This window comes from Xenopus laevis, chromosome 7L (genome assembly GCF_017654675.1).
Source record: "Xenopus laevis strain J_2021 chromosome 7L, Xenopus_laevis_v10.1, whole genome shotgun sequence".
NCBI classification, from domain to species: domain Eukaryota; kingdom Metazoa; phylum Chordata; class Amphibia; order Anura; family Pipidae; genus Xenopus; species Xenopus laevis.
Window position 1 is genome coordinate 134,437,504 of NC_054383.1, and position 566,238 is coordinate 135,003,741.

The 566,238-nt window shown below is 35.8% G+C and overlaps 4 protein-coding genes across 17 annotated transcripts; 1 reads left to right on the forward strand and 3 right to left on the reverse strand.

The window, feature by feature from the left end:
• Positions 1 to 29,186: 29,186 nt before the first annotated feature.
• On the reverse strand, positions 29,187 to 399,115 carry LOC108696888. Of its 13 annotated transcripts, none has more exons than XM_041569830.1 (407): positions 399,060 to 399,115; positions 397,281 to 397,333; positions 396,747 to 396,779; positions 395,137 to 395,163; positions 392,997 to 393,050; positions 390,627 to 390,680; positions 388,849 to 388,902; positions 387,190 to 387,219; positions 386,740 to 386,766; positions 385,188 to 385,238; positions 383,755 to 383,808; positions 381,604 to 382,821; positions 380,716 to 380,748; positions 380,055 to 380,105; positions 377,884 to 377,913; positions 375,931 to 375,990; positions 374,952 to 374,981; positions 374,486 to 374,539; positions 372,618 to 372,647; positions 371,979 to 372,023; positions 371,098 to 371,124; positions 370,171 to 370,200; positions 369,471 to 369,530; positions 368,780 to 368,809; positions 368,294 to 368,347; positions 366,719 to 366,748; positions 366,068 to 366,112; positions 365,193 to 365,219; positions 364,238 to 364,267; positions 362,770 to 362,829; positions 362,144 to 362,173; positions 361,658 to 361,711; positions 360,474 to 360,503; positions 359,392 to 359,436; positions 358,660 to 358,686; positions 357,407 to 357,436; positions 354,874 to 354,933; positions 353,787 to 353,816; positions 353,305 to 353,358; positions 351,899 to 351,928; positions 350,823 to 350,867; positions 350,045 to 350,071; positions 348,389 to 348,418; positions 347,439 to 347,498; positions 346,262 to 346,291; positions 345,802 to 345,855; positions 345,395 to 345,424; positions 344,742 to 344,786; positions 343,461 to 343,487; positions 342,407 to 342,436; positions 341,033 to 341,092; positions 340,068 to 340,097; positions 338,685 to 338,738; positions 334,983 to 335,012; positions 334,339 to 334,383; positions 333,962 to 334,009; positions 332,346 to 332,375; positions 332,016 to 332,042; positions 328,403 to 328,438; positions 327,939 to 327,962; positions 324,526 to 324,546; positions 323,868 to 323,918; positions 323,685 to 323,714; positions 322,661 to 322,714; positions 321,361 to 321,390; positions 320,898 to 320,948; positions 320,428 to 320,451; positions 319,818 to 319,868; positions 318,708 to 318,737; positions 317,767 to 317,820; positions 316,211 to 316,240; positions 315,672 to 315,725; positions 314,744 to 314,767; positions 314,359 to 314,409; positions 313,746 to 313,775; positions 313,287 to 313,340; positions 313,171 to 313,200; positions 311,096 to 311,146; positions 310,335 to 310,358; positions 308,708 to 308,758; positions 308,091 to 308,120; positions 307,782 to 307,835; positions 304,982 to 305,011; positions 304,457 to 304,507; positions 303,969 to 303,992; positions 303,740 to 303,790; positions 301,397 to 301,426; positions 301,019 to 301,063; positions 300,723 to 300,752; positions 300,107 to 300,160; positions 299,402 to 299,425; positions 299,114 to 299,164; positions 298,619 to 298,648; positions 298,390 to 298,443; positions 297,806 to 297,835; positions 296,438 to 296,491; positions 295,352 to 295,375; positions 294,976 to 295,029; positions 293,850 to 293,879; positions 292,298 to 292,351; positions 291,720 to 291,749; positions 290,045 to 290,098; positions 288,623 to 288,646; positions 288,159 to 288,209; positions 286,732 to 286,761; positions 286,050 to 286,106; positions 283,504 to 283,533; positions 283,092 to 283,142; positions 281,671 to 281,694; positions 281,351 to 281,401; positions 280,226 to 280,255; positions 279,985 to 280,038; positions 278,927 to 278,956; positions 277,859 to 277,912; positions 277,070 to 277,093; positions 276,343 to 276,393; positions 275,791 to 275,820; positions 275,493 to 275,546; positions 275,115 to 275,138; positions 274,425 to 274,478; positions 273,362 to 273,385; positions 273,223 to 273,273; positions 271,934 to 271,963; positions 270,404 to 270,457; positions 269,641 to 269,670; positions 268,682 to 268,735; positions 268,285 to 268,308; positions 268,108 to 268,158; positions 265,622 to 265,651; positions 264,163 to 264,216; positions 262,412 to 262,441; positions 261,291 to 261,344; positions 260,702 to 260,725; positions 259,920 to 259,973; positions 258,295 to 258,324; positions 258,117 to 258,170; positions 256,735 to 256,764; positions 255,165 to 255,218; positions 255,039 to 255,062; positions 253,661 to 253,711; positions 253,001 to 253,030; positions 251,979 to 252,032; positions 251,170 to 251,199; positions 250,602 to 250,652; positions 249,856 to 249,879; positions 249,717 to 249,767; positions 249,336 to 249,365; positions 249,047 to 249,100; positions 248,129 to 248,158; positions 247,260 to 247,313; positions 246,340 to 246,363; positions 246,195 to 246,245; positions 245,298 to 245,327; positions 244,700 to 244,753; positions 244,276 to 244,299; positions 243,876 to 243,929; positions 243,309 to 243,332; positions 243,174 to 243,224; positions 240,541 to 240,570; positions 240,306 to 240,359; positions 239,949 to 239,978; positions 239,402 to 239,455; positions 238,210 to 238,233; positions 237,868 to 237,921; positions 237,330 to 237,359; positions 236,824 to 236,877; positions 235,681 to 235,710; positions 234,885 to 234,938; positions 234,158 to 234,181; positions 232,277 to 232,327; positions 231,204 to 231,233; positions 231,060 to 231,113; positions 230,591 to 230,620; positions 229,782 to 229,835; positions 228,392 to 228,415; positions 228,122 to 228,172; positions 227,631 to 227,660; positions 227,444 to 227,497; positions 226,381 to 226,410; positions 225,990 to 226,043; positions 224,469 to 224,492; positions 224,176 to 224,226; positions 222,963 to 222,992; positions 222,775 to 222,828; positions 222,322 to 222,351; positions 221,564 to 221,617; positions 221,235 to 221,258; positions 220,868 to 220,921; positions 220,207 to 220,236; positions 219,425 to 219,478; positions 218,623 to 218,652; positions 218,032 to 218,085; positions 217,077 to 217,100; positions 216,255 to 216,308; positions 215,607 to 215,636; positions 214,987 to 215,040; positions 214,475 to 214,504; positions 214,237 to 214,287; positions 212,764 to 212,787; positions 211,202 to 211,252; positions 210,763 to 210,792; positions 210,374 to 210,424; positions 209,135 to 209,164; positions 208,784 to 208,837; positions 208,658 to 208,681; positions 207,274 to 207,327; positions 207,032 to 207,061; positions 206,706 to 206,759; positions 205,972 to 206,001; positions 204,201 to 204,254; positions 203,486 to 203,509; positions 203,299 to 203,352; positions 202,725 to 202,754; positions 201,941 to 201,994; positions 200,325 to 200,354; positions 199,656 to 199,706; positions 199,157 to 199,180; positions 198,847 to 198,897; positions 198,383 to 198,412; positions 198,100 to 198,153; positions 196,327 to 196,356; positions 195,603 to 195,656; positions 195,155 to 195,178; positions 194,435 to 194,485; positions 193,342 to 193,371; positions 193,053 to 193,106; positions 192,316 to 192,345; positions 191,399 to 191,449; positions 189,998 to 190,021; positions 189,643 to 189,696; positions 188,824 to 188,853; positions 187,863 to 187,916; positions 187,272 to 187,301; positions 186,574 to 186,627; positions 186,140 to 186,163; positions 185,243 to 185,293; positions 183,657 to 183,686; positions 182,110 to 182,163; positions 180,862 to 180,891; positions 179,482 to 179,532; positions 178,853 to 178,876; positions 177,996 to 178,049; positions 177,797 to 177,826; positions 177,564 to 177,614; positions 176,842 to 176,871; positions 176,127 to 176,180; positions 174,841 to 174,864; positions 174,036 to 174,089; positions 170,126 to 170,155; positions 169,767 to 169,820; positions 169,098 to 169,127; positions 167,736 to 167,789; positions 167,184 to 167,207; positions 166,700 to 166,750; positions 165,532 to 165,561; positions 165,353 to 165,406; positions 164,808 to 164,837; positions 163,174 to 163,227; positions 162,170 to 162,193; positions 161,423 to 161,476; positions 160,778 to 160,807; positions 159,561 to 159,614; positions 159,363 to 159,392; positions 158,279 to 158,332; positions 157,835 to 157,858; positions 157,515 to 157,568; positions 157,302 to 157,331; positions 156,631 to 156,684; positions 154,399 to 154,428; positions 153,999 to 154,052; positions 152,916 to 152,939; positions 152,432 to 152,482; positions 151,142 to 151,171; positions 150,264 to 150,317; positions 149,691 to 149,720; positions 148,955 to 149,008; positions 147,846 to 147,863; positions 146,633 to 146,686; positions 146,241 to 146,270; positions 144,539 to 144,592; positions 143,939 to 143,968; positions 143,721 to 143,774; positions 142,507 to 142,530; positions 142,063 to 142,116; positions 139,956 to 139,985; positions 139,011 to 139,064; positions 138,172 to 138,201; positions 137,453 to 137,506; positions 135,467 to 135,490; positions 135,174 to 135,224; positions 134,780 to 134,809; positions 134,163 to 134,216; positions 129,913 to 129,942; positions 128,174 to 128,227; positions 125,153 to 125,176; positions 124,721 to 124,774; positions 124,409 to 124,438; positions 124,234 to 124,287; positions 122,838 to 122,867; positions 122,304 to 122,354; positions 121,870 to 121,893; positions 121,649 to 121,708; positions 119,535 to 119,564; positions 117,852 to 117,905; positions 117,443 to 117,472; positions 116,958 to 117,011; positions 116,185 to 116,208; positions 115,818 to 115,871; positions 115,658 to 115,687; positions 115,165 to 115,218; positions 114,334 to 114,363; positions 113,713 to 113,766; positions 111,447 to 111,470; positions 111,205 to 111,258; positions 109,480 to 109,509; positions 109,195 to 109,248; positions 108,926 to 108,955; positions 108,037 to 108,090; positions 106,474 to 106,497; positions 106,215 to 106,268; positions 105,756 to 105,785; positions 105,370 to 105,423; positions 104,438 to 104,467; positions 104,032 to 104,085; positions 103,547 to 103,570; positions 102,835 to 102,888; positions 102,512 to 102,541; positions 101,814 to 101,867; positions 101,291 to 101,317; positions 99,949 to 100,002; positions 99,758 to 99,781; positions 99,371 to 99,424; positions 98,320 to 98,349; positions 97,977 to 98,030; positions 97,784 to 97,813; positions 97,189 to 97,242; positions 96,159 to 96,182; positions 95,993 to 96,046; positions 94,942 to 94,971; positions 94,587 to 94,640; positions 93,163 to 93,192; positions 92,568 to 92,621; positions 91,197 to 91,220; positions 90,903 to 90,956; positions 90,620 to 90,649; positions 89,913 to 89,966; positions 89,138 to 89,167; positions 88,561 to 88,614; positions 87,566 to 87,589; positions 86,471 to 86,524; positions 85,682 to 85,711; positions 85,487 to 85,540; positions 85,192 to 85,221; positions 83,766 to 83,819; positions 81,755 to 81,778; positions 81,591 to 81,644; positions 80,663 to 80,692; positions 80,469 to 80,519; positions 79,623 to 79,652; positions 78,046 to 78,099; positions 76,974 to 76,997; positions 76,694 to 76,747; positions 75,142 to 75,171; positions 74,879 to 74,932; positions 74,519 to 74,548; positions 74,094 to 74,144; positions 73,247 to 73,270; positions 72,975 to 73,028; positions 72,566 to 72,595; positions 71,981 to 72,034; positions 70,515 to 70,544; positions 69,612 to 69,662; positions 68,179 to 68,202; positions 67,874 to 67,927; positions 66,531 to 66,557; positions 66,003 to 66,056; positions 65,642 to 65,671; positions 65,148 to 65,201; positions 64,237 to 64,260; positions 63,953 to 64,003; positions 63,062 to 63,091; positions 62,639 to 62,692; positions 61,763 to 61,792; positions 60,614 to 60,664; positions 59,986 to 60,009; positions 59,703 to 59,756; positions 58,742 to 58,771; positions 54,320 to 54,373; positions 53,291 to 53,320; positions 52,632 to 52,685; positions 49,864 to 49,887; positions 49,390 to 49,443; positions 48,920 to 48,949; positions 48,518 to 48,571; positions 47,585 to 47,614; positions 46,677 to 46,727; positions 44,751 to 45,977; positions 44,133 to 44,162; positions 41,207 to 41,535; positions 38,762 to 39,332; positions 37,866 to 38,464; positions 37,188 to 37,755; positions 35,941 to 36,533; positions 33,882 to 34,449; positions 32,484 to 32,683; positions 31,235 to 31,428; positions 29,187 to 29,325 (listed from the first exon to the last, which is right to left on the reverse strand). In XM_041569830.1, exons 1-406 carry the CDS (start codon positions 399,110 to 399,112, stop codon positions 31,267 to 31,269), a joined length of 22,053 nt encoding a protein of 7,350 aa, XP_041425764.1. In that variant the 5' UTR covers positions 399,113 to 399,115; the 3' UTR covers positions 29,187 to 29,325; positions 31,235 to 31,266. The 13 variants fall into 13 exon arrangements, with proteins under 13 accessions (XP_041425764.1, XP_041425753.1, XP_041425752.1 ...); XM_041569819.1 differs by having other exon boundaries at positions 203,299 to 203,349; positions 326,736 to 327,962; XM_041569818.1 differs by having other exon boundaries at positions 326,736 to 327,962.
• A 22,287-nt stretch (positions 399,116 to 421,402) lies between these two features.
• Positions 421,403 to 434,672, reverse strand: tyrobp.L (transmembrane immune signaling adaptor TYROBP L homeolog). 2 transcript variants are annotated; one of them, XM_018226575.2, is made up of 5 exons: positions 434,340 to 434,668; positions 427,166 to 427,186; positions 424,639 to 424,770; positions 424,428 to 424,483; positions 421,403 to 422,716 (listed from the first exon to the last, which is right to left on the reverse strand). In XM_018226575.2, exons 1-5 carry the CDS (start codon positions 434,386 to 434,388, stop codon positions 422,660 to 422,662), a joined length of 315 nt encoding a protein of 104 aa, XP_018082064.1. In that variant the 5' UTR covers positions 434,389 to 434,668; the 3' UTR covers positions 421,403 to 422,659. The 2 variants fall into 2 exon arrangements, with proteins under 2 accessions (XP_018082064.1, XP_018082065.1); XM_018226576.2 differs by lacking the exon at positions 427,166 to 427,186 and having other exon boundaries at positions 434,340 to 434,672.
• An 8,262-nt stretch (positions 434,673 to 442,934) lies between these two features.
• On the reverse strand, positions 442,935 to 451,982 carry hcst.L (hematopoietic cell signal transducer L homeolog). Its single transcript, XM_041569832.1, has 4 exons — positions 451,661 to 451,982; positions 448,628 to 448,651; positions 445,716 to 445,853; positions 442,935 to 443,835 (listed from the first exon to the last, which is right to left on the reverse strand). Exons 1-4 carry the CDS (start codon positions 451,710 to 451,712, stop codon positions 443,792 to 443,794), a joined length of 258 nt encoding a protein of 85 aa, XP_041425766.1. The 5' UTR covers positions 451,713 to 451,982; the 3' UTR covers positions 442,935 to 443,791.
• A 27,549-nt stretch (positions 451,983 to 479,531) lies between these two features.
• LOC108696883 (NF-kappa-B inhibitor delta) lies at positions 479,532 to 496,760 on the forward strand. The gene is made up of 12 exons (XM_018226574.2): positions 479,532 to 479,885; positions 488,275 to 488,351; positions 489,614 to 489,650; positions 489,783 to 489,973; positions 490,191 to 490,405; positions 491,343 to 491,448; positions 494,092 to 494,238; positions 495,235 to 495,292; positions 495,451 to 495,602; positions 495,726 to 495,842; positions 495,959 to 496,123; positions 496,262 to 496,760. Exons 1-12 carry the CDS (start codon positions 479,858 to 479,860, stop codon positions 496,328 to 496,330), a joined length of 1,362 nt encoding a protein of 453 aa, XP_018082063.1. The 5' UTR covers positions 479,532 to 479,857; the 3' UTR covers positions 496,331 to 496,760.
• Positions 496,761 to 566,238: the final 69,478 nt, after the last annotated feature.

Genomic DNA, 566,238 nt, shown 5'->3' on the forward strand with positions numbered 1-566,238 from the left:
GGATTTCGTCTGACCAACAATGCCTAGTATTCCGGATCCGGGGAACTTCCACAAAGAAACACCAATGAGTGGATCAGAATAACAAGTTCCGTTTATTGAAGGTCAAACATAGGCTTATATAGGTTATAAGTAAAGACGTCCCAATATAGTGACGTATCGCGTTAGCTAAGATATCTTGTCTGAGACAAGCTGATAATATTGTTTTTAGTACATGATGATACTTATGCAAGGTTGTCTAAGAAGAGACAGTACAGGGTCGTACAGAAAAACAAGTACAGAGGCCTACAAGGGTCGGCACGTAGGCATGTTAACCCTTCAACTGGGACAGGGACTGATGGGAATATGATAGGGACCTTAGATTGTAAGCTCACTGGGGCAGGGACTGATAGGAATGTGATAGGGACCTTAGATTGTAAGCTCACTGGGGCAGGGACTGATAGGAATGTGATAGGGACCTTAGATTGTAATCTCACTGGGGCAGGGACTGATAGGAATGTGATAGGGACCTTAGATTGTAAGCTCACTGGGGCAGGGACTGATAGGAATGTGATAGGGACCTTAGATTGTAAGCTCACTGGGGCAGGGACTGATAGGAATGTGATAGGGACCTTAGATTGTAAACTCACTGGGACAGGGACTGATGGGAATATGATAGGGACCTTAGATTGTTAGCTCACTGGGGCAGGGGCTGATAGGAATGTGATAGGGACCTTAGATTGTAAGCTCACTGGGACAGGGACTGATGGGAATATGATAGGGACCTTAGATTGTACGCTAAACTGGGGCAGGGACTGATAGGAATGTGATAGGGACCTTAGATTGTAAACTCACTGGGGCAGGGACTGATGGGAATATGATAGGGACCTTAGATTGTAAGCTCACTGGGTCAGGGACTGATAGGAATGTGATAGGGACCTTAGATTGTAAACTCACTTTGGCAGGGACTGATAGGAATGTGATAGGGACCTTAGATTGTAAGCTCACTGGGGCAGGGACTGATAGGAATGTGATAGAGACCTTAGATTGTAAACTCACTGGGGCAGGGACTGATAGGAACGTGATAGGGACTTTAGATTGTAAGATCACTGGGGCAGGGCCTGATAGGAATGTGATAGAGACCTTAGATTGTAAGATCACTTTGGCAGGGAGGTACTGAATGTGATAGGGACCAGGGCAGCCATCAGGGGGGGAGAGTTGTAGGGGGCCCGAGGGTAAGGGGGGCCCTACACTTTCTTGATTATCCGGGCCCCCCTGCTTTCTGAGAACTGCCGACTTCGAGAAGGCAGGGCTGGAGCGCAAGGGGAGGTATCTTCTGTCCATTACTTCCCCTTATTGGTCACTGAGTTTAAGTCCCGGTTGAGCTGCTTAGGGATTGGATAGCTGAGGTTTGAACTGCTCCTCCAGCTCATCAAATCACCATGCAGCTTTACCAGGACTTGAAATTCTTTGACCAATAAGGGAAGACAATGCTGTCACTGGAAGAAGATGCAGCCACCTGTGCTCCCCTCCTCCCTTCTGTAGTTGGCAGCTCACTGACAGCAGGTGGGCCACACTAATGAAGTAAGTGCAACATTGCAGCAAATTTTTTTTAAACTTCTGGGGGGGGGCAAGTTTTTTTACATGGACGTTTAAGGGGGCCCTGGCCACCAATTTGTTTCCCCATGTGGTGTCCTAGCCACCAATATTTTTAAATGGGGGGCCCTGACCACAAATGTTTTTTTCAATGGGGGGCACTGCCCACCAATATTTTTTTATTAACATGTGGGAACCATATCCACCATTGTTTTTTTAGTGTGTGGTGGTGGGCAGACCTGTAGGTGGGGCTTGTGGTGGGTACAGCCCAGGGGGCCAAGGAAATATTTTTTTGTATGGTGCCCTGCGACTTCTGATGGCGGCCCTGATAGGGACCTTAGATTGTAAGATCACTGGGGCAGGGACTGATGGGAATGTGATAGGGACCTTAGATTGTAAGATCACTGGGGCAGGGACTGATGGGAATATGATAGGGACCTTAGATTGTAAGATCACTGGGGCAGGGACTGATGGGAATGTGATAGGGACCTTAGATTGTAAGATCACTGGGGCAGGGACTGATGGGAATATGATAGGGACCTTAGATTGTAAGCTCACTGGGGCAGGGACTGATGGGAATGTGATAGGGACCTTAGATTGTAAACTCATTGGGGCAAGGACTGATGGGAATATGATAGGGACCTTAGATTATAAACTCACTGTGGCAGGGACTGATGGGAATGTAATAGGGACCTTAGATTGTGAGCTCATTGGGGCAGGGACTGATGGGAATGTGATAAGGACCTTAGATTGTGAGCTCACTGGGGCAGGGACTGAGGGGAATCTGATTGGGACCTTAGATTGTAAGCTCTTTGGAGCAGGGATTTATGGGATAGGGACCTTAGATTGTAAACTCACTGGAGCAGTGACTGATGTGAAATGTGATAGATTGTAAGATCTTTGCAGCAGAGACTTATGGGATAGGGAACTTAGATTGTAAGATCACTGGTACAGGGACAGATGGGAATGTGACAGGGACATTAGATTGTTAGCTCACTGGGACATGGTCTGATGGGAATGTGATAGGGACCTTAGATTTAGGGGCAAATTCACTAAGCGCCAAAAATGCGCTAGTGACGCCTTCACCAGGGCGCCACTAATTCACTAAAATCCGAAGCTGCGCTCAGGGAGGCGAAAGGTAGCGAAGTTGCGCTACCGTTAACTCGTCAAGCAAAGCTAGTGATGCCTAATTTGCATACGGCGGGAAGTTAAAGTACAATGGATGTATATGTAGCAACAAATACATTACACTACACAAGCCTGGGAAAGCTTCATAAAATAAAATAGAGTTGTTATTTTGCCCTATACATGTGCCCACCGTATAGTTAAGGTGCCATATGTTAGGAAATGTAGGGGGGAGGGAGGGTACCCCAAAAAAAATTACGATCTTTTTCACCCTTAAAAAAGTAAAATACACCATAGTTTTTTGGGACTTTTTGGGAATTTCAACTTTTTTTGAAGCAATCCCTATCTACTCTATTGCACTTCACCTGGTCTGAGGTGGTGATGGCAAGTCTGGCGCAAGAGGTAACATTCAGAAAAATCTGCAAGTTAGTGAATTAGCTTAGTTACGTCCGTTCGCCATAGCGCAACTTCGCCTGATGTAAGGGTGAGAAGTAGGGCTAGATTAGGTCCACTTCGCTAGCGAATTTTTGCCAGCGCCTGTTCACGCTGACGAATTTTCGCTAGTGTTAGCCACTTCGCCCTTTAGTAAATTTGCCCCTTAGGGTTGCTGTGTTTTTTCCCTCCAGTCAATGTGGAGGGAGGGTGGTGGTGATGTCATTGGGGGGTAGAGAGTGACTGTATTGGGGCAGGGGGGTGAGCAGGTCAGGTAAAGCAGGGAATGACATTTAATCTCTGTACCACGCTGCAGTATATGTTGGTGCTATATAAATAATGGGTAATTATAGTATACTGACAGACTTAGAGTGCTTCTTTCCAATACATCTTAAAGGACACTGTGCCCAACATCATTTATTTATGAGTTGCACCATTTCAAATTCAACTCCTGCTATAAATCCCAGCAATGGACAAAACTCTCTAAATATAATATTGCCTTCCTTCTGCCAGGAAACCACAACTTCCATTCAACATCCAACTTGAACTTCACCGACACATGGAGGGCTGCTTTGTGACATATGCTTTTTGAATATGGTCACGATTCATGTTCAGGGTTGGATTGAGCCTGAGCCTAGGTCGGCACGATTTCAAGGGCAGCATGCCGCCCAACCACATCTTTATCCTGATGCATCGAGGACTGGACGCACAACACATTTTTCATTTACTTACCCACTTGTGTCGTCTACAGTGCCTACGGGTACAGGGAAAGTGTGTGCGAGTACCCACCTGGGGCGGAAGCGGGCAGACAACAAATGGCCTAGGGGCACTGGAAATAGAAATCCGGCCCTGCCTCTAGCTCTTGAAGGAGAACTAAAGCCTAACTAAAGAAGTAGCTAGAAATGTTGTACATGATGTTTTGTGCTTCTGTACCAGCCCAAGGCAACCACAGCCCTTTAGCAGTAAAGATCTGTGTCTCCAAAGATGCCCCAGTAGCTCCCCATCTTCTTTTCTGCTGATTCACTGCACATGTTCTGTGCTGCTGTCACTTACTGAGCTTAGGGATCCTCTCACAATATACAGTACACATAGAATAGAAATGTCACAATATAAGGCTGATTAGTAATTAATACAGATAATTACTACATGGCAGCACAGTGCAATTAGCATCAGAATTTAATAATCAGCAAACCTGTAACATCAGCTTATATTACAGCCAGGGAAGCTCATTTTCTGCTGGATAATTAGTGACGAGCCCTAAGCTTAGCTTCTCAACAGCCAATCAGAGCCCACTGAGCATGTGAGTGTCACAGACATTTTCCAAGATGGTGACCCCCTGTGACAAGTTTGAAGTCCTAATATCAATAATCTGATTAAGCAAATAAATCAGAAAAGTTGTTTTACCCGCAGGTTTGTAATTACTAAATATAACTTCACATGAATGAGGCACTATAGGTTGTGATCCTTGATAGTCAAGGGCACTCTCCCTCACTTTAATGCAAACCAGTTCAGGTGGACAACAAAGTGTAACTAAATCAATATTGACATTACAAACTTCACTTTTAATTCATTCTCTTAAAACGAATCATAGACAGGGCCGTGCCCACACAGCAAACCACAAGAATTTACAGACTTCAGCCTTAAATAAAGTATAAAGATTAAAAACCACGATAAGTGGAGGATGAGGGTATGTAGTAACCGCTGTATATAGCAACTAGTATCAGTCAACTAGTATCAGTAGACTTTAAATTAGCTTAAGTAGATGTTTACCGTATATACTCGAGTATAAGCCGAGTTTTTCAGCCCCCAAAATATGCTGAAAAACTCTACCTCGGCTTATAATCGGGTCAAGCGCAAAAACGGTCGCCGCCACCACCAATGGGAGCAGAAACCCTCGATTTTTTGATTGAAACTTACCAGAAGCTGCTGCATTTCTCACCCTAGGCTTATACTCGAGTCAATAAGCTTTCCCAGTTTTTGGAGGTAAAATTAGGTACCTCGGCTTATACTCGGGACGGCTTATACTCAAGTATATACGGTAGTATGCCCCCTCCCTTCTTTGACCTGATTCCCATTAGGTAAATTCTACTTGTCTACGTTGGGAACGGATGGGAGCTACTTCCCCCACCGTCCACCTATGCTCCCCTACACATTTCACCGTATCTACGGCTTCATTAGGGACATAGGTGCTGGACGCATGTTTCTATAAAGTTTAAATAGACACCCAGTAGCGTGTAATCCGATGGCACACCTTTTGCGCTTCACTTCCGGTTGCGCCACAGTGGAACTAGTCAGTGTTCACAACACAGTACCTTCTGTTGCCCATAGTTGCTTTTTTGCTTACACTGGGCGTGCGCAACCTTACCTTGCCAATACTAGCAGTTACAGAAAGTATTGCTGCTGCCTGGGAGCAATTTGTATCGGAGACAATGTAATATAGAACATGATACTGTCAGTAACTGTTGTGTGATCACAGTAAATAGACTTAAATATCTCGATCTTGCCTTTATGTCTCTTAGACTAGAATATGAGTAAAGACAATGACTTGATGTGTTTACACTGTGTTTACAATTCCATGAGGTTTGTTACTTAAATGTTTAGAAAAACGTCATGAACGTAAAGCCTTCATTTAATCCATAAAGTGCGTTGCTGTTCATAGTGTAGATCCACTCTGCTTCTTTCTGTAGAAGTTTTGTGTCTAGATCACCTACGCTTGTGGTCTTATTTTCTCAATCCCCATAAATGTCATCATATCCATGTTGGCATTGTGCATTTCATTTATGTGATTGGCGACTGACGTGTTTCTTTTATGTTTCACATTGCCCGCATGTTCCATTATTCTGCGCCGGAATTCTCTAATAGTTTTTCCTACATAGTTCATGCTGCAGTTGCATTAACACTATATCATCTATATATCATAACCAAAGTGGAATATGTTGTGTGTATTCCAAAATGTTGTCTCCAAACACCAAATTTCTTTCCAACCCATATAGATGTTGGCATAAGTCGGTGCACATGACCTTCCCATTGCCGTCCCCCTCAATTGGTGATAATATTTACTATTAAAGGTAAAGTAATTATGTGTGAGTATGAATTCTAAAAGTTCTAATACAAAATTATTGTGTTCTGTGAATTGTTGTTCTCGTTGCATGAGGGTGTCTTTAACTGCAACTAGGCCAACGTCATGTAAAATGCTGGTATATAAAGATTCTACGTCCAGGCAGGCTAAGTACTGATCCGTACCTAAAGTGATGCCATCCAGATATCTTATTGGTTTTTATAAAGGGCAGTAAATTAGTGATAAATGGTTTTAAAGGGATACTGTCATGGGAAATTTTCAAAATGAATCAGTTAGTAGTGCTGCTCCAGCAGAATTCTGCACTGAAATCCATTTCTCAAAAGAGCAAACAGATTTTTTATATTCAATTTTGAAATCTGACATGGGGCTAGACATATTGTCAATTTCCCAGCTGCCCCAAGTCATGTGACTTGTGCCCTGATAAACTTCAATCACTCTTTACTGCTGTACTGCAAGTTGGAGTGATATCACCCCCCTCCCTTTTCCCCCCAGCAGCCAAACAAAAGAACAATGGGAAGGTAACCAGATAGCAGCTCCCTAACACAAGATAACAGCTGCCTGGTAGATCTAAGAACAGCACTCAATAGTAAAAACCCATGTCCCACTGAGACACATTCAGTTACATTGAGAAGGAAAAACAGCAGCCTGCCAGAAAGCATTTCTCTCCTAAAGTGCAGGCACAAGTCACATGACTGGGGGCAGCTGGGAAACTGACAAAATGTCTAGCCCCATGTCAGATTTTAAAATTGAATATAAAAAAATCTGTTTGCTTTTTTGAGAAATGGATTTCAGTGCAGAATTCTGCTGGAGCAGCACTATTGACTGATTCATTTTGAAAAAAATATTTTTTTTCCCATGACAGTATCCCTTTAAGATCTCTATGTATTTGCTAAAGGGTTCAGTCAGACTATTCATTCCTGAAACAACGGGGTACCCTGGTGGTGACTGTTAATTTTTGTGTATTTAAGAGATGGTATAAGAAGTGGTAATGACTGGTGATTTCACTGCCATGCAATCAAATTCATTTTTACTAATTACTATATTGTTTTTACCAGTCTTCAAAATTTGAAGTAATGCTGTATGGAAATTGCTAATAGGATCACGTTTTAGTTGTCACTAAGTTGCCTCATGCATTCTTTTACATAGGCAGGTCTGTCTTGAATGACAATGCTGCCAATGGGTTTAATGATAATATCTTTATTTTGTTGTAATTGTTATAAACCTTGACTTTTCTTCCAAGATACATGTTATTTATGTATGGTTTGGAATTGGAGCAGTAATGTAAGAGTCTGAGATCATTTACACAACCCTCTATAAAGACATCTACCTTTGGGCAGAGTAAACCTGGGGGGGGGGGATGAAGTGGCTTTTAGGTTGGAACTCAGTAAATTGTCTTTTTATTTTGTCTCTATATATTTCATTATCTTCTAATAAATGACATAGATCTTGTAGTGCTCTATGTTCTTCCACTGACTCTTTGACAAATTGTTTATGTAAAAACAACCTGCCAAACAGGTGTAAATCCTTGATCCAGTTAAATAGGTTGAATGTATCAGTTGGTGCAAAATACAACCCTTTTTGTAATGCTCTTTTTTGATGTTCACTTAACGTGTGTTTAGATAAATTAAAGATTTGTAAGGAATCAGTAATCATTTGTTCCTTTGGTAACCCCATTTTTGTCTATCTCTTAATCTCTCTCTGTCCCGGATCTCTTGATGTGATGGCCCTAAAAAAGAGGGAGAAGGGGTTCTACCTTGATTTCTATCCCACGAATGATTCCTATTTTGTTTTATTGGCCTTGTTGTGGTCATGGGTGTGTCACTCAATATCAGAAGTTTCCAAGGCCAGATCAGACTCACTTATTTTATTTTTAATAAGAAGCAGGCCCATACCTTATACTTTTCCCGTAGCAAAGTCATTCTTATCCCTACAGAATTTTTAATTTTTTGGATTTCAATTCAGTCACTAGTTTGTTAGACTGAGGTCACCTTCTAGTTTTTTAAAAATATCATCCTCCTTGAAACCCTTAATCACCTTCAGGCTGTCTTCTACCTCTTCATTAACTTGTTCTAAAATTACTACTTCTGTTTCTTTAATTAATGACATTAGTTCAAATGAACATCTAGTAAGGATATCGTGCCATTTGTTAATATAGATGTTGGCATAAGTCGGTGCACATGACCTTCCCATTGCCGTCCCCCTCAATTGGTGATAATATTTACTATTAAAGGTAAAGTAATTATGTGTGAGTATGAATTCTAAAAGTTCTAATACAAAATTATTGTGTTCTGTGAATTGTTGTTCTCGTTGCATGAGGGTGTCTTTAACTGCAACTAGGCCAACGTCATGTAAAATGCTGGTATATAAAGATTCTACGTCCAGGCAGGCTAAGTACTGATCCGTACCTAAAGTGATGCCATCCAGATATCTTATTGGTTTTTATAAAGGGCAGTAAATTAGTGATAAATGGTTTTAAAGGGATACTGTCATGGGAAATTTTCAAAATGAATCAGTTAGTAGTGCTGCTCCAGCAGAATTCTGCACTGAAATCCATTTCTCAAAAGAGCAAACAGATTTTTTTATATTCAATTTTGAAATCTGACATGGGGCTAGACATATTGTCAATTTCCCAGCTGCCCCAAGTCATGTGACTTGTGCCCTGATAAACTTCAATCACTCTTTACTGCTGTACTGCAAGTTGGAGTGATATCACCCCCCTCCCTTTTCCCCCCAGCAGCCAAACAAAAGAACAATGGGAAGGTAACCAGATAGCAGCTCCCTAACACAAGATAACAGCTGCCTGGTAGATCTAAGAACAGCACTCAATAGTAAAAACCCATGTCCCACTGAGACACATTCAGTTACATTGAGAAGGAAAAACAGCAGCCTGCCAGAAAGCATTTCTCTCCTAAAGTGCAGGCACAAGTCACATGACTGGGGGCAGCTGGGAAACTGACAAAATGTCTAGCCCCATGTCAGATTTTAAAATTGAATATAAAAAAATCTGTTTGCTTTTTTGAGAAATGGATTTCAGTGCAGAATTCTGCTGGAGCAGCACTATTGACTGATTCATTTTGAAAAAAATATTTTTTTTCCCATGACAGTATCCCTTTAAGATCTCTATGTATTTGCTAAAGGGTTCAGTCAGACTATTCATTCCTGAAACAACGGGGTACCCTGGTGGTGACTGTTAATTTTTGTGTATTTAAGAGATGGTATAAGAAGTGGTAATGACTGGTGATTTCACTGCCATGCAATCAAATTCATTTTTACTAATTACTATATTGTTTTTACCAGTCTTCAAAATTTGAAAGTAATGCTGTATGGAAATTGCTAATAGGATCACGTTTTAGTTGTCACTAAGTTGCCTCATGCATTCTTTTACATAGGCAGGTCTGTCTTGAATGACAATGCTGCCAATGGGTTTAATGATAATATCTTTATTTTGTTGTAATTGTTATAAACCTTGACTTTTCTTCCAAGATACATGTTATTTATGTATGGTTTGGAATTGGAGCAGTAATGTAAGAGTCTGAGATCATTTACACAACCCTCTATAAAGACATCTACCTTTGGGCAGAGTAAACCTGGGGGGGGGGATGAAGTGGCTTTTAGGTTGGAACTCAGTAAATTGTCTTTTTATTTTGTCTCTATATATTTCATTATCTTCTAATAAATGACATAGATCTTGTAGTGCTCTATGTTCTTCCACTGACTCTTTGACAAATTGTTTATGTAAAAACAACCTGCCAAACAGGTGTAAATCCTTGATCCAGTTAAATAGGTTGAATGTATCAGTTGGTGCAAAATACAACCCTTTTTGTAATGCTCTTTTTTGATGTTCACTTAACGTGTGTTTAGATAAATTAAAGATTTGTAAGGAATCAGTAATCATTTGTTCCTTTGGTAACCCCATTTTTGTCTATCTCTTAATCTCTCTCTGTCCCGGATCTCTTGATGTGATGGCCCTAAAAAAGAGGGAGAAGGGGTTCTACCTTGATTTCTATCCCACGAATGATTCCTATTTTGTTTTATTGGCCTTGTTGTGGTCATGGGTGTGTCACTCAATATCAGAAGTTTCCAAGGCCAGATCAGACTCACTTATTTTATTTTTAATAAGAAGCAGGCCCATACCTTATACTTTTCCCGTAGCAAAGTCATTCTTATCCCTACAGAATTTTTAATTTTTTGGATTTCAATTCAGTCACTAGTTTGTTAGACTGAGGTCACCTTCTAGTTTTTTAAAAATATCATCCTCCTTGAAACCCTTAATCACCTTCAGGCTGTCTTCTACCTCTTCATTAACTTGTTCTAAAATTACTACTTCTGTTTCTTTAATTAATGACATTAGTTCAAATGAACATCTAGTAAGGATATCGTGCCATTTGGTATTAAATTCAATGCTGCTGAGATGACCAGCTGGACTGAGTTTGATTATGAGCCCTCTAGGTATAATAGATTGCACTAAATATTTTTCAGTAGTGGTTATTTCCCACCATAACTTAGTTTGTTTAATCATGACTCGTTTCAGTAATCTAAAGGCATTCACTATTTCTGGATTACCTTTTTCTACATTTGGACATTCAAAACCATTATTGAATAAAAGTTCTGCTTCCTCTCTCCATTTATTAAAACTAGATGGATTTGAAAGTCCTGCACTGCATGAATTTATGAAATACAGTGAGTCTGTAAATACTTGTGGTTTGCTGTGTGGGTGCGGCACTGTCTATGATTTCTTTTAAAAGTGCAGTTTTAATGTTAAGTTTTAAGTCCTGGATCATTGCTGCTATTAAGAAGCTGTAACTTTAGGCTGGTGCAATAAGTTCCGTGTATAAAATACAGTAAGGCATATTCATAATAACATATATTGCTTACAATGCAACTTGGTAAAAAATGTCAGTCCCTTAGGTATTCCTTGCCGATCCCTTCACAGTCCCTCAGCTGTAAATAAAAGTCCAGAGCAAATATATACGTATTCCCTAGGGAATATATATAAGGAGATCAGCGCCTGTGGCAACAGAAATTAGAAACAAATATAGCGTAATACGTTCAAATAAAGGGAATATCACCCTGTGCATATACAAAAAAGTTTTTTTTTTTAAAAAGTGTGCTCCCCTTTTCTTTGAGCAGCTATTAGTTAGAGAAGGAGAGAGAAAATTGGATCCAAGTGAATGTAAGAACAAAAAGTGACCTTCCTTATATAAAGAAGGTGCAATCCGATGGTGGAGCGCCTCCACACTATGTATAAAATGCCTACTTACAAACCACTACTGTAGCGTCGTGCATATCAAAAGATTTCTTTCTGATCCCTCCTCCAGCTCACCGCTCCTGCCAGACTCCGGATTAGAAATAGGAACCGAGGATAGTGTAATACCGCTTTTATTAAAACATAATTAAAAACAAATAAAATATACACTCACATTTACCCTCCTTGGGTAATACGCATTCAGTCCCAACAGAGTTTGAGTGTGCTCCCTCGGGGCGGTCCTGCCAATTCTTTCGAGTTCCCCTGTGGTGGCTCTCCTGGGTCCAAATCGTACCCCAAGCGTACCTAACGCGTTTCGCTGTTGTTGTAGTCAGCTTCCTCAGAGGTATCTTTAGGGTTTAGTTCTCCTTTAAAGGATAATCCTAATCTTTAAAATGCCTTTCATGGTCTGAAATAGTAATGTTTGGGGCCTGCTGGAATCATTAATGCTGTGTACTACAAACAGTATTAAAAAAATACATAAATGCATCAATAAATAAATCAGGGAAACACCTCTAGGGGAATCGCAAAATAATTAAGAGAGAGAGAGCGCCCTCTAGTAGTAATTAACAAATAAAACAATTAGAACGCTTTGCATTAGAAAATTCATGTAAAGCAATATATCTCAATGTATACTGAATTCCTATAATGAGCCTAAATCTATAAATATGTATATTGATAAAGTGCAGTAGTTTTCCAAAGTAATGTCCAAACAGCAATTTTAGTGCAGTAGTTTTCAGGATCCTTAAAACACTATATTTATACACTTCTGATCATTTACAAAGACAAGTCTCGTGTGGAAAGTGCAGCTGCTTCATATTTGTTACCTACTGTATAATGCAGTGGTTTTCCCCATAATTACAGTCTAAACAGACAATTGCATTTCCCTCTAATTCTTTCTTGGCTATGTGCGCAAAAAAAAAAATATTTTGTGCGCACATTTAAAACGTATGTGCTCAGTTTTTTTTAAAACTGTGTGCTCAGGTCAGAATGAATACCAAATTTTGTAGTTTTCACTAGGGATACACCAAATCCGCTATTTGGGATCCGGCTGCAGCCTTCGTGAAAGAGTGTACCAAATCCTAATGTGCTTATGCAAATTAGGAGCAGGAAAGGAAAAAGTGGAACATTTTTTACTTCCTTGTTTTGTGAGGAAATATGACGTGATTTCCTTTCCAGACCCTAATTTACATATGCAAATTAGGATTTGGTTTGGTCAGGCACAAAGGATTTGTCCAAATCCTGCTGAAAAATGCCAAATCCTGGCTGGATCCTGAACCAAATCCTGGATTTGGTGCATCCCTAGTTTTCACACAAAATTCTTTGTGCACTGTGCCAGCTTCAAGATTTTTGTGCTTGAACATTAGTTGCTTGTGGCATTTTTTCACAGTGGGGGTTTCATCACTTCTGGAGTGAAAGTTCAAAATTGGAGTTGTATCCGATTCACTAGGCCCATTGACCCAACCTGTTGCAGGAAGATTTTATGGTGGAGCAAGCTTTTATGGTTCTCCAGGGTCATGTGTGTTTGGGCATCATACATCAGAAGATACATGATGGACATATCAGCAACCATGTGCAAGTGCAGGAGGGAGTTTGGGCACATTTGCAGGTAGGATGTGTTCGATAATGACTCCCAATGAATTAACTCTTTATATGATGAAATATTGAATGAATCAAATTTGACTCTTAATCATGCAGAAAAAACTATTTTGAAAGCAGGTTACCTCCTAAAACTGTCATTATATCAGTGATCTTTAGTGAATTTGCCCCTTTAAATTTGTTTAAATGTGGTTAAAAGTACAAACGTCCCCCATGTTCCCCGTGGACCAATTTGAGCAGAGACACATTATCTTGTGAATGGTGACAAAATGTTATAGACAATCTTTTTATACTATGGGTGGGCAATGCATTAGAGTTCCAGGAGATGGTCAATGTACTTAATGGCTTTTTGAACGTGAAATTGTTGGTTTGTAAAGAGTGCATTGCGACTACCACATCGTAAGAAGACTGATAGGAACACACCACTACATAGGAGGTCTTGACACCCACCACATTTACTTAAGAGCATACCATATTTTCAGATGGTACGTATGGTCAGAAATAACACTAACAGGGACCAAATTAAATGTACAGCTTGATGAACTGATGACACTATTTATACAAGGTGGTTATCTCAATACTAATACTTCTTGATCTCTCGGCTGCATTTGACACTGTGGATCATCCTCTCCTCAAATCTTTCTATTCAATTGGCTTTTTTAACACAACCCTGTCCTGGTTCTCTTTTCACCTCACTAATTGTTTCTTCAGTGTCTCCTACAATGGAGTATCATCTTCTCCCCTACCTTTTTTTGTTGGGGTTCCTCAAGCTCTGTCCTGGACCCCTTATTATTTTCTCTCTATACTTCCTCCCTTAGCAAACTAATCAACTCGTATGGTTTCCAATACCACCTCTATGCTGACTATACTCAGATCTATCTCGCCTCTCCTGATCTCAGTCCAGAACTCCTTACTCAGATCTCCTGTCCACTATCTCTACTTGGATGTCACAAAACTACCTCAAATTAAACCTCTCTAAAATGGAAATGATTCTCTTTCCTCCAACTGACCCCGTAACATCCAAGAAGTATCTATCACAGTTAACAATTCCACTATCACTCCATCTCCCCAGACCCACAGACTTAATACCATCAGTCCCCATGGATTAAATGAACTCATTTCACATACACAATTTTTCTAGATTGTGAGCAATGAGCCCTGTGTTTATATTATTATATTATTAAATATATAAGTTATATTGAAGCCCATCTACTGAAAAAAACATTTGATTGCTATAACAAAAGGGGGCTACCATTGGTTTTATGCTTTTGATTGTTGCACTAATATTAGTCAATGCCCTTATTCTATTGAAAAATCTGCAATTACTAACTGAACATTTTTCCATCAATATTTCCAGCTCTTTTCTTGTCCCTGTGTCCTTAATATGGGTAACAGCAGGAGGACCATCAGCTCACTTCCCTGCTTGATATACACCGATGACAGACTGATCCCAGTATCCAGCGCTCACTTTTTGTAATAAAACAATTGGCCTGTTTTGGCACTACCACTGAATGCAACCACAGACGTGGTACAGGAGAGTCTAGTGCTGGCTGGCACCAAATCCACTATTTTGGATTCGGTCGAATCCTTCGTGGAAGATTCAGCCAAATACTGAACTGAATCCTAATTTGTGTGTGCATATGCAAATTAGGGACAGGAAAGGAAGAAGTAGAAAACATTTTTTGTCTCTGGCTTTGTGACGAAAAGTCGCGTAATTTCCCTACCCACCCCTAATTTGCATATGCAAATTAGGATTTGGATTTGTTTCAGCCATACACAAGAATCCGAATCCTGCTGAAAACGGCTGAATCCTGGCCGAATCCCGAACGGAATCCTTGATTTTGTGCATCCCTACTGGCTATACATCAAACAAAGCTGTATGATGTTTTGTTTACAATGTCTCATCCGAGAGATGTGTGATGACGTCATTTTAGCGCCTTTTTTGACACTACTTTTTTTAAAGACAAGTGTATATATGTGTGTGTATGTGTGTCTTTCTGTTTTAAATCCATCCGTGATGTAGGTTATCAATACTGTTTACTAAATCTGTCCCCTAGCAATATTCCTTTGAATTCCCTCTTGGCTATGTGTGCAAAAAAAATTATTGTGTGCGTACATTTTAAATATGTATCCACATGCCACATGGCATGCTCAGATCAAAATTAATACAAAATTCAATGTTTTCACAAATAATTCTTTGTATGCACCACAATTTGTTGTGTGCTCTGGCCTCAAAATTTATGTGCGTGAGCAACTTTGAGGGAAAATTGTGTGTGATTTGCATTTAGGATTAAGAATTTGGATAACTGGTTGTGTTTGTACCTTCAAAGCAAAATTAATCTGTTAATTTATATTCCAAGGAATATAATTTAAATGAGAGAAACTGACTGATGTGCCTATTTTGATGAATATGTCAGTTCCTTGAGGCTATTTTATTGTTTTATGTAACACGTTGTGACAGGATGTTTGGGAAACACCACTGTTTTGGAGGAAAGTACACTGAAAAGAGTACATTTAAGCTGCATGATATGAGTTGCAGAGGGATACACAGGACAGGTAGAGTTAATATTCCCTCTCAATCAAGTAATCAAGTGGTAGCTGAGAGAGGAGCTACCTGAAAATTTTAAAGGACTGTGTTCCCGCACTTTAGAGCTCTCCAGACACCTCCTAGAGTGGAGGGAAGTGTGGTGCTGCTGGGAGAGACAGTGCATGCCAGCAAGAGAGTTCCAGAGGCTGGTGAGTCTAAATCCCTGGTGAGGGGAAGAAAGGTTAAGAGACTAGTGTCATGTCTGGCCACAGGTGAGTGACCACCAGGCTGGAGCCTATTTGCAAAGTAATACCCCTGAATGGATGGACAATTAGTAGAAGCCATAGTAAGGCAAAAAGTAAATATTTAATATCAAAATGAGAAGATAATCAAACACACAGAAGTTGAAAAATACAGGCCTGTAATGAGGCTGGCAATGGAGAGAGGCAAGTCCAGAAACAGGCAAAATTGTCAGGGCTGGCGGCAGGCAGACGAAGTCCAAAAGGCAGGCTGAGGTCAAATGGCAGGCAGCAGAGGAGCAAGGTTGAGAAACAGGCCGGAGGTCAGAACCAAGGGAATCCAGAGTAGTAGGAGCCGGGTACCAGGTGAGAACAGGGAGGTAGGACCGGGGAACACAGGAAGGCGAACACGGAGCAAGTCAGGGAACACAGGAATCAGCATAACACAGGTAGAATGGGCTGAGGAGCTCAGATGATCAAGCAACAGGACGTTTGATGGCACAGACTTATAAAGGGCCTTGATTGCTTGACTTATTAATGAGGCAAGATAAGGTAAGCATGTTGCAAGAATATAGTAAGTCTGTTCAGGGCAGTGTCCAGTATAAGAACTTAGATTCCCCAGTGGCTCACCAGTATAATGCAGGATTGTCCAAAGACCAGGGTCACTTTCATGGCAGCATTCACCAACGGGTTAATTCCCCCTGCAGGCCAGCGGACAGGACCTCCTCCAATAATTTAACAGTTCACTTCCTTCTCTGCCCCTAGTCTCAGTATTAAAGCTGTCCCTTATAGGGTGGGAAACTCCCTGGTGAATGCTGCCATGAAAGTGACCAATAAACAGAAATTACGGTATGTATTAACAATTTCCTGTTTTCCCTAGTCACCTTGGCCAGCATTCACCAACGGGAAATCCCCAAGCTAAAAACAGAGAGAGGGACACAAATGCAATAACAGAACTTTTAATCAGCAGAATATATTACAGACTGCAACACTTTTCTCCCAAATTTAGACTCCTGGGAGGATAAAACATCCAACTTAAAATGTTTCACAAACGTATTCCAAGATGACCATCTTGCCGATTTGCAGATATTCTTTGGTGACTCCCTGGCTTGTGCCGCCCAGGAACTTGCCAATGCCCTGGTAGAGTGAGCCTTCAACCCTTTGGGACACTCCTTCCTGCCACATTGTAAGCTTTCGCAATGGCTGCCACAGTCCAGGAACTGATGGTTCTTTTCGTTGGAGCCTTGCCTTTCCTGTATCCATTCGGAATTATGAATAGTCGCTCCGACTTCCTCCACAACTTGGTCCTTTCTATGTAAACCTTAATGGCTCTTACTAAGTCAATAGTATGCCACACTTCTTCCTGTGGAGATGAAGGATTAGGAAAGAAAGAAGGCAGGATAACCTCCAACTCCATATGAAACTTTGACATAACTTTCGTCAAGAAACCAAATTCTGGTTTCATCACTATTTTATCTTCAAAGATTACCATATGCGGCTCCGCAGCTGCCAAGGCTGATAACTCTCCCACTCTACAGGATGACGTCACTGCTACCAAAAATATTACTTTCAAAGTCATGTTCTATATTGAAATCTCTTCCAATGGCTCAAATAGAGGTTCAGCTTTCTCTCTTCTTATTTTTTTTAACATGGGGGAAATACATAAATAAGCACATTGACCAATCTTGTCCTAGGTCATCTTTTGCCTCTGCTTCCTTGCAGGGGAATTTTGAAAAGAAACAAAGACATTTCTTGTTCTTTCTGGATGCCATGACATCTATCTTTGGCTGCCCCCATCTTTTCACCATTTCTTCGAAGATGTCTTCGTGCAAACTCCACTCCCCCGGATCTAGAACTGCTCAACTGAGGAAATCTGCTTTCCAATTCTCCTTTCCCGGAAGATGGATTGCGGTTAATCCTCCTAGCCATTTTTCTGCCCACTGGAACAGTGATTTACCTCCTCTATTAGGGTCACACTCCTGGTGCCCACTTGCTTTACTATACAAGCGACTGCTGTAGTGTTGTCTGTCATTATTTTTAATGTGTGAAAAAGACAACAGGGCCTTGCTTATGGCTCTTAATTCCAAAATATTTGAAGACACATCTTCTCCGTTCCATGTGCCTTGCACAAATCTTTCGCCTGTGTGGGCTCCCCACCCCACACTTGACGCGTCGGTGGTGACTACCACCCAATCTGGTCCAGCGGAACTCCTCCTGCCAGATTTTTCGATTGCACCACCATGCCAGGGTGTTCCTGATCTCCTGTGATATTACTACTTTCTTTTGTAGATATAAGTGAGGTTGTCTCACCCTCTTTAGAAGGAAAAGCTGCAAGGGCCTCAAGTGCCACTTTGCCCACCTCACAATCTGTATTGTTGCCGACATGGAACCCAGTACTATTAGACACTGTCGTACCGAGACTGTCTTCCGCCGGCTGAAATCTTCTATTAAGTTGATTACTTTCTCTTGTCTGTCCAATGGAAGGCTGACCAAATTCCTCTCTGTTTGAAAGTAAGCCCCTAAATATTGAAGGGATTGGGTAGGCACCAGATTGCTTTTTTCTCGGTTTATTACCCAACCATTGGTTAGCAAAAATACTATGGAAGTGTGAACTTCGGCTTCCGATCTTGATTTTGCCACCACCAGAATATCGTCCAGATAATGGTATACTGCCAACCCATCCTTCATTAACTCTGCTATGAGTGCTACCAATACTTTCATAAACACCCTTAGGGACTGGGCAAGACCAAACGGCAGGCATTTGAACTACACATGTATGTCTTCCACTGTAAACCTCAGATACTTTCTGTGTTCTCGAGCAATTGGCACATGAAAGTAGGCGTCCTTTAAATCTATGCTTGTTAACCAATCTCCCACTGATACTGCTTGCATAATGGATGCTAACGACTCTAACTTGTTTGAAGAAATGTATTTAATTTTCTCATGTCTAGCACCGGTCTTAATACGCCTAATGCCTTCTTTATCAAGAACAGTCTTGAATAAAATCCTGTGCTTCTTTCCTGAGGAGCAACCAGTTCTATTGCTCCTGACTCGAATAACTGATTCAGGTATTCCCGAGTTATCATTCTGTTTGACTCTGTTCCTCTGACGGTAGATTTCACAAAAAATCTCTTCTGGGTATTGCCTTGAACTTCAGACACACTCCTGACTTCAGTACCTTCAACACCCATGCATCCTGAATAGTTGTGGCCCAGACCTGGTAAAAATTGGCTAACCTGCCCCGCACCATGTTCTGGGCCTTGCCACCCTCATTGCTGACCGGAGGTAGATGGGGTGGAGGAGGAAAAAACAGATTTCTTAGAGGTTCCTCTGGAACTTTGACCTCCCGATCTCCAAGAAGACTGCCTGGAGTATTCCCTACCAGGCTTATACGGTCCATACGTTCTGAACGACCTCTCTTTATTCTTGTTGTAGCCTGAAAACGTGCTTTCTTGGCTTGATTCTCCTGTGGCAGGAATACACTTTTGCCTCCTGACACCTTCTTTATGATTGCGTCAAGCTTTTCTCCAAACATGTCTCCCTCGAAAGGTAACTGACATAGATTAACCTTCAACGCTGTATCCGCTGCCCACGACTTTAGCCATAACACTCTCCTGGCTGCCACTGATAACGCCATGGACCTTTCTGAAAAATGCACAAGATCTATCGATGCTTCCGACATAAATTCTGTCGCCATCTAGCAATCTACTAACATCTCCAATAGCTTTGGTCTCTTCACGTTGGACGCTATTGCTTCTCCAAGCTCTGATAACCATACTTTCAGGGCCCTAGACACTGATGTTAATGCCACCGCAGGCTTACAGGCTGCACCAGCCGCTCCAAAATCCTTTCTTAAATTAAATTTAATCTTTTTTTCCATCGGCTCTTTAAAGACGGCTGCATCGTCTACTGGAAGCATAGTCTTCTTAGCCAATCTAACCACTGCCGCATCCACCTTCGGTGGCGAATCCCACGACTTCGAATCCTGCTCATCAAAGGGATATTTTTTATTGAATATTCCTGCAGTCTAAGCCCTCATCTCAGTTTTCTTCCATTTGGTCGAAATAATTTTTTTAACCGATGAATGTACCGGAAAGCATGCTGCTTTCTTCTTTGAAGAGGGAAACAATTTATCTGCTGATGATAATTTTGCAGATTCTGTAGGGAAAGTCAGAGTCTGTCTCACTGCTTTAATCAATGGGTCAATTACCGCTAGATCAAAAGTGGACTCTTCTTCGGAATCAATCTCATCCTTCCTCTGATCCTGCTTGTGACAGGATATCTGAGTCAATTGATAGCTCTCCTTCAGACACCTCTGAAAAGGATTCTCATTCTCCTCCATTGTAATGTCTTGGCCTCTTTTTAGAGTTTGACACTTCTTGGAATCCTTGAATTACTGCCTGTTTTATTACTGAGGCTAAGGACTCTGCAAACAGTTGATTCTCCTGTGACACTGAGGTTATAGGCTCTTGCTGTTTCTCTGGAGCAACTGTCAACTTTTCAGGAGACTTGTCTTTTTTCCCATCTGTTGCAGGAAGGCTGCATAAAAATAACAATTGTTACTAATTGAGCTTGCTGCCCAGCAATAATCCCTCACCAACATCACCTTTTCCCTTTAGGGTGAGAGGCTTTCCCCGTCATACCAGGTTCCATAGGTGAGCTGTATAAGAGAGAATAGGAAAACAAGAAAAATACAATCAGCTTTTTTCTCCTTAAAAAGGAATCTGCAGCTGATGTCTCCACACATACCCATCACTGGTGCATATACTGATCCGTTCTCACACGGCAGAATGGCACCCACAGGAAGTGACTCTGCCTTAAATAGTCTAGGCAGCGTTATGGATTATTCAATTTACTCTCTTTCCCACTGCCCCTTTATAAAAAAAATGCTCATTCCAGACAAAAACGCCTATTTTGGTGCTAAAACAACCGTCCATAACATTTCCTCTGGGCTCTTGCAATTTTTTTGCGCTTACTGCCCACAACAAAGATGGCCGCTTGCGAACGTCCGCCTCTGACGTCACTTCCCCCACGGTCTCCTGGCTAAACCAATTCACCGCTTACTGTTCTCTTGTCGGCGGCACCTCTTCTACAGCAGGCTTCTTCCCCACAAGCGTCTGGCTTTTCCACCTAACCCGCAAGCGTGAGGATCCAGCCACCATCTCCATCATCGCTGCATTCTCCCGCAGCCCCCTAACCCGCGCATGGGAGACGAGCCACGGATTTGTTGTAAGTTAACCTCTTGTTAACCCCGCAGAGGGGAGCTCTTAGGTCTTTAACTCCTTATATATATATTATGTAGCCTTGTATCCTCAAAGCTGCCATCCTCTCCCTAGCCAGGAAAGGCAAAAAAAGACTAGGGGGCAGAGGAGGAAGTAAACTTTTAAACTATTGGAGGAGGTCCTGTCCGCTGGCCAGCAGGGGGAATTAACCCGTTGGTGAATGCTGGCCATGGTGACTAGGGAAAACTGAGTCGCCAGGGTCAGGAGCCAAATCGGAGGAGTCGCCAGGGTCAGGAGCCAGATCGGAGGAGTCGCCAGGGTCAGGAGCCAGATCGGAGGAGTCGCCAGGGTCAGGAGCCAGATCGGAGGAGTCGCCAGGGTCAGGAGCCAGATCGGAGGAGTCGCCAGGGTCAGGAGCCAGATCGGAGGAGTCGCCAGGGTCAGGAGCCAGATCGGAGGAGTCGCCAGGGTCAGGAGCCAGATCGGAGGAGTCGCCAGGGTCAGGAGCCAGATCGGAGGAGTCGCCAGAGTTAGGAGCCAGATTGGACGAATCGCCAGGGTCAGGAGCCAGTTTGGAGGAGTCGCCAGGGTCAGGAGCCAGATCGGAGAAGTCGCCAGGGTCAGGAGTCAGATTGGAGGAGTTGCCAGGGTCAGGAGTCAGGACAGGACCATTGCCAGTTGGAAGCCAAAACAGGAACCTCAGAAGGGTCAGAAGTCAGGAAAGGAGAGATGTCATAATCAGGAGTTGTAGAGCCAACAGAGCCAGGAACCAGAGCTGGAGAATCAACCAGATCAATGGCTGGAACTGGAGCTGAATCGCCAGAGTTAGCGGCCAAAGCAAGAGAGCCACTCAATCCACCCACTACAGGTGGCAGACCAGCACAGGCACCCATTACAGGTGGCAGACAGTACAAGTCATGAACTGCAACAGGAGGATTGCCCAGGACAGCAGGAAGACCACCACAGATAGCAACGAGAATCTGGAGCACCAGAACTATCAGATCTCACAGCAGGGAAGGTGGGTCTGAAGAGAGGTCTGTCCTTAGGCCCAGAGGCTATGATACATAGGTCCTCATCAGTTGGAGCCAGCAAGGCTGCTGTTACAGAGGCTGGAGCCGGCAAGGCTGCTGGTACAGAGGCTGGAGCCGGCAAGGCTGCTGGTACAGAGGCTGGAGCCGGCAAGGCTGCTGGTACAGAGGCTGGAGCCGGCAAGGCTGCGGGTACAGAGGCTGGAGCCGGCTGGACTGCTGGTACAGAGGCTGGACTGCTGGCACAGAGGCTGGAACCGGCTGGACTGCTGGCACCGAAGCTGGAACCGGCTGGACTGCTGGCATTGAAGCTGGAACCGGCTGGACTGTTGGCACCGAAGTTGGAACATGCTGGATTGCTGGCACCGAAGCTGGAACCGGCTGGACTGTTGGCACCGAAGCTAGGACTGGCTTGGAAGCCGGCAGTGGTGAAAGGACTTGCTGGAAAGCTGGCATGGATAAATTAGAAAAATAAATAAACTGAGGTTCAGGCCTGAGATCCAGAGAGGCTGATTAAGGATGAGCAACAGGCATAAGAGCAGACTGGGAAATAGGTAGAGAGTGAAAGGCAGGCTGACACTGGAAGACTGATCGACCCTTGAATTTAGTGGTAAATGCTGTTGGAATTTCCTCATCATCATAGTCCATATCTTCCCACTCTTTATCATCACAGACATTATCTGCACAGTCACTCTCATCATAAATTTCCTCCCAATAGCTTTCCTCTTCATCACTCTCATCATAGGATATGGCAACAGGCTGAAAGGTACTTTTGGGACCCACAAGTTGGGAATATCTCGGCACTGGAGGGGTAAGTTAAAATGGTTTAACAAAACCTTGAACTTCAGCAGAACTTGAAGAGGAAAAAATATCAGAAGAGAATGGCCATAAATCCCATGGGAAAGTTGTTTTTAAAAAAAGAAAGAAAAGAACAGGGGTCTTCCAAAAAGTGAGCCTCTTCATCTATACAAGCCTCTGCCCACTCCTGAGCTTTACCCCCTAAGAGGAATAATATAATGAGTCTGCTCTTCATAGAATCAGGGGTTTGCTTAACAAAAGAAACTGAAGCAAATTTCTTACATGTGAGTAGAAAGTCAGAAAAAGTTTCCTCTTCCCCTTCATACTTTTTAACAGATGAGAGCCACTGAGCAGAAAGTTGCAGTTCATCCTGTTCAGGGACATAGGGGGGTTACCAGCAGGCTCCTTATTGTGAGGCTTGATCATACTGTCATGTCTGGCCACAGGTGAGTGACCACCAGGCTGGAGCCTATTTGCAAAGTAATACCCCTGAATGGATGGACAATTAGTAGAAGCCATAGTAAGGCAAAAAGTAAATATTTAATAACAAAATGAGAAGATAATCAAACACACAGAAGTTGAAAAATACAGGCCTGTAATGAGGCTGGCAATGGAGAGAGGCAATTCCAGAAACAGGCAAAATGGTCAGGGCTGGCAGCAGGCAGGTGAAGTCCAAAAGGCAGGCTGAGGTCAAATGGCAGGCAGCAGAGGAGCAAGGTTGAGAAACAGGCCGGAGGTCAGAACCAAGGGAATCCAGAGTAGTAGGAGTCGGGTACCAGGTGAGAACGGGGAGGTAGGAGCGAGGAACACAGGAAGGCAAACACGGAGCAAGGCAGGGAACACAGGAACCAGGAATCAGCATAACACGGGTAGAATAGGCTCAGGAGCTCCGATGATCAAGCAAAAGGAAGTTTGATGGCACAGACTTATAAAGGGCCTTGATTGCTTGACTGACAACACATGTTGTTAATGAGGCAAGATAAGGTAAGCGTGTTGCAAGAATATAGTAAGTCTGTTCAGGGCAATGTCCAGTATAAGCACTAAGATTCCCCAGTGGCTCACCAGTATAATGCAGGATTGTCCAAATACAAAGACCAGGGTTTGATTCCATTGCGATTCCTGACAACAAGTGAGTTGGTATCCCTGGAGGGGAGAGTAAAATGGGCTTAATGAGAAGCCTGAATATATATATATATATAGTTTATATGTAGTGATCATATCCCCTTATATATTTAAATATAGTGATCATATCCCCCTTATATATTTATATATAGTGATCATATCCCCCTTATATATTTATATATAGTGATCATATCCCACTTATATAGTTAAATATAGTGATCATATCCCCTTATATATTTATATATAGTGATCATATCCCCCTTATATATTTATATATAGTGATCAAATCCCCTTATATATTTATATATAGTGATCATATCCCCCTTATATATTTATATATAGTGATCATATCACCCTTATATATTTATATATAGTGATCATATCCCCTTATATATTTATATATAGTGATCATATCCCCTTATATATTTATATATAGTGATCATATCCCCTTATATATTTATATATAGTGATCATATCCCCTTATATATTTATATATAGTGATCATATCCCCCTTTTATATTTATATATAGTGATCATATCCCCTTATATATTTATATATAGTGATTATATCCCCTTATATATTTATATATAGTGATCATATCCCCTTATATATTTATATATAGTGATCATATCCCCTTATATATTTATATATAGTGATTATATCCTCCTTACTGTCGCTTCTCCAGTGTAACCAATCCCAACTTGCCTTTCCCCATAACTGATCCCTTCCATTACCTATATCAGCTTAGTCGCTCTTCTCGATACACAATGTTGCAAAATCAATATGTGATATTATATACAATATGTAATGAGATCATCCTGTTAAATCACTGGAACTGGTCCTTAAACACATCAAGTCAAATATCAAGTATCTCAAGTAAATATCTTTACGTTTGCTTAAATGCTTTTGGCTCCTATCTGGAGTCTCCACTAGGGAACACTGTTCCCTAAGTAAAGTTAAGGGGTACCCTTTCTCCTGGAATTTCATAGTCATCTCATCCATTCTATCCTTAAAGGTACTCTGGCCAGATTTGAATTGAGACTTAGGTAAAGACTTCTTGATATATGGGGGATGAAATGATTCAAAATGTAACATAGTATTTTTGTCAGTGGGTTTCACATATTGATGTGACCAGAGTACACCCTCTCTCAAAGTAATTAAGGTATATAAAAATGAAATGCTCTCTGAATTAGCATTCAAGGTAATTCAATTTAAATTCTATAGTTAGTTTAGATATGGGTATATTTAATTTATGTGAAGATGTGGAGGGTTGTGTGTATGGATGCTGGGTTTTCATTTGAGGGGTTAAACTTGATGGACTTTGTCTGTTTTCAATCTGATTTAACTGTGTAACGATATAAGAGCCAGAGCTCCGCCTGAGTTACATACAGCAGGAAGGTAGACAGAACCCTTCACACCTGTTACAGGTGGAGGTCTATTGTAGACACGAAAAATATACCAAATAATTTAGGCAGTAGTTCAATAGGCAGGAGGCAAGGATAAAAGTCAATAGGTTCAGGCGGGGTCAAAAATCCAGGAAAATACTTGCAAACAAATTAGGAACTCCCAGGAATACAAGCCAGTAATTCCTATTATCGGGCATTGAACCCGTGACCTGGAAGGGCTTTTAATTTGCGCCATTCCTCGGCGTGCTGACATCACGTGTCCGGCGCATCGTGATGACCTCAATGCGTGGTACTGGGTGCCGCGATCTTGGACTGGGAGCGGAGAACTCCTGACACTCACCTGATTGAAATGTGAGGATTCTTGACTTATGGTCATACCAAGTTTTTTGTTTTTGTTGAACTTCTATTCTGGTTAATCATTCTCTCATGTTAATGATGTGAGTTATCAAGTTTTGAGGTTCTGCAGTACCTTTAACCCCTTTTTTCTTTTATCAGACTGGGTTGTCTCCCATAAAGCATTTCAAAGGGAGAAAATCCAGTGGACATTTGAGGAACCTCCCGATAGGCGACCATTATGTATTGAAGCCATTTGTCCCAATGCTTTGGGTCTTTCTCAATAAACTTTTGAAGGTGATTATTTTTGTTTGTGCTGTGCCAGTAGAGGTGGAATTTTTGAAATTCAAATTTCAGAAAATAATATTTAGGCAACTTGACTCTGTCCCAGTCTGCACCAGGAAAAATTATTCACAATAAGAAAATGTAGGCCTCTGCATGAACAAATTTTCCCTTGCACAAATTTGATATAGCTTTGCAAATGGAAACTGTTTAGCAATCACTTCTGCCAGTGGTAGAAAGATTTTTTAGTTTGTGCCAGTGAGCAGTGTATGTAATAAAATGTATCTTGTCCTTTGAGTGTGCCACTTTACTTACCTTAGTTCATTGTATCCTTATGAGCCTGTCATATCCCTACCCTCCCTTTGACCATTAGTTTGATTCTGAGACATTTTGAGGGCCTCTGATCATTCTCACTGTTTCTCCTGTTGGTACAGTACCTAAAATACTGGCTACAGCTTCAGTAGTATCTTTATTGCACTCATACCGTGCAGTACATTTTTACCCACAGAAATTCTTATCCCTTTTGTCATTGATTAATATGACATGGAGCAGATGAATACAGGGGAGAAGAGAAAAGAATGGAAAGACATTATAAGAAAAAAGAGAAAAAGTACAAGGGATAATTATTTACAATGACTTTTCTGGTTTCCCAACTACATTTAGGAGGACAAAGATTAAACAATTTTGGCAGTAATCTTCCTGTGGCGCATGCTACTTTAATAAATAGAGCAGATCACAGGTTCTTTGCATTGGATTATAATATTTAATGAAAATATCTTATGTAAACCTAACTCATAATATAGACAGTGTTTGAGATCCTGGTGGGATCCTTGGAAGATGTGTCTTTCACTGACATATTTTAAAAATTACATTTTTAAAATTAATTTTGATTGGTCGAATTTCAAATTTATGGGAGTTTTTAAAAACTCACATGAATTCAAAATCTGACCCTTGATAAATGTGCCTCGAAAAGTCGAATTTCAAAATTTGAATTCAAATTTTCACTTTGACACTTGATAATCTGCCCCTATGTATATAATGTGTGACAAATATACCCTCCTCCACACAAAAGTGTATGGGTGTCATTACAGGGGCAGTCATCCAATTTTCAGGTTTTTTATATTGAGTAGTGAAGTTTCTCACAACAACTTAACTCCATCATTATAAATAGCTTTTAAAGGAGAAGGAAAGGTTAAAACTAAGTAAGCCTTATCAGAAAGGTCCATCTAAATATACCAGTAAACCTCCAAAGTAATGCTGCTCTGAGTCCCCTGTCAAAAGAAACACCACATTTCTTTCCTTCTATTGTGTACTCATGGGCTTCTGTATCAGACTTCCTGCCTTCAGCTTAAACCTCATTGCCCTGGGCAAGAGCATGCTCAGTTTGCTCCTCTCCCCCCACCCCTCCCTTCTCTACTGTAATCTGAGCCCAGAGCAGGGAGAGACTCAGGCAGGAATTGATGTCACACCACATTAATACTGCAGCTGCTATCCTAAACAAACAGAGAGTTTCTAGAGCTTTTTACTCAGGTATGGTAAAATATTCTACAGAATAAATATAGCATTCTAGTTTGCACTATTGCAGCTAATCTTTTGGTAATAAAATGCCTCCGTAGCTTTCATTCTCCTTTAAGTCATTAGCCATAGACATCTGCATGAGTATAATTTTCAAAATTGTTACAATATGGACTGTTCTTATTATCAATCTTCCATGAAACAACCCTAGACTTTTAGTTACAGACATACATATTCTGTTTCTGGAACCTCTTATCCAAACATAGTGCCACCGTACCTTCTATAAACCAACACCTGACCATATTGAGAACCGTGGCAAGAAATACTTTTTATAATATAACAGTGAGGAGGACCTCAGTGCTATGGTTGAAGGAAACAGAATCCCTCTAAAATCATGGCCTAGCAAAAAAAAAAAAAAGTTCACACTTGTCCTGTGAGTTGTTTCACATGAAATTTGAAGAATACAGCTCCAAGTCTTTCATAGGATAATCATATAAACTTGTTGGCCTGATGTGTATTCAGCTAGTGGGGCTTTTCTTACTTCACAATCAATATCTGATTGACCCATGATCAGTAATCCTCAGGATGAGGTTAGTTATTGCCACATACAAAGTCTAATAACCTTCTAGAGCAAAAAAGCAGCAAATCTCTCAGTGTATTTGTTCACTAACGGAGGTAAAGCTGCTGTACCGTGTTAGCCAGTGAAAATGTTACAGGGCAACCCCTTTGGAGAAATGCAATTAAAGTCAGTAAGTCATTTGTATGCTGCTGCATGAGCAAATTTCCCCTTGTACAAATTTAATATAATTTTTGTGAACCTGGAACTATTTAGCAACCACTTCTGACAGTGGAAAAAAATTGCAAGTTTTATGGTTTGCTCCAGAGTGCGGTGTTTGTAATAAAACCTCTTGCTGAAAAAGGTTGTGTTTGCTTGCCACTTTCGAGGATGCCTTAAAGTGTGTACTGCACAATTAAAATTCACAGTACAATAACAGTCTAACATTGAGAAATGCAAATTTATACTCTTATTTGTGCAGTTTTTTTCTCTTTATTAACCTTGGGGGCTGATTCACTAAGGGTCGAATATCGAGAGTTAATTAACCCTCGATATTCGACTAGGAATTAAAATCCTTTGACTTCGAATATTGAAGTCGAAGGATTTTGCGCAAATAGTTCAATCGAACGATCGAAGGATAATTCCTTCGATCGAACGATAAAATCGTTCATAGGCTAACATTGACTTTGGTAGCTTTTAGATGGCGAACTAGGGGGTCGAAGTTTTTTTAAAGAGACAGTACTTCGACTATCGAATGGTCGAATAGTCGAACGATTTTTACTTCGAATCCTTCGATTCGAAGTCGTAGTCGAAGGTCGAAGTAGCCCAAAAAAACCTTTGAAATTCAAAGTTTTTTACCTTCGAATCCTTCACTCGAAGTTAGTGAATCGGCCCCTTAATGTGTAACCCCAATGGGACAGTGAAAATTGAGGTAACAATCTCAAGTTCAAGAAAAACCACCATGTTCAGTGTGATATACCCTATTCTTTCATTCATGTGAATGCCTCTTCCCTCATTCCTTAAACCAGTGATACTGTATTCAGTCCAGCCATTACTTATTTGGTTCAACTGTACAAAAAATGTGAAATAATCACAAAACAAAAAGTTTAATTAATCAGTTTATTTCATATAAGAGACAACACATTTACTTTAAGGGAAAGGAAATTGGGGCTTGCTATAAATCATTGAAAATTGAATACATTTGAGGATTTGTCTTTTTAGTCACTTTGGGTCCATATGAATACCTGTAAAAAAAAAAAACAGAGATATTTTTGTTGTTGTTTTGTCACATTTTGTTATTTTTATTTTTCATTTTACACCACAAATACCTACAGACAGGTTAACTAGCTACTAAAAAAAGTGACTATAGTGTGTAAGAATGTAAAAGAACCTTAGATTGTAAGATTTACTGGGGCAGGGAAATTAGCCTTAATCTGTTTTAAAGTGATACTGACACATTCTACATTTAATCAGAACATGTGAGTATCATAGTGTTAGCTTTTATCACTTCTTTAGTGGCGGCTGTGACTTGCCATTCAGGGCAACACCCTAACTATGATGGTTCCTTTGTTTTATGTGTATAAAGCACTGACAGTGTTAATCTGTTTTGAATATTTAGGCCAGAGGCAATATTTAATCCCCCCCATACACACACACAAGCTTGACATCACTGCAACTAATGTGTTAGTGTTGGGGGCTGATACAGAAGGAACTCAGGGAAAAAAGTTCAGTTGATCACTCATAGGGGCAAATTCACTAAGATTCGAAGTTGCGCCAGGCGCAACTTCGCCGCACTTCGCCAGGCGTAGTTTCGCCAGCGCTCCGCAAATTCACTAAAATCCGAAGTTGCGCTCAGGGGTAGCGTAAGGTTGCAAATTTGCGCTAGCGTTGATTCGCTATGTAAAGCGAAGTTACGCTAGCGAAGGCTAATTTGCATACGGCGCCAAATTCAAATTTCAATGGAGGAATACGTATCAGCACTACAAATGCCTAGAAAACCGTCAAATCAGCAAATAAAAATTTTATTTTGCCCTACACATGTGCCCACTGCCTAGGTAAGTTGCCATGAGTCAGGAAATGTAGGGGGGAAGGAGGGGAGCCCCCAAAAAATTTTCGATCTTTTTCAGCCTATCACCCATAATGTAGAAAACACGCCAGCGTTTTATGGGACTTAGAAAAAATTTTGACTTTTTTTGAAACAATCCCTATCTACTCTATTGCGCTTCGCCAGGTCTGAGGTGGCGAAGGTAGTCTAGCGTAAAAGGTAGCGTTCAGTACACTGCGCAAGTTAGTGAATTTGCGTAGTTACGTCGCTAGCGAAAATTCGCCAGGCGTAAGGGTGCGAAGTAACACTAGCGAAACTACGCCAGCGTTCGTTAGTGAATTTGTGCAGTAACGAAAATGACAAACGCTAGCCAACTAACGCTAGCGTTCGGCGCTTCGGCGCTTAGTGAATTTGCCCCATAAAGTCTATACAACATGTATGAGGTTTGTGTTTAAAGAATCTATGGATTAAAAGTAGCTCACTTGCTTCTTACTAGTGAAATACAGCACTGGTTGTGCCAAATTCTTTCTCCTGATATTCCACATTAGATTTGGTTTTCTAAGCTTGATAGCCAGGGGTTAATTTGAAATAAGTGACACAACATATATATTGGAATCTCAAAGATTTTTAAATGATGTTCAGCCATTAACGCCTACACATTTAGCTTAGAAAGAACTACATCTGTTTGCATTATTATGTTTAATAAGGCCAACGTTTCTGTAGATGTATTGGCGGTGCAGATTGTTAGTAGTTTATCTCATAACACTGCCATTGAATATTTATAGTAAAGATAGGAGATCCGTTATCCGGAAACCCATTATCCAGAAAGATCCGAATTACGGAAAGTCTCCCATAGACTCCATTTCATCGAAATAATCAATTTTTTTAGATGATTTGATTTTTCTGTGTAATAATAAAACAGTCGCTTGTACTTGATCCCAACTAAGATATAATTAATCCTTATTGGAAGCAAAACCAGCCTATTGGGTTGATTTAATGTTTACATGATTTTCTAGTAGACTTGAGATCCATTATCCAGAAAACTCCAGGTCCCGAGCATTTTGGATAACAGATCCCATATCTATACTTATCCAACTACTGGTACTGACCGTTTGATTCAGATGTCCATTCCCTTATGACATCACTTCATTATAATGCTGTTCCTGGCATAGCATCCCCGCTCTTTGTTTCTTACAGAACAGGTTTGTTCACCAGTGCAGGAAGTGGCGTCACAGGAAACTCCTCCCCCGGCGTTACAGGAACATTTATTGCTGCAGTTTTCCGTCATTATTGACTCCCCAACCTAAACAAGAGCAGAGAATAAGATTAGAGTAACATTAGCGGCACATATGATGTCATTATGGGATATACGATTATCCAGGTCTTGTACATAATTATACAAGATTTTATGGATCTTCATTACTGCTAAAATTGCCCGTGTAGAAAGAGGTCTGCAACTCATTGACATGTGTTAAGATAATTATATGGTTGCAAAATGGCAGACTTGTAAAAAAGACCATATGTGCCTGAGCAGCTTTGCATATTGTGCAGCTATCACAATTAAATGGGATGATTTAAGTAATTTAGTAATTAAGTTGAATTAAGTAATTTTAACAATGATTTTGAATCAATATCCTCCAGCAAAGCATGAAAATAAAGAGCTGTATATTCTTTATAAGCAGAGTATCATAAGAAAAGTGTTTTATTTACACCTCAATTCCAACATGCAATGATTAATGGCTTATTGTTGTATATTTTTCTACAAGCATAAATTAATAAAAAAATTTCCTGCTTTTGCACTTTTTATTAACTTTGTATCTACTTTTGTTTTTAAATTAGCTATTATAAATAAACCTCTTACAAATAATTCGATTTCTATTCCTTTAAAGCAGCGGCCCCCAACCAGTAGCTTGTCAGTAACATGTTGCTCTCCAACCCCTTGGATGTTGCTTTCAGGAGCCTCAAAGCAGGTGCTTATTTCTAATTCCAGGCTTGGAGGCAAGTTTTAATTGTATAAAAACTAGGTGTACTGTCAAGTAGAGCCTCCAGTAGGCTATCAGACTACATAGCGTCTACCAAATAGCCAATTACAGCCTTTATTTGGCATCCCCTGGTACTTTCTCAATGCTTCTGTTGCTCCTCAACTTTATTTTGCATTTGAATTTAATGTGGCTCACATGAAACAAGGCTGGGAAACCCCTGCTTTAAAGGAACAGTAACAGCAAAAAATAAAAGATAAAATTAAAAATAAAAGATCAGGTTAATTTCATTCGCTAAACCATTTGTTACTTTTTTAGATGGAATTTAAGGTAAAGTTCCAATATGGGGATGACTCCTAGCCTCATAAATCCAACCCACCTTGAAGTAAGTTCCTTCATTTACACAGCCACACTTCTCCATTGGAACACATTCATCTCCATTAAAGAACTCCCCTTCGGCACATTTACACCCTTCAAAACACCGTTTGGTGCAGGTATTTGGAACGGTCAATGAAGCACAGTTCTGGTCACAAGTCCTGGTGCATAAGTCATAACTGCTTCTGTTTTTGCACAAAAGAGCTAAACAGAAGAAGAAGAGATTGTTAGCGACAAAGTAAAGTAAACATTTGCTAGCTAAGGTGATATTACCTACACTATCCTAGGTAATGTATCATTTAGGTATTATTTTCATTTGTTTCTATCAATGCTGTTCATCCTTTCTAGTTCTTCAGGGATTTTCAACCTGTTGGTGGGAACCTACTGTATAAAGATGTCCCCGAGCTGTTTTGGGTCAACATGATTTCCCTAAATGCAAAAGTTTTTTCCTATAATATAAAAGGGTCATTATAATCAGTTGCTAAAAAACAAATTTGGTCTCAGTAGCGATTCTGTGACATCATTTGAATCCCTTGAAAAAATAGATGGAGCAACACTAAAAAGTTTCAATTAAACCTAGACTGATGCCTAATAAGAGAAGACTGAAACGGCAACTTTTAGGTAAAATACACCAGTGAAAATACTACCATATCGTTGTGCAGACATTTTACGACATTTTTACGACATTTTACGAATCTTTCCCAGAAGTCCCTAGTGAGGAAATCTGAAGTTGCAAATTTGCAATGGGGACACAAACTTTTTGGCACACATCCATTGGATTTAATGGATCTACTGGGATAGCCAGATACTCCTGAGTCTATAATTAAAGTATTCAGCAGAGGTAAAGAGACACACAGAAATTCTCCCCAGTGGCATTAAGAGCAATAGTATTAAAATGTAACATTCAATTTACAATATAAACGGTCTCTTTAAAAACACATACATACATTAGACTAATTAAAAACAAAAAGAAAATCCCTCAACTCGGGAATACTATAGCACATTCATGCATGGTGGAAGTGGTGTTCAATTAACAACACTTTCTAGACTCTTGGTCCCTCGGGAGCCGACATGTAGCACCTCCTTGGGGACAATATCTGATAATTAACATTATCTATTGGGTCCAAAAGTTCCTGCTAGCAAGTTGTGCTTTCACAAAGTGGTTCTGTGCATAATTCACTGCAAGCAAATCATGGGCCCAAAGCACCCTCCCATTCAGCATGTTTTTCAAGGGGAAGTTTTTATTGCAATGAAGTAAAAGTTACGTTTTAGTACTATCTTCCACAGGGGAGAATACGTTTATAGAAATCTGGTGTGCCCTATATAAAGAGTCTCTGCTGTAGATGAAAATATTTTTTTTTAGATTTGGCCAGCACCTAAAGGGTTAAAACATATAACTTACGGCAGAATTTATCTGTTCTCCAGGGTTTAATCTCTGCTCCTGCAGCTTGACATGCAGCCGCAAAGCCCTGAATGTTCATACAGAGTACGCTGTCATCATCAAGGATGTTCATATCCTCTACACAACCCTTGAAGTAATGCTTTGGATTAACTCTTGAAAAACAGCCTTTGAATGGTCCATTTGTAGCCTTTATTAATCCACACTTTGTTTCTTTACTGTATTCAGCAACTTTCATAGCATTCAGTGTTGGGCAGTTGGCCCCACATCCATCCTGGCATGTTGGGTCATCACCTGGGACTTTCCATGAAGCTCCAAATACATCTACATTAGTGACAAGAGTTCCATCAGGAAGCCTAAACTCATCAGTAACATCATCATTATAATTTCCACACAGCGCTTGCATATTATTTGCGTAGCCTCCTGGAATCTGGACAATTGCTTTGTGTTGAGTGTCATAGATGACTTTCACTTGAGATTCTGTCTGGATGACTATATAGTGGCCTTCTTTGTTAACGAATCCTCTCCCGCATGGACAGAACACGGGGAGTTGCTTGACTTCACCATTGATCTAGGAAAGATATTTAGACAACTTGTTAATGGAAGCATTTAAACACATCTGCATTTGATTGGTTTATCGACTACATTTTTACATTTGAATATTCACTAAAATCAATATTTGAAATGCAGAAATTAGGAGACTTTTGCGTTGCATGTGCCTCTTTGATGTACAAATTCTGGCCAGGGTTCCTTAAGTAATACATTTACAAAATATTAAAACACTTCTGTTTAGGTGCTGTCCTTCTTGACACATTGTTTAATACACCTACTGTTGGTGGATCTTCTCCAATGGATGTGAGGGAACTTTATTTTTAGGGGAAAGTCCCTGTTGTTGACTTGAGCTGTGTTCAAAAGTAATATGTCTGATAGCCCTACACGCCTTATAGCCTGGGAGCCTAGGAGAGAAGCCTACAAGAGACTGGTTGATACTACATTGGTATAGTCCAAGTGGGATATGGGCATGAGTGTTTTAGAAGTTGCTTGAAAAAAAGGGGTGTGTCTTGACAATAAACAAAGGGGAATGCATAGTATATATCTATTACTGGTCATGTCACGAGTAGTAATCATAAAAAGAGGAAAAGGGTGGAAAGACTGTAATCTAAGTTTAAATTAAAAGATTAGTTTGAGGTGGTGCTGAATCGGGTGATGATAGGTAGAAGATAGTTAAAGCTCTCTGTCTGAGCATCAGTGGTTAATAAAGGGGTGTCTAAATATATCTGGATGTCATCTGACTAAATGCACGCTATTGCTTTCAGAAGGATTAGTGATATTTTCTGGCGCACTTAAAGGAAATTCTTCTTGTTTGTATAAATATCCTGTACATCTTAAAAAAGTCAAATTGCTACATTGGCACCCACACCTGCTTCTGTTTGTTCAAACCTAGACATAATATGCTAAGTGCAAACAAACACTTAGGGGCAGATTCACTAAGGGTCGAATTTCAAAGTTAAAAATACTTGAAATTCGACCCTCGAATTGAAATCCTTCGACTTCGAATATCGAAGTCGAAGGATTTAGCGCTAAACGTTCGTTCGATCGATCGAAGGATTTTTCGTTCGATCGAACGATTAAATCCTTCGAATCGAACGATTCGAAGGATTTTAATCCAACGATCGAAGGAAAATCCTTCGATCAAAAAAAGGTTAGCAAACCTATGGGGACCTTCCCCATAGGCTAACATTGACTTCGGTAGGTTTTATCTGCCGAAGTAGGGGGTCGAAGTTTTTTTTAAAGGGAAAGTACTTCGACTATCGAATGGTCGAATAGTCAAACGATTTTTCGTTCGAAACGTTCGAATCGAAGTCGAAGGTCGTAGTCGAAGGTCGAAGTACCCAAAAAATACTTCGAAATTCGAAGTATTTTTCATTTGAATCCTTCACTCGAACTTAGTGAATGGGCCCCTTAATCACTTAGCATGCTGTGTCTGGGTTTTCAAATGAATCCTTGTATCTAAAAACTTATGTTAATATACTGTACTTGTGTAATGTCAAACAATACTTACAAGCACTTTAAATCGTTGTCCTCTTACAAGGGTGATGTCGTAACCATATATGGACAGCGTTATAGATTTTAGTACAACTAAATTGGTCTGATTATGGAACTGATTTTGCACTGTAACTGAAAATGGCTCAAGACGTGGGTCTCCGGGATTAGTCTTTGCAACAGTGTAAGCACATGTTCCTTGGAAGTCATAGTTCTTTCCATCAAATGTTGAGATGTGAGCCCCCGCAAGTGAACATTTTGCACATGTCTGAGCCCGACAGCTTCGGATTCCGTTCACAACCTCACATGTGTCTGTTGGTGCACAAGGAAGAATCTCACAGGAAACCTCTCCATTTTTACGGACTGTACAATATTCTGTGCAGGTGTCATCGGCATAAAACCTCTCTCCTTTCTTGTAGTATTTTCCTTTGTAGTAGGAGCCACACTCAGTAATGGGTATACAGTTTCCTCCACTAAGAATATATCCACTGTCACAGTAGCAGCCTTCTGAACAAGAGGCTTTACAGTTTTTCGGAGAAGAAAGGCCATGGCATGTTGCGGCACATCCTGTTCCACAAATCTCATAATGACTATTTGAGGGACAAGAAAGTTCTAAAAAACAAAATTAAACATTTAATAAAACTTCTGTAGAGCTAATTTACACAAGTGTGAAATGCTTGGACACAATTTGTGCTTGTTTTTTGTTTAACTGACAGAATTACATATTTTTTTATTGTTAGACTAAATAACCCTCAGTCCACCAAGATTTCAGTATTATCTGTTATCTGACACCCCAACTTGTCATTCATCAGGTCCGCATGTTCGGTGAGTATGGACAAATAAACTAAACTGCCTGAGTAGATTAAGCCAATATGTTGCCAAGCATTGTCCATTTTACCTATATTTTCTAGTTATATTCAGTTACATAATTCTTGAAAATATTTAGTGATTATTAATTGAATTGGGTAAAACTAACAGAACAGGAAGCTTTGATTCAGATGCATGAGTCAGTGATTGCAGTCCACAATGGGGCCATGTACTCACCATCTACTCTGTTGCAGGCAGTAAGGACAGGCCTGCTTTGCACAGCCTGGATTGAAGTGTTGTAGGCACTAAGGGCCAGGCTTTTGGTGTTTTAGGTAAATGAACCCTAACATGTTGTATGCAAGGTCTACTTTGCCTTTATATCATCATAGGCATCCTACATTTTGCATGTGAAAATGCATCAAGCGCCTGTCACACCTAATATTTGAATAGAACACTTACTTGTGAAAAAACCTGCTCTCCATTCAAGAACCATTAATCCTTCAGCCTGACAAGCAGAGACATAGTTTGAAACTGCACTTGTCAAGGCAACTGACTGGCCTTCAAAATAACAGGTATCAAACACACAGTCATCGAAGTATGATGTTGGATTGACTGTTGCATGGCAGTTCTTGAAAGGTCCGTCAGCTTTTGTAATGATGCCACAATATTGGTCACTCTTGTATTTGGCCTTATTTTCTTCTTTGCACTTTGGACAGTTTGTGGCACAACCCTGGTCACAGCCAGGAACATCCGCCACTTTCCAACTGTCTCCAAATTCTTTTTCACTTTTAGCTTTGGCACCATTGCTCATGGTGAAATCATCACTTGGATCCTTGTTGCTGTTGCCACATAAACCACTGACTGCATTGGCATAATTTTGGGGAAGAATCACTCTAGCATAGCTATTCCAGTCAAAGGTCACAGTAACCTCAAAATCTGTCTTCATGAATACATGGATACCACTGATGTATGCAACTATTTTATCATTTTCGTAGTAGTAGGGAAGTTGCGTCTGAATACCGTTGACCTGAAGAAATCAAGGATATTGTTTAACAATTTGCTTTTTACTTTGGTTGGAGTTGGGGATAAAGGCAAAAAAAAGACATACACGTTTGACACCATTTTGTCTATACTCACCTGAATTTCTCTCGGTTTATCTTTGTCAACAACTATGTTCTGACCATAGACTTCAAACGTCACAACTTTAGTGAAAGACACAGTTTTCTTCCCACGATTGTTATTCTGAACAGTGACACTAAAAGGGGTTAATGTTGAATCAGCGGAGGTAACTTTGACCATTTGGTATATGCACGTGCCCATATAGTCAAACTTTCTTCCATCAAAGGTTGTGTAGTGAGGGTCTCCAGAGGCTATACACGTTGAAAAACCAGAAGGATGACAGCCCCGTTTACCATTAACTACTTTGCACACTTCACCGGCTTTACACCTCCTGTCTTGGCAAACCACTTCCCCAGATTGTGGGTCACATCTGCAGTAGGAACTGCAACTGTCATCAGCCCAATACTCCTCATTAGCTTGGTAGTACAGACCCTTATAGTTACAGCCACAGCTTGTGCTTGGAACACACTGGTCTGAACTGAGGATGAAACCTTCATTACACTGGCAGGTTTCTACACAAGGTTCTTTACATGTGCTAGGGGCAGTTCTGTCAGCACAACTGGCTGGACATGCAGTTGCACAAGCCTCATAGTGACTGTTTGCTGGGCAATCCAGGGCTGTAGGAAAAAAGGGGAAATTATATGAATCTCTTTATACTTTTTTTTTAGAAAATTAGAGTCCTACTTTAGTATAACTAGACATTTAAAGTTTTATCTATTTTAGTCGCACTGTAAATGTATGCTGGTTACTCATGAGTCATATTCCTATAATTCTAACAGATTCTCACATGGATTGCCAGGTGGTACTTATCAAAAGGGACCACCAAAGACCTATACATGGTCCATATTTGTTTTTCAGCTTGAGAACAGAGGAATACAGATGGAGTTTTAACTATTATTAATAGCCATACTTACGACATCCTGCTGCAGTTCTCCATTTTGCAATATTTATATTGTCTCTCTTGCATTCAGTAGCATAAGCATTAAGAGCTTGACAAAGGAAGACCTTGGCTCCTCCGTTCATGCACACATCATAAATACAGCTGCTGTAGAAATTTTCTGAATCAATTTTGGCCTGGCATTCTTTGAAGGGTCCATTGCTGTCAGTTATCATGCCACATGACTTGTCCCCTCTATATTGGTTTTTCAGGTTTTCATCACAAGAGGGACATTGGCCAATGCAAGCATCACTGCAGAATGGGTCTTTATCATTTATTTTGTAACTCTTGGCCCACTCTGTGATTGAGGTGGCCGGTATATTATCTTCTGTGAACATATCATCAGCTGGATCTTTGTTTAAGTTTCCGCAAAGTCCTGATGTCAAGCCATGGTAACTACTTGGCAACTTAACTATGACATGCCAGTCCCAATCATATGATGCTCTAAGGTCAAAATCTGTAATAAGTAGTGCGGTTTTACCACTCCTAATTATTTTTATTTTTCCACCTTCCAACGTTACTGGTAAATTTTGCAGTATGCCATCAACCTAGTAGCAATTCAAAATATTTTTATTAGAGACATACTTAGTTAACATAGAAAACAGGTTTACAGGATATTCCTATTTCCATTCAATAAAATAAATGCTCCCATCAAGTTTGGTTCAAGTTTTTGGGGTTCTGGCAGGTAACAGCTGAAAAGTTACGAAGAGCAAAATAAAAAAGTTGTATTATTGGAGTTGGAATTAAAGTATTTTGCACTATTCATTTAATCATTGGTTTATTTAATTAGGCATTTTGTTGGATATTTGTTAATGTAGAACAACAAGATTACATGAAAACTGGGGATGAGCTGAGCTGAATTCTCACAAGCTCATATCACTGATAATTATCCAGAGGGAGAGGTATAAGTAACATTCAGCTGGGGTATAAATTATATTCAGTGCTAATATGGACTATACAATAACAATAATACAATAAAGGGATCTGCAATCCTGGTGATTTACAGCAGTCAATTAAATCAATCATATTTAACCATAAAAAATAAAAATGTCTGTTATTGGTTTCTAGATCAAGGAAAATTTTGCTGACGTCCCATTTAGAATTATAAATTGAATATATATTTCTTATTCTACCTCTGCATATTTTGTTGTTGCTGCAGTTATTGCATGTCATTATTGAAATATTATTTAAGCTCCTGGCAGACCAAATATACTTTCTAAAAATTTAAAGGGGAACTCCACAAAACATAACTTAAGCTTTTTGAAAAGTAAACATAATTTCAAGCAAATATGCAATATAAATAAATTAAAAAATATGCCGAATTTTCATGATTTTTAATGGTTTCTGACAGTTTCCTGCTCTCCTGCTGATCTGTCTGACTACTTCGCTGAGCTGATGGACTACTGTTACTTTGTATCAACAGCCATCTGTCCTCAGCCTGCATCCTCCAAACCCCACAATTCCCTGCACATGTGATTTCAATAAGGAAAGGAACATCCCAGTGCAATGCATTGTGGGTTATGTAGTTCCTGCATGCTGTCTGGAAGCTGTGGAGAAGTTGTTACAATTTGTAACATCAGTGTTTAGTCCCTCCTTCCCTGCCAGGATTTCAAATGATGCAGAAAGAGAAGAACTATTAACCAGCTGGATCAAAGCATAGACAATGGCATTTATTCATACTTTGGTAACTTTGATGGATCTATTAGGGGTTTCTATGTTATGTGGGTGTCTTTATCAAATTTTGGTTTGGAAGCCGGAGTTCCCCTTTAAATAAGCGGCATCATACTAAAGTCAAGTTAATAATCAAGTTAATCTTTAATGCAAAATTTAATATAAGCTTCATCATGCTAAAATTAGAACATTTCTAAATATAATCAATTAAAGATTATGATCCATTTCTGAAATGATCAAGTTTATCTTTTCTCTCCCCCATTTTAGCATCTGTCTCTCTTCATGCAGAGAAAAGTTGGGAGTCTGATTCTGAATGATAACTGGGTCCAATGCAACTTTTGAGGGTCTCCTTTTGCCTATAAGGTATATTAGAGCTCACTCTTTTAAAATGACAATACATTATTTATCACCAAAGTAAGTTATTTTGTTAGATGTTGTTTGTGCTGGAATCAGTTACAGTATATGAGTGAGCACTAACACATCTGCTTGAAATGGGAGCCCCCCAAAAGATATATTTCATGTAACTATCAGTCAAAATCTGACACTCAACTCCAACATGAAGAGAAACATGCTTAGATGAAGATGCGAAGATAAATTTGATTATTGCAGAAACGGTACTGAATTTTTAATTGCTTGTATTTAGAAAGTGTCTTATTTCAGTGTGGTAACGCTTAAATTGAATTTTAACTTTCGCTATAGTTTCCCTTTAAGTTTAAAAAAAACATCTTTCCTTTAGGTGTATATTACTTACTCTGATCTGTGGACTTTCTCCTTTCTTGATAGTGATCTCATGTCCGTACACCTCTATGGTGACATGCCTGACAAATGACACCGCTTTGTTTCCTCTGTTTTCGTTCTTCTCCTTAATACTAAATGGCTGCAGGCCATTTTCATTGCCAAGATACTGAGTAAGTATATAGGAACATGTTCCCTGAAAATCAAATTTCTTGCCGTCAAAGGTGCTGTAGTGAGGATCACCCCAACCCCAGCAGGTTCCCACATAATTGGGCTCACAGATCCCTTGTCCATCCTTAATTTTACAAGTCTCTTCAATTCGGCAGTTTACATCACTACATTCATCTGGAAAACAATTTGTTCAAAAGAAAGTTTTGTCAGATATATTTTATTTGCTCTGTGAACTTTAAATATATAAATAATTCTTGCCAACCTCCCACAGCCCACTCAACTGTTCCTTACACTCTCTCTTTGTTGATATGATTGTCAAAATTCATTCTACCAGGTTCCTCACCATTATAAATTTACTCTATTACTGCAGGTGTTTCTTTGATAATATCCTTATAAAGTAATTCAGATATAACAGACTTTTTTCTACTATTTAGAACATAGGGCACATATTCTTTTCACATGGCATGAATGATTTTTAGTTTCTGCCAGGTGCATCAATGGCATAACTACTTTATAAAAAAAAATGTCAGAAATATATTGCCACCTGGATTTTCTTCACTGGCTTATGCAAAGTCTAAGGTGACATAAAGTAATGGTGTATAGATAGAAGATAATGTACAGTACATTGTTATAATATACATTTTTATGATATAATGTTTATTTTTTGTACATTTTTTATTTTTTGAACTTTTTGCCTGATTTTGTAAACCCCGGAATTGAAATATACATTGAGGGGCAAGTTAAATTTGAAGTCGAAGGATTTAGCGCTATTCGTTCGATCGAACAAAAAATAGTTTGATCGAACGATTAAATCCTTCAAATCGTTCGTTTTGAAGGATTTTAATCCATCAATCGAACGATTTTTCTTTGATAAAAAAAAGCTAGCTAAGCCTATGGGCACCTTCCCCATAGGCTAACATTGACTTCGGTATCTTTTAGGTGGCGAACTAGGGGGTCAAAATTTTTCTTAAAGAGACAGTACTTCGACTATCGAATGGTCGAATAGTCGAACGATTTTTAGTTCGAATCGTTAGATTCAAAGTCATAGTCGAAGGTCGATGTAGCCCATTCGATGGTCGAAGTAGCCAAAAAAAACATTCGAAATTCGAAGTTTTTTTTTATTCATTCCTTCAGTTGAGCTAAGTAAATGGGCCCCTGAATGTTATATTCATTTATTAGGAAACAAACTACCAAACTCTGCCATCGGGGGTCACTATCAGTTCTGACTATTTAAATGATGTTCTCACCATGTTCTATTTTATGCTTATAATTAAGGAAAGATGTGCCCGAAACATGTAAAGCAGACATGCAGTGTGTGTTTTAACATGGATTAAATAAAGATTCTTGATTTTTATACTAATAGTCCGGTGTGTGGAACTTTTCCGCTTTCTCCTTCACACTGTTATAATTAACTGTTTAATTTAACGAACTTTTAATTACATTGCACAATGCAATGTCACCCAGAAGATGCAATACGCCATTTATTATTAACTTCTTTTTACACTGTCTTGTTAAAGACATGCACTGTTGCAATAATGTATAGCAAAACCTACATATACATTTGAAGACATCAATATATAATGGAATCTCAAAGAGATAGAAATTCCAAAGTATAGACATGTTATGAAAAAAGTCACTTCCCATTTTTCAGTTTAAAATTGTTTATTTATAGTGGATTAATTCTTTAGCCAGTTCATGTTTGGATTAACAAATAGTACGAAGACAACATATCAAATGTTGAAAATAAGAGATAATATTATGCTTTTTTGCATTTGATACCAGCAACACGTTTCAAAAGTGGAAAGACTGGAAATGTGCATGGCTAACAAAACCCCAAGAGGGCCATCTCACCAAGTGGCAACAGGCCTGTAACATAATTGGGTATTGAAAAAAGAAATAATCAGAGAAAGGGGGGATTATTCAAAAATTAAGAAAACTGTGCCTCGATGTAAAATTGCTAATAGTATTTTTTTTATCTACAATATATATTATTAAAAGATATATTGTACACAAGGAATAAGACCAAAAGCCATAAGAAGGTTGTGATATTTGGGACCCCAGAATGCACTGTATTAAAAACAGTACATGAAAACCATTGTCTGGGAATACAGTTCTTTAGCGGATCCACAAATGCAAGTTAAAACATATGCTACTATCCAGACAAGAGATTATTTCTTGCTTATTTCAGCAAGGCAATGCCAAACCACAGCATTGCTCTAATAAAAGAGTTCAGGTAATAAATTGGTTTCCTGCCTGCAGTCCAGATCTGTCACCCATTGAAGAATTTTGGTGCATTACGAAAGGAAAAATATGACAAAGCAGACTACAGACTGTTGAAAGGCTAAAATCCTATATCAAGCAAAAATGGAACGTCACTTCCAAAACTTTCAGAACACAGTGCAATGTAGCTCTTGCAACATAGTGGGAAACATGACCAACTTTTTTGGAAACATGTTGCTCAGCATCAAATTCAAAATCAGCATATAGTATTCACAAAACTATAACATTTCTTAGTTTCAACATTTGATATGTTGTATTTATACTATTTTCAATGCAATATAGAGTTTTCAAATAATCCCATTCTCTTTTGATTTATATTTTTTCATAGAGTCTCAACTATTTTGGAATCCGCTTAGAGATATTTATCTTTTTCTGCTGATACAATATCCAAAACTCAACGTTTAACAACATTAGTTAGGTGCTAGAAATTCTGGCAGTTGAAACTTACACCTGTCGGGTGCAATGAGACTAAGCCAGTAAGAATTAGTTACCTTTGGCTTTTGGAAGAGGAACTGCAGGACCTGGTGGGAAAGGAAAGAAACAGAAATAAAAAAAATACTTAAACATTACATTAAAATCAAACAATATTAAAACATGGAAAACACCACAATAATAATAATAAGTTAATAATAATAATAAACATCTCATCAGTTATCAGTTTAGGATTGCTTAGGTTTCTAAATAAATCAGGAATTTCACTTTTCAAACAAAATCACCCAAAAGCTTTAGAATGCGTTTTCTCTTTCTGTAACCTGTCTCTACCGATGTATTCCAATTGTAACTGTATATGAATATATTTTACAGGTAAATTCTGTTTTAGGAGATGCTCTGATTGCAAAATTCATTTGGAGATTAAGCACTTTTTTTTATAGAATTTATATTTGAACTGAATCCTAACCCATATAGTGTTATGCATTTAAATCTGAGCAAAACTGATGTAAGTTTCTTTACAAAAAAATATGTTTGGCTGAATCAAAAATGATGTATTATGTACAATTTTTATGGTAATAAAATGATTTGTGTTTTGCTTGTTTACCGCTTTTATCACTATGACTATAGTTCACTCTAATTACAACTCAAGTTTAATTAAAATTAATAAAAACATTTACCACGTATAATTGGTGCCAGAGATGCATAGCTTGTACTTGGGGAGTAGCCAATGCTCAGCAATCCAAACGAAGATGAAGGATGCTCAACTAAATGGGAACCAAAGCTTCGGCCGTAGTCATATTCTGCCCAAGAGTACTCTGATCCAGGGAATGATTTCCAATTCAAGCCTGGCAGTGGTTTCCTGTCAAAACTTAATTGTCCTCTACTGGATGTTTTAATTATGAATACAGCCAAGTTGGTCTCAAACCTCTCCTGCCCAATGATTTGATATCCTGAACCAAACAATGTAATGGCAGTTAAACTTGTAAGGAAGGTGCCAAATAATTTGTCTTTGGAGGTCCCACCAGCACCATAAAGGAAGACTTGAATATTTCTACTAGCATCTAAAGATAATGGTGAATTTTGGGTAACTTCAAACTGAGCTGATTCACCAGCTGCTAAATTTTTCTTTCCCTTTTCTTTCCCAGTTTGGTAATCAATTGTGGTGTCTTCGGAAGCCACAACAAATACAAAATCAGATTTCGTTTGGAAAGACAAGCCTGGGATATAGAATGTACTTCCCCAGCTGGGGACCGGTAAGAGCTGTTCATATACATGGTCACAGTCTCCATATTTCTTGGAGCATGTGTGCCCACTCAGGAGAGCTATAGGATGCTGAGAGACCACCTTGGTCCCTGTGAGATCATCAGGACTCTGAAATTGCACAGCTTGGAAAGGTTCAAGGGATAATGTCAATCTACTACCTTTTGGATAATCCTTTCCATCAAAATTAATAGCTCCCATGACATCAATATCAACAGTTGTGGCCTTGTCATAAGATACTACAGCAAACTCCTTAAAGGCTGAACCAGGACCGAATGGAGGGGTAAATACAAAATATACTCTTCCCAATCTGTGTACTGGGTAAAGCAAAGCTGTATCTGCACTGGCATATTTAAAGTTACTGGAAACAATAGTAATCTCAGCATCTGACTTAATGACTATAGAACGTGGAGATGTTCCAGTCCCTTGCATCTCCACAGGTTCCGTAATAGGAATTGATATAGTTTCATCTTTTCCGACCTTCTGCGTTTTAAGGAAATCAGTTTGGCTAACAGAAACAGAGACTGTGGTGTCAGGTGCTGTGCCAGTAATAAAAAGTTCCAGCCGAGGCTTCTCATGGGGGTTGTGATTCTGCAAAAAGGCTGTGACAAACTCTTTACCAAGGGAAGTCACATCATAAGGACCTGAAAAAAAGTATAATAACAATAGTTATCTAGTCTTTTAACAGCTTAGTAGTTCAGAATTCTGTATTATTTTTGTATTGGAATTTAAATGACTGCTGTCAGGAGAAGCTTATCAGTGAATCTGATCAAAACATGTTATTGCTGGGGGTAGGGATGGGTGAATTTTTTCGCCTTGTTTCGCCGAAAAAATTACGCCCATAGACTTGTATGGCGTTGTGCGTCAAAATAAAAAGACGCGCGTCTAAACATTTTTGCCACGCGACAAAATTATTTTGATGCCCATAGACTTTAATGGGTGTCGGCGTCATTTCGCAGGCGGTGAATTTTTGGCGAAACGAAACTGGTCAAATTCACCCATCCCTAGCTGGGGGAAAAGAATTTCCTGGGGATACCAAACTTTTTTTATACTGATCTAATGGTTTCCCCTGAAGCTCTTGTATGGATTATCAGTTGTATTTGTCTAGGTTATCTGTACAATGTATACACCCATTTATTGTACAGTGCAATTGAATAAGTTAGTATTTTGTAAACACGTTTAATTATTATTAATAATAATAATAATAATAAAAGTAATTATTATTATTTAAAAACTGCAAAAACATGCCAATTTAAATGGAATTGTTAATAGTAGCCTGGCTGCTTGTACTGACATTTCATATGTTTTAATTGCTGGGCAAATATCTACATTGAGTTACTTACCCCCTACATATAGCACTGGTAATGTTGGCTGCTCAGTTTCTATGATCCATTCTAAAGAAAACAACAAGACATGCATATTTTTAAAAATATAGTGTTTGAATCAAACACACACAAGTGTGTAAAGGTGACCATACAGTATCTAGTACTATACTGAACTTTTATACTTTCTTCCAACCTTAAAATGAAGAAAGTCACAAAGCATAGTAAAGTAGTAAAATACAACTTTGCCATCTACAGAGACAGAGGCCAAGGCTTATTTTCTACCATCATAGAGCAGGGTTGCTGCCCTGTACAGTGAACAAATGCTGAGTATGTCCTCTATAGTACAAGGAATACCCACTTACTTAACCATAACTTGAACAGTTTTCCAGCAGCTGCATGCAAGTGGAATTCAAGTGGCCTTTAACTAAACTATTAGCACATTTAGAATTAGCACATTTGAGGGGAAATGTAATACAATTTGCAAAGAGCAAAACTTTGTGAATAAAAATGAACATGTCGCAATGTAATTTTCTTCATTAGGCGTATATTGCATTGTGAATTTTAATTGCACATTGCGAACCTTTAACACCTGCTCTAGAGTTTTGTTATACTGTATATTATATATGTATATAATATAAATATGATATGGTTTGCAATTGCAAAATGTTATTACATACACTGGTCACTATTGCAAACTATAACATTTGCAGTCGCTCTCCTACTGTTGCATGAGAGGCAAAGGGTTTACAAAGGCAACATTTTTCACTTTGCAAACATTTATTCACATTGCGAACAAATTGCAAATGATTTTTGCATTAGCGATTGATATTACATTCCCCCTTAGTCCTTTAAAAAGCCTAGAAGTTTCCTTAATTGTGTTGTTTTTAGAATTGTGCGTAAGAATGCTCTTTTGAAATCTAACTTACCTTCTGTGCCTGCCAATGGAGATATAATTTCTATCCAAAACAGAGAGAATGAGTAAAGTGATTAGAAATTAGAGTTTGCAATATGTTATTTAAAATAACCTTAGGTGTTATTGAATGTCACTATTTGCATCAGATTCTGCAAAGCACAAATGAGGAAAAGGGGACCATAATGCCAAGTAAATACAGGTATGGGACCTGTTATCCAGAATGCTCAGGACCTGGGGTTTTCAGTATAACAAATCTTTACGTAATTTTAGGCTGGTTTTGCTTTCAATAAGGATTTATATATCTTTGGTGGGGCCCAGTACAAAACACTTTTTTTATTTTTACAGAGAAAAAGCAAATAATTTTTAAAAATTTGGATTATTTGGAAAAATTGGAGTCTATGGGAGATGGGCATTCCGTAATTTGGAGCTTTCTGGATAACAGGTTTCCAGACAACAGATCCCATACTTGTATTATGTATAATTCTTCCAAATTTAACACTATACTGGCATCACCCCCCATAAACACAACACAGTCCCAGTTTGCTGATCCTCTCACCTTGAAATCTCTATTACCTAGTTGATCCAACAGAAAACATTCAATAATACATTTCTGAGCCAATTCCACTCAAAATTTCACATCAGTTTATATAGGAGATGGTTTGCTGAGGCTTTTGTTACAAATTTGAGGGATACTGGTTGTTTAAACTCAGTCCCATTACATTAATGACATAATGTACGTAAATGTTTGAGCAACAGGCTGGCAGGTATTTTTTTCGCTGAATTTTTTTCATAGATTGAATTGTAAATAATTCATCCTGTTATGAGAAAAAAGGGAATAGAACACTAGTTTCTATGAGAATTTCTATTTGGATAGAAACCTACCAAATCCTTCCTTACTTCTACACTTTATATTGTATAACTGGTAGAGTTAATTGTGCATACTTACTTCCTTCAAACACCAATGTGCCTATTGTCAGAATCACTTTTATTATCCAAATTCCTGAACACAATGAAAAATGAAATATTAACATTGTAATATTGTTTAATAAAAAAATATATATATATATATATATATTATATCGGATCTGTTAGTATAATGATGGGTGCTGGATCAAAGTTGTATTTATAGATTTTCACATAGAACCACACTCCAAATTATTTAGATGAATAAAGTCACATTTATTGCATTCAATCTGTGTGACACAGTGCATTCTATGTGAAAATCGATATATATATATATATATATATATATATATATATACTTATACATAACATTATAATATCACTATCAATTAATGCAGTTCTTTTAAATTTGCTGTAACAATAAATCTTTATATTTGCTTTTTACCTTTTCTTCCAGAAACTGGAGCAACAGGTACTGTGAAAAGAAATCACAATTAAGTCAGTATTAGAAAAAAAAAACACTTTACTCTGGAGTGAAGATTTACTAAACAGAAAATAATCTTGATTGCTATTGAAGAGAAAATCTTTCTAATAATCAAGAAACATTAAAATAAAACAAAATTACATTAAAAAATGTAGAATACATAGTTAGTATATAGCATATAGAAGGATAAAAAATGAGTGTGTAAAAAATAAAAATTTTGACAAAATATCGAGAACGTCACAATTTTAATTCCCAACCCAGTGTTATCTGTTTCAGGACATAATTGTGGAAGAAGATACATTTGCAATTATGTATAATTATAGCAAGGTGTTTTGAATGTCTGAAAACTGTGCTAGATTTTCATTTGTAAATACTTCAATAATGTTTGCTCCAATTATATTATCTTTGTCAAAATTTCTATAGTTACTTACTTCCTGTAAATTTGGTTGGTTTATTTCCATTTGTCATTTCTATGATCCAGCCTCCTAAACACACAAAGGAAAATGTTATTTGCTATAGATGGCAAAACCTGCTATAGTTTAAAAAAAATGACAAACGTATGACTAATGAATAATAAGTGGCGGATTTAAGTATATAAAAATGAATTTATATTTGAAATAATATGCACCCTTGAATATCAAAAATATTCTGATTCTGATGCTAATTTTAACTGATTACCGTGAAATACAGATGAAATAGTTGCAAATATAAACACCTCATATAATGTTAAATAGACTGTTATGGAGTTACACAAGCATGCTTCTGATGTACTGAGAAATAATGAAATAAATTAAAGACTGCACTAAGATGCTTTCTACATTTCTATGTATTTAGCTACTCGTAAACATAATATAAACAAATTTCCACTTTCTTTTCTATTTCATTCACATGAAGGTATTACTTACCTGTAGGCATCTGTACTCCAGGTGCTATGGAGAGAAATCAGAGATATTCAGTAATCTGTACATGGTAATTTCTTATCAATTTATTCAGAAGAATAAATTAGTAATTCGCAATTTATACATTATGTCCTAAATTTATAGGACATGAAATTATGTAGGATAGTCTCTCTCCATAATTGATCCTGGTTTCTATGGATTTGTAGAATGTATAGACCAAAATGTTGACTATTGTTTCATATAATGTAGTATTTTGTTTTGTGAAGTTGTGTTTTTATATGAATAAGTGTTGAGTATTGTTTTATAAAATGTTAAAATATCAAAAATATATATTTTTGCTAAATCACATGAGTTTTTTTGTTATTATAACCTTCTAGGCTAAGCAGTTGCCTCTACTTTTGGGTGTGTGCTTCTATTAAAGGAGAACTGAAGCTTATAAGGAGTCTGTCATTATTTTTATGATGACGTTTTTATTTCTAAATTGCACTGTTTATACTGCAAATAATTCACTCTACGATATAAAATTTCACTCCTGAACCAGCAAGTGTATTTTTTTAGTTGTAATATTAGTGTGTAAACAGCCATTTCAGGTCATTTTGCCTGGTCATGTGCTTTCAGAAAGAGCCAGTACTTTAGCATGGAACTGCTTTCTGGCCGGCTGTTGCTTCTCCTACTCAATGTAACTGAATGTGTCACAGTGGGACCTGGATTTTTACTATTGAGTGCTGTTCTTTGATCTACCAGGCAGCTGTTATCTTATGTTAGAGAGCTGCTATCTGGTTACCTTCCCATTATTCTGTTGTTAGGCTGCTGGGGGGAGGGGTTATATCACTCAAACTTGCAGTTCAGCAGTAAAGAGTGACTGAAGTTTATCAATACACAAGTCACATGACTGGGGGCAGTTGGGAAACTGACAATATGTCTTGCCCCATGTCAGAATGGGGAAAATATACTATAAAAAAAAATCTGTTTTCAGATTTCAGTGCAGAATTCTGCTGGAGGAGCATTATTAACTGATGTGTTTTGAAAAAAACTTTTTTCCCATGACAGTATCCCTTTAACTAAAGAAGTAGGCTAGAAATCTTGTACATTATGTACATTGCAAAGAAGCCCCAGTAGCTCCCCATCTTCTTTTCTGCTGATTCACTGCACATGCTCTGTGCTGCTGTCACTTACTGAGCTTAGGGACCCACTCACAATATACAGTACACATAGAATAGAAATGTCACAATATAAGGCTGATTAGTAATTAATACAGATAATTACTACATGGCTGCACAAAAACCAGTGCAATTAGCATTAGAATTTAATCATCAGCCCTGTAGCATCAGCTTATATTACAGGCCAAACTCAGATACACAAAACATTCTGCATTAATCAAATGTGGGATATAACAAGTTATGAAACAAATTCTTAACTTAGGCTTGACTTAAAAAGCAACCTTTCAAGTTTCATATTCGGTTTGAAGAGAAAAGGCTAGGGAAACCCTGCTGAATTCACATTTGCCTTTATTCCAAAATAGTTTCTTAATGAAAACATATCCTCACTTCTCTTGTCTGTTTAGCATCTCTTCATGGAGAGAAATTTCATACCTTGGTCACCATCTTAATTTTATGCCCCATATTTCACTATTGCCACATATTGCCCTATGTACCAAACTGATTGCTCATTGTGACAAAGTTACAGTACACCTTGTTTTATTGTGTTGGTGTGTATTTGAGTGTACCTGTATATATGTCAACTTTCATATACTATGATTTACTGTATAGGGATGATAGAATTTTTTTGCCAGGCATGGATTTGTGGCGATATTCTGCATTTCGCCAGCTGTGACATAAATTCGCCAAGAAAAAAATATTATGTCAAAAACATTTGCCACCTATTGCTATGGGATTTTTAAAGGCGTATTTATCAAAGGGTGAAAGTTCACCCTTTGGTACATATGCCTTTAAAAATCCTATAGAAATGAATTCTGAATTCACATATTTACAGGTACCTTTTACTTTTTTTTTTCTGATGCTTGTTATTTACCACCATTTTGCCATATTTTGGTTTCTACCAGTGTTACCTGTTAGAAGCCTACAGGTGACAGCATGGCACTTTTCTGGAGACAACCCCGGGTCTGCATTTGCACTGAAGCTTAGTGATTTTAGTCACTATGGGGAGCTTAACAAATTGACAAATGATTTTGACGTTTGAAACTCAAATTGATCCCATTTATTCATTAAAACAAAGTCAACCCAGCTCCCATCCATAAATTTAACGTGTTTATCAAAAAATCAGCTACAAAAACCTGGTGCGGGAAAAGTCTTGACAAAATCATGTGACAATTCAAATTGGTTAACTTTTTCAAATTTGACACCCAAATCATACAATTTTGTTTGAGATGTTGTCAGAAAACCCCAATCTTTTCAGATTATCATATGAAAAAGAGCGCAGATCACAATTTAGAGAAACATCTTCAAACTATAAAAGTGACATCTGCCATTGACGTGTTTTAGCTGGAGTATTTTCAGATTTGTATTTGTTGCAGCTTTGGGTTTTAATACAGTTTTAAAAAATTGAGGGTTTTTTTTCCACTACAAAATTGAGTTTTCCCCCCTATAAAACTCGACCATAAAAAAAAAAAAAAAGCTTCATAAATTAGTCCCTTGTTGTCTCTTATGTACTCTTTTTTGAAGGAAACCCACCTTAAAAATTGTCAAGCAGACTTGTTCAAGTTAATTCATTTCAACTGTTATTTGTGTGCCTTAACTCGCTTTATATGTACTTACCAACATCATATGGCACTGGTAAAGATGGCTGCTCTGTTTGCACAATCCATTCTCCTATACACAGCAATGCAATAGATAATACACCAATGACTTAAAACATTCAGCGTTTATTAACCATTACCTTTCCAATAATATAGCATCTCTGTCAATTAAAAGGAAATTACAACTAGCTACATAGATTCTACATTTACCTTGGCTGTCAGGGATAGGGTTTTAAAATGTATGTAGCAAATTAGGTCATTTTCTTTGCTAATGCTGATGGGCACATTTACTAAGGGTCGAATTTCAAAGTTAAAAAACTTCAAAATTCGTCCAAAGTATATTTTAAATTGACAGTACTTCGATTTTTGAAGTCTAGGTTTTTTCAATTCAAAACTAATTTTGGCCTCTTTGATGGTTAAAGTACCCAAAAATTCCTTCGAAATTCGAAGTTTTTGAATTCGAAAATTCACTTCGACCCTTAGTAAATGGGCCCCTTATTGTTTCCCTTACTAATATGCCACAAGCCTAAATAATATTTGCTGGTTTATTGAAACCTTTTTTAAAAATTTACCAGATTGGTTGAGTAATCTAAACTTTCAGCTATTTTATTAGACCTTACAAAGGCCTGTACTTTTCTATTTCTACCCTCCATTATAGAATATACATGTATTGCTTACCATCAGTTTCTGGAATTAAGCTTAGAGGTTCTAGAAACAAAAGGAGACATATATAGTAAATTGTATTTAAAATACAAATCAACAAATATAACCATTGATTTAAAACAGATATTCCTAAAATGTCAATGAAAGGCTGCAACCAACCATTGATTGATTCACTTTGATCTGTTAGGTTAAAAACCAGTGTTTAATTGGTTAGTATGGGTTACTGCAGTGGTGTTTTTAGTGGGGGGATACACTGTTTCTGATTTTGTGTTGAGATACTGTGTTGTAACACATAACTCCCATAGGGGGTGTTAGAAATAAGCCAGCTGAGACTTGTCTTTAAAGAAGACATTACAGATAGTGTTAGACTTCCTAAAGAATTGATGTCAAACATATGTTTGCTGAGATATCAACTAGCTAGAGAGCATCAGGACCCTGATTTCCATTGTTTATCAACCTTTTATCTTCTATGTGTTTTCTAACAACTATTTTATAAAACTATTCTTTCTGGAGATGTAATTATGATATTTTACACAAAACCCCTATGAATAGGACTCCTAATATAGAGAGAAGCCAAGCAAAGCAATTTTCAACCTAATTTCACCTCTGTTTTATATTCAACTCCATGAACTTATAGCAGCCAATCAACAGGTAGTATTTAATAGGCATTTGTTTAAAACCACATGTTTAATTTCTAAGGGAACCTGGCAAAAAATTGCAACTATGGTGCCTATGCCCTCTGTACACTCTGGAACTAACTGTTCTGTTTTAATGATTATGGAGAGATGTGCAGCCTTTGTAATGCATAGGATCTTTTGGGGCAAATACTGAGATAAAAAATGATGTGTGTTGAGAATTAATGTGTATGCTGACAAAGAGGGAACATGGTTTACAAAAAAAATATTTTGTTCACCCCGGGGATGAAAATGTGTCATCAATTGTATATATATATGTATATGTTCAACTGAACATCTAAAACAACAAAAGTAGTTTTGAATATCAAATTTTAAGAGACAAAATACAGAGAGTAAAATCTGTACTCACTTCCTTCATAATATTCTACTCCTGTTGGCAGAGTTATTTTTATGATCCACATTCCTAAACAGAGTTATGAAAAGTATATTAGTATGTTCACATTGAATACATATGAATATTACTGCATATTTATTCTCATGGACTGTAAAGTGCCACAGAACGTAGCATTAACATTCTGTGAATAGAAGTACTCAAGTGCTATAGAACATAGATTTTACTTTCTGCAGCACTTCTGGGTGGAGAAGCAGAGGAGTGCCTCTTAAAGTTGCTCCTTACCCGCTTGTTTAAAAGCCCCTATACAGTGAGCTGAGTGGGAGGAATAGTGACCCCTGGGTCGTGATTGCCCAGGGGTCCCATAGGTGCAGCAGACACGTGTCCCTCCAGCAACCCCCCCCCAACCTGAATCACAGAACTACTTCCTCCAGTCCTCCAGCCTTCTTGGACATGGATCTGCAGCCTACATACCCCAGGTTAGTGTAACACACACAAAATACACAATCACACACTTTTTACATTAAGGGGGTTATTTATCAAAATATTTATCAACATTCTCCAAAAACGACTCCAACCAAATCTGCACTGTTTTTTCCCCCTTTTTTATAAATACATTTTTCAGAAAGTTTCCTGTGTGGTAAAAAAAATTTCTGCCCGAAAACTCGAAACCTGGTGCAGATCAGGAAATTGTTGGTACTTTTCCCATTGACTTCTACATGAACTAGGCAGGTCTGAGTTGGTCTACTTTTTTATTCGGACACCCTCGCGGTTTAATAAATTCTGGAAAAAAATGAAGTTATTTGCTAACCTCACTGTAACCCCTTTGTATGTTATTTTGGTGATTATGTTATATTATTGCATTTTTAGCCATGTTATTGCATTTTCAGCTCTGCATAGGTGTTGTTAGCTGTTTCTGTCCAAACTGTGATTCTGACTGATTACACTAGGTGAAAATAATTATAGCTTTTTGTGGTTTTATTGGATTTTAGTGATTTATCTGCTATATATCCATTTGGGGGGTCTCATGTGCCACATAGTTTGGTATATATATATGCATATTGGGCATCAAACTGTTTTGTAGACACCTTTATGCTGGTACCTTAAGAAATGTATGGCATAGAAAAGGGTAAAATGCAAACTTTATGAGGATTTTCAGAAACTTCATAAAAACCGCTATGTTCAGCAAAGCTTTACAGTTTTAAAGTTTGCAGTAGAAAGATCTTTTACCCATTTTGAATGTGTCATTTCTGAAAATATTTAGATTTCTAGGGTCTCCGTACTGTTAGGGGGTCTAATGGCACATAATGGACACACCGGGTGCCCATATTGCAGCAGCAAGAGTGTCAGCCGTGACAATTCATATGCATTATTTTCATTTGGGTGCCTCCGTATGCCACATAATTTGGTAAATCTATGCATATTGGGAATCAAAGTGTTCAGTTGAGCCCTGGCATTCATATTAAGGATGTTTTATGCTGATACATTACAAAATGTGTGGCACATAGTGGTGTAAACTGCAAGAAATTTCTTAAAATCCCTATGTTCAGTATAGCTTTACAGTTTGGTAATTTGCGGTAGAAAGACGTATTTACCCATTTTGGATTTGGCAGAATGTGTACTTTCTAAAAATATATGTTTTTTAGGGTATCCATACTGTTAGGGGGGGTCTTATGGCACTTAATACACACACACCGGGTGCTTTTATTGTAGTAACCAGAGACGTGAAAATTTATGTGCACTATTTGCATTTGGGATTGGTTTATCAAACTGTTCAGTAGACCTCTGGTGTTCATATTTAGGATGTTTTCTCTTTGTATCTAATGCCATGTGGGAAATAAGATGCTAGAAAATGGAAGCTTTGAGGAAATTCTCAGGTATTTAATCAAAACCGACAAAATTGGGAAAGCATTGGGACTCAGTAGATTGGAGTAGAAAGACATGGTTACCCATTTTAGATTCGGCTGAATGTGTACTTTCCAAAAATATATGGTTTTGCGGGGTCAACATATCTTTTTGTATTCTTACCCTGCAAAAAATGCAGTAAATATGTTGATTATTTAGTAGCTGAATTGACTTCCGGAAAAATTTATATGCACTAACTTAATTTTGAGATCTCTAAACGCCAAATACTTTGGTAATCCTATTCACAATGGGCATCAAGCTGTTTAGTGGACCCCTGGCATTCATATTTAGAGGATGCTTTTTCTTGGCACCTTATGCTATGAGGGAGATAAGATACTAGAAAATAAAAGCTTTGAGGTGATTTTCAGCTATTTTATCAAAACCTTAAATTTTGGGAAAGCATTGTGACTTGTTTGGAGTAGACATACATGGTTACCCATTTTGAATTTGTCTGAATGTATACAAAAATATATATTTGTGTTTTTACCCCACAAAAATGCAGTAAATGTGTAGCTAAAGTGACTTCCAGTTGTATATGCTAACTTAATTTTGGGGTGTCTAAATGCCAGATACTTTGTTAATCTTTTGCACACTGGACATCAAACTGTTCAGTGTACCCCTGGCGTTCGTATTTATGATATTTATTCTTGATATGTTATGCAAAGAGGGAGATGTGGTGCTAGAAATTGGAAGGTTTGAGGTGATTTTCAGCTATTTCATCAAAACTGACCATTTTGGAAAGCCTTTGCTTTTTGGAGTAGAAAGACATGGTTACCAATTTTGGATTTATCTGAATGTGAACTTTCTGGAAATATATGGGTTTAAGAGGGCAACGCCTGTTTTTTTTTTTTTACCCTGCAAATAATGCAGTAAATATGATGATTATTCAGTAGCTGAAGTGACTTCCAGGACAAGTTGCATGTTCTAACTTCATTTTGGGGTCTCTAAATGTCAGATACATTGGTGATCCTATTCACATTGGGCATCAAACTGTTCAGTGCACCCCTGGATTTATATTAAGGATGTTTTATCTTGTTACCTAATGCTATGTAAGAGATATGAACTTGCAAAATGTTTTCAGATTATTTTTCCAAATTTTCATAAATCTTTATAGAAACCACTATGTTCAGAAAAGCTTTGATGTTTGGTAATTATGAGTAGAAAGGCATGGTTACCAATTTTGGATTCAACAAAATCTGTACTTTTAAAAAATATATGTAATATATAATGTAATACTGCTGCTCATTTTTGATCTACAGAATTCAGAAATCTTCATAAAACAATACATATCTGGTATTGCCATATTCAACACTTGAGGCTTTCCAAAACAGTTGAATTTTTGTGCTAAAATAAATATTTAGCTGGTATAAATCCTTATATCATGAAAAACGGCAGTTTTTCGATTTTGGGGGGTATTTCAAGACCAGCAGGATTCCCAGACGTTTTAACTTGATCCGGAACTGATCCATCAAATCAGTTAGGACACAAATAATAAATAGGGATAAGTATAATTTTCTGATCCTTCAGGATTAGTTATCAAAGACAAGCCAAAAAAATGATTAGTATGTCATAGCCCATAGGAAGCTAAGGTCAATGATATTTTTTTTAAATGTTCCTGTAAATTAAAAACAAATTATATTTATTAATAATTATTGAATCAATGCTTTCTATGAAGATTAAACCAAATGAGATTAAACAAGATTATTATCATTCAATGTGATTGAATTCCTTATTTGGGGTTATTAATCCCTAGTAGTGATGAGTAGGGATGGGCGAATTTTTTCGCCTTGTTTCACCGTGGAAATGACTTGTATGGCGTCATGCGTCAAAAAAAAAAAGCCGCGTCAAAACATTTTGGACGCCATTAGACTTTAATAGGCGGCCAATTTTTGGCGAAACAAAACGGGTCAAATTAGCCCATTTTGATGAGCAACATTTTTCACTGAGTTTCGCAGTGAAAATGCTACCCACTCTAATGGAGGAAAATTTGTCGTGCCTCAAAAGACTTCTATAGACTGCAATTAGTGATGGCCGAATTTATTCGCCGTTGTCAAAAAAAATTGGACACCGGCGCATTTTCGCAAATATTTCGACGTTTCGCCGTGAAGCAAAATGCCCCAAATTCACCCATCACTAACTTTCTGCAAATTATTGGTGAAACAGGTCAGATTTGCCCATCACAAATCCCTAGATCATTAAGATGATCAAGTATGTCCTGATATATCATTTAACATGTCCTATGCTCTTTCCTGCCAATGCCAAGCACTACTTATGAATATTATAGAAAATATTTGTCATACTCTTTAATACTAATTTGCCTGATACACAAGTTACTTTTTTTGGTGTCATGGGGAGCAGAGTACATGGCTACAACATACCCAAAGAATATATTGATTAGTTTAAATAGTGTCCCTGGTGAACACAGAGATATAAAGACCACAATAAAACATATGATCTACAATCTCAGTGTCATTAATTATTGTAAGCATTGAAATAAATTTATACTTTTGACAAAGTATCTAATGTGTAAATTACCATCTCTTCCAGGTATTGGTGCTACAGGTTCTGAAAAGAGAAAAATACCAGCAATGTTAATATATAAATACATACAGTGCATATAGTATATGTGTACACCAAGGGGCATATTTATCAAGGGTCGAATTGGAAAAACTTTGAGATTCGAATTCAAAAAGACCAACCGAAATGAAGTTGAAGTTTTTTTTGGTCGAATAGGTCTGAATTCGGCCAAATTCAAATTGTACGAATCAAAGGAATAGTGCATTCGATCGAATTCAATTCAAACTTTTTCCCCAAAAAAACTTTGATTTTTCAAATTGACCCCAATGGGTTCTAGGAGGTCCCCCATAGCCTAAAACAGCAATTCAGCAGGTTTTAGATGGTGAATAATAATAAATTTCAATATTCTAATTTCTGAATTTTTTTCAAATTCAAATTGAATTTGGACTATTTCCTATCGAAGTACACAAAAATAGCTTGAAATTTGAATTTGAAATTCACCTTGACCTTTGATAAATCTGCCCCTATATGTGTGTGTGTGTGTGTAGGTATATATGTTATATATGTTGAGTGACTGACCAAAGAAATTCATCAAAAGCCAATGTTTGTCAGTGTTTAATTTGTCAATAATGAATATGTTTTGCATTGGTGGTGCAGGATTATATGGAAAAGTCTGCTATTGGATTGTGGATATGCATATTATATAAGCTTGTGTGATCTATAACAAAAACTTTCAAGCCAATTTATTGAAAGACATGGGACATACTTTAAAAACCTAAACTATAAAAAATAAGTCCGACCCTCTGTGTGCTACCTGCACACATGGTGAGCTTCCACACTTTACTAGGCCTCTTGTGAACTTCAGCAGGAACAATAAATCAGTGTGGTTTTTTTTGTATCCATAATTAAAGGGAATGCCATTTAAGGACAGATTTATCCAGCATTGTTACTATACATTACAACATGTTAATATACTCACTCCCTCTGAATTTTGTTGGCTTATTTGATTGTGCTTTTTCTATGATCCATTCTCCTTAAAGCAAAAACAAATCATAAATTTCATTAAAGAATTAGAATATTTTAAAATGGTACATACTGGTATAATATCTGTTGTAACAACATATAATGTTTTACATGTTAAAAATACAGTTATTTATCTAACAAAGCCATCACCCATTATCAAATGCAATTTTACTATCAATTTACTTCAAATTTAAATTTTGCTTTACAATATTTCATGATATCGTTAATTTGTAATTTACCTTTAGGAACAGGTTCTCCGGGTTCTAGAAAAATTCAACACAGATATTGAATTACATTTGAAAATGATAATTCAAAAGTAATAAAGCAGAATGTACTTATATGAAAATGAAAACTACACAACAAATATAAATGATTTTGACTAGGAAGTGTTCTCATTTTTTCTAACAATGGCAGACTAATAAATACATATTCTGAAAATAATATTGTTCTATTTCTTTCCTTCCTTAAACAGCAAAAACATGATCATATAGTGTACATCTAGGAAGAAAAAAAGCATTATCTACAAATATCTTGGAGGGAAAAACACCAGCTATTATGCTTTCTTCTTTTTTCAGATATCAACTTGGGAACCGCCACCTTAGATTGCCTCAATATGATGCAGGTGGTTTTAGCTCTTGTTTAGAGTAGGTTGTATTGGTTGTTCTTTTTTTGTGCAAGTGAATTTTTACTTTGAAAATATTTTGGAATTTTGCTGGTTGAGTCATGTCTTCAGGTTTCTTTTACTGGTGTTTTATATTTGTTTTGGCATGCAGTTTATAAATATTCTGGCACACAAGTGCTAGCAACTATAAGTAGCCTGGTGTATTTAAACCTATACTTAATTTTAATAAATGGTTTTGTACTTACTTGGCTCATACTGCACTGGAATAGTTGGCATCTCTGTTTCTATGATCCAATCTAAAGACAAGAATATAATTTTCTTAGACAGTAGAATTTATTAAATGAATGAGAAATTTTGTGTCACAAATAATGTCAATCTGGGGCAACACTGCAGCGTTATTCACATTCAGGGTCTGATTTATTAAGCTGTGATTTTTTTCGGATTTTGACACCAAAAATCAGAAAAAGTCACTGAAACAAAAAGTGGGACTATTCTGAAAAATACTCCAGCTAAAACCTGTCAAAGACACATGGAAGTCAATGGCAGATGTCCCTTTTACAACTGGAAGATCTTTATGATTAGTGGTTTTAGAGGTTTTTGGATATTTCTGACCGACTTTTGTGCAACAATATTGAAAAGTCATAGTTATTGCTCAACAACTTGAGTTTTGCAACTTTTCTGTGACTTTTCCTGTTTGTACTTTTTTCATTTGGATTTTTTAATAAATATCATGACATTCATAGTTTTAGTGAAAGTGAGTTTAGTCATGGTTTCAAACACCTCTAAAACCACTACCATCCAACCTTTGATGAATTGGCCTCTCATTGTTACCCACTGGCCTTAAAGGGCACTCAGTGGAATATACTGTAAGGAAAGATCTTACCTAAGTCTACAGCATTTGGATGCCTACACTGATCGATACAGCTGAAATAGGTGACACAAACTAGATGCCACATCCTTATACTTCATTTCCATCTACAATATACTTATATGATAATGTAAGATAATGTAAAGGGAACCTTATTTAACATGTTTATTTAAAATATTTTCAATTTACAATGATTGTGACAGAAATCATATCCCCCCAATTTTTAAAATGTTATTTTACTCTTTACTGTGCAGTTCAATTGCATAAAACTGCACAATAAAATAACATTCTATCCATCATTCTCAATGAGCTTGCCAAATTATAAATTGTTCTTGAAAACTTGAATTGAATAATATTGAATAATTTTGCTAAAAAAGCTCCCATTGATTTCTACATGATGTTACAAACTTTTAGATGGCACATTTTTCCAGTTTCCAAGTATTTTGTGCATAATAAATCTTGAAAATATTTTTATTTGGCTCATGCAATTGTATAAATGTGCCTCTTAGTGTTCCATGTTACTTACCATCTGTGTCTGCCATTGGATATTTAGGTCCTGTAAAGGAATTGCAACATTTGCATTAGAACCATTTTGCATTAAACATTGCCCTATTACTACAGAAAATATTCAATATAAGTCAGGTATTCCACAAATGAAGCACCTTTTTATTTCTATATTTTTACATATGCCTGCTGGGGAAAAAAAGATATACTGTAATTGCGTCTGAAACCCACCGTGAGTTAAGAAATTCAAGTAAGTTTCAATAATGATTACTCGAGTCCGAAGGCTTGAGCAATGGTAAATAGGGCCCTTAATGTGTGAACTTTATACAAATCACATTATAATGTGTTTTCATACAAATGGGAACAGTAGCAGATGTTTATCAGCAACCATTTATGTGAAAGCATATGTTCATTGTTAATTGTGCTGCCTGCATTTCAAATCTTTGTTTTCTAAAGAACTCGCTGTGCCTGGTGTTATGTATGGTCTAAATTTTGTCTGGATTTTGGCTTTTGTTTTAAATAAAATTTAACTGCTTGCCTACTACAGATTGTGAACTCTTTGATGCTGGCTGCTAAGAGGCTGATACCTGAGGGGCACATTTTACGCTTCTGTTTTCTTCTTCAATCCATGCCCTATGTTAGCATGGTGTTGTAAGCTCATGGCAGGGAAGAAGTTAATATTTGTAAACACACATTTCACTCTAATTTCTGTTAAGACCAGTTCCTTTTATTTCGTTAGACTGTATATATGCTGATCAATGTCTAATATGTAGAAATATTATATGTATCACCTTCTAGCTGAAAATGATATAAAGATATACAAAGAATGTTGAATTTCCTGTATTCCAAAGGGTTTTTTTTCTGTTACCTTTCAATACAATAAGTGTACTCTACTTACTTCCTTCATATTGTACAACTCCTGTTGGAAATATCACATCAAAAATCCATATTCCTAAAAAACAAAAGAATTTAATGTTATGATACTAAAGAATAATTAAAGCTTTAGTCTGACATAAATATGTAAGTAATTGCATGCATTAAACTGACCAAAGATTTATTTATGGTGATTATGGATTGATTCATTCTGTTTGATGCATAATGAGTTTGGGAATTTATTTTCATATATAATTGTTTACAGATAAAAACATCCAATGCCAATAAATATAGAAATGTATTGGCTTAAAAGAAAAATATTGTTTAAAAATGCAACATTGCACATAGCCTTAATGGATTTGATAACCCGGACCAGTTGTACATTGGAGTGTGTTAGATATCGAATCTCTGAAAGGTTTGGACAATGCTATACTGTAGTTCTGCATACCTCTTCTGCCAGGAATAGGAGCAACAGGTTCTATGGAAAAAAGAAATATTGGCAATTAGCAAGATATTTAAATAGAAATCCTATTATTTGTTTCAAAGGAATAAAAGTATTTTCATAATTAAAACGACAATGTTTAAATATAAGATATCATAGCTAATGGATCAATATTGGTGTTGGATACAATTTTTTTTTTCATTTTTAGTGACTGTGAGTAAAAAAAAGTGTAAGAGCTATTTGATAGAGTCCTGCTCTGGTTTGGAAACCCACAAAATATGAATTTTGGGGAGAAAAGCCCATATTTCCTGAACTTGAGGGTGGTTACACAGGCACTTTGCTTGGGGGTATTGTTTAAGGTGTCGACGCAAATAGTTACACTTTCACTCAATTTAACACCACTTCTGATTTAATGAGATATCACTTCCAGATTGCAAGGTGTGAGGTGGGCCAAGCAGAGAAACCTTTTGGGGACAGGTAGTAGGTCTGTAACATAAGGAAGAGCAACTGAACAACAAATGTCATGCAAATTTGCAATAATATAAAGTCTCTTATGTGTTTGAAAAATAAGGTATTTCCAAAACCTTGCTTTTTTCTATTGGCAGCATTATATTTTCAATTGCTAATAAATCAGCATTTTTTGCTCATGATTACTGTATGCCAAGTAAAAAATTGGTTATTCTAAATCTAAGCAATGAAATTTGAGCTGAGAATTGTGTATTATACATGAATTTCAAGCAGTTCAGTTTGTGAGATATTATGAATCATTCATTATTCATATAAACTCGGATTTCTTTCTCTTACTGATGAAGTTTTAACTTGACAACACATATAGTAACAAGGCTTACATTTTCAAACACAAGACATGTGAATATCAAAAAAAGGTAATATACTTACTTCCTTTAAACTTTGTTGGCTGACCAGGCAGTCCAAATTCTATGATCCAGTCTATACAAAAACAAGTCATTTTATTAACGATTTCATAAAATATCTGAAAAACAATATAATACAGCAGCTGCCATGTATTTTAAATGTTTCCAATCAAAGACCATAAGAGGAAGATTGACTATAGTACATATATTCAGTTGAGGTGAAATTACTGCTTTAATAAATGTGGCAGTTCATCATAGCTAATCCAAAGTTAACCAATTAAATCCAATCTTATTAAATAAACTTATTACCTGTTGGGAGTTTAGCTCCAGGTTCTAAAAATTGAAAAATAATCATTGAGATCACATTTTAAAGGCACTTTTGAATGATATCTAGGCTTTTGGTTTTGAAATGAGATTTTAGTCAGACGTCTTTTTATTTTTATAGTGTAAATTCTGTACATTAAGGGGGCAGATTTACTAAGCTTGAGTGAATAGTTTGAATCCAAAAATATTCGAATTCTGAAGTAATTTTTTGGGTACTTCGACCATCGAATTGGTCAAATTCGATTGTATTCGATTCAAAGTAAAAATTGTTCGACCATTCGATAATCGAAGTACTCTTTAAAAAATCCTTTGACTCAATACTTCGCCAAATAAAAGCTACCGAATTGAATGTTAGCCTGTGGGGACATTGTAGATCATTCGATTGATCGCTTAAAATCGTTGAATCGTTCAATTCGTTCAATTTTTATTCAATCGTTTGATCTAACCTTTTGCGCTAAAATCCTTCAAATTCGATATTCGAATTCAAAGGATTTTACTTTGAGGGTTGAATTTGAGGGTTTTTTAACCCTCGAAAATTCGACCCTTGATAAATCTGCCCCTAAAACTTTTTCAAAATTTACTAAAAACATCAGTAACATAAAAGTCAAAAAAATAGAAGACAAATTATAAAATGGAAATTTCTATACACACAAGGGATATTGAAGGATAGGATGAAGCAGGCTTTAGTGGTGTACTTTGTTGTTGCATAGTGGAATGTGTTAAATAGGAAATTTATACAGTAACATGTTAAGATAGCATATATGTAAAGGGGTCTAAAAATTAAGCTTCAGATTCAATCTAACTTAGAGCGAGCCAAATTGATCATACCAATTAGCATTGTTAAATATATTTATTTATAATAAGCAAACTGTGTAAACTGTTTAATGTGGACTTACCTTCCTCGTATGGTACTGGTAAAGTTGGAAACTCTGTTTCTATAATCCACTCTCCTAAACGCAACCATATTATGATACATTTTCAGATTATAGAAAAAAATCATTGCCACAAAACATAACTTTAAGAAATAGGTATTTTGTATTCATTGTCCCATATTTTATTACATGTTTAAATGTTATTATACTTGGGAAAATATTATGGTAGTCTGATATGTAAATGGTAACTATTGTACTAGAAAAAATATGGTGGTTCTTTGCCATGTGGCTACTGTACCCCCACTCAGTGTTCCAGTGACTGCAGTGCAAGCTCATCAATGGGTGGGTGCAATAGGTTACTAATGTACATGCAGGAATGATATTCCTTGGACTGAATGATGCACAACATCACTTTAAAGATAGAAAGGGGTCTTTGTGCTGAATCTATTTCTAGCACTACAGTTCAGTATTTTATTTTATTGGTATAGTTCTGTTTCAGAAGGGTGTGGTTAACTTACCTTCTGTTCCTGGGATTGCAGAAATAGGTCCTACAAAAAAAGTCAAACAGAAAATGTCAATATTACTTTTTATTTTTAGAGGAATAAAATAATTATATAATACAGATGAAGAGAACAGAAGTAAGAGGAATACAGACAAATGTGGTGGTTTTGGCTGTAGAGTGCACCACCTTTCCTGACAAAAGACAAATGGCCTTGAGTATGTTGACTAAGCTGTGTAAGTGGGCTATTAAAACTATATTGAGAATGATTTCATACCCTTACATTTACTTTCTTCCTAACCTAGCACTTGAGATATCTGTATAGCCACACTTTTAGATATGTCAAGTTGACATCATTTTAACTTTCTGCTTGTACTCACGTCCTTCATAGTACTCGATTCCAGTTGGCGTAGTTACTCTTATGATCCATTTTCCTATAAAAGATTAAATTGTAATTTGTTTTATTACAATTAGAACATCATCAGCATCACACCCATATACTAAAACCATATATGCACCCAGAATAAAGGACATTTTTATTACATAAAATTAATGAATTGAGTAAACATGAATAAAAAGCTGTTACTATTGCATAGAATTTGCATAGAACTTGTAAGGAGTGATTTACCATTTTATTGATTTTTATTAATTGGCAGTGGTTTAGCAGATGTGTTAATTGATCCAAAATGTTTTGAACTATGAGGAAATTATTTCTGACAACCAAGAAAACTTGGATAAATGGGGAAATATTTAACTACTACCGATCCTTCAGGCTTTAGCAGTTCAATATTTGATAATTCAGCGCTTTAATCATTAACAATATTCAAAGGTTTTTTTTTCTAAAATGAATTCACTTGTATGTGTGAGCATTCGTATAAAGTGAACTAAATGCAGAATTTTCCAATTACCTTTTGTATTCCCAGGCGCTATAGGTTCTAGATAAAGAAATCAAACATGATAAATTATATATTGTTATTCTTAATACTGTTTTTAAAACTGCAGTATATCTCCATTTTGCACATTAAGGTTATTTCAAACCATTTAGACATTAAAAAGAATAATTAAATTCTAAAACAGAATACATCTTGTACAACTTAAAAACCACAAGTCTGCTTGTTGCAATATAACACAGTGACAGAACTAGTAACCTGGCAATTTAAATTGGGGGGCGGGGTGTACAGTATTTAAAGTTTTAGTTATCTCAATAAATTTTTAATATGTAGGGGCACATTTACTAAGGGTCGAATATCAAAGGTTAATAAACCCTCGAATTTGACCCTCGAAGTAAAATTCTTCAAATTCGATCATCTAATTTGAAGGATTTTGCGCAAAAATAATTAATAATAATTAATAATATTAAAAATAATATAAAATATAAAAGCCTTCGAATCGAACAATTAGAAGGATTTTAATCGATCGATCGAAGGGTTTTTCTTCAATCAAAAAAAGCTTAGAAAAGTCATGGGGAAGGTCCCCATAGGCTAACATTGTACCTCGGTAGGTTTAAACTGCCGAAGTATGTAGTCAAAGTTTTTTTTAAAGAGACAGTACTTTGACTATCGAATGGTCGAATAGTCAAACGATTTTTACTTCGAATCTTTCGAGTCGAAGGCAAAGGTCGCAGTAGCCTATTCGATGGTCAAAGTACCCAAAAAAATACTTTGAAATTTGAAGTTTTTTTCATTTGAATGCTTCACTCGAGCTTAGTAAATGTGCCCCTAAGACTATGAAATAACAAGGTATTATATTATAGCTAAGGAGATATTTATCAGGAATGAGTTTCTGTTTTTTTTCTTTGAGAAGAATCTTAAACGCAAATATTTGTGTAAGCATTTTCCAAAGCCTTGAAAAGTCAGGGTTTATAACCATAAGGAAAAAAAACAAAAAGTCACCAGAAAAAACTCAACAAGTAAAAGCTGTTGGGGGTCTATAGAATTCAAAGCAAATAATGTCAAACAATTATATTTATTTATTATTTATTCTCCCAGTTCATTATAACATTTGCGATGTTCAGCCCCATTAGAAAAATGAATGGCACAACTCTCTGACTTGACTTTTTTTCCAGGAAAAAATGGAAACTCAACTTTTTGGTTCAAGGTTTTTATTTTTTGACCTGGGTTTTTTTGCACTTGTGTTTTTTTCTTAATATCAATTTAAAATAAAAAATCAAGCTCCATAACAATGACAGTTAATACAAACATATTTGTTACTTATTGTATGTTTTAAAAGCAAATATAATTTATATACTTACTTCCTTTAAATTTAGTGGGCTTATCACCTTTTGTTAATTCTATGATAAAGTTTCCTTAAAACAAACAAAATGAATTTCATGTTAAAGGCTTACAAAGGCAACAACTTCAATTTTTACACGAAAATGATCTACACTATCAACATGAAAATAAATGTTCATGCATACAATATTAGTAACATGATGTACATTTTTACTTATAGAATAGAGTATTTTTTTCATTTTCCTTGTAAATATGTTAGGTTTGCAATTAAATGTAACACAGAACTATAACTTTATATATTCTTTCGAAATGACCACGAAATTACCTGAAGGGGCTGGAACTTCAGTTTCTAAAAATAAATTAAGAATTGAAAAGTAAGGAGGGTGAACTATTTAACTCTCAAGTTAGAGATATGGGGGAAAATGGCAAATTAGTTAACGATAACAATAAATTTGTAGCCTCTCAGAGCAATAGTGTTTTTGCTGCATTTGGAAATTGGAAAAAAAGGAATGCAGCAAATAATTTAAAAACTATAAGAAATTAAAAATGAAGATCAATTAAAAAGTTGCTAAAAATAGGACAGTCTATAACATCTTTGACTGATTAAAGACCTCAACAACAACTCCATTACAAAGTTTGCGACCAGATGGCTTTTTTGAACATTTGCAGAGTATGTAATTAAAGTGTTTTTCGAGACAAAATATTTACGAAACTCCAGAGCAGGTGTTAATGTAAAACCTTTGCTTAGCAATAATGCACAATGTAATATTCTCCATGATTTTACATTGAGAGCAATGCTAAACAGTCACAAAAACTGCATTTTAAATAACGCTTGCAAGTTTTACTTACATTCCCCCTTAAATGTAATAAATACTATATGGGAACTACCCCTTTACATAGTCTATTACTGTAATAGGGGCAGATTTATCAAAATGAGAGATTAACGCTCATCCACTCACCCCCTCTATTCACTTCTATGGATTTTTTAGAAGCATATTTATCAAATGGTAACTTTCACCCACTGATACTGAATATTGTTATACAAATTTCATAAGAATAAGTAGAAAGTGGGTGAATTTTTATGTGGTGAGCTCTAATCTCACATTTTCATGAATCTGCCTCAACTCTGTTATATTTATGCACACTGATATATTCTTGGCTATTAAGTACCTTTAATATTTGAAACATCATTGCCATTTTGTAAAGGATCAAATTGAGGAATGCACAATGTAATAGTGGTTTCAATTATTTCTTAACATACATTGTAATTAACTGTGTTATGGATTTGTTAACTATAATTTAGCATACAGTAGATTAAACGATGATGAAATGGCAAAATTGCAACTCTGATTTGCAAAAAATTTACATGTGGCGGTACAGTTAATCTTCTCCACAAGATGTACCTATATTCCTCAAAATTATACCTATTATTAATAAATTAGCACCTAAGTTTTGCATGAGTCACTTTGGATAACTACTATGTACACAGCTTCGGTAGCATTTCATTAGCTAAATGTCTTGAAGACTCTCCGCATTATAATCAAAGTTTCTAAAGTAAGTAAAGTAAGTAAAATGCAGACTGTTAAGTTTGCAATTGAAGGAAGCATAGTGCATTATGATTCTTAAAGCACAGAGCCAAATTGTAGTCTACACAAAAGTAAAGTTTGTTTTTTATGTATTGTTTGCAATTTGTGTTATCTCTAAAATTAGATTGGCATGATTTGTTGTATGTCTCAGTTTACTACAAAATGTACTTACCCGGTTTGTATGGCACTGGTACAGTTGATGGCTCTGTTTCAATGATCCAGTCTAATAAAATAATGTGATAACCGTCAAGAATTGAAGGTACTTATTCTGCAAACCTAGATTTTCTATTTTTTTTTTTAAACATGGACTTAAAATATGATGTTTTCAGCATAAATGTAAACTTTTTAATTTACTAATTTCTAAATCTTTTGATTTATAAATTTGCTGAAACTAGGGTTGCCACCTTTTTCCTTCCCCCTTTCCGGATGTGAAACGGGAGCTGACATCATAGGGAAGTGGATGTGTCATTGCGGGATGGAGTGATAACGTGGAGAACAATGATTGGTCAATTGCTGCGTCAATCTAGGGGGATCCTGCCTGGTTTTCCTACTTTGGATCTGGGAGCCCTTCTGAAAACTGGGCTGTCTGGGTCCATACCGGACAGATGGCAACCCTATCTGAAACTATTGTTAACATTATCAGGCTTAGCAAGCCTATAGGGCACATTTGCTGCCTGTTAAACCGGCAACAAAGTGCAGAAAATGTATGCAAAGCCATATTTTTCTAATTGTGCACCATTTTCTACAGTGAGCATCCAAAGGCACAAGTTCAAGGACATATGCTTCCTTAGAATATAGCACTGTCTTGTTCTGCATTACTATATTCATGAGGGGCTGACAGAGGCACCTAGGTGTTCTTCCTTCCTCCCCCAACCTGTACCTAACTTGCTTATTATTCAAATACAGTTAAGGAAGGGCCAGTGGGCACTCTGCAAGTGGTAGTTCAATGAGCACTAAGGGGTGGGATTTTGTGCCACTTGTTTAGGGTCTTTGTAAATGAACCCTTTTAACTTTTAGCTAAAACTACACATTACAAACCTCTGTTTTACAATTTTGTAATCAATATTTTACTTACCATCTGTCTCTGTGATTGGAGATACAGGTTCTGACAAAAAAAGGGTCATATGAATGTCAATTCATAATTAAATATGTTATTATATTTGCCATCTTCTAGTCATAAAGGAATTTTTCCTCCTCTGAGACAAATTGAAGAGGCTTCGGAAAGGTTTTTATTTTCCTTTTTCTGGGCCAACTAACAGTTTGGTAGGTTATACATATATAGACTTTAAAGGTTGAATTTGATGGACATGTATCTTTTTTGTAACTTACTATGTTGCTATGTATTCTTAATAGTGTCATATTTGTTAAACTGATGCTCACATAAACTCATTTAAAATATAATTTATTAATTAACTTTTATGGTTTCCACTAGCACCTCTATGCTGATTACACTCAGATCTATCTCTGATCTCAACCCAGAACTCCTAACTCGAGTCTCCTCCTACCTGTCTACTATCTCTACTTGGATGTTGCAACGCTACCTTAAATTAAACCTCTCTAAAATGGAATTGGTTCTCTTCCCTCCAACTAACACCATTAACATCCCGGAAGTATCCATCATAGCTAACAATTCCACTATCACCCCATCTCCCCATGCCCAGTGCCTTGGGGTTATCCTAGATTCTGCTCTGTCATTCACTCCTCATATCCAGTCACTTATAAAATCATGTCACTTCCACCTAAGGAACATATCCAAAATACAATCATTTATCACCCAAGATGCTGACGAAATTCTTATTCACTCTCTCGTCATATCACATCTAGACTACTGTAGCTCTCTTTTAATTGGCCTTCCCCTCCAGAGAATCTCACCTCTCCAGTCCATAATGAACACTGCCGCGAGGCTCATAAACCTCAGCCACAGGGCCTTTCTCACCTTTTGTATCGGTATTGGTTGTGATGTATGTAACTCCATATGTTCTATGTATGTAATTAATGTGATTTAGTTGTATAAACACATTTACTATACAGTGCTGCGAAATATGCTGGCGCTATATAAATAAATGTTTATAATAATAATATAATGCTTTGACTTAAAAGCAAATACTGTTTATAGTAAGCTTTATAATACAAATTACTTTATTTTTTTTTCTTTTTGAAAATGTAAATTTTTGTTTTTCCATTAATAGTGATCACTACACACAACTAGGAAGGAAATTTGCTAAGAAATGGAATCCTTCTTGTTTCCCCAGTTCAAATCCTTAGGAAATTCTCTTAAATCCTGTGTTAATTTTTAGTTTTCGGAATAGATTCATTATTTATTGTGTTTTTGAGTAGTCAATGTGTTAATAAACTATAAATTAATTTTATTATTTTACTGCCAATACTTTTGAAAAAATGTTATAAATAATTTTTTACCCCCCCATACATTTGATTTGTATTAGAATTAATGCAGCACTCTTTCTTGTTTTTGGAATAAATCACTCTATTACTCTTTAGTAAAAAAGGAATTTGACTGCTTAAATCAATCCAAATACTCACTTCCTTCATATTCCTCTATTCCAGTTGGCAGTGTGACTCTTATCAACCACTTTCCTAAACAAATCAAGCCATGAGATATATTTGTTTAGATTAATAAATAAGATATACAATACCTTTAGATCTATATAATTAGGATATAAATATCATTACTTGTTTATAATTACAGTATAGTGCACAGTTAAATAACCATATTGAATTCTACTTGATACTCAGGTTCCACTGTTAAGCCTGCTAAATAAAGTTACATTATTCACAAAGCTATTCTCTCTGACTATGATTTTTTACGAGCTAGGGTCTTAGCTAAAAAATTCTGGATTTGGGTGTTATGGAATATGAGAATTTAAGACATTGTATTTAGTGCTAATAAAATGAAATTCTAGGGGCATGAACAAGGAGGAATACAAACTAGCATTCTATGCACACTTGCTCTAACTAATACATTAGGCTGATATTTTTTTAGAAAGTAACTAATTTATGGAGTGTGTAACTGTAAATCATTAAAAAGCTGAAAGAAAAAAACACAAATTTCTAAAAAAAAAATATATATATATTTTTTTCAAACAGTAAATTGCAAAAATAAATTACCTCTTTTTCCAGGGATTGGAGCAATTGGCCCTGAAAAAGATTAGATTGGTTTGCACAAAAGTCATAGAAGGATTTCTCCTAAGATATGTATGTCTACAGCCCATATTGATAGCTTTAAATCATGGGTAGATGGAAATAGCAAAAAAAAAAAAAAAAAGAATTCTCCAGCTTTAGCATACCATAAAATTATACCAGTATAGGTATTCCCCTATACAAATCGTATTTCAATAGGAACATCCCCTAATTATGCTCACTGCCTGTACAAACCTCTGTTAAATTAATGCAGTCTAGGCCACCCCCTTTACTTAGCACAGTTTGGTAAGAAAAACAGCTTTTTGCTCATGAGAATAGGTATTACACTGTACTGAGCACCTTGTATAAAATGTAATAATATAGTTAATATACTCACTTCCTTTAAACCTTGTCGGTTGGCCTGGATGTCCTAGTTGTATAATCCATTTTACTACTCAATATAGAAAATATTTGTTAGTTACCTTGATAGACTAACAATTTACATGCGTGTAATGACTTTATTATTATATTTGCAAAATACCATTGAAAATATCCCCCATATTAAATATACAAAGAAAACCCTCTACATTTTTTCAGTTAAGTATGCTTGAATTCTACAGTACGTTCTATAGATATTATAGCAAATGATATGAGGATTTTATAAATTACCTTCAGGTACTGGTTCTCCAGGTTCTAGAAAAAAAACAGACACTAGGATTTATTATGCCTATTTAAACAAACTCTTCTAAATTCAAGGGTAGGAATGGCATGGGGGTAAAAAAATTATCTGATAGTCTGCACTTTTTAATACAAAAAATAAAGAAAATATTGATTTTAGTCAATTAAAATATTAGACAGAATACATTTTTATCACAAGTGATATATATTTTGATTTCTGAAGCACTGGTATATATGGGAGTATTCTAGCTAATTTTGGGTTTTGTCATGCATTAAGGGTCTTATTTATGTATTTTTTTAGCACCCCCAAATCAAACTTTTAGTGCTAAAAAATTTCAAGTGTGAAATTTGATCTTGGTTTAAGAGGATTTGGGTATTCATTTACTTGTAATCACAATTCTCAACACAAGAATTTGAGATTTTTACTGTCATATTTGTTCGCTCTGATTTTTTTTTTTTATAAATAAGGAGACATTCATGCTTTTTTTAAAATGCGAGTTCAGTCAAAATAGAAAAAACTACACAAATCCTAATAATGGAACCAAAAATAAAGTGTCTCTTTTGCTAAAAAGTAACAAAAGAAACTAAATCAGATACACTTGGACGCAAACATAAAATGTATCTGTGTGTTTGCACTTTTAAACCTCAAGATCATGTGTTATCCAATTTCCAGGAGAAAATTAATGTCCCGGAACATGTGCCGAAAGATTCAATCATAAATCGGCCCCTGAGTGGGATATCTGCATAAATGGAACCTACAATTAATCAGTCCCAGGGTTGTATAATGTATTTGCACTGAGCAGCATCTTAATATACTACATATTACAAATATACTCACTCCCTTGATATAAAACTGGTACAGTGGGACCTTCTGTTTCAATGGTCCAGTCTGTTAAATTTAAAAAAAAATTATATTAATTTCTAGTGAAATGTGCAGTGAACTGGTATTTAAACAAATGCTTCATGCTGTAATGATTATAATGCTGAATATATCAAAGAACACACTTTATGGCACATTTGCAGTGGTGCATAAATTATTTAATGTAGAAAAGGGCTGTAAAACAAATTGTGCATTGTTAAATCTGCATGAAAAGTGGTGTAAAATACAGATTTTTTTCACTCAGATTCTTCAAGCTTGAACATATTTTTACCCTGAATATTACACACAGTTACACATGTGCATAACATCATTATGCAACTTGTAAGTGATTTTATATATTCATGTACTAGAGAGAGAGAGAGAGAGAGAGATGTTCATCTTACCATCTGTATCTGGAATTGGAGCAGTGGGTACTTTGGGGGGGAAAAAAATATAAAATTAACTCCCACTTTAAATTGGAAATTCAGAATTGTGTTTTTTTCATGGAAAAAATTTTGAAAATAAATTTCCCTTTATTTTGAATATTTTTTCCAAGCAGTTAAATTGTCTTTCCACAACCTCCCAATTTATAACATACTGAAAATTAAGTTAACGGTGAACCACCCCTTTAAGTAAGTGCTCATTCAACATTTTTGAGTTTTTAAGTTGAACTTTGATAAAAATAATCTGCCTCCCCATGATTAAAATTCTTTAATATAACCCTCTAAAATATATAAAATATGATACATATTTTAAATACTCACTTCCTTCATATAGAGTTATTTGTGTTGGTGTTCTCACTTCTATGATCCACTTGCCTAAACAGGAAAAACATGTTTATTGTTCAAGTACTTTTATGATCACTCGTGTAAATATAATGGGGGGCTAGGGAAAAAGGAGCCCAGTAAGGACCCACAGAAGGGTGACCAATGCAGTAAGGAATCAGATAGGAACTGTATTAATGAACTGCTATTTATTCACACAGCGTGTTTTCCGCTATGACCCTTCAAATGAAACTGTTAATTACCTATACGTCCAGGAATTGGTGATACAGGTTCTAGAAGGAAACATTTCAGACATTATTTTTACAATCGTCATGCAAATCCAAATGTAAAATTTCTAAATATATATCTTATATACACTGTTTGAATTCCTAGCTGCAATTTAAATATTAAAATAGCATCTTCCTTTCTCTCTCCCAACAATCTCTCTTATATTAATATTTTTTTTTTACTCTGCCTGTATATATATATATATATATATATATATATATATATATATATATATATATATATATATATATATATATATATATATATATAGTTTAGGCTGAAGCTTTTGTCATGGTTACTATTGTTGTTTATTTTTGGCAGTCAATTGAAAAACATTTGACTTTGCTTAATTGGTATTTAGAGCCAAAAAATTTAATTAATGTAAACATACTCAGGGTGCTTATCTAAGCAATTTTGCAATTAACATGAATTTGCAATTTTGCAATTAACATGAATTTACAATTTTTACCGGTTTCAGTGATATTTGCATTTTAAAACTGCTAATACCAAGCTGTTGGTTCAAGATTAGAGTCAGCAATCCTAGGGTTACCTAGGGGCAGATTTATCAAAGGTCAAGGTGAATTTTCAAATTCCAAAAATTTGAATGTCTAGCTATTTTTTGTGTCTCAAAAAACTGTTAAAAATATAAAATGATAAGTAATTTAAGGGGCATATTTGTTAAAATGTGAGATTAGAGCTCACCATAGAAAAACTTACATAGACACATAGTGAACTCTAACTTTCACCCACACTTCTAAAAATCCCATTGGAATGAATAGAAAGTGGGTGAGTTTTTTCTGTTGTGAGCTCTAATCTCAAATTTTAGTATCTATCCCTAAGGGGGGTTATTTACTAAAATCCAAATATATCATATTTTATTTAAAAAAAAAACTTATTTGACCTTATTTATTGATAAAATAAACCAAATTAATTGTATCATGTAAAAATTATAAAATTGAATGGAACTCTATTTTTTCGGGTTTTTGCCAGAAAACCCAGAACATTTTTGATTTTTGGGCTAAACCCACCGAAGACCCTGATAATGTCAAATTGGGTCTGAGATGGCAGATCTTCTAATGTGGGCTTTTTTGCATTATCGGGGTATAATAAATCTTGAAAAATATCGATTTTCCCCCCTCGAGTTTTCTAGTGATAAAAAACTCAAATTTTTTGAGATTTTAACATTCAGACTTTAATAAATAACACCCCAAGTTTATGCATCCATTTTACAGGGAATAATAAACAGAAATCATAGAAAAGCAGGGTACCAGTCAACCTTCTTTATGGGTAGTGTAATTCGTTAGTGCATTCACATTGTTATTCTATCTATTGCATCCCTAAACTCTCAAGTCTTCCCCATTTATGGCCAAGTGCCCAACCATTGTGAATAGCAACTCCATACTATTAATCTATTGTAATAAGGACCAATGCAGCATATACAACTAGTGCAACATAAATGGAAATATACAAACATTTTGAATTGCAAGCACTTGTTTGTTAATAATTAAACGTGTTTGCTCTACTTACTCCCTTTAAATCTGCTTGGTTGTCCAGATCGTCCCAATTCTATGATCCATTCAGCTACATTAAAAAGTGAAAAAGTGAGTTAAAGCACATCCTGCCAATACATAGAACTTATTGTGCCAGTATCTTGTGTTAAACCTGGTCCATGTACTGTATGTCTGTGTTTCAGACATAAGTAATACAATGAATACATAAACAGACTTGTATTTGTCTCTTTCAAAACAACAATTTGTTGTTTCTTATGGTCGGTTTTACTAAATTCCCATTTGAAGATATAATTTACCTGAAGGCCTTGTAACTCCAGGTTCTACATAAACAGAAAGAAAATATACCATTATAGTTGGGAATAATCCTTCAGTAATCAATATTAAAAAAGAAAAGAAAGTGAAGGGTCTTATTTTACCATAAACTAGTGATTGGGGGACACATAGAAGCAGATCAAAATTATCAACATTTTAAGAATATTTTTGAGGGTTTTTTCCAATTCGAAAAAAAACCCTGACATTTGAGTTTTTTCATAATTAAGCACACTATTGTTTAAAGGCTTGTAAAAAAAAACCTGATCACACTTAAAACAGACCTACAGAAACTCAACAACGTTTAGCTAATGTTTCTTTTTTTATATATTTAAGGTATTTGCACTTAATATATCTCAAATATTTAAATATTGGAAAATGTGAATTGAAAAATAGTCAAAATCATGGCAAAAAAATAAATTCCAGCAATTGACATGAGATGGTCTGCCTCATATTGCTTCATAAAGAAAAATGAAAATTGGGGATTTATGCAAATTTTAAAAGTGGCTAAACTAGGAAAAAAATCTTCCTAAATAGATTATGGGGCCTACTTGTCAAAGGTCCGATTTAAAACCACAACTAAACTCACAAACGCTAAAACTATCAATTTCATGACATTTATTAAAAATCTGAATAGAAAAAAGTATGAGCAAAAAATTACACTAAAAAATATGAGTACCTCGAATACATTTTTGGACAATCCATAGGGGAAAAAAGTAAAAAACCTCATAAAGTCCAAATTGATTTAAAATGGTCAGGATCAGCTCTGCTCCCATTGACTTCTATAGGACTTTGACACATTTTAGTTTTGTATTAGAAGTTTTCATTGTTTTTACACTTAATAAATCTTGAATTGTTGTTTTTAAAAATTAGAAAAACACAAATTTTTGGAGATTCGTGGAAACAATCGAATTTGAATTGTTAGAAAATGGGCCCTTATGTCTTGTGAAAATTTTGGAGGCAGGAGCAAAATATCAGGTCTACTAATGTACAGGAAAGTGATGTCAGTTTGTACATTTTTAAGCACAATTTTAATCCAGATTTTGGAAATATACTTACCCTCTTCATAAGGCACTGGTAGCGTTGGCTGTTCTGTTTCAACAATCCAGTCTCCTAAATACATTGTTTATTGTTATAATTGTAATAGAGAAAAATAAGCAAACAAAAAGTGTCCCTTCACAAGTAAAACCTAAAACCTATCCAGAAAAATATTATTGACCTATTGAATGTATTTAAGATTTTTACAGCACAGAATCTCTGCAGTAAACTGTAGGGGCTATATGAGCTATGCTGGAATATTGGTATGATATTATATTTTTTACACAAATACAAGTTATAAGGAACCTTAAGGGGTTTATCTGCTGAATTGTGTAGAGGAAACTACTTAGTATGCCATTATTGTGTTGTAATTCTATTACAGTAAGGGGCCCATTTACTTAGCTCGAGTGAAGGAATAGAGGAAAAAAAACGTTGAATTTCGAATGTTTTTTTTGGCTACTTCGACCATCGAATGGGCTACTTCAACTACGTCTTCGAATCGAACGATTCAAACTAAAAATCGCTCGACTATTCGAACATTCGATACTCAAAGTACGGTCTCTTTAAATCTTTAAAAAAAACTTCGACCCCCTAGTTTGCCACCTAAAACCTACCGAAGTCAATGTTAGCCTATGGGGAAGGTCCCCATAGGCTTTTCTATCTTTTTTTGGTCGAACAAAAATCATTCGATCGATGGATTAAAATCCTTCGAATCGAACAATTCAAAGGATTTAATCGTTTGATCGAACGATTTTTCGTTTGATCGTTTGATCGAACGAATTGCGGTAAATCCTTCTACTTCGATATTCGAAGTTGAAGGATTTCCATTCGGCAGTCGAATATCAAGGGTTAATTTTCCCAAAACACTAGTACTGGGGAAATTTCTCTAGAGAATTCATGCCATAAAGAAATGGTGTATATGAGATATTAGCATGGAAGAGGTAGCATATATGAAATGCAAAGATGGCTGCTCTATCATTATAATGGCACTTTGCCAGCCTAAACCCTGGAGAAATTTTGTGCTCTCAAGTAAATTGAGTGAACATTCACCAGAGTGAAGAGAATATTGACCGATTCCAAGATAATGTTACAAAACTAGTCACACTCTCCTTTAGTAAATAGTGACAAAGTTTACATTTTTGTAAACTGGAGTGGAGTTTGGAAATTTAGATGACAAGTCAGTATTTTCACTAGTATTTCACTTTTATGGGCAGATTTATCAAAGGTTGAATTTCAAATTTATGTGAATTTTGTTTTACTCTAATAAATTGAAATAAACCCACGGCTCGAATGGGAGGTTATTTAAGAAAAAATTTGAACGTCTAAGATTCGATCGAATATTCCCGTCCTGAAAATTCAAATTGGATCCGATTGACTTGTAAATGAACTCGGCAGGTTTTAGGTGGTGAATATTCGAATTAGAACTGTTCCATGGTCGATAAATCCCACATTTGAATTGGGGGATTAAAGTTTGAATGTGTGAATTGTGACACAAAAATAAGAAGATTCGAATTTGGATTTACTATTCAACCTTTAATAAATATGCCCCTTAGTATAGTATATTCAGATAAATTCAGATAAAATACGTATACAGTTACCGTCTGTCCCTGGAAATTGGGCTACAGGCACTAAATTTAAAAAAAGAACACATATTCAATAGCAAGCAATTAAAACTGTCCCCTAAATTTCCTTTCACCTAGCATCCTTGTTGCTTTTCACCTGGAATTTAATCTACTATTTTGTTACTTAAAATGCATGCAATTTTGAGTGTGTATTGCTTTATTTATGGAGCTAAAATGCTTTTGTGTTTGATTTTTAGGCACAGCTTGCAATTGAGTCCAATGTGTTAAAAGAAGCACAACTGCACACTTTTAAGAACTGTGCACGCATACGGGAGGGTGCGAGGTGGGCAGTTGGGTTGCCTAGGGAACCTGGTAGGCCCGCCTCTGTATGGAACATGTTTAGGCACAAGTATCTTTAATAAATGTCAATATGTGCATTGATTATATGCATTTTTGTGCACTGAAGTTGTGGCTGCTTTTGTAAATGAGACCAAACTCCATCAAAAGTTCCCATACAGTCTTTATAAGGTCTAGGGTCTGGCTACGTTTTGCACCTAGTGTTGGATAAGAAATGCAGTTAGCTATGTATCTCCCTCCAAAACTGTTTTATGCACATATAACAATGTAATTCTAAGAGAATTTTCAATGTTCACTAATTTAAAAAATGGCAGCAAAAGCTTTATTTGTCTGGCTGTTTAAGGGTATATTCTGTGCACTACTGCTTCTGACTCTCGAAACAATGAGGCATAAATCATTTCTCTTTCAGGTCTTTTTATCAATAACAAATTACATTGACAGATAACTGAAAGAGTTTTTGTGTGAAGTTCCCCTTTACTAGTGTGTTCATTATTTCCCAATACATTATGACATGATTGTACTTACCTCCTTCAAATTCATATGTTCCTGATGGCAGTGTCACTCTAATAATCCATACTAAAGAGAGAAAGAAAATTAAGTATGTATGAGAAGCCATGAAAACATTTTATAATATGTTGTATATTTACCTCTGATATACATTATATACTCCACTTTATCAGTTTCAATTAAAATATCACTAATTATAGATTTAAAAATACCTTTTCTTCCAGGAATTGGAGCTACCGGTACTGCAAAAATAAGAGTATATTGGTAAGTTGTGCGTTATAATAAAAAATTACATTTAAAAAAAAATAGTAACTCAGTTTAACCTTTGCATTCAGACCCTTATACATGTATGCTCAATTTATTATGCAGTTTAGGTACATTCCCACTAAGTCCAAAGTTACTGACCACCTGCTGCAGTCTATAAGGGCGTGTAAAAAAGGGCCAAAAACAGCTCAAAAGGGCACATATAGCAAGTCCAAAGATATATTCCAAAACATTCTTTCAAGGTTTAAAAAATTATTCTTTATTTATTATAAATATTAAAAAGTAGGCATACAGACTAATTTATGCTCCGCCTTACGGTGGGTATGAAACGCGTAAGGCGGAGCATCAATTGGTCTGTATGCCTACTTTTTAATATTTATGCTAAATAAAGAATAATTTTTTTAAACCTTGAAAGAATGTTTTGTAATATATCTTTGGACTTGACATTCCCACTAAGTACTGAAACCTATTGTAATCAGCAGTCCTATCCTGCTTTATGGCAGCTGAGATTCTAGCTATCTGTATAACAGAACATTCTGTCCCAGTGGCTGCACAGATCCTATCTGATCCCCATTGTAAGCACAAGCAACAGTCCTGTCCTGCTTTATGGCAGCTGAGATTCTAGCTATCTGTATAACAGAACATTCTGTCCCAGTGGCTGCACAGATCCTATCTGATCCCCATTGTAAGTAGCAGTCCTGTCCTGCTTTATGGCAGCTGAGATTCTAGCTATCTGTATAACAGAACATTGTGTCCCAGTGGCACCCTCTTGCTTCTTGCACTTCTGCTGCCACAGGGCATAGTAAATGACCCACTATCTCTTAAATATAATAATTAACTAGATGCTTTATAAGTAGATTTATTTTTTATACTCACTTCCTTTGAATTTAGTTGGTTGATCGTCATGAGCAAATTCAAGGATCCATGCTCCTAAAGATAAATATAAATGATCCTACTTACAATGGCTTTGAGAACTATGTTTCTATATTTAATCTGGGGATCCACTAGCAGGTTCCAAATATTCCTTTGAGTTTTATTACCTGAAGGTGCTGGCGTGTCGGGTTCTAGAAATATAAATTAGAGCATATAAATGATTGCATATTTTACAAAAACATTCTACATTGACATCTTGTTTGCTACCGGTTATTCTAATTATTAGTGAAAACAAAATGCTCATTAGGTAAACAAAGTGACAACTGATCACCACAGATGACACAAGATAAGTAGTATATGATATTCTCTGTATGTATACAAAGGTCCAGGGTGTCATTAGTTGAAGTAAAAAATGACTAGGCCCCCATATTGGGGAATTTTTAAACTATGAATAATCAGCATGCTTCATGTGTTTTTAAGGTGAAGAACATGGGGAAACAAATTCAGCCATTTTCAAGTAAAAAAAATGTGTCAACAAGCAGCCAACTTTTTCCTAACGCATTTTATTCTTAAACACAAGCTTATTTAATAAAAAACTAGGACAGTCGTGGTCTTTTTTTTTTTTTCTTAAATAGAAAAGTTGCACAAAACCATGAATCACATTGTTCTATTAATTGTCAATGAGGCTGAACATTTCAGATAATTTAAACTCGGAAAAACAGTTAAAACAAAGTTGTGTGAGACAAATTCATACTTCTGTTCGAAACATTGCAGGTTTTACTGAATCTTTTTTTAAGGCAGTTTTGAAATTGAAGTTCTAAAAAATCAATCTTGGATTTTGATAACGCTGCCCTTTTTCGCATGGTTTATTAAATTTCAAACCTTAGTTATATAAAAAAACTCAAATGTAGAAATACCTTGTAAACTGGGAAAAAAATATCACACATACATCGCATTATACTATTTATTTATTTAAGACTAATCTGCAAAATATTCATATGTTCTTGAAAACTTTTACAATAGGTTGAAATTTAAAAATACACCTACCAAATACACCTTTCAAAATTAAAAATTCTAGTTCAGAATACTTGATTTAAAAAATAATTGCAATTGTATTTTTTGGAACAAAAAAACCGAATCATGTTAATACTGCTCCTTTGTTTCAATCACATGCCATAGATTTACAGCATTGGTTCTCAAACTGTGTGGCCCCTTTTAATAGGGGGTGATTTGCTCTTCTAGATACCGGGGGGGGTTATTTACTAAGCTCCGAATGCAAAAATCTCGAAAAATGTGTTCTTTTTTTATAATATCAGACTTTTAAAAAATCACAAATGTTTCAGAATTTATTAAACCCTGCAGAAGGAAAAGTCAGAAACTGAAAATCCGGCATCTCAGACCTGTCGAGGTTGCATATAAGTCAATGGGAGTATTCCCAATTATTTTCTGATGGGTTTCGTGCAATACCCCAAAGTTTTCAGGTAAAAATTCTGGAAAAAAAACGTGAAATTCTTGAAAATCGGATGAACAAATCGGGAAATTCTGATTTTCTTCCACAAAGCAAATTTTCGGGAAAATGTAATAATAAATATGCGTAAAAAACCAGAGTGGATTTGATCGGAGTTTGTAGCAGAAAATATTGAGATAAATTCGGACTTTGATAAATAACCCCCTAGGGGTGAGTTTAGGATTAAACACTTATTTAATGTTTAAATAGTCTTGGAATTATGATTATTACTATGAGAATTAAAATATTTTTTTAATTCTCAAAGGGAACTTGACTTGAAAAAGGTTTTTAAAGGTCCTCACCTTAAAACATTTTTAAGCACGATAATTGTAGCTCCCCATTGATTTAAGACTGGGGTCTGATTTACCAACATTTGAAAGGTTGCCAATAACAACCAAATCCGCTTTCAATAATCTACTTCAAGGTAGAAATTGACAGCAAATGTCTAGTAAGTTGCTATGGGTAAATGCACCAGTGCATTTTAGCACTTGTGTTTGTAAATCAGCCCATGCTAGAAGTTTCACCTTCCATTCCATGGCATAGCTGCTTATTTGGGTTTTTGGGTGCGAGTCAAGTGACTATTGCTTGTATTTTTGTTTCTGTTGAGAGATCATTTAATTGGTAAACTGCCTCTTTAGGGTCTGATATTCCCATAAACTGTCAATACTCACTCCTCTCATATTGAACAGGCACTGTTGGTTGTTCTGTTTCTATGGTCCAGAGACCTAAAGACAATTGTTAAAAGTAAGTTTTACCTTTTGAGAGTAGCAGCCTTGAGAGTACAAAACAATATAAAAATGGAATGTATAATATTATATGGTTCAATGTTATAACGCTTGCTGAAATTTAGACATTTTAGAAACCCCTATTAAACTAATAGTCTCTAAAATAGCAAATGACATGTAATTCATATATAAAATGCATGAACAACAAAAACGCTGACTGATACACTAAGGGGCACATTTACTAAGCTCGAGTGAAGTAAGGATTCGAAGGATTTCATCTTTCGATCAAACAATTTTTCCTCAGATCGATCGATCGTAGGATTTGCGGTAGGATTTTACTTTGAGGTTCAATTCGAAGGATTTTACTTCGAGGTTCGAATTCGAGGGTTTATTAATCCTCGATATTTGACCCTTAGTAAATGTGCCCCCATATGGTATGAGCACCTAAAAAGTCAAATTTACTGTCAGTTACTAGGGAAAAATATTCAAACACCTCTAAAGGTCCAAGTGAGTAAAAAAAAATAGGATCTATGCAGCTCCAACTGACTTCTATAGGACCTCGACTGCTTTTACTCTGCAAATTTTTGTATAAGAGTTTTTCGTGTTTTTTTCACTTAATAAATCTTGAATTTTTAGAGTTTTAGAAAAATGTAAAAATATTTTTTAGAGAAAAAATTTGATTAATGAAAAAATAGAAGTTCCACTTTAGTAAATGGGCCCCTTTGTTTTAGTAATTTAGATACCTTAATCTTTATTGTAACAAATCACTTCTCAGCCTTTCTTGAGCTTACTAAACATTGAGTATGCAGTAAATTGATTTATTAAGGACCTTTACACAAAAGGTGAAGGATGTTTTCCATAATCCGTAGGTGGTTCAAGGTACTAAGAAGTGTTTGCTGGGCTTGTATATACTGTATGTATATACAACTGTTCTGGGTGCAGCTAAAGAAAACATTAAAAGGGAAAAAGTACAGTATCACACTCATAGCTACTTGCTTAAACACACATTTGGAAAGGTCCAAAGAGACCAATACATTGGTTTTCCATACATTTTTACTTAATACAAGATCAATTTTGTGATTGCTGTTTTTTTTTTCTATAAGTAAATGCCTTAACTGTGCACCAGGACAATTTGTGGTAAAATTGGGTGCTGCCCATGTGTTCAGTCTTATCTCTCTATCTATGGTCGAGGAACAGTTCAGGGAAGTAAATAATTACTAGACCCCCATGTAAATATATTTTTCAACTGCTTGATCAGGAAAAAGGTTGCGTGTAAATAATCTCAAAAGGGATGCAGTAGTGCTGCACTGTGGCTTTTTTATTAACCACCACTATGTTAATGTTCTATCATTTTAGTGAATATTTCCATTACCATCTGTCCCTGGAATTGGAGCTTGAGGTTCTGTGAAAATAAATAAATTAATAGAATTTAATAAAGTTATATTATTACATATGAAATATATAATATTGTAAAACAGATAGGAACTGAAACAGTATTTTTTAATTATATCAGATGAGTTCAAATACGGAGGCCAATGTACTAATTTATGAGTTTTTAAGATTTTTGAAATCTTTTAAAAAAAGGTTTCTTGATTGTAAGCAGCCATCTCAATCATTAACCCCCAATATAAATTGAATCTAGAATAAATTATTTATTTCATACTTACTGCCTTCATATTCCTCTATTCCAGTTGGCTGTTGGACTTGTATAATCCAAATTCCTAAAACCGAAGAACATGCATTATGAATATATGATTCTTAAGTAAGTTGATATATTATTATATTTTAGGTGTATTGTGTTTTTAAGAATTAATACACATTAATTAGAATAGTAAAAAGTATAAGTTAAAAAAACACATTACCTTTTCTTCCAATAATTGGAGCTACAGGTTCTAGAAAAAGAACAGGACACAATAATATTGAGTAACTATTCAGAATGCTTATATCAAGATTTTTCTCTGGTACCAAACCATTTGTCAGTGTAAATAATCTGTGATGTCAAACAACAAATGTGCTCAATAACCCCGCCTATAGTTGTTAAAGTCCCAAATGTATTATTAAACCAATAAGTGGGTTCAAAAGGCTTCCACTGTTTTCATTAATTATTTTCTTGCATTAACTGAGTCTTCAAATATTTACATGTATGAGTATATAGAATTTTAATTAAAAGTAGGGAGGGGTGTGTGTATGGATGATGGGTTTTCATTTGGAGGGGTTGAACTTGATGGACTTTGTCTTTTTTCAACCCAATTTAACTATGTAACTATGTAACTATGTAACTATGTATGTCACATGTTAATTTTCTTGTCTCTTTGCATTTTGTATCATTATTATCATCATCCTTTGTCTATTTCTACTTATTTATTATGTTGATGATAATTTTTCTAATGGCTCTGTTACCCAAAAAAATCAGGGGATTGACTACAGAGGAAGCAGCCCCTGTCACTGTAGGGGGCCCCAGAAGGTATAGGCACCCCCAACTTAAATATTGGTAAGACAGGGCAACCTCTAGACATAAAAAATTATTTGCTGTGGGGCCCAGTAATATCTAGTTACCCCACTGCCAAAAATGATCCCAAATCTAACAACATATAGCCAGGGCATAAACAACTGACATACTATTTGCTTTAACATAATATATTTATACTCACTCCCTTTAAATTTAGTTGGCTTATCTAGGGTTGCTAGTTGTAAAATCCATCCTCCTAAAAACAAAAACAACGGTTATAAGTATTATGGCATAATTGGGTATCTTCTGATAACATTTTGACTAGCACCCAGGTTTGCTTTTTTGGCTTATGGTGTGCAGCCTACACGGACTGTTTATATATATATATATATATATATATATATATATATATATATATATATATATATATATATATATATATATATATATATATGATAAAGGGATCAGCACACTCTTGTAAAGTTGAATCAAGTGTTTTTATTTGTAACACAGCATTGCCCAACGATCCTTGATAAACGTTGGACAATGCTGTGTTACAAATAAAACACTTGATTCAACTTTACATGAGTTTGCTGATCCCTTCATCATTTATATCATTCAAATTGATCGTGCACCTCATCTTCGAAGGAGACAGAGTGCTGACACCCCAAGTATCTTATATATATATATATATATTTATATATATATATATATATATATATATATATATATAGTAAGGACTTAGGTAGCTGGGATCAGCTTTCTGGGGGTAAAGCAGCCCACGGCACAATCAGAATTCATAAGGGGGTTGTTTCTTTCTGGCAGTTTATTTTCACTTGCAGCAAAACCACATAAACAATTCAAAATAAAATCCTTGCCACTTAATGGGCTTCTAAATAATACAGGTCAGTTTTCCTAACTACCAGGAGAAGGCCTACCACCTGTCTCCCCAAAACAAAGAACATACAGGAATATACAAAATCCCAAATCTTTTGGTGATTTCAATCCCTCTCACATAGGCAGCTTTCCTGTGTATTTTTCCCAGCCATGAACTTTCCACTCTGGCTTGAGCTGCCTCTTTAATTAACCACCTGAAATACCTCAGTACAACTCAAAACACCCGGGCTGGACTAGCAGTCCCGGAACCACTCTGTTAGGAACCTGAGGCATAAATAATCTCCGTCCTGGACTTTCCCAGGTATCCTAGTAGTGACCTTACCACAAGATATATATATTTATATATATATACACGTACATTTTTGTTGTCACTCATAATATTATTTAATTTTTAAATTACCTTGGGGAACTGGAGCTTCTGGTTCTAGAAGAATAAACAGAGTAATCATTACATTAAATGGCAACAGTTAGAATAAATATATAACTAAGATATGTAAAGTGAATATAAAGTGAATATAAAGTTTCTATAAATGTTGCCAAAGCCACTTAAGTCATTCCCACTTAGTGCAATACCACTGGAAATTCCTGTGGGAAACCAAAATATTTGCAAGTTTGTAGATTTCATGGAATCCATTTCTTTCCTTTACATGGTTTAGTTGCCCTGTCACCAGGTATTATGGTATATTTCATTCATATTATTTAATCTATCTATCTATTATTAATTATCTGTAGGGATGGGTGAATTTGACCGTTTTGTTCGTCAAAAATTCCCTGGCGGAGAAATGTCGCCGACGCCGATTAAAGTCTTTAATCTACAAGATTAAAGCCTTGTTTCCGTGGCGAAACAAGGCAAAAAAATTTGCCCATCCCTAATTATCTGTCTTTATTGCTCAGTTTTGCACATCAACTGCTTTTTGGAACTTCATACTTCTGATTTGATGTTATTAAGTAAAAATATGCATATTTTCTTCACATATTTAAAGAATATTTTTATTGCATTTAATAATATATCATTTTAATTTGCTGGACAAATAACATAAAAGCATTTAATAATTATTTTAATAATTGTGTGTTCTATACAGAATAAGACAGCTCCTCATTTGCTTAAGGTTATTTGTATACATAATATACTGTATTTATATTTAGATATCTTTAAGCTAAGCTTTCAAAGACAAAGCTCAGTTTTGAATTCTGAGCGATATATTTATCAATGGATTTGATAATTACGCCTCCGAAAATCCTATAGGAATGATAACATAGTGATGGATTTTTACTGTGGTGAGCTCTACTTTCACACTTTGATAAATCTGCCCCTGAATTTTGAAGAAACGATTATTCCAGACAGCCAAGTGTGTCTTTTAGATGTTGCATTTTGGTGCACAGGTTTTTACTTACTCTCTTCATATGGCAGTGGCATAGTTGGTCCTTCAGTTTCTACAATCCAGTCTCCTAAACATAATGACAAGAATACCATGATGAAAATTTCAAGATCAGCAAGTTTCAAAAATATTGTAAAACTAAACAACACACTTTGTAGTTGAAAACATGCAGGCACATTTGCCAAATTGCCGCAGATTTACAGTTTGATGTTTTATTTATGGCAAACATAACAAATTTGAAATTATAGTTTCAAAATGCAAGGTATTTATCAATTTGAGATTAATTAGAAAATACTCATTATAGAGTGATTTCACATTTGTAAATTATGAAGTTCTAGAATTTTGAGTTAAAGTTTTTTCAAATTCCAAAAAAACTCAAAAACTCATTTTTAGAAATCTGTTCTAGTTTACTTTTGTAAATAAGTGATGTTAGGTATTAAACCATAATAAGATCTCCTAGTCTAATTCAATAAGCTTTGTATGCTAGAATGATAAGTCTATGTGCATGCACATTCACTGTGCATATTTGTGATATATTTAATAAATGGGTTGACTTTGTTCTAGTTTCTACAGATAGACACATTTTAACTTACCTTCTGTTCCTGGCAGTGGAGATCTTGGTTCTTCAAGAAAAAAGGTGTAACAAACAAATCATCTTATTAAGATATTGGAGGTTTTAAATAAAAAACTTTAACTATTCAATCAGGATTTAGATAATTATTCTATTTGAAAGATTACAACTCAGCAAGGACTAAAATGATTATATATATATATAATGATTTACATTTTGATAAAATACTGATGTTTTGATTCCAGTGTGTGCTGCATTTTACAAGGAAAGAGTAGATACTTTGCCTATCAGCAGCACCTGGTTCAAAGAATAACAATGGTTGCACGATTAACTCTACTGTGCTATATATATATATATCTTCCTATTTAGAAGTACTTAAGTTAGGGTATTAAAGGCTACACATAAGGTTCTGTAGGGCTTATGCAGCAGAGAATAGATATGTTGTGATGGGCTAATCTGACCCATTTCGCTCCCTTGAAAATTCCCGAAATTTGCCAAATTTTGGCAATTTTTTCCACCCATTGCAGTCTATGGGTATCTTTTTGCTGCGTAACTTGGGGACAAATTTTGCTCATCACTACAGAAAAGCTATTATGTTATTTATAATAATACAGTATTAATACTTAAGTGTTGTTAGATGATTATGATGGATACATTATTTTATGATTAAAATATGATCACACTCAATAGTACAGTTGCTGGACAGGTGCTTATCATAGGCAGTTGCTGGAAAGACAAATATAGAAATAGTGTTTTGCTTTTTTGACCTTGTAATTTAAGGTTGACATTATACTTACTTCCTACATATTGTATGGTTCCAGTAGGGAATTTCACATCTATGATCCATAATCCTAAACATAACAGTCATAAACATAAAGTTGCCTTTGTTCAGATAGATGAAAATATAATTAAATATAAATATATTTCCCTTTTATATCTTTGTTTGTTTAATACTATATTTATATATAACTAAAAAATTATAGAATCTGTAATGACAAGTTTTGATAATTAAATACCAGAATAATGTAGATAGTAGTTTATAACAAAATATAGAAATATATTAAAATCATTTAACAAAGTATGCTGCACTCACAGGTCTTAGCAACAAAACAAAAGTGTTTTTATTGAGTTTTTCAATAAAAACTGTTTTGTTTTGTTGCTGAGATCTGTGCGGCATACTTTGTTAAATTGTTTATAATTCTTAACCAGCAACGAGGCATTTGATTTCTATAGGGTTTATAATTCCTTTGACTTTTTGAAATATAATAAAATATATAAATAGTTTACCAATTGATCAAATTATCATGTATTATAGTTGACTAAGCTATTATAGTTAGCTAATCACTTGAATAATCAGGTTTAGGTCAACAATGAAAGTGAAACACAATGCCATTATCATACATAGATTTATAAAGACTTTTCTAAACACTTATTTAAATGTTTGATGTCTACATATTAATATTACAAAATATTATGATTCCCCAAAATTATCAAAATGTTTTACCATTTGATCCTGGAATTGGTGCAGAAGGTCCTAAATAGAAAAACAAAATTTTTAAAATTACAGTATTACACATTTTTAAGTAAAAATATTTGTGAAAATATATTCTTATTTGTGAAAATATATTCCTATTTGTGTATAATAGTAGCAAGAGAAAGCAAAATATTTCCCCATGATATAAGAAATCAAGATTCTTCTGTTGTTCTGTAAAGGAGGAGACAAGCAGTTTTTATAGTTCTAATGAAAAGTGTTTCTTTTCAAACAATTTTTATATATTAGTACTTACTCCCTTTAAATTTTGATGGTTGTCTGTTACGGCTTACTTCTATGATAAATTCTCCTAGAGAAATAAATATAATTATTATTTTTCTTAGATAAACTGATATGAGATGATTAAGGGACAAAATAATTATACATTTTTCCCCATTGTGTTTTTTTTATTGAGCACTATTATATTTATTTCTGTCATATTAAGAAAAACTAATAGTTGTATTTTGTCATGAAAAATGTACACACAAATGAAAAATCTGCCTATTTTTATGTTTGGATTTTTTTATAGTAAATAGATTTTTCAAATTACCTGTAGGAGTTGGAGCTCCAGGTTCTAGAAAAATAAAAATGTGATTATTGTATTTACAAATACAATCTGATGGTTGTTTTCAATATTGGATTTAAGGATATCACATTTACAATACATATAGATTAATAAGTGGCTTCTTAATTTTACTGATCATTGTGCTCAAGAAGAAACAGCATTACAGCCTTGACCAAATTAGATGTCCTTAATATATAGAAATCATGATGCAGTCTAAGGGGTTTATTTATTAACATTTGTATTTTTTTCATGATTTGAAATTTTTTTGCATTAAAAATCCTGAATTTTAATAATGGTTTAAAAACACTTGGGGGCAAATTTACTTAAAGGGGACCTGTCACCCTAAGAAATAATTTCAAATTATTTTCTATCATGTTAGTTGAGCAAAATAAACTTTACTAAACTGTATTTATTATTTCAATTTTGTTTCCTTCTGTCTTTCAATTATACAATCACAGCAAGCAGGCAGCGGCCATTTTGTGTACACGGTTATTAAGGGAAATTGTGTATCACCCCAAAATCTTGTGTATGCACCAGAATGGGGGACCTAATGTCCATGTGCAGTGCCCTACACAATTATAGAGCCTGAGGAGGGAAGTGGGAATGTGAGGAGAGCAGTGACATCTAGGAAGTGCTGAATGGAAAGTGAAAGTAATTGACTGCCCCTCCTCTATGCCACGGGCATAGAGGCGGGGCAGGTAATATTTGATTGACAGTTTAGATATTTAAACACCTTTATAACAAGTATGGATGTTTTAATGAAAACATTTTTGGGGGTTTCATTTTTAATTTGCAAAGGACTTTCATTATGCAGCTTTTTATGTGTAGGTGACAGGTCCACTTTAAGGTCAAATATCGAGGGTTAATTAACCCTCGATATTCGACTGTCGACGTTAAATACTTCGAATATCAAAGTCAAAGGATTTAGTGCAATTCGTTCGATCGAACGAAAAATCGTTAGATTTGAAGGATTTTAATCCATCGATTGAACGATTTTTCATCGACCAAACAAAGATTGCTAAGCCTATGGGGACCTTCCCCATAGGCTAACATTGACTTCGGTAGCTTTTAAGTGGCGAACTAGGGGTCGAAGTTTTTTCTTAAAGAGAAAGTTCTTCGACTATCGAATGGTCGAATAGTCGAACGATTTTTAGTTCGATTCGAAGGTCGAAGTAGCCCATTCGATGGTCGAAGTAGCCAAAAAAAACATTCGAAATCCAATTTTTTCTTCTATTCCTTCACTCGAACTAAGTAAATGGGCCCCTTGATGTTTATTAAGCAAAAAACTTGAATGTAGAACGATGGCATGTGATATAATGCTCAAATCTTATAATACATATTTTTTGTTTTACTTACCTGGTTCATATTCTACTGGTAATGTTGGTTTCTCTGTTTCTACTATCCAGTCTCCTAAACACAGCCGCAAAATGAAGATTAATACATTTTTTCCATATTACAGTTTGCATAGATACTTGCGATATTTCTGAAATTTTATTGGAGCATGCTGGTTTTACACATGAAACGGTATGGTATAGTATTGCAGAACACTGCATAATATGTTATGCACCAAATACAAGAGAGAATTCATATGAATTGATGGAGTTCTAGTGCTTGCTATTGTTTCTCAACAATTCATAAATGTTGGGTCTTGCTTACTTTACTGTCATGCTGTTTAATTCCTTTTATACAAATTTAGCAGTACTCTGCATAATATCAACATAAATATTTTCATTCCGTTGACTATTGACTAATATTTATTTTGCTTTAGCATCCTTAGCATTTATTTTAAGTAGTAATCTCTGCTGAGTCCTCTTTACCTCCTGTATTGATAATAACTGTACGTAATATTTTTAAGTTAAGCTTTTCAAAAGAATGAACCCCTTTCATTCAAAAGAGCATCAGTATCCTGCTAATAAATACTATTGCATATAGTATCCTATGGTGAGCTTACCGTCTGTCTCTTCAATCAAAGATATGGGTCCTAAAAAAGAATACAATATGGGTGGTCAAATATTGAAGGGTATTCAGTGTTTTAATATAAAAGAAATGTGTGTGTATCTCTCTTGCTCAAGATATATGTATATACAGGATCCGTTATCTGGAAACACATTATGGGAATTTTGTCTCCCACAGACTCAATTTCAATTAATTAAAACATTTTAAAACCTATTTCCTGTAATTACAAAACAATGCATTGCACTTGATTTTAATATTTTGGGTTTATGGATAAGGGGTATTTTCATAATTTCTAATTCCATACCTTAAGTCTGCTAAAAATCATTTAAACATACAGTATAGGGGCAGATAACAAAATGTGAGTTTAGAGCTTAGTAAATAAGAACTCACTCATGTTCTTTTCATTCCTATGGGATTTTTAGAATTGTATTTATCAGTGGGTGAAAGTTAGAACTCACCATTTTATAAATATGGTTCTAAAATTCCATAGAAATAAATATAACGCACTTTAGTTTTTGTTTATTAAACTTTAAACTTACATTTTAATATGTCTGGCCCTATATGTTTAAAGGATTTTTAGCAGACTTAAGGTATGGAGTTCCAAATTATGAAAAGACCCCTTATCAATATCTGTATATACAGTATATATTACTTTAAATGGTTCTTAATAATGTAATTTGTGTCACATGACTCACACATGTACCCACAGTCATAAAATATTGAGATATTAGTGGTCACCTTGGTGTTCCATGGCCTGTATAAAAGCACTAAGCCTTCCATCTCGTGCTTTTATATGGAACTCCTTGTTTACATATAATATGCTTATATTTTACAATGGGGTGCATTATACATTATTCCCTATACAACTATATACCCTTGGAGCAGGTATGCTATAATCATCACTTTGTAACCAAAGAGCCACATAAAAATATAAAAATGTTATAATTAAGCCTCGTCTCTTGTGATGGGCAAATTTTACCCGTTTCTCCAAAAATTTGTGAAACTTCAAATATTCACCAGAATGCACTGAAGTATATGGGATTCTTTTTTTTTTGTTCGTGCAATGCAGTGCGTCAAATTTTTTTTTCTGAACAACACAACAATTTTTTTCACCAATTGGAGTCTATGGGTGTCATTTTTGCGGCAAAACTCGTTGCCAAATTTCACTCATTACTACTTGTCTCTATTTAAAGATTCTTGCTTTAATAAAATGATTTTTAAATACTGTCATATTGTCATACTGTCATAATTTAGTTACCTATTTGCTAGATAATACGGGCTTAATTTGTTTTAATGTCTAAAATATAATTCTTACAATATAAATGTATTTTCATCTGAAATTTTTTAATGAAATCTTCAGCTTTACCTATTAGGAGTTTATAACGCATATCTGGATTAATTGTAAATTAATATACTCACTTCCTTCATAATTCACTGTTCCTGTTGGTGTTTGCACAGAAATAATCCATATTCCTGAAAATACAAAAATATTTAATAACATTTTTTTTACAGTAAGAACTCAAAGAAAGGATTTTATACACACACACACACACACACACACACACACACACACACACACACACACACACACGATAGACAGATAGATAGATGCACACATACAAAACTTGCGACACTGTAAGACTGTTCTAAAAAAATACAGTTAACATTTTTCAAAATTACTTTTCATTACTATCCTTCCATTACTGTCCTTTCATAGCAAAATTTCTTCTAAAAGAAGGCTTTAAGCAAAATGTATTCTTAAATTTTAAATTACCTTTTCTATTTGGAATTGGAGCTACTGGTCCTAAGAGTATCAAACACAAGAAGAAGTGGTGTAATTATAAGAATAAAAGTATTTAAAATCAAATGCAAGAAAGTCATGTATTTATTAACTACGAGCATCTATTAAGAACCACATTTGATAATTTATAAATATGAATAAATTGAGTTTCATATGTAAACACTGCTTATTTATAAAAGTGAATATATCAGATACAGTATATAGCTCATCCACACACACACACACACTTCTCTGCTTATTTATAAAAGTGAATATATCAGATACAGTATATAGCTCATACACACACATTTCTCCGAATTCTCCGAAAACTCGATTTTTTTTTTAGGTTTTTGAGGTATTTGTATTTTTTAGCACTCAGCATAATTTTCTGTTCGTACTTTTTTATTTGGATTGTTTAATAAATCTCATGAAATTCTGGGGCAAATTTACTTTAGGTCGAATATCGAGGGTTAATTAACCCTCGATATTCGACTGTCGAAGTTAAATCCTTCACTTCAAATATTGAAGTCGAAGGATTTAGCGCTATTCGTTTGATCGAACAAAAAATCGTTCGATCGATGGATTAAAATCCTTCGAATCGAATGATTCAAAGTATTTTAATCCATTGAGCGAACGATTTTTCTTCGACCTAAAAATGTTAGCAAAGCCTATGGGGACCTTCCCCATGCAAAACAAGACCCCTACCTGCAATTCAAACTGCAAACTGTTGTAGAACTACCAGGAAATACATTTATTTAATATCATTCTGATTTTTGGCCTACATGGGTTGTTATGCTTCTATCAGCATGTGTATGGCCAGATTAATAATTACTGGGGAAAGAAATACAGTATTGGTAGATCTTAAATCCTTAACCCAAAGAAGTTGCATGAGAGCAATCAGTAGAAGATCCAGAGCCAGGTGCAAGAGTGCAGCTTTTACTTTATGGTAATAGACCTGATATTTTAACAAATATCATCAGCTTCCTTAAACACATTTGTTTTGTATCATGTGATCTAATAATTAAGTATATCTATATATACTTACTCCCTTTGAATTTTGTTGGTTTATCAGGTTGTGCCATTTCCATGATAAAATCTCCTGGAAAAAAAGTTTTGTTTTTTAGATTGAGTTAAAAAAATAAATTTTCTGTAGCATATTTATAAATATCTAATATTTCTACTTTACAATCCGTAGCTGTATTTGTAATTACCCGTAGGCTTTGGAGCTCCTGGTTCTGCAAAAATAAATTAGAAACATTAATCAGATTTGCAAAAGATGACACATTTTACTTTTCTGTCGTTAAAATGAAATTGAATTCATAAATGAAGTTGAAGCCGACAGAAACTGAACTTAAATCAATACAGATTCATTAAAAAAACAAATAAATCGAAGGGGTAATTTACTCTGACTCAGGGCACAAGTACTACAGCACAAAGGAGAACAGGGAACACAGACAGCAATGTATTCATGGGGCACACACACATCGCTGTACTTTTTGGAATGCAAATACCTATCAATTCTGGTAAGTACAGGGTAGGGGGCAATTTGAGAAAAACATGGCCACTTGTGCCACATTGTAGTGATATATAAGGCACAAAATGCACAAGGCCAATGTAAAAATTGCATTCTCTTGTGAATTCACATTTAGGGGCACATTTTTTCTGTGATAAAACTAGATTTGGATATTGTTCTCTCTATTCTGATGGCTCAAGACATGTGCACTTAGAACCCCTATACACTTTGGTAAATCTACCAATTAGCAGTTATGCCTAGGAAGTATGCATTCTCATGACTTCTAATGGTAGGTGTGATTTTAGGAGAATCATATTTGGCTATTACCCCAGCTTTTAGCAAAGTAAAAAAAATGCATATTGACCCTACTCATATTCTCAAACTGCATTGGAGTCCTAGGGAATGCAAAATTAAATTTTTGTTGTAGCAAAATGACATGGCAGTTAAGGCATTTTTAGCTCTGCGATAACATACACATTGCTCTACCTTGTTAGAGAAGCTTCTTTCCTTTTTTTTTTTTACAACTGTTTTCATAGAAAAAAGACTCCCATTTGCAAAGTTCTGCCAAACACGGAAGCCAGAAAGCTCCTTAAATAGAAGACCTCCAATCCCATTGTTTTATGTTGAACGCAAGGGAAGCTTTGTAATGATGTCTTTGGTCGGTCAGCTAAACACATCATTATCTCTAACCTTCTGTACTTTGTATGCATATCTGCAAATATACTCACCTGGTTCATATGGCACTGGTACAGTTGGCTGCTCTGTTTCTGCGGTCCATTCTCCTGATAAGAATAGTACACAGTAATTATTAACAAAAAGTGTAACCTAGAAGCTGAACCAATGTGAACTGAGTCTTTAGTTTGGCTGCAGTCTACATTAAGGACTATGGTACATTTTGAGTATTGATCAATGAATCCTCTATCCATCTCATTGGCATTAATAGCATGTATTGCTCTGGTGACTATTCTATGAACATTAGTAAAGGGATTTTTTGGTGGAGGATGGTGGTTCAAGAGTCAGTTGTAGGATACCAGACATTTTAAGTGGTGTTTCTTAAAGAGGTAGTTAAAATATATCTCCCGTTTGCTATTTCCCAAATTGTGCCTTTTTGACATGTGAGGTTTCCTCCATTACATTTGTTCAACTATTAACTAAGCATCAATGATTTTAAAGGGAAAGAAAATGTATAGGCATCTTCTTATTAGGTTTATTGGTATTTATGTTTGACTATACATTTCTTTTTGACTAAATTATTTTATTTTAGCTAAAACTAGGAGATAATCAATTTGCAGTTCTAGAATAATTTTAAATATTTGGATTTACCTTCTGTTCCAGGCAAGGGTGCTTTAGGTACTGGAGAAAAAGACCCATAATTATTTTCAAATGTTACATCCTTAATGCAGAAAATATATAACAAACATATATGAAAAATATACAATAACATAATAAATTGCAGAATATACATTTGTTCTTAAAGGACAGTGTTTTAGTATTATTGCAGGCATGATCTACTCACTTCCATAATAATCCTCAGTTCCCAGAGGTTCTGTTACTCTGATGATATATACTCCTAAGTAAATTAAATAATATGAGTTATGTTCAATCTAACAGATCATATAAATGCTACACTGCACAACTAATGTTATATAAATGCCTTTTCACTTATAATATATACTCCTAATATAAAACATCTAAGTTATGCAAAGCAAGCACTGCAAGAAAAGGATACAGAAGAAATATATTATACATTATCTGTAATGTTAAGATCTACTGTATTGTCTACAGGAAATATATATTTCTAGAAGAACTATTAAGTTTGATAATGACATTTATTAAAATGCTAGCCCTTCACCAGTTACCTTTTCGTCCAGGAATTGGTGCTACAGGTTCTATAAAATAAATACAATTTATATTATTAAATCATTTTTTCATATATATTTGTAAACATACATTTAATACTAGCACCAGCTTTTAAATTGAGTAAATGCAATTTGTGGTCCTTCCTGCTAGAGGTTCACCATTTGATAAATTTGCTTTTAACAACCCAAAAGGAAAAAATAGAAAGTGTTTTTTGTGTTAAACTCTAATCACACATTTTGATAACTCTGGTCCATAGTATTGTGATTTGCAATGTAGTTACTGTAAGTATCTTATCTCTTATTACCCTTTCCAAAAGCTTTCCTACCACTGATATCAGAGTAACCAGCCTATAGTTTCCAGGCTGAGATCTATGCCAAACCTCAAGCAATCCTAAAAAAATTATTAAAAAGGCTTGGCAATTACAGGGCTAAGCTGTTTACTTTTATGGGTCTCCATTGGTCTGATGTACAGACTCATTTTTAATGAAAACCTTCCCACTTGGAAGGTGGTGCCTACAAAATGAACATAAACATTTTTGGCCACTAAAAAAGACCCTCAAGAATCCTTGAAAAGAATCCTCATCTATGATGTATAGAAGATGTATGTACTTAAGGGCCGATTCACTAACTTCGAGTGAAGGATTCGAAGTAAAAAAACTTCGAATTTCGAAGTGTTTTTTGGGCTACTTCGACCATCGAATGGGCTACTACGACCTTCAACTACGACTTCGAATCGAACTATTCGAACTAAAAATCGTTAGACTATTCGACCATTCGATAGTCGAAGTACTGTCTCTTTAAGAAAAACTTCAACCCCCTAGTTCGCCATCTAAAAGCTACCGAACTCAATGTTAGCCTATGGGGAAGGTCCCCAAAGGCTTTCCTAAGTTTTTTGATCAAAGCATATTCCTTTGATCGTTGGATTAAAATCCTTCGAATTGTCCTTCGAAGGATTTTATCATTCGATCGAAGGAATAATCCTTCGATCGTTCGATCGCACTATTTGTGCTAAAAATAATTATCCAAAGATGGGTATAACTGATATACTTACTTCCTTTAAATTGTGTTGGCTGTCCTGGCCTTGCTAGTTGCTGTATCCATTCAACTAAACATAAATATAGACAGTATTCATTAAGTTTAGGTTATAATAAGCAAATATGAATGTCTAGTTCCATCTGTTAATGTTTCCATTTGCAAAATATAAACCTCAGTCCCTCCATTAATTATCATATGGTAATTATATCAAGTGGTTTATCAATATACTACTATTTTATTAACTAAATCAAATTATTAATATCAGAACTTTTTTAGCTGTCCTGTGACTTCATATATCTGCAGTCCCTTATATACTAGTGCAAAGTGTACATGTTTAATATTTATAATATATTCCACAGACTTGAAACTGGATGTACATAAAAATATTGTAGATTCAATTTACCTATAGGCAATGGCTCTTCTTTCTCTATAAAATGAAAAATAAGATAACATTTCTGTTTATCGGGTTATGAAGCGTTTTAGTACTGCTACATAATATAATTGGCAGTAATTAACTTTTTTTATTACATTTTACTGCTTAACATTATAGAAGATCTAATTTAAATGAATAAGCTGTACAATATATGAACTCACTTCCTTCATATTCGATAGGTACAGAAGTGTGCTCTGTTTCTGTGATCCATTCTCCTATAGACAAAAAATATAAAGGATTTAAAAAGTCATAGGTTAGTAATTCTTCTTTATAATATATAGAACTAATACTTCATAGTAAGTGGTTTTAGAGGTTTTTGAAACTACGGCTAAACTCAAACACTTAGGTTCATATTTATCAAAGGTCGAATTTTGAATTTGAAAAACGTAAAAATTTGAATTCAAAAAGACCAACTGAAATTAAGCTGAAGGTTTTTTTTTTGGCCGAATAGGTCCATTTTTGATTGAATTTGAATTGTACGAATCAAGTAATAGTGCATTCGATTCTTACAATTCAAAGTTTTTCCCACAAAAAACTTTGATTTTTCAAAGTCCACCAATTGACTCCAAATAGGCCCAATGGGTTCTAGGCTAAAACAGCAATTTGGCAGGTTTTAGAATCTTTAAAGAGACAGGACATGATAAATTTAGATATTAGAATTTTCTATTTTTTTTTTTCAAATTGAATTTGGACAATTCCCTGGTCGAAGTACACACAAAATAGCGTGAAATTTGAATTGACCTCGACCTTAAATCTGCCCCTTAAACTATGAGGGGCACATTTACTTAGGGTCGAATATCGAGGGTTAATTAACCCTCGATATTTGACTGTCGAAGTAAAATCCTTCGACTTCGCATATAGAAGTCGAAGGATTTAGCGTTATTCGTTTAATCCATCGATTGAACGATTTTCCTTCGATCTGAAATTGGCTAGAAAGCCTATGGGGACCTTCCCCATAGGCTAACATTGATGCTCGGTAGGTTTTAGGTGGCGAAGTAGGTGGTCGAAGTTTTTTTTAAAGAGACAGTACTTTGACTGTCGAATGGTCGAATAGGCGAACGATTTTTAGTTCGAATCATTCAATTTGATGGTCAAGTAGCCAAAAAAATACTTCAAAATTTTCATATTTTTTATTCTATTCCTTCACTCGAGCTAAGTAAATGTGCCCCTGAATGTCATGAGATTTATTAAAAAATATGAAAAAAAAAGTACAATGGAAAATTACACTGAACAACATGCTAAAAAAAATACAAATACCTCTAAAAATTTAAGTATTTAGACAATTCCTAGTGAAAAGTCTTAAAACCGAAAAAGTCCAAAAGTTTGAATTGATTTAAAAAGGTTCAACAGGACCCATTAACAATTGAACCTCACAACTTTTATCTGGCAAAGTTTTTTTCTTAGTGGTGTTGGTGGTTTTCACACAATAAAACTCAATTTTTTTTTCCATCTCTATGTTTTGTTTGTTGTTTTAAATAAACATGTTAATCAATGTTAGCTTACCATCAATCCCTGTTGGAGATATGGGTTCTGCAAAAATAAATTACAGATATTGGCATTAGCTCTACTGTATATATCTCTCTTAATATTGATATGCATATGATTACTGGTAAATTTTGGAATAATATACTATAGAGGCTATAACAATTTAATTTGGATAACATTTATTCTATTTCAGTTTAGCTTCAAATACAAGAATCCTGATTCTCAGTATATTTACAACTGTTCAATTGACTTTTAAGTCTTGTAAATATATATATGTGTATATAAAGTAACAAGCTATAAATGTTTCAAATTGACAAATTTATAAATATTCATGCTATATACTGATAATGACAGAGTGTGAACAGCAACAAAAAATGCAAAGTATATTTATTTTATTTTAAGCAAACCCATATTTAAGTTTGTCAAATTATCTTCTGGGGAAGTAAGTAACTTCACATTTCAATTCATCCTTATGTAAATAATTTAAAAACGATTTTATGAACATTTTATATGTCACATTATGTGGTCATTGTATACTTACTTCCTTCATAGTTCCTTGTCTCTGTTGGAAGTTTCACTTCCACAATCCATATTCCTAAATTCAGCAATAAAATGTATTTATTAACCTCCATATTCAATGACAATGTAATGCAATGGAAATGAAGTCTTAAATGGAAGGAGACACTAGCAAATTGCAAAAATTACAAAGGGTTTAATAAGTTAGGAGTTAGGTGCACAATAAATCTGCATTTGTATTCCTATAAATGTGGTTATCTGGGTTAACCATGACACTAGTGAGAACTAGTGAGAACTAGATTTATGCAAAAAAATTTGCTAATGATCTCACAACTACAAACTCATATTCAAGGGTATACCTACATAATTTAGGCCACAAGGCACCTGCCCCCCCTTTTTTTGCATTGAGTGGCGTCAGGTTTGGGGTACACTCCTTACTTGTACATCATTACTGAGGAGCAGGAGTTTTCTACTATGGTTAAACAGTAAGCACAGTGCTCTCTCTTGGTTTTTAAGGGATGTGATCTAAGGCGTGATTTGAGGTGCAACTGTCACAAGACATAAAGTATGGGATAGTCTTTTAAAACCCTTTTGAAAAATGTAGGTTTCAGCTGAACTCTCATACCATTGTTATCTTAATATGCTACAGTATATCTTAATACCCATATATTTTGCTCTAATATTATAAACAATCATTTATGTGCAAAGATATTTGAAAATTACCTTTTCTTCCATAAAGAGGAACAAGAGGCTCTAAAGAGAAAATACAAAGACATTTAGTAATGTATTTCTTTTTTTTTTCGTTTGGACTAAAAAATAAATCATGAGTTTCTTGTGATTGTTTAACAAGAATGTTAATATACTAGCAGCAATTTTCCATGCTTTATTTTTTTCTCAATTTCTACCATGTCTTCATTTTAATGTACTTTAATCTAATTTTTAGTCATTATTTCAAATTATTGCACTATTTTCAGAAAGCAATTTTATACATCGAAAGAATTTAATTACATATGTTCTGTAATGTCTAACAACTTTTGAATACTTACTTGCTCTAAATTTTGTTTTTTGTCCTGGCTGGGCAAACTCTATAATCCATTCTCCTAAAAACAAAAATGAATAATAGTTATTTAATATTTGTGATTAAAGCTATATAATATACTGTAATAATTCCCTCAGCTAATTAGTCAGTTAAATATATGGTAATGAAAATACAAAAATAATACACATTATAAAATATAAACCTAATTTTTATGTGATTGAATTTTGGAAGTTTGAGATGGGGATGTATTTTTACAAAAACTCTAATTCGTGACATTTCAAGTTTTTTTAATTCAAAGAACTTGAAAACTCTCCACACTCAACTATGCACTTATTATTTTAAAAAATCAAATCTCAAAAGACTGACCGATTAAAAATGTAAAAAAAAAACTCAGTTGAAGCAAAATTACATGCATTCTACTACCAACTTTCAGAAAAATGAAATAGAAAAAATTGCTTACATTTTGACTTCTACATAAACTTGTCAGCTTTTGGCACATTTTTATATTCAAGTTTTTCAATGTTTTTGTGCTTAATAAATTTTAAACCTTTGATTTGCTGAAACTCTAATTCAAGTTAGTGAATTTTATTTATTGAATTTTATTTATCAAATGTTGATAAATCTGCGCCTTAAAGTTTTTCCAATCAGAAAAAAATAATACATTTGGTTTTTGGCTGCACACATTATTATTGTTTTAAAAAGGCAGCTTTATTAATTACCTGATGGAGATGGAGCTCCAGGCTCTAGAAAAAATAATCACAAAAAGTAAATTAAATTACAGAGCAGCAGACCTGAATGTTAACACCTACAAATTTATAAAGTCTCTTGAGAAAGAACAATCATTGCATTATACAATATTTTATGTAACAGAACAGAATTATTTGTAACACATTTATTAGAATCTCTCTAACACATTTCTAATATAAAACATTTATTACATTCAGGAAAACAGTATAATATATGCCTATAGCTAAATTTTTTGCCTTCAAAATAACCTTTCATTAGCACCTTATTATAAATTGTAACTTTAAGAAAAGTGTGATTGCAAGAGGCATATTGTATGGAATATATAAGATCTAATAAATGAGACATGAGAGATCTGAGATAACCACAACTGATCCTTATTTACCTTGTCTTTATTAATCTCATAAACTAATTGTCATAATTTATGTTTATGAGCAGACTCAACAACTATTTCACTTACCTTTTTCATATGGTATTGGTAGGGTTGGCTGATCTGTTTCTATCATCCAATCTCCTAAACACAATCACAGCAATTTTGAGACAGTGACCCTACTTAAGATATAGTTTGTGAGTTATTTTGCTAATTTAAAAGTCTGTTATTTTTATTGGGAACCTATGTCTATAAAAATACTAAACAGCAATTTAAAGATCTAAATAAAGCAATATTAGACAAGTTTAAGTTTGAAATTATTTAAGAAAGCATTGTAAGAGAGCAAGATATGTAACATTTGCAATAATTGGGAACTTAATTCATGTCTGAGGACAAGATACATTGTTTTAGAATTATTTGTTCATATTTACAGCATCTGCTGCAAACTGAAAATATTTTGAATAGTATAACTTTTTAAGATGAATTCTTAACTTACCATCTGTTCCTGCAAGTGGATCCATGGGTCCTAAAAAGTATCAATCAGATTTATATATCAAACACTAATGCCAATGCCATAAAAAATTATTATATCAAATTAAAATGTAACTGATTGCATACAATTTGTACAAATTTATTGGAGGTTTGAAACCATTTACATTTTAGTGTGTTAAATTAAAATGTTTGTTTCCTTTGTAATTATGCATGTAATTATGTGCATGTAACAAAAGTAACTGAATTTTATTATTAAGCTAATTCCATGAGCAGGACATGGCTAAAGTTAATTTGGTTACAACCAAATCTTAAAAAGAATATGGTGCTTTATAAAATATAGCACTAAATAAAACTACAAGTACAAGTTGATATTCTATTATTTATATTTTTTCAATCAACTATATTGTAAGATTTTTTTTACAGAAAAAAAATGAATGAGTTTAATGAACTTTATATTAACTTTTTATTTTCTCTTTTTCTAGAAAATATCCCATATATCAAGCATACTGTATATTGTTTACTCTCCCCTAGAAAAGCTATGGTCTGGTAAAAGGCTATAAAAGATCTATAGAAGAAAAAAATCATAGAAAATACTTTGTTGTTGAGAACTGCTGTCTGTAAAGCACTTAGTGCCACAGCATTTCTCCCACTGCAATAGAGGTTCTGTCTTGCTTGGTATGTGCTCCATATACCCCATTAAAGTGTGCTGCATCTTTTGACATATATAAATAAATTGTTTAAGGAGAGAAGTGAATTTTGGTGTAGAAATTTGCAAATAGGCTCCAGTTTACTTACATGAATGAAAACATGTATTTGCAAGTAACAGAGTGTAACCAGTCTACCATGATCCAGTAGAATTAATGAATTCCTCATGAAATTCGCTTTCATAGTATTAGATTGTAATTCACCACAATTGGTGAGTTTGTATGTACTTACGTCCTTCAAACTCTAAAATTCCTGATGGTGTCCTCACATGTATGAGCCACATTTCTAAAAAAAATGAATAAATATGTTTTTAATTGAAAAAGAAGATGATATACAGTATATAACAAGAAAGAACAAATACCTAGCCAAATTATAAAAAATAATAGAATTTTTTTTGTTGTATGTATGTTTATGTATATATTGTCTGATTAGTGGAAGCTTTACCCTATAAAGCAGTTTGGATGTGATTTTTTTGTGTTCTATTGCAACCTGATGCTCAATATCACAAAGGATTATGTATTCTTATTATCGAATATTCAGTAGAGATTGCATGTGTGTTGAACTTTGTGCTGTTTATTTTTTTTGTTCAGTCCTTTTAGACTTCTTTTATGAATTACCTTTCTTGTTAGGAATTGGAGCATTGGGACCTGAAAAAGGAGTCAGAAATAATCAGTAATAAATAATGAACAAAGTCTTATCGACATTTTTAATATGTTCTGCTTATGAATAGTTGAACTGTAAAATGGTTTCATTGCCTCCTGATAAATATATCCAGGGATATTGAATGTCAAATGACAAGTTCCTATGAAACACAGCTCAGGGGGCCATTATTTAAGTGCCTTAAAACCCACCAGAGTGAAAAGCAACTTGCTATACGATAAGCATTGGTTTTAAGGCATAACATTCTTTCTAGAATTATTGAGTGATATTCATGCTACTCTTTAAACAACCAATGTACCTGTATTGCAATCTATTTAAATAACTTAATATCTTCCTAGATAATGCATATATCAGAAGTGAAGCTCATAGACACAAACATTGTCCTACCTATAGGAAAATGTATTTGATATACTCACGCCCTTTAAATTTAGTTGGCTGATCATCATGTGCTAATTCTATGATCCAATCTCCTAAATAGAAACATCATTTTTTGTTAGCTTAACAAATGAATAGTATAAACTACTATAACAAGGTTCATTATTGTTATCTTTAAAAAGCCAGCATTTAGAATGAAAGTTTAATTTTAAGGTTCTATAGTCTTAATTATTAAACATTTTCAGTGTCGTCCCATTTTATTTATTTTTCCTCAAATAATAATGTGAAGGAGAAAATTACCTGTAGGAACTGGATCTCCTGGTTCTAGTAAAAAAACGATAGTAAAGAACAATTAATACATAAAATGCAAATAACAATACATTTTAACTTGTAACTGCATATATTTTTAAAATACTGGTCAGCGTATAAGCAATCTCATTATAGTCTTATAAACCATTATTCTGTAAGGCAGGGGTCCCCAACCTTTTTTACCTGTGAGCCACATTCAAATGTAAAAAGAGTTGGGGAGCAACACAAGCATGATATAGGCTGTATTTGGCTATTTGGTAGCCCCTATGTGGACTGGCAGCCTACAAGAGGCTTTACTTGGCACTAAACTTAGTTTTTATGCAATTAAAACTTGCTTTCAGGCTCGGAATTCAAAAATAAGCACCTCCTTTGAGGACCCTGAGAGCAACATCCAAGGGGTTGGAGAGCAACATGTTGCTCGCGAGCTACTGGTTGGGGATCACTGCTGTAAGGGAATCTTACAGAACTGAGGCGGAAGATGGCGCAGCCCCCGCCTCCCCACGCGGCACAACGTCAGAGTGCCGACGTGAGCGCAATGGACACCGGCGTTGGAATGGATGCCAACGTCAGTACACCTGCGAGGGAACACCAGCGTCTGGATGCCAGCGTCAGTACACCTGCGAGGGAACACCAGCGTCTGGATGCCAGCGTCAGTACACCTGCAACAGTCGCCAGCATCAGGACGCCAGCGTCATTACGTCTATTTTGGCGCCAAAGGAGGCCTATTTAAGGAGCCTGGACACAGGAAACATTACCCAATTATAGGATCCACTATATCGTGTTCCTGGGTGCGTTCTGTGACTTTTCTGCTATTGATTCCTGCTTATTGACCTCAGCCCATTTCATGCATATTGAACCCTGCTGCCTGGATTGATCCCTTGCCTGGACTATGACCACTCTTTTGCCTCATCCTAATCTGTACCGCGAACTGTGTTGGACTATTGCTTCCTCTTTGGTCCGCTACTTCTAACTGAGCCAGCGGGCCCTTACATATTCAGGTTAAGTGATCCTTTTTATATGTTGTCATACTGTATGTTCGATGCAAATTTATCATAGTTTAGTCTATGGTATTCATAGACATTTCAACTTTGAATTTTTAGGAAGCAATCAAAACTAGGAGATCAATTTGATAGGCCACTTCAATCAATTATATAAAGTTTGAGCACAATTGATATTTAGTTTGTCCAATGCTTCAGGATTCTTTATCCCAGATCCCAAAGGAATGCCTTTTATTAATTCCATAAATATTGTCACTGGTCAATTTTACAGAATTACTAGTGGGGGTACATCTGAGTTAGATTGATTTAGAAGAATTTGTTCTGGATAATTATCTTTAATCAGATTTATTGAGTTATTTACTAACCCAAAAAAATCACTGGATCAATTGGAATTGATTGATCTATAATGATGTCTAGTGAATTTGGTACCAAGTCAGAACAAAGTAACATTTAAATAAAGTGAAACTGCCTATCATAATCTGTTTTGTCTTTCTATCATAAATCTGATTTCTATTTCATAAATTAATTTTATCATATATACTGTACATGTACTTACTTGGTTCATATGGCACTGGTACAGTTGGCTGCTCTGTTTCTATTGCCCAGTCACCTAAATATAATAAAAAAACAAGTTCAATAAATGTTTGGATTTATCATTATTACAGACACACACAGCCATAGCTCATAAAACAGTTATGGGACCCATTATCTAGAAACCTGTTATCCAGAAAGCTCCAAATTATAGAAAGGCCTACTCTCATAGATTCCATTTTATCCAAATAATCTACATTTTTTGAAATTATTTCCTTTTTCACTGTAATAATACAACAGTACCTCATATTTGATCCCAACTAAGATGTAATTAATGCATTAGAAGCAAAACCAGCCTATTGTGTTTATTTAATTAATGAAGATACAAATTACAGAAAGATCCATTATCGGGAAAACCTGTATATGACTACATGTATCCAATTGCTCTACAAATGTAATCTCCCAAAGTAAGCAGCAGTAAATCAAAATCTTCAGTTCTCTCCACTAAACCATATTTTACCAAGACCTCAACTGGAGTATTAATTATAGAGTAATAATTTACAAAGTCTGCAGGTATCATTTAGTGATCATGATCAACAAATTATTGAGAAAAAAATGTTTCTGCTTCTGGAGTTCTGGAAAATATAAGTTTAGGTAGAGGTCAGATTTGGTTCTTAATCTGAAGTTCCGAAATCTCATAAATTTCATAAATCTGAAATAATTTTCCAAACCTATTTGCAATGGTAATGAACAACAAATTTCTGATACTGTAAATATTGCCATTAAATAATATTTGAATAAATACTAACACAGGAAATGTATCTAAAAATCACAATAATTATTTGTATCTCAATACATTTCAAACATAACCCTCTATCTCTGTAATTTACAATGTTTTAGAATATGTCCCTTACCTTCTGTCCCTGCAAGTGGAGATATTGGTTCTACAAGGGAAAAAAAAGGTTTTATAAAATGTTTTAATAAAACACCTCTTTCAAGGAAAGGCCACAAAAGTCCATTAATGCAGTCTTTGCAGTCCTCCCCCTGACCCCCCATGTGTCAACCTCAATGATTCTGAGTCTACCTATGTTTAGGTGGCTTTAGTCTATTTTAAGATAAAAGGTAATTGTATATAAATGTATAAATGACAATTACTTTTTGCGAATAAAAGTAATATACTTACTTCCTTCATACTCTTCTGTTCCAGTAGGCTGTGGTACTCTTATAATCCATAAGCCTACAAATACAAAAAATGTATTTGTGCTGGTTCATAGTATAATGCAAATGACAGCTTAACCACAAACATGTAATATGACATTATATTATAGTAATGTTTAATATGGCTGCTAATAAAATGGCAAATTTACAGATATTAAAATAAAATGAAATTTAAAATCTTTTTTATAGTATTTACAGTGTATGTGTGAGGCAGAACATATGTAACAATGATCATTTGAATATCTATTACCTTTTTTGGTAGGATGTGGAGCCACAGGTTCTGCAAAAAAACATTTAATTTTTTAGAAAGCCCAGGTCTAGGTTCAATTCAAATTAAGGCAATAGTTTATTTTTATGTACTTTATTTTGGGATATTAGGTCAAAGTATAAATCAACTCTATTTGGGACATTAATCAGGCCTAGTCCTGACCAGATCAGCCTATATGATGGTCTATGTTTTCCAACTAGTATCTTGCTTCTTATATTTGTATTGGTTATTTTAGTTATCAAATTCCTAAGATCAGTAGATCACATTTTCCTAAAATAAAGACCATAGAAACTTTTGCATGTATGTTTTTATCAAAATGCACACCACACCATTACATAGGCTGATGGTCTCAGTATGTTAGAACATAAATTTCATAGTGTCCTAACGTCAAAGTAGTTACATGGGTGATCACATGACAGTGACATCACTAATCTTCCTTTCCCTACTACGAACTGGCATTCACCATGGCACAATGGGAATTGTTTTCTACAAAACACAGTTATGGCATACTGTATATTATTGTTAGCATTTATTAAGAAACTCCTTAACTGCAATGTAATTTTACCTTCCTATTGACTCCAGTGCAGTTTGGTGCAGTTTTGCTAATCACTATTCACAGCTTGAAAAACCTTTCTTTATAAAATCAAATAATGACATTTAGGGGCAGATTTATGAAAATGTGAGAGTTCACCACTTTATAAATACACTTCTAAAAATGGATTTAGCAAAGTTTTTTAAAGGAGAAGGAAAGACTAAAATTAAGTAAGCTTTATCAGAAAGGTCTATATAAATACACCAGTAAACCCTCAAAGTAATGCTCTTCTGAGTCCTCTGTCAAAAGAAACACAACATCTCTTTCCTCCTATTGTGTTTACATAGGCTTCTGTATTAGACTTCCTGTTTTCAGCATAAACCTCCAGGGCTAGGGCTTGAGCATGCTCAGTTTGCTGCTCTCTTCCCTCCTCCCCTCCCTGCTTTAATCTGAGCCCAGAGCTATGAGTGAGCAGGGAGACTCAGGCAGGAAGTGATGTCACACCAAACTAATGTGGCAGCTACTATTATAAACAAACTAAGAGAACTTCTAGAGCTGTTTTACTCAGGTATGGTAAAGCATTTAGTAGAAAAAATCTAGTGTTATAGCTTGCACTATTATGTCTAATCTATTGGCAATAAACTGCGTTGGTAGCTTTCCTTCTCATTTAAGAAAATCCTCAAAAATGTGATTGCTTGAAATTAAAAAAAATAACTCTAATGCTGTGAAATCACATTTTCAATGAATCCGGAAAATTTGGAATTCATTTCAAAAACTCAAATGATCTTTTAATTTAAGTCTGATTTATTTTTACATTAACTTTTTAAGGTAATGCGTGTTTACAAAAAATTGCACTTAATAGCTCGTAAAAATTAATGTTTTAAAAACTTGAGTTTGTGATTTTTGCCTCAAAAAATACTTGAATAATGATAAAAAGTCAAATTTTTATCATGGGCTAAAAGCCACATGATATTTTGGGAGGTATTTAATGTGAATGATTTTCATGATTTATATCCTTTAGTGTTATTAAACAACAAAGTCGTAATATTTTATCTGGTATCGGTATATTTCTATGCCAAATTCACCAGTTCTACTTACATTAATTTAGATATCTAGAATGGGTAGTATAGCAAAAGGGATAATATTTTAAGATTAAATGCACTTTATATGCTTACTTCCAACAAATGCAGTTGGGTGATCTGGAGTTGCTAATTCAGTGATCCATTCTCCTAAAAAAAAATATGTACATAATTCAGTACTGATGCAGTTAAATATTTATAGATAATACATGACATTATTTGCAATTAAAATCTATAAAATTATAGAAAGAAATATCCAAAGTTTCAGTAAATTCTTTAGCATACATTAAATAAACAATCTGTCCTAAAATACTGAATCTTGCACATTAATACATTACCTTTTGGAAGTGGATTTTCAGGTGCTTGAAAAACAAAAAAGGAAGAAAGAAAGAAATAGGTTTACATTTACACACACAGATACTTAAGGGAATCTGTCATCATTTAAAATTTTTTTTTTTTTTTTGCATTTTTATAAAAAACACACATCCATAAACACTGTCTGGCAAATAAAATGTTAATCCACAACTCCATGCATAAGTTATTTTAGTTTGTATTTTGTCATGGGGGCTTCCATTTCTGCTCATTACACATTCATCCTGTGCTGCTCTAACAGCAGGCACAGCATTACCTGTGTGCTTGGAGGCAGCCACTCTGTAATGAAAAGCCAGGTCGCACTACGACATGAGAATCCAGCTGTACACTCCCCCTCCCCTCTCTGCCCATGCGTGGTTGGAGGAGAGAGGTCACATGGTTTGCAGGGAAGCAATTACTTTCACTTTCCTACGTTCAGCTCTACAGCTGCACTAGCAGCCCCTCCTCCCACAGACACTATCAAAGCTCCTGCCGTTCTGTAAGTTTGATCTCTGCATTCCTTTGGAGGGGGGAACTTTCTCTCCTTGCTGCCTTCCTAGTTTGTTTTACTGGTTACTAGATGAGGTAAAGGAGCTGTGAGTTACCTCTGCTATCCACCTCACACACACCTTGCTCCTTTCCTGCCTGCAATACTTCTTTTTTCATTAACTACTTACTGCCTCCTTTTTATGAGCTATTTTAACCCTTCCTAGACTTCCTCTGGTTTTCAAGTATGTCCTCCTTATTTTATCCTTTTTTTCTATTCCCTGTCATCAGTCCTGGGCGTGTACTCCTGTGTTCCTGCCATTCATGTTTGTGTAAACAAATATAATAAACTATCTATATAAAATATTTTTTCCAGTGTCCAAAATGAATTGTATATATATATATATATATATATATATATATATATATATATATATATATATATATATATATATATATATTTAAATGTAAGTGGGGGCAGTGATCACAGGACTATCTTATTTCAGTCCTTCTGAAGTGGTGTCAGTGGGAGTTTATCTTGATACCTGCCTATTGTTCAAATGACAGGCAAAGCAGACAAGGCTCTATTTACATTACAGCAGCTTGTAGGAGGGAGGGGTAATGACATCACTCCAACTTGCAGTGCAGCAGTAAAGTGTGACTGAAGTTTATCAGAGCACAAGTCACATGACCTGAGGGCAGCTGGGAAATGTCAAAATGTCTAGCCCCATAGCAAATTTTAAAATTAGATATAAAAAAATCCATTTCTTGTTTTGAAAAACGGATTTCAATGCAGGATTCTGCTGTAGTAGCACTATTAACTGATACATTTTGTAAAAAACATGTTTTTCCACGACAGTATCCCTTTAAATTAATTTTGATTTACATTTACATGTGGGGCCTATTTATCAATAGTATCATTTTTGTGTTTAAGTAGTTTTTGAAATCATGGTTAAACTCCCAAACTCTTACTTACCAAAATCTGAATTAATCTCATTATTTTAATAAAGAAAACCACAACCAAACTACCATCTCTGATTTGACCGATTTATTAATAAAAAAACTGGAATTTATGGGATCAGGAAAAAAAACCCAATAAAATCAAGAGTTTTTTCTCTGAATTACTAAAAAATTTTGTTTGTTTTATACCAGAAAACCCCAAATTTTTCAGATTATTGGGCTAAACCCATCGCAAACCACAATATATTCAAATTAGGATAGTGACATCTCACATTGACCCATTTATCTGGTCAAGTTTTTAAAGGGAAAAACTTAAATTTTTATAAGAAAAAATACTTGAATTTTTAGAGATTTATTATACCCCAAAGCTGCTAAAAATCCAAATCCGAAAATACTCCATCTCAAACCTGTCATGGTCATGTAGAAGCCAATGGCGGGTATCCCTGAAGTTGTTTCTTGACATCATGATCTGCTCTGGATAATCTGATAAAGTCTGGGTTTTTATCCGATAATCAGATAAAGTCAAGAATTATTGATAAATGAGTTTGTGGATGGGAGTTTGGTTGACTTTATTTTAATAGAAAACTGAACTTGAAACTTAATACAAACTGGAGTTCTAATAAATAACCCCGATAGTTTGGACCATGGCACAAACGATGTGCATCATTAAAGTGTTGAAGTATGCTAAATAGCTTATTGTTGTTACTATATTTATTACTCATTTCTTAAAAATTTTAAGGTTACCTTTTAACTATGTTTTTATGCTTTGTGTTTAAAGTTAAGAAAACACTCTATATAAATACTTACTTTCTTCATATGGAACAGGTATAGATGATGGCTCTGATTCTATAGTCCAATCTCCTAAAATCAAAGGAGGGGAAATGCATTATTTAAAGTGACACTTTGGGGCAGATTTATCAAAATATAAATTAAAGCTCACCACAGTTAACCTCCAATGCTCTCTGTCCATTTCTATGGAATTTGTAAAGGCATACTGATGAAATACACCTCTAAAAATCCAATAGAAATGAAGAGAGAGTGTGTTAATCTCTAATTCCACACTTTGATAAGGCACCCCCTAAATTATGATGTACCACAAATATATATTTATGCATCTTCTAAGCATAATGAGCATAATATATTCTAGATTTTATATTAATATTAATTATCATGTTTTACTATGCAAAAAAAGCCCAGTTTGGGGGAGGGTGGTCCAGACCTGAGCATGAGCCCTGACAAATTTATTTGAATGTGCTGATAGCATTAAGAAGTATTTCTAATGTTTTTTACAATTGTGATTAAAGTGGCAAATGTATTAGTAAATAGAGGGCCATATATTTACTGATGTACCACAACATGCTAAATTTCTATTTCTAACAATTCTATTCATTTAACCCTATGATGTCTCTTTAATTGGATTACACTTACCATCTGTTCCTGAAATTGGGGCTATAGGTTCTAAAATTGAAGAAATAACACAGTTTATTGGACATGTATATATTTTTTCTGCTACAAGAAATTCTTATTTTGATCAATAATTTGTATCTGTATATTTTTCAAAGGTAACAAAAGGGCTAACCCAATTTTTTGAGATATATCTATACCTCAATGAAACCCTGGAATGTGTGCAATAGCAAATGTAAAAAAAGCAGTATAATTTTTTGTCAAGAACAGAGATACAGTTAGCACAATATATCCTGTAATCATCTATATATTTAATAATTCAGACAACATGACTACTTTAGAAGGTTATTTTGATTTTTTATGCCCCTCACTAAGGGATGTGATTGCTCTTTACAAGTACTTTAGAGGACTTTATAGACAGATAGCTGGGGCTCTTTTTTCTCAGAGCCCCTTTAGATTAGAGGAACAGAACTTTCATTTGAAGCAGCGTTCTTCATGGTGATGACAGTAAAGTTGGGAGTGCCCTGCTAGATGATGTTGTGGTGGGTGATTCTATTAATGCCCTTAAGAGTGGCTTGAATGACTTCTTGAACAAGCATAAAAGTAATAGGTTATTGTTTGTAATACTAAATCTACAACTAGTATAGATATTGATGCATATAATAGTTGATATATGTAAGTATATACTGTAGATATATATATTCATTTTGAGTAGTTAAACGTGGTATTTTTTTCAACCCAACTTAACTATGTAACTATGACCTATTTTTACTGTTAATGCTATAGGTACAATTTACATATATATTTATATTTATAGTATACTCATGGTATGCCCGATGCATTATTTATACTCACTTCCTTCAAATTCATCTTTTCCTGATGGTGTTATAACATCTACAATCCATTTTCCTAGAGAAAAGAAAATATAAGTGAGAATTTTTCTCATTTTGCTCAGGGCATAAAATATACTCCATGTCTAATAAGCCCATTGTTTTTATGTTCATATAAATGTAAAGTATAGATTAAATAATGTATTAAATAGCCCCTTTCCTTCAAGAATTAATTAATTCACACATCTACCAGTGTTATAGTCATGTTAGTGCCAGGTGAATTAGTTTCTACCCCCTCAAATGGAAGGCTTGGGGCTTGTACACCTAGGCCCAATACTTTCATTGGTGAGCTTACATACTGATACTGCAGTCTACTGATAAGTATAAATACATGATATCTTTACAATAGTAACAGAAAAATGTTAAGGTAAATAAAGCACATTCTAATTGTAGCTATCCAGATAATTCAAGTAATTAAATGTTTGCAAATTACTAGCCACATTGGTACTGTATATTACCTCTTTTTCCAGGAATAGGAACTTTAGGTCCTTCAAAGAGAAGACATACAAATTAAATGCAGAAGTTTGCCAAAAAAAGATAAAACTCACAGGAGCCTTAAAAGGAATATTGGTGAACATTTTTTTCTTACCTATTGCTGTAATATAAATAAATACTTACTCCCTTTAAATTGTGTTGGTTGACCAGGAGTTCCTAACAGTATGAGCCAATCTCCTAAACAAAAGTAAAAACATTTCATTATTACTATAGTTTAAAAGACCAGTACATAAAATCTTTTAAAATATAATATATTTTAGTAATTAAAAATCTATACTTTTGCATATTATGTAAATACAAAATATATACAAGCTTAAATGTGTGTTTATTCTTTTTATCATTTTCAGTGTCACAGCATCAATAACATTGATCATTAAGTTGCAGATCAAGAAAGATTCCCAATAATTCAACACATATCTGGAAATAATAATTGTCTCCTAAATCTTTAGTTACTGTTTTAATAACCCAAATCATTCAACTTGAAAATTACCTGTAGGTGTTGGGATTCCAGGTTCTATAAAAAATAAATCAGAAGTAAAAGATGATGTATGAAAAAACAAAAATATTTGCATTGCATCATATTTGTATTTTCAAAACATAATATTGCTGACATTTATATTTTATTATCTATAAACTATTTTCTATGTAGTAAAGTAATCAATATATTTATTGTTAACAATGGATGTTTACCTACTGGGCAGTGCATTCTGAAATATTGGGTAAAATACTGTTTATAGATTAAAAGTGCTTCATAGACTTTGACTTGGCAGTCAAAAGGTGGCCTTTTAATTCCAGCTTGTTTATTAGGCAGCAGCTGAATAAAGTATTCTTTAAGAGGCCTATTTATTAAAATGTGGATGTTATCCACCAGGCATGGATTCACAGCGAAATCCTGCATCTGCAAAAACAAATTGTCCCAACAAAAAAGACACTGCAAGAAAAAATGCCCATTGACTTTAATGTATTTGGGGTAAGAAAAAATAGTTGCACATGTAAAAAAATTATGCACATAAAAAAAAATGTCTCCCCTATCACCTTCAATGCGTTTCACAAATTGCCGTTTCGTGAGTTTTTCAGCAGTTTCCCAAACTTTTCAGTAATCACTTCTTCTGACCAGGACAAAGATGCCCTGCCTCAGAATTGGTACAGCTGTGTCCTATATTAGCTTCCTTAGTAAGTGACATACTAGTATTTCTTATGTTGGTGTAGCAACCTGTACTTTTAAAGCTTATAGAAAATGGTTCATGCTTCAAGTGACCTTACCTGGTTCATATAGCTCTGGTAAAGTTGGCTTATCTGTTTCTATTATCCAGTCTCCTAAAAACATTTCAAGATATGAAGTCATACTTCAGATCAGGCCATTAAGTTTCAAGATTCTGTGCACTTAACATCAAAAAATTAAATATACAAATATAAATTTTACATAAAAGTTATTTTTAAAAAATGTTTAGTTCATGAGAAAACTATAAGAAGGATAAAGATGCCAAATCATTTTCTGATTGTATTAAAATTTGTATAAAAAAAAAAAAAATCACCATAAATGTTTATTTTAATTAAATGGTCTTAGATTTCAAATGATTTTGGCGAGATGTAAAATATGGTGATCAGACCTAAAATGGATTCGGTTTTCATTTCTTAATCTTCAGGCCTCAACAGGTCCCCTAAACCTAATTTACCATACCGTTTGGAAGGTTATAATGTACTGGATGTATATTTATCCATCTCTATTATCAGACTTTTTTACTTACCATCTGTTCCTGGAATTGGTGCTTTTGGTACTGCAAAAAATCATTTAAAAAGAGTGTATTAGTCTTTGGAACACAAATCATGTAAATAATCATATTTAAATAATAAGGTTTATTATCTAATCAGGGTGTGGTGCAAAATTGCATTGTGGAGCCTATCACAAAGTGCCAAACCTGGCAGCTGCCAACCCCACTGTTCAACTCAGACACTTGCATACGGGAGCAGGGTCCCCTTTTGCATTGCTGTAGAGCATGGCCTGTGTATTAATCAGGGATTCATTTTCTAGGATTCTCTCATGTATGATACATTTGCTTCAATATTAAGTTCAATACCACCCAGAGAAAACAACTTCTAAAGCATTGTTTTAAAGACCTTTGTTGGGCTGTTTATTGATCTATTGAAAGTACTTACTCCCTATATATTCAACAGCTCCTGTTGGCAGCATCACAGTTATGATCCACAAGCCTAAATACAACAAAACAAACATTTATTTTTGATGAGTTGAAATAATAATAATAATAATAATAATAATAATACAAGCCACTTTGGTTTGTATGTTTGACACAGAATAACAAAACCCAGATATCCCACTTAACCCAGCCATTTAACACAGAAAATTGAGTCACAGCATCACATCTAAATTAAAGCATTCACCATTGTAAACAATAGTGCTTTGGTATGCTAATGAAAAGGTTGAATGCGTTAAATGAGTTAAGATGACTTAAGATAACACAGTTTCTTCAAAACAGGGGTTTTTAGTTACATATGATCATAAACTTTATGATCATAAAGTTGATAAGCCACTATACCACGTCAAGGTGGTTTATGATCATAACTTTGTAATTAAAAACCCCTGTTTTGTAAACACAAGCACTTGCATTTATACTGAATTACTTATGAGACAGGGGACCAGGGAATGTGCATTGAAAAGTAGCACTTCCATTATACTTAAATATACTTTAAGGCTTGTGAGTGCTCCCACAAACTCCCTCTTTTTGTACCAAATTACCAGCAGTGCACATATATACACACATTGCTCTTACATCTCCTCTTTACCCTTCTCTTTATATATCATAACTCATAACTTTGATCAAAGCCTCATCTTTCCTACATGTAACAATAATAAAATATCAGTGAGAGTCAACAGAATCCAAGTCTTGCATCTTTTCCAACCCTTTTTAATTGCTTTCCTAATTGACCATAGTCCTGTCCAAGTGTAATTATTGTTCTCTATCTCTCCCACCATAGTCCCCATATTATCTCCTAATGCCATAATACAGATTTTTGCTTCTATTTCTTAGTGATTATACCATTGTACTATCTTGATGGGATATTCATGGGATATTCAGAATTTATTTATCCAACATTTCTAACCTCCAGGTGAATATACTGTATCTATCTTTTCCATCCACCCACCTTTCTTACTTTTAGGGGGTTATTTATCAAAGGTCGAGTTTTATAGCTACTGAGCTTGAATGAACTTGAATGAACTCTTTAGCCACTACTCTGCATGATGCACAATGGTGCTGATATCAATGGGCCAGCATGCCAACTAGTGTATTCTCTTGAATGGTTTCCGATTTAAGAAAAAACTTAAATGGAAAAAACTCAAATGACCAAGTTTGGGGTTAACAAACTGAAAACTTGAATTAATCCATTTTTCAGTGGAAAAAAAAACATGAATTGCTTGAATTATTCAACTTTCTAAAGCAGAACCCTCCGAAAAAACTCGAGCATCATAAAAGCTATTAACATCTTCAAATGGCTTATGTGACCTCTGCCATTGACTTCTACATGACCTAGACAGGTTTTAGAAGGTGTCTTTTTCAGATTCTAGCTATTTCCAAGTCAGGGTATAATAAATCTTGAAATTCAAGGTTTTTTAGACCAGAAAAAAATAGATTTTTGGCTGAAAATCAACTCAAATTTTTTTTCGTGGAAAACACAGCTCGACCCTTAATAAATCTTTGCTTTCAAACCTTTTTTAAGACAAATATATGAGACTCTCAGTCAATCAGTAAACAGTCATTACATACATTATATGAGATTTTTTACAGTATATCAATTTAATAGTTTACTCTATTTATAGATTACCTTTTCTATTTGGGACTGGAGCTTTTGGTTCTGAAAAAGTAGACAATCATTTAAAATAATGAATTTAAAATGTTAACTTGAAACTTAACACACTTTCATATACTGTATGTGTGTATGTGCATTTGAACATGTACATGTGTAAGCAAAAAATATGTGCAAGCAAAAAATGTAAACAATCTTTATTTTTCTTTTTAATGTATTTTAATGTGACTCCATATTTCTTCTCCATTCAAGCATTGTAGAAATGTAAAACACTTGAATGAAATGATCCCATCCATGTGATCAATAATATTTAATATTATTGAAGCCTTACAGGGAATGTATCACTGAGAGACATAATTTTCCTTACTTAAGTCCATGGTTTATTATTGGCAATGTATATTTTTCCAGTGGATTCAATCAAGTATGATTGCACTTTCCAAGATCAATTGATTTGATATTCATCAAACTTCACTTGATAATTTTAATTCATTATGGATAGATTGTAGCATTAATAATTACAGCTGATTGCATAAATCATTGATGAAATGCTGCTAAACAATGTCAGGAACCAGGGCCTAAATGCACCATCAAGAGCAGGGGCATGGTCCTACATTTTGGGGTCACTAGTTCATAAAGTGTTTAGTGCAGACCAAGAAGGTAGCTGAACTGTGACGCAGGTGGCACTTAAAGACAGATCGCACAGATAAAACAAGGCAGAAAATGACACAGACAGGTAAAAGTCCAGAAAAATGCACACAAGGGGTTAAACAATCTCAGGTTCAGGCAATGGGTAGGGTTAGGCAACGTATAATGCAGAGTCCAGAAACATTCCAAAGGGTATTTATCAGGAACAATACAGAGTGGGCATTCATAGATAGGAGGATAACCTACTACCAGCAATGATGACTAACAAACTGGCATTTAGGTTTGAAGTTCATACCACTCCAGTGGTGAGCTGACATCACTGAATGGTGCACAATGGTGCTGATATCAATGGGCCAGCATGGCTCAGGGATGTTACTAGACTGCAACCAGTGTATTCCCACAAACAATAGTAAATGAGTGCATGGTAACAGGAAACATATAGGGTTTAAAAAAACAACAGAAGTCAGTTTCTAGTTAATTTGGGACAATCCACATGAAACCAATGTGATCTAGACCAGGGCTGTCCAACTGGCGGGCTGCATATGGCCCGCAACCCCCTAGATGCTGTGCCTGTTTACCATATGTAATCTTTAAAAGGTATCACTACAGAGATTAACTGGCCCCTGCATTGTTTAAACCTCAAATTTAGACTGCAACCCCCTGTATTGTTCACACATGTGATCCCCCTGCATTGTTCACACTTGTGACACCTCTATTGTTAACACCTATACAGCACGGTACTGTTCACACCTGAGACCCAGACTGAAACTGCCCACATTGTTCACCTGTTTACACCTTATTCAAAATGCTAATGGGGCACCTACACTGTCACTGTATGTAGTACATATAGTACACATGTTGCCCAGTGCTGCTTGTCTGTATCATTCTCTGCTTGCCCAGTGCTGCTTGTGTGTGCCATTCTCTGCTTGCCCTACACTACCTGTGGAATGTAAGCCTGTTAGGGGTTTGTTCTTGGGAGTTGTTAGCATTTGGAAATTGTTGCTAATTGCCCCTAAGGTGTTTAATAATGTGTTGGGGGGTTGTTGTATTATCCACAGTACGAAGCATATGGATTTAAGGGTTTTTTTAAACATAACTTACATTTTTCACATATGAGTGATGAGGGACTTCCCTGCAGTGAGCACCAACCATTTGGTTTTTTGGTGTGCTACCACCGTTAATGTGGATATGATCTTAAAAGTTCTTGTGGTAACATGGGTGTGGTTTAAAAGGGGGAGTGGCCAACACTGACTTCTATTATCGGCACTCCAGCACATAGGCAAGTAAGATGTTGGCCCCCGGTACCACAGAAGTTTGACAGCACTGATCTAGTCTATAAAACTGGTATTACTGTAACTATTACAATCTGACCCATTTGAAAGAAGATAATATTCCCGAATTGGCTGAAAGATATCTTATTTTGAAGGCAAAATTCTAGCTCATATTCATAGTATGTTGTTATCATATTTTCATTAAATTGTACTTACTCCCTTTAAATCTGGTTGGTTGGTCTTGATGGGAGGTTTCTATAATCCAGTTTGATAAATCTTGAAAAAAGAGATTTTAAGATAATGCAAAGTATACTGTTAATGGCAATAAACATCAGCATACAGTACTACAATTGGTGAAGTAAATGCCTCACATACACGATATACAAGTTATAAAAATGCTATTGATCAGAATAAAGTAAGTAATTTAAGAATATTACCTGAAATAGTAGGTTCTCCTGGTTCTATAAAAAAAAACCAAGATAATAAATTATCTCTCTAATAAAACTACTAGTTTTTTCTGGATAGCAATTTTTAAAAAGCAAGATTCTTAAAGACTGGGCTCCTAGCTGGAAAGCTATTGGCTATAAATGGTCTTTATTCTATTGTGCTCTGGCCTGTGGTTCTTGCTATTTAATAAATAAGACCCCAAGTAAAAAGGATGTGAACTATGTTGTATTAACCCCAGTCACTACATGAACCATTAAACTTTTTTCATATTCCATTTCTCTTTTAACCTTTGTATGGGTAATGCTGATAACTATGTGGTTTATTTATAAAACAACTGCAAATGGGAGATGGTTTACTACAGGGATCTTTGGTCATGGTAAAACAAGCTTGTTAGAGGCATAGCCCATTCACCAAATATACTCACTTTCTTCATATGGCGCTGGCATAGTTGGTTTCTCTGTTTCTACAATCCAATCTAATGAGCACAAAAGCAATGGTATTCAAAGTAAATGTAAAATAAAGGTATTTTTAAATGGCTTCACAATAAAGAGGAAAACAGAAATGTGTGAGTTATCGCATATACATAAGGATCCAGTTTATAAAATTAGAGATAGTGGCAGTTTTTATAATGGTGTTAAAATACAATATATCTCTACTTCAACCTTGAATGTGTTTTTTATATTGTATTATGCCTAAAGATATCCTCATTTGCCTAACATGCCATTAGATAGTGGCATCAGAGAGGGGCAGACACAGGTATATAAGTAAAGATGGGTGCCAGGTTGGGTGGGTATCAGGTTTGCAGCAGGTGGGTTAGGGTAGGTCACTTTTTTTGTCAACTTGTACATCACTACTGGCCATATCCCCCTTTTCATATTTCTGTTTTATAAATATGGCGTTAAGTTTTTTACCCTGGCAATGGTGGTCTTGAAAAACAAAAAAAGACAGTAAATCTTACCATCTGTTCCTGGAATTTGGCCCACTGGTCCTAAAACAAAGTTAATAAAAATGGTGTTTACATGAAAACAATGTTAATTAAAAAATGTACATGCTAAATCTTGTCACACATAGCAGGACAGGCTAACCTTATGCTGTTACTATGTACTAGGTCTGAAAGCACAATGTAATACTAAGGGCAAGATTTATCAAAATGTGTCACCTACTTTTTATTCATTCCTAGTGAACTCTAGCTTTCACCAAAGGAGAAATCCCATAGGAATAAATTGAAAGCAGTTTTTATGTTATAAACATATAGGGGCATATTTATCAAGGTTTGAATTTTGAATTGAAAAAACTTCAAAATTCAAAAAGACCAACCGAAATTAAGTCATTTTTTTTGATCGAATAGGTCCATATTCGGCCGAATTCTAACCGTACGAATTGAAGGAATAGCACATTCAATCTAATTCGATTAGAGGTTTTTCCCCAAAAAAACGTAGATTTTTCAAAGTCCACCAATTTAGTCCAAATAGGTTCTAAGAGGTCCCCCATAGGCTAAAATGGCAATTCGGCAGGTTTTAGATGGAGAATGGTCAAAGTCAAATTTTTAAAGAGACAGTACAAGATACATTTCAAGATTATAATTCGAATTTTTTTCATTTTAAAATTCACCTCGACCTTTAATGAATCTGCCCCATAATGTATGTTGAAATGATTAAATCGTTTACATTCATCCACATTATTTTGGGTGGTTATTTCTTAAAATTCAAATGTTAAAATCTCAAAAAAATTGAGTTTTTTCACTAGAAAACTCTAATTTTTAGAAGGAAAAAACCTTGAATTTTGTGAGACCTATTATACACTGATGCAAAAATCAGCAAAAAGCCCAAATCTAAAAATCCTCCATCTCAGACCTGTCGAGGTCCTGTAAAAGTCAATGGAAGAGGCACCTATTTCTAGTTGAAGTTTTCATGCTCTTCGCTGAGTTTAGCCCAAAAATCCAACTTTTTCAGGGGTTTCAGGCAAAAACTCCAAAGATTAGAGCGATTTGTAGCCTGAAAAATTTTAATAATTCGGGAAAAATCCAGAAAAATTTGAGCAACTCAGGAAAAAGTCAGAAAAATGTGAGCGATTCAGGTTTTTGCTCGATTGTAGTTTTTCCATGATATGATTAAATCAAGTTTTATAATTAATAAATAAGCTAAAATCAGGTACAGGAGTTTGGTTATTTTTTTTAATAAAATATGAGATTAATTTGGATTTTAGTAAATAACCTCCTTAATGTGACACAACTAAATAGTTGATATAGTTCATTTGTTTTAAATGTGATATTAAATACAGATGAAGCAGTCATGCACTGAATATACAGTATGACACTGGCAGACAAGGAGCGGTTTCTATACATATATACTTACTCCCTTCATACTCCTCAACTCCTGTAGGCAGGGTCACTCTTATGATCCAAAATCCTAAATCAAACAAATAATATATTGTTAAACTAAAATACAAGAATACAAATGAAATTAATATATATGTGCTGGCATCTTTCACAATAATTTAGCCAATATATCCTTTGAGAAAATCTCATACCTTTTTTCCCAGGAATTGGTGCCTGAGGCTCTAAAATATTGATAAAAGAGAGTGACATTTCAAAATAGATTTTCAAAGCAGATTTCCTAGTTTTAATTGACTTTAGATATATGAGGGTTGTTTGGACTCTTTTGGGTCATTTATCTTAAATTCAATGCATTTTGAGCCATTTGATGAACATTACCATTGGTTTTTTATCTTAGAATATTTGGCATATTCCAATGAATCATTTGTGATAGTCAGCAGTATGACTGTACAGTATGTGAACATTTTGCTAGACACTTGTAAGAAATTTACAAAATTTATACTCACTTCCTTTAAATTTAGTTGGTTTATTTGCATCTCCTTTTTCAATTATCCAGTCTCCTAAAAATATATATTTTATAAAACATTGTAAAAGATACAGAAAATATGCTGTTGCCAATATATACTGTTATTGTAATTATAAAACAGGTATTTCTTTAAGATGAAAACCCTGTTATCTAGAGAGCCCCAAAATATGAGTATTATGTAAAGAATCAATTGTTTATTTTTGACAGATACTGTGTGCATATTTTTTTGCTGATAAAAGGCATTTGCTTTAACCTGTACAGAGTGACACCATATGATAAAAGTGAATATTTTCCGCTTTCTAAGCACTATTCTGTAAGACATTTTGAACCTGTAACAGTTTATCAAATCAAAATAACTAGTTTGCCAGCAACAGTTATATTTTAAAAAGTAATCTGTGGAGGATTTACTTACCTGTAGGAGTTGGAACTCCAGGTTCTAGAATAAAAACAATTGAACAAATGTTAAATGATGATAAATAGTATATGTATTCTGATTCGATTCGGCTGAGCAGAAAGATTCGAACTGAATCCTGGATTTGGTGCATCCCTTGGTGCTTCAACTGTTGAGTACCCAGGTGCATGGCAAAATCATGTATGTAGAATTCAAAAAGACCAGCAACACTGGGAGTTTTGGTGAAACAAATGAAACATCTATATTTTTAAAGTGCATATACAGCCTACGTTACATTTCGTAAAAATTCAAATGTAGGTGTGGATACAAACAAGCACAGGCAAATCTGCTGCAAACGGTGCCTTTATAAAAGACATGTTTCGAGCTCTTGCCTTTTATCAAGTGTATGTTACGTTTCAGCCCCCTCTGGGACCTTTCTCACGTAACATTGGCTGTATATGCAATTTAAAAATATAGACATTTGTTTCACCAAAACTCCCAGTGTTGCTGGTCTTTTTGAATGCTATATATATATATATATATATATATATATATATATATATATATATATATATATGTGTGTGTGTGTAATCCCACAGTCCCAGCACTCAGACAGATGTTGCCAGTGGTGCACGATCAATAAAGCATATATATTCTTACAAAGGATCAGCACACACTGTTCTGTAGTGAAGTAGTAGTGTTTATTTCAAACAAAACACATTCTTATCCGACGTTTCGGTCCCACCTTGAAAAAGGTCCCCAGGTGGGACCGAAACGTTGGATAAGAATGTGTTTTGTTTGAAATAAACACTACTACTTCACTACAGAACAGTGTGTGCTGATTCTTCGTAAGAATATATATATTGCTAGGCACACTCTTTAGACACCTAAATGGGTCCTAATAGGGACTTGTTTCATTGTTCTGCTTATGTAAGCCCCTGTAGTTCTCACAGTGTACTGAAGATGGCACTGTGCTATAGTATAAAGGTCTAGGTAACCATGCGGTCTGGGTCCATTGCCTTAGCCCTTACCAAGCAGGCAGGAAGGGAATGGGTAGTGGAACCTAGGCGCTTAGGCCCTAGTAAAGTGTATAGCTATACTCTTTCATAGATCACTCTAGGAGTGATAGTTATATAGTTGAGCAGCTCAAGGCTCTGACGAGGAGTCTGAGGGATTAAGATCCCAGGTACTAATAACCCAGAAGTAGGGACTAAGTGCATAGACTTAGGGATGGTAGAATTTCCCCTAGGTTCAGCTTAGGGCACAGGCTGAAAGCTGGGGTACCTTCTCTACTGCTGCTTAACTACTGCTGTAACTGTTCTCTTGCCTGCAGGGATCAAGCTGTGTTCTTGGTGATGTGAGTACAAGATAATCCTTTATGCTATATGTTCTATGTACTCCATTGTGGATTGTGTTGTAAATAAACTCAGTTCCTGTTTAAGCATAAAAGAACCAAAGGCGCCCAGTTCTTGTGCATAAGCACATTGTTACAGTTGCACTACACCCTGCCTTCACACCGTTGTGAGGGCTTGCACCTGAGAGAAAGGTCTCATCCGTGGCACAATTATATTTTGAAAGTAAGCTCATAATAGAGACGGTGCCACTCAATTTATTATAGTGCTACATATACTGTATATAAAGATCAGTCATAACTCTCACATATGAAAAACTGCAGCGACAAACTAGTGAGTTCATATAGAAATTAATAACATTTGTACTGTATTTTCAAAATTCAAGCTATTTTTAAATGCAAGCTTTTCAAGATCAGTTCAAAATTCAGCATACTGAAAAACATTTTTTTGATAGCTCTTCCTGTGTCAGAAGAAGGTTTGCATGATTGATCTAATATAATACCACCTTGCGATGCAAGTACACCAACAAAGTAAAATAATAGAATTTTAATTGTAAAAAACATTTTATCATTAATTAATATTTTATAATTTGTGTTTGACTTTATCCTAAAGTATTAAGCAAAGACTGTATAAATTGTTATTAGGGAAACAAAGGACACTGTTAAAGGGATACTGTCACAAGAAAATCAGTTTACAGTGCTGCTCTAGCAGACTTCTGCACTGGTATCTGTTTTTCAAAAGGGATAACAGATTTTTTTAATTTTGAAATCTGACATGGGGCTTGACATGCTGTTAGTTTCCCAGGTGCCCCAGCCAAGTGACACGATAACATCTCTCTGGTACATATGAGAATATCCCTCAATAATACAATTCCAAGTCCCACTATGACTCCTCCAGTTACACTGAGTAGGAGAAACAGCCTGCCTGAAAGCAGTTTCATCATGACATACTGGCTCTTTCTTAAAGCACAGGATCAGGCAACATGACCTGAGATAGCTACCTAGACACCAACATTACAACTAGAAAAATATACACTCGTTGGTTCCGAAATTTTATATGGTAGAGTGAATTACAGGCAGTCCCCTGGTTACATATGAGATAGGTCTGTAGGTTTCTTAAGTCAAATTTGTATGTAAGTCAGAACAGGTATGTTTACCTATTGAATGCAACTTAGACAGTTGTTTTTCTTAATATAGTATTTATTATTAGCTTTCTGTGCATATTTATTTTTACACATCTGTACTCCGCAGTAGACAACACACGACAGAGAGGGTTGGGGCGGGTGGTTTATTTAAATAAATATTAAGAAAGGCCAAACAAACCACAGCACATTACTCTAATAGCCTCCGTTTGTAAGTGTGAGTTGTATGTAAGTCTGATGTTTGTAACCCAATTAAGAAGCAGCACCTAGTGTTTTTCTAAATTTTGGAATGGAAGATGGGAATGTCATTGCTTTCATAAAACAGAGAAACTGAGAATCTATAACTGCAATGGAGGTTTCGATTCTAATGGAGCAAAAATATATTTTCTAGTTAACGGAAACAAGCAAAAGAAAGAAAATGAATACATTTAATAAAATGACACTTACAATTTGGGATTAAAAAAACAACAATCTACCTTGACATTTCCTTTAACATTAGGCTTCAGACTTCTTGAAACTGATATCAAAATATAAAACCAAAGTATTTACCTTCTTCATATTCTTCTGGCATAGTTGGCTGTGCTGTTTCTATGGTCCATTCACCTAAATATTATGATAAAGTTAGCAGTTTGTTTTATTGAATCTATTTCTACTTACATTTACTAAATTATAGTAAAGTAACATATCCAAAAAATGTATTGTTAAAGGGGTCCTGTCAACCTAAGAAATGATCACCAAATCCTATTTTATTGTTCTAGTTGGGCAGAACACACTTTACTTGCTCTATAGAGATTATTTTAATATTGCTTTTTTTTTCTTTTGGAACCCACAATCACAGCAAGCAGGAGACATTTTGTGTAAGCTTTGAATCATCACAGAATCTTGAGAATCTACTCACTAGAACAGAGTGCCTCACCATGCACAGGCTACACAATTATAGACTGTGAGTAGAGAGGGTGCATTTGAGGAGGGCATTGACCTAAGGGAAGTGCAGAAATGAAAGGAAAAGTGATTTGTGTCTAAGTCATAGAGTCGGGTGTGCATTGACAGCTTTTTAAAAATTAGTTTATTGCAGGCATGAAGGGTTAAAAAAACAATTTGTTTTTTATGTTAATTTGAAAAGCACTTTTATGATAGAGCTCTTTATGACTGGGTGACAGGTCCCCTTTAAGTCATTGGGTCCTGTATCCATGAGGTGTACATGAGGTATGTCTCATATCTATCTAGGTGTAGTACTGTTATACCATGTAACACATACTAAATAAAAGGTAAGGCTATGTGAAACAAACAGAAAGTTATATCATGTAACACATACAGAATAATTGGTAAGGTCCAACAACAAATACTTTATATGAGGTGATCTGCACATGTTTAATATGTCTCATCTGACTTGTTTCCTTTAAGTGGATATTATTATTATTATTATTATTAATAACATGTATTCCAATATATAATGACCAGTACCGGTACAAAAGGTGAGGAAGGCCCTGTGCAAAAGAGCTTACAATCTAAAAGTGGAAGGGAATGAGACACAATATGTGGGAGTGGGCAAGGCGGGAGATGTAGCATATTGTTATTCATTTGGTAGCTAAACAGAATGAGGGTAGGCTTCTTCAAATAAGTGTGTTTTAAGAGACCTTTTGAAAGCAGAAAGGTTGGGAGAAAGTCAGACAGAGTGTGGGAGAGAATTTAAGAGGAGGACTGCAGCCCTTACAAAATCTTGAATATGAGCAAGTGAGGAGTTAATGAGAGAAGAGTTGAGGAGCAGGTCTGTAGAGGAGCATAGTAATCGGTTGGGTGAAAATCTATAATATATTATTTATGAAAATAGGGGCTGAAGGAATGGGTAGTCAGGGGTTGCACCACAATTAAAATGTAAAGGAGGTGCTTTACTCTGAGGCTGTAACTGGTAATGACAATAACTGTCAATGGACTATGAACGTATTTTTTCCAGTGCAACTTTGATTTGCTGTAACAGCTCTCAGAAGTTAAAATTACAGGCACAGCTGAATGAATGGAAATTGGGACCTTAGGCTACAAACCATGACCTCAGTGTCCTATAAAACAATTGCGCACACTGATAGCTGCAAGGGTAACATTCTATTACCTGGTCAAAGATTGGCAGGGTTATAGTAAGCAGTAGCGTTAAACATTGCACCTAGTTATGAAAATTAGGAAGAATTTCTACTATATTAGGTAGCATAGTAATATTTTTACATGGAACCATTTAAATATATTTCTTTTAAATAGCAAATTAAAAGTAATTTTATAGCATTCAGATAACTTACCATCTGTGCCTGGAATTGGTGCTACAGGCTCTATAAAAAAAGAGAAACAAACACAATAATGATATCAAATGACAATATGTATAATTATGTTATTATTTAAGAATTTAATTTATGCTTATTCAATCAGCTTGGACTTAAGTGAGAGTTGGTCCGATCTATCAGCAACTGTGACATAATGAAGGAAAAAATGGACACAATTTGGTTACATTTTTGATCAATGGAAAAGCAGAGACTTTGGGGCATTTATTTCTAAAATGATAGCATGATGATATCTGTAGTTTGTAAATTAGCATACAATATATTGATATATCATTTATGAAGATATGGTAAATTTCTGTTTTTGAGGACCCCTAAAAATAATATGTAGGTATAGATATATAAACAAATTATATATATATAAATATATATATTCGAGATCCAAAGGTGCACTCCGTTAACTCAGTCGATTCCTGGGTGCCAGCCAAAGTGGGTAAGTATTTGCAGAAAGAAGCGACACTCACAGGTTGTTTTTCAGTGCAGATAAGTTGTGCTTTATTCCACTCAACGTTTCGATCCCTCACAGGGATCTTCGTCAGGAGATTACAAACAAACAGCCAGACCCACTCCCAACCCAGAATTTAAACCCCCTGGCCGTTTATTGGCGCCAAAATTGGTTGCTAAGCAACCATCAAGTGGTGTGGGAAAGTGTGTGAACACACTAGGATCAGTATAGGAAGTGAGAACATCGTAAGCAGTATTCATAGTGCTGGCAAGTGTAGCCATGTGAAGCAAAGTGAGCGTAGTTGGAAAAGAAAGAAAGTTGCAAGTCAAAGGGATGTCTCCGTGTCAGTTCAAAACCATTCCTATAGACCATAGTCATGAGCCAATCACGGCGCTCCTAGATATGAACTGTCCAATCAGCACGCAGTGTAGAGGTGGGTGTGCGCCTAAGCGCTCTGAGATTGCTGTACGCGAGTCTAGACATACACAGGGGTTACCGGGGCAACCGGATAACAACAAATCTTACTGAGCTGCGCTGGAATGACAGGAGGAGCCGTGTCAGTTTGTGTTCAGCCTAGCAAGGCTTAGAAGGAAACGCTGGGAACGCCCAATAGTACAGGCAGTATCTGCATGCTTTAGCACCCTTGATGGTGCTGTGGCTGCGGATTACTTAAGACTGCTTTCTGCCTTCAAAACACGTTTATCCGCTCACTGTCTTACGAAACCACGCCAGCCTTTATTGAATTTGACACGGGTACTTTCATCATACCCCACATAGCACTGTGGCATGGATCAAAATCGTTCTCATTTAGGTGTAGGTCTAATGGTTACTGACATGTACGGAGGCAGGGAGAACAAAGGGAAGAAAAAAAGGTGATAAATATAGGTTAAAAGCAAGTTACAGGAGCGAGGAAGAGCAGGAGAGAGGAACATAAATGCAGTAATCGTGTCATATCATGTTAAAAGGGCCACAATCAAGATCAATGGGGCCCAGGGTCTTACTTCCGCCTGTGTAGACTATATATCGGAGGAGGGAAGTATCACTTATAAGTATTAGTTATAAGACCAAATAAGGGCATTTATGTCCAATGTTGTAGGAAAGGGAGTGGGATCTATAGTACATAGTCCAATAGGTCAAGATTTATAAGAAGCACCCCAAAGGGAGTGTTTCATTAAGTCCGCGAGGGGTCACCGTGTCCAGTCGCTGGATCCATCTTGCTTCTCTTCTGAGGAGGGCCAGGTCTCTGTTGCCACCTCTAGTCAGTGGTGGTTGGTGGTCTATCGCCATGCAGCGGAAAGTGGGCAGGCCATGTCCCATTTGTAGAAAGTGCCTTGCAACCGGTTGTTTGGCTGAGTTTTCTTTGATGGCCTTACTGATTGCTGATCTGTGGTTAGCAATCCTATCTCGTAGAGGGGTGGAAGCTTTGCCTACATAATACAGCCCACAAGGGCAGGTCACAATGTAAACTACAAATGGTGTGGTACACGAGAGTCTATGTTGGATCTTGAAGCGCTTGCCTGTGTGTGGATGAGGGAAGTCTTTTCCTATCAGTAGGGACCTGCAAGTAGTGCAATCTGGGCATCGATAGCAGCCCAGCTTCTGTTGTTGGCTTAGCCAATTAGAGGACGTCTTAGACTTATCACTAAAGTCTGTTTTAACCAGCAGATCCTTCAGGTTATGGTTTCTGCCATGGCCGAAGATGGGTGGTGGAGCTTCAAAGAGGGACAGGCCATTGTCCATGGCAACGATAGGCCAATTCTTTTGTATACTGGTCCTCAAATGTTTAGAAACATGCGAGTATTTGGAGGTAAAGATCATCCGTGCTGTGGTAGGCTTGTCCACAGCACGGATGATCTTTACCTCCAAATACTCGCATGTTTCTAAACATTTGAGGACCAGTATACAAAAGAATTGGCCTATCGTTGCCATGGACAATGGCCTGTCCCTCTTTGAAGCTCCACCACCCATCTTCGGCCATGGCAGAAACCATAACCTGAAGGATCTGCTGGTTAAAACAGACTTTAGTGATAAGTCTAAGACGTCCTCTAATTGGCTAAGCCAACAACAGAAGCTGGGCTGCTATCGATGCCCAGATTGCACTACTTGCAGGTCCCTACTGATAGGAAAAGACTTCCCTCATCCACACACAGGCAAGCGCTTCAAGATCCAACATAGACTCTCGTGTACCACACCATTTGTAGTTTACATTGTGACCTGCCCTTGTGGGCTGTATTATGTAGGCAAAGCTTCCACCCCTCTACGAGATAGGATTGCTAACCACAGATCAGCAATCAGTAAGGCCATCAAAGAAAACTCAGCCAAACAACCGGTTGCAAGGCACTTTCTACAAATGGGACATGGCCTGCCCACTTTCCGCTGCATGGCGATAGACCACCAACCACCACTGACTAGAGGTGGCAACAGAGACCTGGCCCTCCTCAGAAGAGAAGCAAGATGGATCCAGCGACTGGACACGGTGACCCCTCGCGGACTTAATGAAACACTCCCTTTGGGGTGCTTCTTATAAATCTTGACCTATTGGACTATGTACTATAGATCCCACTCCCTTTCCTACAACATTGGACATAAATGCCCTTATTTGGTCTTATAACTAATACTTATAAGTGATACTTCCCTCCTCCGATATATAGTCTACACAGGCGGAAGTAAGACCCTGGGCCCCATTGATCTTGATTGTGGCCCTTTTAACATGATATGACACGATTACTGCATTTATGTTCCTCTCTCCTGCTCTTCCTCGCTCCTGTAACTTGCTTTTAACCTATATTTATCACCTTTTTTTCTTCCCTTTGTTCTCCCTGCCTCCGTACATGTCAGTAACCATTAGACCTACACCTAAATGAGAACGATTTTGATCCATGCCACAGTGCTATGTGGGGTATGATGAAAGTACCCGTGTCAAATTCAATAAAGGCTGGCGTGGTTTCGTAAGACAGTGAGCGGATAAACGTGTTTTGAAGGCAGAAAGCAGTCTTAAGTAATCCGCAGCCACAGCACCATCAAGGGTGCTAAAGCATGCAGATACTGCCTGTACTATTGGGCGTTCCCAGCGTTTCCTTCTAAGCCTTGCTAGGCTGAACACAAACTGACACGGCTCCTCCTGTCATTCCAGCGCAGCTCAGTAAGATTTGTTGTTATCCGGTTGCCCCGGTAACCCCTGTGTATGTCTAGACTCGCATACAGCAATCTCAGAGCGCTTAGGCGCACACCCACCTCTACACTGCGTGCTGATTGGACAGTTCATATCTAGGAGCGCCGTGATTGGCTCATGACTATGGTCTATAGGAATGGTTTTGAACTGACACGGAGACATCCCTTTGACTTGCAACTTTCTTTCTTTTCCAACTACGCTCACTTTGCTTCACATGGCTACACTTGCCAGCACTATGAATACTGCTTACGATGTTCTCACTTCCTATACTGATCCTAGTGTGTTCACACACTTTCCCACACCACTTGATGGTTGCTTAGCAACCAATTTTGGCGCCAATAAACGGCCAGGGGGTTTAAATTCTGGGTTGGGAGTGGGTCTGGCTGTTTGTTTGTAATCTCCTGACGAAGATCCCTGTGAGGGATCGAAACGTTGAGTGGAATAAAGCACAACTTATCTGCACTGAAAAACAACCTGTGAGTGTCGCTTCTTTCTGCATATTAATATATATATATATATATATATATATATATATATATATATATATATATAAATTTCCCCATTGTCTCTTGTTAGTTTTGTATGGGGTATACTTACTCCCGATAAATCGCTTTGTTCCTGTTGGGAATTTCACTTCTATGATCCAATATCCTAAGAAGAAACATTAAAAATACTTTTACCACCGTTCACAAAAACAGAAATTGCAGTCATAACAAGCATTGTTATTTCTTGTGTAATAAAGTACTGGCTATGATCTAAAACATCCTGTAACTGAGTGTAATATGTGCAACCTTCAAGGTGGATTAAAACATTTTTGCATTTGTTCAGTCTTTTCCTATAAGGAAAGCGTTTCACTGTAACTAACACATTCATCAAAGCGATTGGATTTGTCATTATGTAGAATGTACTGCTGTTGAACACTATTCTGTTCTATGGAGTGTAAGAGGTATGGGGCAGCAATGAGCTCAAAAACCTCACTGAATTATTATTGCCTTATTTACATTAACGGGGCAATAAGTGTTTTGAATATTCTTGTTAAATCTGCCAGCATCATTAAAAAAAGTACTGAGCAATCATATATGAGCCTCCAAGTCTAACAATAAGAGAAACTAAACTAGAAACGTTTGCCCATTTAACAAATCAAAAGAGCTTTAGCTTTTTAATTCTTGCTACAGGACCAAAACAATGTTTTAAATCAGTGATAGATGTATTACCTTTTTTCCCAGGAACTGGAGCTAATGGTTCTATAAGGCAACCAGAGACAGAGGTTGAGCAATAGGATTATATAATATAACAATATACTCACATGTATTATAAGTTATTTAGTGACCTCCTTTATTATCTTTAAGGGACATGTTACATTGTTACACCTTTAAAATAAATCAAATCCCACAATTTTCTGGGTGGCTCTTATTCTATGCTATATATGGCATGGACATGCACTGTGTTTGCTTGTGCTTTACCACCTCTAGGTTCCTGCAAACACCGGCATCCATTATTTTTACTTAACCATTAGTTTTAAAAATAAAAAAATACAATTTGATACTTAATATATTTGGTTTTCAACAGGTTGAAAGATTATGTTAATCATATATTTTATCTACTCACTTCCTTTAAATGTTGTTGGGTGTCCCGGACTTCCCATTTCTAAGATCCAGTCTAAACACAAAATATTTTATAATATTTAATTGAAATTATAGGATATAATGGTGACATGATGGAAAAATAATGGTAAGTAATGGTAAAATATCTGTATATTGTATATGTATATTATATTTTATTTGAAAAGGATAATTACAACATTTATGTATGTCATTTATAATTTATTGTAAAAAATGTATATGAAAACAAAAACTGATAATCTTCCACCATTTCTTCCTTTAGAAGATTTTGTGAATTACCTATAGTAATTGAAACTCCAGGCTCTGGAAAAAAATGAATGAGAGAATGTAATGTCAGAAACAGGTTATACTTTGACGTACATGTTAAAGATTAGAAATGGAAAGGGAAACCTTTTTAGAGGGCATGCTTGTATTTAACAATGAGTTTCAAATTTCTCAGACATGGGAGTACAGTAGCAGTTTATTACTGTTTCATTTTTCTTTCATATTAGTATAAGGATCCTGTTATAATACTTTTAATGGAATTTAAAATCTATTTCATATTTTGAATCTCTGATATCAGAGAGTGACAAATATAATCTATTATTTCCTGCTGACTTTAAGCAAAAAACACCCTCTCAATCCTCTGCACCAAACAGACTGATACTAACTATACTATACTTATATATCCAACTGCCATTTTACTCATCAGTCATTTCTGAGAACTGTTTTCCCAAAATAAATTTACAGTGCATCCAGCATTTATTTGAAATTACTTAATGCAAACAGAAAATTCTAACTGCTTCACAGGAGCTCAGATTAAGTGGTATTTGTGCCAGAGTCTTGTGGTGCCTCACCTCAGATAGGAATCACACTCTCTTTATAAATCAGTTTTAGCATTCTAATTTGGGGCCACATCCAGAGTAACTTTTCTCAGTAAACGCCTGCTAACAGTCAATTATACTTCTTCCAGTTTATCCAAAAAGTAACTTGTTTAAATTATTTACACTGCAATAATATCAATAAAATATAACTTTGTCCCCAAATATATAGGAGTATTTATTAAAACTCAGTCAACTTTAAAACAAAGTCAAACTAACTCCCATGCAGGAATTTACCTAATTTAACAAAAAATAAGATTGAAAAAGTTGGTTTGGGAAAAGTCTTGACATATGTTAGCACATACATGTTTATTAATAATAATATAAATTATAATAAAATCATGCAACAATTTAAAAAGTTCAACTTTTTCAAATTTGACGCTTGAACTGTCACCAAATAACCTTGACTATTTTTGATTATTGTATGAAAACCAGGGCAGATCGCAATGTCAAGAACCATCTTCAAATTGTAAAAGGGACATCTGTCATTGACTTGACTTCAACAGGTTTTCACTGAAGAATTTTTTCCAGATTGGATTTTTAGGAGCTTTGGAGCATAATAAATCTCTAAAAATTTGAATTCCCCCCTCAAAAAAATCCAAGATTTTGCCCTTTAAAAACTCAACCAGAAAAATTTGAGGTTTAATAAATAAGGCATTAGGGGCAGATTTATCAAGGGTCAAATTGAAAATTTGAATTTTTAAATTCGAATTTTGAGTTTATTTTAGTGTAATTTGACTAGGGAATAATCCAAATTCGATTCCAACTTGAAAAAATCAAAAATTCAATTTTTTTTTTTTAATTCAAAAATTCAACCTTTGATAAATCTGCCCCCTAGTGTAAGGGGTGCACCACTGCTGAAATGCAAGTCTGTGTTGCAGAAGGATCTTTTTCAAACACCTTTTCTATAGTTAGGCACATCTTGTACTTGATTTTTGACCATGGAATCTTGCTGCTCCACCCATCTGAGTCAGCTGTTCAAAATTTTACTTCCTCTCTAATTCGTTCCAAATCAAGTAGCATCCCAGCCTGAGAAGTCTTAGAGGTTAGATTTTGCATTAGTGCCCTATGGTAATTGTCATTGGGAGACATTTTTTCCCATTTCAGAGCTGCTTCAGATTCCATTGTTGACTTGCTGACTTAAGAAACTGATAGCTTAAAGGTAATTGCTGCATTTGCTATGGAGATTAAAAAACTGAACTGATTTCAATTACTTTCGAATTTCACTTCAAAAAAAGTTATGTGCTAAAAGGTTACACATATCTTGCTCCCCATTTATGCACTGTTATCTGTCTTGTGTTTAAATGCAATAACATTACACTCACGAATCAATGTCCTAACCATTTCATTGAAATTAATATTAGCATAAAAATTATTATGAGCAAAATATCATCCATGTTCTTACCTCGTTGATATGGCACTGGTAATGTTGGCTTTTCTGTTTCTATCACCCAGTATCCTAAACACAAAGAAATATACATTCATTCATTTTTATTTTATACAGTGGGGCAGCTTCTTCATTAAGGGGGAATGTAATAGGATTAGGATGGGCGAATTTTACCCATTTCATTTCACCAAAAATTTGCTGCCGGCAAGATGTCGCCAACACCCATTAAAGTCTATGGGCGTCAAAAAAATGTTGTTGTGTGGCAAAAATTTTTTTGACGCTCAACGCCATACAAGTCTATGGGCGTCAATTCCGTGGTGAAACAAGGCGAAAAAAAGTTTATAGGTCATTAAATTGGTGCAAAGGACAGTTTGTTTGTACAGAGACATACATTTTCGCATTGCAACTATTTTTTCCAGCTATTTTGTATCCACTTTTAATACATTCCCATATTTAGCTTTTACATTAAAGTTGTGAATGATTCAAAAGTTTTTTTTGCTTGTAAAACTCATCCCAGACTTTGAAACTATATATAGTGTAATATAATAATATACAAAATACAAAAAATTTAATATGCTGGCATGCCATACAAACTGTTTTATTTAATAAAATGAATACATTAATAATAATAAACAAATAATATTTTTTTCCTAAGTTAGCATCTTATAGCAATAATGTATATGCTGTAGGTCCTTCAGGCTATATTTTTTAACCTCTTCTGGAGGAATTTAACTCACCATCTGTCCCTGGAAGAGGAGCTATGGGTTCTTTGGGTAAAAAAAAAGAATTATAGAATTAAAAGGAAAAGTTAAAAGTAAAAATACCCATCCAACCAAATATTCAAGTACATACTGCAAACATAATGTATGGGCTAATTTATTATTTGAGCATTTGGTAACAGAAACCACTGGTGAGTTTCTGACCTCACGCATGGATTCAATCAATTAATTTGTTTGGCTTGCTGTAAAACATATTTATTTCCACATTCAAGTTAAAAAGAATTAAAAGCTCAGCAAGTTTTAAGTACTAAGCTTTTTAGTTTTTTCAAAACCCACTTGTGACAGCAATCCAAAGGAATTGATGATTTAAACCATGTGCGAGGTCAGGAACTTAGGCATGGTTTCTGTTCTGTAGGTGGCACAGGGTAGTATTTTCTGGAATTGATTCTGTTCCTTGAACTATAGTACACCCCATTATGCAACAGAGAGCTAACAGTGGATGCCATGCTTCGTGTTTTTTTTAAAAAATGAATTTTTTTTATTTTTAATATTTTTTAGAAAAACTATATGACATCTGCCAAATTTGCCATTGTTAAATGCCCTGGTTTATTAATAATACTCATGGATTAATAACTCTGCTTGGATCATAATTTTTAATAAAAGTTCCATTTTAAAACCTCAAGCTGACATTTTATTAATATAATCAACATTGAGAAATGGAATGTTCTAGTACCTTTTAGATTTTTCAACATTTACCAAAATTAACAGAATATACAATATTAATAAATGAAACAAACATTTATATAGCTCCTCCTCTTACATGCTCTGGACTTTATTGACTTCTTAGATTTACTTACTGCCTTCATATTCCTCTGTTCCTGATGGTTGGGGCACACTTATTATCCAAAATCCTACAGAGAATAAATTATACAATCATCACAAAAATGATAAAAAACATATTACTTAGATCAAACATTTATATGAGATAAATAGGGAGAGGTATTTCACTGTATAAGTCAGGTTTACAGTGTTTAATCATCCAGAGACCTCTGACTGATATTCCTGGCCAATACTGTAATAGTTAAAGAATATATAATAAAGTAGTTAGCATAGTTTTAGACACACTCGTTTTCTCAGATTCAGTACCACATGATTTATGTAAAGCAAAGTGTTAAAAATAAAATAAAAAAATATTTAAAATAAAATTGTTAGCCTAAAAATGATCAGCCAGCCAATCTGAATTCAATAGAGAAAACAATTTAAAAGTATATTAAGGGGCAGATTTATTTTTACACTGTATTTGTTTTTGAGAGCTAGCAATAGTAAAAAAAAATATAGACTACTGTTAATTTCCATGTTACTAACAGTAAATCCACTACAGACTATGTTTTTTGGGACATAGTTAAGTCCTAGTGTGCTCTTAGGTAGCATTAAATTCTAACAACCCTTACAAAACAATTTGATTTGCCAGCTTAATTATGATGGATAAGCAATCAAAAGTCAAGAAAATAGTAATAGTAAGAAGTAATAATAGTAAATAATAATTGAGTTAATAAAATTCCTGGAATATGAACTTCTTGGAATCACCCAGGAATCTCCATGTTGTATTGTAATAAAGTTGCCCCTAGAGTTTATAATTATAAAAAATATTCTTGATTTTTGGAATGCATTTATTTAAAAAGTAAAATCTTTGCAATTTTATGTTGTTTATCCTATGTCCTATTTGTCAGCATTATACATATTTCATAGCCAATGATCCCATTTCAAAGAGATTAGCAAAAAGAACAGATGTTGTAAATCACCTTTTCTTCCTGGGATAGGTGCAAGAGGTTCTGCAAAAGAGAATCACACAGAAGAAATACATTAATTAATTGTGCATATTTTAAATACAGTATTAATACGTTAGAGGACCAAACAAAACAAATGATGTTGACTCTCCATGAGAAATATTAGGCTGAAATAAATGACACCTAGGGGCAGATTCACTAAGGGTCGAATTTCGAAGTAAAAAATACTTCGAAATTCGACCCTCGAATTGAAATCCTTCGACTTCGAATATCGAAGTCGAAGGATTTAGCGCTAAACGTTCGTTCGATCGATCGAAGGATTTTTCGTTCGATCGAACGATTAAATCCTTCGAACCGAACGATTCGAAGGATTTTAATCCAACGATCGAAGGAAAATCCTTCGATCAAAAAAAGTTTAGCAAGCCTATGGGGACCTTCCCCATAGGCTAACATTGACTTCGGTAGGTTTTATCTGCCGAAGTAGGGGGTCGAAGTTTTTTTTAAAGGGAAAGTACTTCGACTATCGAATGGTCGAATAGTCGAACGATTTTTCGTTCGAATCGAAGTCGAAGGTCGTAGTCGAAGGTCGAAGTAGCCCATTCGATGGTCGAAGTACCCAAAAAATACTTCGAAATTCGAAGTATTTTTCATTCGAATCCTTCACTCGAGCTTAGTGAATCGGCCCCCTACATGTGAGCTATGACAGAAAAATCAAAAATAGACTTTTCCAGATACAGGATACATGCCATGAATATACACACATTTTCTAATTTGACTACCAAAAAACCCCAACAATTTGAGTTTTCACGAAAAGACCAGCATCAAACCAGAAAACTCTAAACATTTTGTGAGGGTTAAGGTTTAACATCTTCCAATGGTTAAGGGGACATCTACCGTTGAAATTTACTATAATAAATTGCAAAATTGGGTTTTGGCATCAAAACAGAAACCACAAAAAATTATTATCTATAACATATAATAGCCTCTACTATACTATTTCAGTGTAGTACTACAAAAATCAGAGACATAACTCTGAGACTAGAACATAAAACATGGGGCATGTTTACTCACACTGGAGATAAATATCTCGAAAGATCTCCGGAGATGTTGTCCATGACAACCAATCAGCAATTAGATAAGTAACAAAGAAAAAAAAGAACAATCTTATTGGTTGCTATGTGCAACATTTCTGGAGAACATTAGGAATATTTATCTCCAATATCTCCAAGGCCCTTAGGGGCCTATTTATCAAAGGTCAGATTTTAGTGGTTTTAGAGATTTCTGAAACATCACAAACTCTAAAATTTTGAATGTTGTGAGATTTATTTAAAAAAATTGAGTTTGTGGGACCATTCCTAGCAAAAAAAAATATGCAAACTTCTAAAAGTACAAATTGATTTAGAACAGTCCAATAGGATCAGTGCAGCTCCCATTGACTTTTTTTTAGAGCTTTTTTTAGCTCATTTAAAAAAAATTGAAAAACACAAATTTTTGGAGATTTGTGAAAAAAATGACATTTTGATTATTAGTAAATCACACTAGGGCCCCCCTCAAAGTGCCGATCTATAGCTTTGAAAGTTTTCTAATTTACTATTATCCAAAATTCAAATGTAAGGTAATACATTTTTATAAAAATTACTGTTTAATACTGCAATATTTGGTAGTCAGCATAAGCTCAATAGGGATGTAGCGAACCGCCGCCGATGTGTTCGCGAACGCCGTTCGCGAACACCGGCATAATTTGCGAACTGTTCGCGAACTGTTCGCGAACTTCGATCATCCGAAAATCGTTCGATTCGAACGATCGAAGGATTTTAATCGTTCGATCGAACGATTTTCGTTCGAATCGAACGAAAATCGTTCGATTTTAGCGATCGAATGGTCGAATGGGCGACCGATTTTGACGCGAACGCCTATTGGCGAACGTCGCGCGACGTTCGCGAACTTGCGGCGGACGCGAACAGTCGAAGTTCGCGCGAACTAGTTCGCCGGCGAACAGTTCGCTACATCCCTAAAGCTCAACCAAACAATAATAGCTTCTTTCACATACAAGAAAGTAGGGGTATCTGAACCTGCATGATACATCTATCTCTTACCATGTAATTATAGTACGCATACTTACTCCCTTTGAATTTAGTTGGCTTATCGTCATGAGAAAATTCAATGATCCAGTCTCCTAAACAAAGACAAATATATTCTTATCATGTTAAATGGATTTAAACAATTTATATAATTTACAATGCATCTTTTATATTATTCTACATAAAAGATGCATTCATTATTGTAACAAGGTGTATTTGTGTTTAATAATTACTTGTTAAATAAGTAATATCTATATTATTTCAACTAACTAAAAGAGTATCAGGAGAATGTTTTTTTTTATAGTTTGTATGTCTTGGATATCACTTTGGCCCAGTGCTGTGATGTGGACATACAGATGAACCCAGTTTGGTTTGTGTGTTTAACACAGAATAACTTTAGTGTTCCTTTAAGGGAAAAAAAGAATACAGAAAGTTGTTCTAGCTACAGTAATTTCTTGTCAAATTGTCAGATGCTTTTAAATTACCTGTGGGAGTTGGAGCTTCAGGTTCTACATAAGAAAATCAGACATGATTATTTTATTTTTACAGAAAATCACTAACACAAGTACTCAAACTTTGTGAAATGTAACAAATTGCAAAATATACAGTGTAATCCCTATCATATATTGAGATAACTGACAATCTTTTATCAAATCTTAGAGTCTCAAACACATATAGGGGCAAATATATCAAGGGGCAAATTGAAAATTCGAATTTGAGTTTATTTTAGTGGCAAATTTACTTATGGTCGAATATCAAGGGTTAATTAACCCTCGATTTTTGACTGCCGAATTGAAATCCTTCGACTTCGAATATCAAAGTCGAAGGATTTAGTGCAATTCATTCAATCGAACTAAAAATTGTTCGATTAGAAGGATTTTAATCCATTGATCGAACGATTTTTCTTCAACCTAAAAAAGATAGCAAAGCCTATGGGGACCTTCCCCATAGGCTAACATTGACTTTGGTAGCTTTTAGGTGGCGAACAAGAGGGTCGAAGTTTTTTTTAAAGAGACAGTACTTCGACTATTGAATGATCGAATAGTCAAATGATTTTTAGTTCGAATCGTTCGTGTCGAAGTCGTAGTTGAAGGTCGAAGTAGTCCATTCGATGGTCGAAGTAGCCAAAAAAACATTCAAAATTGAAGTTTTTTTTCCTCTATTCGTTCACTTGAGCTAAGTAAATGGGCCCCTAAGTGTAATTTGACTAGCGAATAGTCCAAATTCGATTTAAGTTTAAAAAAATTCAAAATTACAATTTTTAAATTTATCATGTACTGTCCCTTGAAGAATTCGAATTTGACTATTCACCATCTAAAACATACCGAATTTGTGTTTTAGCCTAGGGGGACCTCCTACAATAAATTTGGAGTCATTTGGTGGACTTTTTAAAAAAAATTTGTGAAAAATTCAAATTAAATCAAATTCGATTTGAGTTTGCAGGTCGATCCTATTCACCCAATCTTAAAAAATTCGATTTTTTCATAAATTTTGACTCCTATTTTCAACAAGTCAACTCCTCAAGGAGTCAGCTTCACATACAACATTTTTCAAAATGATATGTACAACTCATTTTGAATTGTTGTAATTCTGCTATGTGTGTGTTCCTCTGACTACACTAACAAGAATTTATATATTTTATGTTCTTTTATTTAGAACATGGCCTCTATAATTAGAATAATCCTTATGCACTACTCACTTGGTTCATATGGTATTGGTGCAGTTGATTCCTCTGTTTGTACAACCCAGTCACCTAAACACAAAAGAACACATGATTGATCACACCAGTTGAGTTTTGATAAATTATCTGCTAGGATTTCTTCTGTTTGCCCCATTCAGTTTTTGATAACTCTGCCCTTCAGTCATAAATGTTTTTAAAACCATATTTTAGATTTGTAAGATCAGTAATAAACTTACCATCACTTCCAGGAACTGGAGAATTGGGAACTATTAAAAAAAAGACAAGGTACATTTACAAAAAACTTTACAAATATAATGACTGTACACTTCTAAATACAAACATTCATCAGATTTTCAGTAGTTTTAATGTTGATTTTTCTATAATATAGTTACATAGTTAAATTGTGTTGAAAAAGACAAAGTCCATTAAGTTCAACCCCTCCAAATGAAAACCCAGCATCCATACACATACCCCTCCATACCGTCACATAAATTATATATACCCATATCTATACTAAATATAGAGTTTAGTATCACAATAGCCTTTGATATAATATATGTGTTTCAAGTTTGTAGAAGGATACTTGTGAGTCTGGTGCCCCCTCCCCTTCATTATTGTGCCCATTGCAACTTTCTTGTGGGTCATATATCCCAAAGGCTTGCAAGTATGTATATCTAGGTTTAAGAGTAGCTAGAGATTTCAACATATTAATTAATATTAATAGCAGTTTATTCTTGGCCTCTAAAACTATATCACTATGCAATGAAATTTAACAGACCTACAAATATATATATTATTTATGATATCCATTATAGATAATACTTAGATATACTCACTTCCTTCATATTCTTCAATTCCATTTGGTGTAATCAGTCTTATGATCCATATTCCTAAACGTAACAATTGGAATCATTGTGCATAGTGAGCAATGTCACAGTTAAAGTTTAACAATGCAGTAACTTTATGTTGTGCATCAAATATTTAAATATGCTCTACCTATGAATACTACATCAGACTATACACACCTTAGGTGTAGTGTTTAAAGAAAATACTGAGATACAACTGGGCCGAAGTTGGCCTAAAATTTTGTTATGCCCATGCATGGGGTAGCAACAAACGCTTTTGATTTACTCTCACTGACCATCTGCTTTAATGAATGGATAAATACACTTGGACAGTCCTTATGGCCAAATAAGATAATGGTCCACATTTAGATCAATAAGAAAATATTATGTAGGAAACCATGGGTTTATTATTTCTCTATGGCTTTAAATCCCCACACTTCCTTATCTGCCTAGTTGCTGGGCAGATGCCCACGTATCTAGTTACTTAATTTGCATATTTGTGCAAATGGCCTACTGGCCTATGACCACTTCCTGCCACATTATAACATAGTGTCTGGCTAGGGTGGAATTTTCTCTTTGGTCATTGGTTGCTGACCCAGCTGCATGTGTTTAAGGGAGCACTGGATCAACATTGTTTAGTAAAGCTGTTCTGCTCTAGTGGGACCTGTACCTCTAGTGATAAGTCAGGGAGCAGGGACCCCGTGAATGAGGCCAGCCAGTGAAAGATTAAATCTTTCATAGTACTTTCTAGGAGGGTAAGATAGAGAGGTTAATTAGAACAAGCAACCTGTGCTCCAACAAGGATTTGTAGTAGGGAGTAGCTCTCTCCTAGGCTCTGAGTCTGCCTAAAGTGAAGGGACCGCATCTGAATAGGAAATCAGGCTTAGATTTATTCTCCCTGATCATTCCTCTATATGGGATCCAGACCATGACAGAATTTTAACCTAGATGTGTACCTTAAACTTCCCTAGCTGCATCCACATGATGCCACAATGTACTGCCTTTTGCTGAACTGTTCTGGTATATTTAACATCTGCAATACCTTGCCTGTTTGGATCTGTGACTTTCATAACGTTGTCCTAGCGAAGGCCCTGCATTAAGGGGCATATTTATCAAGGGTCGAATTTTGAATTGAAAAAACTTCAAAATTCTAATTCAAAAAGACCAATCGAAATTAAGTCAAAGTTTTTTTTGGCCGAGTAGGTCCGTTTTCCATCGAATAAGTCCGTATTCAGCTGAATTCTAACCATACAAATCGAAGGAATAGCGCATTCGATTGAATTCGATTCATCACTTTTCCATTAAAAACCCTTAAATTTTTCAAAGTCCACCAATTGACTCCAAATAGGTTATAGGAGGTCCCCCATAGGCTGAAACAGCAATTCTGCAGGTTTTAGATGGTGAATGTCATTTTTTTAAAGAGACAGTACATGATCAATTTGATATTCGAATTTTCTAATTGTTTTTTAATTTCAAATAAAATTTGGAATATTCCCTATTCGAAGTACACAAAAAAATAGCTTGAAATTAAAATTTGTTTCATTCGAAAATTCACCTTGACCTTTGATAATTCTGCCACTAAGTGTTAGAGTCAAGTGTAACCCTTGCTCTACTGTTTAGTTGGACATTATACTTTATTGGTCTAGACAGCACCATGCCATTTTTGCAACTTTTTCTCAGATATTGTATTTACCCTTTCTCCCAGGGATTGGCGCTATTGGCCCTGTAAAAAGATAAAGAGATGTAGTAAGTAATATTAATTAAAAAAATAATTGATCAAATTAATTTTAATATTAACAATAATGGTTAATAATATACATTTTTATTTAACAGTTTACCTAACTATGGGGCTAATTTACTAATGTTCAAGCCTACTGACTTAAGCAATCATGTACTGTACTAAAATCAAGCATGAGTTCATAAACTCATGTGTTGTTTAACACAAATTAGTACTCTAACACTTATAAAACTCCATAGTGTATGCACCTAAACAATGGGAAAAATACACACATTTTGTTCAGACAACAAATTGATTTTAATGCAATTTGCATGGCATAATATGTTCCTGATATGTTATATACTCACTTCCTCTAAATGTTGTTGGTTTTCCTGGACTCGCGAAGTTTATAATCCAATTTACTAAACACACAAAAAAAAGATGTTATGAAACTGTGGTTGTTTATGTAATTAAGCATATGTGTTCCCCCATGTGTTTCGATTGTACATTCAAATTTCAATATACTTTTTCTTACTAGTTAAGAAGTTTCTTGCTAATAAATATCTGTTTATTTGTAGGTTCCTGATCAATACATACATACTTGGGGAGGCACATTTATCAAGGGTAGCATTTCAAATTCCCATAAACTCCCATAAATTCGAAAGTTAAAATTTATAAAATCAGTTATTCCAGACTAATTTAAACAACCTGAAAACTTGAATCAAATTCGATTTGATTTGAATTAGATCAAACTCAATTCAAGCTTTTTTCTCTGAAAAAATTCAAATGTCAGGAAGGCTGCAAACATTTCCAAATTGATCCCTGGACCTCTCCCATTGACTTAAACAGCAATGCGGCAGGTTTCAGGTGGCTAATAGTCAAATACAAATTCTTAAAGGGCCAGAGTATAAATCGCGAAAATTGAATAGGAATTTTTAAAAAATCCCCAATTGAGACCCAGGTCCACTCCCACCCTGTATATCTTCTAGTCTTTCAGATAAGCCACTGCCTGGTTGCTAGGGTAAATTGGACCCTAGCAACCAGATATCTGCTGAAATTCCAACTGGAGAGCTGCTGAACCGAAAACTAAATAATTAAAAAAATGCAAAACAATAATGAGACTAATTGCATATAGCCTTCTTATTCGGCCTCCAGCAAAACATTTATATTCTGTCCAACCCGCTGTTTTTTAGAGTATTATAAATTAGTTGTAGCCACATACAAGACAAACTAGACATATTCCTCTTAATATTTTTAAAATTCTAAATTTCTTTCAAAATTTTAATTCTGGTGTAAATTAATACTGCATTGCAAAAATGTTAGAGCAGCTCTAGCAAGGCCAATTTCATGTCCGTTTTTAAAAGAAAATGTTGGAAAAGGGATGAGGCTTTTAAAAGTGACACCTTTAAAATTGCCATAGCACACGACTGATAAGTAATTAGTTTTGTTGTACTTAAACAAAAGAGGAAACTAAAACTGCTGAAGTTCATCTGAGGTTTTTTTTGGCCCAGAGTTTCAGATAAGTGGATAAAAGCATGGTATATCAGCCCTTATACAACATTTGTAAAATTTCAAACTCACCTTTAGGCTCTTCCGGTTCTAAAAAACAAGTAAGAAACAATAAATTAGATTTATAAATAATAACTGAGCTGTATCATTATAGGTACCGAAGAAATATCACGAATCGTGTGTGATGTGTCCTGACCACCATGTTATAAAGCTGGGATCACCCCATTTGTTATCACAAATGTATTGGCTCTCCATTTGTTTTACAAGCAAATGCCCCCTATTCAGCATAACCAGCTCTTCCTTACAGTGAATGAAAATCTTCATAGTCACCTTACAGTGGTATAAATAGAAGTACTGGGCTCCACAGCAGAATTTTTTAGGACCCCCTGAACTTAATGGCATTATAGATTTTATGGATGTTCCCCTGCAGATATTAAATACTGGTTGACTTGTCATGGATGTAACGTAAATTGTTATTTACAATGTGGAAGAGAGGGTGCAAAAAACAGGTAGAGTCAGCCATGTTTTGGGGAGTTTTCACTCTTCCAGAATTGCTGCAGGTTGAGTGGCAACCGTGGACCCAGTACCTGGAAAGCCTTCTGCAAGGTACTACTGTAACATAAGGTACTTTACGCAGAACTCCTAGGGAACCCAGCTTCTCAGATGGTGTATGTAGTAAGCTGAATAACAACTCCCACCTACACTTACCCCTTCTCCCTCCCTTTCCACCCACTTTCTTATTTCTCTCATGCTCCCCTTTGTATTCACCCCTTCCACCTCCCTCCCTCTTTGTTAAAATAAGGCACAACTGACGATAGATAGAACAAGCCTACAATGGAAGAAGCCAGTCTACATTAACCAAATTATAGAATGTACAGTGTAAACAAACTCAATGGTGATAGGCATGTTGCCATCTCTGTCTTATTTCCCTCTTTTTAGTGATTTTTACTTTTGCTGTGAAAATCAAAAATAATTTAAAAAAAAAATGGCTGCAGGTCTTTGAACACAGAAACTCGGTGTTTAACTAAGTTGCCACAAACCATTTCTAATTATACACAGTTGGCCTACGTGTATAGCCGTGCATGAAACACTAAACAACATGAGCCACTATACTCCTTCTTTGTGATCTTGATGTACAGTATGTAAGGGGATTGCTAAATCCAGCTATAAAATATACTCACTGCCTTCATATGGCATTGGCATAGTTCCTTCATCTGTCTCTACAGTCCATTCTCCTAAAAAAATAAAATAAATAAACCATATTAATATTTAACTTTAGAATCTTTATTGTGCTGAAACTGTAGTTGGAAATAAGTGACAGTGACTTATGATTCACTATAATTTACAGTCCAAATGAGTCAAAGGTGGAGAAAATGCTAGTTATCTCTCTTTACAACCCAAGAGTCATTTAGCTGCTTAAATGCTGCCATGCTGAGCAGAGAAGCAATAAACAGAAGATTACACAGTCTTCTGTCTGCATACGTACTAGAATGAGCAAGGAGGAAAACTGCCTTCAATCAGGTTAAACTATTACAGAAAAAGGTAATTTTGTAAATATATATATATATATATATATATATATATATCTATATCTATCTATCTCTCTCTCTCTATATATATATATATATATATATATATATATATATATCTATATATATATATATAGATATGAATACACTTTGATTTTTTCACCAAAGAACTCGGTGTTGCTGGTCATTTCTACCTTATTATATATATATATATATATATATATATATATATATATATAGTTACACACATATATATATATATAATTACACATATATATATATATATATATATATATATATATATATATATATATATATATTGGGCCTTTATGATCCCTCTAATTTTTTAAATTAAAAAATACTGAAATTTGTTGAATGTGTAACATACCGTCTATTCCTGGAAATGGAGAAACAGGTTCTACAAAAGAAGAAAAGTAAGAATAAATTGTTAATCATATTACACTTCAGAATGAGAGAAACTGACTCTGAGGGCCCATTTCCACAGTATTCTGATGTAGACAGTGCTGAATATAATAGATATCATATAGGACTATGATGGAAATTGAAAAAGAAATTATTGGAATTGTCCTGGGCTGGGGCCTACTAAGGCTGGCTGGAGCATATTGGGACCCTCTAGTCCTCTGGCAAGTTAGTCCAAGCCTTATTTGAAATCAGTGAAAGTCAACTGTGAAATGTTGTTTGGAGTGCTGGATCAATACTATTGTTAAACTCCTTTTTTCTTGTCATTACTATCCATTGATATCCTTTAAAGGGTCACTGTTTCAGATTCTTTTCAGCCAAGTGCTAATGATGGTTAAATACTGATATACATTTTACAATGTTTTTTCCACCAACCTTTAATGATTTTTTGAATCATTAAATCTCCATGTTGCCTCAGATTTAATGTTATGTTATTTTTGTATCTGAAAGATTTGCTGAGCTTTCACATATATATACTCACTCCCTTCATATTCCATTGTTCCTGTAGGAGTACTGACTTCTATAATCCAGTACCCTAAAAATTGAGAAAACAATTGCATTACTAAAGAATCATTAAAACTATGACTAGGAGGCACATTCTTGTGTAATTAAATGCTTACCAAATATAAAATATATTATAGTTTATAATAATCCAAAAGCATGTTTCTATGTTTAATAATTTACAATGTATTTATCATTTATTTTATAATGTGCAGTGCAGAAGCACAGAAAATGCATACAAAAAATATTATTTAAATACATATTATTATCATTATTGTTATTGATTGTATTCCAGGTATATAATCTATTATCCATAAACTGTTATCCAAAATGATTTTTTAAAAGCCCTTTTTTTTTATAGTGTATTATTACTGAGAGAACCCTTGGGGAATAATGCCTCATGGGTTTTGGATAGTAAATCACATCCAATATATTGGTACAACTTTTCACAAACAGGTTTTTTAGTTCTTAGTTCAATCACTCTTCCAGGGGAATTACTATATTGGTACACCCACTTATCCAATAGATTATAGTGTCAGCTGCTATATTGGTACTTCTGGTTGTACCTAATTTAAATGAATATCACAGGAATTTCCTAGGCATTAGATTATGATGGCCATGTTGTTTATCACATGAGCTCTTTCACGGTTATTCAGTTAACAAAGAAAATACCCTATTAATATCGATTAGTGCAATGAAGCTGGTTGGTAATAAAATATTTTATACTTTATTAATTTATAATTTTATCTTAACACCTGTATTTGAAGTAGAATGTGAATTTTTAATTGTGTAGAAATAACTGCATGCTAGAATATGCTCAATGAATCTTTACCAGTCACCAGTATGTAAAAAAATTACCTTTTCTTCCGGGAATTGGGAATTTAGGTCCTAAAAAATTAATTGAACATTTAAAAAAAAAAACATTTTACCATAACACATTACAGTACAAATAACATTATTTGTTTAGGAAATAAATATAGCATCCTATAAAATGTTATGTTGGTAACCTAAATGCCATTATCTATATTTATTTAAACATGGAAAAGAATCAAACATTAGTAATTAAAAAACTACATAAAAACACATGATGAATAATCAAATCCTCAATCATAAATTAGCAACAAAAAATGATTCTGATATTAAACATGTTTTCACATCTTTTTTTAATAAACTGTGAATTTCTCTTTTGGTTCTCTTCTGTAGGGCTCTTTTACTAATGCAAGTGCAAAACACAAAATGGCATCTATTAAAAAGACAATACACAAAGCTCTTTGTGTCCATACACACTTCTCTTTACTTGTGCTTTGCAGCTTGCCCTAAAATGCAAGTTTCTTGCATAGGTGCAAAGTACAGGGCATATAACTGCGTTACTGAAGTGTTACACCCAGGTATCCCTTTAAGTGATGCTCACAGAACCATAAATATTTAAATTTTCAGAATGTTAAGTCTAATTTGACTCCAGATTGCTAATCATGAGCAAGTTCTACATATTGAGCATTGACAATTAGGCTGCATTTCTGAAAATGATGTTATATAGTAGGTATCAAAAATTAGTTATTTGTTTGTGTCTGTTTTTACACATTGCACTTGCATTAGTTGCTGAGCTCTAATATGTTTGAGAACAAAATTAATGTCACTGGTTCCGATTATATTATTTAAAAATTTTCCCTGATTGATTACAAGTTTGTAAGTGTCTGATTAAAGGACAGATAACAACAGTTTTTTTTTATATTTTACAAGTTTTCCCATCCATATATATATATATATATATATATATATATATATATATATATATATATATATATGTGTGTGTGTATAACTTTATAAAAGTATACACACTAACCCTTAAGAGACTTTGGGTCACAAAATTATTAAAGACAAGGAAAAATTCTACCATTTACTATTATGTTGCCAACAGAATACTATTTTTAATAAGAGTTTGCAAATGCCCTTAGGTATACACTATTCATAGCAATCAACTTGAATGACCCCATTGATATAAACAATGTGAATTCAGTAGTTGGCATCTGGAGGCTGCTGTAAATGTACTACCTGATTTAGTTTTTGACTCTTCCTTTTGGAATGAGTGAAGATTTTCTACTTTATTCTAACCTCAGTGTGTTAAAAACTCTGAAAATATACACTCACGTCCTTTAAATCTGGTTGGCTGGTCTGGACTTCCAATATTAATGATCCAGTCTAAGCACAAAAGCAAATATCATATTATTTCTTTAATAGTTATAGTGACAAAACACACTTTCACTTTGTTAGAAGAAAAGACATACTATATAAAATGATACGGTAGATTAGTCTGTGGGGCTCATTTATCAACACTTGGAACATTTGCCCATGTGCAGTAACCCATTAATCACATTGTTGCATTCATTATTCTGCTTGCGGCTGGCTTTAAAAAATGAATCACTAATTGGTTGCTATGGGTAACTGCCCATGGGCAAATTTGCCCAGTGTTGACAAATGAGTCCCTGTCTAGAATAATAATAAATTGTGATTACTTTTGACATAACTAGACTTTTAGTATTAATGTTAGTTATTATTTCAAATATCATAAACGGTTTGAATTTGCTACATATGTTTTATTTAAAAGAATAATTCAAACATAATTCTACGTTACCTGTTTTCGTTTCAACTCCTGGTTCTAGAAATATAAAGTTTTTTTCATAAAATTTTGTTTAAAACATCCCAAGGTACAATTAAAATAATAAAAATTATATTAAGGTAGCAACAATTAGGGTTAATGGAGACTAAACAATTGAATCAGTTGTTACAGTCAGGGAGGCAGATTAATCAAAATGTGAAAACACAAAAATCTCAATTGCACCCTTAGTTATGAAAAAGCTAAAATCCTAAAACCATAATTGCTTAAAATCTCATAAAAGTAAAACTTGTTCAAAGCAAAATCTACTCTTCATTTTAAATGAACCTGCAAAAAAATGTTACTTATTTAGGAAAACGAAAATTTGAAAGCAGCTTGACTTTTTTCCTCTACATAAACTCTGTAGCTTTTAGTTGCTGACATTATATTGAGCTTGTGGTCACAATTGTTTATCAAGAAAAACTCATATTGGGTTAAAATCTCAAATTTTGATGTTGATAAATCTGGCCATAAATCTTCCTAGTTCAAAAAATGTTTGTTTCTCCAGCTTTCTCATCATTCAATTACAAATCTATAACAGTACTGTTACTTAAAAAAGCAGCAATGTTTGCTTTAATATCAATCTTATTGAACCAAAGTAATTAAAATCATTATAAATATGTTATGAAAATTGTGTAACTTCAGTATCCTTTCTAAAATCAGCAAGGATGATGAAAATTAAACAATAAAATAATAACGTGTTTAGCCTCACCTGTAGCTAGAGGTATGGTTTGAGAGCAAACTCTCTTAGTGAGAGTAAGCTGGAGAGCTAAAGGCTATTTTGGAAAACTGTAAAAAATAGTGAAATAAAATGTACTGTTTGTGGATTTGTTTAAAAAGACAAAGACTATGTGGTCAGGGCTGCCTGTTATTTTTTGCAACACTGAATTTAAGTGAACTATGACTGTGTAAATAAAACACATGCACATTTTATTGAAACTCTTGTATCGCTGTCATTGAGTTGTGTAATTGGTGCTGTCAATACTACCAAGAGAGTGATTCTCCCACACTATTCTATCCAAAAGGGACATTTTTTTACTTTGCTATTGCACACATACTTACCACCTTGATATGGTACTGGTAAAGTTGGTTGTTCTGTTTCTGTTACCCATTGACCTAAACAGAACCATAATGAAGTGACTTTGTTTCATAGGATTTATCAATATAGACACCAATGTATGTTTTTTTATTTGTTTGACTTTGTATAAATAAAAAATAACTTTCTTAATATCTACTCTGGAGCTGTGATGTCTACTTTCATTTCTTGGTTTCATTTCCAAGCATTTCCTGTTTACCAATGTATTTAATAAGTCGATGCACTTAATTCATTAATGCATACTGCAGTTTCAAACTTTTTAAACATTATTATAATTAGGTATATTGTTTGATGAAGCTATATAATATATTGTGTGCTCATCTGGATGAAATATGTTTTACTTTAGCATTTAATCTATTGACTTACCATCTGAGTCTGGTATTGGGGCCTTTGGTACTGTAAAAAATCATGGTAAAGTTGTTTACAAAACATTTTAATGCTAAAATTACTTGTACTTTGCTAAAGCATTTGATACAGTGCCACACAAAAGGTTACTGGTTAAATTAAGGAATGTTGGCCTGGAACATAGTATTTGTACCTGGATAGAGAACTGGCTAAAAGATAGACTACAAAGAATGATGGTAAATGGAACATTTTCTAATTGGACCAGTGTTGTTAGTGGAGTACCGCAGGGCTCTGTACTAGGTCCCTTGCTTTTCAACTTGTTTATTAATGACCTGGAGGTGGCCATTGAAAGTACTGTTTCTATTTTTGCAGATGATATTAAATTGTGCAGAACTATAGGTTCCATGCAGGATGCTGCCACTTTGCACAGTGATTTGTCTAAACTGGAAAACTGGGCAGCAAACTGGAAAATGAGGTTCAATGTTGATAAATGCAGGTTATGCACTTTGGCAAAAATAATATAAATGCAAGTTATACACTAAATGGCAGTGTGTTGGGAGTTTCCTTAAATGAGAAGGATCTTGGGGTCTTTGTAGATAACACGTTGTCTAATTCTGGGCAGTGTCATTCTGTGGCTACTAAAGCAAATAAAGTTGTGTCTTGCATAAAAGAGGGCATTAACTCAAGGGATGAAAACATAATTATGCCTCTTTATAGGTCCCTGGTGAGGCCTCAGCTGGAGTATGGGGGCAGTTTTGGACTCCAGTCCTTAAAGGGAATCTGTTGTCAACATAAACTTTTTTTTTGCATTTTTATAAAAAACACACATCCATAAACACTGTCTGGCAAATAAAATGTTAATCCACAAATCCATGCATAAGTTATTTTAGTTTGTATTTTGTCATGGGGGCTTCCATTTCTGCTCATTACACATTCATCCTGTGCTGCTCTAACAGCAGGCACAGCATTGCCTGTGTGCTTGGAGGCAGCCACTCTGTAATGAAAAGCCAGGTCGCACTACGACATGAGAATCTAGCTGTACACTCCCCCTCCCCTCTCTGCCCATGCGTGTGATGTTTGGAGGAGAGAGGTCACATGGTTTGCAGGGAAGCAATTACTTTCACTTTCCTACGTTCTGCTCTACAGCGGCACTAGCAGCCCCTCCTCCCACAGACACTATCAAAGCACCTGCCGTTCTGTAAGTTTGTTCTTTGCATTCCTTTGGAGGGGGGAACTTTCTCTCCTTGCTGCCTTCCTAGTTAGTTTTACTGGTTACTAGATGTGGTAAAGGAGTTGTGAGTTCCCTCTGCTATCCACCTCACACAGACCTTGCTCCTTTCCTGCCTGCAATACTTCTTTTTTCATTAACTACTTACTGCCTCCTTTCTCCTGAGCTATTTTAACCCTTCCTAGACTTCCTCCTAAGTTTTCCTGGTTTTCAAGTATGTCCTCCTTATTTTATCCTTTTTTTCTATTCCTTGTCATCAGTCCTGGGAGTGTACTCCTGTGTTTCTGCCATTCATTTTTGTGTAAACAAATATAATAAACTATCTATATAAAATATTTTTTTCAGTGCCCAAAATGAATTGTGTGTGTATATATATATATATATATTTATTTTTGAAACGTAAGTGGGGGCAGTGATCACAGGACTATCTTATTTCAGTTCGTCTGAAGTGGTGTCAGTGGGAGCTTATCTTGATACCTGCCTATTGTTCGATTGACAGGCTCAGCAGACAAGGCTCTATTTACATTACAGCAGCTTGTAGGAGGGAGGGGTAATGACATCACTCCAACTTGCAGTGCAGCAGTAAAGTGTGACTGAAGTTTATCAGAGCACAAGTCACATGACATGAGGGCAGCTGGGAAATGTCAAAATGTCTAGCCCCATAGCAAATTTTAAAATTAGATATAAAAAAATCCATTTCTTGTTTTGAAAAACGGATTTCAATGCAGGATTCTGCTGTAGTAGCACTATTAACTGATACATTTTGTAAAAAACATGTTTTTCCACAACAGTATCCCTTTAAGAGGTATATAAATGAGCTGGAGAGAGTGCAGAGACTAAGTGCAACTAAACTGGTTAGAGGGAGGGAAGACTTAAATTATGAGTGTAGACTGTCAAGGTTGGGATTGTTTTCTCTGGAAAAAGGCGCTTGTGAGGGGACATGATTACACTTTACAAGTACATTAGAGGACATTATAGACAAATAGCAATATAGACTTTCAAAATGCAATATATTAGACACTTACTTCCTTCATAGAGTACATTTCCTGAGGGCATTTTCACTTCAATTATCCAATATCCTAAGAACACACACACAAAACATATGAAAAACATTGGAAATTGCCTTTGTTAAATGTAGCAGAGCATGATAAATCATTCTCATTATTTTAAAAATAAAAAATTGACATAACTCCCAATCACAATTTGGCTTAATTTACTAAACAATCTGAATGAAAATTGTATGTGTGGGAAAATTTCAACAAAATTGTATGACTTTTTCGAATTGTTGCCTGAAAACCACAAACTCAACCAGAAAATTTTAAGGAATAATATAGCCCCCTAAAGGTCAGATGTATAAATGGATGGTAAATGTTACTGCATGGTGACAATAGTTACCTCTTGGCAAAACATTACTTATCTTTACAGATTTAACAATTTATTTTCCATGCTGAAACAATTAGTGGAACAATAATTGATGAATCTTTTCTCTCCACATGTAATTTGTATCAATGAGTAAGGAGTCGGTGATAGTGCTCAGTGCTAGGTACAAACATGACCTTTTTTCACATTACAAAGGCAATGCAAATGTAAATGTATGAGATAATTTAATCCTGTTACATCTGCAACACTATAACAAGTATCCTTATGGATAATAACTTTCCTTCCTGTCCAATGCCTAGCTAAATCCATTAGTTACCTTTTCTTCCAGGTATTGGAGCCTGAGGTCCTATAAAAAAAAAAACAGATGTAGGTAACAACATTGTTTAATGGGGCCCATGGTACTAAATATAGAAATGGATCCCCCAACATATCCATATATCTGCATCTGTTAAATGTCATTCTCATTTACATTGTGACTGTATTTATATATATAGCAATGCAGCATATCGAACATATCAAAAATACTTACTCCCTTTAAATTTGGTTGGTTTGTCACCATTTGTCATTTCTATAATCCAGTCTCCTAAACACAGATATAAGAAATATTGTTGAAACTGGAAAAACCTCAGTAGCAATTTCTGAACAGAAATTATTAGCATTTCATCCCAATCTACAAAAAATAAATTGCAGCATCTATTAAATTTGCATATTTTTGTTATTAGTAGTATTATTATTGTCCATTGTATCAGTGGTCACCTATGGGTAATCAAAATACTTATTATGGTATTATTATCATGAGCTAAGGAATTATGGTAATTTTTTCCTGAATATGCTAAATGTGTAAAGTACCTGAAGGAACTGGAGCTTCTGGTTCTAGTAAAGCAAAGACAAACAGAAAATGAATATGTGTCACTTTACAAATGGTTATAAATTATTGCACTTTTAGAATTATTTCTCTGGTACCATTAGAGGACAAACAGAGCACAAGATAAAGAATGGACCACCTATTTCCTTTTAGATTAATTTTTCCTTCCCAATTGTACAGCAAAGTAATTTGTTTCTTATTTAACATTGCCTTTTCCATGATTTTTTATTCCAATGAGTAAATTATTGGCAAAGAATGGAAAATACTGTATGCGTGAACCTTTAATTATAATCATGTAATTTTTTCACAATTTGTTTTTACTCCCTTGTATTTGTGATATATAGGGATCTCTAATATCTGTTACAGGGTAGTACAAATAATTTTACTCTTCCAGTTTCAGAGTTGGATAGGTCTACTTTATAACTCACTCTGTTCATAGGGTACTGGTACTGTTGTCTGCTCCGTTGCAATGATCCAGTGTCCTAAACACAAAGAAAAAACATTAGTGTATCTTATTTCTCTCATTTTAAAGGAAGAGCAGTCATGCATACCATAAATGTATATATAACATGATTTACATTGCATATTAGCCTTCACAGTTCACAAGATTTTTTTGGGGGTGTTTATATATATGTTATATATCCTTGGTTATCCTTACTACTGGTCAAATGGGTCCTCTAATGTGATCTTAGCATTTTTTTCCAGAACCAGTTTAAGAACAGCAATGATTTTATTGTACATAGTAATGTTTCTTTCTGTACAGGCAATGGGCAAACATAGGGGCACATGAATTATGTTTAATAGAGGAAAACCCTCTTCTAACATAGGCTTTTGGGTATCATACAATAAGAAACATTTTGGGACTACTACACCAGCAGCTAAGACTTTTTTTTTCAAGTGGCTAGGCCCCAGCAACATCAATTCATACAATGTAGATACTGCTAGATTCTGATAATATAATATTGTCAGCATGAAGGGCAATAGTAGGTGATAAGCAAAGTTTTCACACAATGGTGTCAAATGGTGTAACCACAATGGTACCTAATGCAAACATACAGCTTTGAAAGTAAAATGAAAACACCTGTTAATTATTATGATTTCACAAAAGTTTATCATACAATCCCTTGAGTGAGTAATAAAAAAGAAAATACTGAGTAAAAAAAAACATAAAATTGAATGCCATGAAATGCTGTCAAGGAGCATAGGGTTTATATACTAATATAAGTGCTAAATCGCAACACTGCATTTGTCAAGGTGTAATAACAGGAGCAAAGTTTTTGCCATGTCTGCTAAATAGGTTAAATAATTGAACCCAAAATCAAGTCGGTTTAATAAAGACTAATTAACGCATAGGAAGAAAAGTGAGCATTGAACATTTTTCTATTTTATCAGTTACTTTAAAAAGAATAATCATAAACAAAAGTATGAATGTCATTAAACACTTCTGCTGATAAAACCCATTGTTCATTGTTATTCTTAAAACATATGAATTAATATGACTTTTAAACTGACCATCACCCCCTGGAATAGGTCCGATAGGTACTGTAAAAAAGAAAACAAGTACCAGTCATAAAAAACATCACTGGATAGTCAGCACATTAACATAAAAAAAGAAAGCTGTAGTCTTAATACACATAACGAGGCTCGAAATGGAGCCCTGATTTGTTAACCTTGGTAGACCTTCAAAAGGAAGTTGCTGAATTTACTTACTTCCTTCATATTCCTCTGTTCCTGTCGGCAGTGGCACTTTTATTAGCCATTTCCCTAAACAAAGTGATAGAATATTCATCAACATTATACCAAATTATACATCATGTTCTTTCTGTCATACAATATGCTATGAAACAGAGTCAACTTATTATTAATCAGTATATCTTTATGATGGGTGGCAATGAGTGCTGTATAATAGTGATGGGCGAATTTGTTTGCTTCGCCAAAAAATTTACGAATTTCCCATGAAATTTTTGCGAAACGCCCCGAAAATGTGCCAGCGTCCAAAAAAACGGACGTTGGCGTCCATTGTTTTGGACGCCAACAATTTTTTGCAAATTTATTCATCGGCGGCGAAACACAGGGATTCGCCTCAAATTCTCGCCTGGCATATAAATTCACCCATCACTACTGTATAACAATTTTTATCTATTTAATGGTTTTATTGAAAAATTTGAATGCAAAAAGACTCATAGTATTTGTATTCTATTTATCATTTTCAATGAGTTTTAATTTTTTTTTTTTAAAAAATTAAAAACTTTAATTGAAAGAAAAAGCTTCAGTAAGCATGGTGTAAAAGGTACATCAATGCACCAGGTCATAACACTGGTGTATTTGCATTAAATCCACCACATCTACAAAATGCTGAATCATCTGAGCATGTGTTTACTGGCATAGGATTGATTATGCTCCCTATAAAAGTCAATGGGCTGACAAAGCTATATTAGCACATCACCTCATGACATAAAATCCAACTGCTAGGCCACAAAAAGCTGTGTTTAGAAACAGCTGTTGGGTAAACTGTAAAATTAGCTAGAGGATCACAAATGAACATTCTTCCAAGGGTGATGGGAATGTCCAAACCTTTAATGGACTGTATCTGAAACATTTGATATGTAGTAGTTTGAGTTTCTCTCTAGCGGTACAACTTCAGACTGTGCTTTGTGTTACATATGGTTGTCATTTACCAGTATATTAGTGCCAAACCCAGTCTCTATCCCTTGGCACATCCTCCAAAACTCAAGATGGCACCAACTATATACAACTATATACAATGTGTTAAACATATATACTTTTCATCAATTCTCTGGAACAGTGGCACATACCCAAGGCATTTTAAAATCAAAATATTGGGTTCTCTGCACACTTAGAACAGCAATTGCAGGTTGTCACCTAAATTTGCATTTTCAAAATTATTTTCTGAGGTATTGTATTACCTTTATTTCCAGGAATTGGAGCAACAGGTACTGCAAAAAAAGTCAGACATAATGAATACAATTAGAATTAATATTATCAAAAGTGTTCTAATGAAATAGAAGAAATGGCTTGATTGTTGCACCTTTTTAAGTTTTTTTGTTAAATATTAACAGGATAGCAATTAAGGTAGCAAAAACTAAGTAGGTTATGTGTCCCATGATGCAATCCTCTAAAGAATATTTTAATGTTTTGGTAATTTCTGTAGGTGGCTCACAGCCAAAAGCACCACCCTTTGTTGGTCTAAGTGAACAAGCATTAACTTAACCATGTCATATGTGGATTAGGGTGCTGCATGAGGTTTTCCCACTTACACTCATTTAGTCTCTGCCTGCTCATCCACTAAAATGTCTAACAGGCAATATGCTGTTTTCTAAATGTATGACTTTTTGTAAACTTTAATATCAACTTTGTTATATACTTACTTATTCTTTGATTGTAGGCTGGCACAAACCAGATTGTACCAGCCTGCAATCAAAGAACAAGTGTGTCTATCACCTCCTAAAGCTGAGCACCTGGACCCCCATTAATATTAGTAAGTTCACCCTGTTTTGCTACTTTGATCAACACTGGATGCCTTCCCCAAAAACTGTTTGTTATATACTCACTTCCTTTAAATTTCGTTGGTTGACCTGGGCGTCCCAATTCTATTATCCATTCTCCTAAACACAAAATAATTTATAATTTTTTGGTTGAAAAAATGTAGAAACATTTTACATTTTGAAAAGGTAATTAAAAATAGAATATATACATATAGGGGGTTATTTATTAATTGTTGAGTTGATTTTTTCCCTGAACAATTTTAATTTTTGAGGGAATTTTTCAGTCAAAACTTGAATTTTATAAAAAAAACTCAATTTTTTGTTTTTTTAAGAAGAACTCAAATTTTTCGAGATTTATTATATCCCGATCCTGAAAATAGCTTGAATCTGAAAATACTCAAGCTAAAACCTGTAGAGGTCATGTAGAAGTCAATGGCCCTTCAATCATTTGAAAATGACTGTACACTTCATGAGGTTCAGTTTTTTTTTGGTAGTGTTGGAATTGAGTAATTGCAGTTTTTTTTAAGAAAACTTAATAAATTTGAGTATTTGAGTATTTTTTTGAGTTTTTTCTTAAATAAGAAAACATTTTAGTTGTGAGTTCATTTAAGGTATAAAAAACCTCACAAACTGCTAAAACTCAACCTTTGACAAATAACCCCCATACTGTAGGATCTAGCCCCCTACAATAGAAAAAAGAAGAAATACAAAAAAAAGCATAAAGATTTATTTTTTTATGGGAGTTCTCTTGAGATAAGATCCAGGATTAAAAAGTTTAGTTCTTCTGTTTAACTTCTCTTGTCAAGTAATTACCTTTTGGAACAGGTTCCCCAGGTTCTGTAGAAATAAATCGGTTACACCAAATGTTATTTCCAGTTGAAAAATAATAAATATTTAGCTACATAGTCAGCTTTATAGTTTAGGCACTTGTATTAAAGCAACCACCTAGCTAAATAATAAAAAGTAAAATAAGCAGATTTAAAGAGATAAAGAGTTAGGTTCTTAGTTATGGAAACCAAAGTTTAGCCATCCAGTCTTCCCAAAAAATGTAACTGCTCATCAGAGGAAGGGGTAGATAACTGAGAATTATTTGAGCAAGATACTATACACTATGATCTTTTCAAGTATAAACTGACTCTTGCTGAAGCTGAGTGCAACAAAGTCTCATAGATTTGTAGTGTAGGGGGCACATTTACTAAGGGGTCGAATATCAAGAGTTAATTAACCCTCGATATTCGACCCTAAAAGTAAAATCCTTCTAATATTGAATTCAAAGGATTTACCGTAAATACTTTGATCGATCGAAGGAAAAATCGTTCGATCGAATGATTAAATCCTTCAAATCGAACGATTCAAAGGATTTTAATCCATCGATCGAAGGATTTTCCTTTGATCAGAAATATCTTAGAAAACTTATGGGGAAGGTCCCCATAGGCTAACATTGTAGCTCGGTAGGTTTAAAGTGGCAAAGTATGTAGTAAAAGTTTTTTTTAAAGAGACAGTACTTTGACTGGTCGAATGGTCGAATAGTCGAACGATTTTTAGTTTGAATCGTTCAAATCGAAGTCGTAGTCGCAGGTCAAAGTAGCCTATTCGATGGTCGAAGTACCCAAAAAAAACTTCGAAATTCAAAGTTTTTTTACTCGAACTTAGTAAATGTGCCCCTTGATGTGTCCGATGCTAAATTTGCTTAAATATAAATATAAATAACTGTCCCAAAGGTGGTGGCATTTTACTTTTTCTCCAAGGAGACAACCATATAAAATTGGCTAGAGGTAGCAAGAGGCATATTATAATATTCTTCTATATATACTTACTCCCTTCGTATGGCACTGGCATACTTGGTAGCTCTGTTTCTATGGTCCATAGTCCTGAGCACACACAAAAATATGTCAAGAGCATTGCCAAAAGTTTGAATGTGACAGTTTATAATACCATAAATTAATGTAAATTACATAAAGGGCATACTAATAAGATGGGGAGGGGGGTAAGAGTGTTGTCATCATTGAAAATGTATTGAAATTAACTGAAATTTGCATATAAAATATAATAATCATCATCATCATCATCATTTATTTATATAGCGCCAACAAGTTACGCAGTGCTTTACCTTAGTTATAACAACAGGGAATAAATGGTGGATAACAAACAAGGGTTACAGAGTACAATAGGATTAGAGGGCCCTACAAATTAGAGTTTACAAAGTAAAATAATGAGCTTCAATAGAAAAACACATCTGATACCTATAATTATTATTTATTGAAAAGGTTGGTTTTAGTTGAACACTGCATAATTTAAAGAACTGTAAAAAAAATATATGGAAAAATAAAAGTATAAAATATATATATATATATTTTGTAGTACACTAACTTCTTCAAGATTTTTGAATTTTCTTCATTCTAAAAGTCACAGAGTAGAAGCCAGCTTTTTGTTAAGGTCAGTACCGACCTGTGGTTCCTCCATACAAATAATGATTCCTAGTTCTTGTGCTCATTGTTTATTATAGGAGGCAACTGCAGTACATTCAATTTGATTTCTGACCCCCAATAAAATTGGCACAGAGAGATTTACTTAAGGTGTCATTAGGCATTAGCAACAGTAAATTGGCTGGATTATTCAGATTTTTAGAAAGGAAGTCTTGGGTATATAAACCACCCTGCCTGGATGTGTTAGATCTGTTGAGCCTGTATTCGTGCTACGCTAACTGAAATAGTATGGAATTTAAAATGGAAGAATGTTCAGATTTATATTCCTTTTTGTAGTTAATACACATGGTGGAGTTTCCAGTTGAATAACGCATACTCAACAGAGCCCAGTGATTTGAGAAGGTTATGTTAATGTGTTTTTGAGAAATAATGGTATATATATATATATATATAGTCCATAGAGTAGCCAGCACTCACGAAAAACTGTTTAAATTGCCTGAGTGCAGTATCGCATTGAAGTCTCGCATTGAACAATAAAACATTTTTTATACTTTATTTAAGACCTGAGAGTGCGGATCCTTTTTGTTGGTTATATATATATATATATATATATATATATATATATATATATATATATATATATATATATTCCTAAGTATATGGGGGAATCTTTCTACTATGTAAAAGAAAGATTTACAGTAAAAGTGAAGCTGTAGAATATATGATTGTTGGTATGAAGTAAGCTTGAGCTTTTCTTAATTTCACTAGCTTCTTATCCATATATTACTCTTTATGTTCTGATCTGCAGTTACAAGCTGTACATGTTAATGCGGTGTGTTACTGTCACAGATACTGGAGATTGAGAATATATTAGGGTTTGGAAGTTTTACCATTTTAGAATAAACGAAGGAAGGAAAGAAGTGAGTCAATGTATGCTCAATATATCTGTAAACCGGAAGTCAGTTCTTTTTTGGTACAGACTTCTTTGGGTATTTTTAAATTATATTTCTAAATGTTTAACATACCATCCACTCCTGGAACTTGAGATACAGGTTCTATTAAATAGAAGAATAATCATTTACAATAAAAAACAAAATGTACAATAAATAACATCATATGTTTACACTTTAGACAGAGATGAACACTATGGATAGGTTTGCTGATGTAAGTCAGTTATGTTGGTCTTTTTTGGGTCTTTGGAAGACAGTACTTCTATGTATATCTGACACACTGAATAGCAGTTAAAATTACTATATGCCTAATGCACAGTATTGTCCGTTACTATTTCTGACATTCACTAAACATTTCTGGCATTAATATCACTTGACCAGGTAATGAAATAGCAGCATTATTAATTACCTCCAAGAGTTACATTTTAACACTCTATTCTTTAAGATTAAAAATTGCCTTTTTTGTTACCAGAAAAAAAAGTAATAACCAGAACTTTAGCTATGATTGGAAATGTATTTTATTTGCAAGTTATTTTAAATTCCAGGGGTTATTAACATAGCTTATATTATATTATTTAGAAATAAGATATATTGCCTGCTAAAGTATTAGATATACTTACTCCCTTCATATTCGATTGTTCCTGATGGGGTTTCCACATCTATGATCCATATACCTATGAAACAACAAAAAACATTTATTTACTAGAGTAAAATGAAACCAATGACAAACAGTTACGGCTTTATCAAAACCTCTTCAGTTGAGCTGAGCTAATCATTACGAGTAGGATTAGTGAATTACCTTTTCTCCCAGGGATTGGAGCTTTTGGCCCTAAAATACAATAAAACACAGACGTCTTTAAAATCAAAAGCTTAAGATAAAAAAGCATGTAATTTTATAATGGGTGTTAAGCTTTTACTATATTGTAGATGGAAGTAATCAAGCAACTTTGCAAGTGGTTTTCATTAGTTCATTTTTTTAATAAAAATATTTGCTTTTCTAGTCTATTGTTGTTTGCTGTTGTATACATTTCTATACACATATAATGTAAAAAACAGTAGCTAAATGCTTGAAGGATTCCATAAATGTCACAGTTACAGGAAAGGCCGCTATGTACAACCAGGAAAGCCTCTCATATTCATTGGTATTTCTAATAATTACTGTACTTAAATTAGGGTCCGTGACCTTAGTAACCATTCCAAAGCTCAATTTACAAATTGCAAAACAAAAAGTTAAACAATTCAGATATTGTATAAAGTACAAAAACAACCAATGACTCTTTTTTGTTTAAAGAATCTGGAGCAAAATAAAATAGACAGTATATGCAAAGAATTCTATTTCTTTTTTAAAATATTTCTTAAACCATACAGATCACACAAGTCTACAAATTAAGAGAATGGACCATATTTTAAGTTACATTAAACATTTATCCTATCCAGTATCCCCCTTTTTATCAATTGTATTAACAACAGAACAAGCATTCTGCAATTTTTAAAATTTGTTTGTTATTTCACAAACCAGAGTTTGTGCAGCTGCTCTCAGTTAAGGGAGGTTAAGGAGGTTTTACCCTCATTACATTTTTATTCAAAAACAAATAACGTTTTAATGAATGTTCGCATAAATTACTAATAGTCTTAGCTTACTTTTCAATGGGTATTTATAAATGGTATGGCTTAGAATAAATGTTAAGTGGTCTGAATATTTCAAGATCAGTTAAGATCCATTTGAAAATAATAATAAATATATAGTATAGTAAATTGGTATGTATGCTTTTGTAATAATAACAATGATGATTAAATATCCAGTACTGTATACTAAAATAACCTAATTGACTGTCTGCCAGAATGCAATGGTTTAGGTGTAAACACTTTTTTTAATGAATATATATGGTTTTATTTGTTTTTGTCAATCATTAGTATTAAGCTTTGCATTATGTATGCAGCTTTATCAAATATATTGATTTACTTACTCCCTTTGAATTTTGTTGGTTGGCCTGGGCGTCCAATTTCAATGATCCAGTCTAAACAAAAATATATATTATAGTTCTTGTTAGTGATAGCATGTAAAATTATATCTATTAACAGAAGGAAAGTCCCATTGGGCATGCAATTTATTGTCAGTAAAAAAACACATTAAAATTTTCAGCATTTATAATGCCTATTGTAATGTTTACTAAATACCCTTAATTTGTATTAGTAGATAATGAACTCTAATAAATGGTGTATTATATAAATAAAGATGTTTAAGTAAAATGATCGATTTTTGGTAAAAATATAGAATCAGATTTACTCATGGACTACAGATTTCTGGTAGTTTGCGTTCCACATATCATAAACCAGTCCACCCCCTCATTTTTAATCCTCTCCCGACCAGTTTTTGTCATTAGACACACTCGTTGAGCATAAAAAAAAAACCTGTCATATAGATGATATTAACCAGATAAAATAATGTACCTGTTTGTAGTTGGACTCCTGCTTCTAAAAATTAATGAATTAAAAAAAAAAAATCAAAACATGCATTTACCGGTAACAATATTTACTCATAAGATACAAATAATTCATATAGATGCATATTTATCAAAGGTTGAATTTTAGGGTTATGTGAATTTTTTTACTCAGATTAAGAATCTCAGATTTACTCACAACTCGAATGGGAGTTTATTTATGAAAAAACTCATGTCTAAAAATTGATTGAATGTTACCAACCCAAAAACTCAAATCGAATAGTAAAAATGTGAAAAACAACTATAGGAACCATATTCCAAGAACATAATATGTTGGAAAATGAAATAATTGCCTATAATCTGTTCCCTTACTTGCACTCATTTGTATTATATGTCATTTGAAACCAGACAGAGTAGATTACAGCCACAGGAACTGTTGCTTTATTCAAATATTTGGCTGTGCTGCATATTTAAAGGTTCTTTTTTTCTTAAAGAAAAAACTAAACAACTGTATACCAATATTTATGAAATTGATATTATAAACCACTGTATCTATACTTACCTGGTTCATATGGGAAAGGCAATGTTGGCTTCTCTGTTTCTGTCAGCCATTCTCCTTAACATAACAATAGTATCATGTTATTGTGTATTCAAGGACAGAGAAATTCTTGTAAATTTTAACCATGTATATTAGCTATTATTGATGAGCAGGCCTGGATTTGTGGTGAAATTCGGCATTCTACCATTGCATTTTTAAAATGTCCCCAGAAAAAAACTGAGAAAATATAGCATAAAAAGGCCCTTTGACTTCAAAAAATTTTGTTAGTGCAGAACAAAAAAAAACCACAAGGACAAATTAAACTTTTGAATTGCTAAGTCTTTATTAAGAAATAACTTACCAAACTTTGCTTGCGCTCCTCTTCAGAAAAGGCGATCCATCATGCGGGCACTCGATTTCTCCTCCCTGCCTTCCTTATAGGAGATAGCCAGGGAGGAGAAATCGAGTGCCGCATGATGGATCATTGCCATGTCGCCTTTTCTGAAGAGGATTGCAAGCGGAGTTTCGGTAAGTTATTTCTTAATAAAGAGGTAGTGATTTAAAAGTTTAATTTGTCTTTGTGTTTTTTTTTCCATTCTATACTAACAATTTTTTTTAAAACTATACACTGAGGATGGAAAAGTCCAAATCAGAAAATCTGGCATCTCAGACCTGTTGAGGTTGCATATAAGTTGCAATTGCATTCAATGGGAGAAATCCCAATGATTTTTTTTATGTGCGCTATGTTTTGTGCAATACCCTCGAAGTTTTTGTATGAAAAATTTTCCTGCAAAGCTAATTTTCGGAAAAATCTAATAATAACTATGCAGTAAAAAACTCATTCAGATTACATCAGAGTTTGTGGCTGGAAATGTTGAGATGAATTCGATAAATTATCCCCAAAATGTCACTAGAAGCCAAAACATATTTAACTGCATATTTTGGCTACCTTTTTTGTTTTAGGAGTCTATGAAATTTATTTAAAAAACAAACAATCTGCAAAAGCATAAACAGGAAAAGTCTGCAAAAAGTTGCGAAAACTGCAACTTTTTTGAGTTGTTGCACAATAACTACGCATTTTTGTATTGCCTTCCAAAAGTCACAAAAAGAAAAAACAAGCATCAAAAACACACAAAAACCTCTAAAACCACGAATCAAAGAAAGATCTTCCAGTTATAAAAGTGACATCTGCCACTGACTTCTACATGCGTTTGACAGGTTTTAGCTGGACTATTTTTATATTCGGAATTTTCGAATAAAACATCTCAAAAAAGTCACACTTTTTTTCAACTTTTTTTAGATTTTTAGTGTGAAAAAGTATGATCTGAAAAAGTTGCGGCTTAATAAATCAGCTCTTAGTTGTACTCTATTTATTTAGTAACTTACCATCTGTGTCTGCAAGTGGAAATTTTGGTACTAAAAAAAGAAGCACACAATATATATCTTATTTAATATCTTGATTTAATCTTATAAAATATATTTAATTTAAACTGTATTGCCTTTATTTTTTTTTCATGAAGACTAATTTAAAATCACCAATGGAAGATCAGCTAGACATTTGATAACAATAGATTTTTTTTCTAGAGATTTTTATGGAACTTTACCATTGCCATTGGGAAAATATCTTATTGGTGATTTCTAATGTATTATGAGTACAGTTTTGTAAAAAAAAAAAAAAAAAAAAAAAAAAAAGACAACATTTCACAAGTAAATGGAATACCCATTATAAATGCATGGATAAACCATACAAAATAAAACGTAATCATTAGAATCACATTTTCCATAATGTAAATTGCGGGCTCCTTCTTAAAATGCTCCAATTAAAGAGGACTTCTCAATCAGTATAGTCAAATGATGTATCTCAGTAGTAACTGATTTGTTGAGATGTATTTATAAGGATTACCAGATCCATCTAGGAGATCCAGCTAGAATAATGCAATCAATGCAACTCAGCAAAGTACATTGATAGGAAATGTCTCTTTTGATAAGCACTATAGAGATCGATAGTCTCTTTTAACATTTATTTTACATAATATACTCAATAAACATACTCACTTCCATAATATTGTATTACTCCTGTTGGTATTTTTACATCAACGATCCACAACCCTAAACAAACACACAGGAACAACAGTTACTTTGCAATAAGTAGTACAGTAACAAAACACAAGTTAAGCTGTTGTCTTTAGATGATGAACTTTTTGCAATGTTCAAACCGTACTCTTCTATAATGATATATATGTACAGTGGATGATCCTGGTGATTCTTAAGCTTTTACTAAAAATGATGTGCCTATGTTTATATCCATTCTATAAAATTAAAGGGTATACATGTATAGGCACAGATTATCTAGATTGGCAAAACATTTAATACATTTTTACACTTATAAAAGGTTAGCTACATTTTTATTTTACCTTTTCTTCCTGGGTATGGAGCTACAGGTTCTACAGAAGAGAATAAGACACAAAAAGCAGGTTAACATGAGATATATAGTTACATAGTTAAATTGAAAAAAAGACAAAGTCCATCAAGTTCAACCTCTCCAAATGAAAACCCGGTATCCATAAACACACTCCTCCATACCTTCACATAAATGATATATAGAAAATAAAAGAGAAACAACTCTTCACTCCCTAAATAAAAGAGACCTCAAATGTTCCACACGAGGACCGACAACTGTCCGAAAATCAAATGTACTTAAAAATATAAAGAAAAGAATACCCCGTGGGTAACAACTTAATCAATAACCAGCATACAGGAAGCTCTTAGGATTAAATAAGTCAATTCAATAAATTCAATAAATAAATTAAAGTGCAATTAGTGCCTCCAAATAAATTAATCAATTGTACAGCTATTTAATTTTAGATTAATTAGTAAAATTCTATAAAGTGCCAATTAGTGCATGATATTCGAAGTAATTTAATCAATTATCATTCCCAAAAAAAAAAAATTCAAGGTTAGCCTAAAACCAACAGGGCTAAAATAGAAATGATAAAATTCCTTTAGGGTGCAATTAATTGTGTAAAGAATTAAATTAAGTAAAATTATTAGAACCAAAAAAATTATATTGAATTAATCACTAATTTGTATATAATAATTGCTGGAGATTAAATTAATTACGAGATCTCGTTAAGTTAAAAAATGACCAAATTAGGATTAGAAACTAAAACCAAATACTGCGGTCAAATAGAAAAGAAAGAAGATATAATGAAACATAAGATGGTGGAGCTGTCCCAAAACTAACTACCTATTGTTTTCTAAGACTGGGACACCACAAAGTAAAAGTCAGGACAGGGTAACCGAGACTGTGGCCTTTGTATATTAACTTTCCCTGATCTTGTAGAGACTGGGTTAACCCTAATAAACCACAAATCACCGGCCCCTTAGAAAGGAAGGAAGATGGTTAGGATAAAAGAGAACCGCAGCAATAAGGAATCAGATCCAACCCCAAAAAAGTACCAAGAAAAAAATATATAAATATATAATAAAATCACAAGGATTAGGCGACTCGCCAACGCGCGTTTCGCTAACAAGCTTTCTCAAGGCGAAATGATTGATCCGTTTCTGGTACGCTGTAAAATAGGTTCCGTATACGTCATCCAAATGCGTCGCTCTGTAATTATCGCGTGAATTAGGGAGTCTTCTAATTGGTAGTTCCCGTTGAGACGTCAAGAGAATAAATGATATATACCCATATCTATACTAACTATAGAGTCTAGTATCACTGTAGCCTTTGTATTATGTCTGTCCAAGAAAGAATGCATTCCACAACCACACTGTGAAGAACCACCTATGCTGCTTCAAATGAAAGTTCTTTTACTTTAGTCTGAAATGGTGTCCTCTGGTGCAGTAATCCTCTTTATGGGTAAAAAGGTCCCCTGCTATTTGTCTATAATGTCCTCTAATGTACTTGTAAAGTGTAATTATGTCCTCTAGCAAGCGCCTTTTTTTCCAGAGAAAACAACCCCAAACTTCACAGTCTACCTTCATTATTTAAGTCTTCCATCCCTCTAACTAGTTTAATTGCACAGTTTTGGACTGGAGCCCAAAACTGCACTGTATACTTCAGGTGTGGGTTTACCAGGGACCTATAAAGAGACATAATTATGTTTTCATCCCTTGAGTTAATGCCCTTTTTAATGCAAGACAGAACTTTATTTGCTTTAGTAGCCACAGAATGACACTGCCCAGAATTAGACAATCTACAAAAACTCCTAGATCCTTCTCAGTTAAGGAAACTCCCAACATGCTACCATTTAGTATAGAACTTGCATCTATATTATTTTTGCCAAAGTGCATAACCTTGCATTCATCAACATTGAAACTCATTTTCCAGTTTGCTGCCCAGTTTTCCAACTAAGTCACATCATTCTGCCAATTGGCAGCATCCTGCATAGAACCCATAGCTCTGCACAAGTAAGTATCATCAGCAAAAATAGAAACAGTACTTCCAATGCCCACCTCCAGGTCCTTAATAAACAAGTTGAAAAGCAAAGGACCTAGTACAGAGCCATGTAGTACTCCACTAACACTGATCCAATCAGAAAATGTTCCATTTACCACCACTCTTTTTTTCTATCTTTTAGACAGTTCTCTATTCAAGTAAAAATACTATGTTCCAGGCAAACATTCCTTAATTTACAAGTAACCTTCTGCGTGGCACTGTAGCAAATGCTTCAGCAAAGTCTAAGTAAATCACATCCACTGCCATCCCAGAATAAAGGTTCCTGCTCACCTTCTCATAAAAAGAAATGAAGTTAGTCTGGCAAGATCTATTACGCATAAAACCATGCTGCCACAAACTCATAGTATTATGATTAGCTATGCAGTCCAGTATCTTATCCTTTAGAACCCTTTGAAAAGCTTTCCTACCACTGACGTCAGACTAAATGGCCTATAGTTTTGAGGCTGAGAAGGGGATCCCTTTTTGAATACAGGCACCACATTAGCAATTCGCCAGTCCTTCAGCACCATTCCAGACCTTAATGAATCCTGAAAAATTAAGTAAAGAGGTTTGGCAATCACAGAGCTAAGCTCACTAAGTACCCTGGGATGAATACCATCTGCCCCATAGACCTTTGTTAATCTTAACATGTTCTAGTCTCTTTTGAATTTCCTCATGTGTGAACCATGCATTAAGAAACCTTCATTAACTGTTTCCTCATTTGTGTAGACAGACAAAAATAGTTCAGAATCTCAGCTTTTTTTTGTTCTCATCAACCAGCCGACTCCCCTCTGATATTAAGAATCCCACCCCTTCCTGCTTAACTTTTTTACTATTCACATATTTAAAAAATACTGCTTGCTGCAATATCCTTTTCCATACCAATTTTAGCTTGCCTGACGTTTGCAAGTCTAAAATTTAGTGTTTTAGTTACTCCCTTATAGAATTGCCTCTGCAACAGCATCTCAAAGAAGGCCATGTTTTTATCAGAGAAGTATTGTATTATATTATAATGTCCATACTCAGTACTACTTGAAGTTCTAAATGTATAGCAAATGTACAGACATATAGATAGAACACATAGAGGCACATTTATTAAAGGTCAAATTTCAAATTCATGTGAGTTTTTTTAAACTCTATTAAATTCTAATATACTTGAAATTCTACTGGGGGGTTATTTATAAAAAGAATTTGAATATCCAAAACTCTCACTAATTTTACCAACTCGAAAACTCGAATTGAATTTGAATCAAATTCGACTGAACTTGATTTGAGTCTTTTTCTCTGAAAAAAACTCGAATGTCAGAAAGGCTACTAATATGTACAAAATGGTCCATGGACCTCTCCAATTGACTTATACATGAACTTGGCAGGTTTTAGGTGTTCTAATTTTAATATTCTAATATTTCTAATATTATAATTTTAAAAGGGCCAGAGTCCAATAAATCTCAAAATTTGAATTAAAACTCTAATCAAGTTTGGATAATTCACAATTCAAATTTGAGAGTTTTGACTATAAAAAAATGTAAAAATTGAAATTCGAATTTTCAATTCGACCCTTAATAAATCTGTCCCATAAACTTAGATAGTGAGTAGTAGGTAGCAGTAGCAAGATATAAATTGGATTATTGCATATTAAAAATGGCTAAAGTGGCTGTAAAAACTTTTGTTTTCTTTTAAGATGTATAAATTGGGGGAGTACATGTAACAGGGGAAAGCAACTACCTCAAAATGGAAAAACCCTGAATTTAAAAAATTTGGCCACAAGAAATCACATTGTTAGTATTGTCTTGAGATATTTTTTGGCAAATGATAAAGATTACAGACATACATAAATGTTTGCCTATTGTTTTCATAACAAGGGTATTTGATATACTTACTTGCTTTAAATTTAGTTGGTTGGTCTTCATGTGTCATATCTATGATCCATTCAGCTAAACAAACATATAAACAATATTTTATTGCTTAAATATTTTAAATCAAAACACCAAGAGAGAATAATATTAAGCTATGTTTTCTCCAACATTACTGTTAAAAATATTTTATTAATTATTACTTCATTGGTATAGGAAAAGTATTCTTTACATAACATAGTAAACTTTGGTTGAAAAACCATATGTTCAAGTTCAGCATTTAGGGGGTTATTTACTTAATCCCTAAATTATCTAATTTTTATTTATCCAAGCTTGACCAAATCCCATCCACAATTTTATGTTATTTCTCAATAATATTACTTGAAAAAGTCGGGGGGGGGGGAAACTATAAAATTGAGCAAAAACCTGAATCGTATGAATTTTTCAGATTTGGCATCCAAATTGCTTGATTTTTTCATGTGATAAAACCTAGAATTTTTCAGATTATCAAACGAAACCCAACACAGATCACAATATCTTCAAATTGTAAAAGGGACATCTCTGATTGACTTATACAGTACATGACCTTGACAGATTTGAGATTGCAGATTTTTAAATTCTGACTTTTTGCAAGTAAGTAAATAACCCGCTAAATGTCTATATAATGATCAAGTTTAACCTTTAACGTCTATATAACAGCTGACTACTGCCAGTTGATCCAGAGGAAGATAATTAAAACTTAAATGCTTGATTACAGATGTAAAATGTGTAGTATCTGTTTTTTTTCTAAATATAGTTTATTGTTAAATTATTGGGGTCATGAATTAATTACCTGTTGGACTTGGGGCTCCAGGTTCTATATAAAAGAAGACAAGACAATAAAAAGTCTGGAAAATACTGTAATGCCAAGAATCTAAAAGATAACTTGGAAAATGTAAAAAACAATGTTTTGGAATATGTGTGCAGCTCTAATAAATTTGTTTCAGAAGAAACAAAAGACTGAGACTCAGGAAAACGCATGAACTCTACCACCATTGGACTGTGTCATTATTACCTGTTAGTAATCCCAGCATTTCTTGTTTTGCCTTGCCTGTCCTGTCTGCTAACACTATCACACTTGTCTGCCATGCTTGGTTTACCAAATAAAAAATATCCTGTTCTGTTCTGTCTTTGGTCATTGATTAGCCCTGAAAGTACAACCATGTCATGTTGAAGGCCATCAATGCATACAATTATCCATTCATTAAAGCCCCCTATTTTGTTACTGTTAGGTTATTGATGGGTGAATTTGGGGCATTTCGCTTCGCCCAAAAATTTATTTCCCGCGAAATTCGCGACACGGCAAAAAAAAAATAAATCACCAAATTCACTGGTGAAAATGTGCTGGCGTCCGGACGCCGGCATCCATTTTTTTTGACGCCGGCGAATTTTCATGGTGGTTTTGCGAATTTATTCGCCGGTGGTGAATCGCGGGAATTCAACGTGAATTTGTGCCTGGCGAATAAATTCGACCATCACTAGTTAGGTTTTATAGTTACAGTTGCAATCTCTTTATTATTACAAGTCACGCTTCAGTGACTCCCTCCTACGTGACATGAAATTAAATACGGTTAATAGGGTTTATATTAGAAATGCGTGAAGCCTGGAATTTAAGTAAAAGTTCTGTAGATTGTTTTGCTGTACTAAACAGCTCAGAAATGTGTAATTTAATGCGTAATGTGTTAAATTAATACTATAACTATAAAAAGAACTATACGTTCTTCAAAGCAATTGTGTTAGAAGCATTTAAATAGTTTCTCTATCCTAGTTAAACTTATGTTATGTATACTGAACCCTTTTGTGTATTTAAACCATATGTATGGCAGCAATAAGGAGAATGAAGGTGTTCATTATACAAATCTATTTAACCCTCTTTAATCTAACCCCAGAGGGAATGTGGGTAGTAAGGGAAATCAAAATAATATAATCAGACATTAGTGTTTTATAATATGATTTTTTTAGGAAAAGAATGGTGTAGAACATTTTAATTACAATCTTTATTTGGGCATTTTGATCAAATTTTAAGATGTACATTGCCCCTTTAATGAATGAAATAACCCAGTCTACATAGGTACTTACCCTGTTCATAGGGCACAGGTGTTGTTGGCTGCTCTGTTTTTATGATCCATTCTCCTAGGCACAATAAATAATTCAATCAGCAGGAGAGCATACCATTGCAACACAAATGGTGTATTTGAATTGCATCTTTTAATACGTGATACAATTATAAACTATAGTCTAATTGGAGAATTCAGCATTTTACATTTACTGATATAATGGATAATTTCTTGTGCTCACAATGATTAACAAAAGCAAATTGGTTTGGTTTCATAAATGCAAACTGAATGCAGAATATTGCAGTAATCATGTCGACCTTAATGCTGTAGGGTGGGCACACACAAGTGGGCTTATTTGTGAAAAACGGCCTACAGTTCCAATTAAATATGATTCCCATGTGATATCTGCACAAAATCCTAAAGATTCTGATTGGACATGTTGGTTGAGCCACTGATTGTATCAGAAAGTATATAAAATTGTATTGAAAATGTTAATTATGATGATTATGGTACTCTTGAAAGAAATGTGTACCCCACTGTGCTTTAGGGTCTTAGAAAGCAGTTTGTAATGTATGTTCTTCCATGCAGCAATTCAATTTCGGAAGCATTAATAGTAATTTTCAGTATAAATTATTAACACTTGGTAGTGTGATTCAGATTAGCACAGTTGTCAGAATGGATTTTACAATTGAAATACTAGTATGCGTCCAAGTTTTCCATGACAATAATTAACTTACCAGCACCACCTGGAATTTCTGATATAGGTACTGCAAAATAAAAAAATACAAAATATAGAGCTAGTTCTTAGACTACAAAGGCAGGTGATATCAGTGGCATTAATATGTAGCCATATTACTACCTACAAAGCTGCAATTTAATTAAAGAATGACTAGTGATATTGCTAAAAACACATGTTACATTTCCTGAAAACTAATGATAAAAGTGTACCGGTAACTTAGAGTTCCATAACTTTGTAGATTTAAATATTCGAAACTGCTTTTCAGCTGGTGTTTAGCATTCTCTAGGCTTGCAAGATCCATAAAGAAAAGGCAATCAATCTGTTGTATATAATTATAGGACCTATTTTCCAGAATGCTCAGGATCTGGGTTTTCTGGTTAAGGGATCTTTCCATAATCTGGATTTCCATACCTTAAGTCTACTAAAAAGTAATTTAAACATAATTAAACCAAACAGGATTATTTTGCCTCCAATAAGGATTAATCCTGTCATAATTGGGGCCAAGCATAATGTACTGTGTTATTATTACATAGGAAGGAGGGAGGGAGGGAGGGAGGGAGGGAGGGAGGAAGGGAGGGAGGAAGGAAGGAAGGAAGGAAGGAAGGAAGGAAGGATTTGATGGAATCTTAGACCTAGACCTTTACATGAAGAAATTCAAAAAAATTGCATAAACTTTATCATTGCCATATATAACATGATATATAAAATATGTGTACTTACTCCCTTCAAATTCTTCTACTCCAGTTGGTCGTGTGACTTTTATGACCCACACTACAGAACAAATGTACAAAAATGTATTCATTTGATTTTGCATGAGACTGAGCAGATTTAAATTCATTAAATACATTTATTTAAGATTTATCTGCAAAAATCTATTTAAAAAGCATTTAGCAAGTAGTCATTTTTTTATATAATATATATATATATATAAATTTGTTTGTATTTGTAATTACCTTTTCGTTGTGGAATTGGAGCAGAAGGTCCTAAAGAAAAAATTAAGTTACTGAAGTCAGACTTGGAACCAATTATTTGAATCATAACATGCATGGCACCAGCAACATATACTTCCAGGTTCTATTCTATAGGCATTGGGCAATGCCTAGCATTACAAATAAAAACAGAGGCACACACAGAGTTTACATTTATACTTACTTCCTTTAAATTTAGTTGGATTGTCTGCACTTCCTAATTCTATGATCCAGTCTTCTAAAAAAAAAAAAAATAATGGCAATGTTTTTGTTAGTAAAAGTGACAAAATGTAAAATTATTTGTATCTTTATGTTATGCAACTCTTAAAGGTCACCAAAGAATGCTCAGATATTTTTCAAAAATGTTTTTATTTTCAATACATTGTTGTCTTGGGGCCCCCCTTTTTTAGCTCTTGTGCTCTTAGGGGCATATTTATCTAGGGTCATTTTCAAGTTTATGGGAGTTTCTAAAAACTCCCATCAACTCCCATAAACTTGAAATTCGTAATAAAACTGACCAATCAAAATCTATTTATAAAAAAAATCTTATTTTTTATATTCAGGTGAATAGGATCGATCTGCAAACTTGATTCAAATTCGATTTTAGTTTTTTCACAGAAAAGTCCACCAAATGACACCAATTTGGCAAGTTTTAGATGGCGAATAGTCAAATTCAAATTCTTAAAGAGACATTACATGATACATTTTGAAATTCGAAAACTCGAAACAAATTTGGACTATTCCCTAGTCAAATTACACTAAAATAAATTTGAAATTTAAATTTAAAAACTCTAACTTTCAATTTGACCGTTGATCAATCTGCCCTGTAGAAATATCTGTAGCAATATCAGTTATAAAACTACATTTGTAAACTAATATAAGATATTCAAAAAATTATAGTCATACATTTGTAAACCTCTATACAGCGTTGTAAAAGCCAAAAAAACCCACATCAAAAATGTAATTAAAATAGAAAAAAATAAACAAAATAGTGGTTTTGAGCAATATAAACAGATATGTTATTTGACCAAATGTAATTACCTTTAGGAGATGGCTCTTCAGGTTCTAGAGAATAAATGAAGGAATATTTTGTTTAGATACAGTAATAAACGCATATTGTGAATACAATAAATGTAACTTCCGCATGTATTTATTTTCTTGTCTTTCAGTCTAATCAGAAGTTAAAATATGCCTTCAACTTTATCAGTACAACTGATGATGATTGCACTATGCTTCATCAAAATAAAGTTAATTTACTTCTTAAACTGTATTTATACAATTGCAGTTAATTCATAAAATTAGAACGTTTGCAATGGAATAAATATAAATTGACAAAGTTTTGCTACCCAATCTACATATGCTAAATACAGTATGTAACATATTGGTGTAATATTGTTTTGGAATTCTTTTCTGCTTCAGCCTGCTCATAAATACTTGATACAAGTAATCGTAATAGACATCACTCATTGAAACAAATTTATAGAATTTCCAAATCATTTGCTTATACACTATACAGAAATAGAACAAAAATATGTCTATTGGAAATAAGTTAGTGTGCCTTTATGAAACTTTCAATAAACAAGTTGTCTCAGTTTTTATGGTATATTATTACAGTATATTTCTAAGGAGAAACTGCTATATATGATCAAAATATACAGTAATGTACTCACTTGCTTCATATAGCACTGGTGCTGTTGGCTCTTCTGTCTTTATTGTCCAATCTGTTAAAATTAGAATAAGAAAAAACATTAGTGTTTTTGTATTTAAAGCTCTGATTTTTCTATATATTTTGTACTGCATCAGACTATGTCTACCTTTATAACAGAGTATTCTGTCCCAGTGGCTGCACAGATCCCATTGTAAGCAGCAGTCCTGTCCTGCTTTATGGCAGCTGAGATTCTAGCTATCTGTATAACAGAACATTCTGTCCCAGTGGCTGCACAGATCCTATCTGATCCCCATTGTAAGCAGCAGTCCTGCCCTGCTTTATGGCAGCTGAGATTGTAGCTATCTGTAGAACAGAACATTCTGTCCCAGTGGCTGCACAGATCCTATCTGATGCCCATTGTAAGCAGCAGTACTGCCCTGCTTTATGGCAGCTGAGATTCTAGCTATCTGTATAACAGAACATTCTGTCCCAGTGGCTGCACAGATCCTATCTGATGCCCATTGTAAGCAGCAGTACTGCCCTGCTTTATGGCAGCTGAGATTGTAGCTATCTGTATAACAGAACATTCTGTCCCAGTGGCTGCACAGATCCTATCTGATCCCCATTGTAAGCAACAGTCCTGTCCTGCTTTATGGCAGCTGAGATTCTAGCTATCTGTATAACAGAGCATTCTGTCCCAGTGGCTACACAGATCCTATCTGATCCCCATTGTAAGCAGCAGTCCTGTCCTGCTTTATGGCAGCTGAGATTCTAGCTATCTGTATAACAGAGCATTCTGTCCCAGTGGCTGCACAGATCCTATCTGATCCCCATTGTAAGCAACAGTCCTGTCCTGCTTTATGGCAGCTGAGATTCTAGCTATCTGTATAACAGAACATTCTGTCCCAGTGGCTGCACAGATCCTATATGTTTCTCACTGTAAACAGATATAGATTAATCATACTGTACCTTAATCTAAGAAATATATTGTACAATGAGTTATTCTTTTAAAACATAAGTATAATTATAGGAATAAATTCTTATTCACACTCTCGTCATATCACGTCTAGACTACTGTAACTCTCTTTTAATTGTATTGATATTTGTATTGTATTAATTTACTTTAATTGTATTATTATTGGTATTGATTGTGATGTATGTAACGCCATATGTTCTATGTATATAATTCATGTGATTTAGTTGTATAATCACATTTACTTTACAGTGCTACGCAATATGTTGGCGCTAAATAAATACATGTTAATAATAATAATAATAATAAATTCAACCGGCACTCAGCTCAAAATTCAAGCAGGGACAAACCCTTGCTGAGTTTATTTGCAAGGTGCAACGTTTCGGGGTATACCCCTTTGTCAAGCATTATTATTCTTTTAAAACTTACCATCTGTTCCTGGAATTGGAGATTCCGGTACTAGAAAAAGGGATCACATTAAAATTATATAAATGTACTTTTAAATTAATTTAGACGTCCTTTTTATATTGACATAATTGCATAAAAAATTGTGAAAATAAAACTATAACAATAGTTTGCAGTAACCAAATGTAAAGACTTTAAATTGTTGCTTAATGGTGGTGCTAAATTACTGTACCTCTTACAGTAATTTAGCACCACCATTAAGCAACAATTTGAACCCCTTACAAATCTGAATGCTCAAGATCAACATCAAATGAAAATGTATTGCCCAATTTGCAAGTCACATTCAGCAAATATTATGTAATACAGATCTAATCTTTGATCCTGTAATACAGATCTTTTTCTTTGTCTACAGTCCTAGGAATAGATTTATCAAGTGTCGAATTTTGAGTTTATGGGAGTATGGGAATTTCTAAAACTTTAAAATTTGAAAAAAAAATAACCAATCAAAATTTATTAAAATTTTTTATTTTTTTAAATTTGAGTGAATAGGATCGACCTGCAAACTTGATTCAATTTTGAATCTAATTCTAATCGAATTTTTTCACCCAAAAATGTTTTTAAAAAAAAAACAAATTTTTTTTTCAAAATTCCACCAAACTACTCCAAATTGATTGTAGGAAGTCCCCCATAGCCTAAAACACCAATTCGGCAGGTTTTAGATGGCAAATGGTTGAATTTGAATTCTTAAAGGGACAGTACATGATAAATTTCAGAATTCAAATTTAAAATGTTGTTAAAATTCGAACAGAATTCTGACTATTCCCTAGTCGAATTACACTAAAATAAACTCGAAATTCAAATTTAAAATTTTCAATTTGATCCTTGATAAATCTGTCCCCTAGAGTGTACTGGGGCAGGAGCTACACCTGCTACTATCTAATACCTCATTCATGGGTCCCTGTTCCCTGATTTAACCAAGGGCCTCCATACCCTTGGGGCCTTTCCTTTATTGGGTCCATGCCCAGGCTCACAGCAACATCCACCCTCTTCCTTAGCTGGAGGCCAAATATGAATAACTAACCTTCCTCAGCAATATTTCAAATTGTGTCAAGAAGTAGTCAATTAAACACACTCAACAGGCCCTTCTGCCAAGTAATTAAGAGAACTGATCCTGTAGGGATTTAAAGCCATAGGGCTATTAACCCTATACACACTACTTTAGAGAAATTGATTTCTGCACTCTGCATAGTTAGATATAATGGAGATACTTACTGCCTTCATACTCATATACCCCTGTTGGCTGTGTCACTCTTATGAGCCAAGTTCCTAAAAAAATAAAAGTCATGTGGTAAAGCATCATTCAGCTTTAGGCAAAAAGCACATATTACTGTATTAGAGATGAGAAATAGATATCCTTAAATGATTTCCCAGGATATTCCCAATAAATAATCTAAGCAGGATTCTTTTCAGTTGTTAATTTGGGGCTAACATGTCCTGTGGATATCCTGATTAAATTTAACTGCAAATAAGTAACTTTTAAATGGTTTAATCAGTTAAAATTAATTTGAATTGTTATATAAGAATTTTATTTGTCTAGAGCCCAATGTAGCTATCCAAAAGGCTTTATTTAAATGCAGTATTAATGGGATATTTCATTTCCATAATAGAAGAAAAACCGGCACTCAGAGCTCAATGCATGCGGGCAAAGCCCTGCGTGTTTATTACAATGTAACGTTTCGGGGGCGGACCCCTTCGTCAATGCATGCAGGGCTTTGCCCGCATGCATTGAGCTCTGAGTGCCGATTTTTCTTCTATTACGCTTACTACAATTAGGGTTGCCGATCCCTTGTAACTGTGCACTGGGCCAGCTTGTGCTTGAGAGGCCAGGGTGTGCTGGTGGGTTCTGGAATTTGGGATATTTCATTTCCATCCCTCTCCCCAACTCTGCAACCAAAGTAGTGAAAACTAAAGGCCTGAGCATGCCCACCAAATGGAGATCACATCTGATTGGCAAATGGAAGGGAAGGCTGGGTTACTATATATTCAGCAATGTAGATTGACATTACTTGTGCTTTAAAGGGATACTGTGATGGGAAAACATTTTTTTTTCCAAAACAAATCAGTCAATAGTGCTGCTCCAGCAGAATTCTACACTGAAATCCATTTCTCAAAAAACAGATTTTTTTATATTTAATTTTGAAATCTGACATGGGGCTAGACATATTGTCAGTTTTCCAGCTGCCCCCAGTCATGTGACTTGTGCTCTGATAAACTTCAGTCACCCTTTACTGCTGTACTGCAAGTTGGAGTGATATCACCCCCTCCCTCTCCCTCCCAGCAGCCTAACAACAGAACAATGGGAAGGTAACCAGATAGCAGCTCCCTAACACAAGATAACAGCTGCCTGGTAGATCTAAGAACAGCACTCAATAGTAAAATCCAGGTCCCACTGAGACACATTCAGTTACATTGAGTAGGAGAAACAACAGCCTGCCAGAAAGCAGTTTCATCCTAAAGTGCTGGCTCTTTCTGAAAGTAAATGACCAGGCAAAATGACCTGAGATGCACCTACACACCAATATTCCAACTAAATAAACTTACTGATTCAGGAATTAAATTGTATGTAGTAGAGTGAATTATTTGCAGTGTAATTTAGAAATAAAAACGACACCATAAAAATCATTCCAGTCCGACACTGTGTATATGCATACAACCCTGATAATATACTGTTGTATTCTGTTATCTTGGAGAAGCAACACCTCTGCTGATTTAATCTCAAGGTTTTCAATAAGGTTAAAGGTAAATAGGCTGCAACTTACGCTTTCTTCCAGATATTGGAGCAATAGGTTCTAAAAAAAAGTAGTTATATTTTAATTCATACTTTAAACATTTACATTATGTTACGTACAAGGCATGCTCTCAGGATGAAATGCAGTCTTTTATCATTTTATCTTTTAAAATCATGTTATAGTAAAGGGTATAGCATGGGTCTGTTTAAAGAAAAACAAAAGGGTATCAACTGGAACTATAACAGCCCTATCGTAGTGTATCTATATTATATATATATATATATATATATATATATATATATACTCGAGAAGAATGCTGCTGCACACCAGGATTTATCGTGAAAAAAGTTTGATCAAATAAAGTACTGACTTTTTTCACGATAAATCCTGGTGTGCAGCAGCATTCTTCTCGAGTGGATATTGTATTCCTGTATTGCACCCAGGTGTGTAACTCTTTATGTGTGTGCCCTAGCCCTCCAATGCATATATATATATATATATATATATATATATATATATATATATATATATATATATATATATATATATATATATATAAAAAAGTATGTATGAGCAACAAAGAGTATACTTTGTATATTTAAATACAAGGGAGTGTAAAGAAACACTCCAAGTATATGCAAGTGTTACACTTTATTAAGATCCCCCTCATTTATAGTTCTATGTAACCCCAAGTTAGTATTGCATTTTACATTTTTACATTTTAGAAGTGCTGCCCCTGCTGCAACTGCCTGTTCAGTGTTCTACTAGTGATAAGCAAATTTGGCCAATTTAGCTTCACCAAAAAATTTGCCAAACTGCTAAAAAAGGCATTAAAGTCTATGGGTGACTTTTTTATTGTAGCAACTTTTTCGTAGCAAAACATATTGGAGTCTATGGGCAACTTTTTTTCTCACTCCAATTGCGTTAGTCAATGGGAGTTTTTTTTGTCAAGTTTTTATCACTCTAAAAGCATTGTCAATGGATATTTTTTCTCACTCCAAATGCATTGAAGTGAATAGGTGTTTTTTCTTGGAGCTGTTCTCTGCGATTTATCTTTGCGGCAAATTTTTGTTGCAGTTTCATGAAAAAATTTGCTGATGACAAAATTTCTAATTTCACTACAAATCTATGCATGATGAATAAATGTGCTTATCACTATTCTCTACCTATTTGACTCTATATATCTGTATGCAAAGAGACATACAGATTTGAATGAATATTGCCTGAGGAGCCATTCTTTTGTTGAACCTACTGTACCAAGCCTCTAAAAGATCACTAAGGATCGTATGTAAGATTGCTGAAGCTTTTCAGCTTGAGCAATCTTTAAGGAAAAAGCTCAATCAATCTTAAATCAGGTCCTATCTGGCGAAGATCTTACAATGACTTTACTTTAAGCAGTTAAGGAGCTGGGTGGCTCAACAGTAGAAAACAATTTGTAGGACCCTTCACAAAAGAAACACTTTTTTTTGGAAGAACCCTATAGTTGTTGGAGGGTGTAGCAGTTTCTAATTAATGCATGGTGAGGATTCATCATAATCTGGGTCAGTCTTTTAATTACCAACCAGAATTCTAATTGAATCCTCAGTACTGACAACAAGTATTGCTAAGATACTCACTTCCTTTAAATCTTGTAGGTTTGCCTGGACTTGCCAGCTCAGTTATCCAATCTAAAAGCAAAATAATAATTATTTTGGTTTCATTCAAACAGAAATACTGTAGGCATGTTTACAATATTTGTATCTATAAAACAAATATCAAGGCAGGCCACATGTTCTAGGCATGATGTTGCCATTAAAGGGATGCCATTCCAAACTCTGTTTTCAGTTCAGTTGTTTTCAGATTGTTCACTTTTTTAAGTTGCTTTCCGTGTTTTATTTTTGATTATATTTCCAAAATTGAAGTTGAAAGTTTAATGTTCCTGTCTCTGGTTTTTCAGTCTGGCAGCTCAGTGATCCCGGTGCAACTTCTGATATGTTTCAATTTGCTCCATAAGTTCTAAGTAGGATCTATGGGGAATATACGTGCAACTATTGTATCAATTCTAACAGCTGCCTTTAATGAAACTCAGGGACTCTGCTCAGAAGGGCTAGGATAAGAAATGTATCAGTTAATGTATCAATTTAGAACAGTTTACAATGATTCCCCTCCCAGAGCAGCTTTAGCAATACATAAGAAGGGGAAAATTAAACTTTATATTTCAATGAAAAAAGTATTTATTGCTGATGAACTATCTGAAAATAACTGAACTGAAATAAAAAGTGTTGGAAGGTGAACAACCCGTTAAAATAATGCCCATTTGTAGCTTTACAATTAGCAGTTGTGCCTACTGAGCTTGGTTTTGGGTTTTGGATGAAGTTGTTTTATAAACTAGGATATAGGCAGATTTAATTTAGACATAAGGTTGAACTTGATGTGTATATTCAAGAAAGACTTAAAACTTCAATATGTGGCTTTATTTTATGTTTTATATAACCTTCCACTATAACAAATAAACTTCTGAATTTAACATGTACCTGTTGTAACTGGAACTCCTGGTTCTGAAAAAATAAAATAAAAGAACAAAATGTTGATACAGGATTTTTAATATTTTATTCTTGAAATTGTAAAATTGCAAGAAAATTAGATGCTGCATGAAATTAAATCTGCAAAGAGAAACATTGTGCAAAGAGAATATGGGTTTTGTCTGCTTTAAATAACAATGCACTGCATACATTGCAAGACTGGAAGCAGCATCCTGATTGGTGAATATGGTATGCATGCCAAATAGGTTGAGCCAATAATATAGACAAAGGATGGGAAGTAGAAAGCTTCCAGTCTTGCATATATTGCAAGACTGGAAGCAGCATCCTGATTGGTGAATATGGTATGCATGCCAAATAGGCTGAGCCAATAATATAGACAAAGGATGGGAAGTAGAAAGCCTACAAGATTTTTTACATATACTTGCCTCCTTCATATGGCACTGGTAAAGTTGGTTTCTGTGTCTCTACCACCCATTCTCCTAAAAAAAAAATATAAATATTGTTTCAAATTATAAATAGTGTGAACAATGTGTCTAAGTTGTCAAATATCTCTTGATTTTTTTTGTCTGTCCTAATCTTAATCAATAGATGTTGCTCTATTCAAGATAGAAATTGCATGATTGTGTAACCATCTGGAAATTAGTATAAAAATGAGTCCAACCAATGATAGAGATGAATTATCAGCTGTTATCATCTGTTTTTAATATAACAGGCCAGGCAAGTTTGGGTGGTTATCGTCCAAAACAATAGTTAAAGAATATAAATTAATTTAGTTCAAACTCAACTGTATGACTGATTGTGCCCACCCAAAATTTATTCCAATATATTTAACCTATAAAGTATATTGAACACATATAATGTAATTTAATACCTACAGAAACTTCTCATTTTGATAATAGTTGGATTTCCATGTTAAATTAGGTTTAAGTAAAAGTTTCTGGGCCCCCAAGAAAATTATTTTATTGCCCCCCAAAGCATTAGGAAGATGATTTTCTTCATAAATACATATATGAAAATGTGCATGTCACTAGACTCCTTCAGCACACAGTGACCATACTGTGCCAAAATTTGTAATTCTGAGCCATAAAAATATTTTTTTCTATTATAATAATATTTAACTTACCATTTGTCTGTGCAATTGGAGTGATGGGTACTACAAAAACAGAATCACATAGCAATTGTCATTTCATATATATATATATATATATATATATATATATATATATATATATATATATATATATATATATATATATATATATATATATATATATATATATATATATATATTAGAAACCCCATGTTACATTTTATTAGGGAACCAGAAGAAAATTGTGTGAAATCCGAGACAATGTAAACTCGTGGAAATGCATTATGCATTATATATTGGTTAAATTATTGAACCACAAAAAGGGTGTTTAATTAGGTGAAACTTAAAATAAGGGTATGTAAAATTCAGGTTTTACTGTATATTTGTGTTTATTGTTTTCTTGTTATGAAGCAATATAATATATAAATGGTATAACTTAAGAAATACTATGTTTATGTTAGGTACAGTTAGAAGGTTTAGGAGATATAACTTTTTACAGAAATGGGGATGGCACTGTAAGGATTTATTGCTGGCATAGTTAAACCCCTTGCGCTTATTGATTTTCAATTTAGAGATATAATCACCAGCAGTAAAAATGAGCCCTTTTGTTTTGGAAATACTTACTCCCTTCATAGTAAACCTTTTCTGTTGGTAGATTTACTTCAATGATCCATATGCCTATAGAAGAAAACAATCAAAAATGTAATTTGTTCCATAAGCCTAGAATAAAGACACTTGTTCTGGAAACGTTATAACGTATCTGCTAAAATAAATCTCCAACACTGTGATGTATGATATAGATCTATAGCAAAATAATCTCTCGAGTTGAAGCTAATTATCATATACTTTGAGTAACATGTTATTTTAGAAAAATCTGCAACTGTTATACAGTATATTAATATAAATTGTCTAGCATTTTAATTATAGTTTGTCAACTTAAACAACTTAAGCCATCTGCTAATTTTTTCGCAAAACTTTGGTAAAAAAATCACTGCTCCAAAAAAAAACGCCAAGACATAAAGTTGTCATAAAAAAAAAAGGCCCATTGACTTTAATCCATTTGGGCAAAAAAGTGGTCATAAGAAAAAAACTCCCTTTGAGATTAATGCATTTGGGGACAAAAAAGTAGTTAAGAAAAAAAAGTTGTCATAATAAAAAAGGCCCATTGATTTATTTGGAGCTAGAAAAATTGTAGAGAGCATAAAAAATTGTTGCTCATAAAAAAATGTTGATGCCTATTGACTTCAATGGCTTTAGCTAATTTTTTGATGTTTCGCAGATTTTTCTCCACTTCTCAAATGTTTTTTTTTGCAGTTTTGCAAATTTTCCAGCAAAGTGAAATCACTATTGCTGCTCATCACTATTGTCTAATTTACATTGTCCTCTGTATACAGTGTTGTCTTGTTAATACTGGAAGCTTAGTTTAGGTGGTTACAAAAATAAAGGGTCATGAACTGACTTGTCCAGAGTCACAAAGCTGGCACAGAAATGTACTGCAGTTTTCCAAAAATGTGTGTTTACTTCTAACCCCATGCCTCTCCACTAATGTTCCTCCTATTCAAAATCAGCCAAATGTGTTGATTACCTTTCTTTCCAGGAATAGGAGCCATAGGTCCTGTAAAAGTTTAGCATGCAAAATAAGTAGTAATCCAATTATATGACATTAAAATAAAACATGAAATGTGTGATTAAGAATCTAAACAATAAAAGAAATATATGCTGTGCTTGGCATTGACAAAAAAACAATAGTTGGGTGCCTTTTACTGGCTTGATGTTAATCCTTTCATAAACAGATAGATTCATCTAGTGCACTATTGATATGTGGTCTTTTTAGAAGAGTTTTTTACCCTGTAAATACAAGCTTCAATGACTTTTTTATTATTTAGAGATACTCCATTTGTGTTTCCATATGCAACTGATTTGTTTACCTCTTTTTAACTCAGTAGTTGAATCCTTACATTAAATTTTCAACTATATTGTTGAAATCAACAGTGGTCAAGCAATGTAATGTTTAAAAAAATATACATTTAGTTTATTCTCATACATGCATTCTTTTTTTTTCTTTGATGCTTTATTTAATAATAATGTAATCATTCACAAATTCTTATATATATATATACTTATATATTCATCTTGTCCAATACCTAAGTTTGTAGCATTCAATTTTTTTGTAAAAATTTAGCTTAGTCCATTGAAAATATACACATTTTGGGAAAGGTAACTCAAATCTATATGTTATTGCATGAACACAATGTGTGGAAACCAAATGAAAAATAGACAGCATAATAAAATCCACCCTAATGATAAAGAGATCAGAATATACCTAATTCCACTACCGTGTGCTGAGTTTCAACTCAATCTGGGATTACTTTTTGTTTAAATATTTTTTATATGCTATACTTACTTCCCCTAAATTTAGTAGGTTTATCTTCAAATGTATATTCAGTGATCCAATCTCCTAAAGAAAAAAAGGTTTTTAGTTAGAAAGCTAACAATTGTATAAATAAAACAAACAAAGTTTGGACAATATGGACACTACTGCCATGCAGCGTGTGGATCCTACTTCGGTCTTGACCTGCAAACTACAGTATCTGTGTACAATTTGTATGGTCTTGCTGTGCCTCTTTATTTTGAGTATTCTCTTTCCAGGCAGAAGTGCTCCTTTGTAGAAGCATTGCAATATTCAAAGAGATATTGATAAGATTTGTTGCATGTATTCATTTTGTAGCTTAATAATGTTTCAGTGGATTTATGATTACCTGTTGGAACAGGAGCTTCGGGTGCTTTGGGGAAAAAAAGGAAAATTGTAGAAATTAAGAGACAATAGCTTACATATAAATGTAATAAATTAAATTTTCCTATATTTTGACTACACAATATGCAAGTAAATATTTAAAAAAATAACTTTACTGTGGTAATCTAAAATTTAATATCTGTTTTAGTTGTTTTAGAACAAATCAAACCCAAATTCCAATTTACCTAAGTACTCGGTCAATATGTTTGTTGATGTAGTAGTTTGTATTGCAGGAAGGGAGGGTATGAGTGTATGCTTTATGAATTTTTGCACAGTTTTAACTAGATCCAATTTTTCAAACTGTCCAACTTGGTTTAGTGGATTTAATAAGTTTAAGAGGGAACTTAAAATGAACTCTCTGTGACTAGTGTAAAACTTAGCTTCCACTACAAGGCACACAAGCAAATAAAAGATTTAATCATACTGAGCCACCCATGGGACTTATACATTTCCCTTTTTTCCAGTTTCATATCAAATCTATTTTCTTCATTACCAGACATGTTTTTCTGTTATGTTCCTCATATATTTGTCCTTCGACTTCTGTTGTCAATGTCCATGATCAACCACTGTTTGATTATTTTGCAGCTTCTTTTGTCTTATTCTAAGTTTGGCTTTACTTTTAATTATTCTTGTTTTATATCACTTAATTTCAGGCATCTTTATTACATCTAAACAGATCAAATTTTTTAATATCTTCCTTTTAAATATTTACACAGTATTGACTTTGCATAAAATGTGTATTTTCACACATTATTTTTGGTTCAAGAGATAACTATCCAAGATTAAATAATCATTGTAAATGTAGCATATGTCAGAAGAAACAAGATGTGGACCTTTTCTCTTAGTATATATGTATAATGTATGCCGTATACATAATCAGAATACCTTTGCAATATGGAGATTTTGCCTTGTGTTTAACCAAAAATTTTACCTCTAAACATTGCAGGGCTCTAAAAACTATACAGATTTTTTTCATTAAAATATACTTTTCTAGTAGTATGTGCCATTGGATAATCCTAAATAGAAAACTACCATTTTAAGTACTAATGGCTGCCCCTGGCTCACATCATCCATTGTGCTCACACACAAACAAAGAGCAAACATACATGCTAGTTCATCAGCAAATGAATGGACAGAGCTGTTTCCTGTACTCCCATGTTTCTTCCTGTTACAGTTAGAACCTATATTATTTCCTGTCTGGTGATCTTTGAGGGAACACACACACCATGGCAAAATGGTCAAGGTGAAAAATGTATAAACAATACTGTTGTTAAGTATTCACTTTAAAGGTAGATTTTCTATTTAATGATTTTTCACATGATATAGTTACTTTCCTGAGGATTCCAGTCTATATATATGAACTCACTTTGTACATATGGCACTGGAACAGATGGCTGTAATGTTTCTATAATCCACTCTACAAAAAAACAGAAATAGCATCAGCTACTTTGCAGCTGTCAGTTACCCAAGTTTAGGGACTGACACACAATATATTGTATACGTACTTTATATGAAATGTGTAACACAAGCATGCTCATGGCTGCTAAAGTAATTTCAGTATAGTTTTACTCAGTTCAGGTATTTATCAAAATTCTAATTTGTGTAAAGTTAGAGGTGTTCAATATTTGCTTATTTCTTAAAAAATCCAAATATAAAAAATATGTTTGAATAAAATCATGAAACCATTTTAGAATACAAATAAATTCTAATAATGTATAATTATTTAAGTCTAGGAGACAAAGTAAAAAGGTTTATCTTTTAATTCAAAAATAATTACTACATAGAGGTGATTGGGCAAGATTTTTAGATGTTTTACCCATTAGAGTAAAAATGTCAAAACATTTGAAAAACTTGTTCTGAAAAAATACTTTGCCATAGAAAGCTTCTATTGACTTCTACCTTAACTAGGCAGCTAATAGATGCCAGTTTTACATTCCAGTTTTATGATTTTTTTAACTTAATACATTAAAGTATAATTTTAGAGCAATATTTATATATTATTAGTAGGGATGGGTGAATTTTTTCGGCTTGTTTCGTCAAAAAAATGGCGCCCATAGACTTGTATGGCTGCGTGCGTAAAAAAAAAAGACACACGTCAAATTCCCATAGACTTTAATGGGCATCTGCGACATTTCGCCTGCGGGGAATTTTTGCCAAAACGGAACGGGTCAAATTTGCCCATCCCTAATTATTAGAATTTATTTGTAACTAAAACCTCTATCTATCCATGAATGCCTGCTTCTAAAATCTTTTTAACAATAAATAAGATAGTGTTTAACTTACCAGGTGTCCCTGAAATTGGTCCAATAGGTTCTACAGAAAAAAGCAGCAATAGAAATTATACTCATAAAAATTATACTTATATCAGACAAATTGCTATCAAACTGTATTGAACCTAAACTAGGAAATATGCACATCAGTCATGCAATTATATAGTCATGCAATTATATATGGTCACATTTGTCATAACGTGTGGTAAAAAAAATTATGAGAAGTCATCATATTTATGATTAGATTTTTGATAAGATGTTTGATTAGATGTTTCATAAGAGCCACTGCATTATATTATATCCAATGCAAAAGTGGAATATATGCTATATAAAAGCTTATGTGGTTGCCATTGATCTACTTTGATGTGAGCATGCACAAAAGTAAACATATTTTGCTATTGTGCACTTTTCATTTGATAAAAAGTTGCCCTATATATTTGATTGATTATCCCATATTGGTATATTGTATATACCAATATTATATACAGTTTCAATATTGGATAATCATAATTCATGATCCATTGATAGAGGGCTGATGTAAAGCCCAAAGCTTTGCCTATTTGTGGCACAATAAAACACTGTTTTCTTCACTAATTCAGTGTGCTGCTGGACTGGAATCTTTATATTGGATGTTATCTCTGGAAGTAGTGATGATGTGATAAATCTTTGTTGTGTTTATATGAGCATATATGACATTTCACTTGATATTTATACATTATGTTACACATCATTTATTTATTTTGTACTCACTCCCTTCATATTCTTCAATTCCTGTTGGTGATGTGACTTTTATGATCCATTTGTCTAAACAAAATTATAATAAAATGCATTGATTAATGATAAAATGTGTGTTTTTTTTATAGCCTATGCACTCTGCCATTTTTATAATTAAATATTAATCTCCTAAGAAGAAGTAATTTTTTTAACTAATATAATGGCATCTGACATAGTTAGTACATATGTATTACAGTTAATAACAGTTATCATTACATTTAGATATATGAGCGTCTCAAAATGATTATCTGAATTTGGTAATTACCTTTCTTACCAGGAATAGGAGCAAAAAGTTCTAAAAAAACAAACAGAGAAACAGAATCATAATAAAATACTTTTTTAGACTTTTATTTTTAAAAAAATGATGTTTAAGGGGAATAATTGGCCGACTTTTTGATTTTGATTTAATTACTGTATATCAAAATATTGCTTAGAATTCAGTTTTTTCAGTCTGATAACAATAGTTTTTGGGTGGAGAAAATACATGATTTTAATTATGTGATTTAATTAGCTGTAAATATATTTGCAATTTTAAAAAAGTATTTGCTTATACATATATACATGAGTCTAGGAACAATGTAGTGGAAACATAGCAATATTAGCTGACTTCTAAATTGTTTCAGGAGTCAGAACCAGGAGTACAGAGAATATAAACAGTCAATCACAATCTGCTTTCCATAGCAATTACATTTACAAATAACTTTAAAAGCATTGTCTTTGTAATTAATGTCTTTGAAAATTGGTTACATATTGCATATTATATTCCTATGCAAAAAACTATTGTTTCCTTTATGGTTTTACTGGTTAAATGTTAGTCAGTCTCATTCTGCTTATTTATAAAATGTCAGGAATATACATTTAGGGGCACATTTACTTAGGGTCTAATATTGAGGGTTAATTAACCCTCAATATTCGACTGTCGAAGTTAAATCCTTCAACTTCGAATATTGAAGTCGAAGGATTTACCGCAATTCGTCTGATCGAAGGAAAAATTGTTCGAATGATTCGAAGGATTTTAATCCATTGATCGAACGAAATTCCTTCGATCAAAAAAAGCTTAGAAAGCCTATGGGGAAGGTTGAGGTTTGGTAGGTTTTACTTGGCGAAGTAGGGGGTCGAAGTTTTTTTTAAAGAGACGGTACTTTGACTATGGAATGGTCGAATAGTCAAACGATTTTTAGTTCGAATCAAAGTCATGGTCGAAGGTCGAAGTAGCCAATTCGATGGTCGAAGTAGCCCCAAAAAACTTTGAAATTCAAAGTATTTTTTCTTCTATTCCTTCACTCGAGCTAAGTAAATTTGCCCCTGAAAGTAATAACTATATATTGTATTATAAAATTTTAAATAATCATACTCACTTCCTTTAAATTTTGTTGGTTTGTCTTCACTTGCTAATTCTACAATCCAGTCTGCATAAAAAAAGAAAATAGTATTATTGTTTACTTATCATTTATATTAGAATTTCTGTTTATGATACTTTTCTCAATTAATACCTAAACAATGATATCATAAACACATTCTACAATACTGTTCTTCAAAATCCAAAAATACTAGGAGAATAATGTTAAAAAGAATAAAGTTACATTAATGTATTATAAATTAGAATTATTTGGAGATTTTGCATTCATGGAAAAGGCCTCCCATTTATAGTTTTTATTAGTATCTTAACAAATCATCTATGAAGAGAGTAATTTATTAACATTTTAAATCAACATTTAAAAGCTAAAACTCCTGAAATTGAGTTATGCTTTAAAAAACTTGATAGTTGTATATGTATCAAGCACAAAAAAAATAAATGTAGAACTTTTGCATCTAAAAGCTGCCAAGTTCATGTGAAAGTTTTCAATGCAAACTTTTCAAAATTTCAACCCATGGACTATGATAGCATACACATTCAAGATATGTGAGCTATTTTTCATGATTTTATTTAAGGAAATATGTTATATTCTGATATTTTATTAAATAAGCCAACATATATATTTGATAAAAATGACATTTATTGGAAGTAGAAAACACCTCTCTCATTAAAAAAAATTGGAATTTTGATAGATAAACCCTTAAGAAATATAGAGATTTACCTTTAAAAAGTGGTTCGTCAGGTTCTACAAAAACATTCAAAGAAAGAGTATTATATATGATGTGTGTGTTTGTATAAATATGTATATATCATATCCTATTGATTTATAGTTCTTATAAATATTTAGGGGCAGATTTATCAAAATGTGAGTTTAGAGCTTAATAAATAAAAATGCATCCAAGTTGTATCCATTTTTATGGAATTTTTATAATTGTATTTATTAATGGATGAAACTTAGAACATGGTTCTAAAAATCCCATAGGAATGAATAAAACGTGGGTGAGTTTTTATTTACAGTAGTAAGCTCTAAACTCACATTTTAATAAATTTGCCCCTTAGTTGACAGTGCTTTGCATCATCATAACCTTTCCCTTTTATAGCTGTAATAAAATCGGGGCAAGGAACTATAACATTATTATTTCGATTGTACAGTAGATATTTGTACTTACTTCCTTCATATGGCACTGGCACAGTTGGCTGTTCTGTTTCTATTGTCCATTCTCCTAAACAGAATAAAAATATTAATATGAGTATATTTCCAATGCTAATTATTAGATTTTCTGTTTGGTAATTGTTTTCCTATGTAATAATAGAAAATGGTGCACACAAAAAAAAATTCAACATACAATCTATACAAACTCCATTCTACTTGACATTATACTCTGTGGTTTTCTAATTTCAATAAAAGGTTCTCTGTCAAATAAAAAAAAAACTACACATCAGTGCAAATTTATCAAAGTGTAAAATTAGAGCTCACCACATAAAATTCAACTGTATACATTCTTTAGAAGTGTATTTATCATTGGGTGAAAAGTTAGAATTCACCATTTGATCAATGTCCTTCTAAAAATCCCCCAATAATAAATAGAGAGTGGGTGAATTTTTTTGTGGTGAGCTCTAATTTCACACTTTGATAAATCTGCCCCTTGGTAAGTGCATGGTAAGGTTACGAGAATTGGATGAAAAGTAAAGTTCAGGAAAGGTGAACACAAGGATCATTTGCACATCTCTCAGGAATAATGTACATTCCTGCACATTTGTCATTGGAATGAATAAAAAGTGGTGAGTTTTTTCTCACATTTTGATAAATCTTCCCCCTTTTGTGTAAGCATTTTATATGGTATTCCATGAAAGCAAAAGTTGACAAATTCCCCTATGGGATATTTTACTCACTTTCTGTTCCTGGAAGTGGAGCTAAAGGTTCTGCAAAATAAAGTGGACCGGTTAAAAAATCCATATATGCAAAATAAGAAAAAAAAAGGCATAACGATGTATTTAATTGGTGGATAGTTGTAATTGCAATTATTTTTTCTATCTAATAGATTACATGACAACCCTGCTCAATTGTTTTATTTAAAATTATCTTATTATTTGGGTTTAAAATAATTTATGTTACTATGATATGATATTTCCTGTTAGATATATAACAAGCAGATTAGGTATTATGTGTGATTTTCCTACAGAAATACAGTCCCCGCTGCATAGTTAGTTTTCTAAATATTCACTATTCTAGGTTATTCATCAGAAAAGTAAAATATGATCCTTGATCAAATGTACTTATTATTTGAATATTTGGGTGGTGCAGTTTATGACTGCTTAAACCTTTCAGATTGAGCAATCATGAAGAAAAACCTGCACGACTTAAAATGGGGGGAACCTTGTTGGTTGAGGTATTTGTCCCTGATTGTGCTGTCTTATATAAGAAAAACTGTGGCAGCAATAGGTACTGAGCTTTTTCTTATTTAAGAAAGCCTGCTTAGGGAAAAATACCTAATGTTTTTTTTCCCCAAAACCCCACATGAGTTCATTAACACAATCTATTACAAAGTTATGCATACTTAAGCTTGGTTTGCATTAATTCAGATCATGTGTTATATTCAAAATTGGGTTGAATTAACACTATGGGGCAGATTTACCTAGGGTCGAATATCGAGGGTTAATTAACCCTCGATATATGATTGTTGAATGTGTATCCTTCGACTTTGAATATCGAAGTCAAAGGATTTACCGCAAATAGTTAGATCGAATGAAAAACCGTTTGGTCGAACGATTAAATCCTTCGAATTGTTTGATTCGAAGGATTTTAATCCATCAATCGAACGATTTTTCTTAGACCTAAAAATTGTTACAAAGCCTATGGGGACCCTCCCCATAGGCTACCATGGCACCTCGGTAGGTTTTAGGTGGCGAATGCTCGAATAGTCAAACTATTTTTAGTTTGAATCGTTCAATTCAAAGTCGCAGTCGAAGGTCAAAGTAGCCAATTCGATGGTCGAAGTAGCCAAAAAAAACATTCGAAATTCGAAGTTTTTTTTAATTCTATTCCTTCACTTGAGCTAAGTAAATGGGCCCCTAAATGTGAGATGATTGGTATTAGAAATATTTCAGGGTTGTCAATCCCTTCATCAATTAACATTTTCACAATTTTAAATGGAGTGGAATAGAGTCATAACTGTTATAACTATCAGAGCTTCTTAAAGTGGCAGTATGCACTTATATACACTATTGCTGATTATAAAGCACTAATAGAAAATTTAGCTGAATTACTCCCATTAACAGGGTGATTTGTGTAGCTTTTGATATTGAACTCTGTATAAACAAACCCCTCTTTTGCCTATGCCGGGATCTTTGTTAGACTTTGAGATAAGGAGTATAAGGAGATAAGGAGTATTTATCAGTGGACTAGTATTTTTCTTTACTTCTGAACAGGTCTCAGTAGAAGAGAAAAATGAACAGAAAGTTAGAAAGTAAAAACTGCTTCCATAAAACATCACTATTTCTTAATAAAAACAATAGCCAAAAATATGTGCAGCATAAGCTCTGTTCATCAATCTCACATTGACAAAGTCAGTATAATTATTGAAGGGATAATCTTTTTCTAGTTACTGAGATAAGAGAGATTACAACATTTACACCTGAATTAATCAATGTATATTATATACTCACTTCCTTCAAACTGTAAGATGCCAGATGGTGTTTTTACATTAACAATCCATATATCTAAATATAAGAATGTAGTATGGATAAATTAGTACATAGCCAAATCCAGAATGAAAGTATGAGAAGATAAGAATCAATTATGACTATTAAGATAAGAATAGCTAATATTGCAGTATAGTAACTATATATCCACTGTAGCATTATAGTATAGATTAACAGCATATTTTAAAAAAATATTCAACCACAATAGTACTGTATGATTATAAATTTGTCAATAGAAATTAGTTACCTTTTTTTCCAGGAACCCGAGCTATAGGTGCTATAATAATAATTAATAAGCAACAGTGAGTGCCTTTAAAAAAGTTATAGCTTTAACAAATTAAATAAGCATGACTTATTATTACATAACAGTAATTAAGGGGACCCATTGCCTATACAGTATGTCTACTTCCAGTTATTACTTATTTCACTAGGTTGTCTACTTAAATTCCTGATCCAGTGCAAGCACTATTATGTTTTGCATATTACTCCTGAGCTGTATATCGATTATTGTTTGCATAAAAATTTAAATCTTTGTAAATGAACACAACTTTTCTGACATAGAAGGAAATAAAAAAGCAAAAACAGTGGCAATCTTAACAGTATTAAATTAATGAATTCTTAAGAACATTCAAAATAATATGTTTAGCTTGTTTCTGCCTGTTATACATTATTTTGTCCCTCTGTATATTATAAAATCAGATATATACTCACTTCCTTTAAATTTAGTTGGTTGACCCGATTGTCCTATTTCTATTATCCAGTCTAAAATAGAAGTAGTCATAAATAAAAATAAGTTTAAAAAATGAATCTTCTAACAGCAGCATCTAGTTTACAAGGACAGAACAAGAGCCCTCTCTGTATGGAATCATTAAATGCATTAACTAGCTAATAAAAGTATAGAAGTACATTTTTTTAAATTGCCAAATAAAACTTTAATACTAATGAAAAAAGTTTTAGTAAAAAAAAATAGTATACACTATTACTTTTAAATTATTATTATTATTTTTTTTTTAAAAGATACCTGTGTAAATCTGAGCCCCTGGTTCTAGAAAAAAACATTCAAAAGACATGTTTTTAGTTCACAGTCACTAATTATATTTTCATTTTTGATATCTGCCATTTTTTAAAACAAAAAAATACAGCATAAGTAACACATTTTAATTCATGATATGATCCTAACAGTTTAGTAAGTGAATTTAAGACATTTATTTATATACAATTCATCTTACATACAATATATACAATTCTTCATCACTTCATGCTATTCAAAAATTTGATTTACAAAATATCTTTAAATTGCGTGTGTTGCTAATAATGAAGACTGAGATTTTCTGTCCAACTGGAGGTATAAGCCAAATACTGGATATGGCTAGCATAGGATGGGCCCATATGTGGTATTGGGCAGACAGACCAAACAGTACCAGCAGACCCCTCAATAGCCCAATGTGATATTTGACCAGAGCCCATAAATAGGACAACATGCTGTTCACTTAACAGTGCACAATCAACAGTAAACTAACCTCTTTCATGTGGCATTGGTAAAGTTAGTTGATCTGTTTCTATAATCCAGTCTGAAATACAAGAATTAAAATTATTATGCTCTTGTTTTGATTTTGATTTCCTTTTTCTCTATAATAATCAAACAGAACCTTGTACTTGATCCCAACTAACAAACAAGTAATCCTTATTTGAAGCAAAACAATTCCATTGGGTTTATATAATATCTGAATTATTTTTGAGTTGACTATGGGGCTGATTTATTAAGTCAGGTCAAGTCAGGTCATGCTTTTTGATGCCAAAAAGTAGCAGAAATAAATGCATAGCTTTTTTTGGGATCTATTGTGAGACAATTCCGAATATGAAAATATTCCAGTTAAAAACTGTCAAAATAAATAGTAAAAGTCAATGGTATATGTCCCTTTTAAAACTGGAAGATTGTTATTTGATTCATGCTTTTAGAGGTTTTTGGGTGTTTTTGACACATAGGTACCCTTCTTAAACTGTCTGATATTAAATCAATAGCAAGCATGGCTGCCAAATATGATTAAACACACCCATATATGTGTATGTATATATATATGTGTGATTCCATATACAGAATAGCCTGTGCCAATGTTCTCTAATTGATTAATTTGTCACACACAGGTATATAAACCATAATAAAAAAAAAGCTTTTTCATTTAACTTACCATCTGTTCCTGGAATTGCTGATACAGGTCCTAAAATTTACAATGAAAACTGTAATTTACATCCCTAAAACACACAGTATAACAGGCATAAATATTATAGGGGGCTGATTCACTAAGCTCGAGTGAAGGATTCGAATGAAAAATACTTCGAATTTCGAAGTATTTTTTTGGTACTTCGACCATCGAATTGGTTAAATTCGTTCGAATTCGAACGAAATCGAACTAATCGAACGAAAAATCGTTCGACTATTCGACCATTCGATAGTCGAAGTACTTCCCCTTTAAAAAAAACTTCGACCCCCTACTTCGGCAGGTAAAACCTACCGAAGTCAATGTTAGCCTATGGGGAAGGTCCCCATAGGTTTGCTAATCTTTTTTTGATCGAAGGATTTTCCTTCGATCGTTGAATTAAAATCGTGCGATCGAAGGATTAGCGCTAAATCCTTCGACTTCGATATTCGAAGTCGAAGGATTTCAATTCGAGGGTCGAATTTCGAAGTATTTTTAACTTCGAAATTCGACCCTTAGTGAATCTGCCCCTTAATGTATCTATTATTTAAAGTTTGGTTATGACATAAATATCCCTTCGTAAACTATTTCCAGTGAGTCTAATAGATCACACAGTCAGTGTTTTCAATGGCCGATGTTTATGTGCCTTCAAAGACGACCAATAAAAATTTTCTGGCCAGCCCAATTGACAATCCAACTGATATTCAAGTCTTCTGCCAATATCGTTTGGCTTGTCTCCCACCATACACGAACCAAATATCGTACAAAAATTTTTTTGTAAGTTATTTTCGGCGCGTCTATGGCTACCTTAAGAGAGATGAGAGCAGACATACCATGCAAAAAGGAACAAAGATGTTTGGAAAAAGAATGGATAATAATTGTCATGAACAGAACTTTTTTAGCAGGCTAGAGTTTCTAAAGTTCTTGTAAGGGGCCCGAAGGCTCAGCTAGGATTAGTGGACCAAGGAGGAAACATCAGTCCAACACAGTTCAAGGTAACTGACAAAGATGAGGCAGAAGAATAGTCCAGGCAGATGGGTCAATGCAGGCAGAGAAGGTTCAAAGACAAATAGGCAGAGGTCAAACACAGGAATCAGTAGTAATAATCAGTAAAGCGCACCCAGGAACATACAAGGTAGAACCTATAATAGGGCAATGTCTGTAGTGTTCTGGCATCTTAAATAGTCCTCTTTTGGCACCAAACAGACATGATGATGTCATGGTGTCACATCGCTGCATCCATTCTGACGCTGGCGTCACAACGCTGCATCCATTCTGACGATGTCTTCATAACGTACCACGTGGGATCCCTGGGCGCCACCATCTTGGGGAGGCAGAACGGAGCGGTGGGAGCACCTTCAGTAAGTCTTCCTTACAGGTCTGAGATAACAGGCTGAGTGTACTTGTTTTAGAAAGTAATGTTGCAGTCTATCAATGGAAATGAATAACCTAATTGCAAAGGATGTGACCTTTTGCAGTTAATATTTTGAAAGACTCAAGTTTACTTCATAGTAATGATCAAATCTGGCCAGTTAAATGTGAAGTAAATTTTAATAGCTGGTAAATTCCCTTTGATTTTTAACCTGTAGTGGATATACTGTACTTACTTCCTTCCATTTCAATTGTTCCTGTTGGCAAAGTCACTCTAATCAACCACAATCCTGGAAAGACAGACAATAGATTTATATTGTTAGTATGAAAAAAATGTGAAATAATATACAGCATTATTAACATTTAACTAACCAGCTCCACAGCATGCAGTAGGGGTAGTAATTGTAGATAAATATCAATATACAATACAAAAAAGTTAAGGAAACGATAGTGAGGGTATACTTGTATGAAAAACGAATGGCGCAATCCTTGGGGAAATACAAATATGCCACCTCTGGCAAATTTATTCTCAACTTGATGATTCTTAAATTCTGTTACTGGAATAGGTGGAACAAGATAAGTCCTTTAAGATAGATGGTCTACCGATTGTTTGGTCAAACTATTTATATGGTATGCAAAATCGGCCCATCTTATTCCTTTTTTTTCTCTTTGTTAATTACTTTCTATGTTTTATTTAAGCCTTGTTTCATTTCTATTACTATGATATTCCTATTTTTATTTCATTTGGTAAAAGTGTTGTTTAAGCACAATTACAACTGTAACTAAGGTTCTAGTACTAGGTCCTGCCACTGAGTGGTTATGTACTTCTTCCTTCCTACCTCACTCATGTATTATCTCAGGATACTACTATAACAATTATATTAGAATATTGTTTTTAAAAATAAAATAAGTGCTAAAGGGAAATTTGTATCTTATTGAATTGCTAAGTATCTGATATGTGTTCATCCCCCCCCCACCAAGTCTCTAAATATAAATGATGACCAAATATATATATATTACCTTGTTTCCCATAAATAGGAGCAATGGGTCCTACAAAAAAAATGTAATACAGAATTGAATAGTAGGAAATAAAAAATATATCATAATGCTATAAATTATATTTAAGTCAGAAAGAGAATAGACTATGATAGCTAAAAGTATCAACAGTTTATCCACATCTACAATGGGGTGAATACAATATTAAACAATTATATTGATACTGAGATAAAAATATTAAAAAATATTAATGAAAGTATGTTTCCAGCTCCATGGTGTATGTGAAGCTCCAGTGCAGATGTATTGGAAGGTGATAGGTTCCATTTACAGCCAAGACAGACCATTTGATGTGTATAATAATCAAAATATACAGTATTTTAATGGTATTTTTAAATGAATGAATCCTCTACAAACAATATTGAAATTTGTTCAAACTGCTTGGCTAAAGGTTTCTTGACTAAAAGTAGCTGCAAAATAAGGAAAACTAGAGATCTGAGTATCAAATTCAAAATACATCTTCTATAGGACAGAATAATTCATAGACAGAAAGGACTATACAAACCTTACATATATAGAAAGATGCATTGTGGATACTTACTCCCTTTAAATTTAGTTGGTTTATCATCATGTGTTTCCTCTATGATCCAGTCTTCTAAATACAAACGTAAATAATATAAATGTAATTTGACATTGATTATTAATTGATTGATTATTAATTACCGTATGGTGGTATATTCATCTATGTGTCATCTCTATCAAACTAATCAGATGAATATATTGTTTACCTGAAGGTGTTGGAACTCCAGGCTCTGCAAAATAAAATGAAACCAATATGTTTGACATGTGCAAGTTACAAAAGTTCATGTTGAGAAATATATGCAGTGGGTTCTTAAAGCTCTTCCTCCACATGGGGGCAGGTTTATTACCATTTTTGCCACAATTAAAATTTATTGTGAAAAAAAATCTTGGCTGTTTTTAAATTTGAGTATCTGCAACATGAATATTTACATCAAAATTGATTCTAAAACCTGGTGAGCTTCTCTAGAAGTCAATGTTAGTTGTATTTTCAAGATTAAAGTTATTTTAACATTTGTGTTTTTAAAAGTCTAGCAGACTCTTTAAAAATGAAAGAGTAGAAATCCAATATACTGCAGCACACTGCAATTTGTGTAAAATTCAGAAGTGTACTTTATTGGCTCAAATATGAGCAGACATGTGGATCTTTAAAAATGAAAAGCAGATTTTTTTTCAAGGTTTTTCAAGTTTGAAAAAAATAGAAAACATTAAAATACTCTAACCTGAATTAGGTAAATCTACATCCAAGAATTTTTAGTTCTAATTTACCAGTGATTAACAAAATGATTAATCATTTATTTAAAAGATTCTTTTTTAATAAATGTACATAAATAGGCTATGTCGAGTGTTTAAAATGTATAACAACTTCTGTAGTGTATTTCAATTCCTTATATTTCACATTGCATAATGTTCTGAAGTACTTACTCTCTTTATATGGAACTGGCATTGTTGGTTGTGCAGTTTCTGTTATCCATTCACCTATCAACAACAATAAATATATTAAATATATTCATATTCATCTTTACTTAAAGGGATACTGTAATGGGGGAAAAATTCTAAATGCATCAGTTAATAGTGCTGCTCCAGCAGAATTCTGCACTGAAATCCAATTCTCAAAAGAGCAAACATATTTTTTTATATTTAACTTTGAAATCTGACATGGGGCTAGACAAAGGAGGTTATTTACTAAACTCCGAAGGCAAAAATCACGACAAATTCATAAAATCTGACTTTTGAAAAATAATGAATTTTTCGGAAATGTATTAAATGAGAGGCTGGAAAAGTCAGAATCAGAAAATCCGGCATCTTAAGTTGTATATAAGTCAACGGGAGAAGTCTCAATGATTTTTTGATGTGCGCTGGGTTTTTGGCAATACCCCGAAGTTTTCAGAGTTTTCGGGTGAAATATCCTAAAAAATCCTAAAGAACAAATGAAAAATCCGGAAAGAACATGACAATCGGATTTTTCACGATTTCTTTCTGCAAACAAAATTTTCAGGAAAGTGTATTAATAAATAAGACAAAAAATCCATGTGGATTTGGTTGAAGTTTTTTTCAAAAATGTTGAGATAAAATTGGACTGATAAACTTCAGTCACTCTTTACTGCTGTAGTGCAAGTTGGAGTGATATCATCCCCCCCCCTCAGCAGTCTAACAACAGAACAATGGGGAGGTAACCAGTTAGCTCCCTAACACAAGATAGCTGCCTGGTAGATATAAGAACAGCACTCAATGGTAAAATCCAGGTCCCACTTTGACATATTCAGTTACATTGAGTAGGAGAAACAACATAAAGGAGTTCCATCCTAATGTTCAAGCTCTTTTTCAAAGCAAATGACCAGGCAAAATGACCTGAGATGGCAGACTATACACCAATATTACAACTAAAAAAAATACATACACTTGTTGGTTGGTTCAGGAATGAAATTTAACATGGTGAGTGAATTAATTGCAATTTAAGCAGTGTAATTTAGAAATAAAAACTACTTCATAAAAATCATGCCAGAATCCCTTTAAAGTATTTTTGTTGACACAAATAAATATATATATATATATATATATATATATATATATATATATATATATATATATATATATATATTTATATGTATATATATATATATATATATATATATATATATATATATATATATATATATATACATATACATATATATATATATATATATATATATTTGATACATCTTTAGTATGGCAGACTGTATTAAACACTCTTTGTAGAAAGGGGTTGCAGGAAATATTTATTCAAAGAAGGCAATCAGATTAATTTTAGGATAGAATATTGAAAAGTGGCCACATGTTTGTCATTTACATCAAGTTAGAAGAATCTTTAAAAATTGTGATTATGAATGGATTCATACAAAATCTTTTAAAGATTTTTTTCATTACTTCTTACATATTTAAGCAGTTGTTTGATGAAATCATTTGAACATTTACAGAAGGATACAGAATTGTGAGTACTAAAAATAATAGGGCCCTGGCTTGACTTTTATATTCTGCATGGTTTGCATATCAGTTGAAGTGTCAGCTATAACCAGATGAATAAGATGTGTAAGATCCACTATTATTTCTAGTAAAAGCAGTATGATGTGAAGCAGAAAAAAAATGCTTAGATAGGCTCATTTATAGGACATTGTGTATATACAATGGTATATTTATTTGGATGCTTTATTACCTTCTGGTCCTGGAATTCTAGATAAAGGTCCTGGGGAAAAATGATGCAAATGTCTTAAATTCGGGTTAGGGTGATGTGTACATTGAAGGATCAATAACACAGGAAATACTCAAATACATAAAAAATTCTACTTTAAGCATATGTATTAAATCAAACTGGATATAAAATGAATTCAGAATTTCCTTAGCTTACACATTTCTCCTGATATTTACACCAAAATGGCATTGGTAGTTAGAGATACTGTAGTGCAAGGGGCTGATTTTGTGTCAAACAATCATGAAGAAAACCCTGAGTGAGCTAAGTAAATCATTTGCAGTTTTGGTGAAAAATGTCGAGTTGAGGCATAGTTGAGTGAATTTTTTCACCAGGCTATGGATTAGAGGCGAAATTGCATTTTTTCTGAAGCTGCAGCAAAAATCCACCACAAAAAATGTCGCAGAGACAAAAAAGTCACCATAAGAAAAAACGCCAATTGAGTGGCATTTGAGTCACTGACAAAAATGTTGCCAAGACAATAAAAATTGCTGAGACAAAAAAGAAAAATGCCTATTGAATTGGTATGTGCATAAAAAAAAATGATGCCTATTGACTTCAATGTGTTTCGAAACTGGGAAAAAATTCAAATAATTCAAAAAAATTCAAATAAAGCAAATTTTTTCTGGAATTGAATCTGGTCCATTATGTGGCATATTTTCTCACATATGCTATACAATACTGTATATATAATAACTTACTTCCTTCATATAACTCAATCCCTGTTGGCTGTGTCACTTTTATAATCCAAAGGTCTAAAATGTTGAGATAAAAAAAAAATCATATTCACACATTAATACAATGTTTTATTACAGTTTTGATGATAATGCCACAATGTAGCAATACCTTTACACTAATCGAAGTTCCACCATGATATAAAGCATCGTAGGATTGATTTGTCATCCAAATGGTTTAATACAATTTTGTTATTATACTATATAGTAATATATATCATTGTTCGCATATGTATTTATTAATAAGAAAATTTTAATTGGATTAAATGAATGCAAAGTTTTTTTTATTTTACCTTTTTGTCCAAGAATTGGAGCTATGGGCTCTAGAAAGTAACACACAAAGAATGATATGGTAAATAATGATGCCAAAATAACAGAAAATAGTCAAAGTGGTAATTTTCATTGAGAAAATAAAATAAACTGTGATGATATTTTTAGTGTTGAAATTTAATTCATTTCTTATACTTTTAATAGATTATAAACATTTTATTTAGCAGAATAATTTATTTAATCAGAAAAACACTTATATACTTACTCCCTTTAAATTTAGTTGGTTTATTTGGTTGTGCTTTTTCTACAATCCATTCTCCTAGGCACAAAAGTGAAGTAAATGTTATTTTCTCTGCATATATTACAAGCCTCATTGCATTCTTATATTAAAGCTATGCTGCTGTTGCTTTTAGATGTTGTATATATAGAAAAGCACAGCACTCTACCCAACTATCTTTGTTCTAGTCTCATTCTACCACATTTAGAGGTGGTGCTGGAAACAAAAAAAGTTTAGCTTATAGAAAAAAAGAGAAAGAAAGTGTTTCCAATCAGCACTCGATGAGGTTTTACTAGTATTAAGTCAAACAGAGGGCATTAGTTCATTGGGCCATCCAACTAGAAACTCCAAACACCCATACTATTAAAATTTTCATGTTTAATTCATCATTTTAAATTATAAATAGTTAAATACATGCAAAATTTCATGGCACTCTAAATATCCAGTACAAATACATTGAAAAATAGAAATGAGTTAATCAAGATGATATATTGAATAAATGCAGTTGATAAGTGAGAAAAGTCAGGCTGGTAAATTCATTCCGAGCCGTTTTTGCTGATACTTCATAAATCCTGTTAAAAATGGAGGAGGAAAAGTGTCAAATTGATAGATATGTATTTGCTCCAAAGTTGCAGTATGAGATTTTGTTTGAGATGCCGCGTGCTGAAAATTGAAAAGTCAATAATGGCGTCTGTGAAGAAACATTATACTATTAGTTAGACGCCCAATTAATGCAACGAGTTCCGCTGCTATCAAAACGAAGACTTTCAATGGTGCTTGTAATAGATACACCGGGTTAGCCGCTTACTAGACACACAGTCTTTTTTTAGCATTAACTCTTCCACGGTATCATAAAAAGTGCGATATCTCTGGTATTTCAATAGCAAAGTTCAATTCACTGTTATCAGCAGGGAGTATATTAGAGTTATAGAGGAGAGCTTGGTATCCCACACATTAAGATGTCACCGCCATATACGTTACCCTCCGGTAGCTTGCTGGAATGTTTGATGCGGCTCAGTCATGAAGCTCGCCGTCCAGGATGCGGGGTATGTGTGGGCAGCCTTCTCCTTTATACAAATGATACTTTATGTTCTTTTTATCTCCCGGCTGATTGTGTTCAAACTTAGCGTGGCCTCACTCTCTGCTGCAACTGTTAGGAACCGGAGCAAATACTGCCTCCATGTTAACACGGAGTTAACCTGATAGCATCAGCAATTCTTTTAATAGATAACTACATGTTTTAGTGATTTGGAATGCATAAGTTGTTTGCAGTAACAAAAGCATTGTTAGGACGAGTGGTCACTAATAATCCATGAACGATAACTATAACCATAAAAACATTATTAATAATCCTTTTGAATTTATGGATTACCTTTAGGCACTGGTTCTCCGGGTTCTATAAAAAATCAAATGAGAAACAATCATATTAATAATAGTGTTAAGAAAAGGCAGTAATGATGTAGCTCAGTAATACATCCTTCAAGCAGTAGGCACTTACTTGTTTCATATGGCACCGGCACAGTTGGCTGTTCTGTTTCAATCAACCATTCTCCTAAAGAAACCCCAAAATACATTATAATTTCTGTACATAATGTATAATTATTTTCTGCAATTCTGTCTTCTTTTGTATTTTTTAAAAACTGGCAGGTTTTTTCGTGGCAAGATTAAAAATTTTTTGAAAAAATACAATGACAGAAAAACCCGCAATCTTTGCAAAAATAATCATGATCAAGAAAAAAATTGACAAATTAAAAAAATTAACAAATCGCCTGTTATCTGTGGGTTTTGTTAACCTTTCATGTTTCCAAAATCATATTTCAAAAGAAAATAAATAAAATCTTATACATACCATCTGTTTCCGGCAAAGGAGCTATTGGCTCTGTAGTAAAAAAGAACAAATACAACAATTTCAATTATAAAATTAATGTAAAAATAAAGTTGGGGTTTGTATTAAAATAAATAAAATAAAAAATAACAGTAAAACATATTAAAGGGCTAAGACTAGACATGGTCAAATTGTTTTAGTTACAATACACTTTTTATTTTTTATCGTTTTTCCAAAAATCTAAGTTTAAAGTTTAATGTCTGGTGTTTGAATCTGCAAATTCTAAACTATTACATTTTTCAGTAGCACAGAGATGCTACTGAAAAATGTAACAGTTCAGAATCTGCAGAACAGCTGCCTTTACTGAAACCCAGGGATTCTGCTCAGCAGGGACAAAGATAAGAAATGTACCAACTAAATGTATCAATTTAGAACAGTTTACAGGGTTGACGAGAAGGTGAAAAACTACACTTTACACTTCAATATTAGAAAAACAATCAGAAAATAGAAAGTAATTGGGAACACTTTATATTTATAATGAACTATCTGAAACCAACTGAACTGAAAAAAGTGTTGGAAGGTGAACAAACCCTTTAATGGAACATGGGGGTATCCTCTGCATCTATTATGGTATTGTATATGTAATTTACAATGCATATTTTCATTGTAAAATAAAATGATGTTTAAAGCATTTTCACAGTTCAGATCATAAATGTACTAAATAGTAAAAAAATTATATATATAAACATATATATATTTATATATATATATATATATATATATATATATATATATATATATATATATATATATATAAAATCATTTGATAACATTGTGAATCTGCTTGGAATATCAGACTAATTACTCTTTTTTTAAAATTAGGACTGAGCCCATATAAATGGAACAAAGTAGGCCCAGTTCACAATTTAGGGTAAAAATGGGCAAATTTATTCTCCAGGCTTGAAATCGCTGTGAATTTCCCCGATTCGCTGCCGGCAAATAAATCTACGAAATTGCAGCGAAAATTTTTGATGCCGGCACTAATTCTGACGTCATCGAAATTTGGATGCCAGCGACGATTAAACGGACGCCCATTGACTTTAATGTGCGTCAATTGTCACCGGTGTCAGAATTGTCAACGGCATCAATTTTGATGCCCGTGAATTGACACCCTCCCTCCTCTCTACCCCCCCACATTGTTCATCATTTAGCATCTACCTATCTCTAGTTTATATGCCATATCAAATAAATATATATACTCACTCCCTTCAAGTTCCATTGTTTCTTTTGGCAGTTTCACTTCAACAACCCATGCTATTAAACACAAAGTTATCATGTTACTATACTTGTATATTAGTTGGGATACATTAAAACTAAATGTTATGTTAATATATATTAGTTAGCCAAAACAAAGTTATGAACATTTGTTCAATCACTACTTTACATTATGGGCCAAATTCAAAGTGAAATACATCTTTGTGTTTTTATTTTAAGACTCCAATGAAGCAAATAGGAAAAGCTGGATTGTAGTTTGGAGAGGTTTCCTTCTTTGAGTTACATACAACACACATTTTTAATCTTAGCAATATCTGTAGGACTTTATAGTGATCTTTTATTTATTTCAAGTACATGAACTGTTATTTGTAAATTACCTTTTCTCCCAGGAATTGGAGCAATAGGAACTGAAAACAAGTGATTGTACAAATTACAATTTAAATAATAATAATAATAATAATAATAATAATAATAATAATATATCTTCCAGTTAATTTGTTTGATTTTTTTTGCTTATTAATGATAATAAAACTTAATTCAATGTAATATTATTTAATCATAATTTTCAAAATATATGGAATGGCTTTGTCTCTTACAGATATCTTTCAATTTTACTAGACCAAATAATACAAATGTTTTTACATTGGTGCATCTCTTGCTAAGAAAAAACACAATAATACACTAACAAATGCATTATTAACCCAAGGAGCAGGATTCAGGATAATGAGATCTCTATTGTGGATAATGAGCTTTTTAACATTGCATTGGCTACATCTGTGAATTCTTAGCAATTTTATATCTATTTTATATACATACTTCCTTTAAATTTTGTTGGTTGTCCTGGACTTGCAAGTTGTATGATCCAATCTAAACATGAAAAAATAAATTATTATTTTATTTTTGGAATAGACATTTAGGGGGTTATTTAATAAACCTTGATTTTTTTTGTGGTCGGGTTTTTTGGGCAAAAACTAAAATTTCTCATGGAGAAAACCTTGAATTTTTGAGATTTATCGAAGCTGCAAAAAGTTAGAATCTGATAATTAGCCATCTTAAATATGCCCAGTTCATGAAGAAGTCAATAGCAGATGTCATTTTTATAATTTGAAGATATTGTGGTATGCACTGGGTTTTGTCCGATAATCCCAAAAACTTTGGGTTTTCAAGCAATGACCCTAAAATATTGAGGGATTTGGGAGTTAAATCCAAAAAAACACCAAAAATGTGTGTGATTCGGGTTTTTGCTTGATTTTATCGAGTCGTTTCCCGACCCAAATTTTTTCGAGTTATTTTATTTAAAGGAGAAGGAAAGGTTAAAACTAAGTAAGCCTTATCAGAAAGGCCCATCTAAATATACCAGTAGACCCCCAAAGTAGTGCTGCTCTGAGTCCCCTGTCAAAAGAAACACAGCATTTCTTTCCTTCTATTGTGAACACATGGGCTTCTGTATCAGACTCCCTGCCTTCAGCTTAAACCTCATTGCCCTGGGCAAGAGCATGCTCAGTTTGCTCCTCTTCCCCTCCCCCTCCCTTCTCTACTGTAATCTGAGCCCAGAGCAGGGAGAGACTCAGGCAGGAAGTGATGTCACACCATGTTAATACTGAAGCTCCTATCCTAAACAAATAGAGAGTTTCTAGAGCTTTTACTCAGGTATGGTAAAACATTCTACAGAATAAATATAGCATTCTAGCTTGCACTATTGCAGCTAATCTATTGGCAATAAAATGCCTCCATAGCTTTCCTTCTCCTTTAAGATAAAATCGGGGATGGAAATTCGAGATTTGTTTAATAAAATATATAAAAAAAATATATATATATATATATATATATATATATATATATATATATATATATATATATATATAATATATATAATATACATAAATTTGACTTTTGGTAAATAACCCCCCTTAGACTTTTAGCTAATGTTTTATTGATAGAAATAATATATAACTAATCTGTATATAATAAATTACACAAGATTTATGGGCAGATTTATCAAAATGTGAAATGTGATTAGAGTTCCAAAACTCTCCCACTTTGTTTTCATTCCAATGGGATTTTTTAAATTGTATTTATCAATTAGTGAAATTATATTGATCAATTGGTAAACTCTAACTTTCACCCACTGATAAAAAATATTCTAAAAATCCTATAAGAATGAATTGAAAGTAAATGAATGTTTCTGTGGTGAACTCTAATCTCACATTTTCATAAATCTAAATTATCTTCATATTTTCTGGACATCATTTCCCAAGTTTGTGTAAAAAATATTTTCTCATCAAAAATGTTATTCAAATGTTTTAAAATGTACAAAATTATGTTTTTTTCATCCTGACACAACAACTCTTTTCAGAGTTTATAATTTTGAAATTTACCTGTAGGAATTGTAACTCCAGGTTCTAGAAAAATAAATGCATAAAAATACATAAAAGGGTTGTGATTGCAATGTCCAGTAAGGTTTAAGGCTTATTTCAATGGGGTAAATTTTTGCCATTTTATATAGTGTGTTACAGTGTGATATGAATTTGGCTAATTTCACCTTTAGCCCTAATTCTATTGTTTTGAATGTGAAATGCCAATAAGCATCAACAAAGGCACTTTTCAGTTCAAAATTGCTTATGTTTCAGGTGTTTTAGTGCTACCTGAAAAACAAGGTATAAAATCACCATAGAAATACAATAGGAATAGAAATTGAGAAACAAAGAGAAGGTAAGAGGGGTGCATATTTTGTGTATATTCTTTTTTTCCTTGCACGTCTCCATAATTTTATATATTTAAATATAATCTTCATGTACTGTCTGATCTGTCTTTTTTTCATTCCTTGAATTAAATTGAAGGGCTGATAAAAACCTTTCTAAGGTTAAACTACTCATAATTGCTCTTTCCTACTGTATGTAGGTGCATATCAAGCATAGGTAAAACATACTTTTCAGTATTTTTTAGAGAAGTGATTGCTGTGTGTCATTTGATAGATTTAATGTAACGATTTATTTACATTACAGGTATGGAATCTGTTATCCAGAAACCTATTATCCAGAAAGAATTACAGAAAAACCTTCTCCTAATACCTTGTACTTGAACCCAACTAACATGTAATTAATCCTTATTGGAAACAAAACCAGCCTATTGCGTTTAATTAATGTTTAAATGATTTTCTAATAGACTTGAGGTATGAAGATCCAAATTACAGAAAGATCCATTATCCAGAAGACTCCAGGTCCCAAACATTCTTTATAAAATGTCCCATACCTTGCTCCTGCAAGATGTGCATGCATAATTGGGATACTGCAATAGTGATACCCATTATAACTGTACTGACACCAACATTTACTTTACCAATCACTTGGATCAACAAATATTGCAACCTACTTTAAAGTGGCCATACAGTACATGATAAGATCTGCTTGTTTGGCGACTGTTAGAATGGGCGCTGACAAATTGTAAGACCAGCCGATACAGTCCTCGATCGCAGGAAAAATCAAACCTGACCGATCAATTTCAGTCTGATTTTTTCTGATCTCGATTGAGGAGACCCATCAGAAACCTCCACACTTGGGCAGATAAGCTAACAAATCTGTCTAATCGGCAGTTTTAATCTACCCATGTATGGCCACCTTTACTTTCACTATATTAACATTTTTCACTATGTGGTCAAATAGTAGCCCATTTGAGTTTCATATTAATGAATTCCTTTTAGAGAAACCATTTCCAGGCATCCAGAACTGCAGAAGAGTAATTGTATATTTCAGATAAATAAAATGAATTATTTGATTTGAAAACCTAGAATGTAGAGCCATCTATGTTTTTAATTTGATATCCTCAATAAAATTTGTATTACAACTACTTACCTCCTTCATATGGTATAGGGACCATTGGCTTTCCTGTTTCAACAATCCAGTCTGTTAAGCACAATCAAAGATACAATTTGTAACTAATTGCAAAGTGCTAAATAGTTTCTGTTTTGATATTTCAATTTGATTTGACATTTCAATTAAAAAATACTATAGGTGACAGATTATTCCCTTTAGGAATGCTAAACAGCAAGGCTAGAATGTTTGCAAATGTTTAGTCAGATATCTTACTTACCATCAGTACCAGGAATTGGGGATCTTGGTACTAGAAAAAAGAAAAAAATGATGGTACTTATTTAAACATTTGTCAAATTTTAATGCCCATGTGCTTTTAAATCCTTGAGAAATTGTCATTGCAAGTTTGTTTTCTTATTCATTCTACACATAAATTGCATAACATATCTATAACTTTATCTGCCACTTACCAGATATGTTATTATTTTAACCCAATGAAAAAAAATTTCTCAAGATTTATTATCATACGTGGCATCAGTTCTTAATTTTAATTATAACGTAACTTTAAATAATACAGTATATTTGTACGATGTGCTATATCGATTGATTTAACTAACTGAAAGATTACGCAAGTTAGTTCAAATGCAAATCAGTGAGTTCGGGGTTAACAACCCGAGAACTCAAATTAATCAAGTTTTCCGTGGGAAAAAACTCGAATCCCTTGGATTGTTTCTTTAAAGTTTGAAAACAATGTTTAAAAAATACAATACTCTATATAAAATGTGTACTTACTCCCTTCATAGTCCATTGTTCCAGTTGGCAGAGTAACTTGTATAGTCCAATAACCTTAACACAATAGAATATATACATTTATATAGTCAATTGTAACAAAAGCTACAGTATGCCACCAATTCCTAACATATTGACAGGGGAATGGATTATGCAACAACATATAATATGACATGACAGTGTTTTATAAAAACATTGTAAAATGCATATTATGCAGTATTATGGAAATAATTTACTCATTCAGATCTGAAATTAGTTCCTGTGCCTGTTATACTGTATACATAGCAGTTGCTCTTCACTAGTAATGATCAAATCTGTCCAGTTTCACTTTGCCAAAAAATTTGCAAAGCTGCTAAAAAATTTGTGAAAAATTAGCAAAACACATTTTTACGGGTGACTATTTGTTCTCTCTCCAAATTCATTGAAGTCAATGGGTGTTTTTCTTTTTGTCGTGGCAAAAAATTTCTTCATGGATTTTTTGCTGCAGTTTCACACAGAATTTGCAAATGTTGAAGTGCGTAATTTTGCTGTGAATCCATGCCTCCTGAAAACATTTGCTCATCACTACTCTTTACTATCAGGTTTTCTTTACACACTTTTTCAGATTTACACTGTTTCATTACCTTTTTTCCCTGGAATTGGACCTATGGGTTCTGCAAAAACAAGAAGATTGCAATAATAGTTGATTAGTTAATTATAGCTTTACCAGGGGTTTAGGATTTAACCATTTTTTCTGCACTGGAGTAATACATTCCAGCATGAAAAATAATTGTCTGAATTCACTTATGCTAGAATGCCCTTGCAACACCTATTAAACCCCAGGAAATATTTGGGATAACCAAATAGGTGTTTTTTAACTATAGAATCTCACTATTCCTTCACTATTTTATACCATGTTGCATTATTCAATTTTATCCAGGGCCCAGTGAGGACTGAAACATTGCCTTTCTGTTTTCTCAACAACTGAAGCCATTAAAGTACTTTAAATTTACTGGTATGCTACAGTCAACATTGTCTCTGTTGCCCATTGTCCATAATATTTGCTCCAGGCCAACCAATTAATCTGCCTGTATAATTTGTTTACAGACTAAGAGACGATTGATAAGATCAGTTAGATTTTATTCAACCATGGCACACATGAACATGTAGCCAACTTAAAAATATAACTTCAGATTCCACCTTCAATAAAACCTTCTTTACATCCCAAAGAACATTTCATTCCAAGCCTTGCAATTTATTGTAAAGGCAAATAAAGTATATATTGTACTTACTCCCTTTAAATGTAGTTGGTTGTCCATCATGTGTGAATTCAATGACCCAGTCTCCTAAACAAAAATAATATTTTTAAAAGTTAAACAAAAAAAAGTACATATAATAACAAGTATAACTAAGTTGTATTGTAGTAACAATTATATACCTAAAATACTGTAATTAGTTCCTAAATACATAGGATGGAATGTCCATGTAATATCATATCATATACTGTAAAAGAGATTATAGATAACCCCTTATGTACCTTGCAGTATACAACTATTTCCCTATGTGTCCTGTTTAGTCAGTTTTGGTGTGGGACACCAGGGGCCCACCAAAAAACCTTAGAGCAGGGGCCCACTCTCAGTACTATTATTCTTCCTCACTCAACCTCTATTCTCCTAGTCTCTTTTCTATACATACTATAATTGATTATTCCATCTATTTAGCCTCTTTTTCTCATAGAAATAGGGAATGACCATAAAATAGGCCAAATGTTTAGCAGCACAAGGGCCCACTAACACCTTGGCCCACTAACGCCTGGGCCCACTAACACCTGGGCCCACTGGGACTTTTCCTGGTATCCCGGTGGGCCAGTCCGACACTGTGTTTAGTTAAAGCCTATTTTTTTATAATGAAAGATCTATGTTCAATACAAGCCTTTTTGATGGAAGTCTCATTAAACAAGGGGAATACTGCCTCTTTGACTGCATTAATATATATTGTCAGCACAAAAAAGAATGGGCCACTAAAACAAACTTATTTAGAAGGAAAGTCAATTTATAAATAAGTTCCCTAGTTTTCTTATACTATGAAAAACAACTGAGAAATATGTAAGTTACCTGAAGGACTTGGTGCACCAGGTTCTAAAATGTACAAAAAAAATGTAACCATTTTTGCTGAATATGTTTATATCAGTAAATATCAGTAAAATCAGTAAATAAACAGTAGGACAGAGAACATTCTAGGTTGCAGTAGAAACATAATAGAAAGAGATAATGGAAACGGCCTAGAAGATTATATAATCTTGTATGAGTTCTTTGACCTAGGAAATTAGAAATGTGTTACAATACTAAATATCAGAGTGAGGGTGTGTACCATTTTGTAGAATCCAGGGCTTGAGTGAGTTGTACAGACTAATTCTAAGACTATGGGGCCCATTTACAAACAATCAAATTTAGATTTTTTCCACGAATCTCAAAAAATTTGTGATTTTCTATTTTTTTTTAAAAAAAAAGCTCTAAAAATGATATATTGATGAAGGGTAAAAACAAAAAAAAACTTTTCCAGGTAAAAATTGTCGAGGTCCTATAGAAGTCAATGGGAACTGTTCTGAACCTTTTGGACCTCTCTAAATTAATTTGGACTTTTAGAGAAATTGTCAGAAAAACTTATTTTAGAGGTTTTTTTAGAGGTTTTCAATATTTTTTTGTTAACCCTAATTTTCTGTTCATACTTGTTTTATTTCGATTTTTAAAATACATTTTATGACAGTTTTTGAGTTAGTTAGTTTATTTGTGGTTTCAAAAATCACAAAAACCATGAAAATGAGACTGTTGACAAATAGGCTCCCCTTGTCTCAGAATACTAATGCTATGGGTAGAGTGACACATGAGGCTAGAATATGACATGGCTTTTATGTTTTAAGATGTGTGTCCTACTGTAGATTTATGGAAGCACTGAATTATTTATATGCAGCTTTTGTAAAAACCAGTAATGTGAGTAGTAAATGTGATTAAAAAAAAAAAATAAATGTAAATATGAGAAACATTCTAGTGAGAAAATTCCTTGACTTACCCACTTCATATGGAACGGGTACAGTTGGCTGGTCTGTTTCTATGATCCAGTCTCCTAAACATGATAGATAGATATAAATTAATTTCAATTCATTTTGAATATCAGAACATGCACACATAAAACCATACTGTCTATGTAAATGAATTACCTGAATAAGATTTAGCATCCAAGGGCATACTATTAAAGCCCTTTTTCCATGGTTGACCGTTCTCTCAGACAATTTTAAATATCAGTGATTTACACCACATGCCTTATAAATTTCAGTTTTTCAAAATATTCCAATATGTGATTAATAATAATAGCAGAAGTAATAATATTATAATTATCATCACATTATTAATTATGTATCCACCCACATTTTTATGGCAGTTCAGATGAATGAATCTACTATGAGATCATTGACTGATGGAAAATTAGTAATTATAGTCTGTAATGACTTTGCCTAATAACTCTATTTTCTACAGCTGTAAAATATAGTTATTTCTACCACAAGTATTAATATAAACAAATACAATATAAACTCAGATGGTATTCAGCATCAAACACTTCTCAAGTGTTATTGTAAAATAATCTAGCAAAGCTTCAACTTACCATCTGTCCCAGGCATTTGAGCTATAGGCTCTAAAGAAGAGGAATTACAAAATATTAGATATTGCTGAAAAAAGGTTTAGCTTTTAATGCATGTATAACTAGTTAACTTTTTTCATGTACAACCAGACAACCAGAATATAAAGAATACTAAACAGGAATGCTATAATAGATATTTGATATAACAATAGACTGATTTTAAATTTAGTTTGTGTGTTTCAGATGCCAAGCTATCAAATATGTAATGTGGGCCCCATCTTCTTCTCTACAACAAAAGAACCAACCTAATTATGACAGGTAGTAATTAAAGCTACCACATATAGCTGTTGAGGAGGTTTCCTTTTAGGCTGCCCCTTTTGGGATAATATTTAATGAATCTTTGGTTTGGTCTAATATTTGTAATTTTATAATATATATATAATATGACTGTGGTGGAGAATAAGTGCCTGGTTAGGTATTGTGTGAAATAGGCTATGTACCACAATGACAGATTATAAACATATTGAACATAAGTTTTTTTTGGTTGTTATATTTTTACAAAATACTTTGGTCAATATTTACCAATTTTGGAAAATTTGCTATAAAACTATTTTTTTTTTGCAGAAAGTTTGTAAAGCAGTAATTGTTATTTTTTAAAACTGAGTTTATGGCATAATACTGGCAAATAGAATAGATGACTCTTAAAAATTCCACTATATACACATGTAGTTCTTTGTGATCAGTCTGAAAAATAGCAATTCCCACCAACCACCAAAATATTAGGCTTCTTATCATGTAGCACATTAAATCTTTTGTTTTAACTTACTCCCTTCATACTCTTCTACCCCTGTTGGTTGTTGGACTTTTATGATCCATATTCCTAAAAACAACAAATAATATGAGTTGTTATTGCTCAGATACTTAAAGCTCAATAAAATGATTTACAGTATAAAAAACAACATTTCTTAAAGATTATCAATGAATAATAAAATATTTATATTTTAATAAACAGTTTTTTTGAGTATAGGATCCCTTATCTGGAAACTTGTTTTCCATAAAGCTCCAAATTACAGGAAGGCAATTTCTCAGGAAGGCCTATTTATGAATATTTGAATTTGTGATTTTTTTTTTATTTAAGAAATTCACCAAACTTGCATAAATGTTTACTTATTTTTCAAATAATCTTGAATCTTGAAAACTCAATAAAAATGAGATGAAAAATGTGAACACAGCAAAATTGCATTCTATTCATCATTTTCAATGAGTCTACCAACTGAAATTTGTAAAAATCTAAAAACTTAAATTGTAAAAGATCTCTTAAATTTAAGCAAATAATTATATTTCTAAAAACAATTATTTTCTTTTTTCTGTAATACATTATCCTAATTGAGCCGCATGAATCCATATTGATGGCAAAAGCTATTTCATGTTTAAATTGTTTTAAGGTAGAGTGATCTAAAGATAGATCCTGTATCCCAAAAAAACCCATGTCGCAAGCATTGGGGATAGCAGATCATATACCTGTACTAGTTCCAGTAGCACATTTTTAGTTGTATTATTTTTAAATAAAACATCACCACATTTTTAGTAAATACTAAAAAAGATTACCTTTTTTGTTGGGGACTGGAGCTACAGGTCCTGAAAAGTAGAATTGGAGGACAATATTAAATAATATAAACAATATATTTTCTAAAATCTGCATAGAGAAATGATTTCAAGAAATTAGAATAACTTTTTTATTACTATCTTGATAGAACATTTGCTTAACTAAAACAAATGTTATGTACACAAAATTTGGTTACATATTATCAATGATTAAGGGAAAAAAATTTATTTTTTTCTTATGCTATTGTTTTGCATTCAATGAAACCTAAAATACATATTTACAAGATTTTGAACTAAGTTCTGAAATCTTAATATGTGACCAGTATGTAAACTATCTCATGGTTATCTCTACTGAAGTATATTAGGCAATCTGTAAGACATATGTTTTTCTTAATCATTTGAATAATTTTGAATTTGGTACAAAAATGCTTTCCTGTTGTTAATAAGGAAGGTGTAAGTGCTGAGTGTAGCCTAAACAAGAATATCAGGATTTATTTTATACAAAAAAGCTTAGTTTGGCAGCTAAGTTTTATTGACATCCATGTCCTGTAAAAGTATATTGTCATACAGGTGGCCCATTATTAGTAACTCTAATTTTATAAAGTTAAGCAGTACCCTGCTCCCTACTGAATCTTGCAATATTAAATGCAATTTATATACTTACTTCCTATAAATTTTGTTGGTTGACCTGGACGTGCTAGTTCCATTATCCATGCTCCTAAAACATGAGTCAATAACATTATTTAGATTAAAGCACAAAATACAATTGAATTTAATTTTAAAAATGTTAAGCCCTTATTGGTAACTTGACAACAATGTGAGATTTAACAAAAAAAACTATATAGTACAAATACAATTATATTAATATATTTTACAGCCTATTCATTGAAATATTCCAATATCATAATTCTAATAATAATATTTAAATAAAAGCCTGTCTAGCACATAAACATGGAAAAGGTTGCAAACACCACTCTGAATTCAGCAAAATAATTAGTCTATCAATAGGATTACATTCAACTATTAATTACCTTTAGGAATGGGTTCTCCTGGTTCTGCAAAAATACAATTTTAATTTTGAATATTGATATTGTTTGCTAAAAAATTAAGCAGTAAAACACAAATAAAGATTATTAAGCCCACAAAAAGCTATATTATCACACTGGATTGTCTAAGGGAAACAAAATGGCAGTTGCCACTAATATGTATGAATGAAATGTATATGCTTGGTTTGTGCACACATTCCATGACAATTGCCATGTATGGAAAAATACAAAGAGAAGATGAAAATGTGTCGTTCCTTGAAATAGCAATCTGTAACTTGTGATATACATGGTAAATGAACCACATATGTACTTACTCTCTTCATATTGCACTGGCATTGATGGCTGAGCTGTTTCTATTGTCCATGCTCCTAAACATTAAAATAAATATGTTTTAGCTTGTTTAAAAAGCAAATGTATAAATCCAAACCCAAGAACCCAGCAAATCTTAATCTATATTCCCAAATGTTGCAGATCTTTCTGAAAATGTATCATATAAAACAGCCCAAGATGTTAAAGGGCAATATTTACTTATATGCCATTTTGATATTTGATAGATCCATTTTCAAGACATAAATGAGCTTTAGTAATCATTTTGAAGATATAGTTTTCTTAAAAATGCCATGAATTCTTAATAAGAATACCAATGATTTGAAATTTCAAGTGACCTCTAAAAATGAGAAAAAAGTGGTCACAACAAACATAGCATTAGTTCAGCAGTCCTAGTAAAGACCACACTTATCAGACCCTGGTGTATCTGGGACAACTTCTACAGCATCATGTAGTATCTACACAAGAAGCTATGGATTTGAATATTCAGCCCTACATTGGGACAGTATCTACGGTTCTAAATTTGAGTGTTTCCGCTCTTTACTTCCATTGGTAACTGTCCAAGGGAAGGTCCAAAAAGTCCAGAAGGTCTAATTAGGTATGAAAGGGAAACTATTCTGTAAATTTACTTTTTTTAGTTCTGAAAAGCTTAATACAAAGGTTTTGTTGTTGCTGTTTTCTTCTAATGTAATGACCCCCCCCCCAACTCTCTCTGTATGTTTGACTGAGAGTTATAAATACCAACCTTCTGCTGATGGCATTGGGGCCACAGGTTCTAAAAGATAAACACCATACAAAAATGTAAGTTTGATTTAAATGCAAATATTATTTTTGTACAGAATTGTCAAACCATTTTATTTTTGAATCATTGTGGTTACTTTAGTACATGTCAAATGCCCCCAAAAATGGTAATAACTTTGTTTTTATAAAAGTTGAAAACTTTGGAGGAAAAAAAAGAGTACTTTATGTTTTTCTTACAAAAGAATGTAAATTTTGGTCATTGTTTATGCTTTCTTCACTGCATATATTAAAATAGGTAGTGAATACATCAAAATCATTTCAATAAGACCAAATAAAATTATATTTTTAAAAATCATTTTTACCTAAAACTGAAACATGAAACTTACTGCCATGTGCTGCTTTCTCATTCTCCTTTTAAATGGTATTAGGCATTACTCAGATGTGAACTGATACTTACTCCCTTCATACAATACTGTTCCTGTTGGCAGTTTCACTTCTACGACCCATTCACCTAAATAAATAAGAAACAAAGTTTGCCATATCAATTAGGATTTTGTTTGATAGTTTGATAGTTGAATGATTCTCTGAAATATTCAGTTGACAAAATAGCAGAATGTTATCTACATTTTGATAAAATCAGATTACCTTTCCTATTAGGAATTGGTGCAATCGGTGCTGCAAAAGTAAGAAAAATACATTATAAAATTTTATGATGACATCATGGAATTCTTTACTTGACCCATATTAATGCAGAATAATTGTACTATCCACAGGTACTCTTTGTATACCTCTACCAATTCTAATCCAATCCTTGCTACTAACATGTTTGCCTGCCTTCCAAATATGTTCACCTTTGGGGATGGTTCACCTTTAAGTTAACTTTTAGGGGGTTATTTACTAATCTGTGAATGCAAAAAATCATGAAAAAGTCGTGATTTGTTTAATAAAATCGGACTTTTAAAAAATCACAAATTATTCGGAATTTATTAAACCCAGAGGATGGAAAAGTCTGAATCAAAAAATACAACATCTCAGACCTGTCGAGGTTGCATATAAGTCAATGGGAGGAGTCCCAATGATTTTTTTAGATGTGCGCTGGGTTTCGTTCAATACTCCAAAAAATTTAGTTTTCTGGTGAAAAATCGTGAAAATCTGATTTTTTTTCCTGCAAACCAAATTTTCGGGAAAATGTAATAATAAATAAACGTAAAAAACCTGAGTGGATTTGATCGGAGTTTGCAGCAGAAAATGTTTAGATAAAATCAGACTTTGATAAATAACCCCCTAAGTATGTTATAGAATGGCAAATTTTAAGCAGCATTTCAATTGTTCTTCATTATTATTATATTATTATTTGCCATCTTCCTATAACTCTTTCCAGCTTTCAAAATGAGATCACTGACGCCATCTAAAAACAAATTCTTTGTAAGGCTAAAAATGTTTTGTTATTGTTACATTTATTACTCATGTTTCTATTCAGGCCTCTCCTATTCATATTCCAGTCTCTTATTCAAATCAGTGTATGGTTGCTAGGGTAATTTTTAACTTGCAACCAGATTGTTTATATTGAAAATTGGAGAGCTGCTGAATAAAACATTTTAATAACTCAAAAAACATAACTAATAAAAAATGAAAACAATTGTAAATTGTCTCAGGATATCACTGTCTACATCATAATAAAAGTTAACTCAAAGGTAAACAACCCCTTTAAAGTCAAGATGATGAGCTCCAAGATCCAGACAAAAGCTACTTTATGTAGTGCATGAATTCATTAACCCACACAACAGAGCCACCCCCATATTTGCTGTCTTGGATTTCAATGTATGTTGTGAATGTTAAATATATGAAATATACTTACTTCCTTTAAACTTTGATGGCTGACCTGGACCTCCTATTTGTATTATCCAATCTAAATACATATACATTTATGTTTATGGCATTGTCAGATAATACAATTAGAATTGTATGCTTAATAGTGCACAATCTGAAGTTTTATGGATGATTACAGTGTAATTATAATTACTCTTAGAAATTAGAAATGAATCACTTTTACATCAATTATATTTTGTTTTCAATATATTTTAACAATGGAACAGCACTTGCTGTCCTATTATGTATCAGCATATTTCATGATCAGAATTGGTCAATTACCTGTAGATACTGGAGCTTCAGGCTCTAAAAAAAACAAGGCAAATACTTTTTCAACAATACAATAGCCATTAAGCATATTTAGACTAATATACAGTGTATAGATTTTAGCTAAATCAGGGGCAAGAAATTGATTTTGCTTCAGATTGAGGAAGAATTTAAACATCCTTCATATCATATCAATACAGTCATATCAATGTATTTTATAAACAATATCAATTGCAAAACTACCCAAATAAAGAGATAGATTCCCTAGACAAAGGACCATGTTATTGTAATTGTGGACTGCATACATAATGTACACCATCATTCCTTAGGTGGGTATATTATAGTATAATATAATGCAAACTTGGAAATTACAAGTGTACAAATTTTCCACACTCCAAATAGTATGTTTATTGGACAGGAAGGGGGGTCCACATATTAAATTTTACGTCTCATGCTAACAAATAGATTTTCTAGGACAGTGCACATGCAGGTGGCTAAATGGCCATTTGAGTTTTGATTGCTAACAATTTGTCATGGAATAAACTAATGGACTATAAGACATGTCAAACTTCAATAAAGTTGGTATTTTTTCTATTAAAAAAATCTTTTGCTTTTTGGAACTTAAGGTAAGCAATTTGTGTGCTATTTGCCTTTTTGCCCTTAGATTATTTACCTGTTTTGCAACTTTGGAAGCAAAAGTGGCCACACTACACTATTTTTTATTGATTAATCTGACAGGAAATTGTATGCCTGTCAGCAATACAGCATCATCCTGTTTTGGAATAAATTCACACACCTTGGCTTTAAATTGTGACTGACTGACTATAGTCTGAATACAAATACATATCTGTGGGTCCAACACAAATTTGTAATGCATTAAAAGTTAAAAAGCATAAATAAAGAAAATAGCATAAAGAGTTACATGAAGAATGTTTATGAGGAAGGGCTTAACACTCAATCAATTACAACTAAGAAGCAGATATCAGAGAGAGAAGCCTATATAGGATATACAGAATTGAGTAGAAACAAGTCTTATGAGACTCTTTGAAAAGTGAAGCAAAGTTCACTCTGGAGAGCCAAATAAGATTCAGTGTACTTTATTCAAACACAACATGTTTCGGACAGACATGTCCTTCATCAGGTGCTAATCATCCCAGGGTCTTCTTCTGTTCCCTTATAGGATATGTTTAATTTACCTTTTTCTTTTATTCTAGTTTCAAAGTCCTTGGTTTACTAAAACATTTTTATTTGCTTGAATTCTTTAATCATCTTCAGTTTAAAAGTAAAAGGGGGGCTTACTCTGTTATAGAATATAAATAGAAGGACACATACACAATAGCCTATTCTTCAACATAATTGAAATTGATAAATACTAAAAACTGCTTTTGACAAATACATTCACAAAAAATTCTGTTTGTTTTAACAGAAATTCAAAATTTCCAGGTCATGCCTTGTAGCTTTCTGTTTCAGCAATCTGCAGAGGTGTCAAATCAGATTAACAAGGCATATGCCACAACCTGCTTTATATTTGCTTACTTTCTTCATATGGCACCGGTGCAGTTGCTTCCTCTGTTTCCACTACCCAGTTCCCTAAGTACAACAATAGAAATATGAATTAATATTTATGAATATTAATATTTCAGAATCATATTAATATTACAGGTTCATATTAATATTAATTTGAAAATGTTTAAATGATCAGCATGCTTCACACAGAGCCTATTTGAAAAACGTAGGGATGAAAATTGACATGGGAAAATATGACAGCCCTGGTCCAGTTCATTCAGTACTCATACCATAAAGTGATTCACATAACTCACTCCAAAGCTATCACTGCAATAATATTATCTTAGAGATATTTCATCCTGGTCACCTTTTCACATTTATAATTTTGATAAACCAGCCCCTAAGTGAAACTATGTCTTACCTTCTGGATCTGTCAGTGGAGATATAGGTCCTGCAAAACAGATAATTGAATGCTATTAAATATTTCAACAAATTATTAACGTTAGTGCATTACATTTTAGCACATTACTTTAGCATAACAATCTAGGGCCAGTTTACAAATGTTGCACAATGTGTAAAACCTCAGATTAAAATTTCTATATTTATTACCCATAAAACAGTGTGCACCTCAATATTCCAGTATTGTTGTAAACACCCACCTATTAGTGCATATGGCAGCTTGTGTGTCATGCACCAACATGTATACAACTTCATGCCCCTTTTAGTAAATAACATGAAAATTGTGGTTCGTGTTTTTTGCATTGCACATTTCTGGTGCAAAATATCAATAAATAAATTAACATAAACACTATCCAAACTGTAAAAAGTTCCAGTATTGTCTTTTTGAATAGTATGTAAAGTATGCACTAAAACAATCCTGCTAAAAAAACAACAACAAACCCATAAAAAATATCTTGACAGGGACAAAATCTTAATACCACTAAGATCACTGCAAAGTTGATAAAGTCAAAGAACAAGAAAGAATAAAATCCAAACATCTGAAACCTCAAAGCACTCTCAGAGGCTTTTATTCAAAATTACACTCTGTGGATGATACTTAAGTCAACCCATACATATACAGTACCTGTTCCAACACATCCCTGATCTCCATACCATTACCTATTATTAATACTCTATCCCTATCCTCCCCTCTAAATTATTCCATTTCTTTATAGACAAGTCTATTCTATACCCTAATGACAAATGAACAGAACCTAAAAAAATGGCCTTCCAGATTAACTAGTAGAAACAGGGCAGTTACTTTAAATGGTTTTTAAATTTAAAAAGAAAGGGGGGATATATGACTATTAACATTAATGTTATACAAATATACAAATGTTCAATACAGATGGCACACCCAAAAAGGGGCACATCACACTGTAGACATATTACACATTGTAGACATGTTGCAGAAATGGTTATGGTTACGATTGTATTGTACCTCTTCTGCTATGTTGAATATAAGATGTAACAAATATACTCACTTCCTTCAAAGAGTCTGGTTCCAGTTGGGAATTGCACGCTTATAATCCATATTCCTAGAAAAAAGACACAACAGAAATATTTGATCTTTTTTTCTCACTTAAGCATAAGCAAATGTACCATCAGTATTTAATCTAGCTATTAGGAGAACATTTTTATTGACAGTGCAGTTGAAAGAAGGAACTTTACCTTTCTTTCCAATAACTGGAGCAAAAGGTTCTAGAGACGGTTACGAAGGAGAAACACAAACATATTTTAATATTCATGAACAATACAAATATAAAAACATTTACAATGTCTATCATCTGACATGCATAGCTACACACTTGTGTGCACCAGATGCATCAACTACTTGTGGGATTTCCTTTGGTTCCTTTTTATTATTTAAGTTATCACCTCCAAGGTAAGCTTGAACTTAAAAAATCCAACATCCACTGCCAAATGGTCTGGTATTCACTGCATTTGTCTTATTCAAAGCATCTCTTTAGAATAAAACAAATTAATGATCACAGGGCGGCAGCTCCTAAGGTGTGTTGTAAATTGAACACTCTACACTCATATACAAAGTCCAAGTGAGGTCCTAGTTAGGTGTTTTTCATATGTATACCTCCACCTGATTAACTCCATGAACCCTCATTTAATCTGGATATTGTAAAATCAAATAACATTTATTTACTCACTCCCTTTAAATCGGCTTGGTTGACCTGAATGCCCCATTTGTAGGATGAAATCTATAATGCAAAAGTGAAATCATGCCATGTACACTAGATTAAATCACAAAGTGCATTCATTGATGTATTTAAAACAGGCTGCATCTAGAAATTGTATATTTTAATTATATATATATATATATATATATATATATATATATATATAGGCTTTTTTGTTTGTTTTTTTAAACAGTTTGTTTTTCTATATTATGTCTTTAAAAATTATGAAAGGAGCATTACCTTTGAAAACTACTACTCCAGGCTCTAGAAAATAAGAAACCTTGGTTACCCTTATTAGTTTAGTTGATATTAGTAATAGTATAAAGGACACTTTTAAAAACATTAAATATACATCTTAATTAAGCAGATTAAGTAATACTAAAAATAACCAGAGAGGCATAATCATTCGAAGCTGAATTAGAATATTTTCAAGTTTTCAAGTTTCCTGAAAATTCCTTTACTGAAAATCATATAAAACCAGCTTGAGCACACTTGCGTAGAAAACTCAAATTATAAAAATAGCATGGATAGAGAAATACACCTCGCATTGCCTTCAGCATAAACTCGGCTGCTAATTTTGTACATTTGAGTTTTCTAATTGTTTACCATTAAAAATCAAATATTCAAGTTTTGAAAACCCAAGATCAATTTAAGATTGTGGGTTTTTGGCAGAAATAACAGTAGGACAACAGGAGATAGCACAGACAATTTTACAAAAATCCCTATAATTGGGGGTACTAGTAAGTTTCTTTTTTTACAACCCTGGCTTTGGGGCGAAGTTGCTTGGGGCTTCATTTGAGTCTTCTATGCTTGGCCTCTTTAGAATCCATTTGCTGTACAGTAGGAATAAAATATGCCTAATCACTATCAAGCTATTGTGCCAAGACCATGGGATAAGCAAAATGCCAAAAATGCCAAATAGATAGTGATGGGGAATTTCTCCCGTTTCGAAATGCAAATTTTGTCGCTGGCGTCAAAATATTTTTGACCCCATCGAAAATTCTGACGCCGGCAACAATTCAGATGCTGGGGCCAATTCTGATGCCCATTACAGTCAATGGGTGCCTATTTTGGCGGCAATTTCGTGAATTTATTCGCCAGCAGCGAAACATGGAAATTCGCCACAAATTTGCGCCTGACGAATGAATTCGCCCATCACTACAAATAGACAAATAATGCTTCTCTAAATGAATCAAGGTTTTATCTGACATTTTTCAATATTCTCTGTTTTCTTTCATTTTCGTTTCTCAGATTTTAATAGTATTACCATAAAATTTATCAAAACCAAATCTGGTATTAGTTTGGAAGATCTAAAAAGTATAATTGTATACAAATACTCCAAAAACCAAACCTACAAACCTATTCTAAATATTTGGAGTTAGGTATTTTTTTATTTTTTTGCTATTGTAATTTTTTTGACCAAATGCATTAAAGTCAATGGCCATTTTTTGTCTTGGTAACTTTTTTTGTCTTTGCAAATTTTTCCACTGCAAATTTTTGCCGAAGCTTCACAAAAATTTTTTTGCAGATAGCGAAATGAGCAATTTGCCATGAATCCAAGGCTGTTTTGCTCATCTCTATTATCAATTTCAGTTTAAATTGAACATAGGTTTACTATGCATATACTCACGCTCTTCATATGGTATTGGTACAGTTGGCTCCAAGGTTTCTATTATCCAGTCATCTAAATACAACATATCATGTGTTACATGCATGGAGACATCATACCATTTGTGATAACTGTATTTCACATGTTAAGTACAAATAGCTCAAGGGCACAGCACAAGTGCAGAAGTGCTCAGGGATTGCTGACAGTTTCTGTGGACATGAGAATGTACATTCCAGTGGGAACATAGTACAAAAGTATAAAAAAATTATAGTCCTTTGCATCCCTTTTTTCTATTATGCAATTATGCAATGGTTACATGGTTAATATCTACTGTAAATATATTCATCAGTTATTTGCCTGACTTTATTCAGAGTTTTTCTGCTAGGTGATAGCTAACTGGTTGTCCATCAATATACAGGCATAGGACCTGTGACCTAGAATGCTTGGGACCTAAGGGTTTTCTGGATAAGGGGACCTGTTACCTAGAATGCTTGGGACCTATGGGTTTTCTGGATAAGGGGTCTTTTTAAACATTAAATTAACTCTATAGGATTGTTTTGTCTCCAGTAAGGTTTAATTATATCTTAATTGGGATCAAGTAGAAGATTGTTTTTGACTGTTATGTTTTATATTTTTGAATTATTTAATCAGAAGGGAGTCGATGGGAGAAGGCCTTCTCGTAATTCAGAGCTTTCTGGATAACAGGTTTCCTCATAACTGAACCCATACTTGTACTATTATTAACAATAAACATGTGTGTCTCATAACAGGACCTACAGTGGTTTCTCAATATTGTGTTAAATATTGGTTTACATAACTTATATTCTTACCATCTGAACCTGGGAATGGTGATACAGGTTCTGTAAAAGAGAATACATGGTTAGAGGGCATCAACATATTCTGCAGTAGTTTTTTAATGGAAGGGGCCCATGCTCAATAGACCTTACAATCTAATAGGGAAAATAATTAACTTTTTTTCTCTTTATGAAACATTGGAGACAAATATAATTTGGTAATACATTATATATCAAAACAATGCGCAAACACTGCTATTTGGACAAAGCACATTAACTAGATAATTTGATAATAAATGGCTCAGCTGTTTAGTATATTGTGACAACTTCAAAGACAAATCTTACCTACATCAGTAAGGGACTGGGTCAATACTAAGGCCAGTGGCAGAGATATTGTTACCTTTGTTGGCAGAGAAATTTATGTATGATGTGCCTTAAATTGGCCTAACCCATGTACTTGTTGATTTTTGTTTTTGAACTGCTAGCTTACAATTGATATACTCACTCCCTTCAAACTGCATTGTTCCTGTTGGGACTACCACATTAATAATCCATGCATCTAAAAAAGAAAATAATTAATGCTTTACAATTGTATACTTAAAACATTAGAACATTATTTGATAAAAATATACTGGCTTTAAAATATTACCTTTCTTTTCAGGATGTGGAGCTACGGGTCCTTTGAAAAGATTGACAGATACATTGTTAATTTAATACATTATCTGTTTGAATGCAATAGGAAAGTGTTATTAATTTAACAGTACTTTGGGTTTTATTAAAAAAAAAGCTAGAACAGATTACAGATACAATGTATGAATCTAACATAATTCAATAATAATGTTCTCTACTTTCTGCTGAAGGCATTTAAGAAATGTTTAAATATCTCTATATATTGCAGTTGTAAATTACATACAAGTATTAATTATTATAGTATTAATATATTATTAGTATTACTTGCACATCTGCAAAGTGAGCAAAGAGTCCAATGTGTAAAAGAAAAACTTTAAAGTTTAAGCCATTGCAAACAATATAGTACTATCACACTCATTTACAGGGTACTAACATCTGGCCCACTAAGGGTTGCAAATAGTGATGGGCGAATTTGCGCCGTTTCGCTTCGCCGAAAAATTTGCGAAATTCGCGAAACGGCGAAAAATTTGCGAAACGGCGCCGGCGTCTCGTTTTTGACGCCGGCGCCCGTTTTTCCGACGCCGGCGCCCGTTTTTGACGCCGGCGTCTGTTTTTCGAAAAAAAAATTTTGACGCCAGCGAATTTTTTCCGCGAATTTTCGCGGGAGTTTCGCGAATTTATTCGCTGGCGGCGAATCGCGCAAATTCGCAGCGAATTCGCGCCTGGCGAATAAATTCGCCCATCACTAGTTGCAAAATTGAGCCATGTAGGGCCAATACGGGAAGCACTGAGCAAAGCAAAAAAACCCTTATGTTGACTTCAATTTAATTAATATGAAAAGTAAATTAATGATTGTATTGAAACAGCTACTGTATATTTGCCATTTGTAATATGTACAAATGTTGAATTTGGATGACAGTTTTCCCACTAAAGGAAATAAGGAGGTAGGCAGTAAGTTATCTGTGCTGGGTATATGCTTTGTATGTGCTAATGATAACAAATAATTATCTAACTTATTTTTATTGACACTGATCATTATATCTGTTTAACCCTTGCTTTTTTATTATTATTTTTATTATTCATTATACTTACTCCCTCTGAATTTTGTTGGTTGACCTGGAGCCCCAATTTCTATAATCCAATCTAAATACAAAATAAGTACATATCATTTTTGCAGTTGTCAATAGCAACAAATAACAGCAATTATGTCATGACATGTCATGACACATTTAACACACACATCCAAGTGGCTTCATCTGTATGAGTTGATTCTGGGAAGTTTAGACTTTGGGTAGAGGGTGATACAGAAAGGGTTTTATAATTATGATTTCCTTTATACATATGTATGATATCTAGACAGGGGTTCACTTTAAAACATATAATAAAGACTGGAAGTGGTGTTTTAATTCTAATAAAGGAGCTGGAGGGATCCATAGGATTACCTTCCCCCATGCTTTGGAAATCCCCTATTTGCATAAGTACTGTTATTCAGAGACCAGGGTGGATTGAAATCCCCCAATGGAGCAAGTAGTCCATGACCATTTCCTGTTAAGCTTTACATAGTAACATAGTAAGTAAGGTTGAAAAAAGACACATGTCCATCGAGTTCAACCTTTTTTTTTTTTATTAACTACCTATCTGCCAGTTGATCCAGAGGAAGGCAAAAAACCCCATCTGAAGCCTCTCCAATTTGCCTTAGAGGGGGAAAAATTCCTTCCTGACTCCAAAATGGCAATCGGACTAGTCCCTGGATCAACTTGGACTATGAGCTATTTCCCATAACCCTGTATTCCCTTACTTGCTAAAAAGCCATCCAACCCCTTCTTAAAGCTATCTAATGTAATAATTTAAGCTATTTAATATAATGATTGTTATATTTTAGCTCTTCCTCATTTCCTCCATCTGTCCTACAGATTGGATGACTGCAAGATAGCCTGGGACAAACAAGGCCTCAATAAAGAGTTCTGTGCCATAAGGGAATCAACCCTTTACAGAACTTGGGGAACAGGGAGTCAGTGAATGATGGTTAGACAAATATAGGGTTAGCTTTGTCATAGTATGTTCTAGGAAGGTACGATAATTAAACTAGGGCTTCAACCTTCTAAAGTGAAGGGACCAGACTATGGAAAACAGATTCAGATCAACTTCTATATCTCTCATGATTTCTACTAGAGGGGATTATAATCATTTGCTGGCAGACTTAAAGGTGTATCTCACAATCTACCAAGCCATCTCCACAGTGGTGTCAATGCAAGCTCTGTGTTTGAATATATCATCTGCAAGTTCTTGTATTAACCCCTTGGGGTGTTTGACAAAAAAACCATGTTGCCTGTTTAAAAATCTCTGGCATTCATTATATGTTATTACAGCAGCACCACTACCTTCCTCTACCTAACATTGTGATGGCCTGTATGAGAAAGAATGTCTGAATGTAACCAGTGCTCATAACATCTGTTAGTCCTACATTCCAGGCCAAGATAGGGATACAGAGAGTATAAAGGAGGAGAGGAGGAATGGGGAAGCTGGATTTTGGTGGACATTTTGACACCATGGAAGCGATAGAGATCATAGATCAAGTTAGGAGATTTAATTTTCTGCAATTGTCTGATACTGGGGTAACTGTGTTATGGACTATTGCTTAAACCTGATGCTGTACTGTAATGTAAAATGGTATTTTACTGATCTTTTCTTTAGCCGTGGCATCATTTTGCCTGGTCTTACAGTATTTTATAACCACGGGGAGTGTACCTTTCTCAAACCCATTTATGTGCTAAATTTCTTTTGAATTAAGGGACATATGTTAATTCTAATATTGATATCCTAAATATTACATATTATAAGCTAGTTTTGCCAAATCTCAGTATTTTAAATACTTTGAACTTTAATTATGGATACTCTATCATTTGCAATAAAAATAATTAAAATATTTTTCAAATATATGTGTTTTATGGTAATCAGGAGTTGTCAAATTACCTTTGGGAACTTCAGATCCAGGTTCTATAAAAATAAAAAAGACAGTAAAGTGAATGTACAAATAATTATATATTTATGTGTGTATATATATATATATATATCTATATATATATATATATCTATCTATATCTATATATCTATATATATATATATATATATATATATATATCTATATATATATATCTATATATATATATATATATATATATATATATATATATATATATATATATATATATATATATATATTAGGTATATACATCGCCACAGTCACTGGTTAAAAATACAGTAGAGGCTACTAGAAAGAAAACCAGAACCAGTTAAGACTACTATTATTAGTTATTTACTAAAACTTGAATTTATGTAATATTTTTATTATACAAAGCTTGACCATCCCATCAATGTTTTTATCTTATCCAAAAAGTCAGGTCAGAAAAAAATCGATAAAATAGAGCAAAAACCCACATTGTACTAATTTTTCAAATTTGATGCTTGAATCTCTCGATTTCCCATTGACTTATATTGACAAATCATTAAGTTAAAAAAATGATGATCCACTCAATGAAAAGTAAAGGAGAAACATCTTTAATGGTCAGCCAAATTTTTAATAAACAGCATAATATGTATACTTAAAGCTGTGGGGATGCAGTATGTGGCAAAGACAAATCAATATACCAAGACAGCAATATAAAATTTCTGTATTTAGGAACACAGTTGAAATACTCACTTTCTTCATAGGTTATGGGTACAGTGGATTCTTCTGTTTCAACAATCCAGTCTCCTATATAATCATAACATATCATGTATAATGTACATGCCATATGTTATATCACATAACATAATCAAATGTCTAAAGAAAAACTTTGTAACTATGTTTGCAAAATAAAAACTAGAAAGGAAATACAAGACAAAAAGATAACTGAAATTTACTTTTCCAGTAATCAATACTGTTACAATTGTACAAATTTGTTTAAAATAATATTAAACTTGAATTTGTCAATGAAATGGTAATTTAATAAGCCTTTTAGACTCAACAAACTATATCCACATGTATTGGGAGATTATATAATCTCAATACCAACTCTTTATAACATACAATGAGCTGGTTCTGATCAGAGGTCATCTTTCTCAAATAGTTTGGGCCACACATATAGAGTCTCACCAAGGTAATTGTTAACACAAAAGCTGTGACTTTTGTCCGGAAAAAAAGTGCAAAGAAAGTGCATTATCCCTTCATTGACCACTGTGGGCAAATGCAATAGCACCAATATGGCACAATCATCCACAAGTTCCAAACCTGCATATACTGGGAAGTCTTCAATATGCTCACAAATAAGAACATAATAATAATAAGTACAAATAGTAGTAGTAGTAATAAGAATAATAATAGAGATTACTATTTCTTGACATATTTGACTAATACTGAAAGCAGTAGAAACATTTATGTTGATAAGAAATACTATCACTGAGATTTCTAAATCAGATGATTAAATATTGTTTTTTGTTATAATAATAAAACTTACCATCTGTCCCTGGCATTGCAGTGATTGGCTCTACAAAAGACATGCCACAAATGTATAAATAAATAAACAAAAAACTATTTCTGTTTAACTTCGTACTGCCTAAGAGAAATGTGGTAGTTGTCCCAGTAGTTTTTCCAATCATATGAATATAAATAAGCACAATATCAGAATAACTTTTACTTGATCAGTGTATCTGGTGATGTGATATCACATACAACAGGCCCATATTCCTATGCCAAGCAATGAACCACACACCACAAAATGGCTGTATAACAAACACACCCACTGGCAAACATTCCAAAACTGATGGGCTACTGATAGAACAATGTTTATTTAGACATTATGCTCAGATTAATTCGTTAGAGCACCTCCTTCTTCAACTATTTTATGATACTTTATCATTGATACATGTAATTGTTTTTATTTTGTCGATCAGTGAATCGGTGTCAGTGGATATCTGGGTTTATGATCTGAAGTTAAAAATGGCTGTGAACAAATATAAAGAAATGCAGAAGACAGGCTGTTACTAAATTAGCTATTTTTTTTAACTATTAACACTTTCAACTAAATTTCAACAAATTATTTAATTTTCCATTTTATGGATTTTTAAAGTATTCATTTGCACTGAATATACATGGCGAAATAGAAACTTTATAATGTGGATTTGTGAAAAATGTTGATAGCAACAAAAGATATTTTCAACACAATACTACACAAAGGGAAAAAGTTATTATTACAGTTATTTATGCTGATAATTATGTTGTTACATGTTATGCTATGGCATTGTGTCCTGTGAGAGCCACATGATCCATGTGGTGTAAAAGCAAAGTAGGCTCCATCTCTAAATCATCAAAGCTAAGGCCAAATATGGTAGTATCAACAGAGACAACAGGCGACCTTACAAGCAGAATTTCCCTACACTTGCCAGTTATTTGGTGAAGGCTGTGTCCTGATATATAGTGCTGTACACTATTTTGCTCAGCTCTGTAGTCTGGCATTTAGCTATATGTCAGTTACAGGACTATGGCAACCAAGCAATGTTTTTAATTGGAAACTGAAAAATGGACAAACAACTCAAAGCCCTGTCATTTGGTTGTGTTGTCTCTTTTTTTATGTAATACTCATATCATTGTTTATACTTACTTCCTTCATAATACTCTACTCCTCTTACTGTTGTCACTTTAATGAGCCAATATCCTAAAAACAAAAAAAGAGGTTAATTCTAAATATGAGACAATGTAAAATAATTAAATACATTTATTTTTTGGTTAATGTTATGTGAATTCCCCAGCTGCAGTATTATTAATTTGTTCTTATGAATTACTTATAAATATTTGTAGTTACATCTATATGATATTAAATATGGAGATGCAATTATAATAACAAATAAATGAATTTCTTACTTACTACTGCAATTGGTTACTATGAGGCAGATTGTTTTCTTAATCATATTTTTCATGACCTTGTTTTATGTATAATTGCATTTAAAAAAAAAACATTTTAGCAGGCTTTAGCTAAAGAAAACACATGATCACAATTTAGGAATTATGCAAATCACAATAAATACAATCCCAAAAATTGATAAAGCTACCCCTATGTTTTTCCAGTATTTAAACATTTTCCAGATAATATACAAATATTCAGTTTACCCTTCTTTGTTGGAATTGGAGCAACAGGTTCTGAATGAAAGAAAATTGACAAATTAGGTGTTTTAATTCATTAGAGCAATCATGGCTAAAGCCCCTCCTATAACATTCCTATAAAGAATAATCTGTTCCAAAATGTTTTATCAAACATAAAAAATACATTTTAATGTAAATCCTATTTATGAACTGGGCATATTAAACCATTTTAATGTCAGTATTCCACTTTATAATTCATACTATATAATAATGTATTATGTAGAAGGAAGTTAAAAAAGCAATTACAAAGTAATGGGGCTTATTTACCATCAAATGTATACCAATGCTATAGCAACCACATAAAACCAAACATTTGAAAAGTTAAATAATAAAAGTTAAATAATGAAAGTGTTCCTTATATTTGATGTTTTAGTTTACTGGGGCAGGTTTGCATAGCTTGATGGCTTGGTCTTATCCATAGTAAAGCTACTGACCACCAAAAGTAATCTGTAGTGCACACCTTGACTAGATGTTTCCATGCTAGATATATAATTAACATACTTACTTCCTCTAAATTTAGTTGGTTTCCCTGGACTTCCTAGTTCTATCAGCCATTCTCCTACAAACAAAAAAGATGTTATCATGTAGAGAACGCAGTAAAATATATAATAATAAAAATAAACAAGTCTTTTAAGTGATATAATAACCAATTTTTAATAACATTAATGTGTGCGATATAAAAAGTAGTATTCTTGTTATTAAAAATACAAAGATCCCTTCTTTGTTTAGTCTCATTTACACAACCCTTATAGGGAAATAAATTAATCTAAATATATATAATATGATAAATAAAAGAGTACAGCAATATCCACATAGTCATTAATCCTCTTATACATTAATAAATTACCTTTAGGCAATGGCTCCCCTGGTTCTAGAAAAATACATAGGAAATAGTTTCAGAGACAGAAGGTAAAATGTCTTGCAAATCAAAATATTCCTACTATACTGTCTAATAGACTCAACTGCAGCACCCATTCAAATATAAAAATTCAGTATACGACCACATGGGGAGATGCCATATTAGATCATGTTTTTGAATTCAATAAGACTAGAAAACCAGTAATGGGTGAATTTGTCCCAAAAAATTTGCGAATTTACAACAAAATGGTGAAAAATTTGCTAAATGCATTGAAGCTCCTATTTTGTCCAAATGCACTAAAGTCAATGGGCGTCTGAATAGTTTTGATGTGCAATAATTTTTATGCATGTGACTATTCTGGCACGTGCCCAAATTTTTTAGACGCATCGTATTTTTTGCTGGCAAATTTTCGCTGCAGTTTTGAGAATCTATTCACTGGTGACGGAATACAGATATTCACTTTGAATTTGCCCCTGGTGAATTTATTCACCAGTCACTATAGAAAACTTGAAAATCTTGAATTGGTGCTTATTAATGAAAAACTGAAACAAAATAATTTCTTAAAAGCATAAAAAAACAGCTCAAACACAGTGAAATCACTGTCTACCTCTAGTTTTTAATGAGTCTGCCAAATTTCAAACTATTCTCAAAAACATAAAAATACAACTCCCTTTGACTTCTACATGATTTTACCAGCTTTTAGTTTGTTAATAACTCTTGAACATTTTAGTTTTAGAAACTTTATTTAGAAAATAGTTTACTGTGAAAAATGCAAAACAGTAAACACTCCTATTCAAATGCCCCATGTGTATTAATACAAATATTGAGGAGAAATAGATATGGGGCTCATTTCTCAACATTTGAATTTAGGGGTTTCACAAGATTCAAGTTTTTTGTGATACAACTCACAAATTAGGTCCCCTTAGGCTTCCTAAGCGTTTTTTGGTCGAAGAAAAATCAAACGATTTGAAGGATTTAATCGTTCGATCTAACGATTTTTAATTTGATCGATTGATCGAACGAATAGCGCTAAATCCTTTGACTTCGATATTCGAAGTCGAAGGATTTTACTTCGACAGTCGAATATCGACGGTTAATTAACCCTCGATATTCGACCTTAAGTAAATTTGCCCATTTTTTTGGGGGGGGGGGTATAAAAACCCAATATAAATATGCTCACTCTCTTCATATGGCACTGGCAGGGTTGATGGTTCTGTTTCTGTTATCCATTCTCCTAAATACAAAGAGAAAAAACAATTAAAAAAACAGAACTGTGAGTTCAACAAATATCTATTGAAGTTTGGATATTTATAACAACAAAATTAAATATTTTTAAAAGTCTATTCCTGCAGCCTCACTCTAGGCCACACTAGTGCATTCTAACATTTGCCCTCTATACCAACCTCAACTGTATATTGTAAATAGTGCCTGGGTTTAAACTAACAGAAACATTTGAGGTCTTACTTTAAAACAACACAATTTTGCAACTGTGACTCTAGAGCCAAAACTACTGCTAGAGGAGAAATTAAATTACCTTGCTGGCATAAGAAAGATATTTTTCTTTTTTTTAAATTAATTTAAATAGATTTTTCTATTAATTTTATTTTGAATATCTGTTTAGGTTATTAGATATCCTTAAATATGCACTGCAGCAATCCCTTATCTGCCATCCATAAGTAATTAAGAGTAAATGAGCATACAATTAAACAAGTAAGAGTTAAACATACCTTCTTTGTCAGGTGATGGGGATACAGGTCCTACAAAAAGGCACAATTAATGGAATTAATTAATTTCAAATTAGCAAGTGATACAAATACAAATATGAGATCTCATATCCGAAACCCAATATTCTGATGGAAGGCCATCTCCTGTAGACTTGATAATAACTAAGCTGTTTAAAAACAACTATATTCATTTAAACAATTATTATGTTTCACTGGCCAATGTTCATCATTGTTATGTAGAACAGGATGACGAAGTGTGTTTTCAGCAAAATAATTGTAAAACATTTGCAAAGTTTGAAACCTGAAAAATCTTTTTGATCAGTGCACCTTTTATTGTGGGGCAAACTTGCATATACTTACTTCCTTCATATAGAACTGTTCCTGTTGGCTGTCTCACTTCTACGATCCATATTCCTTAATGAAATACAAACAGAGGTGAACCTATAATAAATTGGCTGACACGGCATTACTATGACATATACATTCTATGCACACCATATTGCTTAAGATAAAAACAAATTGACCATATCAACAAGATCTATATATAAACATCACATTATTTGTTTTACTTTAATAAAACATATTGGTATCTTACCTTTCCTTCCAGTGATTGGTACAACAGGTTCTACAAAAAAGAACACAAGAAAGCAAATGATCTTATAGAGACTGAAATCTTTTTATGAACAGCTTCTTAAATCGTAAACAAATTTATACAAAATTATATGTTTTAAACTCTTAAGGCAAATTCGCTTTTCTTATGACAGATGATGCCTGTTTTCAGGGGTCCAGGGGTGTATTCTCATGTAATCCCAACTTGTGCAATTTCAAGATCTGTTCATATAATGTGTTTTGGACAAACATTTGGGGGAGCCTATAACATATTTTGCTGAGACACACTAACTTCTTCTTAAATGTCTGATGAAAAATGTGTTATTATGAGTCAGTAACTCAGAAGTAACTGGGTCTTAATAAGACTGGATTTCCAATAATAGGTATAAAAATGTATGCTATCCGACTTCCTGCTGACGTACATATGTATCTATGGACATATTCATCTAGTTCATGGCTGTCCAACTGTCAGTTTACCTTGTGTAAGATTTGAAAGGTATCACTATAGAGATTAACTGGCTCCCTGCATTGTTTAAACCTTAAATTCAGACTGTAATCCACTGTGTTGTTCCAACATGTAATCCCCCTGCATTGTTCACACCTCTATTGTTCACACCCCAAAACCCTGTACTGTTCCCACCTGTTCCATACTGGTTAAATCATTGTGGTCACTACCTGTTCACACCCCATACAAACTGCTGAAGGGGCACCAGCACTGTGTCACTGTATGTACTACATTTTAGAGGTTTCCCTGTCTCCTGCTCTGTTTTGCCTATGCTACCTGTGTGTGTCATACTCTATCTGCCCTATGCTCCCAGTATATGCATTGCTCTGCCTGCCCTATACCCTGCATGTGCCATACTTTGCCTGTGCTACTCTGCCTGTGTGTGCCATACTCTGCATGTGTGTGCCATACTCTGCCTGTGTGTGCCATACTCCTGCCTGTGTGTGCCATACTCCTGCCTGTGTGTGCCATACTCTGCCTGTATGTGTCAGCTATACGATGCCTGTGGAACATAAGCCTGGTATTTGTTCTGGGGGGTTGTTAGCATTTGAAAATTATTTATAGGGCCCCTAAGGTGATTAATCATATTCTGTGGGGGGGGGGTAGCTGTGCTATCCACAGGTAAGGAGGAAGCATATGGATTTAAATGTAGGTCTTAATATGACAACTTTGTTTTTACATATGAGTGATGAGTGATATCCCTGCAGTGAGCACCAACCATTTGGTTTTTTGGTGTGCTGCCACCAGTAATGTGGACACAGTCTTGTGGTAACATGGTTGTGGTTTAAAGTGGGTGTGATTTAAAAACAGGGAGTGGTTAACACTCGCTTCCATTATTGGCCCTCCACTACGTAGGCCAGAAAAATTCTGCCTCTCTGTACCACAGAAGTCGGACAGCACTGATCTAGTTAGTTACTATAGTTGGTCTACCCAATAATAATGTAAGTGGTCATTTCAATATCAAAGTGGTTGTTTCAACATCTGTGGTTCTTTTTTTTTTTTTTTTTTGCATTGGTGATTAGTTTGTGACTTTATTTCCCCAGAGTGAATTACCATGGGTGGAAAAAGACAGTTTTATAAATTCTTTGAATCCATACTTTTTAGCTGAATACCAAATCTTCTACAAAATATTTGGTTGAACTCCTATTTGCATAATACCATTCATAAACATTCTTAATTTAGTGGTTTTATAGTTTTATAGGCTTTTGAAACCACAAATAAACTGATTTTCTTGAAATCCACGAATCCCATGTCAATTATTAAAAGTCCTGAATATTAAAAACATGAATACAAAAATGCTTAACAATCTGAATAAATATATGGAAACCTCTAATTATTTGATTATTAATTGTTTTATTGTCAAATACCAGCCAAAAAATCTGAAAACCCCTAAAAGTCTGAATTGATGAAAAATGGACAAATATAGGACTGTGACAGCTAAAATTGGACCTTTAATAAATGGGCCTCTACAAGCTATTAGACGTTTTTTGGACAATTACTAGCACAAACAAATCTGAGAATTTTTTAAGGGTTTTAGAGAAATAGAAACATGCATTTTTAGAGAAAAAATTCAATTAGTGAAAAAAAAAATGAAATTCAAATGTTAGTAAATACGCCCCTATTTGACTGAACACTTTAGGGTAGATTAATTAAAATTAGAATTTTTGAGTTTCAAAATTTTTTTTTTACCAAAAAATTGGATTTGAAAAATTTGCATTAAATCTTCAAAAAAACCTTGCATTATACTTTGCAAATTTGCAAAACATTTAATTTGCAAATTTATAAAAAAAAAATAATTATTTAAATTTTCAAAGAGCCTGGAAATAATTAATATATTTTTCTTTACAGTTTGAATTGTGAAAATACACTTCCCATTTACTTCCACAAAGTCTGATTTTTTTTTTAATTTCAATTTTTAATTCAATAAATCGTGAAAATTTGAGTTCAGAAACCCAGTTTCAAAAATAATTGTAAATGTCTTTTTTCACTGCAAAAACAAAGTGCTAAGATTCAGGGAATCCAGAATAAACCCTGAATTTGGTGTATCTCTGCTCCGCTATAGTAGATTTGTTGGGGGTTTCAGTAGGAAATGAGGTAAATTTGTATATACTCACTCGCTTTAAATTTTGTTGGTAAGCCTGGACGTGCTATTTCTATTATCCAATCTATAAAAAAGTAAAGAATATTTTTGTTGGTTACAGTGCATAGGAAAAACACATAGGTATTTTGTGTGGCAATCAGTCAGTCACCTGTAGTCACTGGAGCTTCAGGTTCTAAAAGAAACAAAAATGACCAATAAATTTATTTGCTGAATTGCAATTAACTGTTATGGTCATGTCACATAGTGGTGTTTTTTGTCAGACAACAGTTGATACAAGCACATGTCAGGAAATTTCTTATTAAGCTAGAAGTGTGGCTAGAAATGCCATATTTTATATATTACTGCACCAGCCTAAAAGTTTGGCATCTCTATAAAAGTAGTGATGCAAGTCTTCAAAGTTGTCCTAGGACTTTGTTATGAGTTCCAGTGCTCAGTGGGCTTTGGCCAGCTACTGAGAAGCTAAGCTTAGGGGTCATCACAAATCATCAAGCAAAAGATGATACTTGACTTGTCATAAAAGCTTATGCTACAGGGCTGATTTTTAGATTCTAATGCAAATTGCACCGGTTTCTGACCAGTAATGTACTTTGAACCTAAATTAATTACTAATCAGTCTTGTAGTGACTTTTATATCAGAAGTAAATGTGCAGCATTTTACCCTACTTCTATTACAATCATAGGATAACCAGTGGGATACCTTCTGTATTTTACTCACTTTCTTCATATGGCACCGGGACTGTTGGTTCCTCTGTTTCTGCCAGCCAATCCCCTAAACATAAAATAAAAGTGTTATAACAATATAAATGTTGGCTGTATTTTAAAGGAAACAGTTATAGATTTACAGTTATCAGTGACAATAGTATTTCAAGTTGGAAATCAGGAGTCGCAATACAAAAATCTTGAAGCATTCAAATCCATTCTGACAAACTGACCTACTGTAGTTGTTAGTTGGGTATGTTCATCTTAAAATTTAAATGTTATCATTTGTAAAACAAAACAAAACAGATAATTAATTGAAAATACTCAAATTGTTTTAATACATTATAATTTAGTTTCTTACTTTATTTATATATGTTTCTATGTTTAACATCTACAGAATAGTTAGATTATCTTACCATCTGGTAATGGAGATTTAGGTACTAAAAAAAACAAAAAGTAGATGGATTGTAAGTATCCTTTCTTACAATGGAAAATGAACTGTTTTTTCCTTAATGTCTACATAATGAATTTAGTCTAACAAAAGTGTGTATATATGTTTAATTATTTTCAATTAGCTTGTGTAAATGTCTATACAGTTAATATGAAAGTCTGCAGGTCTGTGTGTGTTGGTCTTAACAATGAGTCTAACAACTGTACAGTGTCTTCATATACTGTACATGTAACAAGTAGTTGGCAACCATAATATTAAGGGCAACAAACAGTATAAATGAGCCAATGGGCTATTCAATTTATAGCATGTATTTTAAGATTGTAATGAAAGAAAGAAGGATTGAAGAAATCTTTTCTGTATGACAGTATACTTATTCTGCTGATACTTACACCCAAGATAGCGCACTGTTCCTGTAGGCTGTTTAACTTCTAGAATCCACATTTCTAAATGAAACAAAGACACTAATCAATTATCATAACACAAGCAGAACATCAGCGATGCCAGAATAAATAGCACATTAAATTCATTCAAGAAATTCATTTCTTGCCTTGTGTATCAGTAGGTTTGTCATTGTGTGTGTCCAAAAACTAAATAAAATATGCTCCACCTGTATTGTGGAGAACATTACTGACCTATGAACATCTATTTCATTTATATTTAATTATACTGGTCAGGTCAGCACTTTTCTGTAAAGTATGAATGAATTATAATTATGAAATCCTATTAATATTTTTCTGTGCCTTTCATTACTATGATTTGCTGCATTACTGGGCATTAATAATCGGTGACAACCCTGTGTCTTCTTCTACACATAGGTGTAAACTCTATGGATGTGTGTTGTGCACATCCTTACTTTCTATATATTTCAGTGGTGCCATGTTTCTATCAAGCCAAGATAAAACAAAACAAGTTCCCATTATACACACGTGCATATATATATATAGCTAACACTCTTACCCCATAAGACCAAACCAATAAGTAGCATACCTTTTCTACCTGGAGCAGGTGCAATAGGTTCTACAAAAATGACAGCAAAATTAGTCAAAATCTCAGTTCAAGTTTCTTGTATCCTAAAAACAAGATGGTTAGGCCCGTCACAGTATAAATGCACTGCTCTCTATTAATTTCTATGGCATTTTTAGAGGCATATATATCAATGGGTGAAGGATACAGTTCACTAGTTGATAAACGTATTTAAAAATCCCATAGAAATGAATAGAGAGCAGTGAAGTTTTACTGTGGTGAGCTGTAATTTCATGCTTTGATCTGCCCCAAGTGTAAGTCTGATTTTATCTCAACATTTTCTGCTACAAACTCTGATCAAATCTGCCCAAGTTTTTTTAGACGTATTTATTATTAAATTTTTCCGAAAATTTGTTTTTTTTGGGGTATTGCATGAAACCCAACGCACATTAAAAAATCATTGGGACTTCTATTGACTTATATGCAACATTGACAGGTATGAGATTCCGGACTTTTTCATCCTCGGGGGTTTAATAAATTCCGAAAAGTCAGATTTTATTAAAAAAAAAAATCACAAATTTTTCGGGATTTTTGCATTCAGAGTTTAGTAAATAACCCCCCAAATGTTTTTGATATCACTAAGTGATATATTTCTATTCGTTTTGTGCAACAGTTGTACGTTGTTTGAAACAATCCTGCAATTGTATTCAAATCCTGTGTCTAGAACTTGACTTATTATGAGCCACTCATGCATCTAGAGAAAAAGGTGGAATTTGATGGCTTGTATTAAGAATGATCCAACTTTGTTAATACTATCCAATGTTTTTAAAGTCAGGCTCTTAATCTACAAAGCATTAAATAGTTGCAACATGCACATTCATTTCACTGGAAATTGTGACTTTCAGTATATTTTATACTCACTTCCTTTAAATTTGGTTGGTTTGCCTGGGCTTCCCATTTCTATGATCCAGTCTGAAAGACAAAATAATATGATTTTTTTTTTTAGAAAGGTGCCATTATATCTAAATATAAGCATTGGCTATATTAGTAATGCATACTAAATTACCTGTAGAGACCGGAGCCTCAGGTGCTAGGAAAACAAACAAAAACAATGGCTGAATATATTTTGTAAACTAATAATAAGAACTACCGTGTGGAAATACAAATTTTTATTTTTTATTTTTACCATCATTCAAATTGATTTAAAAGCAATACAGACATCATTATACCAAGACACAGCAGACTCTCATTACCTCCGATGTGTCAACTTTGCTCTCTTTAGGGCTTGGATCAATAGATATATAGTAAGGCTTCAGTGAATTAACCAAGTGTTAATCAAAGTTTATCTATGTTTCCAATAGGTTTTAACTTCCCTGATTAATTCATCTTGTAATAACGTTCCTATCTGTCCTATCTGTCTACACTCTCACATTATTGGTATAAGTGAATATGCTCCCTACATAAGGTGTGAAGCATGTAAGTTTCTCCTTTATAAATGTATCTAGCTATTCTTCTTTCTTCATGTATGTATCATGTATATGTGAGTTCTGGCATCTTTATGTGTTATATATATATATATATATATATTTTTTTTTCTTTTCTTTTCTTTCTGTATATGTGTGTATATATAGTGAATAAAGTACCCCTCTTGTAAATTATAAGGATATTAGAAGTTACCGAGGAGTTTCATGACCTTATAAAAACACGAGGCTGAAGGCCGAGTGTTTTTATACAGGTCATGGAACTCCGAGGTAACTTCTAATATCCTCATATTTTGCAACAGGGGGTACTTTATTTATTATAATACACAAGTTTCAGTGAGTCATGTGACAGAAATGAAATCACAACTCACTGTTTATAACTGATGACATCAGTACTCACCATTTGTAAGCATATCACTTACAAGTTATTCATGGCTTTTGTGTATTATATACATTTGTACAGTTGTGTAAGTCATATATCTAATTCTACTTCACAAATACTCACTTTCTACATATGGCAATGGCATAGTTGATTCTTCTGTTTCTACTATCCAGTCACCTAAAATGCAAGAATAAAAATATTAAATTGTTTTTGTTTTATCTGAAAGACATCAGCTATTGTGAACAGTAGATTATTGAGTAAAACTAGGCACTATCTAGGCACAATTTTTTGTTGACTGACAGATGATTTGTACATTTTGGGGCAGATTTATCAAAGGTCGAAGTGAAAATTTGGATCAAAAAAATTTGAATTTCGAGCTAATTTTTGTGTACTTCAACTAGGGAATAGTCCAAATTCAAATTCAATTTGAATTTCAAAATGTATCATGTACTGTCTCTTTAAAAATTTGACTTCCACCATTTGCCATTTAAAACCTGTAGAATTGCTGTTTTAGCCTATGGGGGACCTTCTAGAACCTATTTGGAGTCAATTGGTGGTGGATTTTGAAAAATGTAAGGTTTTTTTTGGAAAAACCTTGAATCGAATTTGATCGAATGCACTATTACTTAGATTCATACGATTTGAATTTGATCTAAAAATGGACCTATTCGATCGAAAACTGACCTCTTCGACCAAAAAAAACTTCAAGCTAATTATTTTTTTTTAAATTTGAATTTCAAAGTTTTTGAATAAATATGTGTTCCCCTACAAGGGCTTGTGTATAAAACAGTGTGCAAATTAAAGACATGTCAGAGAACATAAATATTGACACCCCTGATTGCCATCTGTTATGGTGCATGTAGTTGTGGTACAGACAAGGGACTGCAAGTCTGGCAAAAACAATGGATTGTGTGTAAAAGATATTAGACTGTTATATGACCCAAGCGTCTCCCTCCAAATATCACACACCCCAAAATTAACTTTTTCATTACCTTCTGGACCTGTTAATGGTGATCTAGGTCCTGCAAGAAATTTTTTTTAATAATTTTAATAATTTTACATGTTTACAGTGCAATACAATTGTTATATTTATATACTGTACATTAAGGGGCAGATTATCAAAATGTGAGGTTAGAGCTTAATAAATAAAAACTCACCTATGGGTATTTTAGAACCGTATTTATCAAATGGTGAGTTTAACTTTCACCCATTGTTTTGTTAAATTACAGTTAAGTAACCTGCAACATCATGTGCAGTTACAAGACCAAACAGACATTGTAATAACCTGTAAATGGACTTGAACCTGGAATACAGAGCCTTAAGATCTTGGTTGCCCTGGTTTTAGCACTGCAAAATACTGTATAGGCAGACCACAAACCTACCAATGTTCCATGCCCTACAAATTTGGGATCTGCTGAAATGAACTATCCATCAAGGGCATCTCACCTGCCTGTCTTTAAAACCCTCAGTCCTGTTTATAGGACCACTTGCCTGTATGTAGGTTCACTTTCTTGAAGATGCTGTTACTACTGGATTAATGCTGTTACTACTGGACTTAATCTCTGCTTAACCATTTGTCACCTTGTCCTTATTGCTTCTTCTAGTACTAGCAGTGACTGCCCTACTTTTCATGGTTGTTATCAGTGCCAACCTGTCTTCCCATTTACCAGCCTTTTCTTTGTAAGAAATTTGACCTTAGATAAAACTAATGTTTATCTGTTACTTTCTGATTCAGAAATCATTTTTGCAATGATGGTATTAAAAACAACCTTGTTACTTTCTAGCCCAGGGAAATGTTAATTTGCATGAAACTAAAATTATTATTAATTCCAATAGTTATACTGTAATTAATAATAAAAAAATGATATACAAACTCTGCATTGCATATACAATTTGATTGATATACTTACGTCCTATATAATATTTGGTTCCAGTTGGGAATCTCACACTTATTATCCACATTCCTAAAAAAAGAAAACATAAAAACATTATTGTGAAGCTCATATTTAAATTTGCTATAATATTTTAATTAATATGTTTTTGTTAAACATTAGGCTCAAATTGGAAACGATTGCAGTGAAACCTATTGCAGTATGTTTTCCTACGTATGGCATACTTGGCCATTGGGTTTATTATAATATAAAATAATTTTCTCCAGTATAAAAGTTATCCACAAAATCAATAACATTTTCAATTTACCTGGTTTTCCAGGAAAAGGAGCAATTGGTCCTAGGAAACAGGAAAAAATAAATTGGTAAACAAATACTTATATTTCTAAAATGTAAAAACATTAAATTGGCCCCTAAAAGTCTACCTTCAGTACAGCAGATTTTAGTCTTATGAAAAGTTAGAAGTTAAAATGTATAGGACAATTGTCACTTTGAATGAATTTTGTTTCTTACATATAGAGGATTAAACTGGTTAATTGAGAAGGATTCTGAGCAATTCAATATTTATTAGCACTATCCTGAATGTTAGAAAATGCTCTTGGCTGTCAAGAAAGTGACATGTTTATCAATCTGTTATACATCTAAATGATTCTTAAATCATTGAAAGATCAAGTACTATTTATATACTTACTTCCTTTAAATTTAGACGGTTGACCTTGATGTGCAGGATCTATGATCCAGTCTGTCAAATTAAAAATGTATTTCATTTTAATTTATTAAAATTAGGAATGTTTTATCTTATTAAAAAAGCTTGAGATGTTGTTGTTTACCTGTAGGAGCTGGAGCTTCAGGATCTAGAGAAGTATGGTATAAGAAAATAAGTTACTGTTAATAATAATGATACTTTTCAAAATGTGTATCTAAGTACAGGTATGAGACCTATTATCCAGACCTATTATCCAGAATGCTCAGGACCTGTTTTATTTTTTCCAGATAATGGATCTTTTGGTAATTTGGATCTTTATACTTTAAATCTACTAGAAAAGCATGTAAACAATAAATAAACCCGATAGAATGGTCTTACACCCAATAAGGATTAATAATATCTTAGTTTGGATCAAGTACACTGAACTATTTAATTATTATAGAGAAAAGGGAATAATTTTTCCAAATCTGGATTATCTGGATAAAATGGAGTCTATGGGAGGCAGCCATTCTGTAATTTGGAGCTTTCTGGATAATGGGTTTCCGGATAACGGATCCCATACCTGTATAAATAAATGTGAGAAAAATATTATACTGGAAAGATCCATTTCCTATTCCATCTGAACATAAATCAGCAAAAATCGAAAATGTACTGAAATAGAATAATTCATATATAATTTATGGTGTACAGTTGATCTTGGTAAACTGATACAAATGAAGAACCAAACAGCTGTGTTTAAAAACTATGATAGAAATTCATGCTACAAAATTCAACCTGAAACAGGATCCTCTATGCTACACTGTACCAACAGACACACAGTACTAATAAGCCTATATGTATTAAAGGCTTCTTCCACTTATATTTACTTACTTTCTTCATATAGGACTGGTAAAGATGAGTCATCTGTTTCTATGATCCAGTCTTAAATATAAACATAAAACATGCATGTCTCACAATTATGGACACAGTAAATTTTGGAAATAACTATATTTCCTATGCTATCTTATTCATATAGAACAGACTAGATCTAAATATTGAGATGCATTTGGTCTGGTCATCTCATAATCTTAAAACATTTTGAATTGTATACTATGATATATACTGTAATAGATATAGTATTTGGAGTAATATCATACAGCTGAAGAGAAAGGATTGCATTTATACAGTGGATGCACTACAGTAGCTTTGCTATCTTACAGTTATTAGTACTGAACACTTTGAAGAAATAAGTGGATCCTCTGAGTTGTCATTTTACTTCAGTATTTAATCTATAAATATATATATATATATTTTTAAGTAGTGAACTCCACCATTTAAGGGAAATGATCCTTGGAGCATGCACAATGTATACACACCAAATTAGGCTTAGCTGAAGGTTCTAATCAAAGAAATAGTGACAGAAAGAGAGAAATAGGGACACTTCCAACGTGTAACTCACCATCTGAATCTGGGAGTGGAGCTAAAGGTTCTAGGAAAGAAAATCAAAAAGGTCATTTTCTTGCTTAATGCAAGCAAGTGGAATTATATCTGGTATATAAACATAGACGTTTGTCTGTTTGTTGCTTTGTACTTTATGCATTTGCACACAGTATGACCTAAAGAAGAAGTTAACAACTAACTTTTTGTAAAATAAAAATATTATGCCCCTGTGTGTAATGGTCCTGTGTATTCTGATTCTCTGCCTCTAGTCTTATGTCATGTTTCCACATATTATTCATTTGAACATGGAATTAAACAAAACAAAGCATTTGAGGGCCCATTGTATTATCTGGGAGGAGGTAAATGACTATCTTATGTTAAACCTCCCTGAGCAATTCATCCCCTACAACCCATTTAACACATATTTGTGTATGTTCCTTTTACAGTGAAATATAATTTTCTAGTTATGGTAAATTCAACATTTTTATACATTATTATACATTTTATGATCTGGAGGAAGTCCCTATGCCTGTTCATCCCCTACAACCCATTTAACAGCATGAATTTCTCTTGTTCAACTTAACATTGTATGTTTAAGAATTGGAACTGGAAAAAATATTTGTGTATGTTCCTTTTACAGTGAAATATAATTTTCTAGTTATGGTAAATTCAACATTTTTATACATTATTATACATTTTATGATCTGGAGGAAGTCCCTATGCCTGTTATTTTTCATCTTTAATATTAATATTTTGTACATAGTACATGTATCAGTATATATATTTAGAGACATGGTGGCTTATTTATCTTACAAATTATATACTTACTCCCTTCATAGTCAATTGTTCCCGTTGGTGTAAATACTCTTATGATCCATTTTCCTAAAAACATAGGAAAAAATATTTACATCTTTGCCATGTCAGTGGACATGCAGATGTGCTTAAATATATATATCTATATCTATCTATCTATCTATCTATCTATCTATCTATCTATCTATCTATCTATCTATATATATATATATATATATATATATATAGATAGATAGATAGATATAGATATATATATATAGTAACCCAGAAACACCAAAGGATAGGACTTTACCAATATAATGTCACATGTAAAGGCCATAGGAACACATTTTTTTCTTGAATTCCATCTAGCCCTCTGCATTTTATAATAAATACTTAGTATATTACACTTTTTATTACACACAGGTTATATATCTTCATTTACAAGAATTCAGCCATTTGGGGTAAATGAGGGTTGGCATCTAACCATGGTTCCCATATTATCTCAAATTTCTTGTGTGTGCCTCAACATCAATTTTAATAGGGTTAATGTATAATTTATTAGCTCAACCCACTGTTGGAAAATTAGGGCATTCCCAAATCAGTTCAAATCCTGCCTCTCCCATGCCACATTTCACACATTTGTCTCCTTCTAGTTTTCCCATGGCCTTAAGCATCAATGGTGTAATGTAGATTTAATGGATCATCTTAAATTGGACAATTCTGTCCCTGAGTGATATTAGAAATGCATATAAGTTGTATGTGACTTTCTCCCATTGGTCTTCGTCCAGTGAGGGAATAACAGATAACCATTTCTGTTTTGCTTTGTAAAAAATGGAGCTGGGTGGGAGGATTGGATTATGCTGTACAATTGAGACAGTAATTTTGATGGATCTAGAGCCCTAAGCCTGGCTTCCCATGCCAACAGTGTGAGTTGATAGGATTGAAATTGCAGATAAAATGCATTTAGTATATTACACTTAGTAAGAAAATTGGTACAAATTAATATTTTGCAATACTATTATTTTCTTAAATTATAATCTGAACTCATTATTTACCTTCCTTTCCAGGAACTGGAGCTATAGGTCCTAGAAAAAAATTCTGAATATTAGAATTTGGCATTTCTATAATTAAATGTTAGATTTAATCTTAGATTTAGCAACATTTTAGACACCTTTTGGGAGTGAAACCCCTGCATATAATATTTGACTTTAGATGTTCTGATGAAAGAAATAAGAAGACTTCTCATTGACAAAAGGGAGTAAATAATGTTTGTAAATTTGAACTTCAAATTTATTATGGTGATGTGCACAATTGAGGGCACAATTTAACACTTCTCAAGCCTTTTGGCTCAAGTGGACATTAAGGAAAACCTGTGTGTGTTAAGGAAGTCATATGAGGTTTCGGGGAAAAAATAGTTGCCAATTAGGGTTTTTTTTCCCCCAATTGGGCTTTCTTTAATAAGAAAACCTGTGTGACGTCATACAGCATCACAACTTAAAATGATTGCATTTTTCCAAAGTTGTATTTGTATTTGGCCAATATTACTTGCAATTTTTTTTTCTGCCAGCTGGAATGGGACCCTTCCAAAAAGCCAATACATGACATCCTTTAAAGTTAGTCTAACTCCAGTTATTAGACTTCTAATTTCCCTAATAAAACTATTTGTGGCTCATTGCTTTCAACACAAGATTTCCATTTTTTTCCAGTTAACTTACTTCCTTTAAACCGTGTTGGTTTGCCAGGCTGTCCAATTTCTATGATCCAATCTAAATGCAAATAATTATGGTTGCTTTACAACTGGTATCAAAACACATTTAAATAAAAATAGGCAATTAGAAATATTGCATAATAATAATTAAGAATAATAATTCTACAATTATTTTACATGTGTAATATAAATTAGCAAAAATATAGCCGTGCACAGCATGAAAGCAAAGCAAAATGATCTGCAGACAAATAATTATTATTATATTTAGTGACTGACAGGCCCAGCTTAAAAGATCAATAATACCAAAAGTGTTTTTAATATATAATTTAAACATTGTATCTGTTCATCTAACACCTACAAATAAACAATTTCTAAATGTTTTCATCATATAGTTTGGTGAAAGACCATGAATCACATCTGACCCCTGTTTATCAAAATACTAAAACCATTTCATTCAAACCAGCTTATTTGTACCCTATTGCTTTATGCAACCTAAATTTACAAAGTTAAAAATTCTCTTACTTAACTCAACTCTAATTATGCAAATTCCCCCATTTTAGCAGAGAATGTGCCTTCGATATAATGGTAATTGTTGTTGTATTTTTTGTTTTCTTTATTAAATAATTGACCTGATCCTGTATCTACATTTGCTGCAAATTTCATCTGATTAGTTAAATTTGCCTATAGATTTGATATGATTGATCAATCTATAACATTAATAGACACATTTACTGAAGGTCAAATTTCGAATTCATTTGAGTTTTTTAAAACTCTGACTAATTTTATTGACTTGAAAACTTGGATCGAATTTGAATTCAAATAAACTTGATTCAGTTTTTTCTCTGAAAAAAATTCAAATGTCAGGAAGGCAACTAACATGTCCAAATTGATCCCTAAACCTCTCCCATTGACTTATACATGAACTTGGCAGGTTTTAGGTGGCGAATAGTGAATTTGAGTTCTTAAAGGGCCAGAGTGTGATAAATCTCAAAATTTGAATGCGAATTAAAACTCAAATCAAGTTTAGATAATTCACAATTCAAATTTGAGAATGAAAAAAATTTGAAAATTCGAATTTAAATTTTCAATTCAACCCTTAACAAATCTGACCCTAAATGAGTCACATCTTGTTTGAAGTAAAAAATTTAATTCTCATAACAATGTCTGGTTATTATAAGTTTGCATTAATATTCTAGAATATCAGATTCTACAATCAATTCTACAATATATTTTGGTAACTGAGGATTCTGTTTTCAAAACACCATATTTAAAAATTGTTTCTTATTTATACAAGGCTAATTCACTGAAACTTTTTCAATTTAAAGACAATCAGTTAACATTTATATTAACACTTTTTTGTATAATAAGAATAATATGAACATTACCTCTAGGAGCTTCAGTTCCAGGCTCTAAAAGAACAAGTCAGATACCACATTTTTAGTTAGAAATAAAACTTTTTGTTATATTACTGTATATACAGTATAAAAGCAGTCTATTACATAATTACTCACTTTCTTCATATGGTTCAGGGATTGTTGATTCATCTGTTTCTACAATCCAGTCTCCTAAAAAAATAAACAGATAACAAGTATAGTATATTTTCCTTTTACTATAACAGTAATTTATGTAACATGGTTGTGTAATCTCACAAACAATAGGAATAGTGTAGATTTTAATGGATTTTAATGAAACAATAGAAAATGAAATATTTTTTCCCATTAATAGTTACATGGAAATATTTAACTAAATCCCTAATAAACCTGCATAGGTCTAAGATTAATAAAATTGTTCTATAGACAAAAAGAAGTTTAAGCAGCTTTAAAATTGTGTTTGTATTTATATTGGTTAAACCTATGCAGGTTTATTAGGGATTTAGTGAAATATTTGTAGCTGGTTTTTTTTGTATTTCAGGGGATTAAAAATCAGTAGGGTAATAGGGCATTTCAATACTTAAGATAGGATTTGATTGCTCAAAATTGGGGAAAAAAAGCCAAAAATGCTTTTATAAATGTTTCACTTGGTCAAAACGCCTTCCTCTCTTTTAGAAAAAGTTTTCTGACAGCCAAGAAAGTGTTAATAGTTGTGATAAAATGTAAATGTCTGGGAACCTGTGAGGAATACCTGTAAGGAATAATAAACCAGCATGATAAATAAAGGCAGTATACAGTATATCCATGTTCAACATGTGTTGCTCAATCCATGTCCTTTAAATAAAAACCTAAACTTGGGAATTGTACCCAGTGATCAATGACTTTTTTTCCCATCAGCCTCATTGTGGCAGACAGTACTATACATGTGAGTCCTTATTTGGGGTAGTTACTGAAATGCCCAAGTGAATTGAATTTCACGACACAAGTCCACTATTCACAAGGGGCTCAGAGCATCACCAGTTCCTTTGTACTTTTATCAAGGAGACTCTCAGTAAATCAACTGAAATTAGCAGTATGTTGGTATACACTACAGAGTAGATAATTAATTACTAATGTGACAAAAATTTTAGATACAAAGGTACAATTTGGTTATGGAGTCAAAATAAAGATTATATGCCAGCTATGTTTATTTGTCAGTGTAGACATATTTCTTGTTCAAGATTTTGTTTAGGATCATTAAAATTCTATTTGTAGGGGAATGGTCAGACTAAGTGGCAGAGGGGGATGATTGGCTCTACTTCACTTTTTAACACTAAGGGGCACATTTACTATTGGTCGAATATCAAGGGTTAATTCATCCTCGATATTCGACCATCAAAGTAAAAATCCTTTGACTTCGAATATCGAAGTTAAAGGATTTACCGCATTTCCAGCGATCGAACGATTCAAAGGATTTTAATCCACCGATCGAACGATTTTCCTTAGATCAAAAAAAAAAAAAAAAAATATATATATATATACTTTTTTTTTACTTCGATATTCGAAGTCAAAGGAATATCGAGCATATATATATATATATATATATATATATATATATATATATATATATATATATATGTAAATAAATATACTTAATACAGGCACATTTTGAGTAGTCTTTAAGTCCACTTTATTTCTAGCATTATAAAAATCAAACAAATGTATCTCTTACCATCTGTCCCCGGCAGTGTTGCTACAGGACCTGAAATGGAAGCAAAGATTACAAATTACGATTTGACTACTAAGACGTGTGCACATTTTCAACTGTTTTTGTGAAAAAAGGATTAGGATTTGCACTGTTTAAAACTAACGTACCCACATCAAATAAGGTTTTTGAATAGTGTTGAAACCTGCTTTGCTTACTTTACACTTAGGGGCAGATTTGAATTTCGAAGTGAAATAAACTTCGAAATTCGACCATCGAATGGCTATACTTCGACTTCAAATACTTTGACTTCGAATACTTTGACTTCGAATATCGAAGTCAAAGTTTTTTTTTACCTAATTTGACCATTTTGCAGTCAAAGTAAAATTGTTCAATCGAATGATTAAACTGTTCGAATCGAGCAATTTGAACGATTTCATGGATCAAGCGAATGATTTTACTTTAACTACAAAAAACTTTAGAAAAGTGCATCAGAAGATCCCCATAGGCTAACATAGCACTTCAGCAGGTTTAATTTCGTAAACTATTGAAGTCGAAGTTTTTTTAAAGAGACAGTACTTCGATTTTCGAATGGTCGAATATTCGAACGATTTTACTTCGAATCAAAGTAAATTTGGAGTCGTAGTATCCTATTCGATGGTCGAAGTATCCAAAAAATTACTTTGAATTTCGAATTGTTTTACTTCGCAAATTCCCTCTAATTCTCTTCGACCCTTGGTAAATCTGCCCCTTAATCTCAGAAACCCGGTATGAAGGCCAATTGGGATGATATTTTGACTTAGGGCATATTTACTACCTTAGATATTTTTAGAACAATAGCGGGATGATTTCGATATGATAATTTTTTCAACATTATTATGTAGCAATGGAGAACCCAAACTACAGTTGGGCCACAAAAGGGGCGTGCATCTACAAAATGTTTGAGAAACCCTATCTTAAATGGCCATGAGGTTTGTTCCTGCTATAGAAAGGTCTATTTACTCTCCATTTGGCCTTACCCCACCATGAAATGCCCATGAGTTGCCTGCCTTTCTGCAAGGGGATTTTAACATAAAAGGCTATTGTGGTTTCAGTAGGTGATAATAAGCTTGTTAACTAGCAAAAGTGATCGGAAACACTGGAAGCCTAAGCATGACTAAAACTGAAAGCTGGGTCAGCATAACCCTTCATTGCCAGGGTGGCAATAAAAAAAAATATAACTTCCCCTTAATGGGACTTAAGTAAGAACCTCAAAGGTGGATCTTCTACAACAATGAATTAATAATCTAATGGCAGTACTAGTGTGATTACTAGTAGCAGTAGTATAACAATTACCATAGTCTTTATAGTCTTTATTAGCTCAGTATTGTTGTTCTAAATCGTATTGTGGATATTCTGTTCATACTCACGTCCTATATATTCCTCTACTCCTGTTGGTTGTGTTACTTGTATGATCCAATATCCTAAAAAAAATCAAAACAATTTAGATGTTCCTACTACACAGCATAAATATGATTATGTAAAAAAACACTCATATATCTTGCCTAAAATGAATATGCAATAAATGATATATATCTGGAAAATTACCTTTTCTTCCAGGAACTGGAGCCTTAGGTTCTTTTGAAAGATAAATAGATACATAAGTACACACATTAGGATTAAACAAAGTAGCACAAATACTATACTTATACTAAGATAGGGAAGATTTTAAGCAAAGTTTTTTAATGTTTAAATTGCTAGTTCCATAGTTTCATCAGTGCAAAATAATTGACAACCAAGGAGTGGGCATAGAAACATTATGATGCATAAATTGCATGTGTATATTGTCATGCGTAAATCAATTAAAATATTTTTAAAAAGGATATAGTAAAGTAAGTGATCCTATTGGAATAAACGGTTCACTGGAATCATAAAATGTACTTAAATCCCATTGAGTATGATAAGTGTAATAACAATGAATAATAATGGTAGTTGATACCTGAAGCTCATCCTCTACAAGTGTATAGTAGATTATTTTTACAGGGAAAGTGTCAAATCTTAACCAAATAAGAAGCCCTGTACTCTTTCCCACCAAAGTTGACCATATGCAGGCTAATTTGTTGGGAAAGGCTATTAAAATGGCCCCATACACTAGCCAATTAAAGCAGTCTGAAGGGTTTGAGTTGGCAGCTTATTGGCCCATGAGTGAAAATTTACCAATATATTTAGCCACATTTTGTATCTATCAGACAGGTTAGAAAATCCTGTTGGATGAGGTCAATTAAAATATTTTTAAAAATGATTTAGTAAAGTAAGTGATCCTATTGGAATAAAAGGTTCACTGGAATCATAAAATTTACTTAAATCCCATTCAGTAACAAGTTTATTAAGGGAAAGTTGACAGATACAGTATGATCTAGGTTCATAACACCACTGCCACCTGGAGGTAAATATGACCCTCTCAGTTTGTAACAGTTTTGATTATTAATGTATTGGATAGCTGTGCCTGAAGCAGACATAGAGGTGGCAGGCTAACCTCTGCTCAGAATTGCTCGAGTGAGCAGTTTTAAGTGATCAGAACACCCACTGTACCCATTTATCAGAATTTGAATTTTTACTTTTGAATAAAAGCACAATTTTAAAAACACACATGTTTTCTCAATTATTAAACAAATGTCTCTACCTGAATCAGTGGTACAGGCTGATACATTAGATAGGTATAAGAAGGGGTTGGATGGTGTTTAGCAAGTGAGGGAATACAGGGATATGGGAGATAGTACAAGTTGATCCAGGGACTGGTCCCATTGCCATTTTGGAGTCAGGAAGGAATTTTTTTCCCCCTCTGAGGCAAATTGGAGAGGCTTTCAAATGTGATTTTCTTTTGTCTTCCTCTGGATCAATTAGCAGGTTATATATAGACTTAAAAGGTTAAACTTGATGGTCTTTTTTCAACCAAACTTACTATGTTACTATGAATTTGTGGGTTCACAAGTTAAAAAAAACTTGAAAAACCTCAAACATTCTTAATTAGAAAATGGCTTGAATTTTGCCTAGGCCAACTGTACATGGACTCTTCTGCTTTTAAATGCCAGAGGTTTTTTTTTGTGCTTCATAAATACCAAACAAACCAAAATATAATTCCAATGTGGCAAAAATTTAAATCTGGACTTTGATAAATCACCACCTAATTCTTGCACTGCAGAAATAATTTAATATAATAAATGTATACTCACTTCCTATATATTTTGTGGGTTTCCCAGGACTTCCAAATTCTATGATCCACTTTGCTGTACAGAAAAAATTGAATTAAAAATAATAATTAAATTGTATTAAAAAGTTATATAACAAATAATACATTATCTGATTCAAGCAATATAAGAGATATCAGAGGGGGCCCTGGTAATGCTAGATGTCTGGGGTCCTTATCTGAGGGTTACAAATCATAAATCAGAGTTGTCAAACCTGCAGATAGCTTTTGAAACAAAACTTTCACATAAGCTGGGGCCTTAAAACAATTCTGCTCTTCCCTAAGGCCCACTAATTATTTTACCTATTTCAGTCAAATCCCAATATAAGCAATTGTCTCTAAAAATGTTTCTATTATTACTAGTGATGGGCGAATTTATTCGCCAGGCGCGAATTCGCGGCGAATTTGCGCGTTTCGCCGCCAGCGAATAAATTCGCGAAACGCCCGCAAAAATTCGCGGCAAAAATTCGCCGGTGCCAAAAACGGGCGCCGGCGTCAAAAAACGGGCGCCGGCGTCAAAAACGAGACGCCAGCGCCATTTCGCGAAATTTTCGCAGTTTCACGAATTTCGCGCGAAATTCGCGAATTTTTCGGCGAAGCGAAACGGCACAAATTCGCCCATCACTAATTATTACAAGGTAATCATTCATTTTATATTTAGCAATGGCAAGCTTAAAGGGCTATGTCACACAATTATGCAATTTGGAATAATTTAACAATTTAATAGCTTGTCTGTAACTTTACTAAAGCATCTTATTTATAAATTACCTTTAGAGACTGGTTCTTCAGGTTCTGTAAAAAAAATAAATCAAATGTAAAAATAGGAAATATTGCACAGTTTTTTTTTTAAGTAAGTGCTGGGGATGCAGTGGTGGCCTATTAAGAATATTCAGTCTTGCTGTTCATCAGTAGCCAAGTGGTATGGCAACTTGAAGCCATATGTACATAAATATATTTATTGTGTAATAATATGTCAGCTCTCACCCATACTTTACCCAGTAAATAATAATCTGGGTAAACAAAAAGCTATACCTTCATATGGAACTGTGGTAAGAGAAACATTATGACAGCTACAACTATATTTATAAATACTAATATACACAAAAGGAATGTTCTATGAGAGCAATAATCTGTACCCTCAAACAGCTCATACGGTGTACAAGTACTAATATGCAGGGAAGAAGTGTGTAGACTAGAGTTAGTGCAGTATTTTACGTCTTTATTCAGTTTCTTTGCAAGAAAATAATAATAGGCGTTCATCCTAATGCATTAAGATTAATTTTCAACTAAACCTTGCAGGCGATAGCTCATGCAGTATCTACATAAATATTTAGACATATATCTCTTAGCTACTCACTGCTTTCATATGGCACCGGCATAGTTGGGTGCTCAGTTTCTATTGTCCAGTCTCCTAAACACAATGATAAAAATAAAGATATTGACTGTATTTCACAAAGAAGGTTTTTATACTGTGCATGCTTTGCTTTACTGTACCATAGGATAATTGAATGGATTTTGTTGTTTTAATAAGAGGATACGTGTAATAACAATGAATAATAATGGCAGTTGATACCTGAAGCTCATCCTCTACAAGTGTATAGTAGATTATTTTTACAGGGAAAGTGTCAAATCTTACCCAAATAAGAAGCCCTGTACTCTTTCCCACCAAAGTCGACCATATGCGGGCTAATTGGTTGGGAAAGACTATTAAAATGGCCCCTACACTAGCCAATTAAAGCAGTCTGAAGGGTTTGAGTTGGCAGCTTATTGGCCTATGAGTGAAAATTTACCAATATTTTTAGCCACATACTGTATCTATCAGACAGGTTAGAAAATCCTGTTGGATGAGGTTAATGCAGTCCTTTCCTGACAGGCCTGCACATGCAATATGGGGCAACATTATTGGATCAGTCAGGCAAGATTAAGATTTCTAGCCAACCAACTTTTCCTCTATAAAAGTTTAATCATTCAAATACAAATTAGAAAAGAGAAAACTCATTAGACCTTCACTTTTGTTTGCCTTGAAAATTTTGCCTAGAGGTCATGGCAAATGATTCAAGGCTAATAAAGTGAAGATCTAATGAGTTTTCTCTTTTTGAATTTGTATGTAAATGATTAAACTTTTATAGAGGAAAAGTTGGTTGGATAGAAATCTTCTATCTTCAAGTCAATATGTATGTCATTAATGTCCCAATTTTCAACCATTTCTTTCTTGCAGTATGATGTCTGTTTCTTTGGTCAAGCAGACTGATACACTTCAGAGATCCAAGTATATGGCCATATTTTATAATATTTTACTGATGGGCCTGTAGGTTAATTTCTCATATTGCACTTTGAAGCTAGTTGTCTCAATAAACAGTGAGATGAATTTGTTGTAAAACTGTTAAGGGACCTGAAAATTGTAATATTTGATTTTTAAAACCCCCTCCCTCATATTTTGCTATTAAAATAATAAAGAGAAATATTTGTTCCACTTACCATCTGTCCCTGGAATTGGAGATATGGGTTCTACAAAAAGGGAAGCAGAAAGTTAATGCAGTAATAGTTATTAGCTAAAACAAAATAGAGAAAAACTTCCTTTTTCCAAATAACATCTAAATAAAGTTTCAGCTAAACCCCAGAAAAAAAACAAACATACTTTTTTTTAGTATGAAATTGCAATATTGTAAAGATTTATTCATACAGTATATTATTTTTCTACTCCATGATACAGTAAAATAGATAATTTTGCCTTTCCAGCAACACGTGCTAATTAATGATATACAAGTATGGAATCCATTATCTGGAAATTGATTATCCAGAAAACTCCAAATTACATGAAGGTCATCTCCCACGGCCTCCATTTTAATCAATTTAATTTTTTTTAAATAATTTAATTTTTCTCTGTAGTAATAAAACAGAGTCATGCACTTGTTCCCAGCTTATTTTTAATTAATCCTCATGGGAGGCAACCAATTACTATAGGGTATATTTATTTAATATTTAAATATTTCTTAATAGACTTAAGGTTATATTTGGAGACACCCATGTCTGATTTCCATGTCAGACACAATTCACAATGATTATTATGAAGTTATTTTTAAAAAATCTTTTCATTTTAATACAACTACTCATCTCAAGTAAAGTTCTAACAATAAATTACCCCTGTGACAATATCAGGCCATGTGAGGATGTTCCTTGCTTGCAACAATTCTATGTGCCTTTGGTTGCTGGACCTCTACCACTGTGCACCAGACATCATTGAATTAATTTGGATAATGGTGGTTCTGAATGTGAATGATGCTAGGGTTGGGCACTGCTACTGTAGGTCAATGGAACATGTGGGTACAGCTGTGGTGGTTACAGCTGGGCAGTTTCGGTGATCTTCCATGTGTACAAAATGACTAACATTTTTTGAATTCTTGGAATCTGCCTTCGTAAGTCAGAAAGGGACCAGCCCTTTTGTAAATGCAGAACAAAGTTTGATTCTTTCTGCCAAATCCAAAGGCAGCTTTTAGAAGGCAATTACATGACATACTGGGTGGGCAATTATAGGGACCAATCCAAATCTGTAATAGAACCAAGCACAGCAAATACTGCTCATTTGGTGAGGAAGCCCAGTTTAGTCTGCTTACAGGATTCAGATAGTACACAGCTCTTACAGGGGGACTTGGGGCCAGTTATGTGTATTGTATGACTTATCACACTGGATTTGTTTTCCAAAACAGTAGGGGTAAAGTGGAATATAGGCTATCTACACTTAACATTAAACAGAAATAGACAATAGACTGGTGTTCCTCTACCATTTCCCCTTTAATTACATTGGGGGAGTAAAAAAGTTGTTTTTTCACAACCCAATATCGATAACATCTTTTTTGAAACTGTCTAACATACAACATATCTAGGGGTTATTTATATTGAGCTGATGTTACACAATGATATCAGTGGAAATTACAGGCAAACTTGGAGGGAATCTTGTAGAGTTGGAGACCTCAGTTTGGACAGCCCTATAATATTTTCATAGAATGAGGATGTCATTGGCTTGTTGATATAATTGACATACAATACTATTCCCATTGATTTTGTCAAAGGATTATTCTAGGACAGTTGGTTTTTTGAATAAATTCTAATTCTGATTTTTGAGGAAACATGACAGAGATAAGTCAAAGTAACAATTATGATTAGGTGAGTTTGTTTTTTTTTACTATGCAAACAATTTGTAAACATTAATTAATCTTAAATCTACTTACTCCCTTCATATAGTTCAGTTCCTGTTGGTAATTTTACTTCTATAGTATAAATTCCTGAAAAAAAATAGAAAACATGAATGTGTCTCTGTACAGACTGACACAGAAGCCAAACAGCACATAATAGTATGCCAATTAATACTTAAAGGACATTGGGGGAAGTCTCAAATTAGTTAATAAGATACCCCCTGGCCAATTAAATATGGTTACTGATTAAGAAATCTGTCTCTGTTTTCAAATGAGTTCTGGGCATGTCCTGTGATTTCCTGTACCAGTCAGTTGAACTGAAGAAGCTGCTCGGATGAGTAGTGAAACGTCTTCAATGCTTAATCAGCAAATCCAGTTGCTCTAGATTTACTTCTACTAGATGTCATGTGACACAGTTTCAAGAAGTCATCATTTGTGACTGACAAGTGGTCCCCGGTAAACATAACCAATGTATCTGCAGCAAGCACCCACTTAGTAGATTGGCCCCTTCCAGTAGCATAACTAGCAGAGAAGAAGACCTTGCAGCCACTCCCTTTACACTCTGCCAACATCCTTCTGGACCCATCATGACCACTTTGGTTTGCAATAACAGAACATGTTTTGCTGCTAACACCTTCCGTCAATCCACAGGTGAGTGCAATCCCACCACATATCAGGCATTTCATTACACTGGCACTGGTCCAGAGGGGGAACAGGGGCATGGAGGCCACATGTGTATGTTTGTTGATAGGGGGCTCCTACCTAGTTCATTGCACCCACAGAAAATCTAAGAAATCTAATAGCAAGCATACTAAAAATAATATGCAACTGGGATCCCACCCACTGTATAGAGATTGGCTAGGCCTCCTGTAATGCAGGAAACCTACATTAAGGGGCAGAAATTCAAATTTTCTCATTTTTTATTATCAAAACTGTCAAATTTGACTAGGGAATTATTCAAATTCAATTCGAGTTTTTTTTAAAAAAAAATGTAATTATTTATCATACTCTGTCCCTTTAAGAACTCAAATTAGACTATTCGCCACCTAAAACCTGCCGAATTGCTGTCAATCTGAGACAGGGATCAATTTTGAGTTGTTTGCAGCCTTCATGACATTCAAGTTTTTTTGGAGAAAAAAAATTCGAATCGAGTTTTTTTAGTTTTGGGGTCTATTCTATTCATCCTAGTTTTAAAAATGAATTTGAAATTCGACCCTTGATGAATGTGCCTTTAAGTGCCAATGGCACCCATGAGTCACTGAGGAAAGCAGGCAGTGGAAGTAGGTAGCTCAGGATTTGTTTGCTATGACTGGGTAAAATCTTAAAGCAATCCTCTATTTTATGCACTGCTTTATGTAGTAACACAGACTATGCCATGTACCCTATGACATGACCCTATTCAAATATTTGTTTTCTGTGTACTATGATATTTCTACAATTATACTGTTGTAGTCAACTGAAACCAGATCACCAGGTCATCACATTTCTATTATACCTTTTCTTCCAGGAATTGGTGCAACAGGTCCTGTGGAATGATAAAAAGTTAGTTACCATTCAAAGCAAGAATTGAATCTTAATTCTAAAAACAGTGGTTGGTCAATGGAGAGCAGAAAATGTGGCAATTCTGCATGGAAGGCACATTGCTCTATAGGTCTGGAATGATCCCTGATGCAAAAATCTACATGCTTGGTCTGCTTTAAAATAAATGCTAGCTGGAAAATCCATGGTAATTTATATAAATGTTATATTAGGGGTTTACTTACAACAGCTAAGTGCAGTGCACAACATTTCAGATGCAATTACCATGTTTTTACCAACAATTTTTTATTTAATTCAAGAAGAATTTTGGCCTCAAGAAGGACATGTGGTGGTGCATTTATAGGCAATCAAAATGGCATTTGATTCTCTAGCCACAAGTTCACTGCACCACTTGATGCAGGCCCTTGTGGGAATCCTGGAGCTACCACTACCTTCATATATAGGGGTAGCTACATGGTTTGCATGCATCAATTGGCAATCAATTCATAAAAGGAGGCTGCTTTAGGTGTAATTCTACCCAAATGTAAGGAGCAGCTCTGGATGCTTTAATGAATGGGATTATTTCTTGTGCAGCAACTGTGACCAACATATCCAACTGTGTATAGAATAGAGCACTTGGTGATCATAAATTACCCCTATCATCAGCTATTAATGAATACAGGTATAAGATCTGTTATCCAGAAACCCATTATTCAGAAAGCTCCAAATTACGGGAAGGCCATCTCCTATAGACTAATTTTTATCCAAAAAAACCTAAATTTCTCTATAATAATTACAACACCTTGTACTTGATCCAAACTAAGATATAATTAATCCTCATTGAAAGCAAAAGCTGCCTATTGGGTTTATTCAATGGTTAAATAATTGTCGAGTAGACTTAAGGTATGAAGATCCAAATTATGGATAGATCCATTATCTGGAAAACTTCAGGTCCTGAGTATTCTGGATAACAGGTCCCATATTTATATATCTGTTGGTAAATCTACTAATTTATATGGAGATAGCTTATTAACCTTATTGATATACAGGTAAAATGCTTTTTGTAATGGTTTTGGACATTTTTCTTTAAGGGGGTTATTTATTAAAGCTCAAGTTGTGTTTTTTCAAATGTAAAGTTCTGTCTTGAATAAAAAAGGGCATTAACTCAAGGGATGAAACATAATTATGTCTCTTTATAGGTCCCTGGTAAGGCCTCATCTGGAGTATGGGGGCAGTTTTGGACTCCAGTCGTTAAGAGGATTATAAATGAGCTGGAGAGAGTGCAGAGACATGCAACTAAATTGGTCAGAGGGACGGAAGACTTAAATTATGAGGGGAGACTGTCAAGGTTGGGGTTGTTTTCTCTGGAAAAAAGTCACTTGCGAGGGGACATGATTACACTTTACAAGTACATTAGAGGGCATTATAGACAAATAGCAGGGGACCTTTTTACCCATAAAGTGGATCACCGTACCAGAGGCCACCCCTTTAGACTAGAAGAAAAGAACTTTCATTTGAAGCAACGTAGGGGGTTTTTCACAGTCAGGACAGTGAGGTTGTGGAATGCACTGCCGGGTGATGTTGTGATGCTGATAGAGGGACTTGGATGATTTTTTGGACAGACATAATATCAAAGGCTATTCTGATACTAAGCTCTATAGTTAGTATAGGTATGGGAATATAGAATTTAATTAAAAGTAGGGATGGGTGTATGTATGGATGCTGGGTTTTCATTTGGAGGGGTTGAACTTGATGGACTTTGTCTTTTTTCAACCCAATTTAACTATGTAACTATGTAACTATGTAACTATGTGAGTAGAAACTCAAATTTTTGGGTAAAAAAACCCTCAAATTTTTTAGTTTTTTTTTTTAAACTCTGATTTTTTTTACATTTATAATACCCTGAAGCTGTAAATAAAGCTTGAATTCAAAAATACTTAATCTAAAACCTGTCAAAGTCATGTAGAAGTCAATGGCAGAGGTCCCTTCAACCATTTGAAGATGTTTGTAGCCTTCTGGATGTTTGGGTTTTTTCGGTGGGTTTCACTCAAAAACTCTATAAACTTCAATACTCAGGTTTTTCACCCCGAATTTACTGATTCGAGTTTTTTCCATTTGAGAAAACATTTGAGTTGTGAGTTTATTCGAGGTATAAAAAAACCTCACAGACACAACCTTTGATAAATAACCGCCTAAATGTTGACAAAACTCTGTTAAAAATGCTAACATCAAGCAGATATATTTTAATATAAAGGATTCTCAGCATTCTGCATTTTAGCATACATACAGTATAAAATCTGACTGCCAGGAAATTGTTTCTTAGAGGATAGTACATTTAACATTTAAGCAGATTGTCTAGAAGACTGTGTTTGAATGTTTCTCTCCCCTGTGGGTGTTGAGGTTCCTTTAGTTCTGTGGCACAATATATGTTATGTGTAATTTAGGAACACTCTGTGTACTTACTTCCTTTAAATTTGGTTGGCTTGCCTGAACCACCTATTTCTATGATGAAATCTGAAACAAAAATAATTGATATATTTGTTGGTCACAATGTCAAATAAAAAGTAATAGGACTTTAACTATAGGAAAAATTTCATGACTTTCTGTCCTCAAGCCCTTCCAATGATGATCTGAAGTTACCTGTAGACACTGGAGCTTCCGGATCTAAGAAAACAGGTCAAAACCAATAAATTAGTTTTTTCCAGAGTCCAATAACAATTTTACTATTCATTATCATATATAAAAGTACATAGTGGCAACACATGCAGCTGTTTTTTATTTGTTTTAATGAGAACTGAGATTGTATCTTAAATAACCCACTGTATCAGTGAACTTGACTGTTCTCAGAAAAAAACTGTCTTTCTCCTTGATTACTTTGATTAGGCTAATATAATATATTCCTTATCTAAATATACAGAGACAAATAAGCCCTATTTTTCTTTTTATATTTGATCCTAAATCATTATATATATATATATATATATATATATATATATATATATATATATATATATATATATATACATTATCTACTTACTTTCTTCATATAGTACCGGAACAGTGGGCTCCTCTGTTTCTACAACCCAGTCTCCTAAAAATAATAAGACTATGCATTTGTTTGGGATTCATCTGACAGTCATATTGAAACTTTATTTTCAAATCCTTTATATACCAGTTCAATAAAGAGCAAAAAAAAAAGACATTTCATGAATAAAATAACTAAAACTATGTTAAGCCCAAGCCTTATTCATTGAAGTAGGGGGTATACTACTGCTTTAAATAGTCAAATCAATTCTGATGAATTGGGCCTTTTGGCAAAGCAGAAAATCCTTTGTAAATTGTGGCAGTTTGTTAAAATACTCTTAATTAGAAAATCTAGAAACGTTTTACACTATTGACATACAAATATTTTACAAATCTACAACTACATACAAATATCAACATACTGTTCACTGTACTGTTTATATTAAGAGGTCCATTTATAAAAGGTCGAATTTCGAAATTACGTGAATTTTTTTTCATTCGAACATACTCACAATTCGACAGGGTGGTGATTTAAGAAAAAATTCAAATGTCTAATATTCGATTGAATGGTTCCGACCCGAAAATTTAAATGTTTGTCTTTCCCCTCCTTTAGGGAACATTTATGACATTTAATGGGCAAATAAATATTGTTCAAATATAAACAGGTCAGTATTGGTGAGATGTATCTATGGTTACTGCCATCTATCATATCTCTCTCTCCTCTACCAATAACATAAATTGTAATATATTCCATCATTAATTTGCATGGTTTGAAGAAATCTGAATTTAGTTATATCTGACAACCACAGAATTCCTTTTTAGCATAGGAGAAATTGCAGTTTATTGTAATAAAGATCCTGCTTTTATAGAAATAATGATATTTTGGTACTCTGACATTGTTCTATAAACCTTAAATATTCTTGATAGGCAAGACATGTTTCCTAAAACTATAGAAAATGACCCTTATATTACCTTCTGTGCCTGGTAATTGAGAAACAGGTTCTACAAAAGAGAATATCAAGAAGTTACTTGTCTTGAATAATTAACATATTTTACAGTGCATTATAATTGCCCTGAAATATCAAACAAATACTAAAGTAATACATCTACTTAAAACACTCAATGAATAGTAAGAAAAGAATGAAGGAAAGTGATACTTTAAACTTCACAGTCAAGGTTACTGTCAGATATAATACATCTACTTCACATATACCGCATCATAAATGCTACTCTCATTCTGAAATGCCACTTTAAAAACATAAAAATTGACTCTTTAAAGTTAGATTAACACATTATTTGACCTTCTACCCTTCATCATTCCCTATAGCAGTCTTGGAATTTTCATCCCCTTTCTTAGCACTCAATATTTTCTGGGTTTCTGCTCTTCTGGTCTCACATTCTCATAGATAACCAATAATTTATATTGAATGCTTGGCTTTGTATTGGCTAAAGTAAATTTTGTGTAGCTTGTGATGGACCAATGATGATGTGCAACTTGCATCATGCACCACATCATAACTAAACTAGGACTGCTAAGAATATACCAGGGGGAAAGGGATGGTAGGGTGACCATACTCAATGAAAGCAGGGGGAGAAAATAGAATTGTTGGTCTTGCAAATGGGATATACACTTTTAATACATTTTTAAAAGAAGAATTATTAGATATTATACAGTATCTCATTTAACTTTAAATTGATATAGATATAGGTGCGAATCAAAATAATATTTACTTACTTCCTTCATAGCGTACTTTTCCTGTTGGCATTTTCACTTCTATAATCCAATACCCTGAAGAGAAACATACATTTCGCCTTTATTCAGATGGAGAAACAATCACTAAACCATCATATTATAAATTAATATATATAGTATTACAATCAGTCTGTAAATGATTGATTGCTTAAACTGTTAAAGGGATATGGTTATCAGGAAAAATGCTGTTTTCAGTTTTTAATACTGCTTTACTGAAATACATTTTTAGAAAAACAGGTGTATCTTTTATATCTAACTTTACAATTGTGGCAGCAGGTAAGCCATTCCAGTTATTTATCTGAAAGTCCTTCAGTTTCATGATTTGTATAATGCAATGGTTAGAACTGTGCTACAATTAGACTTGGAGATATTTTTACAAACGATATTTCAACAATATATAATAGTGCTGCGTTTTACATGGAAAGACCACAGTTCTTACCACATTACACTCATGATTTAAGCTAAGTTACAGACTTCCTTTACTAAACATATAATACTCTGAGATGCTACCCAGCACTCCCTACACCCCTAGAGCTAATATATATATATACATTATTTTCTTAAACTATTATGCTTTTATTTCTACATGGTGTGGGGGACAATGGAAGAATAGACAACACAACACTATAAACTATAAAATGCTTCCATTAATGGGAGTCTCACCATGGGTTCTTGTAATTAAAAGCAAACTTTATTGGTAAACAATCATAACCATTTATAAATGGCTATATGAAGCTATATAAAGTATGCTTTTTTAATTATAGGAACCCATGGCAATTAATGGAAGTATTATATAATTTCTAGTGTAGACTTTCTTTACTGCTGCCCTGCAGTTTGATGTTAGTATCCTTCTCCTACCAAGGGTTATGCATACAGAGTCTTTTCTGCTTAGCCAGGCCTCAGAATAGTGGGATAACAGCTGTCCCTGACTCCTCTCCTGCTAATACTGCTTTGCTTTAGGCTAATAGCACATGTCAATGGAGACACAATTGTGATTTCTAGCAAGTGGATAAATGGACAAACCTGGCTATGCTGTCATCCAGGTAAGGGTAAGGTGACAGTCCACCTTACCCTTCTAAAAAGTAGGTTACCTGAAGGCTGTAGTTTGTTTCTAGCATTCTTCAGAATGTTTACCTTAGAAATAGTCTGGACCACTGACAAAGCTTCTAATTGCCACCTAGAGATAGGTAGGCGAATAGCACCCAGCAGGAGAAATTATCAGTATATTCATATATGACCTCAGGATAAGAAATAAATAGCTAAGGCAATGGCTCTCTGAAAGGATTTGCATGAAGCTGTGCTGGCTGTTTCTGCAAGTACAGGATATGCATAATGAACGGAGATTAAAAACTACTCATGTCAAACTCATGACAGTATCCCTTTAGGGTCATCGGCTGTACTCAACTCATAGAAATTCATACTATGAAAATCCATAAAATAAAGTTGGCTTCCCATTACATGTATCCAATATACTTATGTCAATAGACAGGAGCAGTCAGATATATAGCTTACCTTTCTTTCCTGGTACTGGTGCAACGGGTTCTAAAAAGAAGTGGAACTAAATAAATAACTTTTATAACTTGTCAAAACCTTTAACTGGTGATGAAAGAATTTTTTCAGCAGGCATGGATTTGCATTGACAAAGTTTTGCTGCAACAAAAAAGATGTTGAGACAATAAAAAGTTGCCTAAGAAAAAAAGCCCATTGACAAAAAGTCGCCCAGACAATAAAGTCAGCACAACTCCCGTTGACTTTAATGCATTTATAGTGAGAAAAAAAGAGTTGTGTCAGTTAAAAATTGTTGCTCGTCAAAACAATGTGTTGCATATTGACTTCAATGTGTTTAGCAAATTTTTCAGCAAAGCAAACGGTATAGATTAGCTCATCACTACCTTTTAATACTTTTTGTGCTGCAGATTGTATTTTACATTTTTGTTTTGCGACTCAATCTTCGAATTTAATGTGCTAGCTAGTGTCACAGACCATTTTTTTGCAATTAGTTTTGCAATGGCGAATATTTCAAAATGCCCAAAATGCAGATGAGCAACAAAACAGTTTAGACTACTTCAGTCTGGGAGACATAGAGGCACATTTATTATGGGTCAAATTTTGAATTCATGTGTATTTTTTAAAACTTCCATAAATTCAAAATTCAACCAACTGACATGTATTAATAAAATCACATTTTCTCAGCTCAGACCAGTTGAATCAACCCGAAAACTCAAATAGAATTTGATTTGAATGAGAAAAACTCGTTTCGAATTTAAAAAACTTGATTTGAGGAAAGGCTGCAAAAATTACCAAATTGATCCCTGGACCTCTCCCTTGACTTATACAGTAATTCGGCAGGTTTTAGGTGGTGAATAGTCAAATTTCAGTTCTTAAAGGGCTAGAGTATGATAAATCTCGAAATTCAAATTAAAACTTGAATCAAGTTTGGATTATTCACAATTCAATTTTGAGAATTTGTTGGCGGAGCACAAGCTGAGGTGCAGAAGCAAGCTAGACTTCCATTATGTGAGGTTATGTTGATTTCGGTAATAGCCTGGCTTCTGTACAGAATTTCACCTACAGATGAAGCCATTGAGATTTCATATTTTGAAGCACAGTGTCCAAGCACCATGTTTTAGTGATAAATCCTGCTTCTAAACTCTAGGTGGTGCTAGAGGCATCTAGAGGCAGGACTTATGTAAAAAATTACATGGTTGGTCAAATGTGAAATCCCAACTGCTTCAACTGTACCTTCCCACACACAGAATTATAGGCTTTATTGTAAGATCCAAGCATACTTCTATACTTACTCCCTTTAAATCTTGATGGCTTGTCTGGAGCTCCTATTTCTATGAGCCAATCTAAACACAAAATAAAGCATTATGCAAGTGAACATATGAAATATGTGAAATGTTTTCCGTTATTGTATATCTCCAATTTGTTTATTACCTGTAAACACTGGGGCTTCGGGTTCTGGAAGGAAATATAAATCAGAACCAGGTAATGCTTTTTCATGCTTTCAAGTTTTTGTTAAATATGTAATTTTAGGAAAATACTGGGTGCCTTATATAAACTTTTTTATTTATAAGGATATAATTTACAGTCTGGTCCCATAGGGAAATTACCAGACTGTAGAATATATATAAATATATATATATATATATATGTGTATGTACAATTTTTATTAAAAAATTTGCTGAGTATTCATACTCAGCACCATATGTGACAGCATCGTCACATAACGGTAGGGGGTATGTTATCCCTTATAATACATGAGTGATACTCAGAGTTCCCTGTATAACTCAGCCTTCAGCCTTGTGTCTTTATATGGTCACAGAACAACCCCTCAGTGACTTCTAATATCCTTATCATTTACAGTAGGGGGTACATTATCCCTTTTAATACATGAGTGATACTCAGAGTTCCCTGTATAACTCAGTCTGCAGCCTTGTGCCTTTTATGGTCACAGAGCCCCTCAGTGACTTTAAAGAAAATACTGTATATACTCGAGTATAAGCCACCCCGCGTATAAGCCGAGGTACCTAATTTTACCTCCAAAAACTGGGAAAGCTTATTGACTCAAGTATAAGCCTAGGGTGAGAAATGCAGCAGCTTCTGGTAAGTTTCAATCAAAAAATTGAGGGTTTCTGCTCCCATTGGAGGTGCCGGCGTCTTGTTTTTGGATGCCGGCGACTATTCTTGGATGTCGGCGACTATTCTTAGGCGCCGGCGACTACTCTTAGACCCCGGCGACTATTCTTAGACACCGGCGACCGTTTTTGCACTTGACCCGAGTATAAGCCGAGGTAGAGTTTTTCAGCATATTTTTGGGGCTGAAAAACTCGGCTTATACTCGAGTATATACGGTACCTGGTGTTATATGTGGTTACGTATTATTATTAAAGCTAATTTAAGCATCAAATATTTGTAAATACAGTATATGTATATGGCATTAAATATGGCATTATGGCATAACAAGTGGGATACTCCAGCCTGCTACATATCTACTCACTCTCTTCATAAAGCACTGGCATTGTCGACTCTTCTGTTTCTACAATCCATTCTCCTAAAGGTAATACAAATATTATATATTAATATAAAGGGTAACATTAGAACTCAACAAGGTTAGTCAGAATGAAATTTCACTGCTCACTATTATTTTCACTATATATTTTTGGAATTTTTAGAACTGTATTTTAGAGGCCCATTTATCAAAGTCCGAATTTATGTCATTATTTTTTGAAAACTACTCCGCACTGGTTTTATCCCCTTATTTATCAATATATTTTCCCAAAAATTACCTGTTAAGGAAAAAACCCGAAAAAATAATGAAGAAAATGAATCGTATGGATTTTTCAGATTTTCCACCCAAAAACCACAAAATCTTCGGATTATTGGATGAAAGCCAGCGCAGATCAAGATATCTTCGGGACTTCTTAAATTAACTTATATGTAACCTCTGCAGTTCTGAGATGCCAGGTTTTTGGATTCTGATTTTTTCCATCTTTGGGGTATAATAAATCCTGAAAAATTTGTTTTTTTCCCACTAAAATTTGAATTCTATTGTAAAAAAACAATAAAAATTTGGGGTTTTGGCATAAAAGATTCAGATAAAAGATCCCGTACCTCCTGTATGACAAATTTGAAAATGAATGTGGAATTATAAATTACCTCCCTAGAATTCAACAAAGGTTTATCTTACCTTCTGTTAATGGGGCAGAAGGAACTGTGTAATAGAGAAGCAACAAGTAAATTTAATAACAATATTGCAATTTTGGAGAAAAACACTTGTAACTGTACATAAAATAATCAATATACTGTATACTATCATAGTATTGCTTTAGAATCAGGAGCAGCACTCGTGTCCCCTTACAAGACCAAGAGATATAAAAAAGCAATGGTTTGGTTTATTAAGTCTGTATGGGCCAGCCCACCATTGTTTTAAACTACATAGACATCTAAAGCCCCAAGAAATAGGTTACTGTAACTTCACATTAAGCAGATTAATAACTGTGAACCCAAACTGTGTATATGTGTGTGTATATATATATATATATATATATATATTATAAATACTTACTTCCTTCATACCACACCGTCCCTGTTGGCAGTTTCACTTCTATGATCCATACTCCTGAATGAAACAATAAAACAATTATTTTTTACTTTACAGACTAACAGAGAGTCACTGAAAGCGTGATAATGAATGCCATATTGCTAACATAATTAAAGACTATTTATGAGTTCCCAGTTCCTCGTTATTTCACTATTCTGCAGCGAATTATTCACTATCACTTCACTTAAATGTTTATTACAGTTACAGTAACTGCATTTGTAAATATTAACTCTTTGTTTCCAAAATGGGATTTGTAACTTACCTTTTTTCTCAAGGATTGGAGCAATAGGTCCTAAAAGAAAAATAAAATAAAGTAAAGTAATAAAAGTAATGACATGATCCAATAAGAGAGTTCAGGGAACACAATAACATTCATGAGACATACTATGGGGATAGCAACCTGGGGAGATTGATTTCTAATTTGTCCATACACTATAAATAATGATGAAAAGAAGGTGCTTTAATAATTACTATTACAGTTTATTTTTACTTTTACAGTTCATTTATGAAGCAACATATTGAGCTGATTACAAGCACAAACCAAGCACCAACAGCTTGCTCAATCAATAGGCCATGTTGGCTAGAGGTTAAAATCTAGGAGAATGGGGCCATGGATTTTTTGCAGTGTTGCAAAATAATATAGGGTAATGCCATTATGCCATATTGCCATATTAAGTCAGAAAGGCTAACGTGGACATGAGTCTTTTGTATGGGGTACTGCAGGGTTATTCAATATTTTCTGCATGCCTTACACAAGATAATAGAGTCATATATTTGTATAAGCCAATGAAACCAACCAAATGTAAATACTCACTCCCTTTGAATTTTGTTGGCTTCCCTGGCTGTCCAATTTCAAAAATCCAGTCTAAAACACAAGAAGTAACAGGCATTTTATTGGTTACAGTCTCGGATACAAAAAACACAGAAAAATGCTTTCTCATAGCATAATACTGTAGTAAAAACATCTGCATAATGGATACAGCCTAATTATGTTGTCATGACTTCATGACTAATATCTTCAATAATAATAATAATAATAATTAGTTTGACATTTTTAATTATGTCAACTAAGACGCTGACGTAAGATTTCTTGAGTGTTGAAAGGTGATTCCTTGCTGTTCAGTTTTTCATCGAATTTTATTAAATTTAATTCAATTTGACCAATTTCAAGTTTATTGAAACTATTTAACATTGTCCAAGTGTTCTAAGGCTTCAATACCTCAAACCCAAAGAATGACTGGTATAAAGTATCGGATCCCACAGTCAATGAATTATGGAAAAAAAAAATTCTAGTGGATTCAATTAATATTTATACAATATGACACAGATTGATTCCACTTTCTAGCAATATTGATTTGGCTGGTCCATGGTCATTTAAATTCTTTATGGATCAATCATTAAGTTAATAAATCCTAATGATTTTTATCGATTGCAATTGCAAAATCAGGCCCACAGATTAAAAGTAATTTCCTACTCTGTATACAGGTGTAACTGTATAACCCAAAACCCAAAAAAGCTTCTGAATTTGATAATTACTGTACCTCTAGATAATGGAGCTTCAGGTTCTAGAGGGGAAAAAAATAGAAAAATTCAATAGACATTACATTTAGAGGCCCATTTATTAAAGTTTGAATTTTAGTGCTATTAGAGCTTTTTGAAATCATAATTAAACTCTATTTCTCTAAAAGCACAAATGCCATGAAAGTTATCAAAAGGTCAGAATTAGTGATGGGCGAATTTATTCGCCAGGCGCGAATTCGCGGCGAATTTGCGCGTTTCGCCGCCAGCGAATAAATTCGCGAATCGTCCGCGAAAATTCGCGTCAAAAAAATTCGCCGGCGTCAAAATTTTTTTTTTCCGAAAAACGGACGCCGGCGCCAAAAACGGGCGCCGGCGCCAAAAACGGACGCCGGCGTCGGAAAAACGGGCGCCGGCGTCAAAAACGAGACGCCGGCGCCGTTTCGCGAATTTTTCGCCGTTTCGCGAATTTCGCTCAAAATTCGCGAATTTTTCGGCGAAGCGAAACGGCGCAAATTCGCCCATCACTAGTCAGAATAAAAAAAGTACTAATGGAAATAGCTGTCCAAAAACTGTAAACCCCGGAATGTTTCATGAACAAATTAAAAATCTGTACGTTCTGATCTCCAAAAACCTCTAAAACCATGAACTAAAGGCTGGTCTTTGCAAGATAAGAAAATGAACTTCCATTAACTTCTACATGAACTAAAAGTATGAATCATTAATGTTGTAGAACTGCTAAAACTTTAGGCAGTTGTAGCAAGTTAGTATATAAAACAACATTTCTAGTCATTTAGTAATTGTTTACTCACTTTCTTCATATGGTATCGGTACTGTGGGCTCCTCTGTTTCTGCAATCCATTCTCCTAAATGCAACATTCATTTTATTTAATTTCAATTCATTCTTTCATTTAAAAGAGCGACAATATGGAAATTTAAAGCAAAATTTCTTTATGATCTGTAAATATAATCAAACAAAACTTTTTTTATACAATATATGTAAGTAAAATGTCAACCTGTAATGTTTGCATTATTACTTACAGGTAGTGATGAGTGAAATTTTTCGCCAATTTTCGAAGTGAAAATTAGGACCATAGACTCCAACAGGTGAAAAAAAATTATCGCGCATCAAAAAAAAATTGTCACCCATTCGCCCACCACTAGCCCATCACTACTTACAGGCATGGTGATTGTTATTACTGCAGTTTACTTTAGATTTGTTTATTACATTGTTTACAGAATCACAAGGGGCGAGTACAGTGTGGAGACAGATATATCTCCATTATAGTTTTTTAAATCGAAAAAAAAATTAAAAACTCACTAAACTCAAATGTGTATTCATTTTTTAAAAAACTCAAAATGCAAAAACTTGATGCTTAAAAATATATTTAAAAAAACCTAAAAAGCAGTGAAATCACAATTTACCCATCATTTTCCATTAATCTCACAAATTTTGAATTGGTATGAAAAATAGTTTGAACTCTATGAGCTTGGCAGCTTTGAAGTAGCGATTTTTATTTTCATTTGAGTTTTTTGTCCTAAAGAAATCTTTAAAAAGTCTCAGAAACTCAAATTATGATTTTTAGCACAAAAACGCAGAATCATGGTAAAAAGTCCAATTCGAATGAATATGCCCCATGCAGTATTTTTTCATGGTAGAGAGTGAAAGATATATATTTTCAACCAAGGTTTTGCAGAACCAATGACAACCTTTTACAGTACCTTGTCTGAATTAATAGATAATAATAAGTTCAACTTACATTTAACTTATTATATTTTTTATATGTTTACATTTTCTTACATTTTAAGTATATTTAGACATGCTTTATTAAATGTACACTGTGGTCTTTCCAGAAATAACAAATGGAATTTTATCTTACCTTCTATACTTTCTAATGGAGTTCGGGGTACTGCAATACAACATAAAAAAATGTAGTTATGCAAACTTATTAGTTATGCACACTTAGATTTATCAAAGTGTAAAAGTTAGTGTTCACTATTTGATAAATACGCTGGGATAAATAAAATGAGTTTTTCTTTGGTGAGCTTTAATTTTACATTTTGATGTCTGTCCCATAGTATCTCTGTCTTTATATAATATGTACTTATCTAGTGCTACCAATCCCTATTTATGTAGGGAAATGAGAGCAGAACAGGCAGAAACCTTTCCAACACATTATTCTTGTCTTTGTCTCTATATATTAGGTACCTATCTAGTGCTTCCAATGCCTATTTGTGTAGGGGAAATGAGAGAGAGCAGACAGTAACCCTTCCAACACTTTCCTCTTCTCTCTGTCTCTATATATAAGGTACCTATCTACTGCTACCAATCCCTATTTCTGTAGGGAAATGAGAGCAGAGCAGACAGTAACCCTTCCAACACTTTCCTCCTGTCTCTGTCCCTAAATATTAGGTACCTATCTAGTGCTACCAATCCCTAGGAAGTGCTCTACCGTATGTGACACCAGTGAGGTGTCTCCATTTGACTCTCATAGGCAAAGCTATGTACATGTAGACATGTACATGTAGAGATATTTCTCTATCTCTCCTGCTACTGCTCTCAGGTTTGCCTTATTGTCAGCTGGTAAACTCTGTAAATTGTAACACGGGGTACTCCACCGATAAGGCGAGTTGAGTAACTCGCCTCAGGCGGCTTCCCCCCACTAGGTACCAGGGGCGGCAAAAATGCAGCTCCTGGTAATATAAGATCCAAATTTCAAACCGGAAATTCAGTTCTTCTAGCGCAGAGAACATAATTATGCTCTCTGCGCTAGCGTCATATCCCTCTCCGCTGCCTTCGTGGACCACCCCGGAACAAAAAGGTGAGCACACTGGGGAAGGAGGGGCGGCAGCAACACCAAGCTGCCTCAGGCGGCGGAGGGGCCAGGATTGCTCCTGATTGTAACTCAGCTAGAATATAGTACCAGAATATACTCACTTCCTTCATACTGCTTGGTTTCTGTTGGGAATCTCACATTCATGACCCACACTCCTATAATAAAAAAATATATGGTATTTGTTATGGTATAAGACATTTTTTGCTTAACGAAATTAAACATCAATATCAATTAAATATTAAATCATGAAGATCCTTTACATGTAAATATATGTACATATTTTATTGTTTTAAGAATTGTTTTGTAAATAATGCTTTCAGTGTCAACATATTTGAAATGTACCTTTCTTTCCAGGAACTGGAGCATCAGGTTCTAGAAAATATTAAGAAAATATTAAATCAAATATTAAGAACAACAACTATAATAACGTAGATTAAAAAATATATATATATTACTTGGTCTAACTGGGAATTAAGAGGCTTTATTTCATTCAACACCCCCCTAACTGATGGAGTGGCCTCATAATGTTAAGTTTTACCCCAGCTCTGGTCCATCTGTTAGGCTGGTGTTTGCATTTTGCCTGAGCTTAATCAAGCAATCTACATACACTGTAGACTAATTATAAATAATTATCAGCTAGGCATGTTATTATTTTTGCTGGGAATTTAAAATAGCCACGTTTCACTTTAACTTAATTTGGAAACAGTGGTGAGGGTATTTTATGTTAATATTTGGTCTGAGGGTATCTGAGTGCTAACATGTATAATTATACTCTGTAAAATACAATTTGTAATGGTCAGGATTATGTGGAGCTCATCATATACTTATCTACTCTATCCACAGACATCATGCGAGTTTTTTTCTTTTTTCTTTTCTGTTTTGTGATTGATCTTTCTTTCTTTGTAATTTTCTTTTTATATCGTAACTTTATTATTTATGATGGATATGCTTGTATCTTTGAAAAACTCTTCAATAAAAATATAAGTTACAAAACATTATATATATATATATATATATATATATATATATATATATATTAGATTAAATTTAGATTATATTTAACATTAAAAAAAGAATTAAAATTAAAAATTTAAAACCATGATTCAAGTTCACAAAAAGTGGGTTTTGTAAAAAAAAAACCCCAAAAAAACAGTTAATATCTAGTATCTATGTCTTGTGCTATATATGTTGTAAAATGAAGATACAAATATGGGATCCCTTATCCTGAAACTTGCAATCCAGTAAACTCCAAATTATGGGTAGGACTCCTATTATGACTCCCATGGAGTCCATTTAAGATAATAAAAAAATGTTTAAAAATGTTATCCTTTGTTTCTGTAATAATAAAACATTGTCAAAATGTTAGATTTTGGAATATTCAAATTACAAAAATACACCCTATCCAGAAAACCTTAGGTCCCAAGCATTATGGATAATAGATCCCATACCAGTACTGTATATACTCACTTCCTCTAAACTTGGTTGGTTGACCTTGGCGGCCCATTTGAATGATCCAATCTGTTTTGCAATAGAAAAAATATGATTGCCTTTCACTTAAGAACAAGAAAAGCTATTCGGTTTATTTGCTAAAACTGTATATCAAATATATAAAAAAAATATATTACTACATTACTTTACTGTTTATAGAAAAAAATAGATATAAATGTTCAAGGTTTCAGTCTTTAATGAAAGCTATTAAGGCTTTGTTAATGGTAACTATATACAAGTTTTATACTAGGTTTCTTTTGATCATGTCTTCCCAGATAATAAGAATAATTCTAGGTTACCTTTAAAAAGTGGAGCTTCTGGTTCTAGAAAAAATCCAAAGAAGAGAAATGATTTCTACATTTAATAATTAAGTTAAAATGAACACATACAATTCCAAAAAGGCCTAGGAGCAGATGTACTAAAGGGTGAATTGTTGCCTGCGACCGATTTGCACACATCGCACCACTTCGTCAGGCACAATTGTGATGCAAATATGCTAATTCACTAAAATGCAAAGTTTTGTTCCGGATGCTGAATGCTGGCGACTTTTCACTAGCGTTACTTTGGCAGTGCAAGCATTTCAAAGCTAAAATGCGCTAGCATTCGTCTGTGCCTAGAAAAAATTCACTAGTGATATTGAGCTCAATTTGTATACGGCAGGTAATTTGAAGTTGTATGGAGGTCTTTATTATAAATGTTGGTGCAAATGCTTAAAGTTAACACTTTTTCTTATACATGTCCAGGGAACCTTAATAAAGACAAGTGAGTAAATATACTGTAATTCCCTACTCATGAGCCCACTGTAAAATGAATGTTCCAGATGTTATTAAATATGTGGAGAAAATCTGTTACCCCAAAAAACTTTGTCAGCCAATTAAAGTTTGTCAGGACTTTTGCAGGCAATTCTGCTTCAAACAAAGAAAAGCTGCCAGCATTTTTGAACTTTGATGCATTTTCGGCTCACTGGATATGATGTAGGAAGATCTAGCTGCTTTATAGCACTTTGCCTGGTCTGAGGTGGCAAAGGCATTTCTGGCAAAAGAGGTAGCGTTCAGTAAAATCCGCATTTTAGTGAATTTGCAGAGTAACATCCGTTTGCCAGATTGAAAAGTCGCCGGGCGACTGAGTGTGAATGACCGCTAGCGATAGTCCCGTTCACTAGCGAATTGGCGGCTGCGATGTCCCTGTGGGTGGCAATGCTGGCTCAAAGTCACTAGCGTTAGCCACTTCGCTCTTTAGTAAATTTACCCCCTAGACTGTTTCTACTATTAAATGGCCTCTGAACTCTAACACTGGCATAGTTCTAAGGTATTGCTTTGTACTGGCTATGCGGAAACTTAAAGGGCTTTTCCTGGTGTATTGTGCTTACTACAGGCTCTCCCAACCTCTGCCTAATGGTGTCTTTGGAAGAGATCATGCTAAATAAAGAGAAAAGCAGGTATGGTCTTTCTCCCCCCAAAGATAATACTTTTTTTACTTAGATAGGACTCACGCATGGACACTGCCTTGATGGGGCACATCAGCTTATTTATATTTTGTATAAACGTTGTAACTAAAAGTGTCTTTTTAAAGAAAGTTACAGTTCAGTTGTGCAAGAATATTTTTTTATGGGGGTTATAGATTGAGAGTGCTGGGGCTACCTTGTTTAGTATATATATATATATATATATATATATATATATATATATATATATATATATATATATATTGATAGACTTACTTTCTTCATATGGTACTGGAACACTTGATTCCTCTGTTTCTACGATCCAATCTTTGAAATAAAAATGTAAAATTTGAATTAGTTTTGCCAGATACCTATGATTAACTTTACTAGTTTGACTACCTGTAAATATATCTGTGTGAATATGCAAGTACAAAAGAGCACTTTGTATTTGTTAAAAATATTTACTTTTTTTTATAGTTCACACTGCACCTCATTTGCTAAATCTTTGTAATGCATTCAATTTGCCTTATGTTATTGTCTTGTGAAAGGACACAAATCCAAACCAAAATGTTACTTATATGTTTGCCTTCTAAATGATTTCCATAAGCCCAGATTGTATAATAACATATGTTGTTTTTAATCGTGTCAATTAAGCACATTAAGCAATTTGATCAAGAATTGAACTCACCATCTGAATCAGGGAGTGGGTGTTTTGGTACTGAGAAATAAAGGTAAAAAGTTAATGGTGCTTTAATATTTTTTCTCTTAAAAGAAATAAAAAGTCATAGAAATGAAATACATAAAATGTTCTATAGTTTGGTGAATGTTGCAAATATTTAGAGACTGATTTATAAAAATATGAACTGGGAAAGTATTCCCAACAGTTTGACAAAGTGGTGGAATGTTAATGTGGCGAGCTCTTATTTCAAACTTTGATAAACCTGCCCCTAAAGATCAATAGTAGAGGTCCTGACCAGAAAGTATTAAAACGTGACAATCACAATGAAACCTTGGCCTCACAAAGCAATAGCTTTTTTGTCTGTGACTCCCCTCTGATAGCTGGAAAAGGGCAGAAGAATAATGCATATCATTTAAAAACTATAAAAATAAAGCATGAAGGCAAAAAAAAAGTTGCTAAGGATAGGCTATTGTATAACAAACTAAGGGGGTGATTTATCAAAGCACTAATTTTGCATTTTTTCAGAAATTTGTGCACTAAAATTCAAATGTTCAATATTAATTAAGCACAAAAAAAGCAGAAAAACTGCATCCATAAAACCCTCAGCATCTAAAAAATCTGCAAGTTCATGTATAAGTTAATGGGAGCTGTCCTAGGCAAAATTTAAGAGATTTTTTTTCCATATTTTGAGAATTTGTAGACACATTAAAAATGACAAAGAGTATAGAATTCAATGCATTCTAGGTTTTTTTCACAGTTTTATTCGATCAAGTTTTATATATTTGATTTTATTTTACAAATAAACAATTGAGTTAGAGTTTGTTCAAATTTGAAAATACCACTAAAATTCACAAATTAGAATTTTGATGAATAGGCCCTCCCAAATTAACTTTGGGCCACCCCTTTAGTACTTTCCTGACCAGAAAAATGTCCCTAATATTCACAAAGTATATTTACTAATTTTGTGCCATTTTGTCCACACCAAATTGACTGCATTGATCAGGAGAATTCAATGAATTCTTAATAATGGGGGAAGCCCATTTATTAAAGATCAAATTTCAAATTCATGTGATTTTTTTTTTTGGTCTAATAAATTCGAACATATTCACAATCTGACTGGGAGGTTATTTAAGAAAAATGTGAATGTCTAGTATTCCATTGCATAGTTCCAAAAATTCAAATCGTAAAGTTCGAGTTTTTCTCTGAAAAAAACCTCAAATTTCAGGAAGGCTATCAACATCTCCCAATGGCTCAACGTACCTCTGAATTGACTTGTACATGAACTGGCCAGGTTTTAGGTGGTGAATATTTGTATTAGGACTGTGTCCATGGATGAAATTTGAATAGGGGGATTAAAATTCTAATGTGTGAATTTTGACACAAAAAAAATTTGATTTTTCGAATTTGACCCTTACTAAACTGACCCCTAGAGTTCATTAGCACCTTAGCATTAGCACCAATCTGAGAAATTCACCCCCCCAAAATAATAATTGTTTCTTGTTTAATATACAGTCTTTCATGGGGGACTTTCGTAAATGGTAAAAAATATTTTCCACATTAATATAAAATGGTTGCAATGCAAATTATTTGGAAATTTAAACAGCTTTTTTATTGTTTTGGTTGTTTAATCACAACATAGTGTTATTTTGCTGTTTATTTAAATATCATACTCAGGGGCCCATTTACTAAGGGTCGAAGTAAATTCGAAGTGAATTTTCGAATTCAAAAACTTCGTAATTTTTGGGTTCTTCGACCATCAAATAGGCCCAATTCGACTTCGACTTCGATTTGAATTGAAAACACTTCAAGTATTCGACCATTTGAAAATTGAAGTACTTCACCACCTTAAACCTGTCGAATTGCTATGTTAGCCAAATGTTGGCTATAGGTTCTAGGATGTCCCCATAGGCTAAGTTTTTAGAAGTAAAAGTGTTTTTTTTTTTTAAATCGTTCAATTCAAACGATTTCCACAATTGATTGAACAATTTTAATTCGATCGAAAACTGCTAAATTTAATTTTAAAAAAACTTTGACTATCGAATTCTTTCAATTCGATGGTCGAATTTCGAAGTTTAGTAAATGGGCATATTTATTAAAGGTCGAAGTTTGATGTTTAAAAAAACTTTGAATTCAAAAAGAATTGAATTGAATGGAGGTCGAAGTTCTTTTGGGTTTTTTTGAATCGCACGATCGTACTTCGAATTGTACGATCTTACTTTGAATCGTACGATACTACTTCGAGTCGAAGTTTTTTTAACTTCGACCTTTGATCAACCAAACTCTCCCAATTGCCTCCATACAGTTTGTAGGAGGTCCCCCATAGGCTAAAACAGCACTTCGGCAGCTTTTAGGTGGCAAATGTTTGAAGTCGATTTTTTAAAGAGACAGTACTTCAAAAAAATTCGACCTTCGAATTTCGAATTTTTTTCAAATTCAGATTGAAGTATGACTATTCCCTAGCCGAAGTACACAAAAAATAGCTCGAAACTTCACTTCGACCTTTGATAAATCTGCCCCTTAGTGTTCTGTAAATATCATTACATTTTTTTACTTACTTCCTTCATATGTAACAGTTCCTGTTCCTGGTAGTTCTACTTTTATGATCCATATTCCTAAAAAGAAAAATGACTTCTTATTTTGCTATTTCACAAGACATTAAGTCAGGTCAACTTATTTATTAATAATTGTAAAAAGACATATAGGAATTGATAGCTAAATAACCTTCAATCAAAAAAAATGTTTATAGCAAAAAAAATGTTGTTTCTATTATTTTCTGGTTTAATCGCACCTAGTATTTCAAATCAACTACAATTTTGTAGAATTTTCATATTATGTTTTCTGCATTAGAATGTTAAGAAATGTACTTTTATTAATAACTAGTCAATATATAAGGCATTAATGTTACATATTTAAAATAAAAGAATTTTAAAGAGCAATCATTAGTTCAGATCAGGACCCTTGAAAACCTCTACATGCATGTTTATTCTGTGCAAAATGTTGTAGCAAAAGTCTGGCGACTGTGTGGTAACATAAAATAACATTTGAGATTGTGACCCAAAATACACAGGGCCATTACAAGTGGATATCCAATGTTTTTGAACTATTCCATTGTACCTATTGGTATCCTTATGTATGAATGAAGGGTCACTGAGAAGTTATATTCCAAAATCAAACAGGCAAGCTTTCTTCTTTATACAGTATGGATATATATAAGGTGAAATGATTTTCATTAATTACCTTTCTTGTCAGGAACTGGGGCTTCAGGTCCTGAAGAAGAGGTAGATAGGATAAATTAGAAATGGAAATATTTATTTAAAGGACAAGGAAAGCCTTTTTTTGCTTTTGTGTTTAACTAATCGAGGGTCCACTCGTGTACCTAATCGCTGACTTAATTTCTCCAGAAACTGCTTGTGTCATTTGCAGTGCCATTCAAAGTTTCCTCAATGTTTTCTTACTTGCCACCGCTTTGTTCCCTAAAGTGATGTAATCAATATGGTATTTGCATACTAAATGCCAATGTGCCAAAAACGTTCTTTCCACTGGATGCACACTTAAAAAGGGCAAGACTTTTAGTGGGAAAGTGCTCTTTCTCATGCAAATACAAGATGTGCTCCCAAACAGAAAAAAATGTGCATGCACCACCTATTAGTTGAGCGAACTACACATGACCAAGACTTTTGGTTTTGGTGAAATCCAGCTGAATCATGGGACTTTCTGTACAAGTAGATAGCAGTTTTGCGTATGCTGCAGGGATTGAATGGATACACAGTTTATTGCAGAGGGGAATGATAAGGATGGATGGCTTAATTATGGGTAGGCTTTTTAACACAAGTTCACTTGTTAGTACCCTTTCCTTGTCCTTTAACAGTAACGTTCACATAGATGCTCATATGATTACCATGTGATCCCCATTCAGACCAATTATTATTGTTTCAGTGTTTACTGAGAAAGCATATTTTTACATGATGTGTTTATACAGTATGATTCTCAGTGAAATTACAGTTGCAATGCTATACAAATATAATTTACTAAATTTTGAATTGAAAATTTACTGAATTTGAGTGCATTTTTCTCAATTTCCAACAAATTTATAAAAAACATCAAACGCTTAAATTAAAAAATGTTATCATGTTAAAGCCTGTGAAAAAACTCAGTTGTACTAATGCATTCTACTATTCTTTTTCAAACATTTTCCTCATTTCAAAAGGGGAAACTTTATGACTGCTCAAGTCTTTCAACTCAAGTAGTCATTATAAAAATCCCATGTGAGTTAAGGAACTCACATAAGGTACTATAGGAAATAACTTTTTTTATTCAGGTTTTTGAGTTTTTCTTCTTAGAGCAGGTTTTCTAAAATAAGTTTGGCAGCTCAAATCTGCTGAACTTTTTCTAATTTAAGAAAACCCTGGGAAATCTGGGAAAAATACCGCAACTAACAAGTTTTCCCCCCCTGAAACCTTGTATGAGTTCCTTAAATTTTTCCTCTTAATTTTTTTCTGAAAACTTGAAATTGAATATACCTTGAATTTGAAAATAAAGGTAGCAATAAAGGTGTTGCTATTGCTATATGTATTTTTGAATTAAAAAAAAACTTAAATCACAAATATCTTCTTTAACATTCTCTGTTTACTATTTATTAAATATTTAATATGCAATATACTTACTCCCTTTAAATGTAGTTGGTCGACCTGGGCCTCCCAATTGTATTATCCAATCTAAAATTCAAATTGAAAATTATGCGAATTTTGCTGGTTCAGAACTTCAAGGACTACTACTTCAATGTTGTTAAATTGTAGGTTAATAAATCATTTGACAATAGTAGTATATATCACTATATTATTTTGTAGAATACAAACGATGTTTCTGATTTTTTTAGAATGTATCTGTTATCTACTGTGTATCCTGTGCTTGAATGGCTGCTCCAGTGACTACACAGCAGCTTGTTATATAAACTACAGTTGTGTTTCTGAATCAAAGTCACCAGTGTTGCCAGTGCAGGTTAACGGTAAATTATTTTGTCATTCCTTTGAAAAAACTTTAATTTTGTGGTGTTACTGTCCCTTTAATAATTAAATATAAAAAAATCTATGTAACATTTAAAAAAAAGTTGCATTAATCTATGAATTACCTTTGGGAATTTCCACTCCTGGTGCTATCAAAAAAATAGGAGACGATTTATTAAATTTAAAAAGAATATTCAACAGATATAGAAAAAGAAATCAGCATAAAAAATATGGACCATATTGAGTGTAGTTAAAGCCACAGGTGTCATTTATAGATCATTATTTATATGGTTTTACTGGAGTTTTTAGGAATCATAACTGTCCGCAAACTGAGATCGGTGTGATTGAAGGTATTTCCACACAATGGACCTCAGGGTGTTTTTCCACCCTCAAAAATGCAGGCAAGAAAACATCTACAATTCACCAACAATAAATTGCCACAGTAAAGTACTCAAATGTCAAAAGAAAAAAAAAGTAGATTTTTAAATAAATTTTGGTTGGTTGATTCAAAAAAACTCCCATTACTTTGAAATTCGACCCCCTACTGTAGGAAAGCAGATTCATGTGTCATTTTATCAGAATGTGTTTGACTGCTTTGAGTTCCTCTGTTTTGGTGATAAACTTAAACCAACCCCTTCACTAATGTGACCAAGCCAACTATGCCTATTTTTGACATCATCTTAGCTAGTTGGCTCAAGTTCAGGATAAGAAATGGTGGGGAATTTTGAGTGCAGTTGGGCTTGGGTTGACAAGCAGCAGGTTCTTGTTGGGTATCAGCTGTTAAATTTTTCCATCACTCTCTATACATATGCAATATATGATATGCAATTTTCAAAGGCATATTATGCTCCAATATGTTACTATCATGTAATTTTGTTCTGGCAAACTGTAGCAGGCTCTAATTTTAATCTTTCATAAATATGCATGAGGGCAGCCCTACCCTATGACAGCACCTAGTCTGCCCAGTGGAGTCACCATTCTGTTTTATGATAGCCCGCCCCTTGCCCAGACTATGAGCAAGCAAAGGTCTCAACCCTAATATGCATAATTGTAAGACCTAAGTCCATTGTGTCCAGTCCTTCGAAGGTGACATATTAACCAATGAGGGCAAACAACGCTTATTATTACATTTTCCCAAAAATTTGCTTTGCGGGAAAAACCCTGATTTTCAAAAAAACATTCGTGAATTTTCCCTAAAAACTCAGAATATTTCGCAGTTTTAACCCGAAAGCTCAAAAAACATTGTGAAATTGCCCAAATCCCTGACACAACCAAAAATCAATGGGACTGTTCACATTGACTTTTATGCAACCTCGACAAGTTTGAGATGCTATGTTTTTGTATTCGGCTTTTTAGCCCTCAGGGTTTAATAAATTCTGAAAAATTCAAGATTTTTTTAAAAGCCTATTATAACACAAAAAATCAAGAATTTTACGGATTTTGGGGAATTTCGGGTATTCGGAGATTAGTAAATAACCCCCCATGTATAGCTATTTTATTGTTTTCATACTCTAAAGGTCCCTTTTTACTTATCATAATATACTTACTCTCTTCAAATGGTACTGGGGCAGATGGCTCCTCTGTTTCTATTATCCATTGATCTAGAAAAAAACATATATTATATTTTTTACTTTATAGTTAATATGTGTAGTTTTCAAGATGCATTGCCATATTTATTTTTGACCAGGGGTAGCTGTTTTCTTTAGGGTTTATATATCAAAGTCCGAATTTATCTCAATATTTTCTGAAAAAACTGTGACCAAATCCACACAGGTTTTGTCGGCTTATTTATAAATGCACTTTTCCAAAAATTTTGTTTACATGAAAACATCAGAAAAAATCGTGAAAAATACGAATTTCACAAATTTTTCTGAATTTCCGCCCAAAAACTCAGAATTTCACAAATTTTTCTGAATTTTCACCTGAAAACCCCGAAAATGTTGGATTATTGCACGAAATGCAGCACAGATCAAAAATCTTTTTGGCTTCTCCCATTGACTTATATATAGGTCTGAGATGGTGGATTTTCAGATTCAGACTTTTTCCATTCTCGGGATATAATAAATTCCAAAAAAAATTAGATTTTTTTTTCACAAAAAATTTCAAATTTTATGAAAAAAACACAAATTTTTCGAGTTTTTGACATTTGGAGTTTAGTAAATAACCTCCTTAGAATTTTACATATACCCTTCCTCCCAAACAAGCCAGGCCTTTACTAGGAACTTTCCCACTTACACAAAGAGAAAACCAGTTATTCATTTTCATCATTAATTTTCATCTTTCAGGTCATTATCAAAAATATTGGAACAGAGTTAAGGAAATTGGAATTGGGAATTATAGGCAGTTTAAATTTTACAGCATTCATTACCAGTTTCCTCAACGGCAGAATTTTTTTTTTAACACAATGCTATGTTGTGGGCAAATTTTCAAACTAATACAAAATAATTTACAATGACTTAATAATAACTTAAAAATCTATTTGCAACTGTGACAGTTCTTTTTCTTGTTGTTAATGAGTAGTAACAGATGCTATGATTATGGCATGTTCTGCCTATGCTTATTAATTACAGCAAATGCAACTAACATGTTTAAATAGTTTTCATCTGGGGGCCAATTTATAAAAAAAAATCTAATTTGAAAAAATCTTGAAAATGCAAAAATCTTGATTGCTTAATTATTTATTGAAAAACTTGAATTTCAAAACTTGATTGTGTAATGTGAAAGAGCAGCTTGAATGCAGTGGAATCACATTCTACCATTTTTATTTTAATTTTAAGCTTATATAAACTCACCAATTTTTAGACGGCAGATTTTTATATGAGTTTCAAGGTTTGTTTGATTAATAAATCTTAAAGGGATATTGTCATGGGAAATTTTTTTTTTTTCAAAATTAATCAGTTAATAGTGCTGCTCTAGCAGAATTCTGCACTGAAATCCATTTCTCAAAAGAGCAAGCAGATTTTTTTTATATTAAATTTTGAAATCTGACATGGGGCTAGACATTTTGTCAATTTCCCAGCTGCCCCAAGTAATGTGAATTTTTTTTTTCCATGACAATATCCCTTTAAAATCTTTGGAATTTTAGAAATGGGCATTTGCCATCTTTAGAGTAAAAAAACATTGAATTTCAGTAAAAAGTTAGAATGTTTATACATTTCCCCGTAGTTATTATAGTACTTATTGTCTTTTTGTTTTAGGAAAACCTAGGAAATATTATTTTACCATCTGTTCCTGGCATTGGACCTACAGGTCCTGCAAAAGAAGAACAAGAAAATGTATTATTTAACTTTTAAATTGACATATCATATCTGCATGTGTAATACCTATGCTGTCATAGTTTTATGTGATCTCTCTGTACAGACTATGTGCAAACATAGGGACTGCTCATGCTGAATTGTGCTTAGTACAGGGTAATATCTATGCTGCCATAGTTTTATGGGATCTCTCTGTACAGACTATGAGCAAACTTAGGGGCTGTTCCTGCTGAATTGTGCTTAGTACATAACCTATGCTGCCATAGTTGTATGGGGTCTCTTTGTACAGACTATGAGCAAACTTAGGGGCTGTCCCTGCTGAATTGTGCTTAGTATAGGGGAATACCTATACTGCCATAGTTTTATTGGATCTCTCTGTACAGACTATGAGCAAACTGAGGGGACTGTTCCTGCTGAATTGTGCTTAGTGCAGGTGAATACCTCTGCTGCCATAGTTTTATGGGATCTCTTTGTACAGACTATGAGCAAAATTAGGGGCAGTTTCTTTCATTGTGTAACATTGTGGAGGTATTTATTTATACTCACTTCCTTGATAATACTCTGGTCCAGTTTCTAATAGCACTTTTATGAGCCACAGTCCTAAAAACAACAAATGCATCATTAAGTCATTTGAGAAATATGTTGTTGCATGCAGAAATGTGATCACAGAATAATTTAGCTTTTTTAACTAAACCCTAAGATTGAATATGACTAGAAATGCCATATTTTGTATACTGAACTTACTGCAACAGTCTAAAGGTTCAGCCTCTTTATAAAAGTAATGATCCAGGAGCTCCCCATCTTGGATCCTGTTAGGAGGAAGTGCTCTTTCCACCCAAACCTGCCACAATCACTACTGAAGGAATGTTCATTAATATACTGATTCATTAAGCTGGCTGGTTGGTAAACAATATGGGAGTTATTTATTAAAGTCTGAATGCAAAAAACTCAAAAAATTTGTTGTTTTTTTTAACTATAAAATCCAAATTTCTAGTGGGAAAAAACTCACATTTTTCGAGATTTATTAAACCCAGAGGATGGAAAGAGTCTGAATCTGAAAATCTGCCTAGGTTGTATATAAGTGAATGGGAGAAGTCCCTATCCTATTTGGACTATTTTGGGCTTTTCAGACAAAAATCTGAAAAATTGAGACTTTTCAGGAGTAATTTGGGAAAAAACTCAGAAAAATGATGCGATTTGAATTTTTTCTCGTTTGTCCCTGATCTGAAAAATCTTGATTTTTTTAATAATAAATAAGGTCCAACTGTGGATTCTAGTTTGGTTGAACTTTTTTTCATTAAAAAAGTCAGATAAATAAGGCCCTATTTCTTTTATTCTCAACATAGTAAGTTAGGTTAAAAAAGTCCAACAAGTTTGACCTTATATCTCTATATATAACCTGTTAAACTGCTACCAAATCATACTAATACAAAAGCAGTATTGCTAAGATCCATATCCTTCTCTCTCAATCAACCACTAATTTACGTTAGAGCCCTTCACTCCTCATCACTTCATTATGTATCTTTAATAGTACAGGTATTGGATCCCTTATCCGGAAACCCGATATACAGAAAGCTCTGAATTATGGAATGGCTGTCTCCCATAGACTCCATTTTATCCAAATAATCTAAATTTTTTAAAATGATTTCCTTTTTATGTATAATAATAAAACAGTACCTTGTACTTGATCCCAAATAAGATATAATTAATCCTTATTAGAAGTAAAACCAGCCTATTGGGTTTATTTGTTTAAATGAATTTCTAGTAGACTTAAGGCATGAAGACCCAAATTACGGAAAGATCCGTTATCCGGAAAACCCCAGGTCCCGAGCATTCTGGATAACAAGTCCAATACCTGTATCACTATTCTAAAAATCCCATAGAAATTAATAGAAAGTTGGTGAGTTTTTCAGTGGTGAGCTCTATTCTTACATTTTGATAAAACGACCCCCAACGATTAAAATCTGTGCAGGGTAACCACATAATATATTTAAAATATTTGAATCTTTTACTTTTCTGGTCTTGCTAATTCACGGAAATACTTTTTTCCCCCAAATAACATGAGCTTTTTTAAAGTATTACAGATTTAGAAAGTTACCTTTTGTTCCTGGAATTGGACCAATAGGTACTGGGAAAAAAGTGACATTGAATAATAATGTTACTGTTAATATTCAGACAGACAACATTGTGATTAAATCAGTTCTAAATTAATGATGTTATATATTATTCATATGAAAGCTTTTGCTTACAAAAATAATTTCTATATTTTTACATTTAAAATATAAACAATTATACAGTCACTCAACTTTTTAAACAAATATAACTATTTTTATTTATCTGTTATTTCTCATAGGAATTGTATTGAGCATACATTGGTTTAATTAAGAATTTGTACTTTCTTACACTAAACAAAATCGATACAATTAATTGATACAAAAGGAAAATTCTTCTTCTTGTTCTACCCAGCGTATTTGAAACAAATCAGCAGTCCACTGAGAAGCTCTCTGCATAATGAACTGCTACTTATCTTAAAGCTTATCAGGCCTCATCTGGGTGGATGGAAGGGGTACTCAGTGGAGTGCTGATTTGTTTTGATTTTGATCATCCATCAAGGAAGTAGAATGTGATCTCACTTTCAGTTTCAGAATTTTCCCTGTTTCCCTGGAATAGCCTGAAGCTGAGTGTTTCCCAAAGCTCTAATGCAGCCAGTTTTGAGTTGGAGATGGATAACCTGAGACCTTACCATCCTATCTAACCTTATAACTGCCTCTAATATCACAATAAATATCTTATTTTAAAGACTCCATGATGGTGCAAAGAACCATGCTAAAGGATATTTTCCAAGATTGATGACGGTGTAGAAAATATAAAAATTACATATCTGCCTTAAGAGAGATGTTGCTCATGTTGTAGCCCTACAATATCTTTAGGACATTAACATTTATAGTCTTTGAGTGGCAGGCCCAATTGACCATACTCATGTATAAGAATCAGCAGAGACATTTGCTAATCCAGCTGCCAGCACTGGATGCAGAGGCAGAAAACGACAAAGGCAAAAAGTAACCTAGTTAGAAGTGGTTTCATAAATTCTTGTATGTGCCCTGACACATTTGTGCGCTACAAGAATTCACAATTAAGCTGTTGTTAACCAACATTACATTTTAGAAACTGGAGCTTATAGATGATGCAGTCATAAGTATGTATCTCATATTTTATGTACTCACTTCCTTTGAATTTTCCTGGATGGTCTGGCCGTCCTAGTTCTATGATCCAATCTCCTAAACAAAGAAGCAAATGCTTTTTATAATCTTTTCTTGATTCATATAAGAGAATATTATCAATCATTCTTGGCCAAGTAAATAGTTTTTAAAAATTAATTTTCTTTAAATTTTGGGTGCCAGTCTGTTTGATAGCAGTTTCATCAGCATCATAAATTTGATCACAGTATGGCCTTTTTTGATCATATGTCAGTATTTTTGGATGAACTGTCTCTTTCTATGTGCAGAAAATGTTCATATTGTCTGATCCCAATCCATTTGGTTTAAAAGTGATTTTGATTGTAAGGTTTGAAGATGTAAAGGACCAATGGTCATTAATTACCTTTAGGAAGTGACTCTCCAGGTTCTATAAAAATAATAAAGACATCGGCAGAACATCAATGACCAGACTTAATTAGCATTCAAAAACTGAACATTTTTTTTATTTGTTTGGGAGAAGCACAAATTAAGGGGGTTATTTACTAAAACATGAATTAATATAATTTTTTATTAAAACAAAATTGACCAAACTCCCGTCCATTAATTTAACAAATTTATCAATAAATCTTCTTGAAAAAGTTGTAGCAAAATAATACGCTGAGACAAAGTGTCAGTTCGAATCATACGAATAAAATTCCGAAAGCTTGGCTCAATCAAAATGTCTAAAAATGCTAAAATTCAACTTTATCAGATTATGGGATGAAAAACCCCAACTTTATTGCATTATCTAGCAGATAACAATGTCAAGAAATAACTTCAGGGACATCTGCCATTGACTTCTACATGACCTTGACAGGTTTGAGATGGCATATTTTTTTATTTGGATTTTTAGCAGCTTTGGTGTATAATTAATCTCTAAAAATTTGAGGTTTTTTTCCACCAAAAATTCTAGTTTTCCCATTAAAAACCTTGACCAGATAAATCCAAAGTTTAATAAATGAGCCTGTAAGGTTCAGAAAAACAAAATCAATCACCTACGGTTGTAGAATATTCTAGAAGTTTTTTGAGGAAACACCATGATATCCAAAAAAATAAAGAGACTGGTTTAAAATTTCAACAATTCTATACCATGCACTATGTAGGAAAGATCAAATGAAAATGATCTATTTTGCTATGGGAGTGCTGTAATGTAGTCCTCATCTGAGATAAATCTCAAAAGTAAATAAAAGCCAAAAACTGCAATTGCATTTAGACTACTGATGTGATGCAGTTATAATTTATAAAGATTTTAAGAGCATACTGAAACTGTGTTGGTATAACCTCAAATTGTTATACATATTAGACTTTGAAAATGTATTGTCTACTTAAATAAACTGAATATAATCCCTGTTCAAATGAAAATGTATTTAATTATTTAGCCATGATCAATATTGTCTCAGGTTTCTTCTGTACATAATCAGAGGGACATATCTATTACTTATCTACTTACTCTGTTTATAGGGTATGGGCATGGTTGGCTTGTCTGTTTCCACCATCCAGTCTCCTAAAATGGATATGAATACAAAATGGTTTTATATGCCAGTGGCAGAGCAACTTGGTGAGCAATTTTTTTTGTTAGCCATGGATTCATGGCGAAACTGTGGCAAAAATATGCCACAACAAAAAAGTAATCGAGACAAAAAAGTCACCATAAGAAAAAATGCCCATTGACTTTAATACATCTGGACAAAAACGTTGCCATAAGAAAAAACATCCATTGACTTGAATGTATTTGGACAAAAAAGTTGCCAAAATAAAAAACTTCCATTGACTCCCATATTGAGAATTTTTCACCATTTCAAGAATTTTTTGCAGTTTCGCAAAATTTTTGGCAAAGCAAAACAGGACAGATTCTCTGTGATGAGCTTTAATATCACACTGTTATGAACTTCCACATGACTCTCTACATAAGTAGTAGTGTGGTGTGAACATCTAGAACAAAATGTTGAATTTCAAAATAATTTGACAGTATGCACTTTCCTATTGAGCAAAATAAAAATATAAGAATGTGCATAACGTGCTACAGCATTGGTCCACAATTCATTCACAAACCTTTGCACTTTGCACCCTGCCAAAACAAACATAACTTACCCCTATGGTACTTTACAGAAAAATGGCCTCAATGATATCTCTACTTTATAAGAAAACTTTGGAAATTTTACTTGCTAAGTAAAGTACCATTTAGAGCTCATTTCACTAGTAAAACCCCAGTGGCATCACATCATGCCATCAGACTTCTATTTTGCATCAGACCTCTTTTCTGCATTCTTGGAATGGGGTTATATGTGAGCAGTTGACTTCAGAGACACTAGGGGCAGATTTATCAAAGTGTGAAATTAGATCTCACCACAGTAAAATTCACATTGTACACCCTGCCCCCACCTTGGAAGGGCCTGCACTTTCCTGATGAATGCATTGCTGTCTGAGACATTGTGCTCAGAGAGACATTAGGGAGACTCCCATTTAAAAACCTAACTGATGCATCAAATGACATGCAAGATAGGGAAAGCCTGCAGTGCCTGGTGCAAAGCCCTGCCCTTACTGCTGGACCAATAGTGCTGCAAGTGCATCTGGGACATTTGTAAATGACCTCAAATTACTGCTTAGGATAAACTAAAATTACAAGCAGAGTTTGTAAAAAAAAAAAAAAAAACTAAAAATGCATGCATCTCTTAATATGTTCATTAAAAAATGCTAACAAAACCTTAAGGGATAATAAAATAATAGGTAACGGAAGTAATACAATTTAGTTTAGTAAACTGGTTTGTTTACAGATCATTTCTTATGTTTGAGAGTGAAATATTTAAATTCAACTCACCATCTGTTCCTGGTATTGGAGCTTTAGGTTCTAAAATAAAAACAATTAAGGATACATATTTATAACACTGACTTTTCTGTAGGATATTAATGTTCAAAATATCCACAGATCTTTCCTATGTGGGAAAATAATTTGATATATAAGAAAACACATATTTTTGCATTAATACATCAGCCCCGTAACTCATTACTTTTCTCATTGGTTTCCTCTCTGGGAAGTGTTCCCAAATTATGAGCCGTTGAAAGCAATTATATCTTATAAGCCAAAACCATCCAAATTCACTGATGTGAAAAATTGGAAGCTTTTTACACTGACGGAAATTTATTTCAACTCAAGTGTATCGGAAATCCTTGCAACTTAATTAAGATAAATTATATCTGTTAATATCTTTTCACACTCAGCAATAAAATTATTAATACTGGAATATTTACAGACCTCAAATTTGTTTCACTGGTGAAAGTGACCTTTAATAAACCAGCCTCTATGTTTTTCTGTGTTTTAGTTCTACTAAACTGCTTAAGACTATTTTAATCATGTAGTATTTTATGTAGCAAAAAGTTTAATAACTGCTTTTATGTACTTACTTCCTTCAAACTGCAGTGTTTCTGTGGGTAATTTCACTTCTACAATCCATATTCCTAAAAAAACAACATGCATTTTAATTTGTGCAGATTGATAAACCATTACAATAATGGCAAATACAGCATATTCTTTGAGTCATGAAATACCATGCATGTAACGCTAACAAATAATATTTAGCTTTAAATAATATAATCTTTTTTTCATGGGGGATCGACCAAATTTGTAATTTACCTTTTCTTCCAGGAAGTGGTACAAGAGGTCCTACAAAATGTAAGCAAAGACAGAATCATCTTTTAATATATAATTCAAAATCCTTGAATGTTATGGGAAAGGGGAATAAATGTTATAGTCAAAACAACCACTATTGTATGTTGGTTTTCAATTTATGGGGCAAATATTTGCTCTAAAACTCATAATTCAAGTTAGGGCTTTAAAAACTAATGTCTAATATTTATTAAGTGCAAAACTTCAGCATCTGAAAGCTTGTAAATTCATGTAGACGCCAGTGGGAGTTGGCAAAATGTAATTGAATTTATCAATTCAAAGTTTTTTACATATTTTTGTGAGATTGTAGACCCATTAAAATGATGAGAAGAATATAAATTTTGATTCAGATTTGCATTCAAGATTTTTTCACAGTTTTATTCAATCTTGTTTTTTTAGATTAGAACATTCAATTTATTTTGTGATTTTAAATATGACTTTAGGTATATTTTGGATACTCACTTGCTTTAAATATAGTTGGCTTGCCAGGACTTCCTATTTCTATAATCCAATCTGAAAGCAAATATAATTTTTCTGTCACAGTGTTAGATAATAAATATGTCAGTTTCTCTATGATTAATAAAGGTTATTAACATTGCTTAGAAGTATATTAGTTTTTTATATTATTAAATAAGAATGTACAATAATTTATGTGATTAATTTGTGCTACATGAATGTTCAACAAATGGAATATTATCCTGTCTTTTCTTCTCTAAACTTTTACTCACAGATGTTGAGTTCTTTATTTACCTGTAGACACTGGAACTCCAGGTTCTAGAAAAAATAAAGGCAAAAAATAGATTTTTGAAATGTATCTAACATTTGACAATTTAAACTAATAATTTAGCTTTTTATTTATTAAATAGTGATGGGCGAATTTACGCCGTTTCGCTTCACCGAAAAATTCGTGAATTTTGCGAAACGGCGAAAAATTCGCGAAACGGCGCCGGCGTCTCGTTTTTGCCGCCGGCGTCTCGTTTTTGCCGCCGGCGTCCGTTTTTTCGAAAAAAGTTTTTGACGCCGGCGAATTTTCGCGGGCGTTTCGCAAATTTATTCGATGGCGGCGAAACGCGCAAATTCACTGCAAATTCGCGCCTGGCGAATAAATTCGCCCATCACTATTATTAAACTGTACATAACCTTCATAATCCAATTTTACATAATGCTATTAAAACTTTATCCTTTACTTAAATATTTTATTTCTTAATACAACTCACAAAACACATGTATTGACATACTTGGTCATAGCTATGATGACCAAGATGTATTACCATACAATCTATGAGAATTAAGTTTGTCTCACGGATCTAATAGCACTTGAAACAAAGGTATTTTGAAATAATATATATATTAGCTAAAAAAAAGTGTTGACCTGTTCTTATTACATCACAACACAAGTAGTACATAGACACCATATACATGTAGGATATCTTAATTGTCTACATATCTACTCACGCTCATCATATGGCACTGGTGTAGTTGATTCTTCTGTTTCTACCAGCCAGTCTCCTAATTACAACATTAAAAATATAGTAGATATAAAAAATAATATATGTATAGTTTTGTTTTTATTTTAGGTCCAAAATATGATTGACACTTCATAATATATATATATATATATATATATATATATATATATATATATATATATATATATATATATATATATATATATATATATATATATATTGGATATTTGAATTTCAAAAAAAATTCATCTATTAGATGATCATCCCCAATGTACTAATCTCTGAAAATATGGTTCAGATGTAAACTGGTAATATAATCCCTTTTATTCAGTGGTAAAATGGGTTCAATTTATGTTATTATTAGGTATGGGATGCATTCAGTCAAGTAAAATCCCAAGAGTTTTAAGAAGAGTTGGCTTCATCTAAATCCTAACGATAAACAAAGTGAATTTTTTTTCATCCAAATCCTAACTCTAAACAAATGATTTTGGTACATTCCTAATTTTAGCAGATGAAATTGTGTGAAATAGCACCTTCACACCAACACATTACACTATAATACATTTGCATTTTTCAAAAAATTAAGTAAATGTTAATTTTACCTTCTAAACCTGGTAATGGAGCTATTGGCTCTACAAAGGAGACAAGAAATCAGCAACTGGCATTTTAATAATGTAACTTTTATAAAAGAGGAAACATATTTATCATAATTTGTATGTGAAGATGTATTGCAATGTGGGCAAAACTTGTAAATTAATACAATTTTTGTTTATCCCCATTTGCCTGCTTGTTTAATCTCAATTAAAGAATACAATTGTAATTACATTATCTATTGTACAATTTCTTTTAGACAGTCTGCAAACTATTTTAACCAGTTTTTCAAATTTGATGTACTTACTTCCCTCATACAGAATGTTTCCTGACACACTTATAATCCATATTCCTAAAAAATAAACAGAATTATATTTCACATAATAATATGATATAATTTCACATATGTAATGTGCAATGTACTATGAATGTGATAATAATTTATAGTAAAATAATGTTTTTAAAATAGTCATCTTTAAAATGAGTACTTTTTGTTTTATATCATTATATATTAGCAGCTGTTCTAGTACTAAAATGAATTACTACAATTTAAGTATACAATAAAAAATTCAGGAATTAAGTAATTGCTTAATGAATGTACTATATTATATATGTGCTTTTAGGCAGCAGTTTTCTTCTAACTACTACTGGTACTGTCAAATGAATAGTAAAATTATCAATGTACCTTTCTTATTAGGAACAGGAGCCACAGGTTCTAGGAATAATGAAAAAAGAGAGAGAAGAGCATGTTTTAGACTAATAATTTTTTTAAAAGTTTATTGAAATGTCACCTTTATAGACCATAGTAGCCTTGGACTATTTTGTACTATAAAGTAAGACTTTATAATGTAATGTTACCTATATTCCTATGTATACCTATGTATACATTTTATTTCTCAAGATAATCATTTAAATGTCTACTATATTAAGGGGGTTATTTACTAAAATATTAATTTATTTAATAATAGCAATAAAATAAGCTTGACTAAACTCCCATGCCCAATATTAGCTTATTTAATTAATAAAAACTTAATTTAATCAAATCATGAAAAAAACTTGATACAGTAAAAACCCAAATCGTACAAATTTTTTGAGCTTTTTTCCCAAATTGCTCGATTTTTTTTCTAGTGTTTGACCACAATACCCCAAAAAGGTCAGATTGTTGCGCTAAACCCACGAAAATTTGAGATAGGTGCCTCTCCCATTGACTTATGCATGACCTCGACAGGTCTGAGATTTTAGGATTCAGGCTTTTTGCAGCATTGGGGTATCATATATCTCGAAAATCTTTACTTTTTTAACCTCTAAAAGTTTTGAGAATTAAATATATTTCAATTATACACTAAGGGGCAGATTTATCAAAGGTCGAGGTAAATTTTTGAATGAAAAAAATTCAAACTTCGAGCTATTTTTTGTGTACTTCGACTAGGGAATAGTCCAAATTCGATTCAAATTTGAAAAAAAATTGAATATCGAAATTTATCATGTACTGTCTCTTTAAAAATTTAACTTTCACCATTTGCCATCTAAAACCTGCCGAATTGCTGTTTTAGCCTATGGGGGATCTCCTAGAACCTATTTGGAGTCAATTGGTGGACTTTGAAAAATCTAGGTTTTTTGGGGGGGAAATGAAAAAAATTCGAACTTTTAACTATTTTCTGTGTACTTCGACTAGGGAATAGTCCAAATTCAATTTGAAAAAAATTTGAATATCAAAATTAATCATGTACTGTCTCTTTAAAAATTTGACTTTGACCATTTGCCATCTAAAACCTGCTGAATTGTTGTTTTAGCCTATGGGGGACCTCCAAGAACCTATTTGGAGTCACTTTAATACATTTTGGCAAATTTTCAACAGAGGTAAGTTTGTAGAGAAACAGGTTAAATTCGCCCATACCTAATTTGCTACACGATTTTGTCAAGATTTTTCCCACACCGACTTTTTAAAGCTGATTTCTTGATAAATGAGTTAAATTCATGGATGGGTGTTGGGTCAACATATATTCATTTGAATTTCAATAAATACCCCGAGAAGTTGTCTAAATTAAGTCTAAAGCACTTTATATGACCCTGGTTAAGAAGCAAACGCTAATTGCAAGGTTTTGCCTTATCCCCAACCAGTTAAAATATTAGATTTATTTTATTTCTTTTAGACTAGAGCCTCCTAAGTACTAACATCTGAAATATGAAACTCTCCTGCAACAACATTACTATGTTGTTATAAAAGTGCAGTATAAGTTGAACTGCAGACACGGGGGGTTATTTATCAAGATCCAAATTTATCTCAATATCGGCTGCTACAAACTCCGATCTAACCCGCTCGGGTTTTTAACGCTTATTTATTATTACATTTTCCCAAAAATTTGCTTTGTGGGAAAAGTTCCGATTTTCACGGTTTTTTAGTGAATTTTCCCCGAAAATCTTTTTCAGAGTTTTCACCCAAAAGCTCCAAAAACATTGTGAAATTGCCCCAAACCCCGACACAACCAAAAATCAATGGGACTGTGCCCATTGACTTTTATGCAACCTTGACAGGTTTGAGATGAGGTGTTTTTGTATTCGGGCTTTTTAGCCCTCGTGGTTTAATAAATTCCAAAAAATGTGTGATTTTTTTAAAAGTCAGATTTTTTTAAAAAAAATTACAAATTTCTCGGATTTCTGGGAATTTCCAGTATTCAGAGCTTAGTAAATAACCCCCACAGTATCCCAAAGATTAAGTTCTAAATTTGCAGGGTTGGGGGGCGGCATCTATTTAATCAAAGGTGTAAAAGGGATAAGAATTCCCAAAAATAAAATAAAAAATGTCCATTCCTAAATGCAATAATATTCATTATGCAGCTTTTTACCTTGCAATTGTTATTCATATGTTGTGCATTTTAAAGATTAACTTAAAAGTGGCATAATTTTTTTAATTAAGAAATTTGAATACATTCACAGCACACTGTTGCAATTGTCAATTGTTGGTGCTGCAGGGAATATACAATAATAAAATGATTCATTATTAGTCTGCAGTTTGTGGTATACTTACTTCCTTTAAATTTAGTTGGTTGACCTGAACTTCCCAATTCTATGATCCAATCTATCATGGATAAAAAAACAGATGCACATTTTAAGACACAGAATACAATTACTGCTATTATTAAAATGTTATAAGTTATAATAGCATTCACAAATACTGTAATATAATAGTTTTCTACATTTTTTGTAAAAATAATAAACATTTTAGAGGGAAAGGTATGTTTGCATTTTCCTGTTACCTGCAGAAACTGGCATGTCAGGTTCTACAAAATAAGAGACATAAAATATACTTCACAATTTATAATCAAACAATTTTACTTGTCTTACCATTCAAGAAAATGTTAATAAAACATATGCATTTTTGAATGTAATAAAATGCCAAAGAATATAATGGGTTTGGGATAGATTGGGAACATAAATAGCTTTATGCAAAGGATTTCAAGAAATCAATATAAATGATTTCAGAACAAATCTAGTGCTGTATCAATGCAGCTCATCTATGCTTTAAAAAAACAGCAACCCTCACAAAAGATAAAGAATAGCATCAGTTTATTATATGCCATTGATCAAACAGCCTCCAAACTTAATTCAAGCATTGGGAAAAATAAAACTACTCACAATTAAAATTATTTCCATATGGTAATTTTCTTCATTTTCCTCATTTGCAATTTACAGTATGTTTCACAAGTTATAAGGTGCTTAAACTATGTGCTGAAAATGTACTTACTCTCTTCATATGGCACTGGTGCAGTAGATTCTCCTGTTTCTATGATCCAATCTTAAAACACAAGAAAAACAAGCGATTTTTTTCATCCTCTTCTAAATATGATTAAAGAATAGCATTCTAAGACAATTTGCATTTGGTGTCTATTTATGTTTTTTATAATAATTAATTTCTCTAGATTAGAATTTAAACTGTTATCTGGTTACTAATAACTGTACCAACCACTGAGTCCTTTAAATGGTCCTTTGATAAATAAATTAAACTTAAAAATATCGTTTTTAATTTTAGGTAGAAAAGAGACAGAAAAAAAGGCAAATACAGTAGTTAAAAAACAGGACCACCTGCAACTGTCCTTATAACATCAGTATCTACAGAATACTAAAAGTTACATTAAACATGGACCTCCCCTTTGATAGTGGAAAATATTTTTAAAAATGAAAGCACAACTTAATATTCAAGGACATTCAACAACATAACTGAAGCAAGTTGTTTCAAGCAATGTATTGCATATATTCTGTTTTAACTTACCATCTGTTCCAGGCAGTGGAGCTACAGGTCCTGTGTAATAGAAAAAGTAAATTTTATTTGTGATGTTAAATTCTACTACAAATTCTACTACAACTCTAGTAAATGTCTTATAATTATCTAAAATATTACAATTGAAACATATTTTACATTTAAACAGGGTTAAAACAGATTTATAACTGATTGTTCTTGTTTTACAAGTGGTTACAGCAGTTTACAGATGTAAATAAAAAAATGAGTGCCTCCAGTGTACTTTTTTGCTTTACTAGTAACAATAAATAGCATTCTACTACATAGTTAAGCTCCTATTAACTTGGGTTGAGTTAATTTTGAAGCAATACTAAATTTTTTCTTGGCGAAATAATTTGGTGGGGTGTTAGAGCCCAAAAGCACATACAATAGTAATCAAACACTTTGGGATACATTTATCATGGGTCAAATTGAAAATTCTAATTTTTAAATTTGAATTTTGAAGTTTATTTTAGTGTGATTTAACTAGCAAATAGTCCAAATTGAGTTTGAAAAAAAAAATCTTAATTCGAATTTCAAAATTTATCATGTACTGTCTCTGCGAATTCAACTAGTTGCCATCTAAAACCTGACAAATTGGTGTTTTAGCCTATAGGGGAACTCCTACAACCAATATGGAGTCATTTGGTGGACTTTTGATTCGAATTTGATTAGAGTTTGCGGGTTGATCTTATTCACCTGAATTTAAAAAATTAGATTTTTAAAAAAAAATCAAATTTTGAGTTGATGGGAGTTGATGGGAGTTTTTTTAGAAACACTCATGAACTCAAAATTCAACCCTTGATAAATATGCCCCTTTCTGTCAAATTGGTAGAATCAACTAAGGCTCTCGCACACCCTGTAAATAATTAAAGCAGCAATACTTGGTGCACTAAGGTAGAGGATCGGCTGCCTCAGATACAATGCTCTGTAGAAAAAATCCTTGTGTGTTTATTCGTGCTTGACAAAGGGGTGTGACCCCGAAACGTTGCACTTCATAATAAACACGCAGGGCAGCTTGCTTGCATTGATCCTGTGTGCCTTTGGATTTTTTTCTACGGAGCTTTCGGTCAAATTGACAGATTGGCCTGTGATTTCATTAAACACTATATTATACATCAGGAAACTGTTCCTGTCTGATATGTGTTAATAACTGGCAAAAAATATGAAACTACAGGGAATTCTTCAAGAATTTTCATTTTGTTACTTAGTAAATTCACCTTTTTAATTTATTAATATATGATTTTTCTTATATTTCCTAATTTGGGGAAAGGCATATTTCTTTCTGGAGATGAAGCCACTTTGGTTTGTGTGTTTGACACAGAATAACTAAACTCAGATAACCCACTTACTCATTTAACAAGGAAAATCGTGTCACAGCATCCAATCTAATTAAGGAGTTCACCATTTGTGAACAATGGTGCTTTGGTATGCTTATGTAGGGGCCCCATGGGTTAATCTGCCCTGCAGCTTTAAGGCCCCCACCTTTTTCTTAGAGTGATCTGCCAGGAGAGAATGACACTCCCCTGCTACACTGCTATATAGTGTGTGTAGGGAGTGGCCACTTCCTCTTTGGCCTGTGGATGCTGATCCAGCTGAATGTGCTCAGGAGAGCCTGGCTACAGCTAGGCCCAGAAAGGCCCATGTGCTTTGGAGAAGAAGTCGGGGACCAGGTAACCCCGTGAATGAGGAATAGTTACACTAGGGCAGACTTGTCATAGTCTCGCTAGGAGAGAAAGGCAGAGAGGTGAGAGAGAAAGAGCAGCTGAAGCTCCAACAAGGATTTGCAGTAAGGGAGTAGCTTTCCAGAGGCTTTATGTGTTGCCTCCAGTCAGGGACCTCAGTGAAGAGGGACTGTAGGGTAGAAGCTGCTTTCCTGACAACTTCCAGGAGGGAATGTGTGTGAATACTGCAAATGCCTAATGGAGACCTTTCCTCTGTAAGAAATGCCTAATGCCTGCAGCTCTGTGTGAGAAATGTGCTATTGCCTCAGCTCCTGCGTGAGTACTAAACCTGTGGTCACTTGCCTTGTGCATAGTTAAATAAACCGTTTCTGTTTTACTGAAAGAACCTCCTGGCGCCCATCTTTTGTTGTATGCACAGTAGCCTGGGGGATGTAGTTGCACTATACCATAGAGGGAACACTTCCACATGGCGAAGGCCCTGACCCTGTTGTGTGAGTTGCAGTGTAACCCATGCTCCTACTGCTAGCTGGAAAGTTTAACTATTTGTGTGCTATGCCGCCCAAATAGGTGTTACACTAATGAAAAGATTAAATGCATTACACTAGTTATGGTAACTTTAGATAACACAGTTTCTTCAGTTTATCTTGAGTCATGACACATTTAACACACAAATCCAAGTGGCTTCATCTGTATTTTGATCATAAAGATTGAAGGAGAGATATAACCACCCAAACTTAAGGTAGAATATCTCATCTGAGTATTTTTACAATTTATATATTCTTTTTGTGATTTTAGAAACGTAACACTACCTCTATTGTTCAGCAGGAAAAAAGTAATATAACTGAGCCAAGAAGCATTTAGGGATAATTTCTGGATTATTTTTTTAGGATTATGCCATTCTTTACAGCTGCAATCATGTTCCTTTTATACACTTATGATATTAACATTGATAAACTTCAAATCTCATTAAAAAAAATTGTGAATTGAAAAAGTGCTCAGAAGACATTATTGTGTGGATGGGTATATATTCCCTTTAAAATCGCAGTAAAAGATATCATATTCAATGTTTCACATTCCCAATGATATATTATTGTCCTTTATGTACTCACTTCCTTCATATTCCATTGTTCCTGATGGAAATACCACTTTTATGAGCCAGTATCCTAAAAATTAAAATATTACATTATTTTTAGCACTTTCGTGGAAAAGGGCAATAATAGTATTTGAAGAAATGTGTAGTATAGTGATATATATTTAGATAAGCATTTCATAATTTATGTTTAGATAACCAAATTCACATGAAATATAAAAGTTTTAAAGTATTTGCAATATAATGTATAATTCATTCATATCTGTTCTTAATTATTTTTCCTGTATGTTCTTATATAGTTTTCAAAATATAACATTGTTTACTTTACCTTTTTTCCCTTTAATTGGAGCTATGGGTCCTACAGAAAAGTAAACATGAGTTAGAGCTGAAAAGAAATAAAAATCTTAAAACTGGATACTTTTAACATTGGTTTAAAAAAATACTGTAGACAAAGCTTCTGAATTATGAAAATGCAAAAGCCTTTTAATATTTAACTCTTTGGTTAGCAGCAACGTTATTTATTCTGCACTTTCTGTTGCTAGACGACATGTGACATGGCATAGATCAAAAAGAAGACCTGTAACTTGATAGATGGGTAAATCTGTTAAAAGCAATGTATGTTTCCTGTCCACTTTACTTTACATTTCCCTCAACATGTCAGTTAAAGTTTTTGATATAATATTCCTTTAAAAATGTATTAAACTATACATGCATTTAAGAGCAAGGTTTGCAGTACACATTAGTGTTATTTTAAATTTAGACCCAAAACAAGGAAAATAACACCAGCTCTTATGTTGAGGCTTCGATTAAAACATAATATATGTATATGAAGTGCCAATAAATATAATAACATAAATGTTAATGAAGTGTTATTAATTGGGATACTCTGTAAAATTTGGTGCAAATCATGCTTCACAATATGAATTATGAATCCTGTATACTTACTCCCTTTAAACCTTGTTGGTTGACCTGGGTGTCCCATTGTTAAGATCCAGTCTAAATGAAAAGGCAAGTGAAGTTAAATTCACCAATATAAATGCTTATAAATTCAAATAAAAAAATGTAAATAATCTATAATATCATTTTTTATAGTCTTAGTTATTACAGTTACTATAAAGAAAGTTATTGAGCTAGAAGTACAGGGATACGGCAACCTTCATAAAATGCCTTAAACTATATTTAATAATAGTAAAATTAGGTTTAGTCATGCATCAGAGAATTTTATTGTCAAGTTAGTAGAAGTCTGGGGAAGACGTGTGCTAGTTGATATCACATTTCAAGGTTCCAGGGTGTAAGCAGGTCTCCTTCTTATCCCATTTTACAGCATACATTACCAGATAAAATCAGTAGAAAATCTTACATGTAAAGGGTATATATAGATAGATATAGATATGGATAGGTGTATGTTACTCCATTTTCTGCCACCACTGTGTAAGGTACACATAACTTTAGAAGAATGCATAATGGGCCTTGTTTCTTCTTCTTCTTTCTATATTTACACAAATGCCAATACCAGTGGGTCAGGTAATAGTATACCTAAACATTCATGTCACTGAGACACTACAAATTCATGGACAACAGTAGGGGGTTATTTATCAAGGTCCAAGTTTATCTCAATATCGGCTGCTTCAATCTCCAATCTAAGCCGTTTGGGTTTTTAACACTTATTTATTATTACATTTTCCCGAAAATTACCTTTGCGGGAAAAGCTTGGATTTTCATGATTTTTTTGTGAATTTCCCCCATTTCAGAATTTTTTGAAGTTTTCATCCAAAAGCTCCGAAAACATTGTGAAATTGCCCGAAACCCACAACGCAACCAAAAATCGATGGGACTGTTCCCATTGACTTTTATGCAACCTCGAAAGGTTTTATGATGCTGTGTTTTTATATTCTGGCTTTTTAGCCCTTGGGGTTTAATAAATTCTGAAATATGCGTGATTTCTTTAAAAGCCTATTATAACACAAAAAATCATGAATTTTTCGAGGAATTTTGGTTATTTGAGCTTAGTAAATAACCCCCTTAGAGTTTTCTCATGGTGGAAAGTATAATCCACTCCAAAGATTAGGGTTGTTCTTCCAATAAGAAGGTTCATACAACCCTAGTTCCCTTGGTGGTAAATAACTTTGAACCCCTTTATCTGTAGGTAAATACAAGTACAAAACTTATAACATCAATGCATATTTATCAAAATCGAAGTTTGTTAATTTTCAAGTTTTTTAATTAAAAAAATCAAAAATTACCAAACTCAAAGGTGTACTTAATTATTTAAAAAAAATCAAATCTTGAACATGAAAAAACAACTCAAACTTACTTAAACTACTTACTTTAAAAAAAAGTTTTTTAAAAACTCAAAAAACCATGAATTAAAAAAAAAAAGCCTTAATTTTCTAGGGCAACTCCCATTGTCTGCTATATGAAATTGCCAGCATTTCGATGCTGCATTAGTACATTGGAGTTTTTCAAGTGTTTTTCTCTTTAAAAAAATCTTGATTCTAGTTCTGATACTCTAATTCAAGTTCGGAAGTTTTAGAAATTATCAAATTTGAACATTGATAGTCTTGTAAATTACCTGTAGGAACTTCAACTCCAGGTTCTAAAATAATAATGAGAACATACATTGAATATATAAATGATATACATTATAGGTGACTTAAAAAATCTATAAACTATAAACTATTAAATATGGGTAAATTAAAAAGAATTTAAAAAGCGGGTATTTTATGCACATTATTCCATGGTTACATAATTAAGATTATTTGACCATCTTTGAAAACCTTGCTTGAAAACATGTTCTTTAAACTAAAATTTGATGTTGTGACATTGTGGATCTTATACACAATCTGGAGTGTGACATTAGAGCCAATTTTGAACTCCACATTTTCCTATGAGATGATCATGACAATCATGGAGGAGAGAGGGAAGGGGAACAGAATACATAGGAAATAGTATGCTCACAATCAATAAACAGTAACCTAACCTAAAATGAAAAGATATATGTGCCCACAGCTGGTAGTATAGCTAGCAAAGGGACATTGATTATAATAACACTAATAATTATGACAATATCGCTGTTAAACTGAGTTAAAATCTTGATTTTACAGAGATTTTGATTCAAATACATTGTGTTAATTTATAAGGGGACTTCAGTATAATAACTTTCCAATAAATTAGATTTGCAAAAGAACAAATAAAATATTTATAGTTGTATTTGATGTTAATTAAATTTTTAATTATTGTATATGTTACTTACATATGGGTAATTTTCACAACCAACAAATGGTTTAACTAAGTCTATATCTACTGTTTAACCCAGTCTACATATGTACTCACTTTTTTCATATGGCACTGGTGCGGTTGACTCTTCTGTTTCTATGATCCAGTCTGAAAAATACAGCAATATAAATGTCATTTTTTTTTCATTACAAAGATTTTGAAATATATGATAAATGTGAAACATATACACTTAGGAGATTCAGAGATCAGATTTTATACCATATATTTTCTAAATTGAATTTCTGTCAACATTTTTGATGGTTTGATTGGGGTTTAAAACCTCTGTGAGAAAAAACATTTCAAAGGGACCCTTGAAAGAAGATTTTAATCTCTATAACAATGATCCCAACCAGTAGCTTGCGAGCAACATGTTGCTTTCCATCTCATAGGATGTTGCTCCCAGTGGCCTCAAACCAGGTGCTTGTTTTTGAATTTCTGGGCTGAAGGCAAGCTTTAGATGAAAAAAACAGGGTGTACTGCCAACAAGAGCCTCCTGTAGGCTATCAGTCCACATAGAGGTTACCAATAGCCAATCATAGTGCATATTTGGCACCTACATTAACATTATGCATGCTTTTGTTGCTCTCCAAATTTGGCCAAACATTCAAATTTGGCTTATGGGTACAATAGGTTGGGTACCCCTTCGGTGAGAACTACACTTAAGGGTAGATATATAAATGGCAAACGATTACTGAAAAGATCCAGAGCTCACTTATTTATTTCTTGTGATCATTTGTTTTAGCTTGCTGTTAAATGGGATTACATTTTCTAAAAGTTTCTTTTTACTTCCCAAGAGTGAGTTTTAGGTTGCTTTTTATGTCCAGTGTGTGCCAATTGTATCAATATCTCCAACTCTGTCTATGGCTGTGTCAGGTATTTCTGGGATTCGAGCCGGGGACCTTTGGGTTTCTGGCTCGATACCTTAACCATTTGGCCAGGTGAGCAGCCTGTAGGGTTGCTCGCTATGTGTAACCTGGCCTCTGCAGTCCCAGCCCAGCTGCCGCCTGATTGGCCTCTCCAGCCCCAGCTCAGCTGCAGCCTGTTTGGCATCTACAGCCCCAACCCAGCTGCTGCCTAGTTTAATCAGTCAATCAGGGCTGACTCTTCCCTATTTAAGGGCAGCTCTTAGACCACTCCTTGCTAGAGCATTGTATGGTTTTCCTAGTACTGCGGCAGCGCCCCTAACTAGGTAGTTCTAGCTCTTGCCCCTTTTCCCTTGTTATTCCGCCTTGCCTTGTCTGCCTGTCCTTGTCTTGCTTTACCTTATCTTGTACCTTCCCAGCCTTGACCTTGTTGCGACCCTGCCTTGTACCTTGTACCCCTCCTCTTGCTATCTTGCTCCAGTCCTCCTCTTGCTATCTTGCTCCAGTCCTCCTCTTGCTCCAGTCCTCCTCTTGCTATCTTGCTCCAGTCCTCCTCTTGCTATCTTGCTCCAGTCCTCCTCTTGCTATCTTGCTCCAGTCCTCTCTTGCTATCCACTCTAATCTCCTTCTGCTCCTGTCTTGCTATCCGCTCCAGTCTCCCTCTGCACTCTATCCCCAGTTTGATCTGATCTATGCCCGCACCGTCCTGTCCCATCCAGTCTGTTCCAGTTCCACTCCTGTCCCGTCCAGTCTGTTCCTGTTAAGTCGTCGCCCTCTTCTTCCTGCCTAGTCCAGTCCTGACCTTCGCCCTCTCTGTCCTGTTCTGCACCTGATCCAGACTGACTCTTCGCCCTCATCAACCTGTTCCTGCTTTCCCTTCAAGTGTTCCCTAGGCACATACAGCTCCTGCCTCAAGGACTCACCCTTTCCCTTCAGTCTCTACAGCGCCCCCTACCTAATCTTTGACAGGCTGTACACAAAACCTATGGGTATATGTACCATACTTTCTTTAACATAGTAACATAGTAAATTAGATTGATAAAAGACACACGTCCATCAAGTTCAACCTTCCCGACTCCAAGATGCAATCGGGCCAGTCCCTGGTTAAACTTGTACTATGAGCTATGTTTTATAACCCTGTATTCTCTCCTTGCTTTAATATATGATATTCCTATAATCCTGCTAAGAAGCAAGGAGTGTGAATCCAGAACCATTGCTAATTTTATTAAACTAATTTTGCGCAAATAAGAATGTGACATATTCACTTACCATCTGAATCTGGAAGTGGGGCTACAGGCTCTATAAAAAAGATTCAAAGAGTAATTATAATGTTTGATAAGGGGAAAATTGTTAAAATGAATGTGAAGTAGAAATAATATACTCACTTCCTTCGTATTCCATCACTCCAAATGGCATAACCACTCTAATAAGCCATTTTCCTTAAAATAATAAAGAAATCAATGACCATTACATTGCCACTGAAACAGTCACTATTAATTAAGCATATTAGGAATTGGTTGTGTAATAAATGTATAATGTGTATATAAAAATGTTTATAGCACTACTAGCATATGCAGTGCTGTACAATTTTACAATATAAAAAAGTACACACAGAGAGGACAAGCTTTTGCAATAAAAAATACTAATATAAAGAGGTTAGGTGTCATGTGGTAAGAGACAAAGTAGGAGGGGGGTCCCTGCCCTGTAGCGCTTATAATCTAAGTAGTGGATAACATACAGGTGAAACAGGATGGCAAAAGTGGGCTTTGGCTTTTAAGTTATTTCCCAAATAATAGATATCTTACTTTATTAATTCATAAACTGTATCAAGGTATGATTATTACCTTTAGTTCCAGGAATTGGTGCTACAGGCCCTATAAACAAAAAAGTTAACAACATTTAAACCAATAACAGTACAATACAATATCTACACTACTTTAATTTGTCCCACTACACAATGGAGCATCTTGGTAGGGATTACTTCTATATATATTTACAATTAACTTCTTTATATACATCTAAGGGCAAAAATGAATGTCCTAATTGCCAGTTATTTCTAGATCTGTCCAATTTACAGCTATTTACCCCCCTAAAAAATTAATACATTGGCCACTCATACCTTAAAAAATTATATGGACACCTATATAGAAAATCAATATCTATATAGTTACAGTTTAATATCACACTGTAATAGAAAGGTGAAAATAATAAATTATCATTCAGAGCTATTTGTGTTAAAGGGAGTGTAAAATTAAATCTATGAACACCATGAATTGTATATGTTATTTTATTCAAATAAATAAATAAATAGCACAACATTATTGAATTGGTGTAATAAAGAAAAGATGATGGATAAGTTTAGTTGTAAGATCTGGCTAGTATTTTGTAGCTCGCCTTTTCTATATGCTCACTAATATGTCTAATGAGGTGGTATTACAAAAACAGGTATATACTTACTCCCTTTAAACTTTGTTGGTTCACCAGGACGTCCCAATGCAATAATCCAGTCTAGAATATTTTTTTTAAAGTGTTATTTCTTTGCTAAAATATAGTAGTCATCAAATGTAGTGTACTTTTTAGTGAACTCACTTTATTAAGATATTCTGACATAGACAGTATACAAAAGTATATTTGTTTATACCTACATAAATTCTATAAAAACAATTTAAATATTTTTTAGCTTCTCCCAGCAGGGTTTCTAAATACAATGTAAAAAATACATACAAAAAAAATAATACCTAAAAATATACCTAAAAGATACACCATCAAAAAAATGTTTTCAGTGGACACATTGTTCCAGTTTATAATACCATCTTAGATAGCAGGGGAATATATACATTACCTGTAGTAGCTGGAGCGCCAGGTGCTGTAAAATAATAATATTATTTATATTTATCAAAAAATGCAGATATAAATAAATACAGATAAAATCTGTCGGGTGCAATTAAAATTAAACACCAAAAAATGGCAACAAAATAGTAATATTAATAAGGATTTTTTAATTAAAGGGTTTCTAACATTATGATTTTTTTCATTTCCTAGAATGTAAATTATAGAATAATTTAAAGAATATCTAAAGTTAAAACCACTAATTGAACTGATGTAAGTTGTAGAACAGGTAGACTATTTCACTGTTTTGTTTTAGGTAGAAGCTGAGTTATCCCTCTTCTCCCTTTATGATTTTGCTAAAGGGAAGCGTATGAAATTTTATATTTCATAGACTAATATATTTTTTCAAACAACTTAGAAGACAAGTATAATAGGGCTGCCCATTAGCACATGTCTGAGAGGGAAAGTTAACTCTTTCACCTTCTTTTTCTCTGCAGACTGCCCCTCACTTGAATGCAACAGGGGGTTCTGAGATAAAAGATTGACCATTCCAAATCAAAAAAATGTTCTTTATTTTCCTAATTCATGTAATAAACCTCTTTAGACAACTATTAAATTGTTTTAATTTTTGCATAGTTATGCAAAAAAAAAACATACATCACAAATAATCTTTAAAGCAACTTTATGTTTATTTTGTGCATACTGGAAAAAACTCCCAAAGTCATGAAACTCATGGGAAAAAAAATACATTTTCCACTTTCCAAATTTCTCAAGATACAATACTCATTGTATGGCATCTGGACAGGTTTTAACTGGCACGGTTACACATTTACTTTCTAACACTTATTTCTTTATTAAATTTCTTAATCAAATTCAATATCACAATTAGCTGTGACTTTTGATGAACCAAGACCATAGAGATAAGCATAAGATATACTTACTCTCTTTATATTCCACTGGATTAGTTGGCTCTTCTGTTTCTACGATCCATTCTCCTAGACACATTAAGAATATTAAGCATTAAGTTCTGTACTAAACACAAGTATTTCTTATAATATAAATAGCGCTGTATAAAATGTGCAAAGAGATATAGTTATATATGTTTGTGATGGCATTATGCTGTTGTTCCTGGCAATATTTCGTTCAGTTTGGACTAGGGTAAGGGGGCTAACTTCAACACTTTACAACAACACATTTCCCTTTTATCACGCTGTTTCTCATTATTAATCCTTCTTGCACTTTTATTTCCTTCTGACATATTTTTTTCACTTTTCCTCCATTTCTTATCTCTATTTTGTATACAATAAACATGGCCTTTATATAGTTACAGAAATTTAAATAATTTTGTAAACTTTTGCCAAATGTGGTTTCCTGTTTCCATCTCTTTTTGTCATTTCTATTATGAATAGTGATTACCTATTTTAATAAATATAAATTTTTAGTCACTCGTGTTAAATAGTAAGTAGAATATTTAAATTACCTTCAGTTCCAGGAAATGGAGAAAGGGGTCCTACAAAATAGACAGAAAGTAAATGGTGAGATAAATTTATCTTGTTAGTTAATCCCTTCGGCACTAGCAGACATGACAGTTAATTAGAATAGCAAATGTTTTATGAAGTGTTAGAACAGATCTTTGTTTTCAAATAACAAAATTAAAAAAAACCTTCTGTATGGCAATCTGCTATGCCATTTCTTGCATTCAATTGCGTAAAATGTATAGAAATGTTGTTGTTTTTCTATTATCCTTTTCATGCAATTATTTATTTTTACCCGCTGGGCTTATTGTAAAGACCTCCATGGTTTTCTGCAATGTGGTTTCTCTAAGCATGCTTTATGTACTGTATCACAACATACAACATACACCAATCAATTTTTCCTGAGGTCTTCTTTGTGCATCGAGGCAAATGTCATTGTTCTCAATGAATAATTTACTGACCTCGTCAGAAGTGCTTTATTTAAGTCTGGTTCACTAGACCTATTCGCCCCCACAAACGCACTGTGCATGTATGTGATGTCACTTCTTGTCATGTGTGACATTACTGCTGCCCAAATTCACTACTAAGCTCCAGCTATAGTACCTTTCACCCCCCCTGAAAAAAATGTATGATAAAGGCACCTGAGGGCCTCACTCCCAAAACCGCTGCCCTAGGCGAAGGCCCATGGATGCCTATATATAGATACAGCCTTGCTGGTCAGCTCCAAAAACATTTATGATATCTCACTGTGCATATACAGTAATGTTTACTGTAATTGGATTTTTATTTTGGAAATCCTGTTACTTTTTATCTGAGACAGAATTATGTGAAATTTCAGATAAAATGTATGTATTAGAAATTTTTTGTACCTGTGCATTTCTTTTTTTTTTCTAAATAAACTATTGAATTATGCCTAAATCCTCTTATATACAATACAATTTTAGACTTCTACTTTGGGAAACACAGGCCTAACAAATCTTTGTTTTAGAATGCATTTTTCTTTATTTGGATGGCTGCTTACAATGCACAACCCGGGGCCCAAAATGAGGACTAGATTTGAGAGGATGTGTTGGAAGTGAGAATGACAGATAAATGAAGAAATTAGAAATGCTGAAGTGATGCACCTAAAATATATTATGTAAATCAAAGACATATAAATGTCTTTGATTTACATTTGATTGCTATGTTGGGTCCACATGTTATTTTAGTACAAGAATGGGATCTGTTATCTGGAAACCCATTATCCAGAAAGCTCAGAATTACAGAAAAGCCATCCCCCATAGACTCCATTTTATCCAAATAATCCACATTTTTAAAAATGTATTTTATTTTTCTCTGAAATAATAAAACAGTTCCTTGTGCTTGATACCAACTAAGATATAATTAATCCTTATTGGAAGCAAAACCAGCCTATTGAGTTTATTTAATGTTTAAATGATTTTCTGGTAGACTTAATTAATTAAGAACCCAAACGGAAATATCCCTTATCCAGAAAACCCTAGGTCCCAAGCATTCTGGATAACAGGTTCAATACCTGTATTAAATAATGTTTAACACTTACTTCCTTCAAACAGCCTCTTTCCTGTTGGTAGGTCCACTTCAATGATCCATATTCCTTAAATTAAAATAATTAAAAAAAAACTTTTTTTTAATGTCTGTAAATGGTTAAACATTCTCCATTATAAAGCAGTGCTTGCATTAGTATAGTACAGTATTGTGATGTCATACATGCTACAATGCTGTATATAATTGTCATGGGAATATTCTTGAATGGCAAATAACTAACACTTGAACAGTGTTAAATATTTAATTATATTATCTTTAAATATTAAACATTTTTAAACATATTGCCACTTTTTATAGATAGAGGTTACGTTTAATTTTTCCTCCAACTTGTCTGTACATCATTATTATCTTATTTAAAGACTGGGGAGGTCAAAGCTTTTCTTGTGAAACCAATCATAGAGCTCAAATTCAAGTTTTTTCACTTGTTTTCCCAAAAATAAAAAAATTTAAATTTTCAATTGCTAGCTTATTTATGTTAAAGAAATCAGAAACTTGAAGGCTTGCTTTATTAAATCCAGACAAAAATCATCAATCACACTAAAATCATCAAAATCTTTCCGTATTTAAACTCAAATTTTAGAATATCTTGATTTACGACATTACATTTCCCACGTTCTTCTACAGAAGCTTGACAGTTTTTATATTTACAGACTTTTGTATGACTATTTTTTTCAAGAAAAACTTGAATCATGGTAAAAAAAACCTCAGCATTGCACATGATCGAGGACCTAAGATTATAATGGATGATGAACAATCTTTGTAAGGGAAGAGTGGCTATTTTTAAGGGATAACATCCGTCATCAAACCATGATGAAACCCTTTTACCATAATGCTTTCCAGTGCTTGCCACATTACATAAGCTTGTTTTTCTCAAAGTAGTATGCTGTTTTTGTATTTACATCTAAATCTTAAAGCTTCAGCGAAAATTGTGCATACCTTTTCTTCCAAAGATTGGAGCTTTTGGTCCTTGTGAAAAAAAGGAAATACCAGAGATGAAATGAGATATACCGGTCACAGTGCCATACAAACAAAGCATAAAGGGTTATTGCATTTTTCTACACAATTCAGCCATTTTAAAAACTTTTTTCTGTAGTTGTTTTCCTTGGTGTTGCTCGTGACTGTAGTTAATGTCCCTTTAGGGAGTTGTTTTGAAGTATCTCCAGACATACTATACAACAACTGACAATGAATATATGATCCTATCTTGCTTAAAAGGAAGGTTCACCATAAAACTAACATTAATGGGGCTATTTACTAAAATTCAAATTAATCTCGTTTTTTAATTAAAACAAAGTTGACCAAATTCTCTTCCACAAATTTAACTCATTTATCAATAGTTTTTCTTGAAAAAGTCGGAATAAAAAATTTGGTATTGCTCTGATGGACTTATGTCTGAACCAATGTGAAATTCAGTGAACAGTTAATCACCCTTAGGGGGTTATTTACTAAAACTCGAATTAATATAGTTTTTCTATTAAAACAAAGTCAACATAACTCCTATCCAAGAATTGAACTAATTTATCAATAATTTTTCTTGAAAAAGTCACAGCGGAAAAAAATCACGACAAATTAGTGCATCAATTCAAATTGTCTGATGGATGCGCCTAAAACTTGATTTTATTGAATTGTCGATGCAAAAACTCGACTTTTCTGGATTATCACATGAAAACCCTGATTCTTTAATTAAAAGAAGTCAGACCAAACTAGAATCCATGATTTGACCTTTTTTATTATTTAAGCAGGAATTAATCGGTTCGGGGGGAAAATCTTACTAAAAATCATGTACTTTTTTTGGGCTTTTTCCCAAATTGTACAATTTTTTCAGTGTTTTTCCAATAAAAAAGGCCGAAATGATTGGATAAACCCAGCACAGGCCACGATAACTTCCAATTAGTATATTTTTGGGTTTTTTGCATTTGAACTAAATTACCCCCTTAATAGCTGTTGTTAATACTACCCTTTTTATTTTACTTTTATATAAATTTAAAGTACTTGCTTACAGTATATTGCCCAATTTTTGATATTAAACATTTTGAGTTTACTTACTTCCTCTAAACTTGGTTTTTTGACCTGGACGGAAAGCTTCAATGATCCAGCCTTATGGAAACAACAGGCTATATTGTTAATTTTACTAGTACACTGATTTAAGTATAACAATAAAGTTAATGCTTATCAGTTATACAGTATGTATTTATTGATCTACAAATTTTAAATTCCAATTAACTACTGGCTGGAAAGCCTTGTGTGAAAATTGATAATCAAAAGGTTGGCCATCTATGATTGCATTTTTATTCTTTTTTTTATTAATGTTTTATCTCTGTCATCACTCGAAAATTTCTACTTCTGAAAAATGTGCTGTATTAAGTATTATTATTTATTATTATTACAATCTCTATGTATGAAACATTTGCAATGAACAAGGATCAGTATACAGTATGGGGGCACACACCATGCTAACTAGAAAATAAAACCAGACAGTGGTGCTAATTTATAAATGTGGGTGCTAAATTGCTCCAGGGTAGTTACCCATAGCAAAAAATCCTTTCATTTTCTAATGTATAGTAGCCTGCTCATAAATCCTAAATATATGTGATTTTTTGTAGGTTGCAGTTTTCTGTAAAGGAATATATAAAGGAGAATTCTTAAATTACTTTACCTCCAGAAACAAAAGGTTCAGGTTCTAAATATAAAAACAACACACGCTAAATTAATTTTCTAATTTATAGAGATGTCATTTTGTGTTGACATTAAACCAATGTATGACAAATGTAGTTTTTAATGGTATATTAAAATTTAGAGCAGGGATCCCCAACCTTTTGAAGCCGTGAGCAACATTCAGAAGTAAAAGGAGTTGGGGAGCAACACTAGCATGAAAAATGTTCTTGGGGTACCAAATAAGGGCCGTGATTGACCATTTAGTAGCCCCTATGTGGATTGTCAGCCTACATTGAGACTCTGTTTGGCAGTGCACCTGGTTTTTATACAACCAAAACTTGCCTCCAAGCCCGGAATACAAAAATAAGCTCCTGGTTTAAGGCCACTGAGAGCAACATACAAGGGGTTGGAGAGCAACATGTTGCTCACGAGCTACTGGTTGGGGACCACTGATTTAGAGAATGTACTAACGTTCTTCATATGGCACTGGTTCAGTTGGCTCTTCAGTTTCTATGATCCATTCTAGACATAAAAAGCAATGTATTACAATTTTAATTTACAGATTGAGTGTGGTCCTTAAAGAGCTACAAACTTTGCTCCCATTCCTCCCACAAATACATTTACTTGAATCAAATTAATCAGCTTATCAAATAATTTTCCATACTGTTTTTTGTAGTGTTAAAGGAAACCAGAGATCAAACATGGGGTAGTACAGGTTGCCAAAATCATGGTATTAAATGACAGCAATTGAAAACATTGCATCAACATTTTACCATCAAGCTTCATTGTGCATGGCCTGTCTGAAAGAATCAAGAGCTTGGCTGTGAATCTTTTTTTTTCATAAAATTTCAGTTTGATGTTTTTTAATACCAATCACCTTGTTTATAATTCATTTGTGAATTTTTTTTGTACACTTACGTTATGTTTTACTTACCAGTTGTCCCTGGTATTGAAAATATGGGTCCTAAAAAATAGATCGTATTTGGTTAAATAAAATTATTGCCCTTATAACATCTAATTATTTTGCACTAAAATAATTACACTATAAAAGTTTTTGCTTTTAATTTTTGAATCTGTACTGCTTTGTTCTGCTGACTTTCAAACCAAATATTGTTATAAAGTGCAGCTAGGGTTACCACCCAGTCAGTAATTCACTGGTCTAGCCAGTATGCTTAGGGTTCCCTTTGTTATGTTGTAATACCTAATACCTGCTGCCTTATAACTCAGGCTTTTATTCTTCTCCTGCTAGGGGTAGTTTGATATTTTTGAGAATTAAGAGCAGCTGGCTCAAAATGCCAGTCTTACTATGGCCAACTGCTTATGTCACACATGACATTGATATTTAGGCTTGGAGTAGGTCTGATGGTATTGCCAATGTGTCGGAGAAGCAAATTAGAAGCCACATGTGATTAAAAAGTTTTGACAGAAGGTGCGGTTCAGTTGAAGAACTATGAGTAAAAAAGAAATTTAGGTCAAAGTTGTAAACATGTGTAAAGAAGAAATATACCATAAATGCGGAGGAGTGAGACTGGTATTTATGCACTTCCTCCTCCACAATATCTTTGTGTATCAATAATGGATTTGATGCATATGGTTAGCCACAGTCCCTTTCTGCCCACTTGGTGAAGTCTGTGGAGGGCCCTGGAGGCCAGGTTCCCCAGTGTTACTCTAGGTTCCCCAAATCTGACACTGTGATTGCTATGAATTGCTACAGTTTATTTAATGATTGGCAGTTTTCTGCACTCTAACAAGTAACTACTAATAGAATTTACAAAGTTGGTAATTTAGTAATCATAAATTGCTAAATCTGTATATTGGAACATGCATTTTCTTAGCTTGAACTGTTTTGGTTTTGTTTTTTATCAAAAATATCACTGACCAACTTTATTACAATTAAAAAATGTGAAAAAACTTTTTCATGTGATATTGTCTGGTCCAAAGTGCAATCACACCAGGCACATGACATGTAGGTTTTTGGAGAATTCATAAATTACTATTAAGGTTCTATACTGTATAGGTGTAAAGTGGAATACTAAAATAGAAAATTGTGCCAAATTTCTTTGAACAAATCAAAATTAAATTTTCATCAAAATATATAAAAATCCTTTAGAAAGTGGCTTTTGGGCAACATTTTTAAATATATAAAATAGAAACAAATAGCAGGATGTATTTTAATCATACATACTGTATCATTCTGCACTAAATGGCTTATGAGATTTCTAAAGTATACTCACTCCCTACATATTTCCTTGGTCCTGTTGGAAGTGTCACTTCTATGATCCAGAATCCTAAACATAACAAAAATAGGCACTTGTGTTTGTTCATAATCCATATATAGTATTCATTTGTAAATAGACAGACAGATTTATAAAATATCAAATAGGGAATTATCCAGAGATCAAATTAACTAAATCAATCTGATCAAATTTATATTTAACACTTTTAGACTGACAGAAGAACAACTGGAATAAGTTTGTATAGTCCATAGCCGAAGTAGGTTAAACATTTTAAATGTGTTTTTTGATTAACACTTTATGGGGCCCATTCATTAAACCTCAATTTTTTTTGGTCTAGGGTTTTTAGGGGGAAAAGATTTTTAGAGATTTATTATACCCCAAAGTTTCTAAAAATCCTAATCAGAAAATACGACATCTCAAACCTGTTGAGATCATGTAGAAGTCAATGGCAGATGTCCCTGAAGTTGTTTCTTGACATCATAATCTGCACTGTATAACCCAAAACATTTGGGGGACAATCAAGTTTTTGCAGCGAATACTCAATAAAGTTGAGTTTTTGAAGTGTCAATCGTACAATACGAATTGACACTGAATTTTGTCATCACATTTCGTTGTTCAGATTTTTTTCATGAAAAGTTATTGATGAATGAGTTAAAATTGTGGAAGGGTATTTGGTCTGATTAGTTTTCATAAAAAATGCAATTAACTTGCGTTTTAGTAAATAAGCCCCTAAGTGTTAAAATGTGTGGAAAGATAAAATTCATTATTTTAATTAATATATTCCAACATGTTATGGATCCATCAATGCATCCATGCAAATTATTGCTAACTCTGCCCCTATAAATTTTATGTGCTATATGCTGTAAGAAATTCTTCTGAAAGAATAGCATAGCAAACCATTGTTATAATATATATATATATATATATATATATATATATATATATATATATATATATATATATATATATATAGTATTTTTTTTCTCAATGATAAGCTGAATTTTTGAAATTGTGAAATTACCTTTTCTTCCGGGTATTTCAGATATAGGTTCTGTAGAAAATAAGTTACATACAGTAAGCAATTATAGCAAATTAAATAAAACAAATATAAATGTTATCACAATAGGAACATAATTGATTGAAATAGTTTGGGCTTTAACAATTGATAGATATATCATTATTTTATTAAGCATATCAAACTCACTCCCTCTAAATCTTGTTGGTTGACCTGGCCGCCTCTCTATGATCCACTCTCCTAAGGCAAAAGGATTTAGTTAAAACAGAAAATCAATATTTGGAATTATTTTATAAACAGTTTTCAAAAAGGAAATTGTGGACATTCAAGAATTTATATTACTATTATGAGGATTATTTAACATCATTTAAAAAATTACCACTCCAGGCTCTAGCGCAGTGGTGCATTAGCTGTCCTAGATATTCTTGGAACTAGGGTTGAATGGCACTGATATTATTTTATATCTGTACCCATTTCATGAACTACATGAGCCCTGATAAAAGGCAGGGCCTTTAACTGATTGGATTAAACTGAACACTTTTGACCATTTTTTAATTAAAAAAAACTTAAATGGTATTAAATCAGTAATTTACATCTATAAATGACCTTAAAGCTTTGCAGTCTTAAGCCACTTAAAGTACATAAAAGGAGTAATAAACATATACTAAATGATTACATGTCTAGAACACAACATTACCAAGGAACTTCTGTATAGAAAAGACTCTTTAATACATACACACCACATGATTCCTAGATGTACTTTTATAAGAAGTAGGTTTTATTCTAGGATTAGTATTCCCATTACAAGAATCCACAGCAATCAGTTACAAAAAAATAAAATCATTACCTGGAGCAACAACAGCGGGACCTGTAAAAACAAGATAGCATAAAACATATTAGGACAGCATGGACTAGGATTGAACATTAAATGCAAAATATATCATTACCTGCTATTTTTTTTACCTAGCAGTAATGATTTTAGGCTGATTAATTTACATAGTTGCCAGAAGCTACCAATCAGCAGCTAGTTTTGTTCAAAATACCACAAATTAGAAAATAAAAGTAAAGATTTTCTTGGCTGCTAAGGGAAACTGCAGTCATACTTAACTAGTTGTTTTTTGAGCTGGAGCAAATAAATTGATCAAAATAAAATCCCCACTATCATTTTGAAACAGGAATTAATGATTTAGATGAGTTCTTCTGAGAATTAGATAAGATGCAACATTAGGGGACAGATTGATCACAATTTGAGTTTAGATCTTAAAGGGATACTGTCATGGGAAAAATTTTTTTTTCAAAATAAATCAGTTAATAGTGCTGCTCCAGCAGAATTCTGCACTGAAATCCATTTCTCAAAAGAGCAAACAGATTTTTTTATATTCAATTTTGAAATCTGACATGGGGCTAGACATATTGTCAATTTCCCAGCTGCCCCAATTCACGTGACTTGTGCTCTGATAAACTTCAATCACTCTTTACTGCTGTACTGCAAGTTGGAGTGATATCACCCCCTCCCTCCCCCCCAGCAGCCAAACAAAAGAACAATGGGAAGGTAACGAGATAACAGCTCCCTAACACAAGATAACAGCTGCCTGGTAGATCTAAGATCTAACAGCACTCAATAGTAAAAACCCATGTCTCACTGAGACACATTCAGTTACATTGAGAAGGAAAAACAGCAGCCTGCCAGAAAGCAGTTCTCTCCTAAAGTGCAGGCACAAGTCACATGACCAGGGGCAGCTGGGAAATTGACAAAATGTCTAGCCCCATGTCAGATTTCAAAATTGAATATGAAAAAATCTGTTTGCTCTTTTGAGAAATGGATTTCAGTGCAATATTCTGATGGAGTATCACTATTAACTGATGCGTTTTGAAAAAAAACATGTTTTCCAATGACAGGATCCCTTTAATATATAAAAACTCACCCGTGTTCTATTCATTCCTATGGTATTTTTAGAACTGTATAACAAATGGTGAGTTCTAACTTTCACCCATTGGTAAATACAATTCTAAAAATCCCATAGGAATGAATAAAATATGAGTTTTTGGGGGTTATTTATCAAAGGTCAAGTTTGTGAGTTTTGTGAGGTTTTTATTACCTGGAATAAACTCACAACACAAATGTGTGTCAAATGTAAAAACCTTGAATGAATGCAAGTAGGGGGAAAAACTCGAATACTCAAATTGATCGAGCTATCAGCGGAAAAAACCTTGAAAAGCTCAAACTCAAATCTCTTGAATTAATCGAGTTTTAGAGCGCAAACCACCCAGAAAAACCCAAAAATCATGAAGGCTAAAAACATCTTCGAATGGTTCAAGTGGACCTCTGCCATTGACTTCTACATGACCTCAATGGGTTTTAGCTGGAGTATTTACGGATTCGTTTTTTTGCAGCTTCAAGGCATAATAAATCTCGAAAATTTTTAGTTTTTATCTCTTAAAATTATAGTTTTTACCGAAAATACATTAAAAAACTATTTTTTTCTGGGAAAACATAATTAGACCTTTAATAAATGACCCCCCATATGTATTAAGCTTTAAACTCACATTTTGATATATCTGCCCCTAATAGTCTGCTATTTTTCAGGCATCAACAAGTAAAGAACCACTGAAACATAAAGCTCAGGAAAGGACAGCATAAACACATGGTTATCTAAATATAAATAAAGAAATACATATATATATATATATATATATATATATTTTTTTTTTATTATTTTTTTTTTTACTGATATTTCAGATTATAGACTCATAATTTTGTCATTTTTAATTTATGAATACATAAATAATTAGGGTTGCCACCCATCAGGTCAGACAGCCCGGTTTTCCAAATTAGATTTATGAGGCGCCTAGTGATGCCACATCATCACCCAGCCCTGCAATGTCATCACTCAGACCCTCGACATAATCACCCTGCCCTGCGATGTCATGGTCACCATATCCCCTGTGATGTCAGCTTCCACCCTCCCATACAGAAAGAGGAATGATGAAAGGCAGCAAACTTTGATGTAATATAATAGTCAGTTGAAGAGATTACAAAAGTAAACACAAATTTACCACGTATGCAGGGAGCCACTGATCCATAGGCAGTACTTGGAGAATATCCAATGCTCAAGAGACCAAATGGGGTTGTAGGATGTTGGATTTTATGGGAACTGAAGCCACTACCATAGTTCAGCTCTCCCCAGGAGTACTCTAATCCAGGGAATGCTTTCCATTCTATGTTTTCCATAGAATTTCCATCTGTAGTAAATTCTCCTTGAGAAGATGTTTTGCAAATAATTATAGCCAGATTGACTTTGAATTTATCTTGGGCAATAACTTCATATTCCAAACCAAATGATTCAGTGGAAGGAATGTTGGTAAGGAATGTGCCGAATTTTGACTTTCCTGATATCCCTCCAGTTCCAAAATAAAATACCTGAATGTTATTATTGGCATTTAGAGATAAAGGAGATACTTGTGATGTCTCAAATTGAATCACTTCTCCGGCACCAACATTTTTCTTTTCACGGTTTGGCCCCGACTGGTAATCAATCACAGTGTCCTGGTAAGTCCCGACAAATACAATATCGGTTTTAGACTGGAAAGACATGCCAGGGATGAAAAAGGTCCTTCCCCAATTGGTAACTGGTAACAATTGTTCATAGACATGATCACATTCTCCATTTTTCGCAGAACATGTGTGACCACTTAGGACAGCTATAGGAGACTGAGAAGTTATTTTGGTACCTGAGAGGTCATCAGTACTTTGAAACTGCACTGCTTGGAATGGATTGAGGTGTATTGTTAGCCTGGAACCTCTTGGATAATCTCTGTCTTGGAAGTGTATAGCTCCATTCAGGTCTATATTAATGGTCGTGGGTGTTCCTAAAGACACCAGAGCAAACTCCTTCAAAGAAGTAGCAGGACCCCATGGAGGGGTTATGATATAATATTCATTTCCTAGACGATGGAGTGGGTAAATCAGAGCAGTATCAATACTGGCATACTTGGAGTTCCGAGAGATCACTGTAACATCTTTATTTGCCTTAATCACTACTACATTTGGGAATGCTTTGGAACCTTGCATTTCCATTTTAGCTGAGATAGGCACTGTTACTGTTTCTCCTTTTTTTAACCTTAGCTCTTTCCTGAAATCAGAGTTGCTAATGGTGACAGAAACTGAGGTAGATGCATATTTGGAGGTAACAAAAAGCTCAAGTTTTGACTTCTCATCAGGTTTGTGGTTCTGCAAGAACACTGTGGCAAAGTCTTTACCATGGGAAGTAACATCAGATGGGCCTGTAAAGCAACACAGCCAAAATAATTTATTCATATAAAAACACCTTTTTCATAGCAGTAGGTTTAGCAAGGTCTAGTTCAAGGTTAAATAGTAAGTAAATACTACCACCAATTCCACCCTCACTCATAATTGTCCCTTAACATGCTGTCACATGACTATCACATGCACAGCTACCACACGTTTGAGATCCCTTTGCCTTTTACAAACCAGTTATTAAAATTGTACCTGATGGAACATACAGGTATGTGACATGCCATGTTTAGCCTTAGCCCTGCTGCCCAAGATTGTACCCCACTAAATCTGATTAAAACAAAATTCATACAAAAGAAAAAGAATGGTATGATTGCAATTGAAACCTACTGATAGAAAGCTTATCATCTGAGTAATTTTAATTGAGGCATCAGAGTGAAAAAAAGAAACATCCATTAAGTTTACGTACCCCATTCAAATTGTATTTCAGCTGGTTGCTCTGCTTCTAAACATAACCATAAAAACATAAATTAGTTTCTCCTTTTGACACTAGAGATTGGTGTAAAGGCTAGACAAATAGAATGTTCTCATATTTAGGGGTTATTTATTAAAGGGTAGTTTCACTAAAAAACTAGAATTTTTCAAGCTTTATTATGCCATGAAGCTGCTAAACGCCAGAATCCGAAAATACTCAAGCTAAAACCTGTTGAGTTCAGGTAAAATTCAATGGCAGAGGTCCCTTTAACCATTTGAATATTTTTTTTTGCCTTCGTGATTTTAGTTTTTTTTACAGTGTTTGCTTGATAAATTCGAGGTATTCTATGTTTTTTAGCATATAAAATCAAAAACAAAATTGGAGGTATTTGAATTTTTCCCCAATTGCATTCAATCAAGTTTTTTCCATTTGGGTGTTTCATAAATAAGCAAACATTGGAGTGAGTTTATTCAAGGTAGAAAAAAAACTCACACACTCGACTTTTGAAAAATTAATTATTCATTACAAATCAGTGTATATTAATAAAAGTATATGTGATGTTCAGTAGTGATGGGCGAATTTCTCCCGTTTCGCTTCCCCGAAAAATTCACGAAAAAATCGTGCAATTTGAACAGTTTCACTAAAAAAAAATCGAGCAATTTGAAAAAATTTTGAAAATCTGAAATTCACGCTGGTGAGATTCACAAAAAATTTGCTGCCGGCAAAAGGCAGAAATTCGCAGCAAATTCGTGCCATGCAAATTTTTTCACCCATCATGAATGTTCAGCTTAGAACTTGCATAGGACTTGCTAAGAACTGGCTGCATAAAGCAGAATATATTATTCTGAGAGAGTAACCACTTGGTCTTCTTTTATATTTTTCTCTTTTATGTGTGTTTGAATTGGTTGCCTTTCTCTAACTTTCACTTGTTTATCAATGGTTGAAATTTAGAGTTCACCATTTGATAAATACACATCTAAAAATTCCATAGGAATGACCAGAGTGGAGGAATTTTACTGTGGTGAATTTCACACTTTGGTAAATGAATTTTTTTTTTCAAAATTGCCAGAGAAAACTTGGAATTGTCTCTAACAACTTTATTTATTTATTTTCTCAGTTTATTAAAACATTTGACATTTCAGCCTCAATTAAAATGTATGGGACAATGTGAATCTCGGTGGTGTGCAAATGCCACTGTTCGGTCGAGTTTTTTCATAAATAATCTAGTGCTCAAAAAAATGTAAAAATGTGCTTGCATTTTGTCATGGATTTCATTAAATATGCCCCTAAGAGGCAGATTGGTAAAATATTGTTTGATTGTTAATAAAAAAAATCCCAGTTGTTAGGTCTAATTTCTTACCATTTCCAATGTATCATTTGGATTTTTCATTGGCATGACCATTTTATCTCTTTTTGAATGTAAATTGACAGAATTTAGAGCAAGTTTTTGGTCAATAGGACATGGTGGTTCATAATAGGTTTAACGCATCCTAGTTTTGCTTTTTAAAATCCATTGATACATAGACTGGTTCATTAAAATTCATTACAACCTATTTAGGACAGCTTCAATGTTGGAATGTTGATATAAAGAGCTAATTAGCTGTTGACTCTATCTTTTTGAAAGCCTGTCCAACCAATATCTGTGCTACAGTCCATTTCAGGGAGCAAAACTACACCGCACAGCTCCTCACCATGCTACACGTTTAACTTGTCCCTTACCCAAAAGGGTTATGGGATATTTATTTCCTTCTAGTGTAGCTGGATCATGTGATCGCTTCTGAGGAAGTGGCGAGATGCCATGAAATGCGCAAAGCATATGATGCACGGTTCAATGGTGTTATGTACTGGATTTGTTTAAAGATGGACTATTAAAGGTGAAATGTTATCAATTATTTTGCCTTCTCCGTGTTCTTTGATATTTCTACCAATATCTGTGACCCACATTAGTGGTATACAGAGTATACAAAAACCTGACCCTACCCACCATTATCTAATCCAAACCTGCCAGTCATGTCACAGAGGAGGTGGGGCCTGCCATTGACATGGAGGGCTCACCAGAAAATGACAGCAAAGTTGAGGTGCAGGCAATACCAAAAACTGGACCAATCACCTGCCTGAACCCACACCAGCCACACCATTTTGTGACAACTCTAGGTCATCATAAGTCCAAATGCAGTGAGTCCCTATCTTTTTACATACCAATGGGTCTTAATAGGCTCCTATCATGATCCAACTCAGAAATGTGCTTGTTTTGTGACCATACCAAAAATTGTATCTTCTCTTATATAATTTGCTTAGTTTGTTCTGACACTCCCCTCTCAGCAATGTAAGGGTCAGTGTGATTTCACCACCAAACCAGGTGGTTTTCCTCTGTTTTCCTAGCTCTTACTGTACTGTAGAGTGACTTGTCCTCTTGCTGTTTTTTTACCTCACTGTTGTTTTATTTAGGAACAGGTAGATAATTCTTTGAATATGTTTGCAACTCTGCATCCTGCCTTCTATTCCAGGTAAATTGCCACAGGTCAGAGACCTACATTTGGTCCCTACATGTCCTCTAACTTTCTCATCACTCAGAAAATAGGGAGCAGCTTTTATGTCTCTTTTACTGATGTTGCATTTCTGTCTGAGATCCTAGTACCTCAAATAACACTTGGGGGGTATCTACTAAAACTCAAATTAATCTGTTTTTGATTAAAATAAAGTATCCTAACTCCCATCCAAGAATGTAACTCACTTATCAATAATTCTTATTGAAGAAATTGGAGCAAAAAAACATTGTGACAAAATCGAGCTTCAATTCGCATCATGCAACTTTATCAAATTGACTCTCCGAAAACTCAACTTTACCAAATTGTTGCAGCAAAAACTCGATTTTATTGGATTATGGAATGAACACCTCATCAATGACATCTGCCATTGACTTCTACATGACCTTGGGAAGGTTTGAGATGGAGTATTTTTGGATTAGCAGCTTTGGGGTATAATAAATCTCTAAAAAAATGTTTTCCTTGAAACATTTGAGTTTTCCCCCTTTAAAACCTTGACCAGAAAGAAATTGAGGTTTAATAAATGAGCCCAATTATGTGAACTATCCCTTCATATTTTTAAAAAATGAGGAAAGATCGACCTGGCCCATATTGTTTTGTTGCCTTTTTGTTTTGTGATGATTATTCTAATTTCAGTCTTAATCACTTCTCACATACCACACATGGACTGACTGTTTTATAGACTGATTAAAACTGGTGCATTTTTGAGTTTGCTTAGTGTTACCGACTAATGACAAATATTCTCATGTGTACAAGGTCGGTAGCCAGACACCCATCTTTTTGATATTTATTTGAGAAGTGTTTTGTCAACTCTGATTCGTTTTTAGGTCATATGCAGCCTACACATTATTTTACGCACTGTATCTTTTAAAAAATAAATTGAAGACTCCTCCTACTTCTGTATATATATGTAAATAGTAGATTTGTGAAAAGAATTTAACTTTGTTGATAACTACAAAAGTAGTCTGAATGTTTTATTTACTCATAGCATGTACACCTTTAAAAGAAAGCATGAACAAACCTATAACTACTAGTTTATATTTGTAAAGTATTCAAAATACCTTCAGGTTCTTCCATATAGACTTCACCTAAAAGTAAAACAAAAAATGTGGTTAGGCATTTCACCTTTAACAACACATAAAGAGAGCTAGAGACAGATGATCAACCCTCATTGTAGCATTTAAGCTTATTTTGTCCTGATTGGGAATTAAAGAACCTTGTTCAAAACCAGAAGAAAAAAGTCTACCTAAAGTCTAAAGAACTGGTTCCCTACATGCAAGTTAGTTCTCATCTGACATATTCCTTTGCTCAATACTCTCTCAAATACGTCGGCAGTTTAGTTTTTATGATTTAAAAATATTTACTAATATGTGTAGTTTGAGTGTATTTACCTTCTGTCATTGACTCTGGTCCAAGTGGTACTAAAAAAGAAAACAAATATAAATGACTTGTACAGCTAATCTGCCATCCAAATAACAAAAAATGAAATGTACAATTCAAGAGAGAGAGAGAATGTTTCATTCACAAAACATATAAATTGTATACATATATGATGTCATTTAAAGGAAATTTTGTAATGTAAAGACAATTTCAGATCTAGGAACCCATAGCAACTCAACAGGTAGCATTTCTTGCCCTACTGTTGAAATCAAACAAATGGGTTGGCATGGGATACCAATCCTGGAGCAAACTTTATGGCTGTAAATATGGCTCTAAGGGGAGATTTATCAAAATTTGAGTTTAGAGCTTAATAAATAAAAACCCACCCATGTTTATTCATTCCTATGTGTTTTTTAGAATTGTCTTTATCAATGGGTGAAAGTTAGAACCATTTGATTAATGCAGTTCTAAAAATCCAATAGGAATGAATAGAAAACGCCAATTTACTAACAACTGAACATTTTTTTAATCTAAAATTTTGCATTTTTTTATGTCTGTAAAACTATAAAAATTTGAAAGTTATGAAGTAGAAAACCAAAAAAAACCCATTGGAATTTTTTTTAAGCCATTTGGTTTTCTGATTTTTTTTCACAGGTAATTGTTGGAAAAACATACATTTTTTGAGGTGTTTGAGATTTCATACATTTGAAACACCATTTTGAGATGGTCTCTGTGCTACTTCAGAGATCACCTGACCAGAAATACTGCAGCTCTAACTGTAACAGGAAGAGATCACCTAACTAGACATACTGCGGCTCTAACTGTAACAGGAAGAGATCACCTAACCAGAAAGACTGCAGCTGTAACTGTAACAGGAAGAGATCACCTGACCAGAAATACTGCAGCTCTAACTGTAACAGGAAGTGATCACCTGACCAGAAATACTGCAGCTCTAACTGTAACAGGAAGAAGTGTGGAAGCAAAATACCGAACTATTTCTGTTAATTGCCTCATGTGACCTAACATGTATACTGTAGTTTATTTGTGGGCACTGTGAATCCTAGAATTCCAAGGGACAATCCTTATTTTTTAAAATGCCAGTTTTCTATTTAGGATTACCCAATGTCACATACTACTAAAAAAGTATATTATTATGAAAATGGTTTATTTACATGAAGCAGGGTTTAACATATGATCTGTTTTATGCAATATCTTTTTATAGAGACCTACATTGTTTGGGGGGTATAGTTTTCCTTTAAGAGAAAATGTATTTGTGGTTTCAAAAACCTCTAAAACCACTAAAATGAGAAAGTTGATAAATGGACCTTCAAGGGGTTATTTACTAAATTCCAAATGGTAAAAACTTAAATTTTTAGAGGGAAAAAAAACTTTTTTTGAGATTTATTATATCCAGATGCTACAAAAAACCTGATTCTGAAAATCCAAATGCCTATGGATATCTGATCTGGACTGAAAATGAGTAGAAACAGAAACTCAAAAGCCATGGATGGCTTACAAGAATGCAATACCAAGTATATTGAATTAATAATAATTGTAATATGCAATTTTAATTGCATTTTAGGTAGTAACTGAGTAGTTGGATCATAGTGTTATGTCATGTACTCACCTTCTTCATTTGTCATTAATACATGTGGAGTCCCCCCTATGTATGTTCCTACAAAACACAATAATGAACAATAACAGATTTGTATTGGGAGAGGTAAAAACAAGGCTGTCATAATGCAATATTCAAATTCAGCCCTTAAACCGGTTTTGCCCACAACTGTTTATGACTAATGCTTGCCCTGATAGCCAGAAATAGATTATAATTAAGTTATGGTTAAATAATTTAATATAGCATGAAATTCCAGGGACAGTATGAGAAACATCTAGCCCACAAAATGATAAAAAGGAAAACAATAAATATATTAAACTCCTTTACAATTAAGTAAATAATTAAAAGTATAAATAATTTTCATTTATTATTTGGTTACTTATACTTGCCAGGTCTTAATTGCACTGGATGATGTGCTTCTATTGTCCATTTTCCTACAGACATGATAGAATTATTATCTATTATCAATACATTTTTTAGAGGGTCAACATATTTCACTGTACATAGAAGCATGTAAAGAGGGCACTTCTCAATAGAAATTACAACCTAAAAGGAAAAAGAAGGGTCAGTAAAGTGAGGGATGTGGTACTGAGTCTTACAGTTAGCAGGTGGCAATGGCATATAGTGTTATGTAAAAAAAATTCTGGACTAGATAAGGGAAAACATGAATCAAAGATTATTTAAAGCCAGAAAGTTGGATGTAAAGTGGGAGGTAAGTCCAGAGAGGAGGTAAAGCTCTAGTGAAGTCTTGAATGTGAGTATGTGAAGATGTAATGAAGGAGGAGATGAGGAGTAGATTGTTAGAAGAGTTTAACAAGTGGTTTGGAGAGACATGTAAGGTGGAGCAGAGTTGGATGTCAGGGTAACTAGTTTTAATTTCCTGAAGGGTAATGCAAACCAGAATGGCAGAATGGCAAAGCAGAAAGACCAGTGGGTAATAAATTGTAAAAACAACTGTGATAAGTACATTCACAGTCATACAAACTAAGTATAAGGCTATATATAAAATGAAAGCTATGTCGTTTATTTATACCTTTTTTTCCAGGCACTGGAGCAATGGGCTCTACATAAAAAACAAAGAAAGTGAATTAAAATTTTATCAAAAATCTTTAAAGGGGATCTGTCACCCAGTAATACAATTCTATATACTAAAAGTCCTTTTCAAAATAAACATTAGACTTGTATTCTTTTTTTTAAATAAAGCACCCATACCTGTCAATCATTTATTAAGTAAACCTTTTCTATGCCTTAATCATAGAGACAGACCAGGCAATTACTTTCACTGGCCATTCTGCACTTCCGAGATGTTACTGCACTCTCACATTCCCCATCCATCCTTAGTGTCTATAGTTGTGTAGCCTGTGCATGGGCATGCGTATCAGGGGGACCCATTCTGGCACATACAATTTTGGAAAGATGTAAAGCTTGCCTTAATAACAGTGTTCAAAATATAGTGGCTGCCTGCTTGCCGTGACTGTGAATTCCAGGACTGAAGGAAACAAGATTTAAATCTTTTGTATAGTATAATTAAAGTTTATTTGTTTTGACCCAATTGAAAAGGAATTATTTCATATTTGAAATATACTTGTTCCTTATAGACTAAGCTAAACCATAACATTTTGGGCATGTTTGAAATGCTGAATCGCTGCAAGTTGTATTTTCCCAGCAGAATCAGTAAGGCAAATGAGAATCAGATTTAGCACTGAACTGGGAAAGTCTTCTTAGTACAGTAGGTCTTAGATTTTTATTTTATTCCTGATCCCTTAGGACCAAAAGGTCCACATGTTGGTTTACTTTTCCTGGGGAAGATTCCACAGTTGTAGGAGTATGCTATAGAACCCCTGATGTAAGTGAGGATGAGGAGGCTAAGCTCCCAATGCAAACAGAAAAGGCTGCTAGTTTGGGAAAAAGAAATGATAATGGGGGAATTTAATTACCCAGAAATTGACTGGAGCAAAAACACTTCCAGGTCAGTCAATGGGAACAAGTTTATAAACTTGTTGCATGACAATTTTATGACACAAGTTGTTGAGGAGCCAACGAGAAATAAAAGCTATTCTGGGTATAGTGATCTCTAATAACCCAGAACGTATAGCAAATGTGCAAGTAATTCCCTTAAGGAATAAATGTAGAAGCATTAAGTGTCAATCTATGTGGCTTAATATAGAAGGAAATAAGTTAATATGAAAGAAGAGAAAGGCATTTAAAAACGACACGTCTGTTGGGACAGAAGCAGCATTTAATGAATATAAACATTATAATAAATGTTGCAAAATATCAATCCGGAAGGCAATGATAGGAAATGAGGAGTGCATTGTGGCTGAGGCTAAGACTAGCCATAAAAAGTACATTAATAATAAAAAGATGTGGGTTAAGAGTGTTACTCCTTTAAATAATGGTGCCACCATGGCTGTAACAGATACAGAAAATGCAAAATCACTTCCTTTCTTCAGTGTATACATAGAAGAGTTCCCAGGCTCACTTCATAGCTGCACTGGTGGCTCAGCTCAATCCAGTCAGTGGCTAACTCAGGATATGATTCATAAAGCTTTAATATAAATTTATGTAAACAAGGTGCCAAGGCAAGATGGTGTACACCCCTGGGTTCTAAGAGAGCTTAGTTTTGTTTTAGACCAGCCCCTATTTCTGATTTTCTCCTATTCGCTTTTATCTGGTATGTTAGCGATGGATTGGAGGAAATCTGATGTAATTCCAATATTTATAAAGGGATTACTATCTCAGCCTGGCAAATATAGGCCAGTAAGTTTGACATCAGTGGTGGGCAAATAATTTAAAGGCTTGTAAATGTTGTCCTAGTGAATGGCATTATGAGCAGCATAGCTTTATGATGGATAGGCCATGTCAGACAAATTTGATTGCTTTTTATGATAAGGCAAGTAAGATGCTGAACAGTGGGGGGGCAGTAGATGTGATCTATTTGGATTTTGCCAAATAATTTGATACCATGCCCCACAAACTACTGCTTTCTAAACTAAGGTCTGTTGGTTTAATGAAGTTGTTTGCACTTGGATAGGAAACTGGCTGTAGGATCAGGTACAGAGGGTGTTGTTAATGGTACATTCTCTACCTGGAGTAAGGTTCTTAGTGGGGTCCCTCAGGGCTCCGTATGGGGTCCACGTTTATTTAACTTGTTCATTAATGACTTAGGGGGAGGGTATTGTAAGTAATGTATCAGTGTTTGCAGATGATACCTCCAGCCCAATTAATTCCATCTAGGATGTGGCACTTGTAACAGGATCTTGACAAACTGGCAATCTGAGCAGCTAAGTTGCCTTAGAGATTCAATGTTGACACCTGGGATGTAAAAATATCCAAGCCACTTATACCCTTAATGGGGTCGCACTAGGCAAATCCATAATGGAGTCCTTGTAGATAATAAACTTGGCTGTAGCAAATGCATGCCAGTCAGCAGCATTAAGGGCAAATAAGGTCTGGAGCTGTATTAAAAGGGGCATCGATTCACAGGAGGAGGAGGTCATTCTTACAGTATATAGAAAAATGCTAAGGCCCCATCTAGAATATGCCGTACACTTTTGTTATCCAGTGCTCAAACATGACATTATTGAATTAGAGAGGGTACAGAGAAGGTCAACAAAGCTGGTAAAAGGTATGGAAAATCTTTGCTATGAGGAAAGACTGGCCAAATTGGGATTGTTCACACTGTAGAAGAGGCGCTTAAGGGGTGATTTGATAACTATGTATAAATATATAAGGGGATCATATAATAATCTCTCTGTAAGGCTTTATTTACCAGTAAGTAGGTCTTTCCAGCTGACGTGAGATCACCCATTCTGATTAAAAGAAAGGCGGGTCCTCCTAATTATTCAGAAGGGTTTTTTTTACAGTGAGAGCTGTGAAGATGTGGAATTCTCTCGGTCTTACAGGCTGATACATAAGATAGCTTTAGGAAGGGGTTGTATGGCTTTTTAGCAAGGGAGGGAATACAGGATTTTGGAAGATAGCTCATTTTGACTTCCTCTGGATCAACTAGCAGTTAGGCAGGTTGAACTTGATGGACGTGTCTTTTTTCAACTTAATTTGCTAAGTTACTATTTTATTGTTTTTTTTACTGGTCTTTATATATGGTGTATTTTGGGAGCCCAAAAACAAAAACAAATAGTTCTTCCTTTGCACACAACAGTTTTATTTCCAGGTATTCATAAAGCTCCAACACATTGCATCATTACCACCAGTCTCTGTCCCAGTGGAGCTTACAGTTTAAGGTACCAATAGAAAGCACACACAGACTAAGGCCAATTTTTATCAGGAGCCAATTAACCTGCCTGTATGTTTTTGGGGTTTTGGGGAAACTGGGGTATCTGGGAAAAACCCACATAGACATTGGGAGAACATAACAGTGATACTAACATTCCATTAAAAGAAGGAGTTTCCAGCATAGAAGAGACCCGGAAAAAAAACTTTAGTGTATAAATGATTCCCAACTAGTGTATTAAGTGTGCCCAATATTTTTACTGTCTTTGCCATTTTTTAAAACTCATTTACAGCATTCAATATCCTAATTTTCAAAAAGTGTCTGTAAATTTATGTATGGTTGACAACAATGAAACGATCATGGTGGCACAGTTGACTTGCTGCAAAAGCAGCCTCTGTACATTTTAAAACCTTTAAACCAAGATGACTTCTAATGATCTTCCAGTATGCTCAAAGGGTATTTAAGAAAATGGTTTATATTTTGTCAGTTATCCATACTCACTCCCGGTATACTTTACAGGTCCTGATGGCAAATCCAGTTCCACTATCCATTCATCTAAACATAACAAGAGGAATAAGTTACCTTAGATTGAATAGACTGAGGACCAGATTTAGTAAAGGGGAGCTAAACCTACATTTCTTCTAAATAATTTTGCAATTTCCAGGTTTAGATCTGTTAGCAGCCTAGAGTACAGGATCCAGTGAGATCTGAGAGTAACTATAGATGTGTGGATAGAGGACAGCATCTGTAGTGGTTCTAATTTCCAAACAAAAATCAATCTAAGAAGGTACAGTGTTTTTGGAATTATACTTTTGTTTTCAGCTGTGAATCCCAGTAGGGGAATTAGAGAGGGAAATACTATGTGTAATATGTAGAGCCCAAGAGTTTTATTTTGTTCTGTTAATGCTCCTGTTTTGTCACAAAGGGCCAGATTCAATTCAGTGTGAAAAAATGATCTCACGATTTATCATGTGAAAAGTCATGGGCGAGATTCAATTTGAGGAGAAAAAACTTTTCTCCAAATTCAGTTCTATTTTTTTCCCATAGACTTCAATTTAGTTTTCACATGATAAACTATGAAATATAGTTTTCTAAATTGAATTGCATCTGAAATTGGATCCCGTCCTGGCTTTTTCATGTAATAAACCTTTTTCTCACTGAATTGAATCTGGCTCAAAGTCTGGAAATGTACAAAATAGACTGACTTTTTCATGCTAATGAACTGTTTGTCTGTCTGATCCTGCATACACTTTTTATTCTCCTTCACATATGAAAACATTTACTTTCAGCCTTCACACAGTGCTACCAAACCAAACACAAGTTTAAATTATGAATCTATATATTTATTTGAATGCCTGTGAGATATTCCTTCTGCCAGTGGCTCATAGTGAAAGTGAAAGAGAGGGCTTTTATTGCTGAGTGTTATGCATTTTAAGGGGCAGATTTATTAAGGGTTGAAGTGAATATTCAAATTGAAATTAAAATTTTTGAAAAAATCTTTTTGGTCAAAACTCTCAAATTCAATTGTGAATTATCCAAACTCGATTTGAGTTTTAATTTGAATTCAAATTTCGAAATTTATCATACTCTGGCCCTTTAAGAACTCTAGTTCAACTATTTGCCACCTTAAACCTGCCTAATTGCTGTATAAGTCAATGGGAGAGGTACAGGGATCAATTTGGTGATGTTTGCAGCCTTCCTGACATTTCAGAGTTTTTTAAATTCAAATTCAATTCAAGTTTTCAGGTCGATTCAAATAGTCTGAGCTGAGAAAATTCGATTTCATTAATACATTTTTGAATTTATGGGAGTTTTAAAAAACATGAATTCAAAATTTGACCCTTGATAAATATGCCTCTTAAGTGTATTGTACTTTTTACTCACCAGTAGTGCCCGGGAGTTGTGCTATTGGTGCTGGACAAGAAAAGGACAAAAAAAATATGAAAATCAGTTCAGTTTGGGTGTTTTTCTTCTTTTTGTACTGAAATTCAGGCAGCTGCTCGTCGTTTACAAAAGTAATGTTGTAAATAATAATAATGATAATAATGACAAAAGAAAATTTAGAGACAAATTTAGCAAAATGTGTGAGCTCCCCACATAAAACTCACCCACCCATTTATTCCTCTTGAATTTTTAGAAGTGTATTTATCGATAGGTGAATGTTAGGATGCACCATCTGTTAAATATGCTAAGTGCGTTGTTTTTTGTGGTAAACTCTAATTTCACATTTTGATAAATGTGCCCCTCACAAATGTGTCAACCTGCCAAAAAGCCTCTTTGTGCTGACTCACCCTGATTTCCTGACAAAAATAGAACTAGGGTTCTATCGTACAGTTTTCTGTATTACCTTTCTTTACTAAAATTATGCTGGAATTAAAAAAAAAATTGGAAATTTGTTTAACAAAGTGCAAAATTCTGTTTCCTGTAGGTTTTTTTGCTAATTCTTTGCTTATTCATAAATAGTTCTTTTTTGTTTTTAAAATCTTTGAAACAATTGTTTTTGCCACCAAAAAAATGTTTTCACTGCATCAGAGAAAATCAGTTAAAATTTTAATTCCCTTGCCATGCTATCTACTATTTTTTCATGCAATTTTTCATTATTCTACTATGCCACACTATCAGTAGATAGATAATAATAAGATTAAGTAGTTCCAATAATATTTATTCAGCTTTTATTCAGGCAACTGGTTAAACAAAAGAGAGAAGAATTTTGAAGAAACCAGATGTAATCATTGGCTTCCAGGTAACAGTTTTGCAGATTCTGTTTGAGTATGTATTCATATTTTCTGATGTAATTACCAGCCTTTAAAAAGCAAAAAATAATGAGTAACAATAATCTGTAAACATACTTCCTTCATATACTGTTTGCTCTGATGGTGGTCCTTGACCTTGCATAATTATCCATTGTCCTAAAATTCAATTAAAGAATAAAAAATGCATTATTAGTAATGTATTAACTTCAAATTGTCATATTATGTCAAGTTGTCTTATTTTACTTATTGTAACTTCTTATTGAATTTCTTATTGAACTTATTGAATTTCCTACACATTGTCCAAGTTTTGCTATTTTAAACACTTGCCCTTATACAGTTTCAGTCTATTTATAAATAATTTTGTCCTCAAAAAAGTCATAGACTTGTTGGAATTTAGATTTATTGTTGTGATGTTTCTATATTTATTTTCATTTTTGTTTTAATGAATGTTCTACTCTATGAGGCCTACAGAATTTACTAACATTTAAATTTTTTCAAGAATCACATTTTTTCTCTAAAAATTTGTTTTTTTTATTTTTCAAAAACTCCAAAAAAATTTGATTTATTAAGTGTAGAAGCCACGGAAATCTCTAATACAAAACCTTTGGAAATAAAAGCAGCCTATTGGACCTTTTTTTTTTAGCCATTCCGATTTTTAGAGGTTTTATGATATTTTTGTGCTTGTAATTGTCCAAAATCTTTAGAGGTTTCAGATATATTCATATTTTTTGGATTGCTTAGCATTTTTTGTGTTTGTACTTATTTTATTCAGACCTTTTAATAACTTTTATGGCATTCGTGATTTTAGAAAGAAATTGTTTAATCGTGGTTTTAAAAAAGCTCTAATACAACTAAAATTCAACCTTCTCAGTTCTAATTTTAAAGTTTGTAAACAGGCTCTTCAATTACTAAAGTGATAAAAGTAATAATTGTCCTGCCATGCTAGGGAGTTGAAAAACAGGTGCTACAAATATAACACCCATTTATATAAAATAATGTATAGCAATTCCAAAACACTATTTAAGCATATCACAAAATGCTTTATACAGGACACTGTATTTTTTTTTACTCCCCTTTTACATTTGAATGTGGTTTATGGGTAAAAAAAAGCTTGGAGACTGCTGCTTTAGTACAACCCTTTAGATTAAAGATTTAAACTTCGACTCCTAAAAGCTGCCAACCATTTTTTCATTCCAAAAGCCAGTTCTGGTAAATTGCATCAGATGTCAAGACAAGACATTCAGGCAGGGATTTCAATTAACACTGTTTGTACAAAAGACATGACCAATATTAAATTGGTCCCTTACTGTTTTGATGTCATTTTTGTTCCTATATTTCAATTTCCTTTTGATTTTATTGAAAAACAATATTCTATTCTTCCAGAAAAATTTTATAGTCAGTGAAACTAGAGATCAGTTTATGCAATTTATTAACAGACTCTTTAATATCAAAACAAGATTTTAGAATTACCTGTCATGCCAGGCATTGCAAAACCAGGTGCTATAAAAATAACACAGTTATTTGAAAGAATTACTTATAGTAATTAATAAATATAGAATTTGATATTTAGAAAATATATATAGTAAGTATAGAATTGTTTATAGTAAAAACACTCCACACCAGTCAATATATATTGTAAATACAGAATTGCTTATAGTAAAAACACTCCCAACCATCTTTCATCTTTAAGTTATTTCTTACATGGAAGTTTTATCTAAAATTGAATTTAAAATCCATTTAATATAGGAAATTAACAAACACATCATTCGGCTATTTTTGTATACTTTAAATTACAATTTTGACTATTGCAATTAATTTTATTTGATGATCTACTTGATAATCTCTGAATAAACAATTAACCCAAACCTCAAAGTAAATGCAAAATTTGTGCTTATGAGTGTAAAACGTCTATATTTTAAGGGACATATTTATCAAGGGTCAAATTCAAAAAGACCAACTGAAATTAGGTCAAAGTTTTTTTGGCCGAATAGGTCAGTTTTTGATCGAATAGGTCCATGTTCTCCCAAATTTGAATCGTACGAATAGAAGTAATAGTGCATTTGATCGAATTCGAATCAAAGTTTTTCCCCAAAGTCCACCAATTGACTCCAAGTAAGTTCTAGGAGGTCCCCCCATAAGCTAAACAGCAATTCGCCAGGTTTTAGATGGCAAATGGTCGAAGTCTAATTTTTAAAGTGATAGTACCTGATAAATTTCGATATTAGAATTTTAGATTTTTTTCAAATTCAAATCGAATTTGGACTATTCACTATTCGAAGTACACAAAAAATAGCTTGAAATTTGAATTTTTTGAATTTGAAAATTCACCTCGACCTTTGAAAAATCTGCCCCTAAGTATAGAGTAACCCTCATTTTAATCATCTTGGACCTCAATCAAAGCTGCATGCTTGATAAATTGAAAACCCCCCATAAAATAACATGCTGTTAGGTGATTCCAATGCTACCTGATATATGGGAACCCCCTGGCCTTTAGTACTAGATGGACCAGTTACCACTAGCTTACCTGGTTCTGCTGGCTGCATGATATGTTCTATTAAGAAAAAAAAATATCAGACTGAAAACTTGGCAAACAAATAAATTATGTATATAACCGATGGTCCCTGACACTATAAACCAATCTTGTTGGATACTTAGGAGCTAATTTATCAAAATCAGAGTTTGCGGGGGGAAAAGGGGAATGCAGGGAAAAACACTAACCAAACTTATGCAACTGTTTTCTTGAATGCTAGCTTATTTAAAAAATAAAAGAGACAAAATATTCCTGTGCATGTTTTTTTCCTGAAAAAAGAGTTGTGTGCCAATGGAAATCACATTGTTCCATTGATTTTTAATGAGGCTGAAAAACTTGAATGTTTTTATTAACTGAGAAAATAAATAAATAAAATTGTTAGAGAATATTCCCCTTGACTTATATATACTGTAACCTTGCCACCTTTGAGGTTTCAGAAAATACTCGCACTTTTTACATTGCATTTATGTTTTTCACCACATTTTTCTCAAATAGAAGAAACAAGTCAATTAGATTATTGAAAAATCAGCTCCTTAATCTTGGAACATTCATACAACAGAATTTCTTGCTGCATTGTTTTACTTTATAACTACATCAATGCAGATTGTATCAGGCATGTGCACTAACACATTGTGCTGGGTGCTTATTGTAATTCATGTTCCCCAAACATGGGCAGACACAGAAATCATACACAAAAGTATTTAACTTGATGCCATGAATATAATATACTATTATGGTACAATATTCTATTAATAAAACTCTGTACATTTTAAATGGTCCAGCTATAGGGCCCTATCTCTGTCTATAAAGAATCTGTTTGTAGTGAGCTCTAAACTCACACTTTCATGAATCTGCCCCTCTTATACAGTAGCTGTATCCACATTCATGTACATTTCAATTATGCCTGTCCCAACCCTGCTTCTGATATCAGAAACTGATTGCTGCTATTGATCTATTTTCACCAGCCCTACCCCCTTCAGTGATATAAGGAATGCGAGGGTTGGGTACAGATATATAAATCATTGAAACTTATCGGGTCAGGTTCGATTGTGTTAGACTCAGTGCCCTAATAATCTGATATGCAATATGGTTAATTAATAATAAAATACTATGATTGAAATAACCCTGAATGCCAGAGTCAATATTGGAAACATCTAGCCTATAAAATACAATAAGTGGAAAGGGGAACAATAACTGTAATAATCTCCTTTACACTTAAGTAAATATTAATAATAAGAATAAATCAATTTTGTTTATTTGGTTATTTATACTTGCCAGTTTTTAATTGCACTGGATGATGTGCTTCTATTGTCCATTTTCCTAAGTACCAGACAGATATTATAGTATTATTATTTATTATCAATACATATTTATAGAGGGTCAACATATTCCACAGTTCTGTACAACAGAAACATGTAACAAGGCTCCTGCTCAATAGAGATTACAACCTAAAAGGAGAAAGAAGAACCAGCAAAGTGAGAGATGTGGTACTGAGTCTCACTGTTAGCAGGTGGCAATGGCATATAGTGTTAAATAATGACATGCTGGACTAGAAGCGCAAACATGAATTAAAATATTATTTAAAGGCAGAGATTAGGCGTTAAAGAGATGAAGAGGGGAAGAGTTAATGAGGGAGGAGTTGAGGAGTAGATTCAGAGTAACAAGTGGTTTGGTGAGTACTAGGAGAGACATATAGGTGAAGCAGAATTGGAAACTACTGTAAATGTCAGGGTTATTAGTTTTAATTTTCTGAAGGGTGATGGAAACCAGTGTACAGAATGGCAGAATGGCAAATCTGAAAGGCCAGTGGGTTATACATATTTGCAAAAACTGTGATGAGTTAGAGTCATGGAAAGTAATTATAATGCTATATAAAAAATTATTTTTGTAGTATGGGTTTCTATGTCATTTCTTCAGTTGGTTTATACCTTTTTTTCCAGGCACTGGAGCAATGGGCTCTACAGAAAAATACAGAAAGTAAAAATTTATTTTATCAGAAATCATTATAGGGGATCTGCCCCAAATTTGTAAAACTTGACACAGCAAAATGATAAAATTATAATTTGAATTCAAATTTATCATTTGAATCTTAATAAATATGTTCCTATGTGTCCAATATTTCAACTGTCTTAGCCATTTTTTATAACTCATTTACAGTATTTACATTTTCAAAAATGTCTGTAAATTTATTTATAGTTGACAACAATGAAAAGTGACAAAAGCAGCCTTTGTAAATTTTAAAACTTTTAAACCAAGATGATCTTTAAAATGATATCCCAGGTTACTCAAAAGGTATTTAAGAAAACTATATATTTTGTAGATTATCCATACTCACTTCCTGTAAACTTTGCAGGTCCTGATGGCAAATCCAGTTCCACTATCCATTCATCTAAACATAACAAAATGAATGTTACTTTAGATTGAATAGCCTGACTCTGAGAATGTACAGTGTCTGTGGAGTTATAGTTTTGTTTTCAGCTGTGAATCACAGTAGGGAGTATTAGAGAGAGGAATACCCTGTGTTTTGGAAATGTACATAACAAATTGCCATTTTCATTCAAATGAACTCTGTGTCTGTCTGATCCTACTCACACTTTTTATACTCTTTCACAGATAAAAAATTTACTTTCGTCCTTCTCTTACCAAGCCAAACATAGGTTGAGTTATAAAATCTATATATTTATTCTTGAATGCTTGTAAGATATTTCCTATGTCAGTGGCCACTAGATTGTTGAAGGAAAGGGCTTTTATTGCTGAGTGTTATGTATTTTCAGTGTATTGTATTTGTTACTTACCAGTAGTGCCAGGGAGTTGTACTATTGGTGCTGGACAAGAAAAAGGACAAAACAAATTATGAAAAAATCGATTCAGTTCAGGTGTGTATTCTTTTTTGTAATGAAATGCAGACAGCTGCTCATAGTATACAAAACTTCTCTCATGTTGTAACAGGACAAAAGAAAATTTAAGGACATATTGTTTTGTTTTTTTGTGTGGTGATCTCTAATCTTACATTTTGATAAATCCGCCCCTGACAAATATAGAATTAAGGTTCTATAGTACAGTTGCATTTCTCTACTAAAATGATGCTGAAATTTTAAAAATTGGCACTATGTTTAACAATGAGCAAAATGCTGTTTCCTATAGGTTTTTTGCTGTTTTTTCTAATTCTGTGCTTATTTAAAAATCTTTAAATCTTAAAATCTTTGAAATAATTATTTTGCTACCAAAAAAGTTTTCACTGCACCACCAGTTAAAATGATTATTCTCTTTTTTTTGTAACTTAGATTTTATTTATTCTTGCAATAAAGTACATGTTTAACAGCATATGTATCTTTGCCTTGTTTGTACAGTATTGTCATTTATGTTGAACACAAATAATCAAATCTTAAAATGATTATTCCCTATTTTCAAATAGTTTACCATTATTCCAATATGCCACACATTCAGGGGATAGATAATATAGTGAATAAAGTACCCCCTCTTGTAAAAAATAAGGATATTATAAGTTACAGAGGAGTTTCATGACCATATAAAAACAGTCGTTTTTATAGTGTTTTTATACAGGTTATGGAACTCCGAGGTGACTTCTAATATCCTCATATTTTGCAGCTGGGGGTACTTCATTTATTATAATACACAAGTTTCAATGAGTCATGTGACTGAAATGACATCAGAACTCACCGTTTATAACTGATGACATCAGAACTCACCGTTTATAAGGATATAATTTACAAGATATTCATGGCTTTTGTGCATTATAATAATATTAAATAATTCCAAGAATATTTATTCAACTTTTAGGCAGACAGCTGGTTACAAAAAGAAGAAGAAAAGAATAAACCAGATCTAGTCCACTGGCTTCCAGTTGATAGTTTTGCAAATTTTGCTTGGGTACGTACATATATTTTCTAATGTAATTATCAACCTTTAAAAAGCAAAAAAATAATAAATAGTTATAATCTGTAAACATACTTCCTTCATATACTGTTTTCTCTGTTGGTGGTCCTTGACCTTGCATAATTATCCATTGTCCTAAAATTTAATTAAAGAATAAAAGAATCATTATTAATAATGTATTAACTTCAAAGTTTCACAGTTTTTCATGTTGTTGTACTTTACTTATTGTAACTTTGAATTTCTGACACATTATCCTCATTTTGCTATTTTAAACATTTGATCTCATTCAGTATCTTACTATTTAAAAAGAATTTTGACCTAAAAAAAAATCGAAGACTTGCTGCAATTGTTGTGATATAATTTCTGTTTTTATATTAATTTTAATTTTGATTTTAATGAATGTTCTACTGGGGTATAAGGCTCCATTTTGCTCTGTAGCATGTTTGCTTGTGCGCAGGCGCAGGATTGTGCATTCTATTGCTGATCTTCGGCTCTCGCTGCCTGTGGTCGCGTCTTTTTGCTCTGCACCATCACGATGCGTCTTGAAGCTTGGTGCCAAAGCCTTCCCCTTAAAAAGTTTGGGCACTGACACTCTAGAACTGACACTTTGTACTAGAGTTAGCACAATGCTGAAATGTTAATAGGATTTTTTCAACATTTAGGTGTCAATTTATGATTTCAACTTCAGCACCTGAAGCTGCCAAAAGTTTTCTTTGTCCCAAAAACAATTGCGGATAAAATGCAGAAGATTGCCAAGGTTTTTTACATGAAACTCAGGTCCTTAGTAAATTCACAAGGTTTTTTATTCAAGACTTCTTGTATAGAAAGCCATGACTAATCTTACTGTTTTTGTTATTTTTGTTCTCATTCAATGTTCTGTTTTTCTTTTCAATGTTCTGTTTTTATTAAAAACTGATTAATGATATTCTGTTATTCCATAAAAAATTACAGTCAGTGAAACTAGAGATCAGTTTAGGTAATTTAATAACAGACTCTTTAATATCAAAACAAGCTTTTAAAATTACCTGTCATGCCAGTCGTTGGAAAACTAGGTGCTACAAAAATAACACAGTTATTTAAAAGAGTTGCTTATAGTAATTTGAAAACACTCCAAAACATTTATATATATATATATATATATATATATATATATATATATATATATATATGCATTAAAAAGGGCAATGCATCTTTCATCTTTGAGTTTCTTGATGTTTCTACTGTTTTTTAACAAACTATTTCCTACATGGAACTTTTAGAAAAATACATTTAGAGGCCGATTTATTAAAGGTTGAGTTGTTTTTCCACAAACACAAAAAAATTGAGTTTTGAGGGTAGTTTTGAGGGTATTTTTGAGTTAAAAGATTTTTTAGTTTAATAAAAACTGGAATTTTTCTAGTTTTTTTTTGAGATTTATTATACTTCGACTCTGGATATAGCTTGAATCTGAAAATACACCATCTAAAACCTGCCAAGTCATGTAGAATGGCAGAGATCACTTGAACCATTTGAAGATGTTAATAGCCTTCATGATATTCAAGTTTTTTCATTGGCTTTCGCTCGAAAACTAAATCAATTCAAGTGATTTGAGGGTTTTTTGCTGAAAACTCAATTAACTTGAGTTTTCAGGTTAATTGAGCTGATTCGAATTTTTTGTTAAATTAGAAACCATTTCAGTTGTGAGTTCATTCGATGTCTAAAAAAGCTCACATAGCTCTAAAATTCAACCTTTGGTAAATAACCCCTTACAATTTATAAAATACATTTAGGGGTTATTTACCAAAGGTTGAGTTTTTTTTTTTAGAGTTTTTTTTTTACCTCGTTGCAACACAAATGAACTCAGAACTAGAATGAACTTGAAACTCAAATCTTTTTATGTAAGAAAAAACTCAAATGGCAAAAAACAGAGTTCTAGTCCCGCAACCCAAAGACACGAATTAATCAAGTTTTTGTCAAAAAAAAGCCTCGAATAGCTTGAATTAGTTGAGTTTTTGGGCAAAACTCTCCAAAATAAAATAAAATATATCATTACAATAGGGGGCATATTTATCAAAAATTTGAATTCAAAAAGACCAACCAAAATTAAGTCAAAGTTATATTTGGTCGAATAGGTCCATTTTCGAAAGAATAGGTCCGTATTCGGCTGAATTCTAATTGTAAGAATCAAAGGAATAGCGCATTAGAGCAATTTGATGATTAGTCCACCAACTGACTCCATATAGGTTCTAGGAGATCCCCCATAGGCTAGAACTGCAATTCGGCAGGTTTTAGATGGCGAATGGTCGAAGTAGATTTTATAAGAGACAGTACATGATAAGTTTCAATATTCGAATTTTCAATTTTTTTTCAAATTTGGACTATTCCGTAGTCGAAGTACACAAAAAAATAGCTTGAAATTCATTTTTTTTTCATTCAAAAATTCACCTCGACCGTTGATAAATCTGCCCCTAGGTGTTTATTGACTTTTCCACTTATTACTGGTGCTTACGAGTCTAACATTTCTGTATTCTAAGTATACAGTAACCCCTATTTTAATAATCTTGGACATCTAGCAAAGTTGCATGTTTGATAAATTAAAAAAAACCCCATAAAATAACATGCTGCTACATGATTCCAATGCTACCTGATATATGGAAACCTCCTGACCCTTAGTACTAGATCGACCAGTTCCATTGGCTTACCTGGTTCTGCTGGCTGCATGATATGTTCTAAGAAGAAAAAAAAATATCAGACTGAAAACTGAATAAATGATTCAGATAGCTCATGGTCCCTGACACTATAAACCAATCACGTTGGATACTTAAGAGCTAATTTATCAAAATCAATTTTTCGTGTGAAAAAAAGTGAATGCAGGAAAAAAATGCTGACAAAACGCATGCAACTTTTTTCTTGAATGCTAGCTTATTTAAGAAATAAAAGAGACCCAATATGCTTGTTTGTATTTTTTTTTTGAAAAAAAAGTTGCGTGCCAATGGAAATCACATTGTTCAATTGATTTAAATTAGGCTGAGAATCTGGAATGTTTTCATTAACTGAGAAAATAAATAAATAATATTGTTAGAAAATATTCCCCTTCACTTTTATACAACCTTGCAACCTTTCAGAAAATACTTCTTTTTTGCATCAACAGGCCAGATGTAACAGGCCAATGTAATTATTGGTAAATCATCTCCTTAATCTTGGAACATTCATGCAACAGAATTTCTTGCTGTATTGTTTTACTTTATAACAACATCAATGCAAATTATATCAGGCATGTGCACCAACACGATGTGATGGGTGATTATTGTCAATCATGTTCCCCAAACATGAGCAGACACAGAAATCATACACAAAAGTATTTAACTGCATGCCACAAATATACTAGTATGGTACAATATTCTATTAACAAAACTCAGTTTTAAAATGGTTCAGGTATAGGGCCCTATCTTTGTCTATTATTTGGTTATTTATACTTGCCAGTTTTTAATTGGACTGGATGGTGTGCTTCTATTGTCCATTTTCCTAAGTACCAGACAGACATTATAGTATTAATATCTATTATCAATATATATATTTATAGAGGGTCAACATAATTCACCAAACTGTACATTAGAAAAATATAACAAGGTCCCTGCTCAATAGAGATTACAACCTAAAAGGAGAAAGAAGAGTCAGCAAAGTGAGAGTGATGGTATTGAGTCTCGCTGTTTGCAGGTGGCAATGACATATCAAAGTCCAAAGTTATCTCAATATTTTATGAAAAAAACTCAGACCAAATCCACACAGGTTTTTTTGGCTCATTTATTAATACGCTTTCACAAAAATCTTGTTTGCTGGGAAATATCCGACAAAATCTTGAAAAATACAAATTTTACGGAGTTACCATTGGAAAAATCAGATTTTTTCAGATTTTTGCCCAAGAACCCCAAAAACCTCAGATTATTGCACAAAAACCAGCGCAGATCAAAAAATCTTTGGGACTTCTCCCATTGACTTATATGCAACTTCAGCAGGTCTGAAAAGCAGGATTCAGACTTTTTCCATCCTCGGGGGAATAATAAATTCCGAAAAAATTATTTATTTTTTTTCCCACTAAAAATTCAGTTTTTATATAAAAAAAACTTCACAAATTTAAAAATAAAAGACATGCTGGGCTAGAAGGGAAAACATGCATTAAAAGGCTATTTAAAGGCAGAGATTAGGAGGTAAAGCTCTAGTGAAATTTTGAATGTATGTGAAGAGTTAATGAGGGAGGAGTCGAGGAGTGGATTATTAGAGTGTAACACGTGGGTTGGTGAATACTAGAAGAGGCATGTTGGGTGGAGCAGAATTGGAAACTACTTTGAATGTTTAGTTCTAATTTTTTGAAGGGTAATGGAAACCAGTGTACAGAATAGCAGAATGGCAAATCCGAAAGGCTGATGGGTAATACATCTTTGTAAAATAAAAAAAAACTGTGATGACTTAGAGTCATGGAAAGTATGTATAATGCTATATATATAATTATTTTTGTTTTTACGGGTTTTTATGTAATTTCTTCAGTTGGTTTATACCTTTTTTTCCAGGCACTGGAGCAATGGGCTCTACAGAAAAATACAGAAAGTGAAAATGTATTTTTATCAGAAATCATTAAAGGGGATCTGCCACCCAGACAAACTAAAAGTCATTTTCAAATTAAACATTAGAATGGAATTCTTTTTTTTTTTTTAAATAAAGCACTCATACCATAAAGCTGTAAATCATAAATTACATACCCCTCTGCTATGCCTTAGTCAAGTAGGCGGGACAGACAATTACTTTCACTTGTCATTCTGAACTTCCTAAATGTCACTACACACTCACATTGCCCATCTGTCCTCAGTATCTCTAACTGTGTAGCCTGTGCAAGGACATAGCATCAGATCCTCCATTCTGGCACATAAACAACACTTTGGGAAGATACAAAGCTTGCCGTAATGGAACGCAGTAATGATTTTTATGGTTTACTTTTATAAATTACACTGTTTATATTGCAAATAATTTACTTTACCATTTAAAATTTTATTCTTGAGCAAACAAATATATTTTTTAGCTGTAATATTGGTGTGGAGGCAGCCATCTCAGTACATTGTGCCTGATTATGAGCTTTGAGAAGGAGCTTACACTTCAGGATGGACCTGCTTTGAGACAACTATCGTTTCTCCCCTTCTCATTGTACCTCAATACAACCCAAGTTGAGAGAACACACCACCTCTTCATTAAATGATTTCCAGCATAGAAGGGACCCATGAAACAAGTTTAGTAAGTAAAGGATTCCCAACTAGTGTATCATAATGGTGGGGGTTATTTATCAAAGGTCAAATTTAGAATTTATGTGAATTTTTCTACTCTAATAAATTTGAATGTACTCACAACGCGAATGGGAGGTTATTTATGAAAAACTAAAAAGTATATTATTTGATCTACCAGTCCTGACATGAAAATTATGTCAGGAAGGCAATTTAAATATTCAAATGGTTCAATGGACCATTGCCATTGACTTGTAAACTAAAGCAACTTTCAGGTGGTGAATATTCAAATTAGAAGTGTATCTATGTTCGAGGTGATACATCTCACAATCTAATTTAGATTCGAGTTGGTGCTTGTAAATTCGAATTTGTGAGTTTTGATGCAAAAAAAGTTAGAAAATCCAAATTTACCATTTACATTTACCATTTGAATCTTAATAAATCTGCCTGTGTATCTAATATTTTAACTGTCTTTGACATTTTTTAAAACTCATTTACAGTATTTAAATATCCTCATTTTCAAAAACTGTCTGTACATTTATTTTTAGTTGGCAACAATGAAAAGTGACAAAAGCAGCCTCTTTACATTTTAAAATCTTTAAACCAAGATGACCTTTAAAATCATATCCCAGGTTACTCAAAAGGTATTTATGAAAACTATATACAGTATTTTGTAAGTTATCCATACTCACTCCCTGTATACTTTGCAGGTCCTGATGGCAAATCCAGTTCCACTATCCATTCATCTAAACATAACAAGATAAATAAGTTACCTCAGATTGAATAGACTGAAAATTACTCTGAGAAGGTACAGTGTCTGTGGAGTTATAGTTTTGTTTTCTGTGAATCACAGTAGGAGTATTAGAGAAAGAAATAGTAGTTAGAGCCAGAGTGTTGCAAGTGTTTCGGAAATGTACATAACAAATTGCAATTTTCCATCTAATGAACTGTTTGTCTGTCTGATCCTGCTCACACTTTTTATACTCGTTCACAGATAACAATATTTACTTTCATCCTTCTTACCAAGTCAAACACAGGTTGAGTTACAAATCTTTATACTTATTCTTGAATGCCTGTAAGATATTCCTTGTGCCAGTGGCCCCTAGATTGTTGGATAAGATGGCCTTTATTGCTGAGTGTCATGTATTTTAAGTGTATTGTATTTGTTACTTACCAGTAGTGCCTGGGAGTTGTGTTATTGGTGCTGGACAACAAAAGGACAAAAAAAAATTCAGATAATCAGTTCAGTTTAGATGTGTCTTCTTTTTTTTGTAATGAAATGCAGACAGTTGCTCATAGTATACAAAACTCCTCTCATGTTGTAACATGACAAAAGAAAATTTAGGGACAGATTTATCAAAATGTGAGACTAGAGCTCACACACTTTCTATTTATTCCTACGGGATTTTTAGAAGTGTATTTATCAATGGGTGGATGTTAGTGTATACCATTTGAAAAACGTGCTTTTAAAAATTCCACAGAATGAATAGAAAGTGGGTTTTTTTTGTAGAGCTCTAATCTTACATCTGCCCCTGACAAATATAGAACTATGGTTCTATAGTACAGTCTTCTGTACAGTTTCCTTTCTCTACTAAAATTATGCTGAAATGTAAAAAATTGGAAATATTTTATTGCAAAGAGCAAAACGCTGTTTCCTATTGTTTTTTGCTGTTTTTTTCATTTTCTAATTCTGTGCTTATTTATAAACCATTCTTTCTCTCAAATACAAGACAAAACAAGAAAAGTCAAGGTAGGTGATCTATTTTGTTTGTGTTTAAAATCTTGAAATAATTATTTTGCTACCAAAAAAAAAAAAGTTTTCATTGCATCAGAGAAAATCAGTTAAAACTATTATTCCCTTTTTTTGTAACTTATATTTAATTTATTGTTGCAATAAAGTACATGTATAACAGCATATGTATCTTTGCCTTGTTTGTACAGTATTGTCATTTCCTTTTAGCAGTAGTATACAATGTTTTTAAATAGTTTTCCATTATGCCACACACACACACATTATGCCCATCAGGGATAGATAATAATTAGATTAAGTAATTCCAAGAATATTTATTCAGCTTTTAGTCAGCAAGCTGGTTTAAAAAAAGAAGAAAATAATAGATCAAATCTAGCCCATTGGCTTTCCAATAGTTTTTCAAATTTTGCTTGGGTACGTGCATATATTTTCTGATGTAATTATCAGCCATTAAAAAGAAAAAAATAATAATTAAATAATAATAATTATAATTTATCATTTGCAAACATACTTCCTTCATATACTGTTTGATCTGTTGGTGGTCCTTGACCTTGCATAATTATCCAATGTCCTAAAATTCAATTAAAGAATAAAAAAATCATTATTAATAATGTATTAACTTTAAAGTGTCACTTTTTTTTCAAATTGTCTTACTTTACTTAGTAACTTTGAATTTCTTACACATTGTCCTCGTTTTTAAACATTTGCTTTCATACAGTATCTTAAATAATTAAAAGGGTGTACTAAAACCGGTTGTTACACAAATATAGAAATTTATTAACTATTAAAAATTCAGAATCACTTAAAAAACAAATAAAAAAATGGCCAACCAGAGCTCAGAATTAATTCAGTACAAATTTGTATATAATTGATAATTCAATAATTAGCAATTCATAGTAATGAAATTCATTTCCTTATAAATTTTCCATTAAAAATTCCTGTTTGGTCATTCCCCTGATCTCCAAATCACCATGAAAGTTTTAGGGGGTTATTTATCAAAGTCCGAATTTATCTCCTTTGCAGGGAAAAATAAAGGTCTCAAAGCTTCCAAATCTTCATTGGCAAGATGAATTAAGGATACTATTCACATGGCATATATAAAAGTAGACCTTATTCCCCCTCTGGGGATCAAAGCGCATTTGACAAGGAAATTGTCTACTTCAGGGGCTGAGGCAGCTGATGTTTTCATGGATCATATATGTAGAATGGATACATGGAGTAATCCAAACACCTTTATTCAGCTCTATAGAGTGGACGTTCTAGCCTCTCAGGAAGCTTCCTTTGGTACTAAGGTGCTCCAGGAGGCAGTGTGACTGGATACCCCCCCATATTACTCGCTAAGTCATGGGACGTAAGGGAATGAGTAAATTTATACTTTCTGTAATTTACTTTTCCCTTAGTCCCTTCGGCAGCAATACTCCCTCCCTATTAAAATTTGAAGCATGTATTGTGTGGTTACTTTTTAAAAAAACACTAGTGTGCATAGCAAGTTACTCCTACTTATAGGTGGGGTTACAGGCTGTTAACTTTTTAACTCTTTATCCACTTGTCCTACATGGCAGGAAGGCCAAAATAGATCTCATGGTGCTGCCGAAGGGACTAAGGGAAAAGTAAATTATGGTAAGTATAAGTAAATATTTTTGGCTACAAACTCTGATCAAATCCGCTCTGTTTTTTTACGCTTATTTATTATTACATTTTCCCAAAAATTAGCTTTGCAGGAAAAAAATCAGATTTTCACAAATTTTTCTGACTTTTTCATCCGATTTCTAAGATTTTCATGATTTTTTCGTAATTTTCACACGAAAACTCCGAAAACTTTTGGGTATTTCCCGAAACCCAGCGCACATCAAAAAATCATTAGGACTTCTCCCATTGACTTATATGCAACCTCGACAGGTCTGAGATGCCAGATTTTCAGATTCTGACTTTTCCATCCTCGAGGTTTAATCAATTCTGAAAAATGTGTGATTTTTTTAAAAGTCAGATTTTATAAAAAAAATCAAGAATTTTTCGTGAGTTTAATAAATAACCCACTTAGTTTTGCCATAAATCTTAAAAATGTGTGTATAAAACCCAAATTTTTAGTGAAAAAAATCATGAATTTTTTGGAATTCATTAAACCCAGAGGATGGAAAAGTCTGAATCAGAAAATCTGACATCTCAGACCTGTCAAGGATTCATATAAGTCAATGGGAGAAGTCCCAATAATTTTTTGATGTGCGCTGGGTTTTGTGCAATACCATGAAGTTTTCAGAGCAAAAAGCATAAGAAATAGAAGTTTTGGAGTGCAAAATTTGTAAAAATAGTGAAAATCGGGTGGAAATTCCAAAGTATTCATAAAATATTTTCCATGATTTTTTTGGATTTTTTTCTGCAATTTTTTTTAAGAAAAAATTGATGAATTTGCATTTTGATAAATAACCACCTAAGTATGAGAGTGGTAGTTCTCCAACAGAAATCTGTATGCACAATCAATTGGGTTAAATGATGTTGTAATTATAGCGTAGTCTCATGAGCTGTCCCAAGAAATTTCTAACTCGGTAAATTCGAGTGATTGATCCTGATCTTATGATGCAGTTTCCAGGCTATTTGTGTACATAAATTGTGGAAGAAGTCTGGGGTAAAGGGTTAATCGGGGCATCACCCAACCTCTATTTGCTGCACGTATCCCTGCAAATTAGAACAATCTCACCAGATCCTGAGTTCCGGTATTCACTTTAATGGACTGATGCGCCTCTCCTCTGTATAGACTCGCTTCTCACAAGTCTAGTAATTATGATAAGTAAGTCTATAAAGAGGAGAGGCTTTTTGGAATGAAACCCAGGTCCTTGGTAAATTAATTCTTTTTAGATTGCTTGCACAGAAATGCATGACTTATTTTACTATTTTTGTGTTATTTTTGTTCTCATCTGTCAATGTTCTTTTGTTTTCTTTTTGTAATCAGTTTTTCCAGAAAAACATTACCGTCAGTGAAAGTAGATATCAGTTTAGGTAATTTAATAACAGACTCTTTAATATCAAAACAAGCCTTTTAAAATTACCTGTCATGCCAGTCATTGGAAAACCAGGTGCTACAAAAATAACACAGTTATTTAAAAGAATTGCTTATAGTAATTTGAAAACACTCCCACCCATTTATATAAATATCTACTGTTTTTGTATTAAGCTATTTCCTACATGGAACTTTTACAAAAATACATTTAGAGGCAGATTTATTAAAGGTGGAGTTGTTTTTCCATGAAAAATTTGAGTTTTGAGGGTATTTTTGAGTTCAAAATTTTTTTTGACTTTTAAAAAAAAAATTTAGTTTTTTTAAAAAAAAAACTTGAATTTTTAGACATTTACCCGACCCTGGAAATAGCTTAAAACTGAAAATACACCATCTTAAGCCTGTCAAGATCATGTAGATGTCAATGGCAGAGATCCTTTGAACCATTTGAAGATGTTAATAGCCTTCATGATTTTCGAGTATTTTTCAGTTGGTTTCACTCGAAAACTCGATCAATTCAAGTGATTTGAGGGGATGTTTTTGACGAAAACTCAATTAATTTGAGTTTTCAGGTTGTCAACCCTGAACTCGCTGATTCGAGTTTTTTCCATTTGAGTTTTTGTTAAATTAGAAACCATTCAAGTTGTGAGTTCATTTAAAGTCTAAAAAAGCTCACATCACTCTCTAAAATTCAACCTTTAATAAATAACCCCCTTACATTTTTAAAAATACATTTAGGGGGTTATTTTCCAAAGGTCAAGTGTTTTGTCTAGAAGTTTTTTTTACCTCAAATGAACACAAATGAACTCAGAACTAGAATGAACTTGAAACTCAAATGGTATCTTGTTTAAGAAAAAACGAGTTTGAGTCCCACAACCCAAAAACTTGAATTTATCAAGTTTTTGGCAAAAAAAAAATCTTGATTAGATGGAATCAATTGAATTTTTGGCAAAACCCCTTCAAAATAAAACGTAAACATCAAACAGGCTATTAACATCCACAAAGGGTTTAAGGGAGTCGAAACTGAAAAATTGGGATCTAAACTGGTACTTTGAACTATAAAACATATAATTAAGATAGGTGTTTATTGAGCTTGCCAGTAAATACTGGTGATTGTGTAAAATTTCGGTATTATAAGTATACAGTAACCCTTGTTTTAATCATCTTGGACCTCTAGCATAGCTGCATGTTTGATGAATTGAAAAAAAAACATTAAATAACATACTGTTACATGATTCTAATACTACTTGATATATGGGAACCCCCTGACCCTTAGTCCTAGATGGAGCAGTTCTACTGGCTTACCTGGTTCTGCTGGCTGCATGATATGTTCTAATAAGAAAAAAAAATATCAGACTGAAAACTTAATAAATGATTTAGATAGCCCTTGGTCCCTGACACTAAACCAATCACATTGGATACTTAGGAGCTAATTTATCAAAATTATTTTGTCGTGAGAGAAAAGGGTATGCAGGGAAAAAACGCTGACAAAGTGTGTGCAACTCTTTTTTCTTGAATGCTAGCTTATTTAAGAAATAAAATTGTTAGAGAATATTCCCCTATACAACCTTGCCACCTTTGAGGTTTCAGAAAATACTTTTTTTGCATCTATGTTTTTCTCCACATTTTTCTCAAATAGAGGAAACAGGCCAATTTGATTATTGATAAATCAGCTCCTTAATCTTGGAACATCTATACAGAATTATACAGATTTTTTTACTGCATTGTTTTACTTTATAACAACATTGCTTATTGATGCAAATATACTAGTATGGTACAATATTCTAGTAACAAAACTCTCTACATTTTGAATGGTTCAGGTATAGGGCACTATTTCTGTCTTTAAAGAATCTGTTATTATGTAAGTGTGTGTGTGTTTTTTTGTAGTGAGCTCTAAACTCACACTTTCATAAATCTGCATGTGTATAACCCCTTATAGCTGCACCCACATTTATGTACATTTCAAGTACACCTGTCAATATTGGAAACATCTAGCTTATAAAATATGGATTTTTTTATTTGGTTATTTATACTTGCCAGTTTTTAATTGGACTGGATGATGTGCTTCTATTGTCCATTTTCCTAAGTACCAGATTGACATAATAGTATTAATATCTATTATCAATACATATTTAAAGAGGGTCAACATATTCCACAGCACTGTACATTAGAAACATATAACAACCTAAAAGGAGAAAGAAGAGTTAGGAAAAGTGAGAGTGGTGGTATTGAGGCTCACTGTTAGCAGGTGGCAATGACATATAGGGGGTTATTTTTCAAAGTCCAAATTTATCTCAATATTTTTTGAAAAAAACTCTGACCAAATCAGGTTTTTTCGGTTAATTTATTAATACACTTTCCTGAAAATTTTGTTTGCATGGGAAAAATTGAAAAAATCTGGAAAAATACAAATTTTACGAATTTTTTGGAATTTCCACAGAAAAATCTGATTTTTTAGATTTTTGCCCGATTATTGCACGAAACCCAGCACAGATCAAAAAATCTTTGGGACTTCTCCCATTGACTTATATGCAACCTCGGCAGGTCTGAGATGCTGGATTTTCTGATTCAGTTTTCCATCCTCGTGGTATAATAAATTCCAATTTCCACTAAAAATTCAAATTTTATACAAAAAAACCCACAAATTTTTGGGATTTTTAGCATGTGGAGATTAGTAAATAACCTCCAAAGTTTTAAATAAAGACATGCTGGGCTAGAAGGGAAAATATGAATTAAAAGATAATTTAAAGGCAGAGATTAGGAGGTAAATCTCTAGTGAAGTCTTGCATGTATCTGAAGAGTTAATGAGGGAGGAATTGAGGAGTAGATTGTTAAAAGAGTGTAACAAGTGGTTTGGTGAGTACTAGGAGAGACATATAAGGTGGAGCAGAGTTGAAAACTACTTTGAATGTCAGGGTTTAATAGTTTACATTTTCTGAAGGGTAATGGAAACCAGTGTACAGAATGGCAGAATAGCAAATGTGAAAGGCCAGTGGGTAATACATCTTTGTAAAAGAAACTGTGATGAGTCAGAGTCATGGAAAGTAACTACTGTACAATGCTATATATACAATTATTTTTATAGTATGGATTTCTTTGTTTCTTCAGTTGATTTATACCTTTTTTTCCAGGCACTGGTGCAATGGGCTCTACAGACAAATACAGAAAGTGAAAATTAATTTTATCAGAAATCATTAAAGGGGATCTGCCACCCAGATTTACAATTGTGTATCCTAAAAATCCTTTCCAAATTAAACATTAGACTTGAATTCTTTTTTTTTTTAAATAAAAGCACCTATACCATAAACCTGTAAATCATATATTACAAACCTCTCCGCTATGCCTTAGTCATGGAGTCAGGGCAGGCAACTACTTTCACTTGTCATTCTGCACTTCCCAAATGTCACTACACACTATGGTGCATATTTATCAAGGTTCGAATTTCGAATTAAGTCAAAGGTTTTTTTGGGTCGAATAGATCCATTTTTGATTGGTGATGGGCGAATTTGGGGTGATGAAATTCGCGAAACGGTGGAAAATTTTCGAAACGACGCAGGCAAAATATTAAATGGACGCCTGCAAATTTTCACTGCAGTTTTGCAAATCGTGGGAATTCGCTGTGAATTCACAGCTGGCAAATAAATCCGCCCATCACTATTTTCGATCAAATAGGTCCATATTCAGCCGAATTTGAATCGTTCTAATCAAATGAATAGCGCATTCGATCAAATTCGATTCAAAGTTTTTCCAAAAAAAACTTTGAATTTTCAAAGTCCCCCAATTGACTCCAAATAGGTTCTAGGTGGTCCCCCATAGGCCAAAACAGCAACAGTTCCAACACAAAAATTCAGATAGCATTATGTCAGGAAGGCAATTGACATATTCAAATGGTTCAATGGACATCTGCCATTGACTTGTATATTGACTCTGCAACTTTAGGTGGTGAATATTTGAAATAGAATTGTTTCCATGGTGATAAATCTCAAATTCAAATATATATTCCAGTTGGTACATTTAAATTTAAATTTGTATGTTTTGACACAAAAAATTACCATTTGAATCTTAATAAAGCTGCCCCTTTGCCATTGTCTTAGCCATTTTTTAAACCTCATTTACAGTATTTAAATATCCTAATTTTCAAAGTGTCTGTAAATTTATTTATAGTTGACAACAATGAAAAGTGACAAAATCAGCCTCTGTACATTTTAAAACCATTAACCCAAGATGACCTTTAAAATGATATCCCACGTTACTCAAAAGGTATTAAAGAAAATTATGTATTTTGTGAGTTATCCATACTCACTCCCTGTATACTTTGCAGGTCCTGATGGCAAATCCAGTTCCACTATCCATTCATCTAAACATAACAAGATGAATAAGTTACCTTACATGGAATAGACTGAACATTACTCTGAGAAGGTACAGTGTCTGTAAAGTTATAGTTTTGTTTTTAGCTGTGAATCACAGTAGGAAGTATTAGAGAAAGGAAAAATAGTTAGAGCCCAAGTGTTGCAAGAGTTTTGGAAATGTACATAACAAATTGCCATTTTCAATCTAATGAACTGTCTGTCTGTCTGATCCTGTTCACACTTTTTATACTCCTTCACAGATAACAATATTTACTTTCATCCTTCTTACCAAGTCAAACATAGGTTGAGTTATAAATCTTTATATTTATTCTTGAATGCCTGTTATATATTCCCTATGCCAGGGGCCCCTAGATTGTTGGATAAGATGGCCTTTATTGCTGAGTGTCATGTATTTTAAGTGTATTGTAGTTGTTACTTACCAGTAGTGCCAGGGAGTTGTGCTATTGGTGCTGGACAAGAAAAGGACAAAAAGATTATGAAAATCATCTTTTCAGATGAGTCTTCTTTTTTTGTAATGAAATGCAGACAGCTACTAGTAGTATACAAAACTTCTCTCAAAAGAAAATTTAGGGACAAATTTATCAAAATGTGAGTCTAGAGGTCACCAAAGAAAAACTCACTCACTTTCTATTTATTCCTATGGGATTTTTTAGAAGTGTGTTTATCAATGGGTGAATGTTAGGGGCAGATTTAACAAAGATTGAGGTTAATTTTCGAATGAAAAAAATTAATATTGTTTTTTATTTTATTGTTTTCATTTTCTAATTCAGTGCTTATTTATAAACCATTCTTTTTCTCAAATACAAGACAAAACAAGAAAAGTCAATTTAGGTGATCTATTTTATTTTTGTTTAAGGGTCAGGGCAAGGTAGATTCAGGCTAAAATGCCAATCACCAGCGGGATGGCACTTGAAGTTGCCTTACAAGGCATTGGCTTTCCAATAGTTTTGCAAATTTTGCTTTGGTACATACATATATTTTCTGATGCAATTATCAGTCTTTTAAAAATTAAAATATAATGAGTAGTTATAATTGGTAAACATACTTCCTTCATATACTGTTTGCTCTGTTGGTGGTCCTTGACCTTGCATAATTATCCAGTGTCCTAAAATTCAATTAAAGAATAAAAAATCAGTATTAATAATGCATTAACTTCAAAGTGTCACATTTTTTAAAGTTGTCTTACTTTACTTATTGTAACTTTGAATTTCTTACACATTGTCCTTGTTTTGCTATTTTAAACATTTGCTCTCATACAGTATCTTAAATAATTAAAAAGGTGTACTAAAACTGGTTGTTGCACAAATATAGAGAATTTATTAACTATTAAAAATTCAGAATCACTTATTAGTCAAATAAAAACTGCTCGGCCAGAGCTCAGAATTAATTCAGTACAAATACATAAATAATTGATAATTCAATCACTTACAATTCATAGTAATGAAATTCATTCCCTTGTAAAGCTTCCATAAAAGTTCCTGCTTGGTCACCCCCCAGATCTCCAAATCACCATGAAACTCTTAGTGGCAGATTTATCAAGGGTCGAATTTTGAGTTTCTTAAAACTCCCATCAACTCCCATAAACTCCAAAAAAACAACTAATCAAAATGTATTTATAAAAATTCTATTTTTCAAAAGTACACCAAACGACACCAAATTGATTGTAGGAGGTCCCCCTTAGGCTAAAACATCAATTTGGCAGGGTATAGATGGTGAATAGTCAAATTCAAATTCTTCAAAAGACAGTACATGACAAATTTCAAAATTTGGATTTCAAATTTTTTTTAAAATTTTAATTGAATTTGGACTATTCCCTAGTTGAATTACACTAAAATAAACTCTAAATTCGAATTTTCAATTCGACCCTTGATAAATCTGCCCCTTAGTGTAAGAGTAGTAGTTCTCCAACAGGAATCCGTATCCACAATCAAATGGATTAAATGATGTTGTAGTTATAGCATCTCAAGAGCTGTCTCAATAATTTTCTAACTTGGTTAATGCGAGTGATTGATCCTGATTTAATGGCGCAGTCTCAAGGCTATTTGTGTACAGAAATTGTGGAAGAAGTAAAGTCTGGGTTAAAGGATTTATCGGGACATCCCCCACCCTCTATTTACTGCACGTATCCCCCACAAATTAGAGCAATCTCACCAGATACTGTGTTCCTGTCTTCACTTTAATAGCGTGATGCAGCTCTCCTCTGTATAGACTCACTTATCACAAGTGTAGTACATGTGATACGCGAGTCTATACAGAGTAGAGGCTTTCTGGCATGAAACCCAGGTCCTTAGTAAATTCATGAGGGGTTTCTTTGAAGAATGCTTGCACAGAAATGCATGACTAATTTTACTGTTTTTATGTTAATTTTGTTCTCATCTTTCAATTTTCTTTTGATTTTATTGAAAACCGATTAATGATATTCTGTTCTTCCAGAAAAAATATACTGTCAGTAAAACTAGTTTAGATGATTTAATAACAGACTCTTTAATATCAAAACAAGCATTTAAAATTACCTGTCATGCCAGGCATTGGAAAATCAGGTGCTACAAAAATAACACAGTTATTTAAAAACAATTGCTTATATTAAAATATAAATAGCTTAAATCCAAAAATACACCATCTAAAACTTGTCAAGGTCATGTAGATGGCAATGGCAGAGGTCCCTTGAACCACTTGAAGATGTTAATAGTCTTCATGATATGAGTATTTTTCAGATGGTTTCACTCGAAAACTCGATCAATTCAAATGATTTGAGGGGGTTTTTTTTGCCAAAAACTCAATTAATTTTAGTTTTCAGATTGTTAACCCTGAACTTGCTGATTCAAGTTTTTTCCATTTGAGTTTTTTGTTAAATTAAAACCCATTAAATTTGTAAGTTCATTTGAGGTCTAAAAAAAGCTCACATAGCTCTAAAATTTGACCTTTGATAAATAAACCCCTTATATTTTTTTAAATATATTTAGGGGGTTATTTACCGAAGGTCAAATGAACTCAGATGAACTTGAAACTCAAATGGTATCTTATTTAAGAAAAACTCGATTCAAGTCGCGCAACCCAAAAACTCGAAATAATCATGCTTTATGAAAAAAATCTCAAATCGTTTTGGAAAAACCCTCCAAAATAAACCTTAAACATCAAACAGGCTGTTAACATCCTCAAAGGATTCAAGGGACTCGTAAATGCAAAATTGGGATCTAAACTGTTACCTTGAACTATAAAATATATAATTTCTGATGGTGTTTATTGAATTTGCCAGTAAATACTGGTGCTTATAAGTATAAAACTTCTGTATTATAAGTATACAGTAAACCATTTTTAATCATCTTGGACCTCTAGCAAAGCTGCATGTTTGATAAATTGAAAAATCCCCATAAAATAACATACTGTTACATGATTCCAATATTACCTGATGGGAACCCCCTGACCCCCTGACCCTTAGTACTAGATGGAGCAGTTCTACTAGCTTACCTGGTTCTGCTGGCTGCATGATATGTTCTAATAAGAAAAAAAAATAGACTGAAAACTGAATAAATGATTTCGATAGCCCATAGTCCCTGACACTATAAACCAATCACGTTGGATACGTAGGAGCTAATTTAGCAAAATAATTTTTTCGTGGTGAAAAAAGGGAATGCAGGGGGAAAACGCTGTCAACATGTATGCAACTTTTTTTCTTGAATTCTAGCTTATTTAAGAAATAAAATTTGCTTGTGCTTGTGTGCCAATGGAAATCACATTGTTCCATTGTTTCTTTTTTTTTTTTTTTAATGAGGCTGAAAATCTTGAATGTTTTCATTAACTGAGAAAATAAATAAATAACATTTTTAGGGAATATTACCCTTGGCTTCTATACAACCTTGCCAACTTTGAGGTTTCAGAAAATACTTTTTTTGCATCTATGTTTCTTCGTCACATTTTTCTCAAATAGAGGAAACAAGCCAATTTGATTATTGATAAATCAGCTCCTTAGTATTGGAAGATTCATACAACCGAATTTCTTGCTGCATTGTTTTACTTTATAACAACATCAATGCAGATTATATCAGGCATGTGAACCAACACTAGGTGCTGGGCTCTGCTTAGTGTCAATTATGCTCCCCAAACATGGACAGACACAGAAATCATACACAAAAGTATTTAACTGCACCCCACAAATATATTAGTATGGTACAATATTCTATTAATAAAATTCTGTACATTTTAAATGGTTCAGGTATAGAGCCTCTCTCTGCCTATAAAGAATCTGTTATTATCTAAGTGTGTGAGTTTTTTTTGTAGTGGGTTTTAAACACTTTCATAAATCTGCCCCATGTTTTGTTTGTTATTTAGTTATTTATACTTGCCAGTTTTTAATTGCACTGGATGATGTGCTTCTATTGTCCATTTTCCTAAGTACCAGACAGACATTATTTTATTAATATATTTTATCAATACATATTCATATATGAGGGTCAACATATTCAATAGTTCTGTACAACAGAAACATGTAACAAGGCTCCTGCTTAATAGAGATTACAAAAGGAGAAAGAAGAGTCAGCAAAGTGAAGATGTGGTCCTGAGTCTCACTGTTAGCAGGTGGCAATGGCACATAGTGTTAAATAAAGACATGCTGAACTAGAAGGGAAAACATAAATTAAAAGACTATTTAAAGGCAGAGATTAGGAGGTAAAACTCTAGTGAAGTCCTGAAAGTATGTGAAGAGTCAATGAGGGAGGAGTTGAGGATTAGAATGTTAAAAGAGTGTAACAAGTGGTTTGGTGAGGACTAGGAGAGACATGTAGGGTGGAGCAGTGTTGGAAACTACTTTGAATGTCAGGGTTTAATAGTTTTAATTTTCTGAAGGCTAATGGAAACCAGTGTACAGAATCACAAATCTGAAAGACCAGTGGGTAATACATTTTTATAAAAAAAACTGTGATGAGTCATGGAAAGTATGTAAAATGTTATATATAAAATTATTTTTTGTAGTACGGGTTTCTTTAGTTGATTTATACCTTTTTTTCCAGGCACTGGAGCAATGGGCTCTACAGAAAAATACAGAAAGTGAAAATTTATTTTATCAGAAATCATTAAAGGGGATCTGTCACCCAGACATACGAAAAGTCATTTTCAAATTAAACATTGGGCTTGTATTCCTTTTTTTTTTAAAATAAAGCACCCATACCATAAAGCTGTAAATCATATATTAAGTAACCCTCCTCTATGCCTTAGTCATGGAGGCGGGGCAGGCAATTACTTGTCATTATGCACTTCCGAAATGTCACTACACACTAACATACCCCATCTGTCCTCAGTATCTATAACTGTGTAGCCTGTGCATGGACATGGCATCAGATCCTCCATTCTGGCACATACACAAGATGTTGGGAAGATACAAAGTTTGCCTTAAAAGGATGCTGCCATGATTTTTATGGTTTACTTTTTCTAAATTACACTATTTACATTGCAAATAATTCACTCTTCCATTTAAAATTGTATTCTTGAGCCAACAGATGTATTTTTTAGCTGTAATATTGGTGTGGAGGCAGCCGACTCATTACATTGTGCCTGATTATGAGCTTTGAGAAGGAGCTAGCACTTTAGGATGGAACTGCTTTGAGACAACTATTGTTTCTCCCCTTCTCATACCTCTATACGACCCAATTTGAGAGAACACTCCACATTTGAGGAGAAGGAGTTTTCAGCATAGAAGGGACTCATGAAACAAGTTTAGTAAGTGAAAGATTCCAAACTAGTGTATCATGATGGTGGGGGTTATTTATCAAAAGGTAAATTTTTTGTGAATTTTTTTTTTTACTGTAATAAATTTGAAATGGTGGAAAATTTGCGAAATGGCGCCGGCAAAAAATAAAATGGACGCAGGCGAATTTTCACAGCTGTTTATTCGCCAGTTGCGAATCACGGGAATTCGCTGTGAATTCGCGACTGGCAAATAAATTCGCCCATCACTATTTTCGATCAAATAGGTCCATATTCTGCCGAATTCGATCCAATTCGATTCAAAGTTTTTCCCAAAAAAAACTTTCATTTTTCAAAGTCCACCAATTGACTGCAAATAGGTTCTAGGTGGTCCCCCATAGGCTAAAACAGCAACAGTTCCAACACAAAAATTCAGATACAATTATGTCAGGAAGGCAATTGACATATTCAAATGGTTCAACGGACATCTGCCATTGACTTGTATATTGACTCTGCAAATTTAGGTGGTGAATATTTGAAATAGAATTGTTTCCATGGTGATAAATCTCAAATTCCAATATATATTCCAGTTGGTACTTTTAAATTTAAATTTGTATGTTTTGACACAAAAATTTATCATTTGAATCTTAATAAAACTGCCACTTTGCCATTGTCTTAGCCATTTTTTAAACCTCATTTACAGTATTTAAATATCCTAATTTTCAAAAAGTGTCTGTAAATTTATTTATAGTTGACAACAATGAAAAGTGACAAAATCAGCCTCTGTACATTTTAAAACCTTTAACCCAAGATGACCTTTAAAATGATATCCCAGGTTACTCAAAAGGTATTAAAGAAAATTATGTATTTTGTAAGTTATCCATACTCACTCCCTGTAAACTTTGCAGGTCCTGATGGCAAATCCAGTTCCACTATCCATTCATCTAAACATAACAGGATAAATAAGTTACCTTACATGGAATAGACTGAAAATGACTCTGAGAAGGTACAGTGTCTGTAAAGTTATAGTTTTGTTTTCAGCTGTGAATCACGGTAGGGAGTGTTAGAGAAAGGAAAAATAGTTAGAGCCCAAGTGTTGCAAGAGTTTTGGAAATGTATATAACAAATTGCCATTTTCAATCTAATGAACTGTCTGTCTGTCTGATCCTGCTCACACTTTTTATACTCCTTCACAGATAACAATATTTACTTTCATCCTTCTTACCAAGTCAAACATAGGTTGAGTTATAAATCTTTATATTTATTCTGGAATGCCTGTTATATATTCCCTATGCCAGGGGCCCCTAGATTGTTGGATAAGATGGCCTTTATTGCTGAGTGTCATGTATTTTAAGTGTATTTTAGTTGTTACTTACCAGTAGTGCCAGGGAGTTGTGCTATTGGTGCTGGACAAGAAAAGGACAAAAAGTTTATGAAAATCAGTTCTTTTCAGATGAGTCTTCTTTTTTTGTAATGAAATGCAGACAGCTACTAGTAGTATACAAAACTTCTCTCAAAAGAAAATTTAGGGACAGATTTATCAAAATGTGAGTCTAGAAGTCACCACAGAAAAAACTCACTCACTTTCTATTTATTCCTATGGTATTTTTAGAAGTGTATTTATCAATGGGTGAATGTTAGGGGCAGATTTAACAAAGGTTGAAGTGAATTTTCGAATGAAAAAAATTCCTATTGTTTTTTATTTTATTGTTTTTATTTTCTAATTCTGTGCTTATTTATAAACCATTCTTTTTCTCAAATACAAGACAAAACAATAAAAGTCAATTTAGGTGATCTATTTTATTTTTGTTTAAGGGTCAGGGCACACAGGCAGATTCAGCGAGATTAGTTGCATGGGGGCGACTAATCTCCCCAAACGGCCTCCCATGCCTTCCTGACGGCTAAAATGCCAATCGCCAGCGGGATGGCACTTGAAGTTGCCTTACTAGGCATTGGCTTTCCAATAGTTTTGCAAATTTTGCTTTGGTACATACATATATTTTCTGATGCAATTATCAGTCTTTTAAAAATTAAAATATAATGAGTAATTATAATTGGTAAACATACTTCCTTCATATACGGTTTGCTCTGTTGGTGGTCCTTGACCTTGCATAATTATCCAGTGTCCTAAAATTCAATTAAAGAATAAAAAATTCAGTATTTATAATGCATTAACTTCAAAGTGTCACATTTTTTAAAGTTGTCTTACTTTACTTATTGTAACTTTGAATTTTTTACACATTGTCCTTGTTTTGCAAATTCAGAATCACTTATTAGTCAAATAAAAACTGCCCGGCCAGAGCTCAGAATTAATTCAGTACAAATACATAAATAATTGATAATTCAATCACTTACAATTCATAGTAATGAAATTCATTCCCTTGTAAAGCTTCCCAAAAATCACCAGATTCTGTGTTCCGGTCTTCACTTTAATAGAGTGATGCAGCTCTCCTCTGTATAGACTCGCTGTAGTGTAGTACTTGTGATACGCGAGTCTATACAGAGTAGAGGCTTTCTGGCATGAAACCCAGGTCCTTAGTAAATTCATGAGGGGTTTCTTTTAAGAATGCTTGCACAGAAATGCATGACTAATTTTACTGTCTTTCTGTTATTTTTGTTTTCATCTTTCAATGTTCTTTTGTTTTTATTGAAAACCGGTTAATGATATTCTGTTCTTCCAGAAAAAATATTACTTAAAAACTATTAAAACTAGTTTAGGTGATTTAATAACAGACTCTTTAATATCAAAACAAGCTTTTAAAATTACCTGTCATGCCAGGCATTGGAAAACCAGGTGCTACAAAAATAACACAGTTATTTAAAAGAATTGCTTATATTAATATATAAATAGCTTAAATCCAAAAATACACCATCTAAAACTTGTCAAGGTCATGTAGATGGCAATGGCAGAGGTCCCTTGAACCATTTGAAGATGTTAATAGCCTTCATGATATGAGTATTTTTCAGACGGTTTCACCCGAAAACTCGATCAATTCAAATGATTTGAAGGGGGTTTTAACTCAATTAATTTAAGTTTTCAGATTGTTAACCCTGAACTTGCTGATTCGAGTTTTTTCCATTTGTTAAATTAGAACCCATTAAATTTGTAAGTTCATTTGAGGTCTAAAAAAGTTCTAAAAATTTGACCTTTGATAAATAACCCCCTTATATTTTTTAAAATACATTTAGGGGGTTATTTACCGAAGGCCAAATGAACTCAGAGGAATTTGAAACTCAAATGGTATCTTATATAAGAAAAAACTCGAGTTCGAGTCCCGCAACCCAAAATCCGAAATAATCAAGTTTTTAACAAAAAAAATCTCAAATCATTTGGGAAAACCCCTCCAAAATAAACCTTAAACATCAAACAGGCTGTTAACATCCTCAAAGTGTTCAAGGGACTCGTAAATGCAAAATTGGGATCTAAACTGTTCCCTTGAACTATAAACTATATAATTTCTAATAGTGTTTATTGAGTTTGCCAGTAAATACTGGTGCTTATAAGTATAAAACCTCTGTATTATAAGTATACAGTAACCCATTTTTTAATCATCTTGGACCTCTAGCAAAGCTGCATGTTTGATAAATTAAAAAATCCCCATAAAATAACATACTGTTAAATGATTCCCATGCTAACTGATATATTGGAACCCCCTGACCCTTAGTACTAGATGGAGCAGTTCTACTGGCTTACCTGGTTCTGCTGGCTGCATGATATGTTCTAATAAGAAAAAAAAAATGATTTAGAAAGCCCATGGTCCCTGACACTATAAACCAATCATGTTGGATACTTAGGAGCTAATTTTACAAAATCATTTTTTCGTGGGGAAAACGCTGACAAAATGTATGCAACTTTTTTTCTTGAATGCTAACTTATTTCAGAAATAAAATTTGCTTGTGCTTGTTTTTTCGAAAAAAAGTTGTGTGCCAATGGAAATCACATTGTTCCATTGATTTTTAATGAGGCTGAAATTCTTGAATGTTTTCATTAACTAAAAATAAATAAATAAAATTTTTAGGGAATATTACCCTTGACTTCTATACAACCTTGCCAACTTTGGGGTTTCAGAAAATACTTTTTTTGCATCTATGTTTCTTCTTCACATTTTTCTCAAATAGAGGAAACAAGCCAATTTGATTATTGATAAATCAGCTCCTTAGTATTGAAAGATTCATACAACAGAATTTCTTGCTGCATTGTTTTACTTTATAACAACAGTCAGAAACTGCTTCTGTTATTGATCTATTTCCACCAGCCCTACCCCTTTCAGTGATGTCAGGAATGGGAGGGTTGGGTGCAAGTATATAAATCATTGATCATCGGGTCAAGTCCGGTTGCGTTAGAGTCAGTGCCCTATTACTAGTGTTTGTCTTAATAATCTGATATACAATATGGTTAGTTTATAATACAATAATATGCATGAAATAACCCTGAATGCTAGAGTCAATACTGGAAACATTTAGCCTATAAAATATGGAAAAGGTAAACAATAACTGTACTAAACTACTTTAAAATTAAGTTAGTATTAATAAGCATAAATTAATTTTGTTTGTTATTTAGTTTTTTATACTTGCCAGTTTTTAATTGCACTGGATGATGTGCTTCTATTGTCCATTTTCCTAAGTACCAGACAGACATTATAGTATTAATATCTATTATCAATACATATTTACAGAGGATCAACATATTCCACAGCACTGTAAAATAGAAATATACAGTATAACAAGGACCCTGCTTAATAGAGATTACAAAAGGGGAAAGAAGAGTCAACAATGTGGTAGATGTGGTACTGAGTCTCACTGTTAGCAGGTGGCAATTGCATATAGTGTTAAATAAAGACATGCTGAACTAGAAGGGAAAACATAAATTAAAAGACTATTTAAAGGCAGAGATTAGGAGGTAAAGCTCTAGTGAAGTCCTGGAAGTATGTGAAGAGTCAATGAGGGAGGAGTTGAGGAGTAGAATGTAAAAAGAGTGTACCAAGTGGTTTGGTGAGTACTAGGAGAGACATATAAGATGGAGCAGTGTTGGAAACTACTTTGAATGTCAGGGTTTAATACTTTTAAAGGAAACCAGTTTACAGAATGGCAAATCTGAAAGACCAGTGGGTAATACATCTTTGTAAAAAAAACTGTGATGAGTCATGGAAAGTATGTAAAATGCTATATATAAAATAATTTTTTGTAGTACGGGTTTCTTCAGTTGATTTATACCTTTTTTTCCAGGCACTGGAGCAATGGGCTCTACAGGAAAATACAGAAAGTGAAAATTAATTTTATCAGAAATCATTAAAGGGGATCTGCCACCCAGACAAACTAAAAGTCATTTTCAAATTAAACATTGGGCTTGTATTTATTTTTTAAAAAATAATGCACCCATACCATAAAGCTGTAAATCATATATTAAGTAACCCTCCTCTATGCCTTAGTCATGGAGGCGGAGCAGGCAATTACTTGTCATTATGCACTTCCAAAATGTCACTACACACTAACATACCCCATCTGTCCTCAGTATCTATAACTGTGTAGCCTGTGCATGGACATGGCATCAGATCCTCCATTCTGGCACATACACAAGATGTTGGGAAGATACAAAGCTTGCCTAAAAGGGATGCTGCCATGATTTTTATGGTTTACTTTTTCTAAATTACACTATTTACATTGCAAATAATTCACTCTTCCATTTAAAATTTTATTCTTGAGCCAACAGATGTATTTTTTAGCTGTAATATTGGTGTGGAGGCAGCCGACTCATTACATTGTGCCTGATTATGAGCTTTGAGAAGGAGCCAGCACTTTAGGATGGAACTGCTTTGAGACAACTATTGTTTCTCCCCTTCTCATTGTACCTCTATACCACCCAATTTGAGAGAACACACCGCATGTCCATTTGGGGAGAAGGAGTTTCCAGCATAGAAGGGACTCATAAAACAAGTTTAGTAAGTGAAAGATTCCAAACTAGTGTATCATGATGGTGGGGGTTATTTATCAAAAGGTAAATTTTTTGTGAATTTTTTTTTTACTCTAATAAATTTGAAAGTACTCACAACTCGAATGGGAGGTTATTTATGCAAAAACTCAAACATATAATATTCTATTGAATAGTACCAACTGAAAATTCTAATCGAATTTTCCTCTGGGAAAAAAAACTAGAATGTTCGCACACTCAATACAAAATGCAATTCAGAGAGAGAGTGGTTTGAAAAAATAATCCCCTTGACAAAGGCCTTGGTGCCGAAACATTGGGGCCATTCTCATTTTCCTGGTAGGTGTATCCGCTCCTTGCTTGTTTCTTGCTTACTATGTATTACTAATGAGTGGGTTATATTCTATACGATTTTTTTAATATTGTACAAATTGTGCCATTTATTGTATGGCGTTATTTATGTAAAATGCCTTTCTCTGCATAAAAGTAAAAGTAAAAATTATTTTTTCAAACCACTCTCTCTCTGAATTGCATTTTGTATTGAGTGTGTGAACATACAGACGTTTAATATTGATACAGGTTACCTGCAGAAGGGGTAACATTTGTTTCTGCACCTCTTATCATTTTTTGAAAATTTTGGTGTGCCCTCCATCCATTTTTAATTCTAAAAAAAACTAGAATGTCAGGAAGGCAATTAACATTCAAATGGTTTAACAGAACTCTGCCATTAACTTGTAAACTAACTCGACAACTTTTAGCTGGCATATATTCGAATTAGAAGTGTTTCCATGGTCGAGGTGTGATAATTCTCACATTCAAATTTACATTCAAGTTGGCACGTTTAAATAAGAATTTGTGAGTTTTGACACAAAAATATGAAAATTCAAAGTCAAATTCAAATTTACCATTCCAATCTTAATTGGAATTGTATCTAATATTTTAACTGTCTTTGCCATTTTTTAAAACTCATTTACAGTATTTAAATATCCTAATTTCCAAAAAGTACCTGTAAATTTATTTATGGTTGACAACAGTGAAAAGTGACAAAATCAGTCTCTGTACATTTAAACCAGGATGACCTTTAAAATGATATCCCAAGTTACTCAAAAGTTACTCAGAAAACTATAATAGTATTTTGTAAGTTATCCATACTCACTCCCTGTAAACTTTGCAGGTCCTGATGGTAAATCCAGTTCCACTATCCATTCATCTAAACATAACAGGATAAATAAGTTACCTCAAATTGAATAGACTGAAATTACTCTGAGAAGGTACAGTGTCTGTGGAGTTATAGTTTTGTTTTCAGCTGTGAATCACAGTAGGGAGTATTAGAGAAAGGAAAAATAGTTAGAGCCAGAGTGTTGCAAGAGTTTTGGAAATGTACATAACAAATTGCCATTTTCAATCTAATGAACTGTTTGTCTGATCCTGCTCACATTTTTTATACTCCTTCATAGATAACAATATTTACCAAGTCAAACATAGGTTAAGTTATAAATCTTTATATTTATTCTTGAATGCCTGTAAGATATTCCTTGTGCCAGTGACCCCTAGCTTGTTGGAAGAGAGGGCGTTTATTGCTGAGTGTCATGTATTTTAAGTGTATTGTATTTGTTACTCACCAGTAGTGCCAGGGAGTTGAACTATTGGTGCTGGACAAGAAAAGGACAAAAAAAATATGAAAATCAGTTCAGTTTAGGTGTATCTTCTTTTTTGTAATGAAATGCTCATGGTATACAAAACTTCTCTCACGACAAAAGAAAATTTAGGGACAGATTTATTAAAATGTGAGATCATAGCTCACCACAGAAAAACTCAGTCACTTTCTGTTTATTCAGTTTATATACAGAATTTGTAGAAATGTATTTATCAATGGGTGAAAGTTAGTGTAAACCATTTGATAAATATGTTTCTACAAATCCCACAGGAATGCATAGAAAGTGTTTTTTTTTTGTGGTAAACTCTATCTCACATTTTGATAAATCTGCTCCTGACAAATATAGAACTAAGGTTTTATAGTACAGTCTTCTGTACAGTTGCCTTTCCCTACAAAAATAATTCTCAAATTTAAAAAATTGAAAATATGTTTAACAAAGAGCAAAACGCTGTTTCCTATAGGTTTTTGCTGTTTTCTCTTTATTTTCTACTTCTGTGCTTATTATGAACAGTTTTTTTCAACTCAAATACAAGCCAAAACAAGAAAAGTCAATTTAGGTGATCTATTTTGTTTGTGTTTAAAATCTTTGGAATAATTATTTTGCTACCATAAAAAATATTTTCACTGCATCAAGAAAATCAGTTAAAAGGATTATTCCCTTTAACATCACTATACAAGATCTTCAAGTAGTTTGCCATTATTCCACTATGCAACACAACAGGGGATAGATAATAATAAGATTATGCAGTTCCAAGGATATGTATTCAGCTTTTAGGCAGCCAGCTGGTTACAAAAGAAGAAGAAGAAAAGGATAAACCAGATCTAGCCCACTGGCCTGCAGTAAACAGTTTTGAACATTTTTCTTTGGTACGTACATATATATTCTGATGTAATTATCAGTCTTTAAAAAGCAAAAACTTTTTAGTTATAATTGGTAAACATACTTCCTTCATATACAGTTTGCTCTGTTGGTGGTCCTTGACCTTGCATAATTATCCATTGTCCTAAAAATTCAATTGAAGAATAAAAAAAATCATTATTAATAATGTATTAACTTCAAAGTGTCAAATTTTTTTCAAGTTGTCTTACTTTACTTATTGTAACTTTGAATTTCTTATGCATTGTCCCGTTTTGTATTTTACACATTTGCTCTCATACAGTATCTGTCTATAAATAATTTTGTCCTCAAAAAAAAAAATCAAAATTGTTGTGATGTTATTTCTGTTTTTATATTTATTTTCATTTTTATTTTAATTAATGTTCTGCTGGGGCCTATTAACTAACAATTTTTTCACAAATCATATCTTTTCTCTAAAAATGTGTGTTTTTTTATTTCTCCAAAACTCAAAAATTCAAGATTTATCAGTCAAGGCCCCATAAAATTCAATTGGAGCTGCACTGATCCTGTTGGAATTTTTTTTAGCCATTCATACCTTTAGAGGTTTTAAGATATTTTTTGTGCTTGTAATTATCTAAAATTTTTAGAGATTTTAGAGGTATTCATATTTTTTTGGGAATCGTTCAGCATTTCTTTGTGTACATACTTTTTATATTCAGATCTTTTAATAACTTTCATGGCATTCATGATTTCAAAAAAAATGTTTAATCATGGTTTCAAAAAGCTCTAATACCACTAAAATTCTATTTTTTTTTTACCAGAGTAATAAAAGTAATGCCAGTAATGCCATGCCAGAAAGTTGAGAATCAGGTGCTACAAATATGTTGCACATTTATTTAAAATAAGCATATCACAAAATTTTCAGTGTTTTTACATTGGGAGGTCCTCTTTGTCAAAGGTCAAATTTTGAATAGTCCAAATATACAATTCGACTGGGAGGTTATTTAAGAACATTTTTGAATGTCTAATTTTTGATTAAATGGTTCAATCTAAAAATTCTAATCTTATTCGATTTGTATTCGATTCGTACAAATTGTTTTTTTCCCCTGCAAAAAAAAACCTTGAATGTCAGGAAGGTGGGCAACATGTTGCTTACCAACCCCTTGGATGTTGCTCACAATGGCCTCAAAGCAATTGCTTATTTTTGGATTCCAGGCTTGGAGGCCCTTATTTGGTACTCCCAGGAACTTTTTGCATGCTTGTGTTGCTCCTGAACTCTTTTTACATTTGAATGTGGCTCATGGGTTAAAAGGTTTGGGGACTGATGCTCTAGAACAGTGATCCCCAACCAGTAGCTGGTGAGCAACATGTTGCTCACCAACCCCTTGGATGTTGCTCCCAGTGGTCTCAAAGCAGGAGCTTATTTTTGAATTCCAGCCTTGGAGGCAAGTTTTGGTTGTATAAAAATCAGATGCACTGCCAAACAGAGCCTCAGTGTTGGTTGACAATCTACATAGGGGCTACCAAATGGCCAATCACAGCACTTATTTGGCACCCCAAGAACATTTTTTCATGCATGTGTTGCTCCCCAACTCCTTTTACTTCTGAATGTTGCTCACGAGTTAAAAAGGTTGGGGATCCCTGCTCTAGAACAACCCTTTGTACTAGAGTTAGCATAATGCTGCGGGTTGTCAGTATTTTAACATTTAGGGGTTAACTTAAGATTTAAACTTTGGCACCTAAAAGCTGCCAAAACTTTTATTTGTTCCAAAAACCATTGCAGATAAAATGTAGAAGATTGCCATGGTTTTTTTGGCATGAAATCCAGGCTCTTAATAAATTCACGACTGGTTTCTTTTAAGACTGCTTATAAAGAAAGGCATGACTAATCTTACTGTTTTTATGTTATTTTTGTTTTCATTTTTCAATTTCCTTTTGTTTTTATTGAAATCCTATAAATGATATTCTGTTCTTTTAGAAAAATATTAGTGAAACTAGAGATCAGTTTAGGTAATTTATTAACAAACTCTTTAATATAAAAACAAGCTTTTAGAATTACCTGACATGCCAGGCATTGGAAAACCGGGTGCTACAAAAACAATTTATTATTAATTAATTTTAAATAATTGCTTATAGTCATTTGCACTCAAGCTACCATATTTCTTATGATATTTAAATATTAAAAAAAAACATTTCAATAAATATAGAAATTTGTATATACATATACATATCAAAGTCCCTTGGCTTACCTGGTTGTCCTGGCTGCATACTCATACTGAAAACTTCCCAACCAAATAAATTATTACAGCCCATATTCCCTGACACTATAAAACAATTAGGTGGATACAAATACCTTTTATAACACGTTTATTAAATATTATACCAGGGTTGCATAAAAAAATGTTGTGCTGATCATCAATCATGTTCCCCAAACATGGGCAGCCACAAGAATCGTACAAAGGTAATTAACCACACACTACAAAGAAAATACACTAGCAGGGTGTGTTTAAACGAGTTTGTTAATAGTATACTACAATGGTATCATGCTAATTAACTGCAAATATATAAACTGAGCAAATTATTTTGATATCTTGCTGGTCAAATAATCAATTTCAGTAAGAAAAAGGTGTGACCAAATTTTTTTTTTAATACTGTATGTAATGCCAACACCATTTTTCAGGAAGTTATTGAGGTTATGTATTTTCACAGATTCCTGTCCCAACAGAGCTTATAATCAAGGCCGCAACCGCATTCACATGGGGTTTTTTTTTCTGTAGCTCTGTATAGAGCTGTAAATCAAATTCAACCCTTGTTATTGTTCCTATCTAAGAACTAAATATATTATATTCTACAGTGTTTATCTGTGCAAAATTGTTCCTATAGCCAATTTCAGCTTGAATGATTTGGGTGCCATATTGGTGCACCTTCGCTAGGTTTGAAGTTAGCCAGAGCCCTATTTGTACACCCAGGTGAATGTGATTTTTTATATCAGTAAATACATAATAGAATATTTATATGAACAATGCTTACACGAACATGGGCAAACAAGGGATTGAACTGTTTTAAAAGGGGCAGCGATTCGCTGGAGGAGTGTTACATATAGACAAAAGGTTGAACTTGATGGACGTGTGTATTTTTTCAAACTAACGCACTATGTTACTATGTTTTGATGCAAAACACACTGTATTTACCAGTGCAGGGTAACATTATTTTATATTTAAATTCAAAAAAACAAGTTTGTTCTTCGATGTTACTGAACCTTCAACCTCCCTATATAGAGTATACAGGGATATTTTAATAAATCTGCCTCCTAATTACATGACATTTTTTGCCGAAAAATATATAAAACCAATGCAATAATTAACAAACTTGGTAAATTACTCCAAATGCATTGGACTCAATGTCGGTTTTCTGCCGTCTTTTCCCAAATGCATTGGTCAATTGGCATTTCTAACCCCCACCCCATGTAGACCCCCTTCCCTCCTCCCCCCAGCATAAATGCCCCCTGGGAAATGCCCCTGACTTTTTACTTACCCTTCATCGCAGTTTCAGGCATCGGAGTTCCACGCAGCCATCTTCCAGTTCTTCAGTAAGCTGAGACGGAGACCGGTGAAGCTGTGCATGTGCAGTTGTAGCAATTTACCACTTTGCGAAACTGCGTATGCCCTGAAATAGAAGTATATTGTCGAAGCACCGGAAGAAGACACGAAGATCCGGAAGATGGCTGCGGTAAACTCCGATGTCTGAATCTGTGCCGAGGGGTAAGTAAAAAGTTAGGGGCATTTCCCCATAGGGGCAGTTAGGATGGGGGGAGTAGGGAGGGGGGTTTACGTGGGGTGGTGGGGTAGGTTTTTTTTTGCTAAAGGGTTGAATTCTCCTTTAAAAGTAGATTTATCAATGGAATTTTCAAATTTTGTGATTTTTTTTACCTTTGAAAAAAACTCTCAAAAACTTGACAATAATGCATATGCTCTTCTTTATGAAAAAAAATCACAGAAGTCTAAAAACACAAATATCAAAAAAATGTATCCCTTAAAACTCAAGGATAGTGATAGTGTCATTGAAAAATAGCTTTTAATTTTTTTAAAAAATACCTTCCATTTTTGCATTTGAGATTTCAAGTTTTTGTGCACTTAATAAATGTCAAAGATTTCAAAAGTCAAATTTCAATGTTAATAAATCTGCCCCTTAATTATCAGTTATCCTATATAAACATATACCAATACATACCCATCTGTGGTCCCATTGGTTGACCCTGTGCTCCTGGTTGAAGCATATATTCTAAAAATGAAAAAAGTGTTAATATTTAAGACTAAACTAAAAGGATCAAAAGGTTGGAAAAATGTGTAAGTTGTTCTGGAACAATGAATTCATGTCTAAAAACAGAATAAATCTTTATAGTCTTTAATGTCCCAACACCTGTAAGATAATACATCTTATATAACAGTGCACGAATAAGGACAATATGGAAATATTCAATGTGAATTGACACATGAGACAAGTGGAAATAACACAATTTCAAATAGACATATAAAAGAAAAGGTCATGAAATAAACATTCAGTTGTAGTTCTACCTGAAACACATAACAGGCTGAAAAACAGGACTGGAAGAAACCATTATACATCTATTTCTTATATATCTTTTTGTTCATGTTAACGTGACTGTTTACCTTTAAATTAATTTTGGTGTTTTGTTTTCTCTAGATGACTCAGTTTACTGTTTTAGACTTGCCCAACTGCCATTGTCTTATGATACCTAGCATCTTGACCTCCCATAACAATGCTTTATTATCACAATTTCCTTACAAAAAACAGTATACAGTGACTAATACAGATATAGGCACAGAAACAGCCTTTTTTATAACCTTTAGAAGAAATAACACAATATTACCTTGTAGCCATGACATTTCACCAAATCCTGGTCCTGCAAAAAAATTACATGAATATTTAGAATCCAAGCAGATTTCTATACCACAAAAGGTTCAGAATAGGATAATCTTCTGTGAAAAAGTATAACTCCCTGAATAAAATTATATTTTTACATATTACATTGCTGGTAAATTTTAAGCCAAAGCATTTTTATGCTTAATCCTTTTAAAGCAGCAGAGCATACATTATGGAAAAAAATTCCTAATGTAATCATATTCCAGAAAATTGTTTGTTCTAATAATATGCTTTTTGATGATTTGTAAAAAAAAAAAAAAAAAAAAGGTGTAGGGGCCTATTTATCAGCAGTCTCGTTTTCATGGTTTTAGTGGTTTTTAAAACCACAACCAAGCTCACAAACTCTAACTATGAATGTCATGACATTTATTTAAAAAATCTGATAAAAAATTACAAGCTGAAAATGATGCTGAACTCTGCACTAAAAAATAAAAATACCTCATAAACCTCTAAAAATCCAAGTTTTTCAGACAATTAAAAATACTAAAACCTCATCTGAATTGATTTAGAGCAGTCCAAAAAGATCAGTGAAGCTCCCATTGACTTTTATAGGACCTCAACAACTTTTACCTGGCAAAGTTTTGTATAGGTGATTATGTGGTTCACTTCGTAAATCTCACATTTTTAGAGCATTTTAAAACAATGAGAAAACAACAATTTTTTGGAGAATCGTGGGAAAAAACTAAATCTTGTTGTTAGTAAATAACCCCCAAACTGTTAAAAATACTATCAAAATAAATTCAGTTCTGTTTCAAATATGTATAATTTGGGCCAAAATGGGAAAATAAATCAGAGATTAAAGTAATAGCTCATCACATGCAAAAAAAATATTTACCACGAATACTGGCTGCCACTGATCCATAGGCTGTACTTTTAGAATAACCAATGCTCAGCAGTCCAAATATATCTGTAGGATGAGCAACTACGTGGGAACTCAAGCCACTGCCGTAATTATATTCTGCCCAAGAAAACTTAGATCCGGGGAACTCTTGCCACTTGATTCCTGTTAATGGCTTCCCATCAAAAGTGATTGCTTCTAAACTCAATGTTTTCGTTATAATCACAGCCAGATTGACTTCCATGTTATCTTGACCAATGATCTCATACTCCAAACCAAAGGATGTGGTGGCAGGAACACTGGAAAGGAAGACGCCGAAGATGTTGTCTTGGAATTTCCCACCAGTGCCGTAAAAGAAGACTTGGATTTTATGATTAGCATTTAGGGTCAAAGGGGAATTCTGTGCAACTTCAAACTGGATCACTTCCCCTGCTCTCAGAGTTTTCTTCCCTTTATTTGTACCAGACTGGAAATCAACTGCTGTATCTTGGGAAGCTATGACAAAAACAATATCAGATTTAGGTTGAAAGGACAATCCTGGGATATAAAATGTAGAACCCCAGCTTGAGACTGGTAAGAGCTGCTCATACACGTGGTCACAGTCCCCGTTTTTCTTAGAACATGTGTGACCACTCAGGACAGCCACAGGATACTCGGAGACCACCCTACTTCCTGAAAGATCATCAGTACTCTGAAGCTGCACTGTTTGGAAAGGTTGAAGGGACAGGGTTAGTTTGCTACCCTTCTCATAGTCCTTTCCTTTGAAATTCACAGCTCCGTTAAGATAAATATCAACCTTTGTCTCATTTCCATAGGCTATTACTGCAAACTCTTTATAGGAAGAACTAGCGTCAAATGGAGGGGTAAAAATGTAATATTCGGTTCCCAGCCGATCCACTGGGTAAATCAAAGCTGTATCGCCACTGGCATACTTCAAATTTCGGGAAACAACTGTTACTTCATTATCTGACTGAATGATCACTGAATCTGCCAAAACGTCTTTTCCTTTCATTTCAATGGTTTCTGGGAGAGGAATGGTTACTGTTTCACCCTTCCCAACTGTCAACTCTTTCTGGAAATCAGAATTGTTAATGATGACAGTGACTGAGGTGGGAGATGAAGTGGCAGTCACTAAAACCTCAAGTTTTGCAGATTCCTTTATGTCATGATTCTGTAGGAAAGCTGTGATGAATTGTGTGCCGACTGCAGTTTCCCCTGTAAAATAAATCAAGATATGATTAAAATGCCAATTAAAAAGGTAAAATCTAGATAATCAGACCCATTCCCTCACTATTTTCCTATAAAAAAGCTTCTACAGATTCCCTAGGAATTGGGTTAGTTTTTCTGTGGTGAGCCCTACATCTTCCCTCTAGACTCTTCTCTTTACAAAGTGGCATCTATCTATTACTTCTCTTTGCTTTGATACATAAATGGAAAAGTTTAAGGTATAAATACATCATAAATTGCTGTACATGTGACAGACACAATTTTAACCAATGTTCTCTTTTCCTATCTACAGAATTTAGCCACAGGGGCACATTTACTAAAGTGTGAATTTTCTCCGCATCTTCATCAAAGTTCACCTTAATTCAGGTGTATTTTCCCAACGCTTCTCATATTTGCTAAAAATTGTAAGTATAATTTTTCAAGAGAAATGTGGTAAATTTTCTCCTGGTGTAAATTCTCTGTGAAAATTAACAAAGGTATTCTCCCCATACAAGTTTAGTGGGGAAAATTCTGTAGAGAATTTTTTTTTGGCCATGAAAAAATTAATTATGGAGAATTATGGAGAATTAGTTTGGAAAGAGTGATGTAGATAAATTCAAAAGTGGCTGCTCTATCTTTAAAATGGTAGTTTGTCAGCCTGAACCTGGAGTAATTGTCTTGGCAAAAATTAGACATCATGTTCATAGTAAATATTCACTGGAGAAATTTCACCTGGGGAAGAGTTGTGAATTTAATTAGATGCAAAGAGAATTCTCACTACTGTAGAGTGAACTCTCCAAGACGTGTTGTAGTCTCCTTTTAGTAAATTGGCAATGTTTAGGGGAATGTTCATTTTTGGTGAAATTACTCCAAATTGTCACTCAGACCATTTAGTATATATGCTCCCATGTGTGCCTTCTTCTACCTTACCAATAAACTTACCAATAACATATTCCACTGCTCCTTCTGGTTTGCCAGCTCCTTTGGTCCATTCTCCTATGCACAATAATACAGTAATGTATTAATGTTTTAAGGCATAGTATCATCATATATGTACAATGTATCTATTTATAATACTTTTTTTATTGATTATAGCTTCTGATTACTTTTCCTTAGAGAAGCTTTCATATAGCTATTAAGCTGGCCATACACCTTAAGATCCACAAACAAGTCAACCTTTCCTAGTATGATCACCTTGAACTGGATGTTATCAGGCTGATTCTTTTTTGTTTTGCACTTGGGTCAAATGTTGGGATCACAATGATGGTTAATGCCAATAAACTTCACATGTATGGCTGCCTGTAATGTTATTGTTAAACCATCCATAGGAATCTCCAATCAGTTTTGTAATGAATATTATTACCCTTTTAGATCCTTTTAGACCCTTTTAGGGTAGCATGTCCTGTGTCTAATTGGGTTTCCTCCTACAGTCCAAAAACATACAGGCAGATTAATTGGCTTCTAGCTAAACTGGCCATAGTATGTGTGAATGTGATAAAGACTTTAGATTGTAAGCTGCTCTGGTGCAGGGACTGACTTGAATAATGTGCAATCTCTGCAAATTGCAGCACAAATGTGTTGTCTCTATATAGGAAGTAAGATCAATTGAAAAAACGGATCTTGATTTTTCTTGTGTCTTGTAGCACTATTCCTGAGAGTATATTTAGAAACCATGTTATTAAGCAAAACAGTATTGCTGATTATTCCCAAAAATATAACACAGAAATACTTGAAGTAATGTAGGGTGACATAAGGGTGACCTATGTCCTATAGTAGGGAGGTCATCTGCCATTGGTTGAAGTATTTATGGAATGTCTGCTTCCCTAGTTCATAAAAAGGTAAACATTGCTATATGGCTGGCTCTTGCTTGTCCACTTGAGAGGCAGGTGGGAGTACTAAGGGTCCAGAAGTTGAAGTAGGATTAATTTTATTGAATTCAGTAAGTGGGAACCAGGACCACATGAACAAGCATTAGTGAAGGATTAGTTACCAGTGGTGTAAGACAGGTACAGGTGAGCAAGGACAGTTATAAGCTGCATTTACAAATAACTTTTTATTTTTGAATACAGCAAAAATTCAAATTACTGATGTTGTTGCTCCTTTAGGTCACTTACACTCTGAGCCTTCACAGTGCTCGGAGAAGTTCTTTCACTACATTTAAATCAATTTATTGTTTTGAGTTTAGAGCCCCTTTAGAAAAATGGTATTGAACTTCTTGCTTGTGTCAATTTTAAAAACTAAGAATTAAAAATAATAATAATAAAACTGTAACAATAAAAAGTTTTTTTACGCTCAGCTATTGGACCCTATTGCTATGGTGTTGGCTAAGAATTGAGACAAGTTAAGTAGAGAAACTGCCAGTGTATACTTATTACCTTCCATTTTCATCGGGCCGGATGAGTAGTGTCCCTTTATTTGCATTTTTCCTACACATAACAACAAAAAAATATATTAAAACCCAAACAAAAGTTACAGACAATTGATGGGCACAATAGTTATAATATTTGATGCTGTTATAATACATAAAATAAAGGGAGGTTATTGTTGGAGAGGACTAATCAGATTATTTTATTAACCTCTTATGTTTCAGTGTTCCAAAGCGATAACTAACACTGGTTAACGGGTTGGCCTAAATACTTGAAAAAACTCTGTGTAGGTGGATTTAAAGCAAGAAGGTGGAGTTGAGGAAAGGTTACATTTGTTTTGAGGTTGTTTCAGACTGTATTTGTAAGTAATTGTATGTAATTTAGAACGATATTAAAAAGTAATTTGCCAGGTATGCTATGCCCTACCATTTTAAATTAATTTTAAATCGAAAATCAACATTTGGGGGCACATTTACTAAGGCTCGAATTTCGAAGTGAAAAAACTTCGAAATTCGACCATCGAATTGTATAAATTCGATAGTCTCAGTTTTTTTTTTTGAGTGAATTTAGCCTTTTTTGATGGTATTCAAAACATTAGACCGAACATAGAAATCATTCGAATCAAACGATTTGAACGATTTGAATGATTTAATTGATTGATCGAACGATTTTCAAAAAAAAAACTTCTAAAAGGTCCCCATAGGCTAACATAGCAATTCGGCAGGTTTAAGGTGCCAAAGGTTTTTAAAGAGACAATACTTCGATTTTCGAATGGTCGAATATTTTTTCAATTTGAATAGAATTTTGGCCTATTCGACGGTCGAAGTACCCAAAAATTACTTTGAAATTCAAAGTTTTTGAATTTGAAAATTCACTTCGAATTCACTTCGACCCTTAGTAAATGTGCCCCTTAATAATATGTTAAATACATCTGAAATAAACTGTTTCCATTATTTTCAGGGATGCATTGAATCCCAGATTTGTTTGGGATTTGAACAAAGTCAGGTCTTTTTCAGCAGGATTTGGCTGAATTCAAGTGCCTAATCGTAACCATTAAATCATGTGACTTTTGGTCAAACTATTAAGGAGATTGTAAAACTTTGTCTGAATTCTTCTTAATAGATTATGTTTTATCCCCAATATGTGCATCTAGTGAAACCCAAGGAGGATATTAAAATTAAGCCATAGCTGCCACGCATTTTGCCATTTTGAATGTTGGAAAATTTATGAGAAAATTGATTTTTCGAATAAAACAGATTATTACAAGTCACAATAAGAGAATATGATGAACCAAAGGGTGTGCCAAGAGCCAATTATGATTTATATTCCCAGATCATATGTCCAGCAGCTGCACAGGCTGATGGAATGGACTCAGTAGTGCATATCATTGGTTATATGGGTGGGCTGAGGGTAGTCTGGTGTTGCTTTAGTCTGGATTTGTGTAGGACTAGGGACGACAAGGAAAGGACGGAGGCAGATACGGTAGGCTAATAGGTAGTTTCACTTTATGTAATATAAAAAATAAGATGAAACATGATACATTGAAAAATTCATTCCATACCTGCAGTTCCTTCTGGAAATATATGTTCTAAGAAATAAATAAGAGGATCAGCTCACACAAATGTTATTTAATGAACAAAAAATAAGTGCAATACACTTTAATGATATATGTATAACATTTCATACAAAAATCATAACCCGTTGACAGGTTGAGAGGAAACAAGCTTTTTTGTTGTAACTTGTATCTCTTTGACTTCAGAGTAATGTCCTCCATTGTTCTGCTGCAACCTTAGGACAATTCCCTTGTTGTTTACAGATGGTGCAAGAGCACATAAAAAAGCCCAGATGCCACCCCATTATCAGTCATTTAGGATGAGCAAATAGAAAGGGTACTCAGAAAAACACACAAAAATCAAGTAAAAATATATATTTCTATATATTTTATATACTATACATACATACTATATTATATACATTTAAAGGAGATTTTCTGTTGATAAAAATGATTTACCTTTCAGTCCTTGCAACTGAGGCAATACTCCTAATACAAAAAAAGAAAAGTGTTCAGAAAAGGAAAAAGCAGGAAAAGCATGTATTATAATAAATCAGTATCTTATACCAAAGCAGTGAATAAGGTGAAGATTGGGAGTTACAAAGTGAAGATTGGGAGTTACAAACTACCCTTAGTCCTAGTCTGTAAAGCCGATTAACAAACAAACTTGCTAAATTGCACAGATATGGCTACCAGTAGCATCCAATTAGGTCTTGGCTTTCATTTTACAACTTGCAGTAGACTGATCAAAACTAATTGCTCATTGGTTAATACTGATAACTGCACTCGTATCTGCATATAATATACAAGAGTCATGAATATCCTGTAAATTATATCCTAATAAATGATGCTTAGTAAGGTCATCGGTTATATTTGAAGCTTATTCATGTTCTTTCTGTCACATGACTCACTGAAACTTGTGTATTATAATAAATAAAGTACCCCCTGTTGCAAAATATGAGGTTATTCGGAGTTCCATGACCTGTATAAAAACACTCAACCTTCGGCCTTGTGTTTTTATATGGTCATAGAACTCCTTGGTAACTTATAATATTGTTATATTTTACAATAGGGGGTACTTTATTCACTATATATATAGAATATAGAGCATCTTTTACAGAATGTACACTCAGCCCTTGGAACCCATTGTTGCATGAGTTACGAAACAAACCCATTTAGCAAATAAATTGTCAATGTATACTCACCTCCTTCCATTTTTATTGGGCCAGATGAGTGGTGTCCATTAGTGATGGGTGAATTTATTCGGCAGGCGTGAATTCGTGGCAAAGTCCTGCGATTCGCAAAACTGCCGTGAAAATTCAACTGCGTCAAAAAAAAATTGACGCCGGTGGATTTTCACCAGCAAATTTGCTCAAAAACGGATGCCGCCGTCAAAAATGAGACGGGAATTTCGCAGGAAATTGGCAAATTTTTTGGCGAAGCGAAACGCCCCAAATTCACCCATCACTAGTGTCCATGCATAGTCCATGTTTCTACATGACAATTTTAAAATGATTCTTTAAACTCAAACAAATCTAACACAAATTTGCCATCAAGACCACATTGACAACAATGTAAAATACTGTCATAATACATAAGATACAGGGATGTTCTTGTTGGAAATTCTGGTGTTACAAGTTTGAACTAGTAAGGAACAACACTGGCCAATTGGTAGGCTAAATAGGGCAACTACTTGCATATGAGTTGAGTTAAGGAATTAATTTTAAATCTAAAATCAACATTTAATAAAATGTAAAACACATCTAAATTAAACTATTTCCATTTTTTTTAGGGATGCATGGAAGAAAGTCAGGCCTTTTTCAGCAGAATTCAGTTGAATTCAAGTGCAAAATCTAAACTTTTAAAATCACGTGACATTTGGTCAAACTATTAAGGAGATTGCAAAATTTTGTCTGAATACTTCATAATAGATTATTTTTTGCCCTCCTTGGTAACTTATAATATTGTTATATTTTAGAAATAGGGGGTACTTTATTAGCTATATATAGAATATAGAGCATCTTTTACAAAAAGTACACTCAGCCCTTGGAACCCATTGTTATTGCTTGAGTTACGAAACAGACCCATTTAGTAAATAAATTGTCAATGTATACTCACCTCCTTCCATTTGTATTGGGCCAGATGAGTGGTGTCCATGCATAGTCCATGTTCCTACATGACAATTTTAAAATGGTGTTCTTTAAACTCAAAAAATCGAACACAAATTTGACATCAAGGGCACATTGACACCAATGTAAAATGCTGTCATAATAGATAAGATATAGGGATGTTCTTGTTGTAAATTATGGTGTTAAAAGTTTCAAATAGGAAGGAACAGCCCTGGCTAATGGGTTGGCTAAATAGGGCAAATACTTCCATATGAGTTAAGGAATGGAGGTTTAGGGCATGTTTTACTTTTTTAGAAATTTTGTTTCAGACTGGGTTTGGGTGTAAGAAAGAGCAAGGAAATAAATAGTTCTGACAATACAGATTATTAGAAGTAACAATAAGAAATTATGACAAACCAAAGATTTGCCATTTTTGGTTCATTTTACCAGATCATATGTCAAATAACAGGCTGGAAGGGACTCAGCTGTTCAAATCATGTAAAATGGATGGAGTTTATATGGGGGTGAGACATAGAGGGTCCCCATGCCCAATTTTTGCTTATTTATTAATAAAAAAACCTTAATTTAATTGAACTGTCGGAAAACACTATAAAATCTAGGGAAAATCGGTATCACTCAAGTTTTTCGGGCTTCTTCCCAGATTGTTCACATTTTTCTGGCTTTTTCCCGAATTACTTAAATTTTTAGAGTTTTTGCCCGAGAACCCAGAAAAAGTCAGATTCAAAGTAAAAAAAAGCTTCTCCCATTGACTCTATACAGGACCTCGACAGGTCTGAGATGGAGAATTTTTGGACTCTGGCTTTAATAAATATAAACAAATCCAAGCTTTTTTTTTTGAGATTTTAACATTCAAATTGTAATAAATAATCCCCTAAATGTCATTATATTTTGCTGCTGAATTTGGACTAGGAAAGGCAAACAAATGAAAGGACATCAACCAGGTACAGTAGGCTAATAGGTATTCTCACTTCATATAATCTAAAAAATATATATATATATTGATGCATTAATGTCATACTTCCATATTCTTGGGGCAATTTGAATCCTAAATAATAAATTAAAAGCTCAGCCCCCAAAAATGTTATTTTATAAATAAAACAACAAAGTGCTGTACCCATTGATAATTGTTTTATATATATATATATATACATAGGTTTGTTTTTTATAATGTACATAGTTAGTTTCTTTCATACAAAAGCCATAAGTTGAACAAAGGAAAAACTTGTTCAGAGGCTGAAGTAGGATTCATCTAGGATTCATTGGGTATGTGGAACTCCATGAACCAGGACCACATGAACAAGCATTAGTGAATGATTGGTTAATTGGTGGTGTAAGACAGGTACACTCAGTGAGCAAGGGCAGTTCTAATCTGCATTTACAAATAACTTTTTATTTGTGAATACAGCAAAAATTCAAATTGCGGTAAAAAGTCAAATTCAAATGCTGATGTTGTTGCTCCTTAAGGTCACTTACACTCTGAGCCTTGAAAGTCCTCGGAAAAGTACTCTGACTAAGTTTAAATCAATTTATTGTTTTGAGTTTAGAGCCCCTTGAGAAAGATTTTATTGAACTTATTGCTTCTGTCAATTTTACGAACTAAGAGCCGGCCACACAACTCCATACTCAGATTAGTAAATTAAATGATAACTTAATAAAGACTGTAACAATAATAAGTTTGTGGGTACACTCAACCACACGACCCTATTACTATGGTGTTGGCTAAGAATTGAGAAAAACTAAGTAGATAAACGGCCAATGTATACTCACCACCTTCCATTTTCATTGGGCCAGATGAGTACTGTCCCTTTATTTGCATTTTTCCTACACATAACGATAATAAAAATATATTATAAAAAACCCTACAAAAGTTACAAAAATTGATGGACACAATAGTTATTTGATGCTGTCATAATATGTAAGATAAAGGGAGGTTTTTGTTGGAAAGTACTAATCAGATTATTAAATTAACCTTTTATGTTTCAGGGTCCCAAAGCTATAACTAACAATAGTTTACTGGTTGGCCTAATTACTTGAACAAAAGTTCTGTGTAGGTGGATTCAAAGCAAGAAGGTGGAGTTGAGGAAAGGTTTCACTTGTATGAAGTTGTTTCAGACTGTATTTGTATGTAATTAAATGTAACAGAGAAAGATTTTAAAAAGTAATTTTCCAGGTATGCTAATATGCCCTATCATTTTAAATTAATTTTAAATCTAAAATCAACATTTAAGAAAATGTAATATACATCTGAATTCAATTGTTTCCATTATTTTTAGGGATGCATTGAATCCCAGATTTGTTTGGGATTTGCCAAATCTGAACCCTTAAAATCACTTGACTTTTGGTCAAACTATTAAGGAGATTGCTTAACTTTATCTGAATTCTTCATATTCAATCCTTTTTTGTCCCCAAAAAGTGGATTTGGTTATATTGAAATAAAGCCTAACCTGCAGCACAATTTGTCATTTTGAATGTTAGAAAATTAATGAGAAAATAGATTGTTCTCATAAAACAGATTACTATATATATTATGACAATAGGGCAAATACTTCCATGTGAGTTGAGTTAAAGAATGGAGGTGGGTTAAGGTCATGCTTTTTTTTGCCCGAAAACCCCCAAAAAGTCGGATTTTCGGCCTAAACTCAGTGCAGGCCACGAAAATGTAAAATTGAGATAGTTGCCTCTCCTATTGACTTATACAGGACCTCAACAGGTTTGAGATGGAGAATTTTCGGACTCTGGCTTTTTGCATCATTGGGTATAATAAATCTAAACAAATTCAAGCTTTTTTTTGAGATTTTAACATTCAAATTTTAATAAATAATCCCCTAAATGTCATTATAGTTTGCTGCTGAATTTGTGTAGGACTAGGAAAGGCAAACAAATGAAAGGACATCAACCAGGTACAGTAGGCAATAGGTATTCTCACTTCATATAATGTAAAAAAAAATATATATATATATATATATATTTATATATATATATATATATATATATATATATATATATATATATATATATATATACATATATATATTGATACATTAATGCCATACCTCCATATGCTTGGGGCAATTTAAATCCTAAATAATAAATTAAAAGCTCAGCTCCCAAAAATGTTATTTTATAATGTGTATATATATATATATATATATATATATATAGAGTATGTAAAGAAGAAGCAGCACTCGTCAATTGCAAAAAAGTGTATTAAAAGATCAGAGCATCACTCAAGGCAACGTTTCGGACAGCATATGTGCCCTTTGTCAAGCCCAAAAAGAGTATGCTTGGGGCAATTTAAATCCTAAATAATAAATTAAAAGCTCAGCTCCCAAAAATGTTATTTTATAATGTGTATATATATATATATATATATATATATATATAGCAAATTTGAGTACAGTGCACACGGATAACCGAAAAAAGCAATGCCTGTGTGCTGGTTACATGTGTCAATAGTCATAGGCAAGAGAGAAAAACCGCACCAACAGGTCTTTATACAAAAATAGAAAACCTTTTATTCTATATACCTTTTATATATATAGGCTTGTTTTTATACTGTACATAGTTAGTTCTTTCATACAAAAGCCATAAGTTGAACTAAGGAAAAACTTGTTCAGAGGCTGAAGTAGGATTCATCGGGGATGTGTAACTCCATGGACCAGGACCACATGAACAAGCATTAGTGAATGATTGGTTACCAGTGGTGTAAGACAGGTACACTCATTGAGCAAAGGCAGTTATAAACTGCATTTACAAATAACTTTTTATTTGTGAATACAGCAAAAATTCAAATTGCGGTAAAAAGTCAAATTCAAATGCTGATGTTGTTGCTCCTTAAGGTCACTTACACTCTGAGCCTTGAAAGTCCTCGGAAAAATACTCTGACTAAGTTCAAATCAATTTATTGTTTTGAGTTTAGAGCCCCTTAGAAAATTTTTTATTGAACTTATTGCTTCTGTCAATTTTACAAACTAAGAACCAGCCACACAACTCAACAATGATTAGTACGTTAAATGATAACTTAATAAAGACTGTAACAATAAAAAGTTTGTGGGTACACTCAGCCACACGACATTACTATGGTGTTGGCTAAGAATTGAGAAAAGCTAAGTAGATAAATGGCCAATGTTTACTCACCATCTTCCATTTTCATTGGGCCAGGTGAGTAATGTCCCTTTATTTGCCTTTTTTCTACACATAACGACAATAAAAATATATTATTAAAAACCAATCAAAAGTTACAAAAATTGATGGATACAATAGTTATTATATTTGATGCTCTCATAATACGTAAAATAAAGGGAGGTTTTTGTTGGAAATTACTAATCAGATTATTAAATTAACCTTTTATGTTTCAGTGTCCCAAAGCTATAACTAACAATAGTTTACTGGTTGGCCTAATTACTTGAACAAAAATTCTGTGTAGGTGGATTCAAAGCAAGAAGGTGGATTTGAGGAAAGATTTAACTTGTATGAAGTTGTTTCAGACTGTATTTGTATGTAATTATATGTAATTGAGCAAGATTTTAAAAAGTAATTTGCCAGGTATGCAAATATGCCCTATCATTTTAAATTAAATTTAAATCAAAAATCAACATTTAATAATATGTAAAATACATCTGAATTAAACTGTTTCCATTATTTACAGGGTTGCATTGAATAACAGATTTGTTTGGGATTTGGACAAAGTCAGGCCTTTTTCAGCAGGATTCGGCTGAATTCAAGGGGCACATTTACAAAGCTCGAGTGAAGGATTCGAATTAAAAAAACTTCGAATTTCGAAGTGTTTTTTTGGCTACTTCGACCATCGAATGGGCTAGTTCGACCTTCGACTACGACTTCGACTACGAATCGAACGATTCGAACTAAAAATCGTTTGACTATTCGACCATTCGATAATCGAAGTACTGTCTCTTTAAGAAAAACTTCGACCCCCCAGTTCGGCAGCTAAAAGCTACCGAACTCAATGTTAGCCTATGGGGAAGGTCCCCATAGGCTTGTCTGCGTTTTTTTGATCGAAGGATATTCCTTCGATCGTTGGATTAAAATCCTTCGAATCGTTCGATTCGAAGGATTTAATCGTTCGATCGAACGAATAATCCTTAGATCGTTCGATCGCAGGATTTGCGCTAAATCGTTCGACTTCGATATTCGAAGTCGAACAATTTTAGTTCCTGGTCGAATATCGAGGGTTAATTAACCCTCGATATTCGACCCTTAGTAAATCTGCCCCCAAGTGTCAAATCTGAACTCTTAAAATCACATGACTTTTGGTCAATCTATTAAGGAGATTGTAAAACCTTGTCTGAATTCTTCATAATAGATTATTTTTTGCCCTCCTTGGTAACTTATAATATTGTTATATTTTAGAAATAGGGGGTACTTTATTAGCTATATATAGAATATAGAGCATCTTTTACAAAAGGACAAAAATGTCCCCAATATGTGCATCTAGTGAAACCCAAGGAGGATGAATTAAATAGTTTCCATTATTTTTAGGGATGCATTGAATCCCAGATTTTATGGGATGTGCCAAATCTGAACACTTAGGGGCCGATTCACTAAGGGTCGAATATCGAGGGTTAATTAACCCTCGATATTCGACTAGGAATTAAAATCCTTCGACTTAGAATATCGAAGTCGATGGATTTAGCGCAGATAGTTCGATCGAACGATCGAAGGATATTTCCTTCGATCGAACGATAAAATCCTTCGAATCGAACGATTCGAAGGATTTTAATCCAACGATCGAAGGAATATCCTTCGATCAAAAAAAGTTAGGCAAGACTATGGGGACCTTCCCCATAGGCTAACATTGACTTCGGTAGCTTTTAGATGGCGAACTAGGGGGTCGAAGTTTTTTTTAAAGAGACAGTACTTCGACTATCGAATGGTCGAATAGTCGAACGATTTTTAGTTCGAATCCTTCGATTCGAAGTCGTAGTCGTATAATAAATCTGATAAAATTCAAGTTTTTTTCCCTCTAAAAATTTGTTTTCTAGTGAAAAAAAACTTGAATTTTTCGAGATTTTAACATTCAGGTTTTAATAAATAATCCCCTAAATGTCATTATATTTTGCTGCTGAATTTGTGTATGGAAAAGAAATGAAAGGACATCAACCAGGTACAGTAGGCTAACAGGTAGTCTCACTTCATATAATGTAAAAATTATATATATATATATATCTATATCTATATATATATATATATATATATATATATATATATAGATAGATATATATAGATATATATATATATTGATACATTAATACCATACCTCCATGTTCTTGGGCCAAATCGAATCCTAAGAAATAGATGAGAAGCTCAGCTCACAAAAATGTGATTTAATAAACAAAAGAGCAAAGTTTTGTACCCATTGATAATGGTTATATAAATATAATACACAAGAGCCATGAATATCTTGTAAATTATATCCTTATAAAGGGAGAGTTCTGATGTCAGCAGTTATAAACGGTGAGTTCTGATGTCATTTCTGTCACATGACTCACTGAAACTTGTGTATTATAATAAATAAAGTACCCCCAGTTGCAAAACACGAGGCCTTCGGCCTTGTGTTTTTATATGGTCATGAAACTCCTCGATAACTTATAATATCCTTATATTTTACAAGAGGGGGTACTTTATTCACTATATATTGGTGTGTTTTTATAATGTACATAGTTAGTTCTTTAATTCAAAAGCCATAAGCTGAACTAAGGAAAAACTTGTTTTGTTCTTGTAAATCTTTGTCCTCTTTTGTTCTGCAGCACCCTGAGTGCAATCCCCTAAAAATACCATAATAAGACTTGTCTTCAGTTGAATGTTGACTTCAATGGTTGTTTTTTGTTTGGTGCAAAAGCCTTGTGTTGATGCACCTATTTTCTGTAGGTCATTTAGGATGTGCAATGCAGGGTGCAAGGTTCAAACAAAAATAGGCACAATCAAACTTTTTGTAAATTGTACCCTGTCTTGCATGCTTACGTAGGCATACCCTGTCCATCTCCAAAGTATGGTTTGTGGTAAGGACAGGATTGGCTTCCTTTACATGTGCTTAAGAACCAGAAGATTCTTTTTAACCTGGGTTTGCATAATCAGCTATGCTATAATTATGAGAAAAAAATTATAATTGTGCTACTGGCTAATGACTCATCGAAATTAATATCTTTATTGCAGCTCTAGAGGCATATTCATAAGAAAGTACAGTAAAGTGAATGATATGTGAACTTAATTGATTTAATTATAATATTTTGACCCATTGATATAGTAGAATGTAAACCTTAAAAGCAGGGTTTCTTAATCAAGGGTGAAGACCCAAATATTGGTGTCCATACTGTTAATGGTGGGTTTTCATAATCCTTCTGAATACTATGAAAGCTTTATTATATTAGAAAATAAAGTGAAACACCTTATGCTCACAAGGCTAGTCCTGCAGCCCTTCCATACAATGAATCTTAAAACTAGGGTTTTTTAATATGTGAACTCAATGGATTTAATTCTACCCATCTAGTTTGACCCTATTGATATAGCAGACTGTGCACCTTAAAAGCTGGGCTTCTTAATCTAAGGGTGAAGACCCCAAAATGAGTATCCATGCTTTTTATGGTGGGCCTCCATAATAATCACACTGATTACTATAAAAAGTCTACTATAATAGAAAATAGAGGGAAACATATCCCTTTGCTCTGCAGGCAAGTCCCACAGCCCTTCTGTACATTTACTGGTCCAATAGACACATATCGCAAGAACAGACTAAAAAGTATGGAGCTTAACTGTGAATGAAATGTTAACAGTACATTTGTATTATAAGCACCCAAGAACTGCAGCCAGCACAGTGTAATTCACCATTGTTTGTCAAATATTGGAAGATGTCTATATTTTAGTACTTACTTTCTCTTCCGTCTCCTTTGTGTGTTACCACTCCTAAAGAGAACCAGAAAATCAGTATTAACCTGGGTTTTCATAAAAACACAATTCATAAAGTCACAGAAAATAGTATGTTTTCTTAGATTTTGTAATATAGTTCTGTTGACTTTGTGTTGTGCTATCTTGCAATCATGTGTACACTATATAAAAACGTATACGTGTAAAGATCTGCTGGGCTCATTTTTGATTTGGTAAGGAGGCCTTACACCCACAAAGTATTCATAAGGGGGCCTTTTGATCTATATTCATAGATATAGGTCGGTTCAGGTACTCTGCAAATTTCATTTGCTGATCAGCCATTTTAGTGTATGGTGCATCGGCAGACAAGGAAGTAAGAGGAGCCACAGATCATCTTCATGTCATGTGTTGGCGCTCATATGCACTCCGTTCGTCCAAATAAATACAGTTGGACTCATCAGGTTCAGCATGCTCCATCTGTACATAAACCACTTTCATGTGAAATATCATTGGTTTTGCTATATTGATGGAATTACTTACCATGAAGGAGCAAAGATATTAGCACTGCACCCCTAAACCAGTCCATTGTGGACCTAGAGAGAAAATGGACATCTTTATTATAGCAGTCCCTATATAATATAAAGAAAATACAAAAAGTGCAGAACGCTAAACAATTCCTTAGAACCAAAATAATAGTTATCCATTCTGTATTATGTTATTTATAGAGTGGCCCCAAGTCCATATTTTGTAATTATACTAACGTGGATGTGTGTTTTTACTGGTAGTCCACAAGTAGTGCTCAGTGCTCAGGTGTTATTGTTATGATTTATGTTTTGTATGCTGAAATGGTCATCCCTGTGTTTGAATAAACTGCCTTAAAGAGAAGAATGTATCTGTTGTGGATCCAATGAGCTTACAATAATAATTTAAGTTTGGCTAGCATATTGTATTGCTTACAATGCAACTACTGTACCCTCAACACAAATATACTCCAAAGCATAAAAAATTATTCTTGGTTATACTGGGAAAGACCAAAGTCCGTCAGGATTCCTGGATGAGCAGATGCAGCGGCTGTATGATCCTCATGTGCCTAAATCATTTTGGATACAATTTCATACTCATAGTAGAAAAATAAACTTTTCCACCAACCTCAAACATTCACAAAAGCACGTAATTTAATCTCAAAAACTAGCATTAAGATATGCAACAGTTTTTCACAACCAAAAAACTATTTATATTACGTGAAACTAATAATTTGTAATGAAAAAAGTTGAAGCACAGATAATTAAAGACATGTGTTACCTTCATCTAGGAGTTGTGTATTTCTCTTTTCTCTTTACCAACGTATTTAGGTTTTATATAGCTGCTTCATTCATATATATATACATATATAAATATCTGCTAGTCAAATATTTAGCAGTATTTTCATTGGAGTCATACATTTGCTCAGAATGACAGCTGACAGCATCAGCTTGTTAAACAAAATATCTTATTTAACTTTCAATTGCCTTAGGAAATAATAGTAAATTACGCATATTGTAAATATAATTCATTGATCCATACTTTTAAAATAGGTAATGTAATTAATATTAAACATTTATCTTTAAATTACATTTTATTTTTTATTCATTTATTATTTTTTTCATTTCTAATCTTTTAAAAAAATTCGAAATTCTAAAAATTCTAAATGAATATATATAGCTATTATACTAGCTATATCCAATGTGAAATGTGCAGTTAATGTCATTTAATTTTTTATATATAAATTTAGATATTTTATTTAATTTATAAAATTAAATTAAATATTTGTATTTTATTTATTTTTATACAATATACTGTATATAAAAATAAAAACACCACGAGATAACAGTATGAAACTTTTATGTGAAGCTAGAGATATTCTTCTGTATAAAAAAAACGAAAGCTTCTGTTTCTGTCCAGTGTTAAGTTGCTCTGAGAAGCAGGTATTAAAATGTAAAATAAAAAATACATTAATAAATGTTTGGTGGCAAGATATTTAAATGTTAATTGGAAATATTTTTTTGGAAAAAAGAAGTTTGGGTCATTTGCCACAATGGCATGAAACTGCCTGTTAAATTGCAAGAAAATGACATGATCATGAAACTACTGCTTATTTGCTGCACTAAGCCCCAAAGAGCAAAGATTTTTTAATCAAATAAGGACACTGAGCTATTTTTCCCAAAAACTTTTCCACCCTTGTCTACTCAAATCTAAATAACTGTAGAAAAGTTTTAAAGCCAATAACTCCAACTCCAGTGGAAACCATGGAGGAAAAACTTTCAATAAAATATAACTTACCGTACTTGGGGCTGGCAGTAAAGCTCTGGAGGGTTTTCCATCCTACACTTCATTTATATCTCCACAAGAAAGCCAAATGAGCCAATCTCTGTCCTCGTCTGGCACTATAGTCTCCGCCTACAATTCATAATCAAGCTGCAAGCTATAAGCGAACTGCTGATTGTCAGATGAAAAGCACATATGCCAGATAAGTAAGGAAATGTAACTTCATAAATTATCACTGACTTATGAAATATTGGCATATTTAAAAAAAAGTTTTAAAATGTTTTAAAAAACATTTAAAAATTGATCTTACCAGTATTCAGATTTCATTTACATCGACCATCAAGTGGCCACAGTGGAGTATGAGGGCCACTGGTCATAGTGTATGGACAAGGAGGAGATTGGCTAAGAAATATGCAGGTGATATTAAGGGGCAGATGTATCAAGGGTCGAATATCGAAGTCGAAGGATTTTGCGCAATTCCTTCGATCGAATGATCGAAGGAATAATCGCTCGATCGAACGATTAAATCCTTGAAATCTAACGATTCGAAGGATTTTAATCCATCGATCGAAGGATTATCCTTCGATCAGAAAAACCTTGAAAAATCCTATTGGGACCTTCCCATAGGCTAACATTGGCCTCGGTAGGTTTTAGGTTGCGTACCTTCAGCAGAGTGACCAGCAGGATTTGTACAAGACAATGACCTGGCCAAAAGCATTGACGTCAGGGGACTTTAAAGGTTTGAATTTCATGCTAAAAGTATGCAAAATAATGCCCAGATTCCCTGGTGTCTAGCACGCACCTGCCGATTCTCAGTGTGTTGGCACTGGCATCAGAGAGCCTAGGTGATGTCAGCACTGAAGGGCAGATTTATCAAGAGTGGAATTGAAAAATGTAATTTTTACATTCGAATTTTGAGCTAATTTTAGTGTACTCCGACTAGGGAATAGTCCAAATTCGATTTGAAATTGATTCAAATTCAAAAATTTGAATATCGAAATTTATCATGTACTGTCTCTTTAAAACTTCCACTTCAACTGTTTGCCATCTAAAACCTGCCAAATTGCTGTTTTAGCCTATGGGGGACCTCCTAGACATTTGGTGGACTTTGAAAAATCGAACTTTTTGTTTTAAAAAAAAAAACTAATCGAATATAGCCTATTCACTCAAAGTTAAAAAATTCTATTTTTTTAGTACATTTCGGTTGGTCTTTTTTTATTCGAATTTTGAGTTGATGTGAGTCTAAAAAACCCCATCACCTCGAAATTTGCCCCCTGATAAATCTGCCCCTGAGAATCAGACCAACACAACCATGACATCAAAAAAACCATAATCAAGAGAATTGTAACTCTAAAGATAAAGTTGAACTCTATTCACATCAAACACTGCTTCACCGTTTTAAGCACACACACAATACACTACAGGCAACAAGGCAAACCTCAACAATGGTCAACCACAAATAAGCATAATCAAAAAAAAACTAAAAAGAAAACAAAAGTGTTTCTCAGAATTCTCTTAGAAAGTCGAAACATTAGAGGCCATAGGCCAGTGTTCCCCAACCAATGGCTTGTGAGCAACATGTTACTTACCAAGCCCTTGGATGTTGCGCACATCACCAGGTGTACAGAGCCAAACAGAGCCTACTGTAGGCTGTCAGTCCACATTAGGCTACCAAATAGCCAATCACAGTCCTTATTTGGCACCCCAAAGACTTTTTTCATGCTTGTGTTGCTCCCTAACTCTTTTTACATTTGATTGTGGCTCATGGATGAATAAAGTTGGGGATCACTGCCGTAGGGGGTCATTTTCTGTTGCTTAGTGCTCTTGAGGCCTTAGGTTTCTTAGTGCTGTGTAGGACCTAGGTATATGATCCCTGCAGTACCATTAGACAATTCCACAATCAAATAAGTAACAAATCCAGTTTGCAATTGGCACTTCTACTTTCTTTCTCAGTTTCCTCTTTTCTACAACACTTTGGGTGAAGTTCCTCTCCCACTTCATTCCCACTTTATGCATTTGTAGTTATTCTATCCTCACCTGTAGTTATTTTACACTTCCCTACTCCTATTATCTTATTTCAGTTAATAAAAACAAACGTCTTCCATGTGAAAGGCAACCCCTAGTGTAACCCAAAGGAATGACACAAGACCACAGAGATTTGAGAAACACTTGAGAACTACATGTGAATTTGAACACAGTAACCAATCAGACCAATTCATTGCCTGAATAATATCTATAACTTAGCAAGCCCCTCTGCATTGTTAGCCATTGATGTACATTATTCATTCTATCATGAACTTTTCAGAGCCTTCAAATCCACCACATGCTAAGTTAAATATACCCTTTCTTTATGTACATTTGTTTCAATGTTCTCACCAACCAATATGGTTGACTCTTTGTTCCCACTGTCAGTAGACAAAAGAAAATGTATCTTTTCCCTGTCCAACAAAAATGGCATCACCATATTCCTCCTATTTGTTCCTATGGGTTGCCATCCCATGCCCAGCTAAGGCCTATATTGGCCTCTAACTTGGTCATTCATTGCCTGTGACAGAGATTAAACCTGTTGTAACAACGAGTTTAAATATGTTTTTACCTGTTTTCTTATTTATAACAATAACAGACAAGTAGCAACACTACTGGCAGAACTTGTGTTGGTCACTTGCAAAGCATTTCCCTTGTACAACCAGAGTTAATGCAACTGTCATCTACAGGACATATTGCAGGATCAAGATTTTGCAAAAGTTGCTGAGAAAGTAAGTTTGTAAATTAGACAATCTAGGGGGAAACGCCTATGTTTAGTGAGAATATTAGCCAAAGAGTAGATTAAACACAAAATGTGTGTATAGTTGGACTTCAAGGTTGTCAGCTGGAGGCCATGTAGATGTGTGCATTGAAGTCTGTGAGGTCAATAATACATGTTTGCTTATTTTATTGCACAGCAGGTTCTGAAACCATTTACATTGCTAATATCGTACAATGTATAGAAAATAGGATGTAAAAAAAGGGGAAATTGAAAGCCAAACCATGAAGGGCAAACATACATATAAGAAGCAACAAATCAATACTATTGCTTAAAAGTATATCAGTTACAAGAAGCGAGAGCACTTTTAAGGGTTACTATAATTACTCAGAGCTTAAAAAGTGTGTGGAAGTCTATTATCAAGCAGACTAGTACTATAGAGGTGGCACTGGTGTATTAGGCAAGATAGGTGCATAGGGCAAGAGACATGGAGTGGAGCTCAAAAGGGTTATTTTAACGAGTCTGAACTGAAAAATTCAGTTGAATCATTATACATTTTACAAAGGGACTACGTTTTACCTCCAAACTACTTTGAAAGCAGCTAGTAAGTTGCAGGTAAAACTTAGTCCCTGTGTAAAATGTATAATGAAGCAATAGAATTCTTAATGAATCAGATAAAATTGAGTGTAGGACTGGCCAGATATGGGATGACTTTGACGTAGTTGTTCAGCTTAAATATATTGCAATATATGGACAAACAATCCCTGTTTTGTTTAAAGGGTAAGGCATTTTTTAGTAGCAGTGTGCACAAAATGTCTCTGTCTTAAATACATTGATAATGGGTTGAGTGCAGAGGATCTCTTGTATTTGTCTATATGTATTTTGTGATCACAGCCTCATTGCACCCCCGCCTAATGGTTTTAAAAATTAGTGGTGAGCACAACTTTCCCTTGTTTGTTAAAAATATGAGTGACTACCAGCACATAAGCACCAAAGCAGGTCCCCAACCTTTTTTTTTACCTGTGAGCAACTTTCAGATATAAAAAGATTTGGGGAGCAACACAAGCATTAAAAATGTTCCTGTGTGGCGCAAAATAAGGGCTGTGATTGGCCATTTGCAATGAAAACTTGCCTCCACACCTGGAATTAAAAAATAAGCACCTGCTCTACAGCCACTGACAACACTCAAGGGGTTAGTGAGCTACATGTTGCTCACAAGCCACTTTTTGGGGATTACTGCTCTATAGTGTTATGCATCTATAATGCTAGGTGCTTTAATGCCTGTGTTCTTAGAACACTATTGATATATCCCTAAGGTCTACTTTTCAGGGGTTTCCAGCTGTCTGGGTATCTTGACCTGGAATTGTCAAGTTGAAGGCTGAGACCAGGACATACAAAACATTATTGAGGGTATATTATAACAATATACCTGCATGTTAAAGTTTGGCTAAGTACAGTATTTAAAGTAATTTAAAAACTACAAGTCTATTGGGGCAGAAGCTGCATTTAATGAATATAAATACTATAATAAATGTTGTAAATCAGTAATCCGGAAGGCAAAGAAAGGAAATGAAGAGTGCATTGCGGCGGAGGCTAAGACTAACCCAAAAAGTTTTTTAAATATATTAATAGTAAAAAGACGCAGGTTGAGAGTGTTGCTCCATTAATAATAATGGTACCAGTTTGGTTGTAACAGATACAGAAAAGCCAAATGTGCTAATTCAGTTCTTTTCTTCGTTGTATACAATAGAGGGGTCCGAGTTCCCAGGCTCACTTTATAGCTGCACTGATGACTCAGCTCAATCTAGTCAGTGGCTGACTCAGGATATGATTCATAAAGCTTTAATAAAAATTAATGTAAACAAGTCATACACCCCAGGTTCTAAGAGAGCTTAGTTCAGTTTTAGACCAGCCCCTATTTCTGATTTTCTCAGATTCACTTTCATCTGAAATGGTACCTATGGATTGGAGAAAAGCTGGTCATTCCAATATTTAAAAAGGGATTACGGTCTCAGCCTGGCAATTATAAGACATAAATTTGACATCTGTGGTGGGAAAATTATTTGAAGGCTTGTTAAGGGATCACAGTCAAAATTTTGTCCTAGTGAATGGCATTATGAGCAACAATCAGCATGGCTTTATGAAGGATAGGTCATGTCAGACAAATTTGATTACTTTTTATGATGAGGTAAGTAAGATGCTGGACAGTGGGGGGGGCAGTAGATGTGATTGATTTGGATTTTGCCAAAACATTTGAGACTGTGCCCCACAAACGACTGCTTTCTAAACTAAGGTCTGTTGGGCTTAATTAAGTCATTTGCACATGAGTAGGAAACTGGCTACAGGATCGGGTACAGAGGGTGGTTGGAGTAAGGTTCTTAGTGGGGTCCCTCAGGGCTCGGTATTGGGTCCACTTTTATTTAACTTGCTTATTAATGACAATGGGGAGGGTATTGTAAGTAATGTATCAGCGTTTGCAGATGACACAAAACTATCAGCCCAATTAATTCCATCCAGGATGTGGCATTTGCAACATGATCTTGACTAACTGGCAATCTGGGCAGCTAAGTGGCAAATGAGATTCAATGTTGATAAATGTAAAGTCATGCACCTGGGATGTAAAAATATCTACTTATACCCTTAATGGGACTGCACTAGGCAAATCCATTATGGAAAAGGACCTTGGAGTCCTTATAGATAATAAACTTGGCTGTAGCAAGCAATCAAGGGCAGCAGCATCAAGGGCAAATAAGGTATTGAGCTGTATTAAATGGGGAATTGATTCAGGACAGGAAGCCACTTCATAGGGCACTGGTAAGGCCCCATCTAGAATATGATGTACAGTTTTGGTCTCCACCTCTCAAACAGGACATTATTGTATTAGAGAAGGTCCAGAGAAGGGCAACATTTGTGGTCAGGCCCCCGTACAAGTTAAAAAAAATTGGTGACCAGGGCACACCTATCAGTAAAAAAAAACATTTGTGCCAGAGCCACCAATAAAAATGTCTTAAAAAAACATTGGTGGGCATGCCCCCCCCTTACAAGATAAAAAGAAACATTGGGGCCCCAGAGAATATTTTTTTAAAAAAAAAACATTGGTGGCAGGGGCCTATAGAGTATTAAAATAAAACATTGGTGGCCAGGGTTTTAATAAAAATTTAAAAAAAAAAAATTGGTGTTCAGTGGCTTCAGGACTTCAACTTCAGCTCCTTTTGTGGCTTCAGGTCTTTTCGCAGTTTCAGGACTTCAACTTTGGCTACTTTTGTGGCTTTGGGTCTTTTCCCAACTTCAGGTATTTTTGCGGTTTCGGCTGCATTCGTGGCTTTGGGTCTTAGATGCTTCGGCTCTTTGGGACCTTGGCTCTTCGGTTCTTTGGCTATTCGGGACTTCAGTGGTTCAGCACTGCTTCGGTGCTGTCAAGGGGGGCCCAGCTATTTTGAAAAGTGGAGCACAGACGGGTCCCCTTTAGGTCAGGGCAAGGTCCAACAGTACCCCCTGTGCCCCCCTAATGGCAGCCCTGACGTAACCTAACCAGTCACCCAATCCCAGCATTACCTACAGGGTAGTTTCATAGTTTGAGCTTTAGGTCAGGTACCTGCAGAATACACAAGAAAAGGTTGGGTTTTGTGTGGGAAATCCCTGATTGTAGGATTGTAATTTGAGGGGCTTAATAAATCATTTTTTTTTTCTAAAAAATTTAGATTTATAAAGTGTAAAAACTATGAAAACCTTGAATACAAAACTTTTTTTACTAGTAATTATCTGAAAATTTTAGATTTATAGATGTTTTAATAATTTGCAGCGCCTCGTTCAGCGTTTCGTCTTTCCGTTTCTTAATTTTTATATTCTGATCTTTTAATAAATGACATGACATTCGCTGGTTTTAGAGAATATAAGTTTATTTGTGGTTTCAAAAAACCTCTACAACCACTAAATTTAGAATGTTGATAAACCTACCCATTACTGTAGGGTTTTTTTACAGGTTTTATTTTTTAAAGAAAAACAAATTAACAATTTTACATTGCAAGATGCACATTTGCCTTCTTCATTTTGCTGTTTCCGTTTATGGATTTTTAGAAATGGAAACAAATTGCAAAATGAAGAAGTTAAATTGTGTATATACTGTTTAAGAGCAGTGTTGCTTGCCATGAAGCCTTGAGGGTTTTGCTCGTTTCAGGTGTCGAAAAAGATAATATACTGCCAGCGTCGAGCCTCACAAGGTAGGGAACTGAGACAGGGCAAACAAGTTTAAACATGAAGCTTTCGCTTCTGCGCTGCCTTATGATCGTGACTCAAACAGGATCCAGCAATTTGATGTGTTTGCTAGGCTAATGTAATTAGATACATGGCAAATAATTTAGCTTTTAGAAACGTAAATAGGATTCTTGTTATACCTGACTGGTGACAATCACGCAGTCACTGTATCAAGATCTGCAACTTGATTTTGCTTAACATGACTCAGTGCAGACCCTTATCTGAATAGTATTTCTGAATATGTGACAGAATTTTCTCTCTTTTAAGAGATCTTGTTGCAAAACAGGGACTCTTTGGGAGCAGTGGAGGAGTCTATTAACCGCACCCAACCCTATCCCCCAATGGTTGACCACATTTTGGCCTGAAACTGCTCAACCAGTGGTCAACCCACACATCACTACTCCATATTGCTCATTGTGTCCAGGGTCTGACTCCTGGTGTTGGATTTTGTCTGCCGGTGCCCAGTACCATGCACATCTGAATGACACAAAGGGGCGATCCTGGCCCCTCTGCCGCCTGAGGCAGCAGCAGTTGCTGCTGCCCCCCCCCCTGGAAATTCCCTCTTAAAGTACCAGGAGCAGCATTTTTGCTGCCCCTGGTACCTAGTGGGGCGCAGCCACCTGAGGCGACAGCCTCAACTTGCCTCATTGGCGAAGCACCCCTGATGACACACATCTCGGGGGACAGCCAGACCTACATTCCTAAGCTTGCAGTCCCTCACACAATATTCATGGGTCAAATGTAGATCTCTGCATCCTGCCTTGTGCATATAAGTTGCCACAGGTCTCTGTGCTCAATAGGGCAAAAAAATTAAGGACTGGAACCAAACTTGCACATTGTAAATGGCCCCAATTGTGTTAGGCAAGCCAAATCTTGACTGGGGCCAATAAAACTGTATACAAGATGATTGTCATACCAAGATGGTAGTATATAAAGAACAACAGTCTACAGAAATAAATATGCCAAACAACTTAAATTAGAGCTGCTTTCAGAGTCAGACTGGGCCAGCAGTACACCAGGAAAAAACCTAGTGGGCTCTGGCCCACATGGGCTCCCTCTGACCCAGACCCACTACCTCCCCCTGGCCTTGATCGTGGCCTCAAGGAGAGAATGTATGCAGCCCGAGGGGGTAGCTGGAGGGGGATGCGGCTTGGGCAGGGAACTCTTGATGGGGCAGCCCAGTGGGATATGCACCCCACTCTGATCTTGACTGTTTTTATGTAAAATTTAAAGAAATTGACCTCTGAGATGGTCTTCTTCCATTACAATGGGGGTCACCTCCCACCACCAACAGCTTGGCACTTACATGCATTTATGGCCAGTAGCATGTTGTCTGCAACTTTCCCTCATTATTTTTCTCTTTTTACTACTCTGTTTACTATCACTGTACCTCATTGTATTTCTAACACCCAAAGTGCTGGGTTGGCTTCTAGTTTCAGCAGAGTCTCTTTTTGCTTATGGAACACAGGGGAACATATTCACGGAATGTCAGAGCTACAAAAATAAAGTGCAATATTAAACCTACAGCATGTTTCCTGCCCCACTGAACTAGAAATAAAGGGTTAGATACAATAAAAGGCCCAGATTGTGTGTAGATCTGCTCTGCCACTTGTATTTATCAAAGTGTGCTCTCCAAAATTCCCCTGGAATCTAAACCAACTTTTTTTTTACTTTAAAGGGATCCTGTCATCGGAAAACATGTTTTTTTCAAAACACATCAGTTAATAGTGCTACTCCAGAATTCTACACTGAAATCCATTTCTCAAAAGAGCAAACAGATTTTTTTATATACAATTTTGAAATCTGACATGGGGCTAGACATTTTGGCAATTTCCCAGCTGCCCCTGGTCATGTGACTTGTGCCTGCACTTTAGGAGAGAAATGCTTTCTGGCAGGCTGCTGTTTTTCCTTCTCAATGTAACTGAATGTGTCTCAGTGAGACATGGGTTTTTATTATTGAGTGTTGTTCTACCAGGCAGCTGTTATCTTGTGTTAGGGAGCTGTTATCTGGTTACCTTCCCTTTGTTCTTTTGTTTGGCTGCTGGGGGGGAAAAGGGAGGGGGTGATATCACTCCAACTTGCAGTACAGCAGTAAAGAGTGATTGAAGTTCATCAGAGCACAAGTCACATGACTTGGGGCAGCTGGGAAATTAACAATATGTCTAGCCCCGTGTCAGATTTCAAAATTGAATATAAAAAAATCTGTTTGCTCATTTGAGAAATGGATTTCAGTGCAGACTTCTGCTGGAGCAGCACTATTAACTGATTAATTTTGAAAAAAATGTTTTTTCCCATGACAGTATCCCTTTAATGGACTCTTCAATGTTTTTTTTAAGTGAATAAGAAGAAATAAGTGGAGAAAACGTGCATAGGGCCATGTAGATGAAATTCCATTGACACAACTGCCAGTTACTGGCAACCCCAGGACTTATTGGCCAAGGATGGAGAGACTTCCATATTATTGTACTGCAATAATGCCAAATATACCTTATATTTTATACCTTGTGATATAGGATCATTGGAATGAAGTAATAATATATAACAAAAATGTAATCAACCATTACTTGTGGTATGTGAGTGAAACTCATTTATCCTTTGCCACCATTGGAAAGATACAAGCAACTTATTATTGAATGTAGGCTGAAAATAATTCTGTTGATTTCAATTTAATGATGTACTGAATCCAGGATTCAGCCATGATTCGGCTTTTTTCAGCAGGATTCGGCCAAATCCTCCTGACCGGCCGAACCGAATCCAAATCCTAATTTGCATATGTAAATTAGTGGTGGAGAGGGAAATCTTGTGAATTTTTGTCACAAAATAAGGATGTAAATTTTCCCTTTCCCACCCCTAATTTGCATATGCAAATTAGATTTTTGTTGGGGATTCAGACGAATCTTTTGCGAAGGATTCAGGGGTTCGGACGATTCCAAAATAGTGGATTCAGTGCATCCCTACTTGAATGAGATGTATTTCTCAGCCTTTCAGATATAGTGGTGGGGTGCCACACATATATGAAGAGCTCTACATGAAATATTGATAAGTATGAGAGAACCAGGCACCTGTAGCTTAATGTGCTCATAATAGTGAGCAAGAGGAAGTAATCTAATTCAAAAACATGCAGTAAATTGAGCTTAGATGCTCTCTATTTACTGGTACAGATATGGGATCCATTATCCGAAAACCCATTATCCGAAAAGCTCCGAATTACGGGATAGTCGTGTCCCATAGACTGCATTTAAATCAAATAATGTAAATACTATAAAATTATTTCCTTTTTCTCTTTTTTCTCTACAATAATAAAACAGTAGCTTGTACTTGATCCAAACTAAGATATAATTAATCCTTATTGGAAGCAAAACCAGTCTATTGGGTTTAATTAATGTTTAAATCATTTTTTGATAGTCTTAAGGTATGAGGATCTAAATTACATAAATTCCCATTATCCAGAAAACCCCAGGCCCCAAGCATTCTGAACAACAGGTCACATACTTGTATTTTAAGACAGGCATGATTGACAGGTAGTAGATTTCTACTACAGACCTAAACTTGGGAATCATGTGACCACTTGCACTAAAAAATTATTTACACCAGTATCACTAAAGGCTTCATATAGGGTTTCACCAAAAAAAAGTTAAATGCTTCTGTGGATGATTTAAATAACCACTGAACACACACATGCACGCACATATGGATATATTACACAATGTAATTATATTAATCTAACAGAATAACAGAACCCTAGAGGTAGGGAAGGATCTAACAAAATAACTATGCACTTACCTGGGAGCAAAATATATGTACATAAGAGGAGGAAATTTTTACTATAAAGTTGTAACACTGTTTGTAGATATGTGGAGAAGTCTTGTGTATTTAGTATTATCTTCCCAGACTGCTGATAAAGCGAATGTCTCAAACACCAACAATATGCCATTTTGTAAGTTAGGGATACTGAAAGTTACTAGTGACTGGGCAAAGACATCACACAGTGCAGCAAGCTGTTCCCCTGCCTGCGCACTTGGTGTGTTTTAAGCTGAACAAATAACGTTTTTCCGTTTTACAAAGTTTGGTTTCCCCGTGCCCTGTGTGTCCATGCTGTCCATTCAACCTAGTCCACACAGTGCAGCAACCATGCATCTTAAGTTGCAATGCCACAACAAAGGATCTCTATGAGAAAGCATGGTGGGAGAATATACGATAAGAACATTTGATAACAATGGCTAGAGGAAGAATGCTCAAACTTTAATATTATTGGGTTGGTTTTGGCAGGAGTTGCATCAACAAAAAAATATTTAAGCTGGTTATGTTTCATGAGGAACACGAGGCAAAGGCATTGTGATGTTTCCCTTTTGTGTTCAGACCGTTGGATAAATAAAGCAATTTTTACTCAAGTCAACAAGGTTTGAGCCATTGAATATATGAAAATCAAAACAGACCAGTGATTCCCTTGTATAATAATACAAATTGTTATCCTTGTATTGACGCAGAGGTCCGACCTAGATCAGTGAACATTCAGTTACAATTTTTGGATAGAAAGAAAAAAAGACTACTGTTATTTGAGTGATTAATCGGGGTTCTTTTTTTCTTTCTATCCAAAAATTTTTTACATTGAATATATGAGCACACTGCAGTTGTGGTCCTTTGTAATGTAGCTTTAATGATGTTCTCACCTGATGAGACTTTCTTAACTATCATTTGATAACTATGGGGAGAGGAAGAATACTCAAATTTGAAAGAGCTTTTTATTGTGTTGGGTTTGACAGGAGATGAACTGACAAAAACTATTCAAGTTGGTGTTGTTTCATGAGCATGCAGCAAAGGCATTGTGATTTTTGCCTTTTGTGTCCAGACTGTTGTATGAATATAACTTATCACTACTTTATGTAGATACTGCAGTTGTGGTTCTTTGTGATGAAGTTGATGCTCAGAAGGCAATATTTATAATTAGACCCTAATATTTGCTCTACCTGCATGAGGAATACATAAATGAAAGAACCCTTAATAAAAGCGAAGGTATGTTTGTTTATCAGGAACAGTCTTATACAAGTTTCAAGCTATATCAAGAGCTTCAGTTGTGGTAAAACAGGGTTGACCACACAAATTATCACATAAACGTATAACAGCAGCATAAATTTAGTTATTAATGCCAAACACAATGTTAGTGAGCATAACAGCTGAATACTAATTGGTAGGATCACAATCCTTGTGGTAGTGTCATGGAGGGAGGCTGATGTCCGGGGAAAAAGACAAGGAAATGCTAACTTAGAATACATTGTAGATGGTTCTTTCATGTTAGCATGTTATAATATAGTAATGTAATCAGATTAACAAGCTTTAATGGAACTCAGCCTAAATGAATATGCACTGAGATGCATTGCATATAATATAACCTTGTCCTTGCAAGTGAATCATGGAAATTAGATTATTCCCCTGTATGAAACATGTGATCTTTAAAAGCTTGGGAATTCTGGCCACCTCATATAAACTGCCATTCATAACAAACTGATCTGGTCCTGGCTTCCAGTGTGCAGGTTCCACTTGGCAATAGCAGTTATCTGTCACCAGATGTGGCCAAAAATGGAAGCAGCTTTCCTTGCTATGCAGCTCTGTAATTGGTGCCCAGGTATGAGGAACCTGTTTTTTTTTTAACTTAAATATGTATTATTTGTTCCATTTGTGGTAGAGTGACCACAGAAATCAGTAAAAAGGTGTGTCTGGCCTTAACAGAGAGTGGTTTCATTGTTTAAAGATGGTAGGAGCCACACACTCCATTCCACAAATCCAGTATGGTTATTGGAGCTCACCTTCTTTTCTTTTGGAAATTATATTTAAGGGTAATTGGAGTGTTAGTGTAACAACTTACCCTGGTGTTCTAGCGGTGTGGCGGGGATGCCCGCCTCACCGCTCCTCTTCCTCCACTCATGTAACTTAGGGCGCATGTGGCGCGCATTCCCCTCTTTTATAGGCGCAGGCACGCTGGCGCTATGGCGCGAATTTTAAATGTATTTAAAGTTTAGTTTATATTTTTTCATTGCCCATTATAGGATCATTTCTAGTGATTTTCTGGTGCTTCTGAGCCTGTATTCTGTCTGATTTCTGATACCTGTTGTGACCCCTGCCTGTTTTTGACAATTCTGACTTCCGTAATCCTGACCCTGCCTGGTAACCGACTCTTCTGTATCTGTATCCCCTATGATTGATTTGCCTGCCCCGACCCGGCCTGATTGACTACGCCTTCTGTCTGCGCTTGTACTGCGACTTTCTGCCCAAAAGAATTTGCTTTACCATCGTGCCCCTTTGCTTGTCTGGAACCCTTAGCTTGGCACCTCTCTTAATAAGACCTGGCGTCATCCGATTAACCGAGGGCTCCGCCCGAGGTGAAAGGCGGCAGTTAAAGGCAGAAGCAAGAGCCGAGAACAGGGTGCTTAGCATTGGTTCTGGATTTAAGGTGCCGGCCATGACAGTTAGGGAGTGTCTCTCAGCAGGGCATAGCAGGTAGGAGACCGGGCTGTGTTGGGAACTCCCAGAGGAGCTGGGGGTGCTGCCTGCATCTACACAAAGCATAAGTTGACCAGGACCTTGAGCTGGTCGAGGTTCTGGATTAAGAGTCTGGGTAAGACTGTGAGCACAGCCTGAACTATCAAGAAAAGTCCTGTGAGTACAGAGGTACAGGAGTACCCGTGTTATGTTTTGCTGGAAGGGGCCCAGTCTAGTTAGGGACTTCTTCAATTGTGTGACAGTGGTGCCCAGTATGCAGGGTTCTATTTTATGATTTCTATTTATATGATGCAATGCTTACCCTGTGCATGATTAAGCGACTGTGTCATTTAAAAGCTGTAAAATAAACAGGTGTTTTTCTCTGAAGAAACTTGTGTCACTGTCTTTATAGGTTAAGTAAACCTTAAAAATAAGTGAATGTAAAATTGATGATGGGGCTATTCTAAGCACTTTTGCAATATACATTTATTATTTATTTGTTTTTTTAAATATTTTAAGGGATACATGTACTGCTAATACGAAAGAATTTTGTTATAACAGCATGACCTGCTGGTCATTTTCCCACCAGTCTGACCAGCAAGTAGTCAAGGAAGTTGTCAGGAGAAAGAAAGAGGCTGATGTTCTTCTGCTTAGGAATAAAATTAGAAACCTTTCTCACATCTTTCCTAAGCAGAAGAACATCAGCCTCTTTCTTTCTCCTGACAACTTCCTTGACTACTTGCTGGTCAGACTGGTGGGAAACTGACCAGCAGGTGTCGCTGTTCGGACAAAATTCATTCATAGTAAGAGCTTGTATTCAACATGTATTCCTTAATATGTTGGAATAAAAAATAAATAAATAATGAATGTACATTGCAAAAGTGAAATTTTTAAGGTTTACTTATCCTTTAAGCTCTGGATCCTCTGCTTACCTTTCTACCATTTTCTAATTCCCCCAAAAATTGCATGTACAAACAGCCATCTTGTCACACACGCATATTTGCACAGTGAAAGCTGTTCCTCCAAATGTTATCCAAAAGCATGGTACTCCAGATACAATAGCAATCTACGTGTCTTTGGATAAAATAGGCCAGACTAATAAAGCCTAATTGGGGTGCCATATTTTCTGGCCCAGGAATCTTCTGACCAGTTCCAATTTTTCTGGAATTCACAAATTTTGCTGGAAATTCGCAAATTTTCCGGCGAAACGGGTGAAGTTTGCCCATTGCTACTGATGATAGATAACTGTGATTGTCAACTGGAACCTGCACACTAGAAGTTAGGCCCATATAAGCCTGACAGTTTATATGAAGTGGCCAAAATGGTAACTACCACCTTTGTTGGCATTTCTGGCATACTAGCTCCCGTGATAGTAGTATAAGTAGTAATAGTAATGACTAGTGAATAAGAGTAGTCCTGTGCTCAACCAAGAAGAAACAGGCAACATCTGCCTAATGTAGGCATCACAGCTGCATAATATTGTGTTGCTGGATCTATTGTCTCAGCCATTAAAGAGATACTGACACCAGAAATTAAACCTTTTTTACAACTATCATAACATTGTTTTTGGTCTTGGACAACAGGAACTAGAGGTAATGTTTAGGGGCTGATTTACCACAATTTGGATCTTTTGTTCGCTAAAATTGTTTTTTTTATTTCTCTAAAACTCAAAAAACTCAAGGCTTATTAAATGTAAAAACCATGAAAAGCTATAATACAAAACTTTGCCAAGTTGAGGCAGTCAAGGTCCCATAGAATTCAATGATCCTATTGGAACTTTTTTTTAGCCTTTCAGAGGTTTTTTATTTTTTTAGCTATTAATTTTTCAAAAAACTCTAATTTTTAGAGGTTTTAGAGATATTCATGTTTTTTTCCATATCGAGTTTTCTTTCATTCATGTTTTTTATATTCGAATCTTTTAATAACTTTCATGGCATTCGTGGTTTTAGAGAAATAAAATTTAATCAAGGTTTCAAAAAACTCTAATACCACTAAAATTCCCCCATTTAATAAATGGGCCTCCAAATATACAGAACATTAATATTTTAAAGAGTATTTTTTGTGTCAATATCACTTTAAAGGCGACTGCCGCCCTAACAAAAAAAGCTGTATAATAAAAGTCCTTTACATACAGAACATGAAACCCAAATAATTTTTTTAAGGAGCGCATCCATACCTGTTATAAAGGTATTTAAAATCTCAGCTGTCAATCATATATTGCCTGCCCAGCCTTTATGCTCTATCTGTATTTTAAGGTCAAGAAAAGAAAAAAAATTAATTTTTCAAAAACCACTAGAGGGACCCATAGAGTTGCTGTTTTACAGAGAGACTCATTGTGGTGTAGCTCACACCAAATGAAAGAAAATGTCATTCAAAGGAACTTCCCATTATACATTTACACTGGTTTCATAGTAGTAGTAGTATAGTATAGTATAGTATAGTAGTATAAAGCAGACCATCTGACGTTTTCTTACTCTTGAAAGTAGGATTACCAAGAAGTGGCTTAGGGTCCCAATCTCAAAATCAAGTAGGCTGAGATTGGGGATGAACATATATTTGCTGCCCTGGATACTTTTGGAATCATGTCTGAAATCTTGATACAGCTTTGTTTTTATGTATCTGTAACTTTGTTATGAACTACAGGGGCTTGACCTAAGGTTGGACCTCAAAGGGAACTTGGACTGGACAAGCCCAAAAAACTACTCATCTGTCTATAGAAAAACATATATTCTGGCAAAGGTTACACCATCCTTCTACAACATGTTTAACCTATTGCCCAATGTATGACTCGTAGTTTTGGCATCTATGTGCCAGATCATACACTATTCAGCAGGTTGGCTCTTTGAATGGACACTTGGATAACCAATACATTTAGTTCAGCTTGTGCATAAGTGCTAATGTAAGTGTAAGTGCTAGTAACTTTCCTGCACTTTAAAAAAATAAATATGTGTTATAGATATAGTTGTAGATGTCTGCAGCAAAGAAAATATGCCCTGGTGCCTGTGCACTTGTTTATGGTTCCATTTGTCTGGCACAATTACAAAACCCACCGCAGAACCATATTAGGTCAACCTATTAGCTCACTTACAACTGCTGCGCATTCTGTGGAAGTTTCATTTTAACTCATCCACCTTCCAAATTATCCAAAAATAATCCAAAATAATCCAAATTAGGCCAGTTTGTTGAAATGCGATAGTGCTGGTATTGACCCCTTAAGCACAGATGTACTGCCTGAAAGCTTATATTAGGAGGTGCCTTATGTTGTCTTTTGCAGAATTGATTTGTTCATATATTTATACATAGGGCATATAAACATATTGTAAGAAAAATACCTGTGCGGCGGGGTCGCCCGCTGCGCCATCAGCGGGGACGCCCGCCGCATGGTCCTTAGCACCAGCGCCATGTTGTCTCCTAAGGCGCGCGCTGTGCGCCTCTTAAAGGCGCAGGCACGCTGGCATGTTTGCGCCAGCACGTTTTTGGCGCACGTTTGGTGCGAATTTTGAAAGGTATTTAAGGGCCATTAAGTGTACAGCCCTTTTCCCGTGATAGAACTTGTTTCTAGTGGTTTCCTGAGCCTTGTGCATCTGATCTGAATCTTGTCTGTTTGATTACCCGTGTTTGACCCAGCCTGTTCCTGACTATTCTGCATTCTGTATCCTGACCCTTGCCTGCCTACGACAACTCTTCCTGCTTAACCCCTTAATTGACAAACCGGTTTGACCCTTGCCTGCCTGACGATCCTTGATATCTGCCTGCCTCGACCCAGCCTGTCTGACGATTCTCTTGCCTGCTCCATTTGTACCGTGACCTTCGGCCCAAAAGACTCTGCTAACAGCCGTGCCCCTTTGCCAGACAGAACATCTAGCCTTGTACCTCTCGTTAAGTCCAGGTTGACCCAAGTAAGCTGAGGGCTCCTCCCGAAGCCCAACGGTGGTCACACTACTGGTGAAGCCGAGCCAAGACCAGGGTGCTTGGCACTTGTTCTGGTATTGGGTGCCGGTTGTGACACATATACATAGGTATGTGTTGTCCTCAAATAAAAGTCTGCAGACTTCCCCTTTGCAACTACCTCTCCAATTTCATCTCCATGGACCAGTCTGCAAAGATAAAAACTTTCCAGAAAGGTGTTTAGATGTGGGAATGGTAGGGACTTATCAATAGAGACTACAGACCCAGTGCTTATACAGTATATTAAAGAAGGGAGTCCAAATTAAATTTTCTGTAGGTCCTAGTAACTTCTAGCTCAACCCTCAGGGAACTGCAAGGATAAAAACCAACTACCCGCCTTTCTCACAAAGCATCCTTTTAAAGTGTTTCTGTGTCCCCAGATCAAAGACTTTGGCTTGAAGAGCAAACAAATATTTTTGTAATATAACAATAGAAATAGCAGTGCCTCACAAGTTGGAATGGATCTGAACACATAATAGACTCTTGTCCAAACGCATGAGACTCTTCTCCTATTGTCCCAAACTGCAATGTCCTATATTGCACATTGTCCATTATGATCCACCTATTTCAAGCCTGAAGTCATCTCTACAGTATGTGGTCAGGTACAAATGTAAAAGCAAATAGCATTGCCTGGAAAATAATAGCAGGCCTTGGTTTGTCGCCTCTGTACCTTTGTTATAGTCGATCTTTATACTCAACTCATAATGAAACTAAGAAAAGTCCCATTCTGTTCTTTGTAAAATCCTCTTCTATTATCAGCTACGAGAAAGATCTATACGTCTGAAAACAAGTGGGACATGTGAAACAACATGATTTCCTCTCTAACATCTGCATTGCTCTCTAGTTTCACTTTGTAAAATGAGAAGATCATTAGAGTGAGAGGGGGGGAGTGTTATAGATGTACAGGTTTTTATTCAGTCAAATGGGTTATCTGTCTGCAACCTGATGGCTAAAATTCTAAATTTGGTTTAATTTACTTATTTTTGTGTAGAATCGCACTTCAACATCAGTACAGTGAAATGGTTATTAAATTATGATGCAAGTGAGAGAGAGAGAGAATAAAATTCTGTATATGAAGATTCCCTGCGAGGCCCCCTACCAAATGGAATTTATTTTCAAGCTAGTCTTGGTCACTAGTACCCTGACCTTGAGGGCAGAACCACCTGCTTGGCTGTAAGAGCAGATCATTGTTTTTTCTGTTCTGTGGAGCAATATCTCTATGCTAAGTGCACCTCCAGGAGAACATACTTTTACCCAGTGCTTGAATTGGGACGGAATGCGGAGTGTAGCTGTTATAGAATGGTGGGAGGTGTAGTTCAAAAAATCTGTCCGGGCGCTGGCGTGTGTTACAGTATTTGAATGAGACGTTTGAAAATTGCCATTTTGGTGTGTTATGCTTATGATGGGTGGGATTAGGTTTGTGTATTGTGTTTTAAGGTTTGTAAAGTCCGGAGAATTGCAGGGGCATGATGGAGAAGAAGTGTCAGTGTTATATAGATAGTAGCAAACCTGTTCTCTATATAGACGCATGCTGCTTTAAGACAACATTTTTCTTCTTCTTTAAGTACAGGCATGGACAGTGAAAGGTTCTTCCCAGATTATATATACAGAGAGTGAGTGCTTAAAGGAGAATTAAACAGGAAAAGCCCCTAAGTTTGCTTATTGTCTGTACAGAGAGATCCCATAAAACTATGGCAGCATAGGTATTCCTCTGTACTAAGCACAATTCAGCAGGAACAGTCCCTAAGTTTGCTCAGTCTGTACAGAGAGATCCCATAAAACTATGGCAGCATAGGTATTCCTCTGTACTAAGCACAATTCAGCAGGAACAGTCCCTAAGTTTGCTCAGTCTGTACAGAGAGATCCCATAAAACTATGGCACATAGATATTCCCCTGTACTAAGCACAATTCTGCAGGAACAGCCCCTAAGTTTGCTCATAGTCTGTACAGAGAGATTTCCATAAATGAATGCAAGCATTGGCATTCCCCTGTACTATTTACCATACAGCAGGAATATTATTGTAACAGGGAAAATGATCCCCAGCCCTGATTGGCAGCAGTCACTTGATAAGGCAGGCACTTTTCGCCCACCCAGCCCTGGAACCCTGTGACTGACAGCCAAACCCCCATCCTAGGGGATCCTACCAAAATGGCTCCAATTGGGCCCCGTAGTTGGTAAGACTGGCCCTGATGACAGAGCTTATTACCTGTGTCCAATGCTTGTCCAATGCTTATTACCTGTGTCCAATTGGCGTGTGTCTCTTTCCCGCCACTGCTGTGACTTCATGGCATGTGTGGGGTACATAGGGCTGAAGCTGAAATTATTTTATATTGGGGATATTGAAACGTTCCCTTGAAATTACATCAGCTACAGGCAACTCTGGGCATGGAAGCATCATTGGGGATGTGGACAGACTGTGGCCAGGGCGTTCCAATGGGTGCTAGTTGAATTTCTTGTAAAAGTTTGAGAAATGTCTGTTTATTGTCTCCAATGAATTAAATTCCCTTTATTCATGGAAAACAGGTAGGTTCACTTAAGTACATTTTAGTATTTAGTGCAATTGTCTTCATTATTTCTTTTAACAAAGCAGCCTCTGTCCCACCCTGCTATGGGTTCTGGGGTTATTTATACATGAAATTGCAACTATGCCATCCTGGTTTAGTTTGGGGTATGGCCACCAAAGGGGGCATGGCCTCTAAAAATTTTCTCTGCCTACTTTCTCCTGTCCAGCCTTTTGTCTGTGGGCGGAGCTACATCTTCCACATCTGCCACACCCCCATCCCTTCTCCTTTTTATCCCCAATTCAAGCACTGCTTTTACCTTATGTCTATACATCTGAATAGGGATGGGCAAATTTTTTTGCATTGTTTCATCGAGGAAATGACGCCCATATAGAATGTGCATCAAAAAAAAATTGGCAGCGTCTAAATTTTTATGATGCCCATAGACTTTAATGGGTTTTTTTTTAGGCGAAATGATACAGGTCAAGTTCGCCCAAGTCTACATCTGAACCCTACAGAGTTATTGTCAGGACTTGCTGGGTTTCAAACTCTGGACTGCTGAGTTACTTGTGCACTTACCTATTGCACCACTGGAGGTCCTAAGCATTGTTACCCTATGAGTTCTTGTTTGACCAAATATACGCCTACCTTCTGCTTCATCTCTCCGCCCATCACATTATCTCCATCTGTTCCTCATTATTCAGTCCTGACCCTTTACAAGCATGCCTCTGACTTTTGCCCAGTGCTTGGTCATTAAGATGTTTTCTGTGATCTAACCTCTGGTTCCCGTGATTTAGGATCTTGTATCCTGTTATCGTGACTCTCTCTCTCTCTGGTTCCTGATTCCCTGCCTTGTTCCTGATTCCTAGTGCTGTTCCAGTTCCCTGCCTTGTTCCTGATTCCTAGTCCTATTCCTGTTCCCTGCTTTGTTCCTGGTTCCTAGTCATGTTCCAGTCCCCTGCCTTGTTCCAGTTCTCCTGTGTCCCTCTTAGCCCTGCTACTATTTCAAGTTTGTACATATATTTTGAGCACTGTTATTTTTAATCACTTCCCTAAGTTTATTAAAGTTTCTTTTTAACTTTATCATGTCTTCTGATAGTACTGTGTATGCTTATACCCCGGATTACCCAGTCTTTAGGCTCCTAACTTCCTGGTACTCCATTACGTCTCCTGGGGGAATATGTGACAGTTATATTTTATAAAGTACAAACAATTAATTGAGTCAGAGCTAAAAAAGGTCAGGAGATTAAGCACACAGCAAATCAGGCAATATGTAAAGGAAGAGAAAGGAGAAAGAGAAAAATAACAATATATAGTGTAGTATTTCTCCTAGTGTTGTAGTTTCACAACATCATTCATTCTCCCATTCCAACCTTAATTAGCCCAGAGTGTAGTTAAATTCACGTGTTAGTACTGATGGGTACTCACAAATGTTACAATTAAGTCTACACAAATCAGTTTTTGTCATGGCAGCCTTGCCTGTTGCTGCTTCTCACTGAGAGATAGGAAGCACAGAAATAGTATAGATCTTTTTATTTAGTAAAAACTTTTATGAAATTACACTCACAAGTGTGGAGTTTAAAAAGAGCGTATTGAGCCCTTCTTTCCGTTTGCCCTCATGAGGAAAATCCGGTTTTCGTAATTTGGCTACGGGCAGCATTGTCCTTAACCACGTGTGTCCTCCTGGGCTCCTGGGGATGACGTTGGACACTTTGGATGCCCCTCATTACTTAAGGGAGCTAGTTGTGACAGTTATATTACTCACACAGGCAAAAACCCACTCATGAGCTTCTATTGCGCAATACAGAGCATTCATTTTCTTCAGTTCCTGAATATAGGATCTAAACCATCTGCCTAGTTCTTATTTATGGGGTCCACCTAAAAAATATATAAAAAAGTCCAGGAACCAGTGTAAAATAAGCAAAATGATGTGGAGCAACTGAAGAAGGGGACACTCACGGAAATGTTTGCCAGTTCTAAGGGATATAAGTTATTGAACTTGAGCACTATTAGTTGTAGAGAGTACTTCATTAGAATTGTTGATAATTATTCATGGGGTCCCCTTGCTTCAGATTAGGCTCTCTCTCAGGTCACATATCTTCACCCCTAGATGGATGCGCATCCATCCTCTTCCTTAGTGGAATCCAAGAGTAAGAATCTAAATCCCCTCCCTTTATACATTTGAGTAATAACCTGACCAATAGCAATCTAACCCACCCATTGTGTACAATATCACCCGGTTGGGTTACACTAGCTCTCCAAGTCATATTACACCATTCCTATTCTACTAACGGGCCCTAAGCCCTCAACATTACCTGAGAACTAAATCACATAGAGGTGGCACTCTTCAATTATAATCCATCAAAAAGCTGTCCATCTGGGAGTTAGCCCCTCAATACTGAGTGAGCACAGTGAAAACACAACTTCTGTTAGTATGGCTTTGAGTTTATTTGTAAATATTTGAGTACATTTTATTGAAGCTTAAGCAAAGATATTTTCGCACAGATAACTCTTAGCTATACAAGTTAGAAAAAACACAAGAAGAGAAACTGAGTCATCAATAAATAAAAGATTGAAGCATATTCTTTGGGTAACAGCCTTCCTCCATTGAATATCTTCTTTTTTCTGTAGCTTAACTCATACTACTACTACTCCAGATATTACATGGCTACAGGTTCCATCAACTGATCTGGTTGAGGAATTTTGAAATATATGTTTTGCAATCACAAGGCTAGTGCAAACAGTCAAGGAATAATTGGGTAGCACTTTGCAACAATAAAGACAATTAAATACCTGATGCAAGGGACAGGACCAGACTTGCTTCCACCAATACCATGGGTCCTATGGATAGACATTTAGTGATCCAGCACTTGTGCCTGTAGCATTGGTAAATGAGCCCTAATTTTGCAAAAAAATAATTCTGAAACATCCACTACAGTGAAACGTTTAATAGCAATGCTTCCCCTTTAAGCTAGTGTCATATGCAACTTAACATGTTTAGAAACCCTGACAAAATGGCAGAATTGATGTCGATTTTCCATAACAGCACCATTATGAGTACATGTCCAATATTAGGGGCAATAAAGATGTAACAAACCAAAAAAGTTATGACCATTACCACAAGAGTAATGACCATAGGCTGATGAGTGACTGCCCCAATAGGCACAAAACGCACCAGGCCTTTACCTATATGTCTTAATAAATGGTTTGAACGTTTAACTATTTTTTTGTCATTACTCTTGAATAAAAACTCACAACTTTTTTGGTTTGTAACATTTTTAGAATCCCCACTAGTTACATGCCGTTGAGATGCAAATTGCAACAAATTCAAGGGTGGGATGCTTCACTATTAACCAAGGACTTTTAGCATTCTCTCCATACCATGTAAGCATGTAAAGAAAAGAACAATCAATGAGACTGAATGTACTCCATATCTTTGCACACCATCTTTGTCATACTGAATTGATCAAACAAATGCATCGCCATCTGCTGATGGGAGGTGGTATTTCAGCTGATGTTTCTCCTGCCTATTTGAAAGGATTTGTCACATTGACAGTTTTGTACTATTATGAATTATGAAAAACCTGTGGACAACATAACTATACATATTTAACAATGCTATGTGCCTTTTCAGCCTAATGTTGTTAAAAGAAAGACTTTATTGGTGGGGCGCTGAAGACAAGTGTAGAATTAATTGGCAGAATGATTGAGATCATTATAGATGTCCATTCTTTGGTTTCTGAGTTCCTAATAAGGGTAAACAAAGAAAGCAGTTGTCACACACAATTTATTAAAAAAAGCATTCATTTATTTTATATAGGTATGGGACCATATCCAGAATGTTCGTTAACTGGGGTTTTATGGATATGGGGTCTTTACTTAATTTTGGTTTCCATACCTTATATCAATTAAAAAAATATTTAAACATTAAATAAACCCAACAGGATTGTTTTTCTCCCAATAAGGGTTAATTATATCTTAGTTGGGACCAAGTACACAATACTGTTTTATTATTATCGACAAAAAGGAAGTTTGAATTTTGAATTTTTGAAGTTTTAATTATTTAATTAAAATGGAGTCTGGGGGAATGACTGTCCCACAATTTGAAGTCTTCTGAATAATTGGTTTATGGATAACAGATCTCATACCTGTATAGTTGGAGGACTTATTTCAACAATTAGCCTACAGTAATTCTTTTGAATGAATGAATTAAATCATAATTCTTTTAAATGAATGAATTAATCCAATAACCGATATTAGATTTAAAAATGACATTTTCATTAAAAAATTAATGTTTAATTAATTAAAACAAATGACTTAATTGGCTTCAATGGCTTACAGGCTGGGGAAATTTTGGCCAGTATTTTAGAAAAAAAAACCATGTAACTGTGCTGCTAACAAACCCAAATACATATACAGTGCTCCTTTCATAAAATCATAATTCCAAAAGACGAATTAATCAATTGTACAAAATATTTAAAAAATGTATTTTAATTAAAATGAATTTTTAATTAATAAAAGCAATGCCTAACTGGCTTCCAATGTTTGCTTTTTAAATAAATTAATTAATTTAATGAAATAAAAAAAAAATTTTTATTTAAATGCAAAATATTAAAGCAAATTGGTTCTAGTACCTTACAGGGCTGGGAGAATATTTGCCAGTATTTTAGCAAAACAATTTGACTGTACGGCTTAAAAACCCAAAGAGAAATGGGAACCAATGCTCCTTTCATAAAATCATAATTCCAAAATATTTTTCAAATGAATTCATGAATTTAATTGAATTAAACAAAATATATAACAATTTCAATTGTAATTAAGTAACGTCTATTTGGCTCCTGTGTCAGACAGTGCTTGGGGAATCCTTGTCTGTATTTTAACAATAAAATGTAACCTAAAAGAGAAATGGAAACCAGTGCTCCTTTAATGAAATCATAATTCCAAATACTTTTTAAATGAATTCATGAATTCAATTGAATGTAAAATATACAAAAATATATTTTCAATTTTAATTAATGAACGTTCCCGTGCCTGACAGGGCTGGGAAATATTTGCTGGTATTATAGCATAAAAAATCGAACTGTGCTGCCACCAAACCCAAAAGACTTTTAAACATCAAATTATATTGATTTTAATTAGAAATTCGATTCTAATGAAATGTGGTTATATTTTCAAAAATTTTCCAATCAGGGTTAATAATTTCTTTTTCCAAATTGGAATGATTGGAACTCTTTCCAATTTGGAATAATTTTAACTGCAGAACTGCGGCTGTGATCGACCTCAATGTTTGCACCTCTCTGCGGAAATTTTTAGGGAAATCTTACATTGTGCCACACCAAATACTAACCTGTAGATATAGGTGCAAAAAAAAATGGTGCATCGCTCTATAAGCTACAGCTCTAATGGACAATATTAGTATTAATTAATATTGATTGGTACTTCTGTCTCATGGACTCACTTCGTATGGTGGCTCAGCCTCCTGTGTGTCTGGCTTCTTAGAATTTGTATTTCTTTCTATAAAAAAAAATAAAGAATAATTTAAATTAAATAATCACAAATGTGTGACATGGCATTAAAACAAACCCAGACCCTGCAACCATAACTCTTTCTTCTCTTATACCATATTATATGAGTATTTTCTAGAATAGAGGTCCAAGTTAATGACTCACCCTCTTCTTTTTTCATATGGATTTTATTGGATACATAATATGCGGTTAGAGCAATGAGCACAGTAATCACAACATCACAGATGACAATGCCAATGACAGCGCCCGTATCCAAGTAGAAGCAGCTCCCACAGTCTGTAAGAAGAGTAGATATACTAGTTATTGTGGAAACTGGGTCAGGTTTAGGGGCTGGTACTGAAAAAATCAAAGATACAAACAAAAATTTGTAACTGAACTAAAGGTTTTAAAATGAATTCTAGAAAATTACATTTTTTCAAAGGAAAAATACCTTTGGAGGTTATTTAATTCAATAAAACCTAAAAAGAAGGGAAAATGTGTATCGGGCCAGATTACAGTTGATTACATTTTTCTCATGGTTTATCATGTGAAGTCCATGGAACTGAAGTTATATTAAGGAGAGCAAACATCTTATTGGGGGCCACACAGGCAAACAAATTAACAGTATGTTTGGGAACAGTTATTCATTTAGTAGATAAATCACAAACATGAAGCCTATGATCTTGGAAATATGAATATTCAAAGGAAATTCCATGCCGTGGACTATCATTCTACCATTATTGTCATATGGACTCTCCAGGATCTATAGTTTTTTTAGGCTAAAACTGCTCAATCAATAAAATAAATATCCATGTTATGAGGATTTCTGTTCCTATTGTTCCTTGGACACATGTCCCAATCACTGGATGAAACCTCAAATCTAACGACAATATCTCATGCAAGTGCACATCTTGTCATTGGACAAGGATATTAAGGATATCATGGGAAAACAAGGCTAAAGGGGCCATGTACAATCCCCCACACAATGTGCAAAGTGCAAAGAAGAAGACAATAAATGCCAACTGGTCATTGTATGTTGCAAATGCAACATGAAAAAAATGTCTTCTTGATATGCAATACACCAGGAAAATGTGACATCTTTTTCTTAATATGTTGGGAAGATATCCTATATCCAAGACCAGGACACCAATGTTCTTACCCTTCAGGATTCCGGAAACAATTGTCCATAACAGGAGTCTTTCTTTTCACTGGAGAAAGCCCTTTGTGTGCTGCTTGTTGGGATAGAGCTCTATTTAAGCACATGCTCACACCTTACTTATTAATTACAATCCTCTCTCATCACTCAAACTGCCCACTGACGCTTTAGTTTTTCCCCAACTGATGAGTGTTTCTTAGTTCCCAGAGGTAGGGTGCAGTGATGCGGAAGATAAATGTATTGTTGAGTCATTTGTTCATCTGACTAATGTTGTTGCAGAGATCGTTATCTTTGTAGCAGATGATGGAGATAACTTTCTGTCCTACTTGAGGAATCACAGCCGATAGTGTTGTCACTAATGTTCTTATACGTTGTTGGTTGGTTAATTGCTCTTAATCTTTATGTTGGAAAGCCCATCCTCATGCACCTAATCAGAGCTCTTTCTCTCCTTTTTTAGAATCAGCCTTAAAGGATAAGTGAACCTTAAAAATATGTGAATGTAAAATTGAAGAGGGGCTATTCTAAGCACTTTTGCAATGTACATTCATTATTTATTTATTTTTATTTCAAAAATATTAAGGGATACATGTACTGTTACTATGAATTTTGTTATAACAGCGCCACCTGCTGGTCATTTTCCCACCAGTCTGACCAGCAAGTAGTCAAGGAAGTTGTCAGGAGAAAGAAAAAGGCTGATGTTCTTCTGCTTTGGAATAAAATTAGAAATCTTTCTCACATCTTTCCTAAGCAGAAGAACATCAGCCTCTTTATTTCTCCTGACTAGTGATGGGCGAATTTGCCCCGTTTCGCTTCGCAGGAAAATTCGCGAATTTCCTGCGAAATTCGCGACACGGTAAGATATTCGTTCGTTTTGTCTAATTTTTGGACGCCGGCGCCCGTTTTTTTGATGCCGGCGCCCGTTTTTGAAGCCGGCAAATGTTTTTCGGGCGAATTTTCACGAGCGTTTCGCAAATTTATTCGCTGGCGAATCGCGCAAATTTGCCGCGAATTCGCGCCTGGCGAATAAATTCGCCCATCACTACTCCTGACAACTTCCTTGACTACTTGCTGGTCAGACTGGTGGGAAAATGACCAGCAGGTGGCGCTGTTGTAACAAAATTCATACATAGTAACGGTACACGTATCCCTTAATATCTTGGAAATAAAAGTAAATAAATAATACTTTTACATTGCAAAAGTGCTTAAAATAGCCCTGTCACCAATTTAACATTCACTTATTTTAAGGTTTAGTTATCCAATAAACACAAAAGATCAATGTAAGTAATGTATTAATTTTGCAAGCTACATAGTCTTCTTCAATGGAATGGGTGTTTTTTTTTTTGTTTTAAGCCTCTTGAAATCTCATACATTACACCTGTCCAAAATACATTTAACCCCCTGTTTGTAGAGCTACCCATATCCTCTCAGTCTTGTAATCAATACCCTTTATTAATGTTGCTTCAATGTAATTTTTGACCAAAAGAGCATTCCATTTCTACAAGATTTTCTAAGATGTTAGATATTTATCAATCTTACCATTTTGTCCGCGGACAGAACCTAAAAGAATGGGAAAAATAACAGTTTTAGAAACAGTTAGGGTGCTTTTTACACATGACCCAGTTTTATATCCGGACACCTATTTTTTTTTTTATCAACGACTATTGTGAGCAGCAATGGTGGGAAAGGCAGCTGCTTTAGGCAGGAAACCTTTGATATATTAATGGAAGGAAGTTTGTGGTGAAATGGCCTAATAAATCTCTTTGTAAGAAATAAAACTGTTATATAAGTTAATATTACTTGTATATTTTGCAGGTCCCCATGACATTTTGTTTTTTTCTGTTTGTATGATTTTTTGCAATTTCCACCCACACTTATTTGAGCTAAGGGGCCCAGTCTGAACCCCTGGAACTATTGCTGGGTAAATGTTACCCCAATGTTTCTATATATCTGTAATCTTGTTATGAGCTAAGGGGGGCCAGCTTGAAGGCCAGTTAGGGGGAGATTTGGGGTGAGTGTTTATTTGTGCCCTGGGTACCCCTGGAACTATAGCAGGGTGACTGTTACCCCAATGTTTCTATATATCTGTAACCTTGTTATGAGCTAAGGGGGCCCAGTCTGAAGGTCAGTTAGGGGGAGATTTGGGGTGAGTGTTTATTTGTGCCCTGGGTACCCCTGGAACTATAGCTGGGTGACTGTTACCCCAATGTTTCTATTTATCTTTGTTTTATTACTCATACACAAAAACATCTTACTTACAGTGTTCTGTGCCACCTGAAAGGTGCTCCAAGGGATAATACACTGATACTGGGACTTTCTGTAGCAGTAGGGAAATTAACTCCACATTATCATGCACTTTCTTGCTGCTCTTTCTTCATCAACTGATTCAGCAAATAAAAAGTTAATCTTCTTTTTCTTATTCTCTGCTCGGTTCTCACTTACATTAATAGGTATTCCTTTACTAGGCCCATAACAATAATATATGGTGTGGATCCACAAAACCACAGCTGTAAAGACCACATGCAAAATTTTGACAGCTTCTTTGCTTGGGGTTGGTGTAAATTCTTCAAGTCTAGCCACTTCCTGTTTTACATCTAGCCTGATTACTCTCCTCCGTGCACCCCCTAGATTCTTACTTAATCAAATCACACAGTTATATTACTGCTTCTTCCACTTTCCCTGTAGAAAGCCCACTTTGTTTATACATCAAACTTTTCCAGTTCATATTTTTCATACCTACCTGTACCTTCAAAATGGACCCCTGTGACCCAACAGCTGTCGTTTAATGTAGGGTATTTATTTAGGACTATTTCATGATTTTGACTAATTCTCTCTGCTCATTGTCTCCATGATTGACCTGCTCTTCTCCAGACCTGACAGATGTGGGAGTTCTGCTATCAGACTTAAACATTTAGCATGCCCATTGCTTCCTATCTTCCCTCTCTCTTTACTTCAGTCTAAAATTATTTCACGTTATTATTTTTCTTTTGGGCATTTAATAACACTATTGACCCATCATACACTCTACTGATGGTTTCATGTATTGCTTCCACTTCACTCCACTGTTTAGTAAAGCTAATATAGTGACAAAACAAATTGACTCGTCTCGTCTAAAATCTTTAATTTACCCCATGTCTGCATTTAATCACCACTTGCACTCATGCACAAGATTTCCTGTTCCTCTCTAACAATTCAGAATATTCTCTATATTCTCCAAGTAAATCAAACATATAATCCCTATGAACTGATCATCTGTTTATTTATTTTCATCTCTTTATCTTTTTCTTGAACAAACTGTGGAATAAAGCCTCCTAGAAATGTGGGGGTGATTTGTCAATGTTTGAATTAAAAGTTTTGCCACAATTCAAATTTATTTGCACAACAACTCACAAATATGAATTATATTTTGAAAAACTCAAATGTTTTTTATTTATTAGCACAAAAATCTTGAAAAACTTGAATGTAAAACTTTGGCATCTAAAAACTTGCAAGCTCATGTAGAGGTTTTTTCATTTGAGATTTTCAAGTTTTTTTTGAGCTTGTAAATTCATAAATTCAAGGTATTTGAGCTTTGTTCTGCTGTTGTATTCCATTGATATACACAGTTTTTAATAAATAAGCAACAATTTTAGTTTTTTTTAAATTTGTTTTAAATTGTGAGTTTATTATTATTAAGTAGAGAAGACCTCACAAATTCAATTTTTTAAGGCCACAGGTCATTCCTATATCATTCACTACCTAGATTATTGTCACCAGTAATTCAAATCCCAATGCTGATTATCTTGTCTTGGATGAAGACAGCTCAGTGAAAAGAGGGATGGGGGATGCACTAGGTGTAAAAACCATGAACTTCTCCAAGTAAAAGCAGTTGAGGTAACATAGAAGTCAAAAGGAGCTGCTCTGACTCGGATTTGGATTTCAAATTTTTTACTAAATATATTTTTTCTATAAAAATGTGTGTTTTTTTATTACTCCAAAAATGTTAGATTTACTAAGTGTAAAAACCAGTAACTTCTTCAAGTAAAAACAGTCGAGCTTCCATAGAAGTCAACGGGAGCTGCACTGATTCTACTGGAACATTTTTTAACCATTGAAGGGTATTCAAATTTTTTTTAGGATCTGATCTTTAGATAACTTTCATGGCATTTGTGGTTTTAGAGAAAATTCGTTTAATCGTGGTTTCAAAAAACTCTAAAACTGCTAAAATTCGACCTTTAGAGGCAAATTTGTCAAGGGTCGAATTTCGAGGTGATGACAGTTTTTTTAAACTCCCATCAACTCAAAATTTGAATAAAAAAAGACAACCAAAATTTATTTTAAAAAGTCATATTTTTTAACTTCGGGTGAATAGGCTGTATTCGATTCGAATTTGGATCGTATTCTATCGAATTAGAATTAGTATTTTCAAAAAAAAGCTTAGATTCCACCAAATGACTCCAAATAGGTTCAGGAGGTCCCCCATAGGCTAAAACAGCAATTCGGCAGGTTTTAGATGGCGAATAGTTGAAGTCAAATTAAAGAGACAGTACATAATAAATTTCAATTTTCGAATTTTTGAATTTTTTTTATAATTTGATTCGAATTTGGACTATTCCCTAATCGAAGTACACTAAAATTATTGTGTCTTGGGGAGCCAACCTGGAGGTCAGTTTGGGCAAGATATGAGAAGACTGTCCCTTTGCTCTGCTATTTTCCGCTGGAAGGTCAGCTTTTTGGTCACAAGATTTTCTAGATACTCTTTGATAGATGATGAATGACTAATAGATCAGATCAGAACATTTCTGCTGTTTGAAAAGCCTCCACTCAGATCTTAATGACTATGGAAGGGTCCTCTATAGCTAGAAATAGAGAAATTCCTCTTCATATAATGGGGAATTATTTACCAGAAATTAACACAGAGAAGTTGTGATTCACACACATGCTGACAGTGCTAAACATTTATAGTACATTCACCAAGTCACAAGTCTCAAGCACAGATTTGGGCAGAGATGCAAAACTCACGAAGAATTAGAATATGCACTTCATTTGAACAGTTCAAACTGCATGGAGGAAATATTGGGGTACTGCATTAGGAATTAAAAATATGGTAAGAAATACGGTGGTATTTTTACCGTTGTAAATCTTAATATCGTATTAAAAGCAGATTTTTATGAAATGAAAATAAATGATTTACTTTTAAACATTTCTGTCCTCTTAGCAGGAGGGGAAATCTGTCATGGGTTGGACACATGACAACCTGGAAAGAAAGTGGGTTATTTTTATTACTATGAAAACAGTTTATACACAATGTCCAATCTCCATACCCTCTTTATCTCCTCCAACCTCCTTTCCTGATCTTGGTGTTCTCTTTTTCTCCTTACCAATACTGCCAATTAATAGGCATTCAACTACATTCAAACAATTACAGATATATAGAAACTGTCACCCTGCTATAGTTCCAGGGGTACCCAGGGCACAAATAAGCACTCACCCCAAATCTCCCCCTAACCGGCATTCAGGCTGGGCCCCTTAGCTCATAACAAGGTTACAGATATATAGAAACATTGGGGTGTCACCCTGCTATAGTTCCAGGGGTACCCAGGGCACAAATAAGCACTCACCCCAAATCTCCCCCTAACTGGCCTTCGAACTGGGCCCCCTCAGCTCATAACAAGGTTACAGATATATAGAAACATTGGGGTAACAGTCACCCTGCTATAGTTCCAGGGGTACCCAGGGTACAAATAAGCACTCACCCCAAATCTCCCCCTAACTGGCCTTTAGGCTGAGTCCCTTTAGCTCATAACAAGGTTACACATATATAGAAACATTGGGTGTCACCCTGCTATAGTTCCAGGGGTACCCAGTGTACAAATGAGCACTCACCCCAAATCTCTCCCTAACTGGCCTTTAGGTTGAGTCCCTTTAGCTCATAACAAGGTTACAGATATATAGAAACATTGGGGTAACAGTCACCCTGCTATAGTTCCAGGGGTACCCAGGGCACAAATAAGCACTCAGCCCAAATCTCCCCCTAACTGGCCTTCAGGCTGGGCCCCCTTAGCTCATAACAAGGTTACAGATATATAGAAACATTGGGGTAACAGTCACCCTGCTATAGTTACAGGGGTACCCAGGGCACAAATAAGCACTCACCCCAAATCTCCCCCTAACTGGCCTTCAGGCTGGGCCCCCTTAGCTCATAACAAGGTTACAGATATATAGAAACATTGGGGTAACAGTCACCCTGCTATAGTTCCAGGGGTAACCAGGGCACAAATAAGCACTCACCCCAAATCTCCCCCTAACTTGCCTTCAGGCTAGGCCCCCTTAGCTCATAACAAGGTTACAGATATATAGAAACATTGGGGTATCACCCTGCTATAGTTCCAGGGGTACTCGGGGCACAAATAAGCACTCACCCCAAATCTCCCCCTAACTGGCCTTTAGACTGAGTCCCTTTAGCTCAAAACAAGGTTACAGATATAGCCATTCAGTCTTAGTTCTAAACATATCTAAGAGGCAGATAATAGGTTTCCACCTCAGATTCCCCCCTTATCGACTTTCAAGCTAGCCTTCTAGAAGCAAATTCCCCTCTAAATGGCCTGGACTCCACTAAGAGACCCTTAAAATGTCAGCTATGCTTTCAGTGTTATGTCACAAGATAATGACTGTACTACAGTTTCACAAGAACGACGTCTGTTATTTTTCCCCTCTGTTCCTTTGCCAACTGTTTTAACTTTGTCTTGGTGATTAAACAGGACATTGGTAAATCCTTCATCTGCTTCCTCTTTCCAAAGCAGAATCTTCATATTCTCAAAAAAAACTTTTTTAATGCATTGTCCTCTCTAATTTACTTTGAATCCCAGCTTTCACCGAAACACAAAGTCCATTAACATCCAAAAAAAAAAAAAAAAATCATCATGCACTTAGTCATGCACACGGGGTGTATTCTCAGCTAGTTCTTTATAGCTGAACCCAGTGGAAGAGGCTGTCACTAGTTTTAATGGAAACCACCCCCGGCACTGACAACCTTGTTGGTGGGTTAGAAGAATTGTGTCATTAATTCACACAGAACTCCATGTCTTCTAAGAAGTTCTTTTAAAAATTCTCCTTAGTTCCTACCAGGAATCGAAGTTCCCAAACAGATAGAAATATGTGTATGCTGTTTGATATTCAGCCAAGAATTTGGTATTTGGTTGAATCTAAAAATTCTGCATTCCTGCTAACTGTATAACAACATAAACAATTAAATATTTTTGAAAAAATAGACCACCCTCACTGTAGGGTTCATTTATCATGGAGGGAGAAGGGACCAAGGTTCAAAGTGATTTTTCCACTTAATGGACCTATTTGGGGCAATTCTTTGGCTCTTGAATTGGAATCCATATAGTTGTGCCTGTCTCTGTATGTACAGTTGGTCTGAGTATGAAGCATACTTTTATGAATGGTTGCATTACTTTATAAATAAGGGGATAAGTTTCTTGTCCTGGCCTTCCTAACATATCTTCTCTGGTGGTCCTAACAGTTCAAATATTCTCCCTCTATAAAGATATTATACCTATTATTTTCTCTATACCATACTGTATCAACAGTCAATGTCTTATCACTTTTGAGCCATACAAGACAACATGAACCAATGCCCAGTTTCCCCCTGAAATCTGTAATATAACCATCCAACTACAATCGGAAAGCTAATGAGCTTAAATATTTTAACCTCCTAAAAACCCTATACCCAACTCATCTTCCAAGGAAAAGAATTCCTTGGAACATCAAAATGTCTACAGCTCTTTAAGAGACTAGTAACCCATATATTGAGCCCTTCGTCTGCCCCTTGTGTGATACCCTCCTGTCTGCCTAAATGTTTTAATAAAAAGTTCCTGAATGAGAATACAAGGGGAAAAGGAAGAGGAATTTGATGTTTCATGGGATGATTCATCCCTATTAAATGTCTGAGTGAATATCAATGTGTCTGACCACTACCTTTGTCTTCTTTCTGAGCCACTGTAGTGTTGCTCACCACTAATATTTATCCCAATATATGGGAAGTCCTGGCTTGTGGTGTAGATGATAGATAGATAGATAGATAGATGATAGATAGATAGATAATAAGTAGGTAGCTAGATATATAGATGATAGTTAAATAGATATTAGGTAGGTAGGCAGACAGACAGATAAATAGATAATAGATGGGTTGGTAGACAGACAGAATGATAGCTAAAAAGATCAATATATAAATAGATAATAGATAGGTATGTAGATAGATGTGAATAGAAATGTATGTAGATATATATTTATATGATAGATAGATAGATATATGATAGATGATAGATAGATAGATAGATAGATAGATTGATAGATATAGAATGATGGATGGATGATAAATAGATGATAGATAATAAATGATAGATAGATAGATGATAATTAGATAGATACATATAGAAGGATGAATAGATGATAAATAGATATTAAATAAATAGATATATAGATAGATAGATAGATAGATAGATAGATAGATAGATAGATAGATAGATATACATAGAAGGATGGATAGATGATAAATAGATGATAGATATTAAATAAATGATAGATAGATAACACATAAGTGTTCACAAGATAACCCCTTAACTGAAGTTTTCTCATCTCACCGACTGTGTCCCAATATCTTATTCATTTGTCATAAAACAGATTTTACAGTGATAAACTCCCTGAGTCAATGAAGAAAAAACCTTACCTAAAGTAGCCAAAACCAGGATCAGGAGAGGTTGACTTTGCCGATTCATGGCTCCTGGAGATCCCAGTGCAGTTTAGGAATGGGAAGGTTGATGATGTTTATTTTGGGATGACGTTGAACTGTTCATGTGTTCTGCAGCTACTGCAATTGTGGCCTTTCTACGGACAACATGGCGGCCTACGTCTAGTTCTTATGTATTATCATTCTTCCAGTCTTTCATACACGGTCCAGCTCTAGACTTCTCCTAAAGACTGTGTTGTATCGAGGCTCTTGCACCGCCTGCCTCTGAAGGAACTGTGTGTGTGTGAGACATCAGCAACAGTCACAGGACACCCTACCCTGGTCAGAGGAGGAAAGGCTGACTTGTGAAACCACAGTTATCAGCAGACACATTTCTTTTCACAATAATTCAGCTGCACACAGCATTCACCGGTTATGTTTTTTCCCTGATATTAAGCCTGGCATTCACAGGTCATGTTTTTTTCACTGATATTAAGCCTGGCTTGTTGGGCTGTTAAAACAGAATTGTAATTTGCTAATTTTTTTCCACCCTTTTTTGTGTTTCTGTTTGTGTGTGTTGATTGTTTGAAACCAAAAGTACCCCTACCAGCCAAAAAAAGATGTATCAACATGATATATCTGGAAAAACTCAGCTTTGCAGAAGGCACTTTTGCCGTATACACGTGGGGGGGGTTATTGTTTTGTGAGATATTTGCAGTTTTATACTGCCAATACCAGGCTATCATCTAAGCCAGTGCTGTGCAACTTCTGTGGTAGAGAGGGCTGGAATTTTTCTTTCCTACATGGTGGAGGGTTGATAATAGAAGCCAGTGTTGACCATTGCCTGTTTTTAAACCACAACCACTTTGAAACCACATCCATGTTACCACAAGAACTTTTAAGATCATTTCCACACTGCTCACTGCAGGAATATCACTCATCACTTATATGTGAATATTGTCATATTAAGATATATCTCTAAACCCCTATGCCTCATCCTCCCCATGGATAACACAGCAGCCCCCCCCCCCCCCCGCACATGATTGAACATCTTGGGGAACCCATAACAAGTGTTTCCAAATGCTAACAATCCCCCACCATGTTCACTTCCCACAGGTAGACTATGGCACACACAGGGAGTATAGGACAGTCAAAGTATGGCACACACAGGGAGCATAGGGCAGGCAGAGTATGACATACAGAGGGAGCATAGGAAAGGCAGAGTGTGGCACACACAGGGAGCATAGGGCAGACAGAATACAGCAGGAGACAGGGACAGTTCATACTGTCACATACAGTGACAAAATGCTGGTGCCCCTCCAGCAGTTTGTATGCTTGTGAACAGGTGAACAATGTGGGAAGTTTCAGTCTGGCTAAAATGTGTGGACAGTACAGAGCTTAAGGGGTATGAATAATAGAGGTGTTACATGTGTGAGTTATGCAATTATTTTAAAATGATTTTGTTCTTTATATGTACAGTTTGGAATTTCATTGGCTCTCACCTAAAGGAGAATGAAAGCTACCAAGGCAGTTTTTTGGCAATAGATTAGACACAATAGTGCAAGATAGAACGCTATATTTATTCTGTAGAATGCTTTACCAGTATACAGCTCTCAAAGATCTGTGTGTTTGTTTAGGATAGCAGTTGCCGTATTATCTTGGCTTGACATCCCTTCCTGCCTGAGTCTCTCCCTGCTCACTTATAGGTCTGGGCTCAGATTACAGAGGAGGGGAGAAGGGAGGGGGAGAGGAGCAAACTGAGCATGCTCAAGCCCTAGCCCTGGAGGTTTAAGCTGAAAACAGGAAGTCTGATACAGAAGCCCATGAGTACACAATAGAAGGAAAGAAATGTGCTTTCTTTTGACAGAGGACTCAGAGCAGCATTACTTTGTGGATTTAATTGAGTAATTTGATAAAGATTGCTTAGTTTTAACCTTTCCTTCTTCTTTACATACCAACAAGGGAATGGTTAAATTAAAAAAAATGTTTGTAGTTTAGTAATGAGGAACAAATACAGGTATAGGACCTGTTATCCAGAATGCTCAGGACCTGGGGTTTTCTGAATAAGGGGTCTCCATATCTTAAGTCTATAAATAACATGTAAACATTCATTAAACCCCATAGGCAAATTTTACCTCTAATAAGGATTAATTATATCTTAGTTGGGATCAAGTACAAGTTACTGTTTTATTATTACAGGGAAAAAGGAAATCGTTTTTAAAATATTTAAATTATTTAATTTCAACTGAGTCTATGGGAGATGGCTTTCTCATAATTCTGAGCTTTCTGGATAATGGGTTTCTTTATAACGAATCCATACCTGTACATTATCTATATAATGTGATTGATCATAATTGTTTAGATTGTTTTCATTTCTAGGTTGTGGTGTAATTTTTCGTTTTTTTTTGTTTTTTTTTAAGTAGGACACAGGAAATACAAACAAACAGCACAATGCAACAAACAATTCAATCAAAAATGACTGAAAGAGCGTTTCCAAGCAATTTTGCAGTTTACGATCATTTTCTATTTTTAGCATTTTTTTCTATTTGCATTTTCAACATCAGGCTTTAGGCTCCAGTGAGAGTCAGTAACCTGTGTGTTAACTGAATAGAGGAAGTGAACAGCAAGTGAGCAGATAATTAATAGCTGGCCCTTGTGCAACATCAAAAAGCTGTTAAGTGAAAACATGCCTAGCCTAAATCTAGGGGTATTTACTAAAACTCATTTTTTAAAAATAAGGTTGTCCTAACTGTCAACCACGAATTTAACTTATTTATCAATAATGCTTCTCAAAAAAGCCAGTGCAGAAAAAAAGTGTGCGTCAATTCGAATCATACAACTTTTTTGAACTGATGCTCCAAAAACTTGACTTAGCCAATTGTCGCAGAGTCAACTTGAATTTATCGGATTATCGACAAAAACCAGCGCAAATCACGATGTCAAGAAATATCTTCAGATACATCTGCCATTGACTTCTACATGACCTTGACAGCTTTGAGATGGAGTATTTTAGGATTCAGATTTTTAGCAGCTTTGGGTATAATAAATCTCTAAAAATGTGAGTTTTCCCCTTTAAAAACTTGACCAGAAAAATCAAGGTTTAATAAATAGGTCCCTCGATCTTCTTAGAAACAACTTAAAATGAAAAATAATTGAAAAATATTGTAATTTAATAAGTTCTCAGAGGACCACTTAACATTTACACCAATACATTTTTTTTCTTAGTTTAGATCCAGGGGGCAGATTTATGCATTTTTTTACATTTTTTAAATTTGAGTTTTTGGATTTGATTTTTTTTTTTTACAAAAATTAGTTTTCGTGATCAGGAAGATATTTGGGGAAAAACTTGAATCTGAAAAATTCACACTAATTTAGGGGGGAAATTTGTATTTTTCCATTTATAAATATGACTGTTAAAAATAGTTGGAAAATGAATTTAAAATATAATATAAATAATATATCCAAAGTATGTATATATATATATATATATATATATATATATATATATATATATATATATATATATATATATATATATATATATATATATATATATATATATAGAAACGTAGTAACGGACAGCACTCGCTTGTAATGCTCAAAGGTATCTTTATATCAAATGTTAAAAAATGACATCACCATATGTATGCACATATAAAAAGCGACGTTTCGAGCCTACATAGGCTCTTTATCAAGCCATGTGTAGCAATGGTATCAAGAACAAACATAAACATGTGAGTATTTAAGGATCATCAAAGGAAGTGACATCACAACATATTCATTATCCTCTATACAGGGTTGATACAATGTATACTGAACACTGGTTGAATTAGATACATAACACTTGTGTGGCCTGGTGGAGATATATCGACGATATTTTTGTTGTATGGCGGGGTGACACTGGTTCCCTATCTCGGTTCCACGATCATCTCAATTGTTTCCATCCCTCCATCAAATTTACGCTAACTCATGATGTTAAAGAAATTTCTTTCTTGGATGTATTAGTATATAGAGAAGGAGGGCTACAGACTAAACTATACTCTAAACCTACTGACCGAAATCAGATTTTACATTTTGATAGCAACCACCCTAGGCACATCAAACATTCGATACCAATCAGCCAGTTAACACGGGTTCACAGGTTGGTTAGTGACCCAGTGATTAGGGATGTCCAAATCAAACAAATGAGGCATAAATTTAAAAAGAGTGGGTATCCATTACAAGTATTGGACAAAGCCGAAAAGGCTATAGGACAGTCAAAATCTAGAAAAGTGAAGGGCCCTAGAATTACCTTTGTTACACAACACGGTGGACTTTCTAGACAAATAAATGGCATCCTACAGAAACATTGGCCAATTCTATGTAGAGCCTATCCTACGGTGAGGGAATTTATTTCCCCTCCACTGATCTCATACAAAAGAGGAAAAACTATAGGGTCTAAATTAACCAAGACTTCAGTGCCAACATATAAACCAGTCGCGAGCACATTTTTGGGGCAACGTAACAGTGGTATGTATCCTTGCCTTGACTGCAAACAGTGCCGACATGTGATTAAAGGCAAATTTTTCTTACATCCAGGTACTGGAGAGTCTATTCAAATTAGGGGATACCACACCTGCTTATCACAATTTGTGGTGTATGCGATAGTTTGCCCATGTGGCATGATTTACGTCGGGGAAACTATCCAAAAGGCCAAATCACGGATATCACAACACAAGTCCACCATCAAATTGGGAAACACTGCTTTACCATTGTCACGTCATTTCAAAGAAAAGGGACATACTGTGGATCAATTACGGTTCATGGTATTAGAGCATGTGCCCCCCTTAGTTAGGGGAGGAGACCGTGAATTTAGGCTTAAACAACGGGAAGTATGGTGGATTAAAAGGTTACATTCACTTCATCCAGCAGGCCTTAATAAGGATTACAATTTGTATTTATTTTTGTAGCTATATCTGTTTCTACAAGTGTTATGTATCTAATTCAACCAGTGTTCAGTATACATTGTATCAACCCTGTATAGAGGATAATGAATATGTTGCGATGTCACTTCCTTTGATGATCCTTAAATACTCACATGTTTATGTTTGTTCTTGATACCATTGCTACACATGGCTTGATAAAGAGCCTATGTAGGCTCGAAACATCGCTTTTTATATGTGCATACATATGGTGATGTCATTTTTTAACATTTGATATAAAGATACCTTTGAGCATTACAAGCGAGTGCTGTCCATTACTACGTTTCTAGATTGTGGAGGACTGAAAAGAATCCCCAAGGGACGTGCACCGGTGAACTTGCTGTAAAGCGTGAGTGCTGTTGCAACTTCTTTTTGTATATATATATATATATATATATATATAGAAGCTCGCCAGGTTTTAGCAATTCCTCAAGATCCATTCTTACTGACTTTCTACCTCCTTATTCTTCATCATCGATTACTTACTTACCCTCCTCAATGGAATGGAGATCATTGTGGCCCAAACCTACAATGTACTTGTCAAGAATAGGGTTAGCAGGTTGGAGCCTAATTGCTTGATAGTGTGGTGTTCCCATATTGGATGTTAGAAGAACCAAGAATACTTAGTTATACTCAGAACTAGATTTAATGTGAAACTGAAACAGGTGACAATGATGAAATCAAAAGTCAATACTGAATTATAAAGGGTACGACCCCAAGACAAGTCCATATAACAAGCCAGTGGTCGGGGCAGGCAAAAACAAGTCTGTATATACAGGCCGGGGGTCAAACCAGGAGATCAGATAAGGAGGATGGGTGGCAGGACTGAGTAACAAAGTGGGACCAGGAACAATCAGAAACCAGGAACAGTGGCTAAAACACTAATATGAGACAATAATCCAGCAATAGCAATCAGACAGGCACTGGTGTATATAGGGTTTAACAAGATTAGAGGTGGAGACTGAAGGCAACGGAGAGAAGATATAGTAAGATGGACTATTGGCTGAAGTCAGTTCTGAAAGCCCCTGGTGGCTCAAGCTGCACCAGCCAAACAACTCGTAGACCAAGGTTTGAAACTTGCCATTTCCTAATAGTATTATCCCACTTTTAATACAAAACAACAACCCTGAGCCAATAAGACTTTCCCAACTTCCGCAGAGCATAAGTTAGACTTGTTCCTCATACAGTACCATGAATTCCAACATTTCAACATTCCAACAAATAATAATTATATAACTCCAAGCCAACATTTTAGAAAATTACAAATTGTACAATTGTCTGAATGCCTCCCATCTACAAGATGCTGCCAGTAAGTTCTAATCAGCAGGAGAAACTGTGGAACAGTCTGATCTTACTCTTTGGGTGTCATTTATTTACTCTCCCAGTTTCCTGTATTCTCACATCCAGGCTCCTCTCTCTAAGGAAAGAGTCACAATTTGGTTTTAAAATGCCTAATTTTGGACTTTAAAAGAAAACAGTTTACCTGCTTCATTCCCTCAATTATGTTACATCAATACAAATAAAGTACAAGCTAAACTGCATGTTTCCTCAAAATACAAGCCTGTATATCTATTTTTGTAAAATAAAGGATATCAATGGTATCAACCTTCATAACTGAACTTTTGGCTTTTTCATAAACAAATAACTCTGATTATCCTGTATAACTCAGCCTGCAGCCTTGTGCCTTTATATGGTCACAGAACAACCCCTCAGTGACTTCTAATATCCTTATCATTTACAGTAGGGGGTACATTATCCCTTATAATACAGGAGTGATACCCAGAGTTCCCTGTATAACTCAGCCTGCAGCCTTGTACCTTTATATGGTCACAGAACAACCCCTCAGTGACTTCTCATATCCTTATCATTTACAGTAGGGGGTACATTATCCCTTATAATACATGAGTGATACTCAGAGTTCCCTGTATAACTCAGCCTGCAGCCTTGTGCCTTTATATGGTCACAAACCCCCTCAGTGACTTTTAATATCCTTATCATTTACAGTAGGGGGTACATTATCCCTTATAATACATGAGTGATACTCAGAGTTCCCTGTATAACTCAGCCTGCAGCCTTGTGCCTTTATATGGTCACAGAACAACCCCTCAGTGACTTCTAATATCCTTATCATTTACAGTAGGGTGGTACATTATCCCTTATAATACATGAGTGATACTCAGAGTTCCCTGTATAACTTACCCTGCAGCCTTGTGCCTTTATATGGTCACAGAACAACCCCTCAGTGACTTCTAATATCCTTATCATTTACAGTAGGAGGTACATTACAAGTGAGCATTAAATTACAGTGAGGGTTAAAAGGATTGGTCAACCTGAAGGCTGGTTGCAATTAGGGATGTAGCGAACGGCGGAAAAAATGTTCGCGAACATATTCGCGAACATGCGTCCAAAAATGCGAACGGTTCGCGAACGTCGCGAACCCCATAGACTTCAATGGGAAGGCGAATTTTAAAAGCTAGAAAAGACATTTCTGGCCAGAAAAATGATTTTAAAGTTGTTTAAAGGGTGCAACGACCTGGACAGTGGCATGCCAGAGGGGGATCAAGGGCAAAAATGTATCTGAAAAATACATTGTTGACACAGCGCTGCGTTTTGTGCTGTAAAGGGCAGAAATCACACTACGTCACTCAGGTGATGTTTCTGGACACGGAATGTGAAAAAGCTCACACAGCTAGGTGGCACTTGGTTAAAGACTGGGCAAACAATGCCTGCAAGGGCAACATATACAGTAGTGGATACGGAATATATTATTGCTGCTGTAAAAACATCACTCAGGTGATGTTTATGGACACGGAATTATTATTGTTATTTAGACAGAATGTGAAAAAGCTCACACAGCTAGGTGGCACTTGCATACCTCCCAACTGTCCCTCTTTTGACCACTCAACCCCCTGTCCCTCTTTTGTACTGGAAAGTCCCTCTTTTCTCTGCACTGAACAGCCAGAAAAAAACCAGTTTCTAACTTAATTGGCTTTTGGCAGAGAGCTCAGAACAGCTAACAGGTGCAAATAAGATACTTTGTAACAATTTTGACTCTGGTTGGTGCTGGTAGTGGTGAACTACTAGGAGGAGCAGCACACCAGTCCCACTCCCCAACACAGCTAGACTAATAGCACTGGGCTCTTATAGTAGCAAAGTAAAAAAACAAAAAAGAAAATAAAAGTAGTCCTTACAAGGACTATTGGGTTACAGGCAGCAGTCAGCAGATGAGAGATCAGAAGCAGTGCCCACAGCAGCTACATACAGAGCACTGCAGTAGAAGGTAGATTACTAGTCAGCAAAGCTACCTAACCTAAAATGTCCCTCAAATTCCTGCAGAGTTCTGTCCCTACAATACAGAGCAGTATCAAGTAGATTACTAGCCAGCAAAGTTACTATCAACTGTCCCTCAAATCACTAACAGCTCTCTCCCTACACTAGCTCTTCCAAGCACACACAGGCAGAATGAAAAAACGCTGCAGTTTATATATGGAAGTGGTCCAGGGGGTGTGGGGGTGGTCCAGGAGGGAGAGCTTCCTGATTGGCTGCCATGTATCTGCTGCTCTGGGGTGAGAGGGCAAAAATAAGCACCAGCTAAGGCGAACCCAAATTGGCGAACGTCGCGCGACGTTCGCGAACATTCGGCGGACGCGAACGGTCGATGTTCGCGCGAATTAGTTCGCGGGCGAACAGTCCGCGACATCCCTAGTTGCAATGGGGGTATAGTGGGGTAATCATCCTATAGGCTGGTTATAGTTAGGGTTAGAGGGACTGGTCAGCCTGAATACCGGTTACAGTGCGGGTAAGAGGGGTTTAGTTAGCCAATTGTTCCTTAACAGTGAAGGTTAGAGGGGTTGGTAAGCCTAAAGACAGTTATAATAAGGTTTGGAATAACCACTCTAGCCTAGATTTTCTTCTGCCTAAACAGTATTATAAATACAACAATGTTTTAATATATCTATAACTTTGGGCTTATGAGGGACCATCAAGGGGACTTTTCAGAAAATGTCTGAAAAACTTGCATTCACTATATTTTCCTATATACAATCCCAGGACAAGTTGTTCTGTGCAAGGGTAATTGTTATTGTTTTGATAATGTAACACCCCACAGACACTAGATAACAGTGGCCAAATATTCATGAATATGGCGACATGCTTGTTTTGCTTGGCAAGGGACACCTTCTCGCTGATGTAGAAATGCCCTCATGTCCATAGTAAATATACAGAAATCCACAGTAATGAGTAAGAGAACTGGCAGTAGGGAAGCGATCAAGTCCACACGTTCTTATAGTTCTGAAGCTCAGAAGCCCATTCAAGCCAACAGGGTTCTGTTCTGTGCCGTGGACTGTGTTTTTCAGGGTATTCGGTGGATTAGTAAGTAGAAATGTGGATCCGTCACACTCTGGGGGACTCCCTAGCAGTCTGTTTAAGGAATATTCCAGAATGAAACTCATTGGTGGTGTCAAATGGAGCCTACGACGCAGACGGCTGAAGTTATGTTTTTTTCATGGGCATATTAATATAAATCTTCTGATTATCTGCAAAATGGGAAAATAATATTGTTATTATCAGCCCACAGTGAAATTAAAATACAATAGCAACATTTCTCAAATACAGACCTCATTTCTTAGGCTCTTGGGCAGGTCTTGGGCTGACGCTTCAAGTGGCCATTAGGCTACTGCCAGGTATCCATTGAAACAGGGAATACAGGGTAGCAGGGTTATCAGGGTCCTCCCTCAGTGGGCTCCAGTTATTAACATGTCAATGTATTAACATATTGGTCACCTGGCCCCTAGGTGGAGGGCCCTACCAACAGATACAATGGGGCCCAATAAAAAAAGACTTGAGTACGACCATGCTCTGTTCCACCCAAGCCATACCTCATTATGCAAAATCCCCACTTATGATGAACCCAAACCAAGCCCTGCCCCCATGTGACCCACAAATTGCAGTTTAAGGTTTCTTGGGTAGTATCACCTGTAACCAGCTTTGGGCACAGGGTCCACAGGGGCTACTGCCTCCTGGGCCCCTCACTCCCTGGGCCTCCTACTCCAGCAGCAAAGCTTCCTCCACCCCCCCAGCCCTGGCCCCAAAGCCCCCTCTGGCCCCCACCCCAGCTGCAAAACCCCCTCCGGGCCCCCAACCCAGATGCACCCCCCTTCTTCCTCCCACCCCCTTATATTTTCTGATCTCAGAGACTCAACCAGAGCCAGGGAGAGAGGTTGGGGGCAGAGGCAATAGTTCCATTTAGGGACTGGGTTTGGGCTGGTGGAGCCCACCTGGATTTTCCCAGTATCCCACCGGCCAGACCTGACCCTGCCTGTACCCCCCAATGGTGGCCCTGTATTTGATTATTAACCATACTAGTCCTCACTAGTAGATTCAATGTGTTTCCAGTTGGCACAATTGCATACCTCCCAGCATTTTGGAAACAGAAAGAGGGACAAAAAGTCTTGCGGTGTGCGGTGATTTTTTTTACCACGCCCGTTTTTGTGGCCACACCCCCTAATTACCATGTCATTTTACACAATTTGGTAGGCTATGAAAGTTTGAACACATTTCTATGTTTTTTAACTGTTATTACTATTTTGCTAATGAAGGTGAATTGCCCTTTAAGCTGTGAGTCTTCGTTCAAAACTTTTACAAAAGTATGTTAAGTATGTGTTCTGGGATCTCTGCCAAGAGCCAATTAAGTTAGAAACTTTGTATCTTTTTCTGGCTGTTCAGTGCAGCAGATCAAAGAGAAACTCGGGGAATATCAGTACAAATCCAGGACTGTGGGTTGAGCTGTCAAAAGCGGGACTGTCCCACTCAAAACTGGACAGTTGGGAGGTATGCGAATAGTGCCCTATGTGCCTGTAGATTGATTGCAGATGAAGGTTCAGTTGTATGTGTCTTGGCCCTGCCCCCAGTGACATCACAACGGCCAGACCACACATCTCAAACCTGCCCTGTTCTGGGAGGCTTATAGGGTCGGACTGATCTCGCGGGACACCGGGAAAAAACCCGGTGGGCCCCCGCCAGACCAGACCCCCTCTCCCGATATTCGTATTCTAAAATAAAAAAATTCGCGCATGCGTGCCAAGTGGCGAGTCACAGTAGGGGTGCGGGGGGGGGGGCTGGAGGGGGCCCTGGACAGCAGCTCCTGTGGGTCCTGGGCCCTCCAGTTCGACCCTGGAGGCTTATCACATGGGATCTAAAAGGATAACTATGGGACATAGAAGAACAAGGCAGAAACTGCAAGCAAAAATAGAGACGCCTTTACTGGAGCAATGGCAAGACTGGCAACAGGAACATATAAGGGATTACAAAGTGTTACTGTTATAAGGAATTCAGCTTTAAATCTTGACAATTTCGTGATAATAGAAGAGCTGAAACCCTCTGCAGATAAATATCCGCCTGTACATAGATTTCTTACCCACAGAGTTGCGCTTCTGGAAAGTCCGCTTGGTGCAATAATATACGACCAGGATGATTATGACCGTTAAGAGGATGTCTCCGACCACGACACCCACCAAAGTCGCCGTGTCAATCCGGTAACAATCCTTACACCCCTCTGACATGAGGAGAACAAAGACGTCTCAGTAAATGACTTCACATAAATGTCAAGAAATTCTATATAAATGTATATGTACTACATTAAATCAGTAAATCATCCTTAATGTGTGTTTTGATGCACATTAATCTCAGTGAATAGTATGTTAGTCTTGTTCTAGTCTAGTTCCTGCTAATACATACAATTTCCATTATTTTGAACCCTGTATTAAAGGGGTTGTTCACCTTTAAATGAACTGTTATTATGATATAGAGAGTGATATTCTGAGACAATTTGTAATTGGTTTTCATTTTTTATTTGTGGTTTTTGAGTTTTTTAGCTTTTTATTCTGCAGCTCTCCAGTTTGTAATTTCAGCCATCCGGTTGCTAGGCTCCAAATTCCCCTAGCAACCATGCATCAATATGAATAAGAGACTGGAATATGAATAGAAGAGCATTGAAAGAGGAGTAATAAAAAGTAGCCATTACAATACATTTTTAGCCTTACAGAGCATTTGGGGTCAATTAAAGGAAATAGTGCCCGGTTTTCCTCATTTGGAAAACTGGGCAGGCAATTTAGACACGGGCAGCCCTTCAAAAAATGGGGCTGTACCTGTCAAAACCAGACAGATGGCAACCCTACATTAGACAATATCCAAAGAATAGAAAAGAACCCCCACTGGAACAGACTAAACTCAGGCAGTCACAAAATATTATTAACACACTTATTTGTAGTAGGTTAAAAAATTAAAATTAAACACCACTGGTCAGTGCATGAGGCTGAATATGCCACTTATTATTGTTGTAAAGTGCTGTGCAATAAATTATAAAGTGCAGTGCAAAGGATTATAAGTGAGGAGCATGGGAGGCCAAATTTATTGTTTCCCACAACAAATTCGGCGATTAATAAAGTGATACCAAAATTAATAACCAGTTTCTAAATTACTAGTAATACTAAGGAATAAATTGATAGTTATAATTGATTGACTAAAATGGAAATATATAATACAATAGATTATAAAGTGCTACAGTGCTAAATGGATTAGTAATCCTTACTAAGATTCGATTAGTTAATTAACTAGGCTGCCATTAGATAGAATAAAAATAAATCAATGTTCAAATTCATGAGAAAAGGAGGAAAATGAAAAAGGAGATGGTGGAGTTGTCCCAAAACTGCTACCTAATTTGTTCTATCCCTGGGACACCACAAAGGTGGAGAAGGCAGAGTAACCGGGACTGTGGTCTCGTAATTAACTGAGCCCTAAGCTGATTTGAGAGACTACGATATCCTATAAAACCACAATTCCGCGGTCTCCTGGGAGTTTTAGTATTGCAGAGAAAGAGAAGGAGTTGAACCGAGCAAAGATTCTATCCACCACCCTCCGAAATTGTTTGACCCCAAGTTTAAATAATTGTTTAAAAGATAACCAGATCTGGAAATGAAACGCCGACGCGCGTTTCGCTATGTTAGCTTTGTCAAGGCGTAATATTACGCCTTGACAAAGCTAACATAGCGAAACGCGCGTCGGCGTTTCATTTCCAGATCTGGTTATCTTTTAAACAATTATTTAAACTTGGGGTCAAACAATTTCGGAGGGTGGTGGATAGAATCTTTGCTCGGTTCAACTCCTTCTCTTTCTCTGCAATACTAAAACTCCCAGGAGACCGCGGAATTGTGGTTTTATAGGATATCGTAGTCTCTCAAATCAGCTTAGGGCTCAGTTAATTACGAGACCACAGTCCCGGTTACTCTGCCTTCTCCACCTTTGTGGTGTCCCAGGGATAGAACAAATTAGGTAGCAGTTTTGGGACAACTCCACCATCTCCTTTTTCATTTTCCTCCTTTTCTCATGAATTTGAACATTGATTTATTTTTATTCTATCTAATGGCAGCCTAGTTAATTAACTAATCGAATCTTAGTAAGGATTACTAATCCATTTAGCACTGTAGCACTTTATAATCTATTGTATTATATATTTCCATTTTAGTCAATCAATTATAACTATCAATTTATTCCTTAGTATTACTAGTAATTTAGAAACTGGTTATTAATTTTGGTATCACTTTATTAATCGCCGAATTTGTTGTGGGAAACAATAAATTTGGCCTCCCATGCTCCTCACTTATAATCCTTTGCACTGCACTTTATAATTTATTGCACAGCACTTTACAACAATAATAAGTGGCATATTCAGCCTCATGCACTGACCAGTGGTGTTTAATTTTAATTTTTTAACCTACTACAAATAAGTGTGTTAATAATATTTTGTGACTGCCTGAGTTTAGTCTGTTCCAGTGGGGGTTCTTTTCTATTCTTTGGATATTGTGAAATTTTTGAATACTGACTGCAGTCAGACCTCCACCAGAATTAGAAGGATAAAAACCAAGGGGTGTTTTGTGTTTGTAATTAACCCTACATTAGAATGAAATAATCCCAATTTTTAGAAATTATTTCCTTTTTCTCTGTAATAATAAAACAGTACTTGATCCCAACTAAGATATAATTAATCCTTATTGGAAGCAAACCCAGCCTGTTGGCTTTATTTAAAGTTTATATGATTTTCTAGTAGACTTAAGGTATGAAGATCCAAATTACAGAAAGATCCATACCCCAGGTATTCTGAATAACAGATCCCATACCTGTACTTGATCCCAACTAAGATATAATTAATCCTTATTGGAGGCAAACCCAACCTATTGGCTTTATTTAATGTTTCAGCTAAGGCCCATGAAAGGGCGAGTACTGAGGGGTTCACCTTAGATTATCAGTAATGACAATTAAGCACTGACTTACCTGACTCAGAGGATTCTGCGCAGGCTGAAAAATAAAGGACAGATTATTTACTCAGAAAGAAGTACCTTTTGCTGTAATAATAGTATTATTAATAACAATCATTCATAATATTCAGACAAGTCTGGTTTGTGTCTTGCCAATGGCTCTTGACATTTAAAGGACACGTTGCACCAAAAATGAAAATAATTTTTTTTTAAGTTATTCTTATCTATGTACAGTACATACATAAAGTCTCGTATTTATTGCAGGGGGTTCCCTATAAGTATTTACCACTGCAGCTACAACTACATTGACACCATTGATACTTGCGCCCAAACATGCCGCTTGCCTTTCCCTATAGGCACCAGTTTATCTGTCCCGGTGCAACTTCTGAATCAAACGCAAGGGCAGATATTGAGACATGAAGCTACCGGCACATTCAAGGTCTAGTAACCCAGAGCAACCAACCAGCAGGAGGCCTTCACAGGTCACATGTGATTCATTGCCATAGGTTTCCTCCAGCCTTCTATGGGGGAGTTGATAAAGAACAAATGGGGAGAATATAAAACAAGTTCTCTTACGGAAAAGGTAGGTTGACATTTCCCTTTGCTCATATTAGCCCTTGCCTTTTGCCAACCCACATTGGTATTTAATGAGTCATCCGCCAGCAAATACACTCAGCATGACAGTTCTAAGAAAGGTCATATTATAGAAGCAAACAATGTCCTCAATCATGAACAACCCCTCTGCTACTTGCCCTTTAATTTACCTCTGATATAGGCCAAATACCTGAAAGAATTTGTGCTGAAAGGGGACTATGACCCCAATTGTTATTTTTTTGCACTCATTCATTTTAGTAGGGAGTGTCTGTGTGTGCACCAGATGCTTCAATTAAGCTACCACCACCTACATATGTTTTTGTGGTCACACTGCTTGTTTTATGGACAATTCTAACCCTACCCACAAGCACCCCCAGAGAGAAAATCTATTTAAAGGGGTTGTTCACCTTTAAATTCACTTTCAGCGAGATGAAGAGAGTGATATTCTGAGACAATTTGCAATTGGTTTTTATTATTTGTGGACTTATTTAGCTTTTTATTCAGCTGCTCTCCAATTTCAGAAATCTGGTTGCTAGGGTCCAAATTACCCTAGCAACCATGCATTGAATAAGAGTCTGGAATATGAATAGGAGAGGCCTGAATAGAAAGATGAGGAATAAAAAGTTGCAATATGAATACATTTGTAGCCTTACAGAGTGTTTGTTTTTTTATATGGGGTCAGTGACCCCAATTTGAAAGCTGGAAAGAGTCAAAACAATAAGGCAAATAATTCAAAACTATAAATAATGAAGACCAATTGAATTGCTTAGAATTGGCCATTCTATAACATACTCAAAGTTAATTGAACCCCTCTAAGAAATAAATCAGAGAAGGGGCTCAGTTCCCCTTTAATGATCAGGCCATTTATATATAAAAGCAGGTTCACCTTAGAATTGAGAGCCATTTTCATCCTCCACTTCTCCATCTGAACATGCTTATGACACAGTGTTATTTATATTTATTCAGTGGGAAATTTTATAAGATATCTGGTTCCGAGTGACCCAATAGCTGGGCATTAGTTGAGTAGAAACTCAATATGCAGACAGATGATGAATAAATATAACATAATATACAAAGGCTGTTACATTTGCTAGAGTCCCACACCCCTGACAACCAAAGGGAAAAAAATCACCCAAAAAAATTCAAATGAAGGGTCATCTGGAATTTGTTATTATTAGGTTGTAAGCCTGTATCCAGCGTCTACAAAACTGACCTTTATTACTGTATTGTAAGTATGAATTTATATTGGTTCTACGGGCAAACAATTTCAAAAACAATTCTTCAGTTCTCTAAGCAGTAACACAATATACTGTATACTGGCCCCAAAGACGCCCCTCGAAATCACCAGATCTACAAAAGGACCTCACTTTGTGAGAAAGGGGAAATATAGTGATATAATATAGTGGAAGTAAACTCTCGGGTGAATATTTAGCTTTCATTAAGACTTTATAAACAGTTGCAGAAGTGGACAGAGTTTGGCAATTCCTATTTATTTAGGGGAAATGAGAGAGAGATTACAGTAACCCTTCCAACACTTTCCTCTTGTCTCTATATATTAGGTACCTATCTAGTGTTACCAATCCCTATTTCTGTAGGGAAATGAGAGAGAGCAGACAGTAACCCTTCCAACACTTTCCTCTTGTCTCTATATATTAGGTACCTATCTAGTACTACCAATCCCTATTTCTGTAGGGAAATGAGAGAGAGCAGACAGTAACCCTTCCAACACTTTCCTCTTGTCTCTATATATTAGGTACCTATCTAGTGTTACCAATCCCTATTTCTGTAGGGAAAAGAGAGAGAGCAGACAGTAACCCTTCCAACACTTTCCTCTTGTCTCTATATATTAGGTACCTATCTAGTGCTACCAATCCCTATTTCTGTAGGGAAATGAGAGAGAGCAGACAGTAACCCTTCCAACACTTTCCTCTTGTCTCTATATATTAGGTACCTATCTAGTGCTACCAATCCCTATTTCCGTAGGGAAATTAAAGCAGAGCAGACAGTAACCCTTCCAACAGTTTCCCCTTATCTCTGTCCCACTATGACCCTGATACACATTTCTGTAATCTAATCATTTCGTAAAACACAGTAAACATCAGAACAGAGTATTTTGCCCTGGACATCTACACCACTAAAGTCGTAAGCGGAGAACCAGAAAATCTCTTACAGTGCGACCAATACAATTCTCTGCTCTTGTTATGACTGAGCATCTTTCCACCTCTCTCTAGTTAACTCAGATCTATTTCATCCAACACATGTGGAGATCAGGCAAGTTAGTCACAATCCAGGGAGCAGCCAGCCTAAATAAATCCATATCAAAAACCTTTGTGGACCAGCTGAGGAGTAATTTACACACTGACATATTTAACTTCTACCAATCCTTTTTAACCTCTAGTTCTGAGCAGCACAATCTCTTATCCATGGTCTCCTGTGTCAGCCTTGAAGTTCTCACCTGCCAGCAGACATAGGATTACGAAGTGCACTGGGCGCATTTCACTCTTCATTTCGCTGCTGTTCCAAACATGGTCTGTAGCCCACCTTCTCACTTCTTTTGTATTTTACACACAGGGCAGGAAATCACAAGTGGTTTTCACCTCCCCCTCCGAGGAGTTAGAGGAATTTATGACGAGCACAATATAAGCGGCTCCCCCCTTCCACAAACCATTCAGACCAAAAAGAACATTTCCTTTTTCAAATTGTAAAAATTCTCTGATATCCTGCAAACTTGCAATATTTCAGTTCTGCAATTGAGAATTAGCAAACAGCCACTCAGCTGACATAGGTCCCTGCAGGAATTGGGTTTGGGCAACTCTTTCCCTTTTGATAACCACTTGAGCAAGACTCGATATTGAGTGATCCCAAGAGGAAATCTATGAGCTTGTGAAACATGAGTCAGATGAGTCAATAACCAAGACACTAAATTTTATATGTGCAAACTTACGTAGATGTGCAGTTCAGTAGCTGGGGAAGACTTTTTGCAGGGTTAAACACTAACAAGCTAAAATAAAGGTGGAAAGGGTACTGCAGCGAGGAGTAAAATGGTAAAAAGTTATTTTTTAAATATGTAAATAGTAAGAAAAAAACTGTAGAGAAAGAGTGGGTCTCTTATTTTCAGAGGGAGGTTGATTTGTTGATGAGAACAGGGAAAAAGCAGATATTCTAAACTGTTATTTTTCATCCGTTTACACAGCTGAGGAACCAGTTAATAAAGTCCCCTTTTAAATAGATCCAATTCTAATTATATAACTATTGATGCATGGGTGACTCAGGAGGAAATTCAAAAGAAACTAGTACTTATTGAGGTAATCTCTAAAGGTCCTGGACCAGGTGGTATTTATCCCAGTGTACTAAAATAGCTTAGCTCTGTGATTGCCAAACCTCTTTAAATTTCAGGACCTTTTGAGGTCTGGCATGGACCCAAGAAACTGTCAAATTGCTAATGGGGTGTCGTTACTCTAAAAGGGATCCCGTCCTTAGACTGAAAATTATAGTCCAGTTAGTTTGACATAAGTGGTAGGAAGGCTTTTGAAAGGGGCAATAAGGGATCAGATACTTGAATATATTGCAAATCCCAATATTATGAGTTTGTGCCAGCTTGGTTTTATGTGTAATAGATCTTGCCAGATGAATTAATTGCCTTTTATGCGGAGGTGAGCAGAAGAGCAGGATGGCAGTGGATGTGATATACTGTGCTGAAGCATTTGACACAGTATCACACAGAAGGGTTTTCTTAAATTAAGGAATATTGGTCTGGAACAGTGTTGTCCAACTGCGGCCTGGCCTGTGACCCCCCCCCTTGTGTGCGCCCTACATGAAAGTCTGCCAGCTGTTACTCCTTGTGTAAGCTTTAAAGGAGAACTAAAGTTTAAATAAAAAGTTAGTAGAAATGTTGTACATTATGTTTTGAGCTTCTGTACCAGCCCAAGGCAACCACAGCCCTTTGTTTGTCCAAATGTACCAGGCTCAGAAAAGTCCACAGTCCTTATCCGGCTCAACTTGTTCAAATCACGTTATGTAGAAATGGAGCCAGTGCCAAAGGCTCAGGAGACAAACATAAGAAATATAGTATAATATTGTTTGGCTTTATATCACCACTTAGTGAGCTTAATAGAGATTCCACTATAAACACCACCGTATTGCTAGGGGTTTTACTTTCCTTATAGGCTAATTCAGGTGGGTACTCAAAAACGTAATTCTTATAACTTGCAGAAAATTCTCTCCGACTACAGCCTATTCTTGTATAGCTGGAAATGGTACTCAGCAGCAATAGTGTAAAACTTTTTTTATTAATACAGGTATGGGACCTGTTATCCAGAATGCTCGGGACCTGGGGTTTTCCGGATAACGGATCTTTCCGTAATTTGGGTCTTCATACCTTAAGTCTGCTAGAAATTCATTTAAACATTAAATAAACTGAATAAGCTGGTGTTGCTTCCAATAAGGATTAAATATATCTTATTTGGGATAAGGTACAAGCTACTGTTTTATTATTACAGAGAAAAAGGTAATCATTTTTAAAAATTTGGATTATTTGGATAAAATGGAGTCTACGGGAGAGAGATCATTCCGTAATTCGGAGCTTTCTGGATTTCAGGTTTCCGGATAAGGGATCCTATACCTGTACTAAAATTAGATAAGAATATGCTCACATGTTATTTGTGTTAAAAAGCATGTCTACGCCCCGTCCCAATGAGAGCCTCCTTTTCTCAAATTATCCTCTTTTTCCAAGGCACAAATTCATTTTCAATCATGGACTTTACAGCGTTTCTTTTCTGGTTGTCAGGGGTCAGTAACTCTAGCAACTGTATAACATACGGTGTATATAATGTTATACTGTATTTATTCATCATCCGTCTGCATATTGAGTTTCCACTGCCATACAAACTACTGCCCAGCTATGAATTAATTGCCTTCTTCTTTTGACTCTTTCCAGCTTTCAAATGGGGGTCACTGACCCCATCCAAAAAACAAATGCTCTGTAAGGCTACAAATGTAATGTTATTGGTACTTTTTATTACTCTTATTTCTATTCAGGCCTCTCCTATTCATATTTCAGTCTCTTTGCAATTCAATGCATGGTTGCTAGGGTACTTTGGACCCTAGCAAGCAGATTGCTGAAACTGCAAGCTATTAAAGAAAAAGCTAAATAACTCAAAAACCACAAATAATAAAAAATGAAAACCAATTGCAAATTGTTTCAAAATATCACTCTCTACATCATACTGACAGTTCATTTAAAGATGAACAACAATGGGAGTTTTTCCTTGTGGCGACTTTTTTGTCCAAATGCATTAAAGACAATAAGAGTTTTTTTCTTATGGTGACTTTTTTTCCAAATTCATTATAGTCAACGATCATTTTTTCTTATGGCGACTTTTTTTCCAAATTCATTATAGTAAATGATCATTTTTTCTTATGGCGACTTTTTTGTCAAAATTCGTTAAAGACAATCGGAGGTGTTTTTTTTTATGGTGCCTTTTTTCCGAATTCATTATAGTCAACGATCATTTTTTCTTATGGCGACTTTTTTGTTTAAATTCATTATAGTAAATTATCATTTTTTTCTTATGGCAACTTTTTTGTCCAAATATATTATAGTCAACGATCATTTTTTCTTATGGCAACTTTTTTGTTTAAATTCATTATAGTAAATTATCATTTTTTCTTATGGCAACTTTTTTGTCCAAATTTATTATAGTAAACGATCATTTTTTATTATGCCGACTTTTTTGTCCAAATTCATTATAGTCAACGATCAGTTTTTTCTTATACCGACTTTTTTGTCTAAATTCATTATAGTAAATGATCATTTTTTTATGGCGACTTTTTTGTCCAAATTCACCATTATCGTAAATTATTATTTTTTCTTATGGTGACTTCTTTGTCCAAATTCATTATAGTAAATTATAATTTTTTCTTATGGCGACTTCTTTTTGTCCAAATTCATTATAGTAAATTAGCATTTTTTCTTATGGCGACTTTTTTGTCAAAATGCATTATAGTAAATTATCATTTTTTATTATGCCGACTTTTTTGTCTATTCATCCTTGGCTACCCAAAACATAACAAATGGCGACAAGGATGGTTCTTCTATCTCTGCAGCAGCCTGCACTTTTTCTTCCAAATCCTATTGAGCCTACCACACCTTTTACTGCTTGGATCCGTATGTTTGAAAATTACTTTATTGCTGCTGAACAAGGGGAGATTTCTGCTGCTAGAAAACGTGCTTTACTTATTCACTGCCTGGGAGCAGAGGGACAGCGTATATTCTATACATTACATTAACTGATGATACTTATGAAACTGCTCTTACTGCTATAAAGAACTTTTTCGTGCCAAGAGTAAATGTGGTTGCTGAAAGATATAAATTCCACCAACGTGGACAACGTAATGGCGAATCCACAGAACAATTTGCAGCAGCTTTGAGAGAGCTGGTTGTTACCTGTCAGTTTGGGAATCTAACAGATGAAATGCTAAGAGACCAAATAGTGGAAAAAACAAACTCACCTCTCATTAGAGAGAGACTGCTCCTAGAGCAGGATTTAACCCTTGCAAAGGCTATTACAATTGCTAGCCAAATTAAAACAGCAGTGGCAGAGGCTACCCAAAACATAACAGTGTACAATCTAATACAGCATTATTGCTGGTACTGACCCTTAAAAGAGGCAATATACTCCCTTTTTCCAACTTGGGTGAATTGAATAGAGCTTGTGATGCAGATGTATTTATATTATGGTTCTCAGCATCCGACTGGACTTTCTGGAGTCTTCCAAGATGCGACCTTCAGGGCCCCCCTCCCAATATCCCCACACACCCTTGGTGCGATGCATTCCACAGTCCAGGTAGAGCTGGCTTGGGTCAGCAGGGTGAATGAGGTCCTAGGCCCACAGGATTTTTTCTCAATGTCAAGTCCAACTGCGATGGTTTTATTATTATTAATAATAAGGTTGATACTAACATCAAATTCCACTTCCTTTTTTATAGAAGCAGAATCAAATTGGCAATCCACTGAAAAGCCTCCTTATTACCTCATTATACAGAGGGCTTACCAGGGGACTACTAATGATTAAAAGCAGAGGTTTACTGGCACTTTAGTAGGTTAACAAGATATTGTGTTTCATCACTCTGTGTCAGAAGTGACAATAATTCTGAAACCACCAGTTCCTTCTCCCCATCGGTTTCAGTTCGTAAATTGACTGCTGTATGAAACTCGTGAGCACTCAGACAAATCTAGCTGGCAGCCATTCATGCGGGCACTCGCAGGCATTTTTTTAGTCTCAGTAAATGCCAAATAAAGTTTGTCAACATTCCATGTAGTGTGAGTAAGACCTAAACATGCACTTTACATTGACAGTTATTGTACTCAGAACCTCTGTTTTATTTGTAGTTGTGATTGGCTGGTACCTTGTTTATGAACAGAGGATGCAGCGCAGAGCCCTAATTGCTACTATATCTATGTATTAGCTGTACATTCCAGTATAGTGCCATCTGGTGGAAGGTTAGTGCTGTCCACCTGGTAGCCTACAGGCTGCATCCGGCCCATGACTGAACTGTTCATCGTAGAGTGTTCCTGATAGGTTTCCCTGTCTCCTGCTCTATTCTCCCTGTCCTATGCTCCCAGTATGTGCCATACTCTGCCTGCCCTATGCTCCCTGTATGTGCCCCCACATGAAAGTATACCTGCTGTAGCTGCTTCCCATGTGTAAACTTTAAAAGGTATCAGTACTGACATTAAATGCATTGTTTAAACCTCAAATTCTGATTTATACCCAGTATTGTTCACATCTTTAATCCCCCCTGCTTTGTTTACACTTATAAAACCTCTATTGTTCAAGTAAGAGGAGTCACTGTATGGAGCACAGTATGAACTGTTCCTCCTAGAGTGTTCCTGATAGGTTTCCCTGTCTCCTGCTGTATTCTCCCTGTGTGTGCCATACTCTGCCCGCCCTATGCTCCCTGTGTTTGCCATACTCTGCCTGTCCTATGTTCCCTTTGTGTGCCATACTCTGTCTGCCCTATGCTCCCATTTGTCATACTCTGCCTGCCCTATACTCAGTGTGTGCCATACTCTGCCTGCCCTATGCTCCCTGTGTGTGCCATACTCGGGCTGTCCTATGCTCCCTGTATGTGTCATACTCTGTTTGCCCTATACTCCGTGTGTGCCATATTCTGCCTGCCCTATACTCCCTGTGTGTGCCATACTCAGCCTGTCCTATGTTCCCTGTGTGTGCCATACTCAGCCTGTCCTATGCTCCCTGTGTGTGCCATACTCAGCCTGTCCTATGTTCCCTGTGTGTGCCATACTCAGCCTGTCCTATACTCCCTGTGTGTGCCATACTCAGCCTGTCCTATGCTCCCTGTATGTGCCATACTCTGCCTGCCCTATACTCCCTGTTTGTGCCATACTCTGTCTGCCCTATACTCCCTGTTTGTGCCATACTCTGTCTGCCCTATGCTTCCCATGTGTCATACTCTGCCTGCAATATACTCTGTGTGTGCCATACTCTGCCTGCCCAATACTCCCTGTTTGTGCCATACTCTGTCTGCCCTATGCTCCCTGTATGTGCCATACTCTGCCTGCCCTATACTCCCTTTTTGTGCCATACTCTGCCTGCCCTATACTCCCTGTTTGTGCCATACTCTGTCTGCCCTATGCTTTCTGTGTGTCATACTCTGCCTGCAATATACTCCATGTGTGCCATACTCTGTCTGCCCTATGCTCCCTGTATTTGCCATACTCTGCCTGCCCTATACTCACTGTTTGTGCCATACTCTGTCTGCCCTATGCTCCCTGTTTGTGCCATACTCTGGCTGCCTTATGCTCCCTGTGTGTACCATGCTCTGTCTGTCCTACGCTCCCTGTGTGTGCCATACTCTGCCTGCTGTATGCTCCCTTTGTGTACCATACTCTGCCTGCCCTATGCTCCCTGTGTGTGCCATACTCTGTCTGCCCTATGCTCCCTGTGTGTGCCATACTCTGTCTGCCCTATGCTCCCTGTGTGTGCCATACTCTGTCTGTCCTATGCTCCCTGTGTGTGCCATACTCTGTCTGCCCTATGCTCCCTGTGTGTGTCATACTCTGCCTGTCCTATGCTCCCTGTGTGTGCCATTCTCTGCCTGTCCTATGCTCTCTGTGTGTGCCATACTCTGCCTGCCCTATACTCTCTGTTTGTGCCATACTCTGGCTGCAATATACTCCGTGTGTACCATACTCTACCTGCCCTATACTCCCTGTTTGTGCCATACTCTGTCTGCCCTATGCTTCCCGTGTGTCATACTCTGCCTGCAATATACTCTGTGTGTGCTATACTCTGTCTGCCCTATGTTCCCTGTGTGTGCCATACTCTGCCTGCCCTATGTTCCCTGTGTGTGTCAAACTCTGCCTGCCCTATGCTCCCTGTGTGTGCCATACTCTGCCTGCCCTATGCTCCCTGTGTGTGCCATACTCTGCCTGCCCTATACTCCCTGTGTGTGTCATACTCTGTCTGCCCTATACTCCCTGTGTGTGCCATACTCAGCCTGCCCTATGCTCCCTGTGTGTGCCATACTCTGCCTGCCCTATACTCCCTGTATGTGTCATACTCTGTCTGCCCTATGATCCCTGTGTGTGCCATACTTGGCCTGTGAGACCTGAGCCTGGTATTTGTTCTGCTGGCTTGTTAGCATTTGGAAATTGTTATTGGGGTCCCCTAAGGTGTTTTGCTTATCCACAGGGGAGGAGGCATATGGATTTAAGAATATGCATATTTAAGAATATCTCCCTTCAGTCAGCTCCGTAAGCTCCGTGTGCTCAGCCACCAGCGTTCCGGCTGTTATATGAATCCAAGCAAGCGATACAGGCAGCGATCCGGGTGAATATGAGGAGGTTTATTGTGGCATATCAAGGTAACAACATCACCTTAAACGTTTCGGGAAGACATTCCTATATTGTGCCTAATAAACCTCCTCATACTCATCCGGAGTCCCACCTGTATCGCTTATTTGGATCTCTCTGCCAAATAGACTTATTTAATTATGTTTCTGGCTGTTCAGTGCAGACATGGGTGTGGTTTAAAGTGGGTGTGGTTTTAAAAGGGGAGTGGTCCACACTGGCTTCCATTATTGACCCTTAAGCACATACAAGAAATTCTGGCCCTCGGTACCACAGAAGTTGGTCAGCACTGGTAATACAATTGTAGCGCTATAGTAAACTGACTTGTGCTAGGACAGTTTAGCTACTTTCCTTGGTGGGCTGAGACCACCGATGAGCTCTCTTTCTCAGGGGTAAGCCCTCGCAGCGGGGGGGAGGCAAGGGTGTAGTGTAACTGTAACCTGTGCGATAGCACAATGATGGGCCCCAGTAGTTCTTTAACAGTTGAACCAAGAACAATATTTATTGAACAAGAGCACAGAGATCATTTAGCACATTGATCCACAATGGAGCATAGAACATACACAGCAGCATAAAGGAAGCATATACTCACAGCACGTATAGGCTGAATCCCCACAGGCTAGGGAATATACAGCAGAGAGTAAGTTGACAGCATGTGATGGTCTTCCAGTGGCAGATTAGGGGAACTCCTGACATCCTTATCTCAACACTTGGTTCCCTACTCTGGGTCAGTAATACCCTGGGATCTTAATCCCTCGAATCTCCTCGGCGGAGCCTTGAGCTGCTCAACTAAATAACCTCTCTATCACTCCTAGAGCGATCTATAAAACAAGTATAGCTATCTAATTACTAGAGCCAAGGCGCCTAGGGTCAGCACTACCCATTCCCTTCCAGCCTGCTTGGTTGGGCTAAAGCAATGGATCCAGAGCACATGGTTCCTAAAACTTTTATACTCTGGCACAGTGCCATCTGGTGTACACTGTGTGAACTGCAGGGGTTACATAAGCACAAGGTCCCCATAAGGACCCACTGAGGTGTCCATATTACTAGGGATGTGCCTGTCTGTAAAGTGTAAGGGTGTCTAAGATTTTCACATCCCTACACAATATATGTAACACTATACAGTGACCAGTTTACTAACATACATGCTGTTACACATAACATGATGCCCCAGTGCAGGGTGCAGCAGAACTAGAAGAATGTGGCTGGAAACACAACATTGCAGAGAGCCTCTGATTTTCATGCATGGTTCCTACTTATCTTTAATGGTTACAATTGTTTCTTTGCTTATCTTAAATTGTTACAAAAGTAACCATTTTCCCTTGGCACATATTCTGGGCTTTGGGCCAAAAGCCAATTAAGTTTTAGAAACTTTGATCTCCTGCACTGAACAGCCAGAAAAAGATACAAAGAGAAAGTCCGAACTAGTGATGGGCAAATAAATTCGCAAGACACAAATTTGTGGCCAATTTCTGCATCTGGCCACAAGTGAATTAATTTGCAAAACTGGGAAAAAATTGTCACGCGTTAAAATTATTTGGACGCCCATAGACTTTAATGCATTTGGACCAAATAGTCAGGCGTATAAATATTGTTGCTCACATCAAAATTGACGCACGTTAAAATTATTTTGACGCCCATTGACTTCAATATGTTTCACAATTTTTTTCCCAAATTTTTCGCCGTTTCCCGAATTTTGCTGTTTTCGCTGTAAATTCGTAAATTTTTCGGCCATCACTAGTCGAGACATTTCACTAACAATCCGGGACTGCAGGTTGAGCTGTCAAAATCAGGACTGCGAAAAACGGGACAGGTGGGAGGTATGTTGTATGGGTATGGGACTTGTTATCCACAATGCTTGGGACCTTGGATTTTGTGGATAAAGGATCTTTCTATAATTTGGATCTTCATACCTTAAGTCTCCTAGAAAATCATGTAAACATTAAATAAACCTGTTTCCTTTTTCTGTGTAATAATAAAACAATCGCTTGTACTTGATCCCAAATAAGATATAATTAATCCTTATTGGAAGCAAAACCAGTCTATTGGCTTTATTTAATGCTTATATGATTTTCTAGTAGACTTAAGGTATGAAGATCCAAATTACAGAAAAATCTTTTATCAGGAAACCCCCAGGTCCTGAGCATTCTGCATAACAAATCCCATACCTGTATATAAATGACCCTTAAAGTCTGCTGCTGTTGTACACACCCGGCCAAAATCATGAAAGGAAAATTATAATGTTAATTACTGGGGGAAAATCTGAGCTAATTTAACCAATAACCCAGAATCTGAATGAATCGTTTGCATGTGATATAAATAAGCAATGGATACAGCTCACCACTAGGTGTCACTGTTGTACAGAGGAAGAAAATGAGGAAGGAATAAGCTAAAAACACAGAGAATGGAACACATAAAGCTGCAGGGGAACTGGCCGATGATGTTTCCAGATGCAGCTGAACTACAACTCTCAAGATGTCTTGTGAGATTTTGGACAGGACACAAACCTGTGCATCTCTAACTGATACATAAGGTCAGCTCCCAGTATTCTTCAGCATTCATACGTTAGCAGAGGGTGCTGGGAGCTGTAGTTCAGACATATTCTCATCCTCATCAGAGGAAAAGCCTAAAACAACAAATGAACCAAGAATGAAAAGACATGAATCAGGGAGCTGTGTGCATTCCAGGGGGCCACAGTTTGCCAGAAGTCGAGGGCCCCATGCTAAAGATTCCCATAGATGACCTAAAAAAATTCCTTACCCACTGCCACGGATTGAAGTGGTAGAAAATATTTTTGACTGCGTTTTGCGAGGGTCGGTGTGTTTCGTTAATGACCTGCCCAAACTGGCCAGCAGATGGCAGTCGTTAGCAACAATCTCATTTATTGTAGAAATAATATATAACATAAAACATCCCAGGGATACAGTCATATTTATATCTACGTCCTGGGAATGGCTTAAATTCAACAGACAGTCATTACTAGTCATTACTTATGCAGGGAACTCTGAGTATCACTCATGTATTATAAGGGATCATGTACCCCCTACTGTAAATGATAAGGATATTAGAAGTCACTGAGGGGTTGTTCTGTGACCATATAAAGGCACAAGGCTGCAGGCTGAGTTATACAGGGAACTCTGAGTATCACTCATGTATTATAAGGGATAATGTACCCCCTACTGTAAATGATAAGGATATTAGAAGTCACTGAGGGGTTGTTCTGTGACCATATAAAGGCACAAGGCTGCAGGCTGAGTTATACAGGGAACTCTGAGTATCACTCATGTATTATAAGGGATAATGTACCCCCTACTGTAAATGATAAGGATATTAGAAGTCACTGAGGGGTTGTTCTGTGACCATATAAAGGCACAAGGCTACAGGCTGAGTTATACAGGGAACTCTGAGTATCACTCATGTATTATAAGGGATAATGTACCCCCTACCGTGAATGATAAGGATATTAGAAGTCACTGAGGGGTTGTTCTGTGACCATATAAAGACACAAGGCTGCAGGCTGAGTTATACAGGGAACTCTGAGTATCACTCATGTATTATAAGGGATAATGTACCCCCTAGTGTAAATTATAAGGATATTAGAAATCACTGAGGGGTTGTTCTGTGACCATATAAAGACACAAGGCTGCAGGCTGAATTATACAGGGAACTCTGAGTATCACTCATGTATTATAAGGGATAATGTACCCCCTACTGTAAATTATAAGGATATTAGAAGTCACTGAGGGGTTGTTCTGTGATCATATATAGACACAAGGCTGCAAGCTGAGTTATACAGGGAACTCTGAGTATCACTCGTGTATCATAAGGGATAAGGTACCCCCTACTTTAAATGATAAGGATATTAGAAGTCACTGAGGGGTTGTTCTGTGATCATATAAAGACACAAGGCTGCAGGCTGAATTATACAGGGAACTCTGAGTATCACTCATGTATCATAAGGGATAAGGTACCCCCTACTTTAAATGATAAGGATATTAGAAGTCACTGAGGGGTTGTTCTGTGATCATATAAAGACACAAGGCTGCAGGCTGAGTTATACAGGGAACTCTGAGTATCACTCATGTATTATAAGGGATAATGTACCCCCTACTGTAAATGATAAGGATATTAGAAGTCACCGAGGGGTTGTTCCGTTACCATATAAAGGCACAAGGCTGCAGGCTGAGTTATACAGGGAACTCTGAGTATCACTCATGTATTATAAGGGATAATGTACCCCCTACTGTAAATGATAAGGATATTAGAAGTCACCGAGGGGTTGTTCTGTGACCATATAAAGACACAAGGCTGCAGGCTGAGTTATACAGGGAACTCTGAGTATCACTCGTGTATTATAAGGGGTAATGTACCCCCTACTGTAAATTATAAGGATTTTAGAAGTCACTGAGGGGTTGTTCTGTGATCATATAAAGACACAAGGCTGCAGGCTGAGTTATACAGGGAACTCTGAGTATCACTCATGTATTATAAGGGATAATGTACCCCCTACTGTAAATTATAAGGATATTAGAAGTCACTGAGGGGTTGTTCTGTGATCATATATAGACACAAGGCTGCAAGCTGAGTTATACAGGGAACTCTGAGTATCACTCGTGTATTATAAGGGGTAATGTACCCCCTACTGTAAATGATAAGGATATTAGAAGTCACCGAGGGGTTGTTCTGTGACCATATAAAGGCACAAGGCTGCAGGCTGAGTTATACAGGGAACTCTGACTATCACTCATGTATTATAAGGGATAATGTACCCCCTACTGTAAATGATAAGGATATTAGAAGTCACTGAGGGGTTGTTCTGTGACCATATAAAGGCACAAGGCTGCAGGCTGAGTTATACAGGGAACTCTGAGTATCACTCATGTATTAAAAGGGATAATGTACCCCCTACTGTAAATGATAAGGCTATTGGAAGTCACTGAGGGGTTGTTCTGTGACCATATAAAGGCACAAGGCTGCAGGCTGAGTTATACAGGGAACTCTGAGTATCACTCATGTATTATAAGGGGTAATGTACCCCCTACTGTAAATGATAAGGATATTAGAAGTCACCGAGGGGTTGTTCCGTTACCATATAAAGGCACAAGGCTGCAGGCTGAGTTATACAGGGAACTCTGAGTATCACTCATGTATTAAAAGGGATAATGTACCCCCTACTGTAAATGATAAGGCTATTGGAAGTCACTGAGGGGTTGTTCTGTGACCATATAAAGGCACAAGGCTGCAGGCTGAGTTATACAGGGAACTCTGAGTATCACTCATGTATTATAAGGGATAATGTACCCCCTACTGTAAATGATAAGGATATTAGAAGTCACTGAGGGGTTGTTCTGTGACCATATAAAGGCACAAGGCTGCAGGCTGAGTTATACAGGGGAACTCTGAGTATCACTCATGTATTATAAGGGATAATGTACCCCCTACTGTAAATGATAAGGATATTAGAAGTCACTGAGGGGTTGTTCTGTGACCATATAAAGGCACAAGGCTGCAGGCTGAGTTATACAGGGAACTCTGGGTATCACTCATGTATTATAAGGGATAATGTACCCCCTACTGTAAATGATAAGGATATTAGAAGTCACTGAGGGGTTGTTCTGTGACCATATAAAGGCACAAGGCTGCAGGCTGAGTTATACAGGGAACTCTGAGTATCACTCATGTATTATAAGGGTTAATAAATGATAAGGATATGAGAAGTCACTGATGAGCTCTTTGTAGAATAGGAGGTAACATTATTCCCTATATAAGTCCCAGAGAAAGATAACAAGGTTAAGCCACATATAATTTATATGAAACACTATTACACTTATTTCAGATGTAATATTATTAAAATAATAACAAAATGTAAGAAAACAAGCTGGACTAGTCCCATTTGGGTGGTTTGTGTATAAATCAGGCAGGTGGCAGAAGTGGTAAGAGGGACATGGAACAAAGTCCCCTTGGGAATCTCACCTTCATGCCGTGTTACTTACAGAGCCCCTTTGGTTATTGTGCTTATTTGGGGACTTAGGGCCGATGGTTGGGTCATAAAGGGCCCAGAGAGGGAATTTATTTACTGGGGTGTAAAACCCAAATCAGGCCTCAAATATGACTCACGTTGGGTTGGGATTTCCCTTTCTATTCTGTTAGAGAAACCTCCTCTCTATGCTCCAGTGACCAGAACAGCCCTGATACAGGGGCACCAGCCTATAGGGACATTATAGTGTAAAAGATGCGTTTTTGGTAAAAGAAAGGAAATAACAGCTTAGTAACAGCCTGATGTGCCAATTGCCTACAATACTAAAAACCTCATTTATGGGGTACTTTACACTTTGCCCAACGTGCCCCATTACACAGACATGGTACTGCATATGGAACAGGCACATGGGCATCCCCATTCTCTCACACTATTCACACATGGGGTGTGCGAGGGGCAGGGAATTCAACTCCTAGCAAAAAGGGCAGGGCACAGCCCACAACCCACAATTAGTGCTCAATCGTTTGGCCACAATCATTAGTAGATAAACTCTTAAGGGGGTACTTCCCCTTTAAGAGATTTTTTAGGATGTTATGGAATGGCTATTAACTTTCCGATTTGTCTTCATTATTTATTTTTTACAGTTTTTTAATTATTGGCCTTCTTCTTCTCTTATTGGCCTTCTTCTTTTAGACCCCCATCTAAAAAACAAAGGCTCTGTAAGGCTACACATTTATGGTTCTTGCTACTTTTTATTACTCCTCTTTCTATTCAGGCCTCTCCTTATCTCCTATTCATATTCCTGTCTCGTATTCAAATCAATGGATGGTTGCTAGGGGAATTTGGACCCTAGCAACCAGACGGCGGAAACTGCAAACTGGAGAGCTGCTGAATCAAAAATTACTCAAAACTACAAATGATAAAAAATGAAACCCAATCGCAAATCACTCTCTGCATCATACTAACAGTTAATTTAAAGGTGAACAATCCCTTTTAAAAGTTAATTTTCAGATGACTTGCCCATTTACATTCCTCGGCAATATCATTACAGACTGGCTAATGTATAGAACTCACACCAAGCCACCTGGCACCGCTAAGCTTATCACAGGGGTATTTATTTACGGTGCCCCAGGAGTATAAAGGTTTAGCCTACTTTCTTTAGGGCCCAGTAGCACCTCTGAGTTGGAGCCCCACACCTTCTAAAGCTGAATATGTCAGAATACATTAAACTCCCCCAGTGACTGGCTGCCATTAGTTGTTCCGAGGGGTCAGCCTTGCCGGATTGTCTTGCAGTACTCTATGGTGAATATTAAACAAGGAGACTAGTAGCTGTTACTTCAGGCTGAGTAGTTCCATAACATGCCATCACTATTCTCTCTGTGGCCAAATATGCCCAGGCATGGACATTTTCAGTTGGTCTTCATTTTAAGTGTGTTTCACTGGGTCTCACACATGAGATGTATGTATCTGTACACTGTATCCTTTCTGTGACTCCTCTGAGGCTGTGAGCACCTCTGACCATGCAACGCTCTGGGTACAGTATGGCGTATATCTCCTTATCGTGCGTCTGTGATAACCCCAGACTGTCTGAGTGTGCAGGTCACACCCACTTCCCCTTCCTCCTTCCTTCACCGACTGGGAGGCCACATCCCTGCAGCGGGGAGGTGAAACACGCAGAAAATGTATGATCTCATGGGTAGCTTGTTCCTAGAGGTGCGTTAGTCACGTTCGGCTGCCCACTGATGGAAGGAAAAGCTGGGAGATGTTTGGTGCTCTGACGTCATTGTCACCCATGAGCATTGTGTCTACACCAAACTTAGGGACCCCGTCTCACACGTTAACTCCCCCACCCCCTTTGACTTGGGGCAACTCAATGTTGGCTGCCCTTTTCTTGGTTGCTTCCTCCCAGTGTGACCAGGACACCATTCAACCACTTCCAAACCAACATCTGGCTGTAGGTATCTCCACCAGCTTGCACAGTGCTAACTCCTTCACTGACTGACAGAATATAATAATTATATAAGGAACATATACATCAAAATAATCAGATGTTTAGCAGGGTATGCAAGATATCCCTTTTACTACCAACAGGGGGCGTAAGAGATAAGAAAGAACAGCTTCTGGGACATCTAAGTGTTCAGTTGTCCCAAAGTGGACCCAACTAGTGGACAATTATAATATATGTGAGTGTCAAATAGATTTCTCCCTTCCCCAGAGGGAAGGAAGGGCATTACGATCGGACTTCCAACATCTGAGAGTCTTGTAACCCTTAGCAACCTCAAAGAGATAGAATATTGAAAGAAAATTTGATTGACAATGTAGGCTCTAGGGCTTAGGAAACCTCCGTTGCTCATATTTATGCCAGAAGCTGACCATCAAAAATTCCAGGCGGCAGCCCTTCCCGCGAATGCTGTAGTTCAACAACTGCCAGATGACTGCAGGCTGGGTATCGCCATTGTATCTACTGGAAATATCTAACAATTGCCATGATGTATCTATTGTACTTTTAGGGGCAGATTTATGAAGGGTCGAATTGAAAATTCAAATTGAATTTTCGATTTTTTTTTATGGTCATAACTGTCAAATTCGACTAGGGAATTATCCAAACTCTATTTGAGTTTTTAAAAAAAAATTGAATTTGATTTTCGAGATTTATCATACTCTGGCCCTTTAAAAATTCAAATTCGACTATTTGCCACCTAAAACCTGCTTAATTCATATATAAGTCATTGGGAGAGGTCCAGAGATGTTTGTAGCCTTCCTGACATTCAAGTTTTTTTTTGGAGAAAAAAATAGAATCGAGTTCGGTCGAATTCGAATTTGATTCGAGTTTTTGGGTCGGTAAAATTCATCCGAGTTTTACATATTTTTTTTTTTACTAAATAACCCCCCAATCGAATTTCGAGTAAAATGGAATTCATGTGAGTTAAAAAAAACTTCAACTCTTGATAAATCTGCCTTTTAAAGTTTTTACCCCAAAACTGCGTAAAGAACCACAAAAACATTTAATGGTTAGTAAATAGGTGCTCAGCTTTGCATCCTGCAGCTGCAAGAGTAAACAAGTGTCTCCCCCAGGTGCCGGAACTTCTGCATAAGGGTGAAATCTGCCAGTGCCTTGCCAGTATCCCTTTCATTTTGCACATTTTGATTCTAATTACGACTTTTATTGCCTACTGCCATGCGAGTGTGAGCTCTGCTGTATATGTATGAGTGCAGCTTTGCATCATTCCTCGTTTCTAAATGAGTACAGGATAATATAATGACTGTCCTGATATAGTAGTAGAACTGCACCATCTGAATAATTCTGTTTAATGACCTAAGAACACCTGGCACTCAACATATCCAGTGTCAGGGGGGATTCGGCCTTGTGAATGGCGCCCCATGCCAAATTTTCTTACATCAGAGCAGGTTGAGGGGACCTATAGTGTAGAGACTAGTTCTCTGGTCTGGAAGAGCCCTAATTTCAATGTAAAAAATTTGAGTTTTGGCTTTTGAAGTTACCAGGAGAAGGTTTTCACTGGAGAAACCTGTTGTCCATCTACTGAAGTTCTACAGCACTAGAAACATATTAGGAACATGGAGTTATTTTACTCCTGCCCATCAGGTGGAGCAAGGGTCTTGAGGCTGAACTATACTCTCACACACACTTTCAATAGAAATCTTGGGCACCGGTGGTAGAGGGAGGTATTTTACTTAATACACAGTTCAATATATCGCTCAAGTGTAGCACACAAATCATTCCCATTCTCAGTTTTTTCAACAGGTTGATTGAGCCATAGGTGTCAGCTAGAGATTCAGTGGTGACTCCCAAGGGAATGTGCTCTACTCCGAGTTCCTGCACAACGAAGTGGGGTGCAGGGGCTGTCAGGACTTTTCACATTAGCTTCTATATAAGCAGCTGTACTCCATTAAGGTGTTCCACCATACCTTAGGGCACTGTCTTTCCCTTTACTCAGGCCTCCTGTCTCAGACTCTGTGGTAGAGTACATTTTTTTGGATTGGGGAGTTTATTAAAGGTGAGGGTTCTCTGTAGTGATGGGTGAATTTATTCGCCAGGCGCGAATTCGCAGTGAATTTGCGCGATTTGCCGCCAGTGAATAAATTCGCGAAACGCCTGCAAAAATTCGCCGGCGTCAAAAAAATTTTTTCCAAAAAAACGGACGCCGGTGCCGTTTCGCGAATTTTTCGCCGTTTCGCAATGTCTGGGCAATGTGATTATTGTACATTTCTTGATGACATTGATAACTTCCTCTAATATCCATTATGTCTTGTGGTTTTCTACCTGCTGCTTCTTTGGAGAGAGTTGAAGTTCTTTTTAAAATCCATTGTATGTAATAGGCTCACCTACCAAAGTCCTAACGTTCTACATGAGACTGATTTTGCTGCTGTCTGCAAACCTGCACCGATCAACAAATCTACATTTGCAGCCTCACAAAATCCCCCCTTTCTACAAAATAAATAAGGGGCTCCCACATAAGGATTGGGAATTTTTAATCAGAAAAAGTACACAGTTCCAGTGAAAACAGGTTTTATTGTCCTTGTGGAAACTTTAGAATTTTCTAAATTTTGGGGTGTGTTGGCGGCAACCTAATGTATACATTGCAGCTTCTCCATTTTTTTAACCTACCCCCCCCCCAGAAAGGGTTCCCCAAGAGGAATAGTCACACCAGAATGTGTAAATGTCCCACCTTGGGTTCAGATGATGACTAAGCATTAAACAAACCCAGGGCGCGATCACTATTCTACACCCACGGCAGCTTAAATGTCTACTACACCTAGAACAGGACATTTTTCTAGCCTTACTCTCTGATCACTTCCTCATTTATGTCAAATTTTGTGGTTACATGTAAAGTGCAATTGATTGTAACTCATGTTCTTTATCTAATGAATCCGACCCCACCCAGAACACTTTTATTTCTAAATCAGTCCCCTAATTATATGACTCACCTTATCCAGGACTGGCTGGATAAGCATCCTGATCTATGCACTAAAACTACCAACAGAATGTAATAAAGTTATGAACAGCCAAGACAGAGGCAGTATGGCAATATGGCTACAGTAGGACATGATGGAGACACTAGGGAAAGATGGAGACAGGAGGGCAAGTTGTGGACAGTAGAGCCACATGGAGACAGTATGGTAAGATGGAGACAGTAGGATACAGGAGGGCGAGATGTGGAAAGTAGGACAAGATGAAGACAGCAGAGCAGGATGAAGACTGTAGTAAAGGTGTAACTATAGATGAAGCAAACCCTTCAAATGCAGGGGGGGAATAAACATAGTGGGGCTCAATAAAACACTGACTGAAGTCTCAGTAAAATGTTTATTTGGAAACTTTAGGGACTCTTATAATGATCTTGCTGTGGGGCCCAGTAGCTTCCAGTTATGGAGACAACAGGCAATCAAGTGATGGTAAGACAAGATGGAGACAGAAAGGGAATATGGATATAGTAGGCAAACTAGTAAGAAAGGCAAAATTGGGACAGTAGGACAAGATAGACACAGTAGGGGAGGGAGGAGAGATTTGACCAATGAGAAAGTAGATGAAGACAGTAGAACAAGATGGAGAAAGTATGAACAGGACAAGATAGAGAGAGCAGGACATGATGGAGAAAGAAGGGGCAATTAAGAGAATAACATCCATGGAAGTAGTGGAAGATAGAGTAATGCAAGATGGAGACAGTGGGAAAGATAGAGACATTATAACTAGATGGAGACAGTAGGGGAAGATGAAGAATACAGGACAAGATTAGCTGAAATTAGTAGTGAAAGAAGCAAACAGGAGGTCAAAATAGAGACTTTAGGACTAGATGGAGATAGCAGGGGACAGTGTTGGACTGGAGTGTCCTCTGTCCATCATGTAAGATAGAGACATTAGGATTACATGGAAATAATAGGGAAAGTTTAAACAGAGAGCAAGACAAAATGGAGACAGTAGGAGAAGAAGACAATGACATTGGACTGGATAGACATAGTTAAGTCATATTGGAGAGAGTAAGTAAAGATGGGAAAGTAAGTCAAGATAAAAACATTAGAAGTAGCTGGAGACATGATGACAAGATGAAAAGAGTAGGGCATAGAATAGACATTTTGGCTTGATGGAGATAATAAGGCAAGACTGGAGAGATTAAAGGGATTCTGTCATGTTTTCTATTGTGTAGTTTTTATTTCTAAATTACACTGCTTACAATACAAATAATTCACTATACAATTTGAAATTCTATTCCTGAACCAACAAGTGTATTTGGGTGTGTACGCAGCCATCTCAGTTCTTTTTGCCTGATCCTGTGCTTTCAAAAAGAGCCAGCACTTCATGATGGAACTGCTTTCAGATAAGCTATTGTTTCTCCTACTCAATGTAACTGGAGGAGTTGTAGTGGGACTTGGATTTTTACTATTGAGTGCTATTCTTATATCTACCACTAGGTTGGTGTGGGAGCATTTTAGCAATGCAGGTGTCAGAGAGCTGTTTTATGGTTACCTTCCCATTTTTCTGCTGATGGATGGCTGGGGGAAAGGGAAGGGGTGATATCACTCCAAGTTGCAGCGTAGCAGTAAAAAATGACTGAATTTTATGAGAATACAAGTCACATGGATGAGGGCATCTGGCATACTAAAAACATGTCTAGCCCTATGTCAGATTTCAAAATTAAATATAAAAAAATGTGTTTGAAAAATAGATTTCAGTGCAGAATTATGCTGAACTAGAACTAATAGCTGTTGCACAGAATTAGAGCAATTATGTGCTATATCTGATATTGGTGCACTGTCTGTATATACATTGGTCTCTTTCTTTATACCTGGGACCCCAGAGCTGCCAGACAACATTATTAACCACTGTACCCCTGTGCTTATGCTGCACTGGCCTATTGAGTGGAGGAAATGAAATATCTGTACACGTATATCTGTTGGAAGTGGTACTGCAACACATACGGTTCTCTCACTACAGCCAAAGGGTTAATTCTGATCAAAGGGGGAGTCCATTTGCGACCGCCTCCCCTACTTCCCCTTTAAAATGAAAGATGAAACAGAAGAAGAGGAAATGTGCCAGGTTATGCCCCAAGAGCTTTTATGAGCGGAGGGTATAATGTTTTGATTTTTTATTTGTAGCTGTTATGTCATCGATGATGCACCCCCCAAACTCACAGTTTCTCATCAATGCATGACGCCTGCACCGGAAGTGAAACTTGTGAATAAAGTGACCTTTCAGGCTGCACCACAATCGCACACTTTAACTAATTGTACAGAGAAATTCTTGCTGGTAGGCAATAGTCTGCAAGTGATGCATCGGTTTCTTGCCCAGGGAAATTCTCATGTATCACTCCAATATCTCATGGGGACGGGTGATAGGCCAGCCAGTTCCTTTCATTTCTTTCATGGTGATGGGGCTGCTGGGAAATGAAACCTTGAAAGGGAAGTTGGGGGACTCAGGCTGATATGAGGGTTCTTGGCTGGAGTTTTGCCTTCTAAGAAACGAGCCAGGCCACATTTCATTGGGCTCTACAGCGGGACCTGATACGGATACATGTCTAAGTTGGGGTTGTGTTGGGAGTTACCTTAAATGAGAAGGATCTAGGGGTCTTTGTAGATAACAAGTTGTCTAATTCTGGGCAGTGTCATTCTGTGGCTACTAAAGCAAATAAAGTTCTGTCTTGTATAAAAAAAGGGATGAAAACATAATTCTGCCTCTTTATAGGTCCCTGGTGAGGCCTCCTCTGGAGTATGGGGGGCAGTTTTGGACTCCAGTTGTCACGGCCAGCACCCAATACCACCAAGTGCCAAGTACCCTGGTCTCGGCTCGGCTTCACCAGTAGTGTGACCACCTTTGGGCTTCGGGAGGAGCCCTCAGCTTATTTGGGTGCCACCTGGACTTAACGAGGGGTACAAGGCGAGGTGTTCTGGCTGGCAAAGGGGCACGACCGAATAGCAAGAGTCTTTGGGCAGAAGGTCAAGGTACAAGGCGTCTGGTAGAAACGGAAACAGGACAGGCCGGGTCAGGTCAGGCAGATAACAGAATCGTCAGGCAGGTCAAGGGGTCAAAACCAGGTAATCAGACAGACTGGATCAGGCAGAAGGAGTAGTTGTTAGACAGGCAAAGGGTCAAAACCGGGTAATCAGGCAAACAGGATCAGGCAGGCTCGGTAGTCAATAAACAGGCAGGATCAGGATACAGAGGTCAGAATAGTCAGGAACAGGCAGGGTCAAACACGGGAAGAACAGTCAGGATAGTAATTCAGAAACAGCTAGCACAAGGCTCAGGAAACCTCAGGATATGATCCTATAACGGGCACTGGCTACAGATCTGAATGGGCCTTAAAAAGGGTCCCAATTCGCGGCAAAAAGTGCACAAATTCGCGCTATTGTGCGCTGGCGCAATCACACCAGCGCGCCTGCGCTATTAAAAGATGCACAGATGCGCAGGCGTGTCACGCGCGCCCTAGGAAAACCAAAATGGCGCCGGCAAGGAGAGGGCAGGAGCGGTGCAGCGGGCGTCCACGCCAAGGACGCGCCGTGGACCCCGCTGCCCACTAGACCACCAGGGTAGGTTCTTACACCAGTTCTTAAGAGGGATATAAATGAGCTGGAGAGAGGGCAGATACTAAGTGCAACTAAACTGGTTAGAGGGAGGGAAGAGTTAAATTATGAGGGGAGACTGACAAGGTTGGGGTTGTTTTCTCTGGAAAAAAGGCGCTTGCGAGGGGACATGATTAGACTTTACAAGTACATTAGAGGACATTATAGACAAATGGCAGGGGACCTTTTTACCCATAAAGAGAATCACGTACCAGAGGCCCCTCCCCTTCAGACTAGAAGAAAAGAAGTTTAATTTAAAGGAACAGAGTAGGGGGTTCTTCACAGTCAGGATAGTGAGGTTGGGGAATGCACTGCCGGGTGATGTTGTGATGCTGATTCAGTTAATGACTATAAGAGGGACTTGGATGATTTCTTGGACAGACATAATACAAAGGCTAGTGTGATACTAAGCTCTATAGTTAGTATAGATATCGGTATATAGAATTTAATTAAAACTAGGGAGGGGTGTGTGTATGGGGCTGGGTTTTCATTTGGAGGGGTTGAACTTGATGGACTTTGTCTTTTTTCAACCCAATTTAACTATGTAACTATGTGGGCCATTCAAACATGTGATTGATGTCACAATTGATGGGAACTCGCTGTAATACACGCCAGCCTGTGTCACTATACATTGTATTATACACCAATATGGGATTGTGTATGACGTCACAATTGCTATGCTTCTTATCTTGATCACATTCCAATTTTTTGTGATGATTCATTATTTTCACCTCCTCCAAAAAAAATTCATCTAAAAAGACAATAAGGAAATGCTGTTTTTATTTACTGTATTTGCTACGATTCTGGGTCAGGGCGACTGCGACTGAGGTTAAGATCACACGACTCATATTTATTTGGAACTTTAAACCTCTGCTTTGAATAAAAGTCCCACAGAGTTTCTGACAGCAGAGTGACCCAGTGATAGGGAGTCACAGCTACTGTGAATGAGGCAGTCAGAACCGGAAATCCCCACATAGCTGCACCATATTTACTACTGGCATGGGTTGACTTGCAGATCTGTAGTTATCAGATTCAACTATGTAACTGTGTGTTCTGGAATATTATACATGGAATTGGCCTTGTAATTATCCAGCTGTGTATTCTGGGGGTATTATACATGGAATTGGCCCTGTATTTATCTGCTGTGTGTTCTGGGGTATTATACATGGAATTGGCACTGTATTTATCTGCTGTGTGTTCTGGGGTATTATACATGGAATTGGCTCTGTATTTATCTGCTGTGTGTTCTGGGGTATTATACATGTATTTATCTGCTGTGTGTTCTGGGGTATTATACATGGAATTGGCTCTGTATTTATCTGCTGTGTGTTCTGGGGTATTATACATGTATTTATCTGCTGTGGGTTCTGGGGTATTATACATGGAATTGGCACTGTATTTATCTGCTGTGTGTTCTGGGGTATTATACATGGAATTGGCCCTGTATTTATCTGCTGTGGGTTCTGGGGTATTATACATGGAATTGGCCCTGTATTTATCTGCTGTGTGTTCTGGGGTATTATACATGGAATTGGCCCTGTATTTATCCCACTTTGTGTTCTGGGGTATTATACATGGAATTGGCCCTGTATTTATCTGCTGTGTGTTCTGGGGTATTATACACGGAATTGGCTCTGTATTTATTCTGTTGTATGTTCTGGGCTATTATACATGGAATTGGCCCTGTATTTATCCCACTTTGTGTTCTGGGGTATTATACATGGAATTGGCCCTGTATTTATCCCACTTTGTGTTCTGGGGTATTATACATGGAATTGGCACTGTATTTATCTGCTGTGTGTTCTGGGGTATTATACATGGAATTGGCACTGTATTTATCTGCTGTGTGCTCTGGGGTATTATACACGGAATTGGCTCTGTATTTATTCTGTTGTATGTTCTGGGCTATTATACTTGGAATTGGCCCTGTATTTATCCAGCCTTGTGTTCTGGGGTATTATACGTGGAATTTCTACTGTATTTATTCAGTTGTATGTTCTGGGCTATTATACATGGAATTGGCACTAGTGAATGTATTCGCCAGGCGCGAATTCGCGGCGCATTTGCGTGATTTGCCGCCAGCGAATAAATTCGCAAAATGCCCGCGAAAATTTGCGTCAAAAACGAGATGTCGGCGCCGTTTCGCGAATTTTCCGCCGTTTCGCAAATTTCGGGAATTTTTTGGCGAAGTGAAATGGCGCAAATTCGCCCATCACTAATTGGCACTGTATTTGTCCCACTGTGTGTTCTCGGGTATTATTTATGGAAGTGGCCCACTGTGTTTTCTGGGGTATTATACATGGAATTAGTACTGTATTTATCCTGCTGTGTGTTCTGGGGTATTATTTATGGAAGTGGCCCACTGTGTTTTCTGGGTTATTATACATGGAATTGGTACTGTATTTATCCTGCTGTGAGTTCTGGGGTATTATACATGGAATTGGCACTGTATTTATCCTGCTGTGTGTTCTGGGGTATTATACATGGAATTGGCACTGTATTTATCCTGCTGTGTGTTCTGGGGTATTATACATGGAATTGGCACTGTATTTATCCTGCTGTGTGTTCTGGGTATTATACGTGGAATTGGCTCTGTATTTATCCTGCTGTGTGTTCTGGGGTATTATACATGGAATTGGCCCTGTATTTATCCTGCTGTGTGTTCTGGGGTATTATACGTGGAATTGGCTCTGTATTTATCCTGCTGTGTGTTCTGGGGTATTATATATGGAAATGGTACTTTATTTATCCTGCTGTGTGTTCTGGGGTATTATACATGGAATTGACACTGTATTTATTTAGCCGTGTGTTCTGGGTATTATACATGGAATTGGCACTGTGTTTATTTAGCTGTGTGTTCTGGGGTATTATACATGGAATTGGCACTGTATTTATTTAGGCGTGTTTTCTGGGGTATTATACATGGAATTGGCCCTGTATTTATCCTGCTGTGTGTTCTGGGGTATTATACATGGAATTGGCTCTGTATTTATCCTGCTGTGTGTTCTGGGGTATTATACATGGAAATGGTACTTTATTTATCCTGCTGTGTGTTCTGGGGTATTATACATGGAATTGACACTGTATTTATTTAGCCGTGTGTTCTGGGTATTATACATGGAATTGGCACTGTATTTATTTAGGCGTGTTTTCTGGGGTATTATACATGGAATTGACACTGTATTTATCCTGCTGTGTGTTCTGGGGTATTATACATGGAATTGACACTGTATTTATCCTGCTGTGTGTTCTGGGGTATTATACATGGAATTGGCACTGTATTTATTTAGCCGTGTGTTCTCGGGTATTATACATGGATTTACCACTGGGATGTTTGAATCTGTGCAGAAATGTCTTTAATCATACTCCCCAAACGCATAAATGACCAGAAGGGGCTTTCTGGCGTTAATCACAGATTTGGGGCGAACAACAGAACTTCTTATTCTATTAAATAGAAATTGATCTGTGGCCAGTAGTGGATGTTTTGGGGATCAAAAACTTCCTTTCATAACCCTTGGGGTAGCCGAGCATTTTTTTTTCTTTTTTCCTCATAACACCCTAAATATATTAATTGGCACAACAATATCTGGATCTGGGTCACAAGATTTTAATCCCCAGTAAGAAAGAAGGAGATCTGAATCTATGTCATAACCCTGCCCAGAATAAAGGCTCACTGCACATTTACCATTGTCAGGGCACCCCTGCAATTCCTATAATGCCTAATGGTTTTTTAACAGAGATATATTCAGAGGTGTTGGGGCAAAACTAACTTTATGGCACCCAAATTGTGCCCAAAAATTAATTCAGTCTCTTAATATGTTTGGTTGTCTCTCTCCAAAACATTGCACATTGGGGCAGATTTACAAAAATGTTAGTTTAGATGAACAAAAACTCACGCACGTTCTATTAATTCTTATGGGATTTTTAGAACTGTATTTATCAAATGGTGATTTCTGACTGTCACGCATTGATGAATCCAATTTTAAAAATCCCATAGGAATAAAAAGAACGTGGGTGAGTTTTTATTTATTAAAGTGGGCCTGTCACCCAGACACAAAAATCTGTATAATAAAAGTCCTTTTCAAATTAAACATGAAATCCAATTTCTATTTTTTATGAAAGCATTCATAGCTGTTGTAAACTCATTTAAAAATCTCAGCTGTCAATCAAATATTGTCTGCCCCTCCTCTATGCCTTAGGCAATTACTTTCACTTTCCATTCAGCACTTCCTACATGTCACTGCTCTCCTCACATTCCCCCGTTCTCTTCACCATTTAATTGTGTAACCAGGACATGGGGATGGACATCAGGTCCCCCATTCTGCTGCACAAACAAGATTCTGAGATGATACAAGACTTGTCTTAATAACAGTGTCCACAAAATGGCTCCTGCCTGCTGGTTATAATTATGAATTCCCAGACTGAAGGAAACAAGATTCAAATAATTTATATAGCGTAATTAAAGTTCATTATCCTTGACTAATCTGATAAAATAGGATTTTGAATAATTTTTTTAAGGTGATGGGTCCCCTTTAAGCTCTAAACTCACATTTTGGTAAATCTGCCCCTTTATGTTCGTCTGTATGTATTTTGTTTTTTATAAAGAGACCCAGAAATTAGGACACCCCGTTGTCTCCAATGCTGGTGCATTTACAGGTAACCATTGCTGTGGAGCACAAAATAATATAATTAAAGGACCAGTAAAACCAAAACTGAAATTTATTTGTTTGCCCTGACCTACTATTTATCTCATAATCACCTCTGCTGTGTTCAGCCATATTTTATCTGTTGCCAAAGTAGCTTTGGATCATACAAATTAATGAACTTCCCCCAAAATCAACTGCTGATATTTTACAATACTTTCCAAAATAGTATGGGATCCGTTATCCAGAAACCTGTTATCCAAAAAGCTCAGAATGATTGAAAGGTTGTCTCCCATAGTCTCCATTTTATCCAAATATTCCAATTTTTTATAAATGTTTTCTCTGTAATAATAAAACAGCAGCTTGTACTTGATCCCAACTAAGATATAATTAAGCCTTATTGGAAGCAAAACCAGCCTATTGGGTTTATTTAATGTTTAAATGATTTTCTAGTAGACTTAAGGTATCAAGATCCAAATTACGGAAAGATCCGTTATCTGGAAAAAAAAACATGAGCAGTCTGGATAACAGGTCCCATATCTATGTTCAAAAGTAGCAACTATGTGAATATTATAGGGCTGATTTACTAACACAAGTGCAAAATTGCAACCAATCTGTAATTAGCTTTCAAAAGTCGACTACAAGTTAGACACGGAAAGCAAAAATCGGATTGGTTGATAAGTGTCTTTGCACTGGTGTTAGTAAATTAGCCCCTATATAGTAATGGTTTAGCGCAGGTCTTCTTGGATAATTCCAATATTCCTTCCATTTTTTACTTTGCTATCTTGCTGGGTGGTGCTTTTTAGAACAAAAGTAGCCCCACACGTCCCTTTTAATCACTTTTTCCTATCAGGATTGTGAGAACGATGACACTTTTAGTTACAGCAATTCCAGGGCAATGGCACACGGGCAGTTGTCAGGTAGTAGTAATAAGCTCCTTATTGCCATTTCCTTGAATAAAAAGTACCTTGTCCCTGCTTGTTCACATTCCAGTATTGCCACTCAATGGGGCCCTCTTCTAATTGCCCAAAACCCGGCATATATGGGAGTAGGGCACATAGAGCCACAGATCCATCACTTTAGCTCATGGGTTTGGGGCAGGTGCCAGTGGAATGTTGGGTCTATTCTGCAGCACAAAGTGTAGTAGATGAAGCTGAAGAAAGACACACGTCCATCAAGTTCAACTGATACTGATGGGGGGGGGGTGAGAATTTGCTCATTAGGGTATAACAGTGATTCTATGCTTGTTGCATTATGTAGATACATCCAGCGCACAGACGGCTTTCACCAACCACCAACTCTTTCCATTTTCTATTGAGTTTATTTTAGTGACTTTCCCTCGTATCTTCCACTCGTTCAGTGTATGAGCCTTATCTACCCATCTCCCCTGTCTCCAGGTCCGCTCTTCTTTCCGTCACCTCCTCCGTGGGCTGAACCTGCCAGTTCCTCTTTAATAGAAGCAGCTGCGAGTGACGAGTGACTGTCACATCACAGCGAGAGCCGACAGAGAGAGACAGGCAGCTGCTGCTGTTCTACTGGGGAAGGCTGGACCCCTACAGGCAAGAGACACAAGGTGGGGAGGGAATGAACTCTCCCCCCTCCACTTCCAGAGGTATGTGCCCCCCCCCCCAAACCCCAGCCTCCCCATTATATGTACAATATTCCGGTACAGTCTGAAGCACAGGAATCAGTTCACTTGCTAGAGTTCTACTAGATACATGGATAGACATAGATAGATAGATAGATAGATAGATAGATAGATAGATAGATAGATAGATAGATAGATAGATAGATAGATCGATAGATCGATAGATAGATAGACAGATAATAGATAAATAGATAGATATATGATAGATAATAAGTAGGTAGCTAGATATATAGATGAGAGTTAAATATATATTAGGTAGGTAGGCAGACAGACAGCTAAATAGATAATAGATGGGTTAGTAGACAGACAGAATGATAGCTAAGCAGATCAATATATAAATAGATAGGTAGTAGTAATAATACTAGGTATGTAGATAGATTTAAATAGAAATGTATGTAGATTTATATTTATATGATAGATAGATAGATAGATAGATAGATAGATAGATAGATAGATAGATAGATAGATAGATAGATAGATAGATGATAGATAGATAGATAGATAGATAGATAGATAATAGATAAATAGATAGATAGATATATGATAGACAATAAGTAGGTAGCTAGATATATAGATGATAGTTAAATAGATATTAGGTAGGTAGGCAGACAGACAGATAAATAGATAATAGATGGGTTGGTAGATAGATGTGAATAGAAATGTATGCAGATATATATTTATATGATAGATAGATAGATAGATAGATAGATAGATAGATAGATAGATAGATAGATAGATAGATAGATAGATAGATGATAGATGATAGATAGATAGATAGATAGATAGATAGATAGATAGATAGATAGATAGATAGATAGATAGATCATAAATAGATAGATAGATAGATAGATAGATAGATAGATAATAAGTAGGTAGCTAGATATATAGTTTATAGTTAAATATATATTAGGTAGGCAGACAGACAGATAAATAGATAATAGATGGGTTGGTAGACAGACAGAATGATAGCTAAAAAGATCAATATATAAATAGATAATAGATAGGTATGTAGATAGATGTGAATAGAATTGTATGTAGATTTATATTTATATGATAGATAGATAGAGAGAGAGAGAGAGAGAGAGAGAGAGAGAGAACATACAGATAGATGATAGATAATTAGATAAATAAATAGATGATAGATTAAAAGATAGATAGATAGATAGATAGAGATAGATAGATAGATAGAGAGAGAGAGAGAGAGAGAGAGAGAGAGAGAGAGATAGATAATAAATAGCTACAATAGACAGATAGTCAATTGATAGACAGAATGGATAATAATAATAAATAGATAGATAAGTAGATAGATAGACAAATAAGGATAAAGTGTATGCTAACTTGGGGTGCCCGTATCTGTAGCAGTGGGGGAGGGTGTAAGAGCGGCGGGTGCACAAGGAGAGAGTTCACTAGTGAGCAGTGGGTGTGACTCATTGCTGGACCATGTGACTCATGACACTGTGGATTTCCCTAACACTGACTCACAGCCGGCTGGGGATTCCTGGTGTTTTCTCTCACTATTGTACACCCACTCACCCCTCTCTGTCTCTGCCTGTAAGTGTCTGTGTGTCAGTCCTGCTGAGAATAACATCCCCCCCCCCATTTATTATTTACATTGAATCCCTGTCCTCGTCCTGCCCGGTGCTCTCATTCCACCCTGTAGCAACCCACGGAAAGGCATTAAAGGGGAACTCAGCAACTCCCCAAAATACATTCATTAGACATTTGTAGTGGGTTAAAAGTTGTTTCTAAACATAATTGTGATTGAAAGCATTATCTGTCTGACTATAAAAACTCAGAAATTAATGTAGACTGGAAAACTGCTTAACATTATATTTTCTTTCATTATGCAAAAATTTTTTTCATTTGTTTTCTATTTCATAATCTCAGCTGCCATAAAGCAGAATGTTCTGTTATACACATATCTAGAATCTCAGCTGCCATAAAGCAGGACAGGACTGCTGCTTACAATGGGGATCAGATAGGATCTGTGCAGCCACTGGGATAGAATGTTCTGTTACACAGATAGCTAGAATCTCAGCTGCCATAAAGCAGGACAGGACTGCTGCTTACAATGGGGATCAGATAGTATCTGTGCAGCCACTGGGACAGAATGTTCTGTTATACAGATAGCTAGAATCTCAGCTGCCATAAAGCAGGACAGGACTGCTGCTTACAATGGGGATCAGATAGGATCTGTGCAGCCACTGGGACAGAATGTTCTGTTATACAGATAGCTAGAATCTCAGCTGCCATAAAGCAGGGCAGGACTGCTGCTTACAATGGGGATCAGATAGGATCTGTGCAGCCACTGGGACAGAATGTTCTGTTATACAGATAGCTGGAATCTCAGCTGCCATAAAGCAGGACAGGACTGCTGCTTACACTGGGGATCAGATAGGATCTGTGCAGCCACTGGGACAGAATGTTCTGTTATACAGATAACTAGAATCTCAGCTGCCATAAAGCAGGACAGGACTGCTGCTTACAATGGGGATCAGATAGGATCTGTGCAGCCACTGGGGCAGAATGTTCTGTTATACAGATAGAGAAGTTTTTCAAACAAAGGCAAAGTTATTGTAATATTATTGTGCCCTTTATTTGCTAATGAGCGACTCGGCAGCTGATGTTGTGTGTCTTTCAGTAGAGAAGGGAAGTGGCGACTGTGTGAGTCTGACTGCAGGACCTTCAGACAAAAGTTAATTGTTCCTTTTTTATGTTTATTTTTTTAACAGAGGAAATAGGATACAAAATGTACAATTTCTTGTTATTTTATTTATTGGGACAGAGCGGCTGTGTTTCTGATTAAAGGGGTGGTTCCCCTTTAAGTTAACTGTTAGTATGTTATAGAGTGGCTAATTCTAAGCAACTTTTCAATTGTCCTTCGTTTTTTTCTTTCTTTTATAGTTTTTGAATTACTTATTACTTGCCTTCTTCTTTGACTCTTTCCAGCTTTCAAACGGGGGTCACTGACCCCATCTAAAAAACAAATGCTCTGTAAGGCTACAAATGTATTGTTATTGTTACTTTCCTATTCATATTCCAGTCTCTTATTTAAATCAATGCATGGTTGCTAGGGTAATTTGGACCGTAGCAACCAGACAGCTGAAATGGCAAACTGGAGAGTTGATGAATAAAAAGCTAAATAAGCAAAAGAAATACAAATAATAAAAAATAAAACCAATTGCAAATTGTCTCAGAATAGCGCTCTCTACATTATAGTAGCAGTTCATTTAAAGGTGAACAACCCCTTTAAAGATACAGGTGCAGTGTTTCTAAAAATGAACAATAATAACGTTAGTGCCGTGTTTTCTATTTGGAACTTACTGTACAAGCCTAAAGGTTCAGCAGCCCTATAACAGTACTGATTCAGGCCTTCAAAGTTGTCTCTAGCAGCTCCCCATCCTGTATCTTGTTAGGCATCTCTTGTGAGTCAGTGACTCTGCACATGCTCAGTGGGGCTTGAGCTGCTTTTGGAAAGCTCAGCGGGGGGTGGGGATTAATTAGAACAGATCATTAAAAAGTAAGATCACATCTGTCATAGAAAAATCTGCTGTGAAAATGTGCACTGAAGTTTCTTAGAATTATATAAAATTATTTGTAATTACATTTAAAAATTGATTTTTGATAGAAAATTCTATTTTCTAATATTCAATGTGATGGTAAAAAAATATAACTCTGACCTCAAAAACAACCCACATTTTTCCTGCTCTCCCTTCATTAACTGAGTGTGACGCAGGGGCCATCTGTGGGGCTCTTGTTAAAAAAAATAGGGATTTTTTTAAATCTGGGAATTCCGTTTCATTCATTTGGTCATGGGATTTTCCATTATTTTACCGTAACTGCAAAACAGCTGAAAATATTTGTACCATGGATAAAAATATGAAGTCAATTTATAGGGACTGATTTAAGGATTTAGTATGACGCACGTAACATTGGAAACAACCCCTTAAAAATGTGATGTAATTCAATTAAAATCAGATATAATTAAATTTAATGAACCTGCTGCACAAAAAAAGCATTTTCACTCACTGTGTAAGATATTTTTGTACTTTCCTATAAATGAAGCGTCATAGAAAGAGTTCAATGTAAATTTAAATGTAAATTTTTGTTTTTGCTGTTACTTTTTAAATTGTAAATTGGACTTTCCCATAAACTCAAAATTCGAAAAATAAATGACCAATCGAATATTATTAATTTATTAAATTCGGGAGAATAGGATCAACCTGCAAACTTGAATCGAATTTGAATTGAATTCAAGTTTTTTTAAAAAAAATCCGATTTTCTAAAGTCCACCAAACGACTCCAAATTGATTGTAGGCAGTCCCCCATAGGCTAAAACACCAATTCAGCATGGCAAATCAGATGGCAAATAGTCTAATTTAATGTCTTAAAGGGACAGTACATGATACATTTTGAAATTTGAATTTCTAATGTTTTTAAACTCGAATCGAATTTGGACTATTCCTTAGTCGAATTACACTAAAATAAACCTTTAAAATTCAAATTAAGAAATTCGAATTTTCAATTCGACCCTTGATAAATCTGCCCCTTAGAGTTTAGATTAGGAATTCAGAGAAAAATCAAGGCTCTCTCCTATATGTTAAAAAACAGTATTCAAAAACATTATTTAAAAAAAAATATACTATATTTTTTTGTTTAATTTGATGTAAAAGGGGTTGTTCACCTTTAAGTTATTTTTAGTATTTTATACTAAATTCTTAGAAATCTTGGATTACATTTTTGAATTATTTGCCTTCTTCTTCTGACTCTTTCCAGCTTTCAAATGAGGGTCTCTGACCCCATCTAAAAAACAAATTCTCTGTAAGGCTACAAATGTTCCGTTAATGTTACTCATCTTTCATTTAGACCCGCTACTATTCATATTCCAGTCTCTTATTCAAATCAATGCATGGTTGCTAGGGTAATTAGGACCCTAGCAACCAGATGGCTGAAATTGCAAACTGGAGAGCTGCTGAATAAAAAGCTAAATAAGTCGAAAACCACAAATAATAAAAAATGAAAACCAATTACAAATTGTCTCAGTATATCACTCTCTACATTATACTAACAGTTCATTTAAAGGTGAACACCCCCTTTAAGGTTTGAAACAAGGGTCTCTCCTATATAATAAAACCCTTATTAGAAAACAAATACTATAAAAATGGTTCAGGTGTAATTCAAGGCTCTCTCCTATTAGAAAAAATTAATTATTAGAAAAAATAGTATATTTTTGTGCTGACATTGGGGTTCAGATGTATTTTAAGATATTAAGATTCTGTGTTTTGGTGTTAAAATTTTCGGTTCAAGTTCAAATTTATTGATTTGTTTGCATGTTCCCCTGACAAAAAACCCTTTCACATGGGGTTGAAACACTTTAGGTTCCATTAGTATATGTCATAAAGATGCGATATTATATGCATTGGACAGCCCTGCTCCCTTGGTTTCTGCAAGTGCAAATCAAGGCTTTCTCCTATAAAATTAAAAATATTATTAAAATTATTAAATTCTTCTCTCCTACAAGAAAAAAAACATTATTAGAAAAGATAAAAAAACATGAATCAAAATTGTTCTCTCTCCTGGTAAAAAAACAAACATTATTATAAATAAATAAAAACAATGAATTAAAATTGTTCTCTCTCCTAGTAGAAAAAATTCTTTATTAGAAATAAATAAATAAATATTTTTATTACATTTTTGTTAAAGTGCATTCAGTTTGTAAATTTGTTTTAATTAGTGCATCTAATTTATATCTATTTGTTATTGTTTTAATGAGTGGGAGGGAAAAATGTTCCTATACAAGTAGAAGGGGACCATAAAAATGTTAATTTCCTGGTTAAGGAGCCTAAAATTTTGTCTGTGGTTTTTTTATTTAACCTCATCCACTAGAAGCCATGCCAATATTGTCTGTTAGATTTTTAGAATATCATCGATGTATCTGAATACAATTGCCAATATTGCAGGTATATTTCTTATATTTCTTTAAAAAAAATTATTTTATATTGTTGCTTTTTTGGTGTGTCTTTTTCTTGCTTCCAATGAAATCCTCTCTAAGTGCCCATAAATGGAGTTCTGTGTTTAATTTGTGCAAAATTTGCAGAAAACAAGCATTTCAAATTTTTTTAGCGTCTGCTCATCCTATTTCTCATTCGATTTTTAGCATGTTTGTAAATGGCATTTTTTCTCTACGTATTCGATGCCTCTAATATTGTGTTAATGACCCAAGGTTTAAAATGTGGGGCAGTATAGCGGCACATGGGTTAGCAAAGACTGGAATATTAATAGGAGAGGCCTGAATAGAAAGATGAGTAATAAAAAGTAGCAATAACAATACATTTGTAGCCTTACCAAACATTTCAATTCAGCAATTCAGAAACTATAAGAAAGAAAAAATGAAGGTCAATCCAAAAGTTGCTTAGAATAAGCGATTCTATAACATGTAACCCACCCCTTTAAGAAGGTCAAATATGTTTTAAATATGTTTTAAATATGTCTGACAGTGCAGTGAGTACAAAGGGCATTCTCTTACACTTATGTCCGAACAGTGCAAAAATGGGAAATTCGGGGAAATTCAGTCAATATTTGCCTTGTTTTTTTATCTAGATTTTTCATTTAAGCAAATGAAGTTCAGAAATGGCACCATTTTTTTTTAAATTTACATTTTATCTGTGGTTTGAAATTTGGGCAAATGTTAGAAATTATTATTGTTAGCTAAATCCAAGTTGTAAAGTAACTTTATTATTTATTTAAGTCCATTTTTAATATGAAATTGTGAAAATATCAGAATTTTTCCTTTAGGGCAAATTAAGTCCATTTTTAAATGTGAATTTTTGAAAATATCAGATTTCTAATATAGGGCAAATTAAATCCATTTTTAATCTCTTTTGGGGCAAATTAAGTCAAATTTTAATATGAAATTTTGAATATATCAGAATTTCTCCTTTAGGGCAAATTAAGTCCATTTTTAATCTGATATTGTGAAAATATCTGAATTTCTCCTTTAGGGAAAATTAAATAAATTTTTTAGATGAAATTGTGAAAAAAATTCTCATTTAGGGCAAATTAAGTACATTTTTAATATGAAATTTTGAATATATCAGAATTTCTCCTTTAGGACAAATGAAGTCAATTTATAATCTGAAATTCTGAAAATATCAGAATTTATCATTTAGGGAAAATGAAGTCCATTTTTAATCTGAAACTGTGAAAATATCAGAATTTATCATTTAGGGAAAATGAAGTCCATTTTTAATCTGAAACTGTGAAAATATCAGAATTTCTCCTTTAGGTCAAAAGTCAATTTTTAATATCAAATTTAGGATTGAATGAATTATTGGCCATATCCTTTGGCGAGAGCTTGCTTTTTTTGGTCTATAAGTAATCTATTTTTGATGACATCAGGGGGCACATTTACCTAGGGTCGAATATCGAGGGTTAATTAACCCTCGATATTCGACCGTCGAAGTTAAATCCTTCGACTTCGAATATCGAAGATTTAGCGCTATTCCTATGATCGAACGATCTAAGGAATAATCGTTCTATCGAACGATTAAATCCTTAGATTCAAACGATTTTAAACCATCGATCGAAGGATATTCCTTCGATCAGGAAATTGTTAGGAAGCCTATGGGGGACCTTTCCCATAGGCTAACATTGGCCTTGGTAGGTTTTAGGTGGCGAACTAGGGGCTCGAAGAATATTTTAAAGAGACAGTACTTCGACTATCGAATGGTCGAATAGTCAAACTATTTTTAGTTCGAATCGTTTGAATCGCAATCGAAGGTCGTAGTTGAAGGTCGAAGTAGCCACATTCGACCACTCGAAATTCGAACAATTTTTCCTCTATTTCTTCACTCGAGCTAAGTGAATGGGCCCCCAGATGTTTCTTTTCAGAAGTTCCTGAGTTATATAGTTCAATAGATAATTCCTCGTTTCCTAACCAATAAAATTTATATTTTTTTTGAAAATACATACCTGTATCTACAATAAGCCATTTAACCCAGGTAGTTAGAAACTATAGTCAGATTATAATACTTAATGTAGTTGAGCAACAAGTGAAAGGACAAACATCTGAATTTTTTGCTTTAAGCAAATTTGGTCTTTTTTATAGTAATTCAATTTCCAACACCTGCAGCGATACTAATTTTAGATGATTTCACTTGGTTCCTTCCATGTGTTATTGCACTTACTCTGTTCTTACACCCACTCACAAGTGCGACCAAAAAACAGATATTAAAATTACTGGCTTTTGTTTTCTTCATTTTTCACTGCTGTTTATATTTTTGCTACGGCTTGAAGATTTTGCAAACTATTATCTAACATTTAGTCACTTTGTTACCTACCTCTGATCTCTCAGATTGTCGAACGTACTATACCACTCCCCAAACTGTGAAACAACTGCTGGAGCAAAAGCGCCAACATAAGAGTTCCCAGGTAAGAAAATGTACCCCCTAGTGTAAATGATAAGGATATTAGAAGTCACTGAGGGGTTGTTCTGTGACCATATAAAGACACAAGGCTGCAGGCTGAGTTATACAGGGAACGCTGAGTATCACTCATGTATTATAAGGGATAATGTACCCCCTAGTGTAAATGATAAGGATATTAGAAGTCACTGAGGAGTTGTTCTGTGACCATATAAAGGCACAAGGCTGCAGGCTGAGTTATACAGGGAACGCTGAGTATCACTCATGTATTATAAGGGATAATGTACCCCCTACTGTAAATGATAAGGATATTAGAAGTCACTGAGGAGTTGTTCTGTGACCATATAAAGGCACAAGGCTGCAGGTTGAGTTATACAGGGAACTCTGGGTATCACTCATGTATTATAAGGGATAATGTACCCCTACTGTAAATGATAAGGATATTAGAAGTGACTGAGGGGTTGTTCTGTGACCATATAAAGACACAAGTCTGCAGGCTGAGTTATACAGGGAACTCTGAGTATCACTCATGTATTATAAGGGATAATGTACCCCCTACTGTAAATGATAAGGATATTAGATGTCACTGAGGGGTTGTTCTGTGACTATATAAAGGCACAAGGCTGCAGGCTGAGTTATACAGGGAACTCTGAGTATCACTCATGTATTATAAGGGATAATGTACCCCCTACTGTAAATGATAAGGATATTAGAAGTCACTGAGGGGTTGTTCTGTGACCATATAAAGGCACAAGGCTGCAGGCTGAGTTATACAGGGAACTCTGAGTATCACTCATGTATTATAAGGGATAATGTACCCCTCCTGTAAATGATAAGGATATTAGAGGTCAATGAGGACTTATTTTGCCTTGGCACATATAAAATCAACATCATACATGTCCCTGAGGAATTATCTGACATATTAAAAGTCAGTACCTCCCAATCTAGCACAATCTCCTCCACTTCCTGGGATACCCAAATCCTAAATATTAAGGGAATTCTCTTCCTTTCTATAGCCTTCTTCAATTCATCTTTTCCTTTCCTATAGTTTCCATATTTCCTTCCTCCCTATCCAAAAACCCCAAGTTTCTCCCTCTGGAATAATAACATAGTCCTATTCTGGTCACCATATTTTAGGGCATCTACTTCTTCATTATTGTCCTTTGAAGTTTTCCATCCTTCCTACCCCTACCCTCTCTCTATATCTCAAGGTATTACTAAATCTAAAATATGTTACTGTATTCTTAATTATAACTCTTTCATTTGCAGGCATCTGCATCTCTTGTGGAATATAATCAGGAAGCAGGTGAGTGCATGAATGTGACCTCCTCTAGTCAAGACTATCTATGGTATCTTCTGGTATCTTCTGGCATCATTCTGCTTTTTACCCCCAGCCTATAGCAAGTCACAAGGGAGTACAAATCTTTCCTTCTCCTAGATGCTGCCAGCTCCTTTGTCCCGCACCCCACACAAGATGATGAAGACCTCTTGTTCCCAAGGCATGGTGCCCACTACAACTATCCTGTCCTGGAAGACCTGTATCCCTCAGGATCTGGGCCCTTGTATGGCCAGGAGAGGAGATATGACGCATTAAGGAGGGACATTCCGAGCTGTGAAGCAGAGATGGAGGTGAGGTGGTTTGGAATACCAAACACAACCAATATTCTTGATGGAATTACAGTTTTAACACTGGTGTTAGTGTCCTTGTCATAAAGCAAGATAGAGCTGCTGTGTTCCATAGAGACTGTTACGTTACTTTAATATCTAAACTTTTGTTAGTTAATTATGAGGATGTCAATTTTAACAGTTAGAAAAAAAGTGCAACCCCCTTATTTTTATTACCCAGGTTTCCTTCTCACCCAACACCTACGTGGCTCCTTTTTCCCATGATGCCTCCTGGTCCGGACACTCCCAGGCTTCCTACCCTGTGGCTGAGCCTTTCCTGAGGGTACCGGGGGCTGTTGTTCCAGAGATGGTGCCACTGGACTTGGAAGATGCCAGAGTGGAAATTCAGAACCTGAGCCCAGATCAACTCCTAATCCGTGATGAGGACGGAGACACGTAAGTACAATGTTGGATTAAAGGGGAAGTGTTCTCTTTAATCCAGGGTTCAGTTCGAGATTCGGACAAGATTCGGCCTTTTTCAGAAGGATTAGGATTCGGCCGATCCTTCTGCCCGGCCGAACCAAATTCACATCCTAATTTGCATATGCAAATTATGGGTGGGAAGGGAAATCACTTGACTTTTTGTCACAAAACAATGAAGTAAAAAATGTTTTCCCCTTCCCGTCCCTAATTTGCATATGCAAATTAGGATTCAGATTCGTTTCGGTAGTCGGCCGAATCTTTGCGAAGGATTTGGGGGTTAGGCCGAATCCAAAATAGTGGATTCGATGCATCCCTACTTTAATCCCCCCCATACAGATCCTTCCAACTGCACTAAACACAGGTTCTGCCAGTTCTGACAGATTCAATGTTTGATTGAACCTTATGACAGTTTTATATGTAGTTTATTTATCGATATTTGTTAATTTATCAATTGTCATTACTATCAGTCTCTCTGGGGGGTCACAAATGGGTTAAGATAATTACAGGTTCAAGGATCCCCCCAGTTCTGGTAACAACCATAACAACCAGTCAGCAGCTAACTGAAAAGCAAAGATAAAATTGGTTGCTATGGGTTACTAGACCATGTTTTTGTCATTGCTATATGACTGTTTTGAGCTAAAAGTGGTCACGTGCAGTTACACTTCCCAATATCTGCCATCGGGCCCTTTGTTTTCACTTAAAAGCTCTGCCCTATCTGTCATAGTCCCCTCCCCTTTCTATTTAGCCCCACCTCTTGTTTAATATTCCTTCTTGGTACGGGATGCTCCTGTGCATTGATATTATGTGTGTTTCCCATGATACATCAGGCAGAATGGGGATCATTTCTATAAAATTAATGAATAATTGGCTAATATCACCCTCTCCACCCACCTTCTGATCTTGTATGTAGGATTCTCAACCTGTACGTGGCGCGGGGGCTGCGCTGTCAGTCCTATGCAGTGGCTGAACGATACCTACAGTACGGCCAGTTAGACACCAGGGAACATAATGGGAAGGTAAGTGTCACATAGTGTCCACTGTGTTCACCTTTAAATTAACTTTTAGTATATTTTAAAATGGCTAATTCTAAGTAAACTTTTCAAATGGTCGTCAATGTTTTTTTTACGCATGTACCGAATCCAGGATTCGGTTTGGTTTTGGCCAGGATTCGGCCATTTTCAGCAGGATTTGGTCGAATCCTTCTGCCCGGCCAAACCGAATCCGAATCCTAATTTACATATGCAAATTAGGGGTGGGGAGGGAAATCGTGTGACTTTTTGTCACAAAACAAGGAAATAAATTTCCCTTCCCACTCCTAATTTGCATGTGCATATTAAGGATTCGGTTCGGTATTCGGCCGAATCTTTAGCGAAGGATTCGGGGGTTCGGCCGAATCCAAAAAAGTGGATTCGGTGCATCCCTAATTTTTTTATAATTTTTTTTATTTGCCTTCATCTTCTGACTTTTTCCAGCTTTCAAATGGGGGTCACTGACCCCATTTAAAAAAAAAAGAAATGCCGTGTAAAGGTGGCCATACACGGGCCGATAAAAGCTGCCGACAGACTGTGTCGGCAGCTTATTGGCCCGTGTATGGGGGCCCCCGACGGGCTTCCCCGATCGAGATCTGGCCGAAAGTCGGCCAGATCTCGATCGGATGGGTTTAAAAATCCCGTCGGATCGCGGCCGCATCTGTTCGTTGATGCGGTCCCGCGATCCGACCGCCCGTTTGAGAATGCTAGGATCCGATCGTTGGGCCCTAGGGCCCACGATCGGTTCTGCCCGATATTGCCCACCTCAAGGTGGGCATATCGGAGGGAGATCCGCTCGTTTGGCGACATCGCCAAACGAGCGGATCTATCCATGTATGGGGACCTTAAGGCTACAAATGTATTGTTATTGCTACTTTTTCCTACTCCTCATTCTATTTAGTCCCTCTCCTATTCATATTCCAGTCTCTTATTCAAATCAATGCATGGTTGCTAGGGGAATTTGGACCCTAGCTACCAGATGGCTGAAATTACAAACTGGAGAGCTGCTAAATAAAAAGCTAAATAACTCAAAAACCACAAATAAAAAAATGTAGACCAATTGAAAATTGTCTCAGAATATCACTCTCTGCATCATACTAACAGTTACTTCAAAGGTGAACAACCCCTAATATAAAATATTTTAGATATCTTAAATGGGGTTTTTGATTACCACAAAAAAAAATAAACTAAGGGCAATTCATTCATTTCAAAGGCAGATTTTTCTAAGGCATTCTGCCATTCGGTCGGTAATCTGGTTTTATTAAACTGGTGGGTTTTTATTTCTTGGTCAAAACAATCACCCACAGAAGTTTCTGGAAGGTTTTTGTCTATAATTCAGGAACACCCTGACCACACCTGGTTACGCCCCAACAACACCCACTTACACCTTAGCCACACCCACATATTCAATGACCACACCCCAACTCCACCCACCTGCTCTATAAATCGAGGTAACTTCCTAAAAATTCAGCTAGCTGGACAGCTCTGCTCCCATGTAAGGAATGAATTAGCTCCATTTACTAATATACGTGCTAAATGGCAACTGCACTTTTGCCGTTGCTAATAGCAACCAATCAGCAATCAGTTTTTCTCAGTTAGAAGTTGGTAACTAGTGATGGGCGAATTTGGGCCATTTCACTTCGCCGAAAAATTAGCAAAATGGCGCCGGCGTTTTGTTTTTGACGCCGACATCCATTTTTTTTTACGCCGTTGAATTTTCGCTGTCGAATTTTCAATGGCGAATCAAGGGAATTCGCCGCAAATTTGCGCTTGGCAAATAAATTCGCCAATCACTATTGGTAACTATAAAGGGAGCAGAACATCCTGAGGGAATAGTGGATTTGGTAATGACAACTGAGGAAGGGGGCACCTTGGGTCACCGGTTGTGTGTTGCAGGTTGGGAGCCCCCAAAAAATGTTTCAGGGGGGCCTTGGTTGTAGTAGTGCAATTTAGGCCTTATATTAATAAACCAAGTCCTTAAGGTTTCTTCCACATATCAACTGGATCTTCTACAATATGATTGCACAAGTGAATGGCCACATTGCACCAACCCAATACCCTGACTGTGCTTCTTTATTACAGTGCAATGGTTAATATTAATGCTCACAGATTGTGACACAGACCTGGGCTTGTAACATGACAGAGTTGATGGGATTTTCCCAGTGAAAGGGTTAAGGACTCGCCGACAGAGGGGTTAAGGAACTGGGGCTGTTCCATGACGCGGAGCTGTTACGGTTAAATCAGATTACGCTCCTTCCTTTCTGAGCTGCTGTGCGTGGAAACTGTCTGACTCTGTAGAGCCGCTTCCTCTTCTCTTCTTCTCTTTCCCTTGCGGCCCTTACAGAGGTTTAGGGCCCGGCGACAGAGAGTATCACTAGGAAAAGGGAAAGTGAACCCTACTTACAGGTTCACACATGTGTTTCCTTATAGCAAGGAGTTTGGGATGTGCCCATAGGTTGTATAGAGCTACAGTTCTACAGTCTCAAGACAGTGGCTGCTGCAGCATGCTGGGAGTTGTAGTATAGCAACTGTTCAATCAGTTCTCAGGTCTGTATTCACATGTCTCATACCAGTATGGCAGCAACTTCCAATATGAACTCTGATCCATTGATATTGTTCTTTATTTCCCAGTCTCCCCTCCTAGTGGCTGCAGCAGCCAATCAGCCAGAGATCGTGTACGACTTGATCACGCTGGGCGCCGACGTGAACGCTTCAGATTGGAAGGGCCAGACTGTTCTGCATGTGGCTGCAACATATGGATTCTCTGATGTACTGAGAGTGAGTGCGCTGCTGGGGTCCTGTAGCCTGCTGGGAGTTGTAGTTCAATGACAGATGGAAGGACACAGGTTATAGTTTGTTAAGATCAAGTGTTGCAATAGTGGGGCCAGCTCTATATAAAACACCTGCCATTGGCATCTCTTTGAATGTGGAACTGCATCTACAGTATAATTGCAAACAGTAGGGGGCAGCAGATGAATGGGAGATGAACATCCATCACACATATTGGCCAACTCTCTCCCAACTGGGCCAACAATGATAACATTACTCTTATACTAGGGATGCACCAAATTCAGGATTCGGCAGGATTCGGGCTTTTTCAGCAGGATTTGGATTTGACGGAATCCTTCTGCCTGGCCGAACCGAATCCCAATTTGCATATGCAAAGTAGGGATGGGGAGGAAAATGTGTGACTTTTTGTCACAAAACAAGGAAGTAAAAAATGTTTTCCCCTTCCTACCCCTAATTTGCATATGCATATGCAAATTAGGATTCATTATTCAGCCAAATCTTTCGAAAAGGGTTCGGGGGTTCTGCCGAATCAAAAATAGTGGATTCGGTGCATCCCAATCTTATATACATGCCCCACCCACCCATCTCTGACATCACTTGAAAGGGAGATCCAGCAAAAGTAGAGAAATTAAAAATTGCAACCGAATTTGAGCTGGGGACATATGTTGAAGGGGCTCTTCACCAGGATTACTAGTGTCATTGGTGAGGAGGGACCTGGCAGCGTTGTACTGGGGGGGTCCTCCACTCCAGCCGCAATCCCCCAGGCCCCAGCTAAAAGCTGGGTCTGTGGGACCCACAAGGGCCAGGGCTTTTCCTGGGGTCCCACCAGCCCAGTCCGACCCTGGGTCCTGGACCTCCAAATCACCCAAAAAGTAAATTGTCAGCACAAGCCTGCCCAACCCACAGATCCTGAGAGTTTTAGGCTGGGCTCAGCTTCACCTCTCGCTGTTCTTCTCTCACATGAATGTTCTTCTCTGGCCCTAGGTCTTTCTATCTCTCCAGCGGCAGCAGAATTTTGATGTGGAGGCCAGAAACTATGATGGTAAGGAAAGAAAATAATTCATGTATGCTTTTCAGTAGCGGTGGGGAGTTACCCAAGGACCACAGGTGCCATCAGTATCAAATGTTGCAGCGATAAGCATGATAAGATGTTGGTCCAGTAGTACCTGGCAGTTGAGACTTTATGTGCTTTCCCACCAGGCCTGACTCCCTTACACTGTGCAGTAATCAGCCTCAATTCTGCCTATAATAGTAAAAGGCTTCAGCCCAACCAGGAGAACCAACAACAAGAGAGGGAAAGTATGACTTGTGTGCAACTCCTGCTGCAGCTCGGAGCCAGTTGTGCCAGTCAGGTGAGTTCAGATCTAGTAGTCACCAGCAAAGTGGGTTGGATTCCTTCCATCTGCAGGGGTAGCTGTAGTTTGTCCTGCATGATTTCATTTGTGGGAGGAGCTCAATCTGTATCCTTCACACAGGACATCAAGAGCAACAAGACGGTTCTCCATATGGCAGTGCAAGCTGGGAACATCCCTCTGGTCAAGTTTCTCCTGAATTTTGCCCACACTGACCTACCAGCCCTCATCAACCTGAAGGTGAGGTTGTCTAGGGCCTTAGTGTCCATTCTCCCATGCATGTTTCTCTACCACCATCCTTCTTTTCTGTCGTTCTCTACATCACTCTAATCTTGACCTGTTCTTCTCCATATTAGGCCCATGGAAACACAGCTCTCCATATGGCAGCCGCTCTTCCTTCTCAGCGATCTACTGAGTACCTGATTCAGCTGCTCCTCTCCTCGGGGGGAGATCCAAGCATGCGCAACCTGGAGAACGAGCAACCTGCCCACCTGGTTCCACCTGGGGAGCTCTCTGACCAGGTAATGGCCTTTCAGGCAGACTAACAAGTGGTTTGTCATTAACATTAACAGATCTAGTGATTCAACCTGACCATTGAATGAACTCATGGACCTCCTTTAGTGTCCCACCTGACCACTGTTTACCTGTTCTTTCCCCAGATAAAGCTCTTGCTGAAGCGCCGCCGCATTACATCATCAACACGCCACCAGTCATCTTCTTCCTTATAGGAGCCGCCAAGACAAAGACCACTTGTCTAGTCCCGACGTTGAGACCTTTCCACTCACAGAAGGAGCCTGTATCTCTGTGGCCCGTGTAGGTAGATCCAGACAGGTTCTGCTGAAGAATCGGTCAACTTCTATTTTTCCATAACCTCCTGGTTTCTATGAAACTGCCATTAATTTCTTATAGTGAAGAAACTCTCATTTCTGCATAGCTCTCATCTGTCCCTTTTTTTAGTGACTATTCTTATTTAAAAAAAAACCCTGGGGGGCGTGATTTGCTAGCAATAAGGGAGGCTATGGTGCTAACTGTAGGTGTGGCTAACTGGTAGATTAAATTCACAAGGATTATTGGCTCAGATAAAACACAAGGGGGCAAATTCACTAAGATTCGTAGTTGCGCCAGGTGCAACTTCGCCGCGCTTCGCCGCACTTCGCCGCACTTCGCCGCACTTCGCCAGGCGTAGTTTCGCCAGTGCTCCGCAAATTCACTAAAATCCGAAGTTGCGCACAGGGGTAGCGTAAGGTTGCGAAGTTGTGCTAGCGTTGATTTGCTAAGTGAAGCGAAGTCTAGCGTAAAAGGTAGCGTTCAGTACATTACGTGCGTTAGTGAATTTGCGTAGTTACGTCCGTAGCGAAAATTCGCCAGGCGTAAGGGTGCGAAGTAACACTAGCGAATCTATTCCAGCGTTTGTTAGTGAATTTGCGAAGTAACGAAAATGCCCAACGCTAGCGAATTGACGCTAGCGTTCGGCGCTTCGGCGCTTAGTGAATTTGCCCCAAGGTCTCATTTGATATACAATCAATTTTACTTAGATATTAAATAGGACATGAACATTTAAATTTTTAAATTTAAGATTTACATTTTTAATTTAAAAATTTAAGGTGTGAATCATTTTTTTTTTTTTTGCCATGATGAATTTCTGTGTAATTAGTGGTAGTCACTAAAATCCCCTAAAATTACATTTTGGAAGAAGAAAAGGTCAGTTTCCCTTCCAGATAAAACATTGCCCGTTGCCTTGCTGCTTTGTTACAGGAATATTTCTACAATCTTTATGGACATTTATTGTCTCTAAACTAAAATTTGACAAAGGATTGGGCTATCGATTCTGTACAGGTATGGGATCCATTATCCAGAAACCTGTTATCCAGAAAGTTCCAAAATACAGACTCCATTATAATCAAATAATCCAAATTTGATTAAAATGATTTCCTTTTACGCTTTAATATTAAAACAGTCGCTTGTACTTGATCCCAACTAAGATATAATTAATCCTTATTGGAAGCAAAACCAGCCTATTGGGTTTATTTCATGTTTATATGATTTTCTAGTAGACTTAAGGTATGAAGATCCAAATTGCATAAAGATCCGTTATACGGAAACAACCAGGTCCCTAGCATTCTGGATAAAGTGTCATAAACCTGTACCTTGTCTATTTGGTGCGGGTGTCTGTTTATGAAAGATACCAATGAAAATTCGATTTTTACTACAATTCAAATTTTTCACTCATTTTGTCTATTTACTGACAAAATGTTAACGTCGAAATTTCTCATCTACTATTTTTTCATGAACTTCATCATTTTGAAGGCAATTTTTTTTAAAAAGAAGTTTCCCAATTTTTTTATTTTCATTATTTTTACATTTTTTGTTGTTCCCTCTTGAGTCAGTCTAGTTTGATTTTACGCCATTAAAGGAGAAGGAAAGCTACAGGAGCAGTTTATTTCCAATAGATGAGCCACAATAGTGCAAACTGTAACACTATATTTATTCTGCAGAATGCTTTACCATACCTGAGTAAACAGCTCTAGAAGCTCTATATTTGTTTAGGATAGCAGCTGCCATATTAGCTTGGTATGACATCACTTCCTGCCTGAGTCTCTCCCTGCTCACTCATAGCTCTGTTCTCAGATTACAGCAGGAGAGAGGGAGAGAGGAGCAAACTGAGCATGCTCAAGCCCAAGCCCTGGAGGTTTAAGCTGAAAACAGGAAGTCTGATACAGAAGCCCATGAGTACACAATAGAAGGAAAGAAATGTGCTGCTTCTTTTTACAGAGGACTCAGAGCAGCATTACTGGTGTATTTATATAGACCTTTCTGATAAAGCGTACTTCATTTTTAGTGTTCCCTTCTCCTTTAAACGTGGCACTCTTTATCTTCCTCATTGGATATTGCCATGAAATGTAATTTTATTTCGAGTATTTGGGGTGGGGGGGGGTTCCTTACTTCCCCATGAACTTATGCTGTGGGTATTGCAGACTGTAAATGATAAGAAACAGAGTTAATAATGAGCATGAATGAGAGACGGGCAGTGACGGGTGCTGATGGGTGGTGACGTCCCCTCCCCCACACTAGGCACGGCTAAAAGTCATACTTCCACTTCCTCTTCTCTTTACTACTTCCCTTTCACTGTTGACGCTGCGAGACTCTGCCCCCACCAAAACCTTTCCACTTTTCGGCAGAATGTGACGTTTTCCCACCACGGCTACACAGTATGTGTGGGTTATTGTTTCTAGCGAAATTTAACTTAATTAGATCCTTTTTAAAGGGGTGGGTTCACCTTTAAGTTGACCTTTAGTATGTTATAGAATGGCCAACTTTTCAATTGCCCGTTATTATTTATTTTTTTAATGTTGTAGTTGAATTATTAGCCTTCTTGTCCATTATGACTCTTTCCAGCTTTCAAATGGGGGTCACTGACCCCACCTAAAAAACAAATACTCTGTAAGGCTACAAATGTATTGTTATTGTTACTTTTTATTACTCATCTTTCTATTCAGGCCTCTCCTATTCATATTCCAGTCTCTTATTCACATCAATGCATGGTTGCTAGGGGAATTTGGACCCTAGCAACCAGATGGCTGAAATTACAAACTGGAGAACTGCTGAATAAAAAGCTAAATAAGTCAAAAACCACAAATAATAAAAAATGAAAACCAATTGCAAATTGTAGGAAGTACTATTACCCTGTAGATGGCACTATAAACCCGCAGTAAAATCTACACTGTATATTCTATGTTACCTTTTTAAAGCAGAAAAGGCTCAAACTGCATTATTTGCTGATTGGGGTTAAATGACCATCAAAAAACATTTTTAAAAATTCGTTAGTATACATAGAAAAAAAACCACCAATTTTAAAGGGGTTGTTTACCTTTAAAATCATTTTTAGTATTCTGAGACAATTTGTAATTGGTTTTAATTTTTTATTATTTGAGGTTTGTGAGCTCTCCAGTTTGTCATTTCAGCAATGTGGTTGCTAGGGTCCAAATAACCCCTAGCAACCATGCATTGATTTGAATACGAGACTGGAATATGAATAGGAGAAGCCTGAATAGAAAGATGAAGGAATAAAAAGTAACAATAACAATACATTTGTAGGCTTACAGAGCATTTGTTTTTAGATGGGGTCAGTGACCCCCATTTGAAAGCTGGAAAGATTTCAAAGAAGGCAAATAATTAAAAAACAACTAAAAATAAATAATGAAGACCAATTGACACGTTGCTTAGAATTGGCCATTCTATAACATACTTAAAGTTAACTTAAAGGTGAACAACCCCTTTAAGTAGGTGCCACTCCCCAGAGATAAACATGTTTTGGAACACAGAGGTGAGAGCCTATTGTAAATGCATTATACTTTTCACTAGGGACGCACTGAATCCACTTTTTTGGATTCGGCCGTACCCCCGAATCCTTGGCGAAAGATTCAGCCGAATACCGAACCAAATCCTAATTTGCATATGCAAATTAGGGGTGGAAAGGGAAAAACATTTTTTACTTCCTTGTTTTGTGACAAAAAGCCACGAGATTTACCTCCCCGTCCCTAATTTGAATATGCAAATTAGGATTCGGTTCGACCTGGCAGAATACGAATCCTGCTGAAAAAGACCGAATCCTGATCCGAATCAGGAACTGAATCCTGGATTTCCTTACTTTTCACACCTGGCCAGTTTAAAATCTTATTATAAACAGGAACTAATAACGTTGGGCAAGTGCCACCTTAGGTGCCAGGTCAGCTATGTGCTGGCATGAAGCATTAATTTATAAGCTTTGCCCAGTGAAACATAAACTGGAGGGTTTACATACCCCATTAAATGATACTACAGTATCTGTGACCTCAGCATAGATCTGGCATGCTGTGGGCACCTTCCAATAGAAGCAGACTCCTTCCAAGTCAGGGATTGGTCCCTGGGGGACTCGGGTCAAGTCGTGTCCATGACACAGTAATTAGAGTCGGCCCGTGTCATTATAATCCTAACGACTCCTTCTTACCATTTCTGTGAAATGATCTCCTTATAATACACAAGAGCCATGACTTACCTGTTACTAGGCACTTAGTGATGTCATTGGTTTCAGCTGGTGATGTCACTTGTGACTCGTTGGCGTTTGAGTATTATAAGAAATAACGTGCCCCTTGGTTTTAAAATAGGAGGAGATTAGGGGTCAGTGGTCAGCTCCGTGACCTCATCTCCTTATAGATTACACTAGGGGGTACATTATTCTATAGACCATATTGGTCTGACTTACAGCAAGCAGCATTGCCCCTCTATTGACTTGAATGATCATTGTCTGGACCTGCAGGTGAACATGATGTAGATCAGGCACTTTTTCTGGGGACCAAGAAGATAACGATTGAGGTCAATGGAGGGGCAATTACAAATGTTTTGATACAGTTTAGAATTAAGACTGAAGTTAGAATTTTATGAACCATGTTATCATGAATGGGATTGATACAGTGCATCAGATCAGTTTAAGAGTAGAACAATTTGTTACAAAGTTGGATTTTCTATGTTATTGTGGGTTATTCTATTTATTAAAGCATTCTATTTAATTTATATGTAGAGGTGTTTCAGTGAATTTGATTTTAAGGCAATTTCCTATTGTGGGTGTTGGGAATGTTGTGTTGTTTCAATAACAATAAGCTCTTTTATTTAATAAGAAATGTATTGATGCTCACGGGAATAAACCAATAAAGATGCTTTAGAAAGTCATGTCTTACTCTGTTCGCTGTTCAGTTATTTTTCATTGGGGTAACAGTCACCCTGCTATAGTTCCAGGGGTACCCAGGGCACAAATAAACACTCACCCCAAATCTCCCCCTAACTGACCTTCAGACTGGGCCCCCTTAGCTCATAACAAGGTTACAGATATATAGAAACATTGGGGTAACAGTCACCCTGCTATAGTTCCAGGGGTACCCAGGGTACAAATAATCACTCACCCCAAATCTCCCCCTAACTGACCTTCAGACTGGGCCCCTTAGCTCATAACAAGGTTACAGATATATAGAAACATTGGGGTGTCACCCTGCTATAGTTCCAGGGGTACCCAGGGTACAAATAAGCACTCACCCCAAATCTCCCCCTAACTGACCTTCAGACTGGGCCCCCTTAGCTCATAACAAGGTTACAGATATATAGAAACATTGGGGTGTCACCCTGCTATAGTTCCAGGGGTACCCAGGGTACAAATAAGCACTCACCCCAAATCTCCCCCTAACTGACCTTCAGACTGGGCCCCCTTAGCTCATAACAAGGTTACATATATATAGAAACATTGGGGTGTCACCCTGCTGTAGTTCCAGGGGTACACAGGGTACAAATAAGCACTCACCCCAAATCTCCCCCTAACTGACCTTCAGACTGGGCCCCCTTAGCTCATAACAAGGTTACAGATATATAGAAACATTGGGGTAATAGTCACCCTGCTATAGTTCCAGGGGTACCCAGGGTACAAATAAGCACTCACCCCAAATCTCCCCCTAACTGGCCTTCAGACTGGGCCCCCTTAGCTCATAACAAGGTTACAGATATATAGAAACATTGGGTAATAGTCACCCTGCTATAGTTCCAGGGGTACCCAGGGTACAAATAAGCACTCACCCCAAATCTCCCCCTAACTGGCCTTCAGACTGGGCCCCCTTAGCTCATAACAAGGTTACAGATATATAGAAACATTGGGGTAACAGTCACCCTGCTATAGTTCCAGGGGTACCCAGGGTACAAATAAGAACTCACCCCAAATCTCCCCCTAACTGGCCTTCAGACTGGGCCCCCTTAGCTCATAACAAGGTTGCAGATATTTAGAAACATTGGGGTGTCACCCTGCTATAGTTCCAGGGGTACCAAGGGCACAAATAAACACTCACCCCAAATCTCCCCCTAACTGGCCTTCAGGCTGGGCCCCCTTAGCTCATAACAAGGTTACAGATATATAGAAACATTGGGGTGTCACCCTGCTATAGTTCCAGGGCACAAATAAGCACTCACCCCAAATCTTACCCTAAATGGGAGCCAAGCCTTCAGGCTCTGAACCAGTAAAAACACCAATAAATCTTAAGAGAAATGAGGCAACTTCAGAATAAATAAATATTGAGCTTTAACGTTTTTATTAATTAAACTCACAGGCTTTGTCCCTTTAAGAGAAATCTTATTTAGAAAACTAGAGGGTTGAGTTCACCTTTAAATTTCCAGTTCTGCTCCAAATTCTGGTCACAATTTTACATTGAGGGGCTGATCGGGATCAGTAGGACGTCAAGCAGTAATTTGTATGAAGTGGAAGGGTCTCCAGGTCTCAGATACAATCAGCCCAGTAACATCGCCTGGGTATAAAGGAGTAACAATATCCCTGTAGATTCCTCAGGAAGGAGCTTTATTTAATCTCGTAAGATTCTCAGTACACACGTAGCAACGTTATTTTTTATTATATAAAACCTGTAAGATCATGTAAAAAGAAGCCCCTGTTGTGCCCTTTTATCTATAATTACATATATGTTTATAAAAAGCTATTTCACCATTCTTTTAAAACATATTATACAGGAGTATTGTTCACGCGGGGTTATTTGCATATTATGCAAATATCTGTCTATTGTCTTTAACCTTCACTAAAGCAATATCTGTGTGCGTGATACAGATGTTTTGAGGTATCGTTTGCTTCTGTCTTTCATTTCTCTAATTATAGAACCTGTATATAGTGATGGTTTTTGTTTAACATGAATATAGGATTTATAATCACAAATAAAGTTGCTGAACGCATATTAAAGGGGATGTAAACCCAGCTGTAATGCCGCCCCATAGTTTTCTGTAGAAGTTGGAAAATTATAGATGCAAGAAAATTCACCAATGAGAATTCTACTGATCAAAAACGTCATTATAAATGCAAAAGAAGTGACCAATGAGAATGCTGATTCCCAGCCCCATGTCAGGCATCTCGCTGTTATCTTACATATAGAGAGAATTATTTATTTCTTCATTATATGACACTGGAATGAGACATGGGGATAAAGGACAGACTTGTTCAGTGCTGGGAAACTGGGCTTAACGCTTCCAACTCCAGTGGCAGAACAAGAACATGGAGCCAGATTGATACAGATCAGCTGGGATTCTCATTGGAGGGATTTTTAGGGTCAGGGCACACGCTTAGATTCAGGAATACTAGTCAGCCAGCGACAAATCTCCGCTTCTTCGGGCGACTAATCTCCCCGAACTGCCTCCCGCCTAGAATGTAAATTGCCAGCAGGATGGCACTCGTTTTCCGAGGTCGTCCGAAATTGCCTCATACGGAAACTTTGGAAACAGTTGCCACGAAGAAGAGGAGATTTGTCGCCGGGAAACTAATGTCCCCGAATCTAAACGTGTGCCCTGACCCAAAGCAGTCGCTGGCTGTAGAGAGTTTTATAATGCAATATTGCTTTAAGAATACCACCATGATGTTGCTGGACTACAGCTCCCAGCATGCCTCAACCTTTATTATATGTTACATTATTCTTGGATTTGTAGTCCAACAACAACCAAGTAAAGTCTGGTTGTGCAGCGCAACAGGGTTTACTTACCCTTTAAGAATTTCAGTGCAATAAGGGAGGTGCAAGTCCCCAAACAAGTTGGGGAGATCATTCGTTCTTCATAGCTCACTGATGTTACTGATTACATCTGAGACCTGGAGACCCTTCACTCTACTCACCAATCACTGCTCAGCATCCTACTGACTGAGGATCAGGAGAGGAGCAACTGCCATACAGCAAGGTGAGACCCTTGTCTCATGTGACACTTTACCGTGGGAGGCAAAAAGTGGTCTGCGGGTAACTTTATAAGCGGTAATACAAGTTTGTGTCTTTTTTATAGAAAGGGAACTTTTTTTACATGATCTGTCTCCTTCTTCCCACCCGTCAGAGCCAAAGAGGTTGAAAGATGAGATAAATTGCTGTAAGACCCCCCTGAGGATCAGCCTGTAATGAAGAGCAACGCGCTGATGTTTCTTGATATTAAAGAAAATTCTTTGGGGGTAATGTACTAGTATGTGCAGAGTTTATTATAGATCTATTAACCCCCAGCATATACAGTATATACATGTTGGGATACAAAATAAAGGGGAAAATATCAAACTTCCGACACCAAAAAAAAAGCAATATAGTTATATTAGGTGCCCCCGCCCCCCATATGGAGTCTCATATAAGTCAGAAAAGGCCGCGTTTGCCTCATAGATTCTTAATCTGCCTGGATCCTGGTATTCAGCCCTTAAAGCATAAGTAAACCATAAGAATAAGTGAATGTAAAATTGATGAGGGGGCTATTCTAAGCACTTTTGTAATGTACATTTATTATTTATTTATTTTTAATTCCAAGATATTAAGGGATACATGTACTGTTACTATGAATGAATTTTGTTACAACAGCGCCACCTGCTGGTCATTTTCCCACCAGTCTGACCAGCAAGTAGTCAAGGAAGTTGTCAGGAGAAAGAAAGAGGCTGATGTTCTTCTGCTTAGGAAAGATGTGAGAAAGGTTTCTAATTTTATTCCTAAGCAGAAGAACATCAGCCTCTTTCTTTCTCCTGACAACTTTTTCACATTACTTCCTTTTTGCGTGGTTTTCACACTCCTTCCTGTTGTAATCAGCTTAAAACTCAGGGGCAAATTCACTAAACGACGAAGCGCCTAACGCTAGCGTGAATGCGTCAGCGTAGCGCATTTTCGTTAATTCGCCAATTCACTAACGGACGCAGGCGTAAATTCACTAGTATTACTTCGCACCCTTACGTCTGGCGAATTTGCGCAATGGGCGTAATTACGCAAATTCACTGACTCTCGAATTGTTCTGAACGCTACCTTTTACGCCAAGACTTCCTTCGCCACCTCAGACCAGGCGAAGTGCAATAGAGTAGATAGGGATTGCTTCAAAAAAAGGCTGAAAAAGATCGAAATTTTTTGGGGCTCCCTTCCTTCCCCCTACATTTCCTAACTCATGGCACCTTAACTATACAGTGGGCACATGTGTAGGGCAAAATAACAATTTTATTTGCTGTTTTGAAGGTTTCCCAGGCTTGTGTAGTGCTGCTACATATTCCTCCATTGTAACTTCAATTTGGCGCCGTATGCAAATTAAGCATCGCTAGCGTAACTTTGCTTTGCTTAGCGAATTAACGCTAGCGCAACTTCGCAACCTTACGCTTCCCCTGAGCGCAACTTTTTTAGTTTTAGTGAATTTGCGTATCGCTGGCGAAAATACGCCTGGTGAAGTGCGGCGAAGCGGACGCTGGCGCAACAACGAATCTTAGTGAAATTGCGCCATAACGCGCACCTGCTCAGCGGAGCACCGACGTGATGGGGGCGGGGCGATGCGGGCATCCGCAACAGTGGGGGCCAGGGGACTGGAGGGGGCCCTGGACAGCAGCCCCTGTGGGCCCCGGCCCCCAGTCTGACCCTAACTGCTTATATGAGGGATGCACCAAATGCAAGTACCTGTCCGAACAGAATCTGAATCCAAAAAAACCACGTGAGTTTTCATCACACAAACCTCTGCACACGTGGTTCTCTTTCCCCCTCATTTACATTTGCAAATTAGGGTCGGAAATCAGTTCGATATGCGGACAAATCTTTCACAAAGGATTTGGGATTCGGCTTAATCGTTAAATAGTGGATTAAGTGCATCCCTAATTTATACCCGCAATGCAGACTCATTTTCTTGGAGTTTTTTTTGTCCTTTTTCAGTTCAACTTTTGTATTTCTTTGGGCCTTGTTAGGGGGGAGAAAAACACAGAGGGCCCCAGCCCTCATGGGACCTCCCGGGCCAGGCCCTCTCCCCTAATCTGCCAAACCCCAAGAAAACAATGTGCGGTGCGTTAAAGAGGTTATTTAACTCTGAATTACTAATCAGAGACTCAACTCAGGCATGACGGATGTCACCTTATCACGTGCCATGTTATTTCTCTTTGGATAATAATTGTGTGACAAATGCCAATGTAATCTTATTTCTCTGGATTTGCTGAGACGAAGCAGGATCTGAGGTAGGTTGACCAGGAAGAGACACGTGAAAGGCAAAATGACAAATTACTTATGTGTGGCGAAATGGGACAACTGATATAAAGTTTTGATATGCAGTATTTTCCAAATACAGATGATTTGCAGTAGGAGGGGGTCCTAAAAAGATTTATTGATGTAGTCTTTATTAGGAAAATGTCTAAAGTCCATTTTTTTACCCTCCCCCAACATTACTCCATACCAAACATTACATGAACCCATATCAACTAACCCCAGGGCTCAAAAAACTTGGAGGAATTCATAATCTGCTTAAAATAGAAGTGACCACCCTGTAGCCCTTCAGCTGTTGATGAAGTAGACTTCCCAGGTAGACTTTCCAGCACCTTCAGACAGACGTCAGTTGTCAGCAGGTTCAACAACTGGTCATGGAATGAGCTTGTTTTATGCCCCAGAAAATCATTTTTTGTTCCAGAAATCCATTACTAGCAGGGGCATAACTACAGAGGAAGCAGACCCTGCGGCTGCAGGGGGGCCCAGGAGGTACAGGGGGCCCCATGAGGCTCTCATTGATGAGCAATTTGAACATATATTGGTAAAACAGGACAAACACTGGATATGTTGGGGGCCCTAAAATTAATTTGCTGTGGGGCCCAGCAACATCTAGTTACGCCACTGATTACTAGTCTATACAGAAAGCTATTAATGGCAGTGAGCGAGGCCCAGCGTGGTTGTTTGAAGGGAAGGTTGTATGAAGCTCAGGTCATTTCCATGTAGGAGAAAGAAGCTGGGAAAGTAAAACACAATCCATGCAATATATACAGGCTTTGCTAAAACATCTGGTGCTGAGTAAATGAAAGAGCCGTGTACGAGCAGATACAATATCTGTGCAGGGTCTGGGTCTCATGTGGCCACCAACAGATTTCTCTGTTTAGCCCCTTGAGGCTAAATCACCATATGTCTCCTTTTTTATTTTTTTGTATTTTTGTGCATCTTTAAAACATGTAACTTAAGGAACCATTCACACAGTATTTTACTATTAAGTACATTCTAATAATTAACAGATAAAACTATAAAAACAAGTAGATCCTGTAAGCCGAGCAATGTTACACCGAGAATTCACGAGTCCATTACCTACTGGAAGTTATGCACACCAATACCTTAAAGGGGATCTATGGCTAACTGTTAGTATGATGTAGAGAGGGATATTCTGAGAGAATTTGCAATTGGTTTTCATTTTTTATTATTTTTGGTTTTTGACTTATTTAGCTTTTTATTCAGCAGTTCTCCAGTTTGTAATTTCAGCAGTCTGGTTACTAGGATCCAAATCCCCACTAGCAACCATGCACTGATTTGAATAAGAGACTGGAATATGAATAGGAGAGGACTGAATAGAAAGAGGAGGAATAAAAAGTAACAATAACAATACATTTGTAGCCTTACAGAGCATTTGTTTTTTAGATGGGGTCAGTGACCCCCTTTTGAAAGCTTCAAAGAGTCAGAAGAAAAAGGCACATAACTGTAAAACTATAAAAAATAAATAATCAAAATCAATTTAAAAGTTGCTTAAAATGTGCCATTCTATGACATACTAAGAGTTACCTTAAAAGTGAACCACCCCTTTAATATAAGCTTCCTCATACTGAAATAAGAAACTTTCTAAATACAATCAATTAAATATTCTGCATCGTTTTTGACATAATCAAGTTTATATTCCTCTCTCGGCATCTCAGTTTCTCCTCATACTGTCTTAATTCAGGAGGTGGATGTCAGATGAACAATATATCTTATAGGGGGGCTCCTTTTGCCTAGAAGATGTATTAGAGCTCACTCTATTAAACTCACCAGACATCATGTCTCTCTACATGCAGGATTTGTGCAAAAGGCAGTTATTTTGTTAGATTTTATTTGTATTGGGATCAGCTATTTGAGTGAGCTCTAATTTATCTGCTAGGAAAGGAGCCCTGACAACTTCCTTGACTACTTGCTGGTCAGACTGGTGGGAAAATGACCAGCAGGTGGCGCTGTTGTAACACAATTCATTCATAGTAACAGTACATGTATCCTTTAATATCTTGGAATTAAAAATAAATAAATAATGAATGTACATTGCAAAACTGCTTAGAATAGCCCCCTCATCCATTTTACATTCACTTATTTTTAAGGTTTACTTATCCTTTAACAGTACATGTATCCCTTAATATCTTGGAATTAAAAAATAAATAAATAATGAATGTACATTGCAAAAGTGCTTAGAATAACCCCCTCATCAGTTTTACATTCACTTTTTTTAAAGGTTTACTTTTCATTTAAGCAATTGATATATACCAAGAAACAGGGTCAGACTAGGCTGGCAGGAAACCAGGATAAAACCTTTTGGGCCCCCCCGACCCAGACCCTCTCCCCTCTGAAAGCCCAGGAGCTGCCATCTGACCTCCCCCTCCTGCCCTGATTGTTACTGCAAGAAGAGAAAACAAGGTACCCACATGGGAGTTGTGGTTGGGGCAGGGGTGTGTAGGGCCCCTGAGGTGCTAGCCCAAGTGGGCCCTGGACCCCCCAAATTCCAAAAAATCTGGGGCCCATGGATCACCAGATATCATTTAGAGCAGGTGTAGAATAACACAGAGTAATAAAGCAAAATTGTAATAGTGTTCTGTATATTCAACCATTGACACCCTGCTTCTTGTTCTGTAACTCAGCACCACTGTTATCCATGATAACTACTGATAATGTTATGTATTTTGTGCACTCTGCTACCTGATTTTAAAAAAAGGGTTCAGTGGCTACAGAAATACCTATATTTGATCATTTCAGTGGTTCTTGCTCTCTGTCCAATTCTAAGAGACACATGGAGCTGTAGAGAGTTGGAAATATAATTCATTCTCCTAACAGTCTCCTCCTCATCAGTTCTCTTCTCACCTCTGATCAGTTTCTTGCCCCAAAGGCTCCTTGTGTAGTTGATTTGAGGTGGGTTGGCCCTGCGGTGAACTGGGATGAGGGCTGCTCCATGTTCCACATCGGCTGATCATCCAGAGACTCAGGAGGAACTGTGGGTAGATACCTCCAGCATCAGACAACAATAATTAAATAATATGTAAGACTAATTTATTTCATGTTGCATAGTTAGGGGTTTGTATGGGATTCATGAGAATTTCTTGCAAGTTGTGAAACATTGACCAACTGATTTTTTTCTCTCTGACGCAGAGGAGCCACATTTGATAAAGCAACAAACTGGGACCCCATAATCCTATCAAATAATTTTTGTTAAGCCTTTTAACATATCTTGATGCTAAACCCATCTAGCGTGGGCACATCTGGCTATATATTCTATCTATGGCACATAAGCATTGTAATCTTGTTGGAAATCATTAGGTAGAGTACCCATTATTGTGCTCTGCTAGTCATTAATATTCCAGGAAAGTCTTAGAGGCATCTATTGCCCTTGTGTGTTTATCCATGCTCTAATAATCCCTCCGTCTTTCTCATTCACTCATACTTTACACATTGGCTCATTTCATAAATGAGCTTCCATTACTGAAGCACTTGATGATGTCAATCACTGCGTGTGTTCTTGCTTTTTAGTCTTCACACAGGTAATCACTGAGGTTTTTCAGGGTTTTTTTTTCAGTTGAAGGCCACTCTGAGATCTAATATGTGGTTGTTTTATTAGAAATAGTTCTAAGTCAAAGAAGTTCAGCTAAATAGGGTTCCCCACAAACAGCCTTCAAGTTGGACTTGAGTAATGAAGATAGCAAATAGGCTTCTGCTTACACTAAACAAATTTCACGTGATATAAGGTCAGTGGACAATACTAACACGCTTGTGAAAACTGTTTCAGATACACAGAATGCTGAGAGGGTGATGGATGTGCCTAGTTAGGGAAGCTTATTCAGATACTCATAGAGGATATTGAGCTTGTAGAAGGTGTTGAAGGCCTCGTTGAGGTCACTGCCAACAGCCTCGTAGGACACGCGTCTTCCATTGTCTTTAGATGCCGCTATCAGTGTGACATGACTGGAGCTGGAAATTCCCCCATACAGTGAAGGTTTTCTACCCAAATCTTGGGCTTTTAATCTGTGGGTTGATATATAGCATCATATTTACATAGTTACTGTAGATCAGGTTGAAAAAAAGACCAAAATCCATCAAGTTCAACCCTTCCAAATGAAACCCAGCATCTATATACACACTGACCCCTCCATACACTCACAAAAATTATATATACCCATACACTAACTATAGATTTTAGTATCACAATTGCCTTGGACATTCTGCATGTCCAAGAAATCATCCAAGTCCCTCTTATATAATAGTCATTAACTGAATCAGCATCACAACATCACCCGGCAGTGCATTCCCCAACCTCACTGTCCTCACTGTGATGAACCCCCTACTCTGTTCCTTTAAATTGAACTTCTTTTCTTCTAGTCTGAAGGGGAGGCCTCTGGTACGTGATTCTCTTTATGGGTAAAAAGGTCCCCTGCTATTTGTCTATAATGTCCTCTAATGTACTTGTAAAGTCTAATCATGTCCCTCACAAGCGCCTTTTTTCCAGAGAAAACAACCCCAACCTTGTCAGTCTCCCCTCATAATTTAACTCTTCCCTCCCTCTAACCAGTTTAGTTGCACTTAGTCTCTGCACTCTCTCCAGCTCATTTATATCCCTCTTAAGGACTGGAGTCCAAAACTGCCCCCATACTCCAGATGAGGCCTCACCAGGGACCTATAAAGAGACACAATTATGTTTCATCCCTTGAGTTAATGCCCTTTTTTATACAAGAACTTTATTTGCTTTAGTAGCCACAGAATGACACGGCCCAGAATTAGACAACGTGTTATCTACAAAAACCCCAGATCCTTCTCATTTAAGGAAACTCCCAACACATTGCCATTTAGTGTATAACTTGCATTTATATTATTTTTACCAAAGTGCATAACCTGCATTTATCAACATTTAATCTAATTTTCCAGTTTGCAGCCCAGTTTTCACAATGAATCTTCCTGAAGTTCAGCAGGCACTTTTGTATGGGTGCCTGAGTGGAAAGAACATTTACATAAAGTAGAATGCACCTATAAATTCTGTAGGGTCACTGTTCTTATAAGTTTGGTTTTAGCTTGTTTCCACATTTTATTACCCATTTTATTACCCTGAAGTATAGGCCCCCCTTATTGATTATGTTGGGCTCCCATGGCAGCATACAGTAAATGATATGAAGAAGGTTGGAGGAGATTTTTATATTTGTTATAACACATCCCTGCTACTCGCTGGTGGCTCTACCATCACTTACTGTTCTCCATCCTTCACCCTAATCCTACTGCTGCCAGTGACACAGGTCACAGCTCGGTGATACTCCTTGGCGCTGCTCATTATATTCACATCAATGGCAGGAACTACAGGAGAAAAGAGAGTATATGAAAAGTTGAGTAATGCCCCCAGATCTGGGACTCAGTCCAGGAGTCTCGTGGATACTAGAATTCTTTTAAGGCTCATTAGGATTTGGTGGACCAAATTCAAACTGTTATTTTCATGTGATTTGACTGTATTGTGCAAACAAAGAGAAGGTTGGGACAACACTGTCTTTTAAAGGCTAATTATTCATATAAAGTATATATATCTGACTTGTGGTTCTTTAGTATTTCCTGAAATATACCTCCCAAAACCCCAACTGCCCTTATATATAAATAAATATATATATAAATGAAGTGTTGCTGTCACCATCTTACCTTTCTGCCTCTGTCTTCATTTACTGATTCCATCTTGTTCTTGCTCTACTGTCTCCATCTTGTTCTACTGTCTCTATCTTGCCCTACTGTCTCCATATTAATTTACTGGTTCCATCTTGTTGTAATGGTGCCATCTAATCCTACTGTCTCCATCTACTCTACTGTCTCCTTCTTGTCCTACTGTCTCCATCTTGTCCTACTGTCTCCATCTGCTTCATTATCTCCATCTTGAGGACTACTTTACTTAAAGGGATACTGTCATGGGGAAAAAAAAATTCAAAATGAATCCGTTAATAGTGCTTGGGGCTGACTTGGGGCAGTTGGGAAATTGACAATATGTATAGCCCCATGTCAGATTTCAAAATTGAATATAAAAAAAATCTGTTTGCTCTTTTGAGAAATGGATTTCAGAGCAGAATTCTGCTGGAGCAGCATTAACTGATTCATTTTGAATTTTTTTCTCATGACAGTATCCCTTTAAGGCAGACAGAGGTGACCATGGGACTGTTCTATTTTTATTAATGGCCTTAATGGAGTTATTTATGCTGGAAAATGTTAATATTAAATGAATGACTCCAAATATAATGCAGGATCCCTGTCTGGACAACACTAGATTAGCCAAAACTACATTGCACACTTAGGGTAATGCTGTTGGATTTGGAGTAGAGAATGGACTCATTAAAGGTCTCACAGGTAGGGATGTAGCGAACGGCGGAAAAAATGTTCGCGAACATATTCGCGAACTTGCGTCAAAAATGCGAACGGTTCGCGAACGTCGCGAACCCCATAGGCTTCAATGGGAAGGTGAATTTTAAAAGCTAGAAAAGACATTTCTGGCCAGAAAAATGATTTTAAAGTTGTTTAAAGGGTGCAACGACCTGGACAGTGGCATGCCAGAGGGGGATCAAGGGCAAAAATGTATCTGAAAAATACATTGTTGACACAGCGCTGCGTTTTGTGCTGTAAAGGGCAGAAATCACACTACGTCACTCAGGTGATGTTTCTGGACACGGAATGTGAAAAAGCTCACACAGCTAGGTGGCACTTGGTTAAAGACTGGGCAAACAATGCCTGCAAGGGCAACTTATACATTAGTGGATACGGAATATATTATTGCTGCTGTAAAAACATCACTCAGGTGATGTTTACGGACACAGCATTATTATTGTTATTTAGACAGAATGTGAAAAAGCTCACACAGCTAGGTGGCACTTGCATACCTCCCAACTGTCCCTCTTTTGACTACTCAACCCCCGTCCCTCTTTTGTACTGGAAAGTCCCTCTTTTCTCTGCACTGAACAGCCAGAAAAAAAACAGTTTCTAACTTAATTAGCTTTTGGCAGAGAGCTCAGAACAGCTAACAGGTGCAAATAAGATACTTTGTAACAATTTTGACTCTGGTTGGTGCTGGTAGTGGTGAACTACTAGGAGGAGCAGCACATCAGTCCCTCTTTTCTCTGAACTGAACAGCCAGAAAAAAAACAGTTTCTAACTTAATTAGCTTTTGGCAGAGAGCTCAGAACAGCTAACAGGTGCAAATAAGATACTTTGTAACAATTTTGACTCTGGTTGGTGCTGGTAGTGGTGAACTACTAGGAGGAGCAGCACACCAGTCCCTCTTTTCTCTGAACTGAACAGCCAGAAAAAAAACCAGTTTCTAACTTAATTAGCTTTTGGCAGAGAGCTCAGAACAGCTAACAGGTGCAAATAAGATACTTTGTAACAATTTTGACTCTGGTTGGTGCTGGTAGTGGTGAACTACTAGGAGGAGCAGCACACCAGTCCCTCTTTTCTCTGCACTGAACAGCCAGAAAAAAACCAGTTTCTAACTTAATTAGCTTTTGGCAGAGAGCTCAGAACAGCTAACAGGTGCAAATAAGATACTTTGTAACAATTTTGACTCTGGTTGGTGCTGGTAGTGGTGAACTACTAGGAGGAGCAGCACACCAGTCCCTCTTTTCTCTGCACTGAACAGCCAGAAAAAAACCAGTTTCTAACTTAATTAGCTTTTGGCAGAGAGCTCAGAACAGCTAACAGGTGCAAATAAGATACTTTGTAACAATTTTGACTCTGGTTGGTGCTGGTGGTGGTGAACTACTAGGAGGAGCAGCACACCAGTCCCACTCCCCAACACAGCTAGACTAATAGCACTGGGCTCTTACAGTAGCAAAGTAAAAAAAACAAAAAATAAAATAAAAGCAGTCCTTACAAGGACTATTGGGTTATTACAGCAGTCAGCAGATGAGATCAGCAGCAGGACAGCTGCCCACAGCAGCTACATACAGAGCACTGCAGTAGAAGGTAGATTACTAGCCAGCAAAGCTACCTAACCTAAAATGTCCCTCAAATCCCTGCAGAGTTCTGTCCCTACAATACAGAGCAGTATCAAGTAGATTACTAGCCAGCAAAGTTACTATCAACTGTCCCTCAAATCACTAACAGCTCTCTCCCTACACTAGCTCTTCCAAGCACACACAGGCAGAATGAAAAAACGCTGCAGGGCTTCAGTTTATATATGGAAGGGGAGTGGTCCAGGGGGTGTGGGGGTGGTCCAGGAGGGAGAGCTTCCTGATTGGCTGCCATGTATCTGCTGGTCTGGGGTGAGAGTTAAAAAATAAGCGCCAGCTAAGGCGAACCCAAAATGGCGAACGTCGCACGACGTTCGCGAACATTCGGCGAGCGCGAACAGTCGATGTTCGCGCGAACAAGTTCGCCGGCGAACAGTCCGCGACATCCCTACTCACAGGTCAACGTCATTCCATGCTCTTCTCGAAGAGCCGCCACGGTGAGGTTGGACATTGTCACCTTTACACCATGAGCGGCCTGTGGAGAGAATAAGAGAGATACAACATTATAAGGACTTTTACTCTTGGAGAGTCTTGCAAACAATATAGTGTAAGCATAAGCAGTACTTCACAAAGGTCAAGTACAGGAGCAGCATTGAGTCCCCATGCACCCAAGTATTTTGGGCTGTCGGTAGAAACACTTCCTCGGTGTCTTGCATTCTTGTGAGTTTTCTTCTTAAGCATTTGATGATGGGGAAAATTTACGTTGGTGATGGTGACAATGTTTCCACCAGTTCTTTCGGCCCGGCCACCAGTGGATCTGTACGGGAGGGTTACTGGCAGGCATAAAGCAGGAGAAAGACGGAGAGGATTTCTCTGGAGAGCCAAGGAAAGAACTGTGGTACAGAAAAAATACTAGATAAAACTAAAGAGATGAGGTTGGTCAAACATTGCCAACTGGTAAATAACATGTAACTTGTATTTAATTTTTCAACCTGCAGGTTGGGACACTGATTGCAGTTCGGCTGCAATTTAGAATCTACTCAAATGACAGATCTGACTGTCAGAGGAAACTGTCATCCGATGGGTGAGTTGGTAAGATTAGATAGGAGACATGGGACAACTAAAGCCAGTGAGTTGTGTAGATGATACTGAGATTGCCAACAAAGTTGTAGGTGAAACGCATAAGCTTTTTTGGCCAAAATGGAAACCTATAGTACAGTATGTATCATATCCTCAATGAATAAGATCATAAAAACATGTATTACAAGGCATATCCATGTCACGGCATACAGGGAATTCTCTACTTACACACAACTTTGAGGATGATGCTGGTTTTGAGAGTTTGTGGAGTCACATGATTTACAGCCTTGCAGCTCACAACCGCCATGTTATCTGCAGGCTTTATGTTCAGGTTAGGTGACTACGAGAAGACCGGACTGCCTCATCTGTCTCATCTGTTGACACAACATCATTATTCTGCAAGCCAAAAAGGCTCATAGTGCAGTTGCACTAGAACGGGCACAAAGGGGTACACAACATATATTGGCAATAAATGTGCAAAATACTTGTATTCAAGCTCCATGCACTTCAACATAGTTGCAATAAGCATCATTGCATCTGTCCTGGTTCTTCTGATAAATCATGGAGCTGCCTCCACCATGGACAGAAAGTCCAAGGTTCCCACTGTCAATGGGCTCTACAGATTTGCACCCATGGGTTGTTGTTTCCCATAAAACCAAAAGTGATGTCATCATAAACAAGATGTAACACCATCATACCCAGAAGTGACATAATCCGAGGGTGATAGAAGGTGAAATATCCTATTTTGCAACCAACTAACTGCAGATACACCCCAACCTGCATTATCAACAAGCAACCTCCCTATGTCCGAATTTATTGCTGGTACGTGACCCAATTCAGTACTCTAGACTGACTTACCTTTGACCATTGTAATGTGGCCAGGGAGTTTCCACTTAAAGTGGACCTGTCACCCAGACACAAAAATCTGTATAATAAAAGTCCTTTTCAAATTAAACATGAAATCCAATTTCTATTTTTTATTAAAGAATTCATAGCTGTTGTCTACTCATTTAAACATCTCAGCTGTCAATCAAATATTGTCTGCCCCTCCTCTATGCCTTAGGCAATTACTTTCACTTTCCATTCAGCACTTCCTACATGTCACTGCTCTCCCCACATTCCCCCAGTTCTCTTCACCATTTAATTGTGTAGCCAGGACATGGGGATGGACATCAGGTCCCCCATTCTGGTGCACAAACAAGATTCTGAGATGATACAAGACTTGTCTTAATAACAGTGTCCCACAAAATGGCTCCTGCCTGCTTGTTATAATTATGAATTCCCAGACTGATGGAAACAAGATTCAAATAATTTATACAGCGTAATTAAAGTTCATTTAGCTTGACTAATGTGATAAAATAGGATTTGGAATAATTTCTTTGGGTGACGGGTCCCCTTTTAAGAAATGCAGATGAGCTTCAGTGTTTCCCCAGCTTTAATTGATGGTCCAGTACAACCTTCTAATGTTGGGGTATTTGGTGGAACTAAGGAACCAGAGGATTGAAAGGGAAAGTAAAAATTGGAGAGAAGCAGAGACGAGAGTTGGTGGAGTCAGACATAGCATATGAGAATAAAGAGAATAGTGTATATATGTAGCAAGGTTTGAGGTCAGAATCATATACAAAGTTAGTCCAAGTATAGTTAAACATTTGGTTTGCATAGACATTACAAATATCATGCACTTTATGGTCACTAGTTTTTTTTGGGGTCACCGGACATTCATGGTGAAGCTCACGGTGAGTGTGGTCTGAAGAGATGGATTTAAAGCCAAGCAGGTCAGATCTCTGGGGGAAGACCCTAAAAACAAAGCAATATTCAAGAACTTGGACTTATAACTCTTGTGCAAAGAAAATTAGCCATGCCTAAATTCCACTCACTAATGCTGTGTTCTCCAGTCTGTCGCTTGATCCTCTGCTTGTAGATGAATCTCCAGACACCCCCAGATCACCTTAAAAGGGGTTACAGGTTTTTTTGTATAATCACCAGTTCTCACACCTATAGCAGCCAATCAGAGTGTAGTGTTTACGGGACTCTTGTCTGATTGGTTGGCAAAAGTTACAAGACCTTGTGCCAATTTTGCAACTTACAGAACACCCCCTATATATATATATATATATATATATATATTCAGTATATACTTTCTTTCCCTCACAAGTCGGAACTTCAGACTGCCAGCTGGTTGCCAGGGGGACTGACCTTCCAACCGCCCAACTGACTAAATGACACAATTGGAAGATTAATCGGAAAGGGCCGGAGATATAAAGATAAATAATGCAAAAGTAATAGCAAACCTAACCTCGCTATTAACCTGCTCTCTGGGGTCACTCACCCGCCTCCTGGTGCTGCTCCCCCTCCAACCGACTAAATAGGATTTTAATTCTGACCTTGAAGACAGTAATTTAATAACGGCATTAAAAGCCCAAGAATATCACAGGCTCCATAATTTCTATTTTCCCTTTAAATCACTTAGCGGTGCTTTAAGTCCCATTATTGTTCCCAAAACCCACCCCGTTGTCTCTGCTGGCCAGAATCCAGTGCATAAAGGGTTGAGGGCCTGCAGCTGGCAGTTAGTAAGTCCAGCTAAGTTGGCCGGTGAGCATGTGCTTATGGGATGTTTATTTGCTGCTCTGGCCGGCCTGACAGTTCTATGGCATTCATGTGCCAAGCTCAACGTCTTCTAAAATACTCCAGTCCCTAAATCTACAAATGAGTCGATATAAAAGCATAATAAGGTCATAAAGAGAAAGCGGCCCGGCGCATGAATCATTCATTATAGGGCGGCCATGGCCCTGTGCCACTCACTGTATTTGCACTTCTTATTTATGTCATTTTGCAAAGAAATAAATCGGCTTCTATTACTGCTCAAGCAGATGCCGCAGCCTTGTTAGCGCTGCTGGAAGGAGAGTCGATCAGCTATTTATATTATTAATTGTGCAGGAATGAGGCCAAGGAATAAATGGTGTGAAAAAGACTTGGCTCGATCACCTCACTGCATTTTAAATAAGCAGAACAAGTATCAGTGCCCGGCCCGTTACCTTGCCACAGGACTAGGACTCACTCCCCTTGTGCCACCCACTGTGTGTGATCAACAAACCAGCAGTTCTTTGGCTGGAAGTGAGGAGGGTACTAACCACATTACTAAAGTGAAGGTTTCTGGAAGGTGTTGGGAAGGATCAGGTCATGAAATACACACAGTTGTAGGAATACAATCTTTACAGAACTAATCACTTCTCCTCCTCCTCCTCCCTATTTAATTCTAAATCTCCCTGCCTTCTTCACCATCTCTCCACTCCTTCCCCATATCCATACCCTTCTCCTCCACCTCCACACTGCTTTCTCAATCTTCTTGTCTTCTCCACCAAGTACGCACTACTTCCCCATGTCCTCTCCTCCACCTCACCACCCCTTCCTCAGTCTCCCTGCCTTCTCCATCATCACCCCATACCATCCCAATATCCATGACCTCTCCTCCACCTCCCCACTGCTTTCCCAATTTCCCTGCCTTCTCCATCATCTCCCCACACCTTCCTCATATCCATGCCCTCTTGTCCTCCATATCTGTCCATGTTGTCCATCTTCCATCCATCTCTATGTACTCGTAACCTCCTCCCTGCTCTTTCCCTCATCTGAGTGACCCCTACTTCCCATTCTCCCTTGAATTTCTCCCTACCCCTTCCCAACCCTTTCCCTTCTCTGTTCCCCCCCCTGCTCCTTTTTGTGAATTCTTCATGCCCTCCTCACTCCTTCACTGTGTCCCTTCTACCTCCTTCCCCATCTCTGTCCTTTCTCCACCTCCTCCATCTCTATCTCTATGCCCACTTCTCATCCTCCAGAGGTGCAACCAGCACTGGACTGGGAGTCCAAATAGGCCCTGGCATTCCAAGTACAGAGAGGCCCAAATAACCCCCCACCAGTCCACTAAATAGTGACTGTAACTGGTATCTTACAGAAGCCCCACAGATTGCCAGTCTAGGCCTGGGTGCAACTACAGAGAAAGAAGAACCATTTTAACAGCTGGGACCCACTTGGACACTGACTCATAAGGAGAATCATTATTTGCTTATGAAGAAGTCTAATTCCAAATGTTTAGAGAGGGCCCTTAAATGATCTTGCCGTGACTCCATGTTCTCACCAACTCCTGCATCTCACTGCATTATCTTCTTCCTCCCCACTCAACCCCCTTTGGTTCTCAGCTGATGATTCGCTGAGACATGACGTCCCATGATAGTGGAGTGAGTGTGTGTGACATGATGTGGGCAGGGTACTAGCGGCAGTAAAGTGTCAGTTTGCCATTTGAGCATCCCCAAGACTCAGAATGCAGACATCACCATTCTGACAGTTCTTATCCCATTGCTATAACTCATGGCCAATATCTTTCTTGGAAATAACGATGTGCTCAGGGATAATCAATATTCCCCAAGGCAGGTCACAGTAATGAAGCTGATGCATGTTCCTTTGCAAGAGCTGCTGACACACGGAATACTGGGACACTGCGGGTCTGCACAGTCAGTCTGGGTTATAATCTTGGACTATCTGTAACCAGCAGGGGGCGATAAAGCATAAGAACCTTAACATCACCGTATACAGCCAGGCAGCAATTTACAATTTTATTTGTTCTGAAATGCAAAATGGGGAACCAAATCTGGTTATGGTGAAAGGAGCCCAAAAGCCCTTGGCTAGCAATTATATGCAGAGTGATGGCTTCTGGAATCAGAAGGTATTTACTCATCTCATGCCATACACACAGCACTGCCTAGATACCAAAAATGAGAGTTTTGATTTTCCCATAAAGCATCATGGGCAGAGACATGCAAATTACTCCTTTGTGTCCCTTTGGCCAACTCTGCATCCAGAACCGCTGGTTTAGAGCACAGATACAGCCTAATGGTTCAGCATACCTCCCAGCTGTCCCGTTTTTAGAGGGACAGTCCATCTTTTGACAGCTCAACCTGCTGTCCCTCATTTGTACTGGAAAGTCCCGTTTTTCTCTGCACTGAACAGCCAGAAAAAGAAAGAAAGTTTTTAACTTAATTGGCTTTTGGCAGAGAGTCCAGAACAGCCACAACAGAAGATTAGATACTTTGTAACAATTTTGAGATAAGCAAATAAGTAATTGTAACAATATAAGATAACAGGTCTCTTGGGAGAAGTTAGACTCACAGCTTAAAGGGCAATTCACCTTTATTAGCAAAACTGTAATAACTGGAAAAAAAACCACAAAAATATGTTCAAATTTTATAACCTGACAAATTTTGGTAATTAGGGGGTGTGGCCACAAAAATGGCCGTGGTCAAAAATCGCCACGCTTCACGTGCCAACATTTTTGTCCCTCTTTTTATTTCCAAAATGTTGGGAGGTATGAGAGCCATTTATCCAAACTTGCAGACTCTCCAAGTCCTACCTCTCAGAAGCCATGTTCCAATATGTTGCATGAGATCAAACAAGATCGAAACAGACTGTCTGCAAGTTTGGAGATATGGCTCTGAACCATTAGGCTGTATCTGTGCTACAGTGCTACGCAATATGTTGGCGCTATATAAATACATATTAATAATAATAAACTGTGCTATCCAGCAGTTCTGGATGCATACTTGGCCAAAGCTTTACATTCATTCATCTATTCAACAAGGGTTACAGAATAATCATCATTTATTTATATAGCGCTGTCAAGATACGCAGTGCTTTACAGAATAGAAATGGGAGGACCCAACTCACAAGAGCTTGCAATCTAAAGGGTTACAGAATACTTGAAACATGAAGATGCTGAAAACTTTAGGAAAGATGTAATTATTAAGGGCCCCCAGATAAAAAAAGAAATCACAGCTAAATTAACAGCAAAGAGGCCCTACTGTGTTAAGGCTCTACAGATTCCTATAAAATAAAAGCGTCAAAAGTAAAATATTGCATCTCCAAATCCCAACACTGAGTGGTGGCCAAGCAGTATGGCAGCCAGTAAGGCCGGCACTTTGGAGAGCCCAGGTTCATAGTATCCCACAGCTGCCGTCCCTTCCCAGACAAGTGATTAAGTTGCTGGGCACAATGGGTGAGTGGCCACTGTGACACTAGCCAAAGAGACTAACAAATGGTCGAGTTTGTGTTTCCTGCTCAGATGTCTGTGTCAATATAAGGAATTGATTTTTATCTGCTCAATATTTAATTTGTTGGTATCAGATTCCCTTGTCAGGACCTCCCTTTGATTTGTATCTCCCCTGTCCAGTCTGTAGAAAGACTTGTTATACTTTGCTCTGGTGAATAGTGGGACTAGTTAGGAGACTTATTTCACTATAAGGCCATATTCTCCACCAGTTTTTAAAGCAAAAAGTGCTCCTTTTTTTCCAAGTTGCCTGTCATTTGCTTTAATGGAAACCACATTGAACTACAATTCCCAGCAGGCCCAGCAAAAAAACAAACAAGGCAGCCTTTGATTATTTTTTCATGCCCAGTCAGGGCTTAGCGATGAAATCATTTGCTTTTTTAACTGTTATTTCGGAGGAGTTAACTTGACAGTCAGAGCTGAGAATGTGACACCTGGTTAGAAATACCTTCACCCTGACCCCTGCTCCCAGCTCTCACTTTTAATTAATTTACTGACCTCCGAAACCAATGGGATTTTCGTTAACAAGATTAGAGGATTAAGACCACCTCCTCCCCCATGTTGTCCCTCTGCTGCCCTGAAGACCCCCCTCATATCCCTCCCTCACTAAGGGTGGGAAGATGCCTCGCAAGATAACTGGATGAGATGGCACCATTAGAGTAAATGTCAGTCTCTTGCACCCACCCAAATAGGATTTAGAGGCCCAGTTACAAAAAGGGGGGATTTTATCCTCTGTCCACAAAGCTAATAACTACGGCTGTGAGAAGAAAGAAAGAAAGAAAGAAAGAAAGAAAGAAAGAAAGAAAGAAAGAAAGAAAAATATATGGTGAAAGAAAGAAAAAAGGAGAGAGAGAGAGAGAGAGAGAGAGAGAGAGAGAGAGAGAGAGAAAAGAATGCATGAAAGAGAGAGAAAAAGGAAAGAAAGAAAGAAAGAAAGAAAGAAAGAAAGAAAGAAAGAAAGAAAGAAAGAAAGAAAGAAAGAAAGAAAGAAGAAAGAGTGAATGAAAGAGAGAGAAAATGAAAGAAAGAAAGAAACTAATAAACACCATATAAATTAGTTAGCTTTGTATATTCTAATATACAGTGAAAGAAAGAAGGAAAGAAAGAAAGAGAAAAAAGAATGAATGAAAGAGAGAGAGAGAAAAAAAAGAAAGAAAGAAAGAAATAGTAAAAGAAAGAAAGGAGAGAGAGAAAAAAGAAAGAATGAATGAAAGAGAGAGAAAATGAAAAAAAGAGAGAAAATGAAAAAAAGAAAGAAACTAATAAACACCATATAAATGAGTTAGCTTTGCATATTCTAATATACAGTGAAAGAAAGAAGGAAAGAAAGAGAAAAAAGAATGAATGAAAGAGAGAGAGAGAGAGAGAAAAAAGAATGAATGAAAGAGAGAGAGAGAGAGAGAGAGAGAGAGAGAAAAAAGAATGAATGAAAGAGAGAGAGAGAAAAAAAGAAAGAAAGAAAAAATGAAGAAAGAAAGAAAGAAAGAAAGAAAGAAAGAAAGAAAGAAAGAAAGAAAGAAAGAAAGAAAGAAAGAAAGAAAGAAAGACTAATAGAAAGAAAAAAGAATAAATGAAAGAGAGAGAGAAAAGAAAAAGAAAGAAGGAGAGAGAGAAGAAAAAAAGAAAGAATGAATGAACGAAAGAGATAGAAAGGGAAAGAAAGAAAGAAAGAAAGAAAGAAAGAAAGAAACTAATAAACACCATATAAATGAGTTAGCTTTGTATATTCTAATATACAGTGAAAGAAAGAAGGAAAGAAAGATAAAAAAGAATGAATGAAAGAGAGAGAAAAAAGAAAGAAAGAAAGAAAAAAGGAAGAATGAAAGAAAGAAAGAAAGAAAGAAAGAAAGACTAATAAACACCATATAAATTAGTTAGCTTTATATATTCTAATATTCTCATAGACGTACATGATTTACCTGCAATTTATGAACGTTTTTATGGATTTTTTCCCCCTTTATTAACCATATAAACCAGGCCTGGCCATGCACAATGCACAGAAGAGCTGACAATCTGCTGCACATGTAGCGCTTATTGAACAGGTTAATTATTAATGAGGCACCAGACCTTATTAGCCCCGATTAAGATACAGGTACAACGTGTCCTTCGATCTGCTCCACTCAGCATGGGAATGAAGAGGAGCGTGAGCCCAGAGGGCGAGGATGGCAGGAGACAGATTGTCCCTCCTACGCACCGTACATTCATTAGACTCAGCAGCTCCCTAATGAGTGTCCCTGTGACCCCCCCCGACCCCTCACAGTCAGAGCAAATCAGCAGTGATCTGATGCTAATTAAATACTCTCACCAGGGAAACAAACGCTGATCTGCACAGAGACAGGTAAATGTCTTCCTCTCATTCTGCTTATTCTACATAATGTGCCTCTGATGCATTGCCTGGCTCTGGGGTCCAATGGACTGCATGCAAACTTATGTCTAATATATTCTCTGCACTCCTGCCACTGACTCCTGAAACATGTGTCATGTGCTTTCAGAAAGAGCCAGCACTTTAGGACGGAACTGCTTTCTGGCAGGCTGTTGTTTCTCCTACTCAATGTAACTGAATGTGTCTCAGTGGGACCTGGATTTTACTATTGAGTGTTGTTCTTAGATCTACCAGGCAGCTGTTATCTCGTGTTAGGGAGCTGCTATCAGGTTACCTTCCCATTGTTCTGTTGTTAGGCTTCTGTACAGCAGTTTAGAGCAGAGACACACGGGATGATTCTGGGAGATTTAGTCGCCCGACGACAAATCACTTCTTCTCCAGCGACTAATCTCCCTGAACTGCCTTCCTGCCGGCTAGAATCTAAATCGCCAGTGGGATGGCACTCGGATTGCTTCATTTTCCGAAGTCGCCCGAAGTTGCCTCACTAGGAAGCTTCGAACGACTTTGGAAAAAGAGGCAGACTAGTTGTACGAAGAAGAGGCTATTTGTCACCGGGTGACTAAATGTCTCCCAAATCTTCCCATGTGCCCTTACTCGAAAGAGTGACTGAAGTTTATCAGAGCACAGGTCACATGACTGGGGGCAGCTGGGAAACTGACAATATGTCTAGCCCCATGTCAGATTTCAAAATTAAATATAAAAAAATCTGTTTGCTTTTTTGAGAATGGATTTCAGTGCAGAATTCTGGAGCAGCACTATTAACTGATGTGTTTTGAAAAAGAAGATGTTTCCCATGACAGTATCCCTTTAAACTATTTTCTCCGCACTCCTGCCACTGACTCCTGAAAAAAAAGTAGCAGCAGTCAGCTATTTAGCCTATATTCTCTGCACTCCTACCACTGACTCCTGAAACAAAGTAGCAGCAGTCAGCTATTTAGCCTATATTCTCTGCACTCCTACCACTGACTCCTGAAACAAAGTAGCAGCAGTCTGCTGTTTAGCCTATATTGTCTGCACTCCTACCACTGACTCCTGAAACAAAGTAGCAGCAGTCAGCTATTTAGCCTATATTCTCTGCACTCCTACCACTGACTCCTGAAACAAAGTAGCAGCAGTCTGCTGTTTAGCCTATATTCTCTGCACTCCTACCACTGACTCCTGAAACAAAGTAGCAGCAGTCTGCTGTTTAGCCTATATTCTCTGCACTCCTACCACTGACTCCTGAAACAAAGTAGCAGCAGTCTGCTGTTTAGCCTATATTCTCTGCACTCGTGTCACTGACTGCTAAAACAAAGTAGCCGCAGCCAGCTAATTAACATGACTGCACGATAAGTGACTTCAGCTACATTGTTTTGAGAGTCAGAACTCAAGGGATAAAGTGATTTCACTTGCAAAATTGTTCCTACCCCTTCCATTTCAGTCTTCCATTTCAAAGCCATTCCACCTCGCTTATTTCTAGCTTTTCATTGCAGGTGACTATGGTTCAGAGGAAGCCCACGGAGCTCTTGAGTTGTCCCCCAGCAGGACTCCCCCAAATCCCCACATTCAGGCTTCTGGCCCCTGTATGATTTGCTCTGGCTCTGCAGGGGGTTTATGGGAAGGATTTTGTGTGTGTCGTAGGGTTAATTGCACAGTCCCAGAATCCCCTGCGGAGCTGAACTGTGTAACTTCCAGTGATCACTACGACTTGTGCTTACGTTACAGTTGTTCCAAGTGTTAATAATCATATATATATATGAGTTTACTGTGGCAACTAATGTACAGCAAGGAGGCAGATATAACCACATGTGCTCAATATAAAGAGCAGGAATATTCCATTATCCCCAATGAGCCAAGAATTGCTTTAGTACCCATTTAAGGCTCCTGGAAACATATTCATATTTTGGGTACATTTGTCCTTTAATCATGTGCTGGTGCTACTGAATCAGACATGGGGGCTTAGTAAATACACAGCGGGTGCTACTGAGCCAGAGTGATCAGATCAGTCTTGATTAAGGGTTAAATGTAAAGCAGATCAGTACCGGCTAAAGGTTAAGGGATTCGCTGGTGGGATTATGGTCCCTCTGGGGATCTTAAAGGATTCACTAGCGGGATAATAACCCCTCGGCGGTTCTTAAGGGATTGGCTGGAGAGATTATAGACCATCCTGAGACACAACTGGACTTGGGCTCTGACTTCAACAGGAATTAATCTTCCTCTCAGACCTCCTTGTCTGTTATGAGATAGAACCCATAAGCACTTACCTGCAGTCATTTGGCCTGCCATATTGGTAGGTCTACCCTATTGTTTGGTCTGCCATATTGGTAGGTCTACCCTATTGTTTGGTCTGCCATATTGGTAGGTCTACCCTATTGCTTGGCTGCTATATTGGTAGGCCTACCCTATTGCTTGGCTGCCATATTGGTAGGTCTACCCTATTGCTTGGCTGCCATATTGGTATTTCTACCCTATTGCTTGGCTGCCATATTGTTAGGTCCACCCTATTGCTTGGTCTGCTATGTTGGTTGGGGTGCCCTATTACTTGGTCTGCCATATTGGCTGGGGTACCATATTGCTTGGTCTGCCATATTGCTATGTTGACCCTATTGCATGGTCTGGTATATTGGTATTTCTACCATATTGCTCAGTCTGCCATGTTGGTTGGGGTACCCTATTGCATGGTCTGCCATACTGGTATGTTTACCATATTGCTTGGTCTGCCATGTTAGTATTTCTACCCTATTTCTTGCTCTGTCATGTTGGTGGGTCTGCCATACTGCCTGACTGAAAGCCTGGGAGCTGCCCTGTTGTTAGTGTTCTGCTGGGGAGGCCCCTTTTCTTATGAGTTGGAGATGTTTTGCCTTATTCAACCCCTTTTTAATACTATACATTGACCTCCAATTGGTCGAAGTCCACTAAAAGAAAAAAGAAGGGTCCTCATTTGGTAATTGAATTTTGGGAAAATCTTGGGAAAGAATGTTGTAGGTTTAAAAAATTAGGGTGGAATTCTGCTTGTGTAGTAAATGAACCCTCATATAGTCACATGACTATTGCTGAATACTGGGAGTGTGCATTTAAGGAGAGGAAAATAAAAAGTGAATCATTATCAATCAATTTGAGAACAGCTGGCTTTGATCCAGGGGATGAATGAGGATGCTGGGAGTTGTAATTAGTGGACAGCTGGAAGGTGATGGGTTAAGCCATTTGTGCATATAAGCTTGCCCTTCATCCACCCATGAACCTGATGAAATGCTGTAATCCCGTCATTTAAGCAGCGCCAGTGTTTCCCACTTCAGCCCAAATGATATAATGCCCAAGGTTACATCTGGATATTAAGTGCGGACATCTTGCCTGATTAAAGGATTGCATGCGGTTGGTTATACAGTGTCACCCCCGGCTATGTTGAAATATTCTCCCCTCTTTTATAAATAAAAGTTTAGGGGTGATTAGTAGGGTTCAGTCTGAATCCCATATCCCAGAGGAATCATTAAGTCCAGACAAGGTGCCCTTGCCCCGTCTGTGCCACCCCAGGAACAGATGCAGCTCACTCTCGTCCAGATTAAATCAACTGAACTCGGACAGAAGTGGATTAGGGGGGCCATGAAAATCCCAATTAAACTCCTTGAGAAAAGGAGGGCGGCGAGAGCAGGAAGGCAGCCTGGGTCACAAAAGGTTGGGCTCCTAAGTGTGGTGTTTAGTGGTGCGAGGGCACTTTGATTGCAAGCTCTTTGGTACATGAAAATCATCAAGGTCGGGTTGAGAAGGGATAATAGGAGCTGAGAGTCTCTAGTGAATTCATTGTCACTGTATTGCTGGATTTACAGCAGCAGGAAAGTGATGTTGGATTATATACATAAATGCTGTGATAAATATCTCATAACATTGACTATTAGAGAACGTTCCCCTTTAATTGAGTCCCGTCCCTGTTTAATTGTCGGGGCACTTTGTGTCTGGGTCCTGCTAGTGGGCTTCTGCCCCCTCCCACATTCATTGTGTTGGTCCCCTGCTTTGGTCCCATATGGTCCAATAAGGGTCCCTGATCCTTTCTATCCGTCAGATAAAGGGCACGGACAGGGGGTCGGTCCCTCAGGATTAATGACTGTGCTGGAATCTCTCCATGGGCTTTTAATGAGCTCTGTGGGGGGGTTAATGAAGCTGCCAGTCTGTACAATGGGAGGAAAAGTTAACCCCCCCCCATCCAACCGACCGACCCTAAGCTCTGGCTTTCACTGAAAAGCCAAAATCTCTCACCCTCCAACACCTACATGTACACACAAATTACTCTACTAGCTCTACTAGCACAGACACATTACTCTACTAGCTCTACTAGCTCTACTAGCACAGACACATTACTCTACTAGCTCTACTAGCACAGACACATTACTCTACTAGCTCTACTAGCTCTACTAGCACAGACACATTACTCTACTAGCTCTACTAGCACAGACACATTACCCTACTAGCTCTACTAGCACAGACACATTACTCTACTAGTTCTACTAGCACAGACACATTACTCTACTAGCTCTACTAGCACAGACACATTACCCTACTAGCTCTACTAGCACAGACACATTACCCTACTAGCTCTACTAGCACAGACACATTACTCTACTAGCTCTACTAGCACAGACACATTACTCTACTAGCTCTACTAGCACAGACACATTACTCTACTAGCTCTACTAGCACAGACACATTACTCTACTAGCTCTACTAGCACAGACACAGAGTAGTATTTAGGGGGTTGCACTATAAGGGCCACAGTCCAGTCCCAAAATCAGCCATTCATGGACCCCCCACAGTTGCAGTTACAGCAAGAGGAAACCTAAAAGAAAGAAAGTGATTTGCCTACAGAGCTCACACTCTAATCCTTCCAAGTCCCTGATATAAAATGGGTTGATATGTTTTTATAAAATGGGTGGATATGTTTTTATAAAAGGCTTGTGCCTTAAGCAAATATGGAAAAGTCACATGAAAATAATAACTGCAGCAGCACTCCGATCATTCATTAAATGGCAACGTTTCGGGCTATACCAGCCTTTTATATATATATGGTATATATATATATTTATTTTATATGGTATATGGGATAGCCCAAGGCATGAATAACAGTTTAATGAATGATCGGAGTGCTGCTGCAGTTATTATTTTTAAGCAAATATGGAGAGTCCCTCACCCAGAGAGCTTACAATCTTATTTAATGTTAATGAGAATTTCCACAGATAATCTGTTTGTACAATCTCACATGTCTGATTGTGGGAATCACAAAAGAAATCATATATTTATTTCCTTCTTATAACCCATTAAACAGTCTTTTCATTTTTAGTGCCTTTTCCCCCTAAAGGTGGCCATACACCGAGAGATCTGCTTGTTTGGCGACTTGTTTGGCGAACAGATGCAGTCGCGATCCGATGGGATTTTTAGTCCTGTCCGATCGACCTCTGGCCGACTTTCAGCCAGATATCATTTGGGGAAGCCCATCGGAGGGCCCCATACACTGGCCAATAAGCTGCTGACTCGGTCTGGCGGCAGCTTTTATCGGCCCATGTATGGCCACCTTACGGTTCCTGCTGACCCATCTTGTACTGGGTGTCACTAGGGGGTTCCACCTTTTCTGGAAAAAAAATGCCAGCCTTCCTATATGTTTAACTTTTTTCCATATTAATAACATTGGGATCAACCATCAACCCTACTAGGGGCCCCCCAACTTCCAGGGCCGCCATCAAGGGGGCACAGGGGGTACAGGTGACCCGGGCCTGAAAGGGGACCCGGCAGTGCTGAACTTTTCGAAAAAGCCGGCCCCCCCTTGACAGCACCAAAGCCGTGCTGCCTCCTTCCGAAGTCCCAAACAGCCGAAATGCAGAAGCGGCAAAAAGACCCAAAGTCATGAAAGGAGGCAAAGTTGAAGTCCTGAAGCCACAAGTTCAATTCCTCTGAACACCAATGTGTGTGTTTTTATTTTTTTTAATCCCCTGGTCACCAATGTATTATTTTAATACTCTATAGGCCCCTGACACCAATGTTTTTTTAAAAAATGTTCTTTGAGGCCCCAAATTTTTTTTTTACTTGTAAGGAGGCCCCTGGTGCCAATAGCTTTTTATAACTTGTGTGTGAGAGGGGGGGTTACCTTTTTTTAGCACCGGTGTCTGTGATGTGGAGTGGGCGGGATCTGGGGCCCCCGTGATTTCTAACGAAGGCCCTGCCAGCTTCCATCAGGCAAGTGAAAGCGAGACCCCCCTATAAAGCAATCCCACGCAGCTCGCCACCTTTATAGAACAATACAGGGTCCTAGGACATCTACTTGGTTTACTAGTGCTCGGCTTTCATTTTCATGAGGCCCCCACTGAAGGGAACAGGACCCCCAACAACCAGTATATTTCTGGCCACCCCTATTTCTGCTGTGGTTCCCTGGCAGGGGGATTGCAGACCATTCATGGACTGATGGGGGTTCTTCAGGTGCAGTGCGGGAATCTCAGGACCTCGCCCCTTTGGGTAAATATTATTAAATCTGCCCCTTTCTGTCGCTTCTAATGCCCCCAGTTGCAGCGATTCCCTTATCAGAGTCACATTCCAGTTAAACCATTTTTGGGAAGTGCCTGTATTGTCCCATTGTTGTTCCTTTATCTGTTAGACATGGGAGGAGGGGGGGCACCCACACATGATCCTGCCATGACCAGCATATTGTCTGGACAAACACTTTAGATAAACCCCCCCCCCCACTGAAAGGGAACCGGAATAGAAAGGCTAGTGATGGCCCCTAGTCCCTGACTCATCCCCAAGATACAAACAATCCAGTGACTCTGCCCAAATTCCTGCGGCTCCACAAAGGGGAATGAGCAAATTATTTCCACACTCACAGGATGAACAATCTCATACGGGAAAGGTGCTTGAAGTTCAGCCTCTACATTCAAAGGAACCCCAAGACTCAGGCCTTACTACCATTAAAAAATGCTGGTTTTCCAACCAGCTACACAGAGGGCTCCCATCAATTCACCAGTTGAAGACTGTAATTCCAAAAAAACAGTGACCGCAGCATTTAAGAAGGGTCACAGTTGGTCCAAATGGACCCCACTATGGGGTAACAAAGCACTTCTACACTATCCCTAATGTAAGTGAGTGGGCAGCAGTAGGGATTAAACACCTGCATAATATAGTATGGTATGAAACAATTTGATCAGTTAAAGCAAGAATTTAGTCTGAACAATCATATGTTTTTTAGAATCATACAATTGAGACATGCTTGCTTTGCCCAGTTTTCAGATGGAACCCCCACAGTTATGGACCCCACTTTGGAACGCTATCTCCGCAGACAACTCCTCCCCAAAGCACTTTGCCAAGCACGCACCTCTTCTGACGCCTTCCCCTAGTTCGGACCATTTTTTCCAGAAGTGGTTGCAGTGGTTCATGCGAGTGCGCGCTCTTCGGGGCATGCGCACTTGCACTTTCTCGGCATGTGTGCTGTTTTCTGCATGTGCACTGGCGCAGCCTCGTCGATATTCCGCACATGCGCACTATTGCTCTCGCTGCTTGCGCACTTCTGCGCATGCACGAGCGGTGGGGGCGAAGTAGTTGTCCGGGTTGCCTAGGGCGCCTGGCCGACTTGGCACTGCTCTTATCTCTTATTTCTTTCTTCTTCTTCAGCCTTTTCTCTTTTCTACTACTCACTTAAAATCAATAAATAAAATCTCTCAAAAAAAAACAAAAAACGTTGGTTTTATTGCTCCGTGGCCCATTCAGTTTCTGCCGGGTTTGCAAAAAGAAAAGGCGACAAACACGGAGCAAAGTGAAAAGTCTAAAATTCCTAAATTTCCTGTTTTTCATCATTAGGGCTCATTTACTAATGGCAAAATACCCAGCACAAGGCACGATGGTTTATTGAAACTTGCACCGTACCCTTCAGGTTGTGCCTCCACAGGTCTTTGCACCCCACAGTATTTCAAAGATTAACATCAGATTTTTAATCTGTCAAGGGGTTCAGATGAAACGGGGAGGGAGAGAGAAGCATGTGGGGCGAGTGGGAGTTTTCCTGGGAAGAGAAGTGTGAGCTCCTCTGCTTGTGCAAGTGTGGGTGAGGCAATGCCGGGAATCAGTTTTCTGCAGGGATTTCATGTATATTGTGAAAGTGGTGATTTACCTTTTAACTTTTAGTATGTAATAGAATGGCCAATTCTCAGCAACTTTTCAATTTATTTATTGTTTATAGTTTTTGAATTATTTGCCTTCTTCTTCTTCCGACTCTTTCCAGCTTTCAAATGGGGGTCAATGTCCCCATCTAAAAGCAAATGCTCTGTAAGGCTACGAATGTATTCTTATTATCCTTTTTATTATTCCTCTTTCTATTCGGGCCTCTCCTATTCATATCCCAGTCTCTTATTCAAATCAATGCATGGTTGCTAGGATAATTTGGACCCTGGCAACCAGACTGCTGAAATTGAGAACTGGAGAGCTACTGAATAACTCAAAAACCACAAATAAGGAAAAACGAAAACCAAGTGCAAGTTCACAGAATATCACTCTCTCTTTAACATACTAAAAGGTGAACAACCCCCTTAATGGAATGCTCTGAATCCATTTCCTGCAGTGATCATATTGGCATGTCTGGGGTTAATGCAGTCCTCTGAATCCATTTCCTGCAGTGATCATATTGGCATGTCTGGGGTTAATGCAGTCCTCTGAATCCATTTTCTGCAGTGATCATATTGGCATGTCTGGGGTTAATGCAGTCCTCTGAATCCCTTTCCTGCAGTGATCATATTGGCATGTCTGGGGTTAATGCAGTCCTCTAAATCTATTTTCTGCAGTGATCATATTGGCATGTCTGGGGTTAATGCAGTCCTCTGAATCCATTTCCTGCAGTGATCATATTGGCATGTCTGGGGTTAATGCAGTCCTCTGAATCCATTTCCTGCAGTGATCATATTGGCATGTCTTGGGTTAATGCAGTCCTCTGAATCCATTTTCTGCAGTGATCATATTGGCATGTCTGGGGTTAATGCAGTCCTCTGAATCCATTTCCTGCAGTGATCATATTGGCATGTCTGGGGTTAATGCAGTCCTCTGAATCCATTTCCTGCAGTGATCATATTGGCATGTCTGGTGTTTTGCCATTTCGCAAATTTCGCGGGAAATTCGGCCATCACTACTGACAGATGTTGGCCGAAAAATCATAAGATGTTCGATCGAATCCCACTAACCGCACGATAATTTCGAAGGATTGGTTCGGCAAGAGAAATCTTTGCGTCTATGGGGACCTTAATGCTCTGAATCCATTTTTTGCAAGTTTTCACAACATTTTCATTCCTTTTTTTTTCTTTTCTTATTTCAAGCTTGAAAATGCAACTACGATGTTCTGAACGCTTGCTATGATTATCTTACTTAGCCAATAACTGTATCACCTTTAATACCAAGTCAGAACATCCAGCGCAGGTTCTTGGCATTTTGGGCCTGAATTACCTGGCAGTTTCCATATAATTCCATTACAGACAGAGATTCTGTTCCAAACCTCCTGCAATTCTCTATATAATATTCCCACCATGGAACCAGACTGCACATTTCCCATGAGCAAACACAGGAGGCAATTAAAGCCCCAGACGCTAAGATCAGCCTCGTATTATTTTCAGAAAAATGTTGGGTTTTGGTTTTTTTTTTTGAGATTAAAGCGGGTTATGGCAAGAATGGAGATTTGCAGAGCAATAAAATACTCCGGGGCTGCCTAATCCTCCGCGTCTGATTTATAACGTGTTACCATACTGCTTTTATGTCCCAGCATATGGCTTCTGCTGAGTCTTTGATCACTGCCCGTCACCTTTTCAATAGAAAGGCTCAGCAGGTAGGCTGGAGTGTGGCCTTTACCTCCATAGTGAGCTCAAGTCATCTCCATGGCAACAAGACCCGGCCGCATGTGATTCCTCTCTGTGTATAACAGCATGGCGTTCGCACTGCCCAACTTCATCTGCTGCCAGAAAAAGAAAATTAAGTTTAACTTACCCTTTAAAAAAAGTGCAGAATAGGCTGATTCAAAACCTAAATATGTATTGATAAATATCTCCGGAAAAAAAGTCTAAATTCTTTAGAAATTGAGCATTGATAAATCTTTCTATGGGAGGAAGTGAACGTATCCTGTAACTCCCGGCACCCTGTACTTCCTTTTATTCCCTTCCTTATTGTTCCATGTGTGATTGATTCTGAAGGGCCCCTTCCTTGAGGAATATACACCCGGGAAGAATAGACTTGGGGCCTCTATTAATCAGGAGCCCCTCTTTGCATTTCTATAAAATCCCCATTCAGTTTGGCCCCTGCCAACCCAGAGTGATGTAGGGCCCAGGTGCAGGGAGTGGCCCCAGAGAGCAGGATGGGAGGGGATCTTTACTTGGGGACAGCTGATCAATCAGGGCCCAGTCACTGTGATTGATAAACCCACGGCCTCTGTCTATTGGACGGGAAGAAGTGGCCGAGCCGGGTTAATCTATAACCAGCCTGGGGGTGTGATATCCTGGGTGATATTCATCTTGAAATAAGTGATCACAGTGGGGGGTTAAAGGAGATATTAACTGTTAGTATGATGGAGAGAGATATTCTGAGACAATTTGCAATTGGTTTTTATTTTTTATTATTTGTGGGTTTTGAGTTATTTAGCTTTTTATTCAGCAGCTCTCCAGTTTGTAATTCTAGCAGTCTGGTTGCTAGGGGCCAAATTCCCCTAGCAACCATGAATTGATTTGAATAAGAGACTGGAATATGAATAGGAGAGGCCTGAATAGAAAGATGAATAATAAAAAGTAACAATAACTAATGATGGGCGAATAAATTCGCCAGGCACAAATTTCCGGCAAATTTCCACATTTCGGCGCTGGCGAATAAATTTGTGAAACTGACACGAATTCGCTGGCAAAAATTGGTGGCGTAAAGAAAAAACCGGACTCGGGTCGGAACAGTCGCCCGTGTCAAAACTGTCGCGCATCAACACTATTCAGACACCCATTGACTTTAACATGGGAGTCAAAATTGAAGCGGGTGTCAAAATTCGAGTTTCGCTAATTTTCGCTGGGAATTCAAAACTTTTTCGCCGAAGCAAAACGGGACAAATTAGCCCATCACTGGCAATAACAATAAATGTGTAGCCTTTCAGAGCATGATGGGGTCAGTGACCCACATTTGAGAGATGGTAAGTGTTGGAAGAAGAAGCCAAATAATCCAAAAAACTATTTTTTTAACAAATGAAGACCAATTGAAAAGTTGCTTAGAATTGGTCATTCTATAACTTACTGAAAGGTGAAGCACCCCTTTAAGGAACATATTTATAGTACCAACCTTTCATTTTCAATTTTTTTTTTAAATCACATTTTCAAAATGTTTTATTCATTATAATATATAAGCCTCACCACCTAAACAATGTTAGAATATTCCAGCGCTGTGCAATATGTTGGCGTTCTAAAAATACATGTTAAAAATAATATTGTTTTTGAAATGCTGCATTGTGGGTAAATTAAACTAATGGCAGTTTGCATAAAAAAAATCACTTTGCAGTTAACATTTTCACAAACTGAATTGAATTTATTTATTTAGTGTTTCTTGGCAAAAAAAACCACATTTTTAGATTTTTTTTTTCTCATTTTTACTTTATCTCCCTGGTATTTTTTTTTGAAAGGGGCAATTGACCTTTAAGTTCATTTCTAGTATGTATAGAATAACCAGTTCTAAGAAACATCTCATTTGGGCTTTATTTATTTTATTTTTTTCATTGTAATTTGTTTTTGCAATTATTTGCATTCTTCTTCTTCTGACTCTTTCCAGTTTTCAAATGGGAAGGGGTTCACTGACCCCATCTAAAAAAACAAATGCTCTGTAAGGCTACAAATGTATTGTTATTGCTACTTTTTATTACTCCTCTTTCTATTCAGGCCTCTCCTATTCATATTCCAGTCTCTTATTTAAATCAGTGCAGGGTTGCTAGGGGAATTTGGACCCTAGCAACCAGATGGCTGAAATTGCAAACTGGAGAGCTACTGAATAAAAAGCGAAATAACTCAAAAACCACAAATAATAAAAAGTGAAAACCAATTGCAAATTGTCTCAGAATATCCATCTCTACGTCATACTAACGGTTAATTTAAAGGTGTACCATCTGCGAGCTCAAACCTGCAAAGATCAGTTCAAACCAATGGGAATTTATTTGCACCATTTACACAAGTTTAAACCACTAAAAGGCACTGGGGCTGATCTGATTGGCCCTTTCAAGTTGAAAAGCTAATTTTTTGTTTCAACAGGAACGAGTATAAAATAAATCTGCCCCTCATTGAAAGGTGATGGCAGTGGGTCTTGCTTCAGCCTCAGCTGCTGTATATCCGTAACCAGGAAAGTCATGAAAGTCACAGAAGGAACATGAAAGTCAGGAAATAATTCCATTGCTGTATAAGGGTAACCCCCTCCCCCGGCCTCGTCGTCATGCTTGATGTTCCATAGTGACAGGAGCGCAGGAGAAGGGAACAGACCAATGCCACTTCTCATTAGAATAAAGTGGAATTAGTGCGTGTTTAATACCCGCGGCACCTGGGGGCACCTTCTGCCAATGTCTGTTTAACCCTCTGTGTTCTCTGTTTTATTTACCCACCGTCACACTCATGCCATGCCGCATTAAAGGGACAGCGCCTGCCATTAGATCTGACCCTGGTAACCCTGATGTACAGAATAATCCATACTCTGGACTGCAACCTGCTATCTGGTTTCTATGCTCAGTGACCCTAGCCAAGGCCTTCATCAGGGGGGACAGTTCTCCTGGGCCCGAGGGTTTTTGTGTCTTAGGGGGGCCCACCTGCTGTCAGACTTCAGACGGGAGGCAGGGGCTCACATGCCACATCATCTTTAAGCTGGCCACAGACGTGTAGATTTACCCTCATATCGGACGAACGATCGGACTTCCCCATCTCCCGACCTGCCACTAACCAATCAGATTAAATAAAGTAGTAAAAGAACAGATCAGACGATGTTCTGCCCCTGACAGCAATCGCACGAAAGTTATGCCCGACAAATAGTGATGGGCTGATAAATTCACCTGGCGCAAATTTGCGGCAAATTCTATAGTTTCACCGGCGCCGAATAAATTAGCGAAGCTGCCGTGGAAATTCGACAGCGTCCAAAAAATTTGGACGTGCGTCGGAATAGTCGATCACGTCAAAACTATCGGATGTCAACATTTTTTGGACGCACGTTGATTTTAATGCAGGCCTCAAAATTGATGCAAATTGATTCAGGCGTCAAAATTGATACGGGCATCAAAATTCACTTAAGGCTGATTTTTCGCCATTTCGCGAATTTCCCAGGAAATTCTTCTGCGAAATGGGATAAATTCGCCTGGTGACAGTCTCTTACTGATATCGTCAGATCAGCAATACATGCAGAGATATTATCGGCAGCAGACCTGTCTGATTGTATGAACAACCGAACGACATCTCACAAAAAACTACGAGACACTCCACACAAGGCCCGAAAATCGTACGAAACGAAGCGACTTTGGAAAAAGAAGCTCTCAGAGTGCCATCCCACCGGATTGGTCACCTAAGTTTAAGTCCCGGTAAAGCTGGATGGGAATTGGATAGGCTGGAGCGGCAGTTCAAACTTGACCCTTCCAATCCCTGTGCAGTTGTACCGGGACTTAAACTTCAGTAACCAATCGGCAGTACAGAAAGAATATGCTGGCATTTCCGAAGTCTGCAATTTACTTGTTGTTCAAGTAAGTGAAAAAACTTTTATGGGGGAACCCCAGCCACCAGTGTTTTTCTTTTAACTTGTAGAGGGACACTGGTCACCAATTATTGTTTTTTGTGGCGGGGCCCTGGCCTACAATTTTTTTTTTAACTTATGTAGAGAGCCCGGGCTAGTGATGGGTAAATTCATGAATTTCCTGCTAAATTTGCAAAGCGGCATAAAAAAAAAAATTTACACCATTATTAAAGACAATGGTGTTGATGCACAACAGTTTTGACCTGAACGTCTTTTCCAACGCGTGTCCAAAATCTTCATTGGAGTTTCACAAATTTCATCGCCAGTGGCGAAACACTGAAATATGCAGCAAATTCGCACCTGGCAATTTTATTCGCCCATCACTTGTCCTGGCCACTAGATTTTTTTTTGACTAATTGAAATGTCCCGTTGAAACATTGAAATGTTTTTGTGGGAGTTTCCTGCACTGAACAGCCAGAAAAAGTTTCTAAAACTTTCTTTGCTTATGGCAGAGAGCCCAGAATATGTACCAGGTGCACTAAGATACTTTTGTAGAAATTTTGAGATAAGCAAATAAGTAATTGTAACAATTTAAGATAAGCAGGTCTCTTGGGAGAACTTAGACTCACAGCTTAAAGGGCAATTCACCTTCATTAGCAAAACTGTAATAACTGGAAAAAAAACCACAGAAATGTGTTCAAACTTTCATAACCTGCAAATTTTGTAAAATGAACATGGTAATTAGGGGGTGTGGCCACAAAAATAGGCGTGGTCAAAAATTATTTTTGTCCCTCTTTCTATTTCCAAAATGTTGGGAGGCATGCTTATTAGTACGTTAGAAATGCAGATTGTAAAGCTTTGTGTAATTTAGGTTAGAGCAGGTACCTACATAAAGAATTTACTTTGATGTGGGGGCGGGCTTAAAGGGATACTGTCATGGGAAAAAAAATTTTTTCAAAATGAATCAGTTAATAGTGCTGCTCCAGCAGAATTCTGCACTGAAATCCATTTCTCAAAAGAGCAAACAGATTTATTTATATTCAGTTTTGAAATATGACATGGGGCTAGACATATTGTCAATTTCCCAGCTGCCCCAAGTCATGTGACTTGTGCTCTGATAAACTTCAATCACCCTTTACTGCTGTACTGCAAGTTGGAGTGATATCACCCCCCTCCCTTCCCCCCCCCCAGCAGCCAAACAAAAGAACAATGGGAAGGTAACGAGATAACAGCTCCCTAACACAAGATAACAGCTGCCTGGTAGATCTAAGAACAACACTCAATAGTAAAACCCAGTCCCATTGAGACTCCTTCAGTTACATTAAGAAGTAAAAACAGCAGCCTGCCAGAAAGTATTTCTCTCCTAAAGTGCAGGCACAAGTCACATAACCAGGGGCAGCTGGGAAATTGACAAAATGTCTAGCCCCATGTCAGATTTCAAAATTGAATATAAAATAATCTGTTTGCTCTTTTGAGAAATGGATTTCAGTGCAGAATTCTGCTGGAGCAGCACTATTAACTGATGTGTTTTGAAAAAAACATGTTTTCCGATGACAGTATCCCTTTAATAATCCTTTGGCCAAAAGTGTTTTTACTGTTTCAGCACTCGCGTCTCTGTGGTCTTTTTACTGTGGGGTGGGCAGGGCCTCAGTTGGGTGGAGCCCAGGGGGCCCAGAATTTTTTTCATATGGGGCCCCACTATTTCTGATGGTGGCCCTTACCCTAGCAACCAGCATTTTGTTATATAATGTTCCAGTATCGCTCCAGCCGGGGCCGCGCGTGTTCAGAGAAACGTCACACAAATGTTTTTTTTAAAGTAACACAAAGAAATTCCAGACTGTGTTATTCAAATCCAAGTATTGTCACCCAAATTCTTTCCTTTGTGGCAGCACATTGTGACATCCATTCCTGCTATTGTCACACACACAAGGGTTTATCCTACACGTTGGTGCCATTGTTGCACAGGGAACTGGATACACAGAGGACAAGCTGCCAGCAATTAAAGGACAAGTCAACCCCAACATAAAAATTTGCCTAATAAAAGAAAATATTATTCTAAGCAACTTTGCAATAAACATTCATTACACGTTTTCTATGGTTTTTAATTTATTTGTATATATACTGCTATTGAAAGCATTGTTTGTCTGTCCCTGCTAGTGATGTGCAGGTCGGGTAAAACCCACGGCCGCCCGAGCCCAATTCTGGGTTCCTTTAATAGACCCGCGCTGCACAGAACCGCCAATGACATCACAAAAGGGGCGGGGCGAGCAGACATGCGGCTATAAAACGGAAATCTGAAGCCGGCAGTGTAAGCTGGCGGGAAGCGCGGGAAGAAGAGCTCGACCCGGACCCATAAATGAGGGTGCGAGTTCGGCCCGAACTCGATATCCCGCAGGTATCGGCCCAGCCAGCACATCACTAGTCCCTGCCTATACTCTGCCTTGATGGCTAAGACTTGATACAATGTAAGACAAGGCAACTGATTAATAGTCCTGACTTTGCTGGTGGGGAACCAAGACTTTTGCAAAATTGTATAAAAAGTAACAACCAGGAGGTAAGCAAATGCTGCTTTTAATAGATATCGTTTTTACAAATAACTTTAAAAGCACTGAAAATTTCTAATGCATGAATATTGGAAAGTTGCTTAGAATTGTGTTTTCTTTTATTAGGTAAATGTTTATTTTGGGGTTGATTTGCCATTTAATTAGCGTGCACAATTAGGTGGTGCTAAATGTTATGGACACCATATTGGGTTATGATAGAGGATGGCATTAGTCCTTTGCTGGGGGACCCTAGGTACTGACCCACCTATAGAGGAAATGAAGACCAGTCGCAGGGTGGCAGTTCTGTACCTAAAAGGGGTTGTTCACCTTTAAATTAACTGTTAGTATGATGTAGAGAGTGATATTCTCAGACATTTTGCAATTGGTTTTCATTTTTTATTATTTGTGGGTTTTTTTGTGTTATTTGGCTTTTTATTCAGCCGCTCTCCACTTTGCAATTTATGCAATCTGGTTGCTAGGGTTCAAATTCCCCTAGCAACCATGCATTGATGTGAATAAGAGACTGGAATATGAGTAGGAGAGGCCTGAACAGAAAGATGAGGAATAAAAAGTAGGAATAACTATACATTTGTAGCCTTACAGAGCATTTGTTTTTTAGATGGGGTCAGTGACCCCCATTTGAAAGCTGCAAAGAGTCAGCAGAAGAAGGCAAATAATTTAAAAACTATATGAAAAAATTTAGACCAATTGAAATGTTGCTTAGAATTGGCCATCGTATAACATACTAAAAGTTAACTTAGAGGTTAACCACCCCCATTAAGGGTCCCAGTGCAAAATTTGTGGGCCCCATAAGGGGAGCAGGCCAAGCTCTAGATGAACCCACTTCTGCCCAGTTGCACCATTACCCAAAAAATATCTTACAGACAAAGGGTGTAACAGCATCAGCAAATATATATATATATATATATATATATATATATATATATATATATATATATATATATATATATATATAAACTTATATATAATAAATATAATATATATATAAACTGATATATAATAAATATAATATATATATAAACTGATATATAATAAATATAATATATAAATATAAACTGATATATAATAAATATAATATATATATAAACTGATATATAATAAATATAATATATATATAAACTGATATATAATAAATATAATATATAAATATAAACTGATATATAATAAATATAATGTATAAATATAAACTGATATATAATAAATATAATATATATATATAAACTGATATATAATAAATATAATATATATATAAACTGATATATAATAAATATAATGTATAAATATAAACTGATATATAATAAATATAATGTATATATATAAACTGATATAAAATAATATATATGATATAATAATAAATATTGTTATAGTCCCTTCACAGCGGTGCTGCCGGGAGTTGCCCAAAGGCTACATATGATGGGCCCCACTGACTGATTCCTCCATCGCTGTGACAATAACAATTATGTGTCAAACTGACCCCCAACCCCTTCTCTGCTGGACAGGCAAGTGCCGACACATCAGTGGTGAGAAGGGATTTTGATGTTGGGGGGCAGGAAATGTAAGTGACCCCCAGAGTGTGTCAGAGCACACTTAGTACATTCTGGGAGGTGGTGCGACACACACATGTTTGTAACAGAAGTGTCTGTTTGTGTTGTACAATTTACTTGCTAATCACTTACTGCCACCTGGTATTAACCCTCTCTGTGTCAGTTCTACAGAGCGAGTACCCCTTTATTTGTGTCTCTCTTGTCACACTCACTGCTACATTCTTACCTTGTAATTGCTTTTGCTTATGACTCCTCATGGCTCTGGGATAAGGGATGAGATTTGGGGTGAGTGCTTATTTGTACCCTGGGTACCCCTGGAACTATAGCAGGGTGACTGTTACCCCAATGTTTCTATATATCTGTAACCTTGTTATGAGCTAAGGGGGCCCAGCCTGAAGGTAAATTAGGGGGAGATTTGGGGTGACTGCTTATTTGTACCCTGGGTACCCCTGGAACTATAGCAGGGTGACACCCCAATGTTTCTATATATCTGTAACCTTGTTATGAGCTAAGGGGGCCCAGTCTGAAGGTCAGTTAGGGGGAGATTTGGGGTGAGTGCTTATTTGTACCCTGGGTACCCCTGGAACTATAGCAGGGTGACTGTTACCCCAATGTTTCTACATATCTGTAACCTTGTTATGAGCTAAGGGGGCCCAGCCTGAAGGTCAGTTAGGGGGAGATTTGGGGTGAGTGCTTATTTGTGCCCTGGGTACCCCTGGAACTATAGCAGGGTGACTGTTACCCCAATGTTTCTATATATCTGTAACCTTGTTATGAGCTAAGGGGGCCCAGTCTGAAGGCCAGTTAGGGGGAGATTTGGGGTGAGTGCTTATTTGTGCCCTGGGTACCCCTGGAACTATAGCAGGGTGACACCCCAATGTTTCTATATATCTGTAACCTTGTTATGAGCTAAGGGGGCTCAGTCTGAAGGCCAGTTAGGGGGAGATTTGGGGTGAGTGTTTATTTGTACCCTGGGTACCCCTGGAACTATAGCAGGGTGACTGTTACCCCAATGTTTCTATATATGTGTAACCTTGTTATGAGCTAAGGGGGCCCAGTCTGAAGGTCAGTTAGGGGGAGATTTGGGGTGAGTGTTTATTTGTGCCCTGGGTACCCCTGGAACTATAGCAGGGTGACTGTTACCCCAATGTTTCTATATATCTGTAACCTTGTTATGAGCTAAGGGGGCCCAGTCTGAAGGTCAGTTAGGGGGAGATTTGGGGTGAGTGCTTATTTGTGCCCTGGGTACCCCTGGAACTATAGCAGGGTGACTGTTACCCCAATGTTTCTATATATCTGTAACCTTGTTATGAGCTAAGGGGGCCCAGTCTGAAGGCCAGTTAGGGGGGGGGGGATTTGGGGTGCCTGTTGGTAGGGGTAGGCAGGAGGGAAGAGTTAATGCCAGTTAGGCAGGGATTATGGGGCAATTATAACACACACTTGTTAGTTGTTAGTTGTCAGGAGTGTGTGGGGAAAGGAAGGTGTTTGTTCAGACAAAACCAACATGTCACATGAGGTGGTACATGAGTGTTTGTGTGTTTAGACTCACACACGGTTTTTCCTTTGTGTCACTAAATTGATTTGACACCTTCTCCTAATAAAACACCGGGCTGTGAAATTATAAAGCAATTGGCTCCATTACAAGTCAGACTCAAATTGAAGCTACAGAACATCATTATGGATAAGTCAGTTCACATCATCACCCAAACATAATTATTCTCATAGAATCAAATCCTGACACGACAGGGGACTCTCCTCCTGTATAGGGAATAGTTACTAGTATCCCTTATTTATATACTTGCAGCACGTCCCAGAGCTTGTTCAACAGATTTTCATAATTTTTGCCTCAAAGCAGTAATCCTTCAATAACTGCCGGGGTCAGTGACCCTAACAATCATTTTAGCAGTTTAAATGGCAACTTGGAGAACTGCAGAACAAACCATTGGAATAATGAAGGTCAAGAACATCTAATGGATTTTCTTTGTCTTCCTCTGGATCTACTAGAAGTGAGGCACTTGGAGAAAAGCCTGAACGTGATGGTTCTTGTTTTAACCTAATCTACTATGAGACAATTTCTTGGAATTCAGACATCTATATCATGCTGGAAGTTCATTTGTTAACTTCTCCTTTAATGACTGCATGAAATGGCCTGGGTGACATGATCAATACGCACAAATCACACAGCGTCAATATAAAGATCTGCTTAAATACGGCAACTGAGCAGTGTAATCTGTGTATCCCTCCTGCTTATGATGGACTAGTATTGCTGATTCTAAAATCCTGGCCTGTAGTCATTTCCCATTGATCTTTTAAAATGTTCAAACTTTGTGGGAACCAATCAAAGACTATTCATTTTATCTTTATTCTACTGTCTCGATTTTCTTTTACTGTTGTATCAGATCTGTGCAGCCACTGGGACAGAATGTTCTGTTATTCAGATAGCTAGAATCTCAGCTGCCATAAAGCAGGACAGGACTGCTGCTTACAATGTGGATCAGATAGGATCTATGCAAACACTGGGACAGAATGTTCTGTTATACAGATAGCTAGAATCTCAGCTGCCATAAAGCAGGGCAGGACTGCTGCTTACAATGGGGATCAGATAGGATCTGTGCAGCCACTGGGACAGAATGTTCTGTTATACAGATAGCTAGAATCTCAGCTGCCATAAAGCAGGGCAGGACTGCTGCTTACAATGGGGATCAGATAGGATCTGTGCAGCCACTGGGACAGAATGCTCTGTTATACAGATAGCTAGAATCTCAGCTGCCATAAAGCAGGACAGGACTGCTGCTTACAATGGGGATCAGATAGGATCTGTGCAGCCACTGGGACAGAATGTTCTGTTATACAGATAGCTAGAATCTCAGCTGCCATAAAGCAGGACAGGACTGCTGCTTTGTAAGAAACTTTATTCCATTATCAAGTACAAAGCTTACTATAATGTTTCCAAATTACTTTGCCCAAAACGACTCTACGTTACTAAACATTTCACCCTGTTTTGGGGCAGATTATAAGACACTGTTAGATTTAGATGATAGTATCCCACTTATATCAGTAAGAATATTTAAATCATTATCCCGCCCTGTGTTGGAAGCTCATGCCTCTGCCTGTGTGTTTGGGTACAAATAGGGTCGAGAATCAGCAGCCTGGGCAGCGACTATGTGACTTATTTTTTAATTGGCAAAACGTCAGTCTAAGCCGCGCCATTCATTTCTCAGCCAATCAGATGCTGTCACTCCTTCTGTATTGTCACTTGTCAGTAAAGGAGGATATAAAAGCTTTCTGGTTGTGGCTCAGTTGTTCTTTACAGGGAGGAAGATGAATAAACACAATTTCTGCCTTGGCACTTCCCAACTGGCCACGCAGGGGTTAATGTGCCAACCTGCTAAATGCCAGGTCTCCACTGACCCCCCTCTCATGTCCTTCCCCAGAGCCTGTGGGAGAATTGCCACATGTTTCCTAAAGGCAGTGAGTGGCAGTCACAATGGGTCTCAGAGAAGAGAAAACGGATGGTCTGTCCCCCTCCTGCCTCTGTATAGAAATCTGCCTCCAGTCTGAATAGAAACAGCAGGTCCCATTCCCACCGCCTCCCCCCACACTGCCCCCAGCACCAGCCAGACCCACGGACCATGGGAATCTGAGCAGCTTGAACAGAACGGCTGGGAAGGAATGTATCGCTCTTATATTATATACATCTGCCAGTGAGGAGTAGTACTGCAACTCACACCAGTGTAGGGTGCGTAGTGGTGTAAGGAGAACACTTGGGGAATGTGCATTACTGCTACATTGAATTTTATGTTCTGTAATCTGCTATTGTTATTTATTTGAAGCAGCACCCACCTTCAACCCCTTATAACAGCCCCCCTGTTACTATAGGCACCATCTCTCCCTACTATACCTGCTATCCCACAGTCACACTCCCTTCCCAGAGACTATTATCCCACTGTTACTATAGACACCATCTCTCCCTACTATACCTGCTATCCCACAGTCACACTCCCTTCCCAGAGACTATTATCCACTGTTACTATAGACACCATCTCTCCCTACTATACCTGCTATCCCACAGTCACACTCCCCTTCCCAGAGACTATTATCCACTGTTACTATAGACACCATCTCTCCCTACTATACCTGCTATCCCACAGTCACACTCCCCTTCCCAGAGACTATTATCCACTGTTACTATAGACACCATCTCTCCCTACTATACCTGCTATCCCACAGTCACACTCCCTTCCCAGAGACTATTATCCCACTGTTACTATAGGCACCATCTCTCCCTACTATACCTGCTATCCCACAGTCACACTCCCTTCCCAGAGACTATTATCCACTGTTACTATAGACACCATCTCTCCCTACTATACCTGCTATCCCACAGTCACACTCCCTTCCCAGAGACTATTATCCCACTGTTACTATAGGCACCATCTCTCCCTACTATACCTGCTATCCCACAGCCCCCACACACATCCCACCTACCCTATCCATGAGACCAATAGTCACTGCCTCTGTCTATACCCCTTACACCAGCTCTATATGAAAGTAAATGCCTGGTACTATGGGGCACAGAGGTTATGGAGGGTGTGTAACAGAGTTCTGGTTACTAGGTTGGTTGGTAAGTGGTTACAAGCTATGAAAAGAGAATGTGGCTGCAGATTCATCTATGCACATAATAATAAGCAGAGTCGGCTCAGAGTCCATCTGTTTTCTTTTTGTGGCTTTGGTCTCTGTCTCTGACTTATGTTGTCGTCTTTATAAAGTCGGAGCTGGGGGCCCATCTCTCACATGTGCTTGTTACACGGAGGGTGCGATGTGGGGGGAAGCGGAGGAAATGATGATTCTATTGTGAAGCAAATTTAAGGGCCCAAAATGCCCTAATTATGTTTGTTTGGGAAACAGATCGTGGCTGAAAGCTCCCGGGAGCTGAGTGATGTAGTGTCAGGGTATAATAAGTATCCTGGATATTATTCTCCAGCAGGGCTGTTATTAGCAATGTATTCAAAGGACATGAAAGGAGACATTATTATGGGAAGTTATAGCACAGAAGAAGTGTGTGTGAGCCCTTCCATGTGTTATTAGATCTCCCAGCATTCTCATTTACTCAACAGGAGTCCCTGGGTAATGTAGTTCAGTACAGGGAGCGAGTATCTTGCTTGTTTATAAATTCCACATGTATATCAGCCTAAACTGATGGCCCTTCAGCAGCTGTGAATTACACCTCTGTCAGTCCAGATATTTGTTGGCTAAGGTTGTTGCCACCTGTTGTATATCACAACTAAAGGGCTGCTCTCCTTCCCACAACTGAAGGGCTGCTCTCCTTCCCACAACTGAAGGGCCACAGTTACTACCAATAATTTTAAGGGGCTGCTTTCCTTACCAGTTGTGAGAGGCTCTTCTCCTTAAGACTACTTATGGGCTGCGCTCCTTCCCACAACTGATGGACCACTGTTTCTACCAATATTATTAAAGGGGTTGTTCACCTTCAATCACCTAGTTGTTTTCAGATTGTTCACCAGAAATAATGACTTTTTCCAATTACTTTCTATTTTCTATGTGTGACCGTTTTTCTAATAATTAAGTGTAAAGTGTGCTCCTAAAGCAGCCCTGGGAGGGGGGTCACCGACCCTGTAAACTGGTCTAAAATGATACATAAAGTTGATTTTTTATCTTTGTCCCTGCTGAGTAGAATCTCTGGGATTCATTACAGGCAGCTGTTAGACTTGATACAATAGTTACTAATACTCCAGAGATGCTGCTGAGAAATGGATCAATTCAATGTTGTAAAATTGTAACAGAATCTGCACCTGAATTACTGAGGTGCCAGACTCAAACACCAGACACCAACATTCAACTTTTAACTTAGACTTTGGAAAAAAAAAACAGTAAAAAAATAAAAAATAGAAAGTAACTGAAAAAAGTCTGAAAACAATTGAACTGAAAAAAGTGTTTGGAAGGTGAAGAATCCCTTTAAAGAAAAACTATACCCCCCAAACAATGTAGGTCTCTATAAAAAGATACTGCATAAAACAGCTCATATGTAAAATCCTGCTTCATGTAAATAAACCATTTTCATAATAATATGCTTTTCTAGTAGTATGTGCCATTGGGTAATCATAAATAGAAAATTGCCATTTTAAAAAATAAGGGCCGCCCCCCCCTGGGATCGTAGGATTCACGGTGCACACAAACAAACCAAACATGTTAGGTCACATGAGCCAATTAACAGACAGAGTTGTGTATTTTGCTTCCACACTTCTTCCTGTTACAGTTAGAGCTGCAGTATTTCTGGTCAGGTGATCTCTTCCTGTTACAGTTAGAGCTGCAGTATTTCTGGTCAGGTGATCTCTTCCAGTTACAGTTAGAGGTGCGGTATTTCTGGTCAGGTGATTTCTGAGGAAGCACACAGACCATCACTAAATGGTGCTTCAAGGCAAGAGATGTAAAAGGACAATTTTATTTAAATATATATATTCCGGTTTGATAAGATTCTTTAATATGCCACACAATATGATATAAACTGTCTGTTGCTTAAGTGTTCATTTTGGGGGTATAGTTTTCCTTTAAGGAACTGCTTTCTTTAAAAGTTGTCAAAGGCTGTTCTCCTTAACACTAATTATGGGCTGCTCTCTTTCCCACAACTGAAGGACCGCTATTTATACCTATAATATAAAGGGACTGATTTCCTTACCAGTTCTGGAACCTCTTTCCCTAAACACAGCTGGAGGGCTGCTCTCCTTCCCAATAACACTATTAAAGGTCCACAGTCTCTTTACCAGAACTGAAGGTCCCACTGTCTGAACCAATATAACCCCTGCTCAAAAACGTATCTAATTAATATGAAATGGGATATATTGGCATATCAGGGCCCATACACAGGTTGGCCTCTAAGAACAAATGGGGGCCCTAAGGGTCCCTAATTTCCCAAGTCAAATGGAAACATGTCGCATTGAGACCAATAGGTAAATACAATGTATCCAGTTCCCTAAGAAATTACCCAGAGATCTTCTGTTCCTTTAAAAGAGAAATAAAGTATCCAGGCTGTACAACAATACAATGATACACAATACAATGATACACAATATAATGATACACAATACAATGATACACAATATAATGATACACAATACAATGATACATAATACAATAATACACAATACAATGATACACAATATAATGATACACAATACAATGATACACAATACAATGATACACAATACAATGATACACAATACAATGATACACAATACAATGATACACAATACAATGATACACAATACAATGATACACAATACAATGATACACAATACAAGCCATGTGTAGTTTGGAGGAAGCCGCACAGACGTTGCCACCCTCAGCCCGTGCCGCCCCTTTATAGTGAAACAGGAGGGGGCTCAGGCACTTGGGAGGGGGCAGCAGATTGCCAGCTCGGGTGATTTGAGGAGATTTAGAAAGGGAAGGCAGATTTCCTGAAGCTTCACTGCTTTTAAATATGTTTCTCTCCTAATCCCCACTCTCTCACTAGGGGATGTCTCTCGTATTGTAATGCACCCTCTCCTTCTGCCGCACTCTCTCCTCTGACTAGGGTTGCCACCTGCCCGGTATTTTAACAGACAGGCCAGTTTAAATGATGCCTCATGCCAATGTTATTAATAGTAAAAAAACGGCAAGAATATAGGAAGGCTGGTATTTTTTTTCCAGAAAAGATGGCAACCAGGGCCGGATTTACATAGGGGGCACCCCTAGGCCCACTACCATTCATCGCCCCTGTCCCCTCCAGGGGAACAGGAGCAATGGGGATTGGTGCATAGGAAATTAAAAAAAATATTGTATCTATAGTGCATCCCCAGTGTTTTTGAACCAATGTGGGCCAATGTGGGTATGGTTGGGCAGCATGCCGCCCCCCTAAAATCTTGCCGGCCTAGGTAGACTTTCCACAATTCCGGGCCTGATGGTAACCCTACCTCTGCCGCACTCTCTCCTCCTGCCACACTCTCTCCTCTGTCGCACTCTCTCCTAATGCCATACTCTCACCTCTGCCACACTCTCCTCCTGTCGCACTCTCTCTTCCTGCCATATGCTCTCTGGGGCACTAAACTCACAGCTTCCCCCCATGGTGGAATTTAAAGGGACACACATCTGTATTATTCAGGCTCACAGCGCCAACCAAGTCCGGACTGAAAATTAAAATAGGCCCTGGCATTTCAGGTACAGAGAGGCCCAATCAGCCCACATAGAGGCCCAAACAGCCCTTACCAGCCCATTAAATAGTGACTTTCTATGGCACCTTATAGCAACCCCTCTGGCATTTGCCAGAACCCACAGATTGCCAGTCCAGGCCTGGCGCCAACTCTTCCCGTCAGGGCCGGAACTAGGGGTAGGCAGAGTAGGTACCTCCTCTGTCGCCTACCCCATGTCCGGTCCCGTATCTCTCTGGCCACTGCCGGAACTTCAGTGTGTAAAGGCGCTTCTGAGCAGTTTCCATCTCTCCCCAGCCGCTGCTGAAATTTCTGTGTGGAAATGCGCAGTTTTGCGCATGCGTGCTTCGCGTGTAGTTTTGCGCATGCGCAATCGAGCACGTTATCAGCCGGCGCCATGGCCGGCCAGGTTGCCTAGGGCGTCTTGCCGGGATGGCCTGGCTCTGCTCCCCGTTGAGTGTTACATTGCATTCCTAGGATAAGACCCCAGTTTTGATTAACATTGCCCATCATGTGTTTTGCTTGTTAAAAGCAATGCCCTTTTGTTTTTTCAGTTAAAGGGGTAACTCCACCTAAAAAACTGAACTACAACTCATTTTACCAACATTAATTTACCTTCCTAAAACAAACGTGGCAGAATGCAGCAAATTCCCGCTAATTCCCGGGTCTGCAGAAGAAGCGACTCTTGCTACATTGTGTCAATAGTCAGAACCAGAACCTGCTTTGTGCAGCAATGACATTGATATGTAACTAGTGTGCAATGCATGTGTATTGGGGAGTTGCATTTTCTTTCATTAGAGAAAACCCTGTTTTGGGGTTGAGTTTCCCTTGAATTAATGTTGGTTTCACTGACACCTTTGCAGTAAACACTGATCCTATATTATTGCTTAGTCCCTCAGTGTGGCAGACAGACTGTCAGTTTGCAGGTGGAGTTGCTTGGGATTGGCCAGTCTCTCTGTCTATCACTTGATATTATCTGCTGCCCCCGTCTCACCTCCTCCCTTATTGTGCTCAGCTCCCTCTCTCTTTAATCTGTCACATAGAAGCTGTTGGAGAGATTGGGGATTTGAGCTTTGCTGGGATTTGTTGTTTTCAGCTGTATATATATATATATATATATATATATATATATATATATATTTACTAGGACATATGTGCCTGCCTGCATACATTAATGACGCTCTTAGTTCCTAATAGAATGTTATTAGATGTGTGATCTGTTTGTGCTGTAGATGAATTGCAGACACAAAGCTCATTGAAACTGTAGCTAATATTAACTGTGCGCAGTCCATGGAGCAGACGCCGGGCAGGGGTGGCTGTAATAAATCAATTCTAAGGGTTTCAATGTAGGCTGACTTGGTCTAAGCCTGATTTAACCCATTATGTGGGCGGCCGAATCAGTCAAAAAGTTGAACTTTTGGAAATATAATACGTTTTCATAAGTAATTTATAAAAGGGTGGTTCACCTTTAAGTTCACTTTTAGTATGTTATAGAATGGAACTTTTCAATTGACCTTCATTTTTTCTTTTTTATAGTTTTTAAATGATTTGCCTTCTTCTTCTTCTTCTGACACTTTCCAACTTTCAAATGGGGGTCACTGACCCAATCTAAAAAAAAACAAATGCTCTGTAAAGGAGGCCATACACTATAAGATCTGCGGATCTTAAAGGGATACTGTCATGGGAAAACATGTTTTTTTTTTAAACACATCAGTTAATAGAGCTGCTCCAGCAGAATTCTGCACTGAAATCCAATTCTTAAAAGAGCAAACAGATTTTTTTATACTCAATTTTGAAATCTGACATGGGGCTAGACATATTGTCAGTTTCCCAGCTGCCCTAGTCATGTGACCTCAGCCTGCACTTTAGGATGGAACTGCTTTCTGGCAGGCTGTTATTTCTCCTACTCAATGTAACTGAATGTGTCTCAATGGGACCTGGATTTTACTATTGTTTTGTTCTTAGATCTACCAGGCAGCTGTTATCTTGTGTTAGGGAGCTGTTATCTGGTTACCTTCCAATTGTTCTGTTGTTAGACTGCTGGGGGGGGGAGGGACCGATATCACCCAAACTTGCAGTACAGCAGTAAAGAGTGACTGAAGTTTATCAGAGCACAAGTCACATGACTGGGGGCAGCTGGGAAACTGACAATATGTCTAGCCCCCTGTCAGATTTCAAAATTAAATATGAAAAAATCTGTTTGTTCTTTTGAGAAATGGATTTCAGTGCAGAATTCTGAGGGGGCAGCACTATTTACTGATGCATTCAGAAAAAAACATATTTTCCCATGACAGTATCCATTTAACCTTATATGCCCACTAACGGCTGGGTGATATCGGGAGAATCCAAACGTTCGGCACTGGGGGCGAACGTTCGGATTATAATGCTGCGAATGGGCGCAGACGGTTCGCAGGATTGCATCAACTAGCCGATGCGGTCAGGGCCGGATTTACATATCGGGCGCCCCTAGGCCCACTGCCGTTCGTCGCCCCTCTCCCCTCCAGGGGGACAGGAGCAATGGGGATTGGCACATGGAAAATGTAAAAAATTATTGTATCTCCAGCACATCCCCAGTGTTTTTGAACCAATGTGGGTGTGGTTGGGTAGCATGCCGCCCCCCCCTAAAATCCTGCCGCCCTAGGCCCGGGCCTAGGTGGCCTTTCCACAAATCCGGGCCTGGATGCGGTCCTGGATCGCAGAAAAAAATCAAACTTGCCTGATCGATATCTGGACAATTTTTGGCCTGATATCAATTGTGAGGACCCGTCTGGAGCCCCTACACACGGGCAGATAAGATGCCGAATCGGTCGAAAGGACCAATACCGGCAGCTTTAATTTACCAGTGTACGGCAACCTTAAGACTACGCAATATGTTGGCGCTATATAAATACATGTTAATAATAATATATTGTTATTGCTACTTTTTATTACTCCTCTTTCTATTCAGGCCTCTCCTATTCATATTCCAGTCTCTTATTCATATCAATGCATGGTTGCTAGGGGAATTTGGACCCTAGCAACCAGATTGCTGAAATTACAAACTGGAGAGCTGCTGAATAAAAAGCTAAATAAGTCAAAACCCACAAATCATAAAAAATAAAAACCAATTGCAAATTGTCTCAGAATATCACTCTCTACATCATACTAAAAGTTAATCTAAAGGTGAACCACCCCTTTAAAATTCTAAGCAACTTTTCGATTGGTTTTAATTATTTATTCTTTATTGTGTTATAGTTATTTACCTTTTTCTTCTGACTCTTTGCAGATTTTAAATGGGCGTCGCTGACCCCTTCTAAAAACAAATGCTCTGTAAGGCTACAAATGTGTTATTATTGCTACTTTCTATTAATCTATATATTTAGGCCTCCACTATTCATGTTCCAGTCTCTTATTCAAATCAATGCATGGTTGCTAGGGGAATTTGGACCCTAACAACCAAATGGCTGAAATTACAAACTGGAGAGCTGCTGAATAAAAAGCTAAATAAGTCAAAAACCACACATAATAAAAAAAATGAAAACCAATTGCAAATTGTCTCAGAATATCCCACTCTACATCATACTAAAAGATAACTCAAAGGTGAACAACCCCTTTAACAAATAGTTTTTGTTTTGCCCTTTTTGCACTGTTGGTTCTGCCTCTTGGAAAAAATGTAGCAGAGATCAGTTCCCTTCTAATACATTGTTTCAAGCGTTTCTTGTGTTGGAGCCAGTGGTGCAGTGAATACCAAGGGACAGTTGTAGACAGTAAGGTTTAGTTTAATTAAAAAATTAAATTTCCTTCCTTACGCATAAAATGTTTTTGGGTGGGTTTAAAGGAGTTGTTCCCCTTTAAATTAACTGTTAGTATGATGTAGAGAGGGATATTCTGAGACAATTTGCAATTGGTTTTCATTTTTTATTATTTGTGTATTTGTAGTTATTTAGCTTTTTCTTAAGCAGCTCTGCAGTTTGCATTTCTAGCAATCTGGTAGCTAGGGTCCAAATTCCCATAGCAACCATGCATTGATATGAATAAGAGACTGGAATATGAATAGGAGAGGCCTGAATAGAAAGAGGAGTAATAAAAAGTAGCAATAACAATACATGTGTAGCCTTACAGAGCGTTTGTTTTCAGAGCCCCATTTGAAAGCTGGAAAGAATCAGAGGAAGAAGGCAATTAATTAAAAAAATATAAAAAATAAAAAATAAAATAACAAAGACCAATTGAAAAGTTGCTTGGAATCGACCATTCTGTAACATACTAAAAGTTAATTTAAAGGTGAAATACCCCTTTAAGCACATCGATATCCTGGCAGCACCCTAGAAATATGCCATTGCTAATTGTCGGCAGACTGGCAGGAACTTTGCTTTCCTTGCAATGTCCATTTCCTGTTTGGGAGGTTGTGACCCACTGTGGAAGGAAAGGGCAGGAAGTGAGGTGTGCAATGATGATGGCTGCCCCCCACTCTAATTAAATCAACACAATAAAGTACATTATATTGAATTGCACTGTGGAGACATTTCTACATTATATTGTACAAGTAAGTTGAAGGTCAGCATAGCTGGAGAGCAATCAATTTTCAATCAGCGCAGCCTTGTTAATTGCATTTTTTATGGGTCTCTGATTTTCCCAGTATTTCTTATTAACCTTGACTTTCAGACCTCTAGTTGCTGCCGAACTACAAGTACCACAATCCCCTGTGTGACTGTGGGATAGCAGGTATAGTAGGGAGAGATGGTGCCTATAGTAACAGTGGATAATAGTCTCTGGGAAGGGAGTGTGACTGTGGGATAGCAGGTATAGTAGGGAGAGATGGTGTCTATAGTAACAGTGGATAATAGTCTCTGGGAAGGGAGTGTGACTGTGGGATAGCAGGTATAGTAGGGAGAGATGGTGCCTATAGTAACAGTGGATAATAGTCTCTGGGAAGGGAGTGTGACTCTGGGATAGCAGGTATAGTAGGAAGAGATGGTGCCTATAGTAACAGTGGGATAATAGTCTCTGGGAAGGGAGTGTGACTGTGGGATAGCAGGTATAGTAGGGAGAGATGGTGTCTATAGTAACAGTGGATAATAGTCTCTGGGAAGGGAGTGTGACTGTGGGATAGCAGGTATAGTAGGGAGAGATGGTGTCTATAGTAACAGTGGATAATAGTCTCTGGGAAGGGAGTGTGACTGTGGGATAGCAGGTATAGTAGGGAGAGATGGTGCCTATAGTAACAGTGGATAATAGTCTCTGGGAAGGGAGTGTGACTGTGGGATAGCAGGTATAGTAGGAAGAGATGGTGTCTACAGTAACAGTGGATAATAGTCTCTGGGAAGGGAGTATGACTGTGGGATAGCAGGTATAGTAGGGAGAGATGGTGTCTATAGTAACAGTGGATAATAGTCTCTGGGAAGGGAGTGTGACTGTGGGATAGCAGGTATAGTAGGAAGAGATGGTGCCTATAGTAACAGTGGGATAATAGTCTCTGGGAAGGGAGTGTGACTGTGGGATAGCAGGTATAGTAGGGAGAGATGGTGCCTATAGTAACAGTGGGATAATAGTCTCTGGGAAGGGAGTATGACTGTGGGATAGCAGGTATACTAGGGAGAGATGGTGCCTATAGTAACAGTGGATAATAGTCTCTGGGAAGGGAGTGTGACTGTGGGATAGCAGGTATAGTAGGAAGAGATGGTGCCTATAGTAACAGTGGGATAATAGTCTCTGGGAAGGGAGTGTGACTGTGGGATAGCAGGTATAGTAGGGAGAGATGGTGCCTATAGTAACAGTGGATAATAGTCTCTGGGAAGGGAGTGTGACTGTGGGATAGCAGGTATAGTAGGGAGAGATGGTGCCTATAGTAACAGTGGGATAATAGTCTCTGGGAAGGGAGTATGACTGTGGGATAGCAGGTATACTAGGGAGAGATGGTGTCTATAGTAACAGTGGATAATAGTCTCTGGGAAGGGAGTGTGACTGTGGGATAGCAGGTATAGTAGGGAGAGATGGTGCCTATAGTAACAGTGGATAATAGTCTCTGGGAAGGGAGTGTGACTGTGGGATAGCAGGTATAGTAGGGAGCAATGGTGCCTATAGTAACAGTGGGGATAATGGAGCCACTAGAGTAAGGCCAAGTGCATAACTGAAGTTCTCATGTGACGTCTGACCGTTCAGACAAAGGAAAGGGACAATAATAGTCAATTAACACAATAAACGAGACTGGGTAAGAATTATCAGGTTGAAATCTATTCCCATTTACCAAACGGATGATCAAAAGGAAGTCAAACAAGGAAACAAAATCATAAGTCAACTGAAACCAATTCCAGTTGTTTGTTTGGGTGGGGGGAGTTATTTCGAGACCCCCATATGACTCTTAGGTTTTGTCGCTGGATCGGTGTTAATAATTAATACAATGAATTACAATACAGACACTTTCTAGAGCAGTGATCCCCAACCAGTAGCTCGTGAGCAACATGTTGCTCTCCAACCCCTTGGATGTTACTCCCAGTGGCCTCAAAGCAGGTGATTATTTTTGAATTCCAGGCTTGGAGGCAAGTTTTAGTTGCATAAAAACCAGGTGTACTGCCAAACAGAGTCTCCTATAGGCTGCCAGTCCACCAATAGGGGCTACCAATAGCCAATCACAGCCCTTATGTGGCACCACCATGGACCATTTTTTGTGTTGCTCTTCAACTTTTTTAATATTTTAACAAAAAGGTTGGGGACCCCTGTTCTAGCCAATATACTGTACCTTCGAAGGGAACCCCACACCCCTATTGCTCTTTTCATGTTGGCAAATTCTGCTTCACTTTCAGTTTTAATGGGCTCCCTAAAGTTCAAGCAAACAGCTGTTTTATTGAAATCCCCTGCATTGGTTTTAGTGGAACGACATAGCGGTAGGGAGTATGTTAGGGGAATAGTAAGTGGCGGTTAAGATTGCCCAATCTGCACTATTTCTTGGGAAGGGGGATGCACGGCTGCAGCTGGATGGAGTCAGTGCTTATAAAGCTACAATGTGCGGCGGGCAGAACCCTGCAGTGCAGATCTCTCACTCTCTCTATTCTCTTTATTTCATTTCAGACGGCCGATATAATGCCGAATCAAACAGCGCTGCGGTCCTTGCCTTGATTAAAAGGGAAATGAGATTAATTTACAAATCCATAAAGGCTCCTGATGAAACAATGTTCACATCCCCCCATACGGGCGCAGTTTATGCAGGTTCTTTTATAGTATATGCAACGCTGCACATTCTCACCGCGCATTTATTATCCAGACGAGGGAGGGAACGGCAATAACAATACAAGCGGGGCCCATAAATCGGACGTCTGGAGAGAAATCTCCGTTTAAAGGCCGGACATTGGGAAAAAGAAGACAATTGAGTTCCTTGCCTGCAGAGCTTACAATCTAAATGGATTGGGATTGCTGGGTTTATGTTCTAGAGGTAGTTCTGTCCAACTGTAAGATGCGTGTAAGGATGAAGCAATTATGCCTTGGTCGCATTTATTTGGAGAAATTCAAAGCACAAGCCTTTGGGCACAAAAAAAAAATTGGGGTGCTTCATCCTTACACGCATCTTAAAAAGGTATGTTGGACTTGGAAGCAGTCCGGGATTGAATTCACCCTGTATAAGCGAATAAATAAGCGGAGTGAGGCAAGATAGTATTGTCCAACTGAAAGCCATCGGGGCCCCGTGTGGCCCTTCAAGAGATTTTTTGGTCCAACCTCTACACGTTAGTGCGCTAGTAGGAACCCAGCGATCGTGGGAGCCAAGGGGTTAAACCTATTCCGATAATCAAGGTGCGCAGCCCATTTTACGCTTCTGCGGCCCACGAGCAATGTCATTCTGCCGCTCTTAGCTTTCATTTCCTTACGCTTCAAACACTGACAGTCAAATGGGGCGTCACAAAACTGGCAGTTTTTAATATCCATAAAGACTAACCCCCCCCACCCCAAAGTCCCTGACGCTTAGTCTCTCGGATTCACACAATTTCATTTTTAGGTCTCGGTGCCAAAAGTTTGTTAAAGCAAAAAAACCCCATTGCAGTGGCGTAACCAGATATTACTGGGCCCCACAGCAAATTATTTGTCACGCTCCCAAAACGTCTACAGGTTGAAGTGTTTTGCCAATATTTATTGAAATTGGGCCTCGTGGGCCCCTATACCTCCCCATGGAAGAGAGAAGGGGGACCCCCACTTCATCCAAAGACCCCCCACACCCCACTTGTGGCCCCTAAACCAGCACCTCCCCATTTGATTTGACTCACGAGCCGCCAGTTGGTTCCACCTTTCTGTTTGCTTTTAATTTGCCTTGAAGGTCACTCCACCTTGTTAACTCTACGGATTGTGTAATTGTTATTCCGACGGAGGTTTTTCTTGGACGCGGGAGCTTATTAGCACTCAGTAAACATCGACCACTCGTGAAAGGGGGGGAGGCTGGAGGTGCGAGGTGGGGGCGGCCCCGCCAGGCTGATTAGTGGGGGGACACCATGAGAATGAACTATGAGGTGTGAGTTATTGTTCCACGGCTGGAAATAATTAGTGATAAAAAAAGGGAATTAGGTGAATGGGTTATTATTGCGTTTGCTGCCGGGCACATAATTCATTAGCAACAAATTGAGATAAAATAAACACAATCATGTTTACAAATTTGATGCATGACATTACACAGCGTGTCTGAATAGCAGCCCCCCAATGTGGATACTAAAAGCAGACACCCACCACAGGTGCTACTACTGAGCCATCTCTCCCTACTACATCTCTCCCTACTATACCTGCTATCCCACAGTCACACTCCCTTCCCAGAGACTATTATCCACTGTTACTATAGACACCATCTCTCCCTACTATACCTGCTATCCCACAGTCACACTCCCTTCCCAGAGACTATTATCTACTGTTACTATAGACACCATCTCTCCCTACTATACCTGCTATCCCACAGTCACACTCCCTTCCCAGAGACTATTATCCCACTGTTACTATAGGCACCATCTCTCCCTACTATACCTGCTATCCCACAGTCACACTCCCTTCCCAGAGACTATTATCTACTGTTACTATAGACACATCTCTCCCTACTATACCTGCTATCCCACAGTCACACTCCCTTCCCAGAGACTATTATCCCACTGTTACTATAGGCACCATCTCTCCCTACTATACCTGCTATCCCACAGTCACACTCCCTTCCCAGAGACTATTATCCACTGTTACTATAGACACCATCTCTCCCTACTATACCTGCTATCCTAGTCACACTCCCTTCCCAGAGACTATTATCCCACTGTTACTATAGGCACCATCTCTCCCTACTATACCTGCTATCCCACAGTCACACTCCCTTCCCAGAGACTATTATCCACTGTTACTATAGGCACCATCTCTCCCTACTATACCTGCTATCCCACAGTCACACTCCCTTCCCAGAGACTATTATCCACTGTTTACTATAGGACACCAGTCTCGTCCGCTACTATACCTGCTATCCTACAGTCACACTCCCTTCCCAGAGACTATTATCCTACTGTTACTATAGGCACCATCTCTCCCTACTATACCTGCTATCCCACAGTCACACTCCCTTCCCAGAGACTATTATCCACTGTTTACTATAGACACCATCTCTTCCCTACTATACCTGCTATCCTACAGTCACACTCCCTTCCAGAGACTATTATCCCACTGTTACTATAGGCACCATCTCTCCCTACTATACCTGCTATCCCACAGTCACACTCCCTTCCAGAGACTATTATCCACTGTTACTATAGGCTCCATCTCTCCCTACTATACCTGTTATCCCACAGTCACACTCCCTTCCCAGAGACTATTATCCCACTGTTACTATAGGCACCATCTCTCCCTACTATACCTGCTATCCCACAGTCACACTCCCTTCCCAGAGACTATTATCCACTGTTACTATAGACACCATCTCTCCCTACTATACCTGCTATCCCACAGTCACACTCCCTTCCCAGAGACTATTATTCACTGTTACTATAGGCACCATCTCTCCCTACTATACCTGCTATCCCACAGTCACACTCCCTTCCCAGAGACTATTATCCCACTGTTACTATAGACACCATCTCTCCCTACTATACCTGCTATCCCACAGTCACACTCCCTTCCCAGAGACTATTATCCCACTGTTACTATAGACACCATCTCTCCCTACTATACCTGCTATCCCACAGTCACACTCCCTTCCCAGAGACTATTATCCCACTGTTACTATAGACACCATCTCTCCCTACTACACCTGCTATCCCACAGTCACACTCCCTTCCCAGAGACTATTATCCACTGTTACTATAGATACCATCTCTCCCTACTATACCTGCTATCCCACAGTCACACTCCCTTCCCAGAGACTATTATCCACTGTTACTATAGACACCATCTCTCCCTACTATACCTGCTATCCCACAGTCACACTCCCTTCCCAGAGACTATTATCCCACTGTTACTATAGACACCATCTCTCCCTACTATACCTGCTATCCCACAGTCACACTCCCTTCCCAGAGACTATTATCCCACTGTTACTATAGACACCATCTCTCCCTACTACACCTGCTATCCCACAGTCACACTCCCTTCCCAGAGACTATTATCCACTGTTACTATAGGCACCATCTCTCCCTACTATACCTGCTATCCCACAGTCACACTCCCTTCCCAGAGACTATTATCCCACTGTTACTATAGGCACCATCTCTCCCTACTATACCTGCTATCCCACAGTCACACTCCCTTCCCAGAGACTATTATCCACTGTTACTATAGACACCATCTCTCCCTACTATACCTGCTATCCCACAGTCACACTCCCTTCCCAGAGACTATTATCCCACTGTTACTGTGAGTTCTTCTGCATTGACATGTGACATATTCATGATTACTGAGATTTCCCAGACTCTCTATTACTTAGGGCAGTGAGTAGTTCACTAACAGGTGGCCCATTTCTGCTAAGCCCGGCGCATATCAGGACACCTGCCTGGAGTTCACAGAGTATCTGGATAGAAACACATAATGTAAAATAATTCTCAGCAGAGAGATTGTTCATTCATGAGACTGTCGGGGAGCGGGGGCTGCTGCACAAGTTACACTTACAAACTGTTTCTTAAAATTCTCACTAAAGAAAATCTGTGAATTTTCTATCACAAGGTTTGGTTTTATGCCAACAGCAACATTAGCCTGTGTCTCTTTAGAATAGTCGGGGGCCCCTGAAATCTTTCATGCCCCCCCCCCCCCGGAGCTGCTGTATGTGGCAGATGCGCTACTCCAACACCAGCCCATAAACATCCCTCCCCAGTAGGAGTTAAATGTATCAAATATTTACTTGCCCTGCAGCTGAATCATCACTAAATGTAAAAATTTAAATATTCCAGGACTTTTATTGTCAAATGCGGCTCAATCATCGCTGGAACTGGAGCAGAACATTGGCAAATCCTCATTATTCACATAATGAGAGATAAAAAAATTGCTGGCTGCTCCTTTCAGCGCCAGCGGAGGGGGGGGAGCGGCACCACACAACACCCGGCTCCACGGGTTCTGGTACCACCATGTGATAGCGAGGCTGAATGGGATGTTCTTGCCTGAGGGGCTGACACTCGCCAGGTTACACCCCACCCCCAACTCTCTTATTTCATTGCCAATTCTCTAAGAGAAACTGGTACCCGGCCATTCAAAATGATGTAAAGATGCCCAAAATGCAACAGCTTTGGGCTTACGTGATGAAAGTTTGCCTCAGGTCTAGTAACCCCTAGCAACGAGGATGCTTGTACTGATCACATGATTAAAGGCATGCACCCCTGAATGTCACCAAGATGCCTGATGATTGGTTCCTATAAGAAACTTAGGGTGGTGATACATGCTCAGATTCCAGGAGAATCCCAGCCCGGCGCCATATCTCCTTTTCTACGGGGCGACTAATCTCCCTGAACTGCCTCCCGCCTGCTAGATAGTAAATCGCCAGCAGGATGGCAAACTGTGCGCTTAGTTTTCCAAAGTCGCCCAAAGTTGCCTATCAAGACAACTTCGGGCGACTTTGGTAAACTAAGCGCTCCGAGTGACATCCCGCCGGCGATTCACATTCTAGCCGGCGGGAGAGAGGCAGTTCGGGGAGATTAGTCACCCCGAAGAAGAGGCGATTTATCTGTTGGGCGACTAAATTTCCCCAAATCTTATCGTAGAAGAGGCGATTTATTTGTTGAGCAACTAAATTTCCCCGAATCTTGGCGTGTCAAGGCCACATGAGGAGATTCGGGGAGATTTTGTCGCCTGGCGACTAACCGCCTCGTCTTTTGAGCGACTGTTTCCCCGAACTGCCTCAGCGTTTTTTTCAGTGAGGCAACTTCAGGCGACTATAGAAAACGCAACGTCGCGTGTGCATTAGCGCAGGCGATTTTTCTTTGTAGCCTAGGGGAAAAACGCTGAGGCAGTTCGGGGAGATAGTTGCTCAAAAAACGAGGCGATTAGTTGCCAGGCGACAAAATCTCCCAAATCTCCTCTTGTGGCCTTACCCTTAGAAGAACATGTGATTACAGTATCCCCTTACCCTTTCTCCCCAGACTGTAAGGTAATTATTAGTGATTTAGATAAAGACCGAGTGTAGCACACGATCCCCCCTGTTCCCGTCCAGACTTAATGGGTTGTTCACCTTTAAGTTCACTTTTAGTTTGTTGTAGAATGGCCAATTATAAGTAACTTTTCAATTGGTCTTTATTTTTTAAAGTTTTTAATTGTTTGTCTTTTTCTTCTGACTTTTTTCAGCTTTCATGGGGTTCACTGACCGCATCTAAAAAAAAACAAATGCTCTGTAAGGCTACAAATGTATTGTTATTGCTACTTTTTATTATTTATCTTTCTATTCAGGCCTCTCCTATTCATATTCCAGTCTCTTATTCAAATCTTTGCATGGTTGCTAGGGGAATTTGGACCCTAGCAACCAGATGGCTGAAATTACAAACTGGATGCTGCTGCTGAATAAAAAGCTAAAAAAAACTCAAAAACCACAAATAACAAAAAATGAAAACCAATTACAAATTGTCTCAGAATATCGCTCTCTACATCATACTAACAGTTCATTTAAAGGTGAACAACCCCTTTAAGATCCTCAGCAACTGGGCCTGTATCACGTACCAGACTTCTCTAGCCCTGACTTGTTCATCCTCTACAACATCTGTTTTCAGCCAGGGCATTAGCAAAGGATCATGGGAGCCGTAGTTCTGAGTAGAGCAGAAGGAAATAGAAGAATGCTCAGTGCTGGTTTGTTTGTGTAACTTTCCTAATAACCTTCCCTAAATCAGTGCCTGGAATATCCCCCTATATAAAGCCACTCAGGTATAAAGCAAACGTTTGTCTGTTTCTCCCCCAGCACACGCAGGGTTAAAGTGAGAGCAGATATTCGCAGGCTCATGTGATGCATTGCTGCCCCTCCAGCCTTGGGGGATTAGATTCAATTATACTGAGAAATGCGATAAGGAAATTCTAATTTATTTTTATGCAGCAATGACAGTGGGTCAGGGGCCGGGAGGATTCCTGTGAGTGTCTGGCCTGTAACTGGGGGTACAATAGATTGGCATGGGGGGCCACACTGCACCCAGAGATAACCTGGAGGGGGTTGTAGGACCCAGGAGGGAACTTGGCCTTGGGTACCCCCTTCTGTCTTCAGCTCCGTCCCTATGTGGTATTATGTGTGAGGCCCCTCTCTCTACTCCACACTCACACTAATATAGTCTCGCTAATCTACACTCACTCTACTCCACACTCATATAACCTCACTCTGTTCTCTCCTTAATGTAACCTCCAATCTACACTCACTCTACTCCACACTCACACTAATATAGACTCAATCTAATCTCCATACTCACTCTGTTCCTCCTCAATGTAATCTCACTCTGTTCTCACACTAATATAGAATCACTCTAATATACACTCTCTTCCACTCCCAATCTACCCTACACTCACTCACTAATAAATGCCTCACTCTAATCTCTACACTCACTCTCTTCTCTCCTTAAAATAACCTCACGCTCAACACTAATATAGCCTCACTCTAATCTGCATTCACTTTTTTTTCCACACTAATATAACCTCCCTCAAATTAATACTCATTCGAATCTCCATTCTCACTAGCCCTCTCTTATTCTGATTTATTCTCATTCTAATCTCCATGGACTCCATGTTCCTTCCTCACTTGCTGCCACACTCACATTAATTTAGCCTGACTCTAATCTATGCTCACTCTACACCACCCTGACTCTAATTTGGCTCACTCTATACCACCCTGACTCTAACCTGCATTTGCTCTACTCTACCCTGACTCTTATCTACACTCACTCTACTCCACCCTGACTCTAATCCACACTCATTCTACATCACTCTGACTCTAATCCACACTCACTCTACATCACTCTGACTCTAATCCACACTCACTCTACACCACCCTGACTCTAATCTACACTCACTCTACATCACCCTGACTCTAATCTACACTCACTCTACATCACCCTGACTCTAATCCACACTCACTCTACACCACCCTGACTCTAATCTACACTCACTCTACACCACCCTGACTCTAATCTACACTCACTCTACATCACCCTGACTCTAATCCACACTCACTCTACACCATCCTGACTCTAATCTACACTCACTGTACATCACCCTGACTCTAATCTGCGCTCATTCTAAACCACCCTGACTCTAATCTACATTCACTCTACATCACGCTCTCACATTTTCCCACCCTCACTCTAATGCCCCATGACTGATTGTGACTACAGTTCACGTCCCTGCCTCTCTGTGGATAGTGAGCTCCATGGATCAGACATTGTCGGCCTTTGAATATCCATTTGCGGAGATGAATATTTCAATGTAGAATAATTACAACAATCACAGGAAGTCACAAATTGACTTTCCACTGCATCAAAGAGCCGAGTGAGCATTTTCCACTCCCGAGGAGCCCAATGAGCAGAGATCCAGGTCATTCTTTGCACCTCATCTCATTACCTCTCGCTCTGTCACCTCGGGCCCCGGAGGGCTCGGCGGAATGGAAATAGTCTATCTGCGGGAGAGAGACGTTTGCACACGCTCCCTGGAGTTTTGCATCATGGTTTTTATTCTCCACGTTAGTGAGTTTATTCTTAGTGCCTCCTTGTTGTGCCCAACTCACCGGGGACACCGGCACCAGCCACAGGTTTTATCAATGTGCAACTTGCCCCTCCCACCTCACATGATGTTTGTGCTCCACAACTACATTTCCCAGCATCCTCTGGCAGACATCAGCTGATCGACTGATACACTCTGTGATACACTGAATTGCAGACATTATACACAATCATTTCTAGGCTCTTGTAGATATTGAAGTCAGCAGCTTTTTGGCCTGTGTATGGGACCCTCCAATGGACCTGCCTGAGTCATACCTGCCCAGAAATTGGTCACATAACCATCAAGCAGGTCAGATTTTCCCCTTGGCACAAGCACTTATTTGCCAAGCAGTGGGGTAACTATAGAGGAAGCAGAGCCCACGACCCGGGGAATAGGGGGTCTCCTTCACCTTTGGTTACGTGGAAATGTCCCTTTCCAGTCACTCTCCTTAATGAGAGCTGGTGGGGAGCAACGAAAGCAGGTGAGCAGGGGGTGCCTGTGAATTTTGGGCCCCTCAACATTTTTTTTTTCAGGGTGGGTTACACCTAGGGTTGCCACCTTTTCTGGAAAAAAAATACCAGCTTTCCTATATATTTTTTTCCCCTATTAATAACATTGGGATCAACCATTGTTTTTACCAGCCAGGCCAGTAAAACACCGGCCATGTGGCAACCCTAGTTACACCACTGTTTGTAAGGTCACCAAACGAGCCGATCTTTGCCCAACTTGGGATGATCTGATTGTCTGGAACCATGATGAATACTGAGGTCCTGTTCCGACCAATCAGATGAAGGCTGCATCCAGAGCTCACTGTCCCCCTATCCCAATGGAATTTTTCAGTCTTCCCAACCAAAATATGACTGAGCCCCTATCCACATACCATTTATTGCAGCTGCTGCAATTGAGCTCTGACGCAGAAATGCATTGGGGCAAATTTACTTAGTGGTGAAAATTCGCCAGA

Excerpts from the sequence above, each read along its gene's own strand:
- LOC108696888 (XM_041569818.1), bottom strand. The coding sequence starts at position 399,112 with ATGAAGTGTAGGATGGAAAACCCTCCAGAGCTTTACTGCCAGCCCCAA. Across the intron at positions 368,348-368,779 it reads ACAACTCCCTGGCACTACTG|ATGAATGGATAGTGGAACTG; the intron begins GTAAGTAACAAC and ends TGTTATGTTTAG. Across the intron at positions 36,534-37,187 it reads GAGAGCAGGTTTTTTCACAA|AACTTTCTTGTCCCTCAAAT; the intron begins GTAAGTGTTCTA and ends TTTGTTTTTTAG.
- tyrobp.L (XM_018226575.2), bottom strand. The coding sequence starts at position 434,388 with ATGAATCGGCAAAGTCAACCTCTCCTGATCCTGGTTTTGGCTACTTTA. Across the intron at positions 427,187-434,339 it reads CCTGGTTTTGGCTACTTTAG|GTTCTGTCCGCGGACAAAAT; the intron begins GTAAGGTTTTTT and ends CCATTCTTTTAG. Across the intron at positions 422,717-424,427 it reads AGGCTGAGCCACCATACGAA|GAACTCAGAAACCAAAGAAT; the intron begins GTGAGTCCATGA and ends TACCCTTATTAG.
- hcst.L (XM_041569832.1), bottom strand. The coding sequence starts at position 451,712 with ATGAAGAGTGAAATGCGCCCAGTGCACTTCGTAATCCTATGTCTGCTG. Across the intron at positions 445,854-448,627 it reads CGCAGAATCCTCTGAGTCAG|AGGGGTGTAAGGATTGTTAC; the intron begins GTAAGTCAGTGC and ends TCCTCATGTCAG. Across the intron at positions 443,836-445,715 it reads CCAGAAGCGCAACTCTGTGG|ATAATCAGAAGATTTATATT; the intron begins GTAAGAAATCTA and ends CCCATTTTGCAG.
- LOC108696883 (XM_018226574.2), top strand. The coding sequence starts at position 479,858 with ATGAACTCTCCCCCCTCCACTTCCAGAG. Across the intron at positions 494,239-495,234 it reads GATTCTCTGATGTACTGAGA|GTCTTTCTATCTCTCCAGCG; the intron begins GTGAGTGCGCTG and ends CTCTGGCCCTAG. Across the intron at positions 495,603-495,725 it reads GAGCCAGTTGTGCCAGTCAG|GACATCAAGAGCAACAAGAC; the intron begins GTGAGTTCAGAT and ends TCCTTCACACAG.